The sequence below is a fragment of the Siniperca chuatsi genome, linkage group LG7 (genome assembly GCF_020085105.1).
Source record: "Siniperca chuatsi isolate FFG_IHB_CAS linkage group LG7, ASM2008510v1, whole genome shotgun sequence".
Taxonomy (NCBI): Eukaryota; Metazoa; Chordata; class Actinopteri; order Centrarchiformes; family Sinipercidae; genus Siniperca; species Siniperca chuatsi.
In genome coordinates, this window is record NC_058048.1 from 6901033 (window position 1) to 7433001 (window position 531969).

General features: G+C 40.7%; 9 protein-coding genes and 1 long non-coding RNA gene across 15 annotated transcripts; 6 read left to right on the forward strand and 4 right to left on the reverse strand.

Annotated features, from left to right (window-relative positions):
* Positions 1 to 20849: 20849 nt before the first annotated feature.
* Positions 20850 to 43935, reverse strand: pxylp1 (2-phosphoxylose phosphatase 1). Of its 2 annotated transcripts, XM_044201262.1 has the most exons (6): positions 43781 to 43935; positions 41847 to 41994; positions 33675 to 33863; positions 31790 to 31916; positions 22984 to 23123; positions 20850 to 22693 (listed from the first exon to the last, which is right to left on the reverse strand). In XM_044201262.1, the coding sequence occupies exons 2-6, from the start codon at positions 41926 to 41928 to the stop codon at positions 21666 to 21668; spliced, it is 1566 nt and encodes a 521-aa protein (XP_044057197.1). In that variant the 5' UTR covers positions 41929 to 41994; positions 43781 to 43935; the 3' UTR covers positions 20850 to 21665. The 2 variants fall into 2 exon arrangements, with proteins under 2 accessions (XP_044057197.1, XP_044057196.1); XM_044201261.1 differs by lacking the exons at positions 41847 to 41994; positions 43781 to 43935 and adding an exon at positions 36769 to 36884.
* A 13139-nt stretch (positions 43936 to 57074) lies between these two features.
* LOC122878464 (solute carrier family 25 member 36-A-like) lies at positions 57075 to 71992 on the forward strand. 2 transcript variants are annotated; one of them, XM_044201263.1, is made up of 7 exons: positions 57075 to 57541; positions 59581 to 59745; positions 62783 to 62860; positions 65297 to 65397; positions 67134 to 67200; positions 68154 to 68443; positions 68532 to 71992. In XM_044201263.1, exons 1-7 carry the CDS (start codon positions 57501 to 57503, stop codon positions 68723 to 68725), a joined length of 936 nt encoding a protein of 311 aa, XP_044057198.1. In that variant the 5' UTR covers positions 57075 to 57500; the 3' UTR covers positions 68726 to 71992. The 2 variants fall into 2 exon arrangements, with proteins under 2 accessions (XP_044057198.1, XP_044057199.1); XM_044201264.1 differs by lacking the exon at positions 59581 to 59745 and having other exon boundaries at positions 57115 to 57541.
* Positions 71993 to 79895: 7903 nt separating this feature from the next.
* Positions 79896 to 132173, forward strand: LOC122878465 (SPRY domain-containing SOCS box protein 4-like). Of its 4 annotated transcripts, XM_044201266.1 has the most exons (4): positions 79898 to 80221; positions 99594 to 99664; positions 116814 to 117702; positions 130810 to 132173. In XM_044201266.1, exons 3-4 carry the CDS (start codon positions 116994 to 116996, stop codon positions 130935 to 130937), a joined length of 837 nt encoding a protein of 278 aa, XP_044057201.1. In that variant the 5' UTR covers positions 79898 to 80221; positions 99594 to 99664; positions 116814 to 116993; the 3' UTR covers positions 130938 to 132173. The 4 variants fall into 4 exon arrangements, with proteins under 4 accessions (XP_044057204.1, XP_044057201.1, XP_044057200.1 ...); XM_044201269.1 differs by lacking the exon at positions 99594 to 99664 and having other exon boundaries at positions 79896 to 80221; positions 127278 to 130876; XM_044201265.1 differs by lacking the exon at positions 99594 to 99664.
* An 8739-nt stretch (positions 132174 to 140912) lies between these two features.
* On the forward strand, positions 140913 to 142723 carry LOC122878466. Its single transcript, XR_006378494.1, has 3 exons — positions 140913 to 141184; positions 141548 to 141690; positions 142330 to 142723. It is a non-coding gene; the product is annotated as an uncharacterized LOC122878466 (long non-coding RNA).
* Positions 142724 to 147271: 4548 nt separating this feature from the next.
* On the reverse strand, positions 147272 to 394292 carry LOC122878467 (calsyntenin-2-like). The gene is made up of 17 exons (XM_044201270.1): positions 393802 to 394292; positions 305215 to 305337; positions 253296 to 253491; positions 241364 to 241572; positions 235245 to 235394; positions 209620 to 209805; positions 207520 to 207777; positions 205791 to 205912; positions 182763 to 182925; positions 174772 to 174938; positions 171845 to 171993; positions 163502 to 163713; positions 158492 to 158662; positions 158114 to 158259; positions 155843 to 155966; positions 150997 to 151181; positions 147272 to 150851 (listed from the first exon to the last, which is right to left on the reverse strand). The coding sequence occupies exons 1-17, from the start codon at positions 393863 to 393865 to the stop codon at positions 150633 to 150635; spliced, it is 2844 nt and encodes a 947-aa protein (XP_044057205.1). The 5' UTR covers positions 393866 to 394292; the 3' UTR covers positions 147272 to 150632.
* Positions 394293 to 401570: 7278 nt separating this feature from the next.
* On the reverse strand, positions 401571 to 403132 carry LOC122878468 (lysophosphatidic acid receptor 6-like). Its single transcript, XM_044201271.1, has one exon. The coding sequence runs from the start codon at positions 403068 to 403070 to the stop codon at positions 402216 to 402218; it is 855 nt and encodes a 284-aa protein (XP_044057206.1). The 5' UTR covers positions 403071 to 403132; the 3' UTR covers positions 401571 to 402215.
* A 29920-nt stretch (positions 403133 to 433052) lies between these two features.
* LOC122878471 (retinol-binding protein 2-like) lies at positions 433053 to 435261 on the forward strand. The gene is made up of 4 exons (XM_044201274.1): positions 433053 to 433210; positions 434290 to 434468; positions 434654 to 434755; positions 435110 to 435261. Exons 1-4 carry the CDS (start codon positions 433138 to 433140, stop codon positions 435161 to 435163), a joined length of 408 nt encoding a protein of 135 aa, XP_044057209.1. The 5' UTR covers positions 433053 to 433137; the 3' UTR covers positions 435164 to 435261.
* A 1322-nt stretch (positions 435262 to 436583) lies between these two features.
* Positions 436584 to 451429, forward strand: LOC122878469 (coatomer subunit beta'-like). Its single transcript, XM_044201272.1, has 22 exons — positions 436584 to 436738; positions 437420 to 437557; positions 437719 to 437805; positions 438634 to 438760; positions 438928 to 439076; positions 439552 to 439698; positions 440517 to 440616; positions 440728 to 440870; positions 441524 to 441723; positions 442543 to 442653; positions 443258 to 443346; positions 443459 to 443565; positions 443647 to 443790; positions 444117 to 444247; positions 444526 to 444733; positions 445065 to 445175; positions 446649 to 446863; positions 446977 to 447069; positions 447367 to 447547; positions 447802 to 447873; positions 449354 to 450190; positions 450356 to 451429. The coding sequence occupies exons 1-22, from the start codon at positions 436736 to 436738 to the stop codon at positions 450443 to 450445; spliced, it is 3483 nt and encodes a 1160-aa protein (XP_044057207.1). The 5' UTR covers positions 436584 to 436735; the 3' UTR covers positions 450446 to 451429.
* Positions 451430 to 451463: 34 nt separating this feature from the next.
* mrps22 (mitochondrial ribosomal protein S22) lies at positions 451464 to 456687 on the reverse strand. Its single transcript, XM_044201273.1, has 8 exons — positions 456529 to 456687; positions 455662 to 455819; positions 455403 to 455567; positions 454713 to 454856; positions 453189 to 453272; positions 452792 to 452937; positions 452510 to 452618; positions 451464 to 451923 (listed from the first exon to the last, which is right to left on the reverse strand). Exons 1-8 carry the CDS (start codon positions 456653 to 456655, stop codon positions 451831 to 451833), a joined length of 1026 nt encoding a protein of 341 aa, XP_044057208.1. The 5' UTR covers positions 456656 to 456687; the 3' UTR covers positions 451464 to 451830.
* Positions 456688 to 522091: 65404 nt separating this feature from the next.
* foxl2a (forkhead box L2a) lies at positions 522092 to 524138 on the forward strand. The gene has a single exon (XM_044201275.1). The coding sequence runs from the start codon at positions 522372 to 522374 to the stop codon at positions 523290 to 523292; it is 921 nt and encodes a 306-aa protein (XP_044057210.1). The 5' UTR covers positions 522092 to 522371; the 3' UTR covers positions 523293 to 524138.
* The last annotated feature ends 7831 nt before the right edge of the window (positions 524139 to 531969 follow it).

Genomic DNA, 531969 nt, shown 5'->3' on the forward strand with positions numbered 1-531969 from the left:
TTTGCATACTACTCACTCCTAATGATTGAACAGTTCATTTAATCACAGCAATTTAGCTCTTCATCCATCAAAGCCGCTCTGACTGACAGTGATGAATTATGAAACGTCTGTCACTGCCGCTGCCAAGACTAAACTCTGCTTGAGGTTGATAGATCTATCTAGCTGTGGGCTGGATGGGGGGAATATGTTGTTTTCACACCGGGCTTGTCAAGCCGGCGCGGCCCAGGGGCGAAGCAGGTAACATATTCGCATTGGCATCCAGGCCCCAGGGCTACAGCCTCAACCCGCACTGACCCGGGCTCCTGTCAGACGGCAAGAACGTCACAAGTTTCTGACAACAGAAAATGACACGGTAAGATTTCCCATTTAATGAGGTTTGAATTCAGGGCATTTGTTTTCCTTTTTTGGAAAAAGTTTTTATGCCTAAACTTTTGAACCTAAGTGTATTTATGTCTCTAAATGGAGTGAATTTGTCTTCCTCCGCTTTATGCGCCCGACTGAATATATTCATGTATATATTTAGCAATGCTAGATGTCATGGCTCTAGGGAGGGCAATGTAGGCCGGTCTGACCACCACTCTGGCCCACAATGAAATATCTCAACAACTATTTGATGGATTACCATTACATTTGGTACACAAATTCATGTCCCCCTCAGGATGAATTGTAATATTTTGGTGAACCCTTTACTTTTCCTCTAGCGCCATCATCAGGTCATTATTTTCCATCAGTCCAATAACATATAATTTATGACCAAATCTGCAAACTAAAGACATCCCATCAGCCTCAGCTGTACTTTGTGTTTAGCAAATGTTAGCATGCTAACACGCTAAACTAAGATGGTGAACATGCGCTTTAAGTAGTCAGAAAGACTAGAAAGGCGCTATATAAGTACAGTCCATTTACCATTTACATGGTAAACATTATGCATGTTAAACATCAGCATGTTTGCATTGTCATAGCATGTTAGCATGCTGACATTAGCATTTAGCTCATAGCACTGCTGTGTCTCAGTACAGCCTCACAGAGCCGCTAGCGTGGCTGTTGACTTATGTTATTTCTAAAGCACCTGAATCTCTAAAGAAAAAAATCACCATATAGCCATTGCAATTTTTAAAACCACAAGTATTTTTCGTGCTCTCCTTGATATTTGTCATAAGGAGTAACTTATTTCATTGATTGCTGTTTTTTTTAGCAGCAGACTTCAGCTTACATAGCAATGGCCAACCTCAAGAGGAACTTAACCTTTAAAATGTTACATATCTACCTGACCTGGGGAATGCTTGGTAGTATTTAACTCTCCCCCAATCAGTATAACAGACCTAATGGGAAAAAGCCATGTGGCCGACCTTGTGTTCGACAGTGAAATCTATTCGCTTCCATGTCTGGGGCTGTGCTCAATAACCACACTGTAACTCTGAGCCACAAAAGTGGTAAAAAACATAAAAAGCATTACAGGATATGTGTTTAGCAGGGCTCTCCAGTCTGAATGGCAGCCATTGCGGACAGGCTATCCATCCTCTGTTTGCCGAGGCTGCATTAGCGTAATAAGACAAGGTCGCTATCACATTCCACGCAGTCAATTCCCATTGTGAGCGTCCGCGGCCAGAGAGGGACAGCTGCCAAAGCTTCTCATCCAGCGGCTGCTCGTGTGTCCCGGGCCACGCATGATGGAATCAGACGGTTGTTGTAAAGAGTCGGAGGCAGACTGAGTTACCAGGCTGAAAGGCATTCCCTGTAAAATCACAGTGGGCCTTTGGCTTTTTCACACACCCTACACACTGTGCATACTCCATCACCTCTTTGGCTGGGAGAGACAGTGTATGTGTGTGTGTCTCTGAAGGTTGAGCGGTGTGTGAGAAAGGAGAAGTTGAAGGGATGATACAGTATGTGTGTGTCTGTGCATTCATCCATGCATGGCTGTGTATGTGAAGAGAGTGGGGATTGGGAGTTTTAGGGAACACATACACACATCCACTTGCTTTTTCTCTTTTCCTTCTATCTCTCCCGTCGGGCCGGCTGACAGATCCGATCTGGCACTTTGGTGTTTTTCAAAGTGCAAGACAACTTAGCAGGTTGTGTCGCTACAACATGACTTAGAAAGGCATAAACCATAAAACAGGCTTTCAAAGCCCTGCGCCGTCTCACTTTGTCCATTTCTATGGCTCTCTTGCTTCTTATTTCTGCCTCTTCTCCTCTTCTGCAGCTTAATGAGGTGAGGAAAAGCCAGAATGTGTAAGCTGGACCTTGGTGCATGTATTTAAGTGTGTGTGTGTGTTCGCTATGTGTGCATGTAAGGTGAAATACAGCGGCGAAGTGCTTGTTATGACAGGGTAACGAGTGAGACAGGCCAGAAGCAACTGGTCATGGAGAGAAAGAAACACATGCACACTGCTGCACTGACACACACTCACATACATACAGCACATGACAGATTTGAAACCCATGCCCGCTTGAACCAGACACACATTTTCTCACACATAACAGTAATAAATAAGCATCAACAGAGGGATTTTAGGAACAGACTTGGAGCTTTTTCTAATGAGAAAGCCAATACTCTGGCCCCGAACCCAACGTGGGACTGAAATATGGTATTGAGCTTTCCAGCAGGGATAACAGAGATGGAAAGTTGACCCAAAAGGGTAGGGGAATGTACCGCCACAGCCAAACATCCAGGTAAAGAAAATTAATCGTAAATTGTGTCACTAACCGCACCATAAGGACGTGTTTCAGTGCACACACCAGCGCTCAAGCTGTCTCGTAAAAGACGGCTAATTTTGAGCGACAAGCAGCAACACATGCTAACCAAAATGCGAGTCAGCACTCAATATCAATTAGAGAAAATCCTAAACAGAGGCAAATAAAGTACGTGTGAGCAGTATCGACAGAAACTCCAATGAGTCATTAGAGGCCCTTGTGGACTGTGGCTACTCAACGATCTAAAATGGCTACCGTGCACAGGCAAAAGTCAGTGGCCTAATGAGAAGTGAAGGGTAAATAAGCTCCAAGTGTGGTGAGACAGGACAGACCAGCCAAACCGCCACTTTGGTTCATCTTTCAACGTGATGCTCATCGTGAGGAGGGCGACTTACAAATTCAATCTGTTGTCAAGTATAACAGCTTCCTGGAGACGCTCATCAAATACCGACATGCTTGTAAAGACCATAATGTAAACTAACTAAGATCTGATGATGGTAATTGTCAGACATTAAGTGAGGCATGGAGACAGACAGTATTCCTACATACCCTCCTCTATACACCAATTAAGCACCCTCTCCCAACACACACACTCATACACACATATTTCAGATGTCATTGGTACTGAAGGGGAGGACGTGAGTTGGAATGAGACTAGGCAGAGTAGAGGGCTCTGCTGTTCGGGGAGCAGTGGAGGAATGCCAGGCTAAATAAACAGGGTGTCTGCTGGAGAACTGAACCAGCTCTCCCAACTCCTCTACACTCCCTACGGCCATGAGGAAGGGAGGGTGGAGGAGCAGAGGGGGGGCAGCATAGAAAGGCACTTAACACTAAACAGCACTTCATATGCACAAATACACATCTGGAAACATGTAGACATTGAGCGATATTGGTTTTGAAGGCAGATACAAATGTGTTTAGACTGAAAAGATTGTTTTGCTAATGTGTGTCTATTTCTATGTACCTGACCTTTCTACCATCGTAATAATATGTGCTTTTAATTGTGGTCCCAGTTTCATTGTGCCATCGGTCCAGTGTGATTTATGTATTCGTTTTAGATGTTTGTGTCAGTTATTTTGTGTATTGTATGCTAGACAGTTGCCTATCTACACATCTAGCAACATTAGCATTCATTTGGAGTCATGTTTTACTAATTCATTACAGTACAGTCATTTGATCCATTGTTAATATAATTGATTAGTGCTTTAAGTTTTTATTGACTTTTTTAGGGTGACTATGGAACATCTGTCCAGGGACCATAGAGGAAAACTAGCCTTTTGGCAAACTCTTGCACTTTTACAGTAATGTTTTTATAATGTGCACAGTCCCTGTAAAGTAAACCAGTAAGTGAATAAATCAATAAAACCAATATTCTGCATCAAAAAAGGGTTACAAAAAACTTTTTTTTTTAAATATAAGTACCTTTAGAAGCATCATGAGGGGAATACCACTGACAGGTCTGTTAATCTTAAGAGTTGACCCCTGGGAAAATAAAACAGTACACAAATACATAATTGACTCATGACTAATATGCAAGAAATGTTCATTTACAGTACACCTCTCTCTATTCTCTCTCTCTCTCTCTCTCTCTCTCTCTCTCTCTCTCTGCAGTATTGTGCATAGGCTCAAACCAGAGTCCCAGAACTATTTCTGCATACAAATGCATCAGCACCACAGTATATCATCCTGTGGTTTACACAGCACATAAAGGAAGACGGCAGCTGCCCAGTGAAAACATACAGTTCCACATATCAAACACACATCTCAAACACAGAGTCTGTATAATGTCTTGAGCCAGTGGCTGAAATTGAGTAATTTCACCGAGAGAAAGTGAAAATCAGAGCAATGATATTTTATGTGGGAATATGGCATCTCATCGTCACTTGACAAGAACCTTCGTATGTGTATGAATGTCTTAGTGCAACTATGTTTACATGTACAGTATAGATGTGATAGCATTGGAGGTGTACGTATGTGTGTATGTGTGAGTTATCAGTGGGTGTATTTTGGTCGTGGGGGTCTCTACTTTCTCTGTGTTTGACTCCCACATGACTGACACTCTCTCCCCTGCTTCTGCTTTGTGTCACTCTGCCACAAACTGACATATTTAGGCAAAGTCGTGACTAATGATCTGCCTGCAACTTTAGCTGAAAGGGTGTAAAAGCTCAAGATTGAAACGCAAGGAAGGGGGAAATGAGGCAATTCACCAAAACAGCATGGATTTAGTGTTAAGACAGGCTGAGTGTTGTTATCCTCCCTACTGTTAAGTGCTCAGTAAGTATGTAGACGTCATACTGAAAAGTGTTTCCATGTAGAAATCATGTGAGCTATAGAAGAGATACTGTAAAGATTAATAATCTCTTGCTGTATTGGGCACAAGCTCTCTTTTACGTGAAATATGGTATCTTTTTTATTTATTTATTGTGTATTGAACCCTTCAAATTTAGTCATCTTTCTTCTTTATTTGACAGCATCTATTCTATACATAGGATTTGGATTTCTTAAAATATTTTCTCCCACGTTTATTATGATATACCACATGATCAGAACTGATACTGAGTACCCTCAGATCCACTCGGGTATTAGACATGTTGACACACAGATCAGACACCTGTGGCCATAAAATGAGATCCTACCTGACCCACTTAGATTGAGTGTAATTTGGACCTGGTCCAATTTGGCTTGTGGGTCGGGTCTCGGTTCCTCAGAACTGAGTGACCCCCAGGGACCTTTAGGACAAGAGGAGCCGGTAATCAAAACACTGACCCCGTGATTAATCGTCATGAAGTATCACAATTACAGCATAACAATAACATTGTCAACACAAGGTCCAACTTACTTGTTGTTCCCAAAGCTTTCAACCACATCTCCTGGCCTTTCTCAGGGTCTCGGGATGGATTTGCCCAGATGTCATAGATATGGTTTAATTGTTGTTATGTCATGTGATAACAGGTGGGCATGTATGGAGGGGGTCCTAACTGTCTCTGTTCGAAGATGGTCTCTGAAGTCAGATGTGAATGGCCTCCTTCATCTTTCTGACCTGCTTGACGTCGACTTGAACATTAAATGTTGCCTACAATACTCTGACATTCCAGGAACACCTTAGGCTATGTCTACAAAATTCAGATTTTTAGATCAAAGGATCAAATATATGAAGTTCTGCAGAAGAACAGATGAGTGAAAAAAAAAATCTCTGAAATTGAATTTTGTTGAAGCACAATTAATGCAAAGCACCCCAACACACACACACGCACACACTCCTAAATTAAGTCTTCACCTCCAGTTTGCCTGTGACACATCTTCATGACAGTAAACCCCAGGACGGGGGGGGTGAGGCGGGAACATCCTTGAAGCGCACTTTCAGCAGCCTGGAATGAGCAGATAAGCGAAAGTAAGTCAGCTAAAAGTGAAATATGGGAAGAGTTGACGTGTAACCCGAGCGAGCCCCGCTGGATCACTGCCCCGGGGCTGCATCCAACAAGGTGAATGGGGGAATCCTAATGAAGCTGTGAGGACTCAATCAATACCAGCTTGGGATGGTGGTGAGGGGGGTCTGCAGAGAAAGAGAGGGGGAGATGTACGAGGAAGGCAAAGAAGAAGAAAGGAGAGGGATGAATGAAGGGAGAGAAAGAGAGGGAGTAAGCATAAGAAAAGAAAGGAAGAACAGGGGACAGGGAGGGAAACTGAAAAAAGGAACAATAATGATAGAGAGGGGAATGGAAAGAAAGGGGAAGGAGAGGGAAAGAGGAGTAAAGAATGTGAAGGGGGAGAGGAGGGCAGAAAAAATAATTAAATGCAACAAAGAGAGGGAATGAGGGAATGAAAAAACAGAAGAAAGAGAGAAAGAAAGAAAAATAATGTTGTAGGGGAAAGATGGAGAAAAGGACAAAGGAGAACAAAATACATGAGTACGGGATGTATGAAGAGGAGAGAAAAAAAGGATGAGGAGGCAGGAAAAGAGAAAAGAAGGCAGGAGAGAAAGGGTGGGAAGAAGAAAGTAAAGAGTAACAGAAGGGAGACAAAAAGAAAGTTGAAGAGAGAGCTTGAGGGAAGAAAAGAGTCACGAAGGTATATAAACATGTACATATATATACATATATACATACATATATACACATATATATACATATATATACATACATATATATATATACATATGAGAGAGAAAGAGAATGAGAGAGAGAGAGAGATGGAGAAAGAGATTGCGGTGGGGAGAGGAGTGTGAGTCTAAATCGAAGACACTTAAAGAAAGCCCATTGATTGTGGTCACAGCTGGCTGGGCCCTCCTATTTGGTTAGTCATCTATTTCACCTGTATGCTGAGATCAAGCCTTTCTCCTCCTCCTCCTCCCCTTTTATCTCTCCATCAGAGATGACTGGACCAACTAGACCTGCAACTTTCTATGGAAAGGAGGGCAAACTTCTAATTACTACCTCTAACTTTCTATAAGCAATTCTCTCGAGATCAGCAGGGGCCCGTGGAAGGTTAACAAATCAGTCAACGTGAGAACTGTCTGTGTGATGTGTCAAGTACAAAAGAACAAAAGCGGTCTTAAAAACATAGTTTAAAGATGTAATCACTAAGATTCCAGTCCTGGTTGATTTGGTGATACCTGTGGTTACTGATAATAACAGCAAGTGTGCTTTAATAATACATGTCCAGGAGTTTTGTTCGAATTGACATGTGTATTGGCCACTGGGGGCAGCAAAGACCTCGAATGGCTACTCTGTCAGAAATGCAACAGCAGTGTGTTTCAGCGTTTACAACACACCGAAACACACAGTGGGCAGAGGATTCATTGCGTCACGTGTTAACAAAGACTAAAAATTACAGTCAATAATGTTGTTAGAAACAGATTTTTGCCTTTTATATCACTCGAAATGCAAGCACAGAGCAGCTTTTGTCTTCTGGGTCAAGTGTAGTACATGCATATACGGTGAATTTCTCATGCGTAGGTATGTTATTTCAATCCTGCACGGGAAAGGCGGACTCCGCCAGCAACAACGAAAACTACTATATAGAAAGGCAATTACAGAATGCAAATTCACTGAATGGCTATTGCTAAAAAAACTTTATATATAACAAATAATAATGATTTACAATATTTTAATAATAACATAATTCATAACTTATAACAAACATTACAAATAACTTTTTTACCATTTTTCGGATACTGGTGGATTATCTTTCTTTACACTTCCTGAGATAAACATATTTCATAAAAATACTTGCCACACATAAAGCTGGCATAGAAAGCAAGTGAATGACTTCACACCACTGATAGATTCTTTAAAACTTTTTAAAAGAGCACATCTTTAGCTCCATACCAGACTATGTCTTGATAAGATGGACATTTTTTCGCAGTGCAGGCATGAGCAAACACAAATTAGAACAGAGAAGGAAAATCAATAACAAGACAGAGAATGTTTCAAAACATCTGGGATTGTGATTGGGATCAAAGTGCCACGATCAGCTGTATCCCATCATGAAGTCATCCAATTAACACCAATAAGAACCCGTGATCGGGAAGAAGGGAGAAACAGACAGGGAGAGTGGTGTTGGAAAGACAGAAATAAGACCTGGGAATGAAAAAAGACAAGAAATGTTAACTGTGGAAATACAGTCAGCAAATGCAGTTACAGCAGAAGTGGGACAAAGGGAGAAAGAAATTGAAAGAGAGGGGCAATCGATAGAGAAAGAAGCTGTGTGATAAGAGAGGAGACCGGATCAGAGGAGGAGGAATTCAGCAAGGTCAACAAAGACAAAGAGGCAGGAGAGAAAGTGAGTAAGAGAAGGAGAGACAAACAGATAGAGAGTGGTGTATATCAGCTGATAACCACGCCACCAAAAATCCAAAACTGCACTTTCAGGTATGAGAGGCCAGAAAAGTCTTGGTTTTTCTAGTAAAAGAAAATTGAAGTGGCAGCTATCTAGAGGTCTATCAATTATAGATTCCATCATGACTTGACAAGGCTGAGTTACCACTGCTGCTGGAACATGCTCACACACACACACACACACACACACACAAAGACACACACAGACCCACTGTGGGTGAGCCTCTTACTGCTGCCCTCACTCACTAATAAGCCTTTTGATCCCAGCTGAATAGATACATGTCCATAAACCCATGATACTGTATCATGTGGTTACCGAAATACTTAGCCATCTAAGCCATAGATAAATCGGGTGTTGAAGGTGTGTGTATATGTGTGCATGTGTGTGTAACCGCTGTGGGCAAAAACTGGTGAAAACCCTTCCTTCCAACCCGAGTTACTGCGCAATTAAACAGGCACCATGGACATGGGGAAATAGGGTTAGAAAGCATAAACACACACTGTATCCATCTGGGGGAAGCAGCTCAGCTACACTGATATACTGTATATTATATAACATCTTTCTTCCATTAATAAAGTATACAAGATACCATAAGTTCATGTCCCTGAGGTCAGGTATTATCCATTTCTGTTTATTTTGAGGCCTCCCTACTGTAGTTTTTACACATTGTGTGTGTGTGTGTGTGTGTGTGTGTGTGTGTGTCTATGAATGTAACTGTATGTACATTACTGGTACCAGTTAAAACTGTACTTGCCACACTGCATTAGCACGGCTTGTGGCGTGTTAACACCCGGCGCTGCAGCATTAAGTGTCGAGGAGAGATGATACGGCTAATACGTGTTTATGTTCTGTCAGACAGCTTGCTCTGTGAAACAGAGTGTGTTGTGTGTGTGTGTGTGTGTGTGTGTGTGTGTGTGTGTGTGTGAGAGAGAGAGAGTGAGTAAGAAGGGCGTGAAAGTCCTCCATCCAAACTATGTCAACTATTTAATTCCGTTCCTCTGAGAGACAGGGCATCTGTCAAACAGAGACTTCAGCTGTCCTCTGCTTCTTAAGCTTTCCCAGAATCCCCGTCTGTGTGTTTTTGTACACAGCTAGATCTGCTTGGTGTTGGGTAGTATCGCCTTACTGACTAACACATTACAGTAATGTGATTTATTTTTTCAGTAACAAGTTGTGTATCTGTTACTAACCACAGTATCGCCGCTCCTTTGCAGTGACAGTTTGCTGTTTGAATGGCAGAGTTGATTTCAATTTCACCTCTGTGCGTTCAGTGGAGAGATGGTCCGATCTTGTGGTGAAGTCCGTTTTTCCTTAAGATTCCTTAAGACAAAACCAGCTTTAATCCCAACCTGACTTTTTTGCAATAGTAGTAACTGTGCACTGTCTCTACATCACAGTAACATCTTTATACCCACTGACTGCCTGGAGGGTCTCTAACGTTATTTCATTTTATATTTAGGTGTTCTTGTGTAAACTGCTCAATTCGTGCATTATGGCGTGTGTGACATAGTGACATAGAAACGTTACGGGAGTAAAAGCTGGACTACAGTCGAGCTGTTTTCAAGCAGTTCAGGAGCAGTGTTTCCTGTGTTTTTTGTAACGTAATTACTTCTGCTATTACTTAGAAATAGGTATGAGTAATTGATTACATTTTTCAAGTAACTTGCCCAATGCTGGCGCTGGTTTCTAAATTCTGCGTCTTGAGTCTGAGTATGCACATGTACAATTTCAAACTAGGGTGGCCACAGGTGTACTGACACCCACAAACACACTCTGTCCACTTGAGCATAATTCATTCAAGTCAGTTAAGTTTACATAAAGTCTAAATCATGTTCCCATTATCAAGGCAACATGTGTGCAGTGTTAACTCCTGCATGTGTTTGGACATGTACGTTCAACATCACCTTCCTATACTCTTAATTCACCCACAATATTAGTGCAGTGCGTATATCTCTGTTAATGGTGTTATGTCTAATAACAGTGACTTGTTATGATGGGGCTGTAAACTGTGGGAGGACAGAGGAAGAGGGGATGTGGAAGCAGGGATGGTGTTGAGAGAGGGTTTGACTGTGTGTGAGCGTCGCATGAGCATGAACATCAACGTATGTCCTTATGGAAAAATACACTTATGTGTGTGTGTGTGTGTGTGTGTGTGTGTGTGTGTGTGTGTGTGTGTGTGGCTTGTGCCCAGAGCGACAGGTGAATGACTCACCATCAGGAGACGACAGGGTCAGGACACATCTAGCGGAGGGTGATGACTTCATTACCTCTTGAAAGATAGATGGAAACATCTCTTCCACCACTCAGGGTAGAGTGTAAACCTCACCGAGGAGCAAACAGAGACGGAACTATTGAATCATACTAATCATAATACTGCTTTTTTTTTTGGCTTGACCTATGCTGGGGGCTCGGCAGGGCGTGCTTTGTTTGCCATAGCCATTGATTTACTCTCATTGTTTCGACAACCTCCCCACCCCTTTTAGCAGGGACAGAGAAAACAAGAGCTATGGATTTGTAATAATAATTCAAAACAGTGCTATAGATTTCTGCTGTAAAGTCAAGCTCACTGGCAGAATTGAGACTTATTGATCTTATACCCATGGCGCTTCTCATTGGCTTCAACAATAGAAAAGAGCATCAGAATGTATTTAAGGGGGGTGAAACAAGCCATGCAGAGCTGTGCCATTATTCCAACACTTTCTTTCTCACTTTAACTTTCCCTCTTTTAACCTCATTTTGCCATTTGGTTCTTCATCCATATTTTGCACTTCTATCTGGTTAAAATAAAAACTAGTATCAATACAATAATCTTCTTGGAGTAGAGTAGAATGCTCCACACTAAAGGCCTGATCACACCAGCATTTAAAACAGCAAACATTTGAGATGAAACCAAGTGTTTTCAATGGAAGTGGATTGGCTTGCAGGGGCGAAGTAAATCTGCATGAATTTTTCGTGTCAAGTTCAAATTTGGTAAACTCTTTACACTGTTGACAATAACAAGCCATCTTGACAACTCTGACCTTTGAGGGGAATCCACAATGGAGGAAGCAATTGTAGCTCAAGGAGTAAACGCACAGTACAGAAAAACGAGGAGCCATTGTTACATGCTGTGGCACTTTCTGGTGTGACCAGGCCTTAAGTCATATATACTGTGTATATTTATATATATATGTGTGTGTGTGTGTGTGTGTCTTTGCTGACTGAATAGCAAATGACCTCGAAACATGGCTAAGCGATGTCCTAGATTACAACAATGAAATGGAAATACTGGCAATGTAATATTAAGTATATTTTAGGAGCCCGAAAAGTCAACAGCAGAAACAAGGAACAAATTGAGGTGTTTTGTCCAAGAGGCAGAAACAATAATTGACTGTGATTACATCGCTCCAAGTTCAAGGTGAGTCAGACAGGTGAAACTATCGAGCATGTAACTTGCAAATGATTTCAGAGTGAAGGGGCTGCTGTCTCTGCTTTGTTTAGTCAACACTGAAATAGTCTGAGCCCCATTAGCCTTCTGGTTTGATGGGAGATTATTGCTTTAGAGAGAGTTCTCACTTTGTTCACTCCTATGTGACCTTGAATGGATTTATATATTTAATTCTTTCTTTCAATTTGTGATTTTCTATTTCAACAGTATACACTGCTCTGTAATGCAATACTTCTTTCTACTTGAAAAACTTAACAGAACTATGTTAAATAGTCATGAGGACATCGCCCATTTTGTCTTCAGCACAGCGCTCACATTACAACATGCCCTCCTTTGCCCTTTATATACTATAGCACAGCTTTGATAATCTTTGCTTTAATACATTAATCTGGCATTCTGGGCCTGTTTTGATGATGATGTATTCATCCTCCTCACTCCACCCACAGTGGTAGAAGTGAACTTTTGTCTCAGCGTGCTGTTGTTGAGAAAGCCATCTGTGGTGAGGCTGTTCCTCGCCACGTCTGGCGATGTGTTTTTCTATGGCCACGTTGGTGTTAATGTACCACACAGCCTCATGAGTCTCTCTGCATTGTATTTTGAATGCTTTGAATGAAAAGCGGCGGGGGGGGGGTGGGGGGGGGGGGGGGGGGGGGGTGCGCGCTTGAAACTCATTAGTTCGTAGTGTTGTCCAACCACGTCTCAAGGCAAAAATGTTTACAGCTGTTACGAATGGCCACACACAAAGGTGGGGTGGAAAACCGCCATACAGAGAGGCGAGACACAATTAATCATACAAATCGGGATAATGTTGCACACTTTTCAACAGATTCTCATCAAAGGCATTCATGGTGTTGTATTCGGTTGTACACGGGAAAAAGTGACAGAAGTGGTTGTGTGAACCTCCATGGACACAGTCCCTCGAATTTCGATGGAAAAGTAAAAACCAAGATTTTGATCCCATCTCTTCATTTCCACCTTTAGAATCACACGAGAGGTCAAAAAGGGAACAAGGAATGTGGGGACACTCTGAGTTAGGCGTCTCACTCCTTCTGTCTCTTCGGCTCTCTCTCCCTGCTCGTCACTGTCTGGCTCTGAGAGAATGAGATCGTGGCGGCTGTATTGGCTTTCTGGAACACTCCTGAGCTCTGAATGGGAAGGTCACCCACAGCGTGGACGAGAGAGATTCAATTTAAAATCTGTACAGCTCACTGAGGAACACTCATCCTGTGCAAGTTGTGTGTGTGTGTGTGTGTGAGAGAGAGGAAGATACTGACATGCACCCTTCATAGTCATGCAGTACAGTCTCATCAAATCAAAATTTGACACCGCATCTACGGTACATTTCTGCAGTCATACTAGCAGGGCTGCAAATAATGTTGGTGAAATGCTTTAAGTTCTATTCTCGGCTGAAGAAATCAACTTCCTTGGTACTCATAAACACATGATGCATACTAACACATACACATACACGTACACACACCCTTCCACAGGGCCCAGAGTGGCGCCGTCTGGGGCTGTGGTGGAACAGGTAGTGTCGCCCATGGGTTGTATGCTCAACCCACCGGGGACCAATAGGGAGATTGTCCCCCTCGGCCAGGAACCTGCCCACAAAGACAGGAAGTGAAACCCTTCCACCTGATACCGCAGCACCGCAGGGCCCCGGGGGAGAAACTTTTCAGCGTGACGCCTGTGATGGATTTGCTGCTATTCCCAAAACGTGTTTACCTAGGCACACACAGACTGTACGCAGCAGGCTGCTGAGCAAACAATGGAGGCAAACAAGGCAGAGTTTAGCAGAGGCTGTACAGCAAATAAGGCCATGCTTCAAGTAAAAAGTTGTGAGGCACGGGAGGGAGAGGGAGGCTTTGGAGTCATTACTCATTGTTGTGTGTTGTCAAGTGAGATTAACCCTTTCATCTGTGCAAAGCCAGGCAGCCATGGAGCAGTTCTCACTTCAGTGACAGCCTGGCTCGTTCTCTTTTCTTCTCTCTCTTTCTTTGATGCAGTTCCAGCCCAGCAAACAAACTCAGCGTGGCCTTTCATCAGGCAGCAGCGTACCATAAAAAAAATGACTGGAGCGGCCTGCACAGCAGCAGGCTGGTGTCCATTCAGCATCGTGGGTCAGAGTCCAACGCAGGACCTCTGTCACAGGTCAAATATAAAAACATGAATGTAAAGGAATTATTGTAATCATACAACAAAAAGTTCAGATGGATGCTCACTGTAAGTCGCTATGGGAATATTGTGGCACATACACATAGCCAGCCTCCCTCCTCCAAATACACTCTTAATATCACACAGCTGAACGCAAAATTCATCAGCAGAACAGAGCAGTATGGGGTCCATACAACACTGTAAAACACATCTTGACAGTTCCATATGACATTATGTCAGCCAAAATATATGACGGAATTAAACAGTGTAACAGTATAATGAAGAAATGTACTTTAGGAATCATGAGTCATCATCATCATGACAATGCCACAGTTCTAAAGTGCTGCTGCTATTGGTTGAAAACTGCATTTGAACTTGAGTATTTAGTTCATGCTGGAGAGGCCTGCCCCAACCTTCCTGTTGCTGTAGCATCCGCAGCACCCCCACTTCCTGCAGCTATGTATTTAATAAAAAACAAAATAAATAACTATTTAGAGTCAGGCACTTTAGGAATATTCCAGGAATATTATGATAAAAGAGGTGTGACAGCACAGGTGTGTCAGCTGATTCTTTTTTTTAATTCTTTTTTTAATTTAGTTATGAGAATGTACAGTCATACCAGTTCATTAACAAAAAAGAAGAAAAAAGAAATGATTCATTTTAGTGACAAACTTCGTCAGACAAACATTTCTGAGTAAATGTTAACTACTGACATGCATTTCTTATTGGTTACAAATTTAAGAGACTCAAAATTCACTCGATTTCAGTTACAAACAACTTAAAAGATGCAGTTGAATTAAGAAATGTGGCTTTATGAATATGAAATGTCCCTAATAAAATAAAAAATGTTAACAAAAGTGCATACATTGTTGTCATTACAGTCAAAATAAGTGATCATATTTTGCCTTTCCATGATAACTGACATGTTGTTTTGCACAATATATAATATAATTCTCAAAGTCTTTCCAAAATGTAAAACAATAAGGGCAACCATAAAACAGATGAGTTATCCTTTCTTGTTCAGTCTTGCAGAAAGTACATTTGTTATCAGCATCTAAACATCTTGAAATATTCATGTTTATTGGATATATTTTGTGCCGTATTTTCAGATGTATTTGTATATGTAAGTTTGTTTGTGATGCAGAATCTAAAAGGAACAAGCCGTGCCGTGCGCCAGTTAATGTCTGTTGCTGCATGTGTTGTTCATAATATCAATACCATTTATGTAAAGCGCGCATACAAATCTAAGAACCTCATGTTGCTTTTTTATAGCTTTTCATTAATTCTAGTATACCACTGGGTACGGATTTGATTACAAAGCTAAATTCTTTGAACTTGAATGCTTTCTCTTTAAGAAAGGCTTCATAGTTAAGTAGTTGACCATTAGAATCAAATAAGTCCTTTAAGAAGATGATGTTTCTGTCAACTCGACTTTGTAAATAACGTGACTTGTTCCTTTTAGTAATACATTCATTGTTCCATACGATAGACTTGTGTGGAGAATAAGACCGTTTCCACGCCATAAGAGTATGTTGAAAGAATTTGGATAGTTTTACCGGTGTGTCATCTGATTCGGCAGTTGAATCAATTAGGCTGATGATGTCACAGGCCTATAATGATTGTAAGATAGAACGCCACAGCTGGTATTAACTATTGTTTCCTGACTCCACCTGCTCCTGATAATGGTGCTAAAGTAAAAACTGAAAGCTTGGAACTGCAACAATACCTGTCCTTTATTTTTTTTGTTTAACTCCACTCTTATATGTCTTAAATATCAGTGGTTTCGAGATGTAAGTGGAGCAGAGCGGGTTTTATGTCAGATCTCAAATCACTCGAGAGAAGTCCAAGTCATGTCTCCAGTCTTGTAAAAGCAAGTTTTGAGTCAAATCCCACATTCTTTAGGGCAATTTTCTAGTCATTTGCAAGTCTTTCAGGTCTCCGAATGCTGGCCATTTTATCATTTTCCTTTCAAAGCTGCGTTAGTAATGGGGTTTTTTCACAAGATTGTGGCCATTGCATTGAATAGACCTAATAATTAAATAAATGCTTTCAAGTCTCAAGTAAAGTCTTTAAGTTGTCAAGAGTCAAGAGAAAGTCTAACAGGATTCAGGTCCAACTCCAGTCTAGTTTTTGGTCCAGTGTGTAACATTTAGGACGATCTATTAGTAGAAATGGTATATAATATTCATAAGTACGTTTTAGTGTATAATCACCTAATCTACGGAGGGAGCAGGTCCTCTATATGGAGACCGCCATGTTGCACTGCCATGTTTCTACAGTAGCCAAGCACTGGCTCTAGAGAGGGCCGTTCACGTTTCTCACGGCCACCACAGTTTCTGCTACACGCTTGGAAGGGGAGGGCGAGGCGAGCAGTATTCAAATGTTTGCAAACTGCAAGTTCACTACTAGATGCCACTAAATCCTACATACTGCTCCTTTAAGTCTGATTCAAGTCCAAGTCTCAAGACACCAACACACTATTGAGTATCTCACAGAAGACTATCAGTAAGTGATGTCATAACTTATTAAAAAAAAGTACAGCGAGGCAACAGTTGACTCTGAGTCTCTTCAGTAATGTCGGGAACATTACAGCGAGTTTCCTCTGAAACCACTTACGAGTAGAACTCAAATACACAAAAACAAGCAAGCACATTTTCCCAGTAACTATAGCCATATCTAGCCATACCATACCATCTCTGAACCTTGAGTGGAGGTGAATGGAGTCTCATTTGTGCTGCTCAAATCAGTCAAAACACAATCAGTCATTGAAAACACCAAATGTATTATTTTTGGTAGAAAGTAGTTCCAAAGAAAACTGTACACTCTATTGGGTTGGTGGCCGAAATCTTAGAGACTGAAATCTCAGAATAACAGCAGATACTGTAAACCCCAAACTATCAGCATGGCTAGATACCACTAGAGGTGAACAGCGAGAACAAATGTCTGTGTATGACTGGAGTGAACTGACCCTTTCAGACCAGAGCCAACGCATCTGCCCCTCCGTCTTTCCATCCCCTTTCCTGCGATCCATCTGCAACCTTCTACTTCATCACATTTTCCTCTCGTCTCTCCTCCTGTTGTCTCTCCTCTCAGCAGCATGTTGTACAGTCTGGGTCTCTCTCTGGGGGCTGCACTCTGTGTGTGTGTGCCTGGGATGGCAGACAGGCCTGACCCATTTACCAAGCGCTTTCCTCCTCCCTCCTCCTTCACTCCTTCTCGAACTACTCGTCGTTGACTGGCTTTACATTTGCATGCACCTCTATCATTCGGCTGTATTTGGTATGTATATCGGTCCCATTCGTCTGTCTGTCTCATTTTCCTTCTCTTTCTGTTTTTCCCACTGGAATAATGAGAGGGGGTCTTAAGCCATTTGCATTCGAGAGGGTGTTTTACAGGATGCACACACACACACACACACACACACACACACACGCCCAATCCCTGCTAGAGACACACTCAGACATTCAGCATGCAACATCTTAAGATGGAAGACAGGCGAGCGTGGATAATAAAGGCACAAATATCACTGAAGACAGGCAAGAGACGTCAGGGTGTGTGTGCATGCTGGTATATGGCAACCAGAGTGACACACACACACACACACACACACACATTGAAAAACAAATGGCAGCCAGACACACCTTACGAAAAGTAAAATGCACAAACTGTTTATTGAGTGTGTGTGTGTGTGTGTGTTCATGTGTTGTGATGGATGACTGACTGAACCAGCCCTTGATAGAGGTATGAGCCAGTAATGACCAAACTGAATTAGCCTGGCTGTGTGCGTCTGTGTGGGGCGAAGCCTCTGGCCCGTCACTTACAGCGCAGAGAGACCCATAAATCCTGATTATTTGAGCTAATGAGAACTCGCTCTCAATACATCACAAACAGGTAAGAGCACAAACAAGGAGCATCAAACGCAACCCGCATTCAAACTGTACGGGCAGCACGCCCACTGACACTCATATGGAGATACATACATGCATGGTGGCCTGGTTGTTTGCTTAAGTAAAGGGCTTAATAAAGCCTCACATCTGAGCAAACAACCGGTGGCACAGTCTAGACACTGACAGACAGATCTCACACACACACACACACACACACACACACTCTCTCTCTCTGCAGACTCCAATTAGCTGACCCTAAACTTAACACACACACACACACACACACACCCTTTTCGTCTCTTCTGTCACCTCATCTCCCAAAAATGTCTCATGTGTCAAGAATATCACTCTCCTGGCTCGCTAGGTTTTGGGTTTGACTAGCTTATTCACTAGCGTAGCACAAAGACTGGAAATGAGGAAAACTGCTAACCTAGCTCTGCCGAAAAGTATCAAATTCCACCTACCAGCACCTCTAAAGCTCACTAATTACATGTTATATCTCATTTGTTTAATCTGTACAAAAGCCAAAGTGTAAAAGTGACAAAGCTGTGGTTCTAATGTGCGCTAGTATTTCTTGGCTAACAGGTTAGGAATGCAGTGACTTGCAACAACATCTAACGTGTTAATTGGTGAGCATCAGAGGTGCTGGTGGCTGGATTATGTTACTATTGCACAGAGCCAGGCTAGCTATTTCCGCTCTTTGTGAAGTTATGAGTGGTATTGATCTTCTTGTCTAAATCTCAGCAAGAAAGCATAGAAGTGCATTTCCCAAAATGTTGAAATATAGCTTTAAAAAGTCTTCAAGTAGAATATCAGATTCCAAAATAGTCTCACTTTGATGAGATTTATCATCCCAATGTTGCCGGTGTTGGATTTAGTGTTGAATTACCCGTCTGCACAGTGTATGGGAAGATACTAGCCATGAGAGTGATGCCTATAATATGTCATTCTCACACATGCTCTAACTGGCTCATTTCTTATGGATTGTAGTGGAATGGAGCTAGGAGAACCCACCGTGTCAAGCTGGAGTCATTTTAGTGGTGGCGTTAGCCTGAACCAGAGCTGCTCCATCTGGCCAACGCTTGGCTTCTTCCACCCCAAGTCGGGTAGCTGTTGATCCTCCTCTGAAACCTCTTCACAACATGAAATCTAATCTCTTTCTTTAATTCTTCTGACCTGTGGCTAGAACTGTGGTTTTGGAAAGAGTAGAGTCTAGGGCTGATTCCATGAGGTTAATGTTGAACCATAACCACAACCTCTCCCTTTCTTCCATCTTTGCTTCTTCTTAGCGTTGACCACAATGCTTCTCTCCTACTGTCTGAGCTGTCAATCATCTGTCTTCACTCATCTCTCCAAACACACACACACACACACACACGCACACACACACAGACAGTGTTGCTACTGATGCTGGGTGTGTTTGGAAATCTATATGCAGGATTTTGTAGCCAGACTAGGTCAAGTGTGGACATTGTTCTGGGGCCAGACAAACAGGCTGACGTACACATTGAGCCAAGCAGAAGCGACACACGCGCACACACACACAATACATTCACCTTGATCTGTCTTCTCCTCTCACACACACACACACAAGTCTATAAGCCAAAGCAGGAGGCAGCGTAACAACATCAAAGACTGAGCGAGTTGCGGCGGGAGGAAATTGCTGCTCCACCTTGGTCTGGCGGGATGACATCAGAGGGGTAGTAGAGGGGTGTCAGGGCCCGGAGGGAAAGGCATTGGTGGGAGAGGGCAGGACAAGAGGGGGAGGAATCGGGCCGGCCGGGGAGGGTTAGCTCCTATCATTAACAACCCTGACGTCATGGCATAACATGGGAAATGGCCCGGGAGAAGGTTTGGATGTGACCGGGGAAAGTTTGGGAATAAATTTGCATCGACTTATGCGTTTTGCCTCAACTTTGGGATTGAGATGTGAACTGAAGTTTAGGGTGTGACTCAGCAACAGAAGGGAATGTGATTTTTAATCCACTGGTCTTGGAGTTGAAATATTTTCATACTTGACACAATTTTAGTGCAACTTCTGTCAAACAATAAAATTAAGTGAATCCAGGAAGTGTACATTACACTTTTGGTTATCGAAGAAAATCTTCATTATAAGCTCCTTAAATTCATACGATACACAAATCTCACAACTTCCTTAAAAATCCGGCAGGCCTGCCCTCAGAGCGTAACTAAATGAAAACTGTTGCCCCAGCAGATGACATTTGTAATCTGTCTACAGCATCAACTGTGTACCCATTTATTCTAGCAAATAGCCCTGGTACTGCCAGGATAAATATAATGTCCATACACTGCAAATGTAATTTATCCATCTCACTCTTGTTATTGCATTTTCCCAGTCAATACTCTCCTGATTCTGAGGATTCTTAACAGAAAAAAGCAGTGCGAGCACGCTGAGGCACTTTTGAAAATGAGCTGTACAATTGATATCTTGTCAGCATCGTATTACGTTCCTAATGATGATGACACATGACTTCTAGTGGTGGGGGAATAGGCACTCAAGGTTTTTACATTTATATAAATGTAGTGACTGTGTACTGTGCCCCTGCAGCACTGTTGACAAAGTGGATAACTGATGGAAGCAGAAGGGTTAGACTGGGTATGAATGAAGTTTGTGGAGCTAATATGCCATCTAGTGGTAGATTCATATAAGAGATGCCGATTGAAAAAAAATGTCTTTTCAGTTCAGTGTCATTTATACATACACATAACATATACATATATATATATATATATGGACTTGTGGGATTTTTCATGTCACATGCTTTATACCAAAATACCACCAGGGAGCCATTTCTCAGCAAACCAGTCACAACTGATAAAAAAAATGTCTGCTCATAATGAACCTTTATTAGATTCAATTTCCTACAAGCAAAAGCAATAAGTGGAATGTGATCAGTTATATCACCAATTAGTATAAATACATATATACTGTTGTAAATGATTGTAAGGGGAAACACCTATCACTTGTCACTTTCAAAGTGCTGCAGTCAATTTTACTAAAACAAAGTAGTAGTGTCAAAGCGAAATAATCCCCTAGCATTAAACAGACAGCCTACTGCAGTGAATAAACATTCAAAACCAAAGAAATGCTAAGTGACAAATGAGCTGTTTAATGTGGGCCAAACTAGCCCAAAGTGTAATTTTCACTGAAAAGATTTATTACACACAAAATATTTTCCAGGAATGATGAATCCAGCATAGTATTTCCAGCTTAAATATTCCCTTTTCTTGCAAGCATTTGGGAATACTGGAATTTTACATTTCCATGGTATTATGGAATGTAGGAATAAAGTGGCTATGTGCCATACAACTTCCCTTGAATGACTTGAATGTTACAGATACGCTTGAGAAAACATACATTAAAAAAAAGAATTTTGAAGTAGAAAGGTTAGAAATTGAAGACCTCTGACCAAGATATGATTTACAGTACTGTGTGTGTGTGTTTGCCACACACTTTGTGCTCAGGAATGTCAACTACATTTAAAAAGATGTGGAATTTACAGACACTATGAGCAGCATAAAAGTGCACCATCTTCAAAAGTGGAAAACAACAACAACAAAAAAAAAAAAACAAGGACAGCGCAACCATCTGCCAACTCTGTATCCTTACTCAGTCACCCTCCTCTCCATCTGTCCATCTGTCAACCAGGGCGCCTGTAGCAGGCCTCCTGGTAGGAAGTAGCGTTGACAACACTGAACATGTCTCTCCTGACAAAAGACAGGAAGTTCTTCAGAGGGCAGAGGGGCTGGCTGGCGTGGCGGTCATGGGAGCGACAGAAGGTGGTGTGAAATGTCACATCCTCGCCGTTGTACAGCACCCTGATGAACAGGTCCCCATCTTTCGCCTTCGACTTCTCACCTTTGCCAGCTCTCTTCTTCGGCCATCCCTGCATCGCTGGGGGACTCTTCCACAGTTCAAAGACTACTCTTGCTGCAAAACGTGGAAAGCGGGCCTCCTCCAGTCCCAGGGCGCTCAGCAACGGGGCCATGGTAACGTCGTGGGCTGAAGAGAGGGTGAAGATCTCCTCGCCCCCTGCACGAGGCTGTCGGCCAGCCTCGCTGTCCTTGGCAACGCGCTCCATCTTGGCGGCAGTTCGGTTGAGGTAGGGGTACATGGCCAGGATGGCGTATTTATGGTACAGCCCCACTCTTCTCCGATCCACCTCATCATCTAGCTGCTGTCGACGTATCACAGCAAACTGTGCCATTGTCAGACATCCACTGGTGCCACTATCTCCCATGGGAACGCATGGGAAAGAAATGCCGTGGCACAGGTGGCACAGCAGGGAGTCTATAGGGTTTGCAGCTCGGAGCTGGCGGGTGAGCAGACCCAAAGTCCGTGCCATATTGGCGTAAGTCCTCTCGAGTTCAGTATCACTCACCCTGAGCCGATACTGCCTCCTCTGCTCTTCCTCCAGGTATCTGTTTCTGGCGGGGCAGTCACAGGCCGAGCCGCAGAACAACGTGCTCCACTGGTGCCGCACAGTCAGTTTCGTCCAATCAAAGTCCGGGAGGAAGCCGTAGAGGAAGGCCAGTCCGCTCTGGAGAGTGCGACTCTTACCCGTGGTCTCAACCCACACCTGGCGGGGCAACCAGTTGGAGGGGAGGAGATTGTGACGCTTATAGGCTTGGTGGAGGTGCTGCCCGTTGCGCAGGTGCTGCACTACACCTGGAAAACAAGACGCTCGTTAACAAAGAGTGTCAAGAAGGTCAAAAAGCTCTACTGCATGAAATAAGACATTAACTTGTAGATTCATTCGATAGAAAGAAAGATTCATTTGTAGAACTGATCAAAACTACTCTGGTTGGAAAGAAATTTACAAGAACTGACTCTAAAGCAACATTTGAAGCTGATTGTTCACAGATATAAATGAACATGTAATATTGGTCTACGAAAGTTCAGCTTCGGTTGAGATGAGAAGAAAGCCTGGTCTTGGTGGCGAGATCTTCCTTGCCTACCCGTCTGTGTGAGTTCTCCCATCTCACAGGTGCTGTGGTTGGGCAGACGGGGAACAGAGCTCAGTGGTGACTCCCAATGGCCACGCCCTCCTAGGGCCATGTGACTGATGAAGGAGTTGAGCAGGGGGTGGGAAGGATTCCTGAGGGAAGAAGTGTCATATAGTATGCATTATTTTCAGATAACCGCACAGCCTCACCAGCATTCCATATTTATAGTAAGTGAAAGGATGTTCATTTCTGCTGTTATGGTATTTTGTTGGAAAAATACAATTTATTTAAAGGCTGACAAAGTTGAGACGGTGCCAACAGAAAGTTATATTTTGACAACTGGCAAGCAGCCAAGGTATAAGCAGAATAATCAACTTCAACGCATATCGTTATGTGAAATAATGCACCACGCATAGGTAAACTTTGTCCTAATATTTTAAAGGCCCAGATGATATAGTTACACAGTTTCACACAGGCACTAGGGAGCTTCCGACCACAGCTACAACGGCTGGCCTCTGAGAAGCAGTTACAGTTTCATTGTCCCTGTGGATTTAAAGCCTGTGTGTCTAATCTCAGGGCAACAAACAAATATTTTGAGAAACAATCTGGATGAAATGAGGCACATATACATTTGATAATGTTTTATTGCTTTAAAACAGTGATAACTGTAGTCATTTTCAATGAATCATTTATACAAATAAACAATATAAACAAGAATAGCAAGTTTTGAAAAAGGATCAAGCTTCAAATGAGTACACGATTAAGCTGTGTATTCCGATGGATCATCCACAATCCTCTTTTAATGCTAAGAAACAGGCCTTTTTCATAGGCCTTTCATTTGTGAGAGGATATTTACATTCAGTATGCAACTGCATGTGCGGACCACTTCCTACATCTACCACCAGGTGTCTCTCTAACACAACACTGCGGGAGTACAGCACTGTTCAGTATGTGTGGGAGGGAATATGGAAGATGGAGATATGAAAAGATGAAAGAATTTGTTGCTTTGGGACACACTCACATATATACACATATGCGAGCACAAACACACAAACACACACACACACACACACACACACACACACACACACACGACACACGACACACGAGGATGTGGGCAGCAAGAGGAGCAGTCGGTGATCTAATAGATAAGAGATGATTGAAGATTACAGTTTAATATAACAAATCTGTGGGGGTTGCAGCTCAGCTCACTCAGATTAAAAGGAGCACACACACACACACACACACACACATTCAGTGTTTCCATAGTGATCACGATCTGGTTCAGGAACAGGCCACAAAAAAAACGACCTTCTGTCATTACTCTTAAATCACGCTCTTGATTGTTGTGACTGAACGAGAACAGTAAACTTAATCTGGCATCTACAGCCAGCAGCTACATTATAAAACGGACAATCACAAGGTTACAAAGGACAAGTTCCCTTTTTTGTCAAAATAAAAGCTTCAAAGCACCACTCTGATTTCAGAGGAAAGCACTAGCATAATTTCTATTTTTAAGGGAATTTTTCCTTTTGTTGTCATGATGCGTCAGCAGTTGACACCATCTATCCACATGCCTCTCTCACTTTAATATTCACTTACACAGTAATATATGCACCACAAGGCACATGAGCGCATGGAAGTTGTGAAATGAGCGATGTATTGCGTCCACCAGTGCTCCACTCGGCTGTCAACAGCAGATCAGTCTGCTGAGGGGAGTTAGGACAATTTAGATTTAAGTGGCTACACTGGGAGACTGCATGTCAGCGGATGGGGACACTTTTGTGGACAAAGAGCCAGCCAGACTGTCTATTAGGCTGATTGTTGCTAACCAAAGATTACAGAGCCCAATTACATTAAGAAGGGATTATTATCACTGGATAGAACAGGGAAAGAGATTAGCCAGAAGGGAGGAAGGGATAGAGAGATGAGGAAAAAGATGTAGGATAAATGAGGAGGAGGAATAAAGAAAAAGAAAATGACATGGTGTGGTCTAAACTCGGGGAGAGTGCAAGACAAATTAAAGTAAATGGAATGATTGGTGCAGAAAGACAAAAACCTAGACAAAGACTGTATTGGTGGAAGACGAAGAGGAAAGAGAGAGGAGATGTTCCCTGCTGAAGAGAGGCTCAGTTAACCGCAGATGGAGACAGTGGGTCGACAAGCTGGTGCCAGCACACACACACACACACACACACATATATAGACAGACAGACACACACACACACCACTGAGCTCTCTGTAAGGATCCAGCCCTCGGCATATGCTAGTTCAGATCCCTGTAATTACACCCTAGTATAAATAAAAACAGAACTACCTTATTACGAGGACAGACAGAAATATGAAATAGGCTTTTAATATTCAATCTACCTGCAAACCACAAATAACCCAAACAAACTGATCTCATTCAGCCTCAGTGTGGGAGGTCAGTAATATCAACCGCTAGAGGCTCTTTGAGGCTGTACTTGGCTGTACTAATTGAGCTAAATGCTAATGTTAGAATGCTAACATGCTCACAGTAGGTTTTTACGCTTGGCTGAGGTGGAAAAGTGTGTGTATGAATAACAACAAAATGCAATGGAAAGAGACTTAGCAAATAAATTATGCATTAAGCATGTGACTTAAACATCCACTGAAGAGACTAAAAATAGCGGCAGACAAAAACATCAGCTCTGTGGGGACGAGGAGGAGACTGTAACCTTCCACAAATAAATACATAAAAACATAAATGTCATATTTCCATCTTGTTGTCCACGTGGTTTTCCACTGTTTGACTGGCTCTTTTTTAATTACTTGTTGTCTTGTTGCTACCTCTTCTTCTACAACAGTTTAATGGCACCCGGAGAATTAGTGCCACTAAGTGTTTCTCGATGAACCAACTCCTAATATTCACATAACTGCAGTGGATGGAAACTTATTTTCCTTTACAGATTTTCTTCTTTCTTTCAAATTCTGTTAAAATGTGTGCTACATTTGGATGAAAACCTGGCGAATGACAATGCTAGCATGTTGATGTGGGAAACATGAATGTGCCAAATTTCATGGCAATCCATCCCATATACGTCCAGACATTTCACTCTCAACCAAAAATGTGAACCTCATGGTGGCGCTAGAGGAAAAGTCAGACGATCACCAAAGTCGTTAGAATTTATCCTCTATGGAACTTGAACATCTCTACAAAATTTCATGACAATCCATATAATAGTTTTCAAGATATTTTGCTCTGAACCGCCAATATTAACCTCATGGTGGCGCTAGATGAAAAGGCGAGATCACCAAAGTCAGTTAAATTCATACTGTGGGTAACATGGATGTTTGTTTATTTATTTAGATCACCATTAGCTACTGTATTGTAAGAGTAGCTACTCTTCCTGGGGTCCCCATTCATATTTTTAACAATACTTCAATAACAGAAAATACATCAATACACATCCCTAACATTCATACTCACAATAAGACTTAATACATAACACAAACACTAAGACACACAACAACCAACACCAACTCAAAGCCTGTCTAATACATACGATAGCTCTATATAATAATTTCATCTCTTACATAATTGAGAAAAGAAATCACTTGGTTCTACACGGAGGCAACAGCAAACGACCCTCTGAGGACTACAGAGTAGAATAATGACGTCTGTCTGAAAAAATTTATAGGTTACTATAAAGTATTTCTGGGGTTTTAGCTATGATATTTTTAATAAAGCAGACTAGTGAATAATGCAACTTAAAGGAGCATTGTGTATGATTTAGTGGCATCTAATGGTGAAATTGCAGTTTGCAACCATTTGAATACCGCTTGCCTCAGCCTCCCCTTCCAAGCGTGTAGGAGAACATACAGTGGCCACGAAACTCGCGAACGGCCCTATCTAGGGCCAGTTTGGTTTGTTCGTTCTGGGCTACTGTAGAAACATGGTAGTGCAACATGGCGACCTCCGTGGAAGGGGACCCGCTTCCTATGTAGATATAAACAGCTTATTCTAAGGTAATAAAATCACAACGATTCTTATTTTCAGGTGATTACACACTAATGAAAACATACTTATAAATAATATATTCCATTTCTGCCAATAGCTCCTCCTAAATGTTACATGCTGGACCTTTAACCAAGCCAAATGATTATTCATTGTATTTACTCTTGTTCGATATGGGCATTGAAGATCAAATCAGTGAACAATAATATAACTGTGATAACACTAATGCTTGCACTAATCGTTTGGTTAAATAGCTAGGCATGAATTTTCTACAGTGTTTCACAGTACAGCAGCCATGCTTCTGCCCATTTTTACCACCAGCTGATCAATTTGGCTGTTCCAAGACATTTTCCTATCAACAGTGAACCCTAATAATGAAAGTCAATCATGTACAAAATTTCATGGCAACTCAGTAGTTGTTGAAACATTTCAGTCTGGATCAGGGTGGTGGACCGACTGACATTGCCATCTCTTGAGCCACACTGCTAGCAATAAATTGCCAAACAATGTAAATACCACAATAATGGAGAAAGGATTAGGTCTTGCACTCTTGTAATGACATTATGTATGTCATTGTGTCCTTGTGTGTTAGATTGGGCCGTAGATACATCTGGTTTCTTAATGGCAAACCAACTATCTACAATAAAGAAAAGACAAACAAAAAAAACACACGATGAGCCAAAAATGCATGAGCAAATATATAACAGCCAACACAACAACAGGCTCATATACTCTAGATCCAAATGTTATGTTTTACTTTCTAATTTTACTATTGAGCCTCTTGCAGCACCGCTCTGCTTCACACACACACTTTGACATCGTCACATTTGAGAGCTGAGTACCACAGCCAGAGGATACAACTGTTGGCCACAGAGCAGCTGCTGAGCAAATGGAGGAGATGCTTGCTCATGAGCAAATTGGTGCCATTTTAGTAGATAGGGGCAAGAGTCAATTCAATTTATGTCAATTTCTGAATGGAACCTAACCTCTATCATAAGAGGCTTGTGCGCTGGATGGCCCACTTTCAGCTCGAGTTCAAAGATCAAGGGTATAAAAATAAATCTAATAATTAGATGTGCATTGCAGCTCAACTGCATCCTATTAATCTGAAATGCAACTCTGTGTACCTGTGCCAGCACTAAAGATTACAGTGTGCCCGCTCCATCCAGATGTGCAAAGCTGATGTGGCTGCAGTGAAAGCTTTGTGCAAAATTAAGTCATTGGCTAAATCTGAACTCAGGTACACGGTCCAAAAAAGAGGATTGGTCACAGGGAATTTATTGACCATATGGTCTAAATAAATCATCCAAGGGGATGTGTGTGCACACATCAAAACCATCTGACCCAACAAAATCTGGATCTTTCTGGATTAAAAAAAACCAGCAGTTTGTTATCATAGCACGTGTGTATCCACATGAAGAGTTTGCATAAATTGAAGTTAATGTATACACACAGAAACTGGGTGTGAAAGTGCTGAATTCAGACTTCTTCTGAAGCTGAAGTACAGAGGCCAGGTTTTTTCCTGCATAGAGAAATTTATGGCAAACCCCAAAGAGGTTTCAGCCAGCGCCAAAGGAAAATCACCACTGCCAAAATGATAAGAATTGATAATAAGAATAGCAATTCAAATCCTCCCAAATGTATTTAATCAGTAATTTATCAAACTATTGAACAAGCAGAACATAAACTTAAATATAATGTCTTCAACACCCCTCTCATCTACAGAGCAGCTATATTTTACCACACACACTTGGCACTGGATGGAAATTTGCATCCCAGTTAATATCACAGTTGACATGAATTACGGACGCACCTTGCTAACCAAGCTAGCTAGCTCCACCCTCTCGTCCAAATATGGTAACTTCTGGTTCCAAAAAAAACAAGGTGGTGACGACCAAAATGCCAAACTCGAGGCTTCAAAAGGGTAGTCCACAAACCAATGGGTGACGTCACGGTGGCTACGTCCACTTCTTTTATACATTCTATGGTGAAAACGTGTCTGACAATAAATTAAAAAGTCCCTGTTTAGCATTATGTAACGTTACTGGCTTACGGCTCTTCACAGCACAGTTGTCCAGACGGTGAAAAACTAACTTAGCTAGTTATAAGCTGAGCTAACGTTACGAGTCAATGTGATTTTTTTCGCTGTGGCAGAAAAAAAATTACAAGAGAAAACACATTCATCTGATCACTCTGATTACTCTACCCGCGGCTTCCAGGCCCACAGCTCCAAAACTTATTTGGGAGACCTCCGGTTTTAGGCTATTTTAATGGACATTAGCCTTAACTGGTATTCGTTAACTAGCTAGCTTCAACTCTGCTGTGAAGAGTACAAGATGCCGTAGCAACAAACAGGGACTTTATTTATTTTCTGTGACAGCAAACACAACACACAACCTTTCAGTAACTATTATACTGCAACCTGAGCTTATTTATACACTTTTTGGCTGACTAAAATAACGTAACTACCCCTCACACACGGGGAAAGACTTTAGACTCTGTCACACACACACTGGTTACCCACAAGACTACCCTTCTTAAAGGGGAAGGCTCAGGTGATAACACATGTGCAGTTATGCTGTGGGTGTGCTATTCAGAGGGTGATGTTTTTGGATTTATATTACTGCTGCATTAATGTGTATGTTGCATTTTTCTGTAGATGTTTAAGGTTGAGCTAATTTTAACTACTTTATATACTGTTGCAATACATCATATTCTACAAGATCATCATATGTTTGCACTATCTGACAATTTATGGTATATGTTATTCTACAGAAAATGTGTATATCGAGATATATATTCCCGCGGCATATTAGCCTAAAAATATAGAGATATTATTTATAAGCCACAATCGCCCAGCCCTAACTGTACATGGACCAATCATGCATAGTGTCATGCGTAGGCCCATTCTGAGCCGGGAAAACCCCTGAGTGGTATGCTTGCTTTTAATAACTTCTTATCACGAACGCTCATCTAGCCCTCATGAAAGAGCAGCAGCCAATGTGAGCAGAGCCAGAAAAGATACAGTTGAGAGAATGGAGCATAATGAATTAAAGCAGATAACATTCATTTGTGTGTGTGTGTGTGTGTGTGTGTGTGTGTATTTTCCACCCACATTTCTGTAGGGAGTTTCTGCAGCAGCAACATTTCTGCTTTACTCGAGTTGCTCAGTGAGCATGTTGCTCAAATCAAGCTAGATAAGACCGTCAGCAACTCCGCCTCAACAGACAACACACACACACACACACACACGTAAATGTGTTTGCCTTTATGTGTGTGTGTGTATCCGTTTGCACCAATGCACAGCAGAACAGATGTAGCAAATCAAACCAACCTGCTATCGCTGACACATGCAATAACACTGGGAAACCAAGGGAACTGTGAAAGTATCTTCTACGGTATTTAATGCCTACACAGATCCAGATATTTCAAATGTAAAACAAATTAATTTAGTTACCGTTTCTTGTAAGCCTCACAAATACCACAGAAAAAAAGAGTCTAGAACTACTTCCTATTTAACACACTGAGCTCATTTTCTGACAGCTGCTATCAAGCCAGCAGTTTTTGTAGGAGGATAACAGAAGCTGTTGCAGTAATTGGTGTCTCACTCTCTCACACTTTCCAGCAGGTCTTCTCGTTAGGCATTAGACAGAGGAAGCTGGGGCTCTGCTCGGGAAACCAGCTTAAATCCCGGTGGCATGTTGTGCCATTTACTCTGACCCGGATTAATGAAAATTGTGGAAACTGTGGGCATAAAGCCTTTATCTTCAGACTTTGGTAACCAATGAAAAGTGTAAGAATGCTCTTCATTAAGCTTTTTGTTTTCTTTCTTTGTTTGTTGTCTTCAAAGTATTACATAATTGAAGCATAATGAGGGAAAACACCAAGAACACCATGGAATATACTGCAATTAAATGTAACAATATCACAAATGTGTTTGTTTCAACCCTCTCCCTTCCATTCCTTGTTTTACATATTCATCCAGCAAAGCTTACTTGATGAGAACTGGTGCAAATTGCTGTGTTTATACTGTTGTATAGCTGCTGTTGTATGCACTTTTCGTACACACATACTTGCTGCTATGTTGTTTTGTAACAAATGTAATTTTTAGGGTGCCTTTCATCATCCGGCACCTTCAGACCCCAGGGACTACATATTAAAATTAGCTTCAAGGATAACTGTGGCTAGTTGTATCAACTCATTTCTGACATTATATCACACAAACACTGAAAACTATGAGCTCCACAACGGTAGTTTTTATTGCAGGGTGACTGTATTGGATTGCATTATAGGTAAAGCTATGATGATGATACAGTGATACATTCATGAACTTGTTGCACTGCATTTTCTTGTTTTTCTGTATTTGCAGTAGGTGAATAGGTTTCTTAATTTCCTTGTTTTAATTATTTGCAGTAGTTTTTTTATTGTTTTTTCAAAATGCAACATGTGTGTTGTTTAAGTGGAGAAGATGTTTTCTTTATTGCTTATGTTGTGTCCTTTTTGCATGTGTTCTCTCAAGTTGCAGTGTGTTGCGCTCTCTCGGCCACTGTACCATTTTATTACAAACATTGCTCAATTCCAGATCACACAAAAAATTTTAACTTCTGCAACTTTGAGGCTTTCCACATCACTCTCTAAACAACCCAGTTCAGGATTGACATGGCCAAAAAATCTGACAAAAAAAGATTTGTTTCAAAATGTTCACCCTCTTCAGAAACAGCATAAATGAAGGGACACAACAGGGATGAACACCACATCCTTCTACAGTAGTGTACCGGGGAACTACAAATGCTACATGTTGTACTTCTACTATATATTTTGTAGGAAACGTGTGTGTACCTGCTGATGGACAAAGTGCAGTCGATGGCGGGCCGTTTAGTCTTGGGGATGTAGTAGAGTGGGTACCGGTCACCATGGCGAATCATCACCTGGACAGACAGCAGCTTGTAGTCAGCAGGACTGTGACCTGTCAGAGGAGACTCTCATCAGCATCCGCATTTTTCCCCAATGTAACAAGTAGGGTAAAGAACTGCTATTTGAATTTAAACTATCAGTGATAGTTTTTATAGATATTGGTAAAACTGTTTCACTTTTGTTATCAATTATCTAAATATTATGACTGGAGTTAGATTATTCAAGAACTCTGTGGTGGTTAAAAATGCAGAAATGTAGACTTTTGTTAGAAAGACAAGAAATGATGCAACTACAACCTTTAGAGATGTAATAGATAAATACCTTACAAAGAAAGGTAAAAATCACTGTTCCATACATGTCAAGTTGAGAAATGAAAGATGCTATAATCAATACTTTTATATCAACAATGAATCAAATGATTGCGTGTAGTGTGAAAGGTGTTGCTCATAGTGATGAACCCACAGAGGATTATCACTTAACTCTGCAGTTTCCCTCAGCTCCATAGAGCTTTGTAATGTCTTTAATGACTTTACTGTTTTGGTCCTTACCACTGTCATCCGTGTCATTTTGAGATGCAGCAGGCAGATATTTCCAGTACTAAAGCTCTGATAAACCCACTGTACACTATCTGCCCACCACCAAACAGTCAGACAGAGTTAGCAACTAGCAGGTGAACACAGTGGAGCAATTAGCAGCTAAAGAGCCAGATGTTTTTCTCAGGAGTTGGTGGAGACCAAAACAGAGCTAAAAGGCAAGTGAATACTGGACTTATCAGGTTAACAGAAACACAACTCCAAATTAATGCTAATGTTTCTTTGTATCTGCTAAATGTGCAAATTAGCAGATGTTTGTCAGCTATAAAAACTTAAAAGGTGATAGTATGTTTGGTCTGCAGCTTGTTTCCACTGCCCCTGAATCATTTGCAGGTTTTAAAATACACCTAATTCTATAAACTAAACTATAAAAACTAAACCGTTAAAATTGAAGGAAAAGTGCTCTACAAAAGCAAATGGTAATTTAACAAATCTTGAGGCCATGCCGCTTAAGCAGCAGCACAAGAAACATCAAACAAATGTGTTCATTGTCAGTGAATGCAAAGAATGGATTGAGCTCTGAGTGTGTGTGTGTGTGTGTGTGTGTGTGTGTTTACAGTAAATTAAGAAAATAGGAGGAACCAGGACACTTAGAAAATGATCAAGTCACAGGGAAAATAACACCACCTGAAAAAAATACTTGTTCATGATTGATTTTCAATAACTTCTAATCTAAATCTAAAATATGTAATGGATTTTTCTTCTTTGGAGACAGAACTATCATCCAGAGATAAACAGAGTATGATTCAATTAGCGGTGGCTGGTATAACTTGTCTTAGGCAGTGAAGGATATCTGTATGATTGCCTCGGGCCGTGCTGACTTTTCAATTGAGGGGGCAAAAGACTCTGTGCTGCTATGCTGTAGAGAGCGATCACTGCAGCATTATGGATGATGCAATCTACTGGAAATGACTTTCGCACAATTAACACATCCCCCGAGTCCTGACACACTCATCTGACATTAATGTGATTGAACTCATCTAAATTTATTGTTTATGCTCTGAAACAGTTAGTACATGCTGTGAAACTTGCTGCTGCTAAACTGGAAATAATTAACTTAGGAAATTCATCGGCTATCGCTGGTCTCAGATCACTTTAGATTTAAGTCTATCACAAACACCAATCGTCGATGTAACCAAGTTCAAATTAACATATTACAGGCTTGCCATCTTTAGTTAGATTAGATAGATTTTATGTTGTCAGTGTGCAGGTCTCACCCTCCCAGGCCTGTTCAGTGCGGTTGGGAGTGTTGCAGTAGCCGTAAGCCTCAGATATGGGGTTGGGCTCCTGGGTGTGAGGCACCGGGAACACTCTCTTTCTGCTCTTCCCCAGAACCGCCCCAACACCTCCATCTGCAGCCTGGAAGGGTCGCTCTTCCACTATGGGAGTGATGGGGATCAGGTTCACTGTAGAAAAAAAAAAATTATAAAAAAGGTAGGGTAGAGAGATAAACAAAATGAAAAAGGCATAAAGAGTGGGGGGAAAAAATAGATAAATAAAGAGAGCAGAGGCAAACAAGATTAAGGCACGAAGGCCTGCACCAACATTAGTGGCAATCCATCCAACAGTTATTGAAACACTTCACTTAAAACCACAAATGTGAACTTCATGGTGGTGCTAGCTGAATAGTCATGGAATCACCAAAGTCAGTAGGATTCATAGTCTGGGAACCATGAATGCCTGAACAAAACCTTGTGTCAATCCATCCAGCAGATGTTGAGAAACGTTGATCTGATGATGACGCTAGATGAAAAGTCAGGGGATCACCAAAGTCATTCGGGTTTATCCTCTGGAGACATTATGCCAAATTTCATGGAAATCCATACAATAGTTGTCGATATATTTCACTAAAAGACAAAAATGTCAACTTTATGATGACACAAGAGGAAAAGTCAGAGGACTCATCATCTGGGGACCATGAATGTCTGTACAAACTTTCATGGCAATTCATCCAATATTTGTTCAGATGTTTGAGTCTGGACCAAAGTGGTGAATCGACTGACAGACTGCCATCCCTAGAACCACACCGCTAGCATGGCTAAAAAGATGGGAGAGTAATTTTGGCAACTGATAATATAAAAGGACCTAAAACCCTAAATGTACAGATTAAAAGAAAGATTTACATGCAATAATTCATAAATGGGAACAAGAAAAGTAAAAAGGCCAACTGGCGGAGCAGTGACAGAGTGCCTAAAGTTAAGAAAACCAACTCAACTGTAGTTCATCTCCATGTCAACAGCTCTGTACCCCCAAACCCCTCACTGCTACCAGTGTGTTGCCTGGACACCAGTGATCTTTGACCCCTGGGAGAAATGGTCCAATAGAAGCAGAGATGTTGTGGGAACTGGAAAGACTATTCACAAAGATCCAACTCTGAAGTAAAAGAAGTTGAACCCCAAGATGGGCATCCAAATCTTACTAATGTCACACATCAGAAATCTAACCTGGCAAGTCAAATGAGCAAATATTACATCCTGCCTGATCATAAAAGCACAAAGAGCTAATGGTTTCTCATTGCTATAACAACCCTCAGACTTCAATTATCTACACAAGTGTAGGTGTATACATTCTCTCTAGCATTCACACAGTTTTCCACTTCCTCTTCTCTCCAGCTGGGCTCATGAAGTTCAGTGTTGCACACAAGACATGTTGTGCAAATATCCACTTATGTTTGCTCTACAAATTTGCTCCCAGGATCATGTTTTTATTTATCTGTCACATGCATTATCTGAGATAGCACTCAATTAAGTTTGACAAAACCCAGTGGGAATGAGGCTGACTCCACTGTACTCATTTACAAAAATGATACATACATTAAATATCCTTCTGGGCCATCAATGTGATGTTCACAAAACTGAATTTTGCCCATTACTTTCACCTTAATGAAATAATGTAAGTCTCAAACAATGAAAGAAAATCAACTGACAACATTTTTAATAATGGTTTGAGCCATTTATCAAGCAAAATGCCAAACCTTTATAAAGGTCCCGGCTTCTCAAATGTGAGGTTTTGCTGCTTTTCTCTCTTTTACATAGGGCTGCACGATGTGGTAAAAAAAAAATCATATTGCGATTATTTTGACAGATATTACAATTGCAATATGATTCATCATTAGTGAGAATGATCTTTTTGCATCACAATTTTCATTTTCAGTGAAAAAACTATTAAAATCATGATGATGTGACATTTGTTGGGGTCTCTACGAAACAAACATGTTTTCTTACATCTGGAGAACAAGACTTGTAGGCCAGGGAATCCCTGCAGCACTACAGTACTTTACTATAATGCTGCTTTGTCACACATTTATCAATTTACCTTTATCAAAAAATTGCAGCTTCTGCGATTTTGGATATTTCACTTGGCCATATTGTGATTTAAGTTTTACATCATTGTAAATTTTATATTGTTGGGCTTTGGACCTTTGCTCAGACAAAACAAGCAATCTATCAACAATAATTTTTCAAGCAAAAATGCAAAACTGTTAATGGTTCTAGCTTTTCCAGTGTGAGGATTTGCTGCTTTTCTTTGTCTTACATTTTAGAAAATTGATTACTTTTGGGTTTTGGATAATTTGAAGATGTCACCTTGTGCTTTGGGCAATTGTGACAGGCATTTTTCACAATTTTATGAAATTTTATAGATCTATTAACCAATTGATCTAATACATTTTCAACAGATTAATCGATACTGAAAATAATTTTTAGTTGCAGCCCTAAAATTACTATTGCATCACTTTAGAAATCAACCAACATGGAGCACCAAGAATGCATATAAAAAACTTCAACAAAATGCTGATTGTTCTACAAAATGTACCAAATTGCTACCTGACCAGTTTTTGGGGAGAAAAATACACAAACATCTGAGAACAAAATGAGATGAGACAAAATGTTCAGTGTAAACTGTAAAGCAGCTGAGTGAGTCAGGCACCCTCCCATTTACAAGATGCAGACTTTCACAAGAATATCGCACTTTTCTCTCTTCAACAGCGAGACATAATTGTATCACTTCATCTGAACAGCTGACACACTTTAAGCACAAGTGATCTAAATCAATGTGTTAGATTAGTTAAAGTGATTGACGAGAGCGAAAAAAAACATAATGAAAATCCGACAAAGCCAAGGTCCAGCCAAACTTTGTTGAGGTTATCATTTGGCACTGGGAACTACACCTAGAACAGCACAGCAAGATATCTTTAAGTTAAATAAGTGGTGAAATCCATGTGAAGATCTTCTCTATTTCTAGATGTTGAGTAGTAAGGTCTTCATTAAAAGAGTTTAGATTTTCTATAAGAAGATTTCTGCATAAACTCACCACTGATGAGGAAGAAGAAGAGGTGTACAGCCACAGCGGAGACCATTTTGACGACTGCTCTGTAGCTTGAGGTCCAGCCACACACACTAGAGCTCATTCATTACCACAACCTGTCCCCCTCCACGCTCTGTGCCCCATACTCTGCCTGCCACCCACCCACACCACACACACACACACACACACACACACACACACACACACACACGCCTGCCTGGACTAACCAAACTTTTGGAGGCCAGCTCATTCACAGTCACCTACACAATGGGGCTTTTGTAACTCGCTGCCCAACACTACCAAGTGCATACACAGCAATGGCACACAGAGAGAGCGCGCATACGCACACACACACAGTACATAACAAATTTAAGCACCCACACTAAATGTGGCTGGAGTAATAAGCCTTTAGGACTAATGTGTTTCCAACTTTCCATCCACCTACATTAGATCTTACACAAAAGGAGGCTGTCTGAGAGGGCTTTCAGCAAAGTTGACGACTCAGTTTGACACTGATAAATGTTGTCACGAATTTTAATGATATAACACTCAACTTATATACACAAACACACACACACACACACACACAGAACCGCACACACGCAAACATGCATGTATCCTTACTAACAAATACAGAGCTCAACATAGTACACCCTGTTAAATCTTCCACCTCCGTGTTGGTGAACCCGTCATTATGCACACAGCTTGACTTCTATCTGAAGGCAAAAGCAAAGAGGGTGCTCTGCCTCAAAAATGCACACAAACAAATTTGTGTCAGCCATTGCACCACAGTGATTAGGGGGTGAACAGGTACATGTGGTTTGGCCTGGAATTAAGAAGGTGTGTCCCCACTTACGTGACTCCAACGTGCTCAGAGTTGGCAGCACTGTCTTAACCAAAAACCAGTGAAGACGGTGTAACAAATATTGACACAGACTGTGTGTGGATGGACGTGGCAACCTGCAGCTGTCCATCATAATGGACTTTCTAATTTACAAATGACAGATTTCACACTTCACTCTTTCTGTCACATGGCACACGAATACAATCACACTTAACTACCTTTTGCTCACAGGGAACGAATCAAAAACAAAGCTATTTACAATTAGAGGAGGCAGAGCTATGTAGTAAACAATCCAAAGGGATGCAAACCATATCTGAGCACAGATTAACATCCTGCTCAGCAAATTTAATTGAGCACTAATGCTAGGCAATACAGTAAAAGCTATGGATGTACTGATAAGACCCCAGATTGCCCCCATACTGATCCAAATCCTTTAATATGGAGTATCTTCTCATACCGAGTGTGATCTGATATTACATTTTAGTCTGTATTTATTTAAAGTGGCTCAGTGGTTAGCACCGTCACCTAAAACCCCACCCCTCCTGTGTGGAGGTTGTTCCTGTGTGTTTTCACTGCATCAGTGCGAGTTTCTTCCACATGTTTCAGTTTCCTCCAACAGTCCAAAACGGGAGTTGTGTTTTTTGGGCGACTTCATAAAACATAGTGCTGACGAAGAAAGTCAACAGTGCAGACACATACGGGGAGAGAGAAACAGAAAGAGGCGGGCGGGGCAAGACTGAGTGTGCATGCCAAGACCAGAGGTGTAGGTGTGTAGGTGTGTGTGTGGGGGGATTAGTAGTTTGAGTACACATTAAAGTACAGTGGAGGATTAAGTTGAACTAAAAAGGTTAATATAAGAAATAACCTACTAGAAATAGGGTATTATATTAATTTATCCTTTCAAATATTAATATTTCAATAAAAAAATATTCTATTTTCAATAGACAAACATATTTTTTGTTGCAGAATAATGCCCTGCAGTGCTATCGGCTGTTGTTAATTAATATTAATTCCGTGAGTAACTTGATCTGTAACACCGCTGTACAATCGCGAGTGGACTGAGTGTTTCTGTAGTTCCAACAAATCACCAGAGTGACACGTCATCTCTCTAGCTGATCACGTCACGTCAATTTCAGGAGTCAAATTCTCCCAGTTAACTTTCATTCATAACATATCAATAATTTCACCTTATCAGCCGTCTACTGGTGCACAGTTGTACCTTCTTTTGTTCAGAAACATATCATGGGGCCAGTTTCACAAAGATAGACTTTGGCTTAGATCAAACTAATAGTCAGACCTCAGACAGACATCGAAATTCATCCATTGCACAAAACCGTCTAGTTCTTCACTAATTTAAGTAAGACTAATTTGCTATGAATTCTGGGTAAATCAACACTTCTTTTCAAACTAAAAAACAACTGTGTCAAACCCCTCAGTTCCATTCACTCAGAGTCAGAAAATGTTTGCCTTCTGGAAAAATTCAGCACTTACAAGGACATTTTATTGGAAAAATACAGCAACGAGTCTAACGATACAAAATCTTCCAGAAGTATAAAATCTCAACACAGTGCAGACTTGTAGCAGAACTGAGATTCTGAGGCTTCCTAATGTAGCAGGGCTCAGTTCAGTACCTCTGTTAACTCATCAGTCAGGCTCAGGATACTTTCCAAACAAAAACAAAAGTATCCTCACTGCCACTTTTCAGCTGATGTCACTGATTGTTACCATGGAAACTTTTAGCCCTGAGTTAGCCTGGGGCGTAGGGTAGCTAACATTTAGGCTTAAAATAAGTCAGTCATTATTTTTGTGAAACTGTCTAATTGCATTAGATCAATATAAGAGCAAAAGTAAGACAGGCCTTTTGTTCAGAAACTATCCAGATCTCCGTTGCACTCCCGTCTCTTCTCTGAAAGCACAGTCTCTGTCCCTGACAGCAGCGGGGCAATTGGTCTGATTCAACAGTGAGTGCAGACACCATACAAAGTAAGAATGTGAGGAATGTGAAGAAAAGAATTTGCAAGGTGCTTCGAGCGCTGCCTATTTGACACTTAATGACACTTGTTGATGGATTATTGTTTTGGAAACGTTACAAAAGTTAGGTGATGGGAAATTTTCACCGCTATCAAACTGTCTGAACAGCATTTTGTTTATGTATACATGGGCCTAAGTGTAAACATCTGTCTCTCTTCTCCCTCAAACATGCCACATCTCATTTATTTCATTCCAGCTCTTTTTATCACTGTGCTTAAACCTCTCTCATTCCTCACAGGCAACCAGCCTTTCTACTTCTCCTTTTATAGCCTCCCATGACATTCCCCTCTCACTGTGAATCCACCAGCACTCCTGGAGCACTTAACTCCCATCAAGCTCTGCTTCACCTTTCTCTTCACCACTGTTAACATCTCAAAATAGTTCCCTTCCTCTGTGTTTCAGTCACTTTGATGCCCTCTCCTGCAGTAGTCCTCTCTGGAGTGCCTCTGCGCTCGGTCGTCCCTTTCCTCTGGGAGTCTCCCATGTGTCAATCAGCGTGGCGATCGCGCCGTTTGCTGCCGTGTTTGCAGCCATCCCGGTTTTGATTTGAGGTAGCCTGGAGCCAGAGAGGGGCATTTACTCCACCATCGATCATCATCCATCACTCAGTCTCTCATGGTAATGGCCAACAAACAATAATAAATACATGAATGGGCTTTCCTTAAAAGCAGGGGGGTGGAGACACAGACTACAGACTGAAACGCAGAAGAGGATTTAAAAAACAGAAACGTGCAACAAAAACAGAAACTGAGCATCTATTAAACATGAGGAGAAATCCCATAAGCTTCCATCCAATGCTTCTCCTGGATATTGCCTCAAATCCTAGTATGTGTGATGAATAAATGATGACAGCAGCCCTTTCTCCAAAAGTACTACTGATCAAAAAATGAAGGGGCAGTTTTGAAAGAGAACCTTCCCACAAGAAACAATGTCCCTTACTTTAAAAAAAAAAAAAAAAAAAAACACCTTACAAATTACATTTTTTCCTGTGAGGGGAAAAAAATGGAGACAGTATCAACTCTTAAAAGACAGGCATGTATACAAATACCTACACACTTCCAGTTATTGAGGGGTGGTTTCTCTCATTGTAGCGTTTTTCGCAGCCTCTGAGTGTTTTACAAAAGGAGAAGATTACAGCGCAGGAGGTGAGGGTGGGTTTGATAATGTGGCATTAATAATATCTTACTGTACACTGCAACCCACTCTTACACACCAGGAGGAGGGGAGGGAGTGATGGCTAGGGAAGCAAGTGTGTACTTGGAGTCACAAAGCGCAAACACTAGATAAGCATGAGTAAGAGCCTTCTTGCCCTTGCTATCTGTTTTACACCTCTGATCTTGCATGGCACTTAGAGCAACAGGAGAGCTGAAGAAGAAGTGAAAGCTTTTAGTATCCCACGTTTGAGTATAAATGAGGGGACGGTATCTTAAAAAAGCTGATAAAAGGACAGCTCACGAAATTTTGGCAAACATGCAGTCCGAAATACCAGCTCTGTCGCACTGACCACTATAATCCTGTGTGTGTGAGAGCGTGATATACGCGAGGCTAATCCTATACGCCTGTCCAGACACAGGCTTACCATCACCATAAACACTTCCACTGCATTGGGGTTTTCAGGAATCCAGCGCAAAGTAGCTTAATCTTATACATTTTACATCGAAATACAAATTTCCATTTGTACTGCACGCTCCGCCTGCTTCATCACCCACTGTTTTTCCAATCATGCCTGTGAGGCTTGCAAATCAGTGCAGGAGAGAACGTCTCCATTTGCTGAGCGGTGGTTTCCTTGCATTCTCTGTGGCAGGCAGGGATACACTGTCTAGACAATACCTACAGGAGATGCTGAACAATGACTTGATGAGGGAAAGACACAGTTGTGTACACCTAGGCCTTCCACAGCAGATGTGAGTGTGTTGCCACGGACTCTCCGAGGGCTTCAGAGCATCCAGAGGCCCACTGTCGGTGCTGGATATTTATAGGACGTCTATAGAGGATTCTGCTTTGTTTTGGTATGAATGGGGTCTCTTGAATGCAAGGATATGCATACAAGAACACAAACACCCATGCAAACAGAAGAACTGAGCAACTTTTCTGTTGAAAACAATAGTTTTTCCTCACATAATAAATCTCAATACTGAGCCAGGGCTTCGGAGAGAGAATGAATATGTAATGCAGTTGAGCTGAGCACAAACACAAACAGTGCACTTACGGAACTGGAGGCTCAGACTGATGATGGCCAGCGCAGCCCCGCCGACCACCACCAGGAGGAGGAAGCGGTTACGAGCCAGCATCTTATCACGTGATTGATCCCCGTCCCTGTCCGTCAGCCATCCAGACCACGACCCATCCCTGCAAGTCTGGACACAAGGAGTGCGTGAGCTTATGAGAATGTATATAGTGTGGTAACAATTTTACAATCTGCTCGTTTTGCTGTATTTCATACTATTAGAAAATGATTATCTTAGGGTTGTATTCTTGGTAGAATAAGCTATTTTAGCTTTTGTTGTGAGCAGTTTCATGTAGGAGCTATCGCTAGAAAGAAAATAGTTCCTACATGAAACTGCTCACAACAAATCTGTGGATTATCTTGAGTAACTGGGTCATGATTTCTGGAAAGAGACGTTGCTGTTGAGTGTTTCACATATATGTTATTGGCACACTGAGCACCACAAGCCGAGTGCCATCTAGTACCATTATATAAAATAAATGCAGACATTTCTACGGCCGATATCTCCAAAACTTGGCAACAGACACCAAAACAATCTACATGGATAAATAGCACTACAGGTAACAGGAAAAAAAAATATTTTTGATTTTGGGGTGAACTGTCCCTCTAAGGGTACAATCTGTAGTTCCATGACAGATACATTTTTGAAGGTTTGTGCAAAATGGGGAATCAAAAACACAAACCACTAACAAGTGTCACGTCATGTGTTTGACCAACTATCCATGGAAATAAGAAAATCTGACAACTCAAGGACATGTGCTCTCTTAGTTTTCCAGTGTCCCACACATGTACAGCACTGTGACAGTCTGTACCAGTTTCCACCATGAACCCAGCAGTTATACATTCCCATGAATAGTCTGTTCAAGGGCACATGGTTAGAAACCAAGCAGAAACATGAGGGAGGAACAAACTAAAACTGCAGTAAATGTAGCCCTACACAATAAACCCTACCATTAGGCGGTCTAAAAATGCTCCCAGCCCGGAGTGTTCAAGCCTACGTCTAACCAGAGTACAGTAAAACGATGCTTCAGACAGACTTGGACAAACAAATATGCCCCTCCTGACCCATTTCACTGCTTGCGCACACTAACCTGTAGCTTCAGGATGCGTCACACCAAACTCCAGTCAAAATGCTGGTAGTTTAATGCTGTGTTACTTATCATTAAAAAGGTATAAACCAGTCAAATATCACGTATATCTTTCAGGAATAATTGAGCCACCGGTTGGTTCGGCACACATATAATCCAACAAAAGACGCGTATTGAAATGAAATGTCAACTTAAATCCACATCTGTCACACCGTTTGCTATCGCCACGGCGGAGGAGCACTGTCAGGTCTATTTTTTATTTAATGATTATTATTATTTATTTAATATTGTTTGAATGCCGAATTCAACGGTGCATTCTAACAATTCTCAAACACTTTAAAATGGTCAGTGCATTTGTCAGTAAGCAAAGTAAAACTTAATTGCCAGAATGTTGACCATTTCTTGACGTAAGAACTGCACGCAGTTTAACGTTACTGGAGAAAAGTGTCTTGTTACGACTCTGCTAGATAACTAGTTGGCTAACAGTTAGCTAGCTACTTACATTCATTAATCTTGTACGTTCGCTAAACAATCCCACTGACTGTCTTATGGAGAACACTGCACATGGGACAACTGCTAGTGTCACGTAGGTTACTGTGGACTTCTCCTAACTTTATTTCTCGCTACTTGTCCTGGTGCAGGACTCGACACGTTACCGTGCTGATGCGTAGCTTTGTGTTGCTATTCACCGAGCGAGCAACCGAGTCAAGAAATTAAAATGCCACTTCAACAACCGTACTCACTGCAGAAGACGACCAAACAAACACTAAATGAATCTCTGAACGCCCCAAATGCTCCACAAAAAAGTATGTCTTGCATTTGTCTTACCTGCAGGAACTGAGCGTCTCAGGGGCTCAGAGAACCAGGGTTGACACTTGAATCCAGCGCTTCGGTTTCTCCGGTACGACCGACCACCGACGGAGCGGCAAAGACCGACGTCAAGTCACACATAATACGCAGCAATACTTCCTGTGACAACTTTCAAAATAATTCCGCTGCCACGTTTTGCGTACTACTATGAGATGCAGAGTGTGTGATACTTTCAGAGATGGTCCTTTAAATTGTTTAAAAGGTCATTTGAATTATAATGGTAAATCAGCTATTCTAGACATGAAAAATCAAAAATCAAATATAAATTCCCTCCATTGCATCACTGGCCATCAAAATGAAGAATACTGTAAATGTAGCATTTCATGTACTTTACATATAATATTTGCACTTGTAAAAAACTTTGAGTAAAAAAAATCTTTGATGTGATGTCCTAATCCTCCCTCTGTGTCAGCCACCTCTCCTTAACAAACCACCACAGACTTATCTTGTTCCTCTCTTGTCCCTCTCTGATGTCTGCCTGTTCCAAAACAAAAACTCAGTGTGTCTGAGTGATGATAACAATGGGTTAGACCTGATAAACATGTCTGAGAGTAAATAAATCATTTGAAAACCAGTGTAAGCCATATAAATCACCACGGCTTACTCCACACAGCACTGGGGCAGTTGAAGGTGATTCTCAGTGGTAGCTATTAGAAATGCATACACTGTTGTGAGAAATCTAATAAATCGGGATATATATCAGGTTTTGTTTTGAGAACAAAGGCACACTAGAGAACAATATGGTTTTATTTTAAAAGCACAATGTATTGTTTTCCGGTACTACTTTAGCTTTCTCCTTCCAACTTGACGATTATGGAAAAGACGGTCTAGACAGCTGGTTTAAATTGTGGCCAGCCAGCCCAGCCAAAATCCCAACCTCACTGCCCCATCTACTGGACCAGCGACAGTAATGCACATGTTGCCTTCAAGGCCTCCTCCTCCTGGAACTATTGGATGTGGTGTATTCAAATGCTTTTGATTGTAAATGAGAACTAAATAGACAAGATGTGGTTTTTATTGAACAATGCTGACAGTTTAAATAAAAATGCAATTTAACATTTCTTACAGCTTTTTGTTTTATTATCCTGGGGGAATATCAAATCAAAACACATTTCCCTCCTAATGTGCCCATGTTTGTTTGTTTTTTTTATCTTAGTCCACCCATGGTACAATTCTGCTTATTTCTCAGACATGAGGATGATATAAATAATGGACCTGAAGACCTTTTGTCTCCATCACCTAGATGCTTAACTTGCAAGCATATTCTGACTTGAAGCAAAACCTGACCATGTCCCTTTCATAGACACGTTGCTGCCGACCAATGCTTGCCATTGTTTTCTTTACGATAGCTGTCAGCAGCAATCTCTTGTGTTTGTACGTCTCTGTGAATCTCCTTGGCAGAGTGAACATTTGATACCCTTGTAGCAAGTGTAGTCAATATCTCATTATTCTATTACTACAAAGACAAAGTCGCTTCATATTATATGTAGAAACTAGAGCTATACTTGGGAAGGCAATGATGACTTTTCGTGGTGCAATCAGTCTAAGTCTAGGGGGGACTGGACTGGAACCTGAACCCTGTCTGTTGTTTAGTATAAAAGATAATATACAGTATTGTGTACATCCTCCTCCTGTGATGCTATCTGTACATCACTGACATGACCTTGTACAGGTTTGAAGGGAAAGAAATTCACATCAACACTTTAGCCACTGATTGGTTGTCATCACAAGTTTTCTGCACTCCTGGGCAAACCTTTTTTTATTGCTAGTTTGGAACTGTATTGGATCTGCACTTTGCTGCCGACAGAAATAACCTGAATAAAGGACTCAGACATCTTTAATGTCAATAAACACATGAGGGAGCAGAATTTCTCCCAGAGTGTTTGTCAGGACATTATGAGCCCAGCAAGTGGCAGCTAAGGCATTACTGTAAGATTTATGAGCTCAGACTTCAACACAAAATAAATAAAGATTAATGAGACATGCTAATATACATTACATTAACCGATTAAACAAAAGTAATGAACACAAAGAAATGTTTTAAAAGTGCATTTCAAACATGAGACAGGGTTTTTAAAAAGAAGCAGATTGCTGTTTGGAGGATTCAGTATAAGCAATAATAACAAGAAAGGTAATTAGTGAGGAATATTGCTTCATAAATGCACTTAATGACCATTGTTTCTTTCAAATAAACTGCTTACCCAGCACAAATTAAAGAAGAGGAAGGCAGTATGAGGGAGGAAGTAAGCAGGCGTGACATTTACTCTATAAACTAAATAAACGCTCTTAAATTTTTATTTCTCAGCCCAGTTTTTCTTTTGTTCAGTACCAGTTACTGGGATAAGTTATAGGTATATGCTTTGGATCCAAAATATTGGTTTCGTATTCGCGGACAAAGGAGATCCAACACACTTCGAGCACTGATTTTAAAGCCTTCATTCCATGACTTTAAAAGAGCGTACTGTGATTAATTTTCTTCCTAATTTTATATATATGTACCTATATAATTTTATGCTACTTTCTACTTCTGCTGAACTACATGTCAGAGTGAAATATTGTACTTTTTACTCCACTACATTTATTTGACAGCTGTAGTTAATTTATGAGCATATAAAATATGATGCATTGTTATACAGTAAATTGACCACCCAATAGTATATGAAATAGCTAGAATCAGCTCCACCTCGGCCAACTACAACATTAAAATGGTGTTTACATACTAATGCATCCGTAATAATTATCCAGTGGTATAATAACAAAATAACCTGACAGATGAATTTTGCCTGCATAGTGGGTACTTTAACTTTTATACTTTAAGTAAATTTTGCAAATAATACTTACATACTTTTACTTTTTACGTATTTTTACAAAATGGTTTTGTTACTTTTACTTACGTAAAGGATCTAAATACTTCTTCCACCACTGGGTGATATAGTCTGAGTTTCTGTAGGTGGCAGCCTCTTCTTTCTTTGTATAGTCGTGACAGTATAACTTCTAACCAGCAAGGTTTTTTCTGCTTATTCTGAAAAAAATAATAATAATAGACGGTTATGAGCACAAGATCATTTTAGTCATATTTTGGTAAAAGTGTGACTGTTTGGAGCATACTGAACACAGGGATGGAAAGGAGAGAAGTGGATTATGCTGGTGGTTTTTGAAGTTCTATTATCATTTTGATAGTTTGTTTCAGCCATTAAAAATAATCTCAAGATGACCACAACCAAAGGCGATTTGTTAATTCTTAACTGGGGGGATGGGCCAACTGGAGCGGAAACAGAGCTTTTAATCAAGAATGGACGGGCTCCTACATGTTCAGTCTTCTCACAGGCACTTCAAAACCAATATGTCTCATGTTCCGCGATCATGGCGATTATTAAAAGCGGCAATGTGAAGTGCTACTATGAGAAAAAGCAGAGAGCATCTTTTGATTTTGGCAATTTTGCTAACAAGGGGGATGGAACCCCCCCTCTTTCCCCCTCAAATCGCCTACTGGCCACATTTAAAGTGTGGCTGTGGCTAGAGTATTTGATACTCCAAAAATAGATTTGGGCTGGAATTTTGCTTTAAAGCTCCTTTATGTTGATTTTTTTTTTTTATGTGACTGTAACATCTTTACAATTATTCTGATGGCATATATGTTTGTTGGCAGAAAAATGAGACAATCCTGTCCAGTAGGAGCTTCGAGGGGGGGATGCCATCCCCCTTGTTAGCAAAATGATCAAAATCCGTCCCCCTTGTTAACCTGCTCAAAAGATGCTCTCTGCTTTGTCGCGTAGTGGCGCGTCACATTGTCACTTCGCCATGTTCTCGGAACATATGAGACATGGTGGTGGTTTTAAACTGCCTGTGGGAAGATTGAACATCTGTTTCCGCTGTCTACTTTTCTCTTTTTAGAGCACACCATGTGAAATTATTTCTCCGATGCATCTTTACTCTCCCTGTGTATGTGTGTGTGGCCTACCTCACTCACTGTCTCGACTCGCTGGCCGCTAAACCAGTGCCGTAAAGGCTAGGAAAGCTGCGCCGGTTAAAATAGAAACGCTCCGTCAAAATGTGATAATTCTCAACAATTGATCGATATTCTCTACAGCAGAGTGGGGGAAAGAGAGAGTGCAGCAGCAGCATGACAGAGGCCGGGTCAGAAATGAACAGAGCTTGGACCAAAAGTGCCCTTGAACGCTCATAAAGTTGTTTTTTTTGGCTGTTCTCAACACTTGTTATTTTTATTTTGTGCCTCAAATTGAGTGTTTATTTGACAATATAACGTGATAATTATACTTTATTTCAGAGTTTAGTAAAAATAGGCTACCGTCTGAAATTGGGCCATCCCCCAGTTAAAAATTAACAAATCGCCTACTGATTCTGGCAAAAGTTGGTGCAGGTTGTATGTGTTGCTTTCAGCCCTTCATTGTCAGGTAGCAGTGTACATTGCTGTGTACTACAGTGCCTATTTTGATAGTACTGGGCCGCCAAAGTATGAAATGTTTAAATCCTATGAGGAGCTTTAAAGTGTGTTATAGGATGAATGATTTAAATATGTTTACTTTATTTAGAAATACCTCTTGCAGTCTTTTGGATTTGCAAATGTGCAGCTTTAAAGTTATGATTTTGAAAATGAGGTGACGACGTTATCAGTCTGGTCCTCTCCAGAATAGTGCTGACAGTCCTGTAGCGCTGCCATCTGGTTGCTACTAATCAGTGTCAGCCACTGTCTGCTCATGTGGTTAGCAAATTCTGCAAAGAGGCACTGAGTTTACTCACATTCAGCCTCACTCAGAGCGGGACACTGAGACGTGACTTAAAGACTGAGAGAAAAACAAGCTTATATGTTGCTCGGTTACCAACAGAACAACACAGTTTGTCACAAGGCATTCTTAGTCAGTTCACCTGGTTGAATCACAGCTAAACGGGGCCAAAATGTATTCTTTATTTCAATTTTTTTTTTCGATCATTGTCTGCTAAGACGTACACACCAGTCGTCGTTACTGGATGTGTTTGTTTTTATTTGTCTTCAGTTTACTACAAGTAATTTATATTTTTTAAATGAATTCTGGCATCACCTGCAGGGCATGATAGGCACGCATGAGTTTTACATGGATTTTGATAGTGAAAAGTGGAAGAAAAATATAAATCACACTCTCATACATAAACTATAGTTATATTCTGACAACATTTCATCACTCAAAAACTAATTTTCTCATCTTTTCACAGAAGTATGAGTCTAGTGAAGTCTGCGAGTTAAGTCTAAAAGCAATTAGAATGATTTATTCAGCACATTCAGTGCCGTTCTGTTGATTTACTGAAAATCAGCTCCTGGTCTACAAAAAGCTTCTCATTACCACGATTTGTTGGCTGAATGTTATTAATGCAGAGCAGCAGACAGAATGTTGGGCTGCCAGCCCATACTGACTGATCTGAGCAGTTTCATTTGTCTGCTTCTATCCTCTACTTTGTATTCTGTCATGGAGTTAACCTTTATTATAGCTGCAATAATAATAAGAATAATTTTTTGGTCACTCTGGGGCAGAAACAAGCTGTGAACACAAACCTGACACATTATCACATTTTAAGGTGATAAGATTAACTTGTGAGCAAACAGCTGCTCATTTACACATCCGACAGATACAGAGCAACATTATCATTCATTTGGAGCCGTGTTTGTGTCACCTGATGAATGTAAGTCTAATATTCACTCTCTTTTAGCTCTTTTTTTGGATTCCCCAAGCTCCTGAGGAAAATATCTGGCTCGTTAGCAGCTAAATGCTTCACTATGTTCACCAGCTAGTCGCTAACTGCTGAACAGGTAGTGCACAGGGTTTTTAGAGCTTTTTCACTGAAAACAGCTGCCTGCTGCTGCCAGAAACGACGCCACAAACAGTAAAGCTGCAGCCGGACGGCTACACACTGAGCTGAAACTCCTAAAGTTCTGTAAAGCTGAGCGGAGCTGCAGATTCAGGTGATGAGTCTCTGTAGGTTCATCACTTTAAATGATACCCTTTCACATTGTTTTTTCTACATTTTCATTTGATGCATTGTTCTTATAAAAATATTGATTATAGCCATAGTTCTACATTTTTGTAGCAATTAAACACATGTGAAATTACGTTTTAATTAGTGAGCTTTAACGGTGCTGGTAGGCAGATTTTGTTACCTTCAGATAGAGCCAGGCTAGCTGTTTCCCCCTGTTTCCAGTAAGCTAAGCTAACCGGCAGCTGGCTCCAGCTTCACATTGAACAGACTCATCTAACTCTCTCAAGAAAGTAAGAATTAAGTATGGTTATTTCTTAAAATGTCAAACAATTTGTTAAATTCAGTATGATAGCTTACAATCTTTTAAGCTTCATGTTTTTCAATGCAAGCGACAAAGCGCCATTTTCTCATATAATTGTAAGGACTGCACTACAGTCTTGTGTCATGATTCTTCCTTTGAAGAAATGATATTGCCCCTGATTGGCCCCAATATGGCATTTGCTGTGTTTCTTGTATCTGTAGAAGGGTCCCAGAACAAACTTGGCACAGTCTGTGATTATTGGTGATTGAATCAGGCATCCCAGAGGAAGCTCCCAGGCCTTCAGTGGATCATTGTCTATCGCTTCCTCCCTCTTCTGCTGCAGTAATATCTGAAGATACGGCAGTCATATGAGCCGAGCTGCTGAACGTGCAACCACTTAACTTGACCTTTTTCCTTCCCACTCTACTCTGCACCAATAGAAGTCATGGGACAGGGATGACAGGGATGGTGTGGGTGATTGGGAATGGCATGTCTGTGCGTGTGGGTGTGTATTTGTGTTGCCATGTGGGAGACTTCAACTGATAACTTTAAGAAGTCAAGTGTAAGAGTGTGTAATATGTCTGCGTTACATTCCAAAATGTGCCCTTTATACAGTAAGTAGTAAGAGCAGTCCGATGCTAATGCTATATTGATATAATTTTGAGAGAATCCTAAACATGCTTGGCAGCCAGATGTATGTGTGTGTGTGTGTGTGTGTGACCGTCATGAGATACTGATTTGCATCAATTCTAACAGCCTGCAGTGAGTGCATGCCTGGTAGCTGCCTGAATTCTTTTTCAAATGTAAAACACGTGTTTTATTTCTTAGTATGTGAAAAGAGGTGAATATTTAACAAAATATTTGTTGTTATCCTGTCATTCACATTCTTTTTTGCAACTGTAACATAAGAATGTCCCTGGATGTTTTCACTTCCACAAAGTAGGCTAAAATTACGGCATGACCACAACATTAGTAAGTAAAAACTGCTTTATTAATGATCCTCTGTTGATCCTCCTCGATTACCTCTCAGTACTGGTCCAAATTTGACTTTGTCCAATACTTTGGTTTAGGCCCAAACACCTGCAAAACTAATGACATCAAAACAATGACCCATCAGCCTCAGCTGTACTTTGTGTTTAATGCAAATTAGCAAATGTTAGCATGTTAACACACTGGTGAACATGGTAAACCATCAGCATGTAAGCATTGTCATTGTGAGTGTGTTAGCATACTGATGTCAGCATTTAGCTCAAAGCACCGCTATGCATACATGCATACATACATTCATACATACAGCTGCTAGTGGGGCTGTTTTGCCGTTATTCGTACCTGGATTCTTTTTCATAACAGGATATCAGGATTTTAGAAAATGACCACAATGACCAAAAAGATGAGAGTCTAATCTACATATTTGTGTAACTTTTCATAGAAGCTTGATAGGCTACAGAAGACATTTACAGATCATAAACTTACTGTCCAACATTTACTTTCCTTTTAGCCCTGCTTTGGTCTCCACCAACTCCTGAGGGAAATGGCTCTTTAGCTGCTAAATGCTCCAGTATGTTCACCAGCTAGTCGCTAACTTTGTCTGTCTGTCGTTTGGTGCTGGGCAGGTAGTGAACAGTGAATTCATCAGAGCTTTTTATCTGAAAACAGCTGCCTGCTGCGACTAACAATGAGGTAGGTGAGAGCTGCGAGAGTGAACCAAAACAGTAGTGGTTACAGTTACAGTAACAGTTGCGGGCCGTAAAACTGAAAAATGAGCTGAGAGATGATAAAATTGGTGATAAAAACCAGTGATAATTCTCTGTGGGTTTGTCACTAGGACGATGCCTCTCAAATTGCAAGCATATTTAATATAAAGAATATTGATTAGTGCAGCTTTAAAGTTTCATTTGTAGGCTATACTCTGCTGTTCATCGAGCATAGTGGTGATCAGTGGGATGAAGTAACTGATATATTCGTGACTTTTGCAGGAACATATATTATTTATTATATAAAATATCCTCTCAACTCACTGTTTTGAAACTCAGCACGTATCACAGTTCAGTTTCTAAATATCAGCAGTGTGCTTGAGTTGTTCACAAAATCAGAGAGTGTATGTTGTATCCCTGAAGAAGGTAAAGTTGCATCTGAGGAGAGAACCAAGTAAATGGAAATTGGTCCCGGGTGGGTACAGTAAGGATGCCAGGGCACACATGAGCAAAGCATGGGTATCTCCCCCTGACTTTTCCTGCCACCACGAGGTTGACATTTGTGAGACTTACAGCTCCATGTGTTATACACATAAACCCAGCGCCCTGAAAATGGTTAAAGTTTAACTGGTATATTCCTAATAGATTTCACTTGTGTACAAAAAGCGCATATTTTCTCCGAACAACAAAACAGAAGTGTTCATGACTACAGAATGCCATATAATCACTTTTACATGCATACTTGGAAATAAACCTGCATAAACACCCAATTAATGGTAAGAGCTTAGTATGAAGGGAAATTCATCAACAAAGTGAAACGTTCAGTGGCCCAGATGGTCAAACAAAGGTTGATCATTGATTCTGTGTTGACCTACCACATGTTCCAGAAAATCCTTTTCAAAGAGTAATGATGTAGAAAGTTTGGTTTTCTTTTTTCGTTCCTCTCTGTGTCGAAAAGTACAGGCCACATACAGCGACGGTAATAGAAGTGAAAGGTATGAATAAAATTCACACATTTTGTCTATTGAAAGTGTACATTGTGCCATAAATGTGATTTTACTTTGGTATCTCCCCAAATTCATCCACTTAGTCCTCCAAGAGAAGATGACAGAATAATTGTAAATTGACAAAACAAATAAATATACTGATTTATTCACAGCATTTTCATACACACATGCCTAACCTAATAACCGGTGTTTCCTGGATTCAAGGTATATAAACTAGTCTCTGAAAATGGTGACTGTGACACATAGAACTTGCCAGGGATTACTTCACAGTGAGGGATTCCCCAAATCAATTTCCTTTATAAGGGAGCACCCTAATATGGTCGCCACACAGCTACACAATCACTGTCTCCTACTAATATAGAAGGGACAGGAACCTCTGTGTTTGACTCAAAGGAACACACACCTTGTCAGCTGTGTTTACAACATATTTATGTTAAGTGGTTGACATGTACAGTAACTGCTGACTTGTCACTTTTTTTGTTTGTTTGCTATTTTTAAGCCAACACAATTGGTATTTTTTTAATTCTAGGAGCTTATAATAAAAAGGGGACTTATATCAAATTATACAGATATCAGCTACACAGATACAAGCCTATTAACATATCAATAATAACCTCTTACTTCAAAGAAAAGAGGAAGTTTCCAACAATTTTGCATGGTTTTGAATTTTACTAGACTGGTCTTGGGTTTGCAGGTGCCACAGTTTGACTATTTTGATCAAAAGAAACTGTTGAAAATGGCATGCAACAAAACAAACTCACAGCAAGGCCATGTAACTTTTGCTGAACAGCGACCACTGTGGCTACAAGTGACAATTATTAATAATGCTAAATGCTAAAACCTACTGTAACAGTAGCATAAGCAGAGAAGAGTCATACAGTCAGTGAAGTGAATCTGTAATGTTTGTTATACAGTAATAGTCAGCTTAAGCTTGCTAACATTAGCTAACATTAGCCACCATAACATACTGGTCATGCCAGACCAAGCAAGGCTTAGTAGCAAAACCCCTGAGTGTACTGAATTGAGAAACATTTGCATTTTATTGCTTATGAATTCAAGTTTTCTTTTGTAGTAGGAACAATGTGTTAATTCTACTTTCAGTACTGACATAATCTTGCTTTCAGCATTCACAAGCAATGATATTAAGCACTCCCAATCTTTAAAAAACAACAGACAAACCTATCCTGATAAGTAGTATGTCCACATTGTCCAAAACATGATTTGGCTGCTCAAGTTTGGCTGTCACCCTGTTTGTGTTCAGAGGCCAAACAAAAGCCCCAAAAAGAATGTTTGCTCTCAAAGTTCAGACTAATATTTTATTTGACTATTTCCAGACAGACCTGCATGGAAGATGCTGGCCTCTGCCTCAGCAGCCAAAACAAACACCAAGCAAGCAGCCAAAAAATACACTTCCTTCACAAACACCCACTGCTCATGTACCCAGAGTTCATGTTGCCATTTCGCTCATGAAAAAGAACTTGTTTTTTCCAGCATTACGCTGTGCAGTTTCTAGGGATGATAGTCACGCAGACTCACAAGTAACTGGTGTATAGATAGATTTTTGGGAACCTAACCTCCCTACCAGGTAAGAGATTTTGGTAGAAGTGACACAACAAATCCTATTCACTACGCTAAGCATGATGTAGGCCAGGACAAGCATTATGCACTGTTACCAGCCTACACACAGCACCCTGAAAATGGTAGAACTACCATCTCTGGTTAGGTTTGGAGAGACACAACAAACCTTTTCCCTTGTTTCAAGTGCTCAAGACCACTTTTCAAAGACCTCCCAATAAAGAACCTGGCTGAGAGAGCAGGCCTGGTCACATAAAGGTAGTAAGAAGAACCGACACAGAGAAAATCACAGTTTAACTACTTTACTGTGTATTAGTGTAATTAGAGCAGTGGTTGTACAGTGGATGTTTCAGGAAGTATGCAGAGGATATTGGCTAGACTGGCTCATCATTAGCTTGCATGCTATTCAGGGAACACCAGGCCAGGCTGATTATCACTCAGAACCAGGAGATTCTTTAGCAACCCCAGCGGTGTTGCTCCAGGGATGGCAATGCCTGTTGGTTGGTCGGTCCACCACTTTGGTCCAGGATACAATATCTCAAGAACTATTACATGAATTGCCATGGATGCACCCAATTTACTTTTATGATCCCACCAACAGGTTGACCTTTTTGGCTGTTAGTGAAATGTCTCTACAACTATTGGATGGATTGGCATGAAAACCAATACATACATTCATGCCCCCCTTTGATGAATTGTAATAACTTTGGTGATGCCTTAACTTCATCTAGCATCATCATCAGGTCAACATTTATTTTTGTCCACTACTTTGGATTCAAAGACAGGCAGCTGTATATGCAGTTTTTCTTTTAACATTGAATGTAATTATTGTGTTTAGATTTGATGTCAAGAAAAAATAAAGCCATATGCTACACAAGTAAAATGTCTTTGTCTCTACAGAAGTCTGTTTCAGGGAGCAGTAGATAAGCTATGAAGTCATTGTTCTTTGTTTCCCTACTTACTCAGTTTGGTTTTTTATGACATAACATTCATTAATGCACGTTATGTCATGTCACTGATCTACGACGAAGATGACTTGATACTACTACTACAGCTTTTATATGAACAAAATCAGATTGTTCCAGAACTCTTAAGAAAACACGTCTGGGTCGTTGACCCCAGCAAACACACTCTAGTGCCTTTTTTGCCTTTCATACAGTCAGGCAGTAACGTGATTACATGAGAAACTGTGGCACATGATCTGGCTTGGTTAAATTGTATCTGTAATTATGAAATGAAGTAGCGCATGGATTTTATTTTGCTGCCCAAATTGGAAAACCTCATATTCCATATACACTTGAGTCTCAAGTCTCAGTTTACCTCCCTCTTTCTTTTTCTCTTACACACACATACACACACACACACACACATACTATAGTAAATGCACAAAGAACCTCTGTATGAAATATTTAGGTCACATATACTAAAATGGATTGTGGTCAAATTAGTCTGTGGGTAGCAACATTTTTCCCAGTGTCTAAATTCATCATATCATGCGTGTCATACATAAGCTCAGGGGCTATTTACAGGCTGCAACAATGTGTCTTTTCTTTTAAAAACTTTATGATTCCTTCCAAGTCCAGTGGTGTTACATAACATAGAGCCATGGGGGAGGTTAGTCACGGAAATTTGACAGTATTACTGCAAATAGGCCATGTGGCATACACAAACTGGTATGTCCTACTGGGTAATAGCACAACTCTGCTTAGGGCACGATAACGAAGCCAAAATCATAAAAGCAAGTTTACAGGTCTTTGTTAATCTATACTGTAAATGATGAGAAATGATGAAGGTAATTCATTTTTTATGAAATAAAGAATGTATAGTGATGCATCCTCTTATAGAGGATTGAAATACAGCTTTAGGCCAGAAAACGCTTAATGCAAGCGTTGCTTTTCCCTTCAATAAGCTACCACAGCTCCAGGCTATACTGTAGGTGATATAATACATGTTTACGTTAAGTAAATTCGAGTGACACCGAGATCGAAAAGTGGCTGATGGTATGCCACTAGTGGTTCAGTGGCATATGCCGGTAGAAAACAGTCGTTATCCACCGGCGTATATTGTCAATAAAGACAGAAAAAATATACATTCATGGCAGAACTTGTTTTGATTTGATTTGGTGTGACAGTCTGACAGTAGCCTACCACTTTCAAGCGGCACCTGCCGATAGGAAACGGTATGTGCCAATGGAATACAAGTGGCATACCACTCTAGGGACCTGCATATAGCACTGAACCACTAGGGGCATACCATCAGCCTCGGTGCTACTGGTAAATTCCGTCAAAATTACTGGTTTTAGAGGCCGAATAGAGCATCAGATTTTAAAAAATTTTTAAAGTCAGGTTTTGCAAGTAAAAGGCACCTACTGTATCCTTTAAGAGTGTTTACCTTAACTAGAATATTAAGTGGTTATGTAGCTTTTATAGCCACTGTACTGTGTGTACTGTGTCATTAATTTTGACTAATTGTGGACTGTAACCTACCCAAGCAAAGTTAGACGTAAATCAAAGTTATGTCTGTCGTCTCTTCAGCATCAGCTAAACTCAGTCCTCAGTCCCGCCCATAGACTGTAAAAAAGGTCCCGCTGCATCCTGAGTGATGAATGATCTCGGCCCAAAGTAAAAGCGACATCACGTGAAGGAGTAGTGACGGGGCGGGTTTACGGGACACCTCAGCCAATCACCGCCTCTGTTTTGTGACTTCCCATTTGACGATAAACATTGCGACCTGACCCGCTGGGCTTTCAGTGAGACGCGGCACGTCAACGTGAATGAGGCCGAGTCTTGTCCATAGTCGCTGTAATTACTGCAAGACTGGAATTTCTCACTAACATTAAATACACGCACACTATGGTGAAACTGTATCCCGCTTCGAAAGAAGGAGACGGTAACCTGTCGCTTTGACATCGACCTTTACTACCGGAAACCCGTTAGCTTTGGCAGCTAACGTCAGCTAGCTAAGTTAGCTACATACCCTCGTTTTTTTCCACGCAACTGACCTCCACCACAACACAGACGTTCTGAGTATCATTTGCTTGCTAGATTGGGGTCGTTTCCCCCTGTTTCTTCACGTCCGCTCACATTGTCCCTGTGTGGTGCCCCGTGGACGGTTCCCGAATATGATACATAATGAGTCAAAGAGATACCTTAGTTCATCTGTTTGCTGGAGGGTGAGTATGTTCTAATGCCACATACATGCAAGAGCTGAGCTAGCTAGCTCCACGCTCAGGCTAACTGTCGTTGCTAGCCAGTATAGCAACACATAATGGGATGTTTGTATTGGTGTGTTTATAATACTGGGTTTTGGTTAGTGGAATAATGTTAACCTTAATCCATGTTCGCATCAGCGTGTCATATGTCAGCTAACCAATCTTGTCCATGCATGTGTACCCGTAACAGTTAATGTCACAAGTTACAATGACATTTCAGTGGATGAATTAAATGGCTGGCTTGTGCAAGCGTGTTCTATATTCATTGTGAGTCTTCGTAGCAGTTATGATGTATTATACGAAATGTATATTAGCTACAGTCTTCGATTCATGAAGTTGCGAGTGTTAAAAGTGAGCCTACTTTCAGTGTCATCTGTGTGTCGGCCATAACGTTAGTGCATCAAAACAAACGTGGGCAGACTGTCACTAAAGGTCACTCCTAAAATATTGTTTAGAAACCACAGACAAACATGTATGCGCGGATGTGAGTGATGCAACATCCAAACTCGGTGTCACAGTGGAGTGCAGTCTAGTCTTTTCTGTCATACTGGTTTGCCAAGGCTGGGCGATAAATGGATGAATTTCGCTCATGAATTAATCACAGTCTGAAACTGCTATAGAAAGGCTGCGATGAAACCATTCTTGTTAGGCTGTGCATACAGTCTCAGAAAATAGGTGAAACATGCCTGTGTTTTGACACCGAGATAAAATTTTGTTAAATCATCCCGTCTTGCCTCCAGCAGACTATCCAGGTAATGAATTGAGACATGAAGTTTACTGTGATAATTTCCTGTGAGGGTAAATGAGCAGTGACTCATGCTGTTCTTAGAGCATTTCTTATTTTGTTGTGTGACGGCAGTGATAGAGGTATAACTACGAATGTATTTGGATGAAGAAATCTAGCACAATTAAGTATGCCTCTAGTTTTATGAGCCTAAACATGTTAAGTGCAAGAACCCTTTAAGGATATTCAAACTTTTTTTTTTTTTTGCATATCAAGCTATAGCTTCAAAGTCAGAGCCTAAGTGAGATCAAATGTGTCTCCTCATCCATGCATGTTATTCCTAAGCCAATATTTTGCTTTTTTTGTGGTTTGCACAGTAGCTGCCTGACACCGATCAGCCTACCTCTGCCAAAAACTATGTCGACAGGACTTTCTATTTCTGCTTTGGTGCTGTTTGAAAATTAACCCTGACTAAAGATAACTGTTGTCGGTCATGCTTTTGATATCCTCTGGTCTGGCCCTGCCCATCCCTGTCCTGCCCAATACAGTCCAGTCAGGTTCAGTTTGTTTATGTAGTCCATAAATTGTTTTTGTGTTCTCTCTTATCAGTCTCCTTCACATTTGTGACATGAGCAGGTGACTTTCCTGAAATACCTGAGCTGGTCATAAACTCATTCCCTAGATGCAGCACATTTGTACATGGCGTCAAGTTATGCTTTTCTTAAGCTCTTGGATCATAGTTTTGTGAATTTGTAGATGTGAATAATTTGTTTTATAGTTCACAGTTGTCGAAGTGTGGATTTTGATAAATGGGACAGCAAAATGAGAAACATAACATATCTAAAACATTTATTTTTCTATCAACTGAATGTTTCTAATGGTAGGCCCTACTCTCAAGCTAGCTAAAAAACAAAAGTCTTTGCAGTTATGTGATTCCAATTTGGTTCATTCTTATATTAAAATACATACATCTGTGAGTTTGGAATGTGGTGTGGCACTGAACAGAAGCTTGCTGAACACAAAGCATTTCTGACTGGCTCTCTGTTCCCACACTGTGCTATTTCTTGTCTTCGTGCCAGGGATTGTTAGAATTCCCCCAACCACATCATTGGCTAATTTATTTATGCAAGAAAATTAACACTTTGCACACCTACGACCATCCTGTCTGTTGCCGGCATCGAAGAAGGACACTCACTTTCAGTGTTGTTCTGTCAGCAGAGACTGGAGATTGTTTGCTATATCATATCCACCTCTTCTATCTCTGTTTTTCTGCCAGATGTGGGGGCACGGTAGGAGCCATATTGACTTGTCCACTGGAAGTTGTGAAGACCCGTCTGCAGTCGTCCTCCATCACCCTCTATGTGTCTGAGGTTCAGCTCAGTACTGTCAATGGGGCCAGTGTGGCCCGTGTGTCCCCGCCAGGCGCCCTGCACTTCCTCAAGTGGGTACTCGAAACATTAGAACAGGATTAGATTTTCCTTTATATTTTAATATTAAAAAATATTGTTTTTAGAGCAGCAGCAGCAATATTTAATCACTATATAAACTCAATAATATCTCCCTGGAAACAAATCTGAATAAACATCAAAACACTGAGTGAAGTCATTATCACTCATTCATCCTGTCCTCCATCATCCTCCTTCTTACTGCTGGTGTGTGTGTGTGTGTGTGTGTGTGTGTGTGTGTGTGTGTGTGTGTGTGTGTGTGTGTGTGTGTACTTGTACTTGCTACATAGTGAGGACTGAAACATGTTTTTTAGGCATTTAGTTGTGATGGTTAAGGTTAGGGTAAGGGACTAGGGAATTCATTATGTCTATGACGGTCCTCACAAAGATAGAAGTACAAGTGTGTGTGGTAGTAGTAGTATTAGATTGTAGGGTTGGGTGATGTCTACCAAATTGGCATATGACAATGTCCACAGTAAAACATCTGGACACAGCCCATCCTCACCCACTCACCCAGTCTCACTTTACTTCTCTTTACTTTGTGTGTGTGTGTGTATGTGTGTGGGAGCCCTCGTGACCATAAATTACACCAAAACCATGTTTAACGATCCGCTAATGTCACTCGCTGGTTTCTTCGAGTACTGATAAAAGTACAGACCTTACAAATACCCCGAGTTGTTTATAATTTAGAACCGGTTCCAATTCCGAACCGGGTCTCCCTACTTACATCCAGTACATATTTTGTATACATTATACACAATATTGCCTAAACTTACACCTCAGTAACAAACGATAGCTTATGGTGATAACCAAAAAGATTGTAGCCGTTAATTTTTGTAGCTAACGGTTCCTCCTCCCTGCTCTCCCATAGTCCTTTTCTACCAGCATGGAGCCGGTTCCGTTCTGGTTCGTGCACCTATGTTTGAAGCGTTCCTAGCATTTCGACCAAATATAAATTGGTTCGGAACCCGAAAAGTTGGTTCCCAGCTGGAGCCAAAAAAGAGCAGGTTTTCCTTGCGAACAGAAGTGGGCGTGTCATATTCTACAGATCATTGTGCAATGTGCAGCGCCCTTTGTTGACACATTCTTTATTACAATGGTTCTGCTCAAAGCTGGTGGAAATGCTGACTGGTTCAATAGAATAGTAAGGTTCCAAGAATCTTGAACAGAACCGGTTCAAGAACCAGAGCTAATTTGGTGGCAAAACATTACCAGAGAGGTTTGCCTGCAGAGCCATGGTTCCCTCCTCAGCAGGCACCATGTTGTTGCTGTTGTTGTTTGGTCTGGCTGATGTCCCGCTGGCAAGGCCAGCCGCTGTCTGAAACCCAACTCCTCACCCTTTGGGAAAACTATACACCGACTAATCCAACTATTATTACTTTTTTACCTTGTGAGATTTTCCTCCATTTTTAACTACTCAAGACTCTTTATGTCTGTTATGACAGGCCTTTTCCGATTTTATGTCCTCTTAGTCAAGTACCTCCTTGATTTGGGTAGATTGCCAGTTGTGATGTTGAAAGAAATTAGGTTCGCTCTATAAGGAAGAGAATGGCCTGGTCTCTTCTGAAGAGGTCATTTCCTGGCTGCTCAGAGCCTCTGGAAAAAATGTGTTTGATGGCACCATGCCTCTTTTAAAATTCACTGAACAAAGTCACATTTAAATGAAGTGCCAGTCACTGTGGCAGTAGAGGCTTTGTTCTGTAGGCTGGCAGTTTAATCCTAATTAAATTAATGTTGGCATATTTTCAGACTGCTGTTGAATACAGTGCTGCAAACCAAATGCTAGAAGGCCCACTGGCAATTTCAGGTATTTTTATTTAGTGGCACCATCACCAGATTAAATACCTTGCAAGAAACAGTGGCGGCAGACGTATCTTGTATTTTTCTCAAACCAAAACGTAAGTACAGAGTTGTGTTAAAGCCACTATATCGCTATGAAAGTAGACTGAAGAATATGCAGCTTGCAGGCATTGGTGGATAGGGTGCGGTCAGCGAGGCTGCGTGAAAATTTCAAAATGTTCATCTGGCCAGCCCCTGCACACTGCAGCCATCTAAGCCTAATGTGGCACACCAGTATTTAGACATGATATATAGCTAAGAAGTCTAGAGCACATCTGCTTTTTGTACACAAACACCAATAAATGAGAAAATTCATTACTGTTAGGGATGCCCCGATCATGTTTAGTTTTTTTCCGCAATACCGATTGCCAATCATTTATGAGCCATATTGGCCGATACTGATCATTTTCTTGTTTTGTTATAGCAGCTGGTATAGCAGTATTAAGTAGTACGGGAATACCTTGAAAATAGCCCCTTTTTTAATAAAGTGCTTAAAAAGTCCTTGAAATTCAAATGAACCACATAATGCTGTCTTATATTTTGACCAATTTCTTTTTTTTTATCAAGTCATTATAATTAAATTCATCAGAATCAGAAATCGCTCAGCTTTTTCTTTTTTCAAATTCTGACTCGTCACCGGCTCTCCCTCTCCTTTCTTCCTCACCTTTAAGAGCCCGTTACTGAAAACTAAATATGCCAGGAAAGTGTAAATACATTCAGTGTTAGTCACCAAGACGCATTGTATGTGTCCTTGAGGTCCCACAAACATGTTAAATGCTTTTCCTTCCTCCATAAAGCATTTGCAAAGCCAAAGTTTGAAATCTGCATTGTTTACATCCATGTTTACTTGCATGCAGTCTTCTTCTTCACTGCCTTTGTTGGCGCATTAGTGTGTTTCCTGACATGTTACCACCACCTGTTGATCAGTGGAATAGTGTGAAACCACTGGCTGGAATGCGCATGGCATCACCCCCGTGCAGAGAAAAACACTTGAAAAGAAAAATCTTTATTTGTTACCAGATATCTTTGGAATTTTAATTGGAATTTCACCTGTACCTTCGACTTCCAGAAATTGGACAACACCAGTAGAAAAAATGTGTATCCACCGGTAATAAGTAATAGCCTAAAGCATGCATGAGATCTTGGTGGTAAAGTCATAATGTACATTTCTCTGTGTGTTTGCTTCGTATTCAGATTGATATTGGAGAAAGAAGGACCTCGCTCTCTCTTCAGGGGCTTGGGGCCAAACTTGGTGGGTGTGGCACCTTCCAGGTAAGCTGTCTCCTGTCACCTGTAATGGTCATCATATTGTTAGCAATATGTACCTCCTTTGAGTATGACTTGAAAGACTATGAAGCTATTAGTGGTGTCTTCAAGTGAAGAGATTCTTGGTTAATTGATAGTAACTGTATCTCTTTGAGTAATAGACTCATAATATTTGATGGAATTGTGAATCTGCCAAATTGTGTCTTCAGTGTCATTATGCCTCTGCAGATGAATACAGTAATGCAGCAGGTTTTCTTCTAGTGTTTAGAACTGAAAATTATAAGTCGACACTGATGCGTAGCCATGCCAACATACTGGTTTTGCCGGGGTTTTAAGAGTGGAGCAAAGTAAAAACAAAATACGATGTCAGGCTGCTATCGATTTAAAAATAGCCTCGATAGCAGCGTCTATCTTGTTTTATAGCAGTCGCAGTTGTTGTAATTACTCCTCCATGGTTCCGGCGCACAGCTTGACAACGTTTGACAACGGCATTAGTCACGCCCATGGCGCTGATTGGCAAAATTGTTAGTCCCCCGCGGCACTCAATGGATAATTGCAACCGAGAAACCACTATTTCATGTCATGATGCCAGACCAGAATCGGTCAACAGGTGGAGTGGGCGGATTCAAAGGTCCAAGCAATAAAAATGCCAAAAACAAGACTAAAAGTCTACAACCATGGTAGCAGCCCTGTTAGGCTGCAATCCTCATTACACACATGAAAACAAAGTTGTTAGACAGATAAAACACACAGAAAGCTCATGTTGGTACATTAAGACTCAGCCTGTCGGGATCAGCTCTACATTGTCAGTACTTTTGTCAGCCTCAGCTGTACTTTGAGTTGAATGCTAACATTATGTTAACATGCATGTCAACTATTGAATATCTGCATGTTGACATTTGGCATGTAACATTGAGCAGGGAAAGCAGACATAGGGTATGCATTGATAGCAGTTTTTTCATATGATACCCCACCCCACCTCCCTACCACCACTGAGTAGCCAAACAAATCAACTGGTGGCTGCTGTGAATAGACCTTTATCACACCACACATTTTAATGTCATAGCAGGAAAAGCACAGGAGTAATCAATTACATTAATGATGGCTGCATTCCATTTCCAGGGTCTTGGTGTCATGCATGCTCTCTGGCTGACATGGCTTAGTGTGGGACACTTAAGGAACTTCTGCTATGACAAGTCAAAATGTCTGCTGCGGCAAAGGTCTTTTGGCAGAGCTGTGATACTGAGAAACAAATGAACATCTTGGAAAAAGAATTTAACATTGTAATGCCCAGTGCACCACACAACGTACCGGACAGTCAGTTATCTTTAAATGATAAAATTGATGTATGTATACCCAGATTTAGCTCAGCACCAGGGACTTAACGTTACACCAAACAAAGGCCTAGGCCATCTGATCTTATCAGTTTCAAACATTGCTTTAATATCAACTGTTATTACTCAGTGTTACCTGGTTCAGTCACTTTTGATGTGCACACACATTGGCTCAGTACTATTTCTAGGTGAGTTATGGACACATGGGCTGTTTTTCAGGGAGACATGGCTGTGACAAACAGTGGTATTGTGTAACCACCACAGGTCTTGAGGTTACTTGGTGACAAAGAAGCATCTGGGATACATGGCCATTTAGTCATTCATCCTCATGGCTTTCTCTGTAGTTTCTGCACTGAAACTTGGCAACAGCAGCAGCATTTGGGAGCAGTATTTGGTCTATGTCTTGGAAATACTGTAACTGACTCCAGTTAGGTAATAACATATAACAGTCATGATCATTACTTATCCCTCAGTGGTAATGATAGAAGCAATGTGGGGGCTAATGGCAGTGGGCAACGGCTAATGCTGCAGCAAGCAGGTGCCAGTGCTAAGCATAAGTAGAGTGTTTTGTTAGCATTTTACATGAATAAATGCTGATGCAGTGGAGGTGAAGGCAACAAGGCCTCCTGTGCTGGGACGCAGATTTGAAGACAAATGCACACACAAATACCGTCTTTTAATTTGACTGATGAGCTTCGAGCATAAACAGTCTGACTAAGCATATTTGACAAATGATTGTACAAATTAACCAGGCTGTATTTAGACACGATGATCATTATGACCTTTTTAATTAGTGAAAACAAATAAAGACATGTGCTTTTTGTACTGAATAGCTTCTTTGTCTAACTGGGCTGATTTGCTGAGCCTGTTGGTTCTGCTCTCGGCTTTACACTTAATGAATTTTTAAAGCTCATTAAGCTGAACCTGACATGTGTACAGCTATATTTGTTAATGTAGCGTAATTAATGAGCTACATCGCTACTGGAGGCACGTAGTTGGTTGGGACTAATTATCTTTACACTAAAACACAAAAACATGGCATATATAGCTTGTTTTGCCTCGTATTGGTGTAAAATACACTGACCTAGTTGTCTTGTACTTCCAACAGAGCAATCTACTTTGCTGCTTATTCCACTGCCAAAGAGAAACTGAACGGTGTGTTGGAACCCGACTCCACACAGGTACACATGGTGTCGGCTGGAATGGCAGGTAACTATATATGTAAGGTAACAGGTTGACGTTCACCGCCATGCAAGGCTTTTTAACATACTGTAATCTTGTGAACGTTTCCAGCGTGCTTGTCAGAAATTCTGAGTAAATGGACATGGTCTGGTTCAGTGCTGGTAAGCTTAGATGAATAGTGGCGTCACATATAGGAGCAGGCTTGTGTAATGTATGTACTGTAAGGCTGCTGTCAGTCTTTGCTATTACATTGATCTCGCTGTAGAGGGAAAGCAGAGTGGTAGAACTAGTTTGTGTTGTGTTAGATTTAAAGGACATACTTTGACCAACTAAGTACAACACCCTGTTCATAAGGACCCTATGTATTCAAAAACAAGCTTATCCTGTTTCCTTCACCTTTTGCCTAGATATACAATCTTAAAACAGCTTAATTAAAAACATAACATGTTGAAAGGCCAGATTGAAATACTGTATTGTTTTTCTCTGATGCTTTGTATGTCAAGGGTAGGTTATCTGCTCTCGTGTCACTCCCATCCAGCTGGGAATGCCGAACTGTTACAATGTGGGTCAATCAGGCAGCTACAGTGTGTGTCTGTGTGTGTATATTGGTGAATCTGACAGGTTCACAGTGGCGCCACTTTTAGCACACCATGACTCAGACCTTTCAACAACCCAGTCAAGGTCAGAATTTGTCTGTACATATCTTTCCAGTGGTGACCCACATATTCTGCATTGTGAGATGTGACTGAGCTGAACTGACAGGTGATGAGGTGCAGACAGTGCAGCGAGTAATCTCGTCTGTGTAATGATACATGATACCTACAACAGAGGTTAGAGCTGGCTTCTGCCATGGCTAACAATGGCAGTACTTACTTTCTAACACTGTAGATATCTGCCTCAATAATCCAGTATGGTCAGGCTGTCCAAACCAAGCCTCAAAACGTGGTGTCATTTGTGATTTAAATTATCGTTTTTAGCAGGCTACATAGCAGTTAATTATTGTTTTTTTTTTTTATGTCAAGGGATTTTTTGAATTAACAAGACCTCCGCTGTATTCTTCCAACATGTCCCTTCTGCTGTCTTGGTGGGGGATGTTCATTTCACATGAGGTTGCAGTATGGTGGGTTAAATCCTGTGGGATAATGGGGGAATGGGAAGTAAAATGGTTGCATGCCGGTCATTTTGCTACACACAAGCCGCCTGTGTCTGTTTTAGGCTTTAACTCTACCGTAGCTCTCCTCTCGCAAGGGCATGAGACCCCCGCACCACCAGGGGTCTCTAGCTGCATCTGTGAGGAGTTACTTGGGTCTGCGTGAGTACTCACCACAGATCTGTGCTTCTTTTTATATCTGGTTCTTCTCTTTCTCTCTCTGCCTTTCTGTCCTCTACTCCATCACCATGTAGGTCATAGCATAAAAAGCAGGGTTTTATTTATTTTATTTATTAATTTTTTCCAGCTGTTGGCACGACATTCAATTTTTACGGCAGTCAGTTGCTCCCATACTAGCACACATAGGATAGTCTAGGGGCTAGCTTTCTCTCTCTAAGCTGCCTTTGTGACTTTACATTTCATTTTTATTAAGAGAACATTTTTACATTGTTTTAACTTCACCAACATGAATGCAGCTTAAAGAACATTTACATCTTACTTAGAGTGTTAATTTATGGACAGTTTATTATATCACTGGCAGCTTGACACTTAGGCTGACAATAATATTTTTAGACAAAATGTAATCCTGTTGTTGTTTTTTTTTCCTCCACAGGTTTTACAGCCATCACAGCAACCAATCCAATATGGCTCATAAAGACCCGTCTACAGCTGGATGCTAGGTAAATATGTCGCTTCACAAATACCAGCTCCCAAGAGAGCAAGAGAGGGACTGACAGTTGGTGTACTATTATAAGCCCTTTGACATATTTTTCATTAATGCAAATGCTCATGACCACACTGGAATTTCCACAAACTCTCATTTTGTGGCTTTAAAGGGACACTCCTTGGTTTTATTCCAGAATTCCTCTTTATATGTATAAAAAAAAAAACAGCTGTACAGCTGTAAAACCATTGGTATGGAACTCTGCGCTTCCACACTTCCGCACTCCTCCTACCTTCCTCTGCCCCCCTTGTGCACCAGGTTGTTTTCCATCTTCTGCAACCATAAAGTTTCTTGCTAATAATTGTATAATAAGGCCTTATTATACATGTACTGCAGCTTAATAAAGCCCCTATCTGTAGGATTTGAAATTTAATTTATATAATGTAGAATTATGTGTAAGATGCTATAATCACATAAAAAATCTTCACATGAGGGCTTTAAAGGTGATAGGTTCCTGTTTTTCCTGTGTTTGGTAATTTTGTCCCTTTGGCTTTGCTGTACTCTGTCATACATCAAGTCCCAAAGGACAACATTACCAAACATAATAGGGACCTAATAACACTGACTGATATTTTTTATTTACATGAAGACTGCACGTAACTCAGGTCATCTGATCAATGAATTGATTGTAGATTATCACCTGTGTGAGGCATACTCCTGTTATGTGTGCTTGTTCCCCTTCTCCTACAAGAGTACAGCTTTTCATGCACACTTTGTGTTTTAAACAAAAACCTGTGAGCTGGAGCGGACACCCGAGGTTCTGCAGGTGCTGTAAAGTAATCTAGAAGTCTTTCTTTACATTCATCTGCATTGTTGTTATTGTGTTTAGTTGTTTCCATCTATGTGGAAATTATCAAATTGGCGAAGTTAGTCTTCTAATTTGTGATTTTTAATTTTTTTCCCCCTCAGGAATCGAGGTGAGCGAAGGATGAGTGCATTTGAGTGCGTGCGGCGGGTGTATCAGACAGATGGCCTGCGTGGCTTCTACAGGGGTATGTCGGCATCCTATGCCGGTATCTCAGAGACTGTGATCCACTTTGTGATCTATGAAAACATCAAACGGCGCCTCTTGGAAGCCAAGGCGCCGCAGAACATGGATGAGGAAGAGGACACATCCAAAGATGCTTCAGACTTCGTGGGGATGATGCTTGCTGCAGCCACCTCCAAGACCTGTGCCACATCTATCGCTTATCCTCATGGTAAGAGTTTGTGATCAGCAGTTAGCTGATATGAGCTGATTTATCGGTTCTTCTCCTTTAACCCTTCCCTTTCTTCTTTACTTTGCAGAGGTGATCCGCACCAGGCTACGTGAAGAGGGCACCAAGTATAACTCCTTCTTCCAGACTCTAACAACAGTGCCCAAAGAGGAGGGCTACCGCGCCCTGTACCGTGGCCTCACCACCCACCTGGTACGACAGATCCCCAACACCGCCATCATGATGTGCACCTACGAGCTGGTGGTCTACCTCCTGAACGGTTAAAGTCTTCGCCCCACTTAGACAGTATGTGTAACCCTGCCCCTGTTCGGAGATGGAGAAAAAAAGAATGAGAGCAACTGCACACCAGCTAGCAAAACAACCTGCTCGCCGGAAGAGGACAGAGACAGCACCACGACCTTTGTCTCAATGACGCGAGTGGTTGTTAAAAATTAGTTGGGAGTTTTGTTTTATAACCAAAAGGTCTGGCACAAGGAGGAGGATCAAAAAGTTCCTCACATTGGTTAGGGGATCTGGGTTTAGCAGTGGCAAAGAAATGGTCGCCCTATTTTCATTTTAATTCCATTCTTTTCTCCCTTCGACTATATATGTTGCTCAGCTTCAGAGTGCTGAAGAAAGAACCTGAGTTACAGTATATTCTGCCTCTAACAATACTAATAATGAAAGAGAAGTACAGTAATTCCAATCCTTACCACCCAGTGGTTATAAAACCCCCTCCAGCAGTAGACTGCTGTCATGCTGATGATCAGTTTTAAAAATATTCTATTAGTATCGTGCAGTATTCCCTGCATCCCTCAGAGTGCCACTACAGGACCAGAATACAAAGATGCCAGAGTCAGTAGTGAGCTGAAGTATCTGACAAGGGTTCTCAAGTTAGCGAGAACAAGAAGAAATCAGTGCTTGAGGCTTGTTGAGGTGGGGTAAACAGAGGAAAAAGGTGGAGATAGGGAGGGAGCTGAATGGGAGACGTGCCTTGTGTGAAAATGTGATGTAGACTAAGATGCACAATGGCTGTAGGAGGAAGTGGAGCTCTGGTTGAAAAAGGGTGTAGAAATGTTGAGTCGTACACTGGTACTGTGTGATTTCAGGTGTCCTTAGTGAACCTTTTACATATCGGTTTTCAGCGTCTCAAATACTGGTCGCGATATCCTCACAATGCAGGAATTTACATTCTTTTACAGCTCTTTACACTAAATACCTACATGATATTGCTTATTACAAGTGAAGTCTACATGACACCAACCCCTGAACCTGCACGTGTTTGTGTTAGCCATGTGTGGAAGAAGAGTAATCACTAAGGTTAGATGGAGGGTAAAGAGTCTCCAAACTAAACCAGGATATAATCCACCGTTCTACCTACTGGAATGTAAATAAACAGGAGGAATAACTTTACTAAAGGCAAGAAAGAAAAACGCTGATCCATGTTGTGATAAAAATAAATATAATTAACAAATTTTAACTAATTGTAATATTGATAGATAATAAAATACCTACGTGATTGTGTTGCATTTGTCTGCCTAGTAATGGCAAAACACAAACATTTAGTGCATTTTCTTTAGAGAGGGGATTTTCCTGTTAGTTTGTTACCTTTTCTCAAGCAACAGTGTTGTTCTTATAGCATTTTCCAATGTCTTTCTCCAGAATCCTTATCTCATTTAGTTTTTTCCTCAGCTGGAGAATCCAGGCTAGATTTACAGGCGAGGACAATCCTCTTGAGTTTACTCTAGAAACTTGTTGTACAGTTTAGCCAGTGTGTGGAGGAAGCCAGGAATATGCTCTTCATAAGCGCACATTAATTAAATGTAGACCATTATAAAACAATTTAAAAAGGTAACTATTTAGTTGATTCCCTCACTTTATTCAGTTGTTGTTTAAGAAAACAAAATAATTACATTTCAGCCAGTTTAAAAAATAAATTTTTTGTTTGTCAGTGTTTTATGTGCTCTTGGATGTCTTTCTCATGGAATGGAAAGGTACTTGCTCTGCTTTGGATACATCTGTTTTGTTTTAACATTTTTATGTCACGTTTCAAACAGTACAAAGGACAAAAAAACTGTGTTCTGCCGCCACCTCATTTATCCTAGTAACCATAGAAGTAACGTTCCTTCTGTAATCACATGACAGAAAAAACCTGGCCTGATGATAATTGTGTGCATTTTCCCCACAAACTGCAAACTTAAAGGGCATGGCCCACACTGCTAACACAAATGATCATCTCACTTTAACAGGATGAGCTGTTGCCGTTCTCCTCCAGTGTATTTGAACTCACACTGATAACTGATCCAAACACTACTGAATAGGTAAGCTGGCGTGCAGCAGTAAGCATGCCCGGCTGCTGTGGAAGGGAAGGGCAGTTTGGGCGTAATATGAGCTCAACTGCGCTCGCTTTCCCAGCGCCTTTGTACTTGCAGATTACAGGAACGGCTTCAGTGTGGAACTATTGACTAGTGATCCTCAGTGTGAACACATTTTCAGTTTTAGAGCACACATGAAGGGTGCATTAGATTAGCCTCCTTGTACAAATCTTATCAGAGATGTATTATTACTCACACACAGTACCATCAACACACTATTGATGTAGTGAGACGCGAGTCCATGGGTGACCTCTGTTGCTGCTAGTGGTGATTGGATGTTTGTGTGTCATGGTGCTGGCTACACTCCCATAGGTTTTAAAACAGGACAGATAGACAGTCTATGCAGATAGTGTGGGTTGATTGTGCTTATTTGATTAAAAGGTCAGTTCACCCAAATTCACAAAAAGGTTTTTGGGTGAAATGACCCTTTAATTGTACGGTTATATGCATCTCTTTCACTTGTATAATATGATGCATTACTCCCTGCATCCCATGGTTATTCTTTTGCACCCATGCGTTAGCATTGCGTGCCAGTAATTGTGTGTATGTTTTGCGCGTGCTTGCTCAAAGGACAATCGCATGTCATTCAGTCATGTCCTGCGTGTAAGAGAGCGCAGGAGTATGTATGCTGCAAGAATAGCTGCAAACAGTGTTGTTTTTATCTTTTTAAATAAATTGTTGCTTTTTCCTGGCGCCCTTTGTTTTTTTTTTCCCCTCCGTGTTGTAAATGATGAGCCGACTGTGAGTGTGGCTCGGTCTATGCATTCTCTCATACCTGTTTTTGTAAAACAAAAAGCCAATAAAATGGAACGAGTGCAAGTATATTTAAGTGTCAGGAAAACTTACTTAACTTAAATGTCTCTTACTAAGTGCTTGATGTACAGTTTCTCTCAGTTGCTTCGGCACAATCCTCAAATGAAAACTCTCAGCAAACAGTGAAATTCTCATAGATTTTCATTTTCTCACATTATATGCATTTCTTGTTGCTTTCACACAGAATTCAAATGTATGAGTACAAATATCTTCAACTGTGATGCACTGAGTTAGTATTGGTTCGTTAAAAATGGGTTACACTGCTTTTCTTCTGAACTGTATTACTCTCAGACGTGGTTATCAACATGCCCACTGTGTAAATATTTACATTCAAAACATTAAAGCCAACTGTTGACATTTCAAACATTTTTCATTATTTTTAGTTATCTGGTGGTGTCTTAAAAAGAACTGATAACAGGTGGGCCTTTAAACCTGCATTAACTGATTTAGTTTATTTTCGGCCTTTTGGGTGCAGCGGTGACAAGCTGTAAACACAAAACTGATTATATGGCGAACTTGTTAACAAACGGTTGCTTGTTTACACATCCAGCAGATACAAGCAACATGGTTGCATTATGGCCCGATGATGAATGTTTACCTCAATATTTACCTCCCCTTTAAGCTCTGTTTTGGTCTCCAGTAACTCCTGAGAAAGTTCTTCAGCTAAATGCTCCGCCATAAGCTAACCTCTAACTTTGTTTGGTGCTGGGCAGCTAGCGTACAGTTTGTTTATCACAGTATTTGCTGCGGCCATGTCATTATATTGATTAGAGCCACTTTAAATTCAATTAATAAGTTCATCCTCAAATCGTATTGCAACTTAACACTTTGTCAAATGTAGTTTACAGGTGCAACACCACAGCTTGTTATTTCTCACACACACACACACATTTACACCACAAGGGGTTTTACATACAGTTACTTAGCACGGAGCAGGCAGACATTAAAGGAGGACAGCGGCTTGGTCAGACAGAGGGGAAGACATCAAAGCATGCACTGTTTGTGATGTGCTTGGTCAGAGGGAGAAGTGGATACAGAGGAACAGAGAGAAGACAAAGCTTACAAGCTGGCTGAGAGAACATCACAGCAGAGACGTGAAGCGGAGGGCTGCATCATGCTGAAAGAGTGTTGCATTTGTAAGGGCAAATATCAAATGAAAAAGGCTGTGTGAATACCTAGTGAGGAGGGGATGTGATTTTTTTCGTTTCTAAATAGTTCCTAATTTATATGAATTTGTTTTATTGAGACATTTGTTTTTACTCTACTTAAATGTTTGTATTTCCTGTCATACATTACTGTTACATAGAAGGTGCTGTGGATAGGGGACCAGTTACAGGGAAAATTGAGAATAAACTGTTGAAATTGGTGTTTGCATGACATGAGTTAATTCAGTCAGCTGGGGTCGCTGCCTGGAAGTCTCAACGAGAAATGACATTTAGAAACACAGTTTTAGTCTTCTGTTGTACTGACACAGTGCCTTACACAGTTGACTGCCTTACTTTTGACACATTAGTTCAAATATTTTGAGTGAGTGACGGCCTTTTGCAGGACAAATTATGTGTTGTGGTGTACAGTATGGACTGATGTGGCGACTGCACTCAATGTGTCTCAGAAAATATGCTTAAGCAATCGAGAAAACTGCACAATTGCATTTAATGTACAGCAGCTAGATGTAAGTACATTTCCAGCCACCAGGTGGTAGTGTTGATCTGCTTAGCTCCTGCCTGTGACTTCGTCTAGCTGTTAGCACACCATCAGCTCAATGGAGTATAAACTGAAAGATGACAGTCTGCTGCTGCTGCCTCATTCTTCAATCCAAAAGGTGGGAGAGTGCGGAAAAAAAGGACCACCACCACGTGTGAACTGTATTCTGCAACCTGATGCAGTTGTGACATGCAATGAGGCTACATGTAAATGTTTCCAACTTGAGCAGAAACTGATTGAAAAAGAAAAAATGAATGACAAAACGATGCCAGAGGAATGATGGCATAGTCACAGCTGAAAAACACACTTACCACAGCTCATTTCCTGGCCTGAACAACAGCATCACATCATCACATGAGCTCCAGCAGGACCAGCCTGAGTCAGACACCACACGCATTTATTTTGTGTCAGACTGAAAGGGAGGAGTGTTCCCAAAACATGCTCCACAATCTGCCAGCTACGCCAGTATGTTCTTGGAATAATACAAAGTGCCTCGGGGTGTTGGTTGTGGCTCACTTTTAAATTGAGCATTGGGGACACACTGTGAAATGACAGCAAAAAACCTGATGGAGCCAGTAGGAATGCACCTTGTGAAAGGGAGGGGAGGGCAGCGAAAGAGACAGAAAAATGCTGTTTTCCATTTTCACAATCTCTGACAGGCGTTTGGCTCTGTGTTTTGGTGCTTGCTGTTGTCTGCTTTAATCCTGAAAAAATGGAATCTGGGCACTAATCTGTATTTGGGTTATGTGTAAAGATTAAAGTTGGGGTTTTTTCAGTCTTTATACATACATATCAAGCTTTTCATCTTCATGCTTTGGCCTCTTTTCTGTAGCCTATTGCTTTGACACAAGTTTTCCAATTTCCACTGAAGTGATTTCTCATTTCCGAGGACCTGCAGAGGGAGGCAGCATGCATCTGTCCTTAAAGGGGCACTCCAACTATTTAGCATTGCACTTTCATGGGGACTCACAACAGACAGATTTAAAAAAGAATGGTTAAAACTGAAGCAGCAGAGGCAGAGATATTCTGACTTTTAGTCCCTATATGGGTCAAGCTCCAAAAAACACTGATAACACAGGCTTTTTGTTATAAATTTGAAGTCTCAAGCCAAATTCGAGGTAACCCTGATGACACAATCAGGGTTATTTGTTTATACTTTAAAGCCAGTGAAAAAGAAAATTAATTTTCCAAGTTTTAATCCTGTTTTAATCCTCGTCTTCAACTCTGGGGCATATTTACACAAGAAAATGTGATTGGGGGCAAACAGCCAGCTGATCCCATCAAATAAAACCACACTTGAGCTAGCACTTTAGCTCGTGGGTCGTAGCTAGCAGAGCAATATCATGGGTCAGTGTGTGTTTGGCTCTTAGTCGGCAAAAACTTTGTTTACATGTCCTAAAGAGTGTGGTTGTGCTCTACTGTATTCATTTCTCCCTTGTGCTACAGCACATGTGAGGGAGGTGTGGGTGCTAGCAGGTCTCTGCCGCTCTGTATCCTCTAAGCCATGACTGCTTTTGAGCGGTCCAATCAAATATTTGATTTGATTCCCCGATTCCACGCCCACATATTCACTTTCACTCTGAAATACGTCACATTACGAAAGTTGAAGGCGCCACCGTTTCGCTGTGACTTGAAGCGAGACCTTGTAACTTTAGCTAAAAACACCGGCCACTTCGGCCACAAGTGACAATTAAGGGATAATTGCTAAAACCTACTGTATCAGCAGCACAAGTGGAGGAGAGTCACAAGGTCAGTGAACTGACTTATCGGTTGTACAGCAATATCTACCTAAACATTTTCTAACATTAGCCACCATAAGCTGGTGGTCGTACCTGACGTAAGGCTGTAGCAACAATACCCAGGAGTGTATTGAATGTGCGACAGAAGACATGTATGCAACTGAGTAGTTGTAGACGGATTTTTCTGTGTAAAATCGGTCGAGTGCCCCTTTAAGCCCAGTTTATGCTTGACACCAATGCTTTCATGTAGAATTAGAAAAAGATTCTTTGTCCATATGTATCTTTTATCTCTTACAGTGGGATGTTTCAATTATGGTTCTATCTAGGCTACAATTAGAACCACAAACTTAACCGAAGAACCCCTTGACAGTTCGTCCATTTTCTGTATTCGATCCATGTCCTTCCACACCCTTGGAGACCCTTTATGTCCACAATCTCTCTTGCACTGCCTATTTCTGTTTCTTCTCCAAGCACTTAACTTTATTTAACATAGTTGTTCTGTGATCATATGGGTATTGTAAAGTCCCCCAAGCTAATACATATCTTTTTATGTCTTAGTTATGGTTGTCTTTTCAGCCCTTTTTGGTGATCTGAAGCTTAATCTACTCTTGTTCTCATTCACTGGTAAGAGTCTAGTAATAGTCTCCAGCCATGCTAGCGGCTCCACGAGGTTGTACTTGTACTGCATTCATGTTAGAATTATGAGCAGTTGAGTGGGAAAAACCATTCACGTCAGCCTCCGAGTTTTAATTGCAATTGGATGTCGGGGATTTCTGACAGCTACAATATTTCCGACTTCGAAAAGAACTACAGTGTCAAGTGTCAAAAGACTGCTGGGCTGCAACACCACCACTGCTGGCAGTTAAATAAAATCCAATAATAACACTATTACGTTACAAGCTCTCTTAGCTTTTTTAGTCTAATAAACAAAATAAACTCGCAAAATGTCAAGAAAGGAAATATTCTTACACCTATTTTGCTTATCAAACAGCAAAATACAACCGTACACCTTCGGAATTCACGTTTCTCTCTTTCACTGAACTATTGCGAGCTTAATTGTCTTGTTAACTAACTGTAAAACCCACTTCATTCAAACTCCACAGAAACAAAATAAAACTCACCAAAACCATCTTGGTTAAGTCTTAACAGTCACCGACTCTGGTTTGGTCCAAATGAATCCTTAGTTCACCGCGTTAGATGTGAAAAATATTCTGGCTCTACACGCTGTCGCTGCCTCTCTGCCTGACCTCCCTCTCGCTCCTCTCCCGCTCTCCTGTCCCGAACTGGCCTCCGTTGGTCTCTGAGGCCGGGTTCACTGGCAGGCTGCTGATCCCGGTTCCGCTGCCCACCTGCCCGGCTCCCGTTCTGGTGCTCAGTCAGCTAATAGGGCTAGTAAGTTAGTTGCACAGCTAACTAGCTATCGGCAGTTAGCAGCAGTTGTGACCTGATATGCGAAATGCTGTCCCTTATTTATTTGGAGAATGAATTCGACAGGTCTCAATTCTTACATAGCCTTTAAGGGATCACAAAAGTTATTACAATTCATCCTGAGGTGAACATGAATGTTTGTTCCAAATTTCATGACAATCCTTCTAATAGTTGTTGAGACATTTCACTCAAAACCAAAAATGTAAACTTGTGGTGCTTGAGGAAAAGTCACTTATTCATTGTCTGGGAACCATGAATGTCTGTCCAAACGTTTGTTGCAATCGATCTAGTAGATGGTATTTCACTGGATAAGTAAAATCCTTGACCTGCTAGTGGTGTGAGGGGAAGAGTCAGGGGATCACCAAAGTCAGTAGGATTCATCCTCTGGGCATCATGGATGTCCAAATGTCATGGCAATCCATCAGTAGTTCAGCTGAGTCTGCACCAAAGTGGTATTGGTATAAGAAGAGAAATTGTACATTCTATATACACAGTGCAACATTGATCCAACAATCAGACACAGAAAGTATTAACATTTGGAAGTCAGTCTGGTGACTGGAGACTTGAATTTGAATTCAAATGCATCCACAAAATACATGAGCACACTTAAATTTGCCATTATTTAAACCATCCACCCACTGTGGTCGGCTGTGAGAAGCACATTGGCTCGGGTGAATTCAGGGACATCTCTCTGTGACACACACACACACACACACACACACACACACACACACACACACACACACACACACACACACAAATCACCTACACATGGGATGCAAAGTGAAGGGAGGTTCAGCCAAGTCGAGACAAAGTTCTCCCCTTTATTTTCTAACAAGCAGAAATCCTCATGGTGATTCAGTGACATTGTTTGACTGTCAGTACACCATCCAATTATGACCGGCTCCACAACCGGTCTGCGGAGAGAGAGAGCCACAGGATGAAGACCTGACACGTGAGGATTGGATGGAGACAGACAGCTGGTGAGAGCAGCCACGGCAGCTTTCTCTGAAGTCAGCACTGAAAAGCAGGCAGACGGGCAGACACACGCATCCTAACTCGCACTCTCACTGCCTCATTCGCAAACAACAGATATGCACAAAGCTTGCTCTTACACAACACCAAATCCACTGCACACACACACACACACACACACACACACACACACACACACACACACACACACACACAGTAAGGGAGCTCTGAGTCATGTTCAGTTGAAACTGTCTCTGTTTCACCAAGATCAACTTCTGACTATGAGTAACAGACATTTTACTGCCTGTAGTGACAGCTAGTTGGATAGATAGATTTAAAGGAATACTTCGATATACTACAGATACTCCTCTCATATCTGTAGCTGGAGCTAGGAGACTGTTAGCTTAGCATAAAGACTGGAAACAGAGGGAAACAGCTAGCCGGGCTCTGTTCAGTGGTAACAAAATCCACCTATCAGCACCCCTAAAGCTGACTAATTAACAGATTACATTGTGTTTGTTTTATACATGCAAAAACTGAAGTGTAAGAATGACAAGTTGTGGTTTTATGGGGGGTTATATTATGGACTTCTTGGCCGGGAGCAGTGACTTCCTGTCTGACACATAACACCCATCTAAAACTACAACTTGTTGTTTTTACACTTTGGATTTTGTATGGATAAAATTAGAACCAATTAGATATAATGTGTTAATTATAGTTGCTAGTGGGCAAATTTTTCACCTTTGGACAGAGCAAAGCTAGCTGCTGGTTCCAGTCCTTATGCTAAGCTAAGCTAAGCTAAGCTAACCATCTCCTGGCTCCAGCTTCCAGGGGTGGGTAGTAACTTGAAATGATTAAAAAGGTTGGGGTTTTTTTTAGGAATGGTAACTTTTCACGTTCCTTTTTAAAACTGGACTTTTACAAGTCTGTTATCTACTATGCATTTTGCTACATTCACCGAAATGAGCTGTCATCCAAGCTGTGTGCATGCGGTTACGCAGAAGAGCTGCGCTTGTGCCAGATATTAATGAGCTGGGCAAATGCAATTGGACTACTAACTATTACTTGAAACTTGAGATCTCTGGCCTACACACACTAAAAAATATTAAAACATAAACTAACTTTGAGTAGATTATTGACCAAGTATTTTTATACTTTTACTTGCGTAAGTTTGTCAAATGGACATTTTTACGTGTGCTTGAGTAGTTTTTTATGGCAGCAATTGTACTTTTACTTGAGCAAAGACTTCAGAACTCTACCCACCACTCCTGGAGAGTGGTATTGATCTACTTATTTAACTTTGGGCAAGAAAATGAATAAGCGTAAATGCTGAACTATTCCCTTGATGACTCGCTGCAAAGGAGCGAAGAAAATCAACCGTGTTTTACACCGACAGGCAAGTGATCTCTGCTGTGTGTAAAACCCATCAACTTCAATTCTCTGGTTCTCTTTGGAATTGATTTGAGGCCAGCTGCTCAGGGAGCCAATGGTCTAGTTTTCACAATGAGCCTAATTTCATCCAGGGCGTTATCACTGACTTGGCCTGCTTGCTCATGTTTAAATCTGCTGTTGATACTGTTATAGGTGAGATACAAATAGATGCGTCTCATAATTGGACTGGACAAAGGCAATGGAATTAATATTGAGAACCTCAAAATACTAGATAATCATCAGATCACAGTTCAGCATTTTGTTAGATAAGACTTGGCATACATTATACTGTGGGTAGGGTCACTGTGGTTACAGTGAAACCTCTGAGCACCAACCACACTTGAGTCCAAACAACAGTTGTGAGCTGGTTTAGTTGTTTTTAGTGTCATTAGATGTGAGAAATAAGCCTGCTAACCCCTAAATTTGGCTTTAATCCATAAATCCAGCTGCTCCCACTTAATGACTTTTAAATGTACTCCTCCACTGAACATTAATTATATTCAAAAAGTTAAGATCAAAATAAAGTATGCACATTAATCAAGGACATGGAAAAGTAAAAGAAGGCTACATGCACTTGTTATCCAAATGTTAACTTAACATAGGGCTATGCTTCAAGCGCAAGTTCCTAAATTACAAAAGCAGCAGACAGATCGTGATTACACTCAGAATAGAACTATGTAAGGCATGAAGTGGCCTCCACCCTGCGTCAAGGGTCTAAAAGCTAGAATTCAACAGGAAGTTGAGTGACGATACATACAAAATAAAAGCATAAAGTTAGCAACGTTTAGGAAAATTAACTTTCAACATAAAACACACGAAAACAATCTAAATAAATTGCGATGCAACGCTATGCCTGAATATTAGATACAAAAAAAAAAACTAAATACAAAAATAGCGTTTTCACAAAGTGTTTCTTTAAGGACGTCGTGATCGGAACACGTGTTGTTATTCTGGCGAGCTTGACACCAGTCACCTTTTCATGATCCCGACCCTCCAGCCAATCAGCGCCTGTCAGGGACACATGAACGGCGATAATATCCACGGAACAGGCAGCAGGCAGGAGGAACAAAGAGAGCCGCTCGGTGCGTGTAAAGCGTCCTTTCACTTCGTCAACACGGACAGCTATCGACTTCGTAGAGGCAGTTTTAGCTTTACTTTAAACACTTTATCCTGACTAGTAATTGTCACTCTGCGTCTGAAGTCCGACTGGCTGGTTTTGATGAGGAAAGAGGAAACTTGGCGTCGTGAGAGGTTTGTCGGGTCGCCTTTCACGAAACCGTTTAGCCTTGGATACGCTGGTCGGAAGGTAACGCACGGTAAGTTAATATTTTATCTTCCGTGAGACTGGAATATAGTGCCGAAAACAACTGTAAACGCATCGTGACTGTGTTATGTTGTCGCTTTACATTGCAAGGAGCAGAAAACTCTGTCTCAAACTTTCCTCTTGTGTTTTCTGAGGCAACGATAGCGTACCCTTCCATGCCAACGGCTTTTTCCCAAACTCTGTTAATTGCGTTATTTAAGTGCTTCATTACTCACTGACAAACACACCATGAGGAGGTAAATGTAAAATATTTTCTAACTATTTGGCCTCCACACAAAATTTCAGCATAAAACAATTAAAACTAGTTGCTATTTTATTTAAAAAAAAAGTACTTGTTTTGTCACGCACTAAACTAGCAGCTAGGAAGTGTGCTGCATTAATAGGCATGAGTCAATTAAAATATATAAAGCCTTCATATACGGACCTAAGTTGCTTGTTAGGAAGTCATTCGTGCGTAGAAACATCAAGAAGACACTAGTGAAAATTAAATGTTTCCAGTTGTGTTTTAATGGTTCAACGTCGTTGGATAATGTCAATACCAAACTGCCAGCATTTGAATGGAGATTCTCCATTCAAGAGAGAACGGTTCACATGAGGCAGTGTCTGCTGTTGTAAACCATTTAGCTGCCTTAAAGTGGAGTAAGCGATTCTTGAGAAAGATTGGTGATATTTGAACTCAACAGCCAAACAAATACTCGCCTCCCTTCAGTGCTCCTTCAGAAGCTCTGCCCTCCAAATTCATGGGCGCGCATTGCCAAGGCAACGACGCTAACAACTGGGCAATATGGCGGAATCCAGAGCGTCTGTTGCCCGAGGGTAGCTGAGGCAAAATAAACACAATATAAAACGTCAAGCGAATGAGACAAACACAGCATCCAAAACAGAATGGAGTAAAAACTAGCGAGAGTAACGTTACCTAGCTTATCATTTTGAATTGTGCATCAATTCAAATAATCCCACTGTGCTAACAAACTTGTTTAGGTCTTTTTTAGGTCTTTGTGGCTATAAAACCCTTCGCAAACATTGTATGGACAAATGCCATGAAATAGAGCGAAAAACGACACAGCAAGTAATGTAACTAACGTTAGCTAGGTTGTGGGTTAGCAAACTGTAGCTACAGATGCTGCTGAGAAGCTAACAGCCAGAGAGGAGGAGACATTTCCCAGCGCAGCACAGCAGCTCCAGACAGCGATACTCACAACTCTCCCGCTACTGTAGCTAACATCACAACAGCATATCTTGGCAAACTAGAAAGTAAGCTGAATGTCAGTGGGCTCGTTCCGTGCCACTTAATTTGTTTCCTATTTACAGAGCCAGGGCTGTGTACAAACACTGGAATTTTTATGTATTTTATTTATTTTTTATTTCACTGAATTTGACAAAGTATGTTTGATTAGAATCGCGTATCCCACCTTTTTTAAAGAAACACTTAAATCATGTAGTTTTCCCTCAAATTTATTTCTCCTTGTGTTGTGGGGAAGTAGAAAAAGCATTTTCTTTTTTTTCCAAGCTTTGCTTTGACTTAGCAAAGGCTTAAGTTATTCCAGGCGAGCAAACAAGGCAGCCTAATGCCCTAGAAGCAATAGAAAGCGGACTATTTGACTTCATTCAGTGCCCATTCGATTTGAAGTTTGCCTGCTATTCAAAGGCTAAATGCTTTGCCTGTAACCACACCATCTGCTTTGCCCTCCTGGGCATTGGCAGGCTACTGTCCAGATCAAGTGTTATGAGAGATTTGTGTGGGTGGTCCACAGCAGATGGTGAGATGGAGAACAAAACTGGCTGATGTGGTAGCTAGGCTCACTGTTGTGGTTGTTGGTCTTGTTTTCAATTGTGGTTGGTGCAATAAACAAAAACCAAACTCTTTTAATATGTAAGCAATTTTTCTAGGATGATGCCATCAGAGTCAGTATGACAAATGCTTTGACTGTTAATTAGCTTCCCTTTACTGTTGAAAGCCAGGTCATATGCTCCCATCATAGAGGAACTATTGACCCCTGCACTCTATTTCCCACCATCTGGGGTTTGACCTTGTCACCACTGTGACATCAGTTGACCTCCCTGTTACCACATGGCTGGGGGGCATAAATGTGCCCAGGTCCACAGTATTCAGAGGTCAACAGTGGAGTTCTATCATATTTAACTCACCCAGAGTCTACCAGGAAGCAAATAAAAGGGCATTGGTCATTCTTGGCCACCTCCAAGCAAAAGGATGGACCAATGCTTTGGCTTAACCTAAACTTGTGCACAGTTTACAGTTGATTGCAACCCGATCACTGATCTGTTTTTGTGCGTGCAACCTATGTATGTGACAGAGAGGTGGGACACAACCATAGAAATAAAATGTAAAGAATGGACATTGCCATTTACAGTGATGTTGATAGTTTTTCAATGTAGTGAGTCCCTGGGACCCAGAGTGGGTCATTTTGAGTGAGTCCCCAATAAAAATGTGTGACAAATTGTAGTGTTACTTCCCTGGCTCAATATCCCATCCCTTCAACCCTGCAATAAAAATTCATCTTTTATCTAACTCCACCCTCCTCACCTCTCTGTGTCTTGCATTTGGGTTCACTAGTCTAGCCGTAACAAAGGTTAAAAACTTATTTTGGATAACGTATTGTTTTAGTTACGCTTCTCACTCACTCGCGTTATCTCTCCCCCATCCGATTCTCCCTCACTCATGCCCTGGACAATGATATGCATTTGAAAACACCAGGAGGGTGTAAAATGACTTACTTAAAATCTTACTTTATTTCTGACTAGTGATACATTTATCGAGCTCTTCAGACCATCAGGGAAAAGGCGACAAATATATTTATATGTTGTAATTCATTCCCATGCACGCTGCTCAGAGTAATCGCGTTCCTCGGCTTGTCTGCCAACAGCGCCGGAGTCTCGTCTGTCTTGCGCCGTGTGCAGACAGTCAGTAGGTGTGGTTGTGGGGCACGCAGGTTTGAGCTTGTCTTCACTCTTTCTCTCCTATCTCTGGATTAGTGTTCCTGCAGCTTGTAAATATGTTAATAGTTAGTTTGATCTTCCCTTTTGTAGATGTGTTAAACATTTGATTATTTGACTCAAGATTTCTCTCTCTCTCTCCCTTGCTCCAACTGACACAACCCCTATGCTTTATGCAAATAAATGCGATGGAATGCCATGCAAATGGCCTTAAAATGACTGTCGTTTAGTAGTTATCATGATAAGCCTAGTCTAGACAGCCAAGCTCTTTTATCCATGTTTTTTTCCTGACATTGGAACTAGGTAGGCACTTTATTTGCCTCAACCCAACTGATGGAAACACACCTAATTTTTGCGACTTTTCTAACTTTGGCTAAATATTCCCTTGATTGTGGAATCCAACAATTGTGCTAACCGATCATGGTCAGATATATCGGTCGATAATAGCTTACTGCAGATATCAGGTGTATATGTCGGCTGATAAGTAACTAGAAACTGCAGTACAGAAATGCCAAATTAGGTTTGAGGTCACCTAGAAAAAGTTTCACCATTACATAGTTTGTCCACCGGAGTGCAATGACAAGTGATTTTTATTTTTTTTTTCAACTGTAAAATGTCGGGCTCAGTATGTGTCTTGGTCACAATTCTTAAAAAATCAAAAATCGACAGGATTCATATCAAGATAATTTGTTTAAGAAAACATGACAGTTTGCTGATGTATTGTTTTAGAAATTCTAAAACTCCCAAATAAGTCAATATCACTTGGCCTCAAATCTAATATTAGTTCGGGTGTAATACACACTGCAAGTTATATACAACAAAGATTATTTGTTTTTATGTTGCCCTGGATTGCTGCTGGATATTTGGTGAATTCATCAAATGATTGCCGTGCTACTCCTTCATCCCACGAGTCAAGTAGCAAATCAGTTCTAATGACAGCTGTGGGTGACACCCAGGTAACAACTGCTTACTCGCCCCTTAAGTCTCCCCTGTCTAAAACCCTGTCCTAACATTGATCATGAAAATGAGGTTTCAGCTGCTCTGCTTATTTTAATCTGGATGGGAGATCCGTTAACACTTTTTCATCAAGTTTTTACCACCAAGAAGCTGCACTTTTTTGATCACAGAATCTGACCTGGCTAATACAATGATACTTCCTAATTTCATTTCAGTGTGGACAACCTTTCATAAACAACCTGTAGTGCTGGATATTATTTACGAGTCTGAGATGTCCTAAAATGGCCACTTTAATGCATTCAGGAAAGGTTTACAGAAAGAACAGTGTCCAAAGAAACAACTACAACAGAATGGCATTTAGCTCCATTTCCAAACAGGAGCTGCTATGCTCATGAATTTCAGCTTCATGTCAGGAAATGTCTTTCCTCCAGATAGAAATGTTTTATGCTGTCTGTCAGAGGATCTACATACAATAGTTATCTCTTGGAGGCATTCCGCTGCAGTGAAAGCATGTCTGATTGTCCACACTATGTACCCAGCCACCGTCCCACACTTACTCTCCGTCTCTCCCAAAAATGATGTTCGATTATTTGTTCTCAAAAAAAAAACTCATAGCCACTGGGTTGCCCGCTTGAGTTAGTTCTAAGCTGCTCAAAAGAATCAAAACGGGTTTTCATAAAAATGAATCCAAGTTGAAATAACTATGGTAACCTTCGGCATTCATCCTTTCTAAGGTGGGCTACCGGGAAAGTTTTACGGTATTTCCAAACGGGGCTTTTTAGATTGCTCGGCATGCAAATGACTCTCTGCGGCCAAGTTGGGTTGTGAACTCTCAGCCATCATTACCGCACTTGTTCATCTTGACTTACATTTCATAATCAATCCATGAAAGTGACGTTATGTGACTCCTGTCTGTCATGCAGTGCATTCATTGCAACTTGAGAACTTGCGAGGCAGACAACAGTGGTAGTGCTGCTTTTTTCCCCCACAATCGAATATTAATTTTCACAATCGAATGTCTGACTTATTTTTTTTTTTTTTTTAACCATTCGATTATATAATTGAATTTAGAATCCTAAACCCTAAAATACACACACACACACACACACACACAGAGTAGTACAGACACACTGTTAGAGATGGGGCTGTTTTAGCAGAGGGGCACTGTAGCCAGTGTCTGATGCTGACTCAGTAGAATGTTAATGTTGTGAAATCTCATTAAGAGCAATCCGGTGCTGAGCAGGGCCACGCCTGGGCTTTACGGGACAGCAGGTCATTTTAAAAGGCTAGCAGTGCCCTTGTGTTTGCACTGTGTAATAGAATCTAATCACTTGAGTGGCTCACACTAAATTGAATTGCTCTTTTAAATTGCTGCCACTCATGTTTAGTTGCTCTTGAAGGCCATTTTAAATGATTTTGTGTCACTGGTGGAGAATAATTGCTGTTAGAGCTGCAGCTGCACTTTAGTAACTGTGGTAAATAGTGCATCGTTTTGCTCTATTGCTTTTGTCACTGTTACCGGAGAAACACAAGTTTTCATTGCACTGTCCTGATAAGGTGATTGAACAGCAGGAACTGCATGCAAAGTAGCAACATTTCCCATCAAGTTAAGTTGTGAGTGCCAGCTGGTATCAGGGGGTCATTTTGTTTCTTTTTCTACTGGAAGGGATCTTGGGTAAGGCTGTGCCAAGCTCTAACTGCCCACCCTGTCACCGGTATGTCTCTGATTGTAGCGCATTGCCACTGTCGGTATCGATTAGATGGGGCATGAGACCCCTTTTTCAGCAAAATAGTCTCTAATATGCTAACCCATTTGAAGCAAATCCTACTAATCGTTTTCCTTTTTTATGCATGTGTGCATGATTATAACAGAATAGGTTACTGCTCACGTCAGCCAGTGTTGCCTGTCGCTGCTGGGTGAGTGATGTGTGCTGAAGACTGGATTCTTTCTCACCCAGTTTTTCAGGCAGTTGATGGATGTTCCTCCCTACGGAGAGAGGCAGAGAGAGAGAGAGAGAGCGCGCAAGAGAGATGTACCATACAAGTTATGGGGGCTGTTAATCTTTCACATCTGAGAAGGATGTGGTGTAAAGCTCTCCTCCTGGAAGAAACTTCCACCCATGTTTCTATACTGGTACACTGATGTGCTGCATTGAGCTACTAACTCCTGTGAATGAAAACTACTCTTGACAATGGTTATGTTCACCATGTACTCACTAAATGCATTATGTACTCAACATAGCATTAGATGATACTAGAATATCCTACTCAGTATCAACCGGGGGGGGGGCATGTCTTTCTAGGCTATTACTTTGGCACCACCTTTTTGCGGTTTGGTGGGGTGTACAACTTTGTCGTAACTTTTTGACTTAAAATGAATTAGTTCTATCGTGAATAAAGAGCACTGTATTTCACACTTTGCACCAATTTTATAAGCCAGTAAGCCAGAAAGACATGGGACATACAGCCACAGTTAGCTGGCTGTCAGCTGTTGCCATTATTGCATGCATGTGTATGTGGCTAAAGTGCAACTTTTGACAGAAAACATTATGCATCAGTTGCAGGGCTTGACATTAAACTTTTTCAGGTAAGTGGCTGAGATGTTTTACTTGCAAGTCAGCCAAACCTATTTGTCCGAAATGGAAAATGTAGGCCTATTAAAAATATATTATATCAACAGGGATATGGATAATTTATTAACATACAAAACATACAATTAACAGGTAACAATTACATAGGTGGGATGATTCTAACTTAAACATCGCCCCTAACAAGCAACCCATGCAAACCACCTAGCTCGATACACCAGGACACACACACACACCTCAAAATGTTGAATTTTCAACAAGCTCCTCGAACCCCTGCCTAAACGGACAGGGTTTGAACCCTGTCTGATGCTGTCTTTGGCAGATGGTCCACCACCTGTGCACTGCTGCTTCAGCGTTAAACTTCTCCAGAGGGGGGCCTTCCACTGAGAGAAACATCAGCCTCTGCAGCTGAAGGGAGGAGAGACTTGACCTCCAGTCAGTTTTCACTCTCTTCATTGTTGAAAATCCTCACTCACACACTGCTGTGTTGACTGGAAGGATTAGGTACACCTCCATGAGGGGAACACAGCGCTTAAATCATTCTCCCCTTTTCTCTGAAAACACAGAAATGAGAATTTCATGTTAATTAAAAAATGGAAGTAACTTCTGAACAACTCAGCAGATTTCTCTAAAACTAGGCTATAGTCTGCACACCTGACTCATTTAATACATTTGACACAAATTCTACACTCTTAATATTCTACACACCTGACTGCAAGATACTCATGAACAGTTCCCTTATCTGTATTGTATCTGTATCTAAACTTGGCAACGGTGCCCCTTTGCAGCAGGTCCTCCAGCCATTCCTCTAAGTGGGTGATGATCGACTCTGTTGGGGCAATTGAGAGTAATGCACTACTCAAAATCAGTATCTTCCAGTTTATCTTAACAACTCTCCCCTTGTGCTAAATGCAAAGGTTAAATAATCTATCCACGTCTCTCACACACACTTTTTTTCTTACCAATCACCACGGTCCGCTCTGCTTCCAGCGTGGACTGGGTTGGATTCTGGAACCTCACAGCCTTATACCCGCCTGTCGCCTTTACAGCCTGGTGGATCTTGGCCATTGGGGGACCCATTTCCATCTTCAAGGAAGTGCTGTCCCAGAAACGCACCTCCTGGCTCTCTACTGCTTGGCACACAGTGAGGTCATCTTTCTGGAACATTTTGTTTAGGGTGGTGAGGTGGTCCAAAACATCACTCATGAAGTGGAGGAAGAGGACATTGCCATATTTTTTTCACATAGCCAGTTACTGGTTTGGCCTTGCAAGTGACTGCAGCTGAAGACTTGGGGTTCCTCTCTGCACTTGCCATGTCCTCGAAATGGGCAAGGAGGACCGGATAGCAGTCACACACAATCTGTAAAATAATATAATTTATAATTACTGCATTGCTAGAGCCATATTCTATTGGTCAAATGGTAAGTTGATTAACTTAAACTGAACAGGATACGCTTTAAGCTTCAAATGTTTTTACTAAAGACCTTACTTTGACACATAGGGCAGCCAGCTGTAACCTGCGCTGTATATTTACTACCACTAGACAACCTCACTGCTAACCTTTCCCTCTATTCCAATTGCCAACACACCTGTCTGCTCTGAGTGCAGTTACCATCACTCTCTCTCTCTCGCTCGCCCACACACTCACTACGCACTGCCCTGTTCCTTAAAGGAATGCTACTCTTATAACAAATAGGGAGGAAAAGTAAAGAGAGTGAGTAGCTAGCAAAAAAGAAACTAGTTAACATAACGATAACGTTACGTCAACAATCAACTGGTAAGCCCCCAAATAATTTCATGGTAATAGAATTTTATTTCAATTTACATGTCTGCTTTTTTCGGGAACTCCTGGCAGGTGAAACAACGTCGTCCTTCTCCTGATCATAGCAGACCGAACTTTTCGGACCAGCTCTGTAGGAATTTCATTTGCCGTTTCGCTTCGTAGCCCTGCAGCGCTGGTGTTCCGTTTGTTTCCGTTTTGTTTAATTGTGTTTTTTGCCTGGCACTTGGCCAGTTTTTTAGGTGGTTAGAGATGCTCGTTACTCCATTGTGCAGTCTGTTTGAGATCAGAGCTGCCACACAGTCGGAAAAAGTAGCCTCTGATTGGTTGACAGACTCAACCCAAGACATCATGAATGGCTAGTGGATGACTAACAACAACAGTAACAGTTTTCAACATGGAAATATTGATAAACACAACACATTTATTTTTCACTTGCCCGATCGGACAACTTCATGAGGCATTCTACTTGCCGAATAGTGTTTATTTGCCCCGGGCAAGCATTAATGTCGAGTCCTGAGTTGGTCTTGATTGACATTAGTTATTCTATGTCGGTTTGGTTTGTTAATGCCCCGATAAAGCAGGGCAGCAGGACATGCAGATGCGTTTGTTTTTGATTTTCAAATACTACTATGACTGTTTGCATACGTGTCCACATGTGCAGTTGTTTCGTACTCAACAATTTGTCATGTTTCATGTGTACAAACCAGTGCAATGCTGTGGATGCCTTCCAGGAGAGACTGAATATGGGAATAATGGCGCACATTTTCAGACAAACGATTATCGCATCTTGCCCCCATCTTTCACCCTGCCTTCGAGTGTGGACATTCTGAACAGCTTTAAACATTTAAGCCTGCAAACGTGGTCAGGCGTGGCCCACTCTAAGGGCCGAATAAGGAGCCACGAAGACTGAGGAGGTGGGTAGAATAATGGAGTTGAATAGCTGGGAGAAGAGCAGGGTTGTCAGTGGAGTACAGCTATGGATGGCTGTAGTGATCGCCTTTTAATAATGTCTGTCTTCAGGCATTTAATTAAGGTTTAGAAAGCCTCTTGTAACTGAAGCCATTATTTCAAGCTCTTACAAGCAGACATAAGAGACATGGTTATGGTACTGACAATGATAACAGTGTGATGTCACTGTTTTTTTGTTGAGAATTTAGAAAACTTGAGGAATCCTCAGAAAAGAAATCTCAGTTGTGCTGATAACTTTATTAATCTATGTTTTACAGATCCTCACAGCATCAATGTAGTAACAATGTGACAGTTTAAACAATAGTGTCAGTCTTTTGGTGTCTGAAATAGTGTTTTTAATTCAGACATTTCCCTCCCACTTTGTCTAACCGATGTCTTTTTTTGGGGGGGCTGACTTTTTATTTTCCTTTACACTGTTTATACATACACACACAACCTGTTTTTAAAACTTAAAGCAGATATTTTGAATTATGCGATATGACCTAAAATGTATATCATGGAATTTTATTTTATTTTTATGGTCACGGTATTACAAAAATAAAAGCAATACTACACTCAAAACATTATTCTACCTCTTTTCACTCTATTGGCAATGTAAGGCGAACATATCTTATGAAAGAAAAAAATTATAAAAAAAATGTATGTTTATTGGCTCCAAATAGGAGGTATAGACTTACATGTGTTTTGGGAGGAGTAGTCTGCCCCATAATATAGGTTAATTAGTAAATGTAATGTGATTCATACTCAAGGGGTAGGATGTCAGGTAGGCATCTCAACAGCATTTATTTGGCAGAAAACCTAAAGTATAAGTACAATAGTCAGTGTACCACGCTGCATGTCTATGAAGGACATTTACATACACAGCAACAGACACATGGACGAAGATCACAGAGCAGATCACAGTGCAGTATGAAGTTCCGCAAAAAGCAACAGGAATTTTTTTTCCCCACATCCAACCTACTACTCTGGTTATTTGGCTGCCGATGAGGATTAACATTCACACAATTTCTCTTGACTGTCCCTCAATATCATACTCCAGCGTGTGTTACAATAGGCCCTAGCCACGGAACGCGCTAATGCTAAGTTCACAGGCTAACCTGCAAAATAAACAGTAAAGCAACATAAAAAATGGCAAAACTTTTTTACAGCAGGCCTGGAATTAAGTCATTTTTAGGGCAAGGCCACTTTGACCTTTTTGATAATTTATTGGGGCATTGCAGCCAGAATGTAGGGCACCAAGGCCAAAACCAATGGTGCAATAACCATAAGTGATAATTACATAGTATGAAGACAAAACAGGATACAATCAACAATTAGGAGTCAATGAATTAGAACACAGTACGGAGTTTATTTAAACTGTACACTGTCTGATTTTCTTTTTAAAAATGTGAACAATTCATTGTTATCTTTTAATGATAAAGTATATAAATAGGCTATGAGTGATCAAAATTAATCTGAACAAGTTTCAACACCCATGAAACATTAGCATTTGAATCTGAGATAGGACCATAAAAGGTCATAAACCATACCATAATAGGTCATAAAAATGACTCAACTCGCTACCAGCCTCCATTGGTTAGCTGTGCTCTTTTAGTGGGAGGTTTGCTGCTTCCCACTCGGTGCTGGAGAGATATATGCGCAGACGGTAAGAAAAAGGTTTTTTGACAGCTGGGTTTATTTTGTTCTATGATTTCAACACGGATTTGTTCAGGGGGAAAATACTAATGACCTCCTTGTGAGGCATCGCGCTGAAAACGTAGGAGCCCGTCAGATCTCACAACAAAGTATAAACTCTATGCAGCTTACGTTTGTAGTTAGCTAACACTATAGCAGCAATATCCTGGTAAACTTTACAACACACGTGTATTAATGCTTACACTGTAGTGTTTAGCTGTTTGTGCCTATTACATAACGTTGATTAAATCAGGAGAGAACTGAATGAGTAAACGTAGTGTTTATTTTAACAAATTATGTGAGATGTTAATCTTGACATTCTTTGCCGTTTAGACTCTGCGGGGGGATTTTGGTGGTGGAGGGCGTCAGCGCCCAGTCGGTGAAGACTGGGCGCAGATGGAGAGGTGGAAGGGCGCACAACAGTTGCAGAATGGTACGAGAATTATTATGCCTAAACATGCAGAAGTCTAGTCTTCCTGGCTGAGCTTACGCTAGAGCTTCATTTGTTTGCTAATGTTAGCTAGCAGGTTAGCTGTTAGTGTTTTTATTGTTTACATTAACACAGCTATATTTGCGGGAGGAATCTCCTGCTAATGTTGTCGGCGTTAGCTAGGAAAATAGTAGTTACTGGATGTAACTGCAGTTTTGAGTACGTGTATAGCCTCTACCTGCATGCCATCATGTTATCGCAGCCAACATTTATCACGGTAATGACTATATTGCAAAATCCATGTTGTAAGAGAACGTGACATTGGTGACGAAACCGGTATTCTGTCCACCCCTACTTTGTATGGAAGCACCAAAGTTTAGAAGTCTTTTTGGATGATTAACACTGTTGTGTAGTATGATGGAGCAGTGCCTTTTTTCCCCCATTTTTTTTTTTTTTTTTAAACTGAGAACCCTGGTAGTTGTTTGCCATTTTGTTCTTATTCACTATACATAGAGAACCTGATGTTCTGTACATAGGTTCCCTTAAAAGCTGACCGCTCATCTTTGTATTCAACTGCATGTAAAAGAAAAGCTTAAATCTGATCTCGAAGCAGGAAGTTTCCTCTTACATGTTCAACCAGACATCCTCTTCCTACCAGCTGCCTTTTCCCCCACCTCATCCTCATCTTTTTTCCCTGCTTTAACAATCTGCCATGCAAAACAGTGCCCAAACCACTGGGTCATTGTGAGGGCAGAGTCCACATACACACAACTACTGTGAATCCTCTCACCTCAGGTGACCTCGTGCGCCGTGATGTGTATATGTTGGTGCCAAATTGCAGTCGTTCATGGCTGCTTACTGTCATTGTGGTGAAACATTGCATCTTATGCCACTATTATAGTATAAGCCTAATAATAGTTGAATAATACATATACACCTTATGAAGAAGAAAAGCTATTTATTGGCATTGAACATAGGAACGTGTGGTATATATGTCTATTGAAAATATTGTATATACTGTAAAATATCTGAAAGAATACATTAATACATTACCCTAGTAGTAGGGTAGTGTTCTATTTCACCATTTTAATTCTAGGTAATTGTTCTTATTTTATGCACCTTTATTTTAGTGTTTACTCACAAACTACTTTAATCTGCTTAAAACTACTTGGTTAGGTTTAATCAACGTTGGCTACTGGTTTCACATGGGAAATGAACCCGGTCTCCTGTGTGAAAGTCCAGTGTCTGACCCATTACTTTTATGTTTGATCCTTAAGTACATTTAATAGCAAATACATTTGTAGAATTTTGAGATCTAAGACTTATTGAGTTGCATTCAGGCTTGAATTGATTAACTGTTGATCAGTATATTAAAATAATGTTGCTTCAAATTTTGCTCTGGCCTCTTTAAGTTTGCATTCAACATATAATACCTTATTATCACGGAAATGTACTGAAACAATTGTATATGTGACACAAAAGGCAATATATTATTTTGGCCAGTAAAAATGTATGCTTGGCCGTTTTTTTTCTTTTTCATCCTATTGGCTGGTGAGTCAAAAATTTTATTTTGGACACTGGACGTAGCCTATCGAAACCAACATGGTACCGAATGACATCAACACCAACAGGTGCATAAGTAGACCTACATGAAACAGGAGAGACTGTCCAGGAGGGGCAGAGCGAGGGGAGATTGTTCACTAGTTAATCGGTTGTGGATGGCGTCATTCTCCCGGATGGATTAAAAAAACTTAAACAAATGTTAAAATTGGTCACTAAATATACTTTGGTGGCTGTTAATATACCTGGGTGTCCCACCCAAGTATAGTCTGTGTGGGGAAACACTGCGGTTGAAATAGTGACGAAAATATGACACATCTGTTAGTTTCATCCACCTGTTTTTATACAGATGAATGGAAACAATGCAAAATGGTTGAGGTTAGCTCAAATGATTGCAATCAGGCGATTATGTAATAATTGTGACAGCCCTACATATGCACATGTCAATATGCTGAAGCAGAGGCTTATGATGAGTGTTTTCATAAGCCATTAGTGCAATGCTTTACTTTGTGATATAGTAAAGTATTATTGTTCCAGTTTTTCTGCTGGCTTATTTTTCAGGTGTGTTTTTGTGTATGGAAAATCTTGTAATGATAGGATATTGACTTTAAAAAAAAATAAAAAATCTAACTTGTCTGTAAATTTCCCGTAGGTATGAATGTATTTGTAAAAGACTGGTGATCTGTCCAGTGTGTACGTCGCCTCTCATCCAAGGTGTGCTGGGATAGGCTCCACCCCGTTCTCTTTTTCTAAACATCTTCTGATGTGACTTGAACATGCTAATGCATGTAAACATACCGCTACCTCTAGGTTCTATCATCCCATGGACCTAGCCATTGTTTAGCCACACTACACTGATATGAATAATTGAGATGCGTATGTGCTCATGGATGTGCTCTACTGGAATCCTATTGCTCCACTGACATTCAACAGCTTTGTTGCCTGCTGGGCCCCTGCAAGATGTCAGGATCTTTATTTAATAGAGTAGGTTCCATCTGAAGAACCCTTGTAATCTTTCCTGTTTCTCCATATTTTGCATGAATAGTTATGTAGGTCACGTGTTCTGTTAAAGGTGTGCTTACAAACTAAAAGATACTACAAATGTAGCACATGTCTGTATCTGTTTTAAAATTTTGGCTTACAAATTTATTGCACCATTAATTACCTAGCTGTTCAGATAAGTTGCTGTGCCAAGGTACACTGAACCAACATTGCTCATTGCTCTGTTGCAGAGTTGACCTGAGGTTAGGCCAAACGAATACGTCTTTGAGGTGTGAGTGTTTCTGGGGCGCTGGGAAGAGGTTAGATCAAAGCAACACAAAAACGGACCAGGCACTTTTTTCACACCAGTCTTTCCCCACCCCCTTCCAAATTTTGTTAAGCAATTTTAATTAGAACTCAGTCAAGTACTTGAGCACAGCGACCCATTAATTATCCAATTTAATTCACACCATGTTTGAATGTAGCTAATCACTTATGTTCTCAGGGGTAGATAAGGCCACAAGCTCAACGATGGCACATTGAGCTAATTTAGCCGCTAAAGTGACATGACACTTTGGATCTGCTTACATGCCTCCCAGTTAAGCTCCATGTCATCAGAACCATCCTGTGGCCTACATGCAGAGCATGTCAAGTCATTTTTGAGCGTGACCACTTACGCTGTTAGAATATGCTGCTAATTGGCTGTTTTAGTGGAGGAAGTACGTCAAGGAATGAGGCAGTTTCTGTCCTCCTTGCTTTTCGGAGAATGCAATTACAGTGCTCCACTCTGTGACCATTTACTTGCGTTTTTCAAAATGTGTAACTAGGTGTACCAGTGCTCCTTGCAAATTTGTTGTTTTTTTTATAGCTCATCATGGTGTACCTCTTACCAGGAGGCTCTCATCACTACAGCTGGGCGATATGGCTTATAAATAATATCTTGATATATTTACATCGCATTAAACGATATATATCTTGATAAAACACTTTCTCTAAAATATTATACCGTAAATTCTCAAATAGTGCAAACATATGATGATCTTGTAGAATATGATGCATTGTTGTAGATTAAACTACCCAACAGTATATAAAGAAGTTAAAATTAGCTCAACCTCAAACATCTACATCTATACACATTAATGCAGCAGTAATATTAATCCAGAAAAAAACCCCAAAACAAAAAATAAATTATATATATTTATTTTACTGTGCAATGAGTTAAGTAAATGTTTACATTTATTTTTGTATAGAATTTTTAAAAGATTTAGAATAACTCATCGCCACAGCTATTATTTATTTAAAAAAATAATCACTCCAAGTTAGCTGTTAGTAGTAGTAGTAGTAGTAGTAGTAATATTATAATAAATATGCTAACATTATATAATATACTGACATTAGACTATTAACATTATACTTTTTTATTTAATGTTATAGTATTATACTAATACACTTAATTTATACTAGTTAGTCAACCAGGTTGAAGAGAGATCATCTGCAGTGGACAGGTGTAGATTTAGCCAAAGCCAGGATGCCATTCTGCCAATATGTGCTCCTTCTAGCCAGCCTCCTCCTAAGAGCAACACATTCCCCTTGTTCTATTTTACATCTATTTTACTAAAGTTATTGTTTATAAATATTGTTCAGCAGTCTTGTTTACATAGAATATGGCATGGGTTGTGTTGGTGGTGCTGGTGTATCTGTCCCAGTTCAAAAACCACAAGTCCCACATTCCATAAGCCGCACTGTGCCAATCAGAGTTTTCTGTGATGAATGATCAGTGTTTTTAAAAAAGCTGTGTCAATATTTTCAGGCCCATGCCTAGTGTCTAGATACTAAGGTCTCCACTTAATCCCCCACTGGTTTTCACATGATAATTGGAGGAAATAAGGAGAAGGAGCGTACACACACGCACGTGCAGTATAAATATTTATGTAAATTGTTTGTCAATAAACTGTTACTTGAACATTTTTCACTGTGCTCATACATTTTTTAATTTAGGAGCACATGTACTCCTTGGGCAAAAAGTTAGCATAGAGCCCTTGTATGCGTACTTGTGCAATGTCTTGCCATTTCTGTTTTTTCTTCACAGAGAATACTGTAAATTGAGCTGGTGATTGTTTTTTCAAATTAAAAATTGGACTCCTCTTAGCCACAGCAGTGCCAAAGATGTGATAAAGAGAGAAAAATCAGACAGTAAATCTTTACGATTTGCAACATACCAGCCGCTATTTTTAAAAGGAATGTCTTAGGTTGATGCACTGATTGCATGTTGCATCTTATGGTTGGATCAAATTGAATAAATAATGAATGAAAAAATTCTTAACTAATGTTAAAACCTTTCTGAAATGTCATTGTTGACCCGGGCTGACTATCCTAAAACCCCTATTGACCTATATTCAGATGGGGTCGGTAGTAGCACAGAGAGGAGACGGGCTGGCTGTGGGACCTTTTTTCCCCCCAGTAGTTGTAAAAATGAGTAATTTTTTTACTTTCTTATTGCAGCCTTATTTTCTAGCTGTCAGCTGAACAAAAGGCTGGGCGTCTTGTTCTAGGAGGTTTTGGATTCCTAATTTTAGTGTTCTTCAGGCTGAGGTGTGGCTGTGCTCGGAGAGAAGTATTTGGGGATTTATTTATGGTTTCTTCAGCAGTCTGTTGCATTTAGCATTACAAGGAGGGGGTGATGAAGCACCCAAGGGCTCCTAACAAGGTTATTCATCTTCACACCACATTGGCACTCTGCACGCGTCTTTATTGTACAATTTAATAGTCACTCTGATGGCCGCTGTTTCAGCCTAGGCCCATATACAAGTCAGACAATAGAAGTGATTGGTCACTTGAGAATGTCTTTGGATTGAAACACAGGGTTGGAAGGAGAGCAATTATTTGAGGGCTGTAGTTTCTCAGGGGCCTCCTACTGATAAATGGTTCACCTCCTCTTCCATCTAACCATCATTAAATTTGTCAAATCCCCCCCCCCCCGGAAATCTTGCAATCCCAAGTGTTTGTGCGCTACATTTGAGTTACACGTCAGTCACTATGCACTGATTGTCCTTTTTAATTATCAGTGGATGATAAAATGGCAGTAGAACAGATGCTAACAAATACCTGTGCACCAGTTCAGATACCTGTGCAATAATTGAAATTACAGTATTTACATGCCTGCAATGGGGCAGCAAAGGCCTAAATAATTAATAAAAAAACAAAAAAACTCTTGACAGGAAGAACCCTGGTGCTGCAGGATAAATATGGCAAAGGCAAAACTTGCCCCTCCCTCATTGCTACTACTGCTCAGGCGGTCTTGAGCAAAGCCCTCAAACCACCCCACAGAAGCCGTTGGGGGTTAAGGGCCTCGAACAAGGGTACTGTACTCCTGAAAAAGAGCTTTACCATAAGTTAGCCTTTACTAATCCAGGGTAGTTTGACACATGAATTAGTGGTGTTTGACCAGAGAATGTTTGATAAAGTTGTTGTTTCATTTTAAGAAGCTTACCCAATGTAGTGAGGACTGCTTCTTCAGCGGTTTTTTCAATGCGGATAAATGCGTCTGCATCATTCAGATCACCGTGACTTCTGTTTGCACACCAGCTCACTACAACAGCTCACTGACTGTCAGTGGAGCTGTATGTGGGAGGAAACAGGTGGTGAGGAGTGAGGGGCATTGGAGAGAAGGCTACTGTGTAAGCCGTGTAAGCCATCCTGCTGTCTCGTCAGACCACACACTATCAGGGCCTGGATCAGTTAGTTGTGTGTGTGTGTGTGTGTGTGTGCGCCTGCATGTGTTTACTTGTTTTTCTCTAGGGCTGAAAATTTGGAAGAGATGCACCCTGCTGTCACTATACTGAATCAGTGGATCATTACACCTGCAAGTTGCCTCAGAAAGACCCTGTTTGAACTATAGTTTGTTGCCATGATCAATATTGTCATGGGTGCACTTTGAAATTTAGACAGTTCATTGATCTACTGTTCATTAAGTCGTCATTAGTTGATTAATTGATGCACTGTAATGTCATTTTTACTAGTTAAAGTTTCCTAATGTACTCGACACCTTAGGGGGGGGCCTTGATGTCTTAAGAGTGGTGCTGATGCTTGGTGTGCTGCGGTTCGTTTAATCATTTCATCAGTGAGAATCCACAAGGCCCCAATGTTAGCAGATTAATGTAACAACTTTGTTGCTGTCCAAACCCACCCTGCACCCATCGAGCACTCCTTTCGTTGTCAAACATTCCCTCTTTTGCTCATTTGACTGCATAGTTATCAAGATAACACTCTTTCAGAATTGTGTGCTTTTGTGTAAAAAGGAGTGAAGGGAGGGAATTGAGACTGGCAGTTCATATTAATCAGTGATAATGCCGCATTGACCATATTTACATGCTCACAGGAAACCAGGTTACTGGGAGAAATTGATCAATGTTAACTGGGTTTCTATTTGTCACAAAAAAACAAGACATATTTTCTAATTTACATGTTTTAGAAAGTGGGTTACTGTCAAAGGCTAAGAATGATTTGATTTCTTAAGTACATAACGCACTGATTGCTGATAATCTCTTCGACTGGCCCAAGTTTTGCTGGGCAACGATTAAGACTCAGCAGACTGAATCACTACTCCACAGAAGCTACACTTAAGGAAAAGCAGCCGGCGCTTTGAGTGCTTTACTTAACAGATGGAGTTTTTGAGGAGTAAAGTAGTGCTTGACCACATGGAGTAATGTTGGCAATGAAGCTGTAGCAGTGATTTCCCTGTCTGTCACACAGTTCTCTGCATTGACTCACATTAACATACTTAATTCATAACACTAGAAAGTACTAACGCACCATTGCTACTTCTTAAATTTGTGTTTGTGCACCCCACAGAATTGTTGCATCAATATTTCCCTCTCCTGATCATCAAATTAAGCTTGCCAATGACAGGCAGGGGGCACCACCCCCCACCCCCTCTTTTTAATGTTTGAAGAGGAGTGGTATTAAAATTGAACATTAAGATTGCCGAGGCACATGAATGTTCAAAAAAAGCAGAGGTCTCCCTCTTCTTTTTCTTTTCCCTTTATTTGTTCCTTTCTTGTCTCTGTCACTGTCTCTTATTTTGAATTGCTTCATCATGGCCTGAATTTGAACTGGACCCAAACCAATGCAGATTTTCTCAGGAGAACATCCACTAGCACTGTAGTGGCACTTTAATATGTATGATGCAAAACATTGTTAGACCATTTCCTCCAATTGTGCCTTGAGTATTGAGTGTTTGAGCTCATTAAGATGCTCTGCCAACTACTGTTTATAATATTAGGAGCACCTCTCCTTGGCTGCTGTAAATGGACCAGTTTGTTTTAACCCACATGGCAAACATGTCTGTCTTTTGTTTTATCAAAACAACGCCCTTCAAATGTAATATAACCTCCCACCAATGGGCAAAACACCTTCTTGTGTGTTTTTAGTGTCACCCTAATCAAACCTTGGCGTCTTTTCTCAACAGGAAATAACCAGAGCTTGATAGTGTGGCCTGTTGACGTTTATCAAGACGACTGCACTCAGATGGATTAAGAGGTTGGCTTCCAATCCCACAACCAACTCTGCTCATCCACCTTCATTACATACTTCAGCACTGCCTTCATTGTTTCTTAGCTGTTTTTCCTTCTATATTCAAAGCCCAGAAACGGTCAAAGCCATGCATTGTGTTGGATGGTATTGGTGGTGATGGAACGATGAGTTTCTGTTCATTGAGCAAACACTGACCCCATAGTGACCCCAGCAAGTAGTGTGTGATATGCCTTCGTTTGATAGTTCCCCCCCCTCCCCCTGGTGAAGGGAAGTGGTTGATTGTTAGTGATGTGAAGAGAGACCGACTGATTTCCATGACCTACCTCGCGTTCTATAACCCAGCTGTGGAAACCTGATCTGACTGGTTTGGGCTTACATGTAGGCACAGGGAAGCTGCTCCAAGGCGGCTGCTAAATATTTCAACAGGTCCTAACCCAAAAGCAGCTGATATGTACTGCAGACTTAGAGTTTTGGCTAATGTTTCATCCCAGAGAGGCCTATGTCACCAACCTAATTGCTACAGCACACAGAAGTACAATACAGCATTGTGTGAGAATTCAAGCTACAGAATCAAGTCTTTCCTAAAACTAAATATAGGTCAAGTAAAGCATCAGTATGATATTTATAGTAAAATATTACAGCAAAAACTGCTGCAAAATACAAAGCAAAGCATTTGGCAGCATGTTGTAGACAGAAAGCTCAGACTTGACACAAGTAGAGATGAGCTTTCGTGCAGCCTTCACAGAGGAACTTGAAAACACTGTTTCAGTCTGACAGATTGATTTTAACAATGTTAAGCTTGCAGTGATGTCCACAGCTGTTCAAACAACTGGAATCTTCTGACTTAATGCCCCTCAATTTGTAATATGTATGCTGTCCATTTTTCTAATCACATCAGTGTGTGAAGAGACTGTTGGTGTGGTCAGGGTGTATGTGTGTATATGGAAGCTTATGAAAGCATGACACAAGTGCAAGTAAGTGCTGAAGCAACCAGTAGCTCATCCTGCCAGTTTTCCAGTCTCACTCAACAGCTATGTTCAAATAGTGAACTTTTTATGGCTTCACCAGACTAATGAAGACAAACAGTTTTCCCAGTATGCCTAAATGGCTACGACAAAAAGATTAGCATGTGAAAGCTTTTTTTTGTTTTGTTTGTTTTTATGTCTGCAACTAATTATAAACTGATTATTTTCATTATCACTTCATCAGCCAATTATTTTCTGGATTAATTGTATAAAACCTAGTCTAAGCTTTGTACCACCTGGGCTAAAAGATGTCGAGCAACACAGATGCTCATCAGCACTGAAGGGGTTGGTAGGACGGGGGAAAGGAAACCGAGGCTGAAGAAGAAGAAATGGTAGAAGCCCCTCCAGAGTTGTTTATGCTTCGCAGGTTAGGAGCCAAGTGCTATTCTGGTGGTTCAGCTACCCTAAGTGTCAGTTAGCATCCCGTTAATATTGTCCAGCTATATAGTCATCTCTGGCACTGAAGAAAAGGGATTGAGTAGTGGTGTTACTGCTGCCACTGTACAGGGGAAAGCCCTGTAAGTTTGACTCGACCGTCATGGCTGAGCATTAGCATGCAGATTGTAAGTGAGCTGAGCTGATGGTGACAGAAAATGTCCATCACAATGTTCCAGAGCCCAAGGTGACGTCAACAGATGTCTTGTTTTGTCCAAAACCCCCGCTGAGTGGCGGACACTGTTGTTTACTGTTAAATCTGTGAAATGAGCAATTCATCTCTCTCTCTCTACTTGACATCATATTCACATTAATAATCTTTTTTTTCAGACTTGATCACCTTCATATAGTTTAGATTACAATATGGAAGCACCATGAATCATATCCAAATTATAATCATATTATCAAAGAGTTCCATCTGTACTCTTTACCTGCCTAGGCCTGTTAAAGGCCAAATGAGGCTGCAGCATATCCCAGTGTGTGCTGGACTAAAGGGAAACCCTAGATCACAAAGAAACATAAGGCTAACACACAGACTCGCAAACACCTATCAGCAATTTGTCAGTGGACTGTGGGAGGAAATCCACGCAAACGCAAGGAGAACCTGCAACTCAACACAGAAAGGCCCTAATGTGTGTGGTGTGTGATTATGGCTCCGCAACAAAGCCACCCCAATGTTGAGGTGCTAAATTAGAAATATTGCCATGTGTGAATGTGAATATCATCAGGCTCTAAATTCTGTAATGTTTACCAACAAGTTCTATGATTATTATTATTTTTTTTTCATTTACTGGCCGTTTTGGGCTTGCAACGTCAAATAATTGCTTAGTTTACTTAATGATCACAGTTCTCTGTGAAAAGATTTTACTTTTCTATTACTTGGGAGACATTACCTTGGAGACAGGTTTACCTTTGTATGTCTCTGGTGTTTGGATTGCAGTCGTGTGTGTGTGTGTGTGTGTGTGTGTGTGTGTACACAAGAAAGAACTGGATTCCCAGAGAGGGTTAGCTTTGGATCCTACTTCCAACACGTGGTTGCCAACAGATTCTTCTTTTGGGCAAATGGAGACATGGAGATGGCAAACTGCTACTCATACTTGGCTATTGGGTGTGTCTTTGTCTGAGGAGCAGGAAGTAATTTGGACAAATGGGTCTATTGACCACTACCTTGGCTGATTGGACTCTTTGATCTGCACATTGTAAAGTAATCAATCTACTTTATGGGGGATGAAAAGGGAATGATTTTATGTTTTTAATCATAATGCAGTTTATATGTTTTATGCTGTTTTTGTTTCCATCAAGGTTTAATGGTACTGTGTAGTATGTTTTACTCTTTTACTCTCGTTCTTAAATTTCTACTCTTTCCTGTCTTCTTTCGTTCCATATGTGCATTCTTTGACTTGACCTACCGCCATCCCTATTGTTCCAGTTCCACACTGTTTTCTTGCCAATTTCCCCAATCCTTTTCTGTCCCTGCAATCAATTGTGCGCTTAGTTCTTGGTGTTGCAGTCAATGAGACAACTAAAATGTGTTTTTCCTTCTTCTCGTAATGATTTGTGCCCCTAAATGACCAAACAAGCCCGCAAACACATGGATGCCTGTTGAGTGCAGTTCTGGCCCAGTCTTTCTGACTCCTGCTTGAGGTCATTCAGCTTCTTGCTGCACTCCTATCAATACACCAGACCACATCAAAGGTAGTCCTGCGGCAAGCAGCAGCAGCCTTCAGCATGGGTGGGTGGTGTTGAATCTGTTATGAATGTGGTGAGTTTGCATTTTTTGTACAGTGAAAACTCCAGTGTGGTTTTCTTGCTCGAGTGAATTTGATTCAAGTCAGATTGCATTAATGTATGCGGAATTCAGCATAAAACACTGACTGAAGAGTGCAAGCATGCAGAGTGGAATGCTGTTGTGCATCTACAGAGGGGGAGTTACAAGTGAGAGGATGGCTTTCTTGTCTCGTAGGGGAGAAAGATGAGAAGGAGAGAAGCATGGATACATAGGTAGGGAGAGCGGGGGATGGTGTCAGAGCCAAAGAAGAGGAAGAGAAAGAAGGCTTGGGTGGGGTACTTTGTCATAACTGAGCTTATCGTACACACAAATCTTAATAAAAAAAGCCTCATTGAATTATTCTGCTGGGCCAAACTTATTTGTTTGAAATTTAACCAAATCACATTTTTAAAGGCACAAAACACAATTAAAAAATAGAACCGCAGGATAAATCTGTTTGAATTTAGGTGGCGTGGCCTTTACTCTGGTTCCACCCTCAGGCCACTTTACATTTGGCTTTACTTGCCCTACTAGTGGTAAGGCCATGTTTAGACATTGGCACTAACTGCAAAAACCCAGCCAGCCTCATTTCAATGAGACTACAGCATTGGCAGAAATGCCTGAAAAGGATTCAGAAATGACAATATTTGTCTGTGTTTAATCCATCCAGCAAGTTAGTTTTTGGTGAGCTTCACAGCCTCGTGGGGTCAACAGCTGGCCTGTATATGTTTTAGTCTTGTTGAAAATTTGTTTGTTTAAAAGGACAAATAACGGACTGAAACAAGTAAATAAATAAATAACCTTTTTTTTTTTTTTTTAAATCAAATAAATCCTTAAAACTAAATTGAGTGAGGGGGATGCATAGATGCGACTGACCTCATTAAGATGAGTAGCAAATGTCTGAACTACACAAACCCCAGTTTACAAGACAAATTTGAATAGCTATGTTTAGTATTGTACAATGTAATAGTTTAGTTTGTTTTTGTTTAGTAGTTTGAATGAGCTTACATAAAAGCAATGTAAAAATGCAAATGGAGATGAAGAAATGCAGATCCATACCAGATTGAGTCAAAGGTGTACCAGCTCAATATATAAAAAAAAAAAAAAAAAAAAAAAAAAAGAAGCTAAATTTTCATTTTCCCCAAGTTATAGTACTCCAACAAATATACAGAGTAAGAAGTAGAAAGGGTCTGTGTCTAGAGGAAAATAGGTGGAACATGAGTTCCTGGTAAATGTAGAAAACCGTCTGCTTGTTGCCACAGCATGTAGTTGCCATGCAGCTGTGGATAGACTGGACTGCTGTCTTGGAGTGAACACAGACAGTCTGGCTTAATCCAGTTCACTTCACAGCTTGATTAAGTTGATATTGCGGTTTATCTTTTGCATTGTGAAATATTGTGCTATGATATATCATTAAAACCTCTAGGTTTCTCCCTGATCTAATGTTTGTGAAACTTACATACTCTCGAATTGACTGTGCAACTGTCACCTTGTTATCAGTGTCCATCATTTTTCCCCCACTGGCACACTTGGCCAGTAGATCAGTTTTAGTGGCCCCTTGTATATTTTCACTGACCCGGCAGGCAGAAAGTGAAAATAACTCCTTTTTTTCATCACTTAATAATGTTAGGGGGCCCTATATTGTACACTCAACACCATAAATGGACATTTCAATCATTCCCTCACACTATAAAATTAGGTAAATATTTACATTTTCAGCACAGTACATTGTTGGGATGCCGCTGTTATCTGCCCTTGCCTAATGCAAATAATATCTTGAATAGTGAGGCAGTCTATAAATTTGGCAAGGATGGGAACTATAAATCAAACGCGACCTTCCAGGCACGTGTGTTTAGGAAGTAGCTATCAACACCACATTCATCTGATGCTAGTCACAGCCCATATAAGTCACATCGCTTTTTTTTTAGACTGCTGTCCATGTTTGAATAAAACTGACCTCTATGAAAAATCCTGACTTATTCTGTCTCTACTTGGGAGATTAGTGCAGAAATGACTGCCTGCCAAAAACCCATAGCCTGAAACCAGGCGCTATCCAGGCAGAGTACATAGGCCAGCCTATGATACTCTCCCAGTTGTTTCACCACTTGGTTTATTTTGTGTATCCAGCTTCGAAGTCTGTATCTGGCTTGTAGTCTATGCTGGAAAAATAGCGATACCAAGAAGCTTCCTTTGGTTTGTGTTCACTTGTTTGAGAGAGAGAGAGACAGACATACAGTGGTGGTCGAGCGACCTTAAGAGTGAATGAAGAGCGAGCGCTGGTGAAAAGCCGGTGAATTAGGGAAATAAAACATTTTCTGATTGTTTCATAGCTGTTACTTTCTAAGCACAAATAAACACCCCCACACACTGCCGCACAACCCTGCGGCTAATCACCACAACACCTGATTTGGTCAAAAAAAACAACTTTTTTTTTTGCAGAGCAAAGTGGAAATGAGTTGTTAATCTGCAAATGTGGGAGGTGTGTTTGTGTGTCCACATCTTTTTCCACCGTCTTCTGGAGGGGCCCGGTCAGTGCATCTGTGAGAGGTTTGTTTTGTTCTGCTTGGGAAAGACTTTGAGCATGCTCCACGCTCAGCCCTCCCCTTCTCCCTCCCGCTCTCTCTTTCCCTTTATTCCCTCCTCCCTCCAGCAGCTGTTTTCCTGTCTTCGCTGGGAACTGGAGCCAGGCTGTTTTTCCCCCATCCTTGCGTCACAAGCAGGAACTTACCGACATACACAAACACACACTCTTTTTGTCAGTCTCTGCCCTGTGCCACACTCATCTGGCTGTTGACTGTGTACTGACCTCATTTTGGACTACAGACTGAAGAGCAAGTATCCCCACTCTTCTACTTGGCTGCTGTGACTGCATGTTCACATTGCTGTGTGAGAGCCGCCCGGCTGTTTGGAGAAATGCTTTCATGGTAAGATGTCTCTCTTTCTCAAAGGCCACTTCTGTCTCCTGACCTCTTGTTTGTGCTTCTTTCAGTCCATGTCATTTTCTCGGGTTTCCCGTCTCTCTATTTTCAAGACTGTTGTTGGGCTTATCCCGTGCCGACAGTTTCCAAAAGTCTTTGTGACCGTTGTGCTACAGCATTCCCAGGGTGTCCGCATGTCCCAGAAAAGTCTTGGAACGAATGAAATAAAACATCAAAGCTGCAGAATGTCTCAAATGAAATTCAATGTGATGCTGATTTCTTTACTTTTTTTTTTTTTAAGTTTAGGTTTTTGTTTGAGCTGTTTAGTGTAGTGATTTAATTTTGAGATGTCCATATATGACATGCTTAATTGTAGTAAAAAAAGTGGCTTCTTAATTCAATCCAGTCTGGCCAAGTACACTTTGATGTCCACTTGTTACATCTTTCACTTTTTTTCCCTTAAATTGTTCATGTTTGGGTCTGCATGTAAAAAGGAAAAACTGTGTTAAATCGCTGTTCCAGCTGGCCACCCTGTCGTTCCCAGCATGGCTATAGCAGCTAGCATGGGACCTTAAGTGTAGCGTTTCTCACACACGATTGACTGAGAGGTGGGAGAGAGTGACACATGATTGAAGCCTTTCTGGATTGTGTTACTCTGCTGCTACAGTAGGCCAGTTCAGTCCTGACTCATAATTACACTTGGCAGAACCTAGTAGTGTGAGCTGATTAGCTGTAAGTCTAATATGAGTGGTTAGATTAAATACTAGTAAGTAATATCCTACATTGGAAAAAAATCAGATTAAAGCAAAGTTTGGGATATCTTGTCAGCGAAACCAAATGGCATCTGGTTTCTGGTCAATCTTCATGGTGAAAATATCTTAATACTGAGTAAATAAAGTCCTATGCCATTTCTCATTTTCAACTAGACAAAATAACATGTCCAGCTATAGCTTATCTCTATCTGCTTTGGACCTCACAGAATCTTTGATCTTCCTGTCCCAGAGGTGCCTCACAGTCCTGACACACTTTGGACGCCTATTGACTGTATGCGATTTAAAAACAATCTTGCAATTTCATTGCATGTCCCACTGTGTGAGATGGGTCTAACAAAACCTCGGTGGCACCTGGTGAATCGTACTGCTGTGATGATGCAAGAGACATCAACTCGCGTCTATCTTAAGTCTAACTCAAAGAATTAATGCAGGCAAAGGTTGACTGAATGCTGTGCATCTCCTCACACTGCCTTACCTCTTCTTCTGTTAAGTTGCACTTAAACACACTTCACAAGCTTCAGCTAATGGCCAGCTGATCACTGGCATGCACATACATCCAAGATGAAAAAAAACCCATTTCCACACAACTGTAAATTTAAAATGGCATAACAGTCTTGTTATATGCTCAGAATAAAAAATATGAAATATGTGTTAAGTTGTAACTGACACTGTAGTTCTTGTTAAGCTTTGCTTTGTGTTGTCAGCGTGTGTTTTGTTGCTTGTAGAAGAAAAAAGAGGCAAGGTGTGGAATCCTAACATTGAAATGCATTGCATATCTTTATGTCAGAATTCAACCACCATTAATGTTTTATTCTTTGGATCATACTCTGGGCTACTTTAGCTGTCCTTTCGCCCTACCACTGTTTTCTCTACAACAATCCTCATATCTGTTATTATCCTCGTAACCTGTTGACCACAAACAATTTAAATCTTTCCGCCCATTTCTATCCACTTTTAACTTCACTCATCTGATTATCACGAATAATTTGATAATGGACCCTGCAGAACTGTTTAATATTTGGACTACAGAAAATGTAACTGGAAAAAAACACACACATCCAGTGAGAGGGAGTATAAAGATGTGTATGCTTAAATGTGTGTGTCAACTGCAAACTGTTTGTCTGCTCATTAATTCATCCCTGTAATGGATACTAAGCTAGCCAGTTTGTCATTGACCGAGTGAGAGGTTGTGTAGGCTACATGCGTACATGCTCATACACATGTCGTCATTGCCCCCAGCTGATGTTCAATGCGGGGGTGTGTGTGTGTGTTTGGGTGGGGGCTGCTTGTGTCAAGACTGGCTGCGCATGTTTGATATGCTAACAATGGTTGTCACGCTAACAGCGGCCTTCTTCATGTCACTGCCTCTCTTGCTCAAGATAACAAGTTTGTGCCGTGGATTCTGGTCAAGTTGCATCTTAAACAGTCCCAGCTCCTCCTTGCATCCCATCTCTCCTAGAGCAGAAGAAAATCACTGGGCTGATATTTAGATCTCCTTTTCAAATGAAGTGGAGGAGACGAAGCAGAGATTGTTCTTGGCTTGGACCCACTGTATTTGGTACTGGATAATCCCTTCCACTAAATTCAGCTCCCTTTTTTTAATTTGAAGAGGTGTCGGGTTAGATGCAGATCTCATCCGTTATTTCTTCCACTCCTTCCCCCATCAGGGTTTCCACCATCACTTGTCACTCACCTGCCCTATCAGTGTTTCTCTTCTGTCATCAGTTCTATCATCTCTCCCCTCGTTCATGTTGCTCCTTTACTTCTCCTTGCCCGTCATCTCCTTCACTGATGCTCGTCATCAACGCTGACTTTCTTCACAGCCAGCTTTTATTCTGTCCGTTCACTAACCTTTTTTATTATTAAACTAGCTTCTTCCACATCTCCTTATCCTCAACTCCCTGTGCTATACAGTGGAAAGGACAGGCTGTTTCCCTTCAATTGTACAGCACATGTATATTGTAGGTACTACATGTGATGTACATGTTAAATGCTTGGATGTAGCTATGGAGACAATAGTAATAGACCAATAGACCGTCCACCAATAGAGTTGGTGGACGGTCTAGGGGGAGTTTCTAGATGCTCATTGATGGTAACTGTAAAGTTTTTGAAAGTCTGCTACTTCAGTGCACTCTTTCACTTTGGACTATGATTTTCAGGCTCTATTAATTGTTAGTGTGAAGCCAGCGCTGTTGTTTTTTTGCCACGTCATGACTTTGACTCCTGATCCCCCAAATGTCTCTTGCCATCTTCATTGTTCATTTAAAATTAACAACTAGTTGCTTTGTTGTGGCTGCTGGTGTGACCACACTGTGGTAGTTTAATTTGAACTCCCCCACTTGCAACTGCTACTTGTTTTGTTGGTTTCATTTTCATAGTGAGATCAACATAACTCGTGTTTCGTGACAGCAGTAAGGCTTGCAAATGACTTGAGTTGAGTTTCCCCAACTATTCATTGTGGAACCTCACCTTCCATGAAAAATAAAATAAAATGTAATTGTGTACCACCTTTCATACAAGAAATCCAGCTCAAAGTGCTGCTTTACAACCAAGAAATTAAATGCACCAAGTGCTTCACATTTTTAAAAGAAGAAAGATTTGAGGGGGAGACAGAGCTTGGAGAAAAAGTGACCCTGAATGCAATTTTATTTTTTTATTTTTTATTTTTTTTGCTCTTCTCACTTGTTATTTTTCAAATAAAATAAATCTTTGTGCCAAAAATTAAGTGGCGGGGGCTGCACCCCTGATTTTTCTGTTTTTGGGAACCTCCAATAAACCAGCAGCAGATGAGAAATGAATACAGTTTAATTGTAGAGCGGATTTATCGGTTGGCCGATATTGGCCTATCATAGGTACACTTCAAATATGAGAGTCAGAATGGGGGGAAAGAATCCAGGAAATCACATTGTAGGATTTTTAAAGAATTTATTTGCAAATCATGGTGGAAGTATTTGGTCAATAACAAAAGTTCATCTCAATACTTTGTTATATACCCTCTGTTGGCAATGACAGAGCTCAAACGTTTTCTGTAAGTCTTCACAAGGTTTTCACACACTGTTGCTGGTATTTTGGCCCATTCCTCCATGCAGATCTCCTCTAGAGCAATGATGTTTTTGGGCTGTTGCTGGGCAACTTGGTCTTTCAACTCCCGCCAAAGATTTTCTATGGGGTTGAGATCTGGAGACTGGCTAGTCCACTCCAGGACCTTGAAATGCTTCTTACAAAGCCACTCCTTCGTTGCCCGGGCGGTGTGTTTGGGATCATTGTCATGCTGAAAGACCCAGCCATGTTTCATCTTCAATGCCCTTGCTGAGGTTGAGGTTTTCACTCAAAATCTCACGATACATGGCCCCATTCATTCTTTTTACACGAATCGGTCGCCCTGGTCCCTTTGCAGAAAAATAGCCCCAAAGTATGACATTTCCACCGCCATGCTTCACAGTAGGTATGGTGTTCTTTCTCCTCCAAACACAAGTTGAGTTTTTAACCAAAAAGTTCTATTTTGGTTTCATCTGACATTCTCCCAATCCTCTTCTGGATCATCCAAACGCTCTCTAGCAAACTTCAGACGGGCCTGGACATGTACTGGCTTAAGCAGGGGGACACGTCTGGCACTGCAGGATTTGAGTCCCTGGCGGCGTAGTGTGTTACTGATGGTAGCCTTTGTTACTTTGGTCCCAGCTCTCTGCAGGTCATTCACTAGGTCCCCCCGTGTGGTTCTGGGATTTTTGCTCACCTTTCTTGTGATCATTTTGACCCCACGGGGTGAGATCTTGCATGGAGCCCCAGATCGAGGGAGATTATCAGTGGTCTTGTATGCCTTCCATTTTCTAATACTTGCTCCCACAGTTGATTTCTTCACACCAAGCTGCTTACCTATTGCAGATTCAGTCTTCCCAGCCTGGTGCAGGTCTACCATGTTGTTTCTGGTGTCCTTTGACAGCTCTTTAGTCTTGGCCATAGTGGAGTTTGCAGTGTGACAGTTGTGGACAGGTGTCTTTTATACTGATAAAGAGTTCAAACAGGTGCCATTAATACAGGTAACAAGTGGAGGACAGAGGAGCCTCTTAAAGAAGAAGTTATAGGTCTGTGAGAGCCAGAAATCTTGCTTGTTTGTAGGTGACCAAATACTTATTTTTTACCAAGGAATTTACCAATTAATTCATTAAAACTCCTACAGTGTGATTTCCTGGATTCTTTCCCCCCATTCTGACTCATAGTTGAAGTGTACCTATGATGAAAACTACAGGCTTCTCTCATCTTTTTAAGTGGGAGAACTTGCACAATTGGTGGCTGACTAAATACTTTCTTGCCCCACTGTATCTCTTGACTCTGCAGCAGTGAACCATAAGTTAATGTTAGTGACTGTTACATTATTACATTAACTGTGAAATATTGCTGCAGATGACATGTTTTGATAAGCAAGAAAAAAGCACTTCTAATTGGAGTTCAATTCTTTGAAATAATGGTTCAGAATCTGAACAAAGCTGTAGCATGAATCTCATAGCTTGATAGAGTAGAGAATATGGTTTAGTAGAGAGCAGTGGTGGAATGTAACTAAGTACATTTAGTGCTGTAGTTTGGTACAATTTAGATGTACTTGAGTATTTCCATGGTGTTTGCTACTTGACCAACTGACTGATACTGAACAGTACTGATGTTTATTTAGCTATTTATTCTATTTTCTCAGTGTACATTTCTTGAATTGGTTGACAAGGTATATTTAACATGTATAAGAATATTTAACATGAATATTCTTTTAATAAAGTTTTTTTTTTTTTTTTTTTTTTTTTAAGAAAGCATCCTTCGGAGTACCTTTTTTTGTATAGGCATATTGGTGCACAATCCACATAAAAAAAGGTCTATTTTCATTCCAGCTCAATCATCTGCTGGAATGATCTTGGCTTATCAATTGTTAGTTCATCTTGCAATTACTAACCAGCACGTCACAATATCAAGAGTAAGGAAATGCCTCCCTTTTTCTACCTTATTTTTTTTTCTTGTGTGCAGACATTGCCGATAAAGGGCTCAATCAGTTAGAATCGTGTGTGTGAGGAACGGCTCTGTGCACAGGAGGGCACAGGCAGTACTGCCAGTCAAGCACTGGGGTGAAGTTGGATTGTCACCAGCTGGAAGTGCCTTTTTGATGTCAGCAGCTCCATGTGGATGGCATCAAATATTCCCAAACGAGAGCCTGACAGGACCACTTCTCTGCCTCTCTGTCTTGCTCCCGAAAACCCCCTCTGGCTGGTGATGCAGCCAGGATCAAGCAGAATGTAGATTTATTTTCTTTTTTAACTGGATACTGTTTTATAGGCTGTGGAGGGCAGACAGGCAGACATTAATCACATTTTTTTCTTTGGTTAAGCCCAATTATTTCTATTGAAGTGCTGCTGTGATATTTTAACCCAGCAGGACACACAGTCCACTATATATATACACAAATATGTAACATCCGATTTCCTTAGTGAAACTATTGTATACCAGTGCTACCCACCACTAGCACCACTGTCACAAGCCTAATACGCGTACTTAAAAAAACGCGCACGTAATAATGTGATAATAGACTTGGACTCAGGCTAGGCTTGGCTGCTGTGGTTGAATTGCAGACATCTGTGTATGTCACTGTATGTATTGAGATTAATGGTCACTGTGAATCTGGAATGCTATCTAAAACATAATAGATTTTCCTCTATTTCTCATCATGTTTTCTCTCTGCCCCTCCTGATTCCCATGAATCATTTCTCTCTGGCTTGTCTCTTAATTGTTTGGCCCAGTGTTTCCCCACTGATGCTTAATGCACTAGGAATTGCCAGAAACATGTTGAATGAAATTGTGTATGAGCAGTAAGGGCTTGTATTTGTTATTTATGTTACACATACACAGTCACAAATGTCAACTGAGTGGTCGCTAGCCAGTGTGTGATAAATATTCGTCTCGTTTATCACAAAATGGCTTCATGTGTCTGGTGGTATAAATGAATTAATATGGAAATACAGACCTTGTCACTTTTCATGGGTTGTGGTCATGAGATAGTGTTCTGCAAATGACTTTGTCTGCGTTGAGTCCTCAGTCTTGTGTGTTGTCAAAGTTGTTGCCCATTTATCACGTCGTTGGTTACGTTTTTTTTCTTGATCTCACATCTCCTGTCACCTCCACAATTCACTACATATTTACTTAGTGAAATTTAAACACACTGTAAACATAAAACCACGATGTGTGAAAAAAGTTTACCTGCTCTTTGTGATCAGAAGCCAAAATAATGTATGCATTCTTTGTCAGTTAAAAAAATCTGGCAGATGAGATTCCAGTAATTTAACACTCAGCTGCAGGCAACATTGTCTCATTTTATGCAGACTTGATGAGTTGTGTATGGTTGCAGAAGGTTATCAAGTTGAAGTTGTTTCCATTTGTTGCCTTTTACAAGTTGTAGTTAGTTGTATTTTAAAGTGAAAAATGTACAAATCTTACCTTTCAGTCTTTTTCAATTTACTAGGGTTGAGCTGAGAGTAGTTTATCACTGAGTAGAATTAAAATGTTTTATTTGGGATTCACAATGGTTAAAGGGACTCCAAACTGTGTAGATGCAATCAATTAATTATATATCATACTATCAAAGATAATCATAAATAATAACTTTAAGTCCCAGGGGCACCACTCTTCTTAATGAAGAGAAATGTCTCCTAAAGTACACAAAACTATCAATTTGGAATATGAAATTAAATTGAAACTGAAATTAATAATTTAACTATAACCAAAATTACCACGGATAGCTAGTAGGTTGAAGCATTTGGAGTTCAACATAGAAGAGGTTGGCAAATTACTCACTCTTGTGAAACATTAAAGAAGCCAGCATAATTATACACAAGTATTTATTAATTATGAAATTAATAAAACAAAAACACACAATATGAAGACTAACTAACTCTAAATACACTACACTAAAGAACAAAGGATGATTAGGTTTAGAATGACGGTGCCAAGTTTAAAGGAGTTAGTTAGCATGCAAAGACTGTCTGTGTGGAGCATAACATCAGCAACTAACATCAGCTTAGCATGTGGTTACCAAATTAACCTAATACATAAACACATCACAACAAAAACTCAAAAAAAACACACATCCGTACATGTACATAATTAACTAAACAGTCCTGTGCTTAGCCAAGTACACTGTTACTCTGCTATGCCCAGTTACCGTCCGTCAGGAGGGAAAGAAGTCTTGCTTTAGGCATTGCTGCCCCATTAGCCAGTGGTCCGTTGTCGTGTACGGGCCAGGCAGGGGATAATGGTGTTTCCTTTGAAGAAGAGTCTTTTGCTGTGCAGTGTCCATTTGTAGAGATCGAAGGAAGTCAGTCGCTTGTCTTTGTTGTCCTCACAGTTAACAGCTTGGCTTTAACTTGCTTCATGCTTCTTAAAGTTAGCTGGCAGGCTTTGTGCATTATCCGTTGGCGCTAAACTTTATAGCAGAGATCTAATAGACCCTCGCAGCACTGCTGTAGATCAGGAAATTGGGTCTGCTGCATGCTTCTGGTGAGCAGATTGCACGGGGGGGGCGGTAAGCAGTCCTCCTTCCAGGAGGAAAAGTTCAGTTGGGTGTCTGCTGGTGAGCAGGCCACATTGAGAGCAAGACAGCCACGGCTGTGTGCCACAGTAAAGGATTCCAGGAGAAAGAGGGCGAACAATGGCCATTGACACTTTTTTATTTACCGGGTCACAGGTCAGACTGGCCAGTAGTGGCTGGGATGCTGCGTTCAATGCTCTGTATTTTGCAATACAGAACGCATGCAGTCTCCTAATGAAAGTTCAATTAAAAATCACACAAATTAATGAATTCATCTGTGGAGTCCCTACATTTTTTATAATCATATGATCTGCTTAATGAGGTAACTTAAACCTGTTAACCGTTCCTGCTGCAGCTTTCAGACCGTGGTCAGGAAGCACAGGGAAGACTTTTTTTCTTCCATGGCTGAAGTTAATGCTAACATCGGGGCTAACCACCTTCACCTTTTAGACACGGGAACGTCTTGGGTATTAAGGAGCTGCAGCGTTTATTCATGTGCAAACTATAACCTACACTGTACATTTACTGCCACTAGACAACTTCACCGCTTACCTTTCCCTCTGCTCCGATCGCCAACACCTGTCTGCTCTGAATGCAGTCACACTCGCTCAACCACACACTCACTACGCACTGCCCTGTTCCTTAAAGGAGCCACACTACTATAATAACAAATAGGGAGGAAAAGTAAAGAGACTGGGTGAGGATGGGTTGTGAATGGGCTCAAATGTGCCATATGAGGACCCTCGTAGACATAATACATTCCCTAGCCCCTTACCCTAACCTTAACCATAACCTAATTCTAATCTAACAGCCCTTTGAAGTTGTGAGGACCAGCCAATAATGTCCTCACTCTGTAAGAAAGAAAAAAATGTTTCAGTCCTCACTATGTACTACGCATGCACGCACGAACGCACATACACGTGTGTGTCAAGCCTCCCCTGGTGGGTCAGTACCAGTTACTGTTCTGTTCTTTCCCTGGAAGAATTGTGTAGAAACTGAGAAAAACATTTGAGGGATTGCATATAGGAAGGAGTGAGAGGACAAGGAGTAAGGTACAACACATTTGCTTGGTCCTATAGGGAACCTGTGTATGTGTTTGGAAGTAGCTTGGGGCTTTCTATTTGCTTCCTGTGAAAGCTCAGCCATGTACATGTTACATTTTCTTATAAAGACTTATACTGTATAAACACATTTGTTTACTCAGTGAAGAAGGAATTGGCTAAGAAGAGGGAATGCAAATTGCATGACCTATTCAGAGGAAGTCAGCAGCAAGTTTCAGCAGTGCACACTTTTCAAATGACTTTCAAGGTATCAAGTGACAAAAAAAAAAGTCACACAGACTCAAATGTGTGTTTGTCCACACTCCAGACTAGTAACTGAAGACAGGAAATGCTTTTCTAGTAGAATGCTAGAAGTGAAGAGACGTTCATCCTTCATTTCTCCTTCCCCGTCACTAACCCCTCCTCTCGGCAGCTCTGGCTGGAAGTCAGCGCTGTTGATGCCGTATTTCTGCCTCTGTCTCTGCCAGTCTCTGTGTGATGTACATACAAAAGAAACAAGAAGTCCTCCTTTTTATCAAGTTTTATAATCCAGGGAGAGCTGTAGCTAACGATTATTTTCATTATTAATGAATTGCCAAGTGTTTTCTCGATTTAATAGTTTAGTGTATAAAACTAGAGAAAATGTAGAAAAATAAAAAAAAAAAAAAAAAAAAAAAAAAAAAGGGAAAATCCCAGAGTCCAAGGTAGCATCTTCAAATGGCCTGTTTTGGCCAACCAACAGTCGAACATCCAATGGTATTCAGTTTTACTAAATTGCTGCAGTAAGTTTGGTATTGTCAGTTGTTTGAACAGACTTTCATGGTATGAGTGTTGTAATACAAGAAAAACAGCAAATCCGCACATTGAGAAGCTGGCACCATCAAATGTTTGGGGGGGGAATATCCATCTTATAAACTGATGCAGACTACTTGTAGTTTAAATACAAACTCGCCTCAGAAAGTATACCTTTTATACTGGAGTACTATATGACATTGATACCTGTTCAATCGAATCAAGGAAATCAGTCAAGCGGAGTGTCCTGTCTGCTCAGTAATTACTGATTAGCCAAGAGTGACTGATGTTAAACAATTTTAAGGTGGGGTCCGTGATTCTAATCCAGTACATGTCTTTTTGTCAAATTCAGAGAATATCTCCTCACGTTCTGTGTGTGCGCGCTGAAAAAAACTCCAGTGTTTGTACACAGCCCTGACTCTGTAAATACTAAACAAACAAAGTGGCACAGACCAAGCCACGCAACACTATTCCAGCCATGATTTGTGCGTCGGGTAAAGTTAAATGTCTTGCCCACGGACATTCAGCTTACTTTCTAGTTTGCCAAGATATGCTGTTGTTGTGATGTTAGCTATAGTAGCAGCAGAGTTGTGTGTATCGCTGTCTGGAGCTGCTGTGCTGGCTCTGGGAAACAGTCTCGTACTCTCTGGCTGTTAGCTTCGCAGCAGCAACTGTAGCTACAGTCTGCTAACCCCACAACCTAGCTAAAGTTAGTTACATTTCTTGTTGTGTCTTGTTCGCTCTTTGTAATGGTATTTGTCATGGCATTGGATTTCTCCAGAATCGCATACCCCACCTTTTAAGACTGTACATTACATAATGTTTTCATTTTGTATGTTTCAGGAGTGTGGTTTCCTCTGGCTGAAGACGGCGTGTGTGTCCAACAGCACCTTTCTACCCAGGACCCACTGTGTTGCCATTGTGCCCATGAGGTAACGTCAGGACCTTCCACCCCCTCATTGGTACCCTTGGTCCATCCATTTCCCTCCCCTCTGTCCCTTCCTCCCTTGGACCCACCCAGCCATGGGCCAGAAGATCTCTGGCAGTATCAAATCAGTGGATGCACGCGGGGAGCCCTCATATCGGCCAGTACGCAGAGAACTGCGGGGCCCAGATTTCTGTCGGCCCCCCAGGCTGGACTTACTGCTGGACATGCCATCAGCCAGCCCTGAGACCCAGCTTCGCCACGCCTGGAACCCTGATGACCGATCACTCAATGTCTTTGTTAAAGAGGATGACAAGCTGACGTTTCACCGGCATCCAGTGGCACAGAGCACAGACTGTATCCGTGGGAAGGTGGGCTACACCAGGGGCCTCCATGTTTGGAGAGTTCACTGGCCGGCCAGACAAAGAGGCACCCATGCTGTCGTGGGTGTGGCCACTGCTGAAGCACCTTTACACTCAGTGGGCTACACAGCCCTTGTGGGCTCGGACTCTGAGTCCTGGGGCTGGGACCTGGGTCGGAACAGACTCTACCATGATGGGAAGAACCGGCCCATATCCACCTCAGCACCCACATACCCCTGTTTCCTGGAGCCAGACGAGTCATTTGTGCTCCCCGACTCTCTGACAGTAATACTGGATATGGACGAGGGAACACTGAGCTTCATGGTAGATGGACAATATCTGGGAATAGCTTTTAGAGGGCTAAAAGGCAAGAGACTGTATCCCATCGTCAGTGCTGTGTGGGGGCACTGTGAAGTATCTATTCGCTACGTCAACGGACTAGATCGTAAGTGGCACAACAGAGACACATAGACACACACACACATGCTTGAAAAGCCAGTCAGTGAAAGTATAATATTTGACAAGCTGCTGAATTGGGATTGTGTAATTTGTGCAGATATTTTTTGTTTCACTATTTTTAATTATTTTGAGTTGATACAGCTTTTTAAGATATGTTCGTGCACTACTGTGTGTCGATACCTAATTCAACGCTATTCATTTTCACTTCTATTACATCAAATGTCAATTACTCATAGCCCTCTATTTACCCAATTGTCTATCGAATATGAAGACAAGCACCTGTTTTAGTACTGCCGTTTGCATATGTCACTGCAGAAACTTGAAGGGTGGGTAATTTTTCAAAGTGCAGAGATATTTTGCTTATGTATGAGGCTTCAGGCTTATGTTTAGACCTGCTCATCAAGGCTGTAAAGGCCCAGGGTGAGATTTATGCTGTAACAACGTGTGAGTCTAGTGACAAAAAAGGGTAGGACCAGAGTGGGAGAGGAGGAGGAAGAGAGAAACACGTTTCTGGGAAAAAATGTGCATTCAGTCATCAGTTATGGGCTATGGCCAGTTGTGTGTGTCTGCTTTCATGACAAAGTGCTGTTGTTTTGAAGAGAGAGAGAAAGGAATCAGTCAGACAGTAGAGTCATTTTGACAGCTTCACTAAACTCCTTTTTACAGGAGAAGACAGTCATACAATCCTTAGTGTGGCTGAATAGTGTCTTTACTGTGTAACATGTGTGACACATGGGGGATTTTTACAGTTTTAAAAACTACATCCTCATGGTGTGGCTAATTTCCAAATACTTAACACCTGGTCTTGGCTCCAGCAATGTACAGGATTTAAGATTTAAGGCAAGACGGGGAAAGCTTTACTTGCAGATTTGTCATTTTTTCTTCAAAGAGCATGGGGGATGGATACACAGTGCACAATTCTGTCTGCACTGATCTATAAAAAGCCCACAATGAGAGGGACTGCTGCTTTGTTTACCAATAGGAAGCAGCTTAAACATGCTCTCTGCGCACTATTTCTAGTCTGCTTCCCTCTATTGCTTTTTAGCACTCTCTCAAGTCTTCAGACAGTTTTCCTCAAACTTTCACACACTCGGGGAGCAAAACAAGAAAACTGTATCCAACTCTGATGTAATAGGAATATCTATTTCACAGCTGTCCTGAAGTCACCATAAATATCAGTCTGTGTGTGTGTGTCAGCTTGTCTTTTTTCGATGTTTCTCTCTAACCTGCCGCTCTTTTCTGTTAAATGTTATCATTCCAACTAGTAGAGTCAATCAAGTCTGCTCCTCAGATTGTGTAATAGCCCTTAGTCCTCCCTCCTGCTGTAGCCTGCATGTTGCCCAAAGACCCAAAGCGGGCTGGGGCATTGCAGACAGTGAGGCATGGACACCATGTCCGTGGCTGCGAGCCATGTGTGTGTATGTGTGGTGCCGGACAACAGCCAGTAGAGGAGGAATTCTGGAAGATGTCCCAGTGTGCCTCTGAGCTCAGCGTCTGGCCTTGCATAGTGGGAAATGTCGTGGTGTGTGTGTGTGTACAGTGTTAAGTAGCTTACGTGCACATGATGTACAGTGGCCCATTTTCATGCTTCATTAAAACATGGTACAGTACAAAATCTGTCATGCATTTGGAAGATCATCATTGTCACCTGTGGTTTATGAAATGTTCTCACTGTTTTGGTTTCGGTGTAAGATCTAGCTAGAGTGAAAAATATGTTCTTGAAGCACCAATATTTAGGAGATATCTTCAATTAATGAACTTAAGTGTCCTTTCATTTGTTTAAAATTGCATTAAGCAGTATTTTTTGTATTAACACTGAATTAAATTATTTCACATTTAAGTGGAAGGATAGCTAGTACTGTTGAGAATCAACATCCTCTCCTCAGTTCTCTGCGTCTTTTAAAGGCCTCTAGCTCATTGTTTTGGTAGCCGATTCATATAAAACTGCAGTAACTGCTGTATGCTACCTGCCCTGGGGGAGTTGAAGGAAATGGGTTACTGGTGAACACATTTTAACAAAACACAGAATGCCACATATTTTCCTCATGAATTGGCAGACTAAACTGATGCTGAAATGTCAGTGAATATTGGGTTTATGTGGTCTTACAGCATGTAAGCATGTAGAAAGAGGACTCCAAAGTAATGCCCATGTTGCCCCCTTTGTGCCAAATGTGTCAGGAGTTGTTTGCTTAAAGGGTAACTCCACCAGTTTTACACATCAAAGTCTGTTTAGAGGTCTTGGGGAGTACTACTGCATATGTGGGGAAAAAAGTTGTATAAAGCCTTTGTGGCTCCAGAGGGAGCTGTGTGAAGTCTGATAAATTGCCTCAAGTGATCACTTGAGTCAGCGTGAGTTGGGGCTGAAGGCTACAAGTCTGAAAATGGGGAATCTGGGGTTAGAAAGATGTGAGCTTACCAGACCTCTGACCTCCTCATCTCTGATTGAGGCTAGCAGCTCGAGGCTACGTTAGCCGCTACTAGCATAACACACCCAGGTATTGACAATGAAGACGAATGTGTAGTGCAGTGAATTTTATTTGTAACCTTTCTGTCTCCTAAGATGCCAGAGATAGAACTGGGTACCTCGAGTGAAACTGTTACAAATAACAAATCATATTGGTTTATGACTTGCAATCTGTTTTAGAAAAAGACACTCAAAGGCCTTCTAGCCCCACCAGAAACCACTAGCTTGACCAAGGCTGCATATATCAACCTGCATACACTATCATCAGCAACCCACACTTTTTCTTAACAGGGTTCAGACCATGCATTGACCTTGACCAAACTTCATTAATATGCTGTTATACGGCCAGAAGACATTTAAACACTGCATTCAAGCTGCATTTTTTTGTATGTATGTACGATCTGGTTGACATGTGCTGAGATTTTAAAGGACAGATTTAAATTACCCCTAAATCTAAAGGATGAGATGTTTATTTGGTTATTTGGGCTCTTTCTCCCACAGATGTTTGATAATAGCCCACAACTGCACAATATGTGCATTATGCATTAACATCTCAACCATTTGTATTGTTCTTTCACACATGTACAGTAGGCTGTTATCAGTTATTGGTCACATTGACAAGCATGATGCAAACCGTCTCACAAAAACTCTGATTTGGAAAATTAGTCAGGATTGAGCATCAAGGCTGAAAACACGAGTTTAGACAAATGTGTCTCAACTGTCCAGGCAGCCCATCAGTTAGACCTGACAAATGTATGAATGTGACCCAAATGATCAGATCCCAATTTGGAATCTGTCATCACCCCCCTGTAAGTAAAGCTGTCAACTTGTGATCAGCTAAATTGCATTTAGTGCAATGATAGTGATTCTTATAAGCTAGTTGAAGCCAGAGAAGTACACACATAGTTGGATAAGTCTTTCTTGCCAGACTAATGAAGCTTGGAGATGGCAAAACAGAGACTGCTAGTGGAAATGGCTAATGGTGCTAACTTATGAGCCTGACCTCACATCAGTCACTTGTTTTTGTTTGTTTCTTTTCCTTTTGCTTCATTGTAAACATCAAAGATGATAGACTACTGATACATTAGTCAACGTGATATTCATATTCTCTTTACTCATACATTCATGTGTGCCTAGTACAATGTATATATCAGTTTAGTTTGGAAACCATGAATGTTCAGAGCTTATGTTCTGACATAATGCACATGAAAGATCAGTGTATGATATCAGGCATAAGTTACATCTCCATGTTGTAATATAGAGAAGAATGAAAACATCAATTTGTATGCTTGGAGATGGCAGTGCTCCCCTATTCCCAGATCTTGCTTTTGTGCATCCTCTTATAGCAATTCAAAGAGGATTCACTTTTTGTTCACTTTCTGAGTTCTTGGTCTTTCACTGTTCACATTATTTTTCTTCCTTCTCCCTCCTGCTTAGACTCTCTTATTCTCCATCTCTTACTCCCTGGGAAGTGAGAAGAGAAAAGTATCCCTATACTTATCTCTCCTGTCTGTATTGTCCCTTAATACCTTGCATTAATGCTGTTATCTCATCCTTCCTGCATTTCAGTGAACACTTTAGTCCTTTGGCCCTCAGTCCCAGAGACACTTGAAAGCCAACCCTACTGAGAAATCATTTTTTATCGGTTTCATACCTCTGGCTTCCTAATGTCTCTTAAGTACAAAACAATGGGGTTGCTGGATCTTGCCGCCCTCCTCCTCCTATTCTTGGAAAACCATCTTTTTCTCTCTGTCACAACAAGCCTCATGACACCACAGTGGCCTGGCCAGCCTAATGGCAATAAGCTGATCCAAACTCATTTAAACCAGAACAAGACACGCCAGAGAAGAGGAAGCGTTTCACACACTCTCCTGACGTGCTTGCCCTCCCCTTTTGCAAATGAACCCTATTTGACTCCAACTCTCATTGTGTTTCATCTCCTCCCTCCTGCTGTCCTTTCCACTCATCCTTTTCAACACTAATCCTTCCTTTCAGTGTTTACACACCCAATTGTGGTGGCAGGTTGCTGTGGAAACAGTTAAGATGACTTATTGGTGGATAGGTGGGTGGTTAATTGTTGACCAGGCAGCTTGCACACTAGTTTGTTGGCCAAAGGCTTGCCCTATGCAAATGGAATGTCTTCCTTCTGCCTGAGTGCAGTTCTGAGCTGTTAGGAATATTCACAGCATAGATGCAAGCTGTAACCTGAGCTTAGACCTAGCATAAATTAAGGTTGAACCTCTACACTGCCTTACAGAAGGCTACCTTGGATTAAAAATCAGCCAGCCAGTGTTGTTTGGCTTGTTTATAAATAACTTGATGCAGAAGGTGCAGGCTTATTCACAGTTAACTGCATCATGACCAAGACCTTTCATGGTGGACACCATGTATGAACAAATTTTCAGATGCAAATAATTCCTTTTCTTAGACGTGTGATGAAAAATGTTGACTTAATTATGATTTTAGATGAGAACATGCAGGTTATAACTTAACTTAGAAACCATTACAGTCTGTTAGTGTAATTGTACACCCTCTTTATGTCACTTTGACGGCATTTTAACATGTCTCTCATGTCTGAATAAGCACCCTGGTCACCGCTGGTGCCCTCTATGGGGGGACATTGGGTTTTAGTTTAGCCTACACTGACTGATGTATTGGCAACATTAGCAGTAGCAGCAGGAGGAGAAAATCACTATGCTTGCTGTAACGCGTGTCCACCGAGTTCGTGAGTTAGCAACAGATATCATTAAACCAAAGTTTCTTTATTATAAATTAGATGACATTAGTTAGCAACTTATTTTTTCATCTCCATGTGATGGCAGTGCCCGGTTGTTCGGTTAGTGGGCTGTTCTGTTTGCTTTCCACTTGCTGTACCACGTCAATACCGTTTTCTTATTTCTGGAAAGAATTAGCTGGGTCATTGTCTGCTGGTAGATCTTGTACCGCCTTCTAAGATCACAGTAATTAATGTATTACCTCAGTTATCATCTCTTATGCACAAAATCAGTTTAATAAACTAGGAAAGAGAGAGAGCCGATTTTAAGTTAGTGAGGAGATCGATCTCATTTCAGCAACTGCATGGATGAATAAATGAATATCTTGCAAAAGGCTTGACATACAGCACATGAGCAAAGAAGAATTAAAAAATTATTCAATGTCTGAAAAGAGCTTATCACAATTTTACTTTCACAATGGAGTTAAAAAGCATAAAGTACACAACAAAATCAAATAGGTACACTTAAAAAAAACAACCATTCCCAATTTAGTTTGGGTTACTATAAGCAAAAAGACACAACCTCAACTAAAAATTTCTGACTGTTAAAAAACAAAAAACAACAACCAGGAAACATGACATCTAACTATGTCATACATTATGTACTAAATTATGATTTGGAATTTGTTATTTGTATCTTAAGTACAGACTGTATATAGGCCTACTTGAATTGAAAAAAATAAATTTTAAATTGGAGTGAGTTTATAAACTATAAATCACATATTGACTACTGAACTCACTTTGTTGAAAATTGGCCAAACAAATCCTATATAGGAGATTTTGGTGGTGTTTCAGGTCATAGTTTTGACATGTTTAAGGTAAGACATTATGGCAAGATAAAGTTCTCAGGTGTGAAGAAATCATTATCTAATAGCTAACAGAAGAGTAAGTAATGGCATTAGTCTTATGATTAATGCTGCACCAACAACTCACACCAATAGTGCGCACACCACTCACACTGCATAACTGGATTCAGCCATAATAACTACTTGTTTAAATAATTTGAAGTGTGGAAACATTACGGAGCACAATGTAGAACACTAACGGCAGTAAAATGCAGGAACACATAAAATGTCCATGAGTCTACACACACAGCCTCATGTAGTGCAATCACATGATTAGCACTCAGCCAATCATATGAACGCTGATCATGGTTTTAACTCTCTACTCATGTTGTGTTTATTTCAACATACAAGAACAGTTATTCAAGATAACTTCATCCAGGATTAACAAATAAATCCTCAATCCTCAAAGAACCAAAGTAGCTGGATGATAAACATGGTTTAACTAATCCAGGCTAACGTGTTATCAGGCTAAAAAGTTCATTCTCATCCTGCTAATTTGGTTCTTCAAATTCCTTTAGAGGGTTCATTTGTTAGTCTTAGATGACGTTATCTTGATTGTACACTCTTATTTTGAAATAAAGGCAACATGAGTACTGTAGAGAGTCGAAACCGTGATCAGCTGATACATCTCTTAAAATCATATCAACGTTTTTATTGTCCCTCTAAGAAAACGAGTCATTTATATCTAGAAAATGAGTTCATGTATGAGGTTAAGTAGTAGTAGTAGGCTGCACTTTTGCAAGTGGGGCTTAAGCACTGCTATGACAGCAGCACCAGATAATTTTGAAGCCATTTTTGAAGATCTGAAAAATCCAGGCTGTTGTCAAATGATCTCCAAGCAACACTGCTCAAGATCGCAGTATGATACAGGATGTTAAGTCACCCTGGTTGTGTGACTAAATATTTGTAGGTAAAACTGTGATGTTACACCTGTTATCTATCAGGGCATTCACTCCGTCTTCGTCTCAACTAATTTGTCAGTGTTTATATTCAATGAGAGTCTGCTGTGTGAACAGGGCTGGCAGTGCATCAGTTTCCTGCCAGAATTTCAACTGTTTTGATGCACTAAATCTAACTCTGTCGAATATTTTCTGAACAGATTGGTTTGGTTTTGGAACAGTGGTGACCAAAATTCAGTGCCAGCTAACCAAAAATGGTGATAGAGTGAACAAAGCCTGGTATATTGTTGGATGATTTTAGATTTTTCCATCTTATATTTTTAGCCCACTTGAATTTATTCTTTGTATTCTTTTACCATATAAACAAAGCTCTCCTGGCATGTTTTTCTCCTTTCTTCCAAAACTGTTCCAAAACTACTCTATGCACAGAAATCTTAAAGTTCTCTTTTCTAACACACCAAATTTAGCCAAACTACAGTGGGTGTGCTTTACTGTCCAACCACTAAAATGATAAAATAAAAAATAAAGGAAAACGGCTAGGAAAAAAGTAGAGAATTAGACTATTTGGTATGGGAAAACAAGGATAAAACTATAAAACTAAACTGTTCACATAAACAGTATGTGAACTTTTTGAATTTGATGGTATGTAAATGTAATACTGTGTAATGCATAACAAATGCTATTACTAGGTTCTTCAAAAACGTGTTGAACCCCAGCCAGGAAATCTCCATGGAGAAGTGTCGTCATTGTCTCAGCAGTGTGTTTGAATACATGGTTGTTGAGTGGTGTGTTTGTGCAGTTGATCAATGAAGCATTACAGTGCTCCTCTTTATATCATGTCTGCTCAGCCTCTTTCCTGAGCAGAATGAGGAGCAGGACCAAATTGGCGGTCCATGCTTCTGTCTGGAACTCAGTAGCTTGGCGGTGCGAGGTAATAGGAAGTCAGATATCGTCAGTGGAAGGAATCACTAGTTCAGTGAGCAATTGGTTTCCGCTCTGAGTGGACGATTCAATTTCGACACCTGCGTTTCCAATTAAGTAAAAAGCAACGGTTTGCTCTATAGCGCCCTCCCTGCTGCTTACCTCACCGTTCTGCTCCAATTTTCTTTTATCTCATACATCATTGATCTAATTCTTTCCATCCCTAAATATATTCCTCCCCTCCTTTGTTTCTCCTCTGACCTGTTGGACCGGCGATGTGTCCACACCTTAAGGGCTGTATATGTAAGACACATACACTCGTCATCTTAAAACTAGGTCAGACAGCCCCAACATTTTTATGCTAATCTATTAGATAAGCATGGTTGGGAGGCTGCACCCTTGCCTGTTACCTAAGTACATCTCTCGTAATGAAGGGAATGCAGGAGGAAGGGGGTGGAGTTAAATGAACAGTAAATTGGAACATGCGTCAAAAAGATGGGCCTATTTTACCCCTTATGTGTAAGTAGGACATAACTGGGTCGTGTTGTCTCTCATGGTGAGCTGATGTATACGCTGTGCACACATGCCCACACAAATTTATTGGGCTGCTGGCGTGAGAGTGGAGAAAACGGGGGGGGGGTAGACTATCACCGGTTGCGCATTGGCCATCTCACCTCAGTGAGGGCAGACTAACTGACGCGCCGCCGTCCCTAAATTTACCTCCCCTTCCTCCACTTTGTTCTCGATTAAGTGTTAGGTGAGTTTGTGCTCCTGCCAGCCTGATGGCCTCTGTAGTCCACCGGTGCATCAGGCGCTCAGTCACCCTTAACCGCATTTTCCCACACTCCTCTCCTCTTCAGTGTGCCATAAATCTGTCAGAAACTAGTCTCTGGCCATTACAAAAAAGACTTGAGTGCTTGAGAGGAAAGGGAGAGCGCAGAGAGAGACATTTTCATGACAGACTGGAGGGAGGAGGAAAGATGAACAATGAGCCAAGAGCTCCACTGTTCACCGCTGGTTAACTGAAATGCTTCCAGCTAATTAGCATGGATTGGTTATTAAACATGCCTGTTCATTATGATTTAGTTTAAAAGTCATTCAGGGTTTTCATTTGTGAAAGATGACATGCAGGCTGCTTTAAAAGGTGCACACACACACACAACAATGTTCATCATTATATAGACTTGAAAGAACATAATGTAAATATTGAAATTATACATGTCAAGTTTGTTTTAGAGCTCCCTTCGTGAGAAAAAAATACCCCTGTGGTCTGTATGAGCTTAATGAGGCCATTTCACAGAGAAACATGTCTTACTGGCATCATTGCAGTCGTTAAATATAAATGGTGATATGAGCCAGTGCATCCATGCAAATATTTAAAACCTTGTCAACTCACACCAAAACGGAATGCATACATGTTGCTCCAGGTAACAGGGGAAAAGTGTTATTGTATTTTGGGTGAACTTAATATAATTTAATGAAATAGAAAAGCTGTATGTCTGGTCAATTCTTAAGCACATTATGTTCTCATTTAAGCAGAACTAATCTGAAATCGCTTTTTAATCACATCTTAAACCACTTAGCAGTGTTGTTTGTCCATCAACTGCTAAATTTGACTGTGTGTGCTTCCTGTCTGTGCTCATCACTACTGTCTGACAGGACCACTTGTCACCCCAGGCAACCCTTACCATGGAGACCAGTTTGTGCCAGCAGGGATGGGCTGGTTTTCAGCAAGTTTGTAGCATCATCACGTCATCACCTCCCTCAGGAGCACTGTCAGAGAGTAATGCTATTGTCTGAGATAGCATCAATCTTGTTACTCCAAGCAGTCATGTTTTACTTTTGACTTCTAATACGTGTTTCACAGTGGTTCATTGTGTAATTCACAGTTTACAGTTTTTTCTTAGGTTTTGATTCAATTCAAGTAATGTTCTTTTGAATGTGCAGCTGATCTCTTGTGATGAGATTACTTATTTTGCTGCCAACATTTATTTCGTCACAGCTGTCCATACTGTATTAAACAGCAACATTTGGTTGAACATTTAAACAACAACACAGGCAGCACTTAGAAATCTAGACACATACAGTGCATGTGACACATTGTGCGCTGTGACTATACACTGTTCGTCACTGGTGTGAGGAGCTGGTTACTATGGAAACTACCTATGTGCGGCTGTGCTGGTTAGGGTAGACTGATTGATAGGTGCTGCTAGGCCCAACGGAAAGTCAATCCATCTCTGGGTGAGTGTGTGATCTGAGTCCTTTATTCAGAGCAGAGTTCAGATGGTCACAAGGTGCTGACAAATGGAGACGCGATTGTACTACCAGTTTTATGAGTCTTAATTCCTAACACATCTTGTAAACTGATGTGCTAAAGCTTGGACCTGCCTTTGCAGGCAGAGGGTAATAAGATGTTGGAGGGATGTGATTGTCCTGCCAAGTATTTTTCTAGCTGACGTGAAGAATTGTCAGCTGTACAGTCTCATTGTACGCGTCATTGCACACTGTCTATATTCAGTCCCAGTTCATTCAGCATGTCTACCTGATTTGGGCACTTACCATGTTGATGTGGCTGCAAATGAATCCACATTCTGCCACTTGTCCCCAAGGTACTCTTACAAAGGTTTTTCATTAAGCACATGGCAGTCAAATAAATTGAGATAGCTGTACACCATATCTTTACACCCTGTCGGCCGCCGTTCACTGGTGGATTTCATTATTTCCCCTTGCTGCTGTTTCAAAGGTCACTTACCAACCGCAGCAGAGGAATTCAGTGATATGTTCCTGCAAAAGTTCACCATCAATTGCAGCGCAAAGCATGGGGATTTTGTAAACAGATGTACCATTAGAAAGTTCATTATTGATTCTAACGGACGTGAAGTCAGACCAGCTCCTGCTGTGTTTGTGTGTTCACTATCCAGTGGCCATGTAGCCACCAGGGCAGCAGTTCATGCCCAGAGGAATGCCTGAGGTCTGTTGACAGGCTTGGTCTGCTCCGGTTCCATGAACACACTTCAGACTAGACGTCACATATTTTCTTCTTATTTGTTTGCTAGGGAGCCTCAGTTTGTTGCAATGTGGTGCACTTTTAATAGACTGCGGAGAGAAACTGCTCAATCACACACAGAGGAGGCTTGTTTGGATCGGTGTGCTTTTCTGTGTATAAAATGTAAGGGGTGTGTTTTTTAAACAACCCTTTCATCTGCAGTAGCAAATGTATTTGTATTGTGCAAAATATGAACAGAACCAACATTTAAAAAATCACAGTGTTAAGGAGCTGACTGCAGACTGAACACGGATTCAAAATCACACTCGTCGCCTTGATGCTATAATTTATTGATACCACCGTTTCAGGGTCTTTACCCAGAAGAAGAGCTTATTGTCAACATTGGCTTCATCAATAAATCATAGCGCCAAGCGTGCCTGAGTGCAGTGTTTTGGGTATCTGTCTGTAATACAGTCATGTAGACCATGCAGGTCAGGCTGGTTCATGGAAACTTTTCTCTTCAATCTCTAACCTGTCAACTAGTGTGTGTATTATGTTTGTATTCAAGTGTAAATGCCCCTGCTCATGTCCTTCACACAGTGTGTAAGTGGACTCTGAACAGCAGGAATTCAGCCCTAGCAGATGGTGGAGCAGCTTGACATCCGTAAAGGGACAGCAGTTAAGAGTCTGTCTCTGTCTGGCATACATAGACATGAAAGTTGCCATGTTCTACTGGCATATATTGACAATAGTGATGACATGTCTATGTGTACATATTTTTATATTATTAATAATAATATATTAGCTGCTGCTTTTTTTATTGTTTGTATATTAGTATATAGTAATCATGGATGCGTAACAGTGTGCTCACTACCAGTTTTCAAGGACATAAATATAAATGGGGGCAACCTGCTTTGTAATATTTTTCTTCTTAGTTGAGTAAATGAGAAATTTACTGCATTGTGTGTACAGGGACTGATGCAGGATTTTGCAATGGCCTACAGTGTATGAATTGATGTACGTATACTGTAGTTCAGTGAGTTACTTTTTGACTGCATTATGTCAATCCCATCTCTTCATTTAAACCCATAGTAGCAACAGTGGCCATGAGTAGCGAATCAGTGAAAATGAGAGGATAACTTGGCATTTCTTCGTCTTGCTCCGCGTTGTCTTCACTATTGGTCAACACCACTGTCACCAGACTGATCTGTTACATTTGAGCCCCTTTCAGACATGCAGCCCGTTACGTAAATATGATTGCAACATGTCTGCCTCATGTCTGAATAAGCACCCAAGTCACTTTTACGCATAAGCCACAACGTCAGTCTTACTACGGTGGACCTGGTAACATTTGTCACTTGTGAATTGCACAAGTCTGAATTGAATGCCGTCAGATTAACATAAAGGCTGCTGCAGCAGAAGGTTCATTACAGAGAGAAACTGAAGGCATGTTTTCTTTCCCTGATTAAGATCACTGTCATACAGTTAGAATTATATCCAATTACTCAATAAAACGAGTTTCCCCTTAAAAAACAAAAAAACAAAACTCATACAACCACAATAATAATCAGACCAGCTGTCAGCTCTCCTTATTTTAAATTTTCTTTGATGCATGGATGAGAAGATCCAGCAAAACACTTTACATACAGCATGTGAGCTAAACAAGTCCTAACTTAACATCCGGCTGGGCGGGCGTTATAAAGTACAGGCAGCAGAATTCTCTACCTAATAAGTGATGAAAATGATGAGAAAATGTATTAGTGCTTTCACTGAGAATTGGAGGCGGGTGCCCTGAGGCTTACAATGCTCATTTAAAAAAAAAAAAAGGCTTGAACAGCAAAATAATTTTAAAATCTTTTAAAATCTAAATAATTGTCAATTCACCAGTTTTCCAGTGATACCTCTCCCTCTCGTGCCCCCAGGTGCCAAATGCTATCTGAGCATTATTGCTCTTTCTGTAAGGAGCATTAACATAAGACATTTGTCTAAATGACAACCCTTGATGAAGCCAGCAGTATCATACATTCCAAGGTACAAAAGCAGGTGTCCACCTATCTTTGGTACCACAACACTTTGACTTAGGTGTGTAAATCAGCTTGAAGTGTAAACAAACTAAATCAGATTTGAAGAGTCTGTTGCTGCATAGGGAAGCTTGTACTCACTGTTAGGCCCCTCACCATGTCTCTCCTCTCTTGTCCCTCACAGCGGAGCCCCTCCCCCTCATGGACCTGTGCAGACGAGCAGCGCGACTGGCTTTGGGCAGAGAGCGCATCCATCACATCGACACACTCCCACTGCCGCAGACTCTGAAGAACTACCTCCAGTACCAGTGACCACACGCACACACAGATGGGAAGAAAGTGAGGCCCGTTTGTTCTTATGGTAACCAGCCTCCAAACTGAACTTACTCCTAACCATCAGAGGTCTGCTGAGGATGTGGATGATGACATTGACTACGGACAGGCGGTGAAGACGGCGCTGTGAGGGGTTTTGTTTACAACAGTTGGGGTTTTCCATTTTGGATGTTTTTATCTTCTGGTTTTCAGCTTTATTTTTTTGTTCTTGTTGCTGACTGCTGTCTCTCTCCTGGACATTTGACTAGAGGAGCTGATGAAGGAAATGAAGGGCGTGAGAGATTAAAAGAGAATATTGCAATCCAGTTTCCTGCTAATCACATGTATATAGTCAAACTACATGTCCTTAGATTGAAAGGCCTTTAAATGTGGTGGTTTTGGGGACGACAGTTTACCCCGACATCTGTTCTGCACAGACTCTGTGGAAGCCTCCTCGGAAACATGTTGGTATTTATATTGTTGTTCCCAACAACACAGCAGGCTCTGTGGAGACACAACAATCCCTCCAAGCCGCAGGGGAGAGAGGGGAGGGGGGGGCATGAGAGAGGGAGAAGGTCCACACACAGTTCTATTTTTGATAGTGTGTACACACAGTGCAGCACACATGGATTACATATATACTGTGTGTGTGTGTGTGTGTGTGTAAGGAGTGTACAGACACAAAGCCCTAACTGTCTGTAGTAAGAAGACAACTCACTGACAAGCAGGCAGTTAGCACCTACAGGCTAAACAACACAACTCCAGTCTAGTTTGAACTTCTCTCTCCCTCCCTTTCTGTCTCTTCATCACTTGCTCCAGTTTGATTTAAGCCTCCATAATATTTGTTCGTTGGCTCTCTAGCTCCTGTAACGCTGATAGAGATTGATCTGAAGGTGAAGCTGTGTCTTCGACTGCTAATGTGCCTGCTCTGAGACAAAACACACACACAAAAAAGCACATAGCACTTCTGTTATATCAGAAGACACCCCAACCCCCAAGTTTTAAATGCTGCTTTTCTATATTTTCCTTCCTCCGTCTTGCCCTTATGTGGGTTTTTATCCCGGATTTACTTTTGAAAATGCTGGTCTTATGATGAGATTATTTTTTAAGGTTCTTTTTTTCTCTATGGATTTTGAAATTTGTCTGCGGTGCAGGATGTCTCGCAGGTATGGATGGAAGAATGTGCTGCCATGAGAATCTTTTAAATGTGAATAAGAATAAACTCAGCTAAACTAGCACTGTCTCACTTTCTGTGCTTTTTTATTAAAACATCTGCTGTCCTGGAATTGATGATAGTTGAAGTTGGGATATCTTAATTGACCGTTCACTAAACACCGCCCCTTAACAGTGATTGTGCAATTATAGCTTAGCAACCGTAACTAGTCATGAAGTTGAATTTCTCCACATGTTGTAGCAGGGGCTCTGGTAAGAGCGATACTCAGTATCTAAAGTGTTTGGAGGTGGTGTCTTTCTTTTATTATCTTTCCAAAACCAATAACACAACAGCAAACATGTATGGAATGGATTAAATTGTACTATGTTTATCTGCTCTAATGTAAGCCGCGAGCATTAGCAATCCTGCTTAACTAGCATACTATCTACAGTAGAAGCCTGGCATTATTTCGAAGGCAAGAGGCATGTCATTCGCTAACTATATTATGATGTGGGGCTACAGGTTACGTTAGAAAAATACCTGTTCAGGACGGGCACATACACTGTGGGGGAGCCAAGATGCTAAAATATCAGTTTAGAATACCGATAGCAGCTTTGTCCTGCTCTTTATTTGGTTTTGGGAAGTCTGCACTCCAGTAACTTCAGGCAAACCTGCTTTAGGTAGTGTCAAATTTGTATACTCCTTATCTCTTGTTAAAGTGAAACATACTGTTTGAAAATACGAACATTAAATTATAGATCAAATCACTGTTGCCTGTCCAAATAACATTTTAATTCCATTTTATTTATAATACCGCACTACTATACTAAGACTAACCAGCTCTACCCTGCAATTCACAAGCAGAGTTCTTTATTTCTATCCATGTCTTCAACATGGATCATCAGCTGGTGAGGATGCAGCTTTATCCTCTGGCGTTTAGCATGATATCATGTAGCACTGTGTATATTTAAGACTTTTTACTTTTCGTTTCAAAACAAATCGGCTGAAAACAGTCAGCTAGAGGTGGAGTGTTCAACCACATCAGAGTTTTAGCATTAGCTTATGCTAGCTAGCTACAGCTGACGTAATCTGTAAACTACAGTCGGCGTTTTAGCTGTCGTCTGGAAATGTTGATTTTGTTTACTTCTGAGTGAACTCAAAGACCTATTGTCTACTGCCGTTATTGTAAACTGCATACATGGGTGCGAGAACGGAAAGCTTGACAGATGTAGCAGCAGTAACTAAGGGGGCGGGGCTTAGTAAACTGTCAAGTGTTATTTTAGTGATGCAAACAATTTTTAATGGATGTTACTTTATCAACACTGATGATGTCAAAAACGCAAATTACAAAGGGCTACTACTGTGATCTTAAATCTAAAATCTTTTGTTGCTGTCAAAGCCCCAGATGCTGGTTTTGGTGTCCAGAGGCGCTGCCTCTAAACTGGATTTCCCATCCCAGGGCAGGCTTTGAACACAGAACAAAGTCTGCGGTGTGATCAAAGTTCAGCTCAGCGTGGCTTTCCCTGGCACTACCAACTGAAAATCCATTACACAAATCTGTCTATTGAACAAGATATGGGATAAGGATAACTGGCTAAACACAGCACGCCACTACACATGGTCATTAACGCTTAGACATCAAAATAAACACGAATAAAAAGATAGAAGATGCTGAAATGCAAGTCACTCTAGAGAGACGAGATCTGCTATAAGCTCCAGTCTGCAGTTGGTCCCCAGCTGCCTCAGCATATAGTGCTGTTCAATAATGCAGGGACCAGGCCTTTAAAGGATTATTGAACAAGCCTGAAAGTTAAAGCTGATGACTTGTTTGATCTGGTTAAAAGTGACTTGGCTTCACTAGATCCATATTTAGCTGCCTCCTGACAGTGACGCGTCACTTCAATTCATCTCGCTGTCTTTTCCTCTGCCTCCACCACATTCTGCCAACTTTCTCTTCTGTCTCCCTTTTACGCTGCTCTGCTCAGGCTATTTAAATCCTCCCATCCCCGTTTTCCTTCCTCAGAAGCATATTTTCCATCATAAAGCTTTATCTTCTGCCTCACCTGCTTTGACTGGAGGTATTTCAGCTATGAGGATAGTGAAAATAATTGTCCATCACACAGCTCTTCTCTAGCCTTCCTCATCCTTTTCCCTCTCTATGTATACTTGTTATACATATGCATATATGGAGAGTGAGCTGAGGAAGAGATGGCTGCTTGGAGGCCGGTTGTCTGCTAGAGAGACGGGCACATATCCATAATTTATGGAGGAAAAATCCTTCGCCTGCTTTGCTTGGTAAGTCATGTGAAAGCTTACATTTCATATTTCTCAGATCACATATGGAGATATCTTCATAGGACAAAATTCCTCAAAGTAAAGGATGTTTCTTTGACCCACTTCAGGAATTTGTACAGAGTCACAGATGTGAGGATGTGACTATACTGCATTTATGTTCAAGCCATGTTCGGCACCAACTAAAAAACATTCAAATTAATTGAGCAATTAATAAATCACATTAATATTCTAAAATTGGTTGAGTTTTCCAGAATAGTAGAATTAAATGATTTTTTAACCCCCCAAAAAACCCTGAGTGTGTCTGAAGGTATTCCTTTCAACAGCATACTGTCCCAACAACCTCAACAGCCTGTATGTAGCCTGAGAGGCAAGACCCAGGACAAAGAAAGTCCCCTAAACACTTGCTCACAGTAACTGAAGATAAGGTAATGAAAGATAAGTATATCAACATTTTTATTAACTCAGATCTCTCATCTGGGCTGTGGGAGTAGGACGGTAAGAGGACAATGTTCAGAGAGACTTTAGTAAGGAAATCAACCAGAAGTAAAAGTGAAGGGGACTAGGACCTGAACCAAAACCTGGATTTAAAGGCTGACACTGATATTTTGCAATCAAAAACATTAAACATTTTCAAATGCTTCAATTTTGAGGCCATAAAGTTAGAGGTTTAACTTTGGCAGGATGTAAAAGCCTCTGACAAAACAATCAATATCCCTAATCCAGGACCGCCATACTATATAGATTCATATATAAAGAAGACTGAAGGCCGGGGTACGCTTGAAACAAACTAGTAAGAAGTGTCGTCCACCTACGTTTACATGCAAAAGTGCTTATAACTGCGCCGAATGGCCACGCATGAAGGCGGGGAGGAAAGCGTGCCATCATAAAGGGGGCGAAACAGGGCTGAATAGCACTCCACTTGGCTGAAGAAGAAACGCTGGGCCATCTGGGACTTTACATGGTTTGTTTTGGCATTAATACACAAGACCTTTCTCTGACTTCACATCAACATGTTAGAATTGTTGTTGTGAGCATGTTAGCTTTCTGATTGAAGGATTTAACCTAAAGCACCGCTGTGCCTAAGTACAGGCTCACAGTGTGGCTGTGGACTCTTAAGGTGCGTTCACACCAAACGCGCAGCGAATATTCGCCTTGCGTTACTCGCGCGGGTTTGACCGGCAGATGAACCCACGAATATTATTCACCCTTCTGACTTACTACAGCGGTATGAACCCAAAATAAACTGATTTTGCTGTAAATTAATTGCAACAAACGGATCAAAAGGCCATCTCAATTTCCAGGTGACGGCCTTAGATTGCTTATTTTGTTGACAAATAGTCCAAAACCCAAAGACAATCAATTTACAGTGATATAAATTAGAAAAATATCAAATCCTCACTCTTTAAAAGATGGAACCAACAAATGTCCACTATTCCGGCTTGAGAAGTAACTTAAGCAACACATCGACTATCAAAACAGTATACAATATTCATTTTCTTTTGATCAAGTCTATTAATTGACTAATCGTTTCAGCACTAGATTCAGCCCTAAATTCAATATGTGTGAAGCAGCTCAGCCTCAGTGGTGGCACACTCAAGTCAGCTATCAGACCAGAGCTCCCTGTACCTGAACAGTCTGTTCCCCCGGCTGGAACACTGTGCTGATAACTGGAGGAAAAGTACAAAGAAAACGACCAAAAGATGCTAGAAAAAGTAGGAAGGGAGGAGAAAGGGGACTAGTGAATGAGAGAGCCGGGGTACTGTAGGGTGGCAGAGAGGAAAATGGAAAGAAGGTAGAAAGGGAAATTGAAGAAGGTGATGGTGGAACAAGAGAAAAAAGAAGAGCTATTTTCAGCTGCGCTATGTACTTTTTCTACATCTTGGTGGAGATAACGGCGCAGACATTTTTTACTGCTGAATATATGGAAGAAAGCTTCAGAGGTACAAAAATAAAATATTCAGGGGCTTTTTATGTTGTGTAAACAGCAGCTTAATGAGCATATAACTGGTCAGAACTCTGACTTCTAAATTCAGCAGCGCTAATTTTGAACGTTACCTGGGTACCTTCAGAGTCTATGTGAGGGTATGCATGCGTCATATTCTTATCTCACTGTTGCACACACACTCACAGTCGGGGAACTCAGTGTGAGGCCCAATAATAACAGCACGGTGCCTTTTCTTATCCATCTTTCATCTTCGTCTGTCTCCCCTGCACCATCAGTGTCTCCCTCTATACATCCTCAACTTTTTTATTTCTGTGTATTTTTTCCGTTGAATAAAAGTCGGGACTTTGCTAGAGCAGTGTCACTTTCTCTCTTTAAAAAAAAAATAAATAAATTAAAGGTGCACGTGAGAAGTAAAACAAGCTGGGATGAAGTTCTCATCGAGTGTGCTTGTTAATATTTTCAGAGGGTTCCAGTTGGACCTCCCGCCTGCTATCTCAACCTTTTCAAATGTCACCTGTTGCCGATTACGCAAAAGCAAGCCACCTTACTGCAAGGGTGCATCTAAAATTAGTGACAGCATATCCCTGGGCACACACACGTACTGTACCCAGGTTAATTACTGGCCGCAGCCTACAGGTAATACAACTGACAATTTGTGTATTTAATTATTGTGGTTTTGTGTGTGTGTGTGTGTGTGTGTGTGTCTGTGTGTCTGTGTGCGCGTGCGCGCGCGCGCACATTGGCAGTTTCAGCAAACCACTTGGCTGAGAGGATGACCTCATAATCTCATCAGAGCAACACACACAGCAGCCACTGTTGTTACTGACTCTGTGCCAAATGTTTTTTTTTCTAATCCTCCACACACTCTGTGACGTCAGTGTGCAGTGTACAATGTCATCTGTGCCCACTGGCCTGTTCTGTTTCCTTAGTATTGTGCCCACTACACCTTATGTAAATATATAACCAGCCAAGAACAGGCAGGATTTGGCGTTCATGACCTTTAGTACTGTTATCCTGGTTTTGATGGCTTTGTTGCAATAAAAAGAACATTATGTCGCCATCTGTTTGAGCGTAAGCACTCCCAGATGTTTGCTTTTTAACTGAAAAGCCTCTTGTTCACTGGATCCTGATGGATGGTGGTGATGACAAGTCGCAATGCAGTGACAATGCAACATCATGCGGTTGTGCAACTTGTCCTATCAATTTAGGTTTGGCATAACACAATGGGTGCTCCATAGAAATGATAGTTTTGAAACCTATTTTTGATTCATTAAAATGTAAAAAATACAAAATCAGTTGGTCCCCTGCACCCCTATCTGCATATCAAATGATCACACATGTGGGCTCCACTCAAGATTGATCAACTGATCGAGATGGATTTATTATTTGCTACATTACTGCTGCCACCTTTTGGTCATCTGCAGTTACTACAACACTATGGCTTATTTAAACTGTGTGAGAGAGAGAAAGACAATCACACCTCAATGGAAGGGGAGTTTTTAAAGGGGTGTTCCAGCGATTTAGTGTTTCACTTCAATACAGTTGGGGGAAGCACAAAACACAGATGTTTTAAAAAGAACGGCCAATTAATCTGCAAATTACTTTCATGATTAAGCGATTAGTCTATGAAATTTCAGAAAGCAGTTTAAAAATATGTCAATTACAATTTTCCAGAGCCCAAGGTGACCTCTTTAATTTTCTGTCGATTAACTTATTGATTAGTTGGACGGTGTAGTCCCTCATTCGTCCAGGAGTGTTCTATCGTAGAAAAGGTTTCAGTCGTAGTCATCTGGACACTGTTTTCGGAATCAAGACGTTTCGGCTCCCATCCGGAAGTCATTCTCAGTTGTGAAAAATGGAACGGGAACTCTTGAATTCTTTGTGTGACTACGACTGAAACTTTTTCTACGTTATTGATTAGTTAACTAATGATTTCAACTCAAGTCAAAATTGAAGCAACTGAGGCCCAGACATCCTAACCTTTAGTCTCTGGTAAGCTACAAAAACCCTGGAACCTACATTTCCCATGATGCAACCAGATTGAGTTGACTGTGAGTGTGTGTGTGTGTACCTTTTTTTAAGACCCTCCGACCTGGTAAATGTCCACTTCTTTCAAACTCTGTGCCCCAGTTTATGCTTTGGCTTTTCTATCATGAATTAGTTGTTTCCAAGCCCGGGCCTACATAACCCTGATGACATCACTGTGACGTCATCAGGGTTATTTTCTCAGACTTGACAAAGCTCCTCCAGAGCCACAAAGACATTAAACAACTGTTTTACATGATGAGTAAGCTGACCTTAAAATGGAAAATAGGTGGTTTTCCCCTTTAATTGAACAAGTCTTGTGAGTTGAACTGGCTAGCTTTAAACATTCACACAAACCTGATTTCATGCGTTGATTAGCTTTATTTTTTTAAAGTGGCAAACTCATTTCCCAGCCACCACTCTTATGGTGGCCTCATACTTAGAGCAAAATGAATTAGTGTGTCCTTGACAGTGAAGTTGTGTGGCGCTGCTGGCCACTGGAGTGTGAGGAGCTGTAATTGTTTGACAGTATAAACCAGAAGTGTAATCCCGCATCAGTAAGAGGGTTTGTTTATGAGGTGATTATAAAAAGGGGTTTAGTGTGTTTGAAAGCTGAGAATATTCTGCTGTAGAGGAGGAAGAAGAGACATTCCCAAAGTAGTTGACATGGCAAGCTTAACTAAAGGTTCACTCGCTTGTTCTGACGCTTTCGACCATATCACACATCAGGAAAATGAGCTTGCTCAGTTGTCATGGAAATGTAGACCTTCAAATTTCCCATGATTGTGAGCACCGCTCTCATCCATGCTGACTTGAAAGTTATGCTTAACAGTTCGTTCTCAAAATGGCTATAATCAATATTTTTTATATTAATAATTCATCAAATGACTACATATAATGTGAACTCTTCAGTTCCCCTCAGCTCAGCGGAGCATTGTAGCGTCTGCACTGTAACCAGCTGTTTTGGTTTTCCGGCCCACAGCTTGTTTCACTCTCTCCGCTCTGATAGTGTCGCGTTTGGCCGCAGCAGGCAGTGATGTGGTTGAAAGCTCCAGAACAAGGGAGCGAGCCGACCCTGAGTTGAGATCGTTTCAGTTCAAGAATGAACCGTGAAGCTCATCTCAAACTACTTTGTCATGTCATTATCACTTCATCTGTCAAATCAATATAAAAGGTCTCTAATGTGTCAGCTACTCGACCTGCCACAGCTTCCTCCTCCTGCTTTTGCAGAAGAGAAGATATTGTGTTAACGTTACCATGATTACACAACAATGGTTTCAAAAGACAGAAGTAGTGAATCTTACTGTATCAGTAAAATGTCATTTGAGGCTGGAGAAGTTTACTTGCCTAAAATGTTTCACAAGCAAGGCAGCAGTACATGCCATGCAGTTGAGTTGGAAAGGTTTTGGCAATAAATTGTGAAATCTGATGGTGTTTTTCCAAAGTGTTGCGAACAGTTTCCTGGACAGCTGACAGGACTTGTTTTCTTCGGGAGCATATTTAGTGAGTGAGCAGAGGCCTGGCAGATCCCGTGGCTCTTGCAAAGGTGGAGGTGGATGTGTATGGAGTTATATTTGTGCCTAAATTCTGTGCATGTGATTAGACATTAGGCACATACATTATACAGGATTCTGTAGAGAAATTTGTATCTGTTTTTGTGTGGAAATACATTTGCATGTTTTCTATTATCCACATGTGCACAATACTAACCTTACCCAATCAGTTATACTTTCAAATTCCCTGCACTGCATGCTCAAGTTTGCCTGCACGCTCCCTCAACCTGACAGAGTATTACAATGTGCCACAACTGCAGCCGGTCAGAAAATTAGTGTAGGTGGATAGTAGAGTGGATTTTTTCCCCTCCAGTACGAATCCCAGTAGGATTTATTTTCTGGGGAAGCAAGGCAGGATTCCCAGACCTGTGCGACAAAACCAGCCCAAGACCAGAACTCAAAATATGCCCCTGCCAAACCATATACACTGCTCTTAAAGTCCAACAGCACTGCTATCATTGCCAAATGTAATATCTACGAAGTAACACCATAAATGTTTAGTGTGCCAGCATTAAAAGCAATTTTCCCTAAACAGTTTTCACTCTCCCATTCTTTTGTATACTTCTTCCCGTATTTTGCCCACTTACTGGGCACCATCTTTCTCCCCGGGGTTGCTAGTTGGGATCGAGAGGCAGGCACTGGCAGGTGGAGAGCATTAGACACGTTTGTGTGTATGTGGGCATGTGATGTGTCCCATGTCCATGTGTGTACGTGCTGATCTGGAGTCAGACTGGTAGGATTTGGGTATAAATACATTTTAAAATATGATATATTAATATAGATATTATTCATGTAATTTACATGCAAAATAGGTCTAGCAACCATTGGACAAAAAATTCAACCCGCGGCAACACTTCAAAAGAACCCTACTCACTGAAGACACAACTCACGTGCTACAGAGATGCTACAGAGATGGAATCTGGGAAACGTAGTCCAATAGCAAGCTAAGCTATATCTATTAGATATATATTTACAATAACATTATTTATTTTAAAATAATTTATTGGCGGTGACAATTTCATGTTTTTTAGAATTTGAGACAAGTTAGTTAGAATAGAACTAACTTGTCAGGGTAGTAGGGAAGCACTGAGACTTTTAGTTTAGTCAACTATAGACTCACACAATGGGAGGAGCTACTTTGGGTGCCCAGCTCTGGAAGTAAAAGTCCCGTTCTTTTTTTCCATAGACAATGTTAACGTGAGTTACAGTTGAAGCACTTCAACAGTTTGGATCGGCATTAAACTCTTCCGGTCGAATCATCAGTAAAGTTACAGAAGTAAGAAAATTTCAGATTATTTGATAAAAAGTCAAAGGTACAAGCTTGTGTCCAAAAAAACTTTGGGGGAGAAGTTAACTACGACTACCAAGGTGCATTAAGGCAAGAAACAACCAATCACCAAGCTTAAAATTCACGTGAGCCGCTAACAGCGGGTGAAAGCTAAAAATGATGCTGTTGACAAAATTTAAAAGACTGCAGCTGCAGACTGCTTAATCTGCAGCTTAAATCAATTTACTTAAGAATTTTGGGCCGATTTTGGATTAATTCAGCATGGCGTCTCATTCTGTTCACAACTGCAACGATGAAGCATTTTGAATACACACAATTTTGCCCCTCTGAGTGGCTTCCTCTCCATCGCAGCAGCAGCCAAGGCTCATGGGTATTGTACATGGGTACATGTGCAGAGAACTCAGCATTGTGAAAAACCCTGAAGCCTTCAGCGGCACGACTTTGCTGAGTTCATCCATCCTGCTGATTGTCTGCAGTTTGTCTACCGCCTGAAGGTGAGTCTCACCCTGTCCCTTCATCATGTGATCTGTCTTTGTGTGAAATATATAATAACATGTTCATTTTTCTGCTTGAAATGCACACAGACTGTTTTTAGCGGAACGCAAATTCTTTATTTTCAAAAGGTTAATAATAATCTAAACCAATGAAACAGTCCTCTCTGCTCGGCGTTGGTATTATGCTTCAGGACACTGGCAGGCTTAAAGGCCATGGTTTGCTGCATTGGCTTCATACTCTCCAGTGTGCACAGGCTCACTGGTTCAACTTTTCAAATCCTCTGCACACCAGCCACCACTGAGTGACCATCTGCTATTACTTTCAAATATCACACAGCTGGTTGTATTTTGATGGGAAAGCAGCTCTGCTTCCATCTCTGGTTCACTGCCTTTGTTCTTACTTCCATGCTCGCATCTCATGCTCACCCTTTTCCAACAAACATTCCTGTGAAGTTCGGCTTTCTCAGGGAGCAGATCTTCCCGTGTGGGTGCAAATCAAACAGTCTAAATCCTCACATTCCCCCAGTTACATTTGTTGCTCTTTTATCGCTGTTGCTTTCAGTTTTTCAAGGTCTTGGAGTGTAAAGAAACACAATAAATAATGCATATGAGAATAAATGCCTTGTATTTCTGTTTCAGGCAAGTTGGACTTCATTATTTATATACTGCTGCCTCAACTTCTACCTGCAGGGTGCTTCTGTAATTGACAGGACATCATAACCTTGCAGCTTTGACACTGACTGCCATCATCCAAGCAACAATGACAAGAGGGCCGCAACATGTCCATCTCGCTTGTGGCTTGGCTGTCTATAGAACTGGGTCAAATTAATAAGGAATTGTGATAATAATTAAATGAGTGGATAATTACAGATATGTATAGTTATGCTGCAGTCTGTACACTGGAGTCGAAGTGAAGGCTTTTCCCCAGAATCTGAAGTCTATTTTTGTTTGTGAGTCGAGAGTGAAGGCGACAGTGCCTGGGGCTCCCCCCTGCTCTACTCTCTATCCAGGAAAATAAAAAGATTTTCGTGAATATTTGAATTTTTCTATATTGAGTTGGAGTGTTGCCGCCAGTTTATTCAAGCAGCAAGCCTCTCGGGTCATCATTTACACTGATTTTTGAACAGTTAGTGGGGTTTGAGTAATGTCAGGTTCTCAAAAATCATGTTAATCCCTAATTGGCTCAAGGCTGAAATCATAAATTAGATCATTAATACTTCTGCGTGTCATGACAAAAAGTGTGAAAGGCATAGAGCAGGAGCTAAGGTGTGACTATAAAACATAAAACAAAATGTATCACTGGCCTGAAAATGATGGTACGTAGTTGTGCAGTATAGTTCATATCCACTAGATGGAGACATTCTATTGATCATGGACTCAAATCCCAGCAATCTTTGATATGTGGCTCCAGTAGAGAGACAACTAATGGTGTATTTTACTGACATGACTAGAATTACTTGTAAACTACAGAATACATAGAATACATTTAACATTAAATCTAAAAATATATGTGAAGTAGATATTTCTATTAAAAGTAGAAATAATAAAGAAACATATGTTAAAAAAATATATATTAAAAACTCCATAGAGTGAAATAATGTAGTTGAAGTACTTGGTTAAGTTTGAAAAGGCATTTAGTTGGGCTATAATGACTTATGACAAAACATAATTTTTCTTTAATTGCTCTAATCACAACTGTCTTGCTAACAAAGTGAAGAACACTTTCAGAACAGAATTTCGCTGCATATAAACAATCTATTTAGCAATTAAAGACGGGACAAAGGAACCACAAAAAAAAAAATGAACATACTTAAAGGGACAGTTCACCCCAAAATGAAAAATCCATATTTTTCCTCTTACCTGTAGTGCTATTTAGCCATCTAGAGTGTTTTGGTGTGAGTTGCAGAGTTTTGGAGGTATCTGCCTTAGAGATGTCTGCATTTTTTGAATATAATGGGACTAGATGGCACTCGGCTTGTGGCGCCCAAAGCTGGACCTTGACCGCGAGAGGAGCAGCAGCAGCAGGCCGGGCAGGAGGGACTGCGACAGCTGAAGAGTTCGGTCTGTTTACTGTGGAACCTACAACTCACAATCCGCTGTATCAGCAGCACCGCTGGCTGTTTGTTTCACAAACCAACCACAAGACAAACACGGACACAACCAGAGCTACACACAATGACAGTAAAGATACAGCCTCTATGCTTGACTCAAACTGTTAACTCAAAGTCCTTTTCCCATTGCTCAACACTGATAAACAAAGCTGGTCTGTTGTGCTGGCTCTCTGTTATCTCGTGTGCACGAATTAATCAAAACGTGGGAAGACATTTTTCCCCCTCTCTATAGTCACTCAATAATAAAATCAATAAGTGTTTTACTTTACTTATTGTGATAGTTGTGTTTATTCTGTGTTCATTATTTTTACAGTAAATTAACACAAATCTACCAACTCGTATGTTGTATCATGACAGTAGCAGAAATAAGAAATGACCTGGAGACGATAATAGTAGTTAAATCAAAATGCAGGCCCTGACGGTAACGTTAGTCTAACTAGCAACCAAACTGCAAAGCATTCGCGCCCAAACTCCGCAGGCAGCAGAAATAGAATCCACAGGCTAACGGGCTAACAAGAACAGAGTACATGAATGACTCAGGCGAGCCCCCAAACGGTCTCTTTGGTATTATTGCATACGGGTTGCAGTATTGGAAGTGTTGAGCTGGTATCAGCAGCAGCCGAGTATACGGGTTTGTAGTACTGAATGGTCGGACGGGCAGCTACGGTAAGCCCAGAGGGGAAAACACGTATCAGTCAGTCACCATCCGAACTGCTTAAAGCAAGCTAAACTTCGTCACACAGTAGCCTACTTGAGTGAGTTTGTAACACTATTTAATGTTGTATATATCCTTCCTGGCAGTCAGTTTGGTAACATAAAAGCAAAGCAGGCGGGAGAGGGCCTTTGTTAGTGTTGGACTTGACTGTGAGCAGATGACTCTTTCCTGGAGGCAGTACGTACCAGACCTGGTACCAATCGACCTCAAAAAAGAATTTGTACAAAAGAATTATTCCCGTCATTCCTTTTTGGCCAGGGCTACTGTAGACTACCCTAACCTCAGCTACAACCACTACATGCCTGACCCCAACCCTTAGCTTAGTCTTACCCAAAAAAACTAATTTGTAACCCTAAAATGTGATAGTTTTCCTTCTGAGTACCAGGTTTCTGTTTCCAAATGGAGATGAGTCCCCGTAATGTGACAGTGTAAACAGATTTATGTCTCCATAACATGATTAACACAAGTTCACAGGCTCACACACAAACACACACATGTTTGTTCTTCTATATTTATGAGGACCCTCATTTACATAATGCATTTCCTAGCCCCTAACCCAGGGATGGGCAAACTTTTTGACTCATAGGCCACAATGGGTTCTAAAATTTGACAGAGGGGCCGGGCGGCCTGTTCCTGCGTTGACTGCTTGCTAGCGTAGTTGGCATGCTTCGTAGCAAAGTGACGGCTGATATTGTACTCTGAAAACCGCGACAGTTTCTTGGCATATTAGGCATACAGCCTTTGATCGGACTTCAGTGAAAAAATATTTTGTTGTCCACTCCGTATTAAACACTCAGCGCTCACTATCCACTTTTCTTTTCTTTGATAAGCTAATTTTTGCAGAAGGGTTCATAAGAGAAGAAGAGAATACACGCGAACAAGGTCAGTGTAGCTGAACTGCGCCATCTTTTGGGGAAACGTGGGCATTACAGGGGAAAGGTAAATTGAACATGGTTTACCCGTACCTATTTTAATATAATTTGGTATCGTTCAGCGGGCCGGATTAATAAGCCCAACGGGCCGTGTGGGGCCCGCAGGCCGTAGTTTGCCCATGTCTGCCCTAACCCCTAACCTTAACCATCACAACTAAATGCCTAACCCCAGCCCTTACCATAAACTGAACCTGAACCTAATTCTAACTTTAAAACCAAGCCTAGACTCTCAAACAGCTCTCTGGAGGTCCAGCCCAAAGTGAGGAGGACCAGCCAAAATGTCCTCACTTTGCAAAAATGTACTTTACTCCGAGGTCTAAAACTCAAATTAGAAGACACACACACACACACACACACACACACACACAGTTATTTTGCAAATATTGTTCCTAATCTGTCATAAAAATCCATAAAAGCTTATTGTTTTGAAAATTACGTTAAAAAAACACAGCTTCCTAGAGTTCTGATCCCTCAATACTAGAATAGTGGACCAGTACCAATCCTGACAAGCAAATGAAGAAAAATACGACCCAAACAGTTACAGTGGTATATTATTATTTGCAGATGAGTCTGACCAGCTTTGAGTGTCGCCGTCTGTGGTGCTGAGCAGCACTTCAGCACCATGGAGCGCACACAGTCCTATAGATCCGTTCATGTTTCCAAACTGCTCATTGAACAGTTTAAAAGGCCACAAACCAAAGACAGCATGCACACGGTAGGTTCTATATCAACAATAGTGCAGGCTTGGTCTTTATGCTGAGAATAGACAGAGCGGTTTACCGGCCACAAATAGGCAGCACAGACACCAAACTCAACAAACAAATTTTCTCTCACACAGAAAAAGATGCAAAACATACTGTATCTAATAATATGTTTTTACTTTATACCAACTCAACAACTCAACAAACACTTTGATTTCCAGTGAAATATCCATTTTTATGTCTAACCAGCACTTTCACTACACATATGGCCCCATCTCTCCTGAGGGGCCCCCTGCTGTGGCTCCATGGATTTACCTTATAAATAATAACAGTAATACTAACAATAACGTCCCCAAGCCTGACAGTGTGTGCATGGCTTTTATACAGAGTAGAATCATGACTAGTCATATAACAGCAGACACAACCAAACCTGATTGAAAAACAACACTGTAGTTCCTCTGTATAGAAGGGCAGAGGAAGAATAAACATACTATTAATGATATTTTGTACAGCTTTCTCATGTTTGCTGGCTGTACCATGCTTGTACGGCCTATTAGATACAGTACTGAGTCTTTTAACCCGAGAAGAATAAAAAGTAATCCAGTGGGGATCAGTGCCGCACCTTCCCCTGAAGAGGATGAGTAGTTTAGAGAGTGGATGGATGATTGAATTAAATTGAAATGTCTTTAGAGAATTTTTCAAAAATTACCTGTGGCTTTGCATTAGATCAAATGCTGTTGTAAATAGACTGTGTATAAACAGAAAATCAGTATTGAGATTAGAGTTTTTTTCTCAATTGACTGATTTTAAAGTTTAAAGACAATATGTTTGGCATAATATTCTCACTAAAGGAATGTTCAACTTCACTTATTAACAAAACATAACTGATTTCTGCATAATAATAACTGGAATCAGATTGCACACATTTCCCCCACACTCATTGCAGTTTTTCCGCTTATATAATAAGATTCTAAACTTTCATAATCAGATAACGGACTACAGATTAAATATTGGTGTCATGAATAATGCAACACTGAAATAAATCTCAAGCCTGCGAAATGCTCAAAAACAGCAGAAACACACACACGATCACCCACCATCACACAAATACGAGACCACAGCTAGATTCCAAAACAAGTTTTTATTGGCCAATTTACAGAAAGTGCTGTAGTGACCATTCCAAAGGAAAACAGACCAAAGAGTCCAGAGAAAAAAAAAGAAAACAAACAAAAAAAAACCAAACTTTTACACATTATACAAGGTTTCCATGTTAATTTCACCGTCCTCCTCTTCTAAAACAAACGTCAGGACAACATTAGGGCTCGGGTCGATGCAAAATCCACCAAAGGTTCCAGGGGGTGCAAGGAGGGAGGTGACATCACAAGACTAGGTGTCACAGTAGATGAGGAAAACTCGTAAACAACGTATGACATCTTTACATGAACATAAAGCTACAGCACACACATATAGTTTGTTCTCCCAGCTACACCCACAGGATAGCCGTTAAAGGCTCACTAGGTTAGAGGAGGAAACTTTCCAGTGTTTGTGACTTTAACCAAACCTTGATTTATCTGTGGCAGACTGTACTATCAGCCACTACACATGTCACATGTAACAAAACCTTCTGTTGTTTGTAGATTCTTTATTATCTAACATTACAGACTGGATTCAGGATGGCCACAGCCAGAGATTAATGCCCTTTCACTTCAAGGTGAAGAAACCTTCGACTGGGTTTTCTGATTATGTCAAATGGGACACTGCCAAATGCATTCACCTCTGTCCTTTTATCTTGAAGTTGCACCAGGCAACAATTCGGTGGCCCCAAGAGCTGCTAATGAAGTGGGATTTATGTAATGTGACATCACCCCTAGACCTAAATTTCTTTCATTAATGCTGCATTTCATTCAAAGGCAGAAGTTGGAAAAGTACCTTGCAGGTAAAGTGTAATTGCTGTCTCTGTGCATTCTTGTAATCAACTCAGAAAAAACAGGACTTCTTTGCCTAGTATTTTTCCACATGGGACTAGCTACTTACAGTACAGACTACTGACAAAATAATGAAAATGACAGAAACTATACTTTAGGAGATCATGGACATAAAAGTAATGCTGAGCAGCTTTGACATTTAAATGCTATGGTGTTGATGTTCACCAGAGCGTGACTGACACGTTAGCCGGGCCGCTGTTATCAGACAATTTTACCTTATCACAAATATATCAGTATCTGGGCATATGTTGGCTGATAAGTAACAAGAACAAGTAAAGAAATGCCAAAGATGTTTTGAAAAAGTGTTAAACCTACATTAATTGATTTTTTTTGGCTACTTGGGAGCAGCCTAACCATTTAAAACACAACACTGACATCACCATATACAGTTGATGTGGTGAACATATTAACAAACTGTTGACTATTTAAACATTTAGCAGACACCAACATTAGCATTCATTTGCAGCTGCGTTTCTGTCCACCTGTCCAATATTCACTCCCCTTTTAGCTCTATTTTGGTTTACAACAACTCCTGAGAAAAATATCTGGCTCTTTATGGGACATTAAAGTTGCGAGTTGTAAAACCAAAACAATGGGCTGAAAGACATTAGATGCTCTGTAGAGCTGTGGGGAACTGCAGAGTTGGCTGTTACTCCTCTGTGGGTTCATCACTCCTCTGTGGAGTGACATCTTTGATTTTACATGTTGATCCATAGTTAATATAAAAATATTGACTAGTGCAGCTTTAATGTTGATAATACACGCTTGCCCACACTACACATACTTCATTTAATGTTTTAGTTCTATATCATTTATTATAGTTCTTATTTAAATAAATAGGCTGCATTTTTACATATTTGAGCCTTATTTTTCTCACCTCAGCTTTAATATTTTCTGTTGTATTTGTTGTTAGTGTTAGAAGTTTATTTTTAACTGTAAAATGTTCAACTCAGTACATATTTTGGTCACAATTCTGTAATATCCAAACTTAAAGGATCCTTATCAAAACAGTGTTACATTTCCGCTAGTTTTTTATGTAAAAAAACCTAAAACAAAGATATGATATTTGCATCTATTGACTTTCCTACTTGAAATTCCAATGTGAAGGGCCAGGTCCATTGCAGTTTTCCATGTAGAAATTTGGAATTTCTCACTTGTCAACATCTCTGCAATGCAGCATTAATGACTAGTAGGAGCAGATGGTGGAATTAATAGTGTAGCTTGCTTTCAATGAGTACTCGTTGTTTAGGACTTCGCTGCTGTGACCACATCTGAGACTAAAATTTCATTTTTCAAGTCTTTTCAAGTCTTGTGGTCTGTACATGAGTAGTGAGGGGACTCTCTTCTCTGCTGCATCCCTGAAGTGTGATTTCGATTTATAAGACTGATGTCTCTTTACTTGAACATCTTGACTAGTGCAGCTTTCAATGACCCAGTCACTATGAAGGCAGTGGCACATCCATCCTAACAAACCCAACTCACAGTCAGCTGGAATGATCTGAACACTGAGCTAGAAACACACACAGAGGACTGAGTTCAGTAAAGACTCCTGCAGGCTAAGGGTTCAGGGTATGTACATACATATGAAGAGGTGGCATGTGTGTTATGTACAGGTGCAGAGGAGGGTTCTGGGTGGAGAAAGTGGTGTTAGGGAGTGTGTGTGTGTGTGTGTGTGTGTGTGTGTGTGTGTGTGTGTGTGTGTGTGTGTGTAGGGGGGGGGGTCACCTACTATACTCAATATTTACAAGAAAGGAGCATATAAAAATTTACAAGGGGACTCCTCGTCTTTCCCAAAAACCAAAAACCCAGAACTCAGACCCCTCAGTTAGTTCAACATGACTACACACAGATCATCTTTTTTTTTTTAGTACCATTGAAAATATGCTATTTCTGTAAAATCACCTGGCTTTGCCACGTAGGCTAGAATAAAGACTGATAAATAACATGAAATATACAAACCAAAAATATTCAGATTCTTTACTTTTGCAACTCAGTTTTCTTAAATAAAGACTGTTTTGCATTTTCATAGGACATCAGAAATCTCACTGTGGAATTTGACACATCAAACTGAATGTATGGTGCAGGGTTTAATTGACAAAATTGGATTCAAACAACTTGATTTCACTAAAGATCATAGTGGTTATGTAGACTGTAGAGGGAGAGAGATCATTTGAGGAAAAGCAGCTCTCAGGGGATGACCTAAATTTGGCGAGCTGTCCCTTTAAGAAGGATGAAAGTCATTTGATTAACGTTCAGTATGTGTCATATTATTTCTTATCAGCTGTATAAAACAGGAGGTTTTCTGACAAGGCTAAGGTTAAATCATTGCACTGTGTTTGTGTTTGTATTTCGGTGTAGTCTTCCTGTAGGGGGAGATATTACCTCATTTTTTGAGCATCAACATCACATTAAGTCTTTTTGTTTCCACCATCTGATTTGAGCTTTCAGTATGGACGTGTTGCAGAATGTGTGTGTGTCAGTGACTGTAAATCTGTGTTTCAATAAGATATTGTTGTTTTGTCCCAGTTTTGACCCTTCTTGCTCTGGCGTTGCATCCTGGGTAGCTGGACGTCCACTTCCTCCTCGCTGTCGTCTGACTCAGCGCTGGTGATGTCATCCTCCTCTTCCTCGTCATCTTCCTCCTCCTCCTCCTCCTCTTCTTCTTCTTCCTCCTCCTCGCTGGCATCCTCCTCTGCAGCCTGGGGTTCCTCCAGGTTCTGTGGAAATATTAGCAGAGCATGGGCATATCTCTTTTTATTTCATAGATATTACAGTCACTAATACCTAATCCATTTTATTTATCTCCATATTCCCCTCCCTGACAGAATCCTTCCACATTCCTCCAATCCCCCGCCCTCCTACCTCCATCGGGTTGACCGTGATCGTCAGAGCCGAGTCGTCCCAGGTCACGTCCGCCTCTTTAGCCGTCTCTGCCAGCTTGACCTCCTGCTGGTGGGTCAGGTGGATGCGATAGATGCCCAGCACCACAACCACCACCAGAGCAGCGATACACATCACAATTACCACGGTGGCAGCACTTGGCACGCCTGAGAACAAGACGAGAGAAGAGCAAGAAGTGAGAGAAATGGGATAGGTAGATCTTTGGACAAAAAGGAGCAGGAAAAAGCAGTGCAGTCATGGCAAAGTTGCCTCAATTAGTCGCTCCATATGCTAAAATTAATATAAATATTTTTAACTCAGTTAACCGAGAACGAACAAGGAATCCCACACACTGTCGTCCACTTGTAGTCAAGAGAAGGTTATTTTGTCGGAACATAATTTTTTGGATTCATACTTTTCAAAACACTTAAAGTACTCCAGTAATTTAATATTGCACTTGAACCATGAAGCAGTTAGGTATGGAGGCCCTTAAAGGTCACAGAGAGAATTTTTTTGAGGACTACTTTTGCATTCCCTCGCAATATGTTTTGCATTACATAGCAACAAATTTTGCGTTCTCTCGCAATACTTTTCTTCTTCCATTCCTTCTGAGCCATATGTCTATTTCCACTCAGCTGCTCCCAGTGCAACGCAACAGTACATCAGCTTATTGAATTTTACTTTGAACTGGGCATTAAGTATGCTGACATAGTGCTACTGCTCAATAGGCATGCATTATGTACTGTATGTTATGTAATTAGTGAAAGTAAAATTAAACTAATTTTTAGATCAAGAGTTCCCTCCAGAAGAAAGCAGTACAGTAATCTGCAGGCTGCTGTCGGCTACTGTACTCTGTACTGTACTGAACCCCAGAGGGGTTTCACTGAGGGAAAGGAGACGTCTCCAGAGGAGGAATTACAGATGTGCAGTTGAATTTACCTCATAAAGCTAATGCGCTGTATGAGTCAAAAAAAAAAAGCAACAAAGAAGAAGGCGACTGAAATACTGCAAACAGTCCATGTTTCTGTCCCAGAAAGAGCAGACAGCATTGAACCACTTGCAGAGATACATCATAAATGATGATACATCATAAATGCATTCACTTCACTTCACAACTTCAACTTTAACTCCAATCTCCACACTACCTTCCATTACAAATAGACATACAGCTCAGAAGGAATGGAAGAAGAAAAGTATTGCGAGGGAATGCAATAGTAGTTCTCAAAAAAGTTCTCGCCATGACCTTTAGGGGACTCTGTAGTTGTGGTACTTGCAGACAGATTAAAAAAAGAAAAGAATGGTCCAACTCAAAACAACAGAAGTTGAATTGTTGTCCTTAAAAAGCAGCAAGCTCAAAAAACACTGGATCCTACACGTCCCATAATGCAACTCAATAGCATCTTTACATTTTAGACCATCTTTGCCCAAGTCTTTCAAACTCCACACCCCCCATTATAACACAGACTCTCCAAGCCCAAGTAATGCTATGTATTTTATGTCAGGCAATGGATGAATCCTTGTTTTTCTCATGTTGTTGTAGCTGAGGCCTCTTTTTAACAGTTTTTTTTTTATGGTTGTCTGGTCCCTTGGATGCTGACTACTTTTTGTGATAGCGTATTGATTTTTTTATTTTCTTTCTACATGTTATTGTATGAGAGGGCTTTTTAAGCTTTAAATAAGGGGCACGATGATTGTGATCTTTAATTATTGTGACTATTGATTTTCTAATAATGTCATTTTATGGCAATACTGGCTTGTTTTTACTGTATTTTTATGCCTACACTAATCAATATCTCAATATCTCTGTCCATCACTTTGGTCCAGACTGAAATATCTCAACAACTATTGATGGATTGCCATGACATTTTGTTCAGACGCTCATATCCCCCTCAGGATGAATTGTGATAACTTTATTATTTATGATATTCCCATCAGCTTCATCTGTACTTTGTGTTTAGTGCTAATTAGCAAATGTTAGCATGCTAACACACAATACTAAGATAGTGAACATGGTAAACATTATATCTGCTAAACATCAGATTCTTAGCATTGTCACAGTGAGCCAAGCCCCCAGGAACAGTTCTGGGCTTTGAGACGATTTTGTCTTAGTGGCCACACTCAGTATTGCAGGATCACGTGACACACACTGGCCCAAAAGACTTTTGTCTTTTTTGGAGTGGCTGTAAAACCATGAATCGAGTCTCCTGAGCGTCACAAACACCCTGAAATTACTCTTTGTATGATCAGTATTTGATCCATTCGATCCAATAAAATTTGGAAAGTCTAAAAGATCCTTATCATAAAATTATTTTGTGCCATTCACGTGTGCAGGGAGCCAACCTGAAGTCAGCCAGCTCGGCCAGAGGAAGTCTCTAAAGCGGCCAGCAAGGGACTCTAGTGTGCATGCTCTATGGGCCCAAAAAACAGCGTTTGAGCCCAGTGAGCAACTTTTAATGTTAGTCACAGCTGTGCTTTGAACCAAATGCTAGTCTTAACATCACACTGTGACATAACTTCATTACATTAAGGTGTTTTGGTTTAAATGTTTGTAACATATGAATCCAAAAACTATGTTTGACAAAATGAATCTCAACTGAAGTTTTTCCCTATTTAGTGCCCAATGAAAGAATCATGCACGAAATAAAGTGGTAGATTGCTGCTTATGGTGTTTGCTACTGATCCTTGCTCTGCTTTATGCCTGAAAAAAGAAAATTCTACATTTTTTAAACTTGGCTCAATGTAACTGGCTGCCAGTGTACAGATGAAAGAACAATGACTTGCCTCATGTTTTTTTTTACTAACTTTTAGTTGAATTTGGCCTGCTTGATTGGATTCAGACAAATAAGAGCTAAAAAAGCAAGAGGGATTTAACTGAGCTGTGTGAAAGCTACAGATTGTTTCAAATATATTTCCAAAAAACTTAAACACATTTAATTTAGGTCTCAGTGCAGTACACGACTGCAAAGATGTATCATAAGCCCTATTTAGTAGCATAACCACAACATACGTTGAGGGATTTCTCTTGATCTAAAATGTTCATTTCTTCTGCTCTGATCTCCAGCCTACTGAGATAACACGACTTTTCTGTGCCTGCCCTCTCTCCACTAGTCCCGGCTGGTGTGTGTGAGTGTGTGTGTGTGTGTGTTTAACGAGACAGAGACTCACAGAGGACTCTTCAGATGATCATTTGATTCAGTCTAGTTCCCTAGATTTTCACACTAAATGTACGGCCTCTGATCTTCCTCGCAGTGAAGCGTCATGCAGCCCCTCAGAGTAACTTTGCATGCGTGCACATACACACACACACACACACACACACACACACACACACACACACACACACACACACACACACACACACACACACACAACTCTGATGTTTTCCTTCCACTTTGGACTCTACATACAGCATCATCATCATTGAAACTTTCACATGTGCTAAAAACACATCATTGCTGAAACTACAACTGGAAATCTCTTTTATTTCTATTTTAAACATTTATTATGGATTTCCAACACCCCAACACCCTCTCTGCTCCTCTGGCCTCCTTTTCACATGTACACACACACACACACACACACACACACACACACACACACACACACACACACACACACACACACACGCACACACTCAAACTCTCTGGGCTGTTAACAGCATTGGCCACTGAACTCTCCAGGACTCTAAGTAGAATCCATTAGAGGCTGATGAATAATTAAATCTGGTGTGGTAGATTAAGACCACTGTCTCTCCTCCTCACCATGTTCTCTTTACTTCAGATCCTCATAGGGAGAGGAATAAGCCTGGTGCATCATTTGAGAGGGAGAGAGTTTACACTGCTCTCTATCACTGAGGACCTCTGTGTGAGAGCAGCAGTCTGAGGAACAGAACGTTAAACAAACTAGAAAGCGAAACCGAGCCTTCCCTTGGATCTAGCAGTGTTTATCCCGGAATGGATAGCTGACATAAAAACTCATCACAGGCTCAGTGGTTTGCAAGAAGCTCCCGGGTCTGATCCTCAGCACTTCTCCCTCTGTCTGTGAGGGTTTCCAAGCGCCTAGCAGTGTTTACTGCATTTCCCACAATGCCATTTGACAATTCCCAGAGCGTTGGCGTAAACTGAGCTGTAGTGACAGTAGGCGTAGTAACAGAAAAAGTGATTTTTTTTCAGTCAAGAAAAAGCATTGTGGGTCTTCCTTGAAACATAACAAATTGTGACTACAGTAAATTGTGGAGCATTGAGGTTTCTGTCAGAGGAGAGCAACAAAAGAAAAGAAAACCCTTCACTTGTAGATTCGGAGGGGCAAACACCACTTTTATGTTGGTGTTTTAGATCCCACATATTCAACAGGCACACTCCAGTCTGGATCGGAAAAAGCAATACAATTTAATCCAGACCTGGTAGCCGCTAAGTAGCTGCAGTGAGCAACTTTGCTGCCAGAGGTAGGAGCTCAGGTTAAAAATCTTCAAAACTAGTCGGCAGGTTGGGCAGGTTACGATAATGTGGGCTACTGTTTGTACCATTTGGGCGGTTTCCACCTATGAAAAGTCTATATTCCAATAAATTGGCCCCTCCTCTCCTATAATTAGTTTGAGACTTTTTTTCCTGTTCAAATTATTATTTAGTCATAGGTGTTTGATGAAAGACTTGTTAATGTTTACATCTGTTCATATATTTCATGTTTAATATAATTATCCATGTGATATTAATATGCCAGGATATAAATAGGACAAATAAAATAAAGAAGGCAAAATTAATCTAATACATCAAACAATTTGGAAGGAATTAGAGACATTGAGCACATTAACTAGTGTGTGTTGTCTTACCTGAGCTGTGGCTGGGGTACAGGTCATGAATCATGGATGGATGGTGGACCACCTGCATGTACTGAGGCGGGGCTACCATGTGATTGACATGTTCCCCAGCTTCTGAACTGTGCAGTACGCTCACCTGGTTGGGAACAGATGAAGTAAAAGTGATGATTTTGGAAAGGTAAAGTGATCGCAGTTAACATTGTACATTCTTATCCACTCAGTCTCAGTGTCTCCCAAATGTGCGCCTAAACTTGCCTTGACTCATACAGATGATATATTCCAGACAGAATAAAGTAAAAATTTTAGCGAGAGGCCAGGAGAAATGGGAAAGTGAATGTATTTATGTCTTTTGGGGGACAGGCTCAGCTCAATACAGGAAGGTGAAATGTAAACTAGATTCATCGACATTCTCCAAGGTTCAAACTATGTCTAGAGAAACATTTTGTTCCTTCAAAGAAGAGAATGTATAAATAAGTCAAACAGACCAAGGACAGAAACAAACAGGGGTTAGCTGACACATTGAGCTGATTTTCGCATTTATCATCAAGTAACAACAGTGTATTACAGGTGGAGTGTGTGTGAATGTTTCTGCCTGGCAGAGAAGCCTGATTCACTGTAGAATAGTTTAAAGTCTCTTTAGGAGAAGGTGAAGTGTTCAGTGTTGCAGTGTTGCCTTCTTTTGACATGTTGAACGAGGCTGTGTCGGTGTGTCTAGCTGCTGCTGAAGGTGTACTTGTGCACCAAAATCTAAAGGACATATCTCTGGTTGTTTAGGAGTGATGCAACAATTTCAAGTGCATTTTTAACTGAAAGGTTCCCATTAACATGGTTGTTGATAACCAGATTGTTCATAAAGTTTTCATCACACAAAGTCCAGTCTGCAGGTCCGTCCAGCGCAATGCACCAGGCTCATGAAACTCAAATATGAATCAAGATTCTGTTACTGCATTGCCTATTTCCCGCCTCAAATGTTTTCAGAAACACATTTTAATGAACTTTTTAACTGTTTGAAAGGTTTGTGACCAGGCCGCCATTTTTTTTCTTCTTGAAAACGGACCAAGCATCGCCCCAACTTGCTCAGCGCTACGTCACATGTTTCATTGCTCCGATTGGTTGTTGATCTAAGTGCATCCAGAGGCAGTATGGTCTGCGCCCGTTGATAACGTCCCTTGGAAATTGAAAATGAACTGAGAGGTTCTATTATGCCAGAGTGGGGTGAAAGTGATGCTACTGGAATGCCTCCTGCTGTTCATTTTTAAATTTGCTCTCAAAGGGAAAGTGTTGCCAGACACCTGAGCTGAGTCAGCTCAGTTACCATGCCAGTTCAAGAACTTTGGTCCAGTTGGTTGCAAGAAGCAGCACTGTCTCTAGTGACAGCTATTACTATTGGTGACTATCACAAGTGTTATTAATGATGTTTGAAAATATTTCCACTTGAGCAAATATGTACAACGTTATCTATTATTTTAAAGCTGCTTGTCAGCCCTAGTGACATTTTGTTGTTGTTGACTGTCACTCCTTTTGGAGTGGATGTATCTTAATGCATGAGTGGGTGTGTTGGATCTGCCATCTTTATTTCCACCCATATTTTACGTAAGCTGACTAAACTGAAAACACTGAGGACAGTTGCCTTAACCTAAAGGATGTTGGTCCAGGCCTCAAATGCAATTTAAAGAAACTTTCATATGGTCTTAAAATATTTTAACAAACTTACTGTCAGCAGGGCTGCAAATAACGATTATTTTCCTTATTGATTAATTTTCAGATTTTTTTCCCAATTCATCTGTAAGATATTGTGTCTATAAAATGTCAGAAAGCAGTAAGAAATTCACAATTTTCCAGAGCTTGCTTTTTCAACCAGCAGTCTGACCAAAACCCTAAGATTTTCAGTTAACTACCATATATGATAAAGAACAGCAGCAAATCCTCACATTTGATCAGCCGGAACCAGTGAATGTTTGGTGTTCTTGCTTGACTAAAGACTGAAATGATTCATCAATAATCAAAATAGTTGCCAATTAATTTGCTGTAGATCAACTAATAGATAAGTCGATTAATTGTTTCAGCTCTAATAGTCAGTTTCATCCACCTCTCACTCTATGGATATGAGGCAGTGTCTTTGATTACACATTTATCCTAGAACTGATCAATACTAGAATGGTTATTGATAGGTAAATCATACCTGAACAAATTCACTCTAAAAACCTGTATCATAAAGTGATAAATCTGTATCACTATTGACCTTTAGAAACCCACATCAGTCAAGCTGGAGTCCACACTGACCTCCAGGTTGAACTCATTGCTGGTGTAGCGTCCATTCAGCTCCGAGCAGGTAAGGCGAAACCTTCTCTCTGTTAGTTGTTCGGGCCGCCAGTTATAGTAACGCACCTGTCGGATCACCTGCTCATAGTTGGACATGGAGTCCACACCTGTGGAAAGAGGCAGGGACAGCAGGGCTGTAATAATTGTTACATGTAGAGAAAGTTAGACGATAGAAATAACTTTCAGACATGCAGAAGGTTGAACTGAATCTATGGACGTGTCAAAGGGAGAGTTGTTGTTGTTCCAATAGTAGCACTGGACTAAGTGTTGTTATCATGGTAACCGACTGGCTAAGAACCCGCTGCATGTGACTTTGGTGTAGTTACCATAGTAACCTACCATATATGGACATGCCAGAGGTGGAGTTAGTGGCATCGAGGTGTTTTCCGAGCAGAGTGCTGCGCTGCAGTTGGAGGGACTCCTGCTCCGGCCTCAGCTCCTCACCCAACACCAGGACATCACAGTAGTCCAAGTTATGAATAATCTCTTCCATCACCCCGGGTCCACGTGCTACACACACACACACACACACACACACACACACACACATAGCTGTAATTTGTCTTATCTGATGCTTGTACCAGAGAATATCAGTTTGCCCTCACTTCATTTTGTTATTCTTGGCTTTTCAAACATGAGGAACTGTTGGCAATACAACTTGTGTTTGGGGTAATTTTCTATGTTTGGTTTAGAATATGTTCTCACTGCTAATGAACTGCACTGCAGTTCTCTTGGAAGCCCATTTTTGGCACATCAGTGTTGTTACTTAAGTTCAGGTACCTTAATTCTCATCTCACTAAATGAGCCAAACTAATACTGTTCTCACCATGGTCGGTGTGAATTTATGTACCCTTAATTGTCACCTGACAATCTGATTGCTGTTGCCATGCCAAAACATTTGTGGAAGAAAACCCTGAACACTTTGAAGAACCATTATTCAAACAGTACAGGACACAACACAACACACCTGCTCCTACTCCAATTATTCGTCAACTCTCGACAGACAGTGCCATGAGCTGCTGTGGTAACAAGTCCCCTCAGACAGCTCCCATCACAGCAGTGCTGGGTGGCTGCTGAGGCTCTTCGACAGACTGCTAAGCATTAGCCTCCACCTCTCACTATACTCTCTGGGGAGGGAACCGGCTATGCCCATTTAACAGCTTCCCAATGGAGAAAAATAGATGTGTGGTTTGTATGTCTGGATTGGGGTCTCTGGGGGAAGGAGGTGCAGAAAAGGGGGAGAGTGAGCAAAACATATAGAAAGAAAGTTGTGTTCCAGAAAAGAAGATACTATTGTATTGTTTTTGTGTATGAAGGCATTTATTTAAAGGTGCTCTTTTTTGGGGTTGTTGCTTTCAGTGAAAGGGCCTTGCAGAGAATACTTTCATGTAGCTTTATATCGCTTTTTAGTATCTGTTAGCTCATTGTTGTGGTTGAACTGCTAGCAAGTTTACATGTGTAAACTACCTGTCCAGCACCAAACAACAAACAGACAAAGTTAGCGACTAGCTGGTGGACATAATGGAGCATTTAACTGCTAAAGAGACAGATATTTCCCTCAGGAGTTGATGGAAAACCAAACAGAGTGAAAAAGGTAGTGAATATTGGACTTGTTACAACACGACTTCAAATGAATGCTTATGTTGCTCTGTGTCTGCTGGATGTGTGTATATATATATATATATATATATATATATATATATATATATATATTTATATATATATATACACACACAGAGAGAGAGAGAGAGAGAGAGAGAGAGAGAGAGATGAGACGGTGTTGTTTCCTGCTTTTGGTTCCATTTCACTCACACTCAGTCAGGTCACCTAATGAAGATGTCTTTAAAGCAGCTAACTCAAAAAATATCTTGAAAAAATGGAAAATTAATTAATAAAGTGAATGTGCCATTATCCAGTGATTACCACTTGTGGCCACAGTGGCCGCTGTTCAGCAAAGGTTACATAGTCTCACAAATTTAATGTGCAGTGTCTTTAGGTATGTTCATAAAATTATTATTTTTTTTTTTCTCACATTTGCACAATCCATGCTGTTACCTGTAAAACTGCAGAAAGGAGAGATATTATTATTATAGCCATCAGTGTACTTTCTCCATCAATTCATTGATTGTTTTATTGTTTCCAAACTATTTGTGGTTGCAGTTGAGGCCTGTCACAGATACTCAGTCTGACATGTGCGTTGCCCTGCTTGGTGTTAATTGCAGAAAAGTGCAATAGCTGACACAAGCTAATACACACTAATAGTATAGCATCAGTGCATGACTGTTCCAGGAACAGTTTGTGTGCAGCCAACACTGATCTTAGAGCTACAGTGTGGTATGGGAAAAAAAATCGAGCTGGGCTCCCTAGAAAGAATTACAAAGAAGAGAAAAGTGATGGGGAGAGACTGGGAGAGCCACTGAGTGCAGGAGGGGTGGGAGTAAAGAAATGGAAGCAAAAGCAAAGCAGAAGAGGAGAGAGAACAGAAGATGACCATGAAAGCAAATGGGTCAAGATGTTAAGCATTAAAGATGATGCGTTAAAGAGAGAACTGATGACATTGGCTTTGAGTAAAGGCATCAGAATAAGCCTTGAAAAGACACTGTGGTACTGTGAGATGGAGAGAGGAATGAAGCAGAGCAGAGCAGGTTCAATAAAAAGACAAATGAATGACAAAGAGAGAAAAAGAGGGCGAGGGGGTGATTAACAGGGTCCAAAAGAAACGTACTGCATGCCCTGCAAAAGAAATATGTGATTTATCTCGAATCCTTTAAGCCTTGAGAGAACACAAAATCTGCTCATTATGGAACTTCATCGTGAATCCCTCTCCCTCTCCCTCACACTCTCTCCCTCCTCATCTCTCTTTCTTTCCATTTCTGTGTTTTTCTCTGGCTTCCAGCTAATCTCTTCCTCCCAGCTGCAGTCTCTATTTCACCAGCAGAAAGTGCTCTACTGACTCCTGAAAGCAATGCCACTTTCTGCTCCTCTTCCTTCGCCGCATTACGCACAATGGAGGGCTAAAACCTCCCTCTCGCTCTGCTTATCTGCTCCTAATTGGCTGCGAGCGGCAGGGCCCGGGGCCGAGCCGGGCTGTTCCTGCCTCGGTGGTTAGATCGTTGAATGAGACTAGAGCCGTCAGGATTTATATGTCATACTCATTTGCCGCCGGTCAAGGCGGTGTGACCCTGAAAGTCTTCTGGTAGGTGCAGGTCTTACTCAGCAGGAGGGGGTCTGCAGTCGCATAGGGGCAGACAGGAGAGTGTATGGCAACAGTGGAGGGGCTAATACCTCCAGACCTGTATGGAGAGAGATGGATTCAGCAGGAAATTGACTGAACATATTGGCGAGGCCAGCAGAGCTGAAATGAACAAAAGGTTCTAGCTTACACTGTAGATTGCAGCTGGTGAGAAGGGGCACTTGTATGTGCAAACCAGTGGTACATTTACTCAAGTATTGTACTCAAAGTACTTGAGTACTCCCATTGGATGCTACTTTTTACTGCTACAGCTACTAGTAGATAAACTACAACATTAAAATACTGCTTACTCGTTTATGCATCAGTTATAATAATTCTATACTATAATGTATAATAATGTCAATTTACAGTAAAAATATTGCTCTTGCAATAACCATAACCCTAATGTCAGTGTCAGTTGTTCAGTTATTTCTTCTTATATGCCAAATATGTAAAAAAAAAACAACAAAAAACAACAACAACAACAACAAAAAAACATTGCCTGCCTAGCACATAAGCCAAAAAAACGTTTTCTAGTTGTTGGGTTTGCTTCCACATTTTGCGGCCCACTGCACATGCGCATTAGTGTTTCTCCCACTGGCCCCGTCCATAGACTTTACATTGGGATGATATCACATCCCAAGCTTCTTTAAGGATCTGAGAAAGTTTTACAAATATAAAACCTTTATGGGTTAAAATTCATAACAAACTGGCTGCAAGGCTGAATGGTAGGGCCGTATCCAGCTGTCCTAACATCCATGGGAGTTTTACATCAAAAGTTCTCTCTTTTCTCTTCCTGTAAAATGTTGAAATATTTTTGATGACTGATCTTGAACTCAGGGGTGTATACATAAGGTTATCCAATCAAGGTGATTTGGGGTGACTAGCTAACCTCGCCCATCATATGAAAGCACACTTGAAAATTATCTCATGTGTCATGAGTAGCAAGCAGTGTTATCAGGGGTACTGTATTTGGATCTCAGTAGGTAGAGCCTTTGTTTATATTTGTTTACATTGAGGAAGGTGTGGGTAGAGGCCAACAGTCCACTACAGTTTCGTATTGTGTCGCTGTATTTAAGATCCAGAAAAATCTGGAGGACCAGCCCACATAATCTGTCACATGACAGAAGATAAAGACGCTCTAACTTTGGTTTTACTGTGACTTTAACTAAGATTTTGAATATAGGACTTATTGTATTGATACTTTTACTCAAGTTAAGGAATAATACTTCCACCTCTTGTGCAAACACACAATGGACAAATGAGTAGATAATTATTAAATACGTGCTGCTTGTGACTCACACAACACACAAGTAATTACTTTAATTGAGTTTTGATAACCTTTTATTTCCACCAAGCTAGATAATTTGGCAGTGTAGGAGTAAAAGCACAACTTTTGTTTTGTTGAGTTCACAGTGTGAGCAGACGTACCAGATGAAAGAAACACTCGCTGCTGCTGATTCACAGTCTCATGAGGCATTATGAAATGTTCAGCTTTCTCTGAAGGTTTGTTTTGATAGCGAGACAGGTGACATTGCGTAGGCTATGGGACTTCATGACTGAGTTAACACATTATCAATATGAAAAACTGCTGAAATATTTAGTCAAGCCAGATTTCTACCTGCAGGGAGGTTTGCATCTCCTACTTTGTGAGATACACTAAGACTTTTTGGAATATGAGCTTGTCACTTGGAAAGTATCCTTTAAAAGTACATTAAGATACCATTCCCTGCATTTGTAATTTCAAAAGTAGCACAAGTGACCAACATGTGTCTTTACACAAAACATATCATATTAGACAATACTGACAATACTTTTTCATTTTTTTCTTTTCTCCCTAGTTTGAAATTATGTATTACCCCCCGCACTGTAGTTCATGTTGAAGCTGGCTGCTGCTCTCTGCCTGTGCGTGATGTAGATGGAAGGAGATCGTGAATTTACACCAACCAGAACAACTGGTACTGGTACTGATCCCTCACTGGCTTCCCACCTCCTGCCCTTTGTGTTCGAAGGCTTGCAAATTTATTGTTGTTTCACTTGCTTTAAGTATGATGGAACCAGTATCTCAAAATGAATGCCTTAACACAGAGGTTACCAATGTCTGTGATAGTCCATACCTGCGTGATGTGCGGTGGCATCTGCCCTGGTGACTGTGCTGATGATATGGAGGTCCTGGAACAGAGCTACTCCTCCTGGCGCTTTGAGGTCGGAGGCCGGCCGATTCAGTCTCTCCACTCCGGTGATGGTTATCCTGGGTTCACTGGGCTGCAAAACCATCACCACTGCATCGATGTCTGGTATGGTGATACAAGTGTCTTCACCAAAACACCTGGACATAGAGAGGTGAAGAAAGGCAGGAGAGTGAGAGCTGGATGAGCAGCTGACACTGCTGGCTGTGGTCTGGTATTTCTTTATACTACATTAGCTGTGTTCAGCCATGGCATGAAGATATTGGTTTGTGACTCTCCAATCTAACGAGCAACTAGTTTTGAAGTTACAAACACCTCAATACAGCCTGGACTAGCATCAGATGCAGCTCTAATGTTAGCAAGCAGAATCTACTGTCATACCTGCCAACACACCCGTTTTTTCTGGGTTTCTCCCATATTTCAAGGCCATCTCCCGGCACCCTCCCTTTTTGTTGTTTCTCCCGGGAAATTTCCGTAATTTGCATGGCTCTCAAATTTCATTATGAATACACAGATCCAAGTTTTGTTTGACATCACCCATGTTGCCAGATCGTCTATGAAACACAATCTACGCACTACATACAGTTTTATCCCATCTGTTACCGCAACCTGGCAACCCACACCCCGATCCAAGGGGTGTGTGCAGGTGCTCTCTGTGCAGGCAGACAGGCCAGCTAAGTTAATGTTAGATGTTGTCAAAATGTCAGGGCAGTCTTTATGCTAAGCTAAGCTAATCACCTGCTGGTGGTAGCTTCATATTTAGCGTATAGACATAAGAGTGGTATCAATTTTTTTATCTAACTCTCAGCCAAAAAGCAAATTAGTGTATTTCCCTAAATATCGAACTATCTCTTTAATCTTTAAGGCTTACTGGAAAGGAAGTATTTTAATTTGTCAATAGAAACAGGAATGTATTGCTGATATTGTTCTCAATAGTAGTACTATTTAAAGGGACAGTTTACCCCAAAATCAAAACTACATATTTTTCCTCTTACCTGTAGTGCTATTTATCCATCTAGATTGTTTTGGTGTGAGTTGCAGAGCATTGGAGATATCGGCCGTAGAGATTTCCAGAAATCCCTTTAACTTTTTAGTTTTACTTTTTCTCTAGGAGAACTCATTTGTGGGTAATATCATACTGTCTCATTTCTCATATGCTAATATGCTAATCAGCAGCTGCGTCCTCTTTAAAAACCCAAATAACGTTTCTTTCTCCTGTAGTTGTGTGTAACAGTGTTATGTTCTTGTCAGTAATTACACTGAGATGACTGATTTTCATTGGTGACTAGTATTACTGAAACTGAAATCTATCACAATACCATGACATTGACCATACTCTTCCACAAATGTCCTACACACTGTGTATAACTCCCATGTATAAGTTGCCCTTCGTGAGTGTATGACTGTGGGCAGGTGCATTTCTATATTTTCATCCTCTGACTGATTTCACTCAACAAGGCTGAACCCTGTTCAGTGAGGAGGTCGTACATACACTGACAAGAACTAGGAAAAGAGATCATATTTCTCCAATATTAGCTTCTCTGCACTGGCTCCCTGTAAAATCCAGAAGAGAATTTAAAATCCTTCTCCTCACCTACAAAGCTCTTAATGGTCAGGCACCATCCTATCTTAAAGATCTCATAATACCTTATTACCCGACTAGAACACTGCGCTCCCAGGATGCAGGCTTACTTGTGGTTCCTAGAGTCTCCAAAAGTATAATGGGAGCCAGAGCCTTCAGTTATCAAGCTCCTCTCCTGTGGAATCAGATCCCAGTTTAGGTTCAGGAGGCAGACACCATCTCCACATGTAAGAGTAGGCTTAAGACTTTCCTCTTTGATAAAACTTATAGTTAGGGCTGACTCAGGTGAGTCCTGAACCATCCCTTAGTTATGCTGCTGTAGGCCTAGACTGCCGGGAGACTTCCCATGATGCACCTCTTTCCTCCTCTCCGTATGCATTGTTATCCCATTACTGCATGGTATTTCTGCCTCCGGAGCTGCAGAGTCTGGATCTGTGGTCATGGGCCACCTGCTGCCCCCGTGTTCCTGCTCGACATCTGCTACTACAGTTGTTGTTATTGGCTCTGTTACTATTATTGTCATTATTGTTCCTATGACTGTCATTCCTAATATTATTAACTTATTAATATTAATATTACCACTACCATTACATTATTACTATTTTAATATTCTAGTTTGTATTTGCATTGTGCCTCCCTCTCCACTCCCCCCACCCCCTTTCTCTCTCTCTCTCTCTCTCTCTCTCTCAAAAGCTAACCATTAAGTCTGGTTCTCTCCAAGGTTTCTGCCTGTTAAAAGGAAGTTTTTTCTTGCCACTGTTGCCAAGTGCTTGCTCATGGTGGGATTTGTTGGGTCTATGTAAATAATATTATAAAGAGTACGGTCTAGACCTGCTCTATAGGAAAAGTGCAATGTGATAAGTTCTGTTATGAGTTGGCGCTATATAAATAAAATTGAACTGAATTGAATACATGAGGACCATCCAATTGATACAGAGCACCAAAGGGTGAAGGAGGGCACAGAGGAGCGCTTGAGGACATTTTATAAAATAGCTCTGTCCCTAACCAAGGTGCTGTATACATATTCAGCATCAGAATGTAAAACTGTGGAACATTACAGCAGCTAATAAAGCTTAATACCAACAGGACCTCTTAGCTGCACTAAAAGCTGTTAAATCCACATCTAGACCCCAGTGGGTGCAGTTCTTCAGGGGGTAAAATGCTCTGTCAGTGCTCAGGCAGCAGACACAGAACTGCAGCGTGCGCCTGCTGTGTTTTCATACATGCGTGTCTGCCTCCCTGTCAGCATGTGATAGCAGTGTTTAAATGCACAGCATGCACTGGCAACCTTTAATGGACGGACCCATATCGGCTTTCTAGGACTTGAGATAGCTAGCTGTGAGCGCACCACAAAGCCGCACAGAGGCGAGAAGACACACACCGGTCGGCCATATTCACACTAACGAGTGCAGACATCTCACAACCATTCTGATGCATCGGTTGATACACACATACACACAGCATAAAGACTGCAGATTACACATCAATCAAATGGAAAACAAGGGGGACAAGGGAAGAGAGCGGGGGTGGGGGGTATTGAGGGTGGGGATGGTGGTGGAGGGGGTGGTGGTGTGAAGCTGAACAAACAACCAGATTTTTGTTTTTATATTTCACCAAAGGCCTTTCAAGAACACAAACATCTGTCAGTGGGAGGGACATCAATGCTTTCTCCTAACAAATCTTAACAAGCTTATTTTGGGCATCGGAAACCAGGGCTGTAAGATTTCAGCTGTTATGCATCCTATGTTTTCTCACCAACATTCTGATGTACACTATGCTGCAATGCATAAATCCACAAGATGAATTTCCATATGTTTTCTCATCTCTAGCTGGGTAGTTTTATATGAATTTTTATGAAGAGAAATAGAAAAACTGAAAGGACGTGGCAGTAAAAAGGGATAGGTTTGGCTGAATGTCAAAGCAAAAATTTTAAAAGTGGCTCATGCACTACACCCTATATAACAGACACTCAGTAGTTCACTCTATAGTGAGCGGTAAATTGAGATTTCAGACACTTATGAATCATCGTCATTTTGTGTCATCACTGACAGCTGTAGAGTGTCACATGTGTAATTTCTGCCTCTATAAAATGTGACACATTGCATTGTGAGGATTGTTAGCAGAAAATAGTGTGCCATGGACACTACTTTTTTCGTTCCATTGAAGGACACTTTTTGACACTCAAATACTGTAAAATGGTGGACAGTAAATATCTTGAGCTATAGGAACTGAAACTGCTGGCTGCCACTTGGCTCATTTGGCCATCACACTGCATATGAGTCATGTATACAGGCATTTGAATACTCTGCTTAATTGTTCTAAACATAATATAATGAGATGATCCAAACGGGGATAAAACGAGATAAGGAACAATTCAGGCCAGTATTTCACAAGAAAACAGCAGGTTATATTTTTTAAAGCAGAGCTATCAAATCTATCTAAATTACTTTAGGTACTAATACAGGGATACTTGTACCCCAGAGTACTTTTATGGTTGCCAGGGGTTACGTGGAAAGATTGTAAAGGAGCTAAATTAATCTGATAAAATAAAAATGACGATTTGATTTAAAAAAAATGTATCCACATATTGAGTCAGCAGTGCCTCAAAAATATAAGCAAGTAAGAAGAGAAGTTGAAATAGTTAGCTAAAAGTAATGGATGAATCGTTAAAATAGCTAAAAGCAATGAATTAATGGTTAAAATGTCCAGCTTCTGCCACTCTGAGTGGTAGTGGTACAAATGCAAACTCAACTAAACCAACCTAAACATTGCCAGTTTAACTGTATGTAAAAAATATTGTGACATTCACTATTATACCCACTTTTATATTAATAGATAAATAATATCCATTTTTAAATCAGTTCAAATCAACAAAAAACACTGGTATGTTGTACAAATAAACAATCAACAATAGAATTAAAATTATTACAGGATAACACCTCAGTCCAGAATTAACAGAGACTGGGAAGTGGAAGAGTCAAAGGCACCTGGACCTGTTAGAATCATAGAGAGAGACATGAATTAACACTTTTCATCGCATCCTGAATATGATTAAAATAGGGCTGCAGCTATCGATAATTTTTTTGTAGTTGAGTAATCTACCGATTATTCCATCGATTAATCAAGTAATCGGATAAGAAATACTTTTGCTTTTAAAGAGCAATAGTAAATATGCAAAAGAGAAAATAAGACAGGTCTCTTCAAATGAACAACTAATTGGTTTCTTTTTTAGAAACATGAATGAAGCTCAGGCTTTCGCAAACTGACTGCAGCATTTTATTTTCTGTGGTTAATACTGTAACGACTGTAACATTAAGCTTTCTGCTGAGATGCTGGAGCAGACGTCGTGCTGTTGTAGTAGGCTGGTTCAGTTTTACAACAGACACACTGTACAGTGTTTTCGTGGACACTTTCTGTCTCTGCGTCCCTCACTACTTTCTCTCTTCCACCTCTTTGTAAGACGCTCTGAACTGTCTCTGATCACACAGCGTAAGCGCGTTGTGCAACAGTAATAATCATCCGTGCGAAACACAGTGCGCTCTATGTTATTATATGGATTAAATGAAGCTTCTGCATCAATGATTTTTAGTAATCGAGTTATTCAAGTTACTCGAGGAATCGTTTTAGTCCTAGATTATAACCAGGATAAGACTAATAACGAGGACACTAGTGTCCATGTAAAAGTATTAACTGACAGATTGTGTGCTACTGATGACATGACAAAGACCAGAAGTTGAGTAAAGGTGAATACATTTGAAATATCATTAAATTATTATATTTATTATAAATATTATAATGAAAAGATCCATTCCCTCAGGGGCATCAAAAGGCACAGAAACGACCCTGGTACTACCATCAGCCCATGTCTTATAAAATTGCAGACACATTTCTTTGTTTTACTTTACTTATTTTGCTCTTCAGATAGAACAAAGCTGTAGTGAAAAGTTCTTGAGAGATCTGATATTTTTTTTCATGGAAGTGCTTTTGGTATAGTTCTACATTCAGGAAGCTTATTTACTGCCTTTAACTCAGCTGATGCAAAAAGAGCAAATTCACATTTAGTTTCTTAAAATATTTATCAAAAAATCCCTGAAACTTAAGCCTGACAGCTGGGGCTAACTATTGTCTGTAATCATCTGCAGTCAGTCGTCTGAGGCCACATTTGGAGACAAAAACAGGTTTGGGGGCATCATCGAATCTCTCCTTTTCTTTCCTGTGGCCACAGCCGGTGGTGTGTCTGTTCGCTGTTCGGGCACTAAGCCATTGTTGTGAGTAGTGGGAGATACAAACTCAGCGATGCAGGGAGATGGCTGCTGCGTGGGCTTGCCAAGCAGGGGGAAAAAAACCTGGAGCCAGTCCAACTTAATTATAAAGAAATATGACAAGGGAGCCTAAAAGGGCTGTTGCAAAGATTATCGCTGGTTACTTTTATTTTCTCAATGCCTGCAGTAATTGCAGTTATTAGTCGTCAGCACGAAACAAATTGAATTGCATTTGGAGGAATTAATTAACATCTCTGTTTATTTGTGAGGAGTGATGCTGTCCAGGGAAGTCGGGGGGGGGGGGTTGTTTTCAACGCTTGCAGACGTGTTATGGCGGGAGGCCATGTTTCAAGCTCTCAGTGTAACTAACTCAGCTGAGAATCACTTCTGCTAGTGTGTGTTCTGGATGAAGTACTAAAACAACAAACTGGATGTTAAATCACCCGTGTTATCAACAAGACTCTACACACGGATTTGCTGCTATAAAGAGAAGTTGCACACTGGCTGTCAAATTTTAGCCTAGCCTCTCACTGAGGCCTGCTGAGCAAAGATTTGAGCAAAATTCCTACATATGATTAACATGAGATTGACAATCTAAAAAGGCCTTATATCTGCAGGTATTTTATGGAGAATTTCATACATAGTAAGAAAAAACTAAGAGGCTAGATTACAAAAAAAAGGCGTGGTTGTTGTCATTTTCACACTGCATCGGAAATAACTCCCTTGTTTGCTCATTCAGTTTTTCCTGTATAGTATATACTTAATAGTTTATAGGTAACAGTAAATTGAGTATCATCACAGACAGGTGAAGTATCACACGACTGCAATTTTCACATCTATTAAATGGGACACGCTGCGATTTTGAGGGCAGGATATAGAGCAGATAATTCACACTTAGATTTCAGAGGTAAACAAATGGTGGAGGGTAAATATTGTGCACTAGGTAGCAAATAGGGAGTGATTTCGGACACACCACACAATTTATTTTCTTTGAAAGCCCCAACACACCCATCATCCACCCACACATTTATGTTGGCAGTTTACAAAAAGATAAAACTACAAAGTCTGTGTGTAGATATATTTTCATTGTAGCACATTTATGTACTTAATCTCTAAACCACTCTCCATGAGAAAAATTGAATAAGTTTGTTCCAAAGAAGAAATATGACAGGGGAGCCCACAAGGGTTGTTGTTAAGATTAGAGCTGTTTGCTTAATTATTTTCTTGATGCCTGCAGTAACTGCAGTTATTAGGTGTCAGCAAAAAACAAGTTTAATTGCAGCGTCAGGAAATATTTAACATCTCTGTTTATTTGTGAGGAGTGATACTGTCTGTAGGAGTTGCAGCAGTTGCTGACGTGTTATGGCAGGATGCCACGTTTCAGGCTCTCTGCGTAACTAACTTGGTTGAGGAGAAATGTTTCCACTGGTGTCTGTTCTGGATGTGAGTATAAAAAAACCCAGGAAGCTAAAATACACCTTATAAATGGGTCTCTACACGTGTTTTTGAATGGACACCCTCTCTACACTAGCCACACATATCCACAAATAGTGTTTCACGCTGTTTCCATCTCTCACACACACACGCATACACACTCAGGCATGCACACAGCTATGGCAACTAGCAGACCAGTCAGCAGTCTGCGAGAAAAACTTCGTTTAAACAACATTTAGCGATGACGTAGGCTTAGCCGTCACTGGCATAATGTATTCCTTGATAATCGGTGTGCCTCATCACCAGCAGCCTGTGCAGCACGCACACACACACACATATACACACACACAGACTTCTGCTGTGTTAGTTGATGTTCTGGGGCCCACTGCCGTGCATCGAACCCACAGGAGGGCGGGGAATGAACCTCCAGGGCTGTGCTACAGGGGTCTACATATATTTAAAACAATCATGAATTTTAATGGTAACCCGCCGAGGGAGGCTGCCTTACCAGCCAGCATCTTTCTCTCTCTCTCTCTCGCTCTCTCACTCTCCCTCTTTTTTCACTCTCTCTCTTTTTATATCTCTCTTTCTCTCATTCCTCTGGCAAAACCCATGCAGAATTATTAATACATGACATGAAAATGTAAAAACTGGCCCCCGGTGGCGACAGCAAACAGAAAATGGTGTATTAAAGGAAAGGGAAAGTGACAGCAGAGGAAAGGAGAAACAGAGAGAGAGGAGTGAGAGAAGGAGGGGTTGGGATCTGTGTGTGAGAAGGGAATTATGTATCAGTCAGGCTGTGATATCTGCTGTGTTGTCTTAACACTTAACAGAAGTGTCGAGGTGGGTTAACGCTCCTCATATCTGAGAGAGGAGGTACAGAGAAACAGAGACAACAGAAGAGCACTAAAGGAAACAAATGTAGGAATGTAAAACATTTAAAAAGACAACTGTAAGAACAAGAGGAAGGAAGAAGAAAATAATTGTACGTACTGGACGACAGTGGAGATGTGCAGACGTCGGATGCCTGGTGTGGGAAACTGGCGAGAGTTTATGTAGGAAACTTTCCTCACAGCAGCGTTCATGTTTTCCAAGTCCTCTCCCTCCATTACCAAGATAGACTGGGCTGGGTTAAAGTGGAACTACGGAAAGAGAAAACAGAGATGTTAGATGGATAGAGAACTGAAACAGTTAATGATAAAATGTTAACAGGAACAGAGCCAATTAATGCACTCAATCAGCTCTATTTGAGATTCTGTAGATTTTGTCTGGTGTCTGGTATGGACACTATCTGTGCATACAAGAAATGACAAGGTGAAAGAAAGACTAACTCCTAGACCGTAGAGGGTATGGACAGATGAACCTGCTTGGGGGCCCTGGTGCAAGAATGCTGCCTCTCATATTATCACCTTGTAAAGTTGATATGGTGAACATGTTATCAAGGAATTTAGTAGACACAGAGCAACATTAGTATTCATTTGGAGTCATGTTTCTGGCCACTTGGTGAATATACACTCAGTTGCCAGTTTATTAGGTACAGGTAGTTAAAACTAATGCAGTCTTCATGTGTTATACTGACAAGTGATTCTATTATTTTGTCCACCAAATTTACATCAATGAGGGTAGGCTAAATAATAGTACCACAAACGGAACATTACAACCTCCATGAAGGGAGGATTTATTTATTAAGGCCCTTTTCATATCAGTTGAAATGCGACTTACTGGTAAATACTCCTAAACACAATTTGCAATAAATTAAACAAAAAACAGTGGACATAGCAAGTCTGAAGCTTTTTAGGACTCAGGACAGTTGAACGTTTTACCCTCTAATACCTTTAAACTTTCCAAAACTACCATCTGTTAACTTGACCTTGTGGCCCGATCCAGCTTTAATGTAGCTTTAACACCTACATTTCATTTCGACAAGAGGTAAAGACAAAAGGATTTATTTATTTTGGCTGTGTAAATGTAATTGGTTAAAATGTCCATACCATTCCAAAGCGTGCAGTAGTGACTTTAAATTTTCCTACCTTTCAGGCAGCCATTGATTTCTAATCATTTCACTACACAGTGGTGAACATCAGCTTGCAGAGACTTAAAACTTGCTTGAATTTAGGTAATCCATCAAAGTGAATGTCATGTTTGTTCTGCATTACCATGCAACAGCAATGTCACTTTGACCAAAAAAAGCAGATCTGATGTTCACTGTGATGGATCACCTTGCAAATGGATTTATACACTCCAGAGAAATCAATGGAAACCAGTGGCTGTCTAGAAGACAGGGTGGAAAATAGTAGTATAACCGTAATATGAATATATGTATGTGTTTTGTAGTTAATGGACTAAAACATGAAAAGAACACTGGTGTGGCCCTTTAAAGGGGCTAGAAAAGAGTCAGGGGACAGTTTGACAGAGGTGTGTGTTCTCTTGCAGGGTTTGATGGTAGGGATTTGAGGCCCTTCTTGCCTTAAAGAGGGTTTTGTGTTCTCCTGCTAAAGTGCTCTCCCATTTCCTAAAACTGGCTCTCAGCAGCAGGGTGACAGTACTTCAGCACTCCATGGGGCTCTCCATGCACTCCCTCTCCCATGTCATTTTCCCCTTCACACCTTCCCTTCTCTTGCAGTCTCCTCTCATCTTCTGTTCTCTGACTTGCTGTCTACTTGCCTCTACCTCCCTCCGTCTCTCCTTCCCTCGCTGTTATTCTCCTCTGACTGTGCTGTGCCAGCCCTCCACCTGCTTGGCTAAATGCTGTCCTTAAGCCTCCCGTGAACGTATGGGAGCCAGACGACTGTGTGGCTAAGAAGAAAATGAAATAGCTCTCATTCGATAAACTACACTGGCCCTAGAGAGGTTGAGCTCCTCTCCTCTTCTTTCCTCATCCCGCTCTGTCTTCTCAAAAGGCTGGCAATGTTCTCTTTGCTGTACCACAGCACAAGGAGCTCTATGGAAAGAGCAGCAGGAGTAAGGGAGAGAAGAAGACTGAAGAGAGAAAGATAGAAAAAGAGTTAAGGGAGCTAAGGGACAGCGGGTGGGTTGGTAGGAAGGTGGGCGGCTTTGAATCTACACAAACCCCTATCCATCTTGTCTGCCCTCTATCTTCCACAGTGCAGGGAGATGGATTAGCTGTGGTGGTGTAATGGGGGTTGGGGGGTAGCTGAGGAGTTTTAAGGAAGCCAACTTGTGATTTAGCTGTAGTGATTTAAAGAAATAGTGTTTTTCAACTGGGATCAAAATGTATGTTTTTGTGTATGTGCACACACCAGATGAGTATCTATGTTGAATGTATACTCATTATAGTCAGGACGGTTGTTAGAAAGGCAATTTCTGCTGCTACCAGGAACTGAATTTAAAGAAATTGTTTTTTTGGGGGGAAAGCTTTCTTGCCGAGAGTTAGATGAGAAGATTGATACCATTCTCTTGCCAGGGCAGTAATTATGAAGCTATGGCCAGCAGCTGGTTAGCTTAGCCTAGAATAAAGGAGCCTATTTCTGTTAGAATATGGTGAAAATACGGTTCATTTCTACTTTGAGTAGAAGAGATACTTTCGGAAGGGCATACAGAAAATTGCCAACTGTGAAGTCCAGCTGTTTTAATTACAAGGACAATGTTTTGAAGGTTGAAGTAGTAGTTATATTCTAAGAGAGACTTGTAGCACAAAGAATTCTGGATCATGAAAAATAAATGAGCCTTGTGTGTCTGTGGATACTGTATGTGTATGAGAACATCGCTGCTGTCTCTTTAAGTGTCCATCTTCTTCAGTGTGAACTGATCTGATCTGTATCATTGTAAATTTGAGTTAGGTTTGCCCAATGGCTGAATCCACTATTTAGGTTAACTGAAGTCAGGCTTGTCACTGCAAGTCCAGTCTAAGTCTCCTTTCTGGAATACACCTGTGTTACTGTGTGTGTGTGTAAGAATACCTTTATGCTCTTATCCAGACTCTCAAGGGAGTTGATGTCCAGTCCCTCTTTGCAGGCTTGCAGACAGGAAATGACTTTCTGACTCTCAATCTTCCCTGGTCGGATGGTCAGTCCAGATAGGCTGCCCCGGAAGTACTGAGTGAACCGCGGCTTGGTCACCTCCCCACCTACACACACAACCATACACATACATACAGTAAAATAGTTCATAAAATGCCTAAATGGAATTTGAAGTACAAGATTGTTTGAGGTTTAAGGTGACACCATTGGTTATATGCAGTATTTGCTTTGGTGTTTTTGTACCTAGTTTTTAAATGCACAAGAACAAAACCTTCTAGAAGTAATTAGAAGATCTACCAGAACAAATGCAGTGCTCCTCTACCCATTCTATATAAGCATTACAATGGGTCACAAAAACCTCAAAGTAGTAGTAGATATTCAATATGTGGGTTAGGGGCAATCTACAGTAATCACCATGGTGTTTGTCTCTACTGGTATGTGGCACATAGAATTCCCTTACACATTACAAGATCATTAAACTAACAGTGAACTTGTTCTTGACCTTGTATGGCTATAATTGGCCTTAAGATTCATGTTTTGTGCCTCCATTCTGTGACTATGCGACAGGGTGCTGCTGTAAATGTGCAAGTGTCACACAGCCAGCCCCATCCAGGCTAAATAAAGGTAAGAAAAAAGTCAACACATTTAAAGTATGTCCTCTGAACTCCGTAAAGGCCAATACCAGAAAGAGGAGTCTCCAAACCACTCATTAGCTGAAAGGTTACTAGCTCTGGGTATTAAAACTTCCCCTTTCATTTCCTTCCTTTTATTTATTTCCTCACTTCCTCTTCCCTTCTCTCTGATTTTCTCCAATTTTGGCAGTAATCCATCAAAGCACTAAAGTTATAGAACAGTCCCTTGATCTAATAACATTTGTTATCAAAAAATCTAAAATTGTTACATACATCAAAAACATTTGGAGGATGAATTGAAGCAATGACTGATGACCAAAGATATTGCTAAGGTGAATCTCTTCTATCTATCTAGCCTCTCAGCACACAATTGTTGGAGGCAGACAGCAAACAGTGGCTTTTTATATTATTTTCATACTTATTTTTTACTGTTGGGAATATGTGTACAGTAGTCATTATCTAAAAGCCAACAATTTGACCTAATCTTCCATAGTGTGAGTGCCAGTTTCTTTGTATTCAATCGCTGAGCTTATTATCCTGTGTATGCTTGTCTGTTTACCATGTATTAAAACAAGCTACTACTTGCTAGACTACTGTAGCCTACTCTCGAGCAACTGTGTGTTGGAATAGCACTTCACAAGTATACGACACATGAGGGAAGTGGCCCAATCATCGACTCTCTTCATCCTCGCTGTTGTAAACAGCAATCACCAGCATGGAAGGGAGAGCAGCAGCACTCGACAACTCAGATGTCAATGCATTTAGGACCTTTGCATTGCAGCTACATTCTCTATAGGTTGGTAAATCAGCTGGGATGGAAGAACATAGCACCTTTCTTGACCTTTGTACCAGTCTTGAGTATGACATTGATTTGGAAAATGCAACAGTAGGTCTTGGGATCTAGTTGTGTGTTGAGTGGCCTCCCAGATATAACAAATTCATTTTCAATTCATTTGGCCAAGTATCCCTTTACTGCCAAGCAACTTGGTCTGGCAGAAAACATGCATATGGGGAACAGGCTGTAGAAATGATTCTACCTCCAAAGACTCCCTGAACAACTTAGTAGTGGGTGGGCACTTCAGTACCTGTGGGTAACAGATGTGGTGGAGGCCAAAACAGTGACAGAGAAAATTGTTCGCAAGTTCACATCATGCATCAACTCTGTCAGGAGTAAGACAGAAGTGTTTCACCATTCATGCTTTACCTTATCTGGAGATCTGAATGAGGAGATGTCACTTTGGGATAGAGGCCTTACAAAGGTATTAGCTTGCATGCAAAAGAGGCTATAAGAGGCTGCGTAATCAGAGACAATACTGACTGTCGCAAGAGTGTAATCCTGAAATCCCCCTGGCCATGTTTTGCCTATACCAGCCACAGTTTGTCTCAATATGTGTCGATTGCTTTTATCCTTATTAAATCACCATCAGCTGGAGAAGACAAAAGATAGTTTGGAGATAATAGGTGTAAATGTATGGCTATGCACCAGACCTCCTCTTACAACTTTGATAATAGCACCTTTCTAGCAAAACCTTTAGACCTTTATGAGATTAAACCGTCAAGCTTTAACTTTGGCGCTTATGCCATACCAAGGCATTGTCCAAGGATGTGGACAAGATCTGAGGGACACTTTCAATGCCCAGTGCTCAACTAGATTTGCTGCTTGGCAAGGCTTGCTTGTCAGTTACTACAGCAAATCTAGTTCACTTCCAATCCACCCAGTGCCATCCATTTTAATGGTTACTGGAAGAGATAAATTTTGTCTTTGAACCAGGTAATGGTGACTGAAGAAGTGCTATATTTTACAGTAACTGGAGTTGGGGGAATCCTCAATTCAAAATCCCTTGGCTACACTTCATCAGATATTGCCAAGCATGATCCAAGTTCCCCTAATGAGTAAGTAAGTGATGTATCCAGGGTCTGAAAAGCTCAGTCAGTGCAGGTGGAGACACAGCTGACCACTACTGGAAACACTTTATCATGCCCTACTTTCCTGGTGTAAAAACATGCGAGAAATGGACTGCAGCAACAGCAGACATTCAAGTTAGAATCCCTTCATCCCTTCGATTGCTAAACTGCAGCTACATTGTGCACCATGGCCATTTGGATAGAGCTCCCTTATTGCCCCTGAAGCAGACAACAGAGTTCTACTGGTTGTGTGATCTACCCATATTAACCCACTGGTTTGTCATCTGCCTGCCTGGCTTCCCAGACTAGAGACTGATGAAGCCTTTTTTTTGACTGGGCAGATGGAAATATGGGGGCAGTTATAAAAATTCTCACACCTGTGCCTTTCTGTCATCACTTTATCTTTGTTGCTCACTCACTGTTTTCCTCTTCCATGAATTTAGGTCTAGCTCCTCAGCACGCTTATGCGGCACTGTATGCCCTCATGCACCTGCTCCCAAATTACTGTGAGAGTTTTGGAGAAGCAAGCAAGAAATAGACTTTTTGATGTTCTTTTCATATTTAGTTTTCTGTCTTGCCAACAATTGACCATTCACTAAACCCCTCTCCCAAACCTGTCCTGTCAAGCTTTGGACAGCTGCCATTTTAGTCGCTTTTTAGCCATTCTAAAACCAAAAACATAAGAGCAAAAGTGTTAGGTTAGGCAGTGTAATTATCCACTCTAACGTAAGCTGCAAGCATTAGCATGTCTGGCTAACTACCATGCTACCTACAGTAGTACCTTAGCTTTACTTCCAAGGCCAATTAACTAACTACATAAGTCTGTGAGGTTACAGGTTACATAAAAGAAAACTCTGTTCATTATTAGCACATCCCATGTGTGGTATACTAGGACTAAGTATCTTTAACCAAGATCAGGTCACTCCTCTCATCTGCAGATCTAGAAAAGGTCATCCATGCTTTCATCTCCACCAGACTTGAATATTGCACCTCACTTTATTCTGGTATCAGCAGGCGAAACATCCAAAGACTGCTGCCAGGCTTTCAACATGTTCTAAAAGAAGCAACCACATCACACCAATCCTTATTGCCCTTCACTGGTTACCTGCAAGTTTTAGAATTGATTTTAAAATTTTACTGCTTATTTTTAAAGCCTTGAATGGTGAGGCTCCTCTGCCTATATCTGTGATCTGCTATGAGCCTGATCGCTGCTTGAGATCCTCCGGCAGGGCTCTATTAATGGTTCCAAAATCTCGACATCTGTCACTAAAGGTGGCCCCTCAGCTGTGGAACTCAGTAGCTCAGGCAGAGAAACTCAGTTACCACTTTTAAATCTCTTCTTAAAACACCCTTTTATCTTATGGCTTTTTCTTAACTGATGGTATTTATTGCAATTATTAAAATTATTTAATCTTGTTTTATATCTCATGTTTTGGATTTTATTTACTTTTATTATGTGTTTTTATTGTAAAGCACTTTGTAACTTTGCTTTGAAAGGTGCTATATAAATAAAGGTATAATTATTATTACCTCTACCCTGCAAAGAACAATGCTAGGTTTTTGTTTCCTTGTTTTCTACAGGGATCATTAGCTGGTGAGGATGCTGACTTTTTGACTGGGACATGCATTAGCCTCAGTCTTTCAGCACAATATGTATGTAACCATCAACTGAATATTTAAGACTCCTTTTATAGGATTCTTGTTTTACAATTAGTCAGCTGGAAACATTAAAAAGTCAGCTGGAGACAGCATTTTTAACCAACTCATGGAGCTAATGTTAGTTTCGCTAGCTAGCTACAGCTGATAAAATCTGCCAGTTACAGTTGCTTTTTTAGCCTGCAATTTAAAATTGACTGTCGCCAGCTAGAAATGAGAAGCTTTTGTTTTTCTATGTCTAGCAATCAAGGACCCATTGTTTCGAAAAGTATTAAGAATTTCAAGTGGTAAATCTGCTACTGCTCTAACTGCAAACTGAATAATTTATGTACTGTGCCAGAATGGCAGCATTGACAGGTGAATAAACAGTCAGTTCCAGGCACTGTAAAAATCAGGTACCTGACCTACATTCATCCTATGGTTATGGTTTATGTTGCTTATTCTGTATATCAGTAAATACTTGTATTCACTCTTTGCGTGGTATGGCAGGCCCACATTGATCTTGTCAGCAATCTGCTCTTCACTGGAATGTTGGTTATCCAACTGGTTTCAGTTCAGTACAATAACCACAGCTGCTTTGCATATTTAAAGCCATCTCCTGCTTAAGTGCTTGCTGGTGCCCTGCCAGGTACCAGTGGGGAGTCTATCTTATAAAACCACAAGATCACATTTGGATTCACGCATACCAAACTATGCCAAACCCATTCTTTCCTCTTTCTTTATGCTCCACCTGCTCTCCCTTCTTAACTCAGTTACTATCTTCTTCCCTTTTTCCTGCCCTCTCACTAGATCCACTCTGTCCCACCCTGACAGATGTTATCAATTTAGAACGTGGCCAGAGAAGCCATTAAGGGTCCCAAACAGAGGGTAAAAAAAGAGACACAGAGGAGAGGGGATTACCAAGACGCTGTAGAGCAGGAATGATATGGGTGATAAAACGGATGATCATTCCACTTTACAGACGCTGGTTTTTACGTGGTGTCAGCTCTCTTTGCCCGCTCTGTGCAGCCCTCCTTGCTCTATAGATCTTCACTCTCCATTTTACTCAGCTTTATTTGCGTCATTTCCAAAAGAGCAACAGATGAGACTGGAGAAGCATGGGTCAGCTGGAAATAGCATCATTACTAAAGTGTAAGTGCTTACAGTGTGATTCATAGCACGTATACCTGTATCAGTGCCTGTGTGCCTGTATTTATTCATTATACTGTATATACACAGATATTTATGTTTCAATTTGTGCATGTGTGTGTAATCATCAATACTTCTTCCTGCATGCTTGCTGCTGTGATGAGGGAAACCAGGGAGGCAGAGCAGCAGTGTGTGATTACACAGTCGAGGTAAACGATGAGAGAGCTGCTCTTCGCTTCCTGACTCTTCCACAGTTCTGAACATGAACACACTCCGCCAGGTCAGAGGGTAAATATAGGCTGGGAAAACCGCACGGCCAGCACTTACTCTCAGAGGTGAAGGAAGAAGGATGGATGGGGGCAACCCTTCTATTAGAAAATAGGAGAGAATGAAAATGTACAAATGCACGCTTTACAGCTGTATATTTCACTGCTTTGTTGCCGGGCGTCACACTAACAAGTATATCTCATGCATGTTAATGAGCAATGCAATCTAGTCTATCTGTAGTGTTAACAATATGTTTTGTCCACAAACAGGTATCTGCAGGTTAATTTTGAAGGACCATACATGCCGACTGTATGTATGCACTACTGTCACCTACTGTCACCTACTGTCTCCTACTGTCTCCTACTGTGCGTGTCCGTTTTTGAGTATATCAGGGCCTTTGTACTTTCCGCGAAGTTGCAAGTGTCCTGTGATATAGGACATAATGTTGTTGTATAAAAAAGGCTATACATTGCTTATATAGATCAGGCGATCTCTTTCTTAACAGTTCACGGTTAGCAGATGGATTTTATTGTAGTTTAGCTTTTGAATATATGCTAAAACACACATCTACTCTCACGCAGTCCTGTAGTTGGTCTGCTCTGCTTTCACACCAAAAGCGAGACCAGAGTCGTCTTGGAAGAAACTTGGAGACTGCACCAGAGTGTGATTGGCAGCTTTCACACCAGTCTAAATGAACCAAAGGAAATGGTCCAGTGTACCAGTGTACATTCGAACCAAACTAAACACGTTAGGTGTGAAAGCACCTTCATAGACACAGGTAGAGGATGAAACTTTACCCTTACGGTTATGCAGAGGCAGAAAGTCATTGTCATTCCCTCTCAATCAACAGCTGCAATACGTTACAATCAGACTATATTGATCATTTTGGACAGACACTGTCAAGAGTCCATACTTTGTACTGATATTCAATCTCTTAATTTGAACAAAAAAATTAGAAAATTATTTTTATCAGGGTTTAAATAGCCTCTGAAGAAGTATTTATTGTAGATCATCTTTAGAAACTAAAACTGCCCTACTAATAAAAACTGATTCATGTGTGTTAGCAGTCCCTAATGGCAGTTTGAGGCAGGTTTCATTACAGATTTTACAGACTGAAACCCTAAAACCTTGCCACACCACACTAGAATGGTTTCTTTGGATAAATATTTGAAAAATGATAATTCTAAATTATATTAATTTGCTGTGGTCAGGACAGAATTTATTTTTATTAGACAATGCTGACTGACCAGTTAAATGTTATGAACCATGAAATGATATTATGAAATTTAATTAAATATTGCAAAATGTCACTGGTGCCTGCAGCCATACTGTTTTGAGCTGACAGAGCTTTTTTATTTACTCTGCCATCCATTTGCACACTGTATCATGTTGTTATGTCTGAACTCTAAAATCATCATTTGACAACATCTTTGTAATGCCATTCAGCAGTGCAACAGAAAGCAGAGATAAATCCACTACTGCTTTTCTGCAAATGTTGAATTTCTTCACTACCACTGCACTAAAAACACATTCAGAGCTGAAGCTTCAGGAGCCAGTTAGACAATAAATAAGCCCATCTTTGCAACATGTTTGCAATCAACATGCCAGACACTTAAAGCTCAGTGCTATCAAAAGGCAATCTGTTGTGGCTAATGGCTTATGTTAAGATTTCAGTAACACCTTTACAACTCTTTACTGAGGCTTAGCCCACAACTAGAAAAGCAGAAACAGTCTCTGAACTCCCATTTCCATTCAAGCCCCTTTCAATCCTCCTATAGGCTTGCAGTGTTCAATGAAAGAAATGGGAGTGGAGGAGGAGGAGGAGGAGGAGGAGTGGGGTTAACCACTGCAGATGAAAGCGACACGAGATGACCTGCTCCTGCTCCCGCACAAAAAGATATCTTGACTCTATCTGAGGCTAAGCATCACTGAGCAGTCTCATTTGGGCCATCAAATCAATGGTATGCTGTTCTATGAGAAAAAGTGCCCTTTCTTCTACCCTTGTGCAATTAGTGGCAGCTATCAGTTTAGAGGACAGTTTAATTGCCCGCCTTCATTCAGACTGCTTCAATCATTTGTCAAAGGCAGACTCGGTGCTCCTTTTAATAACATTGTTCATTCAAGGCCAAAGATTCCCTTAGAAATGATATTATTCATTTTCTTTAACGTCTTACATACAGAAGATATATTCAATTGGCAGAATACCCAGCATACCTAATTTTACTGTGACTTTTATATTGAATTCAACTTTTGTTTCAGTTGTGGGCTTTTCACTGTTTCATCATCATCATTATCATCATCATCATCATCATCATCATCATCATCATCATCAACACCACTCACCTTGCCAGCAGGCACCGACTGTGAGCTGCACATCAATCTGTGAGGGGTGGATGGGCCAGTCGTCAGTCACCAGGTAGGGGTCGTAGGTCACTCCGTCCACATAGAGCGTCACCACTGGGAACTCTACATTGATGACGTAGTAATGCCACTCCTTGTCACAGATCTGTCAGAGAGATGAAAAGAGAGTGTGTCATAAATGGATATGTGATCCTCAGTTTACTTGTGCAAGAAAGTCATACATATCCTAAATAATAATTTAAATATTAGGTAACACTTGGCTACTGTAGTGATCCACTTATAAAGAAATAGTTCGACACTTATTCGTCTTTTTCGGCAAGAGTTAGATTGGAAGATTGATACCACTCTCATGTCTGTACGCTTAATATGAAGCTACAGCCAGCAGTCGGTTGGCTTAGCTTAGCATAAAGACTGGGAGAGGGAGAAACAGCTAGCCTGGCTCTGTCCAAAGGTAATAAAATCCGTCTTCCTGGAGTCTTGTCAGGCAACCAGCTGAGACTCCAGGAAGTTACTGCGCCTGGGCAAAAAACAGTGCAGCACATAACCCTTGGTAAAACCACAAATTGTCATTTTTACACTTTGGTTTTTGTACAGATTAAACAAATGAGATATAATGTGTGTTAATTATTGAGCTTTACAGCTGCTCAAAGGATTTTTCTGTTTCCAGTCTTTATGCTAACATTAGATAACCAGCTGTAGCTTCATATTTGTCTTACGAACATGAGAGTGGTTTCAGTCTTCTCATCTAACTTTCGGCAAGAAAGCAAATAAGCGTATTTCCCAAAATGTGAAACTATTCTTTTAAAGGATTATTTATGTATCAAAATAACTCTAAATCTGAAGCTCTACTGGAGGGACGAACAGCATTTATTCCACCACAAGATGTTCGCTCATCTGGTGTTAGATGATGGTGGTGGTGGAGAGCACTGTTGTTAATGTTGCTCTAAAATCTCCCATAGGTGTTCGGTATGGGGCTGGAATGTGGTGACTGTGTGGTCCGTCACGCCCGGGCACTACTGCGGATTCCCTACCGAAGCTTCTCCGCAACGCAGGCAGAACTACAAATGAGTTTCAAGCCTCGCGCACCAATCATTTTTCATTAATAAATTGCTTAAACGCATCTTGTTGATGTTGTGGTCCTTGCTAGAGAACGTAACACTTATGTTTAACATCTTCATGTACAGTATGAACATCAGTAAGAACAACAGCTAAAATGTAAACAGTGCAAGAAGCATGAATCCAGATCACACAGACTACTAGTCACACAAAAGTACCAACCAGGTATTATCTCCCCTGAAAGTCAAACACACACACACCAGCATACTGAAACAGCAGACCCACACTGGACAAATGGCGAGATCGACAGAAGGGCACAAACACACACATATGCACACACACTCCACCATTGGATTGACTCTTTTTTTCCTGGGGATGGCCCCCTCATTCTTTGCTCTGCTATTCCTCTTTTAGTCCCTCTCATTTTATCACAAAACTTTGTTAAAGGTGCACTTGGAAACTTTTTTGGGAAACCATTAGTAGCAATGATAGATGTTTATTATTATTCTGACTTTTAGTGTTACCCAGAATTCAAGCAAAGTGACATTAGTAAATCAAATGTATTGTCCTCTTTATGCCAATGATTGGGGATGGAATGGAATCTATGGTGCAGTATGCTGTCTCATTTAGGAGGGACGTATTTGCTATTACAGCTCCATATTGTGATTTATTGTGAATAAACAGCTGTATTTTTTACATTAATTCTTGGCTTGTGAAGTTTTAAAACAGAATGGTTTTCACTGTGCTTAATGCTTACTGAAATGCATTAGTACATTACCTGTTTAACCTCTTCTGAAAAATGCTTGACTGTGCCACTCTTCAGCATGCTTGACCTTTTACCCTGCCTCGCTGTGCATTTTAATTGATTGCACAAGCCCACTCGTGGTTGTCTGTCTCTCCTTCCTCTTGCTCTGCTTTAGGCTGTGCTTTCCCTCAGCAGTGCCAACACTCATTGGGCCGTGCTTCACCTCTGCCTCTCAGCTCCTCTAATATAACCTGGGACAGCCTTTGAACACTTAGCCCTGGGTAACCTCCCTCTCTAACGAAGAGCACTCTGTAGCCTGCTTATTAACACTGTGCCACCGCAGTAGATGGGAGTTCTAATCAATCCAGTTCAAATTCGCTGCTATTGAGGTGCGAGATACAACATCTGGCCTATTGGTGATCATTCTGCACAGCAGCTAAACACATATGCAGCATGTCGATGTGCTGAGTCGGAGCTCAGAATCAATGGGGGGATAATATGATTGTAGATTTGATGGTGTTGCAGATGCAATTGATACTGATGGGATTGAGTTTGATTAGCTAGTTCGGATGTTAGAACCTGCATAAACACAAGGTAATCCTGCACCTGTGGTTTCTATCAAGTTCTCTAGATATGATTCCATTGTGTCTCCAGGATACATATTAAATACATGTTGGACTTGGCTTGTGCTCTTAATCTTTAATGTGTCCTTTGCATTATCAACTGGACCTTATTTGTTTTTTCAATCCAGTTACATCTCATTACTCAAGTGTAAAACAAGTTGTGTACATTTGCATGCACACACACTAATCCCTCTGACACATGCAGACAGTCCCCTCCCATGCTCCGCTGCTTCTTCCATGTTTTTGCTGTTCAGTATTTCAAAGAGAGCTCGGGCCCATATGGGATCTGAGTGCCTAGTGGGTGACTTCCTCTTGCAAGCTTCAAAGGGGAGATGCTGAGGTGCTCTTGCCCAAGAGGAGGCTGCCTCTGCCGGGATGGGATGTCGGTCGGAGATCTCTCTCAGGGATAGAAGGAGGGAGAGAATTATGTAGCCACACATTCTCATACTACTTTGTAAAGCAGAGGGAGAGCTTGTGACTAGTGTTAGACTGAATTTGAACAGCGATGTGGATACCAGTATGCTTAGTGATAAGCTCCTGGTGGCTGATGGATATTTTGTTCAAACATTTAAAACCATTAAATATTAAAAATAAAAAGCTTTAACGTATTGCCAGGCTGAAAACGGCTTTGAAACAACAATTAGACCATTAACTCTTGACTGTGTAATCAGCACTGTAAGAATACTTTTTCCTTACCAAAAACCGTAAGAAAATAGTAAAAAGTAACAAAATAATTGACTTGACATATATCAGGACACTTTCAGCTTGACCACCTAACAAGCAACAAACAGAAACAGTGCATGTTGACATATTTTGGCTCGAGTACAAGTGGTCTGAAAAGTTTCTTTGACATAAATTAAAGCTGACCATAGTTTCAGTTCTCTAAAGGAGGAACTTAACATTTTATGCCTACATAGTGGTGTATTTTATATGAAATGACAATCCACGCTCCTAGTGCTTTTTAAAACATTTTTAGAGAGTTTTTGATGTCTGTCACTGGTCCTCCTCAAGGAAGAGATGTGCTTCCAATTTGAATACAAGTGAATACACTGTGACTGATGCTGAACACTGGCTTTTCAGCATGCCAGTCAGTGTAGCTGTGGACAGGGACTGCCGAACGGAGGTCAGAGTTGGTGTGAACTGAATGAATGGACAGTAGTGCTTATGTGCTGCTGTCTCATATCCACTGTGAATTTGGGGTAAAGGATATATTTTGGTTTGAGTCTCAGTTTAGGCTAACTAACAGCTAAGTCAGATTGCTAACACTCAATGAGCCCTTGACACAGTTAGTGTGGTAATGAGATATTTATGTAAGGTGGTCTAAAAGTCGCCTTGAAATAATATATTGGCAGTGTCTAATGTTAGTTGTCATTGATGTACTGCTGTGTGTGTGGCTACTGCAAGATATTAGATCTATCTTGTGCACACAAGATACAGATCTTGTGTGAGCAAGATAATAACCTGTGCGTATATCACATTACAAGATCCATATCTTGTGCCCACAAGATTAAAAAATATCATCTTGATTCCCATGTACTCAGTAGCTACATTTCAGGTCCAGCATTGAAACAAAACCCAAAGATTATGAAGAACTTCACTCACCCAAATAAATGATAGTCAAGTTGATAGAAATGATAGAAAACTTTCAGACTACAAGGAAATGTACTCCAGTTGATGGAGATGACACAAAACTTCAGCATCTTATCAGAAAAATGATTAGAGCTTGGGAGAACAGGTGCACTGCTATGCATGGGAAGACACCAGCTGGACACAGATGGAGAAACTTTGTTGTGTGTGTGTTTTCTGTGTGTGTGTGTAGGGGGTGGAATCAGCTAAAACCTCAAGACTGGAAATAACTCAGAGAACCATCCACTATGGCACAAGCTCAAAGCAGAAAAAACAATTACAAAGCCACAGGCCACTGCGAGTGTGTGTACATGTGTATACGGGGGTGTGTGTTTGTGTGAGAGAGAGTGAGACAGCGATTCCACAAGGATACACCACTTGTAATAACACCTACACACAAACAGTCATGCATACATGAATGCACAGACATCAAGTCCAGCACCATTTAGTGTCATCTTCAAAAACTTCAAAGCCAAAGTTAAAGTTTAGGAGAGCAAAGCAAAAAGTTTTGTATTCCCCAATCCCTCCACTTTCCTGTGTCTCTGCCTAATGCAAATTGACAGACGGAAGGAATGAATGAAATAAATAACCACACAAACAAAGGAGAGGGAGCACGTGAAACAAGAGAGAGAACGGAGACATCACACATCAAAGATCCTTCATCATCTCTTGGGGCACTCAATGGCGAGAAGAAAACAAAATTGCTATCTGCCCCTCTCTATCTCACTCTTTTTTTCCTCTCTGCAGTTTATTTGGTCTCTTTTCTTCTTTGCCTGTTTCTCTATTAGAACCTGACTGTGGGAGTTGTTGCCTCAAGTTCTTTGGAGTTGAAAGTCGTTAAGAGATCTGTCACCCAACCCAACCTTCTAACTTCAAACAAGAGATGGAGGAACGAGATAGAAAGGGAGAAGAATGAGGAGAGATGAGGTGATCTGAGATTGGAAGATGGCAGGGCAGAGAGATGACAGTGAGTGAAAGAAGGAGGGTGGAGATGAGAGGGTAGAGGGAAAAACATGATATAAGAAAAGACTTTAAGAAGAAAGTGGGAGAGGAAGAGAAGGAAAAGTGAGGAAGACTTAGAGTTGTAATCTTTATTACACTAAAAGGGGGTGGTGGACGCCGTCCCATCACATTTTGACAACAGCTAACGTTAACTTAGCTGGCCCATTTGCCTGCACAGAGAGCAGCTGTGCATACGCCCCTTGGATCGGGGTGTGGGTTGCCAGGTTGCACCAACAGATGGGTTAAAATTCTATGTAGTGTGTGGATTGTGTGCATATTGTGTTTCCTAGACTATCTGGCAACTTTTGTGACGACATCCAAAACTTGGATCCGTGTTTTCATAATAAAGTTTGAGGGCCATGCAAATTATGGGAGTTTCCCAGGATAAAGAACTAAACGGGAGGGCACTGGGAGATGGCCGTGAAATACGGGAGAAACCCGGGAAAAACGAGAGTGTTGGCAGGTATGCTCTAGCCCCACTGGTTAGCATGTGATTTTTGAGTGAAATGTCTCAACAACTATTGGATTGAGTGCCATGAAATTAGGTAGAGACATTCATGACCCTCTCAGGATGAATTGTAATCACTTTGGTCCTCTGACTGTCCTCTAGCAGCATCATGAGGATGACATGCAGCAAAGGGCCCCTGGAATCGAAATAGTCACAATAGGGTAGAAAGCAACAGCCCAACTATGTTCTATTGCTATGTGCTGTAAGATTTACATCATAAAGGTCCTTCAGGAATCAGTTAAATGTTGAATCTATATCCAGGTTAAGAGGATTGTAAAATAGCCTCTTAGCTACATTCAAGCAATCACTGTAGCTCCTGAGATTAGTAATCTAGTTAGGTATCTTGAATCACCAGCTTTAAGTTGAAGTAACACTGGTTTCATCACAAAAAAAAAACACTGCCTCAAAACTAAACACTAAAATATGCTCATAAGCTTCACCAATAAAGAATTTATTACAGGGTTATTATATTATACAGGTGTACCCAATGAACTGGTACGTCATGTGTGAATGACCTGACAAAGACAGCAAAGATGCCAATAAACATGGGGTTATTCTTAGCATGTAGTGTTGATGTGGGGAACAGGACTGAGGAGAGAGATGGAGGAAAGAAGAAGTAAAAGAGGTGGAGGGAGTTAAGGGGGGAGGAGGGCCTATAGGGCCTGCTGGAGAAAGGATCCACAACAGAGATTGATGAGCATTGGAAACAAGGTGACTTTAAGGAGGGGTGGGGAGGAGGGGCAAGGGAAGAAATGAGAAAGTTACTGTAGAGGCAAAGTAAAAGCAGAGGTGTAAAATGAAGGGATTGGATTGGCTGGAGGGATTGGATGGTAGGGTAACAAATGAACCTGGAAATGATCACATTATGACAAAGGAGAGGTAGATATGTTACATCACTGTAACATTTAAGTCAATTCAATGACTTTAATGTTAGAACTGTTTGTTAGGAGCATCAATGCAATTATGCTAACCCATTCATACAGTAGACCTATACAAAATATAAAATCTACAAAAAGAAGTAAAATTTAACAATGCATAATTTAGCAATGTAGCAGCTCAGTGGTTAGCTGCCACCTCAGAGAAAGGATGTCCTGTTTGGAGTTGTGTGCTCTCCCTTCTTCAATGTTTTGAGTTTTCTCAAGGTGCTCTAGTTTCATTTCTCCCCAAAAGATATGAATAGCAGGAGGTACAAACACTCTTGCCATTGTCCTTGATCATGACACTGGCCTCGAACCAGATTTAAATCGCTCAGAGATGATCAATGATTTTGGTTTATAAAAACATGCACTCTAAAAATGTTGTGCCATAATTATTATCCTGAGCTACACATTTCCACTTTTGTCAATGTTTAGTCCTTTCCAATGTTTCCAAAGCAATGCGCAAAAGGTCAAAGGTCTAAAGCTTTAGACAAACAACACACAGTGTAAAAATGACAATTTGTGGTTTTACGTGGCGTTTATGTGCGGGACTATTTCTTGGCTGGGATCAGTGACTTCCTAGAGACTGTGCTGGTTGCCTGGCAACCTCATGGGGATGTCAACACTCCAGGAAGTCACTACTAGCCAGCTGCTGGCTGTAGCTCCATTTTCAGCTTATAGTTATGAGAGTAGTGTTAATCTTCTCATCTAACTCTAACTGAGCAAGAAAGTGAATAAACACACAATAGCTGTGGGTTCAGATGTTTTCGCTCACGGCAGTCAGATCAGCCATTTGCATGAAGGGGGATGTTGCAAAAGTAAAACGAAATGTAAATTTCTTTCCACCCCACTAGAAGGCATATTTCTTTTCCTCTCCCTCCCTGTCTTGTGTCGAAGTCTGTTCCCCTTTGAATAGTGTAAGTATCCCCTAGATGGATGGTAATGGTACTTCTTTTCACTTACTTCTGACTCACTTCTCACTTTTGAGATAAAACTATTGAAATGTTTATCTGTCACATGCTAAATCTAGAAACTGTAGCACCTACTACAATAACTCAGTAATGTCAGTTACACAGCAACATCTATCTAAAGCTTTGCTAACATTGGCTAGCACTAGCCTTCGTAAGCTACTGGCCATATCAGAATATCAGACCAAGCAGCAATGTAAGTAAGTAAACACATAGCTGTTAGCAGTGACAAGAACTGCAGTGTATAGCAAATGAGGCACTCTGAATTGGGTGAAAGCAGGGCCAAAAACCAGCAAAAATAAACTTGAGTACTCAAGGAATTTTGAGGCCTTAAAATTGAGATATTTTATCTCTTTTGGCATCAGCAGACACTCCATATGCTAACGTGGTTCTGCAAATTGTTTAAAATGAGACATAATATTACAAATGACAAAAACAGCTCAATGAATGTTGGTATCATTAAAGCTAAGGCCCTCATCCAGTCCCATTTGTCTGAACTCGGAAATACTTAGCCTCCAGATTCATTTGCAAAAGTGCTGTTTGCTAACACATAATTATAATAAATCATCGTCAGCTCTGTGTCAACATGGAAACCATTATCATGTCAGTTGTTGTAAGCATCCAAAATTGGGTGTCTGAAAGCCTATAATTACAAAAATAGAAGAAACAATTAAAAGAAAGTGATAGTGGAGTAACAGTTTCTGGTAGATGTGTGTGTGTATTTGTCTGTGTATACAGGATGTGCTGTATGATTGTTTATGTGTGTGTGTGTGTGTGTGTGTGTGTGTGTGTGTGTGTGTGAGTATGGGTAAGTACTTGAAGGTGACTATGAATTACCGGCTGGCAAAAGAGACTAATTAGAGTAGCAATTATACAGCCGCTCCCGGCAGAGACTGGGAGTCAACAGCCAAATGACCTCTCCACAAGCTCATAATGGGCCACACGCACATACACATGCATACATGCACTCATAAACACACACGCACGCTAATATCCACAGGGTTTTTAGGCTGCATGGCAATTTTAGTGAGACTGATCACATTGACTTTCTTACCCTGTTGAGTTTATATAGAGCAACAGAATGGTTAAAGCGTAGAAAAATACTGTGTAATTTGGGGAGCTTCCGGTAGTTCAGTGGTCTAAGATGCGTACAGTACCATGTATACAGTATGTAATGTCCTGGGTTTGAATTGAGCCCTGCTTAATGCTACAGGTCATCTGCCTGTCTATCTTAGCTTGTCTTTGGTCTGTCGAGACCAAAGACCAAAACGATCCATTGTTTCCTTTTGGTTCTGATCCATTTCAGTTTCACACCTATTTATTACAAACAAACAAAAAGTTGTAAATGTGAAACCACATGAACAGACAGGTAACTATTTAACTGGACAGTTTTGGTGACTACAACACTTATACAACACTTACCTGCCCTTATTAATCTTTTCTGGTGATCACGGAACAGTTGGCTATGACCATGATCGTCGCAGCTATTATATGAAGTCCCACCCACTTTTTAAAGTGATTCGTTTAGACCCAAATCAATGAAATTCCATACCACATTTTCACTGCTAACTTGCACCCAGGCAAATTCTCACATAGCACGCACACACACGAGCACGCCGCTAATGTTATCAGAGACTAGTAACTGTAGTAAGCACAGCAGTTTTACAGTCTGCTGAAAAAAGTCAGGAGAGCTGTTGAAGTTATGTGCAGCGCACAATAAAGTTGAACTGAAGTTGCAGTTATTCAACATAACAGATATGTCCAAATACATGTAGTATTGATATCAACGCAAAAACAGTTAATCATAACGGATGAGTCCTCCTCATCCTGCACGCTCCACCCAGGTGCCACCCTTTGCCTAAACCAAACAGCGTATTTCCAGCTGTGAGAACACATCTGACAAGGACAATCTCCTGTTGTGTGCTACATGTGTAAAGGGCAACTCCTAGAGCCATTTTCACATATGAATTCCGGACAATGTTCGAACCTGATTCTTTGGACATTGTCCGTAATTCATATGTGAAATGGATCTAGTTGTTATATTGATGTCTTTTGTGCGGTGGCCGACAAGGGCGAACACACTGCAACTTAAGAAAATGTAAACATGCAAATAGACAAAACACAAGCAAATTAAGAAAACATCTTCATTAATTTGACAACACGTGTCAGCATTTAGAAAACAAGCTTCAAATACAGAAACTTGTACAAAATGACAACTGAAGTGTTTCCAGAGGACGCGAAAATTTTGTGACTTATGATATCATCTGTTCATTGATTTTTTCTGTTCTGTTTTGTCCTGTTTCTCCACTTTGCGCATGCACAGTCTGATCTGCAGCGTGCACCTACCTCGCAGGAGCATGCAGATTCAAAAAAAAAGTTTGTAAAGTCTTTTTGAAACTGAAAATTAAGGTAAATTTGAAGGAATTTGAAATAAAATGTTGGAAAACTACTGTTAATCATAATAACCAGGTGCATCAGTGATGATCAGACTGTATTAATGTTGGAGTGACCAAGTGCACATAAATAGCATTTCCTACAGTCTGCAAAGTTTCCTGCATTAAACCCACCGGAAACTTTTCGTCCTCACATACAAGTTTTTAAGCATGGGAGTTCAGACAGTTATCCTGTGATGCTCTATGAGGAGACAGTAAAGCTCCTTGATTTGACATGCTCAGTTTGTACAGCGACATCTTGTGACCACGGTCGTCGAAGCAGCTTCATTAGTGATTTAATATCTGTAAGATAATTTGGGGATGTCTTTCCAAAACATAGCCTGTCAACTTTTGGTGAAACAGTTCTATTTGTTACAGTCCCTGCAAGATCTTGTGAGGCACATGCAGCAGTCACTTTCAGCGCATTCGCAGAGTAGAGCAGTAGCAGAAGTCAGAAACCCACAACATAAACATGAACGGATGATACACGGACCCGAATTCAATAACTTAATGAGTCACAAACTGTGGCAACAAACTTGACAACAAGTGTGTCCAAGCCGTGTTTGCGGCACGTTTGTGTATTTGGTGGTGTTGTGTGTTTTTGCAGTACGTTTCTGTATTTGCAGCGTGTTTTCTAAATGCTGCACGTGTTGTCAAATTAAAGAAGAGTTTTTGTCTATTTGCACGTTTTCTTAAGCTACAGTGCATTTGCCCTTGCCTTTGTCGGCCACCGTTCTATTGTCATGAAATGTTGCTGAAATGATCCTCAAGTTTAAATAAACAATGAGTGGTTATTATTAAAGATGGCTCTGAATTAGTCATTGAATCAATTTCTGTACTTTCAGCTTTTTAATATCTTCAAATACTGTATTTGATCTCGGGCCAACCATTTCCTCTGGATGAAATTACAATATGTACCCATACTTTTTCTCATGCTAGTATAGCCAGATAAAAGTATCAAACCCCCTGTTAAAAGGCACCAGAATACAGGAAATGACATCTACTCTGGCAACAATGTTCTGGGGGAGACCCCCAGACTCCTCCGCTAGATTATCCCACCCACATTTTACAATGCTTCCTATGTCCATGGTTATGACCATTATATACGACAGGTATGTGTCATTTGTATGAATTATGGCCATAAAACAATAATAACTTTATGGTAAAGAAATCTGTGTCAATTAAAAATTGTTGATGGACAAAGTGGAAACCTGGAAAACATATTTAGGTTGAAGCACAATGAGAAAAAGAAACTCCAGAACTTGCCTGAGAATCACGTCAAGTTCTTTTCAGTAATCCAGTGATAGTTGTCTTTACATCCAAGGGTACATTGCAAACAGGAACTGCTAATAGCTAATTCATACTTTTAATGGTGCCAATTTGTCAAAATTTAAAAAATGGGGCTCCAGATGTAGTCCACAGCGTAACTCACTAATTCCATTGTTGTCTTGATTTTGTCTGAGGGGTTGCTCACAGTGTCAGGCATGTACGCTTTCATGCTCATGTAAGTTGTGCACACACAAACACAGTTTAAGCAGATTTCTAATTCCCTCCAAATGCTTGTCAGGGGCTCAGGAGAGGTGTTGATTTGTGGGACAGCAGCTAATTATCTATCAGAAGTGCTATTGATTACCTTGCATGTTTCTTTTATAATTTCCTATGAATAGAACAAGTCTATCGCAAACCAGGAAAAGAGGGAGGAAACAAAGAAAACAAAAGTGCTAAGCAGATAAGGGGGAAAAAAGGTGAACAAAGAATGTTTAAACCCCAGTAGGACAACATTTTCAGACTGCCATAAAATCTAATAGAAAACAAAATATATTGACCATGCACTTACTGCAGAATGGGTGGATGTCTGCTCTAAGTCAAATGGGCAGCCACAATACCCCCCCCCTTATGGTTAAACATCGTACCCACTGTTGTTCATCTGCTTTTCACCTAAACATATCCACTTTGAATCAGATTTTCAGAATAAGTCGCTTTTTACAGTGCCACAAAAATAGTAAATAAAGAGGACAATCCCTGCTATAATTTAAAATTGATCTGTGCTTTTTGTTGCTCTGAAACCAGTTTTATGTACAAGACAGATGAAGATAGGACTTTGTTTACTGCTAGATATAAAAATGGTGAATGGGGTGCATGTTAAACCAAAAACACTATCTCCCTTTTTAACTGCTGTTTATGTCTTACAAACTAAACTCTACACCATCAGTCTGTGAGCACACATATAGTCCTTTTCATTTAAATTTCTAGCTGTCTAAAAAAAGCACACGCTTGCACAAACACAAACACATTTCCTCCACATTCCTTCTCTTAGTGCTAGTTTTGGGAACATTTTGGCCAAGATTTCTTTGGATCCAAGGGTCCCTAAAGTATTTTGCTTTGGGTCTGTTAGCAAACAGAGAATATTCAGTTACAGAAACTGGGATTACCTTATTTCACCCCAGTTAGTCTCCAGTAGGAAACTCATCTGAGCATGGCTTCTCTGAGGTGCACCACAAAATCTAGCTGTGTTGTATGTTATGCCTGTATCAGTATAAAGTGTTTGAGCAGTGATAGAGATATTTTTGGACAGGTTGTAACCAGGCAATATTTTGGGCTTGTATTCAGTATCTTTAGATTTGAATTGTGAAAAAGTAATCACACCTTTAGGCTACATTTAGAGCAATGCAAGCAGTCAAGTCATGGCTATGTCTGGGTCAAAAGATGGCCATGAAGGGTAGACCGTATGAAGCCAGTCAAATAATCTCTGGTTATAGTGCTTGGTGGGAAGCATCTTGCCATACTAACTTATTATCTTAGCTAAGTTTGAACTAACTGGTTTTAAACTCATTTTCTTAACTTCCCAAATGTGATATTTGTGTTATGTTCTAAAGAGTGATGTTAGGGTTTTCTGTTGTCTGGTGTTTTAGATACAGTGGTGTTTCTGCTGCTAAATTAACAAGTGCATCATAGTATGTAGGAGGTAAAAGCGCTGATTCCCTGTAAGGCCTGAATTCATTAATTAATGCATGCATGATGCTGGATTTGTTTGTTGCGTCAGTCTGGCAGACATAGTGAGTCACTGTTTCCTGAAGCCACTTGGTGACTAATGTATATCTGTATATGCTACTTTAAACACAATAGAAGAAAAAACTGTGACAGTGATGGAAGGTGGCTGTCTGGGTGAGGGAGAAGAGTCAGGTAACAGAGAGAGTTCGAAAAGAGATTGTGAAACAAGAGCAGCCTCAGCGCGAGAAAAAAAAAAGTAAAACATGGTCCCACAGGTTTAAACTGTCAGTACAAACCAAGCAGTGGTGAAAGTTGCCACAGACCTTTAGCAGAGTGGTGGAAGGAGACAGACTTGGGGGGAAACATCGTGCCATCTCGCCTACTGCCACACTACATCCATCACACGCCTCCTCTTGATTACCTAAACCCTGACTACACGTGCACAGCCGATACTCCTACACAAAATTTACCAGACCTCTACCAGGCTCACTTATTCCTCCGCCTCTCTGTCTCTATCTCTTCCTCAATTCATTTCTCTTTCTCATCCTTTTCTCATACCACACTTAAGGTCAGTGTGGGATGTGCACAATAAATCTTCACTGCAGATTCTGACAGCCACCCTCAATGCAGGAAGTGCTTTGGCCAATCAGAGGGAAGAGCTGCACTGCAAATAAACTTTCTCTCTTAAAAACTATTTGGGTAGGCAGAAAGTCTGGGTGGAGAGTTTGGGAGTGTTATTTGAAGAAAAAGTAAGACAAACGGGTGGGGAAAAAAAACAAACTAAGTGAGAGGGAGGAAAGGGCGAAGGGTAAAGGGAGAGATTCGCTGGAAGCGAGAGGATTCAGCGAACCCATTTGGATCAGATTAATATGATGAATGGCACAGAACAGTAGCTTTTACTGTGCTGTTATTTTCTTTTATTTGGCTTTTGCGCTCCCTTTTACCACAATGTGATAACAGTCTCCAGTTTCTCAGAAACTCACACACAAACACTTACACACATACTATGGGCACCAAAATGCGTGAACAAGTGCAAAACTGCTGTACAATGCACATACATTGGCCTACTGTACACATAATACACAAACAAAGGCCTACACATATTTTTGTATTTCTATTTATCCACATACTCACACATACACAGGCATAACATTTCCACACTCAGAATTACTAGATATGAGATATGTAGACTTGAGACTTGGACACAAGTATGGCTTAAGTCACACAAAGGAGGACTCGAACTGACTGAGTCTTCATAGCTGAAAATCTTGAATATTTAATTATTAGCTCCATGCATTGAAACAACTTGACCTTAGTTCTGTAAAAAAGCATTATTAACTGAGCTTTGAATGTTGAAATGCCCATTAATGTAATGGTCAGCATTCAAGAGACCTGAGGCACTTGCAACTGACTTGCATTTATCTTATCTTTATCTTGAAGAATTGTGACTTGACTTGTCCTTGAGGACTTGAGACATGATTTTATTCTTGCTATTACATGGCTCATCTCAAAAGACTTGAGACTTGACTTGGACATGCCATGAATGACTTGGGACTTGACTTTAATTTGTTAGGAAGGTTTTGACTTGAGATTGTCACAAAGGACTGAGCTTGTCATGACAGACTTGAGACTTGGTTTGAACTTGTTACTAGGGACTTGAGACTTGACTTGGACTTGCTTTAGAGAATTAAGACATGACTTGATACCTGTTACTTCAGGACTTGTCACAAAGGACTTGAGACTTGACTTGAACTTTATGAAATCAAACTTGGCTTGAATTAGTCTAAAATGACTTGAGACTTGATTTGAATCAGTCACAAATAGCTTGATGTAAACTAAAATACCTGCTGGATACAAACTAAGAAAATATCAAACACACATTTATACTTGCAGCATATTTCTAGTCTCACACACACATAAAGGCCCTCAGCATCCACTCACTGACACATGGATAAGAAATGCCACACACCACTGTGCACAATTACACAAACACACACAACTATTTATACCACTCTGCATGTCACTGATACTGTGTCACACACATATATACACAAACAAACACAAAGAGTTAGAGTCAGCAAGGTAATAAAAGCCATTGCTCCTCCACCCTGTCATTTAGTGGCCTCTCCAGCATGACTTCAACCTGTCTAAGACCTACTGTACTTCCCACTCTCATAAAGGGGAGGTAATATTATCCAGGGATGGTGGGATGTGAAAGAAATAAAAATGATGGAAAACTGCATGGAAACAGGGTTTTGGAAAGTATGTTTGTAATAAAGGCTGATTTCATTTGTGAAGGAGATTGTGATAGCGGAGGCTGAGAGACACCTCGGCAGAATATAATAAGAGAAGATAATGTTGTGTGTGATGAATGAGTGATATCATACTGAGAGGATTGCAATGACGGAACCTGCCTGCTCCAATTACACTTATTAAATTATTATTTTGCATATCATTTTGGCTCCTTGCACCCTGCATGACTATCGATTTCATGTCTGTCTATCATCCTGTGTCTTGCTCACCAAATGTAGCAGACAGATTGTGTTTGAATGATATCAGCAATAAGAAGTAGGACGCTGTTGTTATATCGTTTATTGTCTATTTCTATTCAGCTACTCCCCCCAATATGTTATACATTGGCATGTGTCTGCCCCAGTGGGAAGCCATTTCAGACATTTCTTCCCTTTGTTGCCTCCATCTCCATCTTTCTTCTCTTCACCTATTTTTCTCTATTTACTTACTTACTTTTACTTTCTCTGTCCTCTGTTTCTACCCCTTCATCTTTCCGTGGTTATTGATTCCTGCTGTCAATAAGATCCTCCACCTGAATACAAACAAGGCCATTTGCATGACTGCCAATCAATATCAAAAACCCAGGGATAGCTATACTGTTGTTTGCAATAAATCCACAGTTTTATTGTGAATATGTGCTGTGTGAATACCAGAGAGGGGATGAACACTCTTATGACCACTGTATTTCAGTGGGATTTTAACACACTTGGTGCAGTTTTACAGGTAGAGTGGCATGGACATGTGGCATGTGTAAAGGCCAATGTAAATCTCCCCCTCACTCTGGAGGCGCAGCGGGACAGCAGTCATAGTATTTGTGAGTAAAGCTGTGAGATGTTAGCCCTGAGCTGGGAAACAGTGAGATCTTAGTCATGACCCAGAGCCAGATGATGGCTCTGAACACATACACAAACACACAGAAAAACATCTATGTATCTCAAAAAAAGTGGGCAGAGTGAAATTGTGCATGTGGGCAAGGGGCTCAGGTGGACAGACAAAACACGAACTGGGGTTCAAACTGGTCTCTATGAGGGTAAGTATTTATGTACATCAAACAGACAGCCAGGAAGACCCTTCAAAAACCTGTGTGTGTGTATGTGCCCATCTTGCTCTTTTGAGCCAGTTGGTGCAGCAGAGCTCTAAATTTAGTGGGCTCTTTAGTAGGAGTCATCTATCATTCAACAGGACCACTCCCATGAGGGGAGAAATGCTGTGTGTGAGCGTGTGTGTGTTACAGAAAGATGTAAAATAGCAGCACAGATAAGGTAATACAGAGAAAGAGCTGATACATTTCTGCAAGGGCACTAAGGCTTTTTGCACTCTCATTGATTAATGCTGGACACAAACTATGGGATTTGTCTAAAACATGGAAATCTAAAATATATTTGTCAGCTGTAAAGCTCATAAATTGAAGAAAGAATTAATGAAAACTCTTTTCTTGAATAAGTAGGGCACTACAAGCCTCTGCAACCATAAGGAAATATAACCAGGTAGTTATTTTAACACAAACCATAATCTTTCCCTAAACCTAACTGAGTCATTTTGGTGCCTAAACCTAACCAAACCTTAACCATAGCAGTGTCACCTTATAAAATGTATTTGTTTTTCAACAGTGATGTGTAATGATTTTGGAAGGCACAGACAATGATGATGTTGTCCTGCGGATAGGGCCGTCATTAGAAAATGCTTCTATGCGTAGTTCGAGAGGGCATGGAAAAACAGAGTTTTTTGTCGTTTTATTTTGAGGACTTGTTGGGCACTCCTGTTGCTTGGTGTTTAAGGAAAAAGCGGATGCAGAAAACAGATTGCATAAAAAAAGCTGTGTTTGTGGATCAAAATTGCACCACCCTCATTTTCACATTAATTTGGTGCAAAATGGGAGACAGCTGCACGTGCTATTATTTGAGCCTGTGGAAAGGGTTTGTGCTCCTCATAGCAGGTCTGGGCCTGAGAGACAGCCAGTGTGTGTGAATGCCATGTGCCATTTCTCTCTCAGAATCTCCTTCCTCTCCGAGCAAGACAGATGTTGTAAGACCTTCACTGTTTTCTTGCAAACAGCATCTTTTTTTCCCCCACTTCATAATAAAAACAACATAATTTCATAACCTCATCAGGTAGTGTGCTCCCTAAAGATCCCGTAGTTTACTAATAAGGAGTTTCTGATGACAGCAGTCCACAGCAGCACATCAGCAATTTGAAAATGCCAGATGCTCTGCATTCAAATTGTGCTCAGGAGATGTCTGTTTTGACAAAGAGCCTGGACCAGTTAGAAGGCAACTGTGAGGGAAGATCATGCCAAGTGGTTAGCAAAAAAAAAAAAAAAAGCTGTTCTCCATCTTTTATTGTCATGACTGGATACATTCAGCCATTGTTGATGTGCACAATGGATGTGAGTGTGCTTGCTAGATTTTACACCCACATGTGATGATGGGGAAGGGAGCATATACAGTAAATCAAAAGTGAAATTGGTATCATAAACCATAATTTACTTTCATTGCATAATGCCAAGGTCCATGATCTTCAAAGTCAATCAAATTCATTTACTTTTGTTGAAGGACTATTGAAGGAGAATATAATGATAATGTAATAGTTATTTCTAATGTTTCTTGAGAAAACTGCTAAAGTTTAACCTTATGCTAGCTACCAAATAGCAGACACAGTTAGCGACTAAATGGCCTGTATAAACATACAGTACAGTAAGTATAAGACAAGTAAGACAACCACAAACCATTTATATAAACATTTCCACATATTGTAGCTGTCTCACTTGCTTTCCCTGAATTAAGGACACACAGGCCTTTAAACCTGTAATATGTACTCTGCATGGATGGTAATTTTATATAAGTCCCCCCTGAGTGTTTGCTTGATTACTTTCCTAAAAAATTAAGTGTTTTTCATGGGGTAGCTGAAGGTAATGATGTCACTTCCACATTCAATTTAGACTCCTGCTGGAAACATCATTTAGATATCAATTATCCCAGTCAGTTTTTCTCGTTCTTTGTGCAGCTGAATGGCTCGAGGTGACTTCTCATTGATTTTCTCCTCTCGCCAAAGTCTCAGACGAGAACATGCAGGCTTTGTTCTAACACCGAGCATTTCTATTTATCTCACTACGTGGGACACATTATCAAACTCTGCAGAAACACGGAAGCAGTGAAAAACCACTGATAACTAGTATTCCCCAGCCTCAAAGAGAAATGATACCTTTTATGGTCCTAACGGGCTAGACGTGTAGGCCTATCCCAGCATTTCATGAACCACTGCACTGCAATCCCGGTACTTTTTCTCATTGGGAAAAGCATCACAGCCAAAACAACCTATAGCCGCAAGCCGGATGCGTCTCCTTATGTTTCCCAAATAAACTTTGATGATTTACATGAATCATCCACACAAAAGTAAACACAGAAATTAGCCCCATCGGTAAGCGATATTTGCTAACTATACAGGATCTATTTACGAGGCAACCAGCCAGTTAACCAAGCCAGCTGTTTGGTTAGCCTGCTAGCAAACTACGGATTCATCTGCACTAATTAAAAACATTTATTACTTATTGTTTCATATATAGCATGAATCCACAGATGTTACAAAGATGTCCAGATAGGCTTTAATTACGTATTATTTACTTTAATTACTTACTGTAATCGATGTTGCTTACTGTATAAGGACCGTTTGGTTCAGCCGGCCGCTGTCTTTTGTTCTATTGAATTTGGGAAGGTGAAACACAGTCTCCATTAGGGCAATGTTGGTCAGAACCATTGTTGTAGATACACATTTGGGATCACTCTCATCTGTGGACACAACTAGATTTAGATTTTCTAGATTTAGCCTCTCATCTGTGTGTTTTCAAATAAATATGGTCAGCCATCAAAGTAAATGACACAAATCCTCATAATATATTCCACTGAATAACCAGCCATTGTTCTTAGTTTTCTTGAATTTCATTTGAAGACACTAATGTAAACAAATGCTTGCTAATATTTCTCTAGCATACCACCTTGCTAAAATGACACAGTGTCACACATGTAAACTGGCATGTGCAGCTGTTTGGTTAGCTGGCACGTTGTCCCAAAAGTAGATCCCTGTGCAGTTAGCTGTAATAGCTAATCCAGGGACTACTATAAAATGAAGATGATCAAGTCTGTAAAGATGCCACCAACCAACAATTTAATTGACCACCCTTTGAAAAGTAAATGGTTTTAAAAGGCTTAGCTGACTTAATTCAAATTAGTTTTATTTCTCTAAATGAATAGAATAATAAAGTCTCACTTGCTATTAATACACTGTTGAAGAACTAAAGTCTGAGTGTGGGTGTGTGAGTCGCTCTTTCAGCTGGTGAATCTCCTGGACACCTGTGTGTGCCAAAGGCTATTTTTTGGACTGTGCAGACTCAGTCCAATTTTCTACACATGCAGGGGCTCATTCAGTACCGGCTTATGCAGAAAACAGCTTCAAGATTGACAATCTCCTTCTTTGAGATGCTTGAATGTAAGTCTGCATTTAAAGAATATGAAACCATGAACAAAAGACATGTTCAATACAGGCTCAATGCAAATCTCTTCAAGTCAATAAAAACCTCAGCCCATCTCTCTCAACAATGCACACAGCACAGATAGCAAAGCTTAAAATACTGAATCACACTGAACACAATAGGCCTGTACGCATAAAATCATGCTGCCTTAAACTACTCTGTCTGTTATTAACAGATAGTACACTCATTTTTTTTCAGCAGGTAAAACTAATATCTGCAACCATCTTCCCCCCTCGTTCCAGTCATTATGTAGCGACTCGCAATGCCTGATTGGATTGTATGAGAAATTAATTGGACTTCTGTGATAAACCAATGCAAGGAGAGGAGGAGATTCTTCTGTGGAAGGGTTTTCTGGGTTGGAGGTATTCAGAAGTTCATTTTGTTTAAAAGACATTAGCAGATGAGGAGAAAGTGGCGAAAAGGCGAGGGGAGATAGCGACTTAATGAAAGTTCCCTTTCATGCCCTGGGGTTTTAGAGACAACTATTAACAAGAGGGAGGAAGATGAGAGAGAGGATGTAAGAAAGAGAAGTAGATTCAAAAAGTGTTCAGGAAACTCTACAGTTTAACAACTATTGTGCAGTCTGTTTCAAAGATGTATGTGGTGCCAGCATAGTCCATAGAAACTTTTATCACCTAGAAGTAATAAAATATATAAATCGAGATCAATTTAGACAAGGCCACAATATTAACCGTTAAAATCTTTTTATCAACCACCGAAAAGACTGTCAAAACCCAGCCTAATCTACCAATTTAATTTACGTGGAGTAAGTATTGAACAAATAAAAAATTTGACCTGATGTTGGCGCTAGAGGAAAAGTGACGAGATCACCAAAGTTATTACAATTCATGAATGTCTGTACCAAATATTATGGATATCCATCCAAGAGCTGTTGAGACATTGCACTGAAAACAAAAATTTCAAGCTTTGGTGATAGAGGAAAAGTCAGAGGATCACCAAAGTCATCAGGATTCATCCTCTGGGAACCTTAAATGTCTGTACAACATTTCATGGAAATCCATCCAATAGTTATATAGAGATATTTCAGTCTGGACCAAAGTGGTGGACCAATTGATTAACCAAGATTGCCATCCCTCGAGCCACACTGCTAGTGTGGCTAATAAAAAGTCAAAAGCTTACAGGGCTGTATCCAGGATTTTAGAAATACTGAGGTCATGAGTCCAAGTTCCCCAAACGTATCCCTTACCCTGCCTAAAAAAATGTAGACACTCTCAAAACACCAGACACCAAAATGAAGGTCTCTAAACTTCTTCTTATTTACATTTTATATATGAAATTATTCATCCATCCATTATCTATAACCGCTTATCCTTAGAGGGTTGCGGAGGGGCTGGAGTCGATCCCAGCTGACATTGGACAAGAGGCGGGGTACGCCCTGGACAGGTCGCCACTCCATTGAAATTATTAAGTAAAACTTTTATGTGAATTTTGATGTAGGATTTAACACCTTCTCCAGAAACAAAGGTGTAGAGAAATACTGATTCCTTTATTTTCGGTTCAATTCAGCATAATTAAATTAAATTAAATGCAATGAAGGCAGCTCGCAAACCAGGTAAACAAACACATTATACATTTATTTATTGGCCAAAAGTTGTCAAATAAAAAAAAAAAAAAAAAAAAAAAAAAAAATATATATATATATATATGTATATATATACACACACAGGAATCAGTGTGTAAAATTCCCACCATGTTTAAGATTTTTTCACTTTGAATGTAACTCCCCCCTGGTTGCTAAACCCTCAAAATTGTCTGAATGGCTGGCCCTGAATCACTTTTAACACATTCATCCTTCAGTAAAGAAAAAACTAAAACCTCTGACTGAGGCAAAGATCTATTTCATGACAAGAAGCAGTGGGGTTTCCGAAAAATTTGGATTAATCTTTAGAATGTTGACAATGTTTCAAAAATAACACCTAAAAAACAGCAGAGAAAATGTGGAATGGATGAGACAACAGACAAGTGACTGATACTCTGTGGGAACCCTGTGTTTAAATTCCTCCAGACGATGCCTCACTCACGCCATGTGCCGTCAGGAGGCTGATGGATGACCTCTGTCATGCTCTCCCCCCAATCAAGACCAGTGATCTGTCTGATCAAATTAGCCCTGGGTGCTGCATCTGGATGTCCAGGCTCAGCTGTGCGCCTCTCCCCTGAATCAAATGTCCTCGCTAGGCGAGTGCAGGGTCTTGCGAGTCGAGGTGACCTGTCTGACTTTAAGACAGCATCCTTGATCAACAGACAGCTGCCGTCTACACACACACACACACACACACACACACACACACACACACACACACTTGCAGACACACGTCCCTGGAGTGAGCATATTTCTCGGTTTGCTATGCCTGTTTGTCCAAGTCTCCATCACATATTTTGGTGTATGACATATGATGAGGACGGCCTGTATTTTCTAGCCCTACATAAAAATCACTCTTACACTCAATGGAGCTTTATTTAAATATCAAATAAGAATCTTCCAAATTGATGTCAAAATGGCATATTTTAATCATGGAATCAAAGTGGTGAATTTGTATTTTTACCAAACATTTCCAGTTTTTCCTACTTATAGCAAAACATTTCTGTTCCAAAAAAAAAAAAAAGCCTACCAAAATCATGTTTGCAATTGTTTCAAATTCTGATCCCATGTCAGGTAACACAGTGTTTTATCTCTGGAAATATTTGATTGAGAAAGTAAAAACGACAGCTCTGGCTATAATAAAACACCAACAAAAAAATATTCACATCCATGGCAAATATTTATTGAGGAGTCACTAAATCCATTAAAACAACTGCACGGTTATAAAGTAGAGTGGTATGAGAGTTCTCCAAATTAATTGGGGTTAATTAAAGGTTAGGCTTTTTTTGAGTAAAGGAGGATTTCGAGTGCAGCCAAGCACGAAATAGAAATGCACACAAGTTCTTGTATGTACACACAAATACACATAAAACCATGGATGTGTGTAAAGCTTTTTATGAGTCTGATGGGCAACCAGTTAGTGAGCTCCTGTGGACTGACCAGTGGCTCTCCCTTATAAACCTTATGCAACACTCTGTAACACTGTAAATGAACCCCAAAGTCTTACCAGGAGTCTTCTATTATTAGTGTAAGATACAGACAACATGGATTAAGCCAAGAAAAAAATCCCAGAGGATGTTTAATACAGGTTTAATCCAAGCTGGAAACCTGTATTGAGATTGGCCCATAACCTACTTATCAAATCCACAAAGGTGAGTTGAGGTATAAACTAGTCACTTCTTCTCCTGTCTATCATATGTGTTCCAGAGTATCACAGTGTCTTACCTGCTCCAGTTTCCAGTGGAACTCGGCTGGTCTGAAGGTGTCCACCTGGGTGAAGTCTCTCCTCAGCAGGAACACCAGGCGGCAATTATGAACATACAGCGAATAGTGATGACGGTTCATCTCTGTGGGAGGAGGGAGAAAGAGGAGTAGGCACCAGGGACCAAATCATCACACCTACTCACTGTCAGGTAAACCGGACATGTAGCTTTATGAAACCTCACAAAACTGGGACAGCAGCAGCTTCGAAGGAGGACAATTTTCTTATGGTCATCTCACATACTTTTTTCACTAGAAGTTTTAAAACAAAATCATCCCTTTGAGCAAAGCACGCTATGACGTTATTGAATTAGTTGTGCTGGATCTTTAGAGTATTTGAACAGACCATTTCCCCAATTTCACCTTAGATCATTTACAGTATGTATGTATATGTATGTATACAATAAGCCTAAACAAATGATGAAGATGATACACACAGCTAAATTATCACCATTATGCTATCAATGAGGCTACAACAGGCCATAATATTAAGTTATATTTCACTATCCAGTTAAAGAGTGTCGAGGAGGGAATATTTGCCAGTGGATGTTTATATATTTATACATTTTCTAGGAGCGATTATGCTTTGTATCCACTCATGGTGGCATTGTTGGCTCACTTGGTGTTGCCAAGCCATTGTGTGGGGGTGTAGCCAGTGTCATGTAGTGAGCTGCATTTGGAAATTACTGGCTTCCTGTCACTTACAGATTTGTTTGTGACGTGGATACCCTGTTCTCCGTCAACTGAACTCCTGACACATTGTACCAAAATCACAAATCAGAGGCTTGGTTGGGATTTACAGATCCACTCACAGCTGATTTATGATGTCTAGTGTTTTTTAATTTGAACCACCATGGTCAAATCAGATGCAACATCTAGATGGACACTTAACTGTGAGAGGATCATAATACAGCATATGGGTGGTGTTATTCTATGCTTTTTTATTTTCGGAAAATCTCATTGAAAGATTGAAAGGTGACAGTCCGTCTCTTAACACTTTCTGACTTCGCTAAACTGTCTGTGGGTCTTAGCCCCAAAGCGTATTTGTTCCTACTGAAGATGTAAATCTTTTAAAATGGGTCACAAATATAGTTTCATTTAAAATAGTCACCCGTAGCTTCTTAAACAGCTGGGCACTGTACTTTTTAACAAATGTTATTTCAAACGAGTAAACAGTGCATTTGTCTGGGACTATTTGCAGATTAATGGACATTTGGTGTTGTAGTGTGCATTCACAGCAGCAGGATGGTGTACATATGTAGGATTAAAGGTGGGGTATGCCATTCTAATCCAATACACATCTTTTTCTTTTTCTTATTCAGCGAATATCTCCTCACGGTCCGCTAGCTGTCCGTTTACTGAGTGCGCTGAAAAAAAGTGTTTGTACACAGCCCTGACTCTGTAAATGCTAATCAAAAACACTATTCCAGCCATGATTTGTGTGTCAGGTAACGTTAAATGACTTGACCACGGACATTCAGTTTACTTTCTAGTTTGCCAAGATCTGCTGTTGTTGTGATGTTAGCTATTCATTATTTTTGATTTTTCATGGGATTGTTGACAATAAGAAAAATATAGAATATTGCCAGCCGTATCCTTCAATTGTAAATATATATATATATATATATATATATATATATATATATATATATATATATATATATCAGTTATTGCCTGTCAGGCTCACACTTACCAGTCTTGTCGGAGTTACAGAGTAGTGTCTCCTTCTCAGCTCTGAGCCCAGGACTGGGTCCGTGCTTCATCCAGGTTGCTATGGTGAACTGGTCTGTCAGATTCTGGGGTACCACCCAGTCTGGAATTTTAGCCGCCTGACGACCGTCAAACCTGAAGATCAAATCACTGTCCCTGCCGCTGTCAGTCACCAGGGAAGCTGTCCAGTTGGTGGCAGCACTGGGGGCAGGGAGAAGGTCAGTGCTGCCTGAGGAGGCCCCTGGGGTCATCGTCGTAGAAACAAATAAGAGGTGCGACAGAAGATGTGTCAATAACAATCACGACAGATAGTGGCCTAACCTTGGCTATGATTACTTATGAGTAAGGCAGATGGCAGGGCTTAATGTGTAATCAATGGGCCGAGATGGATAGAGGATGTGGGTATTGATTCATGGCAAATGAAACTGACTTTCAAAAGGAAAGAGATGTTAGTCATCGTTCAGAAATTCAGAACATAGCTCACCACTAAAATGTGCCTCTATGGAAACAGAGAGGACATATTGACCGAGTGGTATGGTAACACAAAGAGAAAAGACACAGCAAGGACTTGGTGAGAAGGACGGCACATGGTGTGAATCAGCCAATCACATGAATTGTTTACAGCTGACACTTTTGTTATATGATCCCTATACAATATGACAAAACATACCAATCATTACTGCATTGCATTGAGTCATCCTATTCCCTTTCTCTTCTTCGCTTTAAAAGCAACTCCATCATTCCTTTGACACAATAAGCTCAATATGTTAAATCCTTAACGATCTTTGTTTTCAAACTGTCACCTTTGCAAACGTTATTTGTGCCACGTCACTCACCTTCCTCCTCAATGTATTTGATATGACCTTACCGATCTATCTTTGCCCCCCTGCATGACAGTGAAAAATGCATTTCATGTGTTTAAATCACATTTATAAATCATTTGTAACAGCTTACGGATGGTAATAAATCAAAGCGATACGGAAACCATTCTGTTCTAAGAAAAAATGGGGAATGTCAGAATTCACTGTGTCTGCCTTGTCCAGACAAATAATTGCAACATGAATCTGTTCATTTCTTCTAATAACAAAACATTAGCACATTAATTAATGTTTTTCCGTCTGTAAAGCTCTGTTTTTCTCTACCTTGTACTCATGCCAGTGTTGACGTTCTGACTCCAGTAATTAGATTCCCTCAGTAAATAAATACGCATCGACTTCTCCAGCACCCAGCAGCAGCCTTCTCTTTGCCCGATGTCTTTGTACATTATCTCAAATTGATTGTGCTTTAAAAAAGCAATTACAATTTATTCTATTCGCTATCAGATAACGATTATGAGGTGCCTGAAAAGGACTCTTTAGTGGTAAACCATGCATGGACCGGGAGCCAGGGGAGGCAGGGAGGGGACGTTATGCATTCAGATGAGCTGGAATGGGCCTTGTGAAGGCCGTTAGTCAAAGATGATGACTCCAGCCCCCCTGCTGGCGGTGGAGTGTGGGCGGGGAGGGGGGAGCGGGTAGGCTTGGCTGCTTTGTTGGCGCTCTGGGCACCGACACGGCAGCTCGGCTGCTCATCAGTCACCGAGGAGAAAGCGTGGCTGCATCTGAGGCGGCTAATGCCCTCACTCTGTCACATCATTAGTGACACAGCTTTAAGTTGCTATTCTGGTGCCTTCATTTAGCACAGGGGTTTACCAGGGACACAAGCGGAGATAAGAAAGCAACACGGACTGAGAGCTTTCAGATGTTGGTTTAAAAAGGGCAGAGAAAGGCGCCTCAGGCCCTGTCTGACCCTGGTACTCAGACCCTGGATTCCACTGATGCTCTTAGCAGCAGCAGATTACTTCTAATTCACTGCACTAACTTTCAGTTTGCCGCCTCAGTCAGAAGTTATCTTTGATCAGCCATCCACTGTATATTCTACATATCCACCACCATCCTAATAGCCATAGGTCCAACTCTCATGTGATTTACTGCCACATGCCAGAAATGCACACTCAATCTAAGCTGCTTGTCATTCTGGTCAGACCAGCACGATTATGAGATTCAAAACACAACGGATGAGTCATTTATTTTGCAGAACCAACCACAGAGTTTCTGTAGAGATTTCTCAGAGTAGGTCTCCCGGTCGCAGCCTTTCCCGATGTGGCTGGTCTGCAGCTCCACTGTGGTTCTCACTGACGACAGCGGCCCGCCACAGGTCTCCAGGTGCATCTTAGGAAACAACTGTTTACTTCCTGTTCCTGGCTCATAGTCCACTCGCTTATTCCAACCTAGGAAAAGGGATAGAGATGGAGTGATAGTGTTAGGGATGGCAGGGAGGATAGATTAAACTGCAGTCGGTCCCGCGTGGAAACACAGACCTGCTGCAGATTATTATCTGAAATGATATCTGATTTCCACAAGCCTACTTGTTGCTTTTGTTATTGCACGTTTGTCGCCTCATTTTGTCCACTTAGGCTACCATCAAAACAAGACTCCATTTCCAATTTTTCACAGTCACTGATATTTCTGGCATCACAACTCAATATCCTTCTGGCAGAATGTGCCCAGCTAATGAAATTGCTGCATTGTTGTTGGAGTGCAGTGCAGTACCTGCATTAGTGGCAGTAGTAGTAGTATTATGCTGTCACTGTCTGTCCTGTCATCTGTGAATTGCGTCCAGGGCAGGCTATTATTTTGTGTGCCGTGATGTTTTTGCTTTTCACCTCATCTTTCCCAGCTTTTGTGGTGTGAATTTGTGTTTGACTGCACAGTCTCCTCCGGAGATAACAAGAGAATGAAAGACAAAATTATGTTGCCTGTTTATTGTTTCTATGAGTTTTGTTTACAGTGAGCCCATCTCCCTCATTATCTCAGTTTCAAACAGCGCACCCGGCATATCCATAAATGCTGTCAACAGAGATTTCCAACATTTGCTCAATCAGAAGCCTGTCAGTCCAGTTACCTTCTTCTGTCATACAGCAGCATCATTCCACTATCACTGTACTGTATGAAACTAGTTCTTTAAGAGCAAACTATACCACCTCAAAATTAATTGGGCACCAAACTCTCAACCATCCTATCCAGTCCATGTTGAGTTATCCATCCATCTATCTATATGTCTATCTATCAAGCATTGCTAGGTAGGAGCTGGAGGCATAAGCATGAAGCCGTGCTGACTGGAGAAGAAGAAAGGGAGCAGCTCTTTGTTACTCGCCAGCCTATTAAATCTGCCATGTTCGCGTCCGCACACACTCACCACCTCGTGCTCAAACACATACACACACTGCTTCTGTTTTGTAGTTGATTTACCTCCTCCCGACTGCGAGTGCTGTGGGCTGCTGCAGTACTGTTGATTTGGGATTGTCAGTGGCTGTGATGAAAATAGGCACAAACAATGGTGCATGCTAAACGAGAACAAAAACACATGCATGAGCGCAAAAAAGGACACAAACACAAAAGCCTCTACTGATCTATGCGTTTCTGTATCTTTCTCACACATACATTTTTTTTGCACACAATTAGGCTACTGTATGTACTGTATATACAGCATATATAGTTACGATCCTGCTCTCACTCCCAACACGTCAAATACGGCCGCTTTGTCAGTGGCTGTACGTGTCAAATTATGATGCTGTAGGAAGCCCATGCGATGCAGGCCCACTGCAAGCGACCAATCTGTATAAACCCATGTCTGTCCTGTATGCTTTTCATACACCACCAGCTTGTTTGCGTCGATAGGTATCCCAGCATGCTTTGTGCAGCGAAGTAGTCACTTCCCATAGACAATGAATGAGTGTGGATTTTGCATGTCTCAACAGCACTGGGGCGATAGAGAAGTCGCCCACAGGAGGCGGGACTGTGTAGCAGTTTAGCCAATTGCTGATTAAAGATATGAACGTACAACATAAAACTTTGCCAATTCGCGTCCTCAAATCTAATCAGAGTGAGGTCTAATCTCTACAGGCGCCCTTTTAACTACATGACAATAGTGAGCGTGATCACTACTCCTCCATGACCCTGTGGAAAATATTTTCCTTGATATAGACATATGTAGACAATCAAGTTCATCATTCAGGTTGTGTTGCTCAGTGAAAGCACTGGCCTGCTTGTACTGCACCTACATTCCTGTGGAAGGGTGCCCATTGCATGAAGAAACTCTCTGCCTCTCCCGTGCAGTGGCACTCCTAATTGCGTATACACTGGAGCACACAGGGCAGAGTGACCTTCCCCTTCCCTGTGTTCCTAGTGCATGAATTAGCTCACTCTTTGGTCACAAGTAATATGTTTCCTGATTAATACATATAGTGTTGTAACAAAGCCTTTATTTTTATATATTTTAAAACATACTATAGATTATAATAAGTGTCTACAGTTGATGGACATACATGAGAGTTGAGAAAAGAAAATGTGCATGCTCTCTGTACACATGTAATACCAACTGCTGTGGGCTTTGATGTGTTTTACCAAAGGTCGGAGGGTGCTCATTTATTGCAGAGTTATAATGTGCTTCATTTTAATCAAAGAAACATTGAATTTATGATCCAGAAACAACACACTGAACTCGGTGAAATCTCTCCTCCAAGATCCATTTGAGAGGAGAACTTTGATGGAGAAACTACAGGTGAAAGAGCTGGGCCCAGATCAACCTGACCTCGCAATCAGACAGCAGGCTAGCGAGAAAGGTAAGCACTGTATGCAAGGCTTCTCTGGTAGCTAGTGCACCAGAAAGGCCTGGCTAGCTGGATGCAGTCAGGCTAATGCCTTATTTTGCTTTCAGTGCTTGCTTTTTTAAACAACAGGGACAGATCCAGCATGGAGAGTTACGGGAGTGAGGGATATGAAGCACCTGGCTGAGAAAGTAAGGAAACATGAGAACACCAGGACACACATGGATAATTCTGTCAAGCTAACGTTAGCTATATTCGGCAGAGTGAACATCGCTATGCAGCTGGACGACAGCCACAAGATTGTGGTGAGGAAACACAATGAGGAGATGGATAAAAGGCACATTTTATCCCGAATAATTGATTGTGTGAAGTTTTGTGGGTCTTTTGAGTCGACCTTGTGTGGGCATGACGAGACTGACTCCTCGGACATCCCTGACATTTTCAGGGGATTTGTGGATTTTGTTGCCTCCCTAGACAGTGTGCTGGAGGAGCTAGTTAGACAGCTAACTCACTGTTTTTAAAGGCATACAAAGACGGTACAAAACGAGCTGTTGGACTGCATGCTGTCAGTGCAAAAGGATTATTGGAGGAAGTAAAGAGCGCTGATTTTATCGCCATTCAGGCAGATGAGAAAACTGACAATTCTCCCCACTGCCAGGTGGTGCATGTGCTAAGCTACATCAACACCAACAGTAACATCCAATAGCGGTTTTTTGAGTTCATTACCATCCAGAACGCAACTACCGACACCATTGCTACAGCGCTTCAAATGGACAATGAATAACCAGGTATCAAGCAGATGTACTCAAACTCTGACTGGTAGAGTACATTTTGTTTGTTTTTGTGCTATGTGCATAGTTGACATTTTAAAACAAATCTCAAATTATTCCATGTGTGAGACGTCAATTAATATTTACAAGATTGTTTATGTTATTATTTTGGGTATTTCCTTCTGTTAACTGTTTTGTATTGGTTATCAGGGACCCCACAATTATAAGTATAATTTGAGTATAATTCAATTTAATTCACTTGTGAGAGAGTTTTGAAGCAGAAGTTTGCTGGAATTTACTATCTCTACTCCTCAGAGCGCTTGACTCAGTGCTTATGTCCATTCAAGTGTCTGAATAGCAACTTAACACCACTAACTGCACTTCCTGTTTACTTATCCTGATCTTTACCTCCCTATTGGTTTCCCCAACAAAACAAGGTCCATGGGGGCATCTGCTATACTGATTTCACCTGTGTGGGTAACCAAAATAAGATGTACTGATGCGTTTGTCAAGACGTTACTTACTGCTTTATTTTATGTTGAAATATAATAATTAAAGTAGGAATTCCTTTTTTATACATTCACATTTTTAAATGAAATCATACTGGGATGTTTGCTGAATGTTTGATTAGATGTAGCACAGCCCTACATTGAACATTTTCCACCAACTGTCACTGGGTAGATAAGAAGCTTGATACCACTCTCATCTCTGTCTGGTCAATATATAACTGAAGCCAGGAGATGGTTAGCTTAGCTTAGCATAAAGACTGCCAAAGGTAAAAAAAAATAATTGACTACCAGCACCTCTAAAGCTGGAGTCTCCGCTGTTTGCTTGGCAACTCCATGTTGACAAAAATCCTCCAGGAAGTCACTGCTTCCAGCCAAGAAATAGTTGGGCACATAACCCCCTGTAAAACTGCAACTTGTTATTTTACACTTTCATTTTTGTATGGATTAAACAAATGAAATATTACATCTTAATTTGTGAGCTTTAGAGGTGCTGGTAGGCAGAGTTTAAAATTTTGGACAGAGCCAGTTTCCAGTCTTTATGCTAAGCTAACTATCTCCTTGCTCCGGCTTCACTTATAAGAGTGTATTGATCTTCTCATGTAACTATCTGCAAGAAAGTGAATAAATGTGGGTCAAACTACTCCTTTAAGCATTATAGTATTTTTCCTGTAAAATCAGATGTATTGCATGTAATGTAAAATGCAATGCAAATGCAGAAGAAGATGTCAGCATTCTCACCAGTAATCTTCTGTTACGGTAATTGATGTAATGTCTCAAAATGAATGCAGCAATGAATACTTGATACAAAAAGGCTACAAACACCTTCAAATCCAGTGGGTTACAGTGGTGTAAAAAAGTCTTTGTCCCCTTCCTGATATCTTATTTTTTTTGCATGTTTGTCACACTTAAATGTTTCAGATCATCAAACTAATTTAAATATTAGTCAAGATAACACAAGTAAACACAAAATGCAGTTTTTAAATGAAGGTTGTTATTATTAAGACAAACCTACATGGCCCTGTGTGAAAAAGTGATTGCCCCCTAAACCTAATAACTGGTTGGGCCACCCTTAGCACCAACAACTGCAATCAAGCATTTGCGATAACTTGCAATGAGTCTTTTACGGCGCTGTGGAGGAATTTTGGCTCACTCATCTTTGCAGAATTGTTGTAATTCAGCCACATTGGAGAGTTTTCAAGCATGAACTGCCTTTTTAAGGTCATGCCACAGCATCTCAATAGGATTCAGGTCAGGACTAGGCCACTCCAAAGTCTTCATTTTGTTCTTCTTCAGCCATCCAGATGTGGACTTGCTGGTGTGTTTTGGATCATTGTCCTGCTGCAGAACCCAAGTTCGCTTCAGCTTGAGGTCATGAAAAGATGGCTGGACATTCTCCTTCCGGAGTTTTTGATAGACAGCAAAATTCATTGTTCCATTTATCACAGCAAGTCTTCCAGGTCTAGCTTTTGAAGATCTTTTGGCCTACTTCACTTTGTCAGGCAGGTCCTATTTAAGTGATTTCGTGATTGAGAACAGGTGTGGCAGTAATCAGGCCTGGGTGTGGCTAGAGAAATTGAACTCAGGTGCGATAAACCACAGTTATGTTTTAACAGGTGGGGCAATCACTTTTTCACACAGGGCCATGTAGGTTTGGATTTAGTTTTCTCTTAATAATAACAACCTTCATTTAAAAACTGCATTTTGTGTTTACTTGTGTAATCTTTGACTAATATTTAAATTAGTTTGATGATCTGAAACATTTAAGTGTGATAAACATGCAAAAAAAAAAAATGAAATCAAGAAGGGGGCAAAGACTTTTTCACACCACTGTATGTGTTTGCTGAATCTGTTTTCTGGCTTTTGTCTTTGCTGTGCCATGCTGAGTAACGGAATGATGCTGCATGTTTCAGATTCAGGTAGGAGAGAGGCGTAGCAGGTGCTCTGGTAATAACATACTCCATCGACAACTGGGAGTCAAATGACCTGTCTGAGGACTTGGCTTTAATACTGCCAAGCTCGCTCCACATCCAAAGAGGGAGGGAAGGACGGGGCAGAGCCTGGTTAAGGATGCATGGGAAGGAGTGAGGGAACTTGGAAGGATAAATGAGGGGTAATGGGTTGAGGATGTAGTATGCATATAGATATGTGAGGAAGGGTTGGGTTGAGTTTGGAAGTGGGTGATTAAGGTTTATGGGTTAGAAAGCATTGGACATGAGGGATACTGAAAGGCGCTGACTCGGAGGTGGTTTCACTCTCATCACCTCTTCATAGTTTTTAATCTCATGGAGTGAATGCCTGTTGTCTATTTGTCTAGAGGGGGGAGTGACCAGCATCTGTTCACTAATCCTGGTACCTTCAGATATATGGTTGCATAGAGGTAGGCTCTCCTGTCAGAGTGCATGAGCACGTAATTTACATTCATACTCCGACTGAGCAGCTGTTTTTTCATATTGCCACTTTGAGGAAGAAAGAGTGGTCCTATCGTATAATTTACTGAAGCGTCCTTCCCATTTGCCACACGTTTTTAGCTACACTAGCTGCATGGTTCTAAGGATGGCTGGTCAGTCAGTCAGTCAACCAGTTTTGTCCACACTGAAATATCTTAACAAATTTTTGATAGACTGCAATATATGTATGTATATTTTGAATGAAAGACATTCATAGTTCCCAGAAGATAAATCCCAATGACATCTAGCACCACTAGCAGGTCAATGTTGTCAATTATCCAGAGAATTACCTTCACATCTACTAGATAGATTGGCACAACATTTTGTAAAGACATTCATGTTCCCCAGGGATGTATCCTAATGACATTGGTGATCTCCTGACTTTTCCGTCACCAGTAGATTTGAAATTTTTTTGGTACAGATTGAAATGTCAATGACTTCATTTAGTGCCATCATCAGGTTAAAATTTTAATTTATACCAAATACCTGCAAAACTAATGATATTCCTCAGCGTCATACGATGGTAGTAAAGATTAGCTGCTAAACATCAGCATGTTAACAGTTTAATTGTGAGACTGCTCACACCTGCTTTATCTAATTACAGCTTCACAAAGCCACTAAAGCGTGGCTATAGACTCTCAGTCTTGTTATGTTTTGTAGGGAATTCTTGGTATGCAATATCATTACCCTGCAACATATAATTTTAGTGGAATGGTATAGTTGGCTACAAAAAAGATGCAGTGGGTGCAATCTATTTTGTTGGTTCATGTAAGACTGGGAGAGTACCCTAAACTGCAGCTACTGTAGTGGTTTGCCATCCCTGTGTGTCAGAAGACATAAGGCATAAATATAGAACTTTTTAGACTCCCCATCTGTGCATTTTTGGCTCTTTGAATCTGCCATCATTGCCTGTGTGTGTATTAACCATTCTTCTTGTATCTTTGTATCTGCATGTTTGAATGAATGAGACAAATGGTATAGTCTCTATACTGAATAGCATTCATGCCAACAAAACATTAAAATCTACTTTTATTAATAGACTTGAAGATTGGCTTTTTTTTCAGTTCTCAGAGGGAAAGCTCCCCTAATGCTTTTATTGATATTTACACACTGTATGCCTGTCCTTAAATGACCCTTATCATTTTGTATCAGTGTGTAGTGTGCAAGGTCATTGTATTGAATGCCACACCTTGTCATACCACACTGATGCCCATTACACACATGTTTACTGTAAAACACTGGGTAAAAGGCCCATGAGTGACAGAAGCTGACGATGAATGTAAACAGAGGGTGTGAAGTGCACCGCCCGCAAATATAATGAGGAATGGGCTCGCTGGTAGGAGGGCAAATGATTTACAAGGAGCGTGGGTGCAGCATATCATGAAAAAAATCACAAGACCAAGTACAGTAACAGATGTTCTTTTATACCAAAAGACACATTTGTTTTTGAGACACGACTCCCCTCCGTGGTAAGACCTGAGGTAGGGGGTGTTAAAACAGTGTGGAAGCACTGAAGTAGAAATACGAGTTGTTAAGAAAAATAAAAATGAACTGAGATACACTCTCACCACAATGCAAAAACAGTTTACTCTTCATTTCATAGCTTACGTTTAGATAAGACCCATACAAATAGCCTCAAATCACTGATACATATTTGGCAGTTGCATTTATCTTTAATAATGGAAAACACTGGAGCAATAAAATGGAAAAGGTCCTTTGCCAAAAACCCACTGGACTGTACTGAAGTGTATTTACTGGGACAAAACAAAGAAACACATCCATGTCTTGAATCTGTGCCCTTTTTACATTTTTGACAATGGCACCTTTCTTCAATGTTTTGATTTCTAAGATTAAAAAACAACACCAAACCTTTATCACCATCCTTCTCCCTGCCATAGTTTTTAAGCATTGATGTGCTCCTCTCACAGGTGGTTATAAATGAATTTAAAACCTTGTGTTAGCTCATGAAATAACACAATATCTTGCTGTACAGTGTTGTTACTCTGGCAACCCTACTGTGATACTATGTTTTGTCACTGAGGCAGAGGTATTTTCTTTCTTTCCCGAAGACATTTAAATTGAAATGTTTTGTCCTCTGGCAGCTCAGCCTTTTGCCTGTTTATGACTGTTTGACATTGAAATAATGACACAATACTCATGCTGCTCTCTGTGTGTTAAAAAGGCTCAGGCTCCATTGACTTTTTTGTGCAGTGTGTTTTATTTAAGCTCTCTCAAACTCTGAAACTAAAAGCTTTTCATAATGTATTGAATAAATGCAGTAGCCAAACCCTAACCAGAGTTGTCACATCATAAAAGAGATTTATTCTTTGACAGTGGTTTGTGACAGTTTTGGAAGGAACAGACAAATGATGATGTTGTCCTGCTCATTGGGACGTCAGACCAGAAAACACTTCCATGTGTCGTTCTAGAGGGTATGGACAAATTTAATTTGGAGGATTTGTGAATATGGTCAAAATGATGACAGTATGCCAGTTAACCTGTGATTTCCAGCCCTATTCAACATCTTCACACAGGTTTGTAGCTTTATATTTTAGTCAACTAAAAGCATCCCATATGTTTTGCATTGCCATTCTGGGCAAGTGTCTAACCCTAACACTCATGATAAAAGGGTTTATTTCCAGGCCTGCTATCATGTATGAAGCAGTGTTTCCTTTCATCTTGCAGAGCCACCACTAAGCTGCATTTGTGTCCCTGCTAAATAATTTAGTCCTATTTAAGATTCTCCGTAGGACTCTGCTGATGCTCACAGGTGCAGCATGAGCTCCCATATACACTGACAATACAAACAGGGTAAACACATTTACATATATAGATATACAAGTCACACAGAAAGTACTTACACAATGTGATTTGGATGCCAACATACAGACAGACAGAAGTACAAATACATGTGGTACACACATACACTCACAACCGATGCACAGGCACAGTAACACACAGACTTGCACTAAAGCTCAGCTGTCTTAAAAGCAGTGTGGGTTTAATAGGAAGCTATTTGGTCTCTATTGAGTTGTGTGCTTACCTGCAGTACACTGAACAGAACTCACACAGCAGACCCAAGAGTTTCTCTCTTTGTGAATATGAGAGGAAAACAAGAGGCAGAGGAAGCAAGGCAGAGATGAAAACGACCATGTGGAGCTGGTTCACCAGTGCAGAAGTTCAAACTCCTGACCGGGGCTGTGATCATGTGATTAAAAAAAACCCACTTTTATGTGTGTGTGTGCAAGTGAGCAGGTTTTTTTGTTTCGTTGTAAAATGTTAAATGTGTTATTGTCAACAGGATCATAATCTAAATATTTACTTTGAATTAATGATCTTGATCTTGCATTATGTATCCACTGATACATAATGCCTATTACGAAGCTACTATTTATGACCATACTGTACAATATACTGTATGGTCACCATTATTGTGTTTTTAACACATCTGATTTGACTCTTGTCAGTGTAGATGTACTGTGCTTTAGTAATTATGGTATTGCAGATGGAAGTGATGCATCCTTCTGGCAGTTGTATGATGGCTACCATTTATTCAACTGAAAGGGAAGGACCTTACAACCTGGTTATGAATGGCATTACTGATAAGGGTCAGCCATTACACTAACCAAGGATAAACTATGCCTTCATCACATTTAACTTGGGTTTTGATGTCAGTTTAAACATGTACTACATCTGTGCTTTTTCTGCTATGACAAGAGCAGTTGGAGAAGGCTCACAGTACTAGCAGCATACAACTCCCTTTACTTCAATAGCAAGCAGACTTGTGCATTTACTATATTAAGGTCACTCGTTCTGTTAAAGAAACTATGCGTACAATGTGACTATTTAATCAGAATCAGAATCAGAAATACTTTATTGAACCCCGAGGGGAAACTCTTTCGTTACAGCTGCTCACTATCACGTCAATGCACACAGGAATAGAAGGAATAAGCAAATCAAAATATAATATGCTATAATACAGTTAAGATAAATTAAGTACAAAGTGGATATAAGTATAAAAGCTAAAATAAGTGTAAGTACCTAAGTGGATTTAGAAGTACCATAAATCTGAATGAAAGTATAAAGGTGTTAGTATGCTTTAAACAAACTGCTTGTGACATCGTCAAACAGTGTTTGAAAACCCCTCCTCTCACTTATCTCCTGGGAAATTGTACTTCACTGCCATTGATCTCTGCAAGGTCCAGTTCCAAAAGTTACAGCAGTGACCACTTACCACTACAGTATATTGTTAAGATTGAAAGTCCTACAAACGTGGCTACTTGGCTTACACATTATATGATGATTTTTAAAGAACCTTTTTAAAGAAGAATTTTTTTTGCCATGAGTCCTCTTTCAATGAGACAGACACACATTTGGGTGTAATATTGACACACAAATGATCTCTCAGGTGTTCTCAGGTTTTTGTATGCGGAAACTCAGACACACACACACACACACACACACACACACATACACACACAGTGTATGTAAGCATATCCACTGCTGTATACATACAGCTGAGGTAAGTTTCCACCATCCTCCTGAAAATGAAGGGTGTGAAACGCAGAGAGTGAGAGATGGTGAGGAAGGGAAGATGGATAGAGGTGCTTAAGAAAATGATGCATCATCACACTTTCACGCTGTTCCCTGACTCTGGAGGGTGTGGAAGAGTGAGTGTGCGTAAGTTCTTGCATGCTTTTAAATGTGTATGTAGATGTGTGGCCGTGTAGGATGATGGTTATGTGAATATTGTGAGTGTGTGTGTGTGTGTGTGCGTGTAAAAATGCTGACACCACGTTCAAGTAGTCAGGGGGGTTCGTCATTACTCGTCCCAGCCATCAGTGAGAGGGCCAATTTCCATTTAAAAGAACACTCTGCTCCTCTTTTCCTTTCCTCTCCAACTCTGTCCTCCTCCATCTCCCTCTTCTTCAGAGAGTGTCCTCTTTCTGATTCCTCCTCTTCTTTCCTGGTCAGCCTTCTCTCTCCTTTTCCCCACAATGCCCCAAACACATTCATTTTAATGCTTTCATGCATGCATGCACTTTGTGCACTATACAAGAGACTTTACTCTTTTTTTCTTTCTAGAGTGCATAGAGAGCTCTTACTTGTTTCTTTGGAGCGCAAGGCTTGCAACAGAAAAATGTGGGGCTTATAAAGGTGGTGGCTGAGAAAAAAGTGAAAAGAAGTTGAATGACAAAGTGGATGGGAGTGGAATCCTTCTTCCTTCCTGAATGTTCCATGATGGGAGCGTGATTTTATGTATCTAGATAGAGGAGGGGTTCTTAAATGTACTCTTTAATTGGAGCAAGTACAGGCTCTTGTGTTATAGTGAGGCTGTTACTTTAAAGCAGCAATAATCAATATTTTATATTAACAATGCATCCCATGACTATATGTATGTGAAAGGGGTCGCTCATAGTGATGAACCCACAGAGAATTATCCCCCGACTTTGCAAATTCCTCTCATCTCTTTTCAGCTCATTGTTTTGATTTTCAACATTACTGTTTTGGTTCACTGTCATGGCTTAATTTTCAGCCGCAGCAGGCAGCTGTTTTCAGCTAAAGGATTTAAAAACCCACTGTACACTACCTGCCCAGCACAGCAGACAGATAAAGTTGGCAACTAGCTGATGAACATAGTGGAGCATTTAGCAGCTAAAGAGCCAGATATTTCCCTTAGGAGGTGAAAGTAGAGTGAATGTTGGGACTTACATTCGGCAGGTGGCCAGAACGCGACTCCAGAATGCTAATGCTAATATTTTTCAGAATCAGAATCAGAAATACTTTATTGATCCCCGTAGGGAAACTCTTTGTTACAGTAGCTTGCCTTTACGTCAGTGCACACAGGAGAAAGTACTAGCAAACGATATGATACACTATAAAACACTATAAAAACAGGTCAGAAAATAAATTAAGCATCAGGTCGGTATAAGTATAAGATAAACTAAGTGTCAAGTACCAAGTGGGTTTACCGGTTGATGATGATAGTACAGTATAATAATACAATGTAACAAAATAAGTAATAAGTAATAAGCAGAGGTGCGTGTACTGTTGAGAGTAATAGAGGTATATAATATCAATAACAATAAATAAGAAAAACTAACATGGGAAAACTAATATTATATAATATATTGCACAATTATTCAATTATGGCGGAGATGTAATGCTCAATGTCCAGTTTAGTGACCTAGGGTCATACAGACTAACCCTTAGAGGGAGGAGTTAAATAGTTTGATGGCCACAGGCAGGAATGACTTCCTGTGGCGCTCTGTGGTGCATTTTGGGGGGATGAGTCTTCCGCTGAAGGTACTCCTTTGCTTGACCAGCACGTCATGGAGTGGGTGGGAGACACTGTCCAAGATGGCGTGTAGTTTGGCCAGCATCCTCCTCTCTGACACCACCGCCAGAGAGTCCAGCTCCACCCCCACAATGTCACTGGCCTTACGGATCAGTTTATTGAGTCTGTTAGTGTCCGCTACCCTTAACCTGCTGCACCAGCATGCAACAGCATACAGGATAGCACTGGCTACCACAGACTCATAAAACATCTTCAGCATTGTCCGACAGATGTTGGACCTCAGCCTCCTCAGAAAATAGAGGCTAACAATAGTTAGCGCCAACAGCTACTACAGAAAGTCTGCCAGCTAACTTTAAGAAGTAACTGTAAAGAGAACAACAGACAGAGCAACCGGTTCCTCCATCTGCACAGACGGACTGCACAGCTCAATCAGAACCAACATTATTCCCTGCCTGGCTAATCCACTGGGCATAATATAGCATAGCAGAGTACATGGCTAAGTACATGACTGTGTTACTTTTGTGAATGATTTGGTTCATTGAGTTTTATTGTTGGGATGTACTTCCCCCCTGTTAGGATTTGGTAGCCACATGCTAAGTTGATGTTAGTTAATGTTAGGCATCACATGTCTTTGCATGCTAACTAACTCTCTTTTAACTGGGTACTATTATCCTACACCGATCACACACATACACTCCAATTTTACTTTTAACATAGCCACACTCTTTATCAAACATGGCCTAGCTGCCAATTTGAATTTCCTCTCTTTGTCTAACCATGCGGTTGCTGCTCAGCCGCCATTTTGAATTAGATTTCTTTTGTTTGATACCATGTTGGACCCATTTTGGATCACACACACACACACACACACACACACACACACACACACACACACACACACACCACACACAACCTTTTGCTCTTTAGCTTAGTGCATTTAGAGTTAGACTTAATATTATGTGTTTTGCTCTGTTTATTTTTTAATAAATGCTTGTGTATAATTATGCTGGTTTCGTTAATGTTGCATAATTTGCCAACCTCTTCTATGTTGAACTCCAAATCTTTTAACCTACTATCTATTAATGGTAATGTTGGTTATAATTATTAATTTAATTATTAATGTGAGTTACAAATTGATGGTTTAGTGTATTTTATTAGACTGAAACAATTAATTAGCTCATTTCCCTTGTTTAAGGGGGTTCCCCGAGGACTTTATTCATTAAAGTTATTATTTATGATTATCTTTGATAATTCTGATAGCTATAATTAATTGATTGCACTACACAATTTGGTGCCCCTTTAACCACTGTAAATCCCAACAATATATACTCAGCAGGTTTTGAGTATGTAGTGTGTTCACTCAAAATGTACTCAACAACGTCAGAATACATACTAAAAATCTTTTGATTTTTGTGTGCTGTTTATGTACACTATATTCCCACATCGTACGCACAAACAAAAATGATGGCTTTACTCACGACACAAGTTTAAATTGCAGGTCGTGGTGAGACAGCTCCAGAAAATCTTGGAAAGCCAAAAAACAAGTATTAAATCTGTTGGCAGACATTTTGCGCTCTCTTTGTTAAGTTTAATTGGCAGTGGCATTCAAAAGTTGCAGTTTGATTAACGCCCAATGGCTTACGTGTCATGTATAATTTCTTGCTAGTATAAAACAGTAAAGTATGTTGATTTCTTGTGTGGTAACTGCAAAAAGATGAAGATTAATATAGAATAAATTATGTAAAATATGTAGTATGGAATTGGGACACGGTCAAAATGTCATGTTAGAAGATGATGAGCCCAAAAGTCTGAAAAATACCAACAGTTGAAGAAAACTTTCTGACTGCAATTACATACATTTAAAATATCTGCCTAACTTGACTGAACTTCTGCTCTGTGCAGCACCTGAGGCACATATTTCTATAACAATTGCCCTATAGTTTCTAATGGGATAATTTCTACTAAAATCACACTATGTCTCATTCTGCTGGATTCTGTGGGAATCCTCCTAAAAGACCCCAATTTCATGTCTGGTGTTATGTCTCCCTTTGAGGAATGAGTGAAAATGGCAATATAATCCTGGGTGTTTAGAGTGGAGACACTAAATCAGTAAAAAGTGCTTTCTGAGGCTCGCCACCTTCTCTTTTCTCTACTTTTATTTTCATCCTGCTCGTGATGGCAGCAGACGAAGCAGACTACCCGAGACATCCTTGTCCTATATCTCCTCACGGGGATCCAGAGGGAATCCAAGGCTAGTTCGGATATACACTATAATCCCTGCAGCATGTCTGCCGCAGGGTCTGCTCTCCCCACAGGGAGGTTTTCCAGCATGTTGCTCTTTTGTCACTATCCAAAGCTCATAGCCACAGGTGAGGGTCAGAACATAACTGTAGATCAACTGGTAAAGTGACATCAAAGCCATACGCTAAATGTTTACATGATTGCAGCACCAGCCTGATGATGAGACCCTGATGCTTAAAGGCCCCCCCACCCCCCACCCCCGGGCAAAACCTTTGCCCCACATGTAAAAATGTATGTTTCATCTATTCCCTTAACTCTTCTGCACTTTTTCTTTCCCATTCAGTCACTCCCTGCTGTTTTATCCCTCTCACATCTCCCCCTCTTATCTCCTTTTCTCTCTTTGTCTTTGTAATAATGATCGCTCAATGACACAGAAGTGGCACTCTAAAGGAAATTCCAATCTCAACAGGGCAGCGACACAAGCACTGAGGGAGTGTAATCACTCTAATATAGGTGTGTGTGAGTGTACTGGTGTGCACTGTGTATTAGTGTCTATGCTATGTCCATTTCATGTTTTTGTATGCATATGTTTTGTGAATACATCCATGTGTGAGCAAGGTGTATCTACAGTTTGTTAGCAGGTGTGAGTGAAAGTAATTATCTGTCTCCCTCCCTCTCCCACACCAGGGTGTCAGGTCCCTCTCTATCTTTTTACCCCTGCCACCATTCATCTATCCCTCCTGCCTGAAGCAAGGGAGGAATGAGGGTTCACATCAGTTTGATCCCTGTGACCGTGGTGTAATGCAATAACAATGAAAGGTAGTAAGAGGAGAATCCAGTGACAGTGATTTGCACCGGAGACTACTGGATTCCTACTTTAAACTAGTACCTGATCAGAGAAGAAAGACGAGAGGAGAGAATGAAAGAAACATGATGGTGAACTGATAAGCCAGGTGGCAAGATGAGAGGAAAGAAAAGGAAAGGGGAAAAGTAAGAAATAATCAAACCAACAAAGGGAAGAAGAAAGAAAGAGAACACAGCAAGAAAAAAAATGCAGGACACAGACACACAGGCAAAAGGCAAAAAGGAAGCAATGAAAGTAATAAGGGACAACAAGCTAATGCCAGAGAGGGGATGAAAAGTGCTAAAGCAGCAGCCAGACAGCCTCAGTCTAAGATTAGAGAGGAAGCAAGAAAGGAGTAGGAGGTTAGAGGAAATGGGAAAAGGAAGTGCCGAGCCATTTATTTTTCTTCTTCCTCCCTTTAATTCATCCTATACTCTTATCAGAGATCAGGACCCCACCACCACCACCACCACCACACACCACCACCACCACCACCACCACACACACACACACACACACACACACACACTTGAATAGCATACTGGAGAGTCGAGCAGAAAATGCAGCTCCCTGCTTCAAAGAGAGAAAATGCCTGAGAGTCTGTGTTGATCTCAGATACTCTTACATGCAGTTGGCTCTCAACTTTCCTCCAACTTTACTGCTAACACACTGCACTCTGTCATTATCTCTCTCTGACACCCTTTTAGCAAAATATATAATTAGATCATATATGGAAAGCTTTATTAGTTTACAAGTGTTGTTTTTGTCTTTTTGTTATGATTTTGTTTTAACCTTTAAAGGTCCAGTGTGTAGGATTTAGTGGCATTTAGTGGTGAAATTGCAGTTTGCAACCATTTGAATACCGCTCGCCTCACCCTCCCCTTCCAAGCATGTAGGAGAAACTACAGTGGCTGCGAAAAATGCAAACAGCACTATCTAGAGCTGTTGTTCTTGTTCTGTTGTTGTGTTTGGTTTGTCCGTTCTGGGCTACTATAGAAACATGTTTTATGTAGATAAAAACAGCTTATTCTAAGGTAAACACATTTATTGTTATTTTCGGGTGATTATACACTAATGAAAACATACTTAGAATTATTATATTCCATTTCTGCCAATAGCTCCTTCTAAATGTGAGACCTTTAAAGAAAGATGATTTAAGTTTCAGAAGTAGAAATAACACAATCTTCCTCTTACAAATGAAACGTTGGAATCATAAGCAATAAAACACACCCTTAGTTAATTCAATACACCCAGAGGTTTAGCTGCTACAGTCTTATTTGGGCTGATATGACCAGTAGCTTATGGTGACTAATGTTAGCTAATGTCAGACAACTTTAGATAAATATCGCTGTGTGATGGATATTACTAAGTCAGTTTGCCCCAAGGGGGATTTTAGAGGCAGCGTGATAGTGTGTAAGTGAATGCAAAGAAGTGAGTGGACATAAATTCACACTGGGTGGCACAGATTGAGGCAAAAGCACGTCAATGCGAGCTAAAAATGTTTCAACGTCACTGTTGTTGTTAGTTAGTTAGGTTCAGCCAGTCATCCATGCCGGTTATATATTTATTAAAGTGCGTGACATTACCCTACTGTAAAGTGAGTATGAGCGGAGTGGGAACGTGTGGGTCCAGCGGGAGAAACACTAATGTGCATGTGCAGTGGGCTGCACAACGTGGAAGCAAACCCTCGCTTCAAAGTTGTTACAGATTGGCCTTTATTAACATTGAGGTTCCTTGCTTTGCATTCAGCATTTTCAGGGGCAACCATCTTTTAAACTTGCAATGCAATCTTCCTGACTATCAGATATAATCTCCCTTTTAAAAATTCATGATGTCATTATTACGGAAATCACTGTAGAGTTTTAGTGATTATGGCCTGGTTTCTTTTCTATTCAATAAAAACATTTATTTTATAGGTTTACCTAACAATACGGAGAATACATTGAGTACATTCATTTTAAGGAACATGGAAATGCTTATATTTGAGACTGATTTATCGCAAACATCGGTCCAACCCTTGTTTCAAAAACCCTCTTTCCACACGAGTAGCATTGATGCATGGTGCATACATTTTTAATAACCAGTCACATCTCCTACACCGCATGTTCCAAAGATATACATTTTTTATTCAGCTCTCCTTACTCTACAAATTCACCTCCAGGATCATCAGTGCAGTGTCTCTCAATGAATTTTCCTTCCTTTAAATTTATGGTATGGTATGGAATTGTTTTACACAACAGCTTCACAAGTATAATTCTGTCAAACCTACATGTTGTTGTTACTGATACATATTATATGTTCATTGAACTGTTCAATAATTCCTCATTAGATGCCATAATACACTACTGATGACAAAGGTATGTTCAACGCCAACAACTCCAAAAAAGTGTATAATCATCTAAAAATGATGTCTTCCATGGGTCTCATTAGAAATAAACAAACATTTAAAACATAAACACCTATATTGTAGTATTGCTCTAATTATTCCCTGATAGTTTAGAAACCTGAACTGCAGTCTGAGATTAATACTAATTGCCTTGACTGACAATAACCATGGAGTCAATTTTTATATGGGGCTGTTTAGAAGTAAAACAGCATGCTAAGGCATGTGCGCACCCACCACACACAAGCATGTGGACACACACATACACAAGGCTTAGAGCCATATTCAAAACAAGGATGGATATGAATATGCAGATGTATTTTTTTTCAGCAGTGTGACAATCTGTCACTCAAGGCAAGTGCTAAGCTGTGTGTGTCATTGTAGAGTAGTTTATAATGTGTGTGTGTGTGCGTGCGTGCATGTGTGAGTGTGTGTGTGACTACATTGAATACATTTACACTCCTGTAGCACAAACTGATGGTTCATAGGGTTCAGCAATGATTTGCTGACATTAATGAATACATTTTCAAAACGTCCTCTTATACCAAAAATTGTAAAGGAAAATATTATTATTTTGTACATTTTGACCGAAAGCCATGCAACGCTGGATGATAAAGTAGGAAAGTATAGGGAAAAATCTCTCTCTCTAATTATTACTCTCAACTTTATCCTTTCAAAGTTACTGTACATGTCCGTCTACAGTATATTATGGGTTTTGTTTGCTGTAAAACATTAACGTATTTTTGTGGCTGTAGGGATGGCGATGTTGGTCAGTCCACCACTTTGGTCCAGACTGAAATATCTCACCAACTATTGGATGGATTGCCATGCAATTTTATAATGACATTAATGGTTCCCAGAGAGTACATTTATTAATCCTATGACTTGGTTGATCCACTGACTTTAGCACCACCATGAGGTTGACATTTGTGGTTTTCAGTGAAATTTGAAAGAGTTTAAACACACAAACACCATGTAGGTGTGTGGCTATTGAAAAAGCAGCATCAATGAAAAAAGTAACACCTGCAACCTGACTCCAAGCCACAAAAATTACTAAAATAGACAATGTTTCAATCTTTGTCAGGTCAAAATGTTCGTCGGATCTAACTTGGACCGAAACGTTGTCTATTTGAGCACATTTAGTGACTTGGAGGCAGTGTGCAGGTGTTACTTTTTTCATTGATTTAAGTGAAATGTCACAATATATATATTGGATGAATTGCCATAAAATTTGGTATAGATATTCATGTTCCCCTCAGGACAAATTGTAATCACTTTGGTGATTTTTTGACTGTTAACTAGCGTCATCATCAGGTCAAAACTTTAATTTTGTCTGATATTTTCATTTATGACCAAATACCTCCAAAACTAATGACATTCCCATCAGCCTCAGCTGTACTTTGTGTTTAGTGCTAAGTAGCAAATTAACATGCTAACTCACTACAGATGGTGTTCATGGTACAGTAAACATTATACCTGCTAAACATATTAGCATAACAGCATATTAGCACTGTCATTGTGAGCATTTTGGCATGCTAATGCTAATGTTGTTTTCAAACTTAGAAGATAACAACGTCAGATATTCCCACAAGAAAGAAGAAAATCTATTTGTCAATACTGTAGTCCTTAGGTAAATTACGAAAAATGGCTTGTTTTTTTTTGTTTTTTTAAACAACCAGTGGTTAAGGTTTAGAGGTTAATAAAATTCACAGTTAATGTCAATTTAAAGATGGTGTTGCATGGCTATTTCTACATTTAAACTCTATCCATGGAAACAAGAAAACAGAAAGATGAAACTTTTCTTTTCCAGGGCTGTTTGTTTTCTCAAACTGCTAGTGTCAGGCCTGTGGGCTGTAAGATTGACCAAATAAAGTTTTCTGTCAAACTGTCTATTGTGGTGTTAGAAACAAACTGTATTATACCAAATAAAACTGATAACCATCCCATCAAATGAAGAGAAGAGGCTCTACAGCAGCCCGCTTACTCTCTCACTTATCTTCCCTTCTGTCCACTCATTCCATTATTAGCTTTTCTTGTGTGTGTGTGTTCACGTGTATGTGTTTCTGTGTGGACAGCAGGAAGGAGAGAGATGAAGAGACAAGATAGGAGATAGGCCATAATAGTTTCAAAAGTTAAAAAATATTTTGGACCAGCAGGAAAAAACTTTGAGAATATAGTTTTCTGTTTTCCGCCTTTCTTCCTGTTGGCTCCAATTTTGTGACCATCCCAAAGCCAAGATGTAGTTATCATATTTTCAAATGCTACCACAACAGTATATAACACAATGGTATGTTGAGAGGATTGAAATTTGAGGAAATACAGAGACTTCCACAACTAAAATATGGCTGATATGAGCTGCCAATGATATATATTTTGAGCAGATAGTATTTCAAAGCATGAAAATTCTTGACCTCTGGAGCAGTAGTATTCAGTATATTTAATGTATAGTAATATAGTAAAAGTATTTTGGTAGCCCGTGCCTACCCACGTTCTCCTACACTACACTGCTCCCACTGGCTACAGGTGGCAGCTCAAATCCAATTCAAGACACTGGTACTTGCCTTCCATGTTGCGAATGGCTCAGGCCCATCATCCAGGACATGTTCAAATCATATACCCCAGCCCGTCCACTACTACTTGGCCACTTGGAAACAGTGGAAACAAATTGTGAAACAAGTTGAGACATACCTTTAAACGATGTGGTGAACTTGTTAGCAAACAGTTGCTTATTTGCACATCCAGCAGTTATGGAGCAACATTAGCATTCATTTGGTCCAATATTCACTCTCTTTTAGCTCAGTTTTTGTCTCTACCAACTCCTGAAGGAAATATCTGGCTCTTTACCTGCTAAATGCTTAATTATGTTCACCAGCTGCTCCCTATGTCAGTGGATTTTTTTTTTTAGCTTTTTTTCTGAAAACAGCTGCCTGCTACAGCCAAAAATGATGGTATGAGAGTGGTGAGAGTGAACCAAAGTAATAAAGTTGTGGGTTGGACAGCTGAACAATGAGAAACAGCGTGGATATTGTAGAGGATTACAAGTACCTGGGAGTACACATGGACAATAAACTGGACTGGGCTAAGAACACTCTCTCAAGCTCTTTACAGGAACGGCCAGAGCCGCCTCTATTTTCTGAGGAGGCTGAGGTCTTTCAACATCTGCCGGACAATGCTGAGGATGTTTTATGAGTTTGGTGGCCGGTGCTATCCTGTATGCTGTTGCATGCTGGGGCAGCAGGTTGAGGGTAGCGGACGCAAACAGGCTAAACAAACTGATCCATAAGGCCTGTGACATTGTGGGGGTGGAGCTGGACTCTCTGGCGGTGGTGTCAGAGAGGAGGATGCTGGCCAAACTACATGCCATCTTGGACAGTGTCTCCCACCCACTCCATGACGTGCTGGTCAAACAAAGGAGTACCTTCAGCTGAAGACTCATCCCCCCAAAATGCACCACAGAGCGCCACAGGAAGTCATTCCTGCCTGTGGCCATCAAACTCTTTAACTCCTCCCTCTAAGTGTCAGTCTATATGACCCTATGTCACTAAACTGGACATTGGATAATTAACATCACTGTAATACTTGAAATAATTGTGCACTATTCTCTGTTTAATACTGCGGTGCAATATACTCTGTCTTCAGTTTAATTTCTTGATATTTATTCATACTTCATACTTCTATTACTGCTGTGCAATATCCACCGTCTCATAATCATCTTCATAAGCTACACTTGACAGTACTCATTATTACTTATTACATATATTATTACATTATATTATACCATACATACTTATCAACCTCTAAATCCACTTTGGTACTTACACTTATTTTAGCTTTTATACTTTATATCCACTTGTACTTAATTTATCTTACTTGTATTATAGTGTATGATATTTTGATTTGCTTAGTACTTCTATTCCTTCTATTCCTGTGTGCATTGATGTGATAGTGAGCTGCTGTAACAAAAGAGTTTCCCCTCGGTGATCAATAAAGTATTTCTGATTCTGATGACTTGAAAGCGTCATTTGATACATGTCATGTGATACATTTGATGCAACATATGGATTTTAGCTGCTTTAAATAAAAGTAGAGTACTTAGCACCACACCCAGCTTAATCTAATCTAATCTCTACTCCCTCTTATCATATCATCATATTCATCATTGTAGCTGCTTTGTTATTGTCTGTATGTTTGTCCATTATATCTATTATGTTTGTGTCACTTTTTTTGTCACACTCACCAATAAAAAAAAAAGTAGAGTAAGTATTAAAAATAACTGTACTCATTATTAAGCTCAATATACGGAAGCCCTAAAAGGCAAGCAAGATTTTTTTTTTTCTGGTGATCCATTTTTTGATCAAAATAGTTTTCTCTCCTGTGTTTATGATAAAAGTACAGTTGAATTTTTTTTCCCCAGGATAATTTCTGTACTGCATACTGCCGTTAGAAACTGAGTAGGTAGGCTACAATTAACTGATAATTAGCTTGATCAGCCACCGTCAGTAATCAATACACACATTTTAAACCATTAATCAAACCAATAACTAACAGCAGTCATCATCAGAGACACACATAACTCTAGAAACATAAGATAAAGGGCATCATACATTGATAGTGTTCTTGTCAATTCAGCATCAATATAATCCATAAAGATAAACTTTATTTCTGTACATTTTGGTTTTATTGGCTCAACTCGCTATCAGCCTCCGTTGATTAGCTGCACTGTTTTGAAAAATAATAAATTCTCACTTGCCTTTCAGGGCTTTCACAGATGATTTTTTTTTCTTTTTTTTTACAGGAGAGAAAACTATTTTGATCAGACTTGATCAAAAAAAATATTCTTGCTTCCATACAATTGCCCTGTCAGTGTTACATCGTTTTTATAAAAGCTAGTATGGTAGTATATGGTATTAAGGTAGTGTAGAAATTGAAAAGAAGAAGCTGGCTGCACAAACCTATACACACCTGTGTGTGTGTGTGAGTGTGGGTGAATAGGCACTCCTCGTCAGTAAAAGGAGTTTCCACAAGCCAAGTGAGGGCATGTGATTGGTCACGAGAGACACACAGCTGAGCCCCGCTGTCCAGAGCCAGAGCCCATAGCTAATTTGAACAGACAGATTATTGTTTTTTACCAGAAAGCACATATTTTGTGTGTGTGTGTGTGCATGTGCAAAGTGTGTGTGTGTCTTTGACATTCCCACAGTAGCCTGCCTTTAATACAACAACCACTAGCCCCATTAAGCATCCCCTGATCTGTGGCCATGGCATTTACTTCTCCCTTTCCATCCTTCCCTTCATCCCTGCTGCCAGACAATGCTCATATGGACGACTGGCCTTTCATCAGGGCAGAGTATATGTGTGCTTGTGTGTATATGTGTGTATCTTCTCGCCATAACCATGTGCTGAAAAGAACTTGGAGAGGAAGTTAATGTCACTCTGTACACCCACGACAGCCCTGGCTGCTATGTGTGTTTGTGTGTGAATGCATGTGTGTTGTGTGCAGACATTGAACTGTACATATGGCCACAGTAATTGCGTATGTAGCATACGTGCATCTCAAAAGTTTGAGTGTTTTTGATGTGAGAAAATTAAGATTTAAGTGTGTAACTGTGTCTACAACTATGTGCAAATTTCTTTTATGTGTACTCTCGTGTGTCTGCATGCTTTTATTGTACATCATGAAGTTTGTGATTCCACTTGCATTCATCCTTGTTTGTATCTTTGCCTCTTGGCATTACACACAAAAAACCCACTACACAGCATGCTGCCAAGTGCTGCCACTGTGACTTTGTACTACTTACATGTAATCATTTTGAAACTGAGAACAAAGGGTAAAAGTTTTACCCTTTTATCTTTCATAGTTTCTTTTTCGCTGTTTGATTTGGTGACCTTAATACCTCTGAATCTTAAAATTTGTCCTCAGTCTGGTAGAGTTGTTACTGCACTGCAAAAAGTACCCATCTTAAGAAATGATTCAGACTAGATAGTACTAATGTTAAGAGTTTCAAGATGTTCCTTGAATCATTTATTTTCTTAATGAAAAATGAATTGATTTGTTTTTTTCTGTCTTGTTTTAAGATCCTGACCTTGTGCTTGGAAATTTCTGACTCAGATCAGAAACATGTAAATTTATCTAAAGCCACAGGCATGTGTTGCCACTTGTTTTGAGAAAACACAGATTGGAAGACTGAATGTGAGCCAAACTACTTAACAGTTTTTGCAGGGTTCAGTGGCTGCCACTGAGCTGCTGCCAGGGTCCTCATTTACCGCTGTTTATCACCAGCCCGCTAACATCATGTCCTGTGGGACGATAAATGGCTGGACTCCAAAGAAATCCAGCACATGAATCACCTTGTTAATGACAGAACAACCCAGATTGCACATGGTTACATGTGAAGTCGCACACTGCGTGTGTTCGTCTTTCATCACGTGTGCTGCTGCTTTCTCCGACAGGTGTAAATTGTGTCTGCAGTTATCTTGAGCGCTGTTTGTGTTGTTGTTGTTGTAACACTCACCGGAGACACTTTGGTCTTTGCATTACCCTGGGCCTTGTTAAGGCTGCCATGACTGCTTTCTGATGTGCTAAGAGCCGTGTTGGCTGTTTCACGGTGCTCTTAGTAAAGTGCTGTTGATCACACCAGCTAAACTTGACAGGCCAATTCCTCAGGGAGGGAAGGAGAGAGAAAGAGGGTCAGGAAAGGAAAAGAGAGAGTGAGAGCGACAGAGAACTATAGAAAGGTAGGTAGTGAGGGAGGAGAAACCCAGACAGTCTCCAAAAATGGAGAAAAATTAAGAATGCAGACTACAGCAAGTACCACACATTCACAGGTAAGCAGGAACACACACGCTGAAGTAATGACACGCAAATAACCACATCTGTGTTTCCAGTGGTGGGATGTAACTAAGTTCATTTACTCAAGTACTGTACTTAAGTACATTTTTCAGGTACTTGTACTTTACTTGGCTATTCCCATTTAACGTAGTTACTAGCTACTTTCCAGAGTCAGATTATTAAAGCAAAATATAATCAACTAATAAATTATGATGTCTTACCATGGATTAAGCTACCCAGCAGTATATAAAGTAGATAAAATTAGCTCCACCTTTACTAGCTGCAACATTAGTGATGCTTACACACTAATCGTAATGCAGTGATATTATATTCTGAAATGAGCCATTCTTCATGAGTACTTTTACTTTTGTACTTTAAGTATATTTTAATGTTAATAGTTTTGTACTTTTACTAAAGTAAAGTTTTTTTTACTCGTACCAGGGTATTTCTACACTGTGGTATTGCTACTTTAACTTAACTAAAAGATCAGAGTACTTCTTCCAGCACTGTGCGTTTCTGTGAGCATAAAAAGACAACACACACAGGTCTTCATGCTCCATCATTGTGCACATACTGTACACTACAGCCAGGCTTGCACGCTGACAAACACATTGTACAAACATAAGCAATCACACACAAATAACTGCATCTGTGTTTCTGGATGTATAAACACTGCACGGTCAGACCTGCCGGAAATCTTTGCACGCATGCACAAATAGTAATGTGATGACGGACCCACCTTGCCAGCCAGGTTTGCAGACAGGTTTGACGTCAATACGGACAGGGATGCTGTGCAAAGCTCTCTTCTGGCCGCAGTCCCAGGCCGTCACCTGGATTTCGTACTGCTGCTGGCGGTCGTAGGTCAGCTTCTCTGTGTTCCGGATGTTACCTTGTGTGGAGAAAAGAGGTACTCAAGGTCAAATTCAACCCAAATTGTTTTTTTAAGCAAACTCATTATAATGTGTTGTAGAGGAAATTCAGTTCCCCTGTCGTGTCTCATAATTGAGACACGACAGGGGTCATTTGTCACACTGACTGCCACAAATCCCGGTTTGTAGTTTTAAGATTTCAAAAGTTAAAAATCAGAACATGACCTCAACAAACATAAATTTCTTCTTGTGGGGTTGGGGTAGAAGCAGTGGAGAAGTTCAGTTGACACAGACTGGTCGCCTGTCACCCAGGCCTATCCATTTGGTGAATTTGTACATGAGGCTTTAATGTGTAATTTGATGTAGTATTGAGTTTAAAATTTTCTTTCCTTCAATGTGGAATAAGACTGTTAGTTCAGAACTTTTTTCACAGAAGTTGAGTGGATTGGAGTGGAATAAGTGAAGTGGTTCAGGAAGTTATTATCAAATGTATAAAGTACAATGTTTTTGTGAAACATTTTATTCTGTAATAAATACCACAAACCCAAATCTATGACTGAGAAATAGTCTGGCTTCACTCAGTCATCAGCGATTTGGAGACTGAATTTATGGAGTCATAAAACGGCTCTGTGAGCTTTTACAGCTAAATGAGTTTTATTTTATTGTAGTCATAAGCAATGTGCAACAGATATGTTTCCATATTCATTGCTACTCTCAACTTTATTCTTAATGGAGCTGCACTGTCTGATGACTAAAAAAAAAAGACTTCTCTTCTGTTTACTGACTTATATGACTTTAGAGTTCAGTATAAACTATAGAAAGTATGAAAGTTAAGTATACACTTTAAACTGCCTTGAGGAAAGTGAGTAGCAGCAGTCACTCAAGTGTGCGTCTACTGCATTCTGTGTCTTTATGGCATTTTTGACTTATTAGATAACACAGAATTCTTGTGTATGGCTGCTTATCTGCCCATACACTGTGTGTTTATCTGTGTTTGCTTAAAGGAATAATGGGTATTTAATTTTAATTTTGAAGCATCATTATATATCATTGTCAAATTAGCTGCGATGCCTTAATATAATCACTGTAACAAATGAGATCGTGGTTGGGATGACAGGTAGCCTTTATCTCTCGCAAGAGCTTTGATTAGAGCTAATGTTTCTTAAAATTAAGACCACAATTCCATTAAACCCCTGTTGCTTCCTGATGCGATGAAGATACTGGTACTTGTCCTCCCCTCACCTCCCTGTTGTAACAAATACTGTATGTTAAAAGTGATTGTGCCACCACCATTAGCCCTTTAATTGTATCATCATCCGCAAGCTCCAAGTCCTACATATTATATATATTTATTAACTTCTTACACAAGTCAAAATGAGGTCTTCACTAAATGTAATGACTGATGATTATAGTAGTATCAAATGAGTGAATTAAAAATACTCAGAAATGTGTTCATTACTTATTCCACAGTAATACATGAAAAGGAACAAGCTCAGGTGTATAATAATAACATTGAAGGTCCCTCCACCAATGTATAGGGAGTACTACTCAGCCTGCGGAAACAGTTGTAAAATGTCCTCTGTGGCTTTGGAAGGAGCTTTCTAAAGTCTGATAAAATAACCCTGATGATGTCACTTGGAACATAAAAGTAAGGAAACTTTGGCCTCTGCTTCATCGATGTTGACCATTCTTTTTAAAAGCTGTCTCTCTTGCAAGTCCCCCAACTTAAATTGCTGGAGTACCCCTTTAAGGATGGCTGCATTCAATAGGTATACCAGTGGGCTCAACTGTTGGCGGTTGAGTTGTATTATGGGTAATGTAGGTGCCAGGTTTTGACATGGAGGAAGAATGCATGGAATAAAAAACAATGATATCTCTGGTTCTGCTTCATCGATTTTGATCATTTTTCTTAGACTGTCCATCGTGAGTTTGACAATGTTACAGAAGTGCAATGTTAAATCAGTGGAGATAGCTTGGAGCTTTTAACATTAATAAAACAGGTAGTACAAACATGAACTTTATCTTTTTCCCATGTACAATTATTTTATTCTTCTTCAGATAGACCCTGGGCACCTAAAACTCCTGCCATAAAGTTTCAATCGTTAATCCAAATGCACTTGCAAAATGTCTTACAAATGTCTTAAATATGAACACTGGCCTGAATGTCTGGTTTTCCTCTGAATATACTGCTGGTTACAGCCATGATTCTTCTACTTTCAGGTTTGGGTCAAAGTGAAATAATCATATCCATGACAAGTCCAAGTCATGTGGGCTTGACATGATAGAACTTCCTATTTTGTGCTATAAAACCAATCCAGCAGATTGCCCACCAAATTACAGTATAGCCTGCCAGCTTTGTAAGAGATGGCCTTATATATACTAATATATCAACATTAATGTGGCAATGATTTTGTAATGTTAGAATGCTGCACACAGCACCTTAAAAGAAACAAATAACCCACTCGTCTCTATAGTACAATCAGATTCCAGACCACATTCAGTGACTGAGAGTCTCCTGCCTTGTTGGTAACTGCGACCCATTTACCAAGCCAGAGTCTTTTCTCATGCTGAGTAGAGTGCATGAAGGGAGTTCTTGTGCTCCTAATGTGTTGGTTAATATTTGATGAGTCTTCCACTACAGACGGATGACAATGCTATACATGCAGCCAGGCCTGGGCAGGGAGGGCACACCCTGAACGAGAATGCTTGCGGGGTGTAAAGAGCATTGAAATGAGACACTAATGGCCCTTACTGGCTGCGAGTTGAAACATAGCTGGAATGAGTTATTGTGACTTATATTACAGCCCCAACGCTTCTTGAGGTTTTTGTATTGTCGGGAGAGAGGTACACAGGGAGCTGAATGTTGATAATGTGGAATATTTGAACACGAGTGTGTGAGTGGGAGGATTAGATGTAATTCATATGAGGACGGTAGTGTTCGCCTTACTGTCCTCCTCATTGCCCATTCTCTGTCTCCCTCTCAGCTTGTTTAGAATTCTTTCCCTCCTTGTTCTCCGCTTTCCAACCTTCCCATTCCCTTTAAATGCACATCATTGTCTTACTGTTTTGCAGCCTCATATCATTTCACTCTTTGCTGCCTCATCTGTTGTGCTGCTCTCTACCTTTTTTTCACAAGTATGCCTGCACATTTACACACTCACACCTTTCCGCATGATGGAGGTTGCTATTCCCGCTCCTTCAATTACTACATCAACTTGTCCGTGTCAGCAGACTGTGCGTGCTGTGACTACTGGCAAGGGTGACCAGCTAGTAAATGACTACTTTACCCTTCATCTCGCTGTCTCCATTTGCCTCTCTATCAAATGCATGTAAACACACACATTTCCCAAAATAGCTGGGCACTGCAGTTTTTAGCAAATGTTACTCAAAGAGGAGGAAATAGAGCAGTTCCTGGGGACTATTTTCAATTGAGGATTAATACACATTTGGCTTGTGAGTATTTACAATACCAGGAAGGTGTAGTTTTAAAGGTTTTTATTAGCCACGTTAGTAGCTCTGTGGATGCCAATTTTGGTCGGTTGGTTCGCCACTTTGATCCAGACTGAAATATCTCAAAAACTATTGTCAGATTGACATTGAAATTTGGTATTGGCAGTCTTGTCTCCCTCTGGATAAATTGGTCCCTCTGGTCCCCAGAGGATGAATCCTAATGACTTTAATGATCTCCTGACTTTTCATCTAGTGCCATCATCAGGTCAAAATTTTAATTTGGTTTAAGACCAAATGCCTACAAAACTAATGACATTCCCAACAGCCTCAGCTGTACATTGTGTTTAGTCATAATTAGCTCATATTAGCATGCTAAAATGGTGAACATGGTAAATATACTAGTTAAACATCAGCATGTTAGCAGTTGTCATTACGTTATGTATGGATTATGTTAGCATGGTAACGTTTGCATTTAGCTCAAAGCACTGCTGTGCCTAAGTATAGCCACACAGAGCTGCTAGCGTGGCTGTAGAATCTTATTGTCAGCACATTCAAAAACCAACAATATATCAGTACTTTCTGACTTCACAACCCTGTGTGTGGCTCTCAACCCCAAGCCCACTGGTTCCTGTAAATCTTTAGAAATGGGACACAAATATATAGTTTATTGGTTAAAAGTATCATTAAAAAGGCTCAGTAATTTTATTGAACAGCCGGGCAATGCAGTTTTTAGCAAATGTTACTCACATACGAGTAAATCGTGTAACTGTTTTCAGCTGAGGATTAATATAAAGTTGGTGCTCTAGTGAGTATTTTGCGGCAGGACGGTGTATGAGGGACTGAGTCAAAATAAACTACAGTCTGTCTGTTCATGGTAATGAAGGAACATGTGACCCAGTGCAACAGTGTGGCTCATTGATGTGTTTTGGACAACAATGGATCTCTATGGCACAGAGGAATAAACTACAGTATATCAGAGTTTGGAAACACAGGACATACTTGTTAAGTAGCATCAATTAATTGTCACTTTTGGTCTTTTCATGGGATTTGATGACAATGAGAAATGCCCACTACAGTTTTCTATCTACTTCTCTCCCTGGTCCTGTCATAGCACTTACTCTCGCTCTCACAGCCAACCCCGCCTTTCCTCCCTCCATCTTCTTCCTCTCTCCCTCAGGTGCTCTTGAGTTCAAGGGCTCTCAAAGCCTTTTCCTCAGCGGCCAATGGCTGAGCGAGACCCCTTCAAATAGAGAGAGAGAAGAGAGAACACTCTGGCTGCAGCCTCCCCCCTGTATCATTCACAGTGCAGTTTGGCCCTAACCTCATCCACTCAGCCTTTTTATTGCAACATCTCAGCAGTGGGCAATGCTCAGCAGTCGGCAGCAACAAAAACCTAAACAGTAATGACCCTAGCATCTACAGTATGTCTCCTAAAAAAGAAAGAAAAGTGTGTGCAGATTTTTTAGAAGAGCCACTACAGCCAGTTGTATTTAAATAGCTTGTCTAACAGTGGTACAAATCAAGAAGTTTAGGTCTAGAGTTAAAGTGTGCGCTCACGGAATGCATCTTATCCTACTTGACTTTGTGTAAGTCTGTTTTGGAATATGAATGTAATAGCACTAAGGGCAGAGCTCAGTGTGTCCTCCATCAGACTAGGAAGGTCGGAAAGGTCAGTAGAGGACATGAAAACGGAGAAAATACCCATCTCGCAACAGATTTCTGTGGGGATCTCTCTCTCTCTCTCTCTCTCTCTCTCTCACACACACACACACACACACACACACACACACACACACATCATTTCTGTATTTGTGTGTTATCTGAAATGTTCAAGAGCCCAGTTAAGTGCAAGTGGCAACTCAGGAAAGAAGTACATTTGTGAGGGTATTTGAGAGTGTGCGTAGATTTTTCTTAGCATTTATCTTTGCTGGTGTCTTTAATGTTTGTGTGTACAGACTTCTGTGATCTAATTTGTGGAGACTGATGGCTCTATGGGCAAAGCTTGACTTGTCCTTGGAAAGAGCAAAGAACACATTTTATCCTGGGGAGAGACATCTGTCAGAGTATTTAGTTTCGCTACCAGAGTGTATGCAGGTATGTGTAGCATGAGTGTTTGTGCGTTTATGTCCTGTGGCTGTATAGTGCATGTGTGCATGGATGGGATTTTTAGATCACAAGTGTCACTGTGTTATGATGTAAATGTGTTTTTGCATCTTCTTTAAATAAGATGGAGAGCAAAGGGAAGGCAAAAAACGTCAAACTTGATTTGGAAGATGTTCTTGGACGTGGGAAATCACTGAAATAAATGAAGCAGAAGCGCTGTAGATGCAGCAGGCTGAGAGAAAGTGGGTACACAAAAACAGTGACAACACTTCACCACAAAATTAAACTTCAAATGCACTGAATATCACACACTATTGGTAACAGTTTAGCTGAGATAACAATGTTTCTTTGTGGCAAGTATGGACATGTCTTCCCTGTACAAAACCCTGCACCCATGTGGACGCTATTAATAAAGTCTTTCCTCTCTTCTACTCACCGTTGCGATCTATAGCGAAGGGTGTGTTGGTGGTGGTGATCTGGTAGTTACAGATCTGGCTGTACTGTGGGGAGCAGTCCTGGTCAGTGGCCTCTACCTGCAGGATACTGTCGTAAATCTTGCCCTCTGTCACTGCGGCTCGGTACTGGGGCTCCCGAAACACTGGGGCAAACTCATTGACATCGTTGACCTGAATGTGCACCACCGCCCTGCAGACAGTAGAGGGAAACAGAGGGGAGGAAAGTGGAGATTAGTGTAGGACAGTCTATCATCTGCACAGAGCGTAACTGCTTTTCCCCTTGGCGCATGAGGGAAATAAGGAAGAATTTGATTTGTTCTTCAGTTAGATTCGACTTCACATAGCAATATTTCAAACTAATCATAATAAACTGTGGAAACCTCCATTTCAAATGTTATTTTCAGCCATGTTGGTTTGTCAGTCGGTTGGTACACCTTTGGTCTGGACTGCTATATCTCAACAACAGATATTCATGGTCTCCAGAGGATGAATCCTAATGACTTTGGTGATATCCTGACTTTTGCTGTATCGCTACCATGAGACTGACATTGGAGGTTTTGAGTGAAATAAGGTATCTACTACTATTACTGCAGCCTCTCAGATGATTGTTAAGTTTGGATGGTTGAGGGCAGAGTACACTGCCCGTGATGAATTAGTTTGGTAACCAGTAGTCACACTGTGCTTTGTGTAATACACTGTCTGACCTGACTCAATCGATTGCTTTGATTGTGTTGCTATGGCAAAATAATCCCCTGGATCTCATCACCTACCATAGCCATGCAAACTATGCACAGTTTTCCAAGTGCACTAAACTGCACTAATTAATCATTCCATAAGTGAACAATCAGCAGAAATTCATGTTAAGTCACACATGATGAAAAAATTCTACCATTCATCACTTTAAAACGTCTTCGTCAATACTCTCCAGCGGCCAGAAGGCAACAGATTGCATAATCAATCCTTCGATGCATTGACTGACAACCGGTGATGGATGACGATGGGACAGAATAATACAGTTTTAAGCTTCAAATGGCAAATACAAAGTAATGCTTTGCTTTAAGAGACTAAGTGGCGGAGATGAGTATGGGGTTTATGGGATTAGCTGGTGGGCATGGTAATGACAGTGGAATTATCCTATTAAAAAAAGCTGTAAATAGCTCTTCAACATGTGGTCGGCTAGAGATGGAGACTGGACAACAAAGACAGAGACAGTGGGGAGGCCGAGCCCAGGCAGAATGGATTTCCACACTGCCTTATCTCTGCCTGTCACAAGTACACAAACATAGGAGACCATTTGTTTTTGAGCTTCTCCACACAAACAGATACAGAGTCAAATAGTTAAATAGAAAATAAGAAATGCACAAACAACAAAGTGAAAACACAAAAGGGACAAAGAAATGGGGGACAGGCAGCGGTGTTAGTAACTAAGTACATTTACTTAAGTAATGTCATGTACAATTTGTACTTAGCTATAGTATTTCCATTTAATGCTACTACTACTATGACTCCATTGCATTTCAGAGTGATGGATTGTACTATTTAATCCACTACTATTATATTATATAGTTACTATTTACTTTGAAGATTAAGATTTTACATGCAAAATGTATGATGAGCCTCTAAAGTATGATGTATTATTATACGTAGATGAGACTACGCAACAGTACATTAAGTTAAGTTAAAATGAGCTCCTCAGTGATCGACACCTGACCATCCCTCATACAGTGTATGTACTCACAAAATAAGGGAACTTGAGATGAAACAAATGGCAAGTGCTCTAAGGCTCCAAATGCCCACAATTATAAAGAGGTGGAGTCCTGTGATGGCCCTGTTAATGAAATGCGATTTACCCCACCCTGTATTCCTAAACTTACATGCATTTTCAGTTCTCCTCCTTTCCTTATCAGACACATATGTACAAACTAATCTCACCCTACATGAACACAATATATTTTCCTCATTTTTTATATTCCTTCATTTTCCTCTTTTTGGGCACACATTAAATAATTCACCTATTCCTTATATTCCCTATGAAACCTTTTCCCTTTTCCCTACCACATTTCCAATTGTGCTCATGCTTATAAGTTAATGAGATGAGCATTTATAATTCTGAATGCAGGACTTTTATTTGTAACAGAGTATGTTTACATTGTGGTATTGATACTTTAACATTAAAGCCCTGGAAACCTGTTCTTAAAAGACTTATATTAAATTAGTCAAATATGCACCAATCAAATTTAAAGTTAGAAAAACAAGATATTATTTATAAAGAGTAACAGTCAAAAACTCAGCTAATCAGGACTGTGTGGGTCTGCCTTGGGTCTGTCAGATTTGATTTACAGTGGCCTGGCAAGATAAACAAACAACCCCACATCTGTCATCACAATTAGATTCAAATGTTACTAAATTGTGATTGGTGCAGAGAAGTACGTGACATCACCTCTTTCCAAGTAAGAACACAAACAAAAACACTTTTAAAGAAATTCCTCATGTAAAATAACCAAAACTGTTCTATCTTTGGCAGAAAGCCGTATGTTCACGTGGGACCATTAGTCATAGTGCTTGAGAAATTAGGTTTTCAGGGCCTTTAAAGGAGCTGAATACTTCTTTCACCGCTGGACACAGGTACAGAATACACAAATGAACACGTATATGACACTGATTAATCACTGGGCTTTAGGATTGGCGGTACGTTAACAGCAGTGAAGATAGTGATAAGAAGCACTGACAGATGATGGCAGCTCTAGTGTGTGCAGTAAATCCCTCAGCCAGCCTTGTTTTGTCATATTAATGACACTCTGTCATAAACATTACCCCCCTGCTTCGCCACACTCCCAGTGGTGAGGGAGCAAACATATGTTCCACTCCTTTGGGGCTTGTATGGAGGGACTGCTGTGTGTATGTGTGTGTGTGTGATTATGTATTCATGCACACAAATGCATGATATATAACTAAACGCAATAATTGTGAATATGTCTCATTGTGAGTGTGCATGTGAGTGTGTGTTTCTCTGCTGATGGCTCACATCTGGCTGAAACAGACGCCTGGCTCTCTAGGGCTAGGATGTTTGCGTGTCTGTATGTGTGTGTTTGTGTGGGTTTTCATGTTGCTGGAACATTGCCAAAGCTGAGCCCATAGCCGCCATTCCTTCCTGCGACAGGCCTCAGCTCAAAAGCAGGAGGTCCACAATAAGTCAGAGTGACACAGAAAGACAGTGTGGGGTTAAGTGACCCCATGGGCTTGAGAATGATCATAACACCGCTAAAAAAAGTGGATAAAAACCAGAGCCACAGGGATGGCTACTTTGAAAAAAGTCAAAGGTTAAACAAACTGCATCACCCTAGTGAATGAGGAAATCAAATCTACAACCCTGTTTTCACTCTGCAGTGAAATACAGACTGATGTGTGTGATCACATTGTGCTCAAATAGTGGTGTAAAACAGGTTTAAATGCAACCAAAATGCAAACTGACTCTCTAGAGGAAGAGCATGTAGAATCGACACTGGTATATTGGTCTAAAGACTATGACGTGACTGATCCAACACCAGTGTTCTACATTTTACTTTACATTCACCAGATCAACAGCTCACAGCTATGGATGTTAAAGCTCCACTGGATCAAATGACTCCATATAATGTAAACGGGTCGCACCTTTTAGTCCTTATTAACTTCTGCTGAACGAAAACATTTTTTTTCAGCTTAGCACATTGCTAAACAGTTTTTACACTCATTATGATGCTGAAATGCTGATACATGCTTTATTATAAGTCGCTTAGATTACTGCAACTTTCTTTTTACTGGGCTAATGAAAAAGTCTAACAGAAAATTAATTCTGAATGCTGCAGCCAGAATTCTGACTAATACAAAAAAGAGATTACATTTCTCAACTGCTTGTGACACTGCACTGACTACCTGGATCTTTTAGAATTTATTCTTACTTGTTTATAAAGCCTTGCATAACCTAGCACCTTCCTATAGCACTAAATGCAGTGAGTTTCCAATCCATTTATGTCAAAAACACTGTATATAGAAACAAAACCAAATCCCTCTATTTAATAAAATGGATTGAGGATGTTTGCAATCTCTTCAATGATGTAAATATCTCATTAGAAAATGAAGTGCATGGCAAACAGTGGAGACGTATTTCAGTGCCAGGTGCGATTTCAATCCAGCTAAATCATATGCAGACACAATCAGATACTAGCTGCATGTTAAAGCCAGCTGATGCATGTTAATGCCAGGTTAGTATTGTTCCCAGCTTATTACATATTCATCCACACTCATTATTTATCAACACTCAACTAAACACAGCCTCTCAAACTCAAATCATTATTGAATGCCTCCCCTGCACACCCACCCACACACACACACCTGCACACCCAACACAAAGTCAAAGGACTCAATTCATCTTTGTCAAGAATTAGCCGGGAGGTTGAATCATCAATTTCCTTGTGTAAGACTAGAATGGAAATAAACAACCCTAACTATACCAATGGGATCACATGCACAACACAACACAGGATGGTAACCTCATCAATATGCAAGGAAATCACACATCCACATTGACTAGCACCCGGAGGCGCTAACACAGACCTCCACGGGGGCCTGTGTAATCTCAGTACAAGGTGATTATAATGCATGGTAATCCAGTTCAATGTTTAGATCCTGCTTACTTCACCCCAGACAGTATGGATCTAATCGTTGATGGATGGCTTGGACTGACATGCCACAGAACAGAGGAATATAGAGGAAGTGATACTAACGAGTTACAGCTGTAATCTGCGAGGTACTTCACCACATGGAGAAAAGATCATTTTACCTTTAAGAACATTAAATAATTGAATGTCCATTTGCCTGACAAACTTCTAAGCATTTGCCGATGTGCGGTAACGCCAGAGCATCGTTTGAATCTGGGATGGGAACGGGTGTCACTGTCTTTCGTCTGGTAACTCCAGCAGACAGCACAGTTGGTGCGGTTCCTGGTGGTGCATATTCATAATTGAAACACGGAGACTATTCTCTCCTATTACATTATGTTAGCTGAAGATAAGCAACATATTCCTACACTATACTTTTTTTCTTGCCAGGAATAATAATCACATCAACTAAAAGGTTTAGACAGAATGAGGTTTCACTCAAATTAGCATCAAGTGTGACAAGCGTGACGTTAAGATTCTTGGTAGAATAAAACGCCGACACATTGACAGGGCTACACTATCTGTGTGGAATTCCCTGGTCTCTCTGCAGAAATTTATCATGACAGCTTATGCTAACAAGGCACAGCTTTTGGCCCACTTCTTCACTGTGACTTTGTTTGTTAATGTTAATGTTTTTTTGGTGGTTGACTATGTGGATGAGTGTGTTTGCGAGTTGGTTATGAGATGCAAAATCAGCCTATCTATCCACAGCTACGGTATTTGTCTTATTTATATGTAAATTTAGGTATATCAGTGTGAATTTGACTCAGCATTTGGGATTTGTGTGTCTGTGTGTGCATGGCTGTCCTTCAGCTAGCTGCTCGGTGGGATAATTAGTCTCCCCAAACTGCAGCGAGGTTAGGACATGCGGACCTCTAAGATTCACTAATGATGACTTTAATAACTACTGTGTTGCCAAGCACAGAGCATGTGTGTGTGAATGTGTAGCTACGCGGACATGAGAAAACATCTGCGTGTCTAAATGACATCTACATTTTCTCAACACACACATTTGCACACATACAACCTGAGGGGCACCTAACCCTGTTGTGAATGCATTACCCCCTTGACAGCCTCCAGGCACCTAACCCCTGGGCCGGTGTTAAGTACATGTGTCGCGGTTAGGTGCGAGTCCTGGGAAGGATTATGAATATGACATGCTTTGTAAGGCAGTGAGATGTCCCTTATGCCTAATTACTCCATAGCAACATCATAAACTTGCACAGAGCAAGGTGTGTGGGGACTGGTGAGGTACAAGCAGTACAGAGAAACTTCTAGTCTTTAGATGCTAATTAGTGAGATTATATTGTTGTTTTTCAACTGCAGCCACCTCAAAGGCTCAGCGCTCACATCACTAGCTACACTGGTGAGTTTTGAGATTTCTGCTCAATTATTCGGAGGAGCAGTGGCAAGTATTAAGATCTGTTTGGTAATGATGTTACCCTAAAACAGTGGTTCCAAACCTTTTTTGCATGTGACCCCTTAGAAAAAGCAATTTAAAAATGTATACTTGTGGCCCCTTGAGTAAGTAGTGTGAGTAATTTCCCCACACTGTTTCATATGAATAATTTTTTGAGGTGTAAAGAGGTGTAAAACTACACAATATTTCACAAAAAAAGAGAAAAGATCATAGAAAAGTGTTTTCTCTTATGCCCTATCCTGGTAATAATCTTGTGATACCTTAGCTCTAACTTGTGACCCCTTGTGGGTATCCCGGTTCACAACTTGGAAACCACTGTCCTAAAACATGAATTAAATAGAAAGTAATGCTTTAAATAAATATGGCCTCAGTTTAACCATTTATTGTTTATCAATTTTTTGTCTCATCACTTTCCATTATCAGAAGCATTTTCTGAGCTGTGCTCATTGCGAGAGGACCTCATTTAGTAAAAACTAAAGTGAACAATGTCTGAGTAGGAAACAACACCTTTTGGATATGAGGGGGCATGAAATGCTGAGTCAAAATCAGTTTAAACCAGTCATCCAAGACTAAGAGTCTACAGCCATGCTAGCAGCTCTGTGATGCTGTACTTAGTGCTTTGAGCTAAATGCTAATGTTAGCATGCTAACATGTGCACAATAACAATACTAACATGCTGATGTTTAGTAGGTATGGTATGGTAATGTTTACCATCTTAGTTTTAGTGTGTTAGCATACTAACATTTGCTAATTAGCACTAAACACAAAGTACAGCTGAGGATCATGGTTTTATTGGCCATAAACAAAAATAGCTAGATGAAAAATAAAGGGATCACCCAAGTGATTACAATTCATCCTGAGAGAGACATGAATGTCTGTACCAAATTTCATGATAATCTGTCTATTTTTGTGGTGTGGTGGGCTGACTGACTGATTTTTTGATTTACCCCTTAACATCCATTTTACCCTCTTTTTCCCTTTAAGGAGCTTTGAGGTTGTTAAAAGCATCTCATCATGTTGTGTTTCATGTTGCAAATGATAATATTCTACATGTTTGCTGCATCATATTATTTTACCAAAATACAGCATGACAGAATTTAAACTAAAGTTCTGTGAGTTTGGACAAACAACACGAGTTTGTCCTGACTGACCCACTGGTGGGTCTGTGCTTTTTATTCAAATGGGTTGCAATCCTCAAGATCTTTTAATTTAACAGCATCTGTCAGTCAAGACAGACATCATAGTGTTTTTTCTTTGTTAATGAAGTTTGAGTTTAGTTAGGTTGTGATAACTCATTTTCTGCACACAAGATTATTCTCCTCAGAAAGACCAGCAGGACTTGACACCAATTAAAATTTTTCAATCAACAGATAAAGACATTCATCACATTTATGGCTTTTTATGACAAAGGCTGAGAACACCTCACAGTTCAGTACAAATTGTCCATTTGGCAGAGGTCAGCCCTACAGCATTGTAGATTAATTTGTGTTTCATTTAAAGCTGACCGGAGCAGAAACAGTCTCAAGGAGTTTAAGGTGAATTCATTCGAGCTTTGCGCTTTGCTGACAAGTGACTAAAGCTTCCACAGGCAGCCAAGTAAAATATCTCAGAGGGCAGAGAGAAGCAGTGTGATTCAGAACAAATCTGCACGCTGTTAAATTGGTGCTCTGACTCAGAAAAGGGCAGTCATTAACGTCAGTGTTTATAAAGCCGTCTGTTGCTGTGGTTTCTGACTAAGTCACCAAGAGTGGAGGAACATAACACTTTTACTGGCTTTGCAGGATGATGCATGTATTCAAAGTTTGACATGGCATTTTAAAAAAAACAACATTTCATTTGTGTGCAAAAAAATAAATAAAAAATGCATTTCGGTCACACTGAGAGACAGATTTGTACAACCAGGGCAGAGAGTGCATCCATTTGTGAGTGCAGAGGCAGTCTGACGAAATATTCAAACTCTGTGACAGAGACAGAGGGACTGACAGAAAGAAGGACAGAGTCAGACAGCAGGAGCTAGCTGAGCTACAGCCTGCAAGAAAAAAATAAATACAGGAATGAGAAGTAGGGCAGCAGCCAGTGGTAAGCAGAGCAGGGAAGAATAGAGGATAGAGTGCAGTTTAAACTCATGTCACTCCTGATCCTCTCCCCTGTCCTCTTTAGCTGCTAATTTTCTTGACTGCTTTCCTTCTCTGCCGTTGACGTGTCATGTGTAATTTGTGCACAGCCTTAGGCGGAGATTCTTCCTCGTCCCTGTTAGCTTCTTTCTAAAATGGACCGAGCAAGCGAGCGGTGCGGCGAAAGGCCAGCCTCATCCTTTGAGGGTTGCCAGCGAAAGGACAGGCCATTTAAAGTGTCCCCAAATTCACTTCCCCTCCAGCATCGGCCTGTCTGTGCCAACCAAACTGGGTCTGCGTCACAGCGGGGGAGTGAGTTATGTTGATAGAAAGTAATAGTGTGACATAACAGAATGCCTGGGTGCTTAAAAGGGATATAAAACATGATCAACAGCATGGAAATAGTAGCACAAATCCATCACCCTTTTTGGCTTGTACACACAAAGTCACACACACACACACACACACACACTAGTAAGACAGCAAACAACATACAGTAAATACAAGTTACGCTCTACCGATTTAAAACTTTTACCGAGGCTTGAAAACCCCTGCTGCTATAATTCCAGGTTTAGTGTGTATAAAGTATGTGTCAGTGTGTGTGTGTGTGTGTGTGTGTGTCTAAAAGCTAGATATGATGATAGATTTCTGTGCCTGGATCCATTGTTGGCCTCGGTGTGGTGGGTTGAGCAGTAAGACAGAGGGGGGAGATGTGCAGCACACAGCGGACAGAGGTAGTTGTCTGAAAGCCTTTTTCCCTCTCAGACAGGAGCTGCTTTCAGGAAAGCCAACAAGTGTGACAAATTGTTTTTTATCAGCTGACCTCTTTAAAGTAGTCTACTGGTGCTTGTGGAGGTGGAGGTGGGTGTGGTGCTGGCATGGCTGGTTCTCACAGCAATCTGGGATCAAGCTGTAGCCAAGTGGATGGCAGGAGGAGAAAGAGTTAGAGACATAATGTCAGTGTTGACTAGTCAAGTGTTGACTTGACTAATATTTAACTTAACTTTCCAAGCGCTTTGTGTGAAAACAATAATTTGACATGGCATCTTTGCCTTTCAAAATAATGGACGGTCACATGGAAGGGAGGTAGACTTACATTTTTTGCAATTTAGTTTTCTTTCAAAATAAAATTACACAGTCCAGTTTGAAGCCTGGATCATCAACAATCACTGTTACATAAAAATGTATTTAATATTATGAAGAAAATGTAGTCTCTGTCCATGGCAGAATATTGGTATGTATTAGGATGACAGGTATTTCTATAACTTCTTTCTTTTTGGCTGGCTGGTGGGGGGGCTCACTTTAACACCTTTATAGTTTCAGGTTAACATAGTCCAGATGAGAGAAGAGGAGTTGCTAAAAATGCTGATACATCTGAGTCTTTTCAATTTTGACCTTGTGCTCAGAGCTTTAAACTTAACAAGCAGCATGTGGTTTGCAGACTTGTTTTGCCCTGCATTTTGCATCTCAGGCTATAGACAGTCTGCCCTATCTTCTTGCTCGAGGTTGTTGGGGTTGATTGCAGCCTGAGATGGAGACTGCAGGCACTATTCGGCAGCGGTGGAAGAAGTGTTCTGATCTTTTGAAGGTGGAGTTCATTTTAATTATTTAAAAGGTAGCTTGTGGATTTCCCCCCAGGGATCAATAAAGTCTTAACCTTATCTAAACCTTTAATAATACATCATAATTTATTTGTTGATTTTATTTTGTATTATTAATCTGAATCTGCAAAGTTATCAAATAAATGTAGTGCAGTACAATATTTCCCTCTTAAATGTAGTGGAGTAGAAGTATAAAGTAGCATACAATTGAAATACTCAAGGAAAGTACAAGGACCCCAAAAGTGAAAGTTGAGTAAATGTACTTAGTTACTTTCCATCACTGCTACTCGGGACTGAAATAAGCACCATTCCCTTCAGGTGGTGTGCAGCTCCCTCATTATGTGTTTTTTGACCTGCGGAGAGTAGGAGTTTTCAACCACAGTGTGGGCCTATTGTTTAGCAAAAGTGATCATTATAGATATTTTTTGTTGGGTAAAAATCTACTTTAAAAATCAGAAATACTTTATTGATCCCCGAGGGAAAACTCTTTCATTTCCTGCGACCTGTATGGTGAAGGCAGAATGCAAACACAATAAAACATTCTGTAAATGCCGGAAGTGCTGGGCTGCTGTTCGTGAGAAGTGCACACCCAAGGTGCCAAACGTCTGCGCAAAGTGTGTTTAAGCAACGCCTAGCATAAATAATCACAACATCAATGCATTCTAATAGCAGGTCAGTTTACCCGTGGGCGGTTTTAGGTATACAGCGACTCCAGGTGGTTCTAGTGTTAAGTAGGTAGACGCATTTATAAACTCAATTTAGATTTGTTTTGTGAACAATTTTCTCATTCTTTTATTGTAGGCATAACTTCATTTCACTGTTTTCATTAGCCTTTATTGTGAAGAACTTGAGTATAATCGGTTTAGATAATGGCGCTATAAACCTTTCTGAAATGTATTAATGATGACTAGGATATTACCCTTGATGATGATTTAAAGGTAAATAAGACAAATTAATGATAGATGCACTATAATTAGCCACAACAGTGTGCCACATAGTCGTGCATAATGATGGATGCTCTGGTGCTGTTGGAGAACCTCGCCAATGTGACACAAGCAGTAAAATTGCACTTCTTCTTTGACATTATTTGCATCGACAGGTCAAACGAGTGGTGGAGAAGGCAGGAGTGCCTACATCCTACTGTACCTACCTGTGGCAGTGGAAATCAGGCTCATATGCATGCATCCAGTTCCACAACGACTGAGATTTATAAAACAGAACTACAATATGCACAGCTTCCTCATTCTGAAGAAAAGCGTGTTTCTGTCTTTGCACACACACAGACTTATAGTCATGAAGCTGCTTAGAGTTTTATGCATCTGGCCCAAAGTGTGTTAAGTAGCAGCTCTGAGGGACAATTTGCAAAGCTGCTACTGGATTGATCTAAAGAACCTGCACCTGATTGTCTACTTACCCTTTTGTTAAGAACTACTAAGTGACTACCTCCAGATTGCTTTTGATGGACCTTCCATAGAACTTGAACGAGAACATCTTCGACACACATTGTGCTGGCAGCTTGTTGGGGCTCTGCTTGAACTAGCTGTTAATGCCGACTTAAGGTAAGCCTCAAACACCCACCACCAGCCAGCCTTCTTACTATCCTTAGTTGCCCCTGCTTTCATTTGCACCCACACACATGCACACTTTATGCTCAGGAATGTCCATAGACAGCTCTATAGAACCACTTGTCATTCTCTTGCTTATCTTACTTTCTAAACCACCACTGGTTTCTGGCATTGCTGATAATTTGATTGGACTTCAGCCATTATTTAAATGAATGATGAGTTATACATTATGTACTTGTAGTTTTACATAATGTAGCCCAAGCATTGTATATGAATTCTGAAAAATCTTGTTTATTTAATTTTCTGTTCCCTTGTGGTTTTTCCTTTTCAGTGACTTTGTACAAGCAAGCCAGGTCTATGCTAAAATTCACACTCATTCAAGTCAAACCTATGAATCCCACTCTTTGCCTAGAAATGGCCGTGTGAAATATGCATATGTACTGTGCATGCACTTGTGTCTTCAGTTAGACTTTAAAAGCCCCTGTTTTTGTTGCTGCTGTTATCTGTCTTACTCACTTGTGGGACTTTTTGCCCTCCGTGCCCCTGGGGCCAGAACCGCAGTCGTGAGCCTGAATGATGAAAGTGTATTCCTTCTGCAGCTCGCAGTCCACCAGGCCGCGGGCCCTCAGCTGGCCCTCACCAGAAGTACCGTTCAGCACCACTGCCTCGAACGGAGCCTCCAGCCCATGGATGTTGAACGCACAGATCTCCCCTAGAGACCGGGAAAATGGGAGGGAGGTAGAGGAGAGAAGGGGGACGAGGTCAGTGTTAATCACAATCAATCAGGTGGAAAACAGGTGGAGAATGAATGATGGGTGTGTGTACATTAGGTTAAGTCTATGAAACAAAAGCCACGGCTATGAATGTGAAATGGGAATATAGAACAACAACAAATATAGACAAACACTTCTGGAACCAGCAGCCCCTCCCACTTCACAACTCTATTAGAACAAATCAAGTATTGTCATAGAAATGGACCACACAGAGCAGAGTACAAGGAATGTAATTATATTACATTGATTTAGGGATGTTGGAGAAAAAAGGAAATAAACTGGTGTGTTGTATACTGAGTTTATCAGTGCAACAAACAGTCTTTTTAATGTAAATTTCTTGTTTCATTTCATTTTTATTTTCACTTTATGTATTATTTTATTTTGTTCAATTATTTTGATATATTTTTTATTATTTTTGTTTTATTTTTTATTTCAAAATGTTATATTTCAATTTTAATTTTTAAAATTTGAATCTTTCTTTTTTCTCCAACATCCCTAAGTCAGTGTAATGCCACATTATTTGCTTTACTCTGTGGGTTCCATTTCTATGACAGTACTTGGTTTGTTGTACTGTAATTACATGCACCTGCCACTACGTGTCTGTTTAATAGAGGCTGGATTGTGTCAAACGCTGAGCCTGCACACTGAGGAAGGCACTGGACAAAAAGCTTGTGCTTGCTACTCTGCTGCATCACAGAAGCATAAAGATACAGCAAATGTGAACTTCCAAAAGAGAAAAATACGTTCCTCAATAACTTCCCTCTTACCAATGTTCCCAGGCTGTCCTGGAAGTTAAACTAGCAACTTTAAGTTGCAAAGATCTATCACCTCTGGAATACTGCTTAGTCAAGGGAAGCTGCAGAACAGAGTCCAGAGTCCAACAGAACACAGCAGCAGAAACTCACTCTGGAGGGTTAAAAATAGATCATATTCCCAACAATGCACCTTCTGTCTAATTGCTCTTGTGAAAAACCCCGAGGACATTCCTGCTGTTTGCCCCCCCCCCGCACACACACACACAAATTGAGTACAATTGAGTTACATGAGGCTCAAATAAAACTATGACGCCTCAAAGTCACCCTTGTGGAGAGATATAGAGAAAGAAAATCCAGAGTGAGCAGCTGACAAGAGCAAAACAAAAGAGCCAAGAGGCGGCTGACATTTATTAGCAGGCTGTATATAGAGAAGTGTCCATTTGTGGAGTTGGCGAGGGAAGTTCTTTCTTTTTCCTTTTTTTTTCTTGGAGACTTGGCGTCCCTTCACGCTCTCACTGGTGGGATTTCAGGAAATCACTTAACACGCCCGGCTCACACTCTGACCTGTGACAGCTAATTGCACTGATATCACTTAAACTAACAGCAAAGACTAAATTGGATTCCCAAACAGCTTTGTGTGAGCATTGCTCCTGGCAAGTTCTGATAAGAGCAACTTTATTTTCTACTGCCTTTCCCTTTCTCTCCCCTTTCATCCTGTTTCTGTCATAATCCCCTCCACCTCACCTCACTCCCCTCGCCCTCCCTTCCTGTTGGGGTAGGGGGCTCTGAAATGACAATTTGCCCACAGAGGAGCTATAGGCAAAATAATAAAGAAAGAGTAGATAAAGGGAAAAGGAGAACAGGAAATGAGAGAATATGGAGGGGGGTGTCGACACTGTTTGCATGCTGTGAAGACATCCCCCTGTGTATTGCCGGAACAATGACTTATCAGAGTTAAATGGGCCCCCACAATATGGAGAAGCGTGGCTTGCCAGGGAGAGCAAAATCATAAAATGGCATTGAGCAAGCGGTGTGCGACGGGGAGTGACAGAAGATGCAACAGTCTTGATGTGCTGCTTCTCTCAATGGTGCACCACCGTACAAAACAGGCAAATGGAAAATCCATCACCGCTGGACCAAGAAATAAATCCAATATACACAGGCAAGTGCAGAAGCTTCCCATCAGGGTGAATATGCTGAGGATATGCTGATGGCGCACGCTCGCAGCTGAGGCTGGGTGGCCCGACATGCTCCTCGTGATTTAATTGTAGCTGGTGGGGGTGCGAGGAGAGGGGTCAAGGTGACCGTAGGAGGCGGACCTCCCTTTTTAAGACTCAAATGAACACTCAAACAGCTCTGGGGGCAACAGACCTGTCGCTATTTTTCATTTTATATGTCCACCTATCACTTCACTGCAGACCTGATAGTGTTCTGCCACCCGCAGAGAGGCAAAGATGGCTGGTGGAGGAGGGAGGGACGAGGGTGGAAGCGCTGGCCCCGGCGGCAGCAGAGGAACAGATGTTGGGCGGCTGGCACTTGGCAGAGGCAGGGAGCTCACAAACGCTAATTACTGCGCTAAACTGTTAGCTAAATATGTGTCTCCGTGTCACATTAGGCTTTTAAGAGGCAGATTTATGGTCAGAAGGAACTCTGTCTTCTTGCCATTTAAAACTAATGGATGCAAACTAATGGATATGGACGCTGCAGTGCTATTTCTTTATTAGTTTATTCACTGGATTATCACCACTGTTTGGTTGTTTAGTATAATGAATCGTTTTTATGATCTTCACACACTTTTTTTACACACTTACCCACCAAAACTTACTTGACTTTTTAGATACCCTCTATTTGTCTCATAATTTTCTCTACCTTATTCTCTGCCACTGTGATTACTAACTTTCCCCATGGCCATCGTTACATTTTCATTTAATCAAGTCTAAATTAATTGTCTAATATTCAGTGGGAATGTGTGCTCAAGACCTAAGCTCCTGTCCTGTTGGTGTCAGAAGTCGTGCAGCGCTTAACACCTCAAGGGAATCTGGCACCCGTTCACACTTCACTATCTTTCAGGACACAGAGCTCATTATCAATGAAGGCAGAGAAGCTTTACCGGCAATGGTGGCCTGTGTTTGCAGAGCTGGAGGAGTGTGACAAAGTATCGGGGGCCACAGTGCCTCGGGGCCCCAAGTTATTATAAAAGCTGACAGAGCATCGCTGATGAGCTGCCTGCATCTGAACATACACACAAGCTGCTTTTGCTGAAAAGGCGCTCTCTCGCACATAAGTGCATATACATGTGCAGCAGCTGTTTACTGAGCATTTGAGGGAGAAGTAAGAGTGGAGATATCAGGCGGGAAACAGTCGCACCGCTGAGAGGAAGAGAAAGATATGAAGGAAGATGAAAGGGGGAGCTGGGAAGGATGGGAACATGGCCACTGCCTTAGGGCAGCTCTGATCTCCCTACTGGAGAGTGACCAAAGCACAGGCACGAATACACACACTCACATTTACTCAAACTGTGCCAGCTCGGCAGCTCTAATCAGAGCTGACGTGCCTTTCATCCTCCTACTGTGGGAACACACACCACATAAACAGCAAGTAAATCAGATTACTGGATATCACACTGTTACTGAACACATTCTGGACCAGGCATCACTTTGCTGGCACCAAAATCTTTGCACCCATATTATCTTAATATTTTCACTTGCCATTATTAGAAAATCAACCCTATTTGCACAAGAGTTGATGTCTACTATGAGGTTTACACAGCGATTTCAGCTGCTTTTCCAATTTGGATTTGGCATGAAATTATCTCTTGTATTAGTCACCCGCATAACCCGCTAATCCTCCCTCTCATTTTAGTCACAAAAACACAATCGCACATCCACAAGCACTCTGGCATACATGGATACACACTCACTCACACACACCCCAACCCACTCAGCTGCAGTGCAGAGATAGACTGTCAGCCTCATAACTCTGCAGAGGGCCGAAATTGAAAATACTGTAATTACGCTCTTCATGAAATTAGCCAGCTGAGGAAAAAACATAATTGAGAAGCTGTCCATTCTGGATATAAGGATTAATACTAATCAAGCCTGCATGTTCTGACTGGAGCACACGAAACCTGGAGTGGTGTTTGTGTACAGTGTGTGTGTGTGTGTATGAGTGTGTGTCAGATGGGGGATTTTTAATTAAAGACACACTTTCTCAACAGGAGTTTAGAGGGGGGAGGGAGTGTGTTTGTGTGTAGGGGAGGGGTTGTGAGATGATTTACTCGACCGTGAGGTTGCCACCCCACGTCTTCTCACTGTTAATTACATTAAAGGCTCCTCTAACAGAGTTAATGACATCCCACTGTCTTCTAACAGAGTGAACACCCACCCTGTGTATGTGTATGTGTGTATGTGAGAGTGGTGTCAGAGTGAAGGGTGGAGGACTGAACCTATCAATCAAACTCCCACTTGAAGGCAGCAATAGGTGGGCTCAGGGGCGCTGCTTGAAATTCTGGGCCCCCAGTGCTGCATTTGATAAGCCACGCCCACTCTTGAGCAATCCCATCCAATTTGAAGGATTTGATTAAATCCCTCGTGTAACTATACCCCATGAAAATACAGTACATTACAAAAGTTCCAGAAACGCTGGATGACACACACACACACTATATTGCAAGTCATTAGTGTCTTTTTGTTAGACTTTCTGTTATAAATAGATAACCCTGGTGACATCATCAGAGGTAAGACTTTAGGGACTACTACCCAGAGGCTGAGTAGTACTCCCCATGACTAATAAACTGATCTTGATGTGTAGAATTGATGCCCCTGTAAAACAAGAAAGGGATAGTCTGCCATGCAGATTATTTCTCTTGTTTCCAAACTTACGTTCCCCCTAGAAGTGAGTAATGTGAGTAACAGTGAGCAACATCATAAAGTGAGGTGAATTAGAGTAAGTGTGGTGCAGAGAAACACCACTGGCAGCAGCTTTTAGGCCAAATCACCATGCCTGTGCTTCTAAATCTCCTCTCTCCAGGCATTTCACTGGACAGCAGCACTCCAGCTATTTTGTCTTAGCAGCTTGAAAGGCCTGTTAGCTCTGCCAACTGTGTGATGCCATACACCCACCACCCCTATATGTCAATAAAGTTAATCACAAAGCCCAGCGGGCGACGTGTCAATTACTTCAGCCTAGACTTGGAGCAGAGCCAAAGCAGCAGAGCTGTGCAAGCGTCAAACTATCAATAACAAACCGGCATCCAATGCAGCACCAGCTAAAACATTACAGTAAACACAAACACCTCAATTTAATCAGTTGGCTACTTGGTGGTTACGTCTACTCAGAAAAAGTTTACTCAAGCTTTTCACTAGTGACGGCCAGGAATAATCAAAATTCACAGCAGTGACATAAAAATGGACTGCGCGTTTTTGTACCAAAATAATTAACTTTCCCTATTTCCTGTTGTTAATTTCAGAACATGCCGGACAAGGCTGAAATATTAACCTGTATCCATAAAGTTTTCATTGTGAGAAAATTACATAATACATATATAATGAGGAATTTAGGGATTGAATTATGAATTACATTAATATTTCAACACTGTCATAGCCTTTGCTTACTGTCTAAAGCCTTCTTTGTAGTCTTTATAACCCTCTGTAAGATATTTCTTTGTAATTTATAATATTCTAAGGCCACATTGTTGTTGTCTGTCACCACTGAAAAGTCCACTGTGCACAATGACTGGATTTAGGCCATTTACAGTAAATCTAAGCCTGGATTATATATTTTTCCCTTCATTATTTTGTACATTGTTGCTGTATTACATTTAGATTCTGTACAGTTATATAGTCTGATCCTGATAACTTAGCTCTCTCCAAAATACAATAATAAGTACACTGACACAACTCTTTCCTCTTTGTCAAATAAATTGAGAATATGACGATTTATATGTTTTGACTTCCAAATGAGAATGGACAAAGAAAGAAACCAAAAGGGGGGGAAAAAACTGTTAAACACTAACAAAAAACAGTCGAGGCAATCACATTAAACACAAAGAGAAATCAATAGTTTCTATTTTCCAATTCTGTTCATGGAAATGGCCTTAGGGGACAGCATGTGTCCTTGTCTGAGCAAGGCCAATTAGAGTTCAATGTGTTCAAATATCCGTATCAGAGTTTATGACCCCCATTAATTGAGGACGTTTTCTGCACAGCTGAGCTACACGATGAAACAAAGACCATCGCCACACTGACGCTCTCTCTGACCATGGATTGGGTTTATTAGATCTGAGGTCAACAAATCAGAACAAATCTAACTGCAAACACACAATAGAATATACAGTCTGTGTGTTGACTGAGAGGCTGATTCTCTCCATAGAAGACATAAAAAAAGACCTGGTTACAATGTATGGAAAGATCTTTCTTAACGCAACAAATTCAAGTGACCTGGTTTTGTTTCAGCGATTACATCAAGTCAACTTTATTTGTTTAGCACAATGTCACAACAGTGGTTCAATGGGCTTTACAGTCCCACAACTGTATGGATGTCACAACTACTACTGGCTTTCTTCACCAGTGAAATTTAAGACTGCTGTCTGATTTAACAAAAAACACGGTGGGGAGTCTATACTATAAGAGTATGCCCACGCTTGGCCAGTTAAATTTAAAAACATTTTTTTCTTCTCCGTTTCAGTCCTCTGTCCACACGAAAACTGTGTTCTTCTCTCCTAAAAATGGAGCTATTCCAAAATGGCCTCCAGAGTGTTTAAACTTTAAAATGCATGTGTATAAGGAAAACTGAACCAAACGTAAGCCCATCCAGCGAGGGCAGTGTGGCAGTAAAGTTAAGAATACAACCTTTAATCGCCTCTAACTTTCTCTGTGAACCTGAATTTACGTTCATTTTTCATCACAGAATAATTATTTTATCACAGTAGCGCAGCAGCTTGGGAATGACTGCTGGTTAACAGGTAGTATTTAATAAATCACCATTTCATACTTGTTCAGTTGTCTGACAACAGAAACAGAAAAATACATAAATGAGGACAACTAAATTGTGAATTCAGTTGTGTTAAAATACTGTACAGAGATCACAGAGAGCAGGAGGGGCTGAATGGAGGTTTAACAGCAAGTCACTGGCTGTGTCTGTAACTGCCTATTCACAGCCTGCTGTGAATTACTGTTACTATTAGTTATTATCACTTACTACTGACATCACATTTTTTACACCCTTTAAGATATAACCTTCAATTATAAAGGCAGTGAGGGCAGCTGCATCTTTTCTTCAATTGAACAGGAAGACTCAATCACATGATGTTAAAGGTTCATGTTAACAGCATGATAAGCTGAATAAGACCTCAATCAGAGAACGGCCAGTCCAAAGATTAGTATGTATAATAATAAATCCATTCTTTTGAAAAGGATCACTAACGTGAACGCTTTACCAAATATTTTTTCCATTCATTAATTCCAAGTCATACACAGAGCACAGTGGAAAATTTAAAAGTCCCAGTTCCAGATCACTGTGATGAAATAATTATCCCCACTCCGTAATATGAAGAGCTGCACTGCCCAAACACGGGCTGAAATCCTGTGTTTGGGCAGCAGACATGGAGCATCCTAAGGTATCGATCATCTCATCGCATGCCGGCAGCTCTGGCAGCCAGGCCCAGCTGTTCACCATCATCACCACTGAGTGTTACAGGCTCGGCTCCAACCACACAATGGATACGGCTCCACTCAGCCTGCTTTAGTCTGCTCATGATTCAACAAAAGCTGGACCAAGGCCAACATCAAGCCTATAAGACTTTGTCCAGTATGTTCAGGGCCAAAATCAAACAAGAACCAAGGATGTGCACAAAGCTGAGGCAAAGATGGATGCTGAGTTATGTTCTGATTTATGTAAATGCTACAGAAAATGGCAATTAGCAGAGAGTACTTTACAATAATTTCATTGGGTCATTATAGAACCATAGGCATCATGTCTCCACTGACCATACACAAAATGTGTGCTGATCTTGTTTACGCTCTATTAGGGGAATTGAGAGGGAAACAAGATCAAAATGTTGATGCTGCCTCAACATAGCCCTCATATCTCTGGTGTATTTTATATGGAAAATTGCTATCAGTTACATCACCCTGTTTAAAAGCTCATGCAGCCACAGCATCTATGAGGCAGGAACCTATCATTTATAGTGGAATCTCTGGTAATGAGTGCATTAGGCTGATGGCGCAGTGAGAATGCGGGATGGATGAGCTCGCTGTAGAGTGGTTGCTGCAGACTGTGAAAGACGATGGCCCCGGGTGACACTTCTACTACCGCTACTGGCAGTGTTTACCTTCAGGGGGGAAGACAAAAGGAGAAAATCGAGGACGGATTAGAGGAAAGAGGAAAGGGGTCGAATACAATGACTCCAGGCGTGTACAATATGTCTGAGAATAGCCGCAGAAAAAATATTCTTCCTGTGTCTGTGGGAAGTCCCTGGAGAGGACTCGTGGAAGAGTATTCTGTACTTATTCCAAGGAGAACTACAAACAGAGAAGACATGCAATCATGGCAGTCAGATGAAACAGCAAGACAGATGTGGTGGATGAGATATCCTGATGGCAGCTACAGTAGAGTGATGATTTCTGTCTCAAGGATCCACAACACTGTTCAACGGCCTCTTTCTGTTTTATTATATGAAAGTACAACTTTCGAGCCCCAATTGGCTCTTTGTCAGGTACAGAGGAATCAAACAGACTCAGGTGTGTGTCATTGAATGAATAGTCTTAGTCCCACCCATCGCTGTGGCTACAACCACAGCATCAGTGAGACTGCCCTCGAAAGGAAAACAACAGCATTTCAGCAAATGGTCAAAAACAGCATATGCTTAAGTCCAAGTGACAAAGATCTCTAGAGGCCTTAGTAATTATGATTCTTGTCCATCTGGAGCAAAGGAGGAAGTAGTGTAATATTATTATAGAGCCATAAAGTCCGCAGAGGGAGGAGGTCGGGGTGATTGGGTTTGTCAACAAAATATGGGACCTGTTTCGTACCAGCCAATCAACGTTGGTTCCTTTTAACCATGACCGTGATTGTTCCCAAACCATAACTAAGTGGATATTATTGTAACCGTGATGATGAAGGCCCTCTAATCTTAACAAAGTAGGGATTTTAAACCAAACCACAATGTTTATCTAACCTTAACTCATTTCTTATTTGATCCAGACCATGCTCTTTCCATAACCCTACAGTAACTAAGTTGTGTTTGTGCCTAAACCTAACAAAACCTTAACTATAGCATTGTCACACAATAAAACGTATTATTATTTATTTTTCCACCAGTGATGTGTAATGCTTTTAGATAACACAGACAAATTATGTCGTCCTGCCAATAGGGTCATATCAGAAAACCAACAATGTATTTTGCCATTTAATTTGGAGGACTTGATGGGATCACTACACACCTCCAAGCCAGACCCAAAACAATATAAATAGTACATAACAAACTAACATTGTGTACATTGGGAATTATGAAGAGCTATCTCAAAAGCCAAAAATGCACTGAATATAAATCAGGGAATAAAGTCAAAAATATATATACAAAATCACTGAGAAAATTATCGACTGGGAAAGGGCGATTCAAATCTAAAAACAAGATCATAATCGCAGACAGGTCAAATTAGGCAAGATCTTGAAAGCTTGTGCTGTTTAGAATTTGGTATTAGTCCCAAAGCATCCCTGGTCTCACAAGACAAAACAACTAAAAAAGCATGGTCAAATGACAGCAGCAGAGGCCAACGTATCCTGACTAGTTCTGTGCAAGGGTCAAGCTCCAAAAATCCCTTTCCCATAATGCAGCTCAGTGGCATCTTTTTTTAGTCTCTCCTTGCCTGGTACATACCTACATCTTTTAAACTCTATCATGTAATGTCCCAATGACATCATCAAGGTTATTTTAGATTATCCCCTTAGAGCCACAGAAGATATTATATAATTGCTTTCACAGGTTGAGTAGTACCCCTCGTGACAAGTAAAGTAATCCTAATTTGTAATATATGTGGTGTGCCCCTTTAATAGGATGCTTGAAATTTAATTGGCTACAAGCATTACATTTGAAGTTGCCCTGTATTTCATCCAGGAAAGTAATTGTTTTCTTAGGTGTAAGGTCTGATTTAACTACTATGTCCCCTTTGGAATGTCTGTAAACTATCCTGGGTGGGCATTTAAAGATCTTCTTCAAATGAGAGTCCAGGCTCATACTGAAATTTTCTAGATGTTTTTTTTTTAGTCAGACACATTGTTGTTTCCCCAAACACAAACTAAAAATGCTTGGATGTAAAATGTTTTCCGAACTCTCATTGGAGAGAAGTTTGCATTAGGGCAAGTTGTGAAAAATGACTCGCCTTTTTCCACCCAGGACTTCTGGCAGCACTGGGCCGCCATCGCTCACTGATACTGTTCAAATTGGGCCAGGGATCTGGGAGTGCGAAGGTAGGGCAGCCTCTGCAAAAAAATGTGTGTGTGTGTGTGTGTGTGTGTGTGTGTGTGTGTGTGTGGGTGGGTGGATGGGTGTGTCGGAGCAAGTGAGAACAAAAGGTAAGAGATTATGGGAGCAACAATACACATCACAAAAAATGCCCCATAGTCTTAATTTCTTGCTGTCTACACCTGTTTTTCTACAGTTGGGTGTAAGTGTGTGTGTTGTAGAGAGAGGGAGGGAGCAATCAGGTTGGAAACACTGATAACAGCTAGGCTGATTTGCCCTCTTGCTGTTCCTACACCTGTCTCCTCTCCTAAGTAAAAATGTAGGTGTGTGTGTGTGTGTGTGCCTCTGCACTCTCTATTCCCCAGTGTGTATGTTGTCGACGCTGCCTTCCACCCCTGAAAACCTGCACAGACAGAAACACAAACGTGATTGGCTGGGCAATACAAGCGGGAGAACAGCTCTATCCCTCCTGTCATTTATTCCTCTCATTCACTTTCTCATTTATTCCTGTCGTTCGCCCGCCGCCATTTCTCAAATTCAGCTTCTTATTAAGTGTCTGTCATCTATGCCATTTGTTCACGGCCCTGCATTTCTTCATTCCTTCATTTGCCCTTCATAAAATTCTTTCCTCCTCTTTTCGTTTCACCTTGTATTTCTGCTCTGTAATTGTATTGCTATCCCTTATTTAACGAGGTATGTCAACAAAGGACACATTCATTCTAGGTGGATTAGAGCATTTATGAGTTCAATGTCCTGGTCAACAGAACAGTGTTCATGACAACAACCCTCTAATCACAAGCCTACTTCCTTCTGCTTTACGTCCTCATTTTCTTTTCAATGAAAGCAAATATTTAGACCCTGGTAAGATGCTGATAGGACAGCCTGCCTTAACACTGAAAAAAAACTAAAGAACCAAAATAAAAGTTGAGACATTTCTAGTCATCTATCACCACTAACTACATCATTTTATGAAAAGAAGGTTCTCTTTCTAATATCCATTCCAAACCTGTTTTAATTTATTTTCAATTTACCATAGAATTAAAATCAAATCGTCAAACCACTATCAAAGCTCACTCAGATTAGTCATCTATCACTCTCTTTCCTGCCTGCTTCCTCTCTTCTGATCCTTGGCAGCAGAACCTAGCTGGATCATTCAGTGAAGGCCCATGGGACGTGGAAGTCAGACTGTACTCTCCTGCAATTCAAAGCACAGGCACTGCGAGTGAAAAGTGATTAAACCTGGCAACGTAAAGAGGGCCTTTTCCCTTGCAGCTTTTTAACTGATTTGTGATTAAAACACTTTCTCTTGATAGATCAGAGGTCACATTTTCCACTGTGTCACTTCTCATGCTGCGGCTCCACTTTACAAGAAGGTTGATTACTATTGTAGACCAGGACAAGGCAAATTTAAGCCTACAAAAGTGCTAAGCTTGCGTGCAAAATATCTGTTCCAACAACACAGATACTATTTGTCTAAATGAATAATTTAAATATTGAGGTTAGTCCCTACACACCATAATGTTGACTAATGTAGCACTGACAGAATCGTTAATAAACCAAGTGGATCTCGGCTTTGGAATTGGTTCGGTAAGCAGTTTTTCTCTGGCTGCTCAAATCGATGCAGATATTTATTCAGTCAAACATAGTTTATGAAATGGTCTATCCTGTGTTAAAGCAATAAACGTTTTTGTTTGGAGCCTGCCGTTGTTTTGTCATCAAGACACACTAATATTGCAATTATGCTCATATATGAATTGCCAGTTACTTGACATTTACAATATGATCACACCTTGTAGCTGCTTGTACTGTAATTTAGTTCTTTCATGTGAAAATGACCTATTAAATAGACAGCTTTCAAGCTTTCCGCCTTTAGTGGATGGCTCATCGGACTACTTTTATTCCCATAATGCAACATTAAAATCAGCTCGGTATATGACCTTTATGTACAGTATATCACAAAATTACACAGATTACACAGGTCCTGGCTGATAGACGGACCGATGGGCCAAATGATTTTAACCATCATTAGGTAATTTCTATCATAAAAGCTTCATAAATGTTCTTTAAAATAACCCACTTACTGTAATGAACCAATCACTTGTGATAAAGGCAGCAAGAAAGCCCAGCTATGGACTCTTTTTTTTTTTTGCACTACTGTAGGTCCGATATGCTTGAAGCCAGGATAAGAAGTCATTCTAGCTAATATGAAAGTGAACTTAATGTGCCATATTCAGTTTGTCTTTTCACATGTATGCAGCGTCTCATGTGCATAAACTCAGCCCAGTATCCTTACATTCATAATGGATGGTTACAAATCTCCTGATTTACATGTAATACTCATGGTCAGTGTCAATGCAGGAAGTAGTGTAGTGTATGTAGCAAGCTGGAAATTAAGGGTTTGTGTGCGAGAGTTTGCATCCTGTCACAAACGTGCAATTAGTTAAATTAAAAACATGCCAATTTACACGTTCAGCAGACATGGAGCAACATTAGCATTAGTTTAGAGTCACGTTTCAGGGCACCAAGTCATGAGTCACTCTCACTCTCTTTTTGCTTTGTTTTGGTTTATTTAGCTTCTTTAGGTGCGAAATGCTCCACTATGTTCACTGGCTAGTTGCTAGCTGTGTCTGTCTGCTGTTTGGTGCTGGGCAGGTAGCATATGGTGGATTTTTGGAGCCTTTTCGCTAAAAACAGCTGCCTGCTGCCTGATAGCAATGCTGATGAGAGCGGTAAGAGTGAACCAAAACAGTTGACCATAAGCACAAAGCCATGAGCTGAAAGATGTTAAAAAGCTCCGTAGAGCTAATGGGAACTGCAGAGGCGATAATGATAATCCTCTGTAGGTTTATCAGTACAGGAAACCCCTTCCACATTACACACAGCCACTTGATCCATTGTTAATATAGAAATATTGATTAGTGCAGCTCTATCGATCATAATCGATCAGTTTATTTGCCATACTCACAGTCTTTCTCTAACCCTAACCATATGCTAGTTGCCATGAACAGATATTGTAGAAAGTAGTCATTTTAAAAACACTGTGATTGAATTTAATCAGAGGTTTTGCAAAATCAGTCAATATTCTTGGATTATTCAATTCATCTGGTGCCCGGGATTGATTAATTTATAAGCTAATGTGTAGTGAAAGTTCAGTGGTAGGTCAAGTACAGACATACAGAGAAACTGCACTAAGTCAATGCCTGAATTTACTTATTTGTTTCACTTTATGTTTTATCTCCAGGATTTTTACGAGAACCAAACAGCAAAGTTAATGTAAGTTTCCACAGTGACTTCCCTTTCAGATTGATGGCCAACGCAAGGGTCAAGTTGATATGAGGATAAAGCATATATGAAATTGTTTCATTATATATCAAAGGGGGAAACAACACTGAAAGAAAATAGATAAAAACATACACATACAGGTTCAAAGGGTAACACAGGCTTATTGAAGGCAAGTGGAGGTATGCAGTAAGTTTTAAATAATGTATTTCTATTAACCACTCATTTCTTCCACAACATTATTTTAATCAAAGCAGGCCTTACCAGAGAGATGGACTGTATTACAAAGTGTGATGGAACATGATAATATAATATATATAATATATAATTAAAATAGCACAGCAGGGCTTCATCTTTCTCCTTGACAGTATCATACTGTATCAGAGGCTCATCAATATGTGTGCAGAAGATGCACATTTTCTTTACACTACTCTTCTGATACTTGGCACCAGGTTACATGACACTTTTAACTTTCAGAGTCTTTTCATCCTGACCCACAGCTCGTTACTCTACTCACCATTTCAGAATCTTCTCCAACGTTCTGCCTGTCTGTCCTCCATCTCAACCTGCTCCATTCACCTGGTGCACCTCTGCCAGCGAGCTAATTAGCTTTAGCACTTTTACAACCCTTACGTTATCTTTACTGCAGCTCCTCAGTACGCCACATTAACTGCAGAATAGATGCTGTCAGCTGTTCTGGAAACAGCCATAGCTATAGCCACAGGGCCTGTGCCACTCAGTGTCACAGACAGAGATAACGACAAATAAAACATCATTCAATGAGATTAAGTCAAGTGCTAATTGGCCATTTAAAGCCATAATTACTGCAATGTCTGACATATACCAATTATATAGTATCTTCAAAAAATATATGAATATATTAATTAATTATGTTGGTTGTCTATTTCACAGTCGAGGTGCCCTGTAGAGGTTTCTTGTAAAAAAAATAAAAGTTTGTCAGTTAGTTGTTTCTCACCAAAATGCATTGTTTGTATCTTTAAAAAGTGAAAGTGAGCCTGCATCGTTTATATCCATGTTTGCTAGCAGTCTTCCATATTAGAAAACAAATGCTTTGCTGCATTTCTTTGCACATCACCGTTGCAGACTGTCAGTGGGATAGCATAAAACCAGCTGCAGGAATGTGTATCATGTTGGCCGCATGCTTGAGCATGTGTGTCCTCTCATAAAAACAATGCACTATAATGCTACTAGTGGTCAAAAACTCCACAGTGTATCTTTAAATAACAGTATGAACTTAATATATCCTGTAAACATATTTTCTTAGTTAGTGAATTACATGTACAGTCACTTTGTTACACTATCTATTGATCCAGGTCCCATTTTATTTATTGCAACAGAAGTAATTTTACTGAGAAAAGCCAGTAATTCTGTCCCCAAAAAACTGTGACAAATCTATGATGTACCTTGGGACATTCTGCCCCAAAAAAACTACGAGGGGGGCCCAGCTTCCGCTCAACAAAAGCAGGACTGTTTGCGGTCCTGGCTCCACAATGGCTGAACGGGCTCCCCGTGGACATCAGGACAGCAGACACTCTACACATCTTCCATCGCAGATTGAAAACTCATGTGTTCAGACTGCACCATGGCTCATTAAAAAAACAAAACAAAAACAATTTCTCTATCTCTTATTGTTTCTAAATGTAGCACTTGAAACAGTTCCACATTTTTGATGAAGGTGATGTACTTGGATGATTCTTGCAATTTTTGGACTGTATCCACATGGTTGAAATGCACTTATTGTAGGTCGCTTTGGATACAAGCGTCAGCTACATAAATGTAAATGTAATGTCCTGAAGCCTCTCTAAGCTACTGTTAAGATAGCGTGTGTCAAGGTTCAAATGCATTTTTTTTTTATTTGTGAAGGAGGCGTGTTCAAGCTAAAATACTTCAAAAAATATTCTTGAAGTAAACAGTGCCATAAGTGCCAGAGAGCAGTTCTAAATGTGCAAAAGCTGCTGTTAATAGGTATGAATAAGTAGAATGTAAATATATGTTACTGCTGTTCTAGAAACAAACTAAGGTCCACTTGGGAATAGCTGAAACTGTGAAATGGTGATATGGTAAATCTCTCATATTTTACTAAAGTAAATATCATAGCAATAATGTAAGGAAAAAAAGCAATATAAAGTACTCCTATTTCAGTGCCTGAAGATATTTTTTCTTGAATCCATTCACCTCTGTAAGCTAAGATAAAGACAGCAGAGGTCGTGTTATGAAAGCCGTGATTGCTTCCTCTTGCAGGTGGCTGGCACAAAAATATATGGCACTAAACAGGAAACACAACCTATAATTCAATGAGAATATGTTGCACTGAATAAATATTAATAAAAGATAAGTTTGAACATTGATTCATTAGAGTTAGTCATGAGGCTCTCTAAACTATTTATGACAACAACAGCCCATGTGTCAAGAGGAGATTAATAATGCATTATTCCCTGCCTACAGCAGATGATAGACAGTGGATGAAGTCTTAGCTGCATGCTTGCTGGACGTTCTTTTGATGCCTAATCAATATTGAAAAAGATAATGAGAGATGCTTCATGCATGCCAATGCATCTTCACAGCAGCCATGTTCTCACTTTTATAGACTTGAATCTTACTTTGGGACTAGATAATACAATAATAGGGATGTAAATCTTGGGCCAGTCTGCACAAATGTCACTCTCAGTAATTTTCAATCATTTTCCTCTGAGGGTATTATCACATCCGGCCAATTTGGGTTTCGGATCTATTGCTCACTCCAGCAGGGTGTTTGTGTGTGTGTGTGTTTTCACTCCTGCCTCCACACTCCACTGCATTTCTCTGGAAATCTGCGCGTGCATGTGTGTGTATGCCTTGAGTGCGTCTTATCCCCCATTCACCGAGAGCATGCTGAGCAAATTGATACTGCTCTGGGATTTTTGGCGATCTGTAAGTCCACTGTCACGGTGATGAGAGCAGCACAAAGACGGCGGCGGTGCGGTAAATGTCAGCATGTCAGCGAGGAGTGACACAGAACATCCGAGCTTGGCACGTGGGTGCTGCCTGCCTCGACCCAGCACACACATGACAAGGCCAAACTCGTACAAACAAGAATAATCCCTTCTCATACACACACACAGACTCACCAAGAGAGATGTTGAAACACGGAGTTTAACTCTGTGGTGTATCAACGCTAAATCGGTGAAATATCAGCCATACCTGTCAGGAGAGGCATTTGTTCTGAGTGTGTCAGATGTGTGTGTGTGTGTGTGTGTGTGTGTGTGTGTGTGTAAGGGGAAGAAGTAGGCATGCATATTCAGGTAGTTCCACGTGTGAGCACATCAACTTGGAGGAGTTTTCATTTCTGTCACTCCGTCTTTCAGTCGGACACATACACAGGGGTAGATGAGTATGCATTTGTCAATGATGCAAGGCATTCAGAAAATAGATGTCCTTGTGGTTTTGAACAGACAAGAGCTAAAGTTACACACATGCACAAACACACAAATATCAAATGGGTAGAATTTGAGGATTGTTTGTTTGGATATGTATTGACTGACTGGTGCTTCTCTGCTTGTTAAGATGCTGTAGTTCCCTTCTCTTGTAGTGTCACTATGTTTACCCAACACTCCATTTTACAACATTTTGAACACGTCATACTTGGGACATGAAATTCTACCTGCAATGTCAGCTTATTAGTATCAGCTTTCAGTTCTGAAATCCAAGCAATTTTTGTTTCTAAGATTATTCACATGTTTTATAAGGTGGCTAGCTGAGACTACTGAGGACTCGAGGAATGGCAATGTCATTCCACCACTTTGGTCCAGACTGAAATGTCTCAATAATTATTAGATAGATTTCCTTGAAATTTGGTCAAAATATCTATGGTGCCCAGAGGATGAATCATAATAGCTTTGGTGATCTCATGACTTTTCATCTAGCACCACCAACAGTTGAAGTTTTTCATTTGTGCAATATTTTATATGTCCAAATACACACCACATACTAATGACTTTCCCATCAGTCTCAGCTGTACTTGTGTTCAGAATCAGAATCAAAAATACTTTATTGATCTCCGAAGGGAAACTCTTTGTTACAGCAGCTCGCCTTTACGTCAGTGCACACAGGAGAAAGTACTAGCAAAAAATATAATACAATACACTATAAAACAGGTCAGAAAATAAATTAAGTACCAGGTGGGTATAAGTATAAGATAAAATAAGGGTGAGGTACCAAGTGGGTTTACCGGTTGCTGATGATAATACAGTATAATAATACAATGTAATAATATAAGTAATAAGTAGTGGTGCATTTACTGTCGAGTTAAGTGTAGCTTATTGAGATTATTAAGATATTGCACAGCAGTAATGGAGGTATATAATATCAATATCCATAAATAGGAAAAACTAACATAGGAAAACTAAATATTGCACGGGAGTAATACACAGAATATTGCACAATTATTCAAGTATGGCAGAGATGTAATGATCAATGTTTAGTACTAATTAGCAAATGTTTAGTACTAATTAGCAAATTAGCTAAGATGGTGAACATGGTAAACATAATGCTAACATGATGATGTTCAGCAGCTAATCATCAGCATTGTCACTGTACGTTTGTTAACGTGCTGCGTTATCATTAAGCTTAAAGCACCGCTGTTCCTAAGTAAAGCCTGACAGAGCCATAGTCTCTTAGTCTTGTTGTGAAGAATGTTGCTAAGGATAAACTTGAAATAGTGAAAAAATATATATATCACTATATTATTGGAGATATTACATTATTTTTCTCTGCAGAGTGCACGGGGAAAATGTAGTTGCTAACATGATGGCATACATGTATGCATCACATGAATCCACAACATACTGTAATAGACATTTTACCATGAACATTTGCCTGGAAATGATTACTCCCATAGGGTGTGTAAAATTCCCAAATAAAATGAATCCATATGGGATTGGAATCCCTGGTTTGCTCCAGTAAAACTGCATAACCAGTTCTCCTCTGGTAATACTAATGCTGTCCTGAGAGAGCTATAATATTCAGAGAAAATCACCATCCCTGTCCAGGTGGTATTAGTGGTAAACCTCCTCCGGACTTGCACACTTTCCCTAGAGTATTTTGGGTGACATCTCGGGGTTGTTTTTGTCCAGGATCAGGATCAACGTCAAGTGGACCAATTTCATCACTCTAATTTGGATTAGATGATAGTGGTTCTAGTTGTAGGTCATGCTTCAGACGTGTGGTAAAGGTGGAGCATGACATAGTTGTAGCTAAAGTAATTTAATTCTGCTATATGGGAGAAGACAAATTCACTACATTGGAAACACTACATTCTACAATAAATCATTATTACAATACATAAATATTCAAATGTAGGACATGCTGCACATGCTATGAACTTCTTGTACGTACTTACTTACATGGTGTAAATTAATGATCTTTCAAATTTGTACAGATTGTTACACAGTCCTTTTCCAGGTAGAGCTCCCCACCTCAAAAGAGATATGATTGAAGAAGCCCTTATTTTCCAGACATTTACATAATTTCATAACACATTGGCTCACAATGATGAACAACCTTTCTCTGCATTACTCTGCACGCACACACATACAAACACACCATCACTATTCCCACAAGTTTCACTGCTGTCGCCACCATCACATTCCCGCCCGTTCCTCCCCAAGGACTGTTTAAATAATGAAATCTGCTTTCTGCTCAGTGTGTTCAGCCTTGATACCACTGATGGAACATGATAACAGCTGTCTCTGTCTTGGGTTAGAGAGGAGTAGGAAGAAGTGAAGGAATAGACTGTTTCATCCCCCAACAGACACAGACACACACACCCTTGGCGAGCAAAGAAATGGGATTCAGTGCTGGGAAGTTTGGAGTGGGAAACTGTCAGAGTCTCTCCCTTGGGCGGTGAATGAGACTTAGGAAAGAACGAATTGAGCTTTTAAGCAGTGTGAATTTAACACTTTTCCCCCCCTGAGTTATGCTCAATGATTTTTGTGCAAAGTAAGGTTGGACCTCTGATGATGGTTTGTTAATGATGGTATATCAGGATGATATATCAAACTATTTATCAGCTTTTATTGATAATCACATCTCAGCTACCCATAGTTGTCCACCTCTGATGTGATGGATATGGTGCTGTTTGCTTTGTGGCATATTTATGGAGTAATTGATTTATGATGTCCTGTGCTAATATCAAAGATTGGAATCAGGCATGATCAAGTCCCATTTGGATTGACTGCTCTCTGCAACATGATTATTATGATTATTTCAGCTGCTTAAGTGATTTTCCCCTGTTCACTCAAATTACTGTTGTTATCAGAAATATGCAAACAAGCATTACACACCTCCATTTATGGCACATTTATAGATGAGTCACTCAATGTATGATGAATCAGGCTGACGAAGATTTCCAGAAGTAGAAGGTTTTATTGTAGTAGTAGGTTATATAGGTTTTAATGGTTTTAGAGTCCACAGCTAAATGTGAATGTCAGCATGCTGACATGCTCACAATGAAAATGCTAACATGCTGATCTTTAGCAGGTATAATGTTTATTAGTTCACTATCTTAGTTTATTAGCATGCTAACATTTGCTAATCAGCACTAAACACCATGTACAGCTGAGTCTGGTGGGAATGTCATTAGTTTTACAGGTATTTGTTCATCAACCAAGTGTTGGACAAATTAAAACATTGACCTGATGATGGTGCTAGATGAAAAGTCAGTGAATCACCAAAGTCATTAGGATTGATCCTCTGGGGACCACAATTGTCTGAACAACATTTCATGACAATCCATCCAATAGTTGTTGAAATATTTCAGACTAAATCAAATTGATGTTCGACTGACAGTGCTTTTATTAATTTATCAATACTTCTATACTATACTAGAATTGAATGGCCATCACCTAATTTCTCACAGTCGAATGTTCACAAAAAATTACAATTAGGCCCCTGCTTTGCAATGACCACTTCTTTCATTTCATTACAGTAAACTACTGGGTGTGGTTTGACAGCTCTGCTAAACACAACACACGGGAAATCATCAGCAGGAAAAGGAGCTTGTCCCATTTATATGGCTAACTTACAGCAGGAATCCTGCTTTGTGACACATGATGGTCCAAACAAGATTTTATATAGTTTCTACTGTATTTAAACTGGAAGGTTCCATCAGAAGTTGGGTTTCTAAACACATTTATTCAAACTATAGCACAACATATTTGTACCAACCTATTGCTGTATTTTATACAATCAAAAAATAAAATCAACTTTAGAAAATGCACCTCAAAGATGTGGGGATACCTGTCAGATTAATTTAGGCTTAATTCTTAGAAGAATTGTGGTTGAAAGTGATCAAAACATTGAAAATGAACAAGAACTTGTAGTGCGTTCCCAACCAAAGACTGACTGACAAAACTAATGGGCAGATGAGTAAAAGAGAACGGATAAAAGAGAGTAGCTGAATCCCAATAATCTAGAGAGGGTGAGGTTGAAAGGGAGACGGGAAGGTTGATTGATTGAGTTTGGGAAAGAGATTGGGGACTAGACGAGTCAGAGAGGGAGGGAGAGAGAGATGCAGGTGGATTACAGTCTAATCCATGCCTCTCTCTCTTAATACATTAGAGCAGAGTGAGAAACACAGCACAACGAGCTGACCTTCTCTAACTCCATTTCATTTCACTGGATCAGACCAAATGATTTGATCTGAGCTGCACTGCCCTGAGAGAGGACACACACACTACTGTACAAGCCACTGTCGCAACACTGTCATCATTCAGCACGGATTAAATGTCACACTTGACGGTAACATTACCAGGAAATAAGTGATTTACATAATCTGACATATGAAGGAAACACAGACTTTCAGTTAGCTACTATTAGTTTGAAAGTGCTACATGTACTATAACATATTTATATTTAGTATTTTTTAGGACAAATGTTAGTAAAATTAAGACATTTTTCCCCTTTGGGGAAATTTGTTTCCACATAGTGTGCATCACGTGTGCCTCCAGAACAAAAAATACATTTACATACGATTAAATTACATGAATAAACACAAATAAAAGCTTTTCCATTCCATGTATAGTTATATTCAGGATAAATCAAGGTATTCAGAAATGATGAATTGTGGTATTATACATGTTCTAGGACATTTTTAATAAAACATTTAAAAAAACAACAACAAACAAAATATATGCAATTTGAAATGAAATGGGTTTGCCTGTGTGAATGGATAGAGAATCAGTGTTCCAAGGATATAAGGACCCTGTTGATGGGACTTTATGAATGATAGTAATATCAAAACAGCATACTGATAGTGTAAAACACACAAGAAAAAGCTAATATGTGTGGTTTTTGTCACTCCTGTTATTTTTCTTATTTCTATTTGGAATATACACTTACTTTCTTATAAGGCAAGATCTTAAAGGAATAGTTCGACAGTATTGGGACTCTCACAGATGAATTCATTCATTTAACTGAACTTTTGTTAGGAGACCATATTCTCTTTTGTTGCACAATCCTGAGAGCCATTGAACGCAGCATTGGACAGTCTGACCAGTGACACAGAAGTCACCAGGTCAAAAAAAAGTCTCTTTCCTCCTGAGGTCCAGGCATAGAGCACAAACCTTTACATGCTAACAGGAGCACGAAGCAAGTTAACTCTGTAACGACAACCACAGGCGGAGCGACCAGCTTCCTCCGATCTCTACAAGCGGACACTGCACAGCAAAAAAACACTTCTACAGTGGACTCACAATTCTTCCCAGCTTGGCTCATCTACAACAGACTGACCGCCAGCTAACAGCAGCACTAAAGCCACCTCTCTTTCCCTCCCACGGACGGGTAACGTAACAACTGGGCATAGCATTGAGTAACAGTGACGTTACTGATGTGTTTTCATTGAGGTTTTATTGTTGTGATGTGTTTTCATCTGTTTGTTAGGTTAATTTGGTAGCCACATGCTAAGTTGATGTTAGTGATGTTCACACAGACACAGGGTCTTGCATGCAACTAACTATCCTCTTTTCTAACTTGGCACTGTTAGCTTTCAGATCATGCACATGTACTTCGATTTGGCCTTAAAAACAAACCACATGGCGGGGAGTAACTTAAAAGCTCCCGCTTCACATGTTCCTTTGTTTCTGAACGTGGGTTCATGCTTGTGCACGCGAGACATATGGAGGCAGAACAAAGAAACACACACACATATTCCTTTGTTCTGTAGTTTAGTGTATTTAGAGTAGATTTCACATGTGTTTTTGCTTTGTGTATCTTTTAATAAATGCTTGTGTAGAATTATGCTGGTTTCTTTAATGTTTCACAAGTGTGAGTAATTTGCCAACCTCTTCTACGTTGAACCCCCAAATCCCTTTTTTGGTTAATTTTGGTTATTAATTAATTTAATTAATTGGCTATCATTACTCTTCTATAAGAAGAGTGGTACCCCAAGGACTTTATTCATTAAAGTTATTATTTATGATTATCTTTGATAATCTTGATAGCCATAATTAATTGATTGCACCTACACAGTTTGATGCCCCTTTAACCATTGTGAATCCCAACAACAATTTGAGTTTTAGGGAAGGTTACGTGCCTCATTTATTCACTCATTGACTACTTTGTATATAAGACACACTTACAACGCACAATGGTAATTTTTGCATCTATAAAATGTTACGCTTTGCATTGTGGGGTTGTTAGCAAAAGTAGTGTACATGCCATGGACACTTATCAGTGGGAACTGTTGAGGGCACTATATAGAGCATACATTTCACACTCAGAATTCAGACCCTCAAATGGCGGAGGGGAAATACAGTGCATATGGATAGTAAACAGGGAGTGATTTTGCACACAGCCCTGGATGGATGTTATGGCCAGGAGGAGTGACTTTTTTGGAGTCTCTATTGGCTGCCTGGGTTAAGGAAGGCCATGGCCATGCACCGTTTAATTTTTGTATTACAGCAATAGGTTATTTAGGTAAAAATATTGCAAATTTCACCTTTCTCATTGGCAAATAGTTCTCCTTTAACCTTCTTTGTCATGCTCCACCTTTACTACACATCTGAAGCATGACCTTAATTTTCTAACGTTATCTATTTAATTAATCTGTTTACCTGCATTTTCATGATTTAGAGACCACACTGAAAGGGCAGGGGCACCAGTTATTACTTCACTGCTGTCAGTTCCTACATGCCTTACAAGGGTTACTAGAGCTGTGTTTTGAAGGTATAATGCATACGTATGCAACTAATTCATATTCAACCAGCAACTCCCTATTTTGTCTTTTTTTATTTGTTGCTTCACAGCCTGCCAGCTAGTATTGTGGATGCACTCTCTGCCTCACATTTCAAAAACCTCCTGCTGTTGCCTTAATACGATGTGAATTATGAAGACAAATAGCGATATATGCTTTCCTAAAACATTGTTATTCTAGGTTTAAAACTCTACAAACTCACATCAACAGGAAGTGTATTCTCCAGGAACAGCTCTTCAACTGATCCAATAGGATCCTCAAGATCGCTCTACCAGCCAATCAATGTGTCTGCAATTAGTGTCGCTCTAATTAGAAACCATTGTTCTGAGCACCGACTGAGGCAGTTCATTCATCAATATGAAATTAAGCAGCAGCCACTTAGCATGGGATTACTATCATGAGTTCATTTGTATTGGAATCAATTAATTTGCATCGTTCGCCGCAATCATGCCTCCAGGCTGTACGTGGGAGTCCCTGAGAAGTGTGTGAGAGGAGTCCATAGGCTCGTCATATTTGAGAGAGAGAGAAACACAAAGACGAAAAGACAGAAAGAGAGCACAAACTGTGAAATTACTACCGATTTCTTCCTGAGGAAAAGTCACTTATCGCAAATCAAATAGAGTAAATGAAAGGAGCAGTGCAAATCGAATAGCCTATCTTAACCACCTTGGCAATATCCAGCAGCTAATAAAACACCCCGTTCTACGACCCCAGTTTCACATCCTGTCTTGTACAGCTCTTACACAGGCGGAGGCACTTCAAATTACAATGAGAGATGTCATTATTTCAAATGTATCATCACAAATGTATCATTAAGAAAGATGAGAGAGCTGTTGGATTTCCACAGCTATCTCTGTCCCTGTCTCTGTCTTTGACGCCTCCTCTCTTCTCTCTTTATCTCTCTCTCTCTCTCACACACACACACACACACACACACACACACACACACACCGTCACACTGTACACTTGTGAACACACACGCACGCACGTGTCCTTACATAATTCCTGCTCTCTTTCTCCCTGGGAACAATGTAATGTAATTGTGTGCAGCAGTGGATTCCACGGTCATTTCCATTCTAAATGCCAACTTCAGGGTGGAAGCTGTTGAATTAAAGCAGGTTCTGATGTTACAAATGGCAACACCAAGGAATTCTAGTCCCATGCAACTCACAGCAAGAAAATCGAATAAAAAAAAATTCAAATGCACTGAATGGAAGACAGTGTATCCCTAACACACAGTATGCTTGTTATACATTTTGATACACTGGTGCCACCTTGACTTATTTTTATGACAGCTTTGTGTTAAAAGTTACCAGGCTGTGGTTTTGTGAAAAACTACAGCCATTACTCAGCTGAGGCATTTCGTTTGTGCTTGTATTGTTCATGCAGTCAGTGTAAATAAAAGGCAGTAGAGAGAAAGAGAAAAACAGGACCATGATAGAAGGAAGTGTTCTTTCTTATGAGGGCTGAGCTGGCTTATGTGCACTTGCAATTGACAACAATCATATATCACTGATGAGTAATGAGCCATACTCTCCTCATACTCACAGCAAAGAGAAACAACATCGACATGCTGTGTTAGTTAATTACAACTATGGTATGGCCCGGAAAAGCAGCCCTTCAGTTTGGCAACAGGGTAAAGTTGGGAGGTCAGATTTCACACAGCCTTAGACTTGTGAAGAATGGCCGTGCTCCATTTGCCATGCCGCTTGCAAAGACTGGGGAACCTGGATAGTTGGTGGCATATGAGATGCCGGGTATGACATTATGACATTGTTTAAGATGCTGTTAGTACACATGGTATTTTGTTGACATGCCCCACAGAGACGTTGCTTTGAGTCGACATAAGCTTCATGTGTGCTGGTCGGGTTTTGGAGCACCCACTACACAAACGTGCTCAGAAACAGCTCAAGCTCTGCTGTGTTCATCTCTCAGTTAGACTCAAAAAGGAGATCCCACCTCACCCTTTAATACTGGCAGCCTGTATCATTCTGCTGTTTGCCAGCAAAAAACACACTAATCAGATCAATAAATATTAGATGGCTGCATTGTACATAGACAACACACCACTCATGCATCAGTAGAGGATTTAATCTGTAAAATGAAATCAGTTGCAGGAGAATACCAAAGGAGACACATGCTCCTTTTGGAAAATCATTACAAAACGCTCTATTTCCATCAAAATCTACCAGTCCAGCAAACCTGAACTTCACTAAATGGCACCTGCAAGTCTCACACAGAAACACACAGGTTAGCAGATTACATTGATCATACAGTCTGACATGGTTGCACTTCACTGCTCATTAAACCAGAATTAACAAGCATTTAACACGTGGTAATAGAGTGGTAGCCACAAAGAGCAGATCTGATCTAATTGATGATAAAGACCTGACTCATCGTTTCTCTCATTCATTGGCTTACAAGTTTAGGTTACAGCTGGGAAAACATGCTCTCACAAACAACTTCACAGTGCAAATCTTTAATTAAGGTCCACCCACACAGGTGTTTTCACTTTGCCTGATTACACCTCTGCTCCGGACCATGTGAGTGGACAGACTGTGTTTGATTGACATCTTTCAACTTACACCTTTATAATTCTTATTGGTACAATGCCGTCGGTGAGCTCAAAAAAATTCCCAGCATAGCTCCACCCACCTTCAACCTGAGCAGAGGTCTAAACAGCCAGATAAATAAAAACACTATAATAACACTGTGTGGGTGTGCAGAGCCTTTAAGTGTAGCTGGGTGCAACAGTCACGATGTCACTAGCATGGCTAACTAGCATCATTATAAGCTCCAGCAGGCTTGGAGTCAAGACGTCCTCAAAATCGGCATCCTCTTTAGTTGTAGTGCTTCTGTTGTGTGTTGCTTCATTTTCTTGTTTATCACACAAATGTGTTCATTCTGAATCCTGTTTCCACCAACTTTGGTTTGGTTAGCATGCCATCTGAAATCAGCTCTTTGTGCTTTTTGGTACCTGCTGAATTAAACATGGCCATATAAATAATTTCGCCTCCTACCATTAACCCTCTACTGAGTGCCACTTTCTTTAGGGTGGATGGAGGCCACCGGCCCTGTAAATGGTAAATAAAGTATATCCATGTAACTTCCATTTGTTTGTGACAACCTGTGATTAACAACATATGCACTGGAGTTTATGCCTGGCATCGATAATTTTACATCTTGCAGTAGCTTTTCCATTATTTCCTTCTCTGTTGCTCCCTGATGTTTCTTCCTTTTTTCCCCCAATAAAGGTTTTTTGGGGGGAATTGAGGGTCTAAGGATAGAGGGTGTTGTATGCTGTACAGATTGTAAAGCCCCTTGAGGCAAATTAGTGATTTGGGATATTGGGCTCTGTAAATAAAATTGACTTGATTTAACTAGTTGATATATTTACTGGTGACGATTTAACACAAATACCTGGTGAATAGGTGGTGACATGATATTTCCTTTTGAGACTTTATGATTTGAACCAATGCATCTTTCAAGTTTGGGCATAAGACAGCAAAAAGAGCCTTTGAAATGTGACAGGCCTAGAAATGCAGACTTGGGAGGATGCAGCCTCTGAATTGGGGCACAGACCCTGACACACTACTGCATCATTGCGGCAAGGCGAGAACCTAAACGTCTTATATGACTAGGTGTAGATGGTGTTGCCAATTCATGTTACGTCACACACAATAGATCACATAATCCTTTTGTTGTTAGAGAATTTAATGCTTACTTTTCCATGACGTGTAAGCTGCTTTTCAATAAGTAATCTGAGTTCATGTTCATTCCAAAACATTGTGAGACAGAAAATGAACAAAAAATAAATTTGTTCAGGCATTCAGCGAGCAGTAGATCTACCAAGCTAAATTTGATTTCTATTACAGGGGGCAGGGAATTGTAGATGGCCCTTGGACATGAGGCTTAAAGGACTGACAAACTGAGTGACTAAATGCCTGCATTGAGAGATGGTACGATTTTGTGATCGACAGTCCACTAAGGCCTAAGTCACCCTGAGAGCAGTAGCTTTGGTTCCCCCATTGACAGGCTCCTGTGAAAGGCAGCAAAAGCCCTTCTAAAAGCCCTTCACTTTTATACTGAGATCTGTACACATATACAGTACAAACGCTCCCACACATTCCCTCAAGAGCACAAAGTTAAAACTCTGAACATCTTGCTGCTTCAAATCCTTGTTGGGATTTCCTGCTTGGCACCTTCTCTATCTCTCTTTTCTCTTGCCAAGGTCTACTGTACCTCACAGTCTTCAAAACAAAAGCTGTTCTGTTTTGAGTGCAACAGCAAACTCAACACACGGAGGGTCATGACTTCAATTTTTTGATACTGTAACAATGCTTTTACTCACATATAATGATAACATCACATTTCCTCTTTCATATCAAACTTTTTAAACTTTAAACTTTCTTGTAAGCTCCAAACTCCATACTTTGAGGCTTGATAAATCATAGATATGCAAATAATAACATGTTGACTGAAACAACATTTAGTAATAACAGACCCATTGCTTTGAAAGATAATTAAAATTTCCAAATAAGCGTGGACTCTTATGATAATACTCTGCTAATGTGTTTACATTAATTTTCCTTTTGTTGTTTTTATTGTTGCAGTTCTTTGCCTTCTTGCATTTGACTCGCCTGATTCAAAGCCTGTCATTGCTCACGCTGACGCCCTTCTATAATCATATCACCAGATTCTAATTACTATGGAGTCTTAGGCAAATTTATCTGCAGCTAAATGATGCTTTTCATCCAGAAAATTACCAAAATGCCTTACAGAGTTATTAGTGCTTTAGCACCACTCCCCAGGCGATCCTCCATTCTTCTTTGCTTGATTGTTTTTATCCTCTCCCGTGGCACATACACATGCTCTTCCATCCATGACAGCTCCGGTGCACAGTTTGTGGTTTCCCATTTTTTGTAAAAGGCACAGTCTTTAAGCATGTCTATTTCAATCATCCCACATAAGAGAGAACTCACACAAAAAATTTTTGTATTTTAGAGGGCAGTGCGTTATAATGCTGTTCTGTATGAACTAATGAAAAATGAAAGAGTTTTCTCTGCGATATCCAGTTAAATAAAAGTATGATCCTGGAAAGAATCCATAAACAAGGGTGAAAAATGTGCTTTTGACAGTAGTCATTGTAAACCTGACAATGTTCAACACAATGGAAGAAGGCCCTTTGTTCAGTACATGAAATGATGTTCTGATTATTTGGGTTGGACTAATTTCTTGTCTCATCTTGATTGCCAGCAGGGGTCTGATTACTAATTTGGAAGTGGCTAATGTTCATCTCATGGATGCATTAATGTTACAAGTTTTGATTCTCCATTCCTTTAAGCTCCACAGATACATGGTCTGCTCTTTGCTTGCTATGTATTGTGTTTGTATTTATCTGGCCCAAGACCATTTGTGACCTCAAATAAGATGGTTTTTCTGCAAATTATCCAAATATAAATGCACCTGAATGGATGCCATTCAACCAAAATATGACGAGTGGATTGTCAGAATGCATATGCTGGAAATTGTGTAGGATCAAAGGAAATTTATTTTTAGTCTTTTGTTGCCAGTGGTGGCCTAAAGGTTAGAGAAACAGGCTTGTGACCGGAAGAAAGCCAGTGCAATCTGGCAGAATAAATCTGCGTGGGGAAAGAGCAGTGTTTGTCCCTCCCTCGTTACCACCACTGAAGTGCACTTGAGCCAGCAGATCAGACCATGTTTGTTCCTGGCAGCTTGCAGGTGTGGATGTGTGTCACTGTAAGAGTGTTGTTCCTGTAAGGAGAGTATTAACCTCAGCAGTACCTCCTTGAATAAATAGTTTTGGTGATTATTTGTATTGGTGATGTTTTGTAATCACCAAAGTAATTGCTTGGATCTGGGAACACAGGGTATCACTACGACAAAGTCTGAAGGGACACAGATGGTCAGACAATCAGACTGTTAACAAGCTCAGCCAGATTATCCAAACCACTTGTAGAAGTAAAGCCGATATGAAGAATATGAATATTAATAATCATAATAGATATTAATCTCTCATTGCATAGGAAGCCCCCCCCCCGCCTGCTTTTAACCTGATGGTATAATGTCTGTCTGTCATCGCACACGATCGGTCACATGCACATCCACATCAATGTTCAGTCAGTGCATGGAGTGCGCGTGGCCGAGCAGTGTGGAGAAAAAATGGACAGCACGGGAGAAAGAGAGAACAAGAGATGGTGAAAAGGTAGAGTTGAGAAGGAGCGCATTAAAAGGAGAAAAGCCCTGGAGGAAAGTGCTACTAAATGCTGTAAAATTACAGATATCTTCATGAGCAAGGGACGTGGTTGGTGTTTAAAAAAGAAAAAAACATACTAGCAGGGCTGCCCTCAGCACATCATATCACAACTACCTCTCCTGAGTTGATTCTATGTTTTAAAAAATGTAATCATGCTATGTAGGAAAGCAGGAGATGCATATGCATGGAAATAATCTGGAAAATAAGACCTGTATACTCTTTTCTGTCAGGTGGAAGTATCTCTAATTACTCAGAGCTTCCAGAGCTTCATGATGAGAAACACAACTCGAGTCAGAGCTCTGAGGAAATGCCAGGTGCAAAACAAACACTCCAAAAGTGCACAAAAATGATATATATGAATATTTATTCCTGTTGTGGAATAAATGGAGACTTGGCTGTTTTTAATTATTCTGGATGATTTTGAACTAAAACTAAAAGATATGTTACTTGTATAAACAGTAAACAGAAAAAAATATTTCAACAAAACGCTTATAGTATACATGATCTGTAGTGAATGTGGAGATTGGCCTGGACTGATGTTGTTATGCCAGTCCGGCCCTGCGCTGTACTGGTTGATGAACTGCTGTAGCTGGTGAACTATCCACTAACACGCTGGCCGACCAGGCTTATGCTAGGCGGTCTTACTTTTGCAATAGAAAATTAGGGAAATTAAAGCTCCCTGAGCTAACTTGTTGGCACGTTACGTAGTACCAGCAACTCCTGTCTCATAACTGTCTGCAAGCCATTCCTGCTTTTGTGTCGCAGATTATTCTTCGGCAGAGGAGGTTAAATAATAGTAATGGTGCATCTCCGTCAATAAGATATAACGACTTCCTCCATTTTAGTTCTCCATTCCCTGAAAGGTCAGCACAAGGCCACAGACCTTCTATTGGTCAACAGCGTGAATTTACGTGCAGATTTGCGTTTTCCCCTGCGAGCGATTCCATTAATCACTGGTGTGAGCAGGCTTTAAGACCTGGGTGTGCATTTTCCGTGTGACTTCTTATTAGCGATTGCCGCTGTGTGTCCAGATCTCAGAAGTTCTTAAAAATAAGACCTTAGTTGTAAGAAGCCATAATTTCCCTTTAACAGAAACAAAGCATTACAAGAGTTGCTATTGTTTGCTTAAATATACCAGCTCTGGCCTGACTGTTTTACTGTATGAACCCTACCGGTCCAAATTCAGAACCTCTTCCTTTCAAAAACCTCGAGTCTGACTGACATCCAAACCCTAAAATCTGTTATTCAAGTCCTTCGACTCACAATGGCACCCATGCCGTTTATAGCCTACTGTGCACAAGAGGGAGGTAGTTTTACCATTAGCACCGCAGGCACTCTCCTGACTGCTCTTGCCGTCATAGGTCCAGCTGTGTCCAGGCCTGACAGCTGCTGGCTCAGCTCCAGGCTGCCTGTCAAAGGGTCAGCTCAGAGAGACGACCACTCACAGCCTGTAAAACACTGCTGATGGCTAAAACACTCATACCATCCATCATGCAGGTGCAAAGACTGCACTTATCCCCAACGGGCTTCACACATGCACACACAGGGGTGCACATGAACACACAGGAACATGCACACATACATGCCTTTGAGCCACATCGTTTAGTGGAAATTATCGATTAGCCCTCTGTAATTAACACGTACTCCCACAGGGAATAAATCAGTGCTGATGAATCACTTATTGCGGTGGTTTTGGTTTTGGAGGTGTGCCTATATGTGCATATGTGCATGTGTGTGTGTGTGTGTGTGCAGGTTATTGGGCCATTAAGGTTGAAAGAGTGATAGTCAGGCCTTTGGGTGAGCTGAACTAAAAGTGCCCTGGTAGACAGTATAAAACTGCTGTTGCACTACGATACTGTGACTGGAGGCATCCACTGTGGAATGAGAGAAGAGCACAAACCACAAAGACCAAAGTTCCCGCAGGATATGAATATAAAAACAAAGGCAGAAAATATTCAAGTGAAAACCATTTACAAACACAAGGTCCTACACCAAGTTTGATAGTCAGGACTCAGTAATTGGAATCCTTTAACAATCATAGGCCCTGTTAAGCTATGCTATTCTCAAATATAATCTTTCCAGCTATAGTGGTACTTAGGCTCACAAGGCAGTACTGATAACCAATAAAGCAAAGTCTGTGAGCTAGTTTGGGCAGACAACTCAAGGCTGCTGCTACTCGTTTGCGCTCTGCTCACTCTTTTGCTTTTCCACGTCTGTAGCTGCACTGCTTAGCTGAAGGCTATGCTGTAACCGCTGCATTCACTTGCTATCACGGGTCCGCCACACTTGTGCACTTGCATCTTCAACCCAGCATCCACCTGTGGGCTCTGAGTCTACGTTCACTGGGGGGAGTGACGAGGTAAGAGCCAAGATGCCAAATATCTATTTACACATGTACGCTCCATAACTATGTACACATTCTGCATTTACATAATAATCCATTCATTCAGTTGGCTGACTGAAATACAATTATTGAAACTAGATATTTTTGCTTATTTCACAGGTACATAAAAAAATTGATATTTCACAGGTGTTTAGTGTCACATTTACCTCTGAGCAAACATCTAGCAATAATCCAGTTTTTTGCCACATTAGTGGCAATATCGATCTGTCGGTCAGTCCACCACTTTGGTACAGAATGAAAAAACTCATTAACTGCTGATTGCCATTAAATTTGGTATACATTTTCCCCACAGTATTAATTTATGATAATTATAATTATAATCTTGGTGATCCCCTGACTTTTCATATACCACCATCATCTGGTCAAAATTTCACTTTTCTAATGCTTTGGTTTATGACCAAATACCTGCAAAAATAACAATATTTCCATCAGCTTTAGCTGTAGTTTGCATTAAATGCTAATTTGCAAATACAGTCTCACAGAGCCGCGGGCATGGCTTGTTTCAACATAGCTATTCTATTTTTTTCTATGCATTCACTCTATTCACTCACAGTTCTGTTCATTTAGGCACAGACAATGAGAACAAAGTCAATCTGTAAAACAAGAATAAAAATAGTGAAATTATGATCACAAGGTACATGAGAGTCCATTTACCTTTTATTTACAAGTCCTTCTCTGCTTGTGTTTGATCATGAAATCTCATGAGAAAAAGAAAAAAATATGTGCGATATCATCCTTATTTATCTGAAGGGTGAACACCTCAACAAATTGCTATTTCGGTGCCAGAACACTCAGTCGCAAAGAAACCTGCGTATCTCACTCGATTTTACGACCGCCCTGTGTTGTTCCCAATTTCTAATTCTGCCTGTCACTGTAACCCTCCTCTTGCTTTCAGCTCTGACAGGAAAGAAAAGAGCAGCGAAGAAACTAAATCTTGAGCAGACAATTTAATTATACCCAATACAACTTTATTTTATTGCACATGCAGGAATCCTATTACCTTCTTAATTTAATCAGCCAAGCTTTTATTAGCCAATTCATATATGTTTTGTCAAAGGGTTCTAACCTCACTGTCTCCCTGCTTGTCTCTGACAGATTGGGAACTCAACCGAAAAGAAAGCATGTGGGCTCTTATTTTTTGGTGGAGAGTTATAAAGGTCAAGTAGAAAATTGAGGTTGGGATAATATATGCCATCAATTTGCACTTCATTTTCACTTAGCCTGACTGTTGTCTATCTTCCTCTATAGTTTTTGGTGCTATTGATGGAATATAGTTTTGACAGACAGCACGGTGGGCATCACTGGGATCTTCGTCCAGACGAATAATGACTGGGCTTGAGATTTGAGTTTATTTATTATTTTATCTATTTGTCAGATTTGAGTTGAATAGCCAGAGAAGAAGAAGCTGCTGAAGTGCACACATGCATAATATGTCTGACCTTGGAAGGCTAGGGAAACGAAAGGTCTTGGCGCTGTGAGTGTAAAGTAGGTTTATCTGAAAATACGTCATGGTGTAATCTGAAAAATAGAAGCTGTCAGACATTTATTCAAGAGGTCTCATTGCACGCCACAGACATGGATGGCATCTTCGGTCAAGCCCAGCTCTCTTGTGGCCATGGAGTGACCTTTTCTTTTCATTGTATTAGTTTTCTTTTTATTTTCCTCTTTTTGTTTTGTGGGTATTTAGTTTGATTTTTCAGAGGCTCTGACAAAAACACATATGTTTTAGGTCTTGATCTATGTGAATTTGCTTTCCACATACCATTTTGTGACAAAGCATGCGTCTTTTGAAAACCCAAATAAAGGTAGGGTTAAAACAATGTATCAGTGAGAAAATGGCTCAGTCCCAATACTGTCCATTAAAATTTAAAAATAAATATAAATATGCATATCCAGCATTGCCAAAAAGATATTGATATTGATAGCTAACAAGACTCCACATCATTAAACATGAAGGCGCTCTTGGCTGCTGCTGTTCATTCAGCATTTCTTAAGCCCCATCTCTACCCCAGCATCCACCTGTGGGCTCTGAGTCAAAATTCCCCGGGGGGAAGTAATGATCATCACTCCACAATGCCTGCTGTGCTGAGCTTGGTGTATCCTTTAGGGGCGTGTCCAGGAAGACGCCGCCCTATTATTCTAAACTATGATTGGCTATCTGCCTGGCCACACAGGTGTGACTGTATTTTTGAATGTGCATTGTTTTATTTTGTATGTAGCCTACTTTTGGAGGTATGTCATTTTGAGGATAAAGTATGGAAGCTTTATACCACATCTGTATGGTGCCACTCTGATGTGTTGTGATTGGTAGGTCTATTTATCTTTTGAATAAAACATTTAAACACAGGAATGTAAGAAACTGTACAATACTGTAATGTTAATAATTAAAATAGATATGAGTAGTGGAGACAGAACTGGTAAATGAATGCTATTCCGACATGTACCTCATGCCAGACCTGCTTAATGCAGTGCCCCACTTGGACCACCCAGCTCAGAAAAGTCTGGACACGCCACTGGTATTCTCGTGGGGAGTGACAACATCAGAGCCTAGACACGAAATATCAACTTTGTACATATTGTGCATTCACATAATAATCAACTGAACTAAACTTAATGAAAGTAATCAAGAGACTGTTTGCTTAAGTTCCTCAGGGGACGTAATGATCCTCACTGAACTGATGTATGAGTCAGAAATTGTTTCATAATCCCAATACTGGTGACTTTTGCCATAAAAGTTGAAAAATAATTATAGCTCATATATCCAGCATTGCTAAAAATATATTAATGAACAGTATCAGCTATCAAAACTCTGCATCAGTAGACATTAAATTGCTCTCCACTGTGATGGCAGTATGGGAGTGAACGAGTGGATTGTACTGTATGCTGCCAGGTGTTTATAAAGGTATATCTAGAAGAAAGAAAGAGGAATTATAATGGTCTAAAGACTGAGGCAGCAGGCTATCTTGAGATGGACTACACATGTCCAGCTCACAATGTGAAGCTGAACTTTTTTTTTATATATTCAGGACAAAAACAAGGTTAAATGAAGAGGTGAAGATTTCAAAAGTAAACAAAAAGAATCCACCATGTCAAATGTGAAATTAGAGGAAAACAAAAGAAAAAATAAACATAATCTCACAAGCATGCAAGATTTATCTCACAAACACAACAATCCAGACCAAAAAACTGCCCCTGTAAGATGCAGGCCTGAAACCAAGATAAATGACAATACGGCAATTTGCAAGGAAAACATATAGCAGTCGTCAGTGCAGTGACAATGGGATCCTCCTGACACAACCCAGAGCTGTTTTTGTTGATTGCTGCATTTCCTTGGAGCCTTCTCAAGACTAAATGAGCTATAGGATGAGTGCGGCTGGCAGAGTGCCCCACCGGAACAATTCCATCCTTTAACACTCTGATTGATCACATTACAGTTAATTAAATATTGGCAAATTGCTCCCATCCAAGAATGGGCCATTAAAGTTTACACTCCAGCTACATTTATCACTTTCCATGTCTCTTTTATCACTGCTGCTTGTCGCCTTTCCTGTGTGTCAAGTGGATGATGATGATCGCTGAACCCTTCGTTTCTCTCACTTGTACATTTTTACCTCCTTATTCTTTTTTTTTTTTATTCAGCTTCTTACGCTTCCCACTGGCTTTTCATTTCAATGAAGTATGACAGCTCCAATGAAGAGTGCGCTGCAGTGAGTCTTTTCCATATTCCTCGGTCTGTGTGTAACCGTCAGTATCTCAAAAGGGATCAGGCAAGGGGAAAATGACAGGGATGAGCTAGGAGCATGAAAATGACACTATCAGGCAACAGCAGAAGTAAAACAAAATTGTTCAGCTGTCAGCTAAGGTGCTACCCTAATAAACTACAATAATGCTGATGGGCAGGGTTATGTTGCATGTCTGACACACATATGGTATTAAGATGGCTCTCATCCTCACTGACAATAATGTACGAGCAGGTTCCCCCCTATTTTCAGCTATGAGATGGTCTCTTCCAGAAATCCCTTAGGTCTCACATAAGGGTGGTGGAAGAGACAGAGTTAGCAGATAGAGATGGACGCAAATTGTTGTCCACTTGGGTATGGTTGCAGAGTGATTCATTACTAATGCATTCAGTTTACAGGCCTGAAGGGAAGTGAAGACAGCATATCACCTCTGATAAGCCACAAGGCGCTCCTTGAAAGTGAGCCGTGTTTTTTATTTGGGGAGAGCTGAGAGGTAAAGGAGGATCTGGGCTGTAAAGCCCAAGCCTTTGATTAAATGCACAAGCTAAAATCCTCAGACGCTTAATGATTACTTATCAAGAGCCGGCCACCCCAATAAATGAGTCTGATTAAGTCTGCAACGTGGTTTTGCATAGTGACACAGGGGTTTCTGGGTAACTGTAGCTCACACAGCCTTGTTTGTGAAATAATGTGTGGGGTGGGGGTACCTTACAGGGGGCAACAAGGGGGGTTTATTTTAATTAAATTATTTTAATTCTAATTTGTTTTTCTTTCTTTTTTCAAAGTAATATTGTCTGGACATTATGGTCTGTTAAATGTGATATACACTAAGTGAAAGTGTGTTGGCAGACACATACAGTATGTCTGCACACAATGCACACAAAGAATTTGATGGACTTCAGGCAAAAGAGAGCACATTCTGTTTCTGATTCTCTGCTGTTTTCGCCGAACTAAGGGTTCAGTATACTTAAAATGAACTAGATTGTACAACGTGACGTCGATAACATCCTAAGGCAAAATTGCGTATACCTGTTCCCAAATGCCAAATCCGAAGGCAATGCAAAAGGCCCGCAATCAAAGGGGGGATCGAGACACAATGAATGCTCAGGCACTGACAGCATGTGCTTATCCAGTGTGCCCATTGTTGTACTGTCAAGGTGTAAAATGCATTCAGTAAATGGGACATGGTTTCATGCAAAAATGTTTTAACTGAGCTGACCTTCCTCCTCTACCCCCACCTCTTTAAGTGAGTGCTTCTCTTTCATATGTTAATGCATGTTGTTCTGGCTCAAATTCAGATACAGCCTTCAATAAAACTAAAGAAGGTCTACATCATCCCAGTGCCAGGTCAGGCTTTTTAGTGTGGGCCCGTTGAGCTGAAGCTCGCCAAGATATCACTGAGTGTCATCACTGAGGACCTGACCTAGCTGTGATAAGATTAGTGGATGGTGTATTCTTTTAGTGACAGTCACAGTGACAACTGGGTTAATAATGTCATGTGTCTCTATATTGACCACCAAATTGGCTGCTTGCCACATAGATATGTTGCTGTACAGGAGAGATATTGTAGATTAGGTGCCTGTACTGTGTTCAAATTACAGGGGGAAAAAAGCCATTGAAGAGAGCACTATATTTTATGTTCTACTGCAGATTATGGATGCCAATTGACAGTGGAGAACAAAAATGTCTGCCTCTTCTACAAAATATTTCTCTTTGTAAATGGTTAGAAGCTCCTGCTCTTTTGAGATACTGACCCTGAAACCTGACGTTTACTGATGTTTTAGAAGCTTCTTCAATAAGTCTCATTTGTAGCTGTGCTAGAAATATCTCAATACCACTCAATACATTAAGTAAGGAACTACATTACATAACAATTAAATGGATCCACAAAAAGGTACACTAATGTCAGACAAGGACATCAATATTGGACAATGCTGCAAAACTCCAGATTGCATTCAATTCAGATTTCTTTTTACGTCCAATACCAACATTTTTAAAATCCACACTTTCTGCACATGTCAACTACAATATTGCTACGCTATCATCTGCAAAGGCACTGCAACAGACCGGTTCCAAGAGCTGAGGATACTCAGAGAGATAATTCCAAAGGGAACAAGCACCTCAAACCCTCAAATTAGTCAAAAACATTAGAAAAACATTTCCCTACTGTGCACTCAGAATTCTTCCAACTATCCCCATGACTGTGGCATCGGGAGAGTGCAGCTTTTCAGTGTTGAAAGAAATCAAGAACTATTTGCGTACATCAGTGTCTCAGGACAGACTATTCTATCCATTGAAAAGGATGTTGCATCCAAGATGAATTACACAGATCTTACTGCTGAGTTTGCTGCCAAGAAAGCAAGAAAAGTCACTTTCACGTAATTAATTCCATCCAGCCTATAGTGAGTCCATCTCATTTATTTACACAACATGACAGGATTTCCCATAGTGCTTCCATGTTAAAATGTGCCAACATGATTGTCGGAAAACTTGACAGAGTTGTTATTTTCTTTGGCTTCAAGTGAAAGTGATGAAATGCGACTACCGTAAATATTGTTGTTGGGTGTGCGTAATGCTGTTTAAAAGTAAGCATACTGCTGTTGTAGCTCTGTACAATGTGCTCCTTGTTAACAAGAAGACAAGAATGGCTACAGTATGTGCATTGTACTGTGGTTTGTGAGTATGCTTGTCAGTGATCAGGGCCTCTCATGCCAACTTCGCACAGGGCCTCGCACCCCTCCCACAACATTTCTGAAGGGCACACTGTCTTGGCACTATACCTTGGTATTGGACATACAGTAAATCGTGTATATCATAACTATCTAGTTAATTCCTAGGGGTACTCGGGTGATGTCACACTGCAACTCTGCAGTTCATCAAAGATTAAGTGCACATTTTTGACATTCAGTCATGTTAATGTTATGACTTGTAACTCCAACAACTTTAAGGACTTTGGAGTTTAAAGTTAAAACACCTAAGAACACAGAAACACAATATGTCAAGAGGACAAAAGGTCGGCTTTGAGTATGGCTGATAAAATAATGGGCATGTGATGAAGCAGAAAATTGATAACATCAGTGCCCCCGAAGGGAACTGTTGTGTGTTCCCTTTGCCTTGCACTCTACTTCACCTTTGATGCAGCAAACTTCAGCAACCAATGAGTCATTGTCGACATAAATAACTTATAGTGCGGAGGAGACTAAGGTTTGCCACTACATCTGTTTGCCACAAAAGCTGTGTACAATGCTGTTCAAAGAGTAACAGCATGATTATGTCTTAAGCATTTTATAAGCAGTGCAACTCTCTTCAGGAATCCACATCCGAGAACATATCAGCATCATTATACAAAATGGCATACAGTGAATCTTGCGATAACGCTATATGTCATTTATCGCACTGAGGTCAGCCGCATTAGAACACTTCACACAGTCAGATGCCTGCGGCTGGGCTCTGATACACAGATATAAAGGTGAGAAGCGGGGGCAGGCTGGTGCTAATGCAAAGACAAAGAGAGACAGACAGAGTGGAAAAGACAGACAAAAATGTCTTATATGGCCTGTATGTACAGCCTGCAGTCATTCCTTGTAAGGCCTTGCTTCTGTCTCTCACCTGACATATACCTTTACTTGTGCTGTACCTCCTGTTGGTTGTGCCTCCTTGACATAAGGCCAAAGCCATACACATGCCCCAGGCAATGATGGGAAAAGAGTGACACGAATAAAAGGGGAATTTCATACCACACAATGGAAGGAGTTCACTGTCTGAATCCAAAATCCAATTTTATTTTTTGTAATGGAGCATTTTACAACTACTACAACTACTCTTTCAACAAACTGAAAGCAGGACTAAAGCCATTAGAAGCAAGAGGTGGCAAAGATGGAAGGAACTGAGGATACAGGAGAGACAGAAAGCTTGCAGAGAGAATGCAGAGACTTTAACTGGAACAGGGGATGAAAGTATTAGAAGAGAAAGATAGGAGCAGACAATAGTCAATAGTCCCCCCCTTCCCCTCACACACAAACATACTCCTCTGTGGTCTACGAGTGCAGATCACCACTATCTTCTCCTGAGTTGCACCCCCATTTTATGCTCCAGCGGATGACAATATTTTAAGCCTCCCGATATGCAAATGTCCTTAATTGGACTGTCACAAGTTCCCAGGCATCGTCAACTTTACAAAATGACTGAGGCTGGGAGCAGATTGGATTTTGGTGGCCAATCTTGTACACTTAATTTTCAGTAATTTTGCAAGCGTCTCACCGCAGGGTCCTGCGACATGCCACTTACAAGACTATCTATAGCAGCTGGAAGAGCTGAAAAAAAAAACAAGATGACTCTCTGTCTTGTCATTTTTATTCCTTCCCACATCTCTCTTTCTCTCTCTATACCCAATTACTCCCATCTCAACCAGACCCTTCAATACTCATGCGACTCATCTTGTTTGTACCTTTTAGAAACTCTATGACTATGAGGTTGGAGCCAGCAATTTTCCCCCCTGGAGGATCCTGTTGTTCCCATTCTGTCAGATAACTATATTTTGTTCTACACTCAAAACCTCTACCATGTTTAGAAGAACATGTTTTCTCTGCCTGGCGCAAATCTGGCTTTGTTTTTAAGGATTGGGAGCGCACGTGTGATTGTCTGAAATCAGCTAGCATAGGAAAACATTGTAATTCATGAGGATTAATATAATACTCATTATACATGAATATTCCATGGAGTTGTGGTGGCCGTGTTTTCTCTGAGGGAATATCAGAACCTTGTTGAACTGTAAAGGTGTACAGCCAGAAGCATCCATCTATGTGTGTGCTTGAGTGTGTGTGATCATGGACAGAAAGCGAAACAACTCATGCAATCTAAACCTAATGCATTTAATGTATTCTCCTTTCAGGTAAATAACCTTGATGTGCAGCCTCCTGGATATTGTCTGTCATCTCGAGTTATCCGAGGCGATTAATTATCCCTGATATTTTCCTGTCATGTTTTCGTATAATCTTTATTTATTTAAAGCATTCATTTTTTCATATTTGTTAGAAGGCCTCCATCAATTACTAAGTAAGTGTGTTAGGTGTCAGGGCTGTGTTTGTATTTCATTATGACACAGAAAGGAAAATCCCACCTCAAACACAACCTCCCCCCTCCACAAGCCAATCCATATGAAGTCATATTTAAATGCAAAAACGTCTTCTTTCCACATGTCACCAGTTATGAGGGATTGTTAAATCACATATCCTCCTGAGTGAAGTTTCTTGATGTTTTTGCAGTGTTTTGTTCGAAGTGTTTTCTTTCCTCAGCAATCATTTTCTTAGTGGTGTACCCACCCACTCAGCCTTCTCTCAGTTAACTGAGTCTTTGATTTACATGCGAGCGAACATGTGGAAATGATATTAGCCATGATGACATGTAAAGAAAAGAAGATAAAGCACCAGACTGAAGTGGGATTCTGACTGTGAGAAGACTACTCAACGTAGACGGGGATGCATAAAAATGTACAAATTCCACATCACACTTTGAAAAATCAGTGGCATCCATTCAATGTGAAAGAAGTTGAGAAGAGAGCGGATGATTTCTGGGTGATCTCGCTGTCGGGTGATTAAGGCCGCGAGACGTTTGGTGGAATAATGTTCTAATAACCTCTGTGCTCTGAAATACAGAGCCAGAGAGCCGAGGCCATCCAGGAATTAACTACATGGATGTGGGTGGGGGATTAGTATTACATTTAAAGCTCTGTCTGTTATGTTTCTATCAAAAGGAGATTTTCCTTTGATTCACACGTTCATTTCTCTATGCTCTCCCGGGTGATGTTTAATAACTGCAGTTCATTGCTTTTTTATTCAGTGTGACAGACAATTTCTTGCCCTTGTGTGAAGATTGCGCCCATTCAATAAAATCTAAAGCAAGTGAAAGACTGAAGGATTAATAAGTTAGTACCAAGGTAAATCAAGGAGTGGAGTGGAACGTGACTGTGTTGCTAAATCAAATGCTTTGACTTTTCCACATTCAGTCACAAAAATCGAAAGCCTGTGTGTGTGTCTGTGTGTATGGGTCTAAACAGATCTGACTGAAGTTTTCCATAAAGTTTACAGAGCAGTGTGTCTTATATACCTCAACACTGCGCCATCAAATCAAATCTGCTGTTTTCAGTCTGACCCACACACGTACTGTAGATAAAGACTGTGTGTCCGCTGGATATCTCTCCAGCTCCAAAGAAAAACTAGGTGATGGAATGACAACAGGAGGAAAAAGGGGGATTAAAGCAGAGAAGAAGCTGTCAAATTTCAAAGAGAAATGGAGGTCCTCTTCAGAAACCAGACAGAAAGAGGACGGAAAGTCAGATGGGATGATTTGGAGATAGGACTGGGAGCCAGATCAGAGATACTGCAATGAAAAAAACAAGTATTCAAGGGTAGACAGGATGAACCTCGAAATTTAAGTTGCATATCAAAAGCGACGTCAAACTCTTTGAAGCGCAGCAGTGATGTACTGGCAAGTGATGAATGTGATATTGACAAACTGCTAAAACATGGATTGCTCTCACAGAGCGCTACTTCGAGAGATGAACTTCAGTGGGAAGTCTTTGAAACAACATCCTTCTCTCTACCAGACTGTGACGACTCGGAGCAGACTTTTGGTTCTCTTCCTTGTATGTTTGTCTCCCAGGAGGAGCGCTCATGACAGTTTGTTGACACTTTAATTGGAGGCCTTGAGGCTTGAATACTAATCTTCAACAAATAAACTGACGGCAAATATACTGCATGTAAGCACAAATGTACACCTAAAAATGTATCATCAGTTTCATCAAATGTGTTCTCTGCACATTGTGTTACTCACACTTCCTGATCACACATGATACATCTATACATTATTCATAGAAATGCTGGGACAGATGTAGTGAAACACCATGAGCCATACATGTGGTAGGTAGTTTCACACCTTATGCTGCTGTCAATATGATATGATTCTCACTTCATGGAATAATTCTAGCAACAGCTTTAATGGTCCCACAGAGTTTGAGCCAAAGCCTGCCATCGCGATGGCAGATAGTTTGTTGGAGACTGTGACACAACTCTGTACCGTTTAGATATAAAAGGATAGCTAGGATTGTGTCTTTTTGCTGTTGAAAAAGACCAACAGAGTGTTAATTCAAGCAATAAACAATCCAGCATAATTTTCACACCCCCGTATGTTGTAGCTAGGTAACAGTCTGACCAGCAGCTAACGCTAGCGGACATTAAATAATAGTCACAATACTTCAGTTATACTTTTAAAGCAAATCACATTATTATTCACCTTAACTGGGATCTCCAGACATCGATGGCTTAGCAGCAACTTGTTTGTCAAACTGGCCAGGTTGTGTTCATAGGTCATAGACTGGTCCCGATGGTCCTGCCATGTTCAGTGGAAGCTAGACGCTGACGGTAGCTGCATGGCAGGGGGAAGCACATTCAGTGCTTTTGGCTAAATGCCAATCAATATCCGAGACAAGTCCCTCCCTAGCTTCCTTTTTTTTTTTTTTTTTTTACAGGAAACACGTAAATATGCAGAATAAAATAGCACTCTGCTAGCTGTTTTGCTCTGTTCTCTTTATACATCTATGTTTTGCTCCTCTGGTCCAGGACCGAACAGAACACAACCTCCGAGACCGACAGTGGCCAGTTTGACAGGTAATACAGTACCGAAGTGGTTTTCTAGCTGGGTTTGCCTCCTGGGATCCCGGGGCTGAGTCAGCTAACTAGTTAATAGCACCTCTGGCTGCACAGGTCTAAAAACGCTAATTGTTATACATGACACCGTTATAAAAGCATTTGACAGTGTAAAAAACTTACTGACATCTTTATGACAAGTTCAAATGGAGGAAATTATTCATGACACAATCATAATGGTCTCATGCAAGTCAATGTAAAAACCAAGCACATATGACAGTATAATGTAATGTTGACATAAGCAAGTTTGAAAATTAGGCCTGCTATGGCATGTTTATGACAGGTAGTGTTTTCTTGGTCAATGTCAAGTTGTCATGACAAAGACATTTCAAACAATGTCAACTTTGCATTAAAAGTGGCATAATTGACCAAATGACACTTAATAACAACAGTCATAAACCTTCATAAACCTTAGTGTTGATGACAGATATCATGTCATGGTTATGACGGTGTCATTTCAGCCTTGTGAAGCCACCTTCAAATAAAGTGTTACAAAAATGTTGCTTAAAAACATTGCTGTCTGTTGATACTTTGATCCTTTGACTAGAACTGAAATCTAAGGATCTAAACTTTGAGAAACGAGGTAAGTTTGTTTCTCTGTGTCGAACCTCCCCCTTCACCTATGAGAAAGATGATTAGCCGAATTAAAAAGTGGTTCAAGCGGTGTATTGGTGAAATTAGTTTTTGACTGACAGAAGATTGTAAGCCTCTGATTGGCCAAATAAAAACAATTATTGACAGTCTCATTCAAAGTACCCGGTCTGCAGAGATACCCTACTCGCTTGTTTTGCCAAACTAAACTATATAACATTAGCGTACTTTAGCTGACATAACGTTTAGCTCAGCAGCCAAAGGGGATAGATGAACAGGACAAATCTAGAGGATATCTGACATTGTGACTTACTGGCAGTTTGTTATTATTACCTTGACAACTACATAGCATTTACCATTTAATTATACTTAAGAATGTAATGAATGACATAATGAAAAACCCATTTTAAGCGTCACAATGTAGCTATTATCTCTACATGTGAGCTCCTGTATATTGGTCTGGTTTTCTAGATACAGATACGATTTCAAATTATCTGAAGTTGACTTCAAACAAATATTTGTCAGGCCGTGGTGAAACAAAGGAGTGCACTTTTTTGAATGCCCTTTTCATACTTATGATTTTATAATTTCCTTTGTTTATAGTATAATCACAAATTAAATTAGTTATACAGTGTGTCTAATGTAATGTCTAATATCAATTCTAATATCATTTTAACAATATTTTGTAGCACTCAATAGATGTAAAGTTTTTACAGTATTGCTTATCGTCCCCCTTGGATGGAGCAGTGACTCCCTAGAAAATTACTAATCAGCTCATTTGACCCCCCTCCCAGACAATTCTAATTATATTATGACACTCGAAGAAAAGGCTTAAAGTGGAAAAACTTTGAACATCTGCAAGAACAAAGCTTAGATCTGTTAATCGAGTGTTTGCAGTGTCAACAAAGCCACAATATTTTCCTTGAATAGCAGAATATCAGTTGAACCTAGTCAACAGAAGCAAATGTATCCACTTCAGACATGGAGCATACTACGCAAAAGGACAAAGCCTCACAAATCAGTCTCTCATTTTCAATTGCATTGAATGCCTCAGTTTGAAAGCAACTACATCACTATCTCTGCTTCTCAGTGGGATGAGGAGGTAGTTGACTGGAAATGCTGCTTAATGGCATTCAAGAGCACCTAAAACGTGTTCCTTTTCGCTTCCTTGAAAGAACAAAGGAGTGAGTCGCGGCGCTAACTCCACTTGCCCCCCTCCCCACTGTAACTCATCAAAAGACAAAAAAGCTAAACGCCTAGAAAAAAAATCTCATTACAAAGACTATTTCCCTCATCTGTGTGGTTCAGTGAGGAAGCAGATTGCATTTCAGTACTTCATTAATAAATGAGTATGTGAACAATGGCAGAGTGATGGCTCCATTGTCTTGAAGCCAAAGTCTAAGGCACTCTGAATGCCAGAAGCAAGATAGTCATTATGCTGCCTGTGCTTTTCAGCTCAAAAGTCTGCATGAACAAGTATGCATGAATAACAGTATCACTGAATAACTCGAGTGCTTGAGTTTGACTTTAAAGTTTGCTGTGTTAGCAGTTCTCAGGTCCTCATCTTGGACAAACTTTGTTCTGTCCACCTGTTTCGTATTGGCCCTTCATACACTATGTCAAAAATAGATCTAATTAGATCTAACTCTTTCAAAAAGAAAGGGCTGCCATCTGTGGGAAAATGGCGCACCTGCTGTGGACAGTGTTGAGTCTCGGGGAGGATAAAAGGCACCACACCCACCCCTCAATGCACTTGTGCTGGATGAAATCTGGCAAAAAAAGTGTGATCACTCAGGAAGGAGGAAAGAAAGTGAGAGCTTGTTCCAGGTCAAAATACAAGCAAAATTACTAAAAGAGGAAGGAGGGGCTGAACTATGGTGGGAGGAAAGCCTGAACAGAAAGCACAGATGGATTAAATGCATCTAAAAGCCTTGTTGTGGAAAGGATTTCTTTTAGATAGACTATCTCGACGCAAAATTATTTCAATCTGTTACTTTTTAATCACAGTTTTAAGCAATAGCTTTGAAGTATGGGCTTTTGAGGGAATTGACACAGCAGCACCTGCTGAAAAAAGAAAAACAAGGATTTAAAAAACTGTTGCCTTATTAAAAGCAGCCCTCTGGCCTCTCCAAATTTTCATTCAGCTCATGAAATGAGCTTTAAAAGGCCTCTCATTAGAAAGCTTCTTCTTTAACTTCACATCTATATTTTGCAGTCATAGTCGGCTCAGATGAAAGTGACTTGTAGTTTCCATTTATACAGTTTGACAGAAGTCAGATCATTTTAGACTCCACATTTATGAGATCACTATGGGGCTTTTTGGGACATTTTTCATCATGGAAAAGATAAAGCTGTAAGACAATGAGCTCAGTGACATTCAGTGACAGCTTAACTAAATCAGGTAATTGACTCAAGTAGCTGCAAAGATACTGTATCTGAGGATTTATTCTTTTCATGTAAAGACGGAATTGTTTGATTTGCCCTGTCAACATGTGCATGTTTTAAGACATGCATAGGGTCTAAAGATAGATGGTGTTGTATGCTGTACAGTTTGTAAAGCCATTAGGCAAATATGTGATTTGTGATGTTGGGCTATATAAACACTATTGACATCTTGTCGAGACATTGATCGTAGCCCTAACCTTTATCCTCTCTACTCGTGATACCATTTATCTCACTTTCACACATTTATCCCATCTCTGAGTCACACAACACATTTCACCTTTCAAACAAACCCTTCTCATTCCTCTCTTGTTAATAAACACATTTCAGTGTTCATGCTTCTCCACCTACACACTGTACTGAGCTCACTGCTACCATGCTAATGAGATGCTTTTTATAATTAGCTTGAGATCTGTTTCCCAATCAGACAGACAGCGAGAGGCTAATTAATCACAGCACATTAGCCAGCCTGTATGTTTACTCATATCTATTTACCTTGCTTTATGGCAGTGAATGACAATATGATATTGCCTGCTGTTTTCGGAGTAATGGGAAGCTGTTGGATTCTCATTCTTGGAAGAAAGCCAAGGTCAGAGATAATTGATTTGTATTAATGCCTTGAGATGTACAGTTTGGTAATGCAGTAAAAATTAGAATTCAGACATTGTTTGTTCAGACATCACATGAGACAGCAGGCGTAGGCTGATTTCCTGCTGTCAGTCTAACTTCTTATTTGTGGTGAATGATTGCAGAACACAGATGGAAATAAGTCCTCGCTTATTCGGAGTTTGAGAAAAGGCGAACTTCATATGACACATCAGAGCCAACATGAAGGGTGAAAAATATCATTTATGTAGAGTGTATGTGTGTAGCACACTGATGTCTTGTGAACCTGTCTAAACTGCCAGTCCTGTTGACTGAGCAGTGTATGCGTACCTGGGTCACTGGTGAGACATTAGCTTGCCGTTAAAACATAAGCCGCAGGGTTCCGGTGACCAGTGAAAGTGAAGGATTGACACACCCATGCCTTGAGACAATGCGTGGGTGTCTGTGCATGCTGGCGTTAAAGAACCAGGAGTGACTGACAACCAGTTAACCTATGTCAAGTAATGGTGCTCAGCACAGATTTTGCCCATTAACCTTTCTACCCCGGCACTTTAGAAGGCTATTCAGTACAGTGGTAGCAGTCTCCTAAAAAAACCACTTCAACTTAATAACCTAATGGACCACTGAGCTAGTCTCACTTATTATCCACCACAACCAAGTTCAGAGTACAGAGGGCCACGTGAAAAGGCAGCAAAGTAAATATTTCAGAATGTACTTTACATTTGTACATCAAAAATGTTTAGCTGTTGTCATTGTCAACCAGAGTGACTTACAGTTAGCACAGCAGAACAACTTTGAATTCATAAATCACTAATAGTAAATGCTGAACATTACGTTACCTTGGCAGACACTTTTGTCCAAAGTGACTTACATTCACCCAATACAGTCTTGCTGAAGAAAACTTCAACACGTGGAGCTGGGGATCGAACCACATACTTATCTTAACTTATGGTTGAAGGTATGGATCTATATGGGTGGTAGCAATCACTCAGGATGTCGGATCAGGACACTATATTGATGTTTAGGTGAGTGTGGAAAAAAAGGAGATGCAGAATCCAGGTGTAGAGTTTAGGCTGTTTATCTGGTCAAAGAATGTACACAAAGATGGTGTGTGATGTGGGCCTAATGAGAAATAAAAGTGTAAAAATGCAAAGGTCCATTACAGATGAGTTGTTTGTGTTTGCGGTTCTGTAACTATAGAACACAATAGTACAGGCTGATTAACAATGGAAACTTATACAGCAATGTAAAATAAGCTATAGGCATCTACAAACATTAGCCAGCATACAGAGCTAAAGGCCAATAATAACGGCACAATAATCTAGCAATCAGCAACTAGCCAACATAGCATTAAACAACAAAAGCAATAGTAACTGGAATGCACAGAAACAATAGCTAGCAAAAGTAGCAATACAACTCTGACTATGACAACAGACTATGACAAGCTGGCAGCTAGCTCTCAATAATAGAATAATGCACTTGTGGCTAAATACAAACACCGATAGTGTATAACATGAACATAAAATAATATTCGACTCACGGTTTTCATAGACGCACAAACTAAATAATGGCTCAGCTTTGATTCTGTCTTCACAACATTAAACCTTCTTTGAGTGATGCAGTCATTCCATTAATCATCTCTACACGGATGCAAATGAATCTTCTCTTGTAGCTTCCATCAAGACAAGTACTGTTACTATGTGACAAACTTAGCTAATAGAAACATATTCCAGATGCAACAACCACACCACACCAAGTCCCAAGGATCCTTTGATCCATCAAAGTGACACCTTTGATTAAAAGCTCTTACAAGTTCGTATATGTTCCAGGCCGGTATCCCTTGGTATTCCGTCCATGTTGGACAATTCTGGCATTGGCATTTAGGGCCATGCATATATTAGATATTGTAGAAATAACTACATTTAATAAATATTGACAATGAATGTTCAAAAACCTTACCATCAAACCCATACTGGGGTTTTCCAGAATTGTCCTATACCCATACTCTGTCTGGTGACAGGGCTTTCTCCGGGCCATACAAGGCCTAAGTTTACATAACTCTGGTATTTTACACTTTTTCATCATTTTCAACTACATCACTCCATGTATATTTGTCACTGGAATGGAAAAACTCAAGTTGATGACTGACTGAGTTTGTATAAGCACTTGTCAGCTAATAAAATTATGTGTTGTGACAGACTTGACAGGAGCATATGCTCAAGACAAGTTTTGTTCATACATGTGTGTAACTCAGTTCATGAAAAAAATAGGCTAGCAGAAAGCTAAAGATGTACATCAAAGTGTGTTTCCTTGATGTTCTTATCTGTAGCATATAGCTGTTTGTATCACACCTGCACTTTGTCAGATATAGCCATGCATAAGAAAATGAGTCTATCTATACCAGTGCTTTTCACTCTTCCTGACATGCTGTCTGTGTGATTTTGAAGCTTGTGAGCTGCTGTAGCACTGCAATGATGGCTGATGTCAGTCTTAGCCAGCTGTCAGGCACAGCAGTGCTACTTTTCCTGTTGTTCCAGACCAGTGAGTATGGTGACTGTTGCACCCTGCTCAGCAGTCCGAGAGGATTACTGGACAGGCTTGGAGTGATGTAAAAGACTAGCAGGGAAAACTGTGGGTTTGTGCTGGCTCACTGGCATTTTTCTATTAAATTAAACTGAATCGTACAGATTCAGATGGAAAATTCCCGTTTTAAAATAATCTATTCTAAATTAAAATGCTTGCTGGGTGTATACTGTACGTGTAAACAAAATATAATTGCAGCTTTGAAATGTGTACAGTGTGTCACACAATGTGCTGAAGCAGGTGGTGATTTTATGAGCTTATAAGCAAAGGTGTCTTCTGTGTATTATGGTTCTTGCCATCACTAATTCAGCAGCATAACCGCAGTCAGTCAGACATTTCGTGTCTGTGTCTTAGATGCACTTTAATTAAAACCTGGCTGGCCTAATTAATGAGGCTTAACTGCTACCTGTGCACTGCCCTGTCACCCCAGCAATTTGGTGGAAGAAGGCAGGATTACTGGATAAATGTCTCAGCCCTCAACTGTGTCTGCCTAGTTGGACACCACTGCTGTAAGAGATTGCGAAAAGAGGGTGACTGCTGCAATGTGTGTGTGTTTGTGTGTGTGGGGGGAATAGAACTGATAGAAATAGTAGGGAAAGAGAGGGAGACTGGTGATGTTTATGTTCTTGTTTATTAATAATTTAATGAGAAATCTCTCGGTACCCTCACTTATGAAATCCAGGAATACCCATGTGCTCTGCCCGCTGTGTGTGTGGGTGGGTGTGCATGTGTTTGTACTTTGTCGTTGTGTGGCTGTCAGTCTATCGAGAGCCAGAGGACACATGGTGGTCAGCCAGCTACCCTCCCACCTGTCTCATCATTTTCTCTCTTTCTCCCTGTAGGCCATGCCACAGCACACGCACACACACAGAGGCAAACAATGAAAAAATGTTTTAGTAAGCATACACACATGCACACTTGCACACACACACTCCCTCTCCTTCCATCCATCCAGCCCAGCTCGAGGGCCTTGGTGAGTGGGCTCCGGCCCCATGCTCCGGCCCCATGCTATGCCTTGGCCACATTAGCACCCTGGCGGGAGATGGCAGGCTGGGCTCGCCAACCGCCTCCAGCTAATGTCCTCCCACAAGAGCTGGAACCCTTTAGAAGAGCTGGAATGGTCACAAAGTGGGAAGAATCTAATCCGGTTTGACTCAGGGTTTTGGGTTTTTTTTTTTTTTTGCAGTGTCCTCAGCTACCATGGGGCTTATTTGGGCCACTTTCCACTCTAAATAATTATGAAATATGAGTCCTGTATGTGATGTGTGCTCACTGGGAATTATTGGATTAAATGGTTGCAGTACAGAGCAGGGTTAACACTAAGAAAAAAAAGATGTGATGCAGCAGTTATAGTACATGAAGCCAATTTAAGCCCCTTCACAGTGATATCACATGACAGCTTTATATGGTTTATATTCTTAGTGTAAGTATGTCCTACAGCTATGCTTCCCTGCGCGGATTAACACCTGAGTCAACGTTGACTGGCCCCATTTGGGCTAAGAGAGCCCGCCTTCACCCGTTACTATGAGCATCCTCCAGCTGACAGCCATTAGGATGAAATGTACCATACCTGCGTAAGGGATGGGGGCGTCTTTGTCCAGGGCCACCAGAGGAGGATCTAGCAGAACGACGTCAGTGTTTTCAGTGATCACCCCATGGTACGATGTCTCTATCCACGGCTTGTGTTTATTAACTGTGGAGACAGAAAGCATGAGATGTCAGTGAAATACTATTGCTACAAGGTGCAACAGAACTGTCAGTCTTAGCATGCTGAGATATACATCTTCAACTGATATACAATTTAATTTCACCTGAAAATTCAAATTCAACTTTGACATGCACACAGAGACAAATACAGCATACTGCAACAAGAATACATATATTTACTTTATATTCTGTTCTTGGCAAAGCTCCTCCAGCCTCAGTTTCTACAAGAAATTCTCATTTTGCTAATCTCCCCTGCTACCTCTTTTCTCTCTTTTGTTCTTTTCTTCCTTCAAACATTCCCTGTAGGTTTCAAAGTACAGTGCCATGTTTGATCAATGACCACCACTGCGCTGCCAGCAGAAAACTGTATCCAAGGCCAAGTCAAAACAAAGTTCATGAGCTGAGAGCCTGATTAAGGGCCGTAATTGAGTACTGGTCCCCTGGGCTGTGTGCGGCACTGTGACGACCCACTTGCCATTTGTTTATCATTTCATGGTGAAAAGAAGAAGAAGAAGGGAAAAAAGTGGTAGAGGAAAACAAGTGGAATCTTCCTGCTTTTTAGCTGGGCCAGAAAAAGCCACAAATTCCATTTTTTCCACTTTCACTTTTCAAGTTCAAGTTGGTGGATTGAAAATGTCACAAGGCAAGGCTGTAATTTGAGGTCCCCTGAGAAACATTGCTTAAAAAAAACATAATATGTGGTTTAATGGGGAATGATGTGTATAGGCAATAATTACTCTCTATTCAGCGACAGGAAAACCAAAGAAAGACTCTTTCTAATTGCTAATCTAGCAAGCATTGCAGACCACTTCAATTACTCACTGAATGTCAGTAAAAAGCCACTTGGCAATGCTAAGTTGTGTACTTTCCAAACAACAAAGACAGACAAATGTTACCAGACATCATACTCTAAAATCTGATTACACAAAGTACACTTTGTTGCTGTTGTGAAACTGCATTTCATTTTATTTTCACTTGCATATATCATTTATGTGATAATCTGTTCACGGCACCTCAAATGTGATTAAACAGTGCTATCTCCCTCTACAACAGTGATTGTACTCCAGGGGCTACTTCTGTAGTTGCCAGGGGTATGAAGATTATGGAGTAAATTCAGATTTTATTAAAATTATATATTGACATTTTTGCGTTTAGGAGGAAAATAACCACAAACAGAACCATCCAAATTCGTGTTATGCTGATCTTAAGTCATTTTATTGGCACAATAACCAAGCTACCAGCTACAATAGGCCGATAGCACACTACACACCTACCACTAACCTGAGTCAGTTCTAACACATTAGAAGGCCATGTTTTGCCACTGAGAGTGCGTGAAAACTAGTTAGCAAGCTTGCAGAGAGGACAAAATAGTTAGCTAAAAGTAATGGGTAAATGGCTGAATGATTCAGCTGAAATGAACACTGATGAAATGACATATTTGGAACATGATGGGTAGTATTGATGACAGGGTACTTGAGTTCATCTGATAACAATATGGGTTTATGTCAAACAAAAAAGGTTGGGAACGAAAAAACATGAGTGCCAATCTGCTCTTTCTGGACTTTTGGCAGTTAGTGTAACAACAGAACATGCTGCAACTTCATCAAAATACTTGTAACGATACTATGAGTAAGAAAAAGGACCAAACTTTAGCAAAAGTTGTGTCAGAAGCTAGTGAGACCTGGGGAAAACATTTTAACACTACAGGGATGCATATTAATGAGTGCCAGCCCAGAAAGCATTGCTGACGACCCTGATACAGTCAGAGGAGATCATTTACAGAGGCAGAGAGATGGGAACACATTAGTCTATTAGGACGTGATAAATATGCATGAGTATGCTACAGTGAGGGATAAAATGACACTGGATTTCAACTTTAAATGCCAAACCATGTCATTTTGGGAATGAATAGCTTGCTGACGCTGCTGTGCAGGAATTTCAAAGGGAAACATGATTTGTATGTGTCATCCCTTTCACTGCCAAAGCTACGGCTAAGAGAGACAAACCTGTATTTTGTGGAACATTTGATACAGGTACAGGACAATTAGCACACTGATATTTATGTCAGAACTCGCTGTGGAATTTAACAGCCAAATTTCTACAAAATCACCAACCCTTTCAGCAGGACAATGGAAGTGTGTTCTTATACGAGAAGAATAGAAAGTGAGACCTTTGAAAGCAGATGAAAAAAGCTAATCTCCTTCTCCAACTTGGGACAAGTGCATAACCCCAATAAATGTGTAATACGGGGTACAACATTATTTGACCACAATGCGTGACAGCTAATGAAGAGTCTGGAGAATTAAAGGGGCTCTGTCCTCAACTTCATATTCAGTCCTCTCACAGCTTAGGAGCCCTACTGACCTTTAAATCCTTGATGCCGTGGTTCGTGCCGCTCACTGTGACTACTTAGCCGTGTCAGGCTGACCTAAATGTTCTGCTATCAGCATTGCCAAAATGTTCTATTGTGAGAGCACAAAGTGATCCAGCTGCAACACTATGATACAGCAGTGAAAATGGAGGCTCCCTCTTGTCATAAGATACACAACAAATATAATGCAAGTGGCGGGCAACCGAACATCACAAGTTAGTCTGATGATATCCCCACGCTGGTGACCTTTGTGATATCACCAGTACACAAGATCGAGTGCATCCTTCCATCAGTGAGCCAGGCCTAGCTGTGCTGCCGCTGCCAGTTAATGATGTCTCAAGCCCTTTCACTTTCTCTGTGTGTGTGGGATAGAATGATTTTTCAACAGGAGTGATGTGCATTAAAGGAGCGTCCACCTCCAATAATTGCCGCAGTGTCTTGATGGGGTGCCACGTATATGTCAGCCCCACCCCCCAACCCACATCTGCAGCACATCCAATCACTGGTAAGAAATATGACACTGTTTTAATAGAATGGGGTCCATGTATTAACAGCTTGAGACATGCCCATGAGTCATTATCACAAAATGGATGGATATGCTCCTCTCTTCTTGCAAATAATGCATGCTATCAGAGGTTGAAGAGGGGTGGAGGGGAGGGTGGGTGGGTGTAGAAATGAACAAGCCAGACCATCAGTCCCACCGATTCCCAGGGGAAACATTGCAGCCGCTTACCACGATCGAACCCACAGCTACAAGCGCTAATGCCTTGACACTAAGTGATTAGCTACATACTCCTCCATGGCAACTTGAATCAAAACTAAACACGGTTAATCCTCTAATCGATATGAAGGGAACATGACACCCGGTACAGCCAGATTTGTCTGCATCGTTTCACTCTGCAGGTAGAGTCAGAAAGAAGCGCTTCTTGGAGTTGCTCTCTTTGCTAAAAGTCTTCAAGCTTTTGTGTGCTAACAACACACACCAATGAGAAGATTTGTCCTTTTGACATTTTGATTGAACAGTGCAACGCTCATCTACCACTCAGCCTTCAGGCTTTAGACAGCCTCAATAGGAGATGTGCTTAAAAAAAATCAGCAAAAACACACACACACACACACACACACACACACACACACACACACACCTGGAAAACAAAAAAAAAAAGAAAAACACCTGAGCTGCTCTCCAAGTGACCCCAATTTTTAAAAGCAAACACCTTCGTTGGCTACTAAAAGCACCCAGTAAATGGCATGCAATAACCTCTGTTTGTGAATGGAGAGAGGTCGATTTGCCAGCATCTTATGAAGCCTTGTGGCTTTTTGGTGAACATGACTAGACTACTGATGCAAGAAATTTTTACATTTTAAGGGGAGAGCAGGAATCTAACCTTAACACACCAGTTTTAGTTTCATGTGTTAACAAGCAGAGGAGACTGCTCATACAAGATAGTTGTGTTTGCTTATTTAGACCTGAGCTGGGATTCAAATACCATGACCTTTTGCTACTGTGTCACACAGAGGAAAAGCAGCAGGCTGAATGCTGTTAACTGGCTTCAAGGCAGACGAGCCAAAATCCTTTGACTTTATATAATATCTCTCGGAAATCCTGTAACCTTCTTTTAACCTTTAACTTTATTTTTCTAGTTTCTTTTAATGAAAAGCAACTCATTCCACCTTTTTCTGCCTTCAGCCTTTCTATATTCTCTGCTTTTGGCATAATTAGAAATGAAGCAACTAAATAATAAAATGTATTACTCATATGTTTCAATAATAACCACTTCCTTGTAATTTAGTCTTTTCACAAATGAGTGGCGGTAAAGGCCACTGAATCATTTTTGTTCTTCAAATCAATTTAATTACAGGGGTTAAGGGATACAGTTATCAAGCCTGTACAGGCTAATATAATCAGGTTGTGTGGCAGCTGAAAGGTGAACGCAGGAGCTCAGCTGCCCTTTACTGCTGGCTGCCGGTCAGCGGGACTATCTCCCTCCGCCATTTCACTGCCAATTAAGCCGAGAGTCGTGGATTTGACTTGAGGCTCTGAGCATGGAAGAGGCGCTATAACGGCTGATTAATCTCTGACCAGGCAACGGTGTGCCACCGTTGCTGTGCTACTGGGTGCCACCTCTTAATGGGCAGGTGCTGCAATCTGAACAAGCCCAGGGGGGACAGGGGAGGAAGAGAAACACTTGTAATTAAAAAGAACTCTGTAGGAAATTAAACTCTGATTGATAAGGTCAACAAAAGGGGCAGTGATGAATACATCAGCATAATGAAAAGTAAACGTAGCAGAGACAGTTAGCCATTACTGCGACCAACAGGCAATTACAGCTACACAGTCAGCTGGGAGCTCATGCCAGCTTGGAGAGGCTCAGAGATGTCCATCAACAGGTCACTGTGAATTATCGAGAAACATCCTCGCTCTGCCAACGTCGAGGGATACATCTCGGCTCTCTTTTTTCTCTCCCCTCAACCACTCCATCGTTGCAGTGATCTGTGTCTTCTTTGAACCTTGGAGATCTTTGCAAACTTTAATCTTCTTTGCACTCAATGCGCTGGCTTCGTGCTTCACAGAGCAAGCTGACAGGGACCATCTGCCGGGAGAGGACTTTATTAAATATAAAAGCTTCTAAGTAGATTTCTCGTCTAGATACACTGAGTCGTCAAGTTCCTAACACTGATTGTGACTTGAGATCAGTTAGACTAGGGTAACACATGAAGTCTGCAAGCTAATAAAACTGACATTACATAGTGCATGAAAGTTTAATTTTGACTGCTAATTTATAAAATATGTTAGCTGAGATGAGGATAATCCTTATCTCTACAGCTCCATGGATATTTAGGTGTACTCCAGTGGTGTCCATTTAGTATTGCACTTACATAGAATTGGAGAACTGAGAAGCGACAGATAAAAGAATCGCAGCAGCAGCGGCTGAGATATCCTGACTTGGAGACTCTATTATGAGTCAAGCTCCAAAAACACTGGCTCCTATAATTCTCATTATGCAACTCAGTTATGTCTTTTCTCAGACCTTTCCTGCCTGCTAAACACCTCTTAATCTTTGAAACTCCATTCCCCCAGTTTGTAACAAATGCTTTTTGAAAAAAAAAAAAAGTTTCAAGCCCAATCCAAAATAACCCTCATGGCATCATCAATATAGTAAGTAATTTTTCGTTTTATCGTTTCCCCTTCAAATTACATAATATAACCAGGAATTACAAAAAAGTCATGAGTGTAATGTATTGAATAAAATGACATTAATTAAACTGAAAAGAACAGAATGAAGTAGAGGCTGAGTGACAGCAATGTCATTTTATTTGAATCAGTGGATCACATAATTATGAATAGGAAAAACAGTGGAACTTGAAAATGACCAGTTTCACTAAAGTAGGATCTTAAAAACAGATGAGAAGTGAATCTCAGCTTATTTTTCCATTACACCAATGTTTACAATGTTAAATACAACAAGGGAACCAACGCGAAGATCAAACTACAACAGCTGCCAAGCTCAACAAATAAATATGAGAAGGGCTTTTTGTGCTTGGGAAGAATACAAGCGAGTTCATTACTCAGTCAGAGCACACAGCAAAGGAAACTGTGTTCCTGCCAAAACACCTGGGTCACACTGAGGCCGTCCCTCCACAGTCCCTCTCAGACAGTGACACCCTGACCTCTGCCATGCTCTGCACAGAGCTCCTTCTGCTGTCGTCTCATCTCAGAACAGTGTCTGGACGACATGCAATGCAAACTAAACTCCACACTTTCACACCATCTAAAAAACACCTCATGTCCTCTGGAATGTAATTGAAATCATGACTTGGCCTGAAAATAATTCACCTGTGGCTCCCTGTTTGGTCTTTTGTGACTGTTATATTATTATATTAGTTTCTTGAGATTATGAGCTGCTCGTAGCCCTGGGCAGGGTGAGATAAAACAGGATCACACGTTGCTTTTTTGAGGTTGTGTTGATAGTGGAATAACCTTACAATTCAGAAGTTGCCCTGTATTGCCCTAGGGGTGTGTGTGTGTGTGTGTGTGTGTGTGTGTGAATGTGTAGGTGTGTAAAACATAGTATGTAATCCTGTGCATGTTTGTGTACGCGTCGTGCTGCTTTTGTGGCCCATGGCAGGTTGTGCATTCTGGCCGTGATCCCAGCACCTGGTGCCTGGTGTGTGAGTGTGTGGGTTGTGTGTGGTAGCGCTCGGCAAGGCGGTGGGGGAGGTTCAGTGGCCGGCTGGAGTGCAGAGCAGTGTTGCACCAGGACCCCACAGCTTCTGAGCATTACAAATCCAAAGCAGCAAGTGCAGACACCGCCCAGCGAGCTATCTGACCGTGATGAACAAAACACACAAACATTCCAGCTCAAAGGTGATATAAAGGTGCATTAAAAGTTCTGCACTACACATACTGAAAGAAAACACAGAGAGGAGGCAAGTGCTGCCACACATATCAAGGTCCGGCTTTATTTGCACCTCAGTGAACAATGGCATTTTTGTTTTGACATTTCTCTCCTTTCCACCCCTCAACATTGTCCCTGCAGGAAAATGATAGAGCGTAGACAAAGGTCAGGCTTTTATCATGAGCTTGTTTTCCATCCACCTTGGCTGAAGTGCAAAACCCCCCCTCTGGAGTCAGAATACACGAGCAAAGAGGAGCTGGAGAAAGAGAGAAGAATGGAAAAGGCACCATGACACATTGTCGGAGTTTGCCTCTGTGTGGTAAGTGACTGTGCAGCGGTGTTACTGTATATGTTGCTCTACTTTCAGAAGGGGACTTATTAACCTGCACAGATAGGGAAAAGGCTGACTGCACAGTCACTCTGCTGCTCCGCCACCCCCCACTGCCCCTGGGGAAGAGCAAGAAAAACAAAGGGAGAGAGAGATGTAGGAGTGTTATGCACTGCAAAAAACAAAACATAAAAAAGAGCTAAAAGCATCCATCTAAATGACCAAGAGTGGATGTATAGGAGCTGAAAATGCACTTTTGGTGCCATTACCCCCAGCTATCATGACCCCTCTTTATCAAATGGCTTCACAGTCACAAATGTTCCCTATTTGCATCATTTGAGAGCCATTATCCTAGCTGGTCCATTATTGTATGTGCAATTTGAGACATGGCATTTACAGCTTTTCTCTCACACACACAAGCACTGGGAGCATGTCAAGAGATACACCTACACAGCAGTAGTATTGACAGAGGTCAGGAGACACATGGATCCAAAATGGTGGATATGTACCAAACATTAAATGCCTGTAGAATAATGGTGGAAAAGCTAGAGAATACATTATACAGTATGAAGATACATTTACCTCAAAATCTGAATATTTAGAAGTATATCATAACTCTTTTCAGGACCAAGTTACCTGATGACCTTGACACCAATTAATGTTAACCAATTAAAAATATCACATTATGGGATTAGGTACTTTAATACTAGGCATATTCTTTCAGCTTGCCATGTCAGCTAAAAAAAATGTTGAAATGTCTAGAAAACTAGTTGATATTTCTCTAAGTCAACTGCTGACATTGTTTGTTAAGAAATGGATTCTGGCTGTGGCTCTGGCCCAGGAAGATGACATCCCCATTGTTAATCCTGCCTACCTCAGCTTTGTGGGCAGGATTGTAGGTTTTCCAGCCAGGAAAACAGGCGTCAATGAGCACGATCAAAGGTTCAAGAGACTTAGACCCAGTTCCAATGTCCCCCCTCAGCCCTGTAAGCACAGAACCCTCATAGACTTCAATCAGTCAGTCACATGAGACATCATCGTTTGAGTTCAGGAGGGTGTGAGGGTTCCAAACGCTGTTTGATGAATGCGACAACAGAACATTTCTATGCACAGTAAAGAGTGTATGTAGTTCAGTGAAGTGGAGTTTGTTGTTTGCTTTCTGTTGATAAGTAAAACAGGTCCGTCAGACTAAATCAACTTATATGAAGTAGAAACTCTTATCATCATCATATGACAAACAACTACACATACATCGTGCTGGTTAACAACGTGATTATAATTAAAACGAAAATGTCATCTTGCCGATGCATTCTACGTTTTGTTTATTTCATTTTTTTTTCCAATGCTCAGTTCCACTGTCGTTGTAACATTGCAATGCATTTTGGTTTTTTTAAAGGGCTTAAAAAGTCCTCAAACACTTTTCTGATTTCACAGTGGGACAGACCTGGGCCCTCACGGACTTAGTGGGACTGTGTACCAAAGTCTGTGAGTGTGTAAGGGGGGACACTGGAACCTGGGCCTTGTACTTTTCAGCCCATATTGTGTTCCAAAATCTAGAGTGGAGTTACATCCAAGATGGCATTTGTCTTTTTAATGAATTAATTTGTCTCTGTATGATTGGATTTAGAATTTCTTGTAATTTTGAACTTGTATTTGTATTAAATGCTTTAGTTGTATTAGTGTTTGTGTCTACCTGCCCAGGGCCGGCAGATGGAAATTAGCTAGTAGCTAAATCTGGTACAATACATCTCTTATCCTTTGAGATTCATGTTTTTTGTACAAGGTCCCTGACAAATAAATGTAATAAATTAGACCAAAAAACTAAACAACACCCAACTCCCACGTTTTGGGGATTTCTGGTGGAGTGCACGCATCTAACAGCAGCATGACATGAATGTTTTGAATTTCTTCCAGTTCAGTCAAGTGTAAAACCCTTTTGCAATATTTCAGTATTTTAGTATATATTTTTTAAAATGTATGGTGTTGTGCACTCAGTTTTCTATGCACAACTGCCCATGAAAACAAGTGGATGGAAACAGAGAGAGAACTAAAGATATAGAAAATCCTGAATATAAAATGACCAAAGTTAAACACTCCTGCTGATTTAAACCACTTCTACTCTCTCTTGCCGCTCAATAAGAGTCTCTTGTGTGCAGATGGTCTAAACTGTTAGCAATGTTTGTGTGCGTGTTGGTGAACAAGGAGTCGGCGTAAGAGACAAGTTCTCAGGTCGTTTTGATCCCTGCAGAATTTTGTTCTGGCCAGTTTATGTGGCGCCTCGGGCCAGCTGTGAAACAGGGGGTTGAAAACACATTGAGCAAATAAAAGTACGGCTGGGCTTTTGAAGTGAAGGCTGTCTTATGGAACATGAGGTGCACTATGCACAGTAATCTGGTTAAAGAAATGTGTGTGTGTGTGTGTGTGTGTGTGTGCATGTGTGTGTGTGTGTGTGTGTCGCTGCATGTGATGTAAGGAAGCAACGCCATACAGACACTACACTTACCACCTACAGCAGCATGACCTTTGGAAAATGTTGTGTTCGTGTCTGTTCTTATGTAGATTTAATCGACTTTGTCTTTTTTCCAACAGATCTTTACTTTTTTTTTTTATTCAATCTCTTCTCCATACCCTTTCTTCACTCAAATACATCCAGTCAAAAGCTCACTTTTATCTTGTCTGTCGCTCTTTTCATCTTAAATGCCTATATACCATGGACACATGCTCTTTTTCTCACACACACACACACACACACACACACACACACACACACACACACACTTAGTTGTCCACAGCACTTAGTGCCCAGTGCTCCTTTGAGTGTGTTCATGATTCCTCCTGGCAGTCCATTTCATTTTGCCTCTCTCCATCTTTCTCATATCACTCTAAAAATCGAAGGCAAGTAGGCACGGAGGTGTGATGAGAGGAGGAGAGTATACCTTCTGGGACTCTCTTTGGACCTCTGCTTAACACACACATGCATGCACACACGTAACTGGTTCATCTCATCTCATCCTGGAGGGAAGGAAAGGGAGAGGCTGCAAACTAAAACTAGAGCACTCCTCCCCGAATGCTACTTATTTCCCAAAATAGAGAATTCAGAGGACAGCAGAGAAACAAAGCAAGTGAGGAGTATCATGAGATCACAGGAGGAACTAAGCTCCAGTGTAATGATGGTGGGATTTGTGGGGCACACCAAAACACACAGAGGTCAATCTGTACTGGTGTTACCTTTGACAATGGTGACATATATGAAAGCCTGTTGAGCAATAACAAGGACACAAACATCCTCTATGCGTCTCTGGGAGATCATTGAATAAGTCTAAAATCTCTTTTTTGTGTCAGACAGTTCGCTGACATCCATTGTCACTGAGGGGAGTTGGTGATAAAGTAATGTAGTTGATAAATATGGTGGCTCCAGAAGCCTTGTTAGCTCACTTTTTCCTAACCCCCAGATTTCTTTCATTTTCGTCTTCTGACGCTGACTCATGTGACATCACTTGAGGCAATTTATCAGTCTTTACACAGCTCCTTCTGGAGCCACAAAAGGTTTTATACAACTTTTTTCACGTATGCAGTAGTACTCCCCACATCCTGTAAACAGATTTGTAAAATCGGTTGAGTTCCCCTTTAACTCTACCTTGTTACTAAATTGTATGGTGCAACCAGTTCTTACCATAGATTGCATATAAAGATGCCACTGCCGGGTGTATGGGCGGGACCTCTATACCGCGGCTCAAACCCCGATCACTAATGCGCAGACTCTGGCTCCAAATGACACCACCAGCGCAAGATGGCAGCTCCTGTATCCGGGATGTTTTGACTTCATTTTTGTACAGTTGGAGGAAGTGGAGATGCATCGTCCATCTTTATACACTGTGTATAGTTCTTACTAAGTTGTATACCCCCACGCTACGTTCAGACGAAACTGTGTTTGAACTTACTGTACACATAGCTGATGCAACAGCCTGCAGAGCCAGTGATCTGGCCTTAGTTGGCATAAAAACTCTGCATTCCTTCATTTTTTGTTTAATTTTCTTCTCAAGAAAAGCAGTCAAGGACAACACTAAATAACTTTCCTCCGCACTGTGGAGTACATGTTTACCTTTCTTATCTTACATCATACTGTACTGAATCTTGAAACCCAAACCTTGTGTTTCACCTGTCCACCACAGTTTTTTTCCCCCATGGTTGAACCTGAAGAGCTGCAGTGCATGACCATGAAGCTCTCACTGTGAACTGTGAAAACAGAAAGGCCTGGATGTACTGCGTCTCTCTCACACACAAGCACACATAAACACTGAAGCAGCAGCCAGTTGGGCATGGCAGCTGGATGTGCTTCAGACATGTCTGACATACTGACAGCTACTTTTCTATCTGAGGGAGATGAAGGCAGCAGAAGAGATATAGCACCTCCCAGAAGAATGATCAAGGAGATCAACATGAAGGCACGGGAACACTGTGTATGTGAGTGGATCTCTTCATGATGCTTGTGTGTATGTTTTAAGCAGTAAAATGACAGTGATACAATAGTATTCATGCAACGTACAGCAGTACTTCAAAATTTCAGAAGTTCCAGTAAAAAAACCCCACTAAAATAAAAACAATAACAGACATTCAGCGCACCCACCCACAGTACCCACTTTAACACGGCAAAGCAAACTCTGACAAACAATTATTCTGCCATTCCTCCCACTGACCAGCACTCTTCATTGTATGGTCTACATCTGAACCCTGGGTCCAGCCTACTGTATGTGGCACTTGCACGAGTGCTAAAGCAATCAGTTATTTAGGAAAAAATAAAGCATTACAATATCCTCTCAACCTGTTTTTAACCCAGCCAGAGTTCAAGTGGCTATTTTTTTTTATTTCCATTATACTGAAGAGAATGAAAACACATTGTTTATTGCATGTAATTTGCTGAAAAGTTGCACTCTGTAGTTTCGTGCAGGAAATTAATTCAGGTGGAAACACACAGGGGTTCAATGGATTATGCCCGGCATCTGTTTGTGGTGTATTGTACTGTAGGCGCTCTGAAAAGGCAACTGCCTTGTAATGTAAAACAAGCTTCCACTATTTCACAGTGGTACACAGCCCCCTTTTGTCTTATTTAGCCTTGAAATTTGTGTTTTTACAAGTGGAGCTGGTAAATAAAAAGTCAAATTGCTGGTAGCCAGAAATGGAACAGCGATGGCTGGTGAGTAATGGGAGAGTCGGCAGTATGTATGAGGGAAGCTATTTGGGCTTTTATTATTGCTCTGCACTGTGTTGGTAGCCTTGACTTGAAACAAAGAGCCTCATCAGCAGCCAGTGGAGCAACAATCCTCTTCATAGCTGACACACACACACACACACACACACACACACACACACACACACACACACACACACACACACACACACACACACACATACACACACACTGAGAAAGAACCCACACAGGCACAAAAACACAGAGACACACACAGATGATATGTATAAACTCTTTTTATAACTGCTACCGATTGTCAGCACCTTCAGCCATTAAGATGAAAGAAGTGATGGTTTCAAAAGAAGAATGCAGCAATGAACTGGAGTCAACCTTTGTGGGTTCATTCATTGGCTGTCTGACGCCATCTCTCTAGGGAATAGTGATTGTCCGGGAGCTATGAGGCCAGACGTGGAAACACACCCACACATAAATACACTGTAAATACACACACAAGAAATTCATTCATTCAGAACATGCGGAGGCACATTACATTTGCACACATTCTCTGTCACACAAATAACACACCACACGCGTACATAAATGATTTCAGTGTTAGAGATTTATCATTTGGACACTTAAACCTTTCATACAGGTTAGCACACTTCAAAGGCCTTTACAGGCAACTGACAAATACACAGTAAAACAATGAGACAATAATGCACACAAAAAATAAAATATAGAGGTAAAAGATGTGAAAATGTGAATAGAAACGATAAAAGAAAAAAAATAATAAAACCAACAAAATAGGTAAAGAAAAAAATTAAAACAAATAAAGGAGAAAAAAAACATCAAACAGCCAAAAAACATTTTAATCAAAGATATCAAATCTTTCAGCTACAATCATCATTGGGCAGGCTTTTCCAAATTATATCTGACTGTGAAAACTAAATATTATATAATACTAATAGTATTGAAGTTGGAGTATTTCTATATTTTTGAAAGCTTGATTGATGAAATTCATGTATTTATTTTTTCTAATTAAAATATAGTACTTTGAAGATATTTCATTTAAAGGATAATTATGTTTTATTACAATCTGGATTATATTTTTGTAGTTTTGGTCATCATTTCTATCAGTTATGATAACACTGAACTCAAAGTAATTACTGATATCTGGGAACAAGGTTTGAAGAAACAACAAGCAGACAGTTTAGCCAGATTAAGTAAACCAGTGGTTCCCAACCTGAGGAGCCCCATAAGCGGTTGCAAGAAAAAACCTGAGGGGTCGCAAGACAGAAAATCAGAAAAAAAAACATTTCTGCTAAACCAAATTGTGTTTTTTCAGACTTTTCCTCCTCGTCTTGGCTTTTGTTTGTCTCGTGAGTCACTTAATCGTTTTACCTTGTCAGGGCTCTAAAATTATTCAAATAAAACAAGGAACACAATCACTCTCTGGTTACAAACAGTAGACATTATGCAGCTGGTGACAATGGTTAGGTAGATTGTTCTATATTTTAAAGGATCACCAGCCAAAAAGGTTGGAAAACACTGATCCAAACCACAAACTGAAAGTGTAACTGAACAAACTGAAAGTGAAACTGTAGTAATTCCTCATTGCACAGGTGTGTGTGCACAGGCACAGTACAGTACATTTAAGCTGAACTAGGAAGACTTAAAAATTGTTTGATGCTCTTGTTTCTTTCCCTGTCTGACTTCTTTTTACCAATATCACTGTGTTCCCAGATCTCACCTCTTAACTCACTTGCAATTATTAGCATTAAAATGAAGACCAAAGGTACAATAAACCATTGAAAAGATAAACAAGATTATTAAGACAGGGTACAAGAAGTTAAATATTTTGAAGACAGTTTTCAGTCAGAGAGAGGCTGTGGTGTGGATATAGAGGGAGCACAGAGGCTTAGATGCTACTTATTTTGCATTCTGTGAATAGTCCCACATATGGCATGTGGCTCTTTATCCCACATGACCAGTTGGCGAGCTCAGAAACCAATCATTTCTGACCCACCGCTACAGACAACTGGGTGGGTGGGGCAGACGGACAAACATAAGCACACAAACAGAAATGAGTGGGGCTGTCAACCTTTGAGAGGATAACAGACTCTATCAGTACTGTTATGGAAAAACAACATATTTAATTTCTCAAGGAAACACTTTCAGACAGTGCAGACAGAAAGTTTCTGCCCACAGGCCTTTTGGTGGCCTCCTTGGCCTAGTCTCCATCTGATACAGTCACTCAGTTTTTGAGAACATCCTGCTCATGAGTGACCTTACGGCACTCTGAGAGATATTTAGTGCCCAGTTTTTTTTTTTTTTTGGGCTCCATAATTTAGTAAATTGCTCTGTTGTACCTTTCAGACACAGGTGTATTTAACCTAAAATCACTTGACTGCACACGATTCAATTATGTGACTTCTAGCAACAATTAACTGTTCGCTAAACCCCTCTCCAGAACAGCCATTGTCCAATAAAAGCTTAGCAAGCTTAGCAAATTTAACTGGGCATGGCAGGCCTGTCAAGATCTGGATTTCTTCACATGCTGACGCGGTGTGCAAAGCCAAAACCAAAAGAGCAAAAGTGTGAGGAACAGTGTGTTTATCTGCTCCAACCTAAGCTGCAGTTGTTAGCATGTCTGGCTTACAAGCTTACCTACAGTAGTAACTTAGTGTTCCTTCCAAGGCCAAGGACCACATCATTAACCAACTAACTGTGGAAGCCAATCCTGGATGCTACCCGAGATAATGTTATGTTTGCCAAATACATGAGTTAGTCCTCATCCTAAAAGCCTTTTCTCTTGTAATATGATTTGTGAAAACATAGCCTACTGTTTGAAATTACAAACAGCCAAACAGGGTTATGATGGCATGAAACAACAGGTCTTCATATGGCAATAATGGAAAAATGCTTTGTCTTCATTTCTTTATTTCCAGTTTCCTGTAGGCCTATACCATCAACTGGTGAGGATGTTGACTTTTTGCCAGGCCCATGCAGCTTTAGCTTCAGTCTTTTAGCACAGTATATAGCCATCAAGTGCATGTTTAGACTACTTTTACAAGATTGTCATTTTAAAGCGAGTCACCTGGAAAACACAACTGATGAGGTTAACATTAGCTTAATTAGCTAGTTACAGCTGATAAAATCTGCTAGCAACAGTTGTCATTTCAGCTGGTAAAATTGACAATTGCTGGCTAGAAATGAGAAGCCTGCATTTGTCTGAATCAAGGAGCCACTGTTTCAAAAATTGCTATAAATAAATAGATACATTTTAATAGTAAATCTGCCACCAATATTATAGTAAGCTAGTCAGTTGGTTGCGCCTTTGAGTCTTCTGTTGATCAGTGTCAAAAATAGTGTGACACTCTATTATAGGACGATAATTAAAAACAAACAATAAAACGTCAAAAGTCCAAGGGGGTAAACACTGTGTATAAATAGCCGCATTCACACTCACCCAATGTTGATTTTTTGCTATTTTTCCACTCTCTTTTCTTTGTTTCTTTCTTTTCTTTGAGAAAAGAGATCCACATTAATTCTTTGCTATTCACGACTCCCAGATTATACAAAAAGAATGGAACTCCGCACTGCCATTACAGCCATCATAGCTCCAATCTAAACTGCGCTGATTTGAATGGCTTCACTTTGGGTTACACCCATCTCAACCTGGTTCAATTATTTTACCGAGGCAATGACAGGTCAACAAAGGCAATTACATCCCGATGGCTTTAAGGAGCTACTTTCAACACAGAACAAGGAGTAATTTAATTTAAATAGCTATGATTATTGAAATGTCCTTTACTGCCAGTTTGAACAGCTTAAATGCTTTATGATTTGACAACCACTATTACTTTGAAATCTTGAAACTATTCAATGCTGCACTCAAAGTGAGTGGAACAAAACACAGAAGATGAATTCTAAATAAGTTTAGGTAAGAACTCCTTAAAGGGAAAACACAATAAAGATTAGATGAGTCTACAGATAGCACCCCCCCCCCTCAAAAAAAAAAAAAAACACAAACACACACAGATAAAGAAAACTCTCAAACTACACATGAAGATTGATCACACTAATGCATCTTTCTTGTGGCACAGCAGAAACAGCTCAACACGATCTCCATCATTTACAATCAATGAAAAATGTCGTGCTGAGAATCTGGAGTCTAGTGTGGAAAAGCTCTATGCTGGCCTCAAGACTCGGTTGACAGAGTGCTGAGAACATATGTATTACTTACAATAGCTACTGTCTCGAAATTAACTGTAGAATGCCTGTGTTGTCACGTGTGTGATAAATTGAACTGAATACCACAAGGGAAAAGAAACCTATTGTGATATAATCAGCCTAAATTATATTTGGTTATGAAAAATAGCTTCAATCTAAAGCCAGAGTCTGCATAATGGAGCACAGCCATGCGTAGCATGAGGCTTTGGTTTGGTGAGGCTCCCACCTGACACTGGCCATTTGCTAGTGTCATGGCTGCTGAGGAAGATGACCGTTTTGCAGAAATAATTAATTAATTAATAATTAACAATTCTTCAAACAGCTAAATTCTAGATTTAGAGCGCATTAGGCAGCATCATTTCAGCATGGTAGGGAAACTGCATGTATCATTTCAAGACAGTCTTATTGTCCTGCTGTGACCTAACCATGAACTTCAACACAAACCTCTGGGCGACCCCATAACAATGTTTACAGTCGCCCTTATAACAAAAGAGAGCAGGATAACCTACGCTGATGACCTTCATGGAAATAAAAGAAAGTCCTTGCAGCTTGCAGTAGCATCCTTCACATACTGCAATGAAATGACATAACCCATTCTACTGGCAGCTCTGTAACCATTTTTACAGTCAGTGCCATAACACAGTTCACATACTACAGTATATCCCTGGCCCAGGTCTGGCCCAGTTTGACACATCTGCTCTCATGTCCACAGAGTGCAGAGCAGCATCCATCAGTATTCCAGGTGACGTCTGGTCCCTATGAATATTTGAGTTGCTCGAAGACTCGCCACCGAGCCCAGCGTAAAGATGCTGGCTGCAGTTCAAAGGCCTCTTAGCATCAAAAGGAATACAGGGCTGAAGCAAGGGAAGACAAGAGTGTGCAATGGCAGGTTGAAGAGGGGGTAAGGTGCAGGAAAAGCCCAGTTAAGATTAGTAACAGCAATAAAATAAAATGGAAATGATAAAAGTCTTTCCCTGTAAGTGTTTTTTTCTCTTATCTGAAGCCACGTGAATCACACCAAAGCTCTTGCAGGTGTGAATAACAAAGGGGAGTACATTTCAGTGGCAGCTGATAAAGATTTACTCGAAGTCAGCACAGTCATTTCTGAGCTTGCATTTAGTGGTTGGTATTCATCAATCATCTTCAAGCTGAGGCGCTGATCCGTATTCAGCTCAGGTCATTCAGGTTAATGTGAATACAATGATCAAAGTCAGTCAGTCGGTGATTTCAGCTCAGCAATCCTCATCTGTAAAACTGGATAAATATCAGCTAATGTGCTCATGGTTACAGGCTAGCTACATAGTCTCATCAGAATTGTGTAGCGGTGCATCTACTCATATCAATGCACACACAAACACACACAGAGTTGATTAGAGAAAGGTCAATCTTCCTTCTGTCTCCTCTGCTGTTCACACTGCCACATTCGGGCTGCATATAAGCCATCTCTCTCTCTCTCTCTCTCTCTCTCTCTCACACACTCTCTCTCTCTCTCTCTCTCTCTTTCTCTCTCTCTCTCACTCTCTCACTCACTCATGCAAAAATCCAAATATCGAATCAAACAATTCACAAGTGTTGAAGCAACAATTTGTTGGGATATTTGTTTTTGTTTTTTGTTTTTTTGCTTCTGCTCATTCTATCCATCTAATTCTCTGCGACGGGTTTTTTAAATAAGAAGAAACTCTGTCCTTCATTCTCGTTACTGGCAAAATAAATATATTACAGCTACGCATGATCAGACTGCAGTGAGGGAAAAAGAAGGGATGAGCGAAGGGAAAAGTGAGAGAGAGAGAGAGAGTGAGAGAGACACACTCATCCATTTTTCATGGCTCCTCTCCACAGCTGAACCTGCTGGTCCAGAGAGAGACAGGTGAATTGGAAAAAAGAAGGGATTTTTTTTTCTCGATACAAGCTAATCTTCACTCTTTTTTGGTGTCCTTGCATGTTTACTAAACTTCACGAGAAGTCCACACAGAGGGTTTTTTCAGTTGATGCAGCTCCTTCTTCAATGTTCTTCTGCTTGTTGTAAATTGATCAAGTCAAACGTATAGTTCAGATCTCTGCTTTTGACTATACTTGTAATTATGAAGCAATCACTGATCTCTCAAAAAAGAGCTTGGTTGTTCAATTGATCCAATGTCAAGAGCTGTGAAACATGCGTGGACAATGTAGCGTGTACAAGCTGTTCACAATGTCAGCATGCGTTTTACATATACATGATTCAGTCTATTGAGTGTCAAACTGCTGTCAATCATGCTCTGACAACTACCCTGAGGGCGAGTTTTGGAGGTCATGTTAGCAGGAAGTCAGTCATCAGTGAGAGATTGCAACAATGGAAGCAGAAAAGGCGAACTATAATCCAATCAATTCCTCATAACTGCTGTTCATTAATTGTTCAAACTAATCTGATTACAACAACGGAGGCCACAAGACCTGCAGAATGATACCATCTGATTCAAATCTAATGCAACAGTCACACCTGTACTCATTTTTATCATTTACAATATCTTGCTATCTTCCTTTCACTGCTGGTGTGTGTACATGTGTGCGTGTGTGTTACTGGAAATCTGGATAACCTTTCAGATGATAATCTTTTCCGCCATGACTCACACATTTACCCTGCTAGATTATGCTAATGCAACATTTGAGCTAGCAGTCAATGAGAAAGATACAGCGGGCGCTATTTTTGTGAATTGGTGGTGCATGACGCAAATGCAGTTGATACAAACAATGTGCAAAGCGAACAGGGGGTGGTAACTATATATAGTACTATGTATAGTAATTTTTATAGCCTAGGCATGTAGCACACTTGAAGATATGTGTAGTATAAATGTGATATTAGGAGGAATAAGGACCAATCCAATCAGAACTTCCCATCCTCTTAAAAAGGAAAGCATTGCTTTCTGACAGTTTTGTAATAGAGAGACTGCATGCCATGTGTTACCTACTGTTGATTTTAGCCATGCTAGCGGTATAGAACTAGGGACAGCAATGTCAGCCTGTCAGTCCACCATTTAGTCCAGACTAAAACATCTCAACAACTATTGGATGGATTGCCTCCAGAAGGTCTACGGAAGATTTATCTTAAGGACTTTGGTGAGCCTGTTACATTCGATCTAGCGCCATCATAAGGTCAAAACTTCAGGTGCAACTTCTGCAAGACATATTGTAAATAAGGAGATGCAGGCTTACATGCATTTGTTGTGGCTCTGGCATCTTTGGATGAGCATACAGACAGTGCTGGTGGGAAATCATGGACAGGTGTATAATAATGTAAAGCTGGGAGAAAGATGGAAAATGTCCATTTTCACCACCTGTCGAACCTAAGGCCAGTATTCACTATCTTTTTAGCGCTGGCTTGGTTGACAAACTCCTGAGAATATCTGGCCCTTTTTAGCTTGAAAGATATTCAAGTTTTTTTCTCCTGCCAGACGTTTACTTTGCATGTCTGCATTTTTGCCTTGGGACAATACCATACAGTCTGGCTAATTAAAAACTGAGCTATAGGTAGTTGAAAGCAGCATAGAGCTGTAGAGTGTTGATTCTCAGAGTGATTCAGACCACAACCACCTCTTACTCCACAGGGAGTCCATGTTCATGCCTAAGATAGTCCTTCATAAAGGTTTAACATTCAGAAAATACCAACACCACTACCTCATTTAAATGCAACACCCATTTCATTGTGACACCCCTCCCACCCTTGCGCTGTGCCAGGTGTGCAGGGCACGGAAATACCAAACGAACAGGCAGGTGCGTTTCAAGGTCACCAAAATGCCATCATGGATTAGATCTGCAGTCTTTGTGCAGCTACAAAACTGCAGCCGAGACATTTAGAATGATTAAAAGAGAGACTACAGTATGTATAATGGATATGAACATGTACGTTTATCTGCTGTATGCAGTGTTTCACAGAACAGCAGTATCTGCCTGGAGAGTGTGCCCATGCATAACCATGTAAGCCGTCCTATCTGTGTGCATATGCACGCCCTGCAATGTAGTAGTTTAATTATAGTCTGATTGCACCTTAACATCTTCTCCTCATCCCTCTCTTCCTACTCCTCCTCTCCTTTCCTTTTTTTCCTTCTTCCATCACTTTTGATATTACAAGGCCTATTGTTCCTTATTAATGAGATGCATTAAAATGGATCCCCCCCCGGCATAATATATTCCCCTGTATTATAAGGCATTGCATAGAGTTCATTCGCTGCTTGTTACCAACCACACATCTTGTCCTCCACTTTAATTTCTGCGCTACACTGCACTACGTATGATTCCCCAAGGAGCCTGAATACCAGTTAGTTAAAGGAAACAATGTGTGTGGAGGCTGAATGAATGGCACACTTTGTGGTTTAATGTTTAAGAAGTGTAATTTTTGCTCAAGTTATTACAGCGACACAATGAGACAAATTCAGCCACATAAACTCCTTTAAACCTTTAAAGGTACTTCAGAGGAACTTTCTGTAAGATCAAAACGGTGATGCAGAACAATTACCTATTTAGTGTAATTGAACCATTCTACCCTGACAAGGCTGTAACAACTTTGAAAGTTTCAAGCCATAGAGTCAGTAGTTGTATTTTAATCTCCCATAATCCTTGAACACACCAATGAGTTTCAGTGACATCACATGATGGGAAACTTCTGTTAGTTTGCATAGGTAACCATATTGTTATATTGTAAACATCCTTTTTTTATATCTGTATTTTATTAGCTTTGTTTGCTATTGGTTTAGTTGCTAGCACGCCACCTCCTCAAATATAACTGTATTTACCTTAGAAGAGATGAAGCAAGACAGGTGGGGATGATCGGTTTCCTGGCTGATTAGCCGCACTGCAATCTTACTTTCAAATGAGCTGAGACTTAATTAATATGTAGGAGACTTAACAAAATGTGTACTAAACTGTAAGTAATAAAAGTTAGTCAGGCGCTGGAGCCTCAAGGATTTCTGAAAGTCACACATAAATGCTGGCTTGCCAGTATTTGAAGATGGCATGGGAGATATGTTATTCTGTACAAAAGACAGACTGCGTCCGATGTTGTGATTGTGAGAAAAGTTCCATCTTATCTCCAGGTATTTTTCCATGAAGAAAACAAGCACCTCATCTTTTTTGTCTTTCTTTTTTGTGATTAGTCATTTCACTTGCTCCCCGCCCCACCCCACCCCCAACCCCCCACCCCTTCTCATCTTTAATATCTGTCTCTTTCTCAGTAGCCGTTCCACACTGTCAGCCAATTCCTGCCTATCTGCGGCTCAAAAGTGGCTGTGCTTGGCTGATTCTACTGATAAGAGACTGAATGCCTGCTGTCCACAAACGAGGAGGAGAAGGAGGAGGAGAGGGAATGGGGGAGAGAACGGGGGGTGGAAAACAGAGAGAGATGGGAAATTGAGAAAGGATAAGAATAACAATTACTATTTTGGTATTATTTGTAAAAAATAAAATAAAAACCAGCTGGGTTGGTGTTTTGAGACCTAACTAGCAAGACACTTTCACACTTGTAGACTCACCTCAACTATATATACATTAAATTATGTTCCAGTGATGTTTAAAAGGCCCCTGTGAGGTACTTGACTTGTCGGAAAGGAGAACTACTCCATAAAAAGTCTTTTTTTCTCCCCAGTCAGGGGCTGCTGATACTGTATCAGTGGAGGATGATGAATCATTTGCATTCACATCAAATGGTGATGAAGGAAGTGGTAGAGGCAGTGTGGGAGAGAATGAGGGAAGGTTAAGGTCAAGTTGTACTTCATAGAGGAGACACTAATCTCCTCTAGGGGAAAGAAAGGGAGCTACCCTGGAAAGAGTAGAGCTAAAGGAGGGGTGAGGATGGGGGAAGATGATAGTGGAACCATATTTAACTGTTGGCACTGGCGCTGCGCTGCAGCAGATGTAGGAGCTGAGTGAGGACGGATGCACGGACGCAGCTACAAGTCTTTCTGTGTCCTTGTTTCTAATGTACTTGGCCGCTTTGTGCACACATATAGACACACACACACACAGTAAAGTTGGATGGTTGGTATGGTGATTTGGGGCAAATTAAGGGTCACAAGACAGAAGTAATACAAGAGGATGCACGAAAAGCCAGAAGATTTAAGGTGACACACACTTGCACACACCACCCTGATGCCAAGTCTACACTAATGTGGATGAATGTGAAAACACCATTTACATGTAGAAAGTTTCAAATTTAAGGTAATTTTTGAAAATGTGCCATCTGAAACACCAAAACAATGCAAAAACTAAAATGTCTTTCTTTTTCAACCCTGTCGCCAGATGTGAACATATTGGACAATTCTGCAAAACCCCATTTTTACATCACATGGTCATAAATGCTATACTTAATAACTAAAGCTAGATAGTAATTCCTTGGCTTTTGCATCACAACCCTCAATCAAATGTTTTATATTTGCACAGCCTTACACACATACAGTAAAGTATTTTAGTAAGCAGTGTTAGAAAAGTTAGAGTAAAACTATAATAAGATTACTGTAATTTACTCACCAGTCAACAAAGAAAGTAATCCAAGTATTCTCCTGTACTTTTGTGTTACTTTGTAAAAGTCATAACAATTTCTGTCTGACCAATATCATGTTTAGAATTTGACTGAAGGACAGAAACTCTACTGTAAACAGGAGTAGCATTTCCTCCTCTTTGCAGTGTCTTTATTTCTCTTTGTGTGTATTTGTCTCTGCTGTACAGCTGATAAAAACTTACCTTAACTTCTTTAGCTGGGGTTGAGGCTTTATCACCATTATTTGTAATAGAATGCGGAGCTGACATGGACAGGTGATTCTGAGCAGGACACAATTTACAATTTACATTTTACAGTGATATTCTGATCTTGTTTTTCCCCGTCCGCATTACATAGTGAGACCAGCATTTTCAGATTTATTCACTTCAGTGAGCATTTTCCTGTGCTGTGGATGGAAGGCTAAAACAAAGAGAAAAAAATATGGTTTTCAAATGTATCCACATCATTGTGAACCTGGTTGAAATCTTGAAAGAGATAAAGCTTTTTAAAGAGTTTCCCCTCGGGGATCAATGTCAGTATTTCTGATTCTGATTTCTATTTAAACTGCAATCCTGAGTTTGCCTCCTCTGTGTTGGTTGCTAACACAGGGTTTACCACAAGGTTTGTACACAACCTCTGGTGGAGTAAAGATCATAGATACACACACACACACACACACACACACACATACACACAATCATAGAAACAGACCAGTGTGCATGCTGTGAGCAGTCTGTGCCCTTTGCTGTAAGTTTCCTGCTGTGCTACACAGAGACCAATGCTCTTTTCCCTCCCCATGTCCCTCAGTGCTCACACATAGTGATCTCTTTAATCACTGCCAAGAGATCAGATCTTTATTTATCAGACTGACTGCAGAATAAACAGCATTGATTGTCTTTACTGAGTGATGATCAAATCCTCTGCCCACAGTGACAGATTTCTGCAAAACAGAAACGGAAACCCTGCTGAGAAACAAGCAGACAACATGCAACAGTTATTGTTGCTGTAAGGTAGTGATATGTTGCTTTTTGCCCTTGTTAGCGGAATGGAATTAAAATGAATCGATGAACATTTCATTTTCAGGCTGAAAATGCAAATGTTTCTGTCAAAAGTATTCCTACTGATGCACAGAGCCACAGCCCAAATCATCCAAAGGAGAAAAAAAGAGGCCAGTCACATGAGACCAAAAGAAGAAGAGGGAGGTAAAGTGCTTGATTTGGCTTTAATTAAAGAAAAAAAAGTAGCCCACATCATCATCATGGTCATCTTCCTACACATCCTCCTCCTCATAACCATCAAGAACATCATGTTACAGGAAACAGGTTCTAAATGTATACATGCATTCCAATGCGTTTATTATCAATATCACATTCACTCAATAATGTATAATTAATGAATGCACCTTTTGAAGCCCACAGATAATGAATCACACTCTGGTCCACATGGGGGAAAAGTGGATTTCTTGAACACATCTCCTCCATAGATAAGGACTAACTGAAAGACCGACCAACTGGTCTTCATATAACCAGAGAGAGAGCTGTGTCCGTATCCTCAACAGCAAGTCAAACACATTTTTAGTGGGTGTTGGGCTCCGCCAGGGTTGTCTCTTGTCACTGTTTGTGATCTTCATGGATAGAATCTCAAGGCGCAGCCGGGGGGTGGAGAGTGTTTGGTTTGGGGACCTCAGAATCGCTTCTCTGCTCTTTGCAGATGATGTGGCTCTGTTGGCTTCATTAGTCCGTGTCCGTGATGGATGAGAGTCAGCACCTCCATGTCTGAGGCTGTTATTCTCTGACGGAAAATGGTGTATTGCTTCTCTGGGTTGGGAGTGAGTTGCTGCCCCAAGTGAATCTTGGGGTCTTGTTCACGGGTGATGGTAAAATGGATCATGAGATCGATAGGCCCGTTGATCCGGCCTAAGCAGTAATACGTGCATTGTACTGAACTGTTTTGGATGAAGAGGAAGCTGAGCCTGAAGTCGAAGCTCTCGATTTACCAGTCAATCTACGTTCCAACCCTCAACTATAGTCATGAGCTTTGGGTAGTGGAAGAAATGAGTTTCCTCTGTAGAACATGAAGTACAACGACTCCTTTGTGTCAAAAGGAGCTAGTGGTTCGGGCATCTTATCAGAATGCCTCCTGGGTGCTTCCCTCTCGAGGTTTGCTTTGAGAACCAGGGGTAGATCCAAAACACACTGGAGACATCAAATATCCCATCTGGCTTGAGAACGCCTCAAGATCCCCCAGGAGAAGCTGAAAGACATCGCTGGGGAGAGAGAAGTCTTGACTACCTTGCTTAGTCTGCTGCCACCACGACCCGCACCTGGATAAGTGGTAAAAAAAATGGATCTCCTCCAGTGCCACAGATGAAGACTGAGGCTAAGTTGCCTTCAAGTCTTCTCATTTTTATAAGTTGCTGCCTATCAGCCAATTAGGTTGTAACTAATCAATTAAAATCCAATCATTGTCAAGCACCATAACCAATCAGCTTTATGATGGAAGGTCTAAATGCGCAATGTCTCTGCCTGTTTCTGTAGAGATAAAAAAAGAAGGAGGGTGAGGAAGGAGAGGAGAAAACAGAAAGGTCGCTCCCAAGGACTGGCAAAATGTAGCCAGGCTAATGACACAAGATAAGAATCAAGGCTAAAAAACAACTTTGATGAATATGGTAATGAAGGTACACACACAAGCTGTATCAACCTCTTTTTTTCCTTTTAACTCTCACCTTGTTTCCAAGATGTAATGCTACCCAAATTTGTCAGTAGCATAGTAAATTTGGGGTGGGCTTATGGTTTTAGCAGAAGTGTTACAGATTAGAGGCTTTAGCAGGACACTGATCCCCAACATGCCAGCTCACACAGTCAGACATTTTTTACAAAAGTACCCGTTAAATGTTTGAAATGTAAAGTATAAAGAAAATGAGAAGAAATGACACATGCAAAGGAAGTAAAGATGAAATGAGTTCAAAAAGAAACAACTTTGCCATTGTTCTCCGCTCATTGCATGGAGGCTGGCTCGGATCTGGGCCGCTTTGATTGTTCTTAATGAGATTAACGTTTCGAGGAACCCTAACGAGGCTGCACTGTTAAAGAAGGCAGATCAGATAAGAGCAACGCGGGGAAGATTAAAAAGGAGATAATTAAAGAATTAAGAAGGGGAAAAGTTGAAAAATGTATGAATGGGGGAAAAATGTTGGATTTTGTAAGTGAATTTTAGTTACATTTATGAGCTGTATTTGGAATTGATAGTAATAAACCAAAAGTTAGTGTTAAACTTCAGGATGCTCCATCTTGGCTTTCATAGCAATCACTTAATTATATTTTTGTGAGGAACCATCAAAAAAGGAGCGTGTGTGTCATTAGACCTTGTGGGAGAGTCTATTAGGTAGGTGGGAGTTGTGAAGGTAATCCCCATGATACCTCTGCTGCAGAATCACATCACTTTCTCTCTCTTTCTGTCTTTCTCTCTCTCTCTCTCTCTCTCCACATCCCTCTTTCATTTTGTTTTATCACTGCAGCAGCCTAATGATGATGAAGCTGTGGACTCAGCACAGGAGTCAGAAGAGCATTACCTATGTTGCGCACACACACATACAAATGTCCTGTGTAATGGTTCTGGGGTGAGGCAGTGGGTTTATGCTTTAGCTATCAGCACTTCCTAATAGCTCAGTTAGAGCAACAGTGACTGGTATGGTGTTTAATTCGTGTTTGGGTGTCTTTCGTGTGGCATGTGTGTGACATGATTCATGCAACAATGGGCACTGAGGCCTAGCTGGCAAAGCCTCAGTACTATTGTAATGGGTTAGACCTGAACCTAATGTAGTAGAAGGGCTGCAACCACTCTAACACATACATGTTCTTCTAAGAATCAGTTCATCTTTTTGGACAACAGAAAATAAGCTGCAGTGGAAAAGGGAGGAGACAAAAGACAAAGACAGACAACCAGATAGGGAAAGTTGTCAGGTGAGGTGAGGTTTGATGCACAAAGCACCTCAGGCAGAGGGAGCAGAGACAGACTGAACATGGGATAAGGTGTGTGTTATCTGTGTGTTTCCATTTTTCTTAACATACAAGCTGATATGAGAGAAGTCAGACAAAGGATTCCCTCTCATCAGTCGATAACTGCACCCAAGGCCAGCTCCTTTAATCAGTGCTCGGAAAGAGTAATACTGTAACAATGGACAGTGTTGACCTCAAGAATGTAAAGAACTTTACTGCAGGTTATGCATGGCTACAAGTTTTGGATTCCTACCATTATGGTTAATTTCTATTTATTATTATGATTTCTATATCTGAAATCTTAGGAACAACAGCTACATGAATATATTAAAGAAGTTAGCTAAGCTTCAGTATCATCAACATTCAAATATCAAGTCAGTTCAATTGCATTAATATAACTCAAAATCATAAGTCACACATTTAATTTGCCTCAGAGGGCTTCAACATTTTTATAACATCATCAGACATTCAATAGATGTTGTACTGTACATGCAGACTTGGGCGTAACATCCACTAGGGACAGGGGGAACATGTTCCCCCACTTTTTGAAATCCCCTTTTTGTGATTAGTCTACTACCACCGAGTCACTGATGTGCTTGATGTGCATTTGATATTAATATGATGGCAAACTCTGCCCAGCTGATGCGACACCATCTTACGCTGGGATAGTAAGCAAGTGGACCCACCCTTGCGCTGTGAGCCGTAGTCAGTTTGTGACTAGAGTGGTAATGTTTCTGGTAGAGTTTTGCAATAGAAGAAATTCAAATGAAGCGTTGTCGCCAACAACAGCAAGTTTGATGAATAGATCTGTCTGTCATTGATTAATTGACCATTGCCATCTTAAGATGTAAAAGCTAAGTATAGATACATGAAGGTAATAAGGATTATGTTTCTATATAAGCCATTAAATTTAAGACAATGGTATGGTGACTATAGAATGTTGTTTTTGGAGTAAAAAAGGCATGTATTTTGAGTTATAGTGAGAAGGTATAATCATCACTCCTCATAATAAAAAGACACTGGACTTAACAGTGATCTTGATAAAACTATTGACAGTGATTGACATCTTGATATATATATATTTCATATTTTGATAAATTTCTTATTTGTTGTGATTGAAGTTGCAAATTGAACATCATCTGTTGATAGTGCCATAAATAATATGCCCCCGCCACACACACACACTTTTCAAACCAATGTTTCATCAACATTTCTGAGAGTTTTGCTTTTGACACGATATGATAAACATTAGATCAAATTTGGACTTTAACCCACTGACACCCACTCCATAATATGTTGTCAGGTGTTTTGGAGATCGTCACTGACTACCCCTCTATGGGTCTAACTGATCAACCAGCAGGTTTTCTGAAATCTCATATCGTTTGGTTCCTTATCGAAGAAAGCAGGTTCCTAGTTCGCCCAGTTCAGCATTGACTGAGCCATTGCAGATTCTCAGGAAGGTCAGGTCAGAAGTTTACACCCCAGAGCCTGGTTGTGAATTAGAAGTTCTGGAATCAATACTAGCCCTGCCCATCCAATGATCTTCATTTGTTTTGCGTAGTGTGACAAAGTCCTGGTAAATCACTGTGTGCAACAAGCAATGCCATGTTAATGACTCCATAACTTAAGGGACACCCGACACCCATTCCTATACTGCGCTTCTTCCAGCCAAATGTATATTAACACTTTCAATTATTCAGCTTTATTGTCACCCACCAAGGACAAAAGACCAAAAGTGGACAGCAGTGCTCAGGTAGAGAAAGAGTTGAAAGAGAGAAGAAAGAGAGAAAGCCAGTCCTTAAGGCACTCTAATGTTTATGTCTGCTTTTCTCTATGTAACACCCAGTGGGTATGTACTCTACGTGTCCATGCTGCTCACTGTGCATGTATCCCCCCACAGCAGATGGAGAAGTACGCATGAGCTCATGCAACAGCTAATGAAAACAGATTTAGACCAGACAGACACCACACACACACATCTGATAAACTCAAACACATAAGCAAACGCACTCTGTAAAAACCTGCACAGGCGCCGCCATTGTCTCCCATTAAGAGCTATGAAATCTCATTAATGTGCATTAGTATGTTTGAGTGGGGATTTAGTTGGTGAGAAGATTGAATTAGGACCAAGCTCAGCTCTGCTCAAAACAATTATTTGTCTTCCATCAGCCTATTAAAAGGCAGCAGCCAGTGAAGATTACAGTGCAAGGAAAAAACTGATGGCTGCATGTCACTTTGTGTTTGCGGTCTTTAGGCAGAAGATGGTTACAATGGTTGTCATCCTGTAGTCCCTTAATGACTGGGAATGTGAAGATCCATGGAAAGTGTCGTGTGCTCATGAGTCTGCAACACAGTGGACATTAGATCACATTTGGGGAATGAAATCTGCAGTCATGCTTCTGCTTTCTTCTGCTCTTTCCTTCTTTGCTCTGTGTGTGTGAGAGAGTGTGTGTTCTGTGTCCCCAGGTCTCCAGTGCTCGCAGTTAATTCAACTCTATCGTCCCAGGCCTGGGGGAGTCTTGCTTGGTCAAACTCTGCTCTATATGTTGACTTAAGCATACACTGCGTAAGTTTATGTGTTTGTTTGGAGGAGAAAGAGGAAGCTTAGATCTGTATATTTCGGGCTGTAGATATCTCGGTATGTGCATAATCAAAAAAACCCAAGTCTGGATTCCTTTAAGTTTCAGCCTGTATGTCTGCAATAATGTAAATATAGCTTTACGTGTGTGAGTGCACGTCTGTGTGTGTGTGTGTGTGTGTGTGTGTGTGTGTGTGTGTGTATGTGTGTATGTTTGTGTGTATCCAGGCCTCCTAGGCAGCATCGTTCTCATAAGCCTCTTCAAATGTCACCAAAAGGATCTCCTGCCACACACAGCAAACTTCACCCCTGCCCTGGAAGACACACACACACACACACACACACACACACACACACACACACACACACACACACACACACACATATACACACTAACTATAGAAAGGGGTGATCTGGATGGAGGTGAGATGATGCTTGGAGAAGACAGTCAATGGAGAAGGTGTAACAGAAAATGGGGACGAATGAATGTAGACAAATCCAGAAAGAGGCCAGAAAAAGAAGAACAGGTCAAACTAACCTGAGGGACAGGTGGAACATGTTGGAGAGAAAGCAACAAGAGAAGCAGACTGTAACAGATTGTGATGGTTTCAAGTAGCGCAGTGGGGATGAAGAGAGTGGAGCTCTGCGATAAAAAAAAAGTGGAAGAGTGAGTGCCCAGTGAAAGGGGGGCACACTCAATCTCCATTCAACCTCAGCGTCATGTGAACAAATGTTTACATGTGCGCCTGCGGGCGAGAATGCATCAGTTACTTTCAGTGCTATTTGTACATTTGAAATGCCAAAAACACATCAGATTGTGCTGTACACAGAGAGGGAGCCATCCGCTCTGCGACCCCACTGACCTTTCTCTCAATGCCCTACCGCTGAGCCATCCACAAGACAGAAAACATAAAAATGTCAGGGAAACATTTCTACAAGTTTCCTTTTGACAGCCTTTCTACCTGGACAATGGTGCTGTAATAGCCCACTCAAACAAAAAGCAACCCAGCAAGAATGGACATGTTGAATAGATGTTGATACAGCGGCCTCCATCAGAACTGAAAATGAGTCCATAGCCTAATTACCTCGCTACTCAAAACAGTTTCAAAGGATGTTTTTGAATTTTTGCCTTGGCCACCTCCTGCACTGCATCCTCTAAAATTACTTCTTGGTTGTTTCTGTATTGCATATATAAATTAGAGGCAGATCATATGCTTGTAAGTAATGGGCAAATGTGTTTTGCAGATGGTTTTGTTGTTATGCTGATTTACATTTCTATAGTAAAAGGCAATAAGTCGACTAATTTAAACGTTCATCTCAATTCACCAGTAAGCCTTGAACTGAGCTGAGATGTGCGTGCGTAGTGTGTTAGTGTGTGTGCAGCAATACATACTGTTAAAGTGTTGCTCTTTTTCTCTCTGCCCTGCACTTACATTACTCCCACATCAGACCCAGATATTGATTAATTCAGCACAAATGAGGAAAATGAATCCAGTCTGATATTATGAAGATGCTCTGACTTGATTATGCCAAAGAATCGAGAATATAATTAATGAGGATTTGCTCTTTTTTATGCATAGCTAATGATGGCCCTCATTCCAGTCTACACACACATATAAACAGAAGAAAGACAGAAATGGAGGGAAAAGAGAAAAATATTGAGCTTGAAAAAAATAGTGTTATCTCTTCTTAAAAATAAAAAAAGACAATCAAATAAAGTACAGACAAAGGCTTGAGCGCTTAAAACTGCTAATAAAACACGAGTTAATCCCATCTTTGGTGATTTCCAACATAATTAGCTAAAATCACCCACAACAACAGAGCGACTTTTCGGCTGAAATGACCATTTGCGCTTTTATGAGGCATGTGATCTTGCTGCCAGTGTATGTATTTATAGTTTCTCTTATGAGGCATAGACAATTATTGTTATTCACACTCGCACACCACATATTCTACTGTACCCTGTCTGCATCACTGACTCGTGAAATCGACTCATCAGTAATAGGTAGGTACAGAGAAAGAGAGAGAGAGAATGGAAGCGGTGAGGGAGAGAGAAGTAAAATAATGCGCAGAAAGACGGAAGAGTGAGGAAAATAAAAGAAATAAAAGAAAAAAAGGCAGAGTGAGAGGTTCTTCATGAATTCCCGGTGAGCTGTCTGATTATACAGCTTTTTATGATGCTTTTATGAAACCAAGCTGTATTACAAGCTGCAGAATAAAAGGTGAGGTACAAAGAGAAAGAGAGGGCCATGCCTCAGACTTTGCTGAGTATATGAAGGATGGTATTGGAGGCCAGGTATTGATCGTGGTATGCATCAGCTCAGCTCTACAGAGTTGATCAGACGCCTTGGAAGAGGCTCAGCACACACACACACACACACACACACTTACACACCAAGCTGGCGGGAGTCAATAGTGAGGTACCACTCAGTGTGCTAATGCAGTGTGGTCCTAATGTAGGTTTGGATTAAGAGTGCCTTTTCTCAGCTAACATAGACTCTGACATTTTTGTGAAATGGCGCAAAATGGGTAACACACACAAATTAGATTTAAATTTAATAAAGGTCTCATGAATCTGCTAAGAAATTGGATAGTGTGACAAAACCATTGTTGGACACACCATTTACTGCTTTTCATAAAATAACATGGTTACCTAATTGTTAAATGTAGGCAATTAAAACAACTTAAAGCCCCTGAAAGTTAGGTTTCTGATTTAATGCGTTTCTCTATAACAATAAATAGTCATGACTAAATTAACAATATGCAGTTGTTAAACTTTGGGAAAAAATATTCATGGTTATGATTTAGTAGAGGTTTAATACTCAAAAACTCTAAAATGATCATCAGAATATTATGGATGTTGTTTGATCACATTCGACTGACAGTGGCCTTAAAAAGTAAGCAAACAACATCACATTTTGAATACCGCTCGCATCACCCTCCCCTTCCAAGCATGTAGGAGAAACTACGGTGGCTGGCAAAAAATGCGAGCCCTATCTAGAGCCAGTGTTTGGTTTGTCCATTCTAGGCTACTGTAGAAACATTGTGGTGGAACATGGCGACCTCCGTGGAAGGGGATCTGCTCCCTCTGTAGATAAAAACGGCTTATTCTAAGGTCATGAAAACACAACGATTCTTATTTTCAGGTGATTATACACTAATGAAAACTTACTTATAAATATTATATTCCGATAGAATGTTTGGGTTTCTGGTGCAGCATGATGTCACCACTAAAAATGCATAGTTTTTCAGAATGTTTTCTACAAAGTTCAAGTGCTTGTTTCATGGCATCTTAAAACCTCTATAATTTTTTTATATTTCTGACATAGGTGCCCCCAGTGGTAGCATTGAGAAAGACACTTTGGCAGACAGCAATTCCCTGAATATGTTACTTTGTGGAACAGTACATCTTGTGTATGATGTCACCTCATACTGCACTAGTGGTTTTGACTAAAAAGTCCAACCAATAAAATCATCACAAAATTTTTATTGATAGTCAATTTGTTTATAGCTAAAGTTGCCTTATTTCAAAAGAAAAGGAAATTAATTTCTGACATTGGCAAACAACAGTGCTAATTTCAAACATTGCTGAACCTCCAGTGTGACATCACTGCGCACAACAGCGCACACTCCTAACCACATCCAACCACACGCATCAGTGATACTGAGTGTGGTCAGACGTGAAGCAGACCTTTACCCAGAAAGGGCAGTAAAACACTGCTTTTCAGTAAAACCACGTCTTCTTAACTTTCTACTGTACTATTTCATTGTCAACCTGACGCCAAAAATCTCAAAAATATACTGTAAAAGTACATATGTAACCTCCACCACCGCTTCCATTTCACATGTTCATGAGCAACATACTGTACAAACAGACACAAACGCACACACACACACACACACACACATACACACACACACTCATCTACCTCCAGAGCTCTTTTCACCATCCAATCCTATTATTCTTGGTGTGCGTTCTCTATTTCCTTTTTATTCCTCCATCAGAGCAGTTTTTGGCGGTCTCAGTGAATACCATTTGATTGAAGGGATGTAATCAAGCAAAGAAATGTTGATTATACTCTTTTCCTGCCTGTCAGCATTACAAATGCATATACAGTAATGAGGATGATTGAAATTCCGTAATGTACAATTGCTTCCTTAAGCTGTTTCTGCTTAGCTTAGTTCTTTGTTTGGAGACTAAATCATCAATACCTTAACATTTGATTATAGCTGCTTTTGTGTCGCAGTTTGAAATAGACTTTTTTTTTATAGAAAAATCTTAATAAAAAACATGTCTTTATTATTTTCTTGCAGCATAGAATTTCTCTATTCTTTATTTTTCTTTTACATAACAACTTTATATCTTTACATAGCACCTCCATTTCTTTCTTTTTGCCATTTCATTCTTTTCCAGTACGTATCTTCCTACTGGTCCTTCCTTTTAAATGCAGTGGTCTCATTAATATCCTGCCCCTTCTTTGGTGATGATGGAAGAATGACAACCGGTCCAGTCAGGGCAGCACAGCATATGTCCACAATTCTCTCTCTCTCTCTCTCTCGTCTGCTTTAGTTGGAATCAGAAGTGAGATTAGGGAAACATACTGTATGAGGAGAGAGATTATTTATACAAATGGTGCCCATGTGCATAAAGGCCAAAATGACGCTTTGGACAGATGCACAAAGGCTTGCATGCCGCTGGCGAGCACATACACAATGCATGCACAAGCTGCTGATGGTGTGTTGAGAAGCTACAAATTAAATCCCTGCAGGATTCCTCAAACTACCCATAGAAAATGTCACATATCAATGACAATGCCTGCCTTAGGAAGGGACTAAGAGCCTGTGTTGTTCTGATTTATAGGTAACCGTGTGTGTGTGTGTGTGTGTGGGTGTATAAGTGTGTACAGTATGCATGTGTGTGAGCATGTGTGGATGAGTAAAAGAAGGTTGGTTAGAGAGTGGTCATCCATCAGCCCCAGGACATGTCTGTGGATGGTGATTATTGCAAGTGGGGATCAGTTCTCCTGATTGATCTACCGCTCTCCTTCCTAGGTCACAGTTCAAGAATGACCATTTTACACCTTTCACTGGCAAAAATCCAAACCCAGAGCCATAAATCTATAGTGTGTATGTGCGTGTTTATTAGTATTTGTGCGTGCGTGCGTGTGTGTGTATTGGTGTCTCAGACTTTCTTCACCCAGATTTCGGGTGTGCTAAATAATTCAGCAACACTGCTCTCTGCTCTGGAAATATTAGATGAAATATTGAAATGTTGAAATTGCAACACAGAGCAGTGAAATCATGGCACAAACAAGAGGGGGGCAGAGACGAGATAACTCAGAGAAGAGAAGAGAGAAAGAGGGAGGATGAGATGAGATGAGATGAGAGAAAATACTTCTAACAATATGTACGTTCTAAAATCTTCCCTTCTCAAAAAAAGGATAAAATAGAAAATAGTGAGAAAATAAAGCAATAGCTTATTGCTTGTATGTGTACGCATACATTTGAATATGTAACATGTGAATTGTGTTTACCGTGCGGCCTCATTTTGGGGACCCTGCGAAAATGAAATGATGTATATATGAATAAATTCTCCATGCACATAAATGCACATTGTGTTCTGATAATTCAGCTGTAGCTGTTAATGCTCTTAATTGGTTATTATGTTTTCTATTGTAAACTGTTATGGATGTTCTTGGAATAATAAATGCTATCATACTGTGTGTTATTGTATTATTATCCCTTCCAGGTTATAGTCCAAAGCCACATGCCATTAATGTTTTTGAGAAATAATACTTGTCAGAACTCCTGTTTTGGCTTTGCTCGAGCTATGAGAGCCTTCAAAGCATCATGGGGGATTTCAGGACGATTTGGGTGAAACTGTGAAGCTGCTCTGCCTTTTGATCTTCCTTCGCTCTGTCATCATCAGTCTCTTTGTTTATCCCCCTCTAAATCAGTCTCCACCCTCTCGGCCTGCCTCTTGTCTCCCACGCTCCATCCATCTCATTCTCTCTTTCTCATGTTGGCATCTTGGAGTGGGCACCCCTGGCTGCGGAAACTGCCAGATAGCCAGGCGGCCCCCCGGCCTTGCCTGGCATCATCATTTTTGCTTTTGACACATTCAACCTCAGGCAATGACACTCACTCTGTGCCACTCCCTTAATCTCTCTCTGACTCCAAGCCTGTCCAAATCTCTGTCTTTAGCCCCCCCTGAACCTTCTTTATCTCTCTTCCTCACCTGCTTTTTTTCTCCAGCTGCTGCCAGATGTTGGCCCCCTCTGCACTTCTGTCTGATCCTCCCCCCTCTCATCCCCTGCAGAACTTTCTCCCTGCCTATCAATCCTTTTTATCTCCCTTCCCTCCACCCACAAAATAGACAAGTGCTTCACATTTACTTTACAATAACACTTATCTCCACAATGTCCCCCCCCCATCACCCTCATACCCTCTGATCAATAGCTCTCACATGGCAAACAAACAACAGCAGCAGCCAAACATTTGTCAGGCTACAGTGCACAGTGGTGTTTTTCCTCACAGTGTAATTCAATGACTAATTGGATTTAGAAATTGATTTGGGGGTGGGTGGGGGGAATTGTCAAGCAGTTTGGAGAGGAGGAGAAAACTGAGAAGGCTAGAGATGGATGCCTAAATGAAGCAGAGCCTGTGAGCAACTTTAGGCAGACAACTCAAGCTGTGCTGCTAGTCTCGCTCATGACACACTGCTCATATAGCATTTTATAAACCTCAATTCCAACCCAGCATTCACCTGTAAACTCTGAAGTTCTCCTGGATTAAGTTTATTCTGGTCACTACCCATTCTCCCCTGTGATGAGCTTGGTGTATTCTTGCCAGGAGAACTAGTGAGAATAGTGATGCATTAAAGCATAAGCAGCATTTTACTGTTGTAGCTGGTCGAGGTGGAGCTAGTTTTAACTACTTTATATGCAGTAGTTTAGTCCAGTGGTTCCCAAGGATTGGGCCCCATCTTGTGGGTCACAAAATACATCTGGAGGGTCGTGAGATGATTAATGGGAGAGGAAAGAAGAACAAACAAAGTTCTGCTACACAAATCTGTATTCATGTTTTTGGCCTGTTCTCTTATCTTTGCTTTTATGAAATATTGTGTAATATTGGATCATTTTACCTTGTTAAGCCTCAAATAGTAATTTAAATTAATCTATCTGAGAAGACATCACAAATGTGACAAGGGGCCCCTATTTGGCACTGATTTTTTTATAAGGGGTCACAAGCCAAAAGGGCAAAAACAATAACCAGTAGCTAGCTGTCAAATAAATGTAGCGGAGTTAAAAAGTACAGTATTTTCCCCTGAAATGTGGTGGAGTAGAACCTCAAAACTGTACTTAAGTGCAATACTTGAGTAAATGTACTTAAGGTACCAGTTGAAATGTGAAGAAAGTATTATGCTAACAGATTTAGGACAAAATCAAGGCAATCACCTAGAGGCTCATATTTCCTGAATATCTCAGCATCTACAGTGTCCGTATGTGTCTGTGGGCGGATCTGAGGTTACTGCCAAGAGGAGCCGTTTGCAAGCAACCTTATTACACTGATGGGCTGAACGTGTGGATTTGGATTATAGTTATTGTCAAGGAGAACAGTCTCCTCTTGGACAACGTAATTCTCCTAACAATAGACACTGATTATACCCAACACTTATCTCTGCAGTAGCCGAGGCCCTCTCTTTGTGATTTGAGTGTGTGCGCCAGTGTGTATGTGCGTGTGAATTGATAAAAGGAAAGTAAGTGTCTATCAGTTTATAAAACCTGTGCTTGTACCAGATCCTGTGTATGTTGCCCGTTTGCTTTCCTGCAGGTTTGAAATGTTACTGACAGAACCAGGACATGATACATTACCTTTCCTTATTGGTGATGGTCAGGACTGGGACTGGGGGGGTTGGTGTCATTTGGCAGTTACCATGGTGGTGATGTGCCGTTCACAGCTATCTATGGATGCCCAGATTCACACCACCTGCCGAGGGGCAAGTGGCTTGGCACAGCTCGGCCTTGAATCAGACCTGGCACTGAAGCAGTCGAGTGGACATGGCATGCTGGGCGCTGCCAAAGAGGCTTAAGCTGTGTGTGGGTGTATGTGTGTTTGTTTAAAGCTTGGAAGCAGTTTGTGCACCCAGAAGAGATCAAAAAAAGGCTTGTGTATGCTGATTTGTGATAAATAAAACAGACTATTCCAAGACATGAAAACCTCAAACAACCAGCAGCCTGTTCTGTACAGTTTTGGGTTCAGTTATTTCAACTGTTGTTGAAGATTCAACCAGCAAAATCCCATTCCCAGTATGTGTTTCTCTGTGTGAACATTGTACCTACCGTCAAAATAGCATGTCTTAACAAATCTTGCCCATAGGCACTTTTCAGATGCTATAAGTCCACCAGGTCTTCTTTCTTTTCTTTTCTGTTCATGATGAAACTGAGTTTGGTGTTTTTCCAGCTCCACCTCCGCTGACTGACAGCCTTAGTGTATGTGTGCGCATTTGTGTGTGTGCTTGTTCACTTTCCACCATCTCGGTGCTCAGCAACCAAGAGCTGTCTCCATGTCTATCTGTGCAAGGTGAATGACTGTGATCTCCATCTTCCAGGCGGCACTCTGGGCTCTCCTATCATTGCCTGCTGACTCAAGCCAAACCAAACAGTGTTTTCAACAAGTTTCATCTACTCATCTCAACCCTTCCCATCTTGATCCATTTGTGAATTCACAGTTACACAGCAACACACTGCAGAAATCCCCACACACACAAGCATTTCTGGGAAACCAAATTTTCTGTATCCACCCATCCCTTGAGTGCACGCTTCAATACAACGCAATCTGAGCCAGATCACGCACAAACAAGCTATTCATCTTTATCACTTTTACAAGCAAAAATCCTCTCACATTTATATGTACATAAACAAGAAACCATACATTCATGCAGTGACAGAGAGATAAATAAATGCCGGGAATAAAATAAATAAATCGAAATGAACAACATGCTCAGATTGCTGATACGTCCAGCACCTCGCTCCTTATCTCCCACCTCGCCTGTAAAGAAACACATGGGCTGATTTGCAATTCCAAATGGGGGGTGGTGGATGGGTAGAGGAAAATGAGAAAAAAAGGAAAAGGGATAGGGAGATCCAGGCTGACGGGTTCACGTAGATGGTATTCACTCACTTTCCTTATCATGTGCCGTATTAAAGCTGCTGTTTCCCCCTCGTTCTCTCCCTGCTTCCGTGGTCTTGTTGTCAGAGCAATATTGCAACTCTGCGATGAGATGCCAGATAAATAGGTGCGTCAGGAGTGTGTTGTCATCCACCCTTCCCAGTGCAGCCTATAATGAACAATTTGCGAGTGTGTATGGTTCCTAGACTTGATGGGAAAGCTGAGTTGATAATTATACATGTTTGCAGAAGGAATTATGGTATCCGATGGGAGAGTGAGCAGAGATAGCTGGAAATTAGTTCTCAAGGGTGCACAGCTAAGGAGGCATGGCAAAACCAGTGACATTTACACTCACCTGGGTGAACTGTTGATATGGTAGCTGGGATTCATAGCTACAACAGTGAAATGATGATAATATTGACTATCTGTCTTATCAGCTGTGGAGAATGTCATTTACAGCTGGGACACTACAGCTGGGAGCAGACTACATTTAGCTGTTCAATGTCAAGGACATTAAACATGAAGACTGTGATGTAAATTATATCAGAAGATGAAGGCTTGTTAAATAATGTAGATCATAAAGTGATTTAAGGTCCTATTAACAGGCAAAGCAACTGCAGTTCACAGTGCTACCTCGCTGCTTTGATTCCCATCAGGCCACTGGGGCCAGCCATCACTGTCATTTTCCTTATGAAGGGTAATGGGATCAACCATTTGACCTTATTCATACATTGTAACTTTATTAGCATCCATGGCATCCAGCCATATCCTCATACTAGGAAAAGACTGATCTTCTCTTATACACAGCGGGATGGGTTGAACTTACACAAAGAGTGAGCTCCAGCTTTGAACCTGCCGTGCCTGATATCAGATAAGCACAAACTGGCAGAAGTGTCATAAAACCAGTATTAATTCTATAATGTTATCTTATTTTGAGTCATGATGATGTTCCTTCCTGCTCTGCCATGTGTGATATGATCCTGACTTGGGCCCTGTTTCACAATATCAATTGATTGAAGCTAAGAGTGTTTTCTAAGAGTGTTTCTTTTAATGCTCTAATATCTTTACACAAAGCAGTACTTAAAAGAGTTCTCCACCAATGTAGCATTGCACTATATAACATTGTCGGACTCATGATGAACAGTTTAAAACAAAAAGGATCAAAAGATATTATCTTTTTTATTCCACGCATTCTTCATCCTTCAGGTGGGTCGAAGCACTCTTTAATCTATGATCACTTCGAAGAGGATCTTAAATTATAATGCTTTTGGGAACATCTCTTAATCTTAAAAACTTTCGTAGAATGGATTTTATGATTGTCTCAGCCTGAAGATGCTTTTAGGAAACGGGGTCGGGATCTTTAAACCTAACTTTTTCACCACATTTGATGTAAGATATCACAGGCGCCTGAGCAAATGGAGCAAATGCATCCCCATTATTCAGTTTAGGGGAACAAAGTTATGCTTTTGCTACCCCACTTTTGTCTTTTTGAAAATAAACTGATCATCATACAGTCCCTGCAATCAGGTGATTATATTTAAGCAGCCTATATCAATGATTTAGCCTGACTGCGATCATTGGCTGAAAATAGAACATAGAAAAGATAGGCTAGCGTATGTTGAATGAACCTGCTTGGCCCCCTGACTCCAGCCAAACTTCAAATTAGCTAAAAGTAGGATTGTAATGTCGCAGAAAAGTAATTTTCCAATTACTGTCAAAATCTAATTTGCTGCCCGCTCTCTCCCTCTCCCCACACAACAGCAGACTAACCTAAAATAGTCTTTCCCAAACCTCTATTAGAGCCCCACCCCCTGTCCAGCATGTTTTCTATCCAACCCTGCTTCACCACAACTGGCTCAAATGGGATTTAATGAGTCATGCAGTTACATTCAACAAAGTGAACAACATACAATCTCACATGTGTCGTTATTATTCATCTAACTCTAAGATTGAGTAGCCTATACAAAATCATGATTATTTTATGGTTTAGAAAATATCCTCTATTATTACTATAAGTCAGGTTATGTGGTGTAGAAATGCAGGAAATTTGTTTTAAATTACATTTTTTTGGGGGGGGGGGCAGAAATACAAATTTATATTCAATGCTGAAGGAACTTGTGTGCAAGCTTGTGTACCTCATCTGAAATGATTCTGAACTCGCCTGCTGCTCTCTTAACCTCACAGAGCCTTGATAGAGTGCAGCATGCGAATGTGTTGACACTCACGTAGCCGTGCAGAGAATTCCCAATCACACCCAACATCCACACACAGCTGCTGCTGCAAAACACACCAACTCCTCATGACTACAAACGTGTAACACCGCATATCTGTCAACATCGCACTGTGGCCCGGGCCCGAACACACACACACACACACACACACACACACACACAGTGACACCAATTTACAAAGACGGATTTATCTAGACGCTGACAGACACAAACAATGTTTCCAACACCTGACACACTGGCAGCAAGACATTCTGTACATATGAAATTGTAAAGCTAAAAATCGGCAGACACATAGCAGGGATTTGACAGCATCGACGATTCAGGGATTTCAGAGAGTTCTTTAATTTGTATTCTTGACAAAGTGGAGAAAGCTTTTGGAAAACAGCATTTAGACCATCATGTATGCAAACTCTGGGATACACAACTGCTTTTAACCCTAATGTTCTGTTTGGATCAAAAAACAACATTGTTTAATAAAAAGGAATATAATTTGTTTATGAATATTCTATTTAACATATACAATCTGAAATATTTTCTTATTTGGTGTAATATAATGCTTTAAGGTCATTTTCATATTTTGTCACCTTTAGTTTGTGGTAAAGAAAAGAGTTACTTCAATATTTCAAGGAAAATGCATGATTTTGATATTATTTTTGTGATTATTTTTACACACACAGCAGTGAAGCCTGTGGGACCCCAAACAAAGAGGAAGTACAGCCAGTGTCAACAAAACATAAGGGTCAAATAAACAATAAAATTCACCACAGCATATACAGTGGTGTGCAAGTGTTTGCCCCCTTCCTGATTTCTTATTTTTTTGCATGTTTGTCCCACTTAAATGTTTCAGATCATGAAATAGCCAAACTTTATATGGATTCAGATGTGAATTTGATACATCATTCTAGTGAGGCTGACAGACTTTGGAGTGGCCTAGTCAAAGTCCTGACCTGAATCCTATTGAGATGCTGTGGCATGACCTTAAAAAGGCAGTTCATGCTTGAAAACTCTCCAATGTGGCTGAATTACAACAATTCTGCAAAGATAAGTGGGCCACAATTCCTCCACAGCGCTGTAAAAGACTCATTGCAAGTTATCGCAAATGCTTGATTGCAGTTGTTACTGCTAAGGGTGGCCCAACCAGTTATTAAGTTTAGGGGGCAATTACTATTTCACACAGGGCCATGTAGGTTTGGATTTTGTTTTCCCTTAATAATAACAACCTTCATTTAAAAACTGCATTTTGTGTTTACTTACTTGAAAATAGTGTCCAGATGACTACGACTGAAACCTTTTCTACGATAGAACACTCCTGGACGAATGAGGGACTACACCGTCTTTACTTGTGTTATCTTTGACTAACATTTAAATTTGTTTGATGATCTGAAACATTTAAATGTGACAAACATGCAAAAAAAATAAGAAATCAGGAAGGGGGCAAACACTTTTGCACATCACTATATTTGAACAGTTAAATGACTGAATTGAGATCCACCTTTACAGAAAATTGTCCAGTTTGGGGTCTGACAGGGGTGGGGGTGTTGGTGTGGTGGTTGCTTGGAGCCATGACCTCAGTATTTATAAAATCCTGGCTAAAGCAATGCATACACCCATAAGTTACCCCCCAGTAAATGCTTGTTCAAGACAACTCTACTTTGCTCTGTGAAAAAATATGCTTCTGAATCATAAAATGTGACATTGTGCACTTACCGATGATAATGTAAACAAAGCACACACAAATACCGTACTACCCATCTGTGCTATAGCATTCTGAATTCTCCCAGTTGTCATGTGGGTTGTGTTTGCCTCTGATCCATGTAACCCAGCACATACCACCTATTTAAATCCTAATGGCTGTTTGCCAGCACCAGACAGCTGAGGGTAAAGGGACCAGTAACCTTAAAGAGTGAATAATATGATGATGTGATTATAACTTCTAATTAAAATTCACTTTATCACCAGAGTTTATAACCTTGTGGCTCGAGGGCAGAGTGAGAAAAGAGGTTGGACTCGTATAATCCTCCTAAATGCTGGATAGAAACTGCAGTCGAATGATCTAAATAGTCATACTATATACTAACATTTACATTTTCAGAATTGTGTTTGTGTACTGTACATTTTAACACTTTTCTAACTTCCTATAGCCTACATGAGTTTGGCATTGACAGACAACATGCTAACAAAGATTGAAAAGATGGGTACTTTAATTCACCCTGAAAAAGGTTTGTAGAGTGACTTTACTGTAGGTGCCTCTATTACTTCCCTCGTGGTAAATGAAGTGTTATCACTCCTGGCCAGCTGAAACTGTGCTCGCTTTACTACTATCCAAGAAGAGGGCAATTTATTGTCCAAATGCGTACAATTAAGAGCTTCTGTCATTCCGAGGGAGCAACAAGGAGATGGAGATTTTCGTCCCCTTTCTTGTTTCTCACAACATGAACATACATACTAAAGCCAATGGGGAGACAATTCTAATTAGCGTTTAGACTGATGACCCGACTAAACAATAAGCTAAAGCTTGCTGCCGGCCTCCTGGCCGTAAACAGCAGTACCAGCTGCGGGTTAAAAACAAATCGACTGTCTTGTTATTTTCCTAACTGGGCGCAATTGGCAGTGCTTTCTGAGGCTCAGTCATCATGGCGTGTGTTCAATTAGTCCTATTGACAGCGTGTTTACCCCTCTCATTCCAATCACTGCAGGCACAACTTTGGAGCCGAGGCTTGTAGTTGTGATTACATGTTGGAAAATAAAAGCAAAGAAAACAGCACTCGGGGGGACAATACAACGACAATGCTTTAACATAACTGCAACTCCACTGCAATGGTGCCTGTTTTTTCTTCTTCTTCAATTAGTATTATAAGCAACTCTCTCTCGTCTTCTTTTTTTATGGCCAGAAGCACTGTTGTTCATGGAATACTGCTAAATTATGGCAGCTGCATGCCAGGAACTGTCGCCCATTGCTCCGACTAAAATATTACAAATGAATTTGTCGGAAAGTTTGTTTTCCAATTTTCAAATTGTATGAGATAACATCCAAACAGAAGCTAATGGATTCTAATTAGACCATGCAAGATTATTTGGTCCTCCGGGACATGCAACAGTCACCTGCACCATCTAAAATGGCTGACCGTAACTAAACGAAAAAAGCTGCAGCAGCTAGCGCACCACTTTGCCAAGTGTGAACACCCCATTTCACACCTCCATCGGCGTGATTAACAAACCGCGGGTGGTCGACTTTGATAACGTTGCAATGCATGATGGGAGAGAGGCCCTCTAACATGGTTAAAAGGCGGAAAGTGGGGAGGAAATAGAGACTAAAGTGGCCAGCAGAGGAGAGGCTTCTAAAGGTAAAAGGAAAGCTGTAAAAGCTGTTCTCAAGGCTTTTAGAGCCATGTTATTTGGAATACTTAGCCCAAAATGCTCCACATGGGATAGTGTGATGCTGACAGAAATTCCATCCACCACAGCCAAGAGAAAGTAATGGACAGCATTAACAAGAAAGGCCCTCAAGGTTTTCAAGATGTAGTATGAGAGGAGAGACTCAAATGTGTCCCACAAGCTATAGCTCTATATATCTCTGTGTATATGTGTGTGGTTATGGAGGACCCACTCTGGTCTCAGATTGACCTTGAGGACATACAGTAAGTGTATTCACACACCATGCCCCTGCGGATTTTATTCATATATTCATTCACACGCACACATGCTCACACGTGCGGAGCTCTGATGCACGTACATAAAAACAGCGGCTCAGACATTTAAAGCTCGGGATGTAGCCACACATGCTTTGGCTGCTGGTATTCCACAAGAGATTCACAGATTTTGAAGTGAATATCTGTTTGAGCTGGCAGTTGGCCAGACAACTGCATAATGTTTAGAGATGAAGAGAAAACATGACAGGGAGCAGTGTTATAAAGCAGACGTCCTTTGCTCTCGCTTTTCCTCCCCTGCTGGTCGTTTAAGGCAGCTGGTATTTTTAGCTCGCTTGTTTACAGCGGCCTAGATGCATTCTCGCCCTGACACAATCCATATTTAGACTCATACTCAACAATCCTCTCCAGCGCTGAGTGTCTTCATGTGTCACTTTGTCAATGATTGCCCTGATATGAGCTGAATGACAGGAAGGAACTTTGCTGGCTTCATGGACGTAACCAGGATTAATGGATACTGGTTTTATGAGGCCCTACTCAAACAAAATGCATTTTGACCTGTCATCAAAAAACATTTGTTGTTCATTTTGAATTCATTAGAATGGATTCCTCCTTTATATTTAGTGTATAATTTACCAGTCAAAAAGAGTGTAAGTATCATGTCTAAAAAAATACAGCCTCTAAAAAAATCTGCTGTGTAACTTAATTGTAGAATGCAAACTCCATCTCCTCTTTATAAATGTTTACTAAGTGGAGATTTAAGCATCACTAAATTAAAACCGGTTGCAGCACTCAAACTAGTTGTTATGCAGAAATGAGTTGTTACTAAATATTTACACCCAGTAACTGCAAGATGTAACTTTTGCCTAGCTTACTGAATTAACTGACACAAGGAACGCTTTGCTAACGTATGACCCGAGGGAAGAGTAAAGGAGGGCAAATAAAATATGGTCTATATTTGAACCTGGCCCGGAATCTGTTTAATAATGAGGTAAACTGGGAAGACCATAAATTAGACTACAGAAATAGCATTGCCTTGGGTTCTCTGTAAAATGCTCAAATTTCCAGTAAAAACTGAAAACAGAGGACATGACCTCTGACCTATGAGCTACAGCCTTGTTAGAATTTTATCTTTGGTGGAGTGACACAGTAAGTTTCATTTTAGTTCAAGCTATGACTCTCACAAACTTTCTCACACACTTACATACAGGCATAATTATATAATCATAATGATGACCTGGGGTATCTTGTTAATATTTTTTCCAGTTTCACTCCTTCAGCCTCCGTAGAGTCATTATCTAAATGATCTGTTTCACAGCAAATTAGCTGCTGGCTTTCTCTTCACATGGCTGTGACTAGCTCTCATAGGAGGACTATTCATACAGTGTATCACCTTATAACACCACATAATAAAATTATAAATACATAAATAAATAAGCCACCCAGTGAGTAGCGTTGGCATTAAGTAGAATTTATTTCACTTCCCTGAAGGCGGGTGACATTGCCACTCATTTGCGCTGTCGGGAAGCGTGTTTACTAAAGCAGGGTAGGGGCACTTTACAATCACCTGTAACAGCATTATGTATTCATAAGTGTAGGCAACATGATGTGAAATGTTTTGGATTATTTGAAGCATTTCCTCAATAGAATAATTGTGTGCTGAAAGCTGCTAAAACCTAAACCTACCTTTTCTCTAAATAGATATACACACACTAATTCACACAAGAGAATTACAGCCACCTGAAGTTCAGCATCATGAAGTACATCTAAACAGTCTTCTCATTTTAAACCCTGCTGCAGATTGATGGTTTGTTAAATCTGATCAACTAGACTATAGCTCATTTATCTCGACTGTCGGAGGCCTCGCCATTCCTCAAATTTACAGCCCCGCTTTCATTAGATTTTTATGAAAACCCAAAAAGAATATGAGTGATTTGCACAATAAAGTGTCACAGACACTTAAGTTGGACTTCATTGGGCTGCAGAAGTTCCTCCCTCTTATCTTCTCACATATCGTTCTTATGTTTCTTGCAGCTCATCTGTCTGCCCGCTCTAGGATGATCCCTCCCCCTTTCTCTCTCTCTGACCACACGTCTTCCTGTCTTTGAGGCAGGAGCAAAATTATATGCAGTTTACTGAGCGTCACTCCCTTTTCAAACCTGATGTTGCAGAACGGGCCTGTGAATACATGAGGAGTGCTTGTGCAATGCAGAGGAAAATTACAGACAATGAAAATGACCACGGACTGGGTCTTATGACTAGCACTGATGTCACTGCTCCGGTAACGGGGCCATATTGACTCTGGAACTGACAATTGTTCAATTTTAGTTCCTGTGATCACTATATGAAATAACACGCTTTACCTACTAAGAACCAATTAAAAGGCCTGTTAAATGTTAAGCCATCAGTTGTAATAACAGTAAAAACATTTAACCCTTGTATTTTGTTGAAATTGAAATCAATATTTTTACAATAGCAGTAGATCACATGGCTACTTTTCTGTGAAAGGCTTGGCTCGTAGTGACAATCATCACTCAACACTGCAGTTCCCCTCAGCTCCGCAGAGCTTTATAGCATCTTTCAACACGCTTGATTTTCTGATCCGGACCTTTGCTGTTTTAGTTCATTCTCTCCGCTCTCATAGCGTCCTTTCTGTCACAGCAAGCAGAAGTTTCCAGCGAAAAAACTGTACCTGCTCAGCACCACATGGCAGACAGACACAGTTAGCAACTATCTGGTGAACATAGTGAAGCATTTAGCAGCTAAAGAGTTGGTGGAGACCAAAACAGAACTAAAAGAGAGTGAATATTGGACTTACATTTGTCAAATATACAGAAATACACCACCAAATAAATGCCAATGTTGCTCCGTATCTGCTTGATAGGTAACTGTTTGCCTTGTACTCTGTTTTTTTAAGTATTGAAGTGGTATCCCTTCCCTTTGCCACAAACTGGGCTTGCACATTGGATGAAGGTGACAAAATACAGAAATGACCATAGAGCATTGTTATTACACCAAATAAAGAAATATTTCATAAATGTTATATGATCTGTGCATGAACAAATAAATATTTCTTTTGTTTGCCAAAAAGTCGTTCATGGGCAAAGAAATGTTACAGTATGTTATCCTGCATAGTGACGTTACTTATGTTTTGGGTCAATTAGACCCAAGAGAGGTCTAAGTGCTCGTTACAAACTTTGAGAAAACTCCAATAACAAGAATCTAAATTGACTTATTTGGGATTTGGTTGTGCCTGTGTCAACACCAATAACAGATATAATATGCTATATAACATGAAAAAAACATTGTATTTAACCATATTTCACAGCTGGGTTTTCTGAGACAACTCCATAGCAGACTTCTAAAATATGTCATCAGTTCAAAATCAGATTTACGGCAATTCTCAAAAAATTGGGAAAATTCGTGAAATATCGAGGTGATAAAACAATGTTAATTATGGTTTTTGAGCTGTCAAAGATGGCCTGGGGTTCCCTGTATTTCCTGTTTGGTTCACATATGCAGTATTGTCCTTAGTGGCCCCAAATGTGTCATCACCACCACCCAAAGGCCCTTTATGTCAAATACATAGAGGTTTCAATGTTTTCTGTACATTCTCCACTTCACATAACAGGCTGTATCATCAAATAGAAAAACAGCGAGTCACATGCATGTTTGTACATAACACCTCTATCCACCCACAGCCTGGCAGGCTGGCAACGCATTGGCAAGGTCGTGTTCCCCTTCGCTGCTCTCTTGTGAAAGATAAGGCGTCAAAACAAAACCGACTACATTGTAACAAACGCAGAAACTTCCAGGAGCAGGGGATCAATTTCGACCCCGGCAAGAGGAGACGCAGAGAGGGGGAGAGAGAGATTGCATGCGAAGAGATGGAGAATAGGAGATGTCTGGATAATCCAACAACAGCTATAGTCTGTCTCCCAAGAGAAGGAGAGCAGGGAAGAGTGAAGTGGAGAAAGTCAAATAAACCTCTCTTTCTGTACTTTTCTTTTATCACCTGCTTCTCTGCCATCGCAGAGTCAATCCACAATGGAGGAAGTAAGCAGATTAGCTTGTTCGCCCATCAGAAAAGGGATTACATTTACCCATTTCCTCCGTCGGAGAAAGTTGAAGCTAGATGAAAATGTGTCTGGGAGCAAAAACTTTTTGACGAATCCATGAGTGATTGAGGTTCCAGGAAAAGAGGCTTTTCTGTGTCCCTGTCAAATTTACTTGGCGAGGAGCCAGACTTGCTCATGGGGAACATCAAAACAACTAGACTTTGATAACAAATACGATCCCAGAAAGCTCCAAGATGAATTTGTTGTTCCTTTTCCTCAATGCAGTGACCTTAACATCTTTATTTTAAATAACATTTACAGAACTAAAGCTTGTTTTAAAAACAATATTTATAATTAGCCTAAGCATGTACAGCTTCTGCCAAAAACCTGGACAGAATAATTATTGAAAAATTAATTAGGTATAAACAGGCTCAGGCTATTGTTTTCTGTTAAATGACCATATAGATGAGACATTACTTATAACGTTAAACCAATTACACTTCTTTGTTGAACTTATACTATAATGCAGATGGGTTTACATCTCGTATTTCAGTCTCTCCTCATTCCTCATAAACACTCAGCCAATCAGTTTTTGGTTTTCATCTCCATTAGCTGGTCATAAATCAAGTATTTAAATACCCAGGCTCTCAATGTAAAGCCGATCCTCCTGTGAGTTGAGTACACTTTCTGCTTGAAAGTCTCAGGTCTTTTTATGCCTTTGATGTTAACAAGCCTAGTTAATTGCCACAGTGAAAAAAGTTGGCTCCTACAGTAATTATCTGGCCCTTACCAGATTGATTCCCAAAAAAAAACAGAGTACATTTCTGGGGAGGTCTCTTTGATGTAGCGGAGAACTTGGAGTGGGTAATAAAGAGGTTTATTGGTGCTGTTTGCTATTTTTCTGATTGGGGCGACCCTTGTTGGAATGAAGCAATTGTGTTGTGGTTTATTGATACTGCTTGGCCGTATGCCAGTGAGTGGAATGGATGGTAGTGCTGCTGTTTGAATTTAAATGATTTGCTTGACAATTGGCCATAACACTCTAACTCAGACTGAAAAATGGTAGAAAATGATATGTGTGAAAAGAGATCAGTTTTGCAAAACTAACATGCTGTAGTTATTTGCAAGAGGGATGTGCAAATATATTAGACAACTACAATTTGAATGATCCCTGTAGAGAGACAGGTCAGAGTCAGTGCCGCAGAGACTGGATTAGAAGGAGTGAAAATAACCATTTTGTTTTAACAATAAAACAGACTGTGCCATCATTGATCTAACTGATTCAAGTTGATGTGCAAATGTGCATAACTAGATATTTATATTGTCAAACAATACATAAAAAAAATACCAATCAGTGTCAAGATTGATACCACTCTCACGTCTGTCAGTATGAAGCAACATCCAGCAGCCACTTAGCTTAGCATAAAGACTGGAAACAGGAGGTGGGGGACTATGCTGGACTATTTCTTGGCTAGTTGCAGTAACTTCCTGGAGTCCTGTCATACCTGTGAGGTCTTATTTTCCAACATGAAGGTCTAAATTATGTTTCTCCACGCTGTCAGGAATAAATTCTGGGGAGAAATGCTGAAGCCTTCTGTATTTAACATTTTGTTAGCCTAATAGTAGCCAACTTTAAACATAGTTCAAAAACACTGGAACCAGTTTATAAAATACCCAATGTGTGTTAGTTTTTAATTGTAGATTTTAAACTCTCCAGGTCGCTAAAATCACCAAATTCCCACAAAAAACTACAGAACACATGTCCTCAATGGTAACTATGGCCCTGATGTTAACCTATTCACTGTCAAGGCAGTAATATTTTCATCTAAAGAAATTATATTATGTCACAAGTTCATAAAATACAACTGCACCTGAGTATATCGAGATCATGAAAGCTCTTGCTTTACTGTCCCAAACCATATCAAACTTAAATGTCAAACATTTGAGTGCCAGGTGATCTCTGGGAAATGCAGTGCATAAACAATAAGAGTGTAGCACCAAAGATGGAGACAAGTTTATATTTAAAAATAAAACACGAGCATGGCCGTAACTATTACAATACCAGCCAAGAGACGTTGATAACATTGTTGCTGAAGTTTGAAGTTTCCTTCCATTTTTAACTCCCACTGAACATTATTTGTTTTGGAGAGTGCGCTCACACAGAAGCATCTACTGACATCAAAACCTAATGTTTTCCAACAGTGGGAGAAAAGACTTGAAAGCCACAGATCCCTTAGACCAAACAATACACTACACAGGGAGATGAAGGGGAACAATGGGCTGCCACGCTAATAACGCAAAGAGTGAGGGAGCAGGAAAAAATGGAGACAGATGAAAGTGAGCTTCCCTTTGTCATTATGGTGGCTGACACCATCACCAGGCTGAAGGACAGCACCGACTCAAAGGTGTATTCAAATGTCCGGGATTCCTTTGAAATGTGACCTCTGCACACAGCGAGAAGCCGATTTTCTACATTGTTATTCTCTCAGTGTAATTTTACTTCAGTGATGAGCTAAAGGCCCTCTCTCCATCTTTACAGCTGAGAAAAGAAAGCAGGTTTGAACTTCTCTCTCAAATTCTCTCTTTTCATCTTTCACACGGTTCCTTCTGTCACTTTTTGTGTGTACAACTTAGCGTAACACTATGAATGTCTGTCTGAAAGACAGAACAGCAATAAACACTTTTCAGTTGCCATTACTGATTGGCGTTTACAGTAGCCAGTAGCACTGAATGTACATTACGTCACCCCACCATGCAGCTATAGCAGTCCTATTAGCTGACTGTCGGACTGGGAGCTCCCAGTGTCCACAGCCGGACCGGGACAGACTGGCGTCCCATCACAAACCTTCAATTAGTATTTTATTTTTTAACCACAACCACGATCTTTCCCTAATCTTAACCAAGTGTTTTAGTGGCCTAACTGTAACCATACCTAAACTGTAGTTTATTTGCCATGACCACGATTTCTCTCTGACCTTAACTGTTGGAGCCAATAGGGTGTTTGCATTCTGGATGAAGTTACTATCTGGGTATTTGCAAATATGCTTTCAGGGACAGACATGGCCCTTTTTGAGTTGAAGTAATGTTTCACCAGACACAGAAAGCCCATTTCTACAGTTAGCAACTGGCTTAGTAGCAGCTGAACAATGTAGCTGGGACCCATTCACGACCACTGTAAACATAGCATTGCTCTGCCCCTCCTCCTCCCTCCATCCAGTGTCAAGAGAGCGCTCTCACTACTCTCTGCGAGGGAGATGATCTGAATAAGCACACAAGAAAGTGTTCTGAATGTGTGAACAATGCAGTTCAGGGCCAGAGTGCGCTCTGGGCCCCCAGAATGCTGGTTTATGCTCAGATTAGATGCTCAGTCTTTGTCCCATGTGCTCTGTGCCCATGATTCTACTGCACCTTGCTGACTAACCTTTCTGAAAAAGACTTGTGCTGCTTTTTTAGTTGAGGTCCACCTGCGCCGTTAGAGAAACTGCCGAGTTACTCTTGTTGGGGATAAACAGAAGCAGAAGTGGGTAGTTAGTATGAGAAGCGATGGCCACCATGAATACACCAAGAAAAGAGAGGCATGTAGAGAAATCCTAACTATGACAACAAGAAATGAAAAGAAAAAGTAGTAAAGGTAAGAAAAAGAACACATGGACTGGTGCTTTATCTAGCCCCTATTAGCCCCTAAATTGGACTTCCTTATTAGCCCCTAAATTGGACTTCCTTATTAGCCCCTAAATTGGACTTCCAAAATGGTAGCCCTCATTGTAAGTCACTCAGAGCTGTAAGGACGAATAGGACCCAGGGCCGGCCAAAGCACAGTCAGCTCAGGATCAAACACTTCCAAAAATGAGGCAAAGTTTCATCTCTTAAAAGTGCCTGTCGATTGCAATCTTAATTAAAAAGCCCCCCTCTTTGCCTGTCTGAGCCTGTGTCTCCTTGTGTATACATTGCTTCCTCTCTTCGTCTTTAGGAGTGACGGCGGCATTTGAGGACAAGCTGGAGTGATTGATGGCTGAGATACTGGGAAATGAATTGCTGATAAAAGCTCTGGGCAAGAAAGGTTGGAGGGAAGTGAAGTGTGTGTGTGTGTGTGTGTGTGTGTGTGTAAGTGTGTGTGTGTGTGTGTGTGTGTGTGTGTGTGTGTGCAGGGAGCAGCAGCTCAGACAGCAGGAGGCAATGACACGACGACACAAGCCAGGCATTATCTGTGGCACCACAGATTCACACCTCTCACAATGAAACATTCACACATTTACACACACATCCGGCTCCTTCTGACGTGCATGTCTCGAGGACTGACGGGGGGATAACATGACAGATCACAGTCTGATGAAATGTCACTGTGGGGTGTGACTCAAACACACACACAAGTCATCCTGACCATGTGAAACAAGTCCACCTACTCATGTGCCAAACTTCCAGCAGGTTGGAAGTTTTGCAGCAAACACAGACAGGATTCAGCCTCAAATAACAGGCACGCATGTGATTGGTTCTTCCTCTGAGCTGTCAGTAACCATCGCTCAGGAATCACACAGGCTTTGCTGCTCATAAAATCACAGATATGCGAGTGAGGGAGCTTAGCTTACTTTTGATCCAGGCCAGAGTTGCATGCATTTAACCAGCTATAAAGCGCAGAGGAGGTTATTGCCTATACCTGACAGAGCAGCTGGAGACTGTACTCCAGGAAATCAAGTTTTAATATGACTTGGAATCTCTCTGTTTTTTCTGTTTGAGGAAGCATTAACTGGGTGGCACGTTTAACACCCTTCAAATACGTGCCTCCGTATTTCAATCTTTTCTATTTGGACTGTAAGAATCCCATTTGTGCAGAATTGACTGAGTGCTTTGGCTAAGGCTGCCTCACACAGATGAGAGGGAGAGCAAAGAAAGAGACGGATAATAAAAAATCTGAGCCAAAGAGCAGAAATGTGTGGGCATCACTGGCAGAAATTATTTACATCCCACTTATTTGGCACTTCTTCAAGTGTAAATAGGTTGCAGCCATCTTTTTGTTACGGAGGTGGTGGGAGGCAAAAAACTACTGAAAAACTGTACAACTCCAGCAAAAGCAAGCATCAGCACAACTTGCTGGCTAACAAACAGCAACGAGCCTCCAAAACAAACACGCAATATACAACCTGTGCCTTTTTCTATTTCAGCCAGAGAGCAGCAGCCCCACACAACCCATCGAGGGACGGGGAAATGAGCGAGAGTGATAGAATGGAGAGAAAATTAGAGAAGGAGTGAGAGATAACAAGGTGTTTATGGAAGACGCCTCTCTGCTATGTTCCCCCCAGCTCACATTAGGGTAAACAGAGCGCTGAGCTGAAAGGAGCACACAGGGAAATGCTCCACTGATAATGGCCGTGATGGGAGACGATGATAACAATCACTGTAACCACAATAATCACAGCCAATTCTCCTGGGACTTTTAAAGCATATCAGTGGTGTGCATGTGCGTGGAGGGGTGTGTGTTTTTGTACGCGTGTCCATAGTTTGGTGCATGTAATGGGCCCAAGAGATGCTTTGTTGCTGTAATGGTGCATCGTCGACCTCTCAGGTAGAACAACACTGAAACTGTAGATGTGACCAGCACCTGACAAACTAGTCAGCAATACTGCAGGTGAGCACGAGAGGACAGCCACAAACAAAACTATGGTTGGCGGTTTCACTAGATTCCCTCTACTTACTGCAAACTGGGGGAAATAGTATTTTGATGAGTAGTGTTGAAATGATAGAGTAAAGAAAAGCTGTTGCAGGCCTTTAAATGGTGCGATAGGAATAAGCTATTATCCCTGAATGTTTTTGTAACCTGGGAGATATGGACATTTGAACGAATGTAGGGGACCCTAAATTAAAGTGCCTCAGTTTCAGTGGGAAACATTGATTGGGGGATTGGATCAAAAACTCTAGTCATGTGATTTGATGCCCTCAATCTGGGATCAACTGTATACATGGTTTCTTTGATTCAATGTGTATGCTTTGTCGATATGTTTGCAGTTTATAGTGTTTTGAAGAGATTTTATTTTGAAAGTACTGCTTTTTTGAACTGAGAGTTTATGCTGCTAATAGAATTCTTAGTTTTGTTTTGAAAGCCAAGAAATAAATAGAAGATACAATTTAAATATTGATTAAATTCATCCACAGCTGCAGAGAGTCACTCAAGCCACCACTGTCTCTAATGATGAGGCAGAGTAAGCAGGAATTCAGACCGAAATCAACTTTGCGTTAAGACAATGCAAATGGCTGCGTTGGGGTGTGTTGTTTGAAGTCCAGTTGGAGCAACAGCTTAACGTGTTTAAAGGTTTATCAGAAGCAAACACTGCACAGAGTTTGTAATACTCATATAGACAGGATTTTACAACTCAACTGTAACTATTTTGGCTTTCGTTGCGAGGCAAACAGTAGAAATACAGCGTTTACGTTACAAAGTAATATACCAGGAATGTGCGCTTGCATGTATGTGATTGGCCAATGCAACGCCTTGTTGGATAATGCTGCATTGCAGCAAAAGTTGGGGTTCAACTTTTTTATTGGACTACCCTTCTTGAGTCCCCTGCGTTGCCCCCTGCGTTTCCCCCTGCATTGTCTCTGCGTTGTCCCCCCCACAGACACACACACTGTGTCACCGGACTGGCTCCATTTAAATGAATGACGACGCTGCGTTTTTCACGCAAAGCTAAAGCTTCTCTGCTCTCATGGAAATGCATGTATAATGTATGGTAGCTGTATGCCATTCAGAGAAAGGTTGATGCAGGATGTGTAATGGACAGACCTCCATCATATGTAAATGTATAAATGCAAAATGACACTTGGCATTGACAAAATGCTCAGAACTGCTTTCCTCTTCATCCACTCTCCAGATGTTGATTGAGCTTGGAGCATATCCATTATCTATGGACACACAAGCAACATATCCTGGGGAGTACAAACTGTAAAACAGAAATAAAAGTTAGATTTTGAAAATAAAAATCGTAATTTTGGGTTATTTAAGCCCTAATGAGTTGCAAAATAATAACTTAATTTACTTATTTATCTCTATGTCCTTGCCCATTTAAGGGTTAACACCACAAAGAGTTCATAAACATGATGCACACCAAACTCTCATGTTTGGGCTTTATATGCATACTTAAAGACAGATAAGTTTGCCTCTAGCAGCAGCATTACACAGCTTGAAGTTGCTCCTCTGGGAGCAATATACATCAAAAGGCTGAATGCACAAGTGATATAGGTTGGAGCCCATGTCATTCCCTCTCTGTGACTCTTTGTTGACTATCATACAAAACAAAAAGGCCATAAAATAATAATAAAAACATATTTCTCCTCCAATAAAGCTAATGCTGTCCTTTGAAGCGCTTTTACTGCATTACATCGATCTGAGTCACATTCACAATACCCTTCACTGTTGTTTTGTGGCTATCTGTAGCGACGTCTACATAAAAGAGCAATTGGGCGCATTTCTCTACTTTCCTGTGCTTAACATCCTCATCCATCTTCTCCTATTTTCTAATGACCCACCAGCCATCAGTAATCATTTACCGGTCAGGCAGGGGAGTATTAAAACAGGCCGCTGGTTGCTTCCAGAGCGGTAATGCGGAGGACGTGTTTGATCTTATAAGGTATCAGGAAGGCGTGTCCCTCGGTCCCGCAGAGTGTCACCAACCCCGGCACAAAAGCCCTCATCTGTCCCCCGAGGAGAGAAATACCGCCCCATCCTCCTCTCTTTTCAGTCGTGATGAAAAGACAAGAAGTGAGACAGAACGTTCAACAGACACTCGCTCAGAACAAAGGGGTCAAAGTCATAGTTCTGACACCAAGAGAGGTTTTATCGCAGCAGTCAGGGCTCAGATCCCTGAGATTGATCTCCTGTGACCACAGGTAATGGCTAAAGAGAAGTTAGGCAGCTGTAGACGACTGCTGTGACTGCTCTGGCTGGTACCTGTTCTGCTACACGGAGTGATTTTGAAGTGCTTAATTAGTACAGATAAGGCCTCTCACGGTGTGTTGAAGGTGGGCGGTATACTGTGTCTTTGTTCTGATTCAGTGGAAATTGGATCTCACTTCAAGCACCGATTTAAATTTCCAATCTAAAATGCCATGTTATATCACGGACCATTTCAATAAAGAACAACCACAGCCTACAGCAAAGCCCTTCAATAAAGCCACACTCACCTGAAAACCTGAATACAAATCGGCACGCTACCACTTAATTAAAACAGCCATTAATTCGGATTTAATTCTGATTCCAAACCCATCACTGTCATCAGCACTTAGTGACAGCTTCATGACAGGTTGGCTCACAAACCAGCAGGTAACAATACGGCTATATGTGGAGTCTTGATTCACACTACCACTTCACAACAACAAGCCTTTTGGAAAGGTGTAATATAGATAATTGAGCAGAGTTGCAAATATGTCAGGTCTTGTCAAGTGCAGTCACACGCTTAGTACAGACTTGTTTGCAAAGTAACCCTGATTGTAAGGTTCTTTTATACTTTTTAAATAATTTTTTTAAATGTCACAATTGTAAAGAAAATCAAATACAAATAGCAACACATTCATGCTAGTCACTTTTCCAACATCAATGTAAGGGAATATAAGAACACTGCTCTGTTCTCCAGCCTTTGACTGAAAGAATATGTAAGTGCAGACAAATTAAGTTGGAAAAACAGTGCACACATATATTATCTCTATGGCTTATCATTCGAACAGATTCATCGCACAGTGAGACATACTGTAAATCTCTGGCAGTGAATCCATCCTCTCATTACTATCTAGGGAGAATGAATGGACACCTGAACCCTTTTAGTTTTGTTCTGTTAACCATCTCCCTCATCATATTTGGATTATTTATACCCTGCTTTCCATTACAAAAAGCCTCTGCCTTGCTCACACACACACACACACACACACACACACACAAACTGACACTCCAGGTCTTTGTTTGAAATGCTAAGCATCTTCTGCAACTACGCATTTTCAGTGGGAGCTTGCCCTGTGTCTTTCATGAGCACTTTGTCTGTTGTCTGTTAACTTTCTTTCTGTCTATACATCCGGTTAATGGTATGTTACACTCGGCTGCAGCAAGGCCAAAGAAAAATGTCATTAGAAACACTTTTGGAATGCATACATAGAGGATGCTGCAAGTCAGTGGAGCCAGTAGTAATGGCTACATATTAAAGAGTTTGAGTTAAGAGTCATTTGAGATGGCAGAGTCCATTATGGATTATGTGTAATGATGCTCGTCACTATAATATACATTAAAAACATTGCTGCGGTCCAGATGCTAAGATTTAGGCTGCTGGTAGAGCTTGGCTGACTGCTGTGGTCTCTTTTCCCCTGTACTCATGAAAAGGGTTATGGGTAGTAGTTTGTCAAGCATTGTAGCCTTTGTTCTGATTGCAGTGTGAACTATGGCTTTGAATTCAGAAAGCATTGTCAGGCTTTGGCGAAGTTCTCCCTGACTTTAGCTCTTTTATGCAGTGGGATGGCAAATAGGCCGGATTACGATGCTCTTTCTGAAACAGACACCACAGTGGGAAATGCCACATCCCATAAGAAACAGCAGGCTGTCGGCCAGAAGCGGTGCACAATAATGCAGAGCAGCTCAGACACACATAAACCCACACTCACACAAACATTTCTTGAAAGCTCAGCAAAACAACACGGAGCTGTCTCATTCTAAGCAGCGCTGACACCCGTTGTGGCGCGCATCCCAGGAGATCACAATGCAGTGACGAAAAATCTTTATACACCTTCCTGTGAATTTTCTATATGGCTTCTGACGCGGCTCTACTATGTCTCCAGGAGTTAAAGGCAGCGGGAGAACGGAGGAAGAGAAAAGTGGGAGAGGGATGGTGCTGCACTGGGATGAAATGAAGCTCTTTCTGCGGTGGCGGCATTTTTCAGAGAGCTTCCTTTCATCAACCAATGCTGATCCCTCCTTTTCCCTCCTTTTTTTTTTAAGCAGTGGAACAATAAAACCTTTTCATCATGGGGAGGAAGAAGAGGCAGAAATCCCATCATAATTATAGCTGGTCCACATGGGAATGGTCTTGCACTAAGCGTTTACAGTCTTCACTCTGTAGGCCCTAATTACTGTAGACCACATATCACATTTCCTTAATTCTCAAACCAGGCCATTTTCTATTTTTCCATTAATTTCATTACAAAAGGGGGGTGAATGGGCTGCTGTCTTCGTCGGTTCAATTGAGGAAAAGGAGGAGAACCGCACGGTTTCACATTAACGCTCACAGCTGGCCAATTAGCCTAGTGGTCGTTTGCGCAGTGGAGGCTTGCCTGTTTGCTTCAACACATTTATGCTGTTTTGTCCCTCCCAAGAGATGACAGAGAGCAAGGACAGGACCCTTGTTAAACTGTATTTGATGAGTCCACTCCCTTAGCAGAAAAATCTGCTACAGTGCAAGGACAATGAGGCAGTTCAGCATGCTTCGGATTACACTTTTAGATAAACACAAAATAATGAACTGGTTTCAGATTTCTTGCTAATATCATCATAGAAATTGTCATTTCCTGGTGGATTTCTTGTGCTGAACTTTAATCTGACATTAGTCACATCACATGTTCAGACAGTCCACAGAGAGAAATTCTCCATTTAGCCTCCAATCATTTTAAATGGCTTTGCTTTGGAGTATAAATTTCCCTTTGACTCAGCTCAATGTAGATGTTTCCCTGCTCTGACAGGTGTTTCATCTTTAATGAAGGATTGTTTCTAATGTTCCAAAGATGTCAAAAAGAGGGCAAAAACACCAAGCAGCTGACAATGTGCTGTAATAACGTGCTACTGGAGTGGAAATGACGTGATTGGCTGTGTGGAGAGGGACAGGAAGGACGATAACTGTGTTATCGCTGTCAGAATGTTGCCAAAACCCAAACATGTATCGCTGCATTGTTCCCATGAGTTATGTTGCACAGCCACTGATGTACATTATTAAAAATGACAAGAGCCTTGTTGGTTCAATTTATGACATATCAATGTTGAGGCATTCGCAAACACAATCAGACACACATCAGCGTGTCGTCTGCACACAAACTCACAAACACCAGTGGAAGAAAAGATGCAGTGAATCCAATGAATCTTTCTGATGTTAATCAAGAGCCATAAAATTTTAACCAACATCTGTACAGCCTTCGTAAACAGCACCATGGCAAATTTCTTTTCCTGTCACTGTAGACAGGAGACAGATGACATCATTACAGTCCCTCCAACTCACAGTAACCCAGTTCCACTTGACTTTGAAGGCTGTATTAGCCACAATTGGGCAAGAGAGCCAAGAAAGAGCTACTATATATTATATGCTATGGTTTGTAACATGAAAGAAACTGTGAACAGCACATTCACTGCTGATGTGTTCCTACTGGTATTGTACAGACTCCAGCACTCTCCCTTTTTGCCATACATACACTCCTTTACTTGATTCCATATTTCACTTCTATTCCCTTTCTGTCTTTTGTGTATTCCCTCTGGCGCTGTCAGTCAAGCTTTAAATAGAATTTGTACCTTCCCTCTTATGCCACCTGTCCTGCATGGTGTTGGGAAACCAAGTGCAGGCTGTACAGCCCCACAGTGAATTTGTGGAGCAGAAGCATCAGTGTTTGAATGTGTATTTAAGTATGATCTTAGCTCTGTGGCTCCCTTGTTCATCAGCTGCCTTCATCTCTGTAGATGATGTAGTAACATAACATAGTAACTGGGTAGTAACAACAGGCCCTCTAGCTATCACTAGCATGGAAATGTACAGTAGATTAAAGTGTATTAGTGGTAAAATGCACAGTATCCTAGTGTAGGATTATGATGGTGATGATGATGAACAATTTAACTATTCCACAGAAAACTGATCCCCTCTCCTAAACAGTCTGCCTCTGACTCATAACCAAGCTCTGTGAGAATTCAAAGATAATATAATAACAATATAATAATATACAATAATTTTCTCTAAACATCCTGTCTTACTCTATATGCCAATTTACACATCTAGCAGATGCAAAGCAACATCAGCATTTATTTGGAGTCTCTGTCCAATATTCACTCTCCCTTTAGCTCTGTTTTGTTCTCCACAACTCCTGAGGGACATATGTGGCTCTTTAGCTGCTAAATGCTACGCTAGGTTCACCAGCTAGTTGCTAACTTTGTCTGCCTGATGTTTGCTGGGCAGGTAGCGTACAGTCGCTACTAACCCTTTTTCTACAGTGCATTCCCTTTCATGACTTCTCCATCTGTTTTCCTCTTGCCACATCTAATGCTTACTTCTACAATCTTTCCTCATCCTCATTTCCTTACTATCTCTCTCATCACCTCTCTTCTTCACTCTGTCATTGACAGCCAGTCAAGGTCAGAGGTTTTTATTTTTAGTAGTCCAATAACAAAACAGCTTGTCCTGCCCGACATTGAAAGACACTTTGAGCGTGAGCATCCATCCCCGGGGCCCTGCAGCATTTAAACTGAGAGTGCGGCTGCTGCTCCCCAGACACCCTCACAATCCTCATCACATCACCGCTGCCACAGTAGCCACAGTAATATAAACAACACAGCAGTGACCTAGCAGAACATGCTATTTAAAAAAACAAGCAGCAACTTCACAGGGGCAAGTGAAGAAAATATTCCTGCTGCTTCACACTTGTAGCAAATTCAGACTTGCCAAATGTCATACTTGGCAAATGTCAATGTGCAGATGGGGCTTAAACCAAACAAGCTAATGAACTTGATTTTTGATCATTTATAGTGGAACTCCATATTTGGCACTCAGACAGGTAAAAAAGAATAGATGAGCTAGTGATGGAAAGGTACAAGTTACAAGAAATCACAGAATAGCTAGATTTTGTTGGAACTTTGTAATGAATGAAAATGACTTCAGAGGGGGTTCACCACAGGTATAATCATTTATTATCCTGGTAATAATATCAAATAGAGATCAGAGATGAGCAGCATTAGTGTGCATGGAAACAGCACAGAGAAACAGCTCAAACAGGCAGAGTGTACTACTCCTGTTGTAGGAATTCACTACACTGATTAATGTGTTCTCTCTTTTAGAGCAGCAATTCCTAACTGGTGGGGTGCAAGGTGTCAGCATGCTTCAACCGAAGTACTTGTCGAATGGTTGAACACCATCTGATATCCCCTTCCTTCATACTTTTCCAACGTCAGAATTGGGAGGGCTGCTTCCAACAATATATGTAACTTTTCAAAACCGACAATCTGACAATAACGCCCACTTCACAAAGCAATTAGCAAAGTGTGCAATAGGTGGAAAAGTAATCTCTCGTTTTTTTGTGTGTACAACCAGCTGCAACACTATAAATGCCTTCAAGGAAAGATATCACATTAAAGTTTCCATCCAAATCTAGCACAAATTTTAACCAAATTTCGGAAAATCTGTAAAAGAAAATGCAAATTAATGGGGTTTTCTATCCACTATTGTAAAGTGAATAGTAGAAGTTGGGCTCATTGAGCTAAACAGTTGGTGGCACTAATTCTCCACTAAGGTGCCATTAAACCATTGCAGAAAAAGAGGGCGCAATAAGATGATGTTATTAAAAGTACCTGTCAAACCTCAAATGAACGAAATCAATGTGGAAAATGTGATGGAAATATGGCATTTATGTTTGTTTCATGTATTTATTTGAGGAAGGTTACAGTTTCCTCATCGCTCCACACAGATCTGATGTTTCCGTCTGCCGCGATTTTTTGTCTCTCCAGTGGACCACAAGCTTCAGTGGACGTTTAAGTCACATGCTTCATGCGTGTCATGATTTATTTGCTAAGTCTGTTTCTATTGCACTTTTTCACCTTTTGCTTTTATCGATACACTAACTTTTCCACTTCAGCTAAGCGTAAAAATGTTTTTGAGATATTTCAACTTCATTTTCAAATTTCAAAAGAGCGTGTGAGGCCATGTTACCAGATGAGTTAAACACATTTTATGCTCGTTTTGATCTCCCCAACAAAGAGTCAGCTGTAAAGTCTACTCCACCTCCAGAAGACCGGCCACTGTAAGTATCCACAGCAGATGTGAGAAGAATTCTGCTGAGATTGAATATCAGTAAAGCTGCTGGGCCTGATAACATCCCTGGCCATGTACTAAGAACATGTGCCAATCAGCTAGTTGATGTCATTACTGACATTTTTAACATATCACTGTCACAGAAGAATGTTCCCATCTGCTTCAAGACAGCCACCGTCGTCCCTGTACCTAAAAAGTCTGCAGTGTCCAGTTTAAATAACTACCGCCATGTGGCTCTCACCCCCATTCCGGTGAAGTGCTTTGAGAAACTGGTTCTCCAGCACATAAAGAACAACATCCCAGCCAGCCTGGACCTTCACCATTTTGCTTTCAGAACCAACAGATCCACAGAGGATGCCATCTCCACTGCCCTCCACTCTTCACACACCTTGAGAACAACAACACCTGTCGTCAGCATAACCAAGGAGCTGATTGTTGATTTTAGGAAAAAGGAGGCAAAGACACACACTCCTGTCTACATCAGTGGACTTGAGGTGGAGCAGGTGAACCGTTTTAGGTTCCTGGGATTCAGCATCACAGAGAACCTGACATGGTCCTCTCACAAAAAAATCTTATATCTTTATCTTTCATTAGTTAGAGTTAGGATTTGAGAATAAGGGGATAAATGTAGTCTGGATGAAACTCAGAAGGATAGCAATACAAGGATGTGTGTCTGTGTGTGTGTGTGTGTGTGTGTGTGTGTGCGTGTACGTGTGTGTGACTTTTTATATCCACAAGTGCAAATGGACCTGCAGTCTCTGGCTCATAAATTTCCACACTCCTTTTCAAATTGGTATATATCAAACAGCACTGGTCAGATGGGAAAGAATCATTAGAAGAAAACACCATGTCCATTCCGGAAAAAAGCTTTAGCAGTAATGGAGGTGGTGGAATTGTACGTCCAAGTAAACACGGGATTTTCCCCAACCAGGATTTCGTTCATATTGCACTTGTCAAGGGATTATTTTGTCTCTTAGCCCTGCCCATGAGCCAGGAGCTGAGAAAATCCCTCGTATTCCACACAATCTGCTGCAACTCATCCTTAGTCCAACTGCAAATAATACCTCCATCAACGGCTGAATCAGACAACTTAGACAAACAGCCCATAGCCAGTTGTCTGGGCCTAGAGCCAGACACTCTTAAACGCTTCTCTCCTTCTTCTGCCTTCCTTCGCAACTGAAAAGACTTGACAAATTGAACACACTATTTCCAAGACCTATCCAGTTGCCTCTATCAATGGATTGTCAAGAGGAGCAGAGGGGGTTGGAAAATCTCCCAATATACAAGTATTTGAGTTACTAGCTGACAGACAGAGCCAGAAAGGTTTTTGAATATTCATTAGACTATATTTTCTTCATGGCGCCAACAGCAAGACAGCAACTATATTTGATTGCACTTTTCCTATTAAAAAACATTTCACTGAACACAGAGGAGGCAATTCCCCACTGCCCATTCTCAACAAGTACAGTACTAAAAGTAGAATCAATTAGCAAACAATCTACATCTATCGACATCCATAACAAAAGCTTAATTCTCTGCCCCTACAATGCAAAAGATCTGGTTTCAGTGAGCTATGAGAGTGAGGGGGGGCTTGTAACCACTTAAGCCTCATCCCAGATGTTAAGATAGAAAGGGAGACAAGAGTCAGCTGCTGAAAGATTAATAAATGCTGCTGAAAAGCAGGACAGAAAATGCTTTTAAAGGTACTCGTCCTGATGGGGTGGAAAGGCATTGATTTTTCTGTTGGAGCCATTGCTGTCATTTGGCAAGATGGTGCTCCGTAAGTGAAGCAAGCTTTTCATAACAGCTCTGGCCTCTTGATGACCTGTGAAGTGTGCCTGTTAAGGAGGCGTGGGATATTTAGCAGCCTAAATCAAAAGCGTTTCCCTCTCCGCCTAAATTTCAGGTCGTTTTTCTGGTCGTTGGCCAGATTTCAGGTGGACAGATCGATGGTGGAAAAAGTAACACCTAAGTGATAGATCGATAATATAGGTGGCGTCTCCAGGCAGCCAGCAGGAAAAGATTGTGCGCTTGTCTGTGTCTCATCCCGTGACATCACCACACCCATAGGAGCATCACACCTTCCATTACGCAGATCAATAGCGATTTCACTCTTGCAGGCTTTCAAAAGTTAACGGATGTCAGACGCGGGAGTGATCTAGCACTCATAAAAAGACATAATATGAAGAAGCTACAGTGTGTCACATAGTGATTTATAGTACACATACAGAAAGAAGAGAGAAGACAAGAAGACAGAAAGAGAGAAAAAGCAGATGTAATCCAACCAGGAGGGAGATGGTCATAGACAGACACCGATGGAGATTTACAGCACCCAGAGAGTGATATATAAAGTGTAAACAAGCGACAGATTGCCTGCCATCCAACCTCCCACCCCCCCGCACACACACACGGGTGCATTCCAATCCCGTGGAGCCGGCCCGTTGCCCCTGGCAGCCGGTGCTAGTAATGGCACTACACTGGCTCAAAAGGAGTGAAGCATGGTTGTCGCCAAGTGATAAACCATGCGTGCAGTTGAGCTGAATGTGGCAGAGCTGGGCTGCAAGGATGAGAAATTAGCGGTATGCAGTTGTGACACCAATATCAAACAACAACAACAGCACAAACTGGGTAGGACACATTTTCATTACAGTTATATAATGAGATACAATATAACAGTCAATGGCCATGGCAACAAGGTTGATAGCTGATATGTCTCTGCAATTTGTACTGATGTTATAACTGATCACATCTGCACTTCCTGCAGTTTTATTAGTTTTTTGAGTGCAGCAGGTAGCTGTTTTCAGCTAAAAAGTTCTAAAAACCTGCTCAGCACCAAACAGCAGACTAGCTGCTGCTATCAACAAGCTTGTGAGCATTGTGGAGCATTTAGCCACAAAAGAGCCAGATGTTTCCCTCAGGAGTTGGTAGAGATCAAAACAGACCTTAAAGAGAGTGAATATTGGACTTACATGGCTCCAAATGAATAATAGTGTTTCTCTGTAACTGCTGGATGTGTACATAAGCAACTGTTTGCTAACACGTTTGCCATATCAACATAAAAGGTGATGATATGGCAATGTTGTGTTCACACATTGTTTCCACTGTCCCCAAGTGACCAAGAAAATTCGTTATTGCAGGTTTAATTAACCCTGACAAAACTGAAATTAATTTTAGTGGCCCAGATACTGTGATGCACAAATGCACACAATTTAATTAGCCTGTTTGTCCAAAATGTCATCACTTTAAATATAAGTTTTAAAGACATCGAATATTGGCATAAAATATCAGCTGTCAGCAATCTAAGATAAAAAAGGACCATGTTGGAATTTACAATGGTAAAAGGGGCACCAAATTGTTTAGGTGCAATCAATTAATTATGGCTATCAGAATTATCAAAGATAATCATAAATAATAACTTTAATTAATAAAGTTTTTGGAGGCACCACCCTTAAACAACGGAAAGGATAGATAATTAATTGATTCAGTCTCATAAAATACACTAAACTATCAATTTGGAATTCAGATAATTAAATTAATAACTAGAACCAAAATTACTTTTAATAGCTAGTAGGTTAAATGAAGTTCAACATAAAAGAGGTTGGTAAATTATTCACTCTTGTGCAACATTAAAGAAACCAGCATCATTATACACAAGAATTTATTAAAAGATAATAAAAGCAAAAACACACAATATGAAGTCTAACTCTAAATGCACTAAGCTAAAGAGCAAAAGGGTGTGTGTGTGTGTGTGTATGTGTGTGTGTGTGTGTGTGTGTGAGATCCAAAATGGCTGCTTGGGTCCAAAATAGCGTCAAACTAAAGAAATTTAATTCAAAATAGCGGCTGAGCAGCAGCCGCATGGTTAGACAAAAAAAAGGAATTAAAAATGGTGGCAAGACCATGTATGTTAAAGAGTGCTCTGTTTAAGGGCCAAATTGAAGTGTATGTGTGAACTGTATACGATAAACGGTGCCAGGTTAGAAAAGAGGATAGTCTGTGTGAAATATCACTAATATCAACCAACTTAGCATATGGCTACCAAAATAACCTAACAGTGAAAACATATGGCTAGACTAGGAGACATGATGCACATCTCTCCTCCTCTCCCTCTCCATCTGTATACACTTTTATCCCATTAATGCCATGTTACTAACTCGACATCTTCTCTCTCCCGTAGTTTTTTTGCTTTCTCTTCTCCTTCTGTCGCTTTCAGCAGGTATTTCTGCCTGCTGTAGTCTGGATCTATGATTGCGGGCCTCCTACTGTCCCCATGTTCCTGCTCGACAACTGCTACTACAATTATTATTAGTCTTATTACTATTATTATCATTATTATTACTATCATCATTATTATATCATCATTGCATTGTGCTACTGTATGCTCTCTCTCTCTCTGTCTTCTGCTCGAGGTTTCTGCCTTAAAATTAAGTTTTTATTTGCCACTGTTGCCAAGGTGCTTGCTCTTGGTGGGAATTGTTGGGTCTGTAAATAATATTATAAAGAGCACAGTCTAGACCTGCTTTATAGGAAAAGTGCAATGAGATAACTTATGTTATGAACTGGTGCTATATAAATAAAATTGTAGTGAATTGAATTGAAACCATCACAACAATAAAACTCAATGAACCAAATCAATAGATACATTCAGAAAAGTAACACACTCCTGTGCTTATATCTTGTACTCTGCTATGCTATGTTATACCCAGTTATATGTCCAGTGGTTACGTTACCAGTCCATAAAGGAAGTTTGTTTTGGAGTCCGCCTTGTTATCTGGCGCTTCCGTTGGATTAGCCAAGCAGGGAAGAATGTTGGTTCCAATTAAATAAAGTCCTTGTGCAGATGGAGAAACCGATCGCAGCGTCTGTTGTTCTCCTTACAATTAGTTCGGTGCTTTGTGTAGTAGCCCTTGGCACTAACTATTGTTGCAAAAATCTTACACAGGCCCTTGCGTTGCTGCTGTAAGAGAGAGTTATGTTTTTCTGTGTGTCTGCTGCAAGCAGATTACACAGTGGTGGTGACAGCTGCTGCAGAGGAACAGTGCTGTAGACAAAGCCAGGAGCAAAAGAGAAGAGCAATGGCCGCTGACCCCTTTTATTGACCTGCGGAGACTCAGTTCAATGGTTCTCGAGCATGTGGTCTCATAATAAAAAGTTCAGTTAAAGTCCCACAAATGAATTTAAATGGTGAGTGCCAGTGGTCCCAACAACCATTAGTATCAGCCTTGACCTGCATCGGTTGAACCCCAAGGCTAGCAAATACACACATATCATCCAACCTCACACTCGCACACATAGACACACACTTCCATCCTGCATCCGTTCACCCATGTGACTTTATGGACACCTTCCTGTCCATAAACCCAGGAGTTGGAATAGAGGTGGCAGAGAATGACTGAGAGAACTGCCCAGTAAAACACTGCACCCTAATCTCTTGGTACCAGCTCAAATCCTCTCTTCTATTAAATGCCCTCTTTCCCCTCCCGATGGCATTTTATTAACTGTATTTGTTCAATGAGACATTGAATTCTCTGCCACTTTGGCAATGACATTGGAAGAGGAGTGGGAAAAGTAAAAAAGACAGAAATCATTACCCATGTTATGAAAGTGGGGATCGTAATAACTTTAATCCTTGAAATAAAGAGTTTCTATTCTATGGTAAACAATAAAGCACTGTGCTTATAGGGAGTGAGTTAGAAACAAGGCAGCTGAGTGGGAGAGGACAGAGATATCAGGAGAAAGATGAAGAGAGAGAGAGAATGTTTAGATGAGAGGAAATGAAATTTTCATATGCACACATGTTAAACTGTGTGTTTGCACATCTGGGTGTCAGACATTATAAGTATGATTATTACAGAGGTGTATGACACTGTATGAGCCAATTGCTTTCACATCAAAAGGCATCTGATCCTTACAGAGAAACAAAGCAAAGGTTTTAATCCCCTTTCCATTGCCTCTGCGTCTTGACACTGCTACCTCTGTATTTCATCATGCAGCTTCAGAGACTCAAGAGAATACAGGACAGACAAAAACAAGTTTGAATGTAAGAAGAGCTAACAAATCCGGGGTTGTTACTGAAGGCTCAGTTGCAGCAGCTAGGAGTGGCATGGCACACTTGGAAAACGGTAATGCAACTGCCCCTTCACTGGGAATGGAAACCTTGCTTTCAGAATTGTACCAAACAGAAGAAAACAACCATGCCCTACTTCAAATTCTATAAGTATTTTATGTAACAAGACATTTTCATTATTTCATGTTTCTTCTTCACCTTCAGCACAAGTTCTTACAGATGTAGTTATCCTTGTTCAAAGTGAAAATTTGCAATATCCTGGGGCCTCATTTATCAACCTTGTACATGCACAGTTTTGTGCTTAAATCATGTGTATACTAATTTCTACGCATAAAACTTGATTTATCAGTTTGTCTCGTGCTTGATCTGAATCTGCTCACATTTAGAACCATTCCTGACCATACGTGCCAACAAATCACCAGTGGTACACAGGTGTAATCAAGAGTGACCAGTTCCTAATTACAGAAAGACAAACCCTAACTATACGGTCAACCATGTCAACATACTTGATAGAATGTAAACTGTCATTCCCCAAGACGTTCATTTCTGTTTTTATTTGGGAAACAATGTAATCATTTCTGTGACATTATGTTATTAATGCCTGCATTTTCTCTTGGTTCTCTAGTACTACATCACTGAGCACCTGTCGTTTGTTATAAGAGATCCAGAGGATCAGTTAAAGCAAGACTATGTAACTTTTGCTGAACAGCGGCCACTGTGGCCACAAGTGACAACTGACCATTCGCTAAACCCCTACTATGAACAGCAACTGTCCAATCATAGCTTAGAAACTGTAACTAGGCACCACAGGCCTGTCAAGCTTTGGATTTCTCTACATGTTTAAGCAGTGTGCATGGGGCGTAATCAAAGTGGGCCAACAACACATCTCTCTCTCGCCTTCTCTTAGGTCCAAGCTGAGTTATCTTAGCTCTTATCCCGTCTCTCTTCCTGGGGCGATCGCACAGCTTGCAGCAGCGTTTGTTCCGGCTGGTCTGGCTGGGTGGTCGGAAGATGCCCTGGGCATTGATCTTCTCAAGGTCCGCTGCAGTTAATCCAATCCCTGTGCTTCCTTGAGTGTATTTCTGTCGTAAGCCTATGTTCCTCATATCATCAAATCATTTTCTCTTGTAAAAGTGAAGCATACTGTTTGAAAATACAAACAATAAAGCATAGCCCAAATCTAACCCCTAAATTGCTTGTCCAAGTACATTTTTCTGTAGTAAGGAGCCAAACAATCCAAGAGTTATGTTAGAACGAATAATATATTAATTGCATTTTATTATTTTTACTTTTTTTTTAATACCATGCTATGGGGCTAACTAGCTCTACATTGAAATACACAAACAATGCTGCTCCCATGTAACATTATACAAGTCTTTTGCATGAATCAACAACTGGTGAGGATGCTGATGTTATGCCTGGGACATGTAGCTTTAGCCTCAGTCTTTTTGCATTGTATCATGTATGCAGCTATTAAGTAACTTTACATATTTAAGACCCTTTTACAGGGTTATCATTTTAAAATCTGTCAGGTGGAAACATTGAAAAGTCAGCTGAAGACGGACTTCTCAGCTGACTCAAGGAGTTTAAGCATTAGCATTAGCTTACATTAGCTAGCTACACAAGAGTCATCATTTTAGCTAACAAAATCCACAATCGTCAGTTGTTTACTTTTCTGTGGAATTGAAGAACAAGTGTTTAAAAAATTACTGCAAATTTCGATGTTAATGTTTTTAATCTTTCCCTGTTGTTGCATTTGTCCACAAAAAGTACAATAAGGCTACTACTACTTACAGGACAAGCTCTCCCAACTGAGTGTGCCTGACTCCACCTCCAGGTGGATCACAGACTTCCTGTCCGACAAGAGGCAGAATGTAAGGCTGGGGAAACATGTCTCTCACTCCCGGACCATCAGCACCGGTTTCCCCCAAGGCTGCGTTCTTTCCCCTCTTCTTCTCCCTGTACACCAACAGCTGCAACTCCAGTCACCAGTCTGTCAATCTCCTGAAGTTTGCGGACAACACCACCCTCACTGGGCTCATCTCTGATGGGGATGAGTCTGCCTACAGGTGGGAGATTGACCACCTGGTGACCTGGTGCAGTCAGAACAACCTGGAGCTCAACGCTCTCAAGACAGTGGAGATGATTGTGGAATTCAGAAAGAGGATGTACTTCCTGCGGCAGCTGAAGAAATTCAACCTGCCAAAGACAATGATGGTGCACTTCTACATCGCCATCACTGAGTCTATCCTCACCTCCTCCATCAACATCTGGTACGCTGCTGCCACTGCCAAAGACAAGGGCAGACTGCACTGTATCATTCGCTCCACCAAGAAGGTGATTGGCTGCAATCTACCTTCCCTCCAGGACCCTGAGGCGAGCAGGAAAGATTATGGCTGACCCCTCCCACCTTTGACACAAACAGATTCAGACACTCCCCTCCAGCAGGAGGCTGCCTCCATTGGGACCAAAACCTCACGGCACAAAAACAGCTTCTTTCTGTCTGCAGCTGGCCTCATCAACAAGGCCCAGGACCACCACTGACACTGACTCATTATACCCCCCCCCCGTAAAGTTTTGCACATACACATTGCACACACTGTAATTTAAATAACATATCGTCATATTGTACTTTGTTTTAATATTCCCTAATATCTTATTGTCAATGTTATAGTTACAATTCTTGACCTGCAGTACTTGCTTTATGTTTCTCTTTACTTCTTTATATTTCTCCTATGTTTATTGTCAGACACCAAAAAACCAAAACAAATTCTTCGTATGTGTAAACCTACTTAGCCTATAATTCATCAAACAGATGGGTGTAGAGCAATTGAGATTTAATATTGCTCATTGTGTAAAGGCGTGAGTACCAAATACCAACTTTCTTGTTCGGATGGAAAGTTCTTACGCACATATTCAAAACTTGGTCTACACACGCTTTGATAAAGAGGCCCATGGTATTTTTCTGCAAACCAGCAAAGTCTGTTGACAGCTACAGATGGTAAATGCCAAGAGAAGGAGGAGGAAACAATTCTTCTGTTTATTCAAAACAGGACAAAAACATACAATTTAAAACATTTACTTATATGCAAGAGATAGCATCTTTAAATGTGATTCAACAAAATCTCCATCCAATTTCCTCAACCTCATTCCAAACTGTGCTTTCTCTTTCCTTCACGTCTTCTTCTGGCCTCAGTTTCTTCTTCCTGTTTCAATTTCAACCTGTCAGTCAGTTGCTCTCCTGTTCTCTGCTGTTGCCTCTCTTGCCCTCTTGCAACAGTCTGCCAGAGATTTCCATCATTTTTTTTCGGTATGTGCATATAAACTTGAGACCCTCCCGCCTCCCCTCCCAAAGTGCTGGAAATGGATAGAAAGTGGCAAAGGCGTGATTACGATGTCAATTCATAAACGGCGCACCCTGAGAGACTGCATGGATGAAAGCATCAACGCCACTGGAAAATTATCCACCCAGCCAGGACAAGTCATTTGCTACACAGTGGAGCACCACAACAAACATTCAGAAACCGGCATATACTCACAAAGCAAAAGGTACAAACTGGAGGTACAGTAGGTAAATAAGAAGAAGTGGAGAGTGAAAAAAGATGGGGGCAACTCAGAGATGGAAGAGTGCATCAAGACTTGAGATGTGTCTACATGCAAGTGTGTGAATGTGTGTGTTTGCACTCCTCCACAGGTGTTCAGCCCTCTTGGCTGTGGGCAGCAGGGGAGAACTGTCACTATTCAAACAGATAGGGAAAGACACACCAGGACTGAGAAAGACTCAGAGGGCAGGGAATAGCAGGGCTGGGTGTCTCAAACACACACACATGCAGAACACACACATATACACAGACACAGCCATTTCATATGTTCTTGAGCATCAGGTGGCCAACACTCGAGTGCCACCTGGGAAATGCCACACAGCTAGATATAATCTATTTGTTTGGGGACCCACTGCATAGCATAAAAGGAGAGGACCCATTGATATTTAAATGGTGCATATGTGTACACGTGTGTGTGTGTGTGTGTGTGTGTGTGTGAGTGACAGAGGAAGAGAAGAAAAGAGAGAGAGAAAGGCAGCAGCTGTGTGTATTCCAGCAACATAAAAATGTTATTTTGAGATGTAGTGAAGGATTTGAAAGTTGATTTTTCTTTGCATTTATGAGTCAGAGATAGATTGTTTCACATCTTGTCAATATATTGGACTCATGAGAAACTGAGGAACAAATGGCGATGGAGAAAGGCTCTTGTGCAGATCGTTTGCAGCTTTTAAGGAAAAGTTGAGGTGTAAGATAATTAGCATTGACTTTCAGCATTTTGTCAGATTTTTACACATTGTCAGGTGACAAGGTCACTTGCGTAACAAGCCAACATCACTGTAAGGCATTTTTACAGTCAGCAATCAGCCTTACCTTTATCCACAATTTTTCTATAGTGAGAATCTAAAAAAACTTCCTCAAATTCTTTCACAGGTCTTTTCATTTCATCATTATCTAGCAGAGCTGGCTAGTTTTCCACATTTTGCGTTAGCAAAGAGAAAAACTTGTTTACTGAGGGCAACATGGCATGGGTCAGACAAATAAACAATCAAATAAGGGTGTCCAAATACTCCCTGCTATGTGTTGTGTTTTTAACAATTAGTTTCTTATTCCATTTAGTATAATTTGGGGTGCCAGGTTCAATAAATGGATCACTTAGAAAATAAGGGTTGAGAAAGTTAAAAAATAACATGCTGCCCTCACTTGCCAGCTACCACCATTGTATCCTTGAGCAAGGCAGCAAACCCCCAATCGCTCCATGGAGCTTCACAACAAGCAACACTAGTGGTGCGACTGGGAGGCTCTAATACAAACAGTGTGTTCAGCTTTATCAATATGAACTAGGGTGGTGTTGGAAAATAATGAATTTCTATTCCCTTGATACATAAAAGAAGAAAAGTATACCAATATCTTATTTTATTATGTGTACAGAAAAACAAAAGAGAAAATCAAGCTTAGATCACACAAGAAGACATCCAAGTGTTTCACAGCCTTGTCATATTAATTTAGTGCAATCCCTTTAAATATTAAAGGTTCTGTGTGTAATAAGTTAAGACCACATTTTTCATAAGCTCATGCTCCCCATTGCAAAGATGATGTTGAAATATGTCCCTGCTGTCTGGTGGGTGTCCAAATGTGTATTTTCTCTTTGTCTTAACTCCAGAGGAGAAACACCTTGGAGGGGATTTTATTCCTTCAGCCTTTCATTCTTTCACTGTGAGAAGCTATGAAGGCTATAGCACTGGTTGCACTCATTCTACAAAGTCAGTTTCCTGATAAAATGATAAACATCTGAAGACAAATCCAAATACATCGACTGAACACATAAACTGGGATGATGGCTGAAAGGTGCTGACCATTTGGAACAGTAAACTTTCAAATAAACAGTTGAACAATAGCTGAGAAAACAATCTCACCACAAGGTCCATGTATTAGCTGGTCTGGGTTGTTAAGTCATATCACATGATCATTGATAAATAAAATTGTACTTTCAGGGCAGTCTATATTTTGATGAATAAAGAAACACTCTGTTGTCTGTTGTCTTAATGAATGTATTTAAAGCACTGTGCAGGAGAAAATTCTACTACATGGCTGCATAGTTTTTGCTTGACCAAAACACTTCCAATAGGCTAGATATTCTCAAGAATACAAGGTCACAAAGATGGTCGTGTATGGCTCTTCTTAATTATCTGGTCTAAACAACATAATCCAGTCTCCATCCAGCATATCTCAAGAAATTGAGACACCCCTTCTAAGAAACTGTAAATTTAACCCAAACCACGATATTTCCCTAACCCTAACCAAGTCGTTTCTGTGCCTAAACCTAACCAAACCTTAATCATAGCTGAGTAAGAACATGGTTTTATTTTTTCAGTGATGTGTAACGGTTTTGAAAGGCACAGACAATGTCATCATGCCGACAGGGCCGTCAGATCAGAAAACACTTCTATGTGTTGTTCTGAAGGGCAGTTAATTTGGAGGACTTGCATGAAGTATTTAAAAAAGACAACTGGCCAAATTTCTATCTGCTGATGAAGATCATGTGATATCATCCAAAGCACCAGAACAGCTACTAAATTTCCTTGTTGTGAGATTATTTTCACGAATGCTGTCTCCAAGGGCAAGAATGACCTTTAACCCTCAGTTGAACAATAAACTTTATTATCAAAGATGACAGTAACAGTGGGGTTTTCCAGTAAGCCTAGTGGTTAAGACACATACTATATACTGTTATTGCATCCTGGTTCAATTCTGGCTGGGAACCCTTGTTGCATGTCATTCCCCCTCTCTGCGCACTTGTTTTCTGTCACCTCTCAACTGTCCACTATCCACTAGATGATAGTAACAGAGATGATAGATATAAATCGTATCATATCAGATATCCTGTTAGATATAAACACTGTTTAAATTTCATTTTACTAAGTAAAAATAAAAATATGACACAAAACAATATTAAAGTCTGCCAATAAAACATTTTAGAGCTCTGCTATTCCTTTGTGTATATATATATTGCCATCATAATTATATATATTTATATTAAATAAAGAAATGTAAGGTAAATGTAATGTATCGGTCAGGCTCTAATTAAAACTCACCAGACGGCACACAGTATTAAATGTAGCATACTGACTGGATGAGGCTAATAATCTCCTCTCTGATGAACTTATTTGTTTGCAGTGTAATGTTAAAATGCTAAATGTAATAAAAATGTCTATCAAAGAGTTGTTTTGCAGTACAGTAGTGAACTTTCTACGGAGCGAGGTGCAGCGGTGTGGCTTGTTATGCAGAAGATAGTGGACTCTCCTCCGAGGGTGTTCCCTGGCTAGGAGCTCGGTGTGGGGCCCCTCCACTCTCAGAGACAGATGTTAGGGCTGGGCTCGGCCGTCCACTCTCACCGTAATGAGAACTCAAGGGGGCCCAGGCCCACACACACATGTACACACTCGTGCACATGCATGAACACACACAACACCATACCTTGCCTTTCCACATTCACACATTCGAATTCAGAAACACACACACCCACACATAAAAAACCCCAACACAACATGAGAACCAAACAGTGAGAAGCAGGAGTGGTGAGTGAGCCAGTTGTGGATTCATAATTTAATAATGATGTGCTGGTTAGAAAAATGAGTGACCTTTACACACACACACACACACACACACACACACACACACACACACAGGCATCCATTTTAACATACAGTGTCTCCAAGTGACAAGATATTCAAATAGAGGGCAGGGAGAGCAGAGGAGAGGTGGGGGGCAGACAAAGAGGGCTTGAGAGAGAGTGTGTGTGGTTGTCTCCTGCCAACCATTTTTGAGTGTTTAATGAATGAACATAGCACCTTAATTATTCACCACCCTATTATTAGCTTCTAGCTCGCAATGTCCGACTATGTACGTGAGGAAGGTGAATAAATCATGATTAAAATCTGCATATGTGCACAACTTTTCTTGTTTACACGTATGAGTCTACATATGTTCATGTATTTATGTATGTGTGACAGAGAAATGCATTAAGGGTATGCATGTAGTATGTGTGTGCAAGCCAGGATGTTAACGTATGTTATTGTGCATGTTATTGCTTTACTCTCACACAGTTTCTTCTGGGTACGTTTGGCCTTGATAAAGCACAGCCAGCCTAATAAAGTCAATAAAAGTTACTCCAACAGCAGAACTACGACAGAAGTCAGATTAAAATTTTAGCTTTTAAATGTCCTTAACCCAATGCCTTTCCAATAGGAGAATCTCTGTGGAGTCCTGGTGAGAGAGGCAGAAACTGAAAGAGAAAGAGAATGGGGAGAGAGAGATCCTGAGGGAAGGAGAGAACAGTGTGATAAGACCTGGCTAAGCCTTGCCGTCGGTAATTACCTCCACGCTAATGTTACAGCAGGAAAAACCCAGCGGGAGCATGGAAGAAGATGAGGACGAAAGATTGAAAAAACATTAAAAAAAAGAGGAGAGATTGAATTTGTGATATTATTGGCTCCAAGATTGGACAAAGACAGACAAGGAAAAGACATGGATAAGGGTAAGATGGAGGGAGATAGAACAGAGGATGAACAAGGGGGAGTGAGAGGATGCAAAGCAATGGGAGGAGCAGGTACACGGTGACCCAGATCCTCCTCCTGGTAACACAGGGGGAGCTGCTACAGCCAGACTGCTGTCTGCCGCAAGACCAGAGCAAAGGATGAAGAGATACAGGACACAAATATGAGCTAAAGCAGCAGCTACAGTGCAACAGCTGGTCTAAATCACCATAAACATGTGGGGACATGCAGGTTTGAAAAGCAATCAAATTATGACAAATTGTGTTGTTTTTTTGTTTTTTTTGTTAACTGGGTTTGTGTAAGAGCTGACAGGTACTCCCTCTCGCTCTCTTCCTGGGGAGGGAGCACCTTGGTGATTTCTCCCAAAACACACAGGGACAAATGAGGCCATGAGTGTCCCGTTAAAAAATGAAACAAGCCAGGAGAGAGTTCACGTCCCTCAGGATTTGACCTAGACGTAGGTAAACACACACACACACAAACGTATACACACACATGTTTGGGCATGCAACTACTGAGCTTGTACAGGGAACTAGGGTGCACCTTTGCAGAGGGGAGAGGAGGAGTTTGCAGTGTGTGTGTGTGTGTGTGTGTGTCAGTGGCCCAGTTACAGAGGAAGGATAAAATTGCTGCATCCATGACAGGTCTTCCACACAAAGCTGGTCCCACCTGTTCATTTCAAATGCTCCACCTGCGCATGTGTGTGTCTTCGTGCATGCGTGTGTATGTGTGAGCAAACAATCGCTACAGATGTCTTGGAATGAAGGACACTATATTACATGGACATATTTCTGATAGTATAGTTTTGAGGCATTGCCTCCTTAAATGCATCACAAAGCTGCAGGATTCATGGATCTCTGTGCCGAGATTTCTATAGCAGGTTGAAAATATGGTTGAGCAGCTGGTATGTGAGAATCATGGCGACAACTCAATGCTCTTCAGACTGGTGGAACACTATTTATTTTTAGATGCTTTATGGTTCTTGGCTCTGTGGCCCTAATACTAGAGAGAGCCATGGACACACAGAAAGAACACACACATCTGTATTTATAAATTCTCAATTAGTGCTTCAAGGTTAAAGCTCCTGAAAACTTGGTGTCCATTGGAGGTTTTTTGTAAATAAACAAAGTTCTGTTTATATTCAGTGTTTTTCACCAAAACGCAGTGTGTATCCTTGAGGTGTTTCCTTCCACATAAAACATATTTTAAATCATGTATTGTTTACATCCATGTTCGCTAGCTTGCAGTCTTCTTCACTGCCTTTGTTGGTGCATTGCTAGGTTTCTTTGTGCATTACCGCCACCAACTGTCACTCAGTAGAAAAATATGGAACCTGTTTTGCTCTGCTCCCTCAGGAGCCATAAAAGTCTTGCCCACTTTGAAGCGATGAGAGAAGCAAAGACAGACAAATACATTAATCTCATGTGAAATAACCCAAACTGTTCAAACTTCAGAAGAAAAGTGTGTTAGGTGTGCCTATCATTCATAGTAAGAAACTGGTTGTGAAAACAGGTTTTCAGGGCCTTTAAATTAGTGAGAATATCCCTTCATCCAGTCTTACATTACCATTATGTCTCAGTATGTATGTTAAAACAGTACTGCTTAGCATTATCATTGAAATGCTGCACATTTCCAGACCATTTTCACCCGTCCATCTGTCACTCATCAGTCACTGCTCAGCCTTATCATAGCTATGACAGGCTGTCAGGTCCCTGGTGTGTTCCCACATATCTCCACCCCTCCAATATTCCTGCACACTGGTGTATGCAAATGCCGCCTCACACTGAGGCACACTGAGCTAATGAAAATACAAAATTGTACATTAAGTCTGCTTTCAGCACAATGGATAGCACTTGCTGAGTGTCATTGGCTCATTTCAGGACCAAGGACAGCACCAGACACTTGCTTCATGTCTGCTTGTGTCTCATCTGATGTCATGCAACTTTCAGCGTGCAGTATTTCTAAAGGAGAATAAAAACAGCACTTTCTGCCATCAAAACAACAACAGTGATGCAAAATTCAAAGCTTTTATAGAAATCTAGGATACATCAACACATATCAAATATACATAGGCTTGATAATACAGTGTATTAAGCAAGACTAAATGTTTGGCACCCATCTCTTTTTGCTTTAAAAATACATGACGACTCATATTTCAGTGAACATGAAAGGCGGTGGTTTGATAATAGCAGAACATAGATAATGTAGATAAACAGACATTAGCCAGGCAGACCTTGTCTCCAATCACTACCCATCATAACCAGCGCAGATGGGTGACAGACTTTGTAGCATCTGCTAGCAGGCTGGACTAAGGCCAGGGGCGCTTACTGTAACTCACAACAACCAGCACTAAATAACATGCCTTTTTATCAGGGCTGTATCTGTGGACCTCTGGCTGATGGAGTTTTAACTGCGAAAAAGTCCTAAATACTATGAGCCTGTGCATCTACAAGTGGAGAAGAAAATGTTTATGTTGGTATGCGGTTATGATCTATGTAAAGAGTCCTTAGGAAATCAACAGCATATGTTTTGTTCTTTGTTTATGTGCATTCACAAATGTTTGGGTGTATAGGTATAAGCTCCTAAGCCAGCTCCTGTTCAGCCTGTAAGTGTCTAGCATATGGGATGACAACTGTTGCCTTCATGGGGAATGGACAGATTAATTGAAATTGAGCACAGATAGGAGAACAGACACACGAGTGATGAGCACTCAACACAACCATCAAGGCAAAATCATGCAGGGACCACTGTGTAGAGTGTATTTGTGTGTTGTGTACTTGCATGTTTGCCCTGGGCTTTAGTAAGAAATAAAAATTAACACTTGATTAATGTGTGTGAGGGCAGACCAATACCTGTGGATAATCATCAACCTTGCAAACCATTAGCAAATACATGCTGCTAACGGTTTCTAATGGGGTTATGTGTGTAGACTGACAATGAAGAGACCAAATGTTCCAGCTTCAAGTCATTTTGTCTCGATTTCTGTGATTTTACAGGTCTAACTGGCATTCATGTAGAACAGTCCTTCCTTAAAGGAATAGTTGCATGAATACACTTATTCCACATGAATTCTCACATGCCATTGTTGTGGCTGTTTACATCCCCCCCTCTGCTAACCCGGCATCGGCGTGCAACGCCATTCACACCGCCATAGCACAGCTCCAGACTCAACACCCGAGTGCCCTCATATTAATCTCGGGTGACTTCAAACCAACCAGTTTTTCAACAACACTGGCTAATTTCACCCAGTATGTGAATTGTCCTACTAGAGAGGAGAGGACACTGGACCTGCTGTATGCTAACATTAAGGACGCATACAGCTCTTCACCCCTCCCCCCTGGGTAGGTCAGACCACAACCTGGTTCACCTCAAACCCTGCTATGTGCCTCTGGTTAAAAGGCAGCCTGCGACCACAAGGACAGTAAGGAGATGGTCAGAGGAGGCCTATGAGACACTGCAGGAATGTTTTGAGGTGACAAACTGGGATGCACTCTGTGAGCCTCATGGAGAGGACATTGACAGGCTTACTGAGTGCATCACTGGCTACATTAACTTCTGTGTGGACTGCAATGTCCCAACTAAGATGGTCCACTGTTATCCAAATAACAAACCGTGGGTAACAAAGGACATCAAAGACACCCTGAATGCCAAGAGGAGGGCCTTTATTGATGGTAATAGGGAGGAGGTGAGGGCAATCCAGGCTGTGCCTGACTGCTGACCAGGTGAGAGGACAGCTGATGAAACTCCACTCAAACAAGGCTGCAGGCCCCGATGGTGTTTGCCCTGGGGTTCTAAAAGCCTGTTCCCCTCAGCTATTTGGAGTCCTTCAGCATGTCTTTCGACCTGACCCTGAGTCTTCAAAGGGTCCCTATTCTGTGGAAGACATCTTGCCTTGTTCCTGTGCCGAAGACGCCGCATCCCAGTGGCTCCAAGGACTACAGACTGGTGGCACTGACCTCCCACATATTGATGACCCTGGAGAGACTGGTGCTGGAACAGTTGCGACCCATGGTCAGACCCCTCCTGGACCCCCTTCAGTTGGCCTACCAGCCCCGGCTGGGAGTTGAGGACGCCATCATCTTCCTGCTGAACCGCATCTACACCCACTTGGACAAGCCAGCAAGCACGGTGAGGATCATGTTTTTTGACTTCTCCAGTGCTTTCAACACCATCCGGCCAGCCCTGCTGGCTGAGAAACTGGCACCGATGCAGGTGGATGCCCCCCTCGTGTCCTGGATTGTTGACTACCTGACTGGCAGACCACAGCTCATGCGTCTGCAGCACTGTGTGTCGGACAGCGTGGTCAGCAACACTGGGGCTCCTCAGGGGACTGTCCTCTCTCCCTTCTTCTTCACCATCTACACCACAGACTTCAGCTACCACACAGAGTCCTGCCACCTTCAGAAGTTTTCTGATGACTCTGCTGTGGTGGGATGTATCAGCGGTGGTGATGAGTCTGAGTACAGGGCTGTGGTGGGGAACTTTGTCTCATGGTGCACTACTACTTATTACTTATATTATTACATTGCATTATTATACCGTACATACTTATCATCAACCGGTAATCCACTTTGTACTTTACACTTTTTAAAAAAAAAATAATTTTATACTTATACCACTTGGTACTTAATTTATCTGACCTGTATTATAGTGTATTATATTTTTTGCGTAGTGCTTCTATTCCTGTGTGCATTGAAGTGATAGTGAGCAGCTGTAACAAAAGAGTTTCCCCTCGGGGATAAATAAAATATTTCTGATTCTGATTCACTTTCTTGCAGAGAGTTAGATGAGAAGATTGATACCACTCTCATGCCTGTATGATAAAAACATAGCCAGAACCAGCAGCCGATTAGCTTAGCATAAAGAGGAGAAGCTGTTAGCATGGCCCTGCCCAAAGGTAAGAAAATCCGCCTATTGACAAAGTGTAAAAACAATAATTTGCCTTTTTATGAAAGGTTATTTCTTGGCCGGCTAAGAAATAGTCCCAATGGTTCCCAAAATGTCAAAGTATTGCTTTAACTCCATGTTTAATCTGCCGACAGGCCACTGTTTAGTCAAGTGCATAGTAGGATAACTTGCACGTAGACATACTGTATGCCACAAAATAGTGCAGATTGTAAATTAAGTCAGAATTGATATTTGTCAGGGCTGATTAAATATACATTTTAGAGCACTGTGACCAATAAAATAATAATAGTTTTTCCCGCCTCTGACTCAGTGTGTGCTGGGATAAGCTACAGCCCCCTGCAAACTTGTACAGGATAAGAACATATAGGTAATGAATGGATGGATAAATGATTATTTTCATTAAAAATAGGAAACAGTAACACAATATTAACAATATACATACAAGTCACACAAAGTGAATGCCAACACTGGAAGCAGAGAGCTGTCTACAAGTACCTCAGCCGCTCTTCTGTTCTGTCTGCATGTCCATTATAAAAATCTGCACTCAACTCAGAGTGCTCCACTTGTCAAATGTGAAGATTTATGAGTCACAGAGACAAAGATCTGCAGCTTTCTCTCTGACCCTCTCTCCTCTCACTTGTCCTCTAACTCTCGCCATCTTCTCCCTCTGATCATTTCCTCTGAGGTCAGCCAGACCCAGCTGGCAGAGAGGGACGGGTCAGGCACTATCTGTCTGTATAACCCTTTGCTACTCATCACTATGTATGTATGTGTGTGTCATCACCCCACACTGAAAAATAGACAAATGGAGGAAAACAGGAGCAAATGGAGAAGAGGAGGACTGAAGTGGTGGCAGTAGGAGTAAATCCTGGAGTGTGTGTGTGTATAAGTGGTGTCTTTTCCATGTACTGTAGGCCATAAGAGCAAACCACCAAAGGACCATGGTGAGAGTCTGGCAAGACACTTGAAACATCTAACAAACTTGATTATCCTGAAGAAGTGGTGACTAAGTGCAGCACTGCAGTGATGACAGTGCTGCACATGCTCACACATAGACTTGCAGTTTTCGATATACGGCTTCATAAGATAATGATTTCTAGAAAGTCCAACTGAGTTCATATTAACCTTACATATGTCTTTATAATTCTTTGATTTTTACCTATCAAAGTTAGACAATGTAACTTTAGAAAGAAGAAATAAACTATACAGCCAAAAGTATGTGGACACCCCTATCTACATTTCTGTTAGCTATTCGATTTTGTAACTGTTGACTAGTCACAACTTTCACATACAGCATTGGGATACTTGTAAGAGTAGCAGTGGCAGAAAGTATGTGGAAAACCCTATCCTCCTTTTGTGTACTTTCAGTCTGGGTCTGTTTTCATGATTTGGGCTCAGCCCCTTTGTTTCAATTCAGGGAATTTTTAATGTGAAGGCATGGAGTGACATTTTAGACAATATCATCCAACTTTGCGGCAAGAGTTTGGGGAAGGCCCCTTTCCTGTTTCAACATGGCAATGCCTCTGTGCACAAGGCCAGGTCCATAAAAAAAATGTTTTGGTGTGGAAGAACTTGACCTCAGCCTCACCCAACACCTTTGGCGATGAATTGGAACACCAACTGTCTTAATAGTCCAACATCAGTGTAAGGAGCAAATCTCTGCAGCCAGGTTCCCAAATTTGATGGAAAGCTTGAAACCAGAAGAGTTGAGGATGTTAAAGAAGCAGATTAATGCCCATGCTTTTGGAATGAGATGTTCAACAATCACATGTGGGTGTAGTGTTTAGGTGTCCACATACTTTTGGCCATGTAGTGTAGCACATTCATTCTCTTCAAATGAAAAGTTTAACTCATAAGCAATAACATGCACCCATACTCAGTTCAATACATTCATGCTTGTGCTCTTCCTATACCAAGTTTTGGCATTCACCATTATGAAGTATCTTCCCCTTGTGACCACAGTGGCCACTGTTCAGCAAAAGTAGACTCAGTAAAACAGTATAATAAAACATGAATGAAAAGTTGAACTCATCCTATAAAACACACCCTCGGTCAATTCAATATTCAGGGGGTTTTCTGAAACAGCCTTACTTGGTCTGGTAATACCAATTCATGGTGGCTAATGTTAACTGTTAGCTAACTTTCCAAAATCAATTGTGGCGAGATTGTTTTTTATCTGCTGTTTCCAAGGTCAAGAATTAATTTTTAATCTCATCTCTCTTTTTCTCTAATTCGCCTATCATTGTCTTTCTGTTTTCTGTCCTTTAATTTCCTTTACCTTTCCTTCCTTGTTTTGTAAGTTCCTTTCGCTCCCTTTCCAGTCATTTCCTCTCTCTCCAAACACACCTCAAAAAGACACTCATTCTGCAAGACCCACTCTGGCCTTGCCACTGATCAAATCCTCTCTCTCTCTTCTCTTTCTATTTCTCTCTCTCCCTCACACTTTGCAGGGCAAATCAATGGGCCTTGGCTGCCAAGTATGGTCAGCCGTGAACACTCAAAGACACCAAAAAAAAAACAAATAAAAAGGAAGAGAAAGATGAGACACCCACTCACTGCACAGTGCTCCTAGTTCAGTCAGCTACTGAACTACATGCTCACACACACTGTGACTCCTCCTCCCTCCTCTTTCCACATCTCAAAAGACAATAGACTTGGAAGCGACAAAAATACTGGAGGGAACAAAAGAGTCAGATACAGTATATAGAGTAAAGATGGAGGAAGATGTCAGTGTATAAGGCACGGTGGAATGAGTTAGATAAGCACACACTAAGATCTGATAATAGCTTTCAGGGACAAAACTTCTTTTGATTTATGACTTTCATATGTTTACAAGGAGACAAACACCCACTCAACACTACTGTAACTCATCCCATACTTAACAATGAGGCAACAAGGAAAAGCTTGATTTCTCATTAGCAGTGAAAACAGCATTTGTTCACTAAGAAGCTAAAGTTCAATATGCTATAAGGAGCTGTGTGATACTGAGGCTTGCTGCAGAGCTTCATTTTGATCTGGTATCAGTAATCGCAGGATCACAGGAACCCTCCTTCCCCTCGTTTCGAAGACAATAGTTTAAACTTATCCACCCTGACTCACTCTCTTGCTCTGTCTTTTGTCTCTGATGGCTGTAGAACTGCGCTGGGATCAGTGGACTGGCGCCCCTCCATTGCCATTGCCACTAAGCCCTCCTACTCAAATGGCGCAAGGCTGTACCGAGATCAGCGAAGCTTTGAAAACGGACGACAAAGCGAGTGTTTGTAAAATAAATCTGTGATGTTCCTCCATGTCGCTGAGCCCTGTTTCCCCTGGCCACGGCGAGGCCGGGAAGGATTTGTGCCGCATCCTGTGTCACAGCCTCGTTGGAGGATTTATAGAGTGCTCCCATAATGCACTTTCTCTCTCCAAAGGGGGGACATAAATCTGGCTCTGTTTTTTTGTCACCCCCCTTTTTTATTTGCTAATGGGATCCTCAAATGACTATCCTCTTGGCTTTCTTCATCCCTTGTACGCGCACACAAAAGCACCAACTTACACATACAGACACAAATACAGAAGCCCTATATAGAAAACCATAAATTATTAGACCTGCATCAGTTAATCCTGCAACTTCACAAGCAAAATCTGAATCTGATCCCCTGATGTTCATGAGCTCTTCTCTGGTGAAAGAGCTCCGGTATTACAGCAGAAAACTGAATTTACAAACAACAATGCGCACCAAAACACAGAGGCAGCCGTCTGTGGCGCCATCTCGGATCTCTTCACCAGACTACAGCCACAACCTAAAGCTTGTTACCAAGAGGCCTCTTCCAAAGGCTGAATATTACATTCTAACTGTTTGCATGTTTACTGACAGAAAAAAAAATGTAGAGTGTTTATCTGGATATAATAAAGCAGTAAAAAGGTTCCACCAACAAAGAGGCACACAGTGGGTAGATGAATTAAAATATACTGTGCTGGTAATGAGCTATCTAAATTCAGAGTTCATATTGCTTGGAATTACACAAAAGCGGGGCTCCAGGCAGCACTGGCAAAAACTCTATAGCTCTAACTGCTTCGCTGCCAGAAGATTCTCCCTGTCGAGCGGTGACACGGTCGGTCCTGAGGAAATCGTTTGAGCCACAGGATGTATCTACGAATGCAATAATTCCTTTGTAAACGGCATCACCTCCTCGCCCATTTTTGCATACTTGGCGGCTGTCAACATGTTGGCTGCACTCTATCACTCTCCCCGCGCGAGCACGGGCGAACCCACGCACACACACCTACACACACACACACACACACGAGGGATGTTAGCACGTCAAGCTCTGATTACTGACAACTCTGAAACACATGCACACACATTTAGAGACACATGCACGCTAAGTCTGAATGGATGACTCGAGGGCGACGGTGATTAAAGGAAGTTGCACGTCCACGCTTTCCTGGAATGAAACGGTAGCTAAACAGAAAATGACAGGAGTAGCTGCGCTTCAAAGTTATCTGGAAAACAGGTTCGCATATGGGCGCTACGGAGGCGGATCCTTTGCCACACTTGACATGAATGCATTATTTCAGTTGTCATTTCAAAAACTTAAACAGAGAAACAGATTCAGGAGTAAGAAATGGCAGATGATTTAGGTTTGTTGCTTCTTATGGTTTCTGCTTCCTGCCAACTGTGACAGAAAATGGGAAAGGCAGCGATGGTCAGTGTAGCAACAGATCCTGCAGACAATATACTCTTATTTTCTCCTGGATTTAACTGCACTGTACAGTGGCCCTAGGGAATCAATTAGAACCATGGTGTGCATGGTTTTTCAACCCCCATTGACTTGCCAGGCCAGTAATTTGTTTACTTTAGCCAAGCTCTGGATACAAAAAAGTAATAAATCCTTCCTTACAATGCAACTATCCTGTTATTTCTTGTTGTATTACATTTGGACTTACCAGGTTAATACACAATATCCTCAAACAGATAACAATTTCTGCATGAGCACAGCACATGACAGTCACCCCACTGTTGCTTGCAAGTAAATCATATTTAAATGAAAGTGCATATGAGGCAAAAGCTTGACCTCTAGGCCAGGTCACAGCCTGCAGCAGGTTTATTAGCATATGTTTTCCCTCCACACTTAACAAAGATTGCAGCTGCAGCCAGGCAGCCAGCCAGCCGACCAGCAGGGAGGCCCTTTCCTGTGTCAGGACTCAGGAGGCAAGGAGGATAAACAACTTATCACACTTGTGGTGGTGTCTCTTGGCTGCCAGACGAAACTGACAGGTGTCACCTTGTTATTTCACTGTGTAAAAGCCAGCGTCGGTCTACAGGGAGTTGATTAGCACGAACCTGTAGCTGCATTTACCCGCTTACCTACGGCACATGCCAAGCTCACTGGAGAATTGAGCGGTCCCGCTGCAATGGGGATACTGATAGACCTAAATTTAGCTCAGTGGGGGAGCAGAACTGCCAGCAGTATGGCACACATTCATGACATCTGGATGTCATTATCAAATATCTGCGGCTTTGGGGATTATTTGTCATGTGTTTTGGAATTTTAATGAGCTAATTGCAGCTGTGAATTAAATTTGCCTGTTGATAAATCCCACCAATGCTTAATTTACATATGCATATAATGCACATTATTTCAGATGGCTTGATCAAAGTTTGGGTAAATTTGCAAAAGCTGCTGCTGACAGTTACGAACCTGAAAATCTCCCCACATTCCTGTAAACTAAACCTGGATGCTGTCATGTTGCCTGTAGAGGAAGTCTGCATTCACAGTCATCACAGTAGTTGCTGATTTGTTTCTTAAGCATATGATCATCTTTAGTATTTCTTTTAGCATTGGGAGTGATGTACTCATGCTTTCAAACCTGGACTTCCCTGTCCAGAAGTGAGTTGTGTGAATTCTATTTAAAGTGGGTGTTCACAATAAGCTAATTATGGGCCACATGTACACGTATAACAACAGTGTTTTAATGATATTCTGCCTATTCCAATGTCAAATATAATGAAAGGCATTGGAAGACCCCAAATGTTACTTTTTTGGAGGTTTTGACACAATATTTATTAAATGGACTCACAGATTATCTGCTCCACTTTACTCTTACCTACCTTTACCGATCAGTCGCAAACAAACCTTAACAGGAAAGACCCACAGTCTCCTTACATCTAACATGTAACAGAATGTTTCTCCTGCATCCAGCCCCTTATAATGTTAAGAGGATACTATATCACAACAAAACTGCAAGTCCCACAATCAATATTATAGTGATGCCACATGAGATTAACCCAAAAACTAGGCTATAATAAGGTCACGGGAAGCTCAGTATTGAGTACCACAGAAACACTCAATCTCAATAAAACTACTGCAGGGATGCCATAGAAGATACAACAAATACCCTCAAGTGCTATTAGGGGCTGTAATTATTAAGTACCCAGTCTCCACAAGTCCAAAGAGGAACACTGCAGGAAAATAATAGTCATCTTCTTGAAGAAAGCACATTAAAACACATAGACAGAGCCTTAGCAATCAGTTGTCTGTAATTTCAGATGGACATTTCTCTGCATCCACACACAGCCTCTCCTGCCACGTTCACCTATAATAAAGCCGTGCGCACTCGCAGATGCGCACCACACAGAGCAAGCAAGTTGCCCTTCATGTACCATACCTTTGGTGTGAGCGGCGCTCAACCCCAGAGCCACTACAGCCAACACGCCGGCTATTCTCAGCATCTTCTCGGTGGAGATTCAGCCCCGGGAAGGAGAGGGACTACGGCGACCTCTTTCCTCTTTTCTCCTCTTTTTTTCTTTCTTTCTTTATTTCTTTCTGTCTTTTTCCTCTCTCTCTCTTTCTCTCCTTCTCCTTTCCGTCCTCTCCCTTTTATTCAACGCCTGAGGTTCCCTCCTCTCTCTTCAGGCAGAGTGTGGAAACAGTTCACTGATATGTGGGATAAGACAGGCAGCGTGGAATGGAAGAAGGACACCAGGTGCCCGTAAAGCACCTCGCCGCACCGCGCGCGTCGCACCGCAGGTTGTGTGGACGGTCGAGGCAGCAACTAAAGTGGTTTCTGCTGAGACGGGACCAGAGAGCAGCGCACCCCGGGACCAGACCGAGCGACGTCACAGGGAGGAGAGAGACGGATTCAGGCGCTTTTTCTCCCCCACCCCCCCACCCCCCTCTCGCTCTCTCTCTCTCTTTCTCGCTCTCTCTCATCCTCCGCCTCCCCTCTCTCCTCCGCCCATCTCCTATCTCTGGAGCATCCCAGCCCACTCCAAATCACCGTGAGCCGGCCACGCTGAGGAGGGATCCATAATGAAAAGCCTTTGGAAAGCCTTGACCATCTTGTTTTAATTGACTCTATAAACAAGTCCCTAAATAAACAACACACGTGATAGCATTACTGGTGTCATGTATTTACAAAAAATCAAAAATTTTAGCGTATGCATACTTATAATAACAGTGTTAGTCTTAAAATGCCATTACAACGCCATTATAAACTCACTAAAGAACACTTAGTGCCTATAGTAAGGCTATAATAATAATGTAGGAATTAAAATGCCACACAATTAAGTCACTGTAAACTCAGAATGAGTACCACAGACACATATGTGATATAAATACTCCAGTATTTGTGTTACCTGCCTGAGGACGCAATTAATCTTGCTAAAATATTACCATTATGAAATGTTTTATTTAATTAATTTAACAAAATATTATCAGCCCAATTTAGGCCAACCTTGGCACACAAGTCTGCACCTCCTGTTTTTTACTTTTAAATTCACCTTTTTAGGTTCCCCAAAAAACATTTCTGATTTTTTTGTAACTGCTTACCAACAGTGATATTTATGGACTAAAGGATTTCAGTTTAGCTTAAGGACTGAATTTGAATTTCTAAGAAAAAGAGGGAAAGATAGATAGACAGACTTTAATATAACTGGAATGCGAAGACATTTAACTCAGTATTTTTCTTATTATAGAGAAAGCATTCTGCTTAAATGTCAAATATTCTCATTTCTTTCTACACTATGCAATAAAATTAAAAATCTCTGAGCGATGTGGCTCATTTTGCCAGAGAGAATGTTATTGTTTCCCATGTTTCACAGAAAGAAATCCTCATTTCATTCTTTCAGTTTGTCTGTAAGGTGTGTGTGTGTGTGTGGGCATGTGTTGGCATGCATGCGAGTGTGTGCATGTGTATTTGAGGGGGGGTTTCGGTCGGTGCTGGGCAGTAGGATTAATAATAACTTTTTCAATTTTCCTGAGTAGCCTATCTCAAAGGAACTTTTCTCTTGGACTATCTCTGCTGGTTAAGGATTATTCTGGGAGGCAGAGAAAATATTGCCAGTGTTATCTAGAGGCAGAAAAATAAATAATACAAACAGATGACAATGCACAGATTTGAATCCACACCATCCACTGATGAAATTAAATTTGGTCTTCTTTTCACTTGGAAATGACCTAAGTGGTGTAGAGCCGACAAAAAGGCTTTCCTGGGCTTGTGTACAACGATGTGAGTGAGAAACCAAAGCAGTGATTCTCAAACTGAGGTGCGGGAACCCTCAGGGGGCCCAATGTAACATGGGAAATATTTAAATTAGAATATTTTAGTGCTTACTAAATTATATTACTTTAATGCCATCAACTATTATGTACACATAATATAATATTAAATCAAAATGAATGAAAACAGGTCAATTGTAATATCTTGTTCCCTATAATATCAAAAGTTGCTTCTCCATTTTCAACATTTAAGGACATACAGTGTAGGCTAATATATTCCTCAAGGCTTTACAGCACATCCACTGATCTTCTCCAAATTATAGCCATTAATCAACAAAAACAAATATGGTAACACAGAAAAGCTGTGCGCGAAATATCTAATCTTAATCTAGCAAGGCAAGACACCTGGTTGCCCAGGGGGCATGGGATTTTAATATGACTTTCTATATCAGTGACTGGGCTGCATCAGGCAAAAACACTTTCATTTTTTCATCCAGGCTATTTTCAAAATTACAACCTGCTGCAAAAGGCCAATTTTGTTAGAATTCGGTTTCTGCTCTCTAGGTTTTTGATGCTTTTTCATTATTGACACACATTATGCCCACTAGGCTACCATATCCACCACCCTGGGAATAGTGAATTGTGAGCTATAATGCTAATGTGATATCACACTGTGTCCGTCTGTCTGCTCAGAGTCCAGGGGGAAAAAAACAAAAAAAGTTTCTCTCATACTAGGTGTATTAGGCAGTCTAACCTGGCTGAGTAATTTAATGTGCAATTCTATTTGTCTCCTGTAAGTATTTCACTTTTGGGAGATATTAGTGACATACATTACTGGTGGCCATTTGCTGTGTGGGTTGCTAAATGATCTTCAATACGAAGAAGATGAGGATATCAGTTTAAAATTGATGACTACAGTGTAGTGTAGTAAATATATAATGTGTTGTGAGAGCTGTCAGAGTTTGCCCCTCCCAGAACAAGTAAAGCACCAACAAGGATTTAAATAAGGTCTTTTTAAAAGCACTGCTGCCTGCAGGGAAGTCAGCTCTCATTGGTGTCAAAGCACAAGGACGCTTTAAGGTTGTCTAAAGTATTGACAAGCTAAAAATGTCACATAATGCCTTGTGTGCTCACAAAACATCAGCGACCACAGTGACCTGCAGTGCTGGAATTAACAACAACTTTGCCAAGAAAGTTTGTTTGTTTTATAAATTCATCGCACTGTAATGAAGTAGGTGTAATAGTTTTGTTTTGTATTGATTTTTGAGTAAAATCTCAAGGCTGCAGCTCATGGTGCTAATGAGTCACCCTCAGTGCACCTGGGTGACATTTCACTTAGTGGAACATATAGAAGCTTTTGTCACTAAGCAGACTCACAGTCAGCAATAAGCTAATGTATGTTATATTTCTTTGCAGAGATGTTTGAGTTATTGCTGAACATCATTGAACCCAGAATTCTGTATAATTGACAATGCAAGTAGCTATTATGAATGGTCAAGCTTTTTTTCAGACACAATGTCCATACAGTCTTTTCACAAAATAACAATACCTAACACAATATAATGTCCATGTTCTTGTCTTGTCACTGCTGTACACACTATACCGTTGAGATGCAGGAATATGTTATACATAGAAATCCATTTTCCACCTTTATCTTTCAGACAGGGAATACACACCCAAGAATACTGTTGCACAGAGAGACACAGTTTTTCAGCAAAGCAGGACTGGGTGGATATCCCTCTGTGCACAGCAAGTGTGACAGATAGAAAAGCACACCCATGCATCTTAATTTGATCATTTACTGAACACATGGTGAGAATAGAAAAACCATCTTCTTCATTGCTGAAACCAATAGCCCATTGTGCTGTTATTTGGTATATAATCATGGAGAGAAGTGCATGCTTTATATGTGCATTTTTCTTATACCAAGTTCCACTTGAATGTTTGAACATTAGCTTGGGGGGAAATGTGTTTAGACATTTACATTTAAATCAAAGATTCTGCTTTCCAAGGAATACATTTATACTTGAGATTGCGGAGTAGGTCCAAGCCAGATGGCACCCTGCTGCTGTTCCTGTCATTCTCCTTCCTGTCCGGCGCTGCTCCTGGACGCGAGACAGCTCCTAAAGCCTCATTGTCCATCTTTGTGTCTTTGAGCAATCAACTATCGCCTTCCTCCTTCTTATCTGTCCCTCAACCGAGATGTCATTTTGTCTAAACTAATCACCCTCCCGTGTTTCTATTTGTCCCGTCTTTCATCCCATATCTCCTCTTGCACCCTCCCTTTGTTTCGCCTGATGCCTCCATCTTCTCCTCAGCCCTATACATGGTCTAATCACTCTGCTGACACCAAATTCCGATCTCTCTATACACCCCTCTCCGCCCTCGCTCTCCAGTTAGTGTGTGTGACAGAGTGCAGTGCCTCCGCATACTCTCACTGACAGCTGGCTCACATTGGAGGAGGAGGGGAGGGGAGGCAGGGGAAGGGAGGGATGAGAGGAGGTAGAGAAAGGCAAAGAGATAGACCATCATCCCCCCGGCGTTTCCCCCCGGCTCTTTCTGAGGAAGTGTCGGTGGCGCCGCTTTGATGCCACCTACATCATGCAGAGGTCTGAAGCTGTGAGAGTGCCTTCTGGCCCCGTTTTGCCTCGCCTCACTGGCAGGAACTGGGCCAGAAGTTGTCATCTGCTCAAAGCCTCGCACGTCTCTCAATCCCATTACTGAAAACTATAAAAGTAAATATTAGTTCCTCTCCAGTCAGACAATGAAAATTCACATTCCAAAACTTTTTTTTTTACTTTACTCAACCTAATTTTGCTCTTTTCTCCTTCTCTTTTTCATTGAAACTTTAAGGGACCATACCAGTGGTTTTGCACTTTTAGCCCATTCATTATTAAATCATATACATTACAGCTAAACAGTATGCAAAGCATTAAATAATTAGTTCAAACTTTAAACAGGTCAGTCAGTAGAATTACACAACTCAAGCTTTCAAGGGTCTAATTGATTTTCACACCGTGAGCAAATGAATGGAAACCAATGACTGCATGAAACAGTGGGATAAATAAATCCAAAAATGTACATTTTTATAGCATGCAGTGAAAATATTCAGCAATAATGAAAAGTATCAATGATTTGTATTTAAGGCTTAGATTAGTTGGCTGCTGGCTGTAGATTCACATTGCCAGTGAGTTATTATCATCTGTGTCATCTAACTTTCGACAAGAGAGCGAGTAAGCGCATTTCTGCTGATTGTATCATTGGTGAGTATACACAGTGAGTATATATACAGTAAAATGAAAGTAAATATGTGTTGTTGTTATAGCTGCTACCAATACCTACTGTGCAGGTAGCAGCTGTTTCATTACAACAAGATTATCATGATTATCAAGTATTGTCATGATATCAGCTCAAAACAGATTTCATCAGATTTTTCTGCATGTTTTCTCTTACATGCAGGCCTGTGACACTGAGCAAGCAGTTGGCTGATATTTACTCCGTTTCCTGATCTCTACCTCTACGTGCCTCTGCCCTTTTTTGGAGGGTGTAGTAACAATTCATATTAAAACAACATCTATAGAGGGTTGAACCCAAATCACATGCTGCAGTTTTGAATGAAAATGTGTTGCTGTTTATCCAAAAGGCAAAAGGAAAGAATAGCGAAAGGAGGATTGCTGTTCCTCTGCTCTTTGGTGTCTCCTCTGTCCATTCAGTAGCTCAGTATTTGTTTTTGTCTGTTCTTTTTTTCTCTTTGCTCTGTTTTTGGCTCTTTGTGCTGCCTGACTCTCCACAGTCACCAAAGCTGCTGCTGTCTTTGAATAGCAGTCCTCCTCTGGTCCAAGGCAGACTTGGCTGCAGCACAACAGGCTTGTTTGTGGGTCTTGGCAGCGATGCTTGCAGACCTGAATGTACCTGCTTAGGTGCTTTTTTTGTAGTGTACTTATGTGAATGTTAATGTTTGTGTGTGTGTCCTAGGGGAAGGAAGAAAGCAAGACAGACACACAGAGAGAGAGAGAGTGTGTGTGTATTTCCTGTTTTTACCCTAGGGGTAGAGGGTCAGCTGACCGTGACCAGCCTTAGCAGATGCATTCATAACACAGTCAGACCCTCCCCTCCTTCCAGATCTGGGATATCAGTCACTTTCAGATGGAGAGCACTAAACAAACATGAGCTTGACCTTGATGCACACATAAACAAGGAAAACACACATACATATATAAATTAAAGGCAATTCAGAAACATACAAATAAATCCGAACATACACACATGGATGGAAAGCTGTATGTACGCAGTTCTGTTCTAAACCTCAAACATTTCCCCATGAACACAAATCCAGCTGATTTCAACCACGTACAAAAACAATCTGCTCCACACTGAAAAAAGGCTGTCATACATACTGTATAGGTTGTTTGGAGTTGGGGTGAAATAGCAGGTAAAATTAATTTGACTTCATGGCCTCAGCAGAGTAAGGACGAGACTGAACAAACAGTGAGTGCAGTACTATGGTGTATTATGGCTAAAAACCAACACAGAGGTGAGGCTGTATAAACTAGGGGCTGTATTTGTGTTCAGCCTCCCAGCATTCAACTTCCCCCAGTCGAGAGTACTGGCAAAGGTCACATTAAACATATATGGAGCTGCTTGAGGGAGGAAACTGCCTCCGCGCAGGTCTCCAATTTATGAAGGGTCATGATAAAGCAAGAACTGGCCAGCAGCAGCCCTATAGATGACCTGGCTTTTTACTTAAAAAGGGCAACATTTAATACATACAAATAACTATCTTTTGAATCGTCACTCGCTAAAAGGAGCTCACATGTACAAGAGTGAAAGCTCAGACCACAATTAGAGGGATGCTGGGTGAAATATGAACGTACGCATTAAAAGTGTTGCAGAGGACGAGCGCTTCAGTATATGTGGTTTCTGCGGTTTGGTTTTGCTCCATCAGCGCTCTAGTTAACAAACAAGAAACATATATATAAAAATGTGTGTGTGTGATGGGGTTGTTGTGATGGCAAGGTTATATCATGCTGTTGTTTCCATGACTAGATGATCAAGTAGAGGGCTTACCTGATGTAGAGTGTCCTAATTGTCAACAGTAAATCCTCAGGCTGTACTTCCAGACATTACATCTGGATTGTTTCAAATCTAGATCCTTTTTGAATCAATTTGCTACAGGCATATACAGATGCCCCTCCATTTGGCAAAGCTTATAGGACTTGAGTGCTGCTGGCTCCTGAACTGAGACACTGACAAAAAGCACAAAAGCCTCCGCTGCATCACAGGATTTATAACCAAAGACGCACGAGACAGTGCCAAATTATGTTAAAAGCAATCAAAAGAAAAGCTAACAGGGATGAAGGAGGATTATGTCTTATCCCTAAACTGAAAGTTTACCATTAGCATTTTGCTGCCACCTACTACACACTGTGTGTGTACATATATATATATATATATATAGAGAGAGAGAGAGAGAGAGAGAGAGAGAGAGAGAGAGAGAGATAAAAGAATACATGAGATAAGAAAATTTAAGACCAGTATGTCAAGAACACCAAATAATATTTGCAATGGCTTATTTTTGCCTTCATTATTAATTCCAAATTGCTGCTTGCATTAAGTGTTTTTGAGATTATATTATTGCACTGTAAAATCTAAAAAAATGGTGGAATCAACTAATCTTTTATCATTGAATTAACGTAAATATGCAAGTTTTATTAATTTCAAGTTAATTCAAAGTAAAATGTCTCTGTTTAATTTTCAGGCCTATTTCAGAATTTACAAAGATAAATTCGTCTGACTTGAAGTCTTGTGACTTGAAATGATTTTGATAATTTTGTTTGTTTATAAGAAAACTCCAGTACCAGTACCCTGTACTGTTGTGTATCACAGAATACGGTGGGAAAATACATATCTCTGGAGAAAACACGACAGAGAGAAGAGTTGGCAAAGAGATGGCTTCTTTATTAGGAGGCAGGAAAACACAACATCTGCACTTGAGCAGGTCCTTGTATACACTGATACCCCAGCACAGAAGGGGAACTTAAGTTGAACCAGTTTTAAATGTGTGTAAAGGATGCAACACATCTGCAATATGTCAGAAAGAATGAGTAATAGTAGTAGCATATTGTATATATTTTTAGGTTTTATATGACTTGACTTGAATTGAGGCAGCTCCAAGAATACCTTTGCTTTTGGCTATTTGCCTTTCTCGCCGTTGCTGTGTGTTGTTGTCCCTATTAAAGCTAATGTAGCCAACACAGATCTCACAGGTCAGTCATGTAAGATTTATTCATAGTCATGGCATGTGTATTCAATGCAAGTTACCAAGATGCCTGGGGATCCAATTTTGTTCAGATTTTTGCAGCTCAGATGGGAACTGAAAAAAATGTGTCTTCACATGCATGGAAATATCAGATCTGTGTCACACAGTGGAAAAAACAACCACTGAAAGTCAGTTGCGCTAAGTTAACCTAAATCTTTATCTGTTTCAGATAATCCAACACCCCTGTATTAAAAAACAAATGTGTACATATTCTGTTGAAGTAGTATTTAATGCCACCTGTCTCTGTCTATTGTTATCACCAACTATTCTCTTGCAAGAGAGATATCTACATCCTCTTTTTTCTTCCAGAAACCGTCAAAAGAAAAGTAATACAACAGAGGATCCAGACAGCAGTTCACACTAGCAAGACATACCAGTGGCGAGATTGCACTTTTCCACTCTTTAAAGAAAATAAACAATGACAGAGGCAAGAAAAATACAGTGAACATCATCAAGTTCATGACAAAAATCAGCATGACATTCACCTTGTTGATGATCCTTGCAGACTCACTTAGATGTCTGTGTATAGTCCAGGACACCAAAGCGGTGCACACAATGTTGACTGCCAGCAAGGTGAACACCAGCACAGGCTGAAAAAAAGCAATTGGGGATCTATGCGGCTGACTAAATTCAAAACAGGAGGATTCAGTGAGGTTGTTTAAAAATCTTTTAAAGTCCACGCTCTCTGGGATGTTCACCACCGACACAATCAGCCAAACGAGCGCAGCAGCTTTCCAGGCGCTGGAAGAGGTTCGAAGATGGCGTGACCTCAGAGGATAAACCACAGCCAGCAGCCGGTCCACACTGATGAAGGTGATGAAGATGGAGCTGGAACGGATGTTGTTGCGAAAGAGCATTGTGATCCAGATGCACGCCATTCTGCTCAGAGGCCAGGTGCCTGTGGCATAAAAGTAGACCCTCATGGGCAAGGAGATGACGAGTAGCAGGTCTGAGATTGCCAGGTTGACCATGAAGATGGCAGTGGGGGATCTGAGGCTGTGGCAGCGTAAAAATATCCACAGCGACACAGCATTGAGAGGCAGACCCAATGCCATTATAGATCCAAACGCCAGAGCGTACACCGTGTTCATTTTTGTCTCTGTTATGTTTTCACCCATAGTACCGTTGTGTGTTTTGCTTCTGTGCGAAATGCAGAAGTTCAGGCGGGTGAATGCAATGACAGAAACCACAATAACCCCACCTCCTTGCAAATCAGATTGATAAAGTTCAGTGTGCACAAAGACTGCTGCTACATGTTGCAGTGGTGGAAAATATTGAAACAGGAAACTTAAACAAGAGTTGAAATACTGTGATGTTCAAGTAGAACAGGTTGTGTGGGAGTGAAGTCATAGAAAAGAAACTAAAACCACAACTGTGTGTAGAGTCCTACACAGTCCTCCATTAACCCTTATTCCATAAGCCAATGCATATTTTGACATGTCTTTTATAGTTTCAATTAAGAGGGAACACATGAGGCAAAAGGTGGGGTACACAAACAGTATTAATGAATAACTTCTTTGGGATTTTAAACAAATAAAATATATTTAAAGAATAAAAGTCAAAATGTTGGCTAAAAACAGGCGGTGTTCCTATATAAGATTTAGCATCAGCTAAACATACACAATGGCAGATTCTTCTCTGTCATTAATACATTCTGTGTTTCTCTGTCTCAGCCATGAACTTTTGCAGATGGCAGTCACCTGATTTCCCAGTCACCTGATCTCCACACCCTACTGGACACCTCCTCCTCACTCCCACATCAAGCCACCCCTGTCCCTCATTAACCCCAGTGTGTATACGCAATACATACATGCTTCTCTTGCCATTCGCCAGACCGTCTACTGTGCCACAATAGTCATAGCGTTTCTACCCTTGTGTTGTTCTGCCTGTTCCAGATCTCTGCCTGTGAGTTCTGCTTTTGAGTTCACACCACGTTCACGGCTGCTGAGAATCACGTTTAGAAGGTTCCAGCTACACTCACACAGGTTGTGTATTGAACTAGGAAGATGGAGTCATGCACCACCTGACCAACACCTTTTGCTTGTGTGGCAATGGCATATGAATGACATGTAATGCTATGTCAGTGAAAAAGACAAAGTGTCTGTGCTCAGTGTGCGCTGCAGGGCTGAAGGTGCATCTTAAGCCCAATTTTACCAACGCTGGTAACACATCTTGCTCAGCAATTTATCAGTATCACTGTGTGTGTGTGGTCATTGTCACAAACACTTGTGGTTTATTGTTTTTAACTGCATGTACTTCTCTTTTCAATCTGAGTATAACTCACCACAGACAAGAAAGTCTAAAAAGGAAAGTTATGTTGCAAACTTGTCTGAAAATGTTGGTAGTTTAGTAAATGTATCTATGTGCTGTCAGAATTGTAAATACAATATTGTTTGGACCTAATGTTTTTATTTGATTTCTTAAAGGAATAGTTCGACATTTTTGGAAATATGCTAATTTGCTTTCTTGCTGAGAGTGAGATGAGAAGATCAATACCACTCTCAAAAAACGAGAGCTGTGCTGATCTTCTCGTCTAACTCGGCAAGAAAGGGAATAAGTGCATTTCCTAAAATTTCAAATAATTCCTTTTAAAGTGACATTTTATATTTTTGTAATGTTGTATTGAAGTCAGTAGAGGAACTATGAATCGTGTGTATGGCAGATACACAGTTTCCACTTTGTCATTGTGGGATATTTTCTGTAGATTTGTAATCTCAGTTAATCCATCTGGATTTCAAGTCCCATCACAACAAAATGCAGAAATGTCAAAGGCTCTGAATATACATGCATTGCGCCTTAACACGTGCTGACTACACTGCATACTGAGAATGTTACTTTTCTCACTGTATGCACTACATAATAGAAATTGCATGCAAAATTACACCTTTTTCTGTCATAGTTTGAGGTTTTGTCCTGTTTCTTGTTTTATTTTGTAGTATTCTCCGCCCCTTGTGTGTCTTGTGGTTTTACTTCCTGTCTTTGTTTGGTTAGATTGTTGGCCCCTCTTGATTGTTTGCACCTGTGTCTCGTTGTCTCACCTACCTTAGTGTATTTAGTCCGGGTCTTTTCTTTTGCTCGTTGTCTTTGTCATGTGCATTTTTTTGTTGTACTTTGTTCCCGTGTCCAGCATCCTGGCATTTCTTACCGTGAGGTCTATGGTATTGATTATTTGTTCCTTGGACCTTGCTTGTACTGTGGACTTGTGAACTTTTGCCTGCCCCCTGTCAGATTTGTTTGCTTTGTTTGGATTTGTTCTCTGTTTTGACTGCTGTCTGTCACACTACACAAGCCAGCTACCCGTCCTGTTCTGCCAGCCAAGCCAGAACCTACACTCCCTGTCTCCGTCCCCGGAGCCTCGCAGCCCTGGAAGAGCTCAGATCCCCCAGTTTGCTTGCAGTTTATAAAATAAATGATTGCTACCTCATCCACTTACCACTTTCTTGTATCCTGCATTTGGGTCCTTAAACTGTGCACCACAACATTTTCAAGTGTAAATCTAGAAATACACTAGGACACCACCTGGGAAAGTGTGCAATCACACCATGGCAGCAACTACCGAACTTAATACCTTATCACCCAATCTCCAATTTACCACTTGTGCACTTTTTCCGTCAAATAACCTTTTGAATGATTGATCAAAATGGCAGCTGTAGTGACAGCAATTATGTGATTTTTTTGGGTTTTTTTTTTGCCTGACACTTAAATAAAAGGCGAGGATCCTTTTGGGAGTATTAGGCTGGCTCATCAATACATGCAGGGCACAAGAGAGCCTAAATTGATTTCTCTGGTAAAAGCAAGGATGCCATTTTCTCTAGGCCCTAATATTTAAGAAACTTGAGTGCTTCTCAAGACAGATAATGCTTGTTATTAGTGCTGCAGGTAAAAACACTGCATTAAAATGCTGGGCCTGCTGCTGGTGTAGACAGCTAGATGGACAGGGAGAGTTAGAAAATAAATGTGGGAGAAAGGCAGCCGTGTGTGGGTTTTTTCTGTGTGTGTTTGTATGCAACAAGGCACATTTTTAAAAAACATCTAGTTTTCTTTGTCTCTCCTTGTTATTCATATTCTGCTCTTTTTCATTTTGATTCTGTTTTGTCTCCCTGTTGGCTGTTCAGGTATCAAGGCAAAATGATGATTTCATAAAAAAGAAAATAATAGCCACAAAAGAGAAAAAGGAAACAATAATAATATGGAATAAAATATGTTTTGGTTCACCCATCCGTATGGTTGACTCTCAACAGCTCTAACCAACTCTAGCATATAAACCTAAACTCACTTCCCTGCACACAAGCTCAAACTGACAATACTGTATGCTACCTGCTCTGCAAGAAACATCACAGAGCCAAAGTTTATAAGTGACAGGTGAAGAAAGTTGAAAATCTAGTAAACCAAGGAGAAAGATGTTATTCTCAGGAGTTGGCGGACCAAACTTCCACCAGTGAAACGACATTAAATAATGGAGTGACATTCAACAGGTGGGGAGACAAAAATCTAATGGAGAGGAATTGAATTTATTGGAGCCTTTCTGCCCCTTAGTGGTCAAAAATCACTTGATACAAGACTTACATTAAAATCATTACAAATTAGGGATGTAAGTTTAAAGCTGCACTAATCAATGTTTTTATATAAACAATGGCTCACAACTCAAGTTTTAAGAGTTACTGTGAGTGACTGCTATTGATTTTGGCACTATACAAAAGTCAAAATCTAAAACTGTATAGCAAGCATATAGCTAAAGAGACAGCTATTTCCCTCAGGAGTTGGTAGAGACCAAAAAAGAGCTAGAAGGACATTTGTCAGGTGGTCAGAAACACAACTCAAAATGAATGTCAATGTTGCTCCATGTCTGCTCGATACGTAAAACAGACATGTTAGCCATATCAAGTTTGTAAGGCCATAATATGTCAAATATTCAGCTTATTGTAGAGTTTGGTCCTCAAGTGGACAAAACAAACATGAAAAGTGCTGCTTTAAAAAAAGAGGCATATAAATTAAAGGGTCAGTTCTGTGGGCTCTGGATAATATCTGGAAAATCCACAGATCTCACTGTCAACAGTTTTCCCAAAACCACTTTCTACTGAAGAAATAGTCCCAATAAAAACTGTTCACAGCCAGATCTGTGAACAGATCCAGAGAGTTTCTGTTGATATTTCGTTTTCAAATCATTTGACCATGTTCCGTTTGTTAAAGGCCCTACAACTGAACTGCAGATCGTATTCTGGATATAGCTGCATCATTTGGGGAGTCTCCTCTTAAACACTGAAAAGGTGATATGATTTTATCTGATAACTGATTTGTCACCTCTTTCTTTTCACCATAAGCACCTCTTCCACATCCATTCTAAGGTGCCCTTACCTTTCCCTTTTGCTTGTTCAAGCATTGCTGTTGCTTTTCTAACATTTTTCTAGGCCTGTTCTGTTTGCAGCAAGCATTTGTTTCATTTTACAGACACATTTTGTTAGTATGTGGCATTGCATCACTTTGTTTTGTGACTGATTGTTCATGAGTCAATCCAGATCTACAGGCTGTATAAATAAATCTGACTTGACACAACTACAACTACTGTGGCAACTTTTATTTTGACTTTTCAGTGTTGGATCAGGCTGCTGTGCCAACCTCCATTCACCATGAAAAAATATTTGCAGGTTTGTATTGTACCCCTCAAATAGTTGGCTATTTTTGAAAGGACACACAGAAATGACTCTTCTATTACTAAAAAGCTAAAAGTAGGGTGACCTGTCCATCACTGGTGCAATAATACAACAGAGTGAAGTGGAACAGTCAGAAAAGAGAAACAATGAAAGAGAAGTGGTTAAAAGCTAAGCAGGAATTAGGTCAATGAGTGTTTATTCGCTTCTCCTTTAACATGGTATGTATGAGTACCAGGGGAGCTAGAGTTATTAGGGGAGAGGCTAACTGGAGTTTTTGCCTCTATCTCTAATGAAATCACTGGTCCATTTTTGGGCAGTGTGGATAAAGTGCCATTCTCCCGCACCAGGAAGGGTGAGGAGACAACCACTGCTGCGCTCACTTCATTAAAATTTCCATTTCAGCAACGGCAGGAGTCACAATAACCCGTGCTCTCGTGGTCTGCAGAGCAAACGCATATGTGTGTGTGTTCATGCCAGCATCAGTATGCAGATGGTAGTTTGAAAATGACTGAACACTGACCCATAGGGCTATGGATGTGTGTTTGTGTGTGCATGCAGCAGGACAGCATGTGTTTGACAAGCCCAGATCGTTATGAATATGGACAAATTAATTTTTTTCTCTTCCTCTGCTGCTTCAGTCAGGTAAATATCACCGTTGTAAACACAGCAAATCAATGAGGCTGTGGAGCATGAGGCTGCTTTCTGTCTCTGTCTGTCACTCTCTCCTTGCTGTTGAAGCCAGCATTGTAGAAGAGCCATTGGTTTGAAAAGATTATATGCTTTAGATGATTTCTCTGCCATTATGAGCTGGGCCAAGGCAATTAACCTGCTTCATATGTTTCATCTGAGGCCAAAAAAACAAAACAAGTTAATCTGTCCCAAGCTGCGGGGACCTCACTTTATTAGTCCACACGCAAAGAGAGGAAGTGGGAAATTCAAGCTCAAATGGTGCTTTATTGCCATTCCTTTTCCAATTAGTGGCTGCCATCTTACATCTTAACAGGTTCTGAGAGTATGGGCTGATTACCTATGCAAATGAGTGGAAAGCTATAATAAAGCTGTCAACAGAAATTAACGGGTTTAACAGAGGAGAGCGTTACAGTCCTGAGCATCGCCCGCTGGGCTAAACAAAGAGCGACAACACTCCTGAGATGCTTAACGTTGGAATGGGACAAAGAGATCAGTGTTTGTGATTGTACCTTTGGGCTGAAATTTGGCCAGGACTCATAAGTGTCCTGAAATGTAACCTGGTCTCTTCCTGTGGATGTGGAACAGGCTTGGAGCCCAGTTTCATCTTTCTTTCTTTTTTTGTTATTTGAAGTACCTTTTGCTAAGAAGAAGAAAGAAACTAAAAATTGATATCGCAATCAATTCTTCACTTATGTAGGTGGCATGTGGACCGTAACTAATTACAGATTATACTAATCCAATTTGGAGTCAAATGTTCACTCTCTTTTAGCTCGGCCAAACACGACACTACGAGAGCGGTGAGAATGAACCAAAACAGTAAAGTTGCGTGCCGGACAGATAAACAATGAGCTGAAACTCGCTATGAAGCTCCGTAAAGTCGAGGGGAGCTGCAGATTCAGGTTATAATTCTCTGTAGGTTCATCACTACCAGTGACCCCTGAAAGCCTGATATAGCTCATTCCTGTGTGCCATTGTTGTCCAAAAAACAATTAAAAATGCATCAATGGGCCAAACTATTGAACTGGGTGACATGTTCCTTTATAAACATGGGCACTGTTAATTTTGAGTTGATCCTTCATGAACTTTCCTGCTGCCGTAAATACACACTACCGCACCGAATCTGAAAATCATCCCCAACAAATGCACTATTTACTCCTGTTTTAGTCATGTTTGGAGTGCTGAGTCAGGGGAGTTACTGTACTGCATGCCACTTTCTGATCTAGAGGAGCTACATCTGGACAGGGGCATGCAGTGGCGGTTCTAGAGTCTGTTGGGGCACTAGGCAAAAATTCCCAGGGTACCCCTCCAACCAGCATTGATCACCATTCTGTTATAAATAATCTGACACAAGCAAAAAATGTAAGAAATCTAATCTAAAAAATTATATTTCAAATGTTCGCATTAGTAGAATTTTCAAAATATAAATGTAAAGAACATTAAAAACCTTGCAATTTTCAAAATTTTAATACATACAACAATAAAAACCTAAAGCGCTACTTCAATGTTATCACACTGTAAATAACCCACATTATAAGGCCAGTGCTCATCAACATACAAAGCACTGATTTTGCAAATGCTGCTTATGGGAATTCACTAGTGCAAATGCTGCCACTATGTCCTCACATCAAAAGTTCCCAAGATGCATATCTGAACCATAGACTGTATATATAGAGTCAATGGTCTGAACACAACACTGCGCTGCCCTGAGAGGTGGAAAAAAACTGAGCTTAGAAAACGGGGAGGAGCGACGGCATCACAGGCATGACTGAGAGAGGGATACTGTCCTCCCATACCGACACTTCATGTATTTAGGCGTGATTTAACAGTGGACTGTTTAGGATATTTAGTTTATTGCTAACAACTCTGCCTGTCACACTTCAGCTAGAAGAGTTGCTAGCTGAAGCTTAAGTGTCTCCCCCATTAGTTAAGGCTATACTAAATAACAGCATTCAGTTATTTACTGTTTAAATCATCATTATCTGCTCCACTTACCACTTTCTTTTTTCCTCATCCTCTTTTTTCCTCTCTTCTTTCACTTCCAGACAGATAACTCCTCTGCAAGTTCAAGGAAATGACATGGGGCCCCTTTACGGAGGTTTCCTACTGAGATGTCATCGCAAATTGTCCATTAGTTGTTTAAGGGGGAGGGAGTTGCTGTTGCAGTTGCCACCTTTTGAGACATTGCTGTTGAGTATAGTTTGTCAGCCCTCAGGGGCCCCCTAATGGCCTTTAGCCCCAAGCCGTTGCCCCATCTGTGGACATGAGCTGTAACCGTTGTTCCTACATGACCCCAGATGGACTCTAAAGCAGAAATGTACGACATTCCACATTTTTCTACCAGCTATAGCTAATTGATTGTTCTGTTCAGCTAAGCTAATTTAGGCTAATTTTCATAGGCCAGTTAACCTGCTACTAGCACTGTAGGAGAAATGGCCTGCTAGGACATTGTTAGTAGGTTCTTTGGTGGTTATGTCATTCATACACTTACATTTACTGTAACTATAACTGTAGGAATAATTTACTGATTTATTTATTAGAATTGAGGAATCCACCTGTATAGCAGCAGTTTACAGTATGTGCAAGTTGTGTTAAAGGCCCTTATTGAAGATAGTTTATGTTGGCTCAGTGTTGGTTTCTAACTACGCTGAATTCTAGATTTACCGCTTTTAGAGAGTTTATTGTTATTTTACCCATGGGCCTGCAGCATATCCCACCATGCACTGGGTGAGAGGCACCCTTGACAGATTGCCAGCCCATCACAAAATGTTACATTCTGGAATTGGAAGTGTGTGTATGTTTTTTTCTTCACCTTAGTGGCAGTGACCCAGGTGTTGGAACAGGATGTTCATCACTTACAGGGTTGGTGGTTCAATTCAGATCCTTCCTGTAAGTGTCCTTGAGCAAGACAATCAACCCAAAACTGCTTTTGAAGAACAGGCCAGTACCTTGCATGGAAGCTCTTTTGCCATTTATATGTATGCGAGGGTGAAAACAATACGACACACTGCAAAGTGATTTTCACGTCAAAAGCACTATAAAAATGCAGTCCATTTATCTACCCTATTATTTTTTTCACAATGAAAGGCTTGAGGAGGTGGGCTGCCCACTCTCTATTAACAGAATAAAATGATTTACTGTTGTGTAAATTACTTCCTTCAGTCAAGCTGAGACAATCACAGACATACAGAGGATGACATGTTGTGTGAACACGAGGGAGAAAAATCACTTCATATTCAAAAATCAAATAACCTTCTCCAGTCTGCCAGGGGGGCAAAGCCTTTTACTTTGGTCTGAAAATTGAACTTATTCGATTAACATGTTTGCTTTCATCAGAAATAGCATTTCTTTCAAGTTTGTCTGTGTGTGTGTTTGTGTGTACACACTGAGAGACACTGCCTCAATAGATTTGCTGTCAGTGGGTGGCTCATATTAGTGTGTTTGCCCAGTACATCCACACCCTCAAGGGAAGTGTTAAAAATCATATGTAGCTTATATCTATGCCTCCATGAATAGAAACCACAATGAGACAAAACTAGAAAGAAGACACACAAGAACGAGGAAGGCACTCATTACTCACAGGTATTTGTAATTACCATTCCTGTAGCTTGTGCTACACAGTAAAGCTTTAATTGCACACTATACCACATTTATGCTAATTAGGCTCATGGCATAACTTAATTGTTATTCTGGAAAAATTTAAATGCATGCATTTAATGGGAATAAGCAATACACAATCACTACCTATCTCCACCTGCTCAATTTGCTTCATACAATTCCCAGAGACCGCAGATAAGCACTGTAGCGGGACATAAAACGCTTCGAGAGAGACGGGGGAGTTGAACACGCGCTGCACACCATGATGTGGAACAGAATGGTGCAAAAACAACGCACACTTAGCTGGATGGTTAGAAGCGTGATGAGTTAGATTCAAGAAAGGGAAAGGAGGGAGGGAGGAAGAACAGGACAGAAAATTGGAAGCTGAGGCAGCAACAGCGTGAAAGAAGAAACAGGTTATGGAGAATAAGTGCAAGCTGCTAACGGGGTAAATAAGGGAGAGAGAGAGGTGAGAGAAATTGTAATGCATGGAATAACAAACAAAACAAGGGGAGAGAAAGTGAGTCAGGGTAGGTGGGAGAGATGGAGAAATGGGAAGGCAGAGTGAGGAGAAGAAGACAAGTGAGAGGGAGAAACAAAGAAAAAGAATCCAGTTAATCTACTTGATTAACCCCAGAGAGACAAAGAGTTTCCCCTCGGGGTTCAATAAAGTATTTCTGATTCTGATTCTGATTCTGACGTGTTTGGTCCTCTTTGTCTCTCTGGGGTGTCCCATGCGTTCAGATGAGGGCTGTAGAAAGTAAGACAGACAGCTTGTGTGTGAGTTTGTTGAAGTTCACAGTTTCCCTGTATTTGTAGTATATTTGAGAATAAATATAGTTACATTTTTTGTATTGGTGAGCATGAATTTGTGTGTGTCTGTGTTTGTGTGCATGTGCATGCGTTTCAGTATCGGTATAGGATAACAGTATGGATTTGGTCATACTGTTGTGTGGTTTACAGGACAAGGTCCTACAAGCTGATTTTACTGGTGGACGCATTGTTGATGGTTGCAGATTGCAACTGTGATTGTCATTTTAAACACCATGAGGCAAGGTGACTGTAACACGGCAGACCTCATCTCTGCTGAGCAAAGAAAATGCTGTGGAAAAGGGAAGAAAATGCACTATGGAATTAAAGACATATTCCGGTTTCATGCAACCAGGGTCTTATTTTTGTAGTTTTTATAGGTAATGTACTTTCGAAATTAATTGAGAAGATCTGGGAATGCGGCAACATTGCTACAAACAAGTCAGACAGAGCAAGAAACACAAGCTGTCATACAATCAGACAGGTTTTAAACAAACCCCCAGGTTAGCCAAACTTATTTAGAGAAAACAAAGGCAAACTGTAAAATTATGACCTCGACTGCCAATTGTAAACATCCATCACAGATTAACATGGATGTATTATGAGAACTGAATACAGATGGTACCCATTTGTTTGAATAAAAACCTAGCAAAAAGCTTTCTCACATCTAGGTGGTGGGCCAACAGCAGATTTGGTGTATTCAGATGATCCCTATCGAGGGAGGACCCTATTTTATTCTACAATTTTCAACAAATGAAAGAAAAATTGTTGCCACTCGTACTCGCCCATTTTTTCTTTATCTGTAACTCTGTCCAAGTTACGTTTTGCGGCAAACAGAGCTGGCAACTATGTTTGGGGTCCCAACGTGCCTGACATATTTACAGTCATCATCCATCTTCTGTTAATAACTTTTATTTAAAAACCAAAATTTTTACACGTAACATCTTCAGGGAATGAGGGAACCGTTATAAATGAATAAAAGTTTTAATTCCAAGCCAAAAATATGCATAAAGAGAAAATAACATACAGAACATACACACTCACACAAGAGGTTTACTTAAACAGGAATAATGTTAAAGGTTCTTTAAATTAGTTTCCTGAACATTAATATAGCATCAAACAACTATTTGCTATGTAAAAATATAGTGGAGTAATGGCGTCCTGAGTAGAGGATGACAACACATTCCTCAATGGAGTCTGGTGCGCCATAGCGTCCATTTGTTTTGGTCTGAGATGCTGGTGATCTAGTGCAGCATTTAGTGGAAGTGAATGTAGCCTTTAAAGAGTCTGCATAAATTGAGAGTTTGATAGTTTTATTTTTTTGTTACAGATTTTTCAATGTGATAGTGTTTAATGTTATGCGCTTGGATCTGTTTGCTTAAATGTAATATAGGATGGTACCTATTCAAGAATTTGATTTTATGGATGTAAAATTTGGCTAACCCACTAGACTACTCATGTACCCAAACACGTTTACTAGCAAATATGATATCTATAAAATAAATGGAGTGCTGTATGCATGTAGTTGAGAACTCATCATTCCCTTTTCAGACAAAGGATGGGAAAAATCTATTCATTCAGTGTTTATATAGAAAGATCTTGAAACTAGAGGGAGTTTTGTAGCTGAAGAGGGAGTGCAAATATTCAACTTGGAAACAGGAACCTGCTGCTATACCAGCTAACACAGGGACTGCTACAGCCATTTTACTAACATTACAAATATAAAAATGAGCCCAGAAGAGAGAAGGCAGTTTTAATTCGAAAAGAGACTGTCAAAGAAGGTTGCTATCAAACATGCAATGAATAGGAGTGTGAATCTGGATCTTGAACTTCAGCCTTGAATCTATAGAGGCTTTGAATCTGTAGAGGAAACAATGAGGGGGAATTAGGAGCTAAAGTCACAATGATATTTCACATACTACATTTTTAATAAACCAAAGTTTATTGTGTGTAAGTCACTGTTGTGACACAAGCTTTCTATTCCATTCTCCTCAGATTAGCAATATAAAACCCCAGCTCTACTCTTGCACCCTTGACCAGTGAAAGAGCTCAATTTAAAGGATTGAGAAGGTGATCTATTTGATAAAACACTTTCTTACCCACATGAGGTAGAAACAGAGACAGAGGATGGTAAGGAAACTCCAGCAAAGACACAAGCTCTTAAGGTCACACACCACTGACTCCTACACATCCAAACACCTGGTGTGAGCACCTTACAATATAATGCAGAATTTGCAAACATGAAAAATACAAATATCAGACATACAGCCAGAAAAGAAGAAAATAAAAACTGATTCAGTGTGAAACACTGACTGCAGGGAAGTTTCTTTATGCAGCTCAAAGGAGAAAATATGGGTCTGCTTCTGCATATTTGAGACAGGGACTTAGTGGCCAATGAAGCACGACACCACCTGTTTCAGAGACTCAGTACCTGACCAAAAACAAAAATGAGAAGACAGAAAGCAACCTATTTTGAAAATGGATTTCTGTGCAACAGTGATTGAAGAGAAGCCTTTAAGCATTTAATCATTTGAAGATGACTAGGCCTAGATGGCGTTATCCCTCTGTTCAGGCAGTGGTTTGTGTGAGAAAAGTAAGTAAGACTAAATGACTAAAAGCTTTGTTTATGTAAATGTTATTACTTTGTTCCTTTGCTATACATTCTGTAATAGTAATATCAGTATTACTAATGCTCAACAAAATGTCTAACGCATTTCATTACTCTATTTAAACTTGCCTGGCTAACGGATACCACACAGGGCTGTAGTTTTTGCTGTTATTTTAGATTTCTTTTAGCTGTTTAGCTGCTCTCTCCAGTTATATACTCAAAAGTCAAATCACTACAATCCATTAAATGTGATGAAAAATTAACCAATGATTAAATGGAAATATGTTTTACACCTGAACATAACGTGTTTGCTTGGCTTATGAGACTATCAATAAGTGATGCTGGCCAGTGGCCACTTTACCACACACGTAACTTTAACAATTCAGGTTTTTGCTACCCCATGTAAGGTGAATCGTGTCAGGTTCAAGACACCTAAAACATTTAAACCATACACAAAGGAAGAAAGACAAGAGTCGATAATTATCATTTGCTCATGAGGAGAACGGACAGAGATGCTTTTCAGTCACAATCTCCTACCGCTCTGAGAAACATCCAGCCGCCTCCTCTATTTTATTGCATTCAGGGCGTTCCCTAGGTTACATGGTTGTTGCTGCCATAAGGAAGAGGAAGCAAACAGCAACAACTTGGCACACAAGCTTGGTCTCACAACTTTCAACAACAACTTCTTATATGGTTATTTGTCAGCAACAACTTCTTTATATGGTTATTTGTCAGCAACAACTTCTTTATATGATTATTTGTCAGCAACAACTTCTTTATATTCATGTGTCAGACAGAGTGCAACTTCCTCTTGCAGGGTAGCACAACGCAGCTGTGGTCCTGACAGTCTCTTGTACACACACACATCAATAGTAGAAAACATAAGAAAGTTATATAGAAAATATGAGATAACTTATGTACATTATTCCAACAAATAGCATTATGTTAATTCGAGAGAACTTGCTAATGAGAAATAGATGCAGGCCACTTCAACTTACCGTACGGTATTAGTTGTAAGTGTAAAAGGTAACGCTACCAAAAGGTCGCTGTACGTTTGAACTCACACATCAAGTGGTGCTGCTACCAACGTTTTCTGTTGCATCCATCAGCTGATTCCTCAGTTCCTCAAAGGCCAAACAGCTGTGCTTATTGTAGCTAAATCTAAATCTAATGACATCCCTCAGTCAGTATCGTAGCGCACTATTGGTTCGAATGATATAGTAGGCCACAGCGTTTGCCTACAAATTTAAACTTTAGACTATGATTTTGGAAAAATGTGCAAGAATTTCAAGTGGCAAAAAACTGAATCTGATTAAGAATAACATCATTTTCACAACTTTAGAAATCTGGGTCCTCCCTCAATGGGGATCCCATAGACTTTACAATAGGATGGTGTCACACACATAAAAATCGCTTTACTAAGCTCTAGGAAAGATTTATGGTTTGAAAGTTTTAAGTTCATGGTTTGACAAGACTAAGAGTCTACACGATACTGAAGCTGCATGCTCTGTGAAGCTGCATGCTTTGAGTCTAATGTTAGCATGCTAACATGCTCACAATGACAATACTAACATGCTGACGTTTAGCAGATAAAATGTTTACCATTTTCACCAGCCTAGTTTAGCTTGTTAGCATGCTAACAGTGCTAATACTAATCTGTTTTTTTACATTCATCCGATGAAAATTCAAAAAATGTACTGCAGGATTATTTCCTGGGTGTGTACGTGTAGGCTATGTATACAAATAATTGCATATATTGATTTATTTTATATGTTACCCTATTTTAATATGATTTAAATGATCTGTTATGTTCTATGTGTGCATCATCAAGGGACTACAAACTTTCATTTCATTTTACAACCTTATGTTGAAACAAGGTTGTGAAAAACCTAATAACTGGTTGGGCCACCCTTAGCACCAACAACTGCAATCAAGTGTTTGCGATAACTTGCAATGAGTCTTTTACAGGCCCACTCATCTTTGCAGAATTGTTGTAATTCAGACACATTGGAGGGTTTTCGAGCATGAACTGCCTTTTTAAGGTCATGCCACAGCATCTCAATAGGATTCAGGTCAGGACTTTGACTAGGCCACTCCAAAGTCTTCATTTTGTTCTTCTTCAAAAATAAGAAATCAGGAAGGGAGCAAACACTTTTTCACACCACTGTATCCATCCATCCATCCATTTCCTACCGCTTGGTCCCCGTTAGGGGGTCGCGGGTGACTGGAGCCTATCCCAGTGACTTCGGGCCTTAGGCAGGGCACACCCTGGACAGTGGCCAACTCGTCGCAGGGCGAACACAGACACAGACAAGGACAGACAACCATTCACTCACAACACCACTGTATATATACACATATATACACATACATACATATACACACATATATATGTGTGTATATAGATAGATAGATAGATAGATAGATAGATAGATAGATAGATAGATAGATAGATAGATAGATAGATAGATAGATAGATAGATAGATAGATAGATAGATAGATATTTCATATATATACACACAAATATATGAAATATCTGAGGAGCTACTTTATGTAATTTGATGCCATTGTCGATATGACTATTTGGTTGAAATTAGCCTACTGCAATGTACTGACAGGAATGTGATTATCTAGTCAGGGAAAATCTGTGTGAAAATCTAAGTGCTACTTTAAATACATATTGTTCTTATTCTTATTATTCTTCTTATTATTTCTTGATAATTTGTTTTTATTTTGAATGATCTCTGCTCTGGGAGAAGTAGAGGAGGGTTTAAGTTTTACAGCAAAGGCTGCCATTTTTCCTCATCAGCTCCATGCATGGCTCTGGGTAAAACTAGCTAGCTACTTTCAACAAAATATTGCTCACATTCTTCTCCTTCAACTAAGAGTTGGGTAGGGCTAGGGCGGACTGACGGTGGGTTCTCTGAAGCTGCATCTGCATGACGAGGGCAAAACTGATTATTGATTAAAATGATTATTGTTCTAAGTGGATGATGTTTATCTATGAAACATATTTAAGCGAAATCAAACCACCAGAGTGATATTGTACTGTAGCTAGCTTGCGACTGGCTTCAACATTTAGCCAGGATATTGTTAACAAAATGCTAACATTGCTGTGTAGGTTTTCATAAAAATATATAACAAAAAAAATATGTAACAATATTAAAAAACAAACACAAATGTTATAAATAATCTCCAGTGAAGAGAAAATATATTCTGCACTGAATGAGCAACACTGAACCCTGGGCACCTTTTCCTCCGTTATTCACTTTCACTTTTCCTTCCCATCATTCACATCAACACCTATTTAGATACCACCCACAATACTAAAACAAAATACCCTCACTGGCTTTAGCACAATGTCTCCTCACCCCAGTGCCTCCCATCGTCACTACTTTTATCAGTGACAGACCTGCTTCTTGGTAAAAGTGCAACACTGAAGGAAAAAAAATATGTCAAGGCTGCCTTGGCATTTTCTCCCTGTCACAGTCTCCTTGCCAAGCTTATGCTCTGCTCTGCCATTTCCATTCAAGTCGCCAACTCACAGCCCAGCCCACTACCATCTTCTGCGCTGGCCAGAAAAAGTAGATTACAGAGAGAATATGTCATAAACTCTATGGAGAGGAAGCATAGGTTGTCAATAATACATGTGTCACTGTGCTGCTATCTCTGACTCTCTCTTTCTCCACCCACTCCAAGCGACTTGGCCAAGGCTGGCCCGCTCTCCTCCTCTCCATGCTATCTCTGTTTAGGTCTGACATCTGTCTTTTATTGCATTGCCACATGCACATACACACACTCAAACATACACACATGCACCATCCCAAATGGATGCCGGAGGAGAGACAGTTGTCACATCTGAACCCAAAATATTCTGACAGGTTAGAATGCAGCATGGTTTGAGCAGTGACGGGATAGAGTTGTGTTGCAGGAGATGGAAGCATGTATGTCTACGTGCAGATGGCTCTATAAATGAAAAAAAATCATAATATGAATTTGTTACGGTGGATAGGCTTGGCAACTGAAATCAGTCTCATATTGTAGATACAATATGTCAGAAAAATAAACATATATAATGTAAAAGTATCTATTTTTTTAGCCTAATTAATAGGCTTTAATAACAGAAATACAGAAAAAAACAGGCAAGATACTACCAGAGATGCAGGAGCATGCAGGGATATACAATCAGATACACAATCAGTGCTATTTACTCTTTCCAGGGGTGAGAAGATCTCTGATGTCCATCCTGGATAAACACCCATAAATCCATTTAGAAATCATATAAAAAGGGGGCTCCTTATAACTTAAGGCCTGGTTCATAATTATTAGTTTTTCTTCAGTATCAAAAGTAATCCAGGTAATTGTTGTCTGTACATTGCAAACAGGAAGTGCTAGCAGCAGACGTTCTATGGTGCAGATTTGCAAACATTACATTACATGCACATTAGTCCCAGGTGAGTGGGAAGCTGGAGATCAGGTGACTGGGGAATGGTGGGAGGAGCTGAGGACAACTGTTGGAAGGTGAGGGAGTGGCAGGGTCTGAAATAACAGGAGAGGTAAAAAGTGGCAGGTACACAGGTAATGGGCAAAATAATAAAACTGATATTAAGAGCTGGGATAGCCATGACAATAAATTTTCATACATTTTCACCAGATTTGTTGGTCAGTATAGGATGACAGGCTGAAGTTAGGGACTGTCTTAAAAGTGCATGCAAAAGAGCCAAAAGAGCTTTTCAAGTTTTTGTCAGTAGTTTTATTTATTTATTATATTTATTTTTTATCACAAACACTTAAGATCAACTATTTTCATCTGGGCTTCCATCCATTGTACACACAACCTACAGTTTTTAAGGGAAAGTCATAGAGCCCAGTGAGCTACTCTGACTTGTATTTTACCACTGTTAAAACCTGACGTTCTATTCCCATCATTTATTCCACCGGACCTTTGCCAGTTACACAGCTGTGAGCTTAGAGTGTATACATGCTTTATATGATTAATGTAGGTATGGCTCAAATATTATGTTATTTTGTATGTTTTGTAAGCAGCTAAACTCATACATTTATGGAGAGTATAAATAGGATTATAAAACAATTACACATAAAATGAGGTAGTCTAGATCATTTCCAATAACTTGCTTTGTATGCTCGCCCCCTTTAGTGTAAATATGAAGACAGATAGGAATACAGATATTTTTGTGAAATTAACAGTTACAGATACATTTACCAGCTTTGTGTTACACTTCTAGCAGTCACGATCTCGGATTGTGTCTAAAAACAAGCAAAATAGAGAAATGCAATATCTGCTATGATTGGGACTAACTCTAATAAACTGGTGTGATCACACCACAAGAATTCTGCAGGTATCTCTCTCTACATTGTCTTTTTTTTCTCTCAAAAGCATGCAGCATTCAAATGAAGCTGCTTCATGATATTCCCTATTTGTCACATGGAGGAGTTATCAGAGAGGTATACTGATTAGCACTGAGCGCTGAGAAGTCACTTCAACATGTTTCATAACAGTGTGCTACACTGAATGTGATAATCACTCTGACACAAGTGTAGCCAGATCTATTGTTGGAAAGTGACATGGAATATAAATATGTGCATTTCTGTGACCGATCGCAGGAGAACAAAGGGAATATAAAAATGTGCTCATGTGAACATAAAATACACAAGTGTAAAGCTTTTTTTTTACACTTAGCATGTAGATGGCCTCAAATGACAGCAAGTTTAAAAGACAGTAACCATACATTTTGTAACATGACATCAGTGAACTGTCAATTTGGATTTTTATGAATGGAAAATTTGGTTGCTGAAAACCAAATTTAAGTCTAAAAGTCTAAAGTCTAAAAACTCAACACAAACATTTATAAATCTTTGGCATGTACCTATTCAGCTTTAATGGATTCCAGCCGTGGCCATGAAACACAGTCCTCTTTTTTCATACCAGTCCATTTCCCTTAAAGGGGTATTCCAGCGATTTAGGTGACGAGATACAAACTCAGGTCTTCTACATGGTCATCTATCATCCCAACCCTCCACATCCTTACTTTGTGCCTCCCTACATAAAGGACACACTACAACCTGCACTGGCACTGAACATTGGCATTGGAGATAAATTGTCTAATATGGGGCCGCTTTCACAAAGATAAACTTTGACTTTGGCTTAGATGTAACTAATAGTCAGACTTCAAATAGACATGTAAATTCATCCGTTGCACAAAGCTTCCAATTCTTGGCTGTCTTAAGTAGGACTAATTTGCCATGAATTCTGGGTAAATATACTGTGGCTTCTTAATGTAACAACTGACAATGTCCTCACTGCTGTACATTTCTGACAGGTCGCTCCATCATATTGTTAGCAAACCACAAATTTTGATCCATGTTGTTCTCTTTTTTTGTCATTTGATGCCAATTGACAGCAGGTGTCACTGATTGTTAACATGGAACCATGAGTCTTGGTTCTGAGTTATCCTGGCTTTTTAATTCTTAAAATTAGTCTTTACTTTCGTGAAACTGTCTAACTTGCATTAGACAAATCTAATAGCCAAATTAAGACTAACTAACTCTACAGACCAGTGAGTCTACCATCTCTTTGTGAAACTGGTCCCTGGACATATTTCCTAGGGATACTGGGCTGGTTAATTTGTGGTCTTTAATCATGACATTCAGGGTTGTTTTCTCAGACTTTACAAAGCTCCACTGGAGCAATAGACATTATACACACTGAGTAGTACTCCGCATGATGAGTAAACAGGCCTTTATGTGTAAAGTTAGTGGAGTATTATCATGATAAGGAAGAGTAGAGCAGTTTCCATTGAAGCTATTGTCATATACAAAACCAAGGATATAAAGACAAAAGAGTACTACAGTAGAAAAACGTGCAATGTGAATTTTATTTTTGAATGACAAATGTGCAGTTTGTTTTCTGAGTCTTCCTCTGCTGAGTGCTGTGATTGTGATTGTGACTGAGCAGTTGGGCTCTTGTCCTGCAGAATGTCTTTGTTAGCAGCAAAGCAGAACAGAGAAGAGCACAGATAGAGCCTGACCTTTATTCATTTCTCCAGCCTTTCATCTGTCTGCCCACTTCTAGCTGCTTTTATAGACCTTTCATTTTACATTTTAGTGTACGGAAATCTTTGATGAAGAGATGTATTATTGTTTGATAGCCGGAGCGGGAGCGGGAGTTAGGAAAAAAAGAGTGGATGACGCAGAAAGAAAGCGAGATGGGAGAGATTGACAAGAGACTAACAAGAAGAGCAGGTCTCTGTAGGTAACTCATCAGTGTAGCCATCTCTCTATTTACAACATAGTGTGAGTGCAGGATTCCAGCTGTCAGTAAGTGATACTGAGCAGGTTTGCTTTACAAAAAACCCAAGCTCCTGAGCTGTCAGTGGGCCATCTTCTTTTCACATCACTCTTACATCTCGCATCTCACTGCTGAGCAAATGCCAGAGCAGTCAGGAGAGCCATTTAGTGTACAGAAACAGATAGTATTTTGCCAAAGTAACTTCTGCAGGGATACTCGATAGCAAGAGATTTTCAAGTGCTTGTGTTTTACTGAACTCATCCAGTGATTTCACAGTTGAAAGAGCAAGATAACTGTAACAACATGGGGTGAATTACTCATTATGGTTGGTGCTGGAGTGAATATCACGCCTACCTATGTGTGTGTGTGTGTGTGTGTGTGTTTGTGTGTCCCCATTATAGTCTATTGGATCCATATCCTCTGTCCTCCCTGCAGCATGTACACAGTCTAATGATCTGCCGTTCTGAAGCTGGATCCTGCCCGTTCTCCGACCCTGAGCACGATGATACACTCATATGGATGATCTACTGTACCTCGCCCCTCCAATACACACATGTACACATACATGCACATACTTAATAAATTGGACTACTTCCACAGACACAAAGGCCCAATGTGATGAGCATTGATCGTGGTGTTCGCCTCATCTCACTAAGAGATGTAGTAGAGTCCCATGTCGTTGTTTCCAAATGATCTCCCTGGTTTTGACACTAAAGGGCCAGTCCACTACAAAACCACAGAGATAAATCCTTACCCCGCTATCCGCTATTGTCTGACACTGGCATCATCCGTCATAGTGCTGCAGTTACGCCTCCATAATACCCTTCATACCATCTGGAATGATTCCAGTTCTTAAAATAGTGTCAGGGACTTGGAAGAAGGTATGGTGCACTAAGAGAAAAGGAAATGAAGGGGAAGACAAGAGAGAATATGAAAGGGAGAAAAAATTACTGCGGTGGTGCGGGTAAAGAGGGCTCCTATTAGGGCAGTGGAGGGAGAAATATTGGCCAGTGCAGCCCCGTACCATTTGTCCTCGTCAGGATCTTAAATAGAATCCGGATCAATTATTCATAAGGTCTATAACTGGCAATAAATGTTAGCTGAGACAGTGCAGCCTGGGCCAGGGGGAGACAGAAAAGGAAGGTTTGAAATAGTTATAGAGGGCCAAGTTTAAAAGTCTGGACAAAACAGCTGAATAACCAATTATAGTTCAGAGTGACATTTAAAAGCCCTTTTGCTTGTTTGATGTGCCACTTTAACCGCATGATAACTACAGCATCAGCTAGTAGGTTATAGTCTTTTTTGATTCAGTTGTTGCTTTGGATTTTTATTAGAATAGAATTAGAATAGGTGTAATATGTCCTTTAGTAATTAGCACTGTTACTGTGCTAACATCAAAGCATTCATGTTGAGTCTAAACAGACATAAGAGACAGAGAGAAGTCTAGGGTCAGAAGTTGTGGACTCCATTTACAGCTGCCAAGTTTGCTGGGGGACCAAGGACACTTGTTACTATGGATACCATTCAGCTATATTCATAATTATTTGTAACCTCAACAGCTGGCCTGGTATTTCTCTACAGTGGTAATACGGAATCAACAATCAGGCAGCTACTGTGGAAGGACACTTGTGTATTAATGTCTTCTGTGCATCTTACACTCAGTACAGAGACCTACATGACAACCAGAACATTTAAACAAATACACCTTGGAGACATCTATGGTTTGACTACATCGTCATCAATGTTTGAGGCACAAGTGGAGGATTATGAATCCGTGGATTGTTTTGAAAATTCTTAATAAAAATATAATAGAAAATATTCTAAACTGAACATTCACTTATTTGCTTTTTCTGAGCTTTCGACTATCTTCATGTGACTTATGGAACTTCCTAAAGCCTGTCTATTTCATGACAGATACTGTATATGATCCAGAGATCTAGAATGAATCTCTATGCTCAAATATAATTCTTAAGATTTACAGTCTATCAAACCCCCATTTCATACTACTGGCTGGCTGGCAGTTTTGCATACGGTAATTACATCTCTATATAAAAGTTTTCATTGCAACGGATGGAGTCAAATTGTGTATCGATGCACAAGGGATTCAAAGGAAATGATGTATGTACTTACTAGACATGGAAGACAAAAATCAGTGCATGCACAGATTTCACGTAATGTTGAAGACAACCTTCAGTTAGAACTTCAGTACTACTGAGCCAGATCACATTGTTGACTGTTTTATTCAAATTCCTTCATTAAAACAATGTGATATGACGAATCCAATCCTATCTCCAAGAAATTCGTTACAAACCACTAACGTTTACATACCACTAATTTCTAGGTGGTATTTGCATTGTGCCCCCCCCAACCTCTCTCACTCTCTCTCTCTCTCTCTCTCTCTCTCTCTCAAAACCTAACACAGCAGCCCACCATTGAGTCTGGTTCTGTCCAAGGTTTCTGCCTCTTAAAGGAGGTTTTTCCTTGCCACTGTCGCCAAATGCTTGCTCATGGTGGGATTTGTTGGGTCTCTGTAAATAATATTATAAAGAGTACGGTCTAGACCTGCTCTATAGGAAAAGCGCAATGTGATAACTTCTGTTATGAATTGGCGCTATATAAATAAAATTGAATTGAATTGAACTTGTTTTCCCAAATTACACTGTGACAGGAAACATAATTGCTGTCTGGATTGTGGTTAGGTTTAGGCAACAAAAGCACTTTGGTTAAAGCTAGGGAAAGATCGTGGTTATTAAAGAATGTTATTAGTGTAAAGTAGACACGTTGAGTCTTGTGCTTCAAGTCACTGCAGAGTTTTCAATATTTAACCAAGACCGGGTCTTTCCCTAATGATAGCCGAGTGCTGTGAACAGAACCATAAAAAAACAACCAGATATTGTATTACAAGAGCAAATATTGTAAGAAAACAATTGGAATACGTGAATGTTTTACTGATACATTCAGCATCAACATTTTGTGACTTGCCAGATACATTCATTAACAACGTTTCCTCCGTATGTTGGTAATAATGAAACATGACCCAGGTGGCATTACATTTCCTCTACAACACATTTGCTGTTGCAAATTAGAAGTATCTAAATGTAATTTCTAGGAGACAGGGGTTGGATGAATCTTCTTGGCCCACAATTTGTTTGGCTCCACTGTTCACACAAATATACCCAAGTTGCTGTTTTTCTGTTGCAGTCACTGGAGTGTTTGCCCATGGCATGATACATGTGTCATTTTGAATGGAACTCTGGGACTACATTATTTAAGAGGCACTTGCCACAAAAAAATGCCAAATCAACTCAAGGCTGAAATCTTAAGGATAATAACTTCTAACCATGATTTTAAGAGACAAAAATGAGAACTACAGAGAAATACTGTAGTGACTACAGTGGCTACAACAGCAGTGAGTTAATCTAATATGAATTTGCAGGCTACACATCCTTACACACATCCCCACATAAAGACATATTGAAATCTCCGTGCTTACACACACAATACACCAACAATGTGCATGTACAGGCTGTACAATTAAACTGCTACCTAACTCTGCATTAGACACAGCTCATTCTTTAAATAATGCTACTTGCATTGTATCACCCAAGCTCAAATGTGAGTATGGAGCAGTGATGACTGAATACTAGTTTGAGTTTGAAATCTCTACTCAAAACCTCCATCAAAATGTCCCTTGTAAATCCATCCTGGCGCAGAGACACAAGCCCAAGGCATGAATTATCACACAGAGACAGTTCTGGTGATAATTGACTGAAGGAATGCCAGGCGCTTACTGATGAACATGGAAACACTCCACTGTGCATCTCCAAATGGCTTTAGCGAGCTAATGGTGGTGTGGGAAAAATGAGCTCACATAAGGCAGAGGAGGTAATGTAGCTTCCAGCTCAGCTCATTTTCTCCAAACGAAAGAGATAATCTGGACCCCCCAAAGGCCTCCGTGATTGAAAGCCTCACAAGCGGAAAGGCCAAATAACTAAGAGAAATTAGATGCAACCTGGGCCAAAGTTTTCTCATTCCACTCCCACGCCTCACATCAGAGGCAGTGACGACGTTCACAAGCCTGACAGTGAGGAAGAAATGTGAAGACACAATCTACCGTTTCCTTTATTTTCTGCCTTCCTTCTCTCTCTCCTGCATTGCCTTACATCACTTCTTTTTTCACTCCTGTCTTCTTCCTTCTTTTCTTCCCTCCTTTTCTCCCCATCAGTGTTTGTTACAGAGGGCGCAGGCAGAAAGGCAGAATGTTTGTGACAACTGGAGCACTTTCCATCTCTACCCAGATGGACTGGCAACCAACTGTCTCAGCAGAACAGCCTTTCATTCCCATTAACAGCTCCTCTCCTCCCCTCTCCTCGCCTTACTGAAACCTGCACAACCACTGTGCTAAAAAGGATTTGAAAGCAGGAATAAAGACAGAATGATACCAATGTATTAAATTTATACATAAGATTACATCACATACATTCATTGTCTCTAAACCCAAGCTGAGATAACCCTGAAGTCATTTCTATGCTACTTTTTAATACTGTTTTCACCGTCTTTCTTGATTGGTAAAGTGATACAATATGACATAAAACATAATATGTAACAATCATACGTAATGTAACAGCAAGAGAACATGCAGAGGCATAGAAAATGTATGAACAACATGATTATGTTATATCAGGTGACCAAAGATCCACACTATGATAAAGCCCGATCCAGCTCCATTCACTGAGGAAGACCATGGACAGTGTTGGGGAAGCAGATCTGAAACTGTAACTTGTGAAACTACAAGCTGCTCTTCATTGGAAATAGTTACAGCAACACTAATCTTTTGTTAAATGTAGCGAGCTACACTACAAGCTATTTAGAAAAAGTAACTTAACACGTTGTTAACACAAGGCGGCTTGTTTGATTCTCTCATGATTCAGATGACTGTGAGGTGCAGGCACAGAGTCTACGTGTGTCTTAAAGCAACAGTTCAATCGTTTCTGAGTTTGTTTGATGATTTTGAAAGTAGCTACACTACCTGAAAGCTACTTTAGCACCCCTACATGTAGTGATACTACTCCCCAACACTGACCTTGAGATGTAGTTGAAAGCTCCAAAAGGTAAGTGGACCTTCAAGCTTATATTAGTTTTGCCACACGATATGAGAATATGTGTGGTAGGGAGCCACTAAGTCAAAAAACACGCTTGTGAAGCTCATGTGAACCTCTACACTCCACCTCTAAAATCACCCACTAACAGACTATAAGTGAATTTCCATCCACCTGTTTTTGATGCGCATTTTCAATTTGTGCATCAAAAAACCTGAGTGGAAAAGCTGAAAATTTAAAAAAAAGTGGAAATACCACAAAAGAGGTTTTACACTTGGCATCAATAAAATGAAAATGTGAGAAAGTGCAATGGAAACAGGCTGAGTGAATAAATCATGACATACATGAAGCATGTGACTTAAACGTCCACTCAAGCCTCGACTTCACTAAAGAGACTAAAATAGCAGAGGGGCAAAAACATCAGATCTGTGTGGAGCGATGAGGGGACTGAAGACAAATGAATACATGAAACAAACAGAAATGTTATATTTCCAAAATGATGTCTGCATAAATATTTTGTACACATTGGAAGATGTAACGATACACTCAATAAATAACAAATTAGACAAAATGAGAAAGCTGCATTCTGTTCTGCACTGTTTGCCTTGTGTCTCTGATTTATAAGAAATCTAGAACAATAACAACCTACAGGGGTATTACAGTAATCTGAACCACTAACACAAAAACACAGGAGTGAGTAAGGGGAAAAAAGTAATCTTTTTCCTCCATCTCCTTTCTTTGACGTGCCCGGCCCTACACTGCAGAATGCGAATCTGGACACCCTTTCCCTGGCTGATCCCTCAGGACCCACAGCCCTTTCCAGCTCCACATAGGAAGCCCCATGCATTATGCATCACCATCCAGGCCTATTTCAGAGCAGAGAAGCAAAAAATAGAGAGAAACACAGAGCTTCCGAGGCTCCCGCAATCAGTCCCACAGTTGCTTATGTTTCTGTGGAAAACGAGGTCTCGTTCCGACCGTACGGAATTACCAAAAGGAAAACATGAAATATTTAGCATTGTCATCCCCTTCTTCTCCTCTATGTTTTCCAGCTCAAACTTCCCGAGGGGGAAAAAAAGTTTAAAAATAAGTGAAAGATGGCAGAGAGCTTACAGTATGTTTTCCTCCTAGGATTGTCTGGATACTCCTCTCTGGAGGTGGATGGGTGAGGAAGCACCACATGGATTGGTGAAGGTCAGGATCCCAAGATTTCCCCTCAGGGGACGGGATGGCACACGCAGAGGTGGAACATGGGATTTGATTTATGCTCCTTGGAAGTAGTGAGGAGAAGGGGTTCGGGTGCGGGCTGGTATAGGGGTGTAGGCGTGGAGAGTGATGATGGCCAGGCACCGCCAGGCGTTTAGCATGCATAAATGGACAAACGACCACAGGCATGCGCGTACAGTACATGCATACATTCATAACAGGATAGAAATGCACAGACCTGCATGAAGCAGCACACACCTACACACAGGGTGACCTTGAATATGCCTCCACAGCTCTGCGAATGTGTCTCTGGCAACTGAATGGGCTTTGTCTATTGACATCAAGACTGTCCAACCTATTATGTTCTGCTCATACTTCTCCTCTGTCTGGAACTGAAAAGGTTTTTGAGTATGAAAATGTAATTTTCTGCGTATGTATCTGCGTGTGTGTGTGTGTGTGTGTGTGTGTGTGTGTGTGTGTGTGTGTGTGTGTGTAGGCATGCATTCCTTCTGTATGTGCAATCTCTTCTAACATGGCTACTTTTCATCTTGTACTGGCGCATTAACAGCACTGCTGAGCTTCTTCTTTTTTTTCAGAAATGCTTCCATAAGGAGGATAAAAGCAAAAATCATTCAATTGTGTGGGAACACTGGGCCCCTTTCAATTCTCACTGGGACATCAAAGCACACAGCAAGACGCTGCACTATTAGTCCATGGGTGCGACGAAAATATATTACAAATATATCTACTCTGCTGAAATCCATGACGAGGGTTTCATAACAAAGAGAAGACTTCTCTCAGTCATTTGTCTCCTCTGAGGATTGTGATTAATCTAACCTTTGATGTTTTGAAACAACGGGGAGGAGGAAGAGAAGGGAGAGATGAGGGGACCGCTGGGGGAGCTGCATGGGGATGTAAAGACTTAGTAATACACTGCTTTGAATGCCACGCTAATGAAGCAAATTGAATCACACAGGATATTGAAACTATTGCGGAGAGTGACACAGCATGGAAGCACAATGCACAACATCTCACTGTTAAAAGATTAGGCTGAGATAGAGGGATAAAAACCTCAACTCTCAGAGGGAGAGGGGAGAAATGATGAGTCGCAGGAAATAGAAGCGCAGGATTACTTCACAGCCTGTCAACCGCTGTATATGACGTGTGTTTAAAACGAGACGCTCTGCGTATGAACACACACATCGGCTGTGGGAATACACCGAGCAGATATGCTGGAAGTTGTGAAATGCAGCCAAGTTGTGCAGAAATGTTGAAACACATTCAGCACACACTGGCACGTATGATCAATTTACAGACGAAAATGTCAACGCACGAGTGTGTGGGTGTGTGTTTGTGTGTGCCTCCAAGGTTATGGGGCGCAGGAAGTGCCATTAGGTGTGAATTAGGCAGGATTAAAAATGAATCCGCTGTCATGCATTATTAAAACTACCCTAATTGCATTTGCATAAGTTTATGAGATGGTGTGTACGTGCGTGAGCATGCAAGCATGTGTGTGCATGTGCAAGTGGATATAGTCCTTCTTACTTATAGGATTACTTGTCTTTTTCTAAATCATTTGGTGCACTTTCAAATCAAAATTCTCTTTTCTTTATCTTGATGTTCACTGTAAACCAGATATTGCCTCTCTTTAACCTGTTCTTACAACTTACTTAATTACTTCCAATTCACCTGACGAAAGCAACAAACCATGGGGAACAGATTACCCACCAAGTCAGCCCTCGGCTACCAGATGGCTCTGTGTCATCTTAACTTTGATCACAGTGTAACATGTGGTACTATTTTGCACAGAGCACATGATATTGCTACCTCTTTCCATGAGGAGCTTTGACTTACACTTGAATGTAGCAACATTGCCCCTGTGTGGTGAAATGAACAAAATGTACATCCAACCCTGAAGTTAAGTTGGGGTGAAGCTTGAGAAAAACAATCAGGACATCAACATTTGTGTTTTGGTGGTATTTATCACCATCATTCTTAAGAGAGTGATTAACGGACTTTTTTATAATGTCGTGTAAATATCTAAGTAGATACAGTAGGTGGGGTCAGGGGCATTTTTGTAATGCAGATACAGCATTGTAATTTAAGTTCCAAATCACAAGAATAATACATTAAATTGATTGTTTTAAACTAATTTACTTCCCCAAATGTCCCCAAAAATGTATTTCAAAAGGTATGTATTTATTGTTTATGTTTATTTGATTCAACACATCACCGTTTTCCAAATGAGCCCTGCCGACTTCAAACCAGTGAAAAGAGCACAGAGAAAAACACAAATACAGAAATGCATTTGGCCTTTAAAGTCTCTTTTGCACAATATGAAAACACTACCTGCCCATTTGATACAGGCATTGCAGCGACATTCAGTTTGAACCAAAATCACCGAGGATCATGTCATTCTAAATACAGACGGTATACAAGCAAAAAATACAATTCATTACAGCAGCAGGTAGTATTATAAACCGTTGCTTTGACTAATGGGGAAAGTTTTGCAATTTTTCTTTCAGCATTTCAAAAGTAACCGTTTTCATCATTGATGTGCTATCAGTGAATTTCTAAGATGTATCATCTGCAGGTGCATATTATTATTTTGCTAGGTGAAAGAAATAACATAGTATACCTTGTAACTATGGAAAAGTATATAAAATGTTTGTTTTAAAACTGCATTACTTGATTTTTTGGCCACTTAGGGGAAGTGCAACAAACTGAAAACACAACACTGGCATACACCTTATACATTTGTTATGGAGAACACGTTAGCAAATGTCATTTCTTCGATTGTTAATATAAAAAACATTGATTAGTGCAGCTTTAATTTTGCTTTTTTTTAGCAAATTCTACTTGATGCTACATGGTTCACCCACTGTATGTACATTATTTGATAGTTATATATATATGTTGGAAAATATGGAACATACCGATTGAAGACAATAATGGTCATTGGCATTACACTCAGAAAATGAGGTAAAATCAGGGAAAGGAGTGCAATTAGACATTGCATGTTGGTCATTGCTTGTGGGTGAGAGATAAGTGTAACTGTAGATCTGGGCATCTTATCAGCTCTGATAAACCATGACACAAAACGCCCACCTCACCTTTGACCCTCCACATACAACCCCATCGACACGAGATCAAATTGGTGTCAGTGCCAAATGGAGCACTGCTGCAGTTGTGAAACCATATTATTACTGCAGCATTTTGAAAGCACTACAGCTCCTCTGAAAGAGATCCAGAGAGCAAACTGTATTGATTATGGCAGCTGTTGAGAGAGTCTCTGTTGTCGCTGTCTGAGATAAAGAACAGAAAAAGGTTTTAAATTTCAATTTAAGATCAATTTCACATTTTTTAAGCATAAATAATGAACTGTGGTCTAGTGATAAGACTCTAACCTTGATACAAACCAACCAGCTGCTTTGCATAAACCAACACCAAGCAGCTCAGACATTAAACACACTAAGACCTTGGTATAAATGTGTGCACACATGCTCACACTCTCTTGCTGATAAAGTAGCTCCAGCTGATTCAAGCATAGGGGTCTGATCTTGAATTGATTCTCAAAGAGAGCTTGAATTTTGAGACATTTCTGCAAAACAAACTTCGGTCTAGTAAATTGTTGTAGTGGAGTTACATTTGAGTCAACAAAATTTCTTCCCTTGAACTTTGTTCCTTGACATGAAACCAAAGAGGAATCTTTCAACTGCAGGCCCAAAAAAAAAAGACTCAAGAAATGAACTCTGTCTCATCTCTGTCCCTGCTCCTCTCCGTCTTCCCTCCATTCCAGTACGAGTAATTGCTAAAGCTGGCTTGTTGGGAGGAAATGGGCATTGAAAAAAACTGCAGCAGACTCTTTAAGTGCTTCCAAGTAATGCTCAGACAAAGAAGCACGTGCGCAAACTACACACTTCTGCAGGTAATATTACACTGTTATCACATGCAGCATGCAGTAAATGTAAGCACAATGTAGACCTGAACTTCATATCACATACTAACACACACACACACACACACACACACTGTCCTGAGGAAATTATCAGGCGGACCCTGTCCTTTGGTCCACTCACACGCGCGTGCACACACACACACACACACACACACAGAAACACAGTGTATATAAAGGGTTGGGCCGTTGAACTGTCTCTCTCAGTGTGACAGACAAACCTAAAGGTAAACTGCTACCCTCACTCACACACCAGTCAACAATGCCTGCAGACTACAATGGACGGTGGGAGATGGTGAGCAATGAGAACTTTGAGGACGTCATGAAGGCCATCGGTAAGTAGCCCTCTTACTGCCTACTTAATGCATAATGGCATAGAAGCGGAGACTGTGGCTTGTAACCCTCATTCAAAACAGGAGTCAGTGAGAAGGGGAAAAAACAAAAGATTTAAAGATGCAACCAAGTAGGGAGGGAGGCCTGAGCAGAACATCTGGAATGGGTGTGTCAGAAAGAGCGAGAGAGCAGCGGTGTGAGGGGAAAAGAAAGAGGGGGGGGGGATGGGTACTGTGGCACTGCTTCATTTCCTTATTGAGCTGCTGTCAGGCCAAGTTAACCTCCACTCTATGAGCGGTTGCTGTCTGTTACCACGCCAAATAAATATTGATTCACTCGTTTCTGCATTTTCATCCTCCTGATCGGCACAAAAGGAAGACAGATTCTGACCCTGGCTCAGGCAGCGGGCCAGCTCGTCATTAAGAAAAAAAAAGTAAGAGAGAGGGAGAGAGGGAGAGAGAGAGAGCCCAGCACTCGGTTCTCCTTCTTTTGGCGTGTCATTGATCAGGCCCAGAATCACTTTCATTATTCACGACTCTATCTGCAATTCATGAAACAACCCCGGTACACTCAGCTCACACAAAATCCGGGAAATCCTGAGCGCCTGCACCTCACATCCATCGAGCGGATAGGAAAATGACATCCTTATGGAAATGGGTCAAAAAATTATTTAGATGGGTAAATATAGGGGCCTCATCTGTAAGAGTGATGGGAAGAAATTGAATTTTCACTTTAAGGCAAATGGGATATGAATATCTAAATGGTCAGGGGGAGTCTCTTTGGCAGGGCCTAATGCTGAAGGGAGGAGAAACTCATTTAGGTCCATTCTGACTCGGAGCAAGGTCATTTTTAAAGGGCAAATGAGACTGACAAACTACCAGCAGGAGAGGAATCATAATAAGTGGTCTGTGGTGTCATATGTGTCTGTGGATGTGTGCTTTTGGTGTGTCTGTGCACATAAGGATTTAGTCAGTAAAAAAGTCCAACTACACACCAAAGAAAATTCTTTCCAACTCTGTAAAACTCCTGCCACTGACATTAAATCCCATGCGTTCTTTTGTGTGTGTGTTCATGCTTGCAGACATTGACTTTGCCACCAGAAAGATAGCTTCCCACCTGCATCAGACAAAAATAATCATCCAGAACGGAGACAAGTTTGAAACAAAGACCCTGAGCACCTTCAGAAACTACGAGGTCAACTTCACCGTGGGAGAGGAGTTTGAGGAGCACACAAAGGGCCTGGACAACCGAAAAGTCATGGTGGGGCTGATTTCTTGTATTTTACATTGAACTGAGCATGGAACAAGTGCTCTCAGTGACTGGTGGTTGGAATAATTATGTTTGAAAGCAGCCATAGATTCACTGACGTTAGTTATAAAACACAAATTTTGAATACTAACCAGCAGAAGGATGCTTTGTTTGTGTGTTTGCGGTGGTGATATCAGACACTGGTTACCTGGGATGGAGACAAGCTGGTGTGTATTCAGAAGGGGGAGAAAGAAAATCGTGGCTGGAAACAGTGGATTGAGGGAGACCTGCTACACCTGGTGAGAGAAAGCGGAACACATTGGCAAAGTCACGGTACAGGGTTGTGAAAGTTTTGGCATATTTGTCAGGTCATTAGAAGTTCCTGTGTGATAACAGCTGCAGCAGTATCTTGCAAATTCACTCTCTCAAGCTGACCACATTGAACAACTTTCCCCCTTCCCTGGCATGATGAAATCTTTCCCAACCCTCAATTAAATCGGACTGATTTGTCTCATATCTATAGGCAATAACAATGAAAAAGATAACAAATCGCTATCTAATAGATGTAAGCTCTGCGTTATTATGTAACTAAGTGAGACATTTGTTGCATCATGTTGGACTCGCAGTCTAAAGGTCTGTCTCTTCTCTTTCAGGAAATCACAGCGCTTGACAAAGTCTGCCACCAAGTATTTAAGAAGGCCCAATAAGACTGGAACGAACCTTACCTGCACAAAACTGTGTGTTGCATGTTGCTGTCTATTTATAATGTGATTGTGAAGACCTGTAATAAATTGATTTAATACCACTGTTTTGTATTGTGTTTTTTATTAAAATATGTACTACAATTATAGACAGTAACTGTTCTTCTAGTAAGGTCCAGCCTCCCTCAGTTCTTGTCCCAATAGTCCAGTAATGTCCCAGCAATGATCCATTTCTATTACACTTTAAGCACAAAAAAATCCCTTTCCCTTCACTCTGGACAGCCATAGCCAAAAGACTAAGCATATTTACACATTAATGTAAATGTTGAAACGGACCTTTATACTGAACGTTTTCTCTTGTATGAAAATGATGAAGAGAAAGGCGCAGATGACGCACTGCATAACAAAATGTGTTTTTCTCATATTCAACTAACTATCAAATCCTCTGGAAGATTTGCATAAGACAAAAGACCAAAAGACCATTTGAATCCATGGTCATATTCTTCCATTTGCTTAGTAAATTGCGGGGATCAAAAGTCAACTTGGTGGGTTGTTTAAGTGTAGCCTGTGTTTTTGCAGTGTAGCGCGAGCTCTCAGGTACAGCGTGTTCTGCTTCTCAGCCGGATCTTGAGCTGCTCCCACAGGAAGCGCTGGAGGATCCACGTCGCCAAAAGAAGCTGCGTCAAGCCAGACAGCGACAGGTAGATTTTAACCGGAAAAGGGGCGTATTGTCTTCTAAATAAAAGCGTTACATTTCAAATATTAGTTTGTGGTCACCACAAATTTACAGCTTTGGGAGAACACCACTTACAAATGATGTATATTCCAGTGTAACATACACATTGCAGTAACAGGTAGGCTACATATTATTCATTATTGTCAAATGTCTTTCTAAGCTCACTGTAGCACCGTACAAAGACGTGCATACATGCATACACTCTACATAAAGCACCTACTGTGTTTATATACGATAGTTTATTACATTGCCCATACAACATTTATCACGTACCCTTGCACTCTTTGCACCCTTTTTTTTTACATTAACAGTTTGACCTTTATGTACACAATGTATGTTATTGTCCATTTGTTGTTTATATAGCTAAACAAACTTATAAACACATTTCTTGTTTGTATTAATATACTTGGCTAATAAAGTTGGTTCTGATACTGATTTTAATAAATAATTAATAAATCATTTATTAATTCCCAGCTAATTATTGTCATTCTTATTATTACTATATTATTTGATCTTTTTGTTGTTACTTGATTTAGCTGATTAATGGTGAAAACTACAAGATCATATTTGGATTATTAGATACATGTTTGTGTTTTTTTGCCAAGTGTCCTAATCTTGCCGTCCTGCTATATATAGTTTTATGTGATTTGTTTAATTCTTCAGAGCCGTAACTCCTCCGAGGTTTATTGTGAAAATAAAGACCGGAAGTGATATTGTTATTATTCTGCTCACTTGGTCACAAAACCTTCTCCGCTGAGTTCCGCAGTAGAAGCCCGACGAGAGCAGCAGGGAGGCCGGTCTCTTTACTGAACATCACGGCAGAGACTCACTGACGTGGAAACATGGTAGGCGGAACAAACAAGCAAAATACTGTACCATAACTGTGTTTGTCTGTTGTTTGCTGTGTGGTACGTCTTTTGGCAGTGGAACGCGACACTTTGTGCGTTCAACAACTATCCAGAAACTTTAACATCACCATTGGAAACTCCATGCAAAACATACTGTAGGAGTAGGCTAGTACATGCAGGCTCCATATGCAACAACAGAATCCAAAAACTACTAATATTTTAGCATCGAAATTCAAACCAGCACAGAAACACTCGATTTGACATAGTATGACAATATTTTTTGATTTGCTTATGGGAGATCTGTTTAACATACGTTCATCCCATTATAAGCAGATTCAATGAAAAGGCTACAAATTGTCATCGACATGTTAAGACTTGAAAGGACCCAGTCAGTCTGCACTCAGGCATATAAAATTTGGAATGGGTAGTATCAACAGACACCCCACATAACTGTGCCCAAAACCTGAAATACAATAGAATATAATATGTTATTAAAATGTTTCCGCCTTACAAGATGGAAGTCACTGAATTTAAGTGTCTACACTGCAAAACTTTCCATATGGAGTATAATATTAAAAATACAGGCTATACAGCTATTGTTGAGAGGAGCTGATTAGACTAGTCCTGATTCTGATATCTTTTTAGTGTTATCATCTTTTCTTTAATGATATGTTACAGCCTCTGCGGTTGGACATCAAGCGGAGGCTGACGGCTCGGTCAGACCGGGTGAAGAGTGTGGATCTGCACCCCACTGAGCCCTGGATGCTGGTTAGCCTGTACAGCGGCACCGTGGTGGTCTGGAACCACGAGTCACAGGTCATTACCAGTCAGTTACACATCCCTCTAATCACTTGTTTGATCCCTCATCTAATCACTTACTGAGTCATTCTTTCACATGCACAGTCACTTCATATTTCTGCATCAGATCCTTTGATTAGCCGATGGACATAAAGTCTGTTTGAATCCTGTGTGTGTAGATGATGGTGAAAACCTTTGAGCTGTGTGACCTGCCCGTCAGAGTGGCCAAGTTTGTAGCCAGGAAACACTGGATCGTTGCTGGAGCAGTAAGTATTGTAACCCAATTGGTACATTAATATATTCATTAAAGTTACAATTCACGTCCGTTACCTTTCTTTTCAGTATGTTGACTGACAAGAAATTAGAAGTTTTATATGAACTCCTAATGAGCATTTAAGTAAAAAATATTCATCTCTTTTCAGTCAGTCAGTTCACTTCAGTTGCTTTATTATTCCTCTTAGAATAAAGAGTACATTTTAATACTGACATAATTTTTCCTATAGCTGTCATTCCTATTATTACTAATTTATTAATATTAACACTACAATTACTAGTTTATTAAAAAAAAAATAATAATAATTCTATGTGGTCTTTGCATTGTGCTGAGAGTTAGAATTTACAAAAAATAGTTGTATTTCTTTATCATTACACACTGACCCAATTTGGGTCAATATAACACCAACGCAATGCTGGCTTAACTTTATCCAGTACCATGGGTAGAAAACTATTGGGCTGCCAGTCAAACCCAAGACAAGTTACTGTAGTGTTATTTTTGCATGTCACTGTTTGTTACTGATGGTTAATGATACTGTATGTGTATCCTTTGCAGTTTTGAATGTCATGCACGTCATTTTTGACAGCTAACAATTAATTTGTGACAGTTTTAAGGTAAAACCTGAGCTTGTTGTGTCTAACACTGCGTCAAATAACCCATTGTCTTGAGCTGGATTGGTGACCCAGTGGTTTTCTACTCATGGGTGCCCTACAGCGCATCAGCCAGTGCCAGTCTTTGGAGGCAGTGACGCTAGCCAGATAAATCTGTGTTTTTGTGTTTAGCGCCAAATGCACTTGTCAATCTCTTTGTCTGCCCCCAGGATGACATGCTGATCCGTGTGTTCAATTACAACACTCTGGAGCGAGTTCACATGTTTGAGGCTCACTCTGACTACATCCGCTGTATCGCTGTCCACCCTACACACCCCTACATCCTCACCAGCAGTGGTAGGAAACAGCTACATCATACACTCACACAAACGCAAAAGGTTAGCATGTGCATCTAAAATGCGGTACCTAACTTTGTACATGAGGGGGTTCTGTAACAAGAAAAGTATAGCATATTCAGCACATACTCATCATCATCGTGTTTTTATGTGTGTGTATGTATTCAGATGACATGTTGATCAAGCTGTGGGACTGGGACAGAAAGTGGTCGTGTAGTCAAGTGTTTGAGGGACACACTCACTACGTCATGGAGATTGTCATCAACCCCAAAGACAACAACCAGTTTGCCAGTGCCTCTCTGGACAGAACTATTAAGGTACACACACACACACACACACACACACACACTCACACACACACACACGCAAATATTTGTAAGGGAACACAAAAGAAGATTGCTTTGGGGCACAAACAGAATAATGTGCTGCTCTTCCAGATTTAAATGAAAGTAAAAGTGACAAAAAGGAGGGTCAGGCAGGGACCTTTTCTTCACTGGCAGAAGTAACAGTGTTCATGGGAAATGTGGTCTCAATTTTGAGAAACACTACCACTAACAACACTACTTCTGTGAGACAGAGGCTTTCAAACATCTCGATCAAGGCCTCATTTGCTTTCACTATTTACAAAACAACAAGGATATTCTGATATTTACAATGCTTCACAAAATATCCTTAAATCATTCTATTACTTATAAAATGTGAGTCAATCAACTGCCCTTGTTGCTCAGTGTTAGACACACTCCCATACACTCTATCCTTCGACATGTTTCTACTCTGCCTGCTGTACTGTAGGTGTGGCAGCTGGGCTCCAAGACTCCCAACTTCACTCTGGAGGGCCATGAGAAGGGGGTGAACTGTATTGATTACTACTGCGGAGGAGACAAGCCCTACCTCATATCAGGGGCTGATGACCACCTGGTCAAGATCTGGGATTATCAGGTACCACACACACCGGACTGTATTTTCTTTTGCTCAGTATTCTGTATCAGTGTAACTGTGTTTACTGAGTATTAGGTAATAACAGTCATTTTATTATTCTTGTATAGTTGGTTTTTATTTCTGTGTCATCCCAGACAACGCTATTTTACAAAACATCTTCTGGTAATACATATACCAAAAAAAGAACATCAGTTGCAACATTATAAGTACTTCTAGATGCTTTCAAATGACATATTTATGTGGAAATATTCTTACTGTATATCATCAGCCCACTGCTCTCTACTCTGAGCAAACACAGATTCTCTGAACAGACAAATGTTGATCTTTTTGTTATTAAAAAATGCCTCACCAAACACATAGTTGTAGAACAATGCGTACGTGTTTTGACCAAGAGTCTATCATTTATTTATTCGAAATAAATATTTTTTTCAGCCTGCTTTCTTCCATATTCAGTAAATTATTTCATAATTGAGCTTTACATGTCATCCAGCGGACCTCATATGGTCCTCATCCCATATTTATGAAAGGGCAGCAGAAGTAGTAAGTGTAGTTGTATCTGTAGCTAAAGCAATAACAGGAATGCATTTCTGCAATGCTACGTATCATATTTTCAAAAAAAATATTCGTCCAGGATTCATCATTTAGTATTCTGAAAACTAAATGTCCAATTTCTAAAAGTGGCAAGCATGCATTTAATATCTGAAATATAAGGTTGATAACATACACACATGAGCAGTTTAGATATAAAAAAGCATAGTACAGTGCTGTCATGTGACATTATGTGACGAGCCTATGTGCTGTGTGTCTTTATTTACCAGAACAAAACCTGTGTTCAGACCCTGGAGGGTCACGCCCAGAATGTGACCTGCGTCCGTTTCCATCCTGAGCTGCCAATCATCCTCACTGGCTCTGAGGATGGTAAGTTGTGTATTTTAATGAAACATTTCAAAACTACACAAACTCAGCAAATCTGTAGCTCCAAAGCAGTTCAGCATCTTGGTTCAGTTTGACCTCTTGTTGTTTCCGTAGGCACTGTTCGAGTGTGGCACTCCAACACCTACCGACTAGAAAGCACACTCAACTATGGCATGGAGAGGGTGTGGTGTATATGTGGCCAGCCCGGCTCTAACAGTGTGGCTTTTGGCTATGATGAAGGCAGCATCATCATCAAGGTATACTGTGTTGTTGTATTGTATATAGCACTATCTCCCAGAAAGCTACATTTTAAGCATTAAAAACTATACTGTTTTCCTTAATTCCTCACTTAGATGACTGAAATTACAAATGAACAACTCTAAATAATATAAAGGTGAAGGGTCATGGTGTTTCCATATTTAGAGTCAATAATGGCAAGCTAAAAACACATAGGAGCAGGCTGATATGAGCCACTCAGAAAATTTTTAAATTGAATGCATTTTGGGAACAGTCATCAGTCATCAATTTCAGTTTCCAGCCGCTTTTAACTTCTGAACGAGGTCTAATCAGTGGGCTCTTGGAAGCCCCTCTTTTGTCAGTGGGCCCTTGACTTAGGAACATTCACTGTAAACAACACCTCAGGTTATTAAAACCTACAAATCCCCAGAGAAAATAGAGGACATGACATCTCTATCCTCAGTATCAGCGATGGGCAGTCACATTATACACCCTCAGTTGGAGTATATTATATAGCAGATTGCATTGTGTAAGCTGAAGGAATATTTGTTGACCTGTAATATAAAAATGGTCACCAGCAGTTCCCCATCCCTACATTCCTCTGTGCCCCTTTCGTCTCTTCTTATCTTGCACCTCATCCTCCTCTCTTGTCTCCTCTCCCTCTCTGTCTCAGCTGGGTCGGGAGGAGCCGGCCATGTCCATGGACTCCAGCGGGAAGGTCATGTGGGCTCGCCACTCCGAGGTGCAGCAGGCCAACCTGAAGGCCATGGGAGAGGCTGAGATCAGGGATGGAGAGAGGCTGCCGCTGGGTGTCAAAGACATAGGCAGCTGTGAGATCTACCCCCAGACCATCCAACACAGCCCCAACGGGAGGTGAGACGGAGCGCTGTGGGTGGAGGCAGTGGTGATGTTAAAATCTGAGAAGCATATTGTAAAATTGTGGGTTGTAGATTTTCTTTCTTGCTGTATCACATCTAGTCCTGAGTTATATTTTGATCATTTAAATTTGACACTTTGGTCTGTGTTGATTTACCTCTGAGACTGTACAAGTCAGCACTATAACAGTTCATATACACCCACCCTTATCTGAGAGTTAATGCAGTTAAAAACCAAATGGGATGCAAATAATGCTGAATGAAAATATTAATGTTTGATTGTGAAGGTATAGTACAGTTATACAAACCATTATTTTCCAGTGCTCAGGTTAGTAATGATTTTCCTGCCACACAATTTTGCAAATCTCTTCTGGTGAAGTTACATTCATCTTCTGCACGTGAAAATGTAGGCGTCATGTGCGAAAGCTTTTATTTGACAGCTCTGATCATTTTGAGCATCCTAGAGCAAATGGATATTTTTTATACAGCTGATATATATGTTGCTGTTCAAAATGCATATCATCTGTTGAGAGGTTTATAGTTTTTATATAATTTGGAGTAACAAAACATCTAAGTTTTTTGATAATATGGCTAAATTCCTCCTTAGCCCCTTCCAGAACATGTATTAAGTTATTAAAGTCCAAATGAAACCTGGACTGTACTGTATGTTTGTGTCTAACCACAGTGTAATTAGCCAGGACACAGGTCAGTGCAGGTAAAAAAAAGGGGTGTATCACTGCCTACCTGCCTTCTTGCTGATTCTTTTGGGGTGAGAATCGTGTGTATCATCCTTATTTGAGTCTTTGTGTCTTTGCAGATTTGTAGTGGTGTGTGGAGATGGAGAGTATATCATCTACACCGCCATGGCCCTGAGGAACAAGAGTTTTGGCTCAGCTCAAGAGTTTGTCTGGGCACATGACTCCTCACAGTAAGTCCTAAAAACCTTAAAGGAATAGTTCAACATTTTGGGAAATACACTTTTTCGCTTTCTTGCTGAGAATTAGATGAGAAGATTGATACTAATTTCATGTCTGTATGCTAAATATGACGCCAGAGCCAGCAGGCTATGAGCTTAGCTTAGCATAAAGACTGGAAACAGGAGGAAACAACTAGCCTTGCTCTGTCCAAAGTTCACAAATTTGCCTACTAGCTCACTAATTAACACATTATATTGTTTGCTTAATCCTCCCACATTGAGTTTCATGCTGGAGCTGTTTCTTGCTGGACTGTAAAACCATAATTTTTCATTTTAACATTTTTTATTTGTGTAAGGATCAAACAAACAAGCTATAACATGTTGGACAGAGCCAGGCTAGCTGTTTCCCCCTTGTTCCAGTCTTTACAGAATGCTAAGCTAAGCTAAGCTAACCGTCTCTTGGCTTTAGTTTCATATTTAGCGTACAGACATGAGAACAGTATTGATTTACTCATCTAACTCTCGCCAGTAATGTCATAAGACATACTGACTCACTCACCCACACTCTCAGATGTGGTCAGGTACGTTATTTTAAGTGCGTACGTTATTTTCATAGGTATGCCATAAGGGAAGGCAGCAGCATGATCAAAATATTTAAGAACTTTAAAGAGAAGAAGGCTTTTAAACCTGACTTTGGGGCTGAAGGTGAGCTTCATTTCCTTTTTTGTCATTTGACATGACAGGTTTTTGTGTGTGGATACAGTATGTATATGTGTGCATGTCTGTGTGTAATGCTTAGTATCCTGCTGTCCCATAGGTATCTTTGGTGGCTTCTTACTGGGAGTGAGGTCAAACAGTGGCCTGGCCTTCTACGACTGGGAAAGTGCTGAACTGATCCGCCGTATCGAGATCCAACCAAAACATGTGAGTCATACTGTTACGGCTCTTACATCTCCAGCAGTCTGTCTGTGGCCCTCTTATAATGTCTTGTCTTCCTGTCTTTAGATCTTCTGGTCTGATTCTGGGGAGCTTGTGTGTATCGCTACAGATGAGTCTTTCTTTGTGCTGCGCTACCTACCAGAGAGAGTGGCAGCGGCCCAGGAGTCCAAGGAAGAGATGACAGAAGATGGGATAGAGGACGCCTTCGAGGTCAGAGACCCGTAGTAGTGTATTTCCCGAAAGACTGTGCAGGGCTTTAATTTGCAGAACGTAATTTCCAAAAACACATGATGGAATGCAGAAAAAAACATGTGTTAGCTACTACATGTTAATTTTTTAAAACTTTTTTGCCAGCCTTTAGTGTCTTTATTTTAGATGTCATTTACAGTAACATGCAAATGTCTTTAAAAAATGTTGTTCTGGGAGATGCATGTAGTCTGCAGAGGAATTATGCCTCTTTTTTTTTTTTTTGAGAAACTATTCTATACTATATTCCCAGTGATTATTTGTCTTTCTTGTTACTTCCTGCTGACCAGGTGCTGGGTGAGGTCCCAGAGGTGGTGAAGACTGGGGTTTGGGTGGGAGACTGCTTCATCTACACCAGCTCTCTTAACAGACTAAACTACTATGTTGGAGGAGAGATCATCACCATTGCTCACCTGGACAGGTACGATGCATCTATACATGTAAATTTCCAAAGATGTACCAGCAAACCCATCTTGGTTTATTCATAAAGTATGACAGCAGCACAAAACAAATGTGTCTCAGCGCTCTGCCATCGTCAGCGTTACAGCCACGTCCCTGGCATGCTGGGAAAATCTGCTGTATGTCTTGGTGTCTCATGCCATCCACATTTCTCTTGTTATCCATTTATATCCAGTAAATTAGAAATGCCATAAAAACTTCTCAAAGAAGCGTCTTAAAACAGGTCTTTCTTATGTGTAGGACCATGTATCTGCTGGGCTACATCCCCAAGGACAATCGTCTCTACCTTGGAGACAAGGAGCTGAACGTCATCAGCTTTTCCCTGCTGCTTTCAGTGCTGGAATACCAGACAGCTGTCATGAGGAGGGACTTCAGCAGGGCCGACGAGGTTCTACCCACAATCCCCAAGGAGCAGAGGATAAGGGTAGCCCACTTTTTAGAGAAACAGGTACATTTGTTCACCAACTTTTGTGCATCTCTGTGTTTTTTCTTTGTGCTTGACTATAAATTCAGGATTTGGATGAATGCATAATTTACAGAACATCAGGCAGCCAGATGGAGTAAAACCTCTGGGCAGAATTCTTGTGTATGTAAATATATTTATCATGGGAATGGTTTTGCTTCTCACGCAGTCTCTTTTACCACTTCACTTTTTCACATTCACATAGTTTCACATATCTGATCTTCCACTGTTGGTCACTGTGCTTTACATAAAAACAGATGAATATATGGAATAAAAATGTTTGTAACGGTTTATTGTGTTTTCTTGTGTTGTGTAGGGCTTCAGACAGCAGGCCCTGGCTGTGTCCACTGACCCAGAACACAAGTTTGACCTGGCCCTGCAGCTGGGAGAGATCAAGATAGCCTACCAACTGGCCTCAGAGGCAGAGGTCAGAGCACGCATTCACATATACACAAAAACAAGACGAAAGCTGTGTCCCAAACCCATACTACACTAACTCTATACAGCATGTACTACATACCAATCATCATAGTATACTGGTTTAGCAGTGAGTATACAAACATATCAACATACTTTACCATTTTTTTACCAATGGGAAATTATACAATACAGTCTGTGTGACATCGGTTGTCAATCACACTGCAACTTTGGAAGGCTACTGCCAATAACATTCACAAATGGACATCAAAATGTTTCTACCGTCTAATACTTATTTTTGGTTTTCCAAGATTTTTTTGGAGCTGTTTCACAACCACCTAAACTTTATTTTATTTTTTTTCCAACTGTGAGCAGCTCCTCCATTTCATTTGTGCATTGCATTGTGGGAGAATAGTGTGCATCAACAGCACGCTGAAAAATCAAAAACTCAAAAAAGTCTACAGCCATGCTAGCGGCTCTGTGAGGCTGTATTTAGGAACAGTGCTTTGAACTAAATGCTAACATCTGCATGCTAACATCTGCATGCTAACATGCTCACAAACACAATGCTAACATGCTGATGTTAAGCAGGTATAATGTTTGGTATGTTCACCATTCTCAGTTAAGCATATTAGCACGCTAACATTTACTAATTAGCACTAAACACAAAGTACAGCTGAGGCTGATGTCATTAGTTTTGTAGGTTTTACCTACAAATACCAAAGTATTGAGCAAACAGTTTGACCTGATAATGACGCAAGATTAAAAGTCACAGGATCACCAATGTGATTACAATTCATCCTGAGTGGATAATGTATGTAGCGTATGTACCAAACGTAATGGCAATACATTCAATAGTAGTAACAGTATTCATTGTTTGTGAACCATGAATGGCTGTGTAAAATTGCATGGCTATCCGTTCAATAGTTGTTGAGCTATTTCAGTCTGGCTGTGGTCCAGACTGAAATATCTCAACATCTATTGAACAGATAGCCATAGACCAACCGACAGACAGATCGGCATTGCCATCCCTGAAGCCACGCCGCTAGCAGGGCTAAAAACTATACAAATGTAAATGTATAGGAGGTGAATATGCTGTTAAGGTTTACTGTTGTTGCAACATTACAGAATGTCTGGAGACTTTATATGCGTTATATTATATTTACTGTATTGTGTTATCTGTTTCACATCTAATCAGAATAAGTCTGATTCATTTCACACAGTCTTTTATGGAGGAACTTTGTACATTAGTTTATATTATAATAAAATAATTCAAAATCAATTTTTGTTTTGAATGATTTTCTTTAATTCGTAGCTGTGTAATATGCAGGATAATGTATATAGAATCTGTCATTGTGAGTCACAGCCCTGGCCTCCCACACTTAGTAAGTGCTTCACAGCGTATTGTTGCTGAGGCTCATGCTTTTCCTCCTGTGATAATTCTCTCCTGTCTCTTTGGCACCTTGGCATGTGGGGGCTCCAGTCAGAGCAGAAATGGAAGCAGCTGGCAGAGCTCGCTACTACAAAATGCCAGTTTAGCCTGGCCCAGGAGTGTCTGCACCAAGCTCAGGATTATGGGGGATTATTGCTGTTGGCCACCGCCTCGGGCAACACAGACATGGTGGGCAAATTGGCAGAGGGGGCAGAGAGGGATGGGAAGATCAACGTGGCCTTTCTCACCTACTTCATGCAGGGAAGGTAAGTGGAAGAAGAAGAAGAAGAAGAGGAGGGTGAGGGGAAAGGGAGCTATGTTTGAATCCATATTTCAATCAACTTGTTTATATTTTTTCTAATTACTTTATTTATTTCAGACTGGACAGATGTCTGGACCTTCTCATCAAAACAGATCGGTTGCCAGAGGCCGCATTTCTGGCAAGAACATATCTGCCCAGTCATGTGTCAAGGTAAAGTTGTTTCTGTTGAGTGCACAGCATACTGTGTTGTGCTCCAGTGTACCGGCTGTGTCTTTGCGCATACATTAATCTTATATCCATACAGGTCCTGCAGAACCTTTGCATGTCCCAGTTTACCTGCAATTTGTAAGAAATACCTGTTATTGTTTCCCAACAAATTAGCAAAATCAAAATCTGTGGAAAATTGATGCTACTCCTGAAAGTTTTTGACAATGGGAATATCTATATCTGTGTGTATACATTACATTATGCATCACTGGTGAGCTGTATATGCTTCCCTTTCCTCAGGGTGGTGAAGCTTTGGAAGGAGAGTCTGTCCAAAGTCAACCAGAAGGCAGCAGATGCTCTGGCTGACCCCATCCAGTACAGCAACCTGTTCCCTGGCCTCCAGCAAGCCCTGCTGGCTGAGCAGTACCTGAAGGAGACTCATGTCAGGGTCAGGCCTGCTGCAGAATACCCACTCATCACGGTCAGTGGAAGTCAGAGGAACTATACCTGAAAACTTTAATAGATCGAAGAGTGATTTCATCCTAAATTATGCACATAGATACATTGCTGCATAAATTGTAAAATCTTCCAGTTTTTAAGTCAGCTGTTGAATTGGGATTTGTTCTTTCAAATTATGTTTTGCTAATCCACCATTATTGAATCAGCTGAATTAACTGCTCATACTTTGAGCATCATCTTTGAGATTACATTTTGCCTGTCTCTCTATTTTTTCAGCCAAATGAGGACCGTAATGTTCTGGAGGAATCTGCGGGTTTTGTGCCCAATGGAGAGATCACTGAGTCAGAGGTGAGGACCAGAACCTGCACCTCTGAATTGTTATATCAAGATGTCGCTCCTTTAACTGATGCTGTGACCAAAAATTGGAAATTTTAGATTCACATGTCATAAGGCATGTCTGCCTTTAGACAGCACTCGCATGCCCAAAACAATTCTTGGTCATGGTTATCATTCCTGCAGTCCATACTGACTTTGAAGAGATCCCTTCCTAGCATGATTCCAATGTAGAGAGATGGGGGACAAAATCGACAGTCCTCATTCACTGAAAAAAGTAATTCTAGAGTTCAGCAGTCTGAATCAAGTGGGTATCAACCAAAGTTGTAGTCTTTTTAGTACAAAATTCCCTCTTTGCATTACTATTCTTCAGCCACAACTCACCAAGGAAATACTGTCTGGGAATTTTGCTCTAAAAAGACTAACTGTGGAAGATCCCCCCATGATTTGTCTAAGTCGGACTGCTGAAGCGTCATTAGTTACTGCTGAACTTAAGAATGAATGTTTGCACGGAACAAAGACTGTGGATTTTGTCCCCCATCACTTAATGTTACATTGAAATAGTTTCAGGAAGATATCTCTTCACGGCCAATATGGACAGGAGGAACAATCACAGTTTCCAGTGGTGGACAGTAACTAAGTACATTTACTTGAGTGCCGTACTTAAGTACAATTTTGAAGAATTTGAGTATTTCCATGTTATGCTACTTTATACTTCTACTCCACTCAGATAAAGATTTTACATAAAAAACATATCATACGGTTGTAAACCTTTAACACATTGTTGAAGATTGGACCAGTGGTTCCCAACCTTTTTGTCTTGTGACCTCTTATATTAAAAGCACTGTCAAGTTGGGGCCTGTTGTCACGTTTCAGATGACTGTGAGTTGTTTGCAGTTCCACCAAAGGGACATTTCCCCTTTAAACTTCTCACATGGTGTCATTTAAATAACAGTTCAAGACCCAAAGAGGGAAAATCATCCAATATTTAATAAACTAAGCAAACATTTGAGAAAAGTTCAAAAAATGAATACAGATTTGTTTAGAAGAACTTTGTTTCTTGTCTTCTTCCCTCTCCCATTAATCATCTTGCAACCCCTCAGACTTATTTTGTGACCATTTGGAGGGCCCTGGCCCTCAGTTGGGAACCACTGGACTAAACTAGCTAACTGTATATAAATTAGTTAAACATAGCTCCACCTCGAGCAACAGTACAGCTACAGTAAAATGCTGCTTACACATTGATGCATCAGAATTAAAAATCTAATGTAATATAAAATAATATATGAGTCACTTTTACTTTTGATACTTAAAGTACATTTTGCTTATAATACGTCTGTACTTTTACTTAAGTAGGACTTTGAATGCAGGACTGTTACTTCACATGACAATAAAAACCATAAGTACCCATGCGAGTATTGGACGAAGACAGACAGACAAAAATGTGAATCTATCCTTTAAAACAGAATTGTTATTCTGCTTATTCTAAATACAGGAAGTGGTAAAGAGCCTGAATGAAACCGTCATGGTAGCAGCAGTGACAGAGGCTGCACCTGCAGAAACAGTAGTAGTGGAGGAACCCATTCCACTAAAACAGCAGATTATTGATCCTGTTTCAACAACAGAAGAAGAATCCATCCCAACAGCAGCATCCCCTCTGCCTGTCGCAGTAACAGAAGAACCAAAACTAGCAGAATATGCGTCTTCTGAGGAGGACACCATCACTAAATCAGAGGAGGCTTCAGTATCTGTAGAGGAAGACATTTCGGAGTCCACCATAGAGATTACCCACAAAGAGCCAGAGATGGTACAGTCCAGTCCCGTGGAAGATGTCAGATCATCAGTTGAGACAGATGTTCAGGACATTTCTCCAGCAACGGATGCTGAAACATCTCTAACCAAGACAACATCAGAAGCGCCAACCATCATAGATACAGCAGCAGAGGAGACTCATGTTTCTGAGGAACTTGTTTCAGAAACAGCTCCATTATCCGTAGCAGTGGAGGAGCTCATCTCCTTTGAAAACACAGCCAGTCCACTGCTGGATGTGCCTATCCAAGTCCAGACTTTTCTAGATTTGGGCCTTGATCCACTGCTAGACTCACTTGAAGATACAATGCCAGTACTGAAGCCAGTCTCAACACAAGAACCAGAACAAGAGGACCAAACCACAGCACTCCCAGTAAAGCCTGAGGACAACCTGGAGCCTGCTGTTCCTCTACAGCCTGAGCCGGAGGTTTTAGCCCCAGTAGCAGCTTCCACAGAGGGGAATGTAGCGGAGGAGGCAGGTCCGGAGGGAGCCGAGGACCTTGAGGCAGAGATGAATGACGAGGTACGCATCAGTTTTTAATCTTACAGCAAAGATTTATTAATGCCGGCATGATTATGGAATCAAATTTATTATGTAATAAGATTGTATTGTATGTAACAATGGCCGTCTTGTTTCCTTTAATATAACGCCTTTTGTTTTCCACCCACACATTTTTTCCACCTGTAGGTCCTGGATGATGTGGATCTGGACAATTTTGACCTGGAAGATATCGACACCACAGATGTCAACCTGGATGACGATTTCTTGAGCGAATGAATAGGAAGAGAAATCTTTTTTGTTTTTTCAGTGACCAAAGAACACAAAGGGCTGTTTTCCAGGACAGTCATATGCTGTCAACAGCTTGAAATGCCTGTAAATTGGTGGTACTGTAGGATTAAAATTGTTCAAAGTACACCTACAAGAGAGCAGGTTTAACCTCAAATAAAGCCACAGCCTTGATTAACCATTCTGACGTGTCCAGGCTGAGTTTAAACCATATCTGGGAGACCAAACCAATGCCGTGGCCTTCTGTAGTAAAAGAAACCAAGGGTAGATTGAAAGGGACAAAAATGTGTTAAAGGGGAAATACTGTAGGGATAAGGAATAGAAAGGCATGTATATGGTTTGAGCTGGATATTATCACTGGCTGCAATGTATCCCACTATTTCCAGACAGTTGTTGGTGACCTTTTTTACACTACACATACTACTACACATTACTCTCAGTACCTCTTCCTCATACAGTAGAACACCACTGTTGACCAGGGTGTTATCCCAGCCATTGAGGAATTCTTCAAGTTTGAATATTGCGTTCATTCTTGATGTGAAATGTAACAATTTATTTTCTCTTAACATTCATGCTGGATCAGAGCAGTATTTTTGAATTTTAACTGGGACAAGGCTGTCTGTATCTTCCAACTGCCATGATTTTTATAAATAGTATGTATTCAAAAATGTTTTGGACAAGTCCCCTATTTGGTTATATTCAATGTTTTTATTATCTCTCCGTTGTTGATGTCCTAATAGTTTGGTGCAGAATTACTTCTCAAAGCTAGTATAAACATATACTGCCGTTTTTCCTTTATTAAATAAACTGATGTAACAGAAACCTACTGTTGATTTCATATGTGCCTTACATTTGTGCTTTTGTTTTTCTCCTTTTCATTTTTGTAAAAAGATGGATGGTATTGTGTATGGTAGTGTATAACTGGACATGAAAAGTGAACTTAATAAGCATATATCAATAAAGTCTTCCATGTTTTCCAGGCCTCAAGTTATTTTACTCCAACAACACATCACAAGTACAAAGAACTTTATTTTGTTATGTACATCATTTGATTTAACACATCAGGTTTGACTCAGAGGTCCAAATGAAATACACATACAGACAATAAGAGCATTTTACTACAATTTCTCTACATGGATAAATGACAAACTCTGTGCATCTTAAAAGTTTCAAAGCTAATTCTTCAAGTCCATGGCTGTGAAGTGTATAGCTTTCCTTTCAGTCAAGGAGCATGTTACTCTAAGACCCAATAAGTGAAAGAACAGAGAGTGGTCGTATTTTACATATGGGAAGCCATTTTCAGTCCGTTCCTCTGGTAATGGGTACCATTCCTCATTGTGGATGAATTTGTATATTTCTATCTAGGAGTGGGCCAGTCAGGCAGCGGAGTTCTTAGCAGCCGTCTGTTCATATGCCTGCAGGGCCAGCTCAATGTAGCCCGACCTCTGGGACTCCTTCTGGGCATAGATCTGCAAGAACATGGGTCAGAGATCAGCAAAATGGAGGAGAGAAAGGTCACCCCAGTTACTAAGTTAAAAAAAATCTAAAAAGTAAAATCACAGTATTACTTGTTTCAGTGGCAGACTAATAAAACACAACTACGTATGTGCTGCACAATCAAGCATGACTAAATAAGAGGCCTTGCGTGATAGTGACTGTAGCAGACAGACACACACCCGTGTCTCCTGCAGCTAACCTTTCATATTTAATGGCTGTCATTCTCAATGCCCCTCCCCACCGCTTCAAGGCCGATGGGCTGCGAGCACTAATAAGACCTGATGTGTCCTGGGCTCGGCCCCGCAGTTCCCACGCTGGAGACAAACCCAAACCTCTCACACGGGAAACCTTAGATGAGACGGCCTTGACTTGACCTCTCAAGAGCTACACTGACTCCTGATTCACTCTAATACCTGAGGGACACAATTTATATGACCTGGACAATTTCTGGATCAAATGGCAATACATAATATACACATACTGTAGCAAAGTGAATAGAAGTGTAAAATACAACTACAAGTGATCAGATATTTCCTGTCAAGGTTGAGTTGTTCTCACCTTAAGCAGGTCGGTGCCAGTGGTCTGCTGGGTGGCAGCATCCTGAGCTGACTCACTGTGGGGGTGGACCATGTGGAACAGAGACACTAGGCTCACTGCATCCTGGAGCCTGGAAACACACATGCTGGGAGCTTAGGTCACAGCTCTTTGCCAGTAGTTACAGTGACTGCTGTGACTTAGCCTGAACATCAATTACAAAAACAGTCTCTCATACCTCTATTAACCATGCATGCACTCATCACTCTCACACACACACACACACACACACACACACACACTCACAGCTCTCTCTTCAGCATGTCCACTATAAGCCCGTCCACTCTGCGAGCGTTGAGCAGGTACCAGGTCATGCCCCCAAAATGTCTGGTGGAGCGAAGCAGGTCATATTTGCCGTGCTTGTCCAGGTCCTCATAGGTGGCTGCATGTACCTAGACACGAGGCACATCGAATGATCCCAACTTCACTGGATGTTGTAGATACTCAGCACAATTCTCTTCACATTAAATTTATAAACTTCCAATCCACTCTTGTTCCATTTTACACTCCATATCAAGTTACCCAATGAAAATATAGAAACGGTCTGAGGAAATTTCATGGTTTAACAGGCTATATACCGTCTACAGATTTCAGTGCAGTTGGTGATCAGGTCAAAATAACAGGAAAATCAATGTCATCTTACCCTGATGTATTCTGACGAGTCTGGTTCAAATTGGACCAGACACAGGTCCAACACATCCTCATGACGGTCCTGGGAAAACACCATCTAATAGAGAGACATGTATAAATGGGTATAAAAATGTGAAAATGAAAGCCTCTAGACACTCACTGGACACCCACACAAGTGTTTTCACTCATTTTGCCTAAACAGACCTCGTCTCAGGACTGTATTGGTGTGCACAGATCTCACATGACCACCCCCACACCCCCACTCCCTTGTCAAGGAAGACAATTTACAGCTTTATCATTGGGTGTGTTGACGTGCACATTAATGTCCCAGTAATTACTAGGTTTTTGGGGTATTCTATTTGTCTGTGTGCATGTGAACATCAAATTCTGGTTTCAGAAACCTGTATTGGCTCTTATCCAAGTTCAGAGAAACCTGAATATGCTAGATGGAGTACTATCGTGACACCTTAACCAGCTGTTTGATCATTGTCTGCCATGCCGTGCCAGTGCAGCCTCAACTCAACTCACATAGTGTTACTCAATATAACAAAGGACACATGAGGACACAGATGCACGCACATGTGGGTGACACGATACACATTACTGCCAATGGTTTCACATAATTCCACTGATCTACAGAGACTCTGTAGTGTGGACAAAGGAAATGCAGGAGCTGCTCATAGCCACAAAAAGTAGGCCTTTTTCAGAGAAACCATTTTGACATAGGAAAAGCACAGATGTTACTAATAACATAACAACGGCTGAATTCCATTTATCTGCTTCAGTTTCAGGGTCCTGGTATTGTGCATGCTGAATCACTGTCACACTGCCATGGCTTACTGGGACATTTGAATAGAACAGAGCCATTGTGAGCAAGAAAGCTACAGAAAAACCTAGAACAGTAGATGTATAATTATTAAATCTTTTAGAAAATGTTCCTGATTTCTCTTTGTTAAATTGGAGGTAGCATTTCAAAGTCAGGAGTGCAGTTTTTTTGTATACTACCTTCAAAAACAGTCAATGACAATTAGTATAGAGTATGTACTGTATACAATTAGAAAGTGCCCAACATAACAGTACAGTTTGCTATTCACGTCTTGAAACATTCATCAGATACAATAAGTGGACTCTGAAAACAATATAAATGTATACAAAGCTCAGCATGTGTACAGGATTAGCATTATTTAAAGCCAATTAACTTTGTAGGTGAAATGGGCTGAAGAAAGGGAGAAACTAAAAGTGTAGAGGAAAGAAAGAAAGAGCTGGGGGAGACAGGGTAACACTAATTTAATAATTTAGAAATTATGTCATCAAGTGTTTCACCCCCAAATATAGGAATCGATATCAACTCCACAAATCTGCTGGGCTCTAGTTCCTCACAGGCAAAGACAAAGTTTCATTGTTATTTGTTTTTACTTTAATCCTAGTCCTTATGTCACCACAGTAGTCATCAGAGATCTGCTAAGTATAACTACAGGAGGGTGCATGCGAGGATAAGAATAACATCTAATGATCATCAGACATTGCCATTTTCTACCTTGAGGTTCTCCTCCTTGAAGATGAGAGGTGCTGTGAGTTTGCGTCCGTCCTTGGGGAAGTAGACCTGAATGAGCCGGTCTCTCTCCTCCCAGGTCGCCTTCCTAAGGGTCCCGCTGGGCTCCCGTACAACAATGAACCTCTCCTGGGGGGGTTCAAAGCATATACAGTGTGTATAGGGATATATTTGATCAAAGTCCTGAGTCCATTAACAAAGTAAAAGAAATTAGTTTCATTGAACTAAATTGAAAACTTTTGGATTTATTATATAAGCTGGAATCAAAGGTAGAAACAAAGATAAGATCAATTGAATTGTACATGAAACATAAAAGCACTGGTGACCTATTAGCACATAAATCTGTGTGAAATCACCAAAAAAAAGCAGTTACATTTATTTTCCAATTTAAAATAGTTGTATTTTGTAATAGCACCCTAAAATTACCCACTTAAAAAAGTAAATAATGCAAGATATGTGAACTACACTGCTTTCTAACCAGACAATAATATGTTAAGTCTGAATGGTCTTCTTCAGGCAACATTTGTTGGTCTTTTAATCTGACCTTGGCTTATGTTAATGCTATAGAACCTACACTGACTCATTAATTGTACTGTGGCATGCAGCAAGCCCCCAGTTCACCCATCTGACCCCCTGTTAAACACATGCACACAAAATCAAACACCATGTGCCTACCCTGTGTGGGATGTTGTAGGTGATGTCAGTGAATACATATTTGGCTGTGTCCATGCCATCCAGGATCTTGTCCTCAGATAGCACATCGTTGATGGGCTTCCTCTCTGACAGGACAGGGGGCATCTGCAGCAGCTTCTTAGCCTGCTCTTTGGCTAACTCGACCGCCTGGAAACACACACAAGAGATTGGGTGAAACAGGTGTTATTGTGACACCTGTTTGTGATTGAAAGGGGTTATTATGATATATTTAAACTGGCACCCGCTCCAGTTGCTCATCAGTCATGAGTTTATATGTGGGCGGCTTCAGCTCCTGTTTAATGGGTCGGAACACTTTCTGCAGGTCCAGGCCTGTTATCCTGGTGAGGATGTCCTGCACAGCTGGATCTGTGAACTGGGGCTTTGCATTGTCTGGGACGGCTGGAGAAAAAGTTACACTAGTTAACCACTTGTATAAACTACAGGTCCATAAAAGTAAGCACTCAAAGTTAACTATCTAGCTAATTTCAAATTGGCTATTGTTTGCTGTTAAAGCTACAGTGTATAGTCATGACTAGAGTGTAACTATAACAAGTTAGCTTTACAAGAGATCTAATACATGTTTTTTATAAGAGTAGTAAAAGAACACAGACCAGACTCTTTACAAATATTGCCATGTTTGACTATACAGTTTGGTTCTTTCCGTATCGACAAAATCTGTAGCAATAGCTGGTTTCTCACAAGATCTTTCAAAATTCATACAGCTACCCTCTTCAATAAGTAATGCAATTTGTGCACCAAGCAACACGTCTTGTGATTAAAACTCAACTTTCATAATTCGATTGTAAAGTTAACGCTGTCGGCAGCTAGCGCTATGAACCATTAATATTACACAGCTGCAAACACTTTGTTGACTATCGTAATGCCGACTTCACAGAAATACTCTAATTATTTGTAAAATATATTAAACATTCTTCTACAGGGTCTATATCTTTGCCAAAAGGCAATGTAATCTTAAACTGGCCGATTTGTTAAGAGAGTTTGACACTAGCACGGAAAAGTATTGAGGCTAGCGAAACACGCTACAAGGTCAGCGTTATAGTTAAGAGAATAATTCAATTGCAATGATTTTCATTGCATTAAAACATACCGTTATCTTGTGTTCCACTACAAAGCATCCTGGCGCTACATCTGACCAACATGTGCTTGCTCTTTTGAACATTTTTCACCCGAGAGTGGCTCCGAAATAAGCACCGTGCCGTACCGAGCGCCGCCATGTTTGTTATTACCTCATCGAAGCGACCTGACCTTTCACCTTTCAGTTCAACAGCCAAGCAGTGATGGGATATGTAGTGTGTTTTCGTGTGCACACATAGCCTATACATTACATTTGTTTATTTTCCTTCCCGACGGCCTGTCATGGGCCATTTTATTAACAGTGTAATAGACAAAACAAGCAAACCAAGAAGAAAAAGACTTGGTTTTCAGTGCTGCTCTGCATTTTTATCTGTGGCAACGTTGCTTTAACATTAGAAAAGCAAACATTTTCCTATGTAATAAATAAAAGAAAGTTCACAGACCCATATCACTGAAAAAGAACATAGATAACTGTAAAATAACAATAGAAATATTTTAAAAGGCCATTATAATATTTGATCTTTAAAAAGTACTTGGGAAATTTTTGTATCGACATGATTTTGTTTTGGGCCAGCTTCCTGTAGGCCTAGTTCCTTGGTAATTGGAACTCACTTACAATGAAATAATAGTATAGTATAAGAATACAAAATCTCTAAAAGAAATCAATTGACATGTATTTTGATCACCAGGTGGCGCTATGCTACCAAATATCCTGAAAACCTGCAATGCCTGCATAAGAAGACCACCTGTAAAGCATATTACTCTTGCTCTCTTAGATGAGGACTGCTAGAGATAATGCTCATTTATACATATTGTATGCTCATAGTCTCACAGCATCTTTTGTCTATCTCCTTCGCGGCTCGACTCTGTGTAGCCTACACACATTCCTAACTTGTCATTACAGTGTGTTCTTGAATTGGCTGATAACTTTCAAATGTGTCTGGACGATAAGAACTGTGCAAGAAGTCAAACACTCCACTAGAGGAACACTCACACGACACTCTCCATCAAAACAGTTATATTTGCCCACTCTTTTATTTTAAACTCTCCCTGATTTATTAGTGTATAAAGTGTAACTGAAATGATGTTGTGCAGTTATCCATGGTCATAGCAATCTGTAATTTATGTTATGTAACAGGATCATTTTTTTGTTTTTGTTTTGTTTTGTCTGATTTTTCTCCTTTTTACTTACAATAGATTTTAAAGATGGATGAATTCTGCATTTCAACAGGAGAGTCATTAAGAAAATACATATTGTATTTGGATAAAATGCATTAATAGATTTTTCATTGATTATACTTTTTTTTTTAAAAAGGTGTGCTTTCAAATACTGAAGACATAATAAGTCGAGAGAGAACACAAACATGCGTACACACAAACACAGTTTTGTATCTATGCACAAAGCTACATTTTTATTACACGGACTCCATTTGTGCATCACTGAAGTGTTTGCTTGCTCATACAGGTGGCCTGGTTCAGCTTAAAAACTGACACAAAGTCTGAAAGTATTGCACGTAAATCAGATAAAAATGTCACCGTCTTGCTGCAGTGCTTTACGAAGTCCAAAAAGTCCTTGAACAGTAGAGATACTGCACACCAGGTTGTGTAGCTTTGGGGTCATTTGCGGTTTCAAAGCTTCAACAATGAGTCAGTCATCGACACATAAAATTGAAACACGTGTTATCAGGCTGCTTTATAGTCACATCCAACCGTGACTAAAAACCAAGTGATGTCCATCAGCAAAAGCTGTTGTGAAGCTATGAAGAAAAGTTGAGGATGAGTAACCCTTACAGGAAGTGTTTAGTTTAGATATCTGGTCACAGTGGAAGGGAAGATGTGTCATCCTGACTGAATCAACCCTACCACCAAAACTCTACTTGAGTGAAAGTGATTTTAGTGTGGCCTTGCATGTGCTAATACTGTATGTAATCAACAGTTTATAAGGATTTAAGGACAATTCTGGCAATATTCTATATTTTATTATAGAATATATAAACAATATAATATACAATACAATATATTATTGTCAACAAGTCCCATGAAAACCAACAACCAACAACACTTTCTGACTTTCCTACACTGTCTGTAGCTCCATGCCTCAAACTCATTTGTTCCCAATGAAGACTTAAAAAAAGGGGTTGCAAATGTATACTTTATTACTTTTACTTTTTTTAAAAGGTTAAATAATTTCCTAAAACAGCTGAGCGTTTCTCAAACAGGGGTAAATATATGTGTTTGTTGGAGATCATTTTCAGTTTGGTGCGCTAGTGAGTGTTCTCAGCAGCAGGACAGCGTCTGTGGGAAGAAACTACAGTGAAGAAACATGTCAGCCAGTGCAACAGTGTGGCTCATTGATGTGTTTTTAATAGTTTTCGGACAACACTGGAGCTCTATGGCGTAGAGGAGGAAGATATATAAGGCTTTGGATGCGCAGCCGATTTTGTTGATTTTTGTCTTTTCATGGGATTTGTTAACAATATGGAAAATATAAAGTATGTCACCAGACTTATTCTTGGAGGACAAAATGTATGCATGACGACAAGCAATTAAAGAAAGATTCCCAAGCAGCTGACCTTCACTGACTTTGTGAAGAAAAGAAACTTTAGAATAAAGCCTTTTTCACATTTCAGATCATCATGGAGGGATTATGAGTTCACATGACGCCATCTCTCTGTTTCTGTCCGGCCCTCTCTGTCTCCCTCGGCGCACACATGCCCAAAGTACAGTAGTAGTCACAAGCCCCCGACATGCTACCACTATCCACAAACCCCAAAAGCAGCCGCCACCACACAACCCTAGAGATCATTAATACAACCTCATGTGCCACGCACAAACCCTTCCTCCAGGATCTTGTTTCCCCTCTCCCCCCAGAATCCCCCCTCCTCCTCCTCCTCCTCCCCCTCCCTCCTCCGGCCGCGACTCCCCCACTAATCTGCAGTAGGATTTAGATATTAGGCGGACAGATGGAGGTGTGGCTCGGTCGGTAATGAGGTGAGCAGTGGCAGCGAGTCCGGAGGCTCAGACACCGGCGAAACGATGTGTGGATTGAGCTGTAAGAGGCCCCCACGCAACCAGATGTACACAGCTGTCACACTGCTGACAGAAAGTAATCCTGCGACCCCAGCCCACTGCCAGAGAGAGAGGAGAGAGAGACAGGATTAGTATCTCTCCTGTGGAGGTTTAAATCACTGCAGTTCTGACTGCAGTTTTGTTTCCAGATTCAAGAATACAAGGTTAATCTATCTATCTATCTATCTATCTATCTATCTATCTATCTATCTATCTATCTATCTATCTATCTATCTATCTATCTATCTATCTATCTATCTATCTATCTATCTATCTGTCTGTCTGTCTGTCTGTCTGTCTATACATTTTTGCAGGAAGGGGAGCATTAACCTTCAGTGGAACTCTAAGCGATCCTAAAGTGGCACTTAGCTTCAGCTCCCAGGTATGAAATGTAAAATGCTCGCTGTTGAATTGGAATTTCACCTCATGAACTGAGATTGAATTGACCCTGAAACAGAAGACATGCTGCGGTGGATCCACATGGACAGGGATACCTTTGCACGCACATGCACACACACATTACAAAAAGAAAAGTTACTTACTTTATACTCAGTTGATTTAATGTCATATTCAAACAGATATTGTAGATTCTGCAATTGGGAGACATAATATCAATGCCAATTTCCATTGCAGTTTCATGTGTTTTACTGTCAGATTTTTCAGCAGCTTTGAAACAGGGCTGACTAAGTAAAACGAATACAGTATGAAAAAAATAATGCCTTAATGACTGAACTCCTAAATTATGGGAGTTAGCATTAGACCATTTGCGTTGACCTGCTTAAAAAACATCACAAGATTTTTGACACTGAAGGATTTTTGAGACTCCATATTACAAATATACAAATACAAATACAAAATACAAAATACAAATTATAACACTGTTATAGATGAAAATGCCCATCACTATATGAAGTCATTAAAATTAGCTCCAGCTCAACTAACTGCAATATCAAAATGCAACCTACATGTTAATGCATCAATAAAAAAAAATATGTATAATAAATTCTGCATAGTGAATACTTTTACTTGCAGCCAATAGTTCTGTACTTTTTAAGTATGATTTTAAATCCAGGAATTTTACTTGAGTATTTTTAAATGATATTTTTAAAAGTAGTGCTATTTTTACTTAAGTAAAGAATAAGAGTACTTCTTCCACCATTGCTCCTACGTCAGTCAATAAGTTGAGTGTAAGAGTGTGTGTCAGCGTGACTGGGAGCAGCAGGAAGCTGAGAGGTGAAACCTGAGTGTAGAAGAGGGGCTGGATGGGGGGGTGCGACGGTGGTGATGGTGGAAGTGGGGCACTCGGGGAATGACTGGCGGCATATGTTTATTAAGCTTTCTGCACAGTGGACGGAGAACGGGTTCAGAGCAGGGTGAAACGGAAAGGTGTGTGTGTGTGTGTGTGTGCAGAGCGCGAGAGAGAAAATGTGCAGAGGATGTCTATCCTCAAACAACCGAAGCGTCAAATATGTAGCACTCTGGGAGGAGATGATGGAACAAATAACTTCATTTTAAACTTGTCATTGTGAATTTGGCACATTGTTTCCATTTCTGATATATGGGATTAATGAAGAGATGGGAAACCATGTGTGTCTTTGTTTAGTGGTTTGCGAACAGGGCACAGTCAGTAGTTCATTTCAAAGCTGAAAATTGTTCTCAGTTTTAATATTCTTGCCATATAATATTCTCATTCTTGTTCTTGTTTTGTTGACATTGGCTTTATTTCTTCATTGTTTGGCGTCCCGCAGTCACCAGCATCTCAACTCCAGAACTTGTAAGGTTGTTATTCTGAGCAAACCGTCGTCCTGTTGTCTAGACCTGGTTCCTTCTCCACTCTTTAAGAATGTTTTCAGTAGTATCTCAGACTCTGTCCTGAAAAAAATTATTATTATTATTATTATTATTATTATTATTATTATTACCCCTTGAAACGGGAGTTTTCCCTAAGGCCTTCAAAACTACTGTTGTGAAACCTCTACTGAAGAAGCCTAATCTAGACTCAATTTCTTGTTGTTTTCTCCCTGATAAATAACTTACTAAATAAAAACATCATTCTAGAGAAATTTCAATCAGGTTTCAGAGTAAATCATAGCACAGAGACAGCTCTCACAAAGATTGTCAGTGATCTGAGACTTGGTGCTGATGCCAATAAGGTTTCGCTTCTGGTTCTCTTAGATCTCTTAGAAGTGCAGCGTTTGACACTGTAGACCATGAAAATCTCTTAAACTTGAAAACTGGGTTGGCCTCTCCAACTGTGTTCTAAGTTGGCTCAGATAAACATTACAGAACGAAAAGTTTATGCTCGTCTTGTGGACCATGTGTCAAAGAAACATGACATAACCTTTGGTGTTGCACAAGGGAGCTGCCTTGCCCCTCTGTTGTTCTCAATTTACATGCTTCCTCCAAGTGACATCATCGGGGAACATAATATTGGCTTCCATAGCTATGCTGATGATACACAGTTGTACATATCTGTTGAGCCATGTGATGTAGACGCCTTAAGCTCCCTCACTGCCTGCCTGTCGGTAATAAATAAATGGATGAATATTAACTTTCTTAAACTAAATGAGGACAAGACAGAAATTCTATTAGTTGGCCCCAAATCCAAAAGGGATGAGCTGCTTAAAACACTTAATAATAATCTAACTTCCTGGACCAAACCTGAAGTAACAAGTCTGGGTTTTATTTTAGACTCCGACTTAAGTTTTATGTCCCATATAAACAAAGTGACCAAGGTGACATTCTTTCATCTCAGAAACATTTGCCAAGGTATGGACATTCCATTAATTCACGCTTTTATCTCAAGTAGATTAGACTACTGTAATTTTCTTTTTACTGGTCTTCCTAAAAAGAGGCTGCAACTTATCCAGAACTCTGCTGCTAGACTGCTAACAAAAACAAAGAAGAGAGAACACATCACTCCACTGCACTGGCTCCCTGTAGCTTTGAGAATTGACTTTAAAGTCCTTCTACTAGTGTACAAAGCTTTCAATGGCCCACATCACAGATTCCCTGTCATTTTATGAGCCTTCCACTTGCCCTATGATCCTCTACTTTTTTCAGCTATGCTCCAAAACTGTGGAACAGTCTGCTGAAAGAAATTAGAGACGCCACTTAAAAACGTCTTTTGAACTCCCTGTTATCTCTCTTATGAACAATTTTATGTTATTAAATTCCAATAAAAAAATCCAAATAGATTGTTAACAAGTTTGTAACAAGTCTACTGTAAAAAGTACAGAAATGAAATGAAAATCCATTGTATTTAATCGTGTTTACAGCTGGAATCTTTAAGCCCCCAAAACAGTAATGCGACATGTCATCAGTTCAAAATCATATTGATTAGCAATTAATCAGTTGTGAGATATCAAGTCTCTTCCAAACAGGACATTAGAGTCATTTGCTTTAGTCAAATGTATATTTGTCTCTTTCAAGAAATGTTTTATTAGAAATGTGTTTTAAGTTTTTGACAAAGTTATTGGTTTCCATCTGTGACTCTTATGTTTTATCTCTTCTGTGCTGTAAATGATCTTTGTAAATTCTTTCTATTTTGACTGTTTTATGCTGACATTTTTACCAGCTCTGTCTTGTGAGATATGTTGTATCTCAATAGACTTCCTGGTTAAATAAAGGACAAATAAAATGTATAAATAATTATTTTTTGTATGGACTAATTTCCTCTCATTTTGACAATAATTATTGTGTCATATTGACTCTGTTTTGTATTTATTAATTTAACACGATGAACTATACTGCATGTGCTACTCTAATGGTATCTGATGCTGCTCATCAAAGAATTTGAAGATTGTTGTAGTGTGTATGTGTGTGTGTGTGTGTGTGTGTGTGTGTGTGTGTGTGTGTGTGTGTGTGTGTGTGTGTGTGTGTGTGTGTGTGTGTGTGTGTGTGTGTGTGTGTGTGTGTGTGTGTGTGTGTGTGTGTGTGTGCGTGCACCTGTGTGTGAGATATTGTGGCTTGGGAGTAGGCACTCAAGGCCAGTCTCATTCTCCTCCTCCTCCTCCTCTTCCTCCTCCTCCTCCCGTTCTTTGAAGAGGAATGAGGATGGGAGAGAGGGCAGATAGAAGGCCAGAAAAGATGCAGTGATAGGAGAAGCGAGGGGGAGACAGAGGGGAGGAGAGGGGAGGAGAGAAGAGGAGGGAGGGAGAGAGGCAGAGGGCACAATGACATTACTTCCAACAGCCTCCTCTCCCTCTGAAGCTAGTTTCATAATTCAGAGACTGAGATTCAAATAAAAGGAGAATTTGTCTGTATTTATTTATATGTTTTAATTAACAAAATGTATAGCAAATTTTTGTTAAAACAACTTAAAAACTTGTCACTCAGACTAACACACACACTCCATTTGACTGTCTTCCTCTTTCATTCCCTCCCCGTTTAAGGACTAAAAACATCTCACCATTATGGACTCATTCAGCTTTCAAATCTTAAATACATAAAGCAAAAATCTGCCAGTTAACAACATTTTTTTTATTTTAATCTACTAAACTTCTTTCAACAACTTTTTAAAAAGTTCAAGAACAACTTTCTGAAGTTACAGTTACAGTATAAAGTAAAATGCACTGGAATAAATCAGAATCAGAATCAGAAATGCTTTATTGATCCCAGAGGGGAAACTCTTTCGTTACAGCTGCTCACTATCACGTCAATGCACGCAGGAATAGAAGTACTAATAGAATAGAAATAGAAATAATAATAAAATAAGTCCGCAACGAGACAATTATTTCTAGTAAGAAATAAGCGATGTGCAAATCAAATATAATACACTATAATACAGCTAAGATAAATTAAGTACAATGACGGAACAACGGCAACAGGCAGCATGCACGTTTATTATTATTATTAAGTTTATATTTGAAAGTGACAGTAGAGATACAGACAGAAAATGAGGAAACAGAAAGCGATGGGTATGACATGCAATGAAGGTCCCCTGCTGGAACCAAACCAGTGACGCTGCGGTCATGTGGTATGTGTCTTAACCACTATGCCACCAGGACACCTCAAGTGGAATAATTTTAACCAGCTGACTAAATGTGTGTGTGTGTGTGTATGTGTGTGTGTTCATATGAAGTCATTTCTGGGAGGCGTGGAATCAGTGAATATAAACAGATGGGTGGAGGTCAGTGAAGGTCATTAGGTGCAGGTGAACTCTGCTGCCGCCAGCATTCATACCTCCTTCATTCACTGACTTTGACCCTCCTCACAGACCCCCTCACACACACACACACACACACACACACACACACACACACACACACACACACACACACACACACACACACACACAATCAGAGATTTGATGAAGCAGGTGACATTTAGATTATTTCTTATTGGCTCATAACTCTGCTTTGTTAAGCACTAACTTTTAGCCTAGATACACACACAGAAAACATTAAGTAAAAAAAACCCACATATAGTTCATTAGTTCATCATTCTGTCATGCATAAGCCACATCACTTCATCAGAAAGTAGGCTACAGAGTTGGTTAGGTAACTTGGTTTCCAGGTAGTGCATAAAGCAGTCTGTAGGTGGCCTTTAGTAGCAGACATCAGCTTTTCCATGACCAGGGAGCTCGAGGGGCTATTCAGGCATTTATTTAAACATTTTAACAGTTGTCCTCATATTTGTTAGTTTAACATTGTACCCGCCAAGTTAATTGCTAAGATCTGGAAATGCAGCAACATCGCTAAAAACAAGTCATAAAGTACAAGAAACAGGAGAACTCGGTCGATCAAACAGGTTTTAAATAAACTCGCAGGTTAGCTAAACTTATCTGGAAGAGAAATTTCAACTTTGACAGAGCGTACCACAGTTTTGTGCAATGAGAGATTATTACAATACATTTTCAGTTTTACCTCCAAATAAACTGTTGGCTTGTTTAAAACCAGATGTTCTAATTACATGCGTTTCTTGCCTCATGGGCCTTATTGCAATAATGCCACCACATTCCCAGATCTCAGTATTGAGTATATTGTTATTATAGGCGACAGAAATGATGGCCAAAACTACAAAAATAAAACCCAAGTTGTTATAAACTGTACTTATCTTTTAAGTAAGTACTGGTAAGAAAGGCATCGAACACAAATGCACACATAAAAACATGCACATACACTAACTTGACTTCAACCTCACCTTCATCCCCATAACCCCCCGCCAGCTCACGCTGAAAGGCAAACCAACACCGACCCACACACACCTCCATAAGACCTCAGCACTGCATTTGTTTCCAACTAATCCCCCGGCCGGCCCACAGCAGCACATACTCCTGCAACCCCCCAGCCCCGCCCCACCCTCACTCTCGCTTTGTTATTTTTATAATTCAAGATTGGGGTGGGTAAGAGATGGGGTGACAGGGGACGTGTGGCACTGATAAGGTAGTTAATACCCAGCTTTTTAAAAGGTCAAAGGTCGGCTCTGCTGGACTGGGTGGTGGATGGGAGTGTTTTAAGCGTATGGGTGGGGGGCTGAGGTTTTGGGGAATCAGTGAATGGGCGGGGTTGTCTTTTATCATTTGATATTTAGCAATAACAGAAAAGAAACAAGAAAAAAGCTGAAGGAAAAGGAGAATGGTTTTCCTCAGTGACGGTAAGCAGAATCAGCGTCCCATAGCAACAGGAAATCCAGTGGGATCAGTCTTCTGATCTGCCCCAGCACTCAGACAACACACACACACTCACACTTGCTACCATTAAATCAGGTTGTTGATTGAGCCGGCCTCTAATTTTAGCCGCAGACCCCCGGCTCCCCCAACTAGCCTTTCTTCTCCTTTGCATCCCGGGTCCGGTTGGCGGAAGAAAAGGTGATTAATAACTGTCATGTCTGTCACGGCAGAGTGGCGCACGAGAGGGGAGGGTCTGCGGCGCTGACGCTGTGGGGGGAAATGGAGTTACACGCGAGATGCTAACAGCTGTTGTTGTTGTTGTCCGGGGAAGAGGACGACTGGAGTGTGTGCATGTTTCTGCATTTGTTGCAGTACAGTGCACAGCACTCAAACAGTTTTCTGTTTACGCAATATGGACAATTTAGATTACCTTAGATGCTCAGATTAAACTTCAGTGAGAAAACTGGAAGTTGTAGAAGCAGAGTGAAGTTTATAGATAAGATTAGAACAATCTTGAATTTAGACAGATTTAGAGTTAGAGGTAAAAAAAAAACTTTTATTTTATCATTTGTTTGTCATTGATTTAATTTGTAGAATAAATAAATTATCCATCCATCCATCCATTTTCTACCGCTTGGTCCCGTTAGGGGTCGCGGGTGACTGGAGCCTATCCCAGTGACTTTGGGCCTTAGGCAGGGTACACCCTGGACAGTGGCCAACTCGTCGCAGGGCTAACACAGACACAGACAAGGACAGACAACCATTCACTCTCACATTCATTCAATACGGGCAATTTAGAGTTATCAATTAACCTACACATGCATGTCTTTGGACGGTGGGAGGAAGCCGGAGAACCCGGAGAGAACCCACGGTAACACGGGGAGGACATGCAGACTCCACCCAGAGAGATCGTGTGATGTTGGTCTGGTCCGGGAATCGAACCCACGAACCCACGATCTCCTTATTGGGAGGCAGGAGCTTTAGCCGCTCTCGTCGCATAAATAAAAACCCCATAAACCCCATAAATAAATTATTAAAATACAAATTCAGAGGTAATTTAAGAAAAAAAATCACAAATCTTTGCTTTTCTGATGACAAATTTGCACTTTCTGATCAGTGACCAGAATATGTCCTTTGTATTTATGTATTTACTGCATTACCACTGGGTGTTTATGAAATAAATAATAAATAATGTAATGATGTTGATAGAGGTGAAAGGTATCAGTGTTTGTCATGATGAAAAAACAGAGAAAGAAGAGTGTTCCGACTCCCTGATGGTGAAGCTGTACACTGATAACACACACACACACACACACACACCCATCAGGTCACACATTCTGTCATTCCTCTCGCATTTTCCTTTTAACCATATTTTTTGATCTCATCATTCCATTCCAACTTTCACTTTCACCTTTATACAATAACACTTTCACCAAACTCCTACGTTTAAGAGCATGATCTCGCTCTACATCTTTATAATGTGATCAGATTTTTCTTCTCACATCCCTCCACAGTGATGCTAAGCTGGAGTCACTATCTTATACAGAGGATGGACCACTAGAGGGCGTTAGGTCAAAGAGCTATGGGTGATAACAGAACCATCCTTACCTGATTTCCTCAAATACTCATTACACATTGGTTTCTAAATGTTGTTTGCTCAGTGACTTTGCCAGAACGTGTATAGGCCACAGATATATTCTGTGTGTTATGCTTCATAAGACAGTAAAATATATATTAATTCGGAGATGCAACGATTTATCCAATTGGATTTGACTCATGACTCCTTACAGCGAAGTGAATCTGCTTTCTGCTTCGTCACTGGTTGCATATGTCATACTGAGATCAGTTCAACCAAAAAGTAATTTTTTTCTTTGTTTCATCTGAATAAATGTCAGTGTACTGAATAAGTAAAAATAGCTGTTCATTTTTCTTTTAAAGAGCAAAGATTATTAGCAGAAATATGTTTTTTTTCCATTTTCCTCTATACTGTTAATTATCTCGCGACCCCCACAAGATTTATATTGTGACCTCTTGTGAAGGTCCTGACCTCCATGTTGAGAACAGCTGGCATGAACCATTTTTTTCTTTGTTGGGTTAATTGGGTTGAAATAATGCTCAACCTAATAACTAAAAAAGCGACTCAAGTCAAGTCAAGTAAAGAAGAGTTAATGATTTAATGTGAATAAATGTTACTTTCATACCTTTAGAAAGAAGTGAGACATTTGGACTAATTTTCATCAGGAAGGTTTTTGTGTAAGGAGGAGTGTGTTTTCTACATGAAAATAACTGAGTCTAGATGTTACAGTGTAATGTCACAAGATATTTCACACTCTTTCACTTTGTACTATGTATTACATCATTCGCGCACTTTTTCTCTCTCACACACACTCTCACGTACACACTCAGACACACTACATCCTTACATTGCTTGTCAGTGCCATGTAGAAGGGTTTAATCTTAATTAGCAGCCAACATCAGAGGTGTCTGTCAGCACCGATCACTTAGAGCCGAGCTGGTTTCGAACAAATCAGCTGCAGATGACCTTGTTCCTTTGATGATCAACCAGTTAACACCTGTTCGGTCTGCCACAGGTAAACTCCTGTTATAACTGCATCTGATGGACAGTGATAGACGTGTGGAGAAAACGTTGCAAAGTTACAGACTGATACTGCAGGATTGTAAACTTTGAAATGTGCATATCAGTATGAGGCAAAATCGTTTGGTAAGTTGAACCACGGTGCACAGAGTGCATGCACTGAAGCATGCACGTGGGTGTGTGTGTCCATCTGTGTGAGTGACCTCAGTCTGTCCGCCATACTGTATCTCCGGCCCTGCAGACTGTGCATCCCCTTGTGAGTGGGAGGCTCCAGGCGTTTGATGTGGCGGACGGTCGCCTCCTCTGTCCCTCTGGCCTCAGATCAGTGGCCCAGGCCAGCATGGGTTGGTCCGGTGGAGATGACCGCAGCGGTGACGGTCAGCTGCCAAACCCATCGGTCAGGTTCTGCTCGGTCACATGACCCGGGTCACGTGACCCAGTGGGGGCAGCCAATGGTGTTGCTGCCCTTGCCTCTTCATGCGGTGGGAAAACATTCCGACAGCTGGCCTCGGACAGTTACAGAAACATCTGCAACGTCCGCCACTGGTGAGAATCTCCCCCCCTGCCGCTTCAGAACATAACCTTAAGATAATAGAGTTGGTGGATTAGGAATTATATTAAAAAAGGCGCTTTTTTCTTTGGTACCCGTTGCTCTAGTGTCCCATGGTGCATTTTGAAAGGTTGTGGGAGAGTGTGAAGTTTTAAAGAGCACCTCATCATATCAGCCTGACACACAGAGTGGACTAATCTGTAGAGGTGCTGGGCTTATTCCTTATCTCCAAGCGGATCTGAGTGTGTGTGCATGTGTGTGTGTGTGTGTGTGTCTGTGCCGGAGAGCACTCCATAGCCTTTGACATATTGTTAATTTGAAAAATGTTTGAAGTATGATGCAACATCAGCTGCTCTCACTTAGCTTTGAGCAGCTTTCCTCTGAAAAGTCCCCTCCGGTCTCAAATTTCCACCGAGACAGCACTAGTACCACACTGTATGTGTGTGTGTGTGTGTGTGTGTGTGTGACCTGTAGAAAGAACAATACTTTAAATGCCTTGTTAATATGATTAATACTGTGACATGCATTCCATGTGAGATTCATTTGACATTTTTTAAAGGTGTGTATTTAAACTGACAAAAATTTTTGGTGCATTCCAAATTTCCAAATCCAAAATGTGGAATAGATAAGATCCATATCTGTTTTGGAAATTTGTGCTCAGCTAGTGCACCACTGAAGCACAGTCTCCAGTTAGGGACTGTTATGAATAATACTCAGTTGAGTTTTGTGCATAGCTTCTTTGTTGTGATGTGGCTGTTAGAATAAGCGGTTTGAGAAAAACAGTGTTTTCCCAATTTTCCAAAATCTGTTGGTGGAAATGTGTGGTAGAGATAATTTTGTTTCTATTGGGATCCATTTGTTTCTGTTCCTTATAACCTGTAGGAGGGTGTTTGACTAAACCTCTTCTTCCTCTTGTCATGATGTAATATAAATGGTTTCTGTTATCCCTGATTGCAACCAAAGCCCCAAATGCCCCATTGTTAAAATGAAGTCATGACGAGCTAAATATTCAGTGTTAGCCAGTCAAAGAAATGTGTATGTGCTTGCTCAACCCTTTACATAACCCCTGACCCATGGAAGACATTGCTTCCTCATTCACACTCTCTTTCTTCTGCATGTTGCTCGATTTGTTCATTTACCTCTTAGGTTGGCCTCTATTTTCCAAACTGTTCCTGTTGGTTCTCTGCCAGGTCTTTTACACAAGTCCCAGGGTTTGGCACTTTAGGTTAGAATTTTACATGAGCTGCAGGGTTACTACTGATGCTGGAGCTTGATAAACAAGAGAGGACAGGATTTTGCGGAGCCACACTAACCTGGCGGCAGCTGCAGAGAGGACATGAGAGTTGTTGTGATCGTAGCAAAAATACATTTGCATAGGAAAACTGTCCTGCTTGTGCAAACATCAGTGTTGAGCTTGTTTATCAGGAAAGTCGCATGCATATTTCCTATTGTCTGCCTGAGTGTTCATATTTGAATTATTATGACAAAAGGTTCATGCTGATGGCCAATGTTCTTGTCAGCAAAGATACCACAAGCGGTGAGTATAATTACATCAAGATAAAGTTGATGTTTTAAAAAAGTCAAAGACTAACTCCGCATATCTGTAATATTATAAAAATATCTGGCAGAAATATGGGTGGGGTATAAACACAGTGATTCATATTTGATTCATCTGATTTCAATGATTAATTTATTCAAGGTCGGATGACAAATAGTATTTTGGTGAATACTAGGCATTAAGTAGTGAGAACAATAACACAAAGTTAAAGTATACTTTTGTAACTCCATAAATGCCCATGATAACTGACAGTATCAGGTAATTGATTAAAAAAAATGGCATAAATAGTGGTTTAAAACTGAATGATTCATCTTTTTTTCCATATAAAGATTTGATGACAAAAATGTAGTAACTAGTATTATTGTAGTACTTAAAATAGAAATTAACTTCTTGTCTCCATTACCACCCACCATTAGCAGATATGCTGCTTGACAGTTAAATGTGATGGTTAATGCATCACCATCCAACAGTTATAATTTGCACTGGCATTGTCTTTGACCTCTCACCTACATGAAGTAACCTCAGGGTCTGTCCTTGTCTTTCAACTCTGAGCACAGGCCCGGGCCCTCTTGCTGCTAGCCACTAGGTCAGTGTGGATAAAAGCTCTCCATTATAGGAAAAGGAAGCAGCACATGTTGAGTTTGTTTTACATGGGGCTTAATGGATTCCCGCTTATGCATGCATGTGTGAACGTCCGCTTCCCTCCACCGCTGGCCCGGTGGTAGAGGCACGCGTGACCAGGCACAGGCATCACGCCTGGGGACAGGATGGGCACCCACACATATGCCCACGTCGCCGCCAGCTCAGGAGGTGCGATGAAGGGGCAGAAGGTTGCCAAGGCGGGTACGGCGGGCACAATGGAAGGATGTGGTGTGTTGTTTTAGCCCATGGGGGAATGGGGCGAGGGCTGCCAGAGGCAAACGTCATGGTTTGACACATGTGACGAGGCCGATGACTGATAGTAGTAAGATCTGAACCAGTCCACGTGGAAAGATTCCTGAACCGTGAACTTGAACTTTTCACTGCGGTAGATATAATAGGATGTTATCTGTGACATAATAAGGTCAGGAAGAAATGGAGAAAAGGTTATGAAAATGACTGAAATTAATGAAAATATTGAGCAGGTGCTGCCAAAATATGTTTAACCAAGGTACTTTTTTTCCAATTTTGTAGCAAAGCAGCCACGGCTTATGAACTAGAGTGTTAGGACTTAGTGTTACGACAAATTTAGCACATTTCAACTGTCTTTAGCAGCCATGTATAATTTGATAGGTCAATATCGATGGGAATGTAAGTTTGAGTGGGTTAGAATGTGGAATGTGCCACAGCCAATCAGGCGCCTCAATCTCAGGCTGACAGCCAATCAGGTCATGGCACTTCGTGGTCCCCGAGAGACCACTGAACTCCATGCAGAGGACATTTCTGAAGAGATCATGAACTTTTCTCTCCAGGAGATCTCTGCTTCCTTTTCTCCATCCATAAAGTGTTTTTTTCTGTCTTAGAGAAGTATGTCTCTCTGGTAATTGTATTTTGCCTCATGCCAAAGAAATGTTTCCTCTCTCACCGCCCTGATCTCTCTCTCTCTCTTTCGGTCTCTCTGTCTGTCTCCCCTCGTCCCCCCCTCTGTCTCACTCGAGTGATGGGAAAAGAGCCTGAGCAGGAATTTTTGTGTCTGTGAGTGCTGTTTGGTTAGACAGAGTCATATAACACGGCTATGGCGCGTTCACATGTGCCTGAGCGTTGGGGCAGCGACGGCTATTTACATTAAAGAGCCCAGAGCGGGCAGCACTGGGGCCCCCAGCCCTCCATGGTTACATTAAGTGAAATAGAATCAGCCTAACTCTCACCACTCAACACTCTCTGTCTCTGTCTTCTATTCTGTCTCAACACTTTGTCTCTTTCTCTAACACTTTTCATCATCAGACTTCATCATGCTCTCCAAAGTCTCTGAGGTATCTTGGTCAGTTTAGCACCATTTCATTTTCCTCTTTCTTGCTCTCCACGTCGCTCTTTCTTTGGTGGATGCTAGTAATGTCATCACCCTCAACACCCCGGCAGCCAAGCAGCATTGGGCCACTATACAAACTTGCAAGTCCATGAGGAGGGAGCTTTCAAACAATGTGTTTTAGGCAACGTCACATCTGTCATTGGTAAAATTGGCAGCCATTCTCTGACTCTGCCACCCTCCCCTGCAGTTTGCACCCAGTACTGCAACATCTGGCAGGAATGGACCCGTACCTCACCTCTACCTTTACCTCTTCACCTCTACTATCCAGCTGTTTTGGTGGAAAACAAATCAGTAGGCACGCACCCCCTTTATATTTTCCAACTCGCATACACTGACATATCCTTCTGATACAAACACACACATTTAATGAAATTGTTCATTTTGGGAAACACACTTATCCACTTTTTGCCGAGGTGTCCATATGCTAAACATGAAGCTACAGCCAGCAGCCGGTTAGCTTAGCTTAGCAGCCTGGTAGCCTGGCTCTGTCCTAGACTACCAGTACCTCCAAAGCTCTTGTCATCACCGTGAGGTTGCCAGGCAACCCACCGGAGACCCCAGGAAGTCACTACATCCTGCCAAGAAAAAAAGCTTGTTAAGCTACGATGCCTCGTTTTCTATTTCTACACGTGTTAAATACAGAATATGTGAGATGTAGGTGTGGAGGCTTTGGAGTTAGTTAAAGGGACCCTTGACAAAGGTGGGTTGAGTAATGGAACAAATTACTTCTGCTGTTTAGTAATTAGTAAAGTAATGTAATTACTATTTCAGTGACTCATATGTAATGAGTACTTAATTACATTTTTAAAGTAAGTTGCCCAACACTGTTAAAGAGGAACACCACATATTTTTTTGGCATTGTACACATAATCACATATATTCTTGTTGGCATGTGATGTTGTTACAGGTGATTTTTCCAACAAAACTGTAAAAACTGCTTTCTCTGTAGCTTGCATGTGTCCACTTGGATTTGAACGTTTGGTTCAGCCAAATTCTCTCACCCCTCCCTAACTGTAACGAAATAGGCAAGACTCTGAGATCTATCTCATAAGCTGAACTCCCCGACCCAATTTGTGCCTCTCACACATAGATGCTGGTTGAGTTAGCTTTAGCAAGCGTGATGAGAGCCGGCGGAAAAACAACATCTTACATGAATAAGATTTTTGAATGAATGAATGAGAGTATTCCCTGACCCCCCGCATCACACACTACGTACTATGTACCCATGAGGGTCCTGTGTAGTCAGTCCTTGGGCTGGGTATTGTAAATTTTCCGATATCGGTACCAGTACAGATACCTTGACTTTATTGCGGTGGCGAGTAGAGCGTGCGCAGGGGCTTTCATCACGGTGGATGATGTGGTGAACGAACTCACCGACGAGCAGATACAGGTTAGCTGCACTGGCAAGCCAACAAGCAGCATGCACCAAGTTCACTTATTTATTTGATACTCGATAGTATTGAACCAATTCAGTGGCATAAAAGTATTGAAGTTCAGTATCCAGCCGTACTCAGTCCCCTTTTCCCCCCAGTCCTACGGCCCTGCTGCAAGGGTACAGTTCTAGCAAAATTTGAGGGTGTAGTTACCTTTTTGTCAGTGAGCTTTAGAGGTGCAGGTAGTCAGATTTTGTTAACTTTGGATAGAACTAGGCTAAGTTAACCGGCTGGCGGTTGCTTCATTTAGTGTACAGACATGAAAGTTATAGCCTATTGATCTTCTCATCTTACTCTTGGCAAGAAAGCAAAAAGCAAATAACTATTCCTGCTGCAGATAATTCGCCCTCTCCCTGTCACGTCTTTACTCAGTGTTTGTCTTTTGATAACTTCGTTTCTGTGTGTTTACACCTCCACTGATTCCCATGATCTGGAGATTTAGACAGGTATTGGCTTTGGCTGCTGTTGAAGGAGGCTCAGCTGCAGCCAAATATGTCCTTCACACACACAAAAACGTACCTTCACTAGCACACACACACCGAGTTACCATGACTAATACCGTACCTCTTGGCAGGCACAGGCTGGGTTCAAAGGTCAGTTCTGTGTCAATAAACAGGGGACCATGTGATTGGCTCCACAGTGACTCAAAGCATTACTGTAGCCTTCTTTGATTGGTTTAAACCCGGGCTACCACCTCTGAAATGAGCTTTCAGTGAGTGATATTTACAAAAAAGTCTGACACACAAAAAAAATTTCATGCATGATATTCATGCTAATCTTCCCGAGTGACTGGGATGTATATCACCAAGACACACATACACATAATTGATAAGAGGAATAAATAGATGAAGGTAAATCAAATTAAACGGCATCTGAAGCACTTAATAACAATCTTCTAGTCTTTCAGAAACTTCCAGATTGATAGAGCGCTTAATATTTTCCAGTGTTATTTGGATTTGTCCCCTGATGTAAGTTGAGTCCTGATTTTGACCCTCCTGAGATCCATTCCTTTCGGTGAATCTACCTCCAGCCTGCTCCAAAAGACAGGTATAGTGTTTCTCCCTGAGCTTTATAACTCTGCTTGACCCCGTCACATAGAAAACATGTTAGATAATGGGCCCAGGTCAGCTGGTGGGGCCAAGTCGCAGTGTTTGATCAGAAAATCCTGCATGCGGCTGTACTGGATGGAAATCTGATTAGTAACCTTGGTGACGAAGCGATGGGATCCACAAGGCTTTGCTTCAATCAGATGTGATGAGGTCAGGTTTTTGTCCACTGCTCGCGCGCAGCAGGATCACCTCGACCTATAGGGATGAGTTAGAGCATTAGATAAAGTGCCTAATTAAATGCATCAGCTGAAGGCAGTCAACGGGCCTCTCATTGTGCACTGATAACCTGCACCATTTAACTGATTTAACTGTTCCCAGTGCCCTACATGCCATGTAACACCTCATTTTTACAAAAGCACTGGATGGTTGGATATCTGTGGCTCCAAATATCAAACAATTTCACAGAGTTCTTGTGATGTTTATGTGCCTTTTAAGGGTGTAGAAGGAGTGGGGCCAAGAAGATGCAGTGGCCAGGAAAATTCAGCAACCTGAAGAGTGAAAGTAGATTCCAGTAGTCAGGAATTTCTAAGCATAACAAACATGTCAGACCTATTTAGCAGGCAACGGCAGGTCGCTAGCCAGAGCTGTGAGGTGTATATTGTTTCTGATTAAGCTTTTCTATGCTCATGTTGCTGCACTTTGTAACAATTTACTTTAAATTCATTAGAACTTCAAACATTTTGCTTTGCCATCGCCATAAAAAATAAATCAGGAAGGAATGAAGCAGAGTGCTGATTAGCAGCAGCATTCTCTGATCTGTCCTCGATTTAGAAAGCATGCAGATAAAATGAATTTGTCTTCTTTTTACCTTTGCCAAAATTATACTCTCTCTGTTAGGCGTCCAATTTACTATTTCCTTTTTTATCCATAAATTGATCAAGCACAGATTCCTATCACTGTTTTTTAACACTCAGTCACTTAAAAATAAATCATCTCCTGGAGTATTTTTTCCCCCTAAGGTCATGGATATTGATATCAAGCAGGAACATTTCACACCAAAACACCTCATCCACTCTCTCTGTGTGTCTCCCCTGGCGATACTGAACAAAAGGGATGAATGGGGTGACCATAAAAAGCCAACGCACCGACAATTTCTCAGACATCTGCGAAAAATGTAACCTTTCCGTCGCTCTCATGATGTCAGCAGGCAGTTGTGTTCAGCGGGGGATTGGGCTAAAACACTTGTGAAGGAGCCAAGGTAAACCGTTCCAAATGGAGCACGGCGCGGGAAAAGGGACACCATCGCAACAAAAGGAGTTAGATATGGATCGTTGGGTCTGTGCACCAGCCCCAGCTTGAGCCAATTATTGGTGTCATCTTGATCCAATTTAATCAATCTGAGGGGGACTCTGGGAGGGGAGGGGAGGAGAGAGGGGGAGTATGGAGTGGCGGGCGGGTGCAAACGTTGGTCAAATATCCTGAGCTGACTGAGGAGCTGTCGACCCCCCCTCCACTGCCACCCACCCACTAACACACACACAACACACACAACCTTCAAAAAGCCCTTTTCATAACTCCCTACCCCCATATTATCACAGATATTTCTCCCAAAATCATTGGACTGGAATTCCACGTAGCTAGCTTGCATTGACCTCAGTATACAATCACCTCAGAAACACTGCTTTTACCTCCAGAGAGTGGATTACCAGGAAATTAATATAAACGTATGCGGGAGGTTTTCATAATATTAAAATTTTAGGTAAATCTGTCTGTGCCAAGTTTTTTTTTCTCTGTGCCAGTAACACTTACTTACACCATTTCTTTCTCTGAAAATGTAACAGGATTCAACTAAGTGCTCGACTAAGTGCTCATTGCCTTAAGGCAATGGATCCCTCTGCTTTGGACTTAAACAACGTTTTTTTTTTTCCTGTTTGCTAAGGTGGTCCAACTACATTGTTGTTTCAACACTTTTTCTTTCGTATCTTTTTTTTTTTCGTTTTATTTATGACAAGTAAAGCGCGAATGCTTGTTGCAAAGCATGTTTGCTCTTTCCAGAAATGCCCCATATTCACAATGTTATCCACATTCACATCTTGAAGCTGCACGGTATGAACAAATATTACCTGATTTTCGAACAGAGGAACCGAGGTCTAAATTTAGCTCCTCAGCCATAGTTCCTGGTGCCAAAACAGTAACCCTGGTCTGAGGGTAGTAGTATCCAAAGGTCCAAGAACTATCAGGGCAGATTTTGCAGTGCTGAGCATCAGTCAGTGTTCAAGAACTACTCATAAAAACATTTCTCCATAGCGCTACTACTAGTAATCAAAAACTCCACTGGGCACCTTTAATTTGCTGATAGTTCATATGCACTAAAGGAGAAATAAATAACAGCAGACCATCGCTACTTTGGAGACAAGCTTTCTAGAATTTTTAGTCTCTATTTCCTCCTCAGCATGTCTATTCAAACATCAGAGTTGTGTCACAGTTAATACAAACTGGCTGACTGTGTTGCTGTTTCGTCTTGCTTGAAAACATCATTAAATTATTATTATAAACTATTATTTTTCAATTCATCATCAATCTAATTTGCCTGGTCTTCACAGTTCTTCAGATGTGGTAGAAACACAAACAGAAAAGCATAAATGTGGCTTTTAGAAACTTTAGTTCCTATGACTCCATCGTTCCTGAACTGTTTGCCCAAAAAGAAATTATAGTCTGATGTCTAATGTGTTGGCCCCTGCGCAGCTCCACTGCAGCATTTAAAGGCTAAATGCCTTGCTCAGTAGCATCGCATGCATAAATACTTACACAGATATAAGCATATTCAGCTTAACTAACCAATATACACTTACACATATTGCTGACTTGCAGTGCGTAACAACACTCATCTAATCATTGTTTCAATCTCCAGAAGTCTGTTGAAATAATTAAGGCTTGAGTAAAACAATACACATGACTGGCTATTATTTTTCATCTAAAGCCAGGTCACGTTCTCAATTACTCTAAAATGTTGTGATGACATGCTCCCTGTTTTCACTGATAATATTGATATTATTCCAGGTAATGTGACGAGATGGCCACTCTTAACAGCAGTTTAGATTAAAGTCTTTACTTAACTAAACCAAAACCTACGTAGAAAACTGTTTTGATTTGTTTAGTCCGCCTAATAATTTTTTTCTCATAATACAAAATCCATAAAGCTCAATCTAAAATACTAATTGCTATTGATTAATTTTTTCAGTCTTTAATTTCTTTCTATTCTGTAATTTTAACATTATTTCATTTAAGTTTCCTGACTAACCCTGCATTTTGTTTGTGTATTTCCATTAATGTTGGTCTGTAGGTCTCCTCAACAGTTGTTGCAGTAATTTACTTCATGTCCCATCAACCCTATGATGTTGTGGCAACCCTGGAAGCCAGTGTGTGCATCCACAGGATGGTAGCCAATTATTTGGAGCCTGCTCCAGTTTTCCAAATTAAAAATGGCCTCCTTCCACTGTTGACCTTGGATCGACTTTCCATTTCTTATTATTATTAGGTTATTAACACAAACCCCTGAAAGTATCTTTTTAAAGTCTAAAACAAATTTGATTAGGCCTCTTTACTCGCACCGGTGCAGACATATCGCTGTCTAACTCCTGTCTGCTCCCTATTACCTTCGACACTGAAGTCAGTGAGAGAGTCCGGACCTGAAAGCCTATATCCCCCAGCTCACTGGTCAAGGTATGGGGGGTGCCGGGTTTGCAGCACATTACCACTTTATTGAATTAATTACGATAAGGATCATAACTTTAAACGCAGGGTGAGGCGTGGGGCGTTTTTTGGTGCAGATCGCTCGGAGCAATTTCTCCCCTGAACGACGGTGGAGGGGTTATTGGATCTGTCAGGCCTGAACTCTGTGGCATCGTAACGAGCTCCATAAGGTAAGCTGAGGTTGGGCACAGTTCGCCGTGCTGATCCCTATATGCCTGCAACACAGGGAAATTTGTACTACATACTGAACAAATAACAAGAGAAGAGAGAGAGGAAAGAGGCGACTGGTGAGGCCTTGTTTTGATGGCGCCTCAGTCCGAAGGCCAAGAGGGTCATGCAGGGTTATCCTGAGGTCTCGTGCCATATACAGTTCCAGTAGATGCAATGAAGTGTATCATTATATTATGATGTTGCTTGGATGTTGCAAAGACTCTTTTTTTTCCTTTTCCCTGCTTACTGAGCTCTCACTGCTCCCAAAGGGCTGTGTGTTTGTGGTTTATACAAAATTTGTACAAGGGGGTCCAAGCATCCCCAGAAACCAGAAAGTGGTCAATTACGGTGAATTTCGGCGAGACCACATCAGTCAAGGAGCTATTTGCTATTTGCTGCTGAATGTAGCTTAAAATAAGGTAAAAGAAAGGGCTGAGGTCAGTGCTGGCATGCCGTCATGTCAAATCTAGAGGCTAAGGAGACAATATAAGTGAACAGACTGTCCTCACGTGTCTAACAGTACAAGGATGAGGGTGTGTGTGTGTGCGTGTGTGTATGTAGAAACCCCAACCCCCTATCCAGTTCACTTCAAAGAATTCCTGGCCCATTGAGAGTCCTTTCTTATTTCCACTATACGTACCCGCCAGCAACACTGAGAGTGGTATTGGACATTTAGTGAGAAACATTTGTCATTTTGTTTTGGGACAATAAAAGGCTTTAACGCGCGTGGTTGCGAGGAGAAAAGGGTGAGTTGAGGAAGGAAGGAAATCGCCACGGGTTAGTCCGTTTCGGATTAACCGCCATATTGATCAATAGGCCTCCCCCGGGGGCTGATGGGCTGATGATGACGTGCACATAGCGTTTTTACTGCTTTGAACGCCCACCAACATTTTAGCACGTCTGACGGCTCTCCAAGGCTCCTCTCTTTGACTTTTCAGACATGTGAGGTGTGTTTTTGATATGGGAACGTGTGTGCATGTGCGTGTGCGTGCACTTCTTTGTCTGCACAGGCTTGTGTGATTGTGTATGGCTGAGAGCTAAATATGTGCAGATGTATCATAATATTTTCACTGAAAGAAAGCGTCTTTGAGGGACAATAACCTGCAGCTGAATCAGCGTGCTGTCCCGCCACGCGAGTGCCTTTCATATGAGCCACCCAACTATCTGGAGAATGTGTAGGCTCGCTCAGGGTGAAAGTTGGAGCGCTCTTTTTCTCTTTGCTTTTTTTCGTGCACTGTCATGGCCTGTGTATATATACAGTGAGCCGCTCTGACATCAGCTTGAATCGCTCTTACTGTGTGTCTTTCTTTTTCTTTTTCAACACACACCCATGCTTTGACAGAACCACCCTCTCTGCACACCTTTTCATCTATAAATATGGTTTTTGGCACATACACACAAGCAATACTGATATTACACACACTTCTGCATGTTCAGAAAAACAAGCCTGCTTCATCCAAGACGCGTCTGTTTGACTGCACGCAGCCCCTGCTCTTATTTGCTGATGAAGGGAGCAACAAGTCTGCTGTGGGGGTATTTGGGGCAAACAGTGGGGAGATGAGATGTAATCACAGGCTTGTACAGCTGGGTCTTGTTTAGCCGGTCGACACTGTCGAAGGGGGAGGAAAACTAATTCCCAATCAAAATACATCAACATCAAAGAACCTCCAGTAAAGGCTGGGGGTAAAGACTGCTAGTCATCATGTAAGTTTGGGTGATCTTCTTTGATTAAGTACTGAGCTGAATTAATGGACTTCTGAATAGGCTTTTGTGTGGTTTGTGAATTTTCAATATTGCATTCCTGTGGCCATGATTGACAGTGTGTAACACAAATGCGTGAAATAAATGGGAATATATTGACTGTGGTGTATTGAAAGCTCAACAAGCTGTGTTGTTGTTGTTTTTTTTTATCTATGTTTTTATTTACAGTATATATTGTCCTAAAATATTCTAGAATTGAACGTCAGTCAAAAATAAGATAGTTAAGCACGAGAAAGTATATTGATAAAGGAAACATTTATTTCAGGAAGGGTTAAAATACAGAGGTTTACATAGCATTTTTTGTTGTTATACTACCATTATTATAATAATAACAATAACAATAACCAATTTTGTCATAATTTGTTTGCAACCCCCTTTGTAAAGAGACACAGGGCTCGTCCGGCCTCCCCATTCACAAGTTTCTAAACCTCCCCCAGAAGTGCACAACTCCCACAAATAATTTTTTTCTTATTATTTTCACTGCCTTCATCTGTATCTGTTTTCCATCTTTTTTCTCTTTATCTTGCAAAACACGAGAAAACAAAGACATTCTTTGTTATATTCTTTTTTTACTATCAAAAGAGTAAATATACAGAATACTAAGCACCCTTGGGAGTCATGCGCATACTCAGACACCCACACAACAATATAGCAGTCTGAAATATTCATGAGATGATAGAAGGAAGAATTGGAACTGCATTGATGAGCATCAGAAATATATCCACACACACAGACAGCCCTCTTTAGACCTCCACCCTCTCTCCTCCCATCCTGCTCTATCTTCAAGTTCAATGCACAACATGTGTTCTGTCACACCACGCCCACTGCTGCACAATGTAAATGCAGTGAAATGCTATGACTTTTGATTATGTAAGGTTCAAATAATTATCAGAATCATTTATATTATGTATTTTCTTTGGGATTATTTCTTTATTGCATTTTCTAGTGAAAAACAGATAAGGAAATGAATAAATAAGTTAATTAATTAATAAGTAAAAACAGAAGTATATTATGTATTTGTAGGTTTTAAGGTTTGCTACTTACTATTAAAATCATTGTAGTGATAACTGATATTATAAGTAGCACCATTAAAGGATAATTCTAGATAATTACACATTGTAGCCTATATTATTGTGTTTCTCGTCCCTTCAAACTGATGTAACAATGCCGTGTTCGCGGATATCAGGAAAAACTTTGGTGTGTACAATATTATCATTACTGATAGAAACACACACGTGGTTTTATCAATATTCCTAAATGAATTTCTGTGACACACAATACACAATGCTAAGTTCTTGCTTAATAAAAGTTGAAATCTAGATTTGAACATTTTATTGTACGGTGTAGTCCCTCATTCGTCCAGGAGTGTTCTATCGTAGAAAAGGTTTCAGTCGTAGTCATCTGGACACTGTTTTCAGAATCAAGACGTTTCGGCTCCCATCTGGAAGTCATTCTCAATACGACTGAAACCTTTTCTACGTTAGAACACTCCTGGACGAATGAGGGACTACACCGTCTTATTTTGAAGAATTTTGGGCAGAAAACCGTGGATCTGGTTCGGGAACTCGAAAACATTTTATTGTATTTTTAACAACAGATAGGAAGAGGGTTCATACTAGATATGCAGAATATTGTTATTATTTGTGTGTGTGCAATTTATTCATATTGTGCAGCCCTTGTGCACATGCATATATATATATATATATATATATATATATATATATATATATATATATAGAAACTGCCCTCCATCCATCCCATTCCTCCTCTCCCTCTTTTTATTCTATTTGCTGAATAAACATTCAGTTGGATCGTGGACTCTTTTGATTGACAGCCTCTCTGAACTCCACAGAAAAGCTTCTTTCACACTCTGGACCTTATTGGCTGAGCTATCTCCCCATCTTTGGCCCGACTGAACCTCTCCATTTTCTGGCCTGCTCTCTATCTTCACATCTCCGTCTCTTTGCCTCTCTTTCTCCCCTGTCTGCATGTTTCTGTCCTCATCTATCCCCTCAGATTTTTTTTTTCCAGCAACACCTCATTTTATCACCTTTTCCTGCATTTCTCTCTTGGCCAAAACACATATTTTTACAGAATGATGTAGTCTTGGAGTTATAAACTGCTGTGGGCCCGTGGGAATGACATATTTTCTTCAGCTGATCTCTTTATCAGTGCATTCGCCTGCCTTTGTGTCATTTTTTTTTGTTTCCCTCTCTTTGTCTTCCGTCTAGGTCCACAGCAGTGCTATTTATGTTTTGCTCTCTTGTCACCTCATTATTTGTTGTGCCACGGTACAGTAAGTGTTTCTGATAGAGATAGGAGCCGCTGGAAAAGCACTCCTTCATTTGTTTTGTGTTTATTTTGTTATCCTTCCCTCACTCTCTTTCTCTTCATCTCTGGGAGGAGAGCAGGGCCAAGTCTTTATCTGGTAGCCAAGTTTACACACTGGAAGGGGAGAAAGGCTTCAAACAAACAGCTTCGCTACTCTTAACGTAAACACCAGCACTTTAACTAGACCAAATATTTACCTTTCGCCCCCGTTCATCCTTCTGTTCAGCTTCTCTTTCACATCGCAGTGCCACACGCCGGCAGATGGATATCACACACTCAATAATTTGGCTTGAATAAAAGGAGCCCCTAGTGTTTTGCTTTAGTGTGTGAGTGAGTAAATGAATAACTGCCGCTTTTATTTTTACTGCAAACTGGAAGCATTGAAAATATATAAAAAATATATATGGCAAATAGGCACACACACACACACACACACATTCATACACCTATCTCAACCAGCACTAAACAGTTCAGTTTGTTTTCATATTCACTGTCAAAATAATGAATCAGCTACTCTCTCTCACACACACACACACACACACACACACACTTGCACCTTGCACACATGCTTTCATAATGGCCTTTTATGACAAACACACACGCACGCACATGTCAGCAAGCACTTGATTGTTTGTTTTCATACTTGTTTCAAAAATAATAAAACATAACCAGCTCTCTTACTCTCTCTCTCTCTCTCTCTCTCTCAGGCACACAAACACACACACACACACACACACACACACTCTATAGCCTGCTCTTTAGAAGAAGTTGGAACAAGGAAGGATATGGGTTTAAATGCCTAATGCACAGATTCACACATAAACACAGTTTTGCAGATAAGCTGACTTTACACTGGAGCTACTTATAGTACTTTTACATGTCTACGTGTGTGCGTTCAGCTCTCTCAATGCTCATTGTGTTTGCGTGTTTGTTTAGGGGCACGGCTTTTGTTTGCTGCTGTCGGACACCTCATCACTCTCTTCCTGTGCCATGTGTATATGTGTGCATGTTTAGCTGTATGCATGTGTGTCTGCCGAAGTGGGTGTGATGTGTATTTCTGGGTTTGGTTTTCCTGATTCAGGGTCAGGTGTGCTGTGTGTGAAGGCGCACTTTTGGTAATCATGGCTGGTGGGATGTACATGTAAAAGGGAGGAGAAATGATGAGAAATCCCTTATAACACGCAGTGGGTGTGATAGTGTTTGGGTAGGAGCTGTCCTATTGCACCTCTCCTCCCCTTTAAAGGCAGTGCTCTCCCCACCTTAAGGGACTGACAGTTTGGTGGAGTGGAGCATCCAGACCAACTTGTAATACAACTCTCTGTTTTGCTGAATTATTGATGCAATTATGTGATTTTGAAAAACCGAAGGCGGGTGCACCATTATGCAGTGCACTGTGGGCAGGGCCTGAGAAGGTGATAAACACTGTGGATCTTGACACCACCATACAGTTGTGACACTGGCTTGTCTGTCCTCTTCTTCAGTACACACAAAACAGGCTCAGGTGTGTGAAAAAGTGTGAGGAAACCATCACTGTCCCTCAGGGAAATGTCATTTTGTTTTTGCGCACCCTTATGATTTTTGTGCGGGTGCAATCAGTTATATTTCAGTTCGAGACTTTCACATTGTGGAACGGACCATTTACTGCAAACTCTCACACTGTTAGATTTGGGGCTTCCAACTTTTCTGGTGTTGGTTAAAAACACTCTGCTGTCTGCAGGGGAAGAAAATAGGTAGATGGAAATTCCTTCATCAGTCAGTTCTATGTTACACTCAGATCAGTGTGATATGCACAAGAGCACTTCACACTCGTGTAAAATCACATCCCATTAAACTATGCCCTACCTATGGTGTGAGCAGGGGGGGCACTAAACGGCACATGTGGTTAATCTTGATTCCAACATTACAATGCACTACAGGACTGACAGCTGTGCTCCCCTTCCAACTGTAGCATACAGCAAATCAGTAAAAATTGCTATTTCAAGAGACACTTGGCCAAGAAGGCAGCATAAAAGTTATGTCACAGCAGTAAATACAAAAACATAAACAGACTAAGACAACTGTCACACACAACAAAAGAGGATACAGAATATCTAGTACATTAAAAGAGTATATACAAAATCCAGTTAAGATGTTTACTCTATGGTCCTGAAGTTTTGGTGGAAAACTGTAATTGGTGTATGCAGACCCCCAAATGTAGTATGTATAGAGGCGTGTGCACGTCCAAGTCCATGTTGAAATATGAACAAAGCTTGAGTGGATTAACACACAGGGAGCACACTAGAAATGCTGTTGCATTGTTTTGTACCAGCCTACTTCATTTCTGCTTGGAGAGATAAGGTACCAGGCTTTGGGCATTTCCCTGCCACAACTCCCCACCTCCCTCCTCCCATCCCGCCCTGGTATTTGGGAGCGTCTCACGAATACCAGCATGGACGAGCGTGTCCTACCACTGAACCCCATCCTACCTCCCTGGTGACCCACACACACACATACACACAAGCACACAGACACACACCTGCACCCGCCGTTATCGCCAGCATCGAGCTGCAGAGTCATTTGCTTCCTGCTTTGCTCACACACATATACGTACTAGGTACTTGCAGACAACGGGCACACACAACTGCCACAACACACACCCTTGCGCTTTCACACAAACACATCACAGCACCAACCTTATCTCATTTGCTGAGATTAAATCCCACATAACTTTATGTGCACTCTCATGCACAAACCTCACAGAGGCATGCACTCACTCACTCTGCTGTCTGTGATGGTGGTGTGTGCAGGGGCGTAGGACTTGGGGGGGAAAGGGGACTGAGGATACAGGGCCCTCATGTGAGGAGGGCCCACAATGATATTAGATAGAATAGCCGTGGATGCAGAGAGGGGCCCCTAGAGAATTCCTATGTACAGGGTCCAGACTTGATACCCGTGGGTGTGTGTGTGTGTGTTTTTCCTGTATGAGATCTGGGGGAGATGCCTATCTGGACCCTACAAGATGAGTTGAGCAGACAACAGATGGGAAGAGAAGGAAGGAGATAGAAAAACAGAAAGAAGGAGTGTGACTCAGAGACACAGACAGGCTGAGGTGTTTTATCTTCTGCTTCCAAATTTACCTGCCTGTCCTGCACACACGCACACTGTACACCGACATAGACCCACGAACTGCGTCTAATTATACATTCGTGAACTCTGATGTGTGAGTCCGCTTTGACTGAAAGGAGTAGCCTAACTGCTGTTGACACTGTTAAAGGAATAGTTCAACATGTTGGGAAATATGGTTATTTGCTTTCTTGCAGAAAGTTAGTATTGTTAGACTCTCATGTCTGTACGGTAAATCTGAAGCTAAAGCCAGGATATGGTTAGCTTAGCTTAGCATAAAGACTGGAAAAATGGGGAAACAAGTAGCCTGGCTGATGAATGAAATCCACCTACCAGCACCTCTAAAGCTCACTAAGTGATGATTTACACTTTGATTTCTGTACAGATTATGTGACATGTTAAGTAGTGAGCTTTAAAGGTGCTGGTAGGCAGATTTTATTGCCTTTGAACAGAGCCAGGCTAGCTGTTTTCCTTCGTTTCCAGTCTGTATGCTAAGCTAAGCTTATCATTTTCTGGCTGTGTCTTGATATTTACTATACAGACATGAGAGTGATATTGATCTTCTTATCTAACCCTCGGCAAGAAAGAAAATAAGCGTATTTCCCATTACGTCAAACTATTCCTTTAATAATGATACTGTAAAGCATTACAGAGACATCTGAATGCACCAAGTAATCACACAAGGAGTAAAAAAATCAAACATAATTGAATTAGTTTCCACTTGTCATGGCATATAGTTGGTTTGCTTTGGAGTTGGTTAACACACCATATTAAAGGAAATGTGACATTAAAATCAAAGGTGACATTCCTTGTAAGGTAAAATGTAAAAAAAACAAGCAATGTTTATTGTCTCGCTTCCTCTCTCTCTTACATACATACACACACACACACACACATGCAGACTACAATTAGCAGTGGCTTTGCCCAGAGGCGGTGAGGTTTGGTAATAAGTGCTTGTTGATGTTTTCCAAATCTTGCTAATAGAAAGAGTAAACATGGCCTAACCTTTTAATTGAGTGATGACATGACGATGATGGAGAGATTGTTAAGCACTCGGTGTGGAGCTATAGAGGAGAGTCCTTGTGTTCCCTTCTTTAATTTCACCCCATCCCCCTCCATCCATCTGCCCGGTTCCTGTTTGCGTTAATTAGTGCTGCTCACAACGTCAGGATGACTCAGGAGAGTTTATTGTTTTATTTCTTCTCCTGTCTGTATAGTACAGTGTGTCTCCCTGCTCTATGTACAGGAAATGCCTCATGTAACCTTTGGTGAAGATGTTATTCATCTTATTGTGCTGTTAGCATGTTATTTTGGTTACTTCTTATGAACTGACAGCTAAAATGGTTTCAAAATATAGGTCTTCTGCTGCACTGTGGTTTCACTCAGCTCAGCTTCCAGGTGATCCTACTACATCCTACTCACGGTGGGCAAAAGGAGCTGTTTATGAATGATGGCGCAGTCTGACTCCAAGTTTATTGTGATTACATGCAGGTAGTTCGCTTCCCAGCCTGGAAGCAAGTCCTGGGAGCCCCAGGCTCATATGTGGTGATGAGGATTAAACTCTTACCCGGAGAAAACTCCTGTCGACAGTCTGGGGGTTCAGTCTGGGGCGGAACCGTGAACTTCTGTGAGGCCAGATCCACAGTTTCAGTCCTCCTTTTTTGCTGAGCCTGTAGCAAAAACAAGTAATTACATGAAACAAATTATTTATGAACACATAGTGCTATCGCAGTTTAAAAAAAATCTCATTATACAACCCTGTGTTGTTAAATGATCAATAAATCTATCTTGTATCTTGTGTCTTGTAAAAACAAAAGGAAAAAGGTAAAGGTAAGTGGGGTAGCAAACAGATTAATAGGCCTTTATCATGGAGGACATGTTGACTCGCCAAACACAGGAGTGACTAATAACATTAAACACCATTGTGTTATTGCAGGACCCTGGGACTGTGAATTCTGGTTCGCTGGCATGACTTACTGGCACACTTAAATGGAACAGAGCCATCATCAATGTTATTAATTCCACCTGTTAGGAATTTAAAGGACTGCGTCATTGTTGTTGTTGCCATTTACCAATGAACGCTGATAATTGACTACATGCTTGCCATATAAACAAAGTGATCACATAAACCTAATGTGAGCATTTCATATAATTTAAACCTATCGCTGCCTTACCGCTAAGGTGGCTAACATTGGTTAAATTGTGTTTCCCATTGTAATTTTTTTGGCAAATGCAAATTTTGCAGTAGTATTATCGTTAAATACCTAATTCAGTTCTTGCTTTGTGTGCTTAGAATTGGAGAAAAATGTACCTGATATAAAATGAGCACTGAGATGACAATTGTCTTTAATATCTTGCAGCTACAATAAAACATTTTGACTTGTCAGATACATGTGTAACTAGCATTAACAATGGCTGCATTTGGGATGTCAGGGCCCTGGTATTGTGCAAGCTCACTAACTGTCACACCCTAAACGAAACCAAGCCATCACAAGTGTTACTAGTTAGCTGTGCTTTCCCTGCCATGACATGTCAAAATGTTGGTTCGAAAATGGTCTGTTGTTGGCTTTAAGCTTTAAACAGTGGTCACACCACAAAGTGCCATTCATCCATGGGAAATAGGAAGCTTGGTGATAGTTGGTGAACGGCTGTAGCTGGTGATCTAACAGCAGCTAGTCAGTCACAATGGCTCCCACAGCTTCTCTCTATTTTTTTTATTCCATAGTTCTGTTTACTTCCTCTTGGCATTTTGTTCACCGTTGCACACCATTTCGTTCAATAAAAAGTTATTGAAGAGGGAAAATAAAGCTCTCCAAGCTTACAAGCTTGCTTAGCTCTACCGCTAACCGGACAATACATTTTTTCAAAAGGTGTACCTGTGCCATCAACTTCTTTCTCATAACTGTGAACCATTGTTGTTTCTTGGAAGAGCTTTTGCTCTGACAGAGGAGGTTAAATAAGAGAGGATGATGCAACACATCTAATAAGCTATGATGGCTTCCTCAATTTCAGACTCACCAGTTCTCCGTCCCCTCAAAGGTCAGCACTGTCAAGACAGCACAAATTAGCGCGTCAAAGTTGAACTCTACATGGAACATTCGTGTGTGAGGTCCCCAAACTCAATGAACCAATAAGACCGTAGAGGTGTAAGTAGTGCAACAAAACTAACAGAAGAGTGTGGCAGATGTCAATCAAGTACAGTCTGTACATGCCCATGCAGTCCTAAGAGCTCTAATCAGGCAAAATAAGTGAAAACATCTGTGTGGTTGGGCCAGGGCTAAGTAGGAGTTTAAAAAGAGTCTTCTTTCTTTATGTTGTGAGATCCAGCTGAGAAAGATAATTTGCTAGTGGACTTTTTCTATTCTGTCCATATATGCCATTTGTAGGAAGTGAATAAAAGCAACCAGTGTTTTTATCATGTTGTTATATGTGTTTCAGTGCAATGGCAGGACACAGTGACATTGCAGTGTTTGGCATGCTGTACAATCTGAACTCAAATGCATGTGTTTCTAAGTGTTAAAAGGCTGACCAGGAGCATCCAAGGTCAACAGAAACCTTCAGTTACAGCATCTTGGTGCTTTCAAGCAAGTTCACATGCATGATCACTTCCAAACTGTTGCTTTATAAAGACGGGTATTCCCACAGGATGTGACCGCAGCAGAAAACAGGACAGATTCTCCACTTCAGAGCACAGCTAGTGCTTTCATCTTTCCCCTGCCTTTTTCGTCCTCATTTTTGCTTCAGAATTTCAGCTTCACTTCCACACAAGTGACAAATGTGTGTTGAGCGGCTGTTCAGAAGAGATTCCTTTTACGCACACATTTTTTTTAACATGACCAGCACAACAACAGACAGGTGTACAGTGACTCTGTCTCTTTCGCCCTCACACACACACACACACATCCACACACAGTCTTAAGTGCAGTGTCTGAATCTGTCTGAGTGTAGGGGAGGTCCATGGCCCCTAGGGAACCAATAGCAGGAGAGCATTGTGAGGCCGGGGGGCTGTCAGCCTATTAGAGAGCCGCAGAGGAATTCTCTGTGAAACAGAGACCAGCCGACTGACAGAGACACCACACAGCTGCACGGCTACAGTGCCGCTGACAAGCTGTACTCGCCGTCTTCTGAAAACCCATTTTCTGCATCTTCAAACCCTTTTTCCTTTGTTGTCAATCTCATGCAGTTCCTCCAGCTGAATCTACTTGTTCAAGTGGTAACTGAAGACAACAAGGGACAGACGCTGTTCTTTTGAGGCAGTATCTGCAAACAAGTAGTTTGTTCTTTAATAGATAATCAATTGGACTCATATAAAGTATAATAAAATTAAGATTTTATGCTTGTTAGAGGCAACAATGAGAGTTTAGTGTGATAGAAAACTTTTTGTTTTCCTTCAGAAGTTATGATGTGATTTGTACCACTCCCAACACACACACACACACACACTCCACCTGCCTTTAAGTTTCAGCACATCTGGGGAACTGGGAGGGGGGAGAGGTGTGTGTATGTGTTGAGATATGAGTGTTTCACACACACCTAGTGTTTGCCTTGGCCTCAGAGGTGCAGACACAGACACAGAGAGAAGAGGAGGGGAGTGAAGAACCATGCCCTGCAGTGTTTGGATAATAAGCCTGTGTGTGTGTGTGTGTGTGTGTGTTAGGATAGAAGCAGCATGTGGATTCTCTTCCCACCAGCTAAATGATTTTCATTCTTTCAGCGTGTGAATTATCGCACATGCCAGTCAGTGCAAGACGGAGAAATGCCACGGAGGAGATGCAAGCAACAGGTTTCTGTAGCCACAATGTTTTGTTTTCCCATTATCTGATGAGTGTTTCACATGTTTCGATCCCATTTCATTTTGACATGACATATAGTAAAGCCAAAACTTTTGGGATTCTTGTGTTATCTTTATTTTCAAACCACACACATAAATACGCGACAACATCAATGCTTACAGACACACACTCTAATACACAATGGTTTTGCAGTTTTGCAGGTTGATAGGCAGGCGGTTGAAAGGAGAGGAAGTGAGGTTGACAGGACTCTCAGGTGGTGTTAACTACTGACTGACAGGTAGGCCGCACCCTCACTGAGTCAGTTAACTCTTCCTTGCCTAGACCCTCTGCAGCATGCAGGATTTATTGTCACATTCTCAAACTTTGGTTTGGTTTGGGGTTTTTTTTTTCTTTAATGGGAGAATTGCTTGGGAAATAAGCTGAACATCATGCAATAGAGGCCATGAAATTGACCTTGACCATGATGTTGAACATATACAGGTACAATGTTGGCAGATACGGTATGTAACGCAATGTCATTTCTTTAATTTTGGTGTGGTTTATATGTGAATTTACTGATTTACTGTTTTGACATGCTGACCTCCCCCCCCACCCTCCACCCTCTCTCTCTCTCTCTCTCTCTTTCGCTCTTGTTGAGTACTATCTTGCATCTGGTTCCTTCTGTCTTCTCCTGTTTCTCTAGAGTGTTTCTGCTGATCCCTGACTTTCCCTGCAGTTCCCCAGGGTGTGTGTCTGGTGTGTGTGTGCATGCGAAGCCAGGTGTCTGCTCTTTGGGCTGTGTCTGTCAATGATGTCCGGGTTAGGGGGGAGGCGTAGGAGGTGTGAGTGTGTATCTGTGTGTGTGTGTGTGTTGGTGAGTAGGAGCTGCCGGGGCACTGTGACCAGGAGCGTCTGGGAGAAATTCCCTACATTCCCAGGGATCTGCCTGGGATAAAAGCTCCACAGCAGTGCCATGCACCTGGCTGAGAGAGGGAGACAGAGATATACAGGCATGGCCCGAACCCTGACACACACACATGCACAGAAGCGCGTGCGCACACACACACACACACACACACACACACAGATATCATCTCTGCACCAATTAACCTGAAATGTAAAACTACACCATCAAATACAAAGGTCAAATAGAAAAATTGAACCCACTCCCACCCCCCTACCCCGCCGCACCCCCCTGACAAACAGATATTTTAATCTTTCATTCTTTTTCTTTACTGCTAAATGGCATTTAAAACAGCCCTCTTCGATACTGAAACACAAATACAAATTGATTTTTAGCCAGAAGGCATTCTTACTAAACTGAAAAACATGTCCAATCCTGAAGATTAAACCCTTCCTCTTTATACATTTGAGTATAATCTTCATCTTCTTCCGTTCTGTAGGAGTGCCAGTCAAGCTGAGTATATAAAAGCAGGAGTAACAGTGAGTGAAAGTGTGCTGGTGAAGCTGTTTGTGTGATCAGAGGCCCTTGACAGTCTGTCATCTGTCAGCACTAGTCATCAAGAGCACTGAGAAAACAACCACAGACACAGACAGGCACAATGTGAGGAGGGAAGAGTGTTATAGGAAACCAAACTCTGGTTAAACATTGCGTTTATATGGTGATATAATATATGGGTGTATACAGTACAGTACATGGACACGGCAAGTCTGCACTGAAAAATATGGAGGGACGAAGAAACAAGTGACTTCCATATAATGTATGTCTAGTGAATGTTGTACTTTACTTGAGTATTTCCATTGTTTGCTACTTTCTACTTCTACTTCACTAAAATTCAAAGGGAAATATTGTGTTTTTTACTACACTGCATTTATTTAATTACCAGTTACTTTGCAAATTAAGATTAGCTCAACCTCGACTAACATTAAACGGCTGCTTAAAACATTAATGTATCAGTAATATATATCATATTGTGACACTCTCCTCTGCATAATGAGTACTTCTACTTTTGATACATTGTGCTGATATTACTACCTAAAGCAGCTATAATCGATATTCTAATAATAACAATGAATCAAATGAAAATGTGGAAAAAAATTAGACAATATGAAAGGGGTCGCTCGTAGTGAAAAACCAACAGAGAAATATCTCCTGAATCTGCAGCTCCGCTCAGCTTTACAGGGCTTTCTAGTGAGTTTCAGCTCATTGTTTAGCTGCAACTTTACTGTTTGGGTTACTCTCACCTCTCGCATAGCGTCGTTTTCAGTCACAGCAGGCAGCTGTGAAAGCTAGAAAGGTCTAAAAAACCCCTGTACGCTACCTGCTCTGCACCAAACTGCAGACTAGCTGCTGGTGGTGAACACAGTGTAGCAATTAGCAGCTAAAAGGCCAGATATGTTCTAGTTGGTAGAGACCAATAACTGAGCTAAAAGTGAGTATTAGACTTAAATTCCCCAGGTGGACAGTAAAACGACTCCAAATGAATAATAGTGTTTCTTAGTAACAGCTGGATATGTAAATAAGGATATGTTTGCTAACACGTTCAGCCATATCAAGCTAAAAGGTGATGATATGTTAAAACCGAGTTCACACATTGTTTCCACTGCCCCCAGTTGGCCAAAATCAGTTATTGCATGTTTACAGGAAAAGCTGGAATCTTATTTGCTTTCTTGCTGAGTTAGATGAGAAGATCAATACCACTCCCCATAATAGTCCGTTAAAGGTCCAGTTTGTAATAGGAGGATCTATTGTAGAAAGCCGTTTTTATCTACATAGGAGCGTATCCCCTTCCACGAAGGCTGCCATGTTGCACCACCATTATTTCTACAGTAGCCCAGAATGGACAAACCAAACACTGGCTCTAGATTGGGCCGTTCGTGGCAACCGTAGTTTCTCCTACACGCTTGGAACGGGAGGGTGATGCGAGCGTTATTCCAATGGTTCCAAACTGCAATTTCACTGCTAGATGCCACTGAATCCTACACACCTGACCTTTAAATATGAAGCTACGGCCAGGGCACCATTAGCTTAGCACAAAGACAAGAAGCAGTGGGAAACAGCTAGCCTGGTTCTTAAACAACATTTCGTATATAAAGATTAAACAATCAAGATATAATATGTTAATTATTGAAATTTAGAGGAGCTGTGGAGTTTTTTACCTGTAAACACAGATAGGCTAGCTGTTTCTGCTTGTTTCCAGTCTTTGCGCTAAGCTAAGCTAAGCTAAGCTAAGCTAACCGGCTGCTGGCTGTGGCTTCATATTTAATGGACAGACAGCTAATTAGAGTATTTCCCAAAATGTTGAACTATTCCTTTATGTAATTTTTATTCCACCATTGCTCAGTATTTGTAATCAGTTTGGTTTTTCTGCATCCTGTTTAATAACTGCTGCTAATAATTGCTCAAGATTATTCAAGTTTTTTTATTCATATTGCTAGTTAAAGTGACTCACTGTCAGTTCCATAATTCATATACAGGTTGAAGTTGGGCAAAAGATACAGATACAGTATTTCTTCCAAAGTATTAAAATATAATGTGTACAACATTACTCTCAGCTGTTGTGAATTAAATGAATACTGGATTCTACCAATCCACTGATGTTACAAGTGATGGTCTGATGGGTTGCTCTCCACAGCCAACTCTGCTTTACTTAAGTTTTAAGTCTCTTTGATACAGAGCAAGTGTTTACTTGTACTTCACTCCCCTCCTGTTCTTTTGTTGTTCCTCCCTTCGCTTTCCTCATCCCTCCCGTGTAAGTGTGCTTCAGCACACATTTGTTTATGTCTATGTGCGTACGTGCAGGTGTGTTTTTGTATGTGCGTGCGTGTGCGTGTGTGGCTGCTGGAATGTTGACCCACACGGAAAGAGGGTGAAAGACTTCCCAGACATCAAAGGGCAGGTAGCTGACAGGGAGAAGAGGGGCCGATAAGTCCAGTTGTATGACAATAGACCCCAACGCACACCTGGACTGTATGGAAAGGCAGCGATGTGGAGAGAACTGCACACACACACACACACACACACACACACAAATGTGCGGCACACTCGCCGCTCAACACATTCTCATTCATTTCCCTCTTTAGTTATACTCGAAACACACACACATCCTCTTAAACGCCTTTAAGCACTTAGCTCGGTTACCATGCATGTTTCCGTAACATTCATACGCTCCCCTCAGCCTCCTTGCAATCCACCCTCAGAGACCCCCACCCTATCCTCATCCCCGACCTCTGCACCCACAGGTGTTGGGGTCTTTGTCCTTGGACATGTGTGAGCAGCGCGATGTTGTGACGAGCCCTCAGACCCTCAACCGCCCCGACATCTCTTCACTCAGGTGCTGCAGGGTCTCAGGTGAGCTTGGGGGGTGTTGGAGAAGAGGATGAAGATTAAGTTTAACTTCACACCTCACAGGTCAAAGCATTTATGTTGGGATCACTGTGTTTTTGTGTTTCTCCATTTTAGACTTAAATCCTTTTTTTAGCCTAGTAATTTAATTCTGATGATATTTTGTTACCATAGAAACATTGATTTCTGTCCATACAGCCACACACTGATATTGTACGATATGTGAAATTTGCTGTAAATAGATAAAATAATGTTAAATTCCCATAAAATATCACATACATCAGCTTGAAAATGTTCACACCTTAACCTGCCTGAAGGCTACCGCTACATGCACAGCCCATCACTCTGTGTTGTGAAAGGGGTTGCTCATAATGATGAACCCACATAGAATTATCACCCGACTCTGCAGTTCCCTTTCACTCTGCAGAGCTTTGTAATGCCTTTCAGCTCATTGTTTTGATTTTATAACCAGCAACTTTTGGTTTCCTCAAATCACTTTCAAGTTGTTTTCAGTTTTCAGTTGTTTTCAGCTCTGATAAAGTCACTCTACCTGTCCAGCACAGACAAAGTTAGCGACTAGCTGTTGAACTTAGTGGAGCATTAAGAAACTAAAGAGCCAAATATTTCTCTCAGGAATAATGTAGACAAAAAACAATACCTGCTCTTTTGCTGCTAATTGGGCCACAATGTTCAATAGCTAGCTGCTAAATTTCTCTGTCTGCCGTTTAGTGTTGGGCAGGTAGTGTACAGATGGCTGGAAGCAACGCTGATGAGAACAACTATAGTCAACCAAAACAGTAAAGTTGTGGGCCATAAAACCAAAACAATGAGCTGAAAGACGCTAAAACGCTTAGTGTTGACGGGAACTGTAGAATCAGGTGATAAAGTTCGATGATAAGTGCAGCTTGAAGTAAACAACTCAAAGACTGGTAAAAAGGTAGAATGCATGTAACCTTGTGTGTACCAATGCGTGAACAAATGTGTCTATACATACATATAATGTATGCGTGTTGTACATTGTGCTCACACTTTAAATGTCTTACCAATGTGCTCATAGACATCCTCAATTCCAGTGGGATCCTGTACAACTTCCTCCAGGAAGAAATAGCAAACATATTATACATGTCAAAACACAGTGTCCTTTATACACATATCAGACTACAACTTCAGAGGGGGTCGAGACCAATGGCTTAAGTTCTGAGAAAAGGGATTTGACATTTATCTGCCTAAAAACTTTGTTTCTCTTTCAGGGGTTCATGCTGGGTTACAATGATCTCAAAGAGGCTGAGAGGTCCACAAGTCTGAGTGGCTCAGATTGATTCTGCTTGAGCAAAAAGACACTGAGGCATGACTAAATAGCTACTTTTATAATACTTACTATAAAGGATAGATGCTCAACATGTGCACCATTTTGCATATGCAGTACTTTCATTGTTTGGATACTCTAAACTTGATGAACCTGAGAGCTTGTCTTTTTCATAGACAAGCAGGTATTTTGTTTGATAACTAGTCCAAGGACCCGGTAGGGAGGAAGAGAGGGAGATAACACGGAGAATAGAGACATTTGGATTAACAATGACCTTCAGCCTTACACCCTATCATCGAGTGGTAGTACAGTTGTGTGGATTGAGGTACAAGGTGGCAAGGAGAGAAGGAGTCACTGAGTTCTGGGAAAGACAGATTTATATAGCCTTGGATTCAAAATGATATCATGACTGTCGATTGTGAAAAATCTGTGTGTGTTTATGTGTATGTATGGGTGTCACATGCGCATTGAGCTACAAAGTCATACGTATGCCCAAAGCAAGTTCTCATGGTTGTCATGTTTATTTTAAGTGACACAGTCCCATTAACACTTGTAACACAAATGAAAGAAGGGAAAGGGGCTGCACGCGAGCAAGGAGGGGTCCAATCAGAGTCACTCCTTGCCCTCACTTCCTGTTTTTCCTGGCGGGATGTCCCGTCACCTTGGCGACCCAGTGGCACACGCAGCTTCTCAGTGCCCCCCTTCTTCAAAGGAGTCGGTAGGCCTCAGGAAATTAGTTTAAGGTCTCTGAGAGGGAATCAGTCCATTTCCTAATGGGCACTCATTAGAACAATGGCCAACTGCCAAGTCCACACTGGCTTCAATGTGACGTGTTTTCCATCTTCTTGTTGATTGTGTTTGATTCTCCACCTCTTGCATGTCATTTTTTTATTTTTAACCAACATCCTGATTAGTGCTCTCTTCTTTACTAGTCAAGCTCTTATGAGACGGGAAGTGTATTCTGCCTGTAAAGCCTTAAAAACCTAACCTTTCTAAAGGATTTCAGTTTGTTCTTGTAATATAGAATCAAGATTTTTAAGGTGCTGTGCACCTTTTAGGCAGTTCAGCATGTACAGGAAGTGACGATACAGCTTGCATGTATGAGAGCGTGGTATCAGCAACAGTCGAGTCAAGTCGAGTATATGGGTTTTTAGTACTGAGCAGCGAGTGCATACAGTTACGGTAAGTCCAGAGGGGAAAACTGAAGCTAAACTTTGTCACACAGTACTTGAGTGAGTTTGTAACACTGTTTAAGGTTGTAACCCCTCCAATGCAATCACTGGCGGTTAGTTTGGTAATATATAAAAGCCAAGTAGGAGGAGAAAGAGAGCTTTTGTCAGTGTTGGAGTGTGGAGCTGTGGCTACTTCCTGGAAGCAGTATGTACCACTACAGACCTGGTAAATACCAAAATCAAAAAACTCTCAGATGTTTGTTTTTGTTTTGTTTTTTGTCAGCACTATCAAGAATGAACAACATCTATTGGTGAAGCCTGGATTACCCACAGGGCAAGTGAGTAGTTACCCATTGGAAATTAAAAGTTAAGAATTGAAGTTAAGGAACTCATATACTGTATTTCAGAAAAAAAACAAAAGAATAGGAAAAAATGGTATTACTGGAACTTTAAACAACAAACAACTTTAAACAACAGTAGGGCATGCCATGTGCTCGCCAGGGAAGTTAGTTGAGGCCAATTGCGATCGGGGTAGCCCTGTCACATTGATCTGACCATGCCATTTTATTTTGATTGTGAACTAAGATAACATGAACCCTGTCTTATTGTAATGTTAATTACGCAGAGATCACTTCAGTACTGTCACTTTTGAAGTGCTGTCTGTAAACGTCTATAAATATGTTGCCATCGGATACATGAGCACAGAGTGTCAGAACAGTGGCTTGTCTGATCTGTCATCACATATTGTGGCCATATGTTCTTTGTCTGTTTGTTGGAATCAGGTATGTTTGGCCTCTCATTACACATATAGCATCTGTCAGTGACTTGTTCTGGCTAATATTACTGTTGATGTAGCTGGTAAAGTATTAGGCTGAACTGACATGTGCTGGCCACAAGGATTGGGTCCCAAGACTATGTGGTCAGACCCATTCATAGCATCGTCCATGGCGCTTTAGTTTCTTGAGGCTCATTCAAATACATTAGTACACACTATGATCAAAGCAAACCCTAAAGTTAAAGCAAAAGATTGCACATGCATATGTGCTGGTACATGCATATCTATATGTGTGTGGTTGTGCTAAAGGTCAGGACCGGACCTCAGGGAGACGTCTAGGCACACGTTCACCTCACTTCCTTCTGCCCTCCTGTGACACTTTCTCCCTTTCATTCATAATAGGGTTAACGAGATCTGTCACCACCTCGCCCTGCGTTTATTATGAGTGGGCTCTTTCCTGTGTCAGGTAAAAATAATCGAGCAGTTCCACGGACGCCCTTAGCCACTGGGGTCCTCAGGGGTCCTAGATGGCTGATTTGTTTTTGTTGCAGATTCTCCAGGGGGAATGTGTTGGATGGAGGGGAGGACAGAGGAAGTGACTTTAGCTTTTAGGTTTGTAGTCAGGAATGTCACCACCACCTCTTAAGGATTCTCATCTTACCTGCTAAAATTCACACTGAAAAATATATGGGCATTTTGGGCTCACTTGTTAAAAATACAAAATTTGGCCGCTCTTAATGGCAGTGAGAGTGAGAAACATTTCAACAGCAGCAAACAAGATTTTGGCAGCCTGCACACAACATGCTCATGATTAGCAATCTAGCTGATGTGTGATGCTAAATACCAAATGTATGGCTCCACCCCAACACAATGGGGTATTCTGTTGAATATCCAGAAAAAGTGATCTTTTAATGCTCTGAGGAGCACAAACTAAATTCCATTCACCCCTGAACTGTTCTGGGGTTGTGGCAGACGTTTCAGAGATGGATGCATCAAAATCTCAGCATATAAAACCAAAACTATCTGCATGGCTAGATACCACTCATGGGTAAGTGGGAACATATCTGTTTTTGTTATGTTTGGGTGAACTTCATTCATATAATTACAAAATAAAACATCAAAAACATTTTCTGCCCAACCCCAAGGACAGTTGGGAAACAATTAATATTCCTATTTATAATATTAGATTAGATAGAAAATGACTCATGTTTACCACTTTCCTAAACACAGAGACTTAAACCATGTGATTATATGTCCCAGTGCTACCATCAGAGCATATGTTACTCTGTGGAGATGCCAACAATTTCATTTGGTATGAAACCAGAGGAGTTGAATATGATCTGTGAATCTATTTATAATGCACGATCGATGATCTGTATTTCTTGAGGAAAATTTAACAGTATTCCAGACTCTACTCTAGTAACTGAACTATTAAAAGGTAGTATATTGTTACATCAAGTTGTTCTAAATGTAATGGCAAGAGGAGTTCAACCAATCTGTTTTACTAGTACAGTTTGAGATTGGGTAAATATTTCATGCACTGAATGAGACCTTAACTGTAAATAGAAAAAGAAGGAAGTCCATCGTTATTTTTTCTGTGTTGGAATGTACAGAGTTCACTTCTTACAAAATAAAACCACTGTGGCAAAGATAAAAACACTTTCCACTAGTTAATAGACTATAAGTACTGAATGCTGGAAAGACGAACTAAACCTTAGAGTTTTGATTTGTGACCTCCTGTGGGTGGCAAATGCTTATACCTGACATCAAAATATTATTTGGGGTGATCAGACGCTGTAGTGTCTGTTGTTGAAACTGCCTCCACTTGTTCTGCTTTGACTTTTACCAGTAGCTACTTCCCACCACCCAGTTTGGTTTGGTTTCATTTCCCCTCCTATCATTTCACTCTTTCTGACTTCAGGCCAAATATTCATCATGCCAGATAGCAACTTATACCTTTTCAACTCTCCTCACCACACCCTCTGCCCCCATTTCACACCCTTAACTGACTGCAAGCCCCCTTGACCAAACAAGCACACGCACATACACACAGCATTGACTGTCATATCAAGAATGCCTAAGCTGATTATTTAATGCACCTGTCAGCAAATGCGGACACCCAGAAGCATTCACACCCGCCCACACACACACACTACACAGGAGCTGTTTATCCCAACGGGGGTAGAGATGTATGTCCATGTAGGCCAATGTCAGCGTTAGGAGAAGCAAAATATTTTCATTGCGAGGGTATCTGTTCGCGTCAACAATCTGATAGGGCACTGGGTAGAGATAGGTGGTTCCCATGAGGCCTGTGGCCTCGGCAGCGACGGAGGTGGGGGGGATTCAGGGTGAGGAGGGGGTTGTGGGATTGGTTGTTCCCAGATATCAGGAACATGTTGAGTGTCAACACCTCCAGAGGGACAGATAGGGACAGTGAGGTCAGGACATGACAGACAAGTGATAGCCACTGTGATACAGGTGATGCTCCACTGGGACATAAATTCCTTACTACTGTGGGCGCTGTGGAGCAATGTTCATTTGGAGAGAATCATTTCCCTGAGTAAAATTTATTTCCTTGACACAAACACATTTTTGCACTCAACTTCTAGTTTTATCTAGCCATGCAGATAGTTTTGGATTTATTGTCCCAGGTCCCAGAATTCTGCCTCCACTCCAATACAAAGGAGGTAAACCAAATTTTGTTTGTGGTGCTGAAAGCATTGAAAAATAACATAACAAGCAGAAATTTCAGTGGCTGATATCTGAAAACCTGGACAAACACAGTTTCTTCCTCCCATTTCAGGAGCCAGATACAGCCCAATGTCAATTGAATATATTATTCAATCCATTCATTCATTTTCATTTCCATTTAGATTTTTTGAGTCTTTTATCCTAAAGAAATCGTTCCATTTTCTAGCAAGGCTGCAAAATTGGAGCATAAAAATTGTCTCTTTATTTCACATTAAACACTTAGCAAGCTGTGCAGAACTGTGCAACTTGTCAACGTTAACACTTTAGCCGTGACCAACAGCACTCTGATCTACTGCAAAACACCTGAAGGTCTCTTTCTAAGTCTGAAAGACAGGAAAAAGAGAGAAAGGAAAGACAGGAACACACCAGTTTAATGTGACTGCTTCCTGCCTCATCTGCAAAAGAAATCTGTTGTTCTCCACGAATACAACCTGAAGTGGCATTTCTCGAAAGATGCACAACAGTATGATACGAGGGAGAGGAAAGGGAAGGAGGTGTTGTTCAACTTCAGATTAAATACAGTTCAAGGGAAATGTTTAAAAACATATTAGGTCATTTGAGTTCCCTGCACTAGATGTAATTGGGAAGTAAGGCTGAATTACCAACTAGGCAAAGTGTGTAACTGTCCTGGGGCCAATTTGAATAATTACAATTTTTTTTGCTAATATGCACCACTGCATCATCTCTCTTATAGAGGGGCCCATTGCCAAAGTTTAGTTTTAATATCTATTATTTCAGTTGATATTACGCTTACATGGTGCATATCCTTAAACAAAATTGTGAAACAAAGTTATCACAAATGAACAGTACAGCAAACCTGGGGCAGGGCAGAAGTATTAGTAGATTTCTGGGAGCAAAATGGGCTGGGGGGAACATGTATTTGAGGGCTCATTTGGGGCCCACATCTTATTTTTGCTCCAGGGCTCGCTAGCGGACTAATCTGGCCCTGGTGAGAAAATATGATTTTTGCAATTTTGGTGAACCAACCCGTTAAGATCTTCAAATAAGGCTAAAATTACCCACGGCTTCATTGCATTATTTTGCCAAATCAAACTTAAGTACAGCAGAATGGGACTGTAGTTTTGGCCTACTCTAAACTGAATATCTGGCCTGTGATAATTTGAGACTGGAATGTATTCACAATAAATTAGCTTATCTGTTTGTCTCATTTTTAGGTGTTGCTTTTCTGCCCCGCTGATATGCTTCCTATGTTTTTCCGCCTCTAATTATGTTTTGCTGCTTAATGCTATGTATTTATTGTTATTCAGAATCACTATCCAGTTTTGTCCTTCACTGTTGAATGTTTTTTCTTCTGCCTTAATTCTTCTGCACTCCCACTGTCATGAAAGAAGTGAACTCCCTCTTTCCGTCCTTGTACAAATGAATTTGTTCTTAAATGACCTGACTGCTGAAGCGAAGGACAACTGAAATTGTACGAGTGTAAATCTGTGTGTATGTCTTGTATCAATGAACTCTCTTCCATTCATCTAGGAGCCGTACTGTTTTCATAACACTCTCTACAACAACGACCAAGCAGTGTGTCAGAGGGAATACACTCTCCAAGCATCTGTCATGGCTAGATGTATTTCTGATGGTGATATAACAAACTCATCTCTACTCATCCGCACATGAAGGCCGACACAATGCAAATTGATTGGAAGTGCAAATTTTTCTTTTCTATCCTATTACCTCTGAAATGTCTTTTAAACACTCCATAGTGCTGTCATAATATTGGTGTTACATCTGTCATAACATGCAGCGGCGTATTATGCCTACGGCGGTTTAGAAAAGAAGCACAGATTACCCTGGCAATCATTTCTTCAACATTTATGCATCTGAAAAAACAATAAGTCTTGTTGCGCGCAAGCATTACATTTGGAGTGTGTATTTAATAAAATAAAGCATGATAAGCACTGTCAGGTGTCAGATACTCTAGTCTAAAAATGACATGTAGGGTTCGAGCTACTGAAACAATTGTAGTAAATGATGAGTTACGTAATAGAGAGATTTTGCATTTTATTCTTTTAAACCATCAACGTAAGCAATAATGATGATTGTAATTTGTAAACAAGATAGTATTTTGGTCATTGCACAAAAGTCAAACTATTATTCATGAAACTGGCTAAATTAAACCTCTTAAACTTAAAGTTTGCACTTTTCCACTGCAATAGATGATTCATATTTCAGAGATACTAAAGAAGGAGTTAAAGCAGTGACAGTTTTCTAATGTAATTATATATATAATAATAGGGTTTTAATAATGAACTCTGAAGTAGCAGTGATCTTTAATGTAGGACGTTTGAAATAATCATCTAATAAGTTCAATTTACAGAACAGACAGTAGCAGCAGTCCAAGGCTTTACCCTTGAGGAACATTTAGAGAACAGCCGGTTCTTCTCTGACCTGATGTCTGTGACAATCTCAGTCACACCACTGCCACCCATCGCAGGACACACCGACAGGGCCGACGATGGCCTTCACTGAGGAATGAGCAACAACATCTTGGGAAAATATTTGTGACTTTAAAAATAGTTCTGTACATAACAAAATTGGGAGCAAGGGCTAAAATCTAGAGTTTGATACACAAGTTGTGAGCAAGATGATTCGGAACAGACTGTGGCAGGGTGTATTAATTAAGTGAGCCTATGTACGATCTGCTGAACAGCAACAGCTGTTGTGGGACAATGGGAAATGCCAAAACCTAGCCTAATAGTAGCATAAGCAAAGAAGAGTCATTGAAGCTACTCTTATCATGATTTCTATATTAACAATGGTCAAAATAATGATGTGTAATGTGAAAGAGGTCACTTGTTGTGACAAACTCACTGAATTATTCTACGTTTTAGCATCTTTCGGATTATTATTTTAGTTTTATGACCCACAACCATGAAAAAGCTCTCACAAAACAACACTTGTCCAGCACTCAACGGCAGAAAGACAAGCTTAGCAACTAGCTAGTGAACATAGTAGAGCATTTACCAGTAAACTGACTTTTGCTAACATTAGCTAACATTAGCCACCCTGAGCTATTAGTCATAACAGACCAAGTAAGGCTGTAGTAGCAAAACCCGAGTGTATTGAATTGAGCAGGGGTGCATTTTATTGCTTATTAAATCAGATTTTCATTTATAAGAGGGAAATTTGCTTCTTTCAAAAGTTACATTGTCTCAATTTAAAGATGGTTTTGTCAGCAACTCATTTCCTGAAATTGGATATTGCAGCATCAGTTGTATTTCAGGTGCTACCTACACTTGCTAGTTATAAATGTCTGTGACATTGTACGTTATTAATGAACCTAAATGGCCTAAGGCAGCTGCAAAGGCAGACTGATGTATAAGCTGCACAATAAGGTTGAGTTGGCCACATTTTTCCTCAGAAGGTTTTTACGTTTGATGAATAGGACTCCAGACAGACGTTCCGTGTCACTGAGGCTTTTGTACACCCAAACGGTCCTACTACTCTAACGCCCAGCTTCCTTCCACAGAAATTCTTTGATAAAGTCACAGTGCTGATGTGAATGTGTGTGTACAAAAATGCATGCTATATAAGAATTTCAAGATATTCAAAATACATTTATTTATTGTATTTTGCGTGGAATTCATTTCAGAAAAGGAGAGGTGAAAAGACAACATAGTCTAAGAAGCAGACATGCTGTGTATTTACAGCATGTCCGCCCTCTACTAACATCTGAAATATGTGATTGCATGGATATTTTCACATGGCTGTAACCTTTTTTCTCCTTTTTTTTTTATTTTCGTGACACCCTGAACTGGAATATAGAAAGGGGGGAGTATCAAGGGGAAGGAAAAAAAGAGATTGACAAAGAGGAAAAGAAAAGAAGGGTAAAGGAGAGGTTAGCTGGGAGGCAGATATAGGAAGGAGGAAGTTCATCCACCTGTGTCTGATTTACAGCAGTCGGATATAATCTCCCTGACCAGAGAGAGATACAACTCTTTTTTCAGATCGATATGCTCAAACAGGACTACATAGAATGAGGCCTGTTCTTGATATCCGACTACAGATATGAGACGAAGGAGGTAATGGCATTGCAGTAAAAGAAAAGTACGGCTGTACCATTTAGAGATCAAAGAAGTGAGAATTCAGATGTTCGAGATTTGTTTTGTTTATTTTAAATACAAAATATATTGCTGGATAATTTAGGTGGAAAAAAATTGAACAGTAATATTGTCAGCGTGCCTATAATTTCTAATATCAAAAATGTAAACTGGTTTAAATTCAGTCTGAACTTTCAGGACTAATCACTGCCAGGAAGTTCTCTGTTTGCATACCTTCAATAGAGCAGTTCCTCAGGAGCTGATAGGATTCTATTTCTTGCTCATGGACACTTCGGCAAGGCAGATGCTGGGTGACACAGCATTTGGCCCTAGGTTTCACCCTGCTGCTGCTTGAATATGGTGAGCAAGAATGTAGTGGTGTTTTGGTCCAAGCTCTTCTTCTGGTTATTCTAAATAATCTGGAATAGTAATTCATTAAAGCATTTCTTTTGAGTTGTGTTTCCAGTCACCTGATGAATAATTAATATTGAATAGTTAATATTCACTCTGTTGACTCTTTAGCTGCTAAATGCTTCACCATGTTCACCAGCTAACTGCTGACTTTGTCTGAGAGCCGTTTGGTGCTGAGCAGATGGTGTACAGTGAGCTTTTTTTGCAAAAACAGCTACCTGCTGCATATGGAAACACGACTGATGAGAGCTGTGAGACTGAACCAAAGTTCAGTCTCACAGTTCTGGGCCATAAAAGGAAAACAATGAAAGATGCTAAACCACACGAGCAACTGCAGATGGTAATTCTCCGTGGGGTTGTCACTACAAATGATGCATAACACATAATTAGATCCAATGTTGATTATAAAAATACTGATAAGTTCTGCTTTAAGACTTGTGTTATTTATCACACCTGATCTGAGGCTTCATCTAGAATGTATTCAGTATGCTCCTCGTATTTAATAATGAGGACATCACAAATGACAGGAGATGCTAACTTTTATTTATTGGGGTCTGTTTTGAATGGAAAATTGTCTACCTCTAATTATACAAATTTGCACAGGTAGACCCCATAATTTGTAAAAAATATTTAAAATGTTAAAAATATTTAAAAGTCATAACAGTGTATTAGTCAATAATAAATTACCACAACATAGTTAGTAGTTTGAACATAGTTCATAGTTCGAACTTTCTCTGTTCTGCATCTCTTAACAAAAATTGGACTTATTATTATTCTTTCATAAGTTTGGTTAATGACTTAATTTTATGATTATTAGATCTTGTGATATGTCCTTCATCCGTTAATGAGCATTTTAGCCTCACTACATTTTTATGTTCTTTTTTTCTTCTTTTGTGGGAGGCTTCATTGTTTATTACATATTCCACTACTAAATTGCTTGAATTTCACATTGCAAATTCGCATGCTGTGCGTAAATCTAGCTGTGTTTAGAACAGCAAGCATTTGCCTGCAAAGCAAAAGCTTTAATCAACTGGATAGAAGTTTAAACTCAGTGTAAGAGTAGTAAACATTTAGATTAGATTTTATTAGATTTCTGTTATTGCAAAATAAATGGAAAATCCTTCTCTTGTTGTACTTTTAAAGGCCTCCTAACTCAAGCAACCACACTCCATCTCCAGCAGCTACAGTATCTCTATGCACGGAAGAGCTAATCATCAATTAGTCATTAGCTATGTCGTGCCACCATCGTAACCCCACCACAGTGACATTTCCTGGCGGTTGGGGCTCTGCTGACTGACACCCTCCGGTTCTTTCACTGTAACAGATCCCTCTCAAAAAATCTGATGAAGCAAATATGGCCGCTTAATACGTCGTCCACACTCTCAGCCTCCTCTTCCCTCGCTCTTTTCTCTAATCATGGGCAAAACAGACCTCAGCCCTCAGAACAAAAGGCGGTGTTTGTTTTTTTGCAGGCCTTTTATTTCAGGCGTGTTCCTCCGTGTGCGTGTGCTGGCCTTTGATGTATAACACACCAACGTTCGCCCCGCTCACTGAACTGAGCCCTAGACGAAAATGTGCAGAGAGGAGGGAAGAAGGGAGAAATACAAAGGAGAGGAGAAGTGTTTTCTTCCCTTCTCAATCACTAATAAACTCTTTACAATTGATTGTTTTAGCCAGGAGCCTTTCATTTAGCTCAGATCTGATTTGAGCTAATCAGCTGACGTGACAATGAACTTTTCAACTTTAGTACACAGAGTAGACCTGATGTGGGCGATATCTTGTAATTCCTATTTTTGTTTTTGCCTGCCCCAGCTGTTGATCATAAGGAAACTGTGCTCTGTGAAGCTTTTTTTATAACTTATCATGACGTCTCCACTAAATACTTCTTTTCTTTTGTTTTATTTGTCTAGACAGACTCTGAATCACAGAAAAGTACATGATTTCTGTCAGAAAATACAAACCTAGTTATGGCAAATGATGCTAGACTTATTCAGAGCTTGATCATGCTGATTGTCTGATAGGAGGGAGTCCCATCTTAGAGACAAACAGACAGATGATGAAGAGACAGAAGCTGATAAGGTGGTGCTACATGATGAGTCCCCCCAAACACACACATACACACACTTCTCCATCGTCTGCTGGATATTATGCTTGAGCTAACATGGAGAATGCCTGCGTTTCATGTGTGTGTGTGTGTGTGTGTTTCGGTGCACAAAGCAGAGAAGGTGTGAAAAGTCTGACTTCTAATTCACCTCCCTCTGCATAGGGGTTAATTCTTCCTTTCCATCCGGCTTACTTAAGATTTAAGAAAGGGGGGGTCTGAAGTGGCAACAGATGCATAAATGTGCCTGTGTGTGTTATTGGAGGAAGGACCTTTCTCTGATTCAAATGTCGTACAAAAGCTCTGGCTGTCACACACCCGCAACCTAAAATCAGGTAATTGCTAAATCATTTCTAGCACAAGCCGACTTCCTAATCTGAATTTAAAATGAACACACGTTTCGAATATAATGATTATCATTTCTCCTCTCAGCTTGTTAAGCTCTCTGTGTTTTCGCAGTCTCTCAGAACAGACAGGAGCTGTTTGAAATAACACATCTAAAAAACAAACAAAACACACTGTTATCAGGCAGGGATCAGTCAGTAAAAGCTCTCTGTAAAGCTGTTTATTATCTACAGTGGTCCACAAGGGGGCAACGTTTGTGGGCCAAATGTGTGACATAATTGTGAGCTGTCTCCCAAATCCATACTACATACTAATTCTAGCAGGTTTTGAGCAGGTAGTGTGTCCACACTTACAAAAGTAAGTACAAAATTAACAAAATGAAGTACACTCAAAAAATGCCACACAATGTTTGAGTGCAATGTTGATGTAAACTATCGTCCCACAATGGACGGAAGAATTGGAGGAGATGCTCACAGCTGCACAAAAATTCTAATAAAGTGAGAGTGTTGGTGAGACGGCTCCAAGAAAGCAAAGAATAAATATTAAATGTTTGTAAAAAAAAAAAAAACAAAAAAGCATTTTGCTGTCTCTATGTTTAATTTGCAGTGACATTCCAAAGTCACAGTATGATCCATCGGTGCACGTATTGGATCATTTGCTGTTAGTACAAAACTGTAAAGTACTGAATACTATGACAACGTTACTGTCCTGTGAAACCAGGACAAAACTGTTTTTAAATTGTTTATTTAGGCTAAGAAGTAGAAAGAGTTTCTCAACCCATAAAGGAACACCTTCAGTTTTTCTGACAATTTCTAAATACATGGTTTACCCTGGACAGCGATCTACACACTGTGTACAGTATATATGTAAAATGGAATTAGCACACTGTCATAAATCAAGCAGATTTAGAATGTATACTGGCATACCGTATTTTGAGCGTAACTCATTTTGTCACTTTTATGTTATTGTCACCATACTTAAAAACCTGCTTAGAATTAGTATGTGGTGTACTGCTGGGTACTATTTAACCATTACTACAACTGCATTACAGCTTATTTCAGGGGACACAGGAGCAGCTTCTTCAGTCCAGCTTGTTCCACGACTGCCACAAGACTTTGACAACAAAAGTCTGATTGCAGCCATAACGCATCACTTTATTCTTTTCTTTCTCAAGGCGCATCACTCCCCAGGCTATGTACAGCTACAGGCAAGGTGCACAGTGTTATGTACTTCCCACAAAAATTTAGACATTTTAAACTATGCCATGTAAGTTCCTTGAATTATGTCCATCATCGCAATAAACATCAGTAAAGGAAGTTAATCTACAAAATAAATCTCAACAAAAAAGAATTTCATTTTACTGTTACACAAATTTGGTGATAGTTTGTACCTTTCTGAGCATAGTGACCAAACACCACAGAAGAAGAAGAAGAGGAAAAGGAGAAGAAGATGAATTCAAGAGCTATCATTTCTTGGATATTTAACGTATAATGAATATGCTCATTTAAGATGCTTTATCATTACACTTGATAAGTTCTCTATATTCCTCAGTCCCCAAACTCCCTCCATCTCCTCTCGCTGGTAGCCAGTCCTGGTAATACCATACATGCCCTGCAAAGGCTTATAATTGCCAAGTGCTTTTAGATGGCCAAACTGGATTATTTCTTCAAAAGAAACATTAGCTGCCTTTAGGAAGGAGTGTGAGGGATTGGGGTTTGTTGCTCCCCCTAATCTGGCAGGAGACCCCCACAGTCACACTCCTCCACCTGGCTCCCATTACCCCTCCACAAATCCTTAATCCCTCGGTTTGTTTTCCCGGATAGAGACCAAGAAGAATGGAGGAGAGAGAAGGCGGAGGAGGAAAGGGAAGGCAGGAGTTGGGGTCACAGGTGATGGTGATAATAGTGATTTGACAGTTATTTGCCAGTGCTGATTTACAGCTGCTTAATCTTTGTGTTAATAAAACATCAATTTTGCTCCCATTTATATTTAGAGGGAAGAAATTTGTGTTTCTCTTTTGTGTGTGTGTGTGTGTGTGTGTGTGTGTGTGTGTGTGTGTGTGTGTGTGTGAGAGGCTGGCCTCAGCGGCCTCCTCTCTTTAATAAAAGTATTGTTTGTGTTTCTCCTGATTGGGAACACATTGGGCCTGGGTCGGGCCCTGCCGGGGCTGGGGTCCGGGGCTGGGGCAGACCAGGGGTCCTGTTCTCCGGGGGTCTCTCCTCTGGTCCTTCCTATTCTCTCCTCAGAAGTCCCGTCTGCTCGGGGGGCCACGAGGGGCGGCGGGGTCGCCCCTGAGAGGTGTCCCGCCGCGGGATGACCCCGCGCTGCCTCTATCAGGGGGTAACCTTAGTCCTCTCCTAACGGACACCCTCCCCTCCCTGCAGGGATGTAATACACACACACACATAAGCCAGTCACCAAACAGCCACACAGGGTGATGAAATACATGTGCGCACACAAAACTCACATACCCGGCCGTTGTTCTCTTTGTACCAGACTGTGAAGTACACACATACACATTCACACCCTTTTGCTCGCCCAATCCCTTACTAGACAACTTAAACACACACACACACACACACACAAATACACAGACATTACCAAAGAGACCATCATGCAGGTCGAGCCCAGTTCTGCCTGTGTGGCTTCAGCTTTGTTGTCTTGACGACACCCTGTGTTTGAGATCTCCATGTCTGATAGGGTTAACATGATCAAATTCAAGCTGTTAGAGTCATGTAGCTGATCGAGAGACAAAGGGGAAAAGAGCAAGAGAAAGTGAGATTTAAAAAAAGAGGAGGATAAAAAATGAGACGTGGCCAAAACGATCAAAATTAAGCGATGGGATGGCAAATAAGGAAGCACAGGTTGAGAAAATGATAAAAAAAATTGAAGTCAGAGATGAAGAAAGCAACCATGGCCCACCACACCTCCACACAGCATGAACAACGAACACATGGACTCTTTATTAGCTCATGGAGTTAACAGGCAGCAGCAGCGCTCGGACATGAGCTCATGTGTTTGGACAGATCTGCTGAAGGTTTAAGACCAGTACCGAAGCCTTATCTGATCTAGAGATAAAGTCTCTCACTAAGAATGAGAGGAAAACACACACAGAGGCAGCCAGTGTGAATGAATGGTCAGAGGAGAGCGGAGGAGAGAGAGAAATGTGACTTATGTACGAAGGAGAGAGAGAAAGGGGAAGAGAAAGAGTGAGCCTGGCCCTGCATAGATACTCAACGAGCATTAGTGTGTCCTGGGAGACCCCCGGGGCCACAAAGTCTACACAGGGTGTGTATTGGTGATGATGTCAGTGTGAAAAACAAGTGCGGACAGATATGAGAACAAAAGTCACCACGGACCTCTGTGTGTGTATATGTATGTGTGCATATTTGTGCGTTATTTTAAGTCACCAAATTTTATGAATGAATGTGACATCTGTGTGTGGTACATGTATTATATTATAAGCGTGGGTGCATGCAAATTGAGTTGTGTTCCACTGACTGTATGCTTCAATTTCTGAATATGAATTTGAGAGTGTTTTGGATCATGTTATTAAGGTGAAATTACCTCATTTGTTTCCAATGCATTTTTAGTAGTTACATCTACTTTCAGTGATTACACTTCAGACGTCACTTCCTGCTCAGTTTATCACACTTTGACGATTTAAATTCCTCTCAGTGCTTTCACTTCAACTGATACTTAAACGTCACTCAGAGCTTACACTTAAATTACCACTTTAACTCCATATACTGAAACTAAAACTTCAACTTCTGTCAACACATCCATTTTAACTGCCATTTCAACTTCTTTCACTAATTGTATTTTGACTGCCACTTCAACTTCTTTTAGTATTTCAGTAACTATTTCAACTGCAAATTGTCAGTTGCGAGCACACTTAATCTTTCTTCAGAAAATGTAGCCTTTTCCAGTCTCATATGTTTCCAATGTCTTTTTCTTGTCTTTGGAAATTTCTAGAAGACTCGATTTTTATTTAGAATTTGTTTTTCCCACTTATTTTTAACAAAAATGTTTACACAATTTTGTCACCTTGTCATTTTGAAAAGTCATTCAGTTTAACATTAAATTCTGTGTCTATCGTCCTGTATCTTTCGGTGGAAGTTGCAGATTCTCCAGGCAGTTCATCTTGAAGACCATTTCTTTAAGTGGCATGTTGTAAAATTCAACTATTCTACCAAAGACATAAATACAGTGGCTCAACCACTTGCAGTACTTCTTCAGCGTCTCACATCAATTACATCAGACTTTTTGCACATCTGTATGTCTCTCCATTATTGTACCATACATCTGTAGACAGCACACATCAGTTCCAGATCTGAATGGCCAGTGCTTGCCAAGGCTTTGGTGCCCAGCGTGATGTTGCTTCCTGCAGGAAGAGGGAGAGCAGAGGAAAAGCAAAACAGGACATCTTCAGATCTGTCAGGGGAGCAGCCCCTCTCCTCCTCTCTGCCCTTGGGGGAAAACTCACCAAAGGAAGCGCTCTCTCCCTGCTTTTATCCCCCCTTTTCTGCCCTCGCCCTGCTCTGCTCTCCCTGGGACGTGTTCTCCCTTCTGATACTCCTCTTTATCTCCGCGACACTGAATCAAACAGTGATGGATGTCACTTTACATGATCTTAAATTCTGACAGCCACCTGTTTCTCAAAACTAACTGTAATTCCTTATCACTGTAGTGCTACTTTCTGTTAGAATTCTTATTTTGTTTGGAAACAGAAGTTCATTTTTATCACAGTATAATAAGAATCCCGCTTCACACCATAAGAAATGGCACTTTTGCTCACTTCAAGATGCAATATGTAGCACTTTTAAAACCAATATATTACATTATATAAATATTAATAGTTATGCTTATATGAATACATTGGAACAAATTGCCAGCCTTCATCTCATGCCAGTAGTTGTTTTCTGAGTTCGTAAATCACCTGTATTTGCAGTATTTAAAAATGTACTGTTTTTCTAAAACAATAAATATTAGCAGTAAATAATTAAATAATAAAAATGTAATTCCTTAGTAAAGTATTTTAGGTAATCCCCTTTCTCACACTTTTACAAAAGACTTCATGATATACCTAACTTTTTTTTTTACTTTTTTAGTTTCTCAAAATTAAAATATTTCTCATAAGCACTTTTACATCTTGTTGCAAAATGAATATTCTTACTTCTCACTCCATTTGCATGGACTGTTCATTTCCTCATGTGCTTTGTCTTTTAACACCCACTCCACCTGCAAGCACTATGTAGAACTTTCATGGACTAGGAAAAAGTTACACGTTTTACATGAACATGTAAAATATGTATTGATAAATTAGACTCTTGTCTTTTCTTCAAGAATGCCTTGTAAAAAATAATCCATGCAATGTACAATGCACAGCAGAGTACACAACCAAAACCTTAAAAATATGGTGTCACCAGGGTTTATAAATATGTTGGAATACTGAGCTTAGATGGATATATTCAATATTCCTGTTACCCACATCTGCATTTTCCAGCAGTAATTAGGTGTTTATGACTGGTCCTGGTGGAGCCAGAGGGGATTCTGCTTTGTTCCAGTTGGAAACAGTAACCCTAAACTCTCCTCTCATCCTCTGCTCCCGGTAGCCCACTCTTAAACCATCGTCAAGGTTACCACAGCCACTGTATGTGCTGTTTGTGTGTGAGTGTGTGCACATGAGTTTTTTTTAAATGTGAGTGAATTTGTCTCTTCTTGCGTGTGTGTTCCATTGCCTGGTTTTCCTGTTTGTTATTGTGGTCATGACGGAGGCGGGAGAGCTGGAATTGGGGAGGTTTGTGTGGTGTGCTGTGTGCAAGCAGATCCAACAGAGAATGACACTCTGTTGGCCGAGCTCAGTGTGTTTTAGTGGTGCGTGTGGTTTCAAGATCTCATCTTCAAAATATATGCACTGGATCTGTTTCAAGTCGGCAGCGGTGGCCTCAAACATCATCTCTCAGCATTTGCAACATCATATGCAGAAAGAAAATGATGGTCAAATTCAAAATGAAGAGTCTGACTCAAAGTCCTTTTTTGATACTCCACTGCTCAGTTGTTTAGCTTGTTTGTGGTCATTTATTACAGTGAAAAACCTATTTCTCCCCAGATTTTTGCTTTCCCATCACCAAGTCATTAAGTCAAAACCATATTCTTTGTTAACATACTCAAATCTTAGATCCTAAAATATACTTTACATTGTGTCATTATGTCTGTAATACTGCACTCCGTCTCATTAAAGTCCATATCAAACCACTTTGGTTCCCGTTTTTCTTTTAGGCTTGACCAACGTGTGCACATGTAGCAGCATATTAAGCTGTAATGCATGGGAGCCATCTCTTACAGCAGCTTCAGTTGCACCAATCAGTAAGATTGTCATTAGCAAAGTAGCATAGCAAGAAACTCCAAGCTATATTAATACTTAATGAATGAACAAGAGATGGAGAGATACTGTAAAGGAGCAACACAAGAACAATATAGAATGTTGATGAGAGAGAGAGAGAGAGAGAAAACAAGCAGAAAAACCATAATGGACAGCTGGTGTTCAGTGGAGACTGTCTGGCTTCCTATTGCTCTCTTTCCATGTGGCGATTAGATAACATCTCTTACCTTATTCACTGCAACCCACATACACTCTGCTCCATTGTACACGGGTAGGCTGGCATGTTAGGGAAAGGAAGAATAACCTTGCCTGGTTGCCCTAGCAACACTGTGGTTCAAAGGGAGGCTGCAGAGTGAGTAAGAAAGAGAAACAGAAAGAGCAACATATGCGTACTGAGTATTTCTTGTAGTTTGGCAAAAGTTGTGTTCAAGAAAGGGCCTAAATTGGTCAATTAAAAGGAGTATCAATCTTTGTTTTAGTATTCATGACAAAACGTTTCAAGAGCAACTGTCAGAAAAAGGTTGCGGTACCCAACATTGGAAAAGTTAAGATGACATGATGACATGAAACTAGGAATAAGTGGAACAAGACATTAAAGTGGCCATTATAATAGACTTGTCATAGAAAAGAGGCATACTGAAAGGTAACACATCCGCCATGTCCGATAGCATTCCTCACCAGGCTAACACACAGACCACCAAAGCAGAGCACCACCCCTAGCACTGCATGGGCAGTACATCTCTGCTGTTCTGCACCATTAACACACACTGTAAAGGTCGCTCCATTCACCCCTTATTCCTCTTCATCTTTCAACTGCAGAATCCCCTGCCTGTATAAAGCAAGTGTGTGAAGAAGATGGTGTGCGATGTGCACACATACATATTTGCACGTTCCCATAAATGCATTCATACAGCTAGTTGTGCACATGTGAGAGAAAATGAGAGTATGTGAGTGGTTAACAAGCCAGTGAATGTTCTCCTCCCGTTCCTTGTCAGGCGCACACTTTGATCTGTCTTCAGGGTGTCAGCTGGCAGCCATGTTTGTTTGCCCAGCGAGGTAGGCTACCTGTGTAATTACCTCTAACGAAGTGACTTGTTTTGATTTGGCCTGAAATGTAATCCCCAGCCGGGATGAAGATGTGGAAATGGGTTTGAGATTACTTGGGGGATTTTGAAGTGTGAGTTTGGCTGTGGCTGTGAAGCTGTTTCAACGAGTTTTGAGGAAGTTTATATTGTAAGAAGGAACATTTTGGCTTAGTGTTAGTTTGGCTTGTTACTGTCCTTTTCCTCACATCCACCCAGAGCTTAGATTATCACCAGCACACCTTCTTTTTCTCTTTTCCTTCCCCATATCTCCCTCTTCACCTCGCACATAAATATACAGTATTTGCACAAAAACTACTTGTTGACTCAAAAGCTCTCCCTCAGCTCGAACACACATACAGTACACACATACTTATGCTCCTGTGAATCGTTTAAACCCTGGCAGTAGTTCAGGAAAACCTCAAAGAGAATCTTGTTGGCAGGAGGCTGCAGCACTTCACCTCGCCGTAAAGGTTAGCAAGAACACAATGTGGCTCTCCTCTGCTCTGTCCTCTCTCCTCACCTCCCTCCTTACTCTGACTTATCCTTTGCAATCATTCTGTGCCCTTTTTTCTGCCTTTATCTCATCTATTACTTCCCATACTCCTTTTAATTTTTCTGTTATTGCACTTGCAGAAAGAAAAATCCATCCATCCATCATTGATTTCTGCATTTTACATCTACACAGGCATTTAACCAACATACCCATATGTCAGATGCTACTATATTTCCATTTTTCACTTAATGCAAAAAACTACTCTAGCAGTTTTGTCCAGTATCAAGCCATAAATTGTGTTTTTTTTTTCTTTTTTACTAAACTGAGTGATACAAACCTGTCAACTAAGCAAAATGTGCAAATTAAAGTGTTATTTTCTTTGTTGTTGTTTTGGTTTTGTTTTGTAGTGTGTAGAAATGTCTCAAAGATTCAAACGTTAAAACCAGAAGAGTTATCTGTGATGTTGCATGTGAGAATAATTCAGAAACTGTAACTATTCCTGTAAAATCGAATTCAGGGCGTCTTTGCTTTTTGATGGACTATGTCCATGTCACAGCCGTTACTGTGGAAGGCCATAGAGCTTCCCATAGGCTTCCTGCAGCCGATAAGAAACGTAAACACACCGGGCCACCAAAAAAACACGTCACCCTCCGCACTGGAGCTAATGAAGGCCGATGGTAGGGCAGAGGTGAGGGGGTGTACTCTCACACAAAGATCTGAGTGTTTGAGGGAGAGGGGATGGACTGTACAAAGTAAGGAAGTGTCCTTCACACACCACCCGCCGAGCATCCCCCTTAATAAGGCGTTTTTTCTTATGGGAGCACACACATATACGCACATCACCTCAAAAGTTAGACCAAAGTGCATATGCATATGTGTTTATGTCTGTGTGTACCCCCCATCCACATCCCTCTCCGAACCTTAATCCATCCGGGCGGGGAGGTAAAGGATATGGGTGGAATCTGGTGGTCAGTGTTTATTTGCTCTATCTCTCTCTTCTTTCTGAGAGGAACAAGAGCCATGTTGGAGACGCTGCATGAGGGCTGAGGGTACATCCTTCTTCCTCCTCTTCACCCCATCTCCCATCTCTTTCCTGCACCTCATAAGGATTCCATTGAGGAGAGGCAATGTCTTGTTGATGTTTAATCATGCAGGCGAGCCAGATGCAAATGAACCAGAGACCAACCCAGAGAGCTCAAACTGGGACAGCCAGTGAGAGATGTCCAGGACAGATGCACCAGTGCTTACGGACTCAAGATGAAACAATAAAGCATATGTTTTAACACATGTGATTGACTGCAATCAACACACATTAACTCAGACATAATACGGTGTGTTTTACCTGTCTACATGCAAGGAAAAAATACAGAAAAAGCATCAAAGATTACAAAACTCTTCAACAGGCTGCTTGACGCTCCTCTAAATTTAAATCATTTCTATATTGAGTTTGGTGACCATAATCATTCCATTTAGCTGTCAGGTTAATCTCACATCAAGAAAGGCACTCCACCGTAATGTTTTGCAATACTTTCATTTCAATATATTAACTTCTCCCACTGAAGAGATAACATTCAGTTGGTAATCGTCTATCTATGTTCTGAAATAAGATAATCAATGCCATTCAGCTACAGCAGAGGATGTGTGTGTGTGTTTTTACAAAAGACACAAAATGAATTTCAGAAAATGTGTGTATCCTTGTGATATTATCATTAAACAGCAGAGGTTCCCTTAAAAAAAAAAGGCAGTGTGGGCTAAAAAAAAAAATTTGAATTGTCAAAATAAAAAACAGAGAAGTGAGGAATTTCAAAACACAATGATCTTATCTAGTTGTTGCATAAAAAATGTTGTTAAAATACTGCAACTAATACTATGAATAATGGACTTGTACTGGGCTACTGCTAGCCCACTACTACTATTATTATTAATAATAATAATAATAATAATGGCATTTTTATTATTGGTATATTAGTTACATGCATTTTCTAATGTAATTATTATAATTGTTTATTAAAACAGAGTGGTTATTGTTATGTTACACTAGTATATTGTTGGCGTTTAATTTATTGTTGCAATTAATAATAGGCTAATAATAATAAATAAATAATAGAAATTTTAGCTTGTTGCCAGAGCCTGACTGAAGCGTCTTCAGCCCGGGTGGTTGTTCTCCGGTCCCGACCTGACCCGGCGGATCCGTCCGCCGCATTCCACCCGCACGCGCTATCATAAACATCCTAGTCCCAGACCTGCGAGGGCAGGAAGTGCGCGAGGACAGGAATTCCACTCTTTCAAATTACATTACGCCCGTAACAATGATGGCTCTTCAGTTTATTGTTATAAAAACACAAGTGGACCTATGTCAAATAAAAGATATAGAAGGCCTAAGTTATTTTTCTCAGTGATGCAGTTGCTCTTTGGGAGGTTAGGAGGAATTGCTGTAGTGCTGTAGCCTGTGATTGTGGCAACAGATATAAAGTTTTATCACCAGAATATAGGCCTGTGATACATGAACATAAGACTTTTAGAGGCTAGGGCTGTATTTATCTAAGAAAAAAACACGGACTCTTCTCTGTCTGTGATAGCTTTCTCAGTCACTGGAGAGCATGCCGCTGTCTCACTCATCTCATGCAGCCCAGAAAATCCACTTTATACCAGACTAACAATGCATTTTGACAGGATACACCATGTTAGGCAAAGCTGTTATATTTAAATCAAGTCCAATTAATAAAAATTAAAAAAAAAAAAACGTAATTTCTCGTCGTGTGTTTTCCCTCATATGCCTGTATTTTAAAATAGTCTCTCTCTTTCTGGGAGGCCTGTTGTATGTGGCTCAGATCAACATTTTCCTAAAGGTTATTTTTTTTATGTCAGTGGCAAAGGTGTCAATGCGATTTAATCATAAAAGAAAAACCAGAAATTACCAGAATTTTGAGAAAACCATGTGTCAAAAATAAACTTTAGGTGATGAGCAAATTTCCATCTATGAGCCCATATTACACTGAGCAACTTAACATATGTTAGCTACTGGCAGTATGCATTATAGCCATAAGTTCCTTTTTTATTGTGTTTTTTTGTTGTTGTTGTTGTTGTTTTGTTTTATGTATTGATTAATTTGTTTAGGCCTAAATGTTTATTCATAGCCTTTATCCTTGCCTACGAAAACAGGCTACACTATCAAATTAACATTCCTCAGCGCCTCACTGAAGCCTCCAGCCAGTTCAAGTTTCAGGGTCCTTGTTTTGTTTACGGATTGTCGACATGCTAGTTTTCAGCTTTGTTGTGACGTGACGCGCGCGACTGCGGCAGCTCAGGCCCGGGAAGGTTAGGCCTACAGGTAATGGAGGGGGGGACTAAAACTTTGCAAGACCAATGACTTTAACCTGAAAATACAACGTCAGTTGGAAAGTAGTTCCGTTTGCAATAGAGAGAAAAATATTGATAGTCAAATTATAGTCCAACAGTGGTGCTAGGTGGTCGTTCAGGGGAAATTAATTTTAGGCTAATTAACTAGTCAGGTTTGCGAGGAGAACTAGCATGAAACTATTTCACAACAGGTAAAAGGAGTATTTTATCCACTATAAAATACCTTGTAGATTATATTGATCACCTAGACTGTGGAATAACCTTGCCAAAGGCTATCAATTCTTAGATACATTTCTGGCCACATTTTTAGCATTTAGCATTTTAGTTTAAAAGTAGGCTAACCTATGGCAGTGGGTGACGTACGGGGACCACGTAAGGGGTTAGGGGGTCCTCTGCGAAATGATCAATAGCATGTTTCACTGTCTTATAATAAAGAGGAATAAAAGGAAATTACTGGGGACAGTTCATCTATTCAAATTAATATAAATTAATATTTAGACTATGCTATAGGGAAGAATTTTACTTTCTTTTTTAACATTTCTATTGTTATATTTCTTTGACAGATTTTAGTAGTTCAATGCAAATGCTATATTAATCATGTAAACAGACCAATATGGCAAATTTAAACGATATGCCTATGTTACCGTTCAAGGTCTTCCCTCCACAGTTTGTTGGGTGATTCGCACTTGTATTTTTTGTTTGAGTGCAGAACCAAGGAAGATGAGAAGACCACAGACTTTCCCTGGAACAATGAAAGAAGACAAAACAACTCCGAAATCATGAGGTAAACCTAAACACATAGCTAAGACAAAGGGGATCTACATTGTGGTTTCTTACAAACCACTCCACCATATTTCGGTTGATTTGTGTGTTTCATATAAATGAACAGTAAATGCCTTTTTCTTAAACCAAAATTAACCAATTAATTAATCAATCATTTTTCACACAGGTGTCCTCTGTCAAAAATATGTATTAATGCAACAGGCTATCCATTTATAAATACTCATACTCAATCATATTTTGGTTCAAAATCAATTTTTATCATTTTATTGATCTGCAAATTCAGAACTGGATTGATCTCTTCCTGTGTTATTTGATAGCTGTATTAATTAACATATTGAATGATGTAATGTTTTAACTAAGCCAAATACTTACAAAGCAGCGGCATAATAATGGTGTAGAGATTATCTGGAAATACTCTCCGTCTTAAACATGTGAAAAAGACATTGAAACAAGAAATAACATCGCTTGAAACTGTGAGTCTGTGGTAATTGCACGTTGAGAGATGGTTGGCTCTCCCCGCGGTTCAGCTGCTGCGGCCAGGCTGCAGACTGGGTGCAGGGTGATGACACACATGCCAGTGCTGTTCCACCTGCACAGACTCCCAGAGCACGGAAATACACTCCCAGAGAAAGCCGAGGGGACCCTCATGGGTGGCCAGAGAAATGTATACCTCTGCGTGCGCTTCCCTCTCACTGTGAGCTAATTAAGCAGCACTATCTATCCAGATTTTCTTAGAGCTGTGGACGTGCAGCCGCTTGCAAATGGGCATGTCTTCTGTTTGTCCATGCGAGAAAATACACGTAGAAAGGTACCGTATTTTACATTTAACATATGTGAAAATTTGCGGGAAACAAATCTACTAAAAGAGTACGACCGTCATTTCTTTCTTTCTTTTATGTTTATGTTTATTTTATTGAAGAAAGGTCTTTGCACATGAATTAACAGGAGCACTTGGGTCTCTCATGTAAATGTGCCAGATTTAGCCATACAGGCTCATTTTCATCTGCAGCCCCTGGCAGGTTGATGGAATATGCATATATGTATATGCTTGCTTGCATTCTCCCCCAAAAAGCAAAAGAAAAATGTTTAATAGCCTTTTATGCAATAGAATTTAGAGAAATGGGATATGTGCGTTAACAAATTCCTGAAATGTATTTAAATGATGCTTTCATGTCCATAGTTTTTCAGCACCGGATGTTTCTCAGTGATTTCTATGCTTCTGTGTTTGAGTGCAAATATGTGTTTAATGTCCATAGCGTGCTATTTTGACCCGGGTGTGATAAAAACGAATTTCACTATGTTAAAAAGAGATGATTATTGTGTCATTCACTGTAACCACCGCAAGCGGATTTCAAATATGCACAAATCACAAGACACTACGTCGCCCCGTGGAGAGCATTGGAGCAAAAGCAGCCTGTCAGTGGACCTGAAAAAAAGAGGAAAGGGCTGGGCTTACAGACTCACAAACCACAACTTGGGTTGCGCCTCCATCAGAAACCAGTTTAGAAAAGTCCCTGTGGAAGAGAGAGGAAGGTCTGGTGCATGTCACCCACTTATCCGCAAAATAAAGATTTCTCTGTGTGCAGTTTGGAAGACAGCTTTCAGTTCGCGGTGCATCCTGAGGTTCAGCAACACATCATTTTTGCTCATCGAGGTTGCAAGCGCCATTAAAAGGTTTGCTTTTCGGCATTTGGACTGGACTTGTTTTGTTTTGGTGTGCGCAATGATGGCCACTTACCAAAACGCGGAGGATGACGGAATGGCCTTAATGATCCACGACACCAATACGACCAAGGAGAAAGAGCGACCCAAAGAGGAGCCGGTCCAGGACAAAGTCCCGGAGAAGCCGGATCCGTCGCAGAAACCACCGTACTCCTATGTCGCTCTCATTGCCATGGCCATTCGGGAGAGCTCAGAGAAGCGCCTCACTCTGTCCGGTATTTACCAGTATATAATCAGCAAATTTCCCTTCTATGAGAAAAATAAAAAAGGTTGGCAGAACAGTATCAGACACAACCTGAGTCTCAACGAATGCTTCATTAAAGTTCCGCGGGAAGGCGGCGGGGAGAGAAAGGGAAATTACTGGACACTCGACCCAGCCTGTGAGGACATGTTTGAGAAGGGGAACTACAGGAGACGCCGCAGGATGAAGCGGCCGTTCAGACCTCCACCGACGCACTTCCAGCCGGGGAAGTCCTTGTTCGGAGGAGACGGTTATGGCTACCTGTCCCCACCCAAGTACCTGCAGTCTAGCTTCATGAACAACTCTTGGTCGCTAGGCCAGCCGCCCACCCCGATGTCCTACACGTCCTGTCAGATGGCCAGCGGCAACGTGAGTCCGGTGAACGTGAAGGGGCTGTCAGCCCCCTCATCTTATAACCCCTACTCCCGGGTGCAGAGCATGGCGCTCCCCAGCATGGTGAACTCTTACAACGGCATGAGTCACCATCACCATCCCGCGCATGCCCATCATGCCCAGCAGCTGAGCCCGGCCACCGCGGCACCACCTCCGGTCTCCTCCAGTAACGGAGCGGGCCTTCAGTTCGCTTGCTCCCGCCAGCCCGCGGAGCTCTCAATGATGCACTGCTCTTACTGGGAACACGAGACCAAACACTCGGCGTTACACACGAGGATTGATATTTAAAGTTTACCAAATGGTCTGTGTAAAATGAGTACTCTGAGAGTGAGAGTTAATTCCTGTGATTTCAAACAGAACCAAGAATGTTTGAAGAGACTATTCTGACTAGCTGTTTGCGTCCAGCTGACATCCATGAATGCCAATGGGGAGGTATGCGCGAGTTGATGTCGAGAACGTTTTACAAAATGGAATCGGGAGGAAAAGAAGTAATCAGGACACATCAGGTAGCACAACCTCTGGGAGCCATTTCGTGCGCCTGTATTACACTTGGACTGATGGCCATAACTTGATGTTGTAGTCATAATTGTGCCTATGAAAAGCTTTTCATTTTCACGGGGATAGACACTGCTGGAATTGCTTCAGCTGTGTGTTATTGGTATGCGTAATGATTTATCTCAACTTTACGCACGGCTTGTCCTAACTATTGCCAAAAGAAACGTGAACATAAGATGCCCTAATTAAGTGCTTTAATATGTAATTGAATCAGAGCTCAATTTGGCCTCCTTAGTATCTTGCACTGAGCAAGGCCTGCATGGTGAAGCTTCACTTCGTGCCATGGTTGTAAACTGTGTTAGGTTAAAAGGTGAAAGCGTGTGTAGAGATCCATCAGACTGCCAAAAATACAATTCAGGGTTTTTCATATTTCTTGATCCCATATGTATGTAAGATATAATTTCCAATATGACGCCAGCCAGTGCCAGGTTTTGTTAATCTTTCTGATTATTATTTTTTTATAAACGTGATTAGCTATATTGTCTCATTCATGTTGGGGCCATGTTTCATTTTAATTAGCACTTTTCCCTCTTTTCTAGTTTTGTGAATTTCTTAATAAACTTGTATTTCTTAAAGTAATACAGTGGTCATGAAGTAATCTGTTTTATGCTTTAGGCTGTGATAACCACTGTTGGCACTAGACAAACAGCTATCAACAATAAACAACTCTGTGAAGGTAACGCAGCATAAACGTACTATATTGTTAACATACAGTAGTTTTTACAGTTTGTTCAGAAATGGCAACATATAATAATCTTAGATAAAGCATTGTGCCGGGTCATGAGTTTTGGCTCTTTACCGCGTAAAACGTCTGATATTCAGACACAACGTCTCTTGGGAAAAAATAAAAATAAATTAAATTAAAATATATATATATATATATATATATATATATAATCAGTTGCTCATTTTTATCGTAATTTATGCCCATCAATTAAGGGCCAATTGAGAGAGAGACTAGATAAAAATTGAGAACTCACCTACAGTAATAACGAAGTACTAATGATAATGATAACAATGTGAATTTACAGTGAAATTGATCATTTGGGTCCCACAGGCTATAAAATGTTGTGTATAAATGCCTTTAGGCTGTTACTGCAAAACACTAACTGCGCTACAAAAAAAAAAAAAAACATGCAGTATGCATCATTCCCAACTAAGCGTTCCCCTTCTAAGGTCACTATACGGTAAATATATATATTTTTCTATTAAATATAATTAGTATTTAATATAATTCACAAATGATCCCGTGTCCGTAGAAACATGTTGATGCTTGTAGGCTATTGCCATATTATTTTATTGTATTTTTTGACGGCTCAATTCCAAGCACGTCGAAAGAACCAAAAAACACACAGATCTGATCAAATGCAAAGTTTTGCACCCTCATAAACAAGAGCCTGGGAGGTTAGCATCATTTTTTTCCTAAATGCACTTTTATAGTCCTTCTCTAAATAGCAACAGCAATTCAACAGCAGCAGCAACAACAACAACAACAACAAAATTATTATAATACAAATTATAATGATATTAATAATATTAATAACAATAATAATAACCTTCGATACCAGGATGAATTTGCAAGTGTTATGTAGGCATCAGTTGTGTTTTTCCTCCTTTTAACTGTAGATGAGGGCTGCCAACAAGAAAGACAATAATGTTAATGCAGTTAACTTGTCGACTAAATAATACAGAACCATTTAGGAAATAGGGTCAACATAAAAAATCGGCAATGCAAAGTCGTCTTACAGGCGACCATAATAACCCTTTCTAAGGCTGCAAAAGGTGACATCACACACGAAGGGGGATTCCTTCGTCCCATGCTGTATCAAATAGTTCTTTGCTATATATTTGCTAATATATTGGTGTATGCTGCCAGAGAGTCTCCTCTGGAGGATGAAAGTATGAAGTTGAGACAGTAGGACGCTCCTTCTAAGTTGTGTTTTAGTGTGAGACTGTGAATTTACGTAGACACGTTCCCGTGAGCCCCGGAGGACCGTCCCGTCGCCCCGAGGGCCAGCTAGGCTCTTGATAAAAGAGACATGTTGACGAGTGAAACGCCTTAATATACCGACTGATCTCAACCCCGTCCCGCCTATAATCACTCTCATGTTATCACAACGCATCGATACATAAGTGCCATCTGGTTTTGACTTCTACATTCAAGGGGTGTATCACTACAATACGTTTACTGTTTTGACAGCACATCACAGCAATCATGCGCACAGACGTATTATTTTAATAGCTGACCAATTGTAGAATATTACTTCTTAACATCTAACAGCCCATTGTAGAGGATCATCCTTCACAGATCTGACGTATTTGGCGCCGGAGTTGAGACTGAAGCCCAGCATAGTCCAGGATCTCCCAACATGACTTTAGCGCCTCGAGGTGTATTCACACATTCACCTTGATCCACCCTCTGTGCTGCACAGCGGCTGTCAAACACAGGCTCACCATCCAAGCAAAAAGACAACACATGCACACCCTATCAATGACCCAACGACGTAAAACGACTCAACATTTGTGGCAATGCTAGTGGAACATTAATGACGCTTGCAGCGTTAGTTTCAGAATCCCATTCACTCTTGTAATAGCTGCTGCTGCTGCTATTACAACTACACGATGACTGTGTGACTGTGGGTTAGTTAATGATGGTATTCGAATTAGGGAAGGGTTGTTTGGACATGAAACACCATTTGAAAGGTTTCTCGATTTGTGATACTTGTCCATATGTAAACCTGCAGATTTTTAAGTGTAAACGTCTCAACTTAAATCCAAGTCAAGGGGGCACCATAAATGCATCGAGCGCAAAAAGACTAACAGGAAACAATAAGAGTGATAATATAGGAATTTATCATAAGGACACATATAGACCAAAAACCGAATAAAATTAACAAAGCATTAATTAACACAGGTTAATTTTTTAACATAGATGTTTTTATGTTGGCTACATTTTTTGTGTGTAACCGAGCCTACAATTTCGCTTTTATGCAGACAACCAAATAAAATAATAAGTAGTTTAATACCAAAAAAGCCAAAAGGTCACAAAGTCCAAAAGATTGTTTTAGCAAAAATAAAATACTTATTATGTTCATTTCATTTTTTTTTTCAAAATATAAAGAACCTTGCCTTTTTTCCATGAGTTATTCCTTGTTGCTAAAGTCCATATAATACACGGCACATCTCTGTATATCTTTGTATCAGATGCCACAGACTTGAGAATGAGGCGCATGATCATTTGCTGACTGGTTTTCAGAGGACATTTATTTTCAAGGTTAAGTAAGAGATGCATTACAGGAACTCAGTCCTTGTCGACACATTCTGCATATAATCACACTGCTAAAATGGGAAGTCTGGATAATTCTATTATGGGCTAAATAGTCGCCCATAGATACTGTAAACTAAGCGTCTTTTTCTCAGGCTGCCGTCGAGATCAATGAGCGCAAACAAGCTATTTACGGCGTTTGCCTAAGAAGCCTGTATGAAACTGCAGGAACAGAAACACGAAATGAAAATGCCATCAGGGACGGGACGAATCAACAACCGTGGTCCCAGTCAGAGTAACACTGACACCGGGCCATCCTCCTGTGTGCAGAGGGAGCGTCGAGGCCAGCCTGAAATGTAGCTGTGTACTCTGCTTCCTCACATTAATGTTTTGTAAACAATAAGGAGATAAGGGCACGTTTGAAAGGCAAGTGTATTCTAAACACTCTTCCAAAAATAATAAATACAAGTGTTTTACAAGAAATTATGTTTCGGCGAGTGTAACTAACCTTAACATAAACTATCCAGGCAGAGATGGATTTAATGATTTTAAAGTTCTTCTTGATTTAAAGTTAGGCGTTGTGATGTAGCCAGTTAACACAAAATACATGGATTTAATGGGGGTGGGGGTTAGACAAAGAGAGAAAAAACTTACACGTTGAGTTCATTGGTATATACGTAGTCTCGGAATATATGCTTTTTGTTATTAGCATAGGCTTACCTAATAATCCCAGTATGTTGAGCCAACATATAATACATAGTTTTAGCGGTTTTGTAGTTTATTTGTTTTATCTTGCTTATAGTCCTGTGTTTGTCGGGAAAAGTGGAATGAGGTAGTCCGTTTGTTAACTAGTTCCCATGTCACCTATACAATATCCTACCTCTGCAACGCATGCATGCAAGTAACACACACATAAATACACACATACACCTTTTTTTTTTTAAACTTTGAGCCTCACATCTATAAAGGCCATAAACTGGATTTATCTGTGTGGACTCGGGCGCGGCAGGTGTGCATTTGCGCAGAAAGGTTGACAGTTCAGCCGGGCGGCCGGGAACAATGGGCCTGCATACAGGATGTCTCAGGGGCTGCGAGAGATAAGGCCAACCGAGGTTCATGGCTTCAGCACAGGCCTGCTTCAAAATATAGCCCTCTTTTACACTGATTATAAAGCCAGCAGATCCACGGCTGCGTCAGCCTGGGTGTGCATGTTGTTTGTGAAATATATTTTACCTCGGGTGTTTAGAATATGTACTACTGACCACATGAAATAAATCAGCTCTTAGATATAAAATCATTCATTTCACTTCTGCCTTGCCCTTTCACGATGCTATTAGAAATAGACTTCCCATTGTAGAAATAGGATTTGTTGGCATACATGCCTGCATGATTCTGCTGGCGCGAACATTTACTTTATCATGACATTATTGTGAGTTAGACCTTAAACCAAAACTTAAACATACATGGTAATCATAGGCTAATTCTCCATATATGAACCTAATTTTTAACCTAATAACATGTGTAGCATTAGTGGTCGTGCAACAAAAACAACAATAGCTGCAGCTCTCATCACACTTACAAATATGCATTAATGCACTACACGTGTTGAATAAGGCGCATGTCCATATAGCTGTAGTCTATAGGTGGTGAATAGATGTTTCTGTTAATTCTCAATTATTTCTGCAAGAGGTGAAACGGTTTAGCGCAATGTGCGGTTCTGCTTTCATGCGTCTTTTCCGCTGAGCGCGCACTGAATAACCGTGATTGTATCCTTTGTTGTGCTCTCAGAGATGACAGATTATAATCAACAAGACGAATGAGGTCAACTCATTGTAGAAGCAACACACTGACCTCGCTTCTTCTTCGTCACAAACCCACGCACACCCTCAGACACACATGCAGGAGCGTACCTGGACACGTTCTGGGTATGACAGCTTGCATGCTCGACGAGGCACCAGCGATGCGACCCGGCCGGTCAAGTCACGCGCAGGTTGCAGGTTTCCCAATGCCTGCACACAATTGAATTCCTGGCATTCTCGCTAATGTTTGAGATTGAAGAGTAACAATTTCCACTCAGAAGAAGCGCACATCACCCCAACCCCATTGAAAAGGAGAGTGGGGGTCACCACTGTTTGGTATACATCTGTTCCAAACAGGAAAATATGCAAAGATTTGATTCGCAGAAAATCCGGCAATTGTTTCAATCAGCATGAGTTTTTTTTTCTTTCTCTCTTGTTGAGTGAGAAATACTAGAAGTTTCATTCTGTCCGCCGTTTGTCTGTGCTTTTTCTATGACATTACTCAATATAGAGCTGTTTATTTTCGGAACGCGTCCTCTGGTGAATCTCCAATGTAATCAACTTGTCACGGTGATCTACGTGATGTTTTCAGTGACTGCTGATTTCTATCTTAATGACAACCCCGCGAAACAATAGATTACATGTAATAATTCTTTAATAAGTCCAAATACTTACAATAGAGTGTGTTGATTATACCGCCACAGTTTATAAATAGGAACCGTGCGTTTGTTAACTGGACTGGACTCTGGTCAACAGAGGTTCATCAAATGTCTCGAAATACCGCGTCTATAAATACACACCAGCGTCATCTATTCAAGGGAAAAATGGACTGTCATCTATTCACAGAGAAAAATCATCACGCACTGACCTCTGTTTATCCTCCAGCCACCACCGGGCCACTCAAATGTCACATACGCGCCATCGCTAAATAGTCTGTCCAAATGAGGGGGGTCACGACTCAGACGCTGACCTTCGGGGGAGAGGTGCTGGATGCTGATGAAGAGGGTTTGTGAATACAATTACATTAGGCTACATAACATGATAGGTTGCTGCATGTTGGAGATTTTCTAAAATGCAAATATATTATTTCCTTTCTGAATCAGGAAAATTCACCTCATCCAGAAACTCACTTCACCAAACATCATATCACATCATAATGGGATATTACCTCCAAGCCATAACTGGGTATGTGCCAACAGAACCTGTTTAGACAGACAAACGCGCCGGCCAGCATTTGTCACTTTTTGCTGATGTTCATTCCTGCTGTGGATGTGGCGGAACCGACCAGCTTATACTGTGAGGGGAAATGCGATAAAATGTTTCCGTTCTCTTGATTATGAGCTGCAAATTGCTTTGTCGGGATTTAAATGGCAGGCCTTTTCCCATCGTGCACTGATGGAGTCTATTTTTAAACCCCTTTCCTTTCTCGCCCCCCTAAAAACTTCCGCAGGGTTGGCAACAAGAAGCTATTAGGATAACTTTTCTCCTGTTAACATTCCAATTAATCAAAGATGAAACCAAATTCCCACAGGGATCATTAAGGGCCAGCACCTGTTCTTCTGATACTGTAGGCTATATAATAAACCAGTACAACTTCTTGGTCAGGCTTTGGCTGACCTCTGGGGACAGCGTGAGACATATAATCACTGCAAGCCAGTTATACATCATCCCACTATCAGTAATAGAAATATAACCTCATTTGGATATGAATGCCAAACTCTGAGCTTATTTCACAACCAAAACAATTCCAGAATGCCCTCTTATTTACAATATCAGGATTTCCCTTAAATTTCATAACACAGTGCAGCCCTTTTAGGATACAAGTTGTATGGGAGGTAATACACAAACTTAATGACGCATTTTTCAATTTAATTAAGTGATGATTCAGTCCATTATTGGCTGTTGCAGTAATAGCTCTCCATCAAATGTGTATTCCATCTTCATACTGTTATCTTTTTGTCATGATAAGGTTTTTGAAGCAAGTTTCTCTCTATTGGCTATAACATACACACAAAAGAGGAAGTTGGTCTTAGGGCTGACCCTTGCCCTGCCTCTATGTACGTGCCAAACCCAGTCCCAGGTCAGATCTCAGACTCTGCAATCCAATTTCAGCCGTATTTCTTTCAAGCAATTACATACCTCTTGGCAAGGCCTCACAATTAAACAAATGATGATATTTTGATATCCATAATTATACGCATTCACATAAGTTACCCTTTCAAGTTAAATATGCTTTTTATTACACACTTATCATCTGTGATGAGATTATGCACAGTGTGGCTTTGGACTGAGTTAGGGTACATTTAATCAAATAAGAGGAGCAGTAATGGAAGCATGCTGGACTCAGGACTACACTGCAGGCTGCTCCCTTTGAACCCAGCTTATGTTTAGCAAATTTCAGACAATGAGAACGTTATGAGGGGAACTCTGAGGGAGAGCCTTTAACCCCTGCCCACCAGTAGGTCAAGCACATGACATATGACATAGCCTATTTCTGCATCACTGATGAGGTGCACCACACATACTTGTGGCCTTAGGAGATTGTTTAAATGTACGCATCTCTGACAAAACTAATTATAATTAACAGTATGGTTCTGATCATTGGTGTTATCTGTGGACTTCTTAAGGCCAGCTAGCACTTGAAACCAGGCAAGTATCCGTGTGCAGTGATGACACTGAATACCATCATTCAACTTTCATTTAAAGCAGTCATCTTGGGAACATAATTTTTTACAGAAGTCACCCGAATGTGCTCACTGTCAAAGAGTACTCATTGGTTCTCCATTGAAACTGACTCACAGTCTGAAGTGTGCTGCGTGGGTCTTTGCTGCCCCCTTGTGACAAGAGAAAGGCTATCATTTTGTAACCTGACTCACCTCTCCCTGTTGTTGTTTGAATCAGCCATAATTATGTTATCCTAACAACCAGAGACACCATGAAAATAGTATAGAACACAGTCTTCAACAAGAAAAAATATTGGATGATCATTTTTAAAGCATGGCTATTGTGCTGGAATATATATATATGTATTCATGCCGGCAATAGATACAGATGCCTAACAATCATCCCAAGCAGTAATTTGTATCAAAACCCACATTATATCTGTACATTCAGCAACCATACAATCACATGCTAGCTCATAACTTTACCCCACACAGTTACATCCCAATCATGCCAAAACCCCAGTGACTTACTTACTGACTTAATGTAGGCAAGACCGGAACCAGTTTTCTCAAGGGATAAGCCTCTAATGATAAAAGGCTTACAGCAAAAGCCCAAAGTGTAAATCGTCGCCATGTTAAAAGAAAATTCATTGTGACTTGTCACAGTAAAAAGCGCAGGTATA

Excerpts from the sequence above, each read along its gene's own strand:
- pxylp1 (XM_044201261.1), bottom strand. The coding sequence starts at position 36,865 with ATGAGCTCTAGTGTGTGTGGCTGGACCTCAAGCTACAGAGCAGTCGTC. Across the intron at positions 33,864-36,768 it reads CTTCTTCTTCCTCATCAGTG|TGAACCTGATCCCCATCACT; the intron begins GTGAGTTTATGC and ends TTTTTTCTACAG. Across the intron at positions 31,917-33,674 it reads CACTGAACAGGCCTGGGAGG|GTCACAGTCCTGCTGACTAC; the intron begins GTGAGACCTGCA and ends CTCCTCTGACAG.
- LOC122878464 (XM_044201263.1), top strand. The coding sequence starts at position 57,501 with ATGAGTCAAAGAGATACCTTAGTTCATCTGTTTGCTGGAGG. Across the intron at positions 62,861-65,296 it reads GTGGGTGTGGCACCTTCCAG|AGCAATCTACTTTGCTGCTT; the intron begins GTAAGCTGTCTC and ends TACTTCCAACAG. Across the intron at positions 65,398-67,133 it reads GGTGTCGGCTGGAATGGCAG|GTTTTACAGCCATCACAGCA; the intron begins GTAACTATATAT and ends TTTCCTCCACAG.
- LOC122878465 (XM_044201266.1), top strand. The coding sequence starts at position 116,994 with ATGGGCCAGAAGATCTCTGGCAGTATCAAATCAGTGGATGCACGCGGG. Across the intron at positions 117,703-130,809 it reads CTACGTCAACGGACTAGATC|CGGAGCCCCTCCCCCTCATG; the intron begins GTAAGTGGCACA and ends TGTCCCTCACAG.
- LOC122878467 (XM_044201270.1), bottom strand. The coding sequence starts at position 393,865 with ATGCTGAGAATAGCCGGCGTGTTGGCTGTAGTGGCTCTGGGGTTGAGC. Across the intron at positions 235,395-241,363 it reads CTTCGCTATAGATCGCAACG|GTAACATCCGGAACACAGAG; the intron begins GTGAGTAGAAGA and ends TCTCCACACAAG. Across the intron at positions 174,939-182,762 it reads AGTCGGTGCCTGCTGGCAAG|GTGGGGAGGTGACCAAGCCG; the intron begins GTGAGTGGTGTT and ends TTGTGTGTGTAG.
- LOC122878468 (XM_044201271.1), bottom strand. The coding sequence starts at position 403,070 with ATGGGTGAAAACATAACAGAGACAAAAATGAACACGGTGTACGCTCTG.
- LOC122878471 (XM_044201274.1), top strand. The coding sequence starts at position 433,138 with ATGCCTGCAGACTACAATGGACGGTGGGAGATGGTGAGCAATGAGAAC. Across the intron at positions 433,211-434,289 it reads GGACGTCATGAAGGCCATCG|ACATTGACTTTGCCACCAGA; the intron begins GTAAGTAGCCCT and ends TCATGCTTGCAG. Across the intron at positions 434,756-435,109 it reads AGGGAGACCTGCTACACCTG|GAAATCACAGCGCTTGACAA; the intron begins GTGAGAGAAAGC and ends CTTCTCTTTCAG.
- LOC122878469 (XM_044201272.1), top strand. Across the intron at positions 438,761-438,927 it reads CTACATCCTCACCAGCAGTG|ATGACATGTTGATCAAGCTG; the intron begins GTAGGAAACAGC and ends GTATGTATTCAG. Across the intron at positions 443,566-443,646 it reads TCGAGATCCAACCAAAACAT|ATCTTCTGGTCTGATTCTGG; the intron begins GTGAGTCATACT and ends TCCTGTCTTTAG.
- mrps22 (XM_044201273.1), bottom strand. The coding sequence starts at position 456,655 with ATGGCGGCGCTCGGTACGGCACGGTGCTTATTTCGGAGCCACTCTCGG. Across the intron at positions 454,857-455,402 it reads CCTACAACATCCCACACAGG|GAGAGGTTCATTGTTGTACG; the intron begins GTAGGCACATGG and ends GAACCCCCCCAG. Across the intron at positions 452,938-453,188 it reads ACTCGTCAGAATACATCAGG|GTACATGCAGCCACCTATGA; the intron begins GTAAGATGACAT and ends CCTCGTGTCTAG.
- foxl2a (XM_044201275.1), top strand. The coding sequence starts at position 522,372 with ATGATGGCCACTTACCAAAACGCGGAGGATGACGGAATGGCCTTAATG.